Source organism: Ornithorhynchus anatinus, chromosome 8 (assembly GCF_004115215.2).
Source record: "Ornithorhynchus anatinus isolate Pmale09 chromosome 8, mOrnAna1.pri.v4, whole genome shotgun sequence".
In the NCBI taxonomy this organism is placed as follows: domain Eukaryota; kingdom Metazoa; phylum Chordata; class Mammalia; order Monotremata; family Ornithorhynchidae; genus Ornithorhynchus; species Ornithorhynchus anatinus.
Window position 1 is genome coordinate 58,588,400 of NC_041735.1, and position 476,394 is coordinate 59,064,793.

The following is a 476,394-nucleotide window of genomic DNA, read 5'->3' on the forward strand; positions in this document are numbered from 1 at the left end:
ACTACCAGGTAGCTGCTCTGGCAACCACCTGCTGGTCTGTGGTGTTACAACACTGCATCGACCCTAGGTTACGGTCATTTGGGCTATAAATTGTTTTGTGTGTAATGTTTTGGCTCAAACTTAGCAATGCGTCACATCTCTGCTCATATGTTGCACACACTGGAATGTGACTAGTAGGGAAGAGAGAGTGTGAATGGCACTGCACAAGTCATTATAATTCATTCCCGGGTGCAGGATCTTCATCCCTAAGGTTTATCCATGGTTTATAATGAGAGATTTCATCCATCATCAAGTCTGTTGAAGATCCTGTTTTATCACTGGAGTACAGGCCCATGTTTATGGTGGCCCCTTATACTAAAAAAAGAGGCTACCAACAGTGACATTCACCTAAGATTGTGTACGTCTGAAGAGGTCCTTGTGGGACCCACAGGCCCAAACCACACTAAACCCAAACAAAAACTGTTCTTTGTTTTTCCGACATGTTTGTTGTTGGCAGCACCTGACACTATTTTTACTCTCATTCCCTTGTATCGCAAACTTGTTTTCATTTGAAAAAAAGCAGCTTCTTCCCTGATCTCAGTGCATGATGCTGGTCTATTTGGGGCATTTGGCACCAAGCTTTGGAAACTGCTTCTTTAGAATTGGATAAAGAAGTAGCTCCTCCTTTTCCTTCCTGGTTCAGCTTTCTTCACTCCTGCAGGCTAGATTTGGTGGGGGTAGGAAAAGAATCTTGCAAGAGGGAGGGGTTTCCCTAAACTTCCAGGAATTGTTTGGGGGATGGGGGTGGGATTTGGATTTTCAGGGGGAAGAGGTGGATGTAAGAAGGAGAAGTTTTGAGGCTGGTGATGGAGAAGAGGCTTTCATCCATCTCCGTACCCAGTATTCTGCTCCCACTCCCACCCCAATCTTGTTGCTTATTACCAGTCAATCAATTAATGGTATTTATTGAACAGTGCTTGGCACATAGTAAGCGCTTAGCAAATACCAACATCATTATTATTATTGTGGAGCACTTACACCTTACAGAGCATGTACTAAGTGCTTGAGAGCATGCAATACAAATGAGTTGGTAAACGTAATCCCTGACCTAAAGGAGTTTACAATCTAGTGATGGAGACAGACATTAAAATAAACTGTAAGTAGGGGGAAGCAAAAGAGGATCAGGATACGTACATAAATCCTGTAGGGAAGGGGCGGGGTATCAAAGTGCTTAGGGGGTATGGATTTAAGTACATAGGTTCCTCAGAAGGGCAGGAGAATAGGGAGGGAAGATGAGAGAGGTTAGACAGAGAAGGTTTCCTGAAGCAGATGCGATTCTAGAAGGGCTTTGAACTGTAAGCTTCTTGTAGGCAGTGATCGTTTTTACCAACTCTGTTGTATTGTACTTTCCAAAATGCTTAGTATAGTGACCTGCACACAGTAAGAACTCGATACATACCACTGATTGATTGTTTGAAGATGGAAGGAGTAAATCAATTGTATTTATTGAGTGCTTACTGTGGGCAGAGCACTATACTAAATGCTTGGGAGAGTACATTGTAAAGGTATAACATACACTTTCACTGCCCACAGTGAGCTTACAGTCTAGAGGGGGAGACAGACATTCAACTAAGTAATTATATTACAGATATGGAGACAGATGTTAAACTAAATAATTCAATTACAGATATGTATGTAAGTGCCGTGGGGCTGGGAGAGGGGGATGAATAAAGGGGGAAAGTCAGGGCGATGTGGAAGAGAGTGGAAGAAAAGAAAAACATTTTGGTCAGGGAAGGCCTCTCAGAGGAGATGTGCCTTCAATAAGGCTTCGAACAGGGCAGAGAGTAATTGTCTTTCGGATATGAAGAGGGAGGACATTCCAGGCCAGAGGCAGGATGGGGGGGGTGAGAGGTCGGCGGCGAGATAGACGATGGTCTGTCGGATATGAAGGGAAGCTCTTTGTGAACCAGGAATCTGTCTACTAGCTGCAATACTTATTGTATTCTCCCAATTGCTTAGTGCGGTGCTCTGCATGCAGTGAGAACTCAGTAAATTTGATTGATTGATGGAGTGATTGAAAGGAGTTGCAGGTTGACAAGGAAGATGAGATAGAGGCACAGGTAGTAGGTGGTACTAGAGGTGCAAAGTGATATTAGCAGCAAAATGAAATAGTGACTGGAGAGGGGAGTCAGGGAGGTCAGCAAAGTGGCTGATGCAGGAGTCGAGATGGGCGTATTTCTGCATTCCCTGCCAACAGGTGTCTAGCAACTCTGTTGGATTGTACTCTCCCAAGTGCTTAGTACAGTGCCTCACACACAGTAAGTGCTCAGGAGATATCATTGGTTGATTGAATGATTGATTGAGAGGAAGGGGTTGATTCTAGAGAAATTGTGAAGTTCGAACCGACAGGATGTGATGATGCATTGAATGTGCTGGTGGAAGGGGAGAGATGAATCATGGATAATGTGGACTTGTGAGATAGGGAGTATAATGGTGTTGTCTAAAGGGATAGGAAAGTCGTGGGGGGTGGGGGCTAGTGGGTTCGGGTGGAAAGATGAGGAGTTCACTTCTCCAGCACAGGTTCACAGAAGGCTGGGAGGGAGCGAGGCGGGGAAATGGACTTTCCTTTCTTCTCTGGGAGTAGCGGTAGCCAATACGTATGTGCTTAATGAATTTCATTATTATCATTATTGTTTTCATCAATAAGATTGAGGGGGTATATTCACAAGAGAGGAAGGAAAGCTGGACCCTTTTCTAGTCAGCCACCGACTGTTCTCCGGCCGGGGCAGTGGCTGAGACTCTGAGGAAGGCATGACCTTTACTACATAGACGACCTCATCTCCCACAGGCAGACACGAAGAGGGACGACCTTTAAATAGACGACTTCATCTCCTACTCTCTTCTACGTCGTCCTGATGTGCTCCCTATGCTCTCCCCCAGCTGCCCGCCCCCAGCCCCTTAGCACTTATTTACATAGTGGTAATTTTATTTGTTTATATTGATGTCTCTTCCCCCTCTCTAGAGCGTGAGCTCATTGTGGGCAGGAACTGTGTCTGTTTATTGTTGTATCATACCTTCCCAAGCGCTTAGTATAGTGCTCCACTCACAGTAAGGGCTTAATAGATATGACTGACTGACTGACTGACTGAATGAATGAATAGTTTGACAGAAAAGGCGGTGAAAAGCCCAAGTTCGGAGACCCCTAGAGAAGTTAAATTCTATCCCTGAGGGACTCTAGTTTTAGCTGGGATGCAATGTCTCTGTAATAGTGTCTGTCGGTCATGAGTCCCAGTTCTGAGATGATCGGGGTGGAACTAACTGATGTGATGGGGAGTCCAGATGGAGGTTACGTGGAGGAGAGAGTTGTTTTGTTGCCTTTTTTGGAGTGCTGATTTGGCCTGCCAATGGAACTTGGCTAACGTCCTGAATTCTAACACAAAGACGCTGTCTATCTCTACTCTTCCTCTGCTGTCTCATTGCTGGACTCATTCGTCGCTACTTGACTTACATCATTTGCACGGGCCTACCCCCTACCTGTCACTCCTCTTGCATATTTTAATGTAATTGGTTTTCAGGAGAGCCTTTCTACTTAAAAGCCAACAGTGCACTTCTTCATCCTGTTTTTTTAAAGCTGGGTCACTTCTCATGCTGGGAGAAGTGTGCTGATTTTTTCACTCAGTCTGACTCATCCGTCTTTGTTTTTGTAAAAGAAGATGTGACCATAAAAACCATTAAAATACTTTGAAATACTGAAGGATCCTGATGAAGCAAAAACACATTTGGCATGGGAATTAGCAGATTATGAGCAATGACTTTTACTGTCCAGACAACAATGACAAGTGAAAATCACCCCAGATCATGGTTGGGGAAGACCATCAGGCTTTCAAAACTTGTCTTAGTAACAGTTATTATGTCCCACTGTCAACCTGAGGAGTCATATTGAGTGATGTCTCCCAAGGGGCAGTTTTGAAAAAGGGTGGCCAGTGTTTTTCGGAGGTCCAATTGATGGGTTTGACTAAGTTCGAGGATGGCAAACTTCTCCTGGCTGTCATGGTCAAGAGCAGGAATCAATCAATCATATCTATTGAGTGCTTATTGTGTGCCGAGCACTAAGCACTTGGGAGAATATAACAGAGTTAGTAAACATGTTCCCTGCCCACAAGGAGAAACAGTATAGCCTGGTGGATAGACCCCGGGGCATGGGAGTCAGAAGGATCTGGGTTCTAATTCCGGCTCAATCGCTTGTCTCCTGTGTGACCTTAGACAACTCACTTTGCCTCTCTGTTCCTCAATTGCCTCATCTGTAAAATGGGATTGAGACTGTGAGACCCATGAGGGATAGGGGCTGTGTTCAACCTTTTTACTTGTATCTACCCCAGTGCTTAGGACAGTGCTTGGCACGTAATAAGTGCTTAACAAAAACCACAGTTGTTATGATTATAGTTATTATTATTATTACTTCCACGCATGGCGACTGGTAACTGGTTCTGATAGGAGTCAGCAAGCCACACACACTGCAGCCCTAAGAGTAGTTAAACATAATGAGTTCCAAGGTGTTAATAAGCTGGTGGCCCAGAGGTGGCCTGGAATCAATTGGTAGTCCAAAGGGACCCGTGGGCCCGAGTGAATTGCTTCTTGTCTCAGAGGCCCCCGACAGGCCCAAGTGAACCAACTGGTGGCCCAGAGGTGCTCTGCTGGTAAAAGGGATATAATTATATAAAAATATGAAAAAAATCATTTTACAAGATTCATATAATTTAGGGATCTATGGAAAAGAGACACTTGTGGGAGGGTGGGGAAGCTGAAAATCCTGATATAATCCCCAAATGGCTACTGTACATTTGGTAGAGTAAAGGGGGATGGGAATCCCATGCTTACAAAGCAGCTGTTTTGATGAGATCTCTGGTACAGGCAGAATCATGAATGTCTGAAGTGGTGGCCATTTTGGGAAGGTCAAATGGCAATATGCCACCCCTACAGCACATGGCCCTGACACATTGGCTTCTTTTGCTTACCCCACCCCCGAAGCTTGCTTTACATATCCACACACATGCAACTGTTTCTTCTGGTACTGCAATGCAGGGTATCTAAAACAGTATACTAATTCCTTAATGTCCTAGCCAGAATACGTAGTGAATACCCACATTACGGCAAAATTGAATGTATGTGAAATATTACCACATGGAAGAGGCTGGCAACACTTCTCCAAATCCCCTCTTGAATTCGGCATGCTAATTTAAGCCAACAGTGTCCAAATTAGGAACTCCCTGGGTTTACTGAAAAATCTCCGAGGTATTTTGAGGCCCCAAAGGAGAAGTCCTTTGCCAGTTTCATGACAGACGGCTGGACTGATGGTGCTCGTTCCGTCTCCACCAGAGGCCGGGACATCAGGGGATTATTCCCTTCCTCAAATCGTGCAAATGTGGTCGCTGCTGCTGCTGAAAAACATTACTGAAAATGACTTTTTTCATTTATATTATTTCCTTCTTAATTTTGGATTGTTTGCCATTCCTCACATTAAATGAAGGATCCTGGTAATCAGCTTCATCTGCAGGTTTCCTCTTACATTGCTGCTCCAATGGGTAAATCAGTCATATTTATTGCATGCTTGCTGTGTCTAGAGCAGTGTAGTAAGCGCATGGAAGATTACAGTATAATAATAAACAGACATTCTCCACCCACAAGGAGCATGCAATCGAGAGTTCTCTCCTTCTGCTCCTTCCCAGATCATATCTTCACTCCCCTAAGAAAATCTCCTTTGTCCCCATCTCTCACCTCACCCACCCCTACCTCAATATTCTCCTTTATCCTGAAAGACCTCTATACTCCTTCAAATCCCTCCGAAAAGCCACTCCTTCCAGGCGGAATTCTTGGACTTCTTTGTAGGTAGGCCTCTAGCAGGAGAGCAGGGATGTTACTCTTTGTGCAGCTGGGAATGAAATCTGGAGCACCTTTTTCTCCTCCCAAGTTCAAGTCCAAGTCCAGGCCCCAGTTTCTGTGAGAACCCCTCTGTCTCCATTCCCTGGAAATCCATCTATTATTATTATTAGCAATAATATTCATGCATTCATTCAGTAGTATTTATTGAGTGCTTACTATGTACTAAGCGCTTGGAATGTACAATAATAATAATATTTGTAATAATAATAATAATAATAATAGTATTTGTTAAACACTTACTATTTGCCAAGGACTATTCTAAGCACTAGGGTAAATATAAGGTATTTGTTAAACACTTACTATTTGCCAAGGACTATTCTAAGCACTAGGGTAAATATAAGGTAATCAGGTTGGACGCAGTCCCTATAGCTTCATAGTTTAGTCCCCATTTTATAGAAGAGATAACTGTGGCACAGAGAAGTGAAGTGACTTGTCCAAGGTCATACAGCCGACAGACGGAATCTGGATTAGAATGCAGTTCCTTCTGGTTCCCAGGTCCATGCTTTATCCACTACACCACGTTTTTTGAGCAATTGCTGAGTTCAGAGCACTGTACTAAATTCATTCATTCATTCAATCGTATTTCTTGAGCGCTTACTGTGTGCAGAACACTGTACTAAGTGCTTGGGAGAGTACAATGCAACAGAATCAATAGATATAGATATGTTCCCCACCTACAATTAACTTACAGTCTAGAGGGGGAGACAGATAATAATATAAATAAATAACGGGTCTGAACATAAGTGCTGCGGGGCTGAGGGAGGAGTAAATAAAGGGAGCAAATCCAAATGCAGGGGTGATGCAGAAGAGAGTGGGAGAAGAGGAAATGAGGGTTTAGTCTGGGAAGGTCTCTTCGGAAGAGATGTGCTTTAAACATGAAACTGTAAATAGGGGAAGCTACAGAGTATAAATAATATTAATGACAATGAATAATAATTGTGGTATTTGTTAAACACTTACTATATGTCATGCTCTTCACAAGTGCTGGAGTAGATACAAGCTAATCAGGTCCCACATTGGGCTCACAGTTTGAGTAGAGGGAGAGCAGGTGTTAAATCACTATTTTGCAGGTAAGGAAACTGAGGCACAGAGAAGCAAAGTGACCTGCCAAAGGACACACAGCAGACAAGTAGCATAGCTGGGATTAGAACCTTCCGACTCCCAGGCCTGTGCTCGAGCCACAAAACCCCACTGTACCCCCAAGTGTTCCGAAGCACTTGACTCAGTGGAAAGAGCCCAGGCTTGGGAGTCAGAGGTCATGGATTCTAATCCCTGCTCCGCCGCTTGTCAGCTGTGTGCCCTTGGACAAGTCACTTAAATTCTCTGTGTCTCAGTTACCTCATCTGTAAAATGGGGATGAAGACTGTGAGCCCTTTGTGGGACAAACTGATGACCTTGTATCTACCGTGGCGCCTAGAACAGTGCTTGTCACATAGTAAGTGCTTAACAAATATCAACATTATTATTACTAAGCTGCGCCTCAAGAACTTTCCATGACGCCCCAGAGCATTTATGTCCCTATCTGTAATTAATTTATTTATATTAATGTCTGCTCCCCCCTCTAGTCTGTAACCTCACTGTGGGCTGGGAATGTGTCTGTTTATTGTTATATTACACTCTCCCAAGAGCTCAGTACAGTGCTCTGCACACAGTAAGTGCTCAATAAATATGACTGACTGACCGACTGAGGCTCTATGCCTGTGTGAAGCAAACCAGTGCCCTTGGCCTAGGTGTGATTTTAGACTGTTCTGGCTCTGGAAAGGGAATGCATCTGTTAAATTGTTATACTGTACATTCCCAAGTATTCCGAAGAGTGCTCTTGCAACAGTAGGCGCTGAGTACATGTGATTGATTGATTGGAAAGAATGATAACTAGCACATTGCACCTATTCTCCACTTTCTGCCCCCAGTCCCCCCCACCATGGTTATAGCCGTGACAGTTTGGCTGGCGTTGCATAAAATCGTCATCTAGGCGGAGCCTCTCACATTCAGCCCATCTGCCTGGCTGTAGCCCAGACCGTTTCTCGTCCAGACTGGACAGATGGCTGCCTAAGCTATTCTCTGCAAGATCTCCAGGGAAAGAGACTCCACCATCTCTCGGGAACCTGTGGCTTTCAGGGTTGCTCTTTCTCAGCTGTGAGGTACACCCTAGAGCACGATTCGCTGATTACCACCTGCCCAGTTAGGCATTTTGGCTACCCTGCTAGCTTCCGAAAGCGGTTTATCTGTGTCCGTTGGTGCCTGCTTCAGCTGACACGCCACTCACCTTTCTCTCCAATAACAAGTGGCTTAGTTTTCAGGCTGATCATCTTTGTTCACCCAGACAGAAATTCCCCAGTGGGTTTCTCGCCTACCCTGTCTCTGGGAAGCCATGCTGTCCCAGTCCCAAACCGCAGATCCCTCTTTTATCTCATCATGCACACAAATTCCCCTCTTACTCACCCAAATTCAATAAAATCAGGTGGAAAATACTGGGCAGAATAGTGCAAAAGTCCTTCAAAACCAAATTTTTTTTCAATCTGGCATATTTCAGATATTATAGCTAGAAATTTAAATTGATTTTGATTTTTTTATCATGTTTGTTAAGCTCTTACCATGTGCTTGTCACTGTTCTGAGCATTGGGGGAGGTATAAAATAATCAGATTGGACAAAGTCCTTGGCCCCACATGGGGTTTACAGTCTTAATCCCATTTTACATATGAGGTAACTGAGGCACAGAGAAGTTAAGTGGCTTGCCCAAGATCATAGCCGTGGAGTGGTGGAGCTGGGATTGGAACCCAGGTCCTTGGACTCTGGAGGCCCCGCTGCATGTGGGAACATAAATGTTCAATTTCTGACACTGGCCATAGGTTTTCAAAGCAAACTTTAAAGGAGCATAGAAAAACAGTATTTTCCCAAATCACTGATTCCAACAACAACAAAAATAAATAAATGAAAACACCGGTGCCATTTTTATTTTTTGTTTTCTTAGTGATGTGAGTAACTGAGGTTTTTGTGTCTTTATCAAGAGATGCTCAACACCTATCAATCAATCAATCACCCAGTAGTATTGAGCTCTTCCTGTGTGCAGAGCACTGTACCAAGCACTTGGGAGAGTATTCATTCATTCAATAGTATTTATTGAGCGCTTACTATGTGCAGAGCACTGTACTAAGCGCTTGGGATGAACAAGTCGGCAACAGATAGAGACAGTCCCTGCCGTTTGACGGGCTTACAGTCTAATCGGGGGAGACGGACAGACAAGAACAATGGCACTAAACAGCGTCAAGGGGAAGAACATCTCGTAAAAACAATGGCAACTAAATAGAATCAAGGCGATGTACAATTCATTAACAAAATAAATAGGGTAATGAAAATATATACAGTCGAGCGGACAAGTACAGTGCTGTGGGGATGGGAAGGGAGAGGTGGAGGAGCAGAGGGAAAAGGGGAAAATGAGGCTTAAGCTGCGGAGAGGTAAAGGGGGGACGGCAGAGGGAGTAGAGGGGGAAGAGGAGCTCAGTTTGGGAACGCCTCTTGGAGGAGGTGATTTTTAAGTAAGGTTTTGAAGAGGGAAAGAGAATCAGTTTGGCGGAGGTGAGGAGGGAGGGCGTTCCAGGACCGCGGGAGGACGTGACCCAGGGGTCGACGGCGGGATAGGCGAGACCGAGGGACGGCGAGGAGGTGGGCGGCAGAGGAGCGGAGCGTGCGGGGTGGGCGGTAGAAAGAGAGAAGGGAGGAGAGGTAGGAAGGGGCAAGGTGATGGAGAGCCTTGAAGCCTAGAGTGAGGAGTTTTTGTTTGGAGCGGAGGTCGATAGGCAACCACTGGAGTTGTTTAAGAAGGGGAGTGACATGTCCAGATCGTTTCTGCAGGAAGATGAGCCGGGCGGCGGAGTGAAGAATAGACCGGAGCGGGGCGAGAGAGGAGGAAGGGAGGTCAGAGAGAACAGAGTTGGTTGACATGTTCCCCACCCACAACGAGTTTACAGGCTGGAGGGATGAGTTTCCTAAGAGAGTAAATGTTGAACAAGAAGAAAAAGGGAGCCAGAACAGAACCTTGGGGAACATCAATTATTTCTCTTTCAGAGATGGGCCAGTTTGGGAACCAGTGAAGAGAAAAACACTTCTGAGTCTCAACATTCTAAGTGGAAGAAGGCTCTTCTGAATTTTGACACCAAATTTTTAAAAAGTCTCCAGAGATAGGAGGAAAAGTTCAGAGGAGAGGAGCATAGATAGGCTGTGAGCCTCTCAGAAAGGAAGACTGTTACAATGAGCATCGCTTTGGCCCTTTTAGGCCCTGGCAACTATTTTCTGTATACCTGCAGTTTGACGTGGATGTTAGGGGCCCCAGAGAGATGATTGGAAATGTAAAATACTCTGCTGGTATTTGAAAACTGCTGGATTTTATTGATCTCGCACTCATGCAGTCTGTAAAACTGGATACAGTCCAGTAAAAGTGTTAGCAGGGGCTTGGGTGGAGCAGCCTGGCCTAATGGAAAGAGCACAGTGCTAGGGCTCAGGACACTTGAGTTTGAATCCCAACTCTGCCACTTGCCAACTGTGTCACCCTGGGCAAGTCACTTGACTTTTCTAGGCCTCAATTTCCTTATCTGTAAAATGGGGATTAACATCCTGCTCTCCCTCCCTCTTGGATAGTGAGCCCCTGGTGGGACAGCGATCATGTCTGAACTGATTGTAATGACTCTACCCCAGCAATGAGCACAGGGTTTGGCACAAAGCACTGAACAAATGCCACAATTATTATTATTATGAGGATTTCCCCGACCCAGAGCACTTCCTCCATATGCCTCTGTACACCCTTCCCTGCCCAAAGTGTGCCCTTGGGGGCTTTCCTGCCTTCTCCTCCTCCCCACCCTCCTCCTCCTCCTGCCCCGTTTCCACCCCCTAGAGCTCTGACTGGCAGCTATCCTATTCCCTCTGGGAAACCTCAGCCCCCTCTCCCATCCGTTCGGGGGCTTTCCTGGTGCTGTAGTTTTTGGGACCTCTCCTTGGCTGGAGTCTCTGCCCGGGGACTTCCAAGCTGAAATAAGGGCATGGTTGGAGGTAACTCTCAGATCGGGGATTTAAAGGGTTGAATCTGGTTGGGGTGCAGGAGAGAGAGAGAGAGAGAGAGAGAGAGAGAGAGAGAGAGAACAGGAGAACAGGGCTGCAGGGGAAGATAGAGTGCTGTATTTTCATCTGTGTGTGTTTTCATTTGATTTTTTCCAGATTTTTTGGAGGCCAGACCCAAAAAGGAGAAAAAAAAATTGGTGGCAGCCCTGTGATGCAGTGACAGCTCTTTTTCCAAAGTCAGTGGGGGATGAGTCCAACTCTTTTTGTTCATGCCTGGTGTTTACACATCCACTGTGAGATTCTCCCTGCTTGAGATAAATGAATTCTGTCAGGACCTGCACCCTCCCTGCCACCCTCCCCCAGGGCTCAGCAGAATTCATTTCCCTCACACGCTGAGCACTCTCATCCCTCTCTCCAGTCGGGAAATGGAGGCCTGGCTTCCAGATTGGATCAGCTTGTCCTTGGATATAATTCTTAACAGTAATAATAATGGTATCTGTTAAATGCTTACTCTATGCCAAAAACTGTTCTAAGTTCTGGGGTAGATACAGATAGGTTGGACACAGTCCCCCTCCTACTTGGGGCTCACAGTCTTAATCCCCATTTTACAGATGAGGGAACTGAGGCACAGAGAATTTAGGCAACATGCCCAAGATCACCCAGCAGACAAGTGACAGAGCAGGAATTAGAACCCACATCCGCTGACTCCCAAGTCCGTGCTCTCGCCATCAGGCCATGCTGCTTAGAAAGCTGAGTTTGTGAGCCTGCGTGCAACGGCAGAGTTCTGCTCTGTGGGGGAATACTTGTCGGAAGTGGAACTGTTGTGCTGGTTTCCAGGGAATCCACTTCAATAGCAGCGGCGCCGTTTCTCTGAGATTCTTGGGATTCTCTGAAACCCAGCCTAATGTCTGGCAGGCCAAGTGGACGGCCTTCATCGGAAACATCTCCCAACCCCCTCCCTCCTGCCCCAGCCCAGGCTGGCTGGCGGTCAAGTGAAAACCATCAAGCACATGCTGCTGCATAGTACAGGGAAGTGATCTACGAGAGAAGCAGGGTGTTGCCATATGTGGTTGAGGCTGCGTCACCAGATGTGCTGTATGGCCCAGGTAGCTGAAGCATGGGAGAGGTCATTTACAGTTAATGAACTCGTTTCCCCACCTCCTTCCTCTCCCATCCCGCCTCCCAGGCCCCACTCTTCCTGGCTTTGTCCCCTGGTGGGAATGAAGTAATAAGGAAAACGAGGGCAAAAGGAGGAATAACAAAAGAATTGGGAATAATAATAATGTTGGTATTTGTTAAGCACTTACTATGTGCACAGCACTGTTCTAGACGCTGGGGTAGATACAGAGTTATCAGGTTGTCCCACATGAGGCTTACAGTTAATCCCCATTTTACAGATGAGGTAACTGAGGCACCGAGAAGTTAAGCAACTTGCCCACAGTCACATAGCTGTCAAGTGGGGGAAGAATTTCGGGGGGAACTTGATCATGACAACCTCACTGCAAGTTGGTCCCTTTTGGGACTCGTGATTCCTTATTCCGTCGATGAATCTCTCGGATGTTTCCTTTTAAAGTCGAACATCTCATCTAACTTGTGCTAACTTGTGCTATCTTTTATGTATCAGTTTAGCCCCAGAAATTCTAGCTTTTAAAAATTTGGCAAGTTCTGATTTTAAGTGTCAAATTCACAAAAGCACTCAGATGAGCCCGGAGGGTCAGTTCTGGGGAGTTGAGTACCACGAGGCAGAAACTAATCATGTGAGACACTGCTCAGAGGTGTAGAAATAGGCAGTTGGTCAATTGTAGTAGTCATGGTACTTATTGAGAGCCTTCTGAGTGCAGTGCACTGTCCAGGCACTTAGGCTTTCCAGAACCAGAAGACACCTACCCTGCCCACAAAAAGCTTACACTCTAACAAGGGAAACAGACATAAAAATAACACGTAAATAGGAGCAGAAAGAACATAGTTCAAAAAAGGACAAGAACACAGATGTCAAGATGAAAAACCAGAATAAATAATTGAAAGTACAACAGAAAAATGCAGACCTACCCTTAGGAGAGAGTGAAGTGAAAGAAACGAGAACCTGCTGTAATGGGTCATTCATTCAGTCATATTTATTGAGTGCTATTGTGTGCAGAGCACTGTACTAAGAACTTGGGAGAGTAGAATGCAACAATAAGCAGACAACCTTCCCTGAAGAGAGTAGGTGGCGAGGCAGTGAGGGCTGCAGGTGACCCCTTCAAGAAATCTGGCAGGAAAGGGAATAGGGAGAAGGGAAAATAGCTGGAGGGTCCCGTGGAAATCAAAGAAGACTTTTTTTAGTGTAGATGAGCACACAGGCATGGTAATCAGAAGGACCAGGGTCTAATGCTGGCTCTGCCACTTGCCTGCTGTGTGACCTTGGGCAAGTCACTTACCTCCTCTGTACCTCAGCTTCCTCATCTGTCAAATGAAGATTAGAAAGCTGAGTGTGTGCACAACCGAACAGTTCTGTTTCGTGGGGAAGTACTCATCGGAAGTGGAACCGTTGTTCTGGTTTCCAGGGAATCCACTCCAAAAGCAGCCATGCTGTTTCTCTGACATTCTTGGGATTCTCTGAAGCTTGGCCTTATGTTAGCTTAAGCCAGGAAGGTCAAGTGGATGACCTTCATAGGAAATATGAGCCCCATGTGGAACAGGGACTTGTGTGAGATCTGATTATCTTGTATCTACTCCACTGGCACATAGTAAGCCCTCAACAAATATTATTGTTATTATTATTATTAATAAACTTGTTTGAAGGTGGGGGAGAAAGTCATCCCAAAATGGGAAATTGACAATAGCAGTAACAGGGAAGAAGCAGGGGTGGGTGCAAGTGTTTGCAACAATCGGTGATATTTACTGAGTGCTTATTGTGTGTGGAGCACTGTACTGAGCAAGAAGAAGAGAAGCATGGCACAGTGGATAGAGCACAGGCCTGGGAGTCAGAAGATCATGGGTTCTAATCCCAGCTCTGCCACTTGTCAGCTGTGTGACCTTGGGCAAGTCACTTCACTTCTCTGTGCCCCAGTTACCTCATCTGTAAAACGGGGATTGAGACTGTGAGCCGCGTGTGGGGGACAGACTGTGTCCAATCCTATTTGCTTGGAGCCACCCCAGCACTTAGTACAGTGCCTGGAACATAATAAGTGCTCAACAATTATTATTACTGTTACAATACAACAGGGTTGGTAGACATGTTCCTTGCCACAACAAGTTTATAATCTGGAGGAAAGCATGATATTTAGGTGAACATATAATCATGATGGTATTTGTTAAGTCCTTAGTTTGATGATATTGATTTATTTGGGGGAGAGGAGGGGGTGATTGAGCTTGATTCTTCTGGATGCAGCTCCCAAAAACCCAGCACAGCATGGGCCCTTGAGCGGATGATAGGAGTGGGGATGGCTGCTGCCCACTCCATTAGCTTCCATTCGGAACAGGTGAGAGCTGCTGCTTGGGCAACTTCCATGTGTGTGAGATGCTGCTTCTGTTTCTCCACATAAATCCCACCATCAGGACTGTAATCTTTCCACCTTGCCCACAGAGGAAGGCACTGGGGAAGATTAGTGGAAACCAAGAAGTAGCTGCCTGTGGCTCACAAGGAAATGAGGAACCAAGAGACTACCCTAGTGGAGGCTTGAGGGAAGCCCCTGTTTGGTCCCTAAGGATTGGAGTTGAGACACAGGTATTTCCCTTACTTACCCAAAGCCTTGGGGTAAAGGTGAGGGGTCAGGGAGGTGAGGGTTAGGGGCAGAGAAACTAACATATGTGTGAGCAGAAAATGTGTCTACCGATGCTTCTATATTATACTCTCCCAAGCGCTTAATATGGTGCTCTGCATGCAGAAAGCACTCAATAAATACCACTGATTGTGATTTGGGCTTCATTGTCTCAAATGCATATGTTCCGCATTTTGTTTGCTTTTCCAAAACATAGTTTGTGTGGATGCCCATTGGGAAAACTGAGTTCAGGCAGTTAGTTTTGTGGAGACATGTACAGTTATTAGATTCTTTTTGAAAGGTACAGACCCTTCTTTCCTTATTAAAGGAGCAACATGATGTAGTGGATAGAGTATGGGCCTGGGAATCGGAAGTTCATAAATTCTAATCCCGGCTCTCCTATTTGACTGCTGTGTGACCTTGGGCAAATCACTTAACTTCTCTGTGTCTCAGTTATCTCATCTGTAAAAAAAATAAGGATTAAGAGTGTGAGCCCCAGGTGGGACAGGGTTTTGTCTAACCTAATTAACTAGTATCTACCCCAGTACTTAGAATATTGCTTGGCACATAGATGTTTAACAAGTACCATAATTATTATTAGTTATTATTAGCCAATAGCATACTTAGACTCAACTCTCTGGGCTTCCAAAAGGAAATCCTAGACATGAGGTTCTGTGAACTCTTATCCAGCTTCCAGCCTTGAATAATTTTACCAGCATCAGTCTGGCCAAACCCAAAAGAACCATCCATGACAAATTTATAAGCTGATGACGATGTTGGTTACTGTGGTGGTATTTGCAATCTGCTTAAGGCTAGTTATCGAAGAAAGACCGTACCTGGCAGTGCAAGGAAAAGCATCTCAATTTGGCCAGGTCTCTTTATGACTCCCCCAGAGAAGACAGATGCAAGAAAAATGATTCTGTGGAATTGTGTTGCTTCACTTTGGTTTGTAGCCAGCAAACATTGTGTGAGTGTACTCCATTTTTTAATGTTATTTCTTAAGTGTTTATTATGTGCCAGACATTATACTAAGCGCTGATATAGATACAAGATAACCGGGTTGGACCCAATCTCTGTCCCACAGTGAGCTCACAGTCTTGATTCCCATTTTACAGCTGGTGTAACTGAGGCACAGTGAAGTGTCTTGCCCAAGGTCACGCAGTGGACATGTGGCAGAAATGGGATTAGAACCCAGCTCCTCTGACTCCCAGGCCTGTTCTCTTTCCACCAGGCCGTACTGCTTTGCATTTCCCTCTTGCTAAAAATAGAAGCCCTTCCTAGTGGTTAATACCATCTCCAGGCCTGTGGAATAAACATGTGCCAACTCTCTGTGGTTTGTGAGTTTCCTTTTCCACTGTAATTCCCGAAAGTAACTCTCTGCTCATTTAGACCTTGGCTCAGTATCCTCTCATGGTGTTTGGGCATAGAGCAATAATGTTGGAATGTAGGTAGGTACCCAGCTTGCCCAATGGCAAAACAGGCCTAGCTGGTCAGACAGCTGGTGAACATGGATAAAGATTCTGTCAGCGGCTCAGCTGCCGCTCACCTGCTTCCCTCCAACACATTCTCAATGTGACAGACAGCAACACACACACTGTAGCTGCCTGAGTAGCCACTCTCCTGCTCCAAACAGAGAATAACAGAGAGGGCAACAGCTCCCTCTCCCGTCTCCAGCTCACGAGATCGTGCTCCTGGGTGTTAGGGAGCTGCATCCAGGGGAGTCGGGCTCAGTAATTCCCAGGTCAGGTACTGCTGACCCTGTTGGGGCTGGCTTCAGACTGGTAAATGCATCGTGAGGCGGTCATCTCAGGCCACACCATTGGAGTGGTGGTGGATGAAAATATGGTGGGGACCCAGAGCTGGGAAGAGAACCAAATGGTCAGGGGAGGGTCTGGTGTCCCCCTGGAAAAATGTTCTAGGTTTGGGAGGTTGAAATGGAATTTTGAATGTGAACCTGGTGTGATGTTATGAAAGTATACAGGAAGCAGCGGAGCCTGGTGGAAAGAGACCAGGCTTGGGAGTCAGCGGATCTTGGTTCTAATCCTGGCTTCACCGCTTGCCTGCTTTGTGACCTTGGGCAATTCACTTCTCTGTGCTTCGGTCTCCTCAACTGTAAAATTGGGGATTCAATACTTGTTTTCCCTCCTTCTTGGACTTTGAACCCTATCTGGGACAGGGACTCTTTCCAACCTGATTAACTTGTATCTACTCCAGAACTCAGTAGAGTGCTTGACACAGAGTAAGCACTTAATAAATACCAGAATTAATATCATTATTATTAAGAAAAGGAAGGGGATGGTTATTTTTTCCTGCTTCAAGGCAGGAGGTATCTGATGCTGATTCTGTGCCACAGAAAGTCATGCCAAGACAACTTCTACTGTGAGTCCGTTGTTGGGTAGGGATTGTCTCTGTTTCCGAATTATACTTTCCAAGTGCTTATTGCAGTGCTCTGCACAGAGTAAACTCTCAATAAATACGATTGAATGACTGAACTTTGGACAAATAAACAGGAAAGCCAGAGTTTATGTTCTCCAGTTCAGTTATTTTATCTCTAGATGGGAATCTAGGAATTATTCCTGCACCACAGAGCAGATTCTGGACACAGGGAAGTGTGTCTCATAAAATAACTTGAAACAAACAGCTAGAAGATTGGATGAGATATTCACAGTGCTTAGACTAGTCTAGGTAAAATAACCTGCTTCCCTATTGGGCACCTGGGCCAAAACACATTAACCTGATTACTGCAGGTTCTAAAGCTACTAACTGGTAATAAATCAGACATTCTGAGGCCAATGGGGGGGCACGTAGAGAACTGCAGAAGTGTTTGCCCAAGGGGGGCTTCATCATGGCCTTTTGGGGGGAGAGTTATTGCACCTCTCTAAAAAGAGGCAGCAAGAACTTTGCACTCTAAATGGCAGGATTGAACTACATAGTAAAATATGTAATAACGCACTAACAATGTGGAAGCATATTGTTTCCAAAAATCTGTGAATTCTTTTCACATAAAAACATAAATCATTAAGGTTTATTTGGGGCCAAGCAGAGAAAATAAAAATAACTCCCAAGGGCATGTCCAGGCCAATCCCTTAATAATATTTTCTGAATCTGAAGCATTAGTCAAAGTTTGGAACGAAGAGTAGAGTGTTTGTCAAATGGAATTTTTTTTTAAGACAATTATTTCACCTCTGAACTCTCGCTTAAGAAAATTTGGTTGATCTACTTGGGACCACATCAGGATATCCAATTTTTGTTTGCAACAGAAGCCTACGTGGAGCTGTGTGAATCATGGGTGTTGCAAAAGGAAGAGAGGGATTAATATCCTGGTCACCACTATACAGATTAAAGCAATGTGTTTCACTGAGTGCAAAGTTGAATGTGTAAAGTTTCTCAGGAGTCCGAGGGGGAAAGCTGCAGGAGAATGAGTATGCATGGAGTTCACGTTTCTTGTTTGGTTCAAGTGACTCTGTCTCTGTCTGTCTGTCTGTCTGTCTCTCTCTCTTACTGTGTGTCAGACACTGTTCTGAGCAACAGGATAGATATGATATAAGGTCAGACAGGGTCCCTGTCCTAAATTGGCCTCCCAGTCTAAGTAGGAGGGAGAATAGACATTTTGATGGCTTCTGTTAGCTGAATATAGTGGTTCCCAAACTTTTGGGACTGAAAATATTCTGAATTCATTTTTCATGTTTTTCCAGACAGCTTTACTTAGTGAAGTATTTTTAAGGTAGTATTCATATTTTGAACAAATATTACACTTCTAGATTCAAATTTTCAATCTCCGATTTTTTAAATTTTATTTTGGAAAACAAATGAAAGGAATGTTTTTGGTTCAGCCCTAATCACTGTGCACCTGGATGAGTGGAAAAGTCTCTTCACCTGACCCTGTTCCTTCAACCTCTCCTAGCTCCAGCCTATTATGCACCTGACAACAAGAATCATCTACAACTATCAATTTGATCATGTCAGTCTTGTACTTAGAAGCCTAGAGGGACTCCCTAGGCCCCCACCTCTCGACTGTAAGCTCACTGTGGGCAGGGAATGTGACTGTTCACTGTTGTATTTATTGTTGCATTGTACTTTCCCAAGTGCTTAATACAGTGCTCTGCACACAGTGAGCTCTTGATAAATATGATTGAATGAATGAATGATTCCCAGTTATTTAACACAAATCTCTTGCCTTTAGGCTTCAAGACTTCAAATTCCTACCTCTTGCCTTGGCCTAATGGAAAGAGCACAGGCCTAGGAGTCAGAAGACCTGGGTTCTAATCCCTTCTCGGCCACTTGCTTACTCTGTGACCTTGGGTAAGACTCTTAACTGTTCTGTGCCTCTGTTCCTCAACTGTAAATACCTGTTCTCCCTCCTACTTGTTCATATTTACTGAGCACTTACTAAGCTCTTGGGAGAGCACAGTATAACAATAAACACACATTCCCTGCCCACAATGATCTTACAGTCTAGATTATGAGCCCCATGTGGGACAGAGACTGTGTTGACCTGATTTTCTTGAATCTATCCCAGTACTTAGTACAGTGATTAGCACACAGTGAGCACATAAACACAATCTGAGGGCTTCCTTTACTTGCTTCACTACCACTCCCTACTTCTACTGGGTGATTTTTGTCTATTCACATGGTCTAAATTTATATTAATCCATGAGAACATTAATTTCCTGAGGGTGAGGCAGGGATTCCAGCATGTATTTTCCTTACTAATGCCTCACAAAGTCCAATAGCGTGCTGGGCACCCACTGGGTGCTCAGTAAATAACAAGGGAAGTTTCTTCAGAGCCAGAGTCCCGGCCTGGGTGTTCTCTTTGTGTCCCTTATCAGCCCTCTAGGTCATTGCAGCCCAAAATAATGACAAAGCCATCTTCACTCCATCCCCACCTTTCTAGCTGAGCAAGAAAAAGGGCAACAGGAAGGAAAGAGGAGATATAGACTGAGGCACAGGGGAGGGAGGGAGAAAGGGGTTGAGAATCCAGGAGAGGCAGCATGGCATAGTGGATAGAGCACAGGCCTGGGACTCAGAAGGTCATGGGTTTTAATCCTGGCTCTCCCACTTGTCCGTTGTGTGACCTTGGGCAAACCACTTAACTTCTCTGTGCCTCAGTTACCTCATCTGTAAAATAGGGAATAAGACTGTGAACCTCATGTGGGACAACCTGATTACCCGTGTCTTCCCAGTGCTTAGAACAGTGCTTGGCACATAGTAAGTGCTTAACAAATACCATTATTATTATTATTTTCTATACGTAAACTGAGGGGGACACAGATTTCAAACTTCTGCCACTCCCGCTGAATGAAATATGACTGAATAAAATGAAGAATCCAATCACAACTCAACAATTTTCAATAAAAATTCCAAAATCAATGCACTACCCCTCTCTTCTGTAGTGCAAAGGTTACATTTTTGTAAAAACCTCACACTCAAGTACTTGCCTGTTCTGACATTGGTCATCTGTACATGAGCTGTTTTTTCTAATACTTTAGTGTACTGTACCTAAGCATAGTAAGTGCCTAACAAATATGATTATTATGAATTGTGTATATGTCTATGATTCTATTTATTTTGATGGTATTGGAGCCTGACTATTTTCTTTATTTTGCTGTCTCCCTCTTTTAGACTGTGAGCCTGTTGTTAGGCAGAGATTGTCTCTATCTGTTGCCGAATTGCACATTCCAAGCGCTTAGTACAGTGCTCTGCATACAGTGCTCAATAAATACGATTGAATGAATGAACAGGCTTTATTCAATTCATTCATTCAATCATATTTACTGAGGGCTCACTGTATGCAGAGCACTTCATTCATTCATTCATTCATTCATTCATTCATTCATTCATTCATTCATTCATATTTATTGAGCCCTTACTGTGTGCAGAGCACTGTACTCAGTGCTTGGAAAGTACAATTCGGCAACAGATAGAGACAATCCCTACCCAACGACAGGATCACAGTCTAGAAGGGGGGAGACAGACAACAAAACAAAACAAGTAGACAGGCATCAGTATCATCAAAATAGGTAAATAGAATTGTAGATATATGCACATCATTAATAAAAGAGGCTTGTTTTGGGAGCACGTTCCATAATTCCCTAACAGTGTCTCATCAAATTAAGTAGTGAAAACATGCAAACTTGAATGTATATAGAAAGAAATGAAGACTGTTCTGAACATTCATATTTTTATTACAAAATGAAACACCTAAGAAATTTGGAGATATCCTTCAGCTACACAACTTTCATAAATCATCTAAAGTCTTTCAGAGTGGAAATGCCATTTTTCTTGCCCGTTTTAAGCGAATGAAAGTAAAACTCATAACTGCCTGCAACCATGCTTACAGATGGGAATTCTTATGAAGATGCATATACATCTCCCCTCTCTGTAATTTAATGTGTCTCCCTGTCTAAACTGTAAGTTCCTCATGGGCAGGGATGGTGTCTATTAACTGTATTGTATTATACTTTCCAAGCAATGCTCACAAACGCTCAGTGAATACTGTCAATTGAAATACATGCATGCGCACCCATGTAAGCTATGAATATGTGAACATATATGGAGGAAGACTTCAATCATTGGTAATGATTCAGTGTTTACTGTATACAGAGCACTATACTAGCACTGGAGAAAGGAAAAGCAGGCTTTCCCATGGAGTTTGAAGGTGATGTCAGCAGTAGTAATGTTTCATTTATGTGTATGACGAGAAGAGCATATTATAACTGACCATTCTTTCCATACCCCATAAATGAAAAGATTATTCCTTGATATGTTTTTGCATTTGCCACTTGCAGTGCCAGGTATCATTTTCAATTTTTTCACTTGAGGTCATAATTTCCTTGAAGCCTCTGCTTCAGAGTCAGTTTGCTTCCAATCACTCCTTCAACTACTGTGGTCTCCCAGCTGCCAGCTGCTAGATTACATTGTCTGAGATTTTGCTCCAATGTGTTTCTAAAACATTTTTTACCACCCACCCCTCCAGGATTATCAGTCAGTTGTATTTATTGAGCACTTACTGTGTGCAGAGCACTGTACTAAACACTAGGGAGTGTACAATATAACAATCAACCAACACATTCCCTGGCCACAGTGAGCTCCCAGGTCACATCCATCCAACACTTGGCACTTCTGCCTACAATTCGCATTTACCCATATCCTAGATTATATATCTATGTACACTGGTATCAACAACAGTCACGAACCATACCATTTCTTTCTCCCTCTCCAACTATTTGTGAATGGCTTATGCCTGTCAGTTCTCCCATGAGATCGTAAGCCCCTCAAGGATAGGGTCCAATCCTGTTTCCCAACTGAGGTCTCCCAGTGCTTGGCACACAGCAGGCAGTCAGGGAATGTTATTGGTTGGTTGTTCTATCTTCCTTGCTTGTGGCACCCAATCTCAATTTCCCATCCCCAGGAGCATTTTGGGTATCCCTTCTTCTAGTGTCCTATCTCAGCCAGTAGTGATGGGATGTGACGATTACACTTAAATGATGGGGAACTGATTGATTCTTCAGTACTGCAGAGTTCACTGCCCACAATAAGCTCAGAGTTAAGAGGGGGAGACAGACATTATGAATGTGTACATAAGTGCTGTGGGTTTGAGAGAGTCAAAGTTTGAATGATGAAACCCCAGGTGACGGGAGAGGGGCCAACTGGAGCCGGGAAGATCCGCGTCTCCGGACACGCTCCTTCCCAGTGAACCAAAGGCCAAAATCCAAGTGCAAGGGTGATGCAGAAGGGTTTGGGTAAAGAGGAAATGAGGAATTAGTCAGGGAAGGCCCCTTAGAGGAGTGTGCCTTCAGTAAGGCTTTGAAGGTGGGGAGAATCATCATCTGTCGGGTATGAAGAGGGAGGGCGTTCCAGGCCAGAGGTGGGACGTGGGGGAGAGGCCATTGGCGAGATAGACGCGATTGAGGCAGTGAGTAGGTTGGCATTAGAGGAGGAAAGTGTGTAGGCTGGATTGTAGCAGGAAAGCAGTGAGGTGAGGTTGGAGGAGGCAAGGGGATCGGATGCTTTAAAGCTGCTGGTGAGGAGTTTCTGTTCGATGCCAAGGGGGACCCTTTCCAAGTCAGAGTTTTCTCTTTAGCAAATATAGGCTAGGTAAGGCAGACAGTCTTTAAGCTCCTGTCTCCAGTTGCAAGCAGCTGGATTTTTCCTATTTAGGTTCCGACTGTGCTACCGAATGTTGCCATTCCCTCTTCTACGACTGATGCTTTGAATCATTTATTTGCATAAGACTTTGAGGTTTTCAAGCAGCCACTGGGGCATATGTCTGAGGCCTTTTTTCCGGTAATAGCGCTGTTTAGTTTGGGATTCATTCATTCAGTCGTATTTATTGAGTGCTTACTGTGTGCAGAGCACTGTACTAAGTGCTTGGGAAAGTATGATAAAACAGTAAACAGTGACAATCCCTGTCCACAATGAGCTCACAGTCTAGAGGGAGGGAGACAGACATCATTACAAATAAACAGACATCTGAGCCCGCCACACTCTTAAGAATACTGACATTTGTTCTTAAAGGCCACAAAAGGGCTGAAAGTAAATTATCTTGGAAAATCCAACGAACATGAGAGCAAAATCCTATGACCAATGTCAGGGCTATGTGAAAGATGTTTTTCTCTATTTTGGTTGAAAATACCTCATGAGTAAAATAGGGGTTATTATTATTAATAATAAAAATAATGATGGTATTTAAGTGCTTACTGTGTGCTAGGCTTTGTTCTAACCACTGGGATAGATTCAAGATAATTGGGTTGGACACAGTCCCTGTCCCATGTGGGGCTCACAGTCTTAATCCCATTTTACAAATGAGGGAACTGAGGCCCAGAGAAGAGAAGTGATTAAGACTCTGAGCCCCACTTGGGACATTGGCTGTGTCCACTCTGATTAGCTTGTATCTATCCCAGAGCTTAATACGGTGCCTGGCACATAGTAAGTATTAATGAATACCATAAAAAATTGTTTAAGCATCCTAACTGGCTTCATGGTATCCCTACTGACAAGTCTATCTTATCTAATTTGGGAGCTATTGGTCTAATGTCTTCTTAGTGACCCATAGCCAACCAAATCTTCAGATCTAATTTAAGGTGAATTTTTTAAATGGCAATGAAGGTGATGGGCTATCATCATATGATCCATGTGACCTGTTAGAATCCATGAGAGTGGATGATTACTACATAAGACTATAATAATTACTATTATGGTATCTGTTCTTACTATATATCAAATATTGTTGTAAATCCAGAGGTAGATACAAATTAATCAGGAAAGACACAATCCCTGTCCCACGTGGAGTACACCATCTATGTAGGGAGAGAGCAGTTATTTCACCCCTATTTTACAGTTGAGGAAACTGAGGCACATAGAAGTTAATTGACTTGCCCAGTGTCACAGAGCAGGTAAGTGGAAGAGCCAGGATTAGAACCCAGATCCTCTGATTCTCAGGCCTGAGCTCTTTCTACTAGGTCACGCTGCTTCCTTAGTTATAGCTATTCTAAGACAGACCAGTAGATCATCCCTGCCAGGCAACTGGAATCTTGACTGACATCTCTGGCATGTTCTGGGGATGCATTATCTATCATCCCAACCCTTCCCTCTATGTTCCTAACTTCCAGATTATGGAATCCTGTTGAATTTGCCTGTGTCTTCACCTTGCACCCATTCCCAAAGGAATGAATTTGGTTATTTTATTGACTGTTCAATCAGAAGCACCAAAGAGTAGTTGGATTTAGGTTATCTTCTGGGCAACGGTAGCTTGTATTTACCCCAGTGCTTAGTAGAATGCCAGGCACCTAGTAAGGGCTTAACAAACACCATAAAAAAAGGTTGGGGTACAAGGAGGTGTGCCTTAGTGATCCTAATTACATTCAATAAACTATTCTTATCTTCTGCTTGTAAGTGGGTGGGTCCATTGAGGACTTAATAATAATGTTGGTATTTGTTAAGCGCTTACTATGTGCCGAGCACTGTTCTAAGCGCTGGGGTAGACACAGGGGAATCAGGTTGTCCCACGTGGGGCTCACAGTCTTAATCCCCATTTTACAGATGAGGGAACTGAGGCACAGAGAAGTTAAGTGACTTGCCCAAAGTCACACAGCAGACAAGTGGCCGCCATCTCTCACTATTGTCCTAGGATTCTAATCAGATTCATACATTCAATCGTATTAAATGCTTGCTGTGTGCAGACCACTGTATTAAGCACTGGGGAAAGTACACTAAACCAATAAACAGTGACAATCCCTGCCCACAATCGGATCTTGAGCCAACCATAAGATGAACTCTTTCTGGTGGTTGTAACCTAGTCCTTCGGGCTGCAAAGGAAGCAGCATGGTTTAGTGGATAGAGCCTGGGCCTGGGAGTCAGAGAGTATTGGGTTCTAATGCAGGCTCCACCACTTGTCTGTTGTGTGACTTGGGCAAGACACCACTTCTCTGTGCCTCAGTTACCTCATCTGTAAAATGGGGATTGAGCCTGTAAGCCTTATGAGGGATAGGGACTGTGTCCAACTCAATTTGCTTGTAACCACCCCGGTGCTTAGTACCTGGCACATAGTAAGCGCTTAACAAATACCACAGTTATTTTTATGAAAGCACAAAGGTTAGACTGCTGCCTCTTTGGGACAAGGGTTTGCTTTGGAACTAATCCTGTAACAACAAATTGAAATGAACCTCAGCAGACTCTCCCCCATGGCATAGCCATTTGGTACTTGGTGAGTTTTTCTTGTTGGAGCCCAGCTGAGCCTTGAAGCTCCTCTTTGCCCAATGATAGCATTTTACTTTTCTTGCAGGGAATGTATCTTGCTAATTCTGTTGTGTTGTACACTCCCAAGCACTTAGTACAGAGCTTTGCACATAATAAGCACTTAATAAATGCTATTGATTGATACCAGGGGATTCCTGTGGGCAGAGAACATGTCTAACAACTCTGTTATATTGTACTCTCTCAAGTGCTTAGTACAGTGCTCTGCATATGATAAGTATGCAATAAGCAAAATGGATTGATTGGGCACTGTCCCCAAACCATTAATCCTGTATAGAGAAGTTCTATCTCACACTCCATATTTGAAGTTTTATCAATTAAAGACATTGTCGAATAGACTCTGTTCACATATTCCTGAGTCCTCACTTCTAGGTGATATTCCTAAATAAGACAGGAAAGTCCTACTGGCTCACAGGACAGGAGGTGCAATACTAAAATGCCCCATTTTGTTACCCTAAAGTTTCATTTCCTGCCTGCAACAGTGTTGGGGTTAGATGACCTTTTCAAAGAGTTTTAGGAAATTTTCCCTACCAGACCACAAAATCAGATTTAAGAGGGAAATGCCACTGTGATGTTTAAGTGGTGCTTTGCTGCATAAATGGGATCCCCATTCCTGGGCTCCAAGTCCACGGAGAGAATGGTAACCTAGGTGACCAGGGTCACCCCAAAGAGCATCGCCTGTTGGGGAATTGGCTGATTTTGCTACTCTCCTCAGCCCCTCACCAACATGCTCCCCAAATGGATATATTGTAGTCTCCCAAGCATTTAGTACAGTCCTCTGCACACAGTAAGCATTCAATATTCATTCATTCATTCAATAGTATTTATTGAGCACTTACTATGTGCAGAGCACTGTACTAATTGCTTGGAATGTACAAATCGGTAACAGATTCAATAAGTGTGATTGATTGACTGAATAGGACAAGTTTCCAGAGCAGGGCTGCCGGGGGGCTCGATCAGACCAGTACCCCCATTCCCAACCCTCTTCTCTTTGGGGTTCCTTTTTGGCCTGTTCAGTGGGCTGATAGGGGCCGGGTCTGGTCGCTTGAGTGTGTGCTCAGAGGCTCCTCTTTTTCCTAAACATTTTGGTCTATTTCATCAATAGACAAGATAAATCCCTATGAAAGCAATACACACTTTCTTCACCTCATTGGTGCTATATGAACATTTAATGCTGTTTATAAATGTGCCACTGGAAGTTTTTTTTAGCTATGCACCACTGGAAATTTCTTTTAGCTTCTGGGGTCTGAATGGCCCTAGAGGTAATTTTTCATTGTTGTTAGCAGCCTTGCTGGGTATTCTAATGTCGACTGTTCTGATTTTATTCACTGGTCAGTTCTATATTCCTTACCTTTCAAATCATTCATTCATTCAATAGTATTTATTGAGCGCTTACTATGTGTAGAGCACTGTACTAAGCGCTTGGGATGAACAAGTCAGCAACAGATAGAGACAGTCCCTGCCGTTTGACGGGCTTACAGTCTAATCGGGGGAGACGGACAGACGAGAACAATGGCAATAAACAGAGTCAAGGGGAAGAACATCTCGTAAAAACAATGGCAACTAAATAGAATCAAGGCGATGTACAATTCATTAACAAAATAAATAGGGTAACGAAAATATATACAGTTGAGCGGACGAGTACAGTGCTGTGGGGATGGGAAGGGAGAGGTGGAGGAGCAGAGGGAAAAGGGGAAAATGAGGGTTTAGCTGCGGAGACGTAAAGGGGGGATGGCAGAGGGAGTATAACTCTTTACTTTCCAATAAGTATCCAATTAGATCATTGTTATAGTTGATGACTGAAGGAAAGTGGTGACCACAGAAAAAACTTTTCAAGCAGGAAAATGTCTTTCCTGACTTTATGGCAATAATAATAATAACATGGTATTTGTTAGATGCTTATTACGTGCCAAGCATTGTAGTAGATAAAACATAATCAGGTCAGGTACAATCCCTGTCACTCAGAGAGTTTACAGTTTAAGGGAGAGGGAGAGTGAACATTGAATCTCCATTTTACCGATGAGAAAACTGAGGCACAGCAAAGTTAAGTAACTTGCCCAAAGTCACACAACAGGCAAATGACTGAGCTGGGATTAGAACCCAGTCTCTGACTTCCAGGCTGTGCTCTTTCCATTAGGTCACAATTTGGTTCCAGTGGCAAAAAACTTCCTAGAGACCAAATTTCCACTTAAATTTTCCTTGAAGATATAGGGCAGCAGTTTTTGCAGCAGATTCTACTTCTAATTAACTCTGCACTGAAACTCAATTCCACATCTCATGTGGGTGGAACACTACTTTTCTATTGTCCTAAGTTTGGCCATGGGATCCTGGTGTCCCATTATCTGTATGTAAGGGTGAACACCCCTACCAACTACAGGCTTGGTTTACTCCATTAGCCTAACTGGGGATTCTAGGAGAATTTGCTAAATGGAAGCAGATTAATAGCCTTGATCAGTCATTCACATGGAGCAGCCAACAGACTCACTGGGCAACTTCAATTACTTGGTGATTTTGTGCTCTGTTTGTTCCGGAAAAACCAGAAAAGGCTTGGGCCGATCACCTTGACAGCCTTCTACCCATCCTGGGTTAGTGGGAGAAATCTCCTGGGAAGTTATGCAAATGAATCAGAGTACAGAGTGAGGAAAAAAAATCCCCGCAAGCACTCCATTTCCACTGTTGTTTCAAGTCCTACCTCTCTAGAAGGTCCTTCATGTAGAGGAAGCCGATCTGAGGTAAAGTAAGCCACCAAGATCCAGAATGGTTCTCCTCAAGGCCAAGCTTATTTCATGGTGCGCAGTTGGAACCCAGTGCCATGACCAGCCCTGAAGTGAGGCTGAATGAAGCAATCAGTAGTATTTACTGAGCACCTACTGTGTGCAGAGCACTGTACTAGGCACGTGGAAGAACAGAAAAGTGTTAGGCGACAATCCCTGCCCTCAAGGAATTTACAGACTAGGGAAAGATGTGGGAAGACACAGACAAATAAACAACAGATAAGGGGAGGAACTTCTGGCAAAGGAGATTGAAAAAAATCAGGCAGAGAAGTAAGAGGTAGGAAAAAAAGAAGGTGTCAAGGGCAGGAGAGAGGTTTGAGGGGGAGTAAGACAAGAGAATCCTCTAGATTTGACAAGAAGAAGGTCACTGGACACTTGGGTGGAGGCCATTGCTGTGACAAGAAGGAGGATGAAACTAGATTGTAGAGGGTCAAGAAGGGAGTTGGAGGAGAGGAAATGGAGATAGTAGGTACATGCATTCTGTTCAAGGGGTTTGAACAGAGCTGGGAGGAGAGAGATGGGGTTGATAGCTGGATGGTGAAGTGGGGTCAAAGGAAGGTTTTAGGATGGGGGAGTGAGTTTGAAGGAAGAGAAATAGGAACTGTTAAAGAGACAGAGAGACTCGGTGTGTGAGAGAGAGAAAGAGAGATTGAAGATGGCAGCTAGGAAAGAGAAGAACAAATGCAAGGGTTTTTGGTGGTGTAGGTGTAGGTGGAAGAAGTGGATTTTGAAAGCAAGTGAGAGATCGCCTCTTGAGAGATGACCAGGAATGAGGAGAGAGTGGATGTGTGAGAAGCTACATGGTCAAGGGGAAAGAACAAGTGCTTGCTATATGGACGATTTCCAAACCTCCAGCCCTCTCCTCTCTCCTTTCCCACAATCTCCCATCTCCTGTTTTACAGAAATAATCTTCCTGGATGTCTCACTTATACCTCATATTAAACATATCCAAAACAGAACTCCTTTTTTTCCCCACACAAATTCTATCCTCTCCTTGTCTTTCCCATCACTGCTGACAACACCACTATCATCCCTATCTCACAAGCCTGTAACCCTGGCTTCGATCTTGACTCATCTCTCTCTGTCCACCCACATGTTCAATCTGTCACCAAATCCTGTAGGTTCTACCTTCACATGTCTGCTAATTCTGCTGGATTGAACTCTTCCAAGCTTTTATGCTCTGCACTTGGTAAGCACTCACTAAATATCACTGATAGATTGCTCTGCACAGTGTAAGCACTTAATAAATACAATGATTGATAGCATGATCTTGGGAGTCAGAGGACTTGGGTTCTAATCCAGGCTCTGCCAATTACTTGATGTGAGTCCTTAGGTGAGATGCAATTTCTCTGTGCCTCAGATTCCTCAACTGTAAAATAAGGATGAAATACCTGTTCTCCCTCCTACTTAGACTGTGAGTCCCATGGAGGACAGGGAAAGGGGCTGATTTGATTTACTTGTATCTACCCCAGTGCTGAGAGCAGTGCTTCACACATGGAAAAGGCTTAGCGAATATAATAATAATAAATGATGTGTGGGTAGGAGGAAGTTCAAGAGATGAAGATACTGGGGAGCTCTGCGTGAAATAGCTGATTTGTTCTTAAGAAAAACTTAAAATAGATCTGGAGGTTTTGACTTTGGTTTAGAGAAGAATTAATAGTCCTCTTCAGCTGGTTTGTGCAGTTCTAGTTTAGCCCTAGGAAAGTGTAATCAAACTCCAGTCAAGTCACTCTAATGATCTTCAAGAAATGCATGGAATTTCCTTGCAAATTTTTCCATAAAGCGTGATTACTGAAATGGCAATGATTGGAGTCTGGGGATTTCTATGACTCTTAGCTTAAGCTCATTATGGGCAGGGAACATGTCTGCTAATTCTGCTATATTGTACTCTCACAAGCACTTAGTACAGTGTTCTGCACATAGTAAGGGCTCAATAAATATGATCCATTGATTAACATATTGGGGGCTAAATTCTATGACAGAAGTAGTAGGTTCCTGTGTTGTTACATGTGTTCAATCTTTTTCTGCTGTCTTCTTTCCCCAGAAGATTCACATTCTCTAGCATCCCCACCCACCTTTGAAATCAGAGTGGGCATCCATTTGTGGAGTGTAAGATTCTTGCTTTGATCTTCTGGGAGGAAAGTTACTTTGTAACTCTGAGGCTCTTACAACATTTTCCCTCTTGTCAATCTACCTGCCTGCTTCCCTTTTTCCTTTAGCCCAATTTTTTTCCCCTCTTGCCTGAACTGGAAGAACAGTACGCATGGTTCTATGCTTTACTTGCTGTCAGACAGAACACGGCTTAGGTAATAGAGTTTTGACCTATTTCTATTGGGCAGAAATAATGTATATATGTACATACATATATGCATTTGTACATATTATCATAGATTCTTTATTTAAAAATGGCAGTTGAAGTCTTATGCAGCAAAGTGGTAGTTTCTTTCATTTTAATTACTATTCCGTATTTAGAAGCTGGAGCACATTTTGCAATCATATTGTGGGAAAAACTGAATCATATATCTGTTCAATTATTTATTTTGACCACTCTATTTGTATATAGTTTTATGTTTGTCTCTGCTTTTACAGAGTAAGCTCCTTGTGTGCTCTTACTTTCTTTTCTGTTCATCCCAAGCTTGGAGTAATGCAACATGTGGGTGCTCAATAAATAGTACTGAGGGCAGAAACCTATTTTTGTGCAAAAGAGGCAAACAAAATAAAACATTTGAGCAGTTGGTGAACAAAGAGCCCATCATACAAATTATAAACATTAACATATTTAACTCACTGCAGAGGTGTAATTATGAAATAATGTTAAATGAAAGTCTGATGGGGAGAGAGTTGGAGCAGAGGGGAGAGGGAGAATGGATTTTCACAATTTAATTTTTGTTGTTTTTATTTGGGATGCGGAGAGAGTGGAAGCCAGATTATTTTGTATTAACTCCAACATTTAGCACTGTTGTTGTTAATGCTATTTATTAAGTGCTTAGTAATAATAATGATGGTGTTTGTTAAGCACTTACTATGTGCAAAGCACTGTTCTAAGTGCTGGAGAGGATACAAGTGCACCAGGCAGTGTTCTAAGCACTGGGATAGATACAAGTTCATTAGTTTGGACACAGTCCCTGTCCCACATGGGGCTCACAGACTTAATCCCCATTTTACAGATGAGGTAGCTGAAGCACAGAGAAGTAAGTGATTCACCCAAGATCACAGAGCAAATAGGAGAGCTGGGTTTAGAACCCAGGTCCTTTTGATTCCCAGGTTTGTGCTCTATCCACTGGGCCATGCTGCACTGTGCTTAGCCTCTAGGCAGTCCTTAATAAATGCCATCATTAGTATTATTAATAGTTGCAAAGTATCATGTGTGCACGTTAAACAGATTCTTTAGATAAGGGGGTGTTCCTTCTACACTGTGAAGTAAGGTTTTATTGGCACTGAGCTGGGATAGAGAGGGGTGTCATTCATTCAGTCATATTTATTGAGCACTTACTGTGTGCAGAGTACTGTACTAAGCACTTGGGAAAGTACAATACAGCAATAAAAGAAGACAATCCCTGTCCACAACAAGCTCACAGTCTGTGGGGGCTGGGGGAGAGACAGACATCATTATAAGTGAACAGGCATCAATAATAGTAAATAAAACTACAGATATATACATAAGTGCTGTGGGGTGGGGAGATGGGGGAAGAGCAAAGGGAGTGAGGTAGGGTGATGTGGAAGGGAGTGGGAGATGAGGAAAAGTAGTGTTTAGTCTGGGAAGGCCTCTTGGAGGAGATGCACCTTCAGTAAGTCTTTGAAGCTGGGAAGAGTAATTGTGTGGCGGATGCGAGGAGGGAGGGCGTTCCAGGCCCGAGGTAGGACGTGGCCCAGGGGTTGGTGGCAAGACAGGTGTGATTGAGGCACAGTGAGGAGCCAGAGGAACAAAGGGTGAGGTCTGAGTTGAAGGAGAGAAGGGAGGTGAGGTAAGAGTGGGCAAGGTGATGGAGAGCTTTAAAGCCAATGGTAAGGAGCTTTTGTTTGATACGGAGGTGGAAGGCAACCACTGGAGATTTTTGAGGAGGAGGGGTGACATGCACTGAACGTTTCTGTAGAAAGATGATCTGGGCAGAGGAGTGAAGTATGAACTGGAGTGGGGAAAGGCAGGAGGTTGGGAGGTCAGGAAGGAGGAAGATGCAGTAATCTAGGTGGGGTAGGATGAGTAATTGTACTAACGTGGTAGTGGTTTGGATGGAGAGGAAAGGGCAGATTTTAGAGATGTTGTGAAGGTGAGACCGACAGGATTGGTGACAGATGGGTTATGTGTGGGTTGAATGAGAGAGCGGAATCAAGGGTGACACCAAGTTTACGAGCTTGTGAGACAGGAAGGATGGTAGTGCCATTTACAGTGATGGGAAAGTTGGGGAGAGGACTAGATTTGAGAAGGATGATAAGGAGCTCTATTTTTGACATGTTAAGTCTGAGGTGGTGGGAGGGCATCCAAATAGTGATGTCTTGAAGGCAGGAAGAGATGCAAGCCTGGAGAGAGGGAGAAAGATCAGGGAAGTAGATGTAGATCTGGATATCATTTGCATAGAGATGGTAGTTGAGGATGTGGGAGCAAATGAGTTCTCCAAAGGTATGAGTGTAGATGGAGAATAGAAGGGGACCGAGAACTGAGGGACCCCCACAGTTAAGGGATGGAAGGGGGAGGAGAAGCCCGAGGAGGAGACTGAGTATGAATGGCCAAAGAGATAAGAGGAGAGCCGAGAGAGAACAATCAGTCAAGCCAAGATTGGATAACATATCCAGGAGAAGGGAATGGTCTACAGTGTCAAAGGCAGCTAAGAGGTCGAGAAGGATTAGGATGGAGTAGGATCAAGAAGGAGATCATTGGTGACCTCTGGAGAGGGAGGTTTCAGTGGAGTGAAGAGGTTGGAAGCCAAATTGGAGGGTGTCCAGGAGAGAGTTGGAGGAGAGGAATTTGAGACAGCGGGGGTAGATGACTTGCTCAAGGAATTTGAGAGGAAAGGTAAGAGTGAGATGGGGCAATAACTCCAGGGAGCTGTGGGATCCAGGGAGGGTATTTTTAGGATGGGGAAGATGTGGGCATGTTTGACGGCAGTGGGGAAGAAGCCAGTGGAGAGCGAATGGTTGAAGATGAGAGGGAAGGGGCAAGAGGTTTTATAAGGTGTGAAGGAATGGCATCCGCTGTGAATGAAGGGGGTGGCATTTGAGAGGAGGCAAGAGATCCCCTCTGGAGATATTGCTGGGAAGGATGGGAACGTTGAAGAGAGGGCTGGAAGGGGGAGGGACTGAGAAGGGTCAGGCACGATTTTGGGGAGCTCACACCTGATGATGGTAATTTTCTTAATAAAGTGGATGGCCAGATCACTGGGGGCAAGGGATGGGGGAGGCAGGGGAACAGAGGTCCTGAGGAGGCAGTTAAATGTCTGGAACAACTGGAGAGGATGATGGGCATGGGTGTCAATAAGGAAAGAGAAATAGTTTTGCTGGGCAGGGGAGAGGGCAGAGTTTAGGCAAGATAGGATAAACCTGAAGTGGACAAGGTCAGGCACATGGTCTGTAGACTGTATGGGGATGGCAGAAGAGGGAACCACAGAAAGACACAGGACACAAGCTTGGTGAGTATGGGAGGAAAAGAGAACCTGCAGGACTAAAATTAAAAATAAAAGCAGCCATGCTTGCAAAGGGGTCAGGGAGGAGGGAGGTGACTACTATTAATTGAATAACTCCTTCCCCTCATCAGGGAAGATAAACTGCCCACTCCCTACTGAAGAGAGACAGGGGACAGGTTCAGTGAGGCAGGCCTCATGGGAGGAAAAGAGAACCTACAGAACTAAAATTAAAAGAAAAGCAGTCATGCTTGCACAGGGGTCAGGGAAGAGGGAGGCAACTGCTATGAACTGAATGGCTCCTTCTCCTTAATGAGAAAGAAAAACTGGCCAATTTCTCCCCTGCTCGCTCCTATCTTGTCATGCCCAATCTTAGCAGCCTCCAAAGGGACCAGCATTCAAGGAGCCATCCATATAAAGAATGAAGCTGTTCTCATCCTCCTCCTCTTCCTCTCAAGAGGATGAATAGAAGGATTGATTTGATTGGTCTAGATCTGATGAATGTAGAGGGTGAATTCAGAGTGGCTACGTGGCTCAGTGGAAAGAGCACGGGTTTTGGAGCCAGAGGTCATGGGTTCGTATCCCAGCTCTGCCACTTGTCAGCTGTGTGACTGTGGGCAAGTCACTTAACTTCTCTGAGCCTCAGTTACCTCATCTGTAAAATGGGGATTAAGACCATGAGCCCCACGTGGGACAACCTGATTCCCCTGTGTCTACCCCAGCGCTTAGAACAGTGCTCTGCACATAGTAAGCGCTTAACAAATACCAACATTATTAATTTTCCTTTTCTTCAGTACCCGTGGGGACTGTAGATAGAGACTTCTCTTGCTTTCTGCCTTCCCCTTCTCCCCACCCCAGGGAGGTGTGATCCTGCTTGATTTGGCTGATCCACCTTGAAACTGCTGCTATTGTGTGCGATGATGCATTTAGTGCCCTGCTCTGCACACAGTAACCACTGAGTAAAGAGGATCGAATGAATGAATGATGGCAGGAAGGGAATGGAATAGCAATAATGATGGCATTTGTTAAGGGCTTACTATGTACCAGGCACTGTAATAAGTGCTGGGGTAGATACGAGCAAATTGATGGTTGGGCACAGTCCCTGTCCCATGTGGGGCTCACGGTCTCAATCCCCATTTTACAGATGAGGGAACTGAGGCACAGAGAAGTGAAATGACTTGCTCAGGGTCACACAGCAGACAAGAGGCAGATGTGGGATTAGAGCCCATGACCTTCTGACTCCCAGACCTGCGCTCTATCCACTATGCCATGAAGTTTGCCCATGGGGGAAAGGGGTTGGTCATCCCTCTTTGTGTGCCAGGGCCGGGGTGATGCAAGGACAGCTTCAGTTTGCTGTTCCGGTGAGGACAAGGGGAATCCCATCAGCCTCTGGGGCAGAGGGGGCCTGATCCTATTGCCAAAGAGTATTGAGTGGAACCGTCATCTTGGCTGACTCCAGGCCCAAATTCTTTCCACTAGATCATGCTGCTTCTCAGAAGTACACCATCTCACCCAGGCAACTTTTGGGTATACCCAGTTGTGTTGTAAAACTCTATTATGATGATTTTGATGATGATGATTTGGATATATAACTGTTGAAAGAATTAGGAAAGTTCTTCCACACAAGACTACAGTTTGTTTTTTTAAATGGGATTTGTTAAGCAATTATTATATGTCAAACACTGTTATAAGTGCTGGGGTAGATACAAGTCAATCAAGTTGGACACAGTCCCTTTCCCACATGGGGCTCCTAGTTTAAGGGGAAGGGAGTCATTAACATTGTTTCCAATTTGGTGTAAGTAGACTCAGTGTAGGAAGAAGCAGTTGGGCACATACGTTAGGCATCCATCAAGGTGGAATGCCTGTGTACTTTTCAGCTCTGCTTAAGCCTTATTTAACTGTACTTGTCATTTTTGTAACCTTACAGTAACACAACAATAAGTGGAAAGGTTATAAAGTATTCAACCTTCACAACTTTGCTAAAAGCTGTGCTTTCCTCTCCATCCAAACTGCCACTCTGCTGACATAAACACTTGGCTTATCCCATCTTGACAACTGCATCAGCTTCCTTACTGACCTCCCTGCCTCCTGTCTCTCCCCATTCTAGTCCATATTTCACTCTGGTACCCGGGTCATTTTTATAAAAAATGTTCAGTCCATGTTTTCCCACTCATAAACTTCCACTGGTGGCCCATCCACTTCGTCATTAAACAGAAGCTCCTTACCATCAGCTTTACTACAGTCAATCACTGCCTCCTCCTGTCTTACCTCACTGATTTCCTACTACCCAGCAGGCTCACCTCACACCTCTAATGCCAACCTACTCAGGTATCTCGATCTCATTTAACTCTCCACCGATCTCCTGCCCACATCCTGTCTCTGGCTTAGGACTCCCTCCGCCTTCATATCCAAAAGACCACCACTCTCCCTCCCCTGAAAGCATTACCAAAATCACATCTGGTCCAAGAAGTCTTCCTTGACTCAGCCCTCATTTCCTCTACTCTCTCTCCCTTCTGCAAGGCCCTTGCTCTTGGATTTGTACACTTTATTCACCCCAACCTCAGCCCTACAGCACTTATGTACTTAACCCTAATTTATTTTAATGTTTGTCTCCCCATAGAGACAGTAAGCTCCTTGTGGACAGAGAACGTGTCTACCAATTCTGTTACATTGTACTCCCTTAAGTGTGTAGTAAGCACTTAATAAATGCCATTGATTGACTGACTGAGTGAAGTGCCTGGACTTGTTTGTTTAACCCAAGATCAGGCAAAGTTAAGGAAGAGGAGAGAGGAAAGAATGATTTCCAAGATAGAATCCTCTGGATAGAACCTTGTTTCCAGGACATTGGATAGCAGAAGATCCAAGAGAGAGTTCCCATCCATGGAGTATGACCAATGGAAAAAAACTCCCAGCTCCAGAACAGAAACTAGTCAGATGCAAAAGCAGCATGGCCTAGTGGATAGACCATGGGCCCAAGAGTCAGAGGGACTGGGGTTCTAATCCTGGCTCTGCCACTTGGCTGCTGCGTGACCCTGAGTGGGTCACTTCACTGTGCCTCAGTTACCTCATCTGTAAAATGGGGATTAAGTCTATGAGTCCGAAGTAGGACATGGACTGTATCCAACCTGATTATCTTGTATCTACTCTAGTGCTTAGTATAATGCCTAGCACTTAGTAAATGCTTAACAGATACCATTTAAAAAAAATTCAGCTTCCATGGCCTAAGCAAGACACACTCCCTAAACCCACACTCCCGTGACCCACAACACCCCCTCCCCATGCCATGACTGTGACAGAGAGTTAATAGGACTGGTTTCAATTAAACAAAAGTGCTCGACAGCAAATTATCTTGGGTTGAAGAAAAATTTTAACCAGCGTACTGAATGGAGTCAATTTACATGCCAATATTCACTGCTGGGAAATTGAGAGGAATTAATGACATGCAGAAGACTCTGAAGATCAAGTGACTTCTGGATTCTGAGAATTGGGCAGGAGAGGATGCGTGAGTCACAGAGGAGCCCAGCTTTTGCACGAGGGCAGCACTGAAGGGAGCTGTAGCTGGAAAAGCAGAACACTGTTTTCATCCAGGCCTTCATGGCAGAAGCACCAGTGACATTTTTTTCTCTTACAATTCAAAAAGCTTAGCCTTGCATTGAAAAACAAAAAATTACCATTCCACCTGTATTTGTTTTCCACAACCCAACTTGGCCTTTTAAGATCGGAAGATAATTAAAATCGATGTTCTTTATTAATGATCAAATCCTTGGATTTGGGGCCTTGGGGGACCCAACTCTTTGCAAGGCTGCCTTAGCACAATTATCTGAATCTATGTGGAGTGGCCTAGCAGATCTGCATGGAAGTTAAAAGGGAAATTTTGGTGCATACACAGAAAAATTTGCTTTCCCTTGGGGATACAGGGCAGGAGGAACTCTGGGTCAGTCATCAGAGAAATTTGCCTCAGGATCTGGTCAACAAGAGTCAATAATCATATTTATTGACTGTTTACTGTGTGCAGAGAACTGTACTAAATGCTTGGGAGAGTACAATGTAACAGAGTTGGTAGACATGTTCCCTGCCCACAATGAGCTTACATTCTAGAGGGAATCTTTCTTCTAGTTGGGGGAGTTTGGGAAGGCAGCTGCTTACTAGCATCTTCTACATGTTGTCTTGGGGTTTTAGAGCAGGGTCCATGCGGTGGCTGAACCTGGTCCATTGCCTACCTGCCCAGCTTTGGGGATGGGCAACTAGTGCTGCAGGAGCATACATGGAGAAGCAGCATGCCATAGTGGGTAGAATCTGGGCCTGGGAGTCAGAATATCATGAGTTCTAATCCTGGCTCTGCCATTTGTCTATTGTGTGACTTTGGGCAAGTCATTTCACTTCTCTGGGCCTCAGTTCCTTCATCTGTAAAATGGGGATTGAGACTATGAGCCCCACATGAAACAGGGACTGTGTCCAACCCGATCTGCTTGTATCCATCCCACTGCTTAGTATAGTGCCTGGCACATAGCACTTAGCAAATATCATCACCATCATCATTATTATTATTATTGGTAAATGGCATTGAAAGTCAGGGAGTCCTGTCAGCCACACCCACACAACAGTGAGCCCTGAGGAAGTATAAGTGCTGCCTTGTCAGTCAGTCAATTGTATTTATTGAGCACTTACTGTATGCAGAGTATTAAGTGCTTGGGATAATACAATACAAAAGAAAAGACCCACTCCCTGCCCACAGTGAGCTTACAGTCTAGAGGGGGAGACAGACATTAAATATAAATAAATTATATATATGTACCTAAGTGCTGTGGGGCTGGGATGGGGAGTGATAATAATTGTGCTATTTTTGTACCACACTTATTCTGTTCCAGGCACTGTACTAAACATTGGCGGGATTACAATCAAGTAGGGTTGGACACAGTCCCTGTCCCACATCGGGCTTACAGTCTCAATCCCCATTTTACAAATGAGGTGACTGAGGCACAGAGAACAATAATAATAATATTTAAGGGCTTACTATGTGTCAAGCATTATTCTAAGCACTGGGATAGATACAAACTAATCAGGTTGGACAAAGTTATGTCCCACATGGGGCTCAGAAGTCTTAATCCCCATTTTACAGATGAGGTAATTGAGGCCCAGTGACTTGCACTATGTCACACAGCAGACCATGGACGAGCCAGGATTAGAACCCATGACTTTCTGACTCCCAGGCCCATTCTCTATCCATTTGGCTGTGCCTCTGGGAACGAATCCAGGTGACTCAGAAGAGAGTGGGAGAAGAGGAAAGGAGGGTTTATCCAGGGAAGACCTCTTGGAGGAAATGCACCTTCAGTAAGGCTTTGAAAGGGGAGAGAGTAATTGCCTGTTGGATATGAGGGGGTTGGGGGAGGAAGGCATTACTGGCCAGAGGCAGGACAAGGGCGAGAGGTCAGTGGTGAGATAGATGAGGTCTAGGTACAGTGAGAAGATTAGCTGTAGAGGAGCAAAGTGTGCAGGTTGGGTTGTAATAGGAGAAGGTTACCATGGGACCTTCCGGGTACTGTGAACCACTGACTCTGGAGGTAGCACCATGTGAGGCCAAGGTGAGGCTGGTGTCTGAGGCCAATCACTTAGAGAAACTGTTCAGTATTTCTGGTTAGGCCTTCTGTTTTATAGGAAAGGAAAGTGAAGCTTAGATAGCCAAACGTCAAACCAAAACCAAAAGCTCGGCCTGTCTGTGCTCTGGCAGTTGTCTCATGGGGGAACTGAACACCGTTTCATGCTTTCTATGAGGTAAAGCATTTGTCTTGTCTGGCAGACAGGAGAAGAGGAGGAGGAGAGCAGGCCACCAGAGTGGTTTAGGGTGGAGTGATCCGGCAGAGGTCCTTCACAGCTAGCCAGTGCCTCTAACAAAGCAGATGCACCCCTTCATTTGTAGGCCCTTCCCTTAGGAAAAGCTTTAAGGCAGACACTACAGGGAAGGGGGTTCTTTGGATTTCTCTTGGCATTTGACTATCCTCTGGCAACTGGTGGAGGGCACTTTAAAGCAGCCCTATGAGAGTCAAAAGCCAGGGTCCTATCTAATGGTATGTTTTGCCATTGCCCAACTATTAAGGTGAGTTGCTTTTCCAAAGCTCAAAGTGGGGTGGGGATGGTGGTTTGAGAATGGGAAAAGAAAGGCAGAAGGGAGGTGCATACAGAAAACAAAAGTCATATATGGTACTCAATGGGAAAGTCTTCCATTGAGACTTTCTAGCGGAGCATCGGAATGGCAATAGATGCCAGTTACATATAAAGGTGAGGACTGCTATGAGCTGGAGCCCCTGGTTGGGTGAGAGCACCACAGGAGTAGGGCTACTGGACCGGAAGGGAAGCCTTGCAAAGAGGAAGGAAGGCTTCACCCCTTCTTTCCCCATTTATGCTGTCCCATTGGTAATCAGAAGGTCATGGGTTCTAATCCTGGCTCCGCCACTTGTCTGTTGCTTGACCTTAGGCAAGTCACTTAACATCTCTTTGTCTCAGTTATCTCATCTGAAAAATGGGGATTAAAACTGTAAGCCCCACGTGGGACAAGGGACTGTGTGCATTCTGATTTGCTTGTATCCACCCCAGTGTTACAGTACAGTGCCTGACACATAGTAAGTGCTTAACAAATACTATTATTAAGAATAAATTATAGTGGCAGCCGTGTCAGAAGCAGCCAAGAGCCATGGTCACGGAGACCCCAGCCCTGCTGCTTCCCTGCCACCTCCATGCTGGCAACCTTAACTTTGGAGCTCATTTCCCTTGACATCCAATGCTGTTTTTGTCTGTCTGTCTCCCCTGATTAGACTGTAAGCCCGTCAAAGGGCAGGGACTGTCTCTATCTGTTACCAATTTGTACATTCCAAGCACTTAGTACAGTGTTCTGCACATAGTAAGCGCTCAATAAATACTATTGAATGAAGGAATGAATGAATGAGTTAATGCTTTTTCTTCTTTTTAATGGCATTTGTTAAGCTCTACCTATGTGTCAAGCACTATTCTAAGCACTGGGGTAGATACAAGTTAATCACATCTGACACATCCCCTGTCCAACTGGGGCTCACAATCTAAGTAGGAGGGAGAACAAGCATTGAGTTCCCATTTTACTGATGAGACAACTGGGTCACAAAGAAGTTTAGGTGATTCAATCAAGGTCAAACACCAGGCAACTGGCAGAGCTGGTATTAGAACCCAGATCCTCTAGCTCCCAGACCCATGTTTTTCCACTAGATCACACTGCTCTTGGAGAAGGTTACCTGAAATTGCCTGGTAAGTCAGGTCATCCACAAGGACCATGGTGGTGATGGAGGAGAAATACAAGACTGCACCTTGACTGTGGTTTCTCCCACCATTCTGGGCAGTTGGTTTAGTCTGGTTATCAAAGTCTTTGACATTTGGGTTCCTTAGCAGAGTTGCAGCTGCAATCATCACCTGGAGCAGAGCGGGACCTTAATGACCCTCTAGACATAATTTAGGTGGAGAAGCGGAAGTCCAGTGGAAGTGTTGCCTAGTGGGTAGAACATGGGCCTGGGAGTCAGAGAACCTGGATTCTAATCCTGTCTCTGCCAATTGCCTGCTGTATGACCTTAGGCAAATCACTTCACTTAACAGGGTCTCAGTTACCTCATTTGTAAAATGAAGAATAAGACTGTGAGCCCCATGTGGGACATGGATTGATTGTCTTGCATCTACCCCAGTTCTTAGTACAGTGCCTGGCAGATAGTAACAAAAACCATTAAAAAAGGGAAAAAAAAAGTCAGGATTTGGCAATTTCCCTGACAATTGTGGGATGTCTGGTCAATTATACCAATAAAGGCATGACGTAAAATGGTACGTGTGTGATCACCACATCAGACAGCCACTGCCAATCCCCAACTGCACGGCATCCCTGACCCACCGTAGGATCTCCCCTCCACTCCCATTCTCCCCCCCGCCCCCCAGCTATGCATCTATATCCCTTCCTCCTCCCCTCACTTTCCATACTTGCTGGAAGGTTCATGATACACTGGGGCAAGGTAACATTTTCCTGCTTCGGGGAAGTCAAAGCTTAAATTTGCTTCTGACCTGGACCACTGTCAAGCTCCAGGAGTGCAAACCTAAGGGCCAGCACATTTCTAAAGCTCTCAGTCACTCCATCTGTGGTATTTATAGAGGGCTTACTGTGTACAGAGCACTGGACTAAATGCTTGGAAAAGTATGGTAAAATAGTGTTGGTAAGATAGAATCTTTTTTCACAAGGAACTTACATACTACAAGGGGAAACAGACAAAAATAAATTCCAGATTAGGGAAATAGTAGAATATAAGGATATGTACAAAAGAGCTATGGGCTTGGGGTGAGTATCAAATAGCTTAAGGTGTACACAGCCAAGTGACACAGAGAGGAGTGTGGATAAGGGCAATGAGTGTTTAGTCAGGGAAAGCCTCTTGTGGGAAATGTTATTTTAGGAGAGCTTTTAAGGTGGGAACAGTGGTGATCCATTGGATATGACATGTGGGTAGTGTTCCATGACAGGGAGAGAGGACGTGGTCAAGGTGTTGTTCACAAGGTAGATGAGATCAAGATACAGAGAGTAAACTGGCATTAGAGGAATAAAGTGAGTATGCTGGATTGCAGCAGGAAATCAGCGAGGTAAGATAGGAGGGTGCGAGAGGATTGAGTACTTTAAAGCCGATGGTAAGAAGTTTCTGTTGCAGATATGGATAGGCAACAGTTGGAGGTTTGTAAAGAGAGGAGATATGGACTGAATGTTTTTTTCAGAAAAATGTTCTCGGCAGCAGAGTGAAGTATGAACTGGAATGGGCAAAGACAGGAGCCAAGTAGTTTAGTTAGGAGGCTGATGCTGTAATCAAGGTGGGATATAAGTGGTTGGATTAGGTGGTTGCAGTTTGAATGGAAAGGAGAAGACAGATTCTAGAGATGTTGTAAAGGCAGAACCAGTGGGATTTAGTGACAGATAGAATATAGGGGCTGAATGAAAGGGATAAGTCGAGGTTAATGCCAAGGTTAGGGGCTTGTGAAACGGAGGATGAAGGTGTGTCTACAGTGATGAGAAAGTCACTGCGAAGACAGGATTTGGGTGGGAAGATGAATTCTGTTTTGGGCATGTTAAGTTTGAGGTATCAGTATCTGTGGGACATCCAAGTAGAGATGTGCTGAAGGCAGGAGGAAATGCAAGACTGGAGAGGAGGAGAGCGGTCAGGACTGGAGAGGTAGATTTGGGAATCATCCACATAGAGATGGTAGTTGAAACCATGGAACAAATGAGTTCTCCACGAGAATGGGTGGAGATGGAGAACAGAAGGGGACCCAGAGATAGCCCTTGAGGGGCTCCAACAGTTAGAGGGTGGGAGGCAGAGGAGGAGCCTCTGAAAGAGACGGAGAAGGAGTCCTGAATATGGACCGAGAGAATACTGTTTGCCAAATTCCCCAAGACTGATGCTTTCAGAGGCAGCTTTACAAAGCAACGATTCTTTCTCAAGGCAAATGAAGCTCGGTTTTAGCATTACTAGCAAGGAGGGTTTGGGGTAGGAGACAACACCCTCTACTGCAGGGTCCTCTCCTCAGAGATCACCATTTACCCTCCTCACTTCTAATGGGACCGGGGTCCACCCATTTACCCCCAAGTTTCCTGAAGATGGAAGCCTGAGTCACGGCTGTTTGCCTTCCCCAACCTCTCTCAGTCCTATTCCCCATACAGAAAGAAGCTGCAGGTTTTGTATTATTTACTTATTTATTGTATTCGTTAAGTACTTACTATGTGCCAGGTACTCTACTGAGCACTGGGGTAGTTACAAGATAATCAGTTTGGCCACCATCCCTGTCCCACATGGGGCTCACAGTCTTCACCCCCATTTTACAGAAGAGGTAACTGAGACACCAAGAAGGGATTCGAGTGGAAGCAAGAGAAAATATTACTTTCTGCTTTCCCTCCCACTTGTTTGAAGTTTATTACCGTTCTTCAAAAGATGCTGAAACTCTTCTAGGCTTTTAGGAGGAGAAAGACATTTCTCTTTTCTTCCAACCTAAATTCCAGCAATCACATCCTGATTTCTTCCTGGCTTTCCTTCTGTTTTTCCCTCAGTTTTTGATATCCCTTTTCTTAAAGTTTTTACTTTTGTTACTGAAAGAGCACAGACTGGTAGTCAAAAGACCTGAGAAAGAGAGCACCAGCTGCTATGAGAAGCAAGATTCAGTGGGTGGGCTGAGTACTTGTGTTACCCATCCTCCTACATTTGAACTCAGCGGGGGTTGTCAATAAATGATCAATAAATACCAGTGATTGATTGATTTGATCGATTGCATCACTGGCATAAAGGACTCACTGGGCAGATTTTCTACCAGTAAGTTCTGGCTTCGATGGGGGCCAGCCCCTCACTGACTCTCCACAGGCAGATTTAACCACCAAACAGATCAATTAGGGGTGGGGGTGTATGGGTAGATGGTAAAACAATGTTTTAAATGGAAAAATTTGAGCAACAAAAGTTCCCCAGAAGTCTTTCATTCATTATGGAAGTTGTAGATCTGCAAGTCACCAACCTTTTGAACATTTTGCCCTCACTGGCATAGTACTTTCTTCATAAGCATCTGCTTGGTACCAAGTGTTAGATCTGACACTTGGCTGGCAAAGAGTTGTTTCAAGGAACCAAACCCTTTCCAAAAATGCCCTTGGCCCCAGTGAGGTTGGCTAGAGTCTTTTCATCTGGGTGACACTGTACTTGCTGTGAACAAGTTTGGTCTGAGAGACATGACTGCAATAAAGCAGGGGAAGAGTGAATGCATGGAAATGCCTTTGGTAGCTTGACAGGATGAAGTTTGGTTTATTGGGTAAGTACTGTAAGTAAAAGTTTGAGTCCATTGTAGAAGCAAGAGATAGATCAGGTCTTTGTACTTCATCTGATTTCTAAACATGGAAAATTAAGCAGTGGCTATGAAAAAGGAGAACAAGTTAGAAGCAAAGAAAAGGTGGGGCAGAATAACAAAATTGACATTCCATATCTCTAAATATAGATTACTTCAGGACCTCTCTGGTATATCTTTATCTTAGTAATTAAAAACCCTAATTTTTACACTGACTGTTTGAGCCTCACCTACTGTGTGACATCATTACCAAGGAGAAACACAAATGCAAGTCCCTGGGGAAGACCCAAGTATTGGTATGTCTCCCCCATCCTAAAAAACCCCTCTCTTGACCCTACTTGCCCTTCCAGTTATCATCCTAGCTCCTTCGTACCCTTCCTTTCCAAACTCCTAGAATGGGTCATTTACACTCGCTGTCTTGAATTCCTCAACTCCAACTCCCTCCAGGACCCTCTCCAATCTGGCTTCCGTCCCCTCCACTCCACCAAAACTGCCCTCTCAAAGGTCACCAATGACCTCCTTCTTGCCAAATCCAAAGGCTCCTACTCTATCTTCCTCGACCTCTTAGCTGCCTTTGACACTGTCGACCATCCCCTTCTCCTCCACATTATCTCACTTTGCCTTCATGGACTCCATCCTCTCCTGGTTCTCCTCTTATCTCTCTGACCATTCATTCTCGGTCTCCTTCACGGGCTCCTCCTCCCCCTCCCATCCACTAACTATATGGGTTCCTCAAGGGTCAGTTCTTGGCCCTCTTTTGTTCTCCATCTATACTCAATCCCTTGTTGAATTCATTCACTTCCACAGCTTCAATTATTATCTCTATGCAGATGACACCCAAATCTACATCTCCTCCCCTGTTCTTCCCCCTCCCTCCAGGCTAGTATCTCCTCCTACCTTCAGGACGTCTCCACCTGGATGTCTGCCCACCACCTAAAACTCAACATGTCTAAGACTGAGCTTCTTATCTTCCCTCCCAAACCCTGTCCTCTCCCTGACTTCCCTGTCACTGTGGATGGCCCTACTGTCCCTCCCGTTTCACAGGCCCACAACCTTAGTGTCACCCTATTTATTTTGTTAATGAATTGTACATTGCCTTGATTCTATTTAGTTGCCATTGTTTTTACGAGATGTTCTTCCCCTTGACTCTATTTATTGCCATTGTTCTTGTCTGTCCGTCTCCCCCGATTAGACTGTAAGCCCGTCAAACGGCAGGGACTGTCTCTATCTGTTGCCGACTTGTTCATTCCAAGTGCTTAGTACAGTGCTCTGCACATAGTAAGCGCTCAATAAATACTATTGAATGAATGAATGAATCCTTGACTCTGCTCTCTCATTCACCCCACACGTCCAATCTATCACCAATGCCTGCTGGTCTCACCTTTACAATATCGCCAAGAACCGCCCTTTCCTCTCCATCCAAACTCCTACTGTGCTGGTACAAGCTCTCACAATATCCCGGCTGGATTATTGTGTCAGCCTCCTCTCTGATCTCCCTTTCTCCTGTCTCTGCCCACTTCAGTCTATTCTTCATTCTGCTGCCCAGATCATCTTCCTACAAAAACACTCTGAGCATGTCACTCCCCTCCTCAAAAACCTCCAGTGGTTGCCTATCAACTTTCGCACGAAATAAAAACTCCTCACTCTTGGTTCAAAGCTCTCCATCACCTTGCCCCCTCCTACCTCACCTCCCTTCGCTCTTTCTACTGCCCACCCTGCATACTCCACTCCTCTGCTGCTCACCTCCTCACAGTCCCCAGTTCATGCCTGTCCTGCCGTCGACCCCTGGCCCAAGTCCTACCACTGTCCTGGAGTGCCCTCCCTCCTTACATCCACCAAACTAACTCTCTTCCCCTCTTCAAAGTCCTACTGAGAGTTCACCTCCTCCAGGAGGCCTTCCCAGACTGAGCCCCCGCTTTCCCTCTGCTCCTCCTCCTCTCCCCATTCTCCCCTCTCCCACCCTCTGCTCTTCCCCCTTCTTTTCCCTCAGCACTGTGCATATTTGTATATATTATTTATTACTCTATTTTTAAATGATGTGTATATATCTATGATTCTATTTATCTTGATGATGTTGTTTTGTTCTGTTTTGCTTTGCTGTCTGTCTCCCCTTTTTAGACTGTGAGCACGTTATTGGGCAGGAATGGTCTCTATCTGTTGCCAAATTGTACATTCCAAGTGCTTAGTACAGTGCTGTGCACATAGTAAGCGCTCAATAAATACTATCAAATGAATGAATTAATTAAAAAAAGCACATCCAGATGTTGACAGCATCCAGAGCCAACAAGAGCCCACAGATAAAGAGGTTTATATGACCCTGTCCAGTCATGCACTTAACTTCGTAAGCGTGAGGCCCCCAAATTGGACTGTAGATATGCAAGTTTTTAATTAAGCCCTGAATATATGACTCTTACCAGGACTTTATTGCTCCTATCTGGTGCTCAAAACCTCACATGTGGTGTTACTCTGACACTGGTTTAGGGTAAGAATAGGAGAAATTCTGTGGTCAGCTAAGAATATTTGCAGGCTGATTTGCTCTGAACCTGCTGACCATGGAACTAATCACTTACAAGTGTTCTCAGTTCCTGTAGGAGAGTTTCCTCCTTGTCTGGCTTTGTTCCTGCACCATATCCATTCCCATGCAGCCCCAGCCATGGTTATCTACACCACTGTGGCTACTGAAACAAACTATCTTTTGGGCCAAACTAAACTGAATCCATGATGCTGAGGAAAGAACCGCCACAGTACAGAAAAAGAGGAGCAGCTGTGACTTAGTGGAAAGAACACGGACCTGGGAGACTGTAAGCTCGTCTCAAGACTGGAAGCTTGTTGTGGGCAGGGAAAGTGTCTAAAAACTATGTTATACTGTACTCTCCCAAGAGCTAAATACAGTGCTCAGCACACCATAAGAGCCCAGTAAATACAGTGGATTGATTGTCAGAGGACCTCGGTTCTAATTCCAGTTCTGTCACTTGTATGCCCTATGACCTTGGGTAAATCACTTAGCTTCTCTGTGCCTCAGTTTCCTCATATGTAAAATGAGGATTAAGACTTGAACCCCATGTGGATCATGGACTGTGTCCAAACTGATTATTTTGTTCAGTGGTAGTACAGTGCCCGGCACATAATAAGTGCTTAACAAATGCCATTTAAATTTTAAAAAAGTGCTTCCTAACTGCTCTAGATTTTAGACTGTAAACTCACCGTGGGCAGAGAACGTATCTACCAACTCTGTTGTATTGTACTTTCCTAAGCAGTTAGTACTATGCCCTGCACTCTTAGTAAGTGCTCAATAAATACCATTGGTTGATTGCTCATTTACTTTAATATTTGTGATCCCACAGCCCCAGATGGATTTACTGAATTTCTTCTTCCTTTATTTTCTGAGAGGAGGGAACCAGCCCACTCAATAGGTTCTGTGTTGGAGCCCAGAACCTAGGGATCTGTGAGCCCCTCGATCTCTTTCCAGTGGGGAGTCTGCTATTAGTTGACCCTTAGAGAGGTATTGGGACAGTCTTTACTAGGTTTTGAATACTTGCCAGTCTGTAAAGCACATTATGTTGAAATAACTTATTTGTTCTCTGTCTAGTTTTCCATTATCCTGATTTTTCATTCATTTCCTTACTGAGTTTTTGGTGCGGTGTCATAATAGAGCCATATCCTGTATTACAACACCCCAAAATGCAACTTCACCTTACCTCATCCCTAAGCAAGCCAACCAGTGCTGTTTGATGCCTTACCTTTGGTTACAACTGCCTAGGGATTCAATCAGTATTGGTGTGCTATCTGAAGCATAAGCCTGCTCATTAAACACTACAGTTAAATGTCTCACCTACCCTCTCTCTACCTGGCGCTGATAAAATTAAGTCATCAACAATAAATGACATTGGAGGAAGCTCTGACCTTAATTGGGTCAGATTCTAAAGGGCTGAAAAGACCCTTGAATAGGCAGCAAAGGAGGTAACAAAGTTGAACTGAAGAGGAAACTTAATTTAGGAATGGAGAATGTCAACATCAGTGACTTAATTCTACCTCATTCAGAGGAATAAATGTCCAACAAGGACCTCATAAAATTTGGACGATATAATGAATCCAATGGAGAAGGAGTGTGGCTTAATGGAAAGAGCACAGGACTGAGAGTCAGAGGACCTGGATTTGAATTCTGCCTTTGCCACTTGTTTGTTGTGTGATCTTGGGCAAGTCACTTAACTTCTCTGCACCTCAGTTACCTCACTGTAAAATGAAGATTGAGACTGTGAGCCCCATTTGGGACAGGGACTGTGTCCAACCTGACAATCTTGTATCTACCCCAGCACTTAGTACAGTGCCTGGCACGTAGTAAGCACTTAACAAATATCATTTAATAAACACTTAAAAATAGCAAAAACATATGGAGTTAGGGTTTCTTCACCTCCATTTGCAATTTGGGGATCAAAACATTTTTCATTAATTCTGAAGAAAGGAGATGAGCTTTTTTATTTGATTGAAGAACAGATCCCTAATGGAGATTAAAGAGGCTGGGGGTGGGGGTGTTCAGAAGGTGTCTGCCTGCCTTAAGTTCCCTGAAGAAGTAAAAGGAAAAAATTGCTTTTCAAACTGAAGTTTGATGAATTCTTCACCAGAGTTGAAGAAACACTACCATATAGAGCAGAAGATGCTTAATCATAATAATGATAATTGTTATTATTTATGTTGGAGTAGACCCAAGGTTAGGAGATTGTATATGATACCTGTCCCACACAAAACTCACAGTCTCTTTTATCTCCATTTTACAGGTAAGGAAACTGAAGTCCAGAGAGGTAAAGTAACTTGCCCAAGGTCTCTCAGAGGTCAGTGGTGGAGCTGGGTCTCGAACCAAGGTCTCCTGATTTACAGTCAGTCAATTTTATTTATTGAACACTTATGGTTCATTCATTCAATAGTATTTATTGAGTGCTTACTATGTACTAAGCACTGTACTAAGCACTTGGGAGAGTATAATACAACAACAATCAAACACATTCCTTGCCCACAACAAGGTGTAAAGAGAGAACTGTACTAAGCACTTGGGAAAGAACAATATAACAGACATATATCCTTCCCACAACAAGTTTACAATCTAGAAGAGGAGAAAGACATTAAACTAAATAAGTACATCACAGATTTGTAAGTGCTATGGGTCTGGGAGAGGGGATGAATAAAGGGAGAAAGTCAAGATGATGCAAAAGGGAGTGGGAGAGGAGGAAAGGAGGGCTTAGTCAGGAAAGGCCTCTTGGAGGAGATGTGCCTTCAATAAGGCTTTAAAACAGGGGAAAGTGTTGGATATGAAAAGGGAGGGTGTTCTAAGCCAGAGGCAGGATCTGCCTCTTTATTCATCCCTTCATACATCTTCCCTCCCAACCCCACAGCATTTATGTATACCTATAATTTATTTATATTAATGTTTGTCTCCCCCGTAGACTGTAAGTTCACTGTGGGTAAGGAACGTGTTTGCTTGTTGTTGTATTGTACTCTCCCCAGTGCTTAGTACAATGCTCTGCACACAGTAAGTGCTCAGTAAATATGATTGAATGAATAAGCTGTGAGATAGATGAGCTCAAGGTACTGTGAGGAGGTTGGCTTTACAGGAGCGAAGTGTGAGGGCTGGGTTGTAGTAGAAGAGTAGCGAGGTGAAGTAGGAGAGGACAAGGTGATTGGTTTGGTAAGGAGTTTCTGTTTGATGCAGAGGTTTAATGGAGGTTCATGGCCTGAATATTTTTGTAAAAAAATAATCCGGGAACAGAGTGGATTATGGATTGGAGTATGTAGAGACAGGAGGCAGGGAGATCAGCAAGGAGGCTGATACAGTAATCAAGGCAGGATAGGATAAGTGCTTGGGTTAGTGTGGTAGCATTTTGGAAGGAGAGGAAAAGGCAGATTTTAATGATGCTGTGAAGGTTGAACTGACAGGATTATGGGCTTGTGAGAGAAAAGATGGTGTGTCATCAACAGTGATGGGAAAGTCAGGAGAAGGACAGGGTTTGGATGGGAAGACAAGGAGTTCTGTTTTAGACATGTTAAATTTGAGTGATGGGGGACATCCAACTAGGGATATCTTGAAGGCAGGAGGAAATGAGAGACTGCAGAGAGGGAGAGAGATCAGGGCTGGAGATGTAGGTTTGGGAATCATCCCCATAGAGGTGGTAGTTGAAGTCTTGGGAGCAAATGAGTTCTCCAAGAGAGTGGGTGTAGATGGAGAATAGAAGGGGACCCAGAACTGAATCTTGAGAGACAACCACAGTTAGGGGTGGGAGGCAGAGGAAGAGCCTGTGAAAGAGACTGAGAATGAGTGGCCAGAAAGATAGGAGGAGAACTAGGAGAGAACCACGTCTGTGAAGCCATGGTTGAATAATGTTTCCAGGAGAAGGGGATGGTCAACAGTATCAAAAGCAGCTGAGAGATCGAGGAGGATTAGAAGAGAGTAGAGGCCATTGGATTTAGCAAGAAGGAGGTCATTGGTGACCTTTGAGAGGGTGGTTTCTGTGGAGTAGAGGGGACAGAAACGAGATTGGAGGGGGTCAAGGAGAAATTTGGAGGAGAGGACCTTGAGACAGTGGATCTAGACAACTTACTCCAAGAGTTTGGAGAGGAATAGTAGGAGGGAGATGGAATGACTACTGGAGAGAACCTTGGAGTTCCAGGAAGGTTTTTTAGAATGGGGAGACATGGGCATGTTTGGAAGCAGTGGGGAAGAAGCCATTGGGGAGTGACAGTTGAAGATGGCATTTAGGGAGGGAAGAAAGGATGGGGTAAATGTTTTGATAAGGTCTGAAGGATTGGGGTCAGATGCACAGGTGGAGAGGTTGGACTTTGAGAGAAGGTAAGAGATTTCCTCTTGAGATACTGCTGGGAAAGATGGGAGAGTTGAATAATAATAATAATGTTGGTATTTGTTAAGCGCTTACTATGCGGAGCACTGTTCTAAGCACTGGGGTAGACACAGGGGAATCAGGTTGTACCAGGTGGGGCTCAGAGTCTTCATCCTCATTTTACAGATGAGGTAACTGAGGCACAGAGAAGTTAAGTGACTTGCCCACAGTCACACAGCTGACAGGTGGCAGAGATGGGATTCGAACTCATGAGCTCTGATTCCAAAGCCCAGGCTCTTTCCACTGAGCCACGCTGCTTCGAAGAAAAGGCAGGGGAGATTTTAGGGAAATCATACCTAATGGTTTCAATTTTCTCAATGAAGTAGGTGGACAGGTCATTAGGGAGAGAAGATTTGAGGAAGAAGTTAAACATCTGGAACCATTGTTGCTGAATTGTAAATTCCAAGTGCTTAGTACAGTGCTCTGCACACAGTAAGTGCTCAATAAATATGATTGAATGAATGAACCATGGATGAGGGTAGTGGGCACGGGTGTCACTAAGGATGGAGAAATAATTTTACTAGGCAGTGTTAAAGCACACAGGGATAAACTAGAAGTGGGCAAGTCAGCCTGATATCCAGGGATTCAGCCTGATATCTAGATATCCAATCTTGTGCTCTTTCCAATAAGTCACCTGCCTATAATCATAATACAGCTCAATCAGTTATATTTACTGAAGACCTACTGTGTGCAGAGCACTGTACTAAGCGTGCGGGAGAGTACACAAAAGAGGTAGAAGGCATGTTACCTGTCAACAAAGAGCTTACAGTCTAGAGGGGAATACAGACACTAATATAAATAAATTATGGATATGTTCATAATGTCGTGTGGCTGAGGGAGGGGTGAATGAAGGGTCAAAATCCGAGAGCAAGAGTGATGCAGAAGGGAGTGGGAAAAGAGGAAATGAGGGCTTAGTCATCGAAGTCCTCTTAGGGGAGATGTGCTTCTAATAAAACTTTATTAAAAGTTCCTCATAAAATAGTGTGATACTGTGCTTTAACTTCATAGATTAGACAGTAGTCGAGTGATCAGCACTAAAAAACCCATCAAATTACTTTTCCAGAGGTCCTAGAATAGGTGCTAATTTAGCCCCATGTGGGACCTGATTAGCTTCTATCTACCCCAGTGCTTAGAACAGTGCTTGGCCACCTAGGAAGTGCTTAACAAATACCACAGTTATTAGGTTATAGCATGCGAGTGTAGGGGGAACCGCCTCCAAAATAAAACCCCATTCAAGGAAGATGGAATTGAATCTTGGGGAACTTTGGCTACAGGGTTTGTCGGGCTGCCATGAGAAAGAACAGCGTTGGGAGCCCGTTGGAGAAATTGTGAGGATGTGTGCCTGCACTGCCACCTGATGGCGAGCACGGTGTATTACCAACGGTGCGTGCTCGAACTGCCCCCGGGGCGTCCAGCTGGTCTTCATAAAATGCCCCATTCCAAGCCCACTCCTCTTCCGTGGAGTCCCAACGAGCTCCCAGTCCCCTCCTATTCCCTATTTGGAGCCTGACTCTTGCCAATCGGATTACCAAAATTGTGTGCTATCAAGGACCGAGTAATCGTTAACAATTTCTAAACCCAGAAATGTTTGAAAAGAGAGTGAAAAGAACTTGCCAAGAGTTTAGGGGAAAAAATGAGAAAATAATAACATAGAGAATTATAAATCTGGAAGGGAACTAGAGACATCCCTGATCTAGTTCCATGCCCGCAGGCTGGTGAATAAAACACTTAATCTGGGCTGAACACTGTATTTAGCACTGGGGTTGGACAAGATAATCGGGTTGGACACAGTCCTTGTCCCTCATGGGATTCACAGTCTAAGGGGGAGGGAGAAGAGGTATTTAATCCCCATTTTACTACATCCCCATGTTGTCCGGGAAGTGTTCCGTTAGACATACGGTGGTGAGGGGTGGTGTGGTGAACATACACAGCTGGAAAGCAATTAAGGATTGGGGAATATCTATTCCTCCTGCCTCTTCCCCACTCTAGTCCACACTTCACTATGCTGCTTGGATCATTTTTCTACAAAAACAATGAGTCCATGTTTCCTCAACTCCTCTAGACCCTCTAGTGGTTGCCCATCCACCTCTGCATCAAACAGAAACTCCTTACCGGCGGCTTTAAAGCACTCAATCACGTTACCCCTCCTACCTTACCCCTCTGCTTTCCTACTACACCCCAGCCCACACACTTTGTTCCTCTAATGCCAAGCTACTCACTGTACTTCCATCTTGTCTTTCTTGCCGCTGACCTCTTGCCCACATCCTGCCTCTGGCCCAGAATGCCATCCCTCTCCATATCCCACAGAGGATCACTTTTCCTACCTTCAAAATCTTATTGTGGGCATATCTCCTCCTAGAAGTCTTCCACTACCAAGCCCTCATTTCCTCTTCTCCCACTCCCTTCTGCAAACCCTTGCACCATTTATTCACCACTCCCTCGACCACACAGCAGTTATGAACATATCCATAATTGATTTATTTTTATTAATGCCTGTCTCCCTCTCTAGACTGTCAGTTCATCGTGGGCAGGGAAGGTGTCTACCAAATCTATTATAGAGTACTCTTCCAAGTGCTTAGCACACAGTAAATGCTCAATAAATATGAATGATTAATTGAGTGATATCCTCCCTGAGGGCACGGCCAGACGGGGCCTGGAGGTATGTAATCATCTCGGTCAGTCGACGAAAGAGAGCCATGGTCAAGAGTGCTATTGTGTCTCCAGCTCCTGGTCAACTCTGTTTTAGCTGAGAGGAACAGAGTGTGCAGCTAGAAACACTGAGGAGGGGAAGCTAATGACTTCAATCTCACAGTTCCAATCTCAGAAAGGTGATGAGGCCCATTGCTTCTCCAGAGTTGGTGCCGGTCCATGTATGAATCGTCTCATTAATCCTTGGCCCTGAGGAGCATATTCCAGGATCCACCGCTGCAGCCGGTGATTCTGATGGGCTCCTGGGTTTGGAGATTCTCTTGCCTTTATCTCTGCCTCTCGTCCTTAGCTTTACAGTCAGAATTTACCACTATAAGCTTGTTGTGGGCAGTATACGTGTCTGTTTATTGTTGTGCTATACTCTCCCAAGTGCTTAGTACGATAATACGATTACAATACAATAAATAAGATTGAATGAATGAATGAATAACTGATCCACACCCCTCTTCATTCTTCCACTCCTCCTCAAAAGCACATACCAGGACTTCATTCCCAGTCTGCCTTCTATTGTACCCCACACCCAGTGTATGCTGATTCTCCAGCAGCAGGAGGAGTCACACTCACTCAGGACCCAGGCTTCCAGTTCCAGGAAAATGGGGGTTGAAGGAGCTGTACCCTATATCCACCCAGGGGGATCTTCCCATCGGCTCCTCCTACACATTTCCATGAAAATCCCGTGGATTTCTTCCTTGCTGTGGGAGAGACAAACAGTTTTTCCAGGCTTTTTGCTCCAGGAAAATTGGAGGTAAATGGGTGGACTCTAGGGAGGTGAAGTGAAGTGGGCAAGCAGGACACCATCCTTCCTGGACTCCTTCCCCATCTTCTCTATGCTAGAAGTGCTGAAATAGAACCTAAGTAGACATGAGAAAGGGAATAATTGCTCTGTAAAACCACTTCTAAAATAAGCAGTCTTGGAAAATTTGCCAAATGAGACTCTCTGTTCATAAAATTGGATTAGCTTCTTGGTAATAATAATGATGATGATATTTTCTAGGCCCTTACTATGTGTCAAAAGCTGTTCTAAGTGCCAGGGTAGTTACAAGTCAATCAGGTCAGACACAATCCCTCTCCTACATGGGCCTCACAGTCTAAGTTTATGAGAAGCAGCGTGGCGCAGTGGAAAGAGCACGGGCTTTGGAGTCAGGGCTCATGAGTTCGAATCCCAGCTCTGCCACTTGTCAGCTGTGTGACTGTGGGCAGGTCACTTAACTTCTCTGTGCCTCAGTTCCCTCATCTGTAAAATGGGGATTAAAACTGTGAGCCCCACGTGGGACAACCTGATTCCCCTGTGTCTACCCCAGCGCTTAGAACAGTGCTCGGCACATAGTAAGCGCTTAACAAATACCAACAAAAAAAAAAGTAGGAGGCAGACCAAGAATTAAGTCTCCATTTTACAGTTGAAGAAACTAAAGTTCAGGGAAGTTAAGTGACTTGCCCAAAGTCATACAGCAGACAAGTAGCAGAGTCAGAATTAGAACCCAGGTCCTGTGACTCCCAGTCCTGTGCTCTTTCCATTAGGCCACGCTACTTCCCTAAGCAGCATGATATCTGCCGGTCATGCTCAGTGCTCTTAGGGAATGCATTTCAGCATTCATTCATTCAATAGTATTTATTGAGCGCTTACTATGTGCAGAGCACTGTACTAAGCCCTTAGAATGTACAAATCGGTAACAGAGACAGTCCCTTCCTTTTGACGGGCTTGCAGTCTAATCGGGGGAGAAAGACAGACAAAGACAATAGCAATAAATAGAATCAAGGGGATGAACATCTCATTAACAAAATAAATAGGGTAATGAAAATATATACAGCTGAGCGGACAAGTACAGTGCTGAGGGGAGGGGAAAGGAGATGGGGAGGAGCAGAGGGAAAGGGGGGAAAGAGGGCTTAGCTGAGGAGAGGTGAAGGGAGGGGTAGAGGGGCAGCAGAGGGAGCAGAGGGAAAAGGGGAAGCTCAGTCTGGGAAGGCCTCTTGGAGGAGGTGAGCTTTAAGTAGGGTTTTGAAGAGGGGAAGAGAATGAGTTTGGCGGAGGTGAGGAGGGAGGACGTTCCAGGACCGCGGGAGGACGTGGCCCAGGGGTCGACGGCGGGATAGGCGAGAATGGGGGTTGGCTAGGAGGTGGGCGGCAGAGGAGTGGAGCGTGCGGTGGGCAGTAGAAAGAGAGAAGGGAGGAGAGGTAGGAGGGGGTAAGGTGATGGAGAGCCTTGAAGCCTAGAATGAGAAGTTTTTGTTTCGTGCGGAGGTTGATAGGCAACCAACGGAGGTTTTTAAGAAGGGGAGTGACATGCCCAGAGCGTTCCTGCAGCAAGATGAGCCGGGTAGCGGAGTGAAGAATAGACTGGAGCGGGGAGAGAGAGGAGGAAGGGAGATCAGAGAGAAGGCTGACACAATAATCCAGCTGGGATATTATGAGAGCCTGTAACAGTAAGATAGCTGTTCGGGTGGAGAGGAAAGGGCGGATCTTGACTTCAAAAGTATTATTTCTCCAGTCCCTAGTAGGGTTTGTTCCTTGAAGGATTGCTGGGATCAGTAGCAGTCCTAACTCTCTAGTTCGGCATACAGGTGAAACAATTGGGCCACTGATTTCAGGGACCTGTGGGCTTCACTGACCCAACAGTCAAGTGACCCCTGCAAAGGAAGGGGTCCCCAACTCTCTTCCCTCCTGGCCCACAAGCACCTTTTCCCCTACTCATCCCTATGTTAGGGTGAAGACCCCAGATGGGATTCCTTTGTTTCCAGAAAAGTTCTCTGATATCTGGAAATTGCCTAGCACAGAATAAGTGCTTAACAAATACCACAATTATTATCATTATTATGTGTCTTCAACTTTTCTCCTGAGGGAATCCAGTGGAATTAGCAGAGGGAGACCCCCACTGGAGTAAACACCTCTTCCTCTGCTGAGCTTTCAGGCTTTCATTCTAAGGCAAAGTAATAGCTCTCCTGCTGTGTAGTAGCTTCTATAGTAGTTACTGAGCCGCGCCATTAGGTGCAGAGTACTCTACGAAATGCTGGGCTTTTGTTCTGGCCTAGACCCTGATTGGAGGTATTGTTGGTCTTTCCGCAGCTACTTCAGGAGACTGGTTGGCTCTGTATGATGGTGGTTCTCATATCTCCCGACACTCTTCTCCCTTTCCACCTCCACCACCCCCAACTCTGGAGTCTCCTCCTCTCTGAGTTTGGCTATCTCTTCACATGTTAACAGGGCTTGGCTGGTATATCACTGTTTTATGGTATTTGTTTTATGGTATTTTTTAAGTGCTTACTGTGTACCAGGCACTGTTCTAAGTGCTGGGATTAGATACAAGATAATCAGGTTGGGCACGGTCCATGTACCACATAATAATAATGATGGCATTTGTTAAGTGCTTACTATGGGCAAAGCACTGTTCTAAGCGCTGGGGAGGATACAAGGTGATCAGGTTGTCCCATTTGGGGCTCACAATCTTAATCCCCATTTTACAGTTGAGGGAACTGAGGCCCAGAGAAGTGAAGTGATTTGCCCAAAGTCACACAGCTGACAAGCGGTGGGGCGGGAATTTGAACCCATGACCTCTCACTCCCAAGCCCATGCTTTTTCCACTGAGCTATGCTTCTTCTCTATGGGACTCACAGCCTAAATCCCCATTTTACAGATAAAGTTACTGAGGCACAGAGAGGTTAAGGGACTTGCCCAAGGTCACACAACAGACAAGTGGCACAGCTGGAACCCAGATCCTCTGACTTTCATATCTAAATTTCATCATGCTGAATTTCATCAGGATGAATTTCAAGGGTCTTTAGCTGGCAAGGGGGCAAGCCATGGACACCCATTTCTTGACTGTTTCTTTGTCTCAAAGAGCAGGTTGCTTCTTCCACAATGAGGCAAACCCACACCCTCTGTCTGTGCAGCCAAACCACCTCAGACAGTTTTTGCTGGTATAATTCCTGTCATAGATGTGCGGGATCATTGGCCCTTATACCCCCGCTTTGCAGGTCCTTCTGTTATTTCCTCATTAGGGATGAACTAACCTCTTCCGTCCCCCACCTTTCCCATAGACTCCCTAGGAGGTCGAATAAAGGAAATGAAATATTATGCAAATTGAAGATGATTGCAGTCCCCTCTGTTGTTCTCATTATAAATATATCCAAGAATGTCAATGAAATCTCTGGAAAGTTAATGGGTCATAAATAATGTATTATCTGAGAAGAGGCGTTTATTAGACACAGGCACAGGTAAATTAGGTTTTCTATTCTTCTCTAATATTATTGTAAAGAAAAGCCCACCATTAAAACAGACAAATTTAAAATAATATCAACTCTTTGTGCCAGCAGCTATGGCTCAGAAAAGGTAGACAGGTGAAAAGGAATTGGAATATATAAATCCATATATTGTCATTAGCGATGAGCTCGAGCCTGGATTTACATTTGCATTGGGCCCAATACCAGTAGTTATGTTTTATGTCTGAACAAGTTCCTCCCTTTTAAAGCATCCTGAAGTGAATTAAAGATGATAGGCCAAACTCCAAATTTGAATGAGTGAAATTCTAGCTAGCTCCAGCAGGTCCTAGGAGCTTCAGTTAAGGGGTATAATTTGCCATATTCGAGGTCTACAATTTTTTTGCCTCAAGATCGAATGATTGTCCTTGGACTCTGAGGCAGCCACTATTTAACTCAAAGCAAGCTCTAGCCCCAGGGGCAAGGACCCAAGTGGGTCTTTTGTGGACACCCTCATGACTGGATTAACATTGTTCCAATGACCCTGAACCTTCCCCTTTCCCCTCATCATTAATTTTATTTATTAAGCGCTTACTGTGTGCAGAGCACTATATCTTCCCATCCCTCTGGTACTCCCTGGCAGTTCAGAGCCTCCTGTAAGGGTGTGTTCCTTTGTAGCCTAATGAAAAGAACATTGAATTGGGAGCCAGGAGACGCGGATTCTAATTCTGGCTTCGTCACATGCCTGCTGTGTGACCTTGCGCAAGTTTCCTCATCTGTAAAATGGGGGTTGAAAACCTGTTCTCCCTTCCCTTTAGACTGTAAACACTGTATGGGCTAAGGATTGGGTCTGGTCTGATTGAATCTACCCCAGGGCTTAGCGCATAGTGCTTGGTTCAATAAAAACGTAACTAACTAGCACAGTGTTTCCTGATTAGCCATTTCAACAGGGCCTGCCACCAGCTAGTTGCAATGGGGTAGTTTGGCTACTCTATCATGGTGAATAATATTTTATTTGGCTAAATCCATTGACCAGTAGAGGGTGGACAAGAGAGGGCCCTCCACTGCCGCTTATCGGAAAGAAGGCTTGTACTGTAAGCTCGTTGTGGGCTGGGAACGCGTCTAATAACTCTACTGCATTCTAATGTCCCAAGTGCTTAGTACAGTGCTCTGCCCAAGCACTCAGTTCAAAAGATTTGATTGCACTGTCTAGAAGCTCTGAGGATGAGCCAGCCAATGTGATTTGCTGCACTGTCTTGCCCTTTCTTATGCCCCTTCCTGCTCAAATGGCTGTTCAGGAAACAGTGTAATAGGAAATGTGACTATGAGATATAGGTTGTAGGTTCTTCAATGTTTAAAGATGTAAAAATTCAGCTTTATAGAATTTTTATGACTTCTGGGATAGTCCTGTTGGGTCTATTAGCTGGGATGGTAGTACAAAAGGCATTTCTTAAAAGATATATGCAATATTCATTCATTCATTCAATAGTATTTATTGAGCGCTTACTATGTGCAGAGCACTGTACTAAGCACTTGGAATGTACAGATCAGTAACAGATAGAGACAGTCCCTGCCCTTTGATGGGCTTATAGTCTGATCGGGGTAGACAGACAGACAAAAACAGTAGCAATAAATAGAATCAAGGGGATGAACTTCTCATTAAAACAATAGCAAATAGATAGAAACAAGGTGATGTACATCTCATTAACAAAAAAATAGGGTAATGAAAATATATACAGTTGAGCGGACAAGTACAGTACAGTACAGACAAGAGGGAAAGGGGGGAAAAGAGGGCTTAGATGAGGAGAGGTGAAGGGGGCAGTAGAGGGGGAGCAGAGGGAGCAGAGAGAAAAGGGGAACTCAGTCTGGGAAGGCCTCTTGGAGGAGGCGAGCTTTAAGTAGGGTTTTGAAGAGGGGAAGAGAATTAGTTTGGAGGAGGTGAGGAGGAAGGACATTCCAGGACCGCGGGAGGACGTGGCCCAGGGGTCGACGGCGGGATAGGCGAGAATGGGGGACGGTGAGGAGGTGGGCGGCAGAGGACCGGAGTGTGCGGGGTGGGCAGTGGAAAGAGAGTAGGGAGGAGAGGTAGGAGGGGGCAAGGTGATGGAGAGCCTTGAAGCCTAGAGTGAGAAGTTTTTGTTTCGTGCGGAGGTCGATGGGCAACCAATGGAGGTTTTTAAGAAGGGGAGTGACATGCCCAGAGCGTTTCTGCAGGAAGATGAGGTGGGCAGTGGAATGAAGAATAGACTGGAGCGGAGAGAGAGAGGAGGAAGGGAGATCAGGGAGAAGGCTAACACAATAATCCAGCTGGGATATAACAAGAGGCTGTAACAGTAAGATAGCCATTTGGGTGGAGAGGAAAGGGTGGATCTTGGCGATATTATAAAGGTGAGACCGGCAGGTCTTGGTAAAGGATCGGATGTGTGGGGTTAACGAGAGAGGCGAATCAAAGATGACACCGAGGTTGCGGGCCTGAGAGACGGGAAGATGATGATATCATCCCTTTCCCCCACAAAAACAGTATTCCAAATTAAAGAAGCAAACTAACTTAGCACTGGGCTCTGATGTGTCTAATTAATTTTTTTTGTGAACATCAGAATTATTTATCAAAGCCTACATTGTGTTTAATTCTGTACTAGGAATTTGGGAATATTCAAAGAAAAATTGAATTACAGATCGTTTATGCCCACAAGGAGCTCAAAAATTAGGGCGGAGAGAGACAAACATAGAAATAATTAACAATGTAGCATTAAACATTAAACATATGCTGCTCAGAGAGATTGCTTATAGCCCTGTGGAGATTGCCCTTCCCTTTTTTCACTCTTCCCTACCCAATTTATTAAACAGGAAAATCCCCAACATTGCAGTAGAAGTAATAGTATGTACTGAGCCCCACTGAGTGCAATCCACTGTACCAAGTGCCAATATATTACAGTTTGCAAAGGTTACAGTTTAGCGCTTAGTACAATGCTCTGCACATAGTCAGTGCTCAATAAATATCATTATTACAGTTCCTCTTCACCCTCTTCCTCTCCTGTACTTGTTCAGTTTGCAGGGTTACAGTTTAACACTCAATACAATGTTCTGCACACAGTAAGCACTTAATAAATATCACTGACTGCTACAGGTCTTCTCTACCCCTCTTCCTTCTCTGAAAGGATATGTTCCAGACCTCAAAGTCAGGTTGTTCTTCTGGGAGGAAGTCCAAGGACTCAGAATCCCTGGGCAACCTGGCTAGGGCATGAGTCCGAATCCCCTACTAAACACCCACCCTGCAAGTGTGAAGAATTAACTTGAGCAAAATAAGTTCCTTGGTAATGTAGGTGTTACAACCTTACAGAGTCCACATTCAGGAAGACTCGGGTTGCGGTATCTACCTGTATCCGGTGCCACCCACGTGGACACCACCGTTTCTTTCTACACCCTACTGCACTTCTCTCCAGACTCATGGGGTTGGATGAAGGATTCCTATCTAAAATGAGTAGTGAAAACACGTTTTATGACAGAAATGAGTGTGTAGGCATTCCCTTTCATGCAGTCTGCCAGGGTATTGAAAAATGGAGTAGGGTCAACAGTTGTTTTAATAATAACAATAATAATAATAATAATGATGATGGTATTTGTTAAGAGTTTACTATGTGCTAAGAACTGTTAAGGGATTGGAAGAAAGGTGGTTTGAAAATTAAAAACCTTATAAAGCTTGAGGTCAACTATTGTATTTCACTCGATTTTCTGACACCTAAGAGTACATTTGCATTATTTAAAATCAGTTGTTTCCCTTTGCAAACTTAGTGAAAGGCTAATAAAAAGGGTTTCCACCCCATACTGAATCTGCTTGAAGCCAGCAGTCAGTGGCATTTATTGAGCACTCACTCTGTACAGAGCCCTGTGCTAAGTGCTTGGAAAATTACAATACAACAGAGTTGGTAGATGTGATTTCTGCCCATGAGGAGTTTACCATCTATTGTGGGAGACGGGCATTAAAATGGGTTAGGGATAGGGGAATTAGTAGGGAATAAGAATATTTACGTTAGTGCTTTGGGGCTTGTTTCAAACAGTATTCCTGGGAGAGACTCATTACATTTATAGTCAATTCACAAACTGGTTGTGGTGACTATAATCCTCTGTTTTTCTTCTTCTTATTGATAATAATAATGATAATAATGGATTATAGTCACCACAACCAGGATGTGAATAATAGTATTAATAATAATGATGATAACAGCAATAAGAATAAGAATGGCATTTAAGCACTTACTTGTGCCAAGCACTGTACTAAGTGCTGGGATAGACACAAAACAATCAGGTCCCATATGTAGCCCACAGTCTAATTAGAAGGGAGAACAGGTATTGAATCTACATTTTGCAGATAGGGGAACTGAGGCACAGAGAAGTGAAGTGACTTGCCCAAGGTCACTCAGCAGGCAAGTGAGGCAACTAGGATTAGAATCCAGGTTCTCTGACTCCCAGGACCAAACTGTTTCCACTAGGCCACAATGCTTCTTTTCCCTTGTTTTCTAACCAAATAGTATAATGAAAGCACTCAGCAGGCCCAAAATGACTACTTAATAATGATGAGGTTTATTTAGCCCTTGCTATGTGCCCAGCACTGAGCTAACATAATCCACCTCCTCATAAAACAGAAGGTCCTTATCATCAGCTTTAAAACACTCAATCACTTCGCCCCCTCCTACCTTACCTCACTGCTCTCCTACTATAACTCACCGCGCACACTTGGTTATTCTAAGGCCAACCTCGTCTATCTTCTCACCCACCTACTTCTCACCCATGTCCTACCCTGGCCTGGAAAGCCCTCCCTTTAGACAGACAATCACTCTCTCCACCTTCAAAGCCTTACTGAAGGCACAACTTCTCCAAGAGACCTTCCCGGACTAAACCCTCATTTCCTCTTCCCCACTCCCTCCCGCATGGGCCTGATTTGCTCCTGTTATTCACTTCTCCCTCAGCCCACAGCACTTATGTAACATTTATATTATTGCCTGTCTCTCCCTCTGAATACAAATTCACTATTGGCCGGGAATATTTCTACCAACTCTATTATGTTGCTTTTACGACGAGTTTACAGTCTGGATCACCACAGAGCACAACAGGTTGTGGAAGAGTAGATGAGAGCCTAGTACATAGTAAGTGCTCAATAAATATGATTGATTAATAAGCAGATTGAACACAGACCCTGAGCCTTCTGTTTAACAAGCACTAAAAGCCTTGGGGATTTGAAGATGATGCCGACACTGAGATTTTTGTCAGTTTGTGCAAATGTGGCTACAACGTTCTGGGTGAACAGCTCAAATGACTAAGGGCTAAAACCAGAGCAAAAGAACAAAGAAAAGATATAGAAAGGAACAGAAGGAGGGAACAGAAGGACATAAAAGGCAAGGGGCAACAATCTGGTTGAGCGATACTGGTGGATTTATGAGTGCCTTGTGTGGTATTAGAACCCAGATGGGCTCTGCCCTGAAATTTCATTCTCCGCTGACTTTTCAGCGTATCCTGCGTCCTCTTCAGGGAGATGGAAACGAAGAGAGCTTTGTTTATTCTGAACAGCAGGTGTCACTACGTTGCTGGACGATTGTTCCATAACTGAATTATCCCTGGCAGTGGATGCCTCTAAGGGAAGTCTAAGGGACCACACTAAATTAAGGGACTGAACACTGAGCATTTCAAGCGGGACAAGGGGACTGATTGTGATGAGTACCCCACGGAATGGCCAGCAGAGATGGCCACTGCATGCCCTGGGAGTCAGAAGGAACGGGATTTATTCATTCAGTCGTATTTATTGAGTGCTTACTGCATGCAAAGCACTGTTCTAAGTCCTTGGGTGATTACACTACAACAAACAGACACATTCCTTACACACATTCTAATCCCAGCTCTGTCGTTTCTTTGCTCTGTGACCTTGGGCAAATCACTTCTTGGTGCCTCAGTTGCCTGATCTGGAAAAGGGGGATTAAGACCGTGGGCCCCAAGAGGGACAGGATTATGACCAACCTGATTAGCCTGTTTCTCTAGACCATAAGCTTGTCTCTAGACTGCAAGCTCATTATTCTGTTATATTGTATTCTCCCAAGCACTTAGTACAGTGCTCTGCACTTAGTATATGCTCAATAAATACTGTTGATTGATTGATTGATCTATCCCAGCATTTAGTACGGGGCCTGGCACATAGTAAGTGCCCAACAAATACCATTAAAGCAAATTGCAGTGGCAAAAGTGTTAATGGGGGTCCCGTTGTTTCTATTTCTCTTCTCCTACTTGCTTTTGCTGCTGCCTTTAACTCTGTCCTGTTGTTCCCTCCCTGCCGAAGTTACCCAGGTCATCTCTGTGGCTGAAAGCAGGATCTTTGCTGGTTCTGCTGGATGTAGATTTCAACTCTATCCTACCACTGAGGGATGATTCCATTTATTGAATCATATATTGAGTGCTTACTGCGTGCAGAGCACTGTACCAAACATTTGGGAGAGTAAATTACAATATAGAGTCACATTCCCTGCCTACAACGAGCTTACAGTTTGGATCACCACAGAGCACAACAGGTTGTGGAAGACTAGATCTGTCCTCATGAAAGGCTCTGCCATAACTCCTCTCCGGTGTGGTCACTCTTCCTAGTCTGGTTTTCAGCTGGCCTGTCCCCTAGTCCCTGTATTGATGGAGAGTCAGACATTTATGACTTTTTAATTTTCTTTTCTTTGAGCACAGTCTCCCTCGGCTGTGGCTCCTCCTTTCAAATTTTGCAGCTTGAGTGCAGGGCTGGAAAGGGGAATTGTAATGGCTTTGGAGGAAGTAGGGGATCTAGGGGTTCCTCTGGAGAAAACCAAGAGGACTTCATGGGTTTGTGGGTACTTCCATAAAGTGGCGTTTGTGACATCACTGGGCTAGGCCTCAAAGCCTGTGGTAATTCATGAGACAAAACGTGTCTGATATTTGCTAGTGAATAGCGTACTCTTACTGCTCTAGAGAGTCAGTTAGAGACTTCATTCAGTGCCTGAGGCTCTGAATTTTTTTTTCTTCTTTTTCTTCTTCTCTTCATATGCTGCTAGGGACCTGGAGCAACAATTATTTCAGAGTCTTCTAATTATGGGGTTGCTGTAACTTCTAGAGTAAAATGGATTTTAGCTGAATTCCTCTTGCTTTCACCATCCTGCTTATTCACGTCGAAGGTCCAAACAAGAGTGAGAGAATCAGAGAACAGTAGGGGGAGACCTGTTTCCACACAGAGACCTGCGAGTTCTCTACTCTCAAGCCTAGCTTGGTTGAGAGCGACTCTAAGGACGTTACTCTGAGAAGAAATAATACACCCCTCCCTCTTCCCTGCCTATTTCCCTCCCTCCCCCTCACGCCCCTACAGGAAATCTGGGGAAGAATTGCCTAACAGCACAGGAAAAGATGGGTGTGGCTAGGAAGAAGGAGAAGTGGTTTACGTCCTTCCCTTCTGCCCTTATGATTCCTGCCAAGAAAATTGTGTGGATCAGCTAATTGGGTGGTAACGAAGGTCGGGCTGTCCAGGTGCTCCCGTGAGGGAGAAGAGCAGGAGGTTGGGTAGAGGGAAATGGCTGGCTGTCAGTCACCCAGCCTACTTGTGGCAGGCATGGACCAGGGTACAGCATATGCCTGCAGGAAGTAGCTCTGGCTGAGGAGGTCAAAGTCTGGGGGAACAACTATTAGTGAAGGATTTTTATGCTATCTGTTATATGTTTACTATGTGCAAAGCCGGTTCTTGAGCAGTTACAAGCCAATCAGGTTGGACACAGTCCGTGTCCCACATGCAGTTCAGAGTTTTAATCCCCATTTTATCAATGAAGTCAATGAGTCTCAGAGAAGTGAAATCTCTTGCCCAAGTTCACACAGAAGACAAGTGGCAGAGCTGGGATTAGAACATGGGTCCTTCTGATTCCCAAGTATGTGCTCTAGCCATTGGGCCACGCTGTTCTTTCAGCTGAATCTTCTGTTCATTGGTGGTTTAAGGCTCATTTCCATGAACCAGTAACTTTGACACCTGGGGAAGCCCCATATAGGACAGGGACTGTGTTCGACCTGATTATCTTGTATCGATGACCCCAGTGCTTAGTATAGAGCTTGGCACATGGTAAATGGCTTTATTATTATTATTAATAGTAGTAGTACAACACTTAGTACAGTGCCTGGCACACTGTAAGTGCTTAACAAATGCCATTGTTGTTATTGTTAATAATAACAATAAGATAAAATTAGGGGCGGTGTAACACACTTTTTATTCTGTGAATGGCTAAGGTTAAGTGACCCTACTGTTTTAGAAAGTGGTGACTGGGAAAAGAGGGTGAGGGAGCATCTATAGGGGTAGGAACAGGGGCACCGTAATATCCTGTGTCCGTTTAATAATTGATCTGAAAAAGCCGTTTCTGAAAAGAGGCTGTCATGACCTCTCCTGCCTGCTGCTCTAGACTTTCCTCACATCCTCCAATGGGGCTGCCTCCACCCCTTGTGTTCTCCAACGGAAACATCCTCTCCCAGGAGACACTTCCCAAACATCTGTTAATAATAATAATAATAATGTTGGTATTTGTTAAGCGCTTACTATGTGCCGAGAACTGTTCTAAGCGCTGGGGTAGACACAGGGGAATCAGGTTGTCCCACGTGGGGCTCACAGTTTTAATCCCCATTTTACAGATGAGGTAACTGAGGCACCAAGAAGTTAAGTGACTTGCCCAAAGTCACACAGCTGACAAGTGGCCGAGCCGGGATTCGAACCCATGAACTCTGACTCCAAAGCCCGTGCTCTTTCCACTGAGCCACGCTGCTTCTCCAACCAACTCCATTTTATTGCTTAGTACAGTGCTTGGCACACGGTAAGTGCTGAATACATTCCGCAGATTGATTGAATGATTCAACTTTACCTCTTTCCCCTGGTCCAAAAAGCAATGACATTTTTAGGCTCGAATAGGTGGTTTCAAGACAAGGGACAGAGCTGGGGTAGTGTCTCACTGGCAGATTTAAAGTTACTTCTTGAGTTTTAGTTGCCAAGGGACAGGACCTACAAGGTCTTCACTTTCCTGAGAAACTTGGTTGCCATTCCTGTCCATGGCAAACAAAAACTTCTTACTGTGGGCTTTAAAGCACCCAATCATCCCACCCCCTCCTAACCTTACCTAGCTGATTTCCAACTACAATCCAGACTGCACACTTTGCTCTTCTAATGCCAATCTACTTAATGTACCTACTTATTGTACTTACAGTACTTCGATCTTGGGGCAGGGAATGTGTCTACCAACTCTGTTGAATTGTCCTCTCCCAAGCGCTTAGTACAGGGCTCTGCACACAGTAAGTGTTCAATAAATACAATTGAATGAATGAATCTATCTTACCAATGACACCTTGCCCATGTCTTCCCTCTGATCTGGAACTCACTCCCACTTCATATACAACAGACCATCACTCTCACCAGCTACAAAGCATATTAAAATCACTTCTACTCTAAGAGGTCTTCCCTGATTAAGCCCACCTTTCCCCTGCATTTTCTCCCTTCTGAGTCACTTTTGAATGTGGATCTGAACCCTTTAAGCATTTGATAATCACCCCACCCTCAGTCCCACAGCACTTCTGTTCATATCAGTAATTTATTTATAGTTATGTGTATCTTCCCCTCTAGAAGGTAAGCTATGGGAAGGTAAGGTTTCTATCAACTCTGTTGTACTGTACTCTTCCAAGTGCTTAATATAGTGCTCTGCACACAGTAAGCATTCAATCAAAAACATCCATTGATTGATTGGAAAAGTATGGCCAACAAATGGGGCCTAAATATTTACTCTTTATAAACAAAGCATGGAAACAGAGCTGTGTTCACCGAATCAAGTGTTTAAATGTGATTCATCAATGAGGTTCAACCTACTGTGGCTGATGAATACTGCAGCAGACAGGAATGTTGGTGGGGGCCAATCCTCCATTCCCAGATCACCTCCAGGCCGAGGGGGTGGGCTGAGGCTGGGGATTGGAAGAGTCTTTCTGATGAATTTTGGTTTCCAGTGTCACTCCAGCCATCGCTTCCCAGCCCCCTTTGCAGGTCCTGGCTCCTATGCACAGAACTGTTGCAAATGGTACCAGGGAAGGTCAATGCTCTCCCAGGTTCTCATGGGCCTCTGTCACAGTGCCTCAACTCCTATTTTTGTCTTTGCCAGTCTTTCAGCTTCCGCTCTTCTCCCCATATTCCCCAGCCATTCCTCACTAGGCCCAATCCCCTCTCACCCACCTGGTGACCCCCTCTCCCCTCGACCCACTCCCTGTCTTCTGTCTTGGTTCCTCTGCACTGGGGAAGAGTTCCCCTCAGATTTGCATGAGATCAGGCAGCTGGGTCTCCATGGGGCCTGGGGTTTCCACAGGCCTTATCCATCTGGTTACATTTCCATCTGCTTAGAGTCAACTCAGTCTCTTAGTCCAAGACACCCACAAGTGTTTCCAAGCACAGTATCTGAATACTTTTGCAGCCACTGTTTTTTTTTTTTTTCAGGTGACTATTTACAAATGAAGTCCTGGAAATACTTCCCAAAGGCTGGGGTGTTCAGGTGCCTTTTTCTTGGTTTTAAACCACAAAAACTTGACACATACATTCATCAATCAATCAATCATACTTATCCGCACCTACTGTATGCAGAGCACTATACTAAGTGCTTGGGAGAGTAGAACACAATTTAATAGACACATTCGCTGCCCATTATGAGCTCACAGTCTAGAGGGGGCTTGTAGTCATTTTCCCTCAGTCCCCACCACTCCACTGAGACTCTCTCTTCCTCTTAGTCAATGGGTTGTAAATTTTGCACCCCACAAACCACTTGAGAGTTCTCCCTACTGTTTTCACTTTCATTCACTACCATATTACACATATACCCACTTCTTTTTAATTTCTCTACCTCCTCCTTCTTCTGACCCAGTCTCAGTATTTTAAAAAATATGTTTCTCTTATCTGCCTTATCTAAATCTAAGGAGTTTAAGCTTCTCTTGCAAAGGAACCATGTCTTTTTAAAATTTTCTGCACCAAAACACCTGCAGACAAGTTTGCATATCTATACACACAGAGATTCCCCCAGACACAGACACGTCCCCGTTTCCTCTTCTCCTGTTCAAAATCCCATCCTCACAGACTGGGTCATGAGGGTAGGACACACAGTGAAATGTACTGAGACCCTACACAATAATAATTAATAATTATGGTATTTGTTAAGCGCTTACTATGTGCCAAACATTGTCCTAAGCACTGGGGTAGATACAGGGTAATCAGATTGGACACAGTCCCACTCCCACATGGGGCTCATAGTCTTAATCCCCATTTTACAGATGAGGTAACTGAGGCACAGAGAAGATAAGTGATTTGCCCAAGGTCACACAGCAGACATTTGGCGGAACTGGGTGGAATCCATTTATCTCTTGTCAGCTCCTCTCTCCTCTTTAAACATTATGCGCCAGTCAGATCCTGTCTCAAGGACTCTTTAGTTCCTAAAATGGGACAGCTCTGAATAGCCTAGGAAAGGAAGAGAACAGAGTGTCCCTGAATCAAGAATCTTTCCTTTGCCTCAGTCTTGGACCTGGAAAGTGAACTATCATATTCTGGAAACCCTTCCATGGAAAGAAATGTTCCACAAAACTGATGAACATCAAAAATAAAATTAAGCTTACAGGATGTTAACCCTGAAAGAAGGTTGGACCACATAGAATTAAGACAAAGGCATTATTTCCTTTTTGTTTTGGAGCCACCATTACTGAGGTTGTCCCGAAGGAATTGAGATCAGCTGGGAGAGCAGATACCATCCCAGACCCTCTCCCCTTCCCCCAGGGTAGATCCAGTGATAAATTGTTCTTGACAGTTGCATATGAAACTGGAGAGGAGGGGCACCAAGGGGAGAGCCACCATTATCTATTTGGAACATTAGAGAGAATTTGCCTATTCTGTGGTTCTGGGTAGGCAGTTTGCCCTGGAAAGAGGTTTTTTATTTGTGACCTCTGTATTAATGTAGATTTTATGAATAGGTTTTGAGAACTGGACTTTTTTTCTAAACTTGTGGTCTTTCCCAATTTGGACAGCAAACTGGGAAGGGTGGGACTGTGTCAATTAAATCTCACTGAATTTTTCCCCTGGGTTACTGTGGTACTTGACATTTCATAGCATGCTTACTAATAATTGTGATGATAATGTCTCTGGTCTTGTATTGTACTCTCCTAAGTGGTTAATATAGTGCTCTGCACATAGTAAGTGCTCACTAAATACGATTGATTGATAGGGAGGCAATGTGATTTAATCAAAAGAGAGTGAGTCTGGGTGTCAGGGTTTGGGTTCTAGTCCCAGCTCTAACAGTGACCTTAAATGTGGACTTGGGCAAATCATAAAACCTCTCTGTGCCTCAGTTTCCTCTTGTGGAATAGGGATAAGATACCTGCTCCCCCTGCATCTTAATTGTGAGTCCCATGTGGGACAGGAACTACGTCCAATCTGGTTGTCTTGACTCTACCTCAGGGGCTAGCAATCAGTCAGTCATGTTTATTGAGTGCTTACTGTGTGCAGAACACTATACTGAGAGCTTGGGAGAGTACATTATAAACAATAAAACAGAGTTAGTAGACAAATTCCCTATCACAGTGAATTTACAGTCTAGAGGGGGAGATAGACATTAATGTAAATACAAATAAATCATTCATTCAGTCAATCATATTTATTGAGCACTTACTGTGTGCAAAGCACTGTACTTGGAAGAGTATAATATAAGGACCGACACACTCCTGCCCACAATGGACTCACAGGCCAGAGGGGGAGACAGACATTATTATAAATAAAAAATAGATTAAATAAATAACAGTATATATTTATTGGCTGTGGGGATGAGAGGGAGGATGAATGAAAGAACAAGTAAGAGCAGTACAGAAGGGGCTGGGAGAAGAGGAGAGGAGGGCTTAGCCAGGGAAGGCTTCTTGGAGCTATGCCTTCCATAAAGTTTTGAAGTGGGGTAGAACAATTATCTCTCTGATATGAGGAGGGAGGGTAGTCCAGGCCAGAGGTAGGATGAAGGCGAAAGTCAGTGGTGAGATAGATGAGATTGATGTACAGTGAGAACATTAGCATCAGAGGAACGAAGGGTGCGGGCTGCATTGTAATAGGAAAGTAGCAAGTTGAGGTAGGATGGGGAAAGGTGATTGAGTGTTTTAAAGCCAATGGTGAGGAGTTTTTGTCTGATGCAGAGGTGGATGGGCAACGACTGGAGTTTCTTGAGGAGTGGCGAAACATGGTCTGAACATTTTTGAAAGAAAATGATTCGGGAAGCAGAATGGAGTATGGACTGGAGTGGGGAGAGACAGGAGGCAGGGAGTTCAGCAAGGAGCCTGATACAATAATGAAGCAGCATGGCTCGGTGGAAAGAGCACGGACTTTGGAGTCAGGGCTCATGAGTTCGAATCCCAGCTCTGCCACTTGTCGGCTGTGTGACTGTGGACAAGTCACTTAACTTCTCTGTGCCTCAGTTCCCTCATCTGTAAAAGGGGGATTAAGACTGTGAGCCCCACGTGGGACAACCTGATTCCCCTATGTCTACCCCAGTGCTTAGAACAGTGCTCGGCACATAGTAAGTGCTTAACAAATACCAACATTATTAATCAAGGTGGGATAAATTAAGTGCTTGCATTAATGTGGTAGCTGTTTGGAAGGAAAGGAAGGGGAGGATTTTGGCGATGTTGTAAAACTGACAGGATTTACTGATGGCTTGAATATGTGGGTGGAATGAGAGAGTGGAGTCAAGGATAATGCCAAGGTTACAGGCTTGTGAGGCAGGAAGGATGGTGGTGCCATCAACAGTGGTGGAAAAGTGAGCAGGAGGACAAGGTTTGGGTGGGAAGATAAGTAGTTCAGTTTTAGTTATATTTAAGTTTGAGGTGACGGGAGGACATCCAAGTAGAGATGTCTTGAAGGCAGGAGAGAATGTGAGACTGCAAAGAGGGAGAGAGAACAGGAATAAAGATATGTACATAAGTGCTGTGGGGCTGAGAGAGGGGTGAATAAAGGGAGCAAGCCAAGTGCAAGAGTGATGCAGAGGAGTAGGAGAAGAGGGAATGAGGGCTTAGTCAGGGAAGGCCTGTTGGAGGAGAAGTGCTTTAATAAGGCTTTGAAGGTGGCAAGAGTAATTGTCACTTATGTAAGGGGAGAGGACTCTGGCCAGAGACAGGACATGAGCAAGAGGTCACCGGTAAGATAGACAATACTGAGGTACAGTGATTGGTTGGCATTAGAGGAGGGAAGTGTGCGGGCTGTAGTAGGAAAGCAGTGAGGTAATAATAATCTTGGTATTTGTTAAGCGCTTACTATGTGCAGAGCACTGTTCTAAGCGCTGGGGTATATAGGGTAATCAGGTTGTCCCACATGAGGCTCACAGTTAATCCCCATTTTACAGATGAGGCAACTGAGGCACAGAGAAGTCAAGTGACTTTCCCACAGTCACACAGCTGACAAGTGGCAGAGCTGAGATTTGAACCCATGACCTCTGACTCCCAAGCCCGTGCTCTTTCCACTGAGCCACGCTGCTTCTCTAAGGTAGGAGGGGGGAAGGTGATTGAGTGCTTTAAAGCTGATGATAAGGAGTTTCTGATGCGGAGGTGGATGGGCAACCGCTGGAAGTTCTTGAGAATTGGGGAAACATGGACTGAACATTTTTTGCAGAAAAATGATACAGGCAGCAGAGTGAAGTATGGACTGGAGTGGGGAGAGATGAGGGCAGGTAGGTCAGCAAGGAGGCTGCTATAGTAATCAAGGCAGGATAGGATAAGTGCTTGGATTAGTGTGGTTGCAGTTTGTTTAAAGAGGAAAAGGCAGATTTTAGTGATGTTGTGAAGGTTGAACTGACAGGATTTAGTGACAGATTGAATATGTGGGTTGAAAGAGAGAGATGAATTGATGATAATGCCAAGGTTACAGGCTTGTGAGACAGGGAGGAGGGTAGTTCTGTCTACAGCGATGAGAAAGTCAGGGGGAGGACAGGGTTTGGGTGGGAAGATAAGGAGTTCTGTTTTGGACATGCTAAGTTTGAGGTGTTGGCAGGACATCCAAATGGAGATGTCTTGAAGGAAGGAGGAAATGTGAGACTGCAGGCCTGGAGATGCAGATTTAGGAATCATCCGCATAGAGGTGGTAGTTAAAGCCATGGGAGCAAATGAGTTTCCCAAGGGAGTGGAAGATCCAGAATTGAGTCCTGAGGGGCTCCCACAGGTAGAGGGTGGGAGGCAGAGGAGGATCCCGGGAAAGAGACTGAGAATGAACGGCTAAAGAGATAGGAGGAGAATCAGGAGAGGGCAGTGCCAGTGAAGCCAAGTGAGGAAAATGTTTCCAGGAGAAGGGGGTGGAAGAGAGGAAGTTGTTCTGGGCTGCTACTTCATTTATGACCTATCAAGACCATTTTCCTCATAGCTAGGAACAACTTCCCCCTACTTTTCAAATCTTAATCTCTAGGTACCACCATAAAATGCTGAAATCCTTCACCTATGAGACCTGAGATGAACGGATTCAAATGTGAGCTTAATCCTTCTCTGTAGCTGGGAATTTATTGCCACCAGGAACTAAAATTGTCATATTTATCCCATCATCTCTATGAATGACAGGATCCCAAAAGCCCAGTGTGCTAGAGCTGGGAAAGTTTTGCATGATCAGTTTTGGTTTGGACTTTTTTTTAAAAGAAAGGGTATTTAGGGAATGTTGAAAGTTTTAAGCATTTTGGCAAGGATGTGTAGTATTGCATAATAAGAAAGAGTAAAAGAATCACAATTCTGCCTATTAATTCTTTCAATCATATTTATTGAGCACTTACTGTGTATAGAGCACTGTACTAAGTGCTTGGAATGTGCAATTCGGCAACAGAGACAATCTCTGCCCAACAATGGGCTCAACATAGTCCGTTAGGTTTCATAGAAGGTTGCTTTCCTTTCGAATTTAGTGGAATCAGTTTCCCCCTAAAATTATTTAGGATTTAGTTTTCACTGTTTTGCTAAAAGTTGTAGAAATTCTCCAAAGTAGTCTAGGATGCTTTAAGATTGAGAACATATTTAAGGTTGATTCATATCCTTTGTCATGTTATCCATGGCTTTTTCCAGTTCAATCAGTAACAGTATGATCACTTCATTTAAAATCATTTAAGGATGCTACTTTCTGCAGAGAGAATGAAATGAATGAATACGAATGAAACTCAAAGATGATTTCAGTTAAATCCAAAATATTGAGCCAGCCTCAAAATATTTCCTGTATTTCACATCTGTCACTGCTCATGTGGAAAATGAATGAAATCCACTTTTATTTTTCCACATTCCTCTCACTGAAACCATTTCTTGCCCTGGGCAAACAGGGCAGTTTTATGGGGTAGATCATCTCAATAAGGCCAATTTTATAAATGTACAGGATGTTCCTTAGCGCCTTACTGACTGGATGGTACCTGTAGTCTCCAATAATGGAAAGAACTGATTTTCTGTCTGTATTGGTGGTGGCTGGAACTCAGCCTCCAGCCATGTTTTCTCCAATGCCCGATAGCTACGGTTTGAGGAGAATTATCAGGGGCCTGGCAGTCTCCTTGGTTTGCACAACTGAGTTTAAAGCTCAGTTTTACTTCAGGGTGCTTTCATGATTCATCTCTCTTGGGTTTTGTGAAGAGCATAGTTTACCCAGAAGATGGAAATACGGTTGAAACCAGGTTCTCATCTCCCTCTCTCGTGCTGCAACAAGTACAGGTCTGGGCCTGACCTCCTCCCCTCTTTTTCTCTCTCACACTTGCCCTGAGGAAAACGGATTGAAGTGTGGTGCCAGGTGGAAGCTGTAGGGTTGGGGCAGGGTGGTTCAGTGAAGGTAATAAGACTGTGGTATTTGTTAAGGGCTTTCTATGTGGCTAGCACTGCACTAAGCACTAGGGTAGATTCATGATAATCATGTGTGACACTGGTCTCTCAATCTAAGTAGGAGGGAGAACATTTTACAAATAAGGAAACTGAAGCACAGGGAAGTTAAGTGACTTGCCCCAGGTTACACATAGAGACAATTGGCAAAGCCAGGAATAGAACTCAAGTCCTATGGCTCCCGGGCCTGTGCTTTTTCCATCAGGCCAAGCTCCTTCTCTGACATGATTCAGGGACTATGAACACCATGCTATCCTTCTTGGCTTTTCTGGTTGGGAAGTGTCAGAGGGCTTAATGCATCCGAATGGGAGGAGGTATGCTGGAAGTCGTTGTGTTAACCAGCACATGACTGGAAAGCAGACTAATGAAGGTCAGAAGAGATCAGAGAAGTCTGATATTTATTAACTCATTTTAGACTCCAGTGTATTGTTATGTTTTAAACTTGAATTCAATGAATGCTTGAAGGACTTAGGAATTTTTGTCTTCTGGGAGATGTATGGGACATGGGAAGAAGCATGGCATAGTGGATAAAGCAGGGGCCTGGGAGGCAAAAGGTCATGTGTTCTAATCCTGGCTTCGCCACTTGCCTCCTGTGTGGCCTTGGGTAAATCACTTCACTTCTCTGTGCCTCAGTCACTTCATCCGTAAAATGGGGATTGAGACCATGAGCCCCATGTGGGTCAGGGACTGTGTCCAACCCAATTTATTTGTATCCACTCCAGTGCTTACTTCAGTGCCTGGCACATAGTAAGTACTTAACAAAAACCATTATTATTATTATCATTAGTAGTAATAATAAAAGTATTGTTTAGTCAATGGAAGAGCTGGGAGTGGGGAGGAAGTGGGACAAGGAAGGGAACAGAGAGACATCAAAGAGTCTCCATTAGCTGAGATGATCACAACTTGGTGATCACTGTTCCGACACCACAGTGGGTCAGGTGAGGACCTTTCTCCAAGCCCCTGAGTGGTGCTGGCCCTGGCAGGGATGGAGAGCCCTGTGATCCCTGCAATAGCAGCACCTATGGTCCAGTGCGGGGGCGATGACAGTACAGCAATGTGTGAGCAGAAGTCTCGGCTGATGTCACGTGGTCTTTCCCATTGGCACACCTGGCAATCTTGGATACCTGCGATGAGTTCCACTGTGTACTGGGAGCAGCCCAGGGTCTCTGTCTGTCTACTGTAAGGGCAAAAGGAGTGGCAGTGAGCATGGACTTAGGCTAATGCTTTTTATCTTGTGGGAACTTGTTCTACTTCTTAGTAGTAGCTTGACTAAACCTTATGGTTAAGGGGTGTTAAATTCAAATTTGCCCCTGGACCAGTTTATTCTAAGGAAAAATGGTACAACTTGGGAAAACATGAAGAGGTAGTCCCTTTAGGGAATGATCTCATTTCCCCTTTCTTCCTGCATATCTCCCACCATTCCCATTTTCATCTCCTCCAACACTTTGGCCCTCCCTGGCTCTAACCCTCCAGCACTAACTGCCTGGGTGCACACATGCATGTATATATACACACACACACTGTCTGACAAAAACATCCCCAGACTTCATTTTTCTCTCTGCCCTTTCCTCTTCTCTCTCCTTTTTAATTAAAAAAAAAAGATAATAATAAGTACTTACTGTGAGCTTGAACCAGGGTAGATACAAGATCATCAGATCATAAACAGTCCCTGGTCCACACAGGGAAGGAGAACAGGTATTTACCCCATTATACGGATGAGGCAATTGAGGTACAGAAGGTTAAAGGACTTTCCCAAGATCCCTCAGCAAGCAAGCCGGATGGAGCCAGGATTAGAATCTGGTTGTTCTTACTCTCAGACCTGTGATTTTTCCTCTAAACTACACTGCCTCTCAGACTTTTAGGAAACTCAACAGTTTCCTGACCCAGGCCTATCAATTTATTACATCCTAAGAAGTAACATTATGACTGGAGTCTTCGCTTGACCATCACAGGTTCCCATCTCCATTCATTCCTGATTCTAAGCCTCAGATCAGAAAGCACATAACCACTGTAAGGCTTCTAGGGATGTTACCACAGACCTAGAGAAGGGAGGGAGAGATGGTTGTGGAAACCTTTGATGGGTCATATTTGACTTGCTGGTTGCAGGTTGACACCTCTGCCTTGAATAAATTTATAGTTTGCTTTGGTAAGGGAGGATCAGGTGAATTGTTTGCTTGTTTTAGTCAACTGTTGTAACTCTTTGATGCTAAAGACGTTTATTTTCTTAAGTCCTTTTAAATGATAATTCTCAGTTTTGTATCTAGTCAAGTCCCCCCCCTCTCTCAGAGACAGAGAGTAGGAGCCAAGCACCATCCAAAAAAAAAAAAAAGCAGCTGAAAAGACTTAGGTGTTTGATATTCACCCCCCTCAATCCCACAAGACTTACAAACTATCTCAAAATTATATATTATACATTTTTATTTATATTAATGTTTGTCTCCCCTTCTAGACTGTAAGTTTGTTGTGGACAGGGAACATGTCTACCAACACCGTGCTTAGTACAATGCTCTGCAAATAATGTGTTCAATAAATATCAGTGATGATAATGATGCTAATGATATTGATAATGACTGTGATAGTAAGTACTTATTATGTGCCCAATATTGTACTAAGCTTTGGGGAAGATGCATTATATGCAGATAGGACATAGTACCTGTCCCATATAGAGCTCACAGTCTAAGTAGGTTGGAGAACAGGTATTGAATCTCCATTTTACAGATGAGGAAACTGAGAAACAGAGAAGTTGTGACGATTTGGCCTAGGTTACTTAGCAAAAAGAGTAGCTAGCAGAAGAGTTGGTGGCATTTTTTCTTAATGGTATTTTAATGCTCGTATTTGTTAAGAGCTTACTATGTGTTCTAAGCCCTGGGGTAGATACAAGGTAATCAGGATGTCCCATGTGGGACTTTACAATCTTAATCCCCATTTTCCAGATGAGGTCACTGAGGCACAGAGAAGTGAAGTGACTTGCCCAAAGTCACACAAAGTGGCAGAGTTGGATTTGTTAAGCACTTACTACTCGTCAGGCACTGTACCAAGACCTGAGGTAGATATAAACTAATCGGGTTGAATACAGTCTGTGTCCCACATGAGGGTCACAAAAGTTTTCATCCCATTTTACAGATGAACTGAGTCACAGAGAAGTTAAGTGAGTTGCCCATGGTTGCAGGTCAAACAAGTGGCAGAACCAGGATTAGAACTCAGGGCCCCTGACTCCCAGAACCATGCTCTATCCATAAGGCCACGCTGTTTCTCTGTAGTGAGTGCTTGAGAGATGACAACATAAGCAGGACACAAAGTCCTCAAGGATCTTCCAATCTAAGGGAAGAGAGATTCTCCTTCTCAAGAGGACTTTAAAACAGTTGTTGGGCTCTAGGTTTGATTCTGTCCTTAAGGCCAAGGATGGACTTCAAGAATTCTCAAGGTCTTGCCAGTCCTGTGCTCTAGAATCATCTTCTCTTTTTGTAGTAGTAATAGTATTTATTGAGCTCCTACTAGATGAAATGCACTGTATTAAGCAGTTGGCAAGTACCAAACAAAGAGTGACATGGTCCTATTCACAAGGAGCTGACACTCTAACAAGGAAGATCCTGGCTCTGCCACTTGCCTGTTGTGTGACTTTGGGCAAATCACCTAACTTCTCTCTGCCTTAGTTTTCTCATCTGGAAAATGGGAATTCAATACCCGTTCTTCTTCTCACTTAGACTGAGAGTTCTATGTGGGACAGGGACTGTGTCTAACCTCTTTAGTAATGCAGTACTTGGCACCCACTAAGAGATTGATAATAATAATAATAATAATGGTATTTGTTAAGCGCTTACTATGTGCCAAGGACTGTTCTAAGCGCTGGGTTAGATACAAGCTAATTAGATTGTCCCATGTGGGGCTCACAGTCTTAATCCCCATTTTACAGATGAGGTAACTGAGGCACAGAGAAGTCAAATGATTTGCCCAGAGTCACACAGTTGATAAGTGGTGGAGCCTGGATTAGAACCTCTACCTCTGACTCCTAAACCCAGACTCTTTCCACTAAGCAACACTGCTTCTCTATTATTATTATTATGACATGGTAAACCCTGTGTTGTGGATGTATGTCAAAGCCACCTAAAACTAGAAGATTTCTCCAGGAGGTTCCCAGCCCCTTCTACTTGCTTCCCAGCTGTTGCTTCCCTTTCCAGCCCCTCGCAAGTAGGAGTGCCGCTTCTTAACTGCAGGGCCGAATGACAGAAGACGCGGCAGAGGGAAGTTCAATCATTCATTCACTCATTCTTTCATTCAATCATGTTTATTGAGCACTTACTGTGTGCAGAGGACCGTACTAAGCACTTGGGAGAGTACGATACCTCAGTTACCTTATCTGTAAAATGTGGAGTAGGACTTTGAGCCCCATGTGGAACATGGACTGTGTCCAACCTGATTAGCTTGTATCTACCCCAGCTCTTAGTACGTGGGCTGCCACATAGTAAGGGCTTAACAAGAACCATTAAAAGCCTTCCAAAACCAAAACTGTGCTGGTAGACATGATCTCTACCCCAAATGAGTTTACCATCTAGTGGGGGAACAGACATTAATATAAATATAGGGGAATGGGAAAAGATACTTCAGGGCTCAAGGATTAAACTGGAAAGCAGCCTAGCCAACTGGAAAGGGCACAGGAGTAGGAGTCAGGTGTCCTGGGTTCTAATTCCAGCTTCCCCATTTGCCTGCTGTATGACCTTGGGGAAGGTACTTAACTGATCTGTGCCTAAGTTTCCTCATCTGTAAAATGGGAATTAGTTGTTCTCCTCTTAGATTGTGAATCCCAAGTGAGACAGATGGCATCTGATCTAATCATGTTGCATTTTAGCACAGAGCTTGTCACATAGTAAGCACTTAAATATTATTATTATTATTATGGTTTAGATTGTGTGGAGGATATTTACCACGTAGATCCTCTTCTTCTTCCTGCCTATCACATGAGAGTTTCCTGAGAAGTTCCCTCCCAAGTGGCTTCCTCAGGCTTTTTGCTTTAAAGTTGATTTTAATCTTTTTGAAATAAAGTTTGCTAAATGGGAGGTGTCAGGACCAAGTTAGCTGCAAAGTTGACTTGACAGGGATATTATAAATAATGCTGTTCTTTGTCGGTCTTCTGGAATACGGTAAGGAACTTAACTAAGTGGAACTACCTATAATTAGGCTTCCACTTCAGTCATTTAGAGAAATCAGACGTGTCCCAATCTGATGTAAGGCCCTCAGTGGAATTTCCTCCTTTCATTCAGCCCTCTAGGAAATATTGCTCTGGCTCAATTATTTTGCTTTCCCGGACTTATATTTCTGAATTGATTTTTGCAGTTGTTTAGAAGTGTAAGTTCTGCCTTCCTTTGTATACTTTTAATTGGCTCCCAACTTGGCATATGGACTGACAGTATTAAGCTTGCACAGACAGATGCAGTTCTGATGTGAATAGCAAATCAGTGGGGCATGCATTCGCTGCGGCCAATGCAGCATCCAGTCAGCATTCAAGAAAAAAGAATGTTCCTAATGAGCTGAGATTCAGCTTCCCAAATTCACTGCAAAAGAGTTTGTAACTGAAGGAGCACTGATTTTTCTCATTGCAGGTGATAAATCTTTGTAATGACACTTCCAACTCATTGTTTGGAATTTAAAGATTTTAATATTAATTTATTCGAATTCTGTCTCAAGAGGCTAATGATCAACAGCAGCAGTTTGGTTAACAGGAACTAAGAAAAACCAGACTCAAATCAATTTGAATTTTGTCCTCTAGGAGGGAAGCTGGAAGAAGTGCAAAAAATTCCACCAAGGCCCCTTTTTCCTCACACAGAATTAGTCAGAATTATAACAACAAAATGTTATATGTATCTTGGGTCAGCAGTACTGGTGTTTTGTGATTTCCAGGTTTTTTTTTTCATTTTCATTTCAGTGATGTTGGTGCAACTGAATTTTACATTTTCCTTTTAATTTTCATATGAGACAATATTATAGGGTGAGGTGTTTAGTGTTAGATTTCTCAATGTCTAATATGTGAAAAGAGTCTAGACAAGATGAGACACCTAAAGTCAATGTAACCCTCAGAGACTCTTTGAAGGGGAGTCTTACATGGAACCCAGGAGAAGAAAGCGAACCTCTTAGAGCTGACATTTCTCAGGGAGTGGGAAGCAGAGTGGTGTCATGCAGTCCCTGAAGATCCCCATCGTTGGAGGTTCTGGTGCTGGAAGGATGGTGAAGAGTGAGATTCCTCACCATCCCCGCCTCCCACCCTAGGTCCCCAGCACCACTTAGCTAAGGCAGCTGTGTCTGCTGCAGCAAGAGGGATTGTGGCTTCACCCCACTTGGGTGCCAGGGCACCCCACTGCCTGTGGGTCCCACGTTAATTTTAGAAAAATGCCTCATGATTCACTAGTCACAGGTCTGATTCATGATTTATAAATTCATAAAGTCAGGTCTGAATTTCTCTGAGACACTTCACTCTGTGTCACTGATCCATTGAGATTATTTACCCTAGTGTTCCTGTAACACAAAACCTCTGGGGGCAGGAGGGATGAAGAAGGGACAGGTGAGGTTAACTAAATGAGATCTTATATTTTACATCCTCTAAGGGTAAATAGAGCACATAAAATACATTTCATCTGAATGTAAACTTGCTTTGAATTTCTTTTTACATGACACGTGCATTTATAACAGCTAAATTCAGTAAGGATGGTACCATGAAGTTTAGAGAAACAGTGTGGGTTGGTGGAAAGAGCACAGGCCTGGGAATCAGGGAGCCTGGGTTATAATCCCGGCTCTGATTCTGATCTATATGACCTTGGGCAAGTCATTCCTCTGTGACTCAATTTCCTCATCTGTAAAATGGTTTCCTCATCTGTAAAATGGGAATACAATACTTGTTCACACTTCCCCTTAGGGACTGAGAGATACTTAGATACTAAGGCACAGATCAGGTAAGTACCTTGCCCAAGGTCCTACAGCAGGCAAATGGGGAAGCCAGAATTAGAACCCAGTAATAATAATTGGGGGATGCTTCTCTTTTCAATACTATTACCTGTTTGATTTGAAGTCTTGGTAAATAGTCTGATGGGGTCCTCTTGGTAGTTGCTGTACATTTCTCTTCCTCATTTCTCAGTGATGATTGGTGGGTACGTTGTTTCGAGGGTCACATCTAGAATAATAATAATAATGATGGTATTTGTTCAGCACTTACTATTGTCAGACACTGTACTAAGTGGTGGGGTGGATACAAGCAAATTGGATTGGGCACAGTCCCTGTCTCACATAGGACTCACAGTCTCAATCTGCCATTTCCGGATGAGGTTACTGAGCCACATAGAAGTTAAATGATTTGTCCAAGATCACACAGAAGACAAATGACGAATCCGGGATTAGACCGTAGGTCCTTCTAACTCCTAGGCCTGTGCTCTAGCCATTAGGCAACCCTGCTTTTCAGGCTGTCTATGCCAGCAGAAATAATACAGTGAAGGCGGCAACAGTGAGATCACTGCCTCACAAGCCTGGATTGCTATAATCTCGCATTCAGGTCATTCAGCAGCCTCCTAGACTGCTTTCTTGGAGTCATGAGAGCTGAACATTCACCCCTTGTTTTGATAGGAGAACTGTAAAAATGATGGGCAAAAAGGAGTATTTACAAATGAGCTTATATGGGTAGGAAACCTGACTGCTAATTCTGTTGTACTCTCTCAAGTGCTTAGTACAGTGCTCTGCACATAGTAAGAACTCAGTAAATGCCATTATTGATTGATTTTTTCGAGTAACTAATTTTATTTTTCATTTTCCTAGGAGGTGTGCTCTTTTCATTTTAATATAGACTCTGTACACACACTCAGGCCTCTCTTGCCTCCCTGACTGATGGTGGGTGTTATGTACTAATTTATTTCCCTTTGCAATCAATCTAGAAACCTAAGCACTTGAGGAATTTAGTGGGCCAAATCTTTCTTTCTGGAGTCTTTCAGTGTCTGCTCAACATCTGCCGCAAAGTTGGTTGCTGGGAGTTTAGCAAACATTACTTCAGATCTTGCTATACTCAGTGTTGTAGAAAAGAATGACAATATCACTTCATGTGTGAACGGTGGTTTATTTTTTCCCCCTTTCCAGGCCCCTTAGAGTGTAAGCTCATTGTTGGCAGGGAATATGTCTGTCATGTTTCTGTTCTTTGTACTTTTCCAAAAGCTTAGTATAATACATTGTACCCAGTGGGCTCTCACGGCCTAGTGAATAGAGCATTGGCCTGGGAGTTAGAAGGTCATGGGTTCTAATCCCAGCTCTGCCACTTGTTTTCTGTGTGACCTTGGGCAAGTCACTTCACTTCTCTGTGTCTCAGTTCCCTCATCTGTAAAATGGGGAGTAAGAGTGTGAGCCCTATGTGGAACAGGGACTCTGTCCAACCTGATTATCCTGTATCTACTCCAGCTCTTAGAACAGTGCCTGGCACATAGTAAATGCTTAACAAATACCATAATTGTTATTATATTTACTACTACTAATACTGCTATTTCTTAAGTGCTTACTGTGTGCCAGGCACTGTACTATGCGCTGGGTAGATAAAAAGAATCAGGTTGGACATAGTCTCTGTCCCACATAGGGCTCACAGTCTTACAGATGAGGGAACTGAGGCACAGAGAAGTGAAGTGACTTGCTCAAGGCCACACAGTAGACAAGTGGTGGTGCCAGGATTAGAACCCATGACTTTCTGACTCTCAGGCCACTACGCCACTCCCCTCTACTATGACTATCACTATCGCTACTGTGTCACTAATTACAACTAGACATTTATTGTTCATGAGTGACCACATTGTTGACAGTCTTGCTAAAGTCAGATTGCTGTCACACAGGCTTCCTGCCTTCCCACTGGCATAATTAATAATAATAACAATAATAATGGGACTGTTAGGCACTTACTATGTGCCGAACTTTGAACTAAGCACTGGTGTAGATACTAGATCATTAGGCAGGGATTGTCTCTATCTATTGCCGAATTTTACATTCCAAGTGCTTAGTACTGCTCTGCACATAGTAAGCGCTCAATAAATACTATTGAATGAATGAATGAATGACTATCGAATGAATGAATTGAATTAGGCCTGACAAAGTCCTCGTCTCACATGGGGGTCAGAGTTGGTGTCTCATAGCTAAATATACACATACATATTCAATAGTATTTATTGAACACTTTCTATGTGCAGAGCACTGTACTAAGCGCTTGGAGTGTACAATTTGACAACAGAGACAATCCTGCCCAGTGACAGGCTCACAGTCTAACACACACACACACGTTGTATAAAGAAGCATCTCTATCTGGATCACTGCCTCAATCTGTGACTGACTGACTGCTGACACCAAGACAACTTGACTGGCTGGTTGACGAACCTGCACTTGCAGTCACCATGGGAGGTCCTAACAGCTGTTCTGGGGCTCAAGCAGGAACCGAGGCAAAATATCAAGCTCGCATCCCACATGCCCTAGCAGTATTGCATGTATCCATAGCTTTCACTTTCTGCTAGCAGGGGCAGAACAAAGCCTGAGAATCTGCAGACCTATGGGGGAAGCTGGAAGCCTCATAAAACCTTGGGTTTTATGTGAAACCGCAAAGTCAACTCCATGATCTCCACCTCCATGCTATAATGATGTGGTATTAGTGAAAGAAAATGTATCAGGCGGAAGAGGATGATAATTACCATAAAATGAATACAGTTGCAGTTCCACATGGAAATTCTGGGTTCCACATGACTGTAGGCTTTCCCCAGCAGAACCACAAAGTAGCAGGTGGGAAAATCAGCCAACCATTTCCCACCCTGTCCAAATTAGTACCCCGCCAAACCGAAGGAACTGATTCTGTTACACTTTGCTTTTAGTAAAAAAAACCCTGCTTGGCATTGTCCTAGGGCATGGTATTTTAAAAAACCATGCTGTTTGGTCATATAAAAGAAAAAGTAACCTTTTTGGGCGGTGGGGTGGGAGGCGTCTTTCCCCAATAACTCTCATTCCACCCCCTACAGAAATTGTAAATGTCTTGTTTAACCTAAAGGCTTGAGAGACAACTCAACTGCTAAACATTAACGAAATTATTCCCCTACGCCAGGACTTCTTCTTAGGACTCAATAAATACCACTGATTGATTAATAATAGTGGAAATGAATTTACACTCTAATATTTGTTTATTGAGGCTGAATCCTGCTTTATAATTTGGTTAAGATTTGTCCAGAATGAAGATTTAGTCTAAGTAACAAAATTATTAGTAATAATAATGATAGTAGTATTAAGTGCTTTCTATGCGCTAAGTGGGGGGATTAGGTACGAGAAAATCAAGTCGAACAATCTAAGAGGTAGGCAGAACAGGTATCTTTTCCCCATTTTGAAGATGAGGAAACTGAGGAGCAGAGAGGTTAAATGACTTGCCTAAGGTTACACAACAGCCTGGGGTAGAATTTACAGCAACAGAACCCAGGCCTTCATATTCCCAAACATGTAGACTTTCCACTGGGCTATGCTGCCTCCAAATGTGGGGTTTATGATTTCAAATAAATCTTCCTTTCTCTGGGACCAACATTATTAAGAAACTGTCCTCACCACACCTCCTCTGCACCTTCTCCCACCTCACAATCTTACGTCCAGTCTTGGACTGATAAATTTACAGTTCATGACCCTTTTTTTGTAGGAAGAAAGTGCTGGCTAGCGGTGTCCCTAGAGATGTTTGGCAGCAAGGATATAGGTGCATGCTACGTTCAAATGGGATGGGAGCCAATCTGAAATTCTTTGAGGGGGATTCCAGTATTTAATTTTGGCATCAGTTGGGGAAAAGCCCTGGGAAGGAATCCATTTAGCTGTCAGGGCTAAAATGAGAATCTTCATCTCCCTTTTTTTTAAATACCAAAAACATTGCTGCCTTAGTAGTATGAAGTCATATTATAAAAGGAAGGTTTTTGGTGGACTGGAGTATAAAGATCCTTCTGGGCCAATCTAAAGAGAAAAATCCACAGACTGCTGATGACTTTTTTTTTAGAAGGAAACTTCCCTTACCATAAAAGTTAAGGAAGACCATCTGATGCTTTCCTGGAAAACTTTCAGTGACCCATTAAAACCATCAGTATTCCCTGACAGCATTGGCCAGAACAATTGAGCATATACAGAAAAATAAGGAATGGAACTATTTATCTATTTAGGGGGAACACAGCTGGTCTTAAATGATTTTATTTATCCCCCCCAGAAAAGTACACAGGCAATTTCCAAAGATCAGTGGACCTTATTTCAATTATACAGACATGCTCCTCTGACTTTTGTCATTATTATTTATCCTAAGACAAACACAATACAGAAAAGATGGTTTTGTGACTTTCTAATCTGCTGCCCACAGGAGAAGAAAAGAGAATAAAAATAGGGAACAGTGGAAGGGACTGAAAATTTTTTTCATAATTCTGAAAATATGAAAGATAAAAGCCCCCATAGTTTTGCATCATTTCTCTGAGATTGGTGAATGGCATATCGCTATCCTGTTCTCAGATAGGGAAACAGCACTAAGAGATTCCTAAGACCCCAGAGTGACTTAGGGAAAGAGCTGAAAACAACACTGGAGACTCTCACTCCAATCAGAAAATCTACCTCCCCATTCTCCAGCCTTTCAGAACGAATCCCAGTTGAGAGATTTAAGATACATAACAGGCTGTTTTATAGGGAAGGAGCAGGTTTTATAGCAGTAAAGCCAAAGTAAATGATTACAAAACAGAATCTATGACCACACAGGTTGATCCTGTATAGAGTTGAAATAGAGATGCCAATATAATACTCAGGGTATTTATGTGTAAATGCCCAGAACAAAGTCAAGTAACTCACAATTTTTTGTTCCCTGTGGCTCCCTTAGGAACCTTATCTGCTAAGTCAGAGGCATGGAAATTATCTGAAATGAAGTGATAACTTAGCAGGGAGACTATCCACCACAAACACATAGAGTGGAAACACAGTAACTAAAGGTGACAAAATCAATGAATGAACAAGTTCACCCACATAAGAGACCAAATAGAGGCCAATTTCTCAACCTGGGTATCTCCGTTCAGAAGAGTTCTTTAGCCTCTGGTTACTATTCCTTTATTACACTGAGACAAAATTAATTAGCAGAGAAACCAATTAGGTTGGCGCTTGCCTTTACTGATTCAAAGAAAACATAAGGACAAGGAATCACTTCTGTGAAAGGAAAACTGTCTGAACAGAAATACTTGCCCCAGAAGGGTTCTTTTAGAACCTGGCAGAAAACATTCCAACAAAGATTCCCATTTCTCTTAATTTTAATTACCCCAGGGGTAGTAATTCATCTTTTTGTTCATTCACTCATCAGATTCTATTAACTATCTACTATATGTAGAACACGTGAGAAGCAGCATGACCTAGTAGAAAGAGTGGGTCTGGGAATCAGAGGATATGGGGTCTAAATCCAGCTTTGTTCCTTGTCTGGCTAGGTGATCTTGAGAAATTCACTTACCTTCTACATGCCTTAGTTTCCTCATTTGCAAAATGGAGATTAAATATCCGTTCTCCCTCCTACTTAGACAGTGAACCCCATATGGGACAGAGACTGCATCTGACCTGTTTATATCTACCCCAGCACTTAGTATGGTGCATGGCACATAATAAGATCTTGACAAATATCACCATTATTATTACTAGGCTAGGCCTCAGGAACCCTCTCAGGGTTGCACCTGGAGAGACTAGGTTGCACCTATTTAGACTGCGAACCTTATTTGAGACAGAAGGACTGTGTCCCTGGCCTTAGTGAACTGCAGTGTGGCCTAGTGGAAAGAGCATGGGCCTGGGAGTCAGAGGACCTGGATTCTAATCCCACCTCTACCACCTGTCTGCTGTGTAACCTTGGGCAAGTCACAACTTTTCTGGGCCTCAGTTCCCGCATCTGCAAAATGGGGATTCAAAACCTATTTTCCCTCCTACTTAGACTGTAAGCCTTGGATAATCTTGTGTCTTCTCCAGCACTTAGTACAGTTGCTTGACATATAGAAAGTGCTTAAGTGCACTGCACAGTCAGCACTCAAAAAATTGATTGATTGACCTGATAATCTTGTATCTGTCTCAATGCTTAATACAGTGCTTGGCACATAGTAAGCACTTAACAAGTAGCACAATTATTATTGCTATTATTATTAATGTCACTATCATCACTATTATTTAGCCTTCTAATTTCACACTGACCCTGTCTTCAAACTCTACTCAGTGGCCTGATTTCCTGAGTTCATATTTTCCTGGAGAAAAATACATTAGGTGTAGAAACAGCAGTGTAAGGAGAGTCTGAATGACCTTTAAGTCATTTTAAGTTATTTTGAGAAAGGCAGTAGGCAATGCATCTTGGCTGTAAACTTTCAAAGCCTCTCCCATTCCATATTTGCCCCACATTCCCTACCTTAAGGGCTTGTGTAATTGCTTCTTGAGAGCAGGAGCACTAATCGAAATGTTGATTGAAACACTCTGTGCCTTGGTTTAAATTGATACTTCCTGTCTGCTGTTTTTTTGCTCTCCAGAGAGACCTGAGACATTCGAGGGACTTCTTTGATGCTGCTTGAATCGTGTGTTCCTTTAAGCCTCAGTTCTAAAAGAATTGGTTCTTCTTGTGTGAGAAGCCAGTTCCACTACCCTGATAAACTCATGCAGACCTGATGTGTAGAAATTATTGAAAGTATCGTGGCTGCAGAAGGAACTGTGACTCACAAGAGACACCTTGGAAAAAATTGGGCTATAAGAGGATAGCAGTGTACATTTTATAACATTTTTCCATCTGAAGGATATGGAGCATGCTGTCAGGTTTGAAAAATGGCTATGGACCCTCTAAAATATCACCTGGGCTTTTAAGATTTCATCTGAGTGACTCTCACACAGTGGAACTGAGTCTTTAAAGCACAACTGGCTATTGTTCTTAAGTGTTTTTGTTGATATACATTAATTCAATCAATAGTATTTATTGAGCACTTACTGTGCGCAGAGCACTGTATTAAACACTTGGAAAGTACAATTTGGCAATAGAGACAATTCCTACCCAACAATGGGATCACAGTCTAGAAGGGTGGAAACAGACAACAAAACAAATCAAATAGACAGGCATCAATAGCATAGACAGGCATCCATAGCATGTACATTTGTCCAACCATTTCCCACGGACAGATGCAACATTCAGACACATTTTAGTCTTCTGTATTCACCTCACAAAAGTCTCCCTGAGCAGTTGGCCTACCCATGGTTCTCAAGTCAGTAAGTTTTGTTTTGGGAAGCCTAAAGTTTTGAAGAGCTTTCCTTGAAAGGTCTGTGGTCCTCCTTCCCATTTGGAATTTTCTCCCTCAGGATGAGAGCAATGCCGGCCTAGAATTTCAAGCCTGATGCCATTTAAAAACTAAGGCAGGAAAACTGTCTAGGCAACTTTCTCTTTACCATAAAATTAGGAAGTAAAAATGCAGCTTATAGCAAAAAAAGAAAAAAAAGGGGGGAAACAGCCCAAATGCAGATATGCTCCAAAAAAGTGCAGGTGTTTCCCCTGGCTCCATGCCACCTAGCTGGTGATCAAGGCCAAGGCCAGTTGCCAAGAATACTGTTTAATGCGCACATTATATGGTTGTTCCCTTTTAGATCTCCGATGGTTCACCTCTCACATGAGATTGATAATACCCAATCCCCAGAGTGAGAAGGGGAAGAAGAAAAAACTGTGAGGATTCTAGACCGTAAACTCATCATGGGAAGGGAACACGTCCGTTAAATTCCGTTGTATTGTACTCTCCAATGTGTTTAGTATAGTGCTCTGCACATAGTAGGCACCAAATAAATACCATTGATTGATTGATTGAGGTATGCAGTAGGAGAAGGGAAAGAAAGGAAAATGTGTGCTTGGGTTCACCTTAAAGACATGCAGGGGGATTGGTTTCCTGTAGTTAGTCACATGCGATGAGCACAGCTGAATTTCAAATTCAGATATTCCCTTCTAGGGCCCCGGAGGACTGCATTTGCTCAGGTTACCTGAACCCCATAGAGATTTTCAATTGGCAGAGAGAGTTGATAAGAGTTTTCCTTACACTGAATGGAGTCGTTTGGGATATTCCTTGTCCTCCCTCACCCCCACCCCTTTCCCTGGATTCTTGCCAAGGTGCTCTGAAGTTAAAACCAGCTTCACTTTGGAGATTCTTGACACAGAACCCTCAGGAAGAACAATAGCCCTTTTTTCTTCTGGGCCTTCTGTTCAGCTCCATCCTTTTAAAGGACCGATGTTGAAACAGTGCTGCTAACCAATCCACTTTAACTGTCCAACTTGACAACAAAACTGACACATTCATTGAAAACAAACATTGAGAAAAGGTTGAAATATTTCTCCGGGCAGGGACCATTTCAACCTCACAAAGGTTTTAGAACTGTGGGTGAGGAAACGCCAACAAAAGACCTTGTTGGGTTTTTAAATGGAGAGTATTGTACCCAGCTGAGGTTTGTAGGCTAAAGGTTTCTAGGTGAAAACTCATGGTGCTAAAAAAAGCATCAAAGATGTGTTCCAGATAGTGTTTCTCTGAGCCTGTACCTTTGCAACTTCCTAATTGGCATGAGGCCTGCGATCAGTCGTTACTCAGTAACACAGATGGAATTCTTGTAAAGGAACAGTCCGTGGCATTGTTCTGTCTGATTTGCTCTCCCCCGTATCCCCCAAACTGGGATCCAGACAGTGAAAAATGGCAAACGGTGGCAGGATTCAAGGGCTTGCTCTCATTTAGTAATACAATTGATAATAATTATTAGTATTTTTATGGTATTTTTTAAGCACTTACCATGTGCCAAGCACTGTACTAAGCATTGGTTGGATACAAGCAAGCATGTACACACAGCCCCAAGTGGCCGACAAATGGTAATTATGGGAAATGGAAAATATTCAGAAACCTTGTGGACTGGATGTCTTTGCCCTGCTTGACACTGAAGGAGAGGTGGTTTTCCTCAGCTTAAAGGGTAGCAAGCCGAAATAAAGTTCCTCCTTGCCTTCCACAAGCTTCCATTTCCTGGAGAAAAAAAGATTCATCCAGCATTCTTTGTTTTCCACAAAGAATTTCCAGTTCCAGAGTGTAGGTTACAATAGCTTTGAAGACAACCATGGAGAGAAATGGGAAATCTGTTAAGTTATCCCCCACCGCTTCTCATTCTCACTAAATCGATCTATCAATCAATTTATTAAGCACTCACTGTGTGCAGAGCACTGTACTATGCACTTGGGAGAGTACACTATAACAGAGTTGGTAGACACTTTCCTTGCCCACAATGAGCTTACAGTCTAGAGGGGAGAGAGACTTTAATATAAATAAATAAACTTCCAAATATGTACATAAGTGCTATGGGGCTGAGGGAGGGGTGAATAAAATGTACAAATCCTAATAGAAGGGTGACGCAGAAGGAAATGGATGAAGAGGAAATGAAGGCTTTGCCGGGGAAGGCCTCATGGAGATGTGTTTTTAATAAGGCTTTCATGGTGGGAAGGGTGAACATCCGACGAGTATGAAGAGGGAAGGAGTTCCAGGCCAGAGGTAGGACATGGGCGAGGGGTCGGTGGAGAGATAGATGACAGTGAGGTACAGTGAGTAGGTTGGCACTAGAAGAGTGAAGTGTGTAGGTTGGGTTGTAGAAGGAAATCAGGGAGTTAAGGTAGAAGATTCCTCTCAGGGTCACACCTGGAGAGTTTCCAGTACTCTACCAGTCTTGACTATGGGAGGGAGAATGAAACAGGCCTACCCATTCCTGGCTTGGACAGTTGTTAGAGAGTAGCAGGCAACTGTGCTGGGCAGTAGCGGCACGGGAGAGAGTCGAGGGCAGAGACTTAAGTTTACTGCGTGGAAGCAGGCAATGTTAAACCACTTCAGCATTTTTACAAAGCAAACTCTTATGGATCCACTACCAGAACGATTGCATATGGAGGTGGGGCGTTCTGGGAGAGATGTGTCCATGGTGTCTCCGTGGGTCGGCGACGACTCGACGGCATAAGACAAGACAAGGTAGGAGAGGGCAATGTGTTAGAATGTACCTTTCTCTTGTTCTTCCCTCCTCTTGTCCCAGTTGTCGATCATTCAGTTTACTGAGTGACTGCTGCACACAGAACATCTTATAAGTATTTGTGAGGGTACCATAGAAGCAAGATGTATATTCCTTGACCTCAAGGAGTTTATAGTCTAATGTAATTGTATTGTAATGTGGTTTACAGCCAAAAATTATAAAAGATGAGAACAGGAGAACTATTAAGGAAATACTTGAAAGAGCTGAATAGTAAATAACTGAATGTACCACTGAATCTACCCATATTCATAAGGGCTGAGGATGGGAATAGTATGTGTGGCTGATGAGTTGAAATGTGTAGGGTGTTATGATCAGGGAAAGGGGATTGGGAGAATTCATTCATTCATTCAGTCACATTTATTAAACGCTTACTGTATGTGGAGCACTGTACTAGCGTTTGGGAAAGCACAGTACAACAATAAACAGTGACATTCCCTGAGTACAACGAGCCCACAGTCTAGAGGGGGGAGAGACAGATATTTGGGATTGTGATTGGGAGAAATGAGATTTTAGGAGGGCTTTGAGGTGAAGAAAGTTGTAGAGCTGACAGATCTGGGGTGGGAGGGAACTCCAGACTGGAGGTATGGCATAAGCAAGGGGTTAGAGTCTTGATCACATCCTCTCACTCTGTCTGGTGGTTAGCACAGCACTGAGTAGGATCTGCTTTCCTTCCTGACTTGAGAGATGGGTCAGACCAGGATCGTGGGATAGAGAAGAGTAGCATGGGAGGCCTAAGCACTGTAGCTGAGAGGAAAGAGCACGGGACAAGGAGTCAGGAGACTGCTGTGTGACCTTGGGCAGGTCATTTAACTCTTCTCTGCCTCAGTTTCCTTATCTTTAAAATGCAGATGAAATACCTGTTTCCCTCCCTGTGGGCCCTGTGTGGGATGGACTACTTCTATTTTCTCCAGGACATAAAGTTCTTGATACACAGCACTTAATAAATACTACTATTATTATATTATAGATGATGGATGAAACATATAGGATATAAGTCCTGAGGAATGGTTGGCTGAAGTCACCAGCAGAGAAGGCAGGGAGATAGGATTGTAACAAAGGCTATAGAAGACTACTGTGATACTTACCGGCTCATGGTGGAGAAGCAGCATGGCCTAATGGAGTAAGCATGGGCCTGGGAGTCAGAAGGTCATGAGTTCTAATCCTTACTCCACGACTTGTCAGCTGTGAGACCTTGGGAAAGTCACTTCATATCTCTGGGCCTCAGTTACCTTATCTGTAAAATGGGGATTGAGGCCGTGAGCCTCACATGGGACAGGGATTGTGTCCAACCCAATTTGCTTATTTCCATCCCAGGGCTTTGGACAGTGCCTGGCCCATAGTAAGCACTTAACAAATACCACAATTATTATTACTTTGGCTACTACTTCTAACTCTGAATACAGCAGATCCCACAATGGAAAGGATTAGGCTAGGACAGATATCCAGAAGGCCACACCTATGTAGTAGACTAACTATATAGATTATTTTGGACAATTTGCTAGGGGGAGCCGGGCCCTAGTAAAGAATGAACTTGTGGAGGGGGAAGTTTTGTGTAATTAAAATACTTGCTGAATCAGAGAAGTGATTATTCAATATTTATTTTTTTCTCTCTAGCAAACATTCTAATGGACTGGACCTGGCTCTGAGCTTTGCCGGGGCTCGACATCACGGGCACTGGGCTCAGATTTGGTGTGAATAACTTGTGGGTGTGTTGCCCCACAGTGTCCAACCCAAGAAGGAGGTGTGGAGGGGCTGAGGGGTGTGTCTTATAGCAATTGGGAAGTCAAACTCCCTGACCTTGGCCTTTATTCATCTGCCAGCCTGACACTGCCTGCAATGGATGAGGAATTCTCCAGGGGGCCTCTAGACTTTAAGCTGGCTGTGGGCAGGGAATGTGTCTACTTATTGTTCTATTGTACTCTCCCAAATGCTTAGTACAGCGCTCTACCCACGGTAAGACCTCAATAAATACAGGTGAATGATGGAAAAGGGCTACCAGGAGAACCTGGGTGGAAGAGAAGAGGGATTTTCTTCTATGGCCAAGGATGCAGTATGTTCTTTCCTATGCAAGGACTATGGTTCTATGGCTCAGTCAATCAATCAGTGGTATTTATTGAATGCTTATTGTGCACAGAGCACTTTAGTTATCACTTGGGAGATTACAACACAACAGAATTGGTAGACATGTTCCCTTTTAGGCAATGTTTGCTGAGCACTGTATTAAGCATTTGGGAGAGAACGATACAGTAGAGTTGATAGACGAGGTCCCTATTCACAAGGAGCTTGCAGTTTAGAGGGGAAGGTGGGCATTAAAACAAATTATTGATAGGGGAGTTGGGAGAGTTTAAGGATAAGTACTGTGGGACTGGAATAGAGTGAATAGCTAGTGCTTAAGGAGTATGAGTCCAAATGTATAGGCGACCCAGAAGGGAGGTGAATAGGAAAAATGAGGGCCTTTTCAGGGAAGGTCTCCTAGAGGAGGTGATTTTATTAGGGCTTTGAAGGTGGAGAGAGAAGTGGTCTGTCAGATATGAGTGTGGGGGGCTGTTCACAGTAACTGTACCCCATGATGTGCATGGATCATTGATTTGTTTTATTCTTGGTAAGCACAGATGTATTTTTTCGAGGGTCCTCTACTGGAAAAATACAATAAAATAGAAGATCTAGGAGAAGCTTCAACGTCTTTGGGAGTCGAATGAAATGGAGAGCTGCCCGAGGAGTAGGCTGGAAGAGGACTGGTTTCCTGGTGCTCCATTTTGAGAGTGGAGGGTTGCCCAGCCCATACAGTGACCGTCCCTTTATCGGTTCCTTTTGTCCGAATAAGTACCGTCAGGAGTAGAGACAGCAGTATTTCTGGTTATTGCAGGTGCTCCAGGACACAGACCGGGGAAAAGAAATACACATCAGCGGAAAGTCCACTTCCCCTCCCTTTCCTTTCCCTCTGGAGGCTCTCAGCCAAAGCTGGGTGATTCTTATCGGCTCACTGCAGATTTTCTGAATGAGGTCATTCAGGATATTTAATCCATCCGATACCATTGTCACCGCATCCTTGACTATTTGTTGAAGTTGAGCATGACCTGTGACCCCCCACATGTGTCTTACGTGGACAGAACATCTGTAGGGAAGTAAGTTGCCAAACACAAGCCCTTGAGTCTGGATCTGGGTCCCTTTCCCACTGTTGCTTTTAGGCTTTAGCTTTCCCTCTCAGAGCACAGTTAAAAGGGTCAACCTTTTTTTTATGGTATTTGTTAAGCGCTTACTATCTGCCAGGCACTGTACTAAGTGCTGGGGTAGATGCATCCTAATCAGGTTGAAGATAGTTCCTGTCTCATAGTCCTAATCCTCATTTTGCTAATGAGGTAACCGAGGCACAGAGAAGTTAAGTGACTGGCCCAAGTCACACAGCAGACAAGTGACAGATCTGGGATTAGAATCCAGGTCTTTGTGACTCCCAGTCCTGGGCTCTATCCACTAGTCCATGCTGCTTCTCTAGGCCTGCTGGTTCTTCTGCTTTTAAAAAGTAAATCATTTTAACAAACATTAGGTATTTTCTACTTCAGTTTATCTGTCAACTGGTTTGACTAGGTTCCAGAGCTTCCCTGGGGGGCCTGGAAGTGCAGCCAATGGTGATACTGGTTTTTTTTTAAGTGATCCATTGCTCTCTCATCTAAGGGTATTTCTGGGTCCTAGGTCCAGGAAGCCATGTTTTATTTACCCAGTGTAGCGCAAATCAATAGAATCATAGAATAGATCATAACAGACTGGTCCTTTTTGTGGCCTACTGAATAGAGAGAAGTCAGAAGGACTTGGGTTCTAATTCCAGCTCTGCCACTTATCTGCCTGTGAACTTGGGTGAGTCACTTCACTTCTCTGTGCCTCAGTTACCTCATTTGTAAAATGGGGATAAAAACTGTGAGACTCCTGTGGAACAGGGACTGTGTCCAACCTGATGAGCTTGTATCCACCCCAACACTTAGTAGAGTGCCTGGCACATGGTAAGTGCTTAACAAATGCTTAAAAAAGAATATAACTTCTCAGGTCTAATCATTATAAGAGGTAATATAATAGTCTTAGACTCTAGTTGTAGAGAGTGAAATTGGGCATAAAAATGGTTGATAATCAAAGTCCTCCAAACTATGGTGAGTTTGATAAAATAAAATTATGTCAGCCCTTTGTGGAGGCGGGAATACCATCTAGACACTAGAGTAATGAGATTGGGAGAATATAGTGATAAGTACGACAGAGAAAGTTGAAGTGGAAAGGGTCAAATGTTCTGTAATCTAGATTCTGCCCTTGATTCATCATATCATTTTAAGGGAAGTTGCTTAATCACTCTTTGAAGATGTCTACAGTAGGCATAGTAGAGCAAAATAAACAGACTATTAATCATAGAGGAGCCCACCTGCTCCAAGCAAGGTAAATGTTTGTGGCTTCATTTTCCACCCAGTGATCATATGGATTTGTAAACATAAGGCAGCTGGTCTTTGGAACTGCTTGCTGGAATGTTTTTGAATGCTCCAAGAAGATCCACAGGAGATTCTTACATATCTGTAAATAAATGTCTGTCTCCCCCTCTAAAGTGTAAGCTCACTGTAGGCAAGGAATGTGTCTACCTGCTCTGTGGCATTGTACTTTCCCAAGTGGCTTAGTACAGTGCTCTGCACCCAGTAAGGGCTCAATAAGTATTATTGATTGATTGATGGATGATTCTTGGAGTTGCGGTTGACTTTGCTGCTGAATGTGGGAACTGGCTTTGAGCCAAGCTAGGAATAAATTTGGAAGTGAGTACGGGACTTGGGGGTGAGCACCTTGACATCATCATCAACCGATCAATAGTATTAATTGAACAGAGCAATACTTGTGGACTGTACCTCCACTGGTGACTCCTTGAGAGTTTGCTAGACACTTCGCATGGAGCATGCTCTATGTGGAGTGGTGACAGTTATGATTGCTGTTATTGAAAAAAATCACTTAAAAAGAATCAATCAATGGCATGTGAGCTCTTTCTGTGTGGAGGGCACCATAATAAGCACTTGAGAGAATACAACACATTGGGCAGTCACTTCACTTCTCTGGGCCTCAGTTACCTCATCTGTAAAATGGGGATTAAAACTGGGAGTCCTGAGTGGGACAAGGGAGTGTGTCCAACCTGATTATCTTTTATCTAACCCAGCATTTAGAACAGTGGCTGGCACAGAGTAAGCGCTTAACAAATGCCATAATAATAATGACATTATTATTATTAAATTTGGGAGTTTAAAGAACACATGAACCTGGGAAGATATGCTATGAAACTTATTTTCCACATCTTTTAAACTGTTGTGAGAATCAGTGTGTGATCTTTGAAAAATAAGTCTTTAAATTTCCTGAGTAGTCCTTCAAGAATTCCATCTAGAGAATGAAAAACCCATATTTTTTACTGCCTTCTAAATTTTGGGTCCACACCTGAAAATTATCTGCATAATTGAGACTTTTTAATAATCTCTAGAGATAATTTTCTGGGTACTTCAGGTCAAAATGCCCTCTTCCCCTTCAAAACAAATGATCTAAAACAACCAGACACCTGAGGTCAAAGAACATTTAGGGGTCTGAATTATCCAGATAATCTCTGAGAGTAGGTGTGCCCTAAATCAAAAACCAAATTCACTAAGGTCACTACCTCAGGACCTTAAGCTCCCTCTAAACTGTAAGCTCATTGTGGGCAGGTAATGTTTCTGTTATATGGTTGTATTGTACTCTCCTAAGTGCTCTGCATACAGTAAGTGTTCAGTAAACATGATTGACTGACTGTAAGGGACATCTTTTGCAACAAGATTTGTTTCTTGCTGTTGGCTCAAGGAGTTTTTAGGATGCTCTAACATCTGATAGCTTGGAATTTTATCTGCTGGAACCCAGTTCAGCTAATATCTGAAATGTAAAAAGATATTTACAATGTAATGAATATTGATATACAGGGGAAAAGCAGGGAAGCCAGGGAAAAAAAGTGGCTTTTGAAATTCTTGTGGCCATTTGTTAACCACGATTGTCAGTTCCTTTTGCCAAGAGATTAGCTGAAGAATCTGTGCCCAGTTTCAGGAGGATAGCTTTGGTCGAGACAAGCCTCTCTGTCCTTTCTTTGGTGTCAGATTGAAAAGGTTCCCTTTTTCAAGAGCATCTTCTCTGGCTTCCCACTGAAAGCAATGATCCAGACATACCTCAGGCTCTTTTTGGCTTCACAAAGACCCTTCGTTTCCCTGAGTGCCTCCAATGGAAACACTAGCCCCTTGCTAAGTACCGATGTTGGTTCTTCTGAGAAGGAAACAGCTGTCTAACGATGGAAATTCTCTGAAGTATGTGGCAGATAAATGGTGTGGGCAAGGAGCAAGGTTTATTTTCTGATCCAGATTTTTCTACTGGAAAATTTCTTGGTTTGGCATTTCTTTTTTCTCGCAATCTCTTCTGTGTCACCCTGATTTGCTCCATTTATTCACACCTCCCTTAGGCCCACCCTACCTATGTTCATATCTGAAATTTATTTATTTATATTACTCACTGTCTTCCCATCTAGACTGTAAGGTCAAGTGGGCAGGAAATGTGTCTACCACCTCTGTTGTATTGTACTCTCCCAAGCACGTAGTCTCTGCACACAGTAAGTATTCAATAAATATGACTGATTGATTGGTTTGTTTTTTATGGCATTTGTTAAGCACTTACTTTGTGTCAAGCACTGTATTAGTGCTGGGATAAGATCCAAGATAATCAGGTTGGACACAGCCCCTGTCCCACATAGGGCTCACAATCTTAATCCCCATTTTACAGAGAAGAAGCATGGCCTAGTGGATAGAGCATGGGCTTGGGAGACACAAGGTCATGGGTTCTAATCCCAGCTCTGACACTTGTTTGCTGTGTGATCTTAGGCAAGTCACTTCACTTCTCTGGGCCTCAGTGACCTCATCTGTAAAATGGGGATTATGACTGTGAGCCCAGTGTGGGACAGAGACTGTATCCAGCTTGATTATCTTGTATCTACCCCAGAGCTTAGAACAGTGCCTGGCACATAGTAAGTGCTTAACAAATACCATTATCATTATTGTTTTTACAGATGAGGTAACTGAGGCCCAGAGAAGTTAACATAGGAGCAGGTTGTTCACAGAGTAGACAAATGGCAGACCTGGGATTAGAACCCAGGTTCTCCGACTCTCAGGCCTGTGTTCTTTCCACCAGATGACAGTGTTTCTCGTAAACTGAATTGCCCCAGAGCATATCTTACCACCAGCACCACACTAGCCCTGATGAGAAAGGCCTTCCTGTCCTTGTTAAAGGCATAAATACTGCCCTTATACATCTAATTGTCAGATATCAATTTGGGAATAGAAAATCCCCAACCAGCAACCCCATCACTATCCCCTCTTCTCTTCTCCATTTTATACCTGAGAGGCCGCAGGCAGACTGGCAGAGGGTTGTGGTGAGAGGCATGGACTAGAGGAGAATCGGTAGAATCACCTTATAGCAGGGAGAACAGCCACCCTTTGGACCACAGCTGCTAGTGGGGGGAAGGGAGAGGGCGCAGCACTTTCAACCCCACCTCAGGAAGTGGCCGTTCGGGTCCTCAGAGGTAGCTGCAGGAGGCAGCAGTTCTAGAGGCTGAATGAGTAGTGTGGGGAATGAGAGCAACGCCTCTGATTCCTCTCCCCACCAACAATGGCTCTGCAACCCAGAAAGACCCTATTTCTACCACTGTGCAGAGGCACGAATGCAGTTCCTTGTTAGCCTGGTGGAAACCACTTCCTCTAAATAATAATAAGAATTGTGGTATTTGTTTTTGTATTGGTTTTTTATGCAAATTATAAAGCATTTACTATATCACAAGCACTGTAGTAGATTCTGAGGTAGATACAAGTTAATCAGGTCTCATATGGGGCTCATAGTCTAATTAGGAGGGAAAACAGGTAATGAACACTCATTTACCAGTTGAGGAAACTGAGGCACAGAGAAGGTAAATGACTTGCCCAAAGTCATACAGCAGACAAGTGGCAGAGCTGGAATTAGAACCAAGGTCCTCTGATTCCCAAGCCCTTGCTCTATCCACTAAGCTAAACTGCACTCTCTACTTGGATTTCCATGTCACAAATACCATCTCTCACCTTGCTTCCTTTACTTGGCCTGTGAGTCTTCTGCCTACTCCCTGTGTACACCTTCAACCTCCCTTCTCCCTGCTTCTGTATCTTGTGCTCACCTGATCCTTGGTCTCTGCATTGTTTAAGCTCCCCTGTTTTTAAACAACTTGTTCTACTGCTGCTGTCACCACCAGCCCCTTCCATGTTTTTCTGTTCTTCCTATAAGGCTGCAGAGTTGGAAGGCTTGGTTGGGGAGGGAGGTGGGGCCGTAATGGAAGAGGAAGCGTAGACAGGAGGGGAGTCCAAAGTAGTAGTGATGAGAGCGATAGGGTGGCCCGTCCAACTTTCAATTTTTGCCTCTGCCGCAGCTTGGACACCACACCTGTCTTCACATTAATGTGGAAGGGAAATGCAAAGATTCTGGAGCAAATGGGAGATCCAGAGGATCCCCAGGAGAAACCCTCAAGGATTGTGGGAAATGTTTGTTCTGCAAATGGCTTCCATGAATTCTTCTTGGTACACTGTTTGCCCATTTTCAGGTGTGTGACATCATGCTCGCCTCCTCGTCTGACATGTTAGAGGGCTATCAGTAATATGGGGCTGTTTTCAATCAGGAATGGGGGGTAGGAGGTTAGGGAAACAAACTACTGCCCTAGCATGAAATCCTACTCCCTAAATCCCTTCTTCCCTGTCCCATCCCCCCATTCAGGATGGAAAAGCAGCTACATTCCACCGCAGGGGTAGGGTTGTAAGCCAAAGGTCTGGCTAGGGCTGCCACTGATATAACTCCGTTTGCCTAGGAAGGAGGTTTGCACCCTTGCTTTGGGTCCCAGTTGTAGCCAGATCGGATGCACTGAGTACGGCAGGGTCGGCACCTGGGCAGCCTCAGGTTTATAAAGCTTCCATTTCATTGTAGAAACCACCTACAAACAAGGGAGACTGAAACATTCTGCCTGGGAAGTTAAATTGTGTGTCACATCTTGTTTTGTTTTGTTCTGTTTGGCTTTGCTGTCTGTTTCCCCCGTTTAGACTGTGAGCCCGCCATTGGGTGGCAGTGGTCTCTATCTGTTGCCGAATTGTCCATTCCAAGCGCTTAGTACAGTGCTTTGCACCTAGTAAGAGCTCTATAAATATTACTGAATGAATGAATCAGTTTGGCCACTGCTCATTTCGTGGCAGATTTGGGGTTTGTAAATTGGAGTGATATTAGCACTGCGCCTGGCAGGAGAGTCTAATACACACTTGCTCCTTTGATTCTTGTGCTGAAGATGACATTTTCAGTTGTAGTTTAATAGAGGGAAATCACACGTGAATAGTAAAGGGGATTGGAGAGAGAATGCTGCAATTCCCAATTTAACTGCAGTGTTTTTATTTTCTTTCCTCACCCCTAGTCTTTCTCTATTGGGGAAAACCTTGCCAAGAATAATCCCAATTTAGATTGGAGCCAGAAACATGCCAATTGTCCGTCAGGCACCGATAGTCCCTTCTGTGTTTCAGGCAAGTACTTTAAAATAGAGGCATGAAGTTCTGACATCTCTCTGGAGTACCCGAGGGGCCTGAGTAACTGAACTATCTATTCATTAGTCCAGGGAGTTTTCTCCTTTGCATTCCATTTTAAAGCCCAACTCCTTTTGAAGTGCTTGCTATCTCTGGAAAATTTCCAACTGTGGGGTCCCATTTCAAAGCATTTGACCAAAAGAGGAGAGAGCCTATTACACTGGTCCTAAACTCCTGAGAGCAAGCAGGGCTTTTTTTTTTCTGTTTTAACCAGGGTCTAATTCACTGTAGGTACCCTGGGAACAACTGGTGTGTTTTCTTCCTCAAGCCTCCCAGAGTCCTCAGGTTTTGAATTTTTAACCAAAATGTTGCTGAAAACTCAGTTGTTTTCTTAGGTAATGGGGAACCTTGTAATCAAAAAAGGTGCTGAATTAGCAGACTTGAAGCCTGAAATCAGTTGTTTTTGGAGATTCTGGAAGGAGGGTCTGCACCTAGGTGGGGGGGGCTCCTCTTATGCAGGCCATCTAAAAAGCACCAGCTCTTCTCTGGATGTTCTTGGCCTTTCCATCTCTGGTTGTGAGGATGCCGGTAAGAAGAACAATTGATGCCATTTATTATGCTTAAGTTTTGAGAGTCGAGCAGAGATATAGACTTGCAAAAGTTTTCAACCTTCAAGAGATCTTACCTATTCACAAACTCACTTAAATAATTCATAATATTTGAGCCCCTTCTGAATGCAGAGCACATAACTAAGCACTTGGGAGAGTACAGAGCAAAAGCAACAGTGCCAGGTGTCAAGGAACTTATAATTTCATGAGGCAAATCAGACAGTTACACATTATTTCCAACTGTGGGAGACAGGAGGAGGAACAAAGTAACAACTGAGAAGAACAAGAGTGGAAAATGAATAAATGAAGAAACGTGTGAGAAAATAAGTAGTGTACATAAAATAATATGTATGCAAATGCTAAGAAAGGCTGTTGTTGGATTGACAAGACCTGAGATGGTGGAAATTATTTAGGGGAAAACTTCCTGGAGGAGTTGAATTTTGGAGGTGGGGAGACCAGGGATCTATTGGATTTGAAAATGGAGAGGGTTCCAGGTAGGAGGTGAGCAGGTGGTCAGAGGTTGAAGATCTAGGGTGAGATACAAAAGGAAGGGGTAAGGAGTGTCAGCTGGGGAATAGTGAGAAGGAGTACAGATAAGGAAGGCAGAGAGACCTGTTCTGGGTCAGCTTGCTGCAGGGGGGAAAGGGTAGCCACTGAGATTTTTGAGTAATGGAAAGATGTGTGGCAGATGACATTTTAAAATAATGATCCAGGCAGCAGAGTGAGCTGTGGACTAAACTAGGGACAGGGAGAGACTTTTTCTTAAATGGTAGCACTTTATATTTGGGAGAATGTTTGGATGGGGTCTATTCCAGACAATCTTATTTTTCCAGAAGAAAATTCCATTTCAGCCTCAATTCTAAGGGGACCGAACTTGAGGCTCAGTGTGTGATGAAATCTAAGGTGTTGGGGCCTATTGATGCCAGTCTGGATGGACACAAGGTAGTTGAGGGTGATGGGAAGGGTCATTTATGAGCCATGTGCTCTCCTGGGTCAATCAGAAGACTCTCGCAAAGAAGCTTATCCTCAGATCTACTGCCTTTCCTCCCTGAGCCCAAACTCAAGGAGAGGCTATCTGAATTCCAACAGAACACACTGTTCTCAATTTTCTTTCTTTCTTTCTGTTGAGACAGAAATAAGGCCGGCAAACCTCTTTAAGTTAAGCAGCCAGAGACATCTATTTAGAGTTCCCTTTTCCTCCTCACAAATTTCTGCACAGGTCCCTATTGTACAAACATTTTTAAAGGCAGGGTTGGCTCTTACTTGCAATTGGACATAAGCTTGGAATAATAAGAGTAATTGAGCAAGGGCAGAAGATAATTTTACTATTTGACCAGGATCTCGAGCATATTGCCTGCACCATGTTAATGATCTTAATTGCCTTAATTTTACTGTGATTCGCTCACTAGCATTTTTTTCTTTCTGATTTCCTTGAAGGTTCAGAGATGATTGTGCCCTTTCCAATTCGAACTGTAGAGGAACTTGCTGGCATTTTTCCGTATTCTCTGTTCCCACTCTAGGTTAGAGTGCTGGGCACCATAAGCAAGACAAACACCAATTAGTCTGAAATGGTGTACTTAAGATCACTCTGTCCTCTTTCTAATGGAGTGGGGGGGGCGGTGTCAAGCTTTCTAACTGCCCTCTTTAGTTAAGCATCTGTTTTAGTTACATAATTCAGCATTTGCTTAGGTAATTATCCTTTGAGAGTGTTTTGGGAGCAACTTGTGAATGAACAGAATGGCCATTTGTGTGTATGACTCATTCCTTGCCCATGCACCTGACCCATTTAGGGAGTAAATGTGCTTATCCATTTAACAGGGACCAATGAGGCAGTTGTTTTTGAATAGAACATCAAGCCAGAGGCTGGAAAGGTTGCAAGTCAGAAAGTAGCAAAAAAAGGTGAAAAGCAGTGTTTGAATCAATACTAAGAAAAGCATTGCTATGACTAAGAACTGATGTATTAAGGAACATGATCCAGTTCTTCTCTGATCAGGGTTTAACAAGAGACACTGAGATTAGACTGCAGATCAGTCAATCAATAAATCAATACAACCTAGTGTGCATCAGAGTACCGTTCTAAGCACTTGGGAAATTGCAATAGAATTAGAAGACACGAGCTACACAAGAAAATGCATAAATGTCAAAATCTTCTTCTCCCCAAATCCAACGGGCTTTATTTCATCTTAATCTTCCTCAACCTCTCAATCGGTGATATTTATTGAGCACTTACTATATACAGAACAAAACGGTACTAAGAGCTTGGAAGAGTACATTGCAACTTGTAGCTGTCTTGGACACCATGGACCACCCTGTTCTCCTTGAAATGTTATCTAACCTTAGCTGCACTGACACTGTTCTTTCCTGGTTCTCCTCCTGTCCCTCTGGCACTCACTGTCAGTCTCTATCTTGGGCTCCTCCTCTACCTCCCACCCTCTAGACTATAAACTCACTGTGGGTAGGGAATGTGTCTGTTTATTGTAGTTTTGTACTCTACCAAGCACTTAGTAGTGTGCTCTACACACAGTGAGTGCTCAATAAATATGATTGAATGAATGAATGAACTGTGAGAGTCCCTCAGTGCTCAGTTCCGGGACCCCATCTACACCCACTTCCTTGAAGGAACTCATTTGCTCCCACAGCTTCAATTACTTTCTCTACATGGATGATTCCCAAATCTACCGCTCCAACCCTGACCTCTCCTTCTCTACAGTCTCGTATTTCCTCCTGCCTTCAGAAATCTTTACCTGGATGTCTCACCTACACCTCAAACTAAACATGTCCTAAACAGAACTCCTTATCTTCCCACTCAAAACCTGTCCTCCCCCTGACTTTTCCATCACTGTACACCCCACCACCCTGCTCCCTGTCTCTCAAGTCCACAACCTTGGCATTATTCTCGACTCACCTCTCCCATTCAACCTACATATTCAGTGTCACCAAATCCTGTCAGTTTTACCTTCGTAACATTACTAAAATTCGCCCTTTCCTCTCTATCCAAACCATTACCATGTTGATCCAATCACTTATCCTATCTGACCTTGACTACTGTATCAGCCTCTTCAATGACCTCTCTTCCCCCCATCTCTTCCCACTCCCATCCTTATTTCACTCTGCTGTCTGGATCATTTTTCTTAAAACAAACATTCAGTTCACAGCTCTCCACCCTTCAAGAACCTCCACCTTGGCATCAAACAAAAACTCCTTACCATCAGCTTTAAAGGACTCAATCAGCTCTCAATCAGTTCTCCCCCTCCTACCTACTACAACCCAGCCTGCAAACCTCACTCCTCTAATGCCAGCCCACTCAGTGATCTCTGATCTTGTCTATCTCGCTGCTGCCTCCTTTTCCACATCCTCCCTGTGATCTGGAACTCCCTCTCCCTCTATATATTCCAGACTACCACTCTCCCCACATTCAGTGCCTTATTAAAATCACATCTCCTCCAAGTCACCTTCCCTGACCAAGCCCTCATTTTCCCTACATGTTCTCCCTTCTGCATCACTTAAGCACTTGGATTTGTACCCTTCAAACACCTGATATTCACCCCACCCTCAGCCCTACAGAACTTGTGTACATATTTGTAACATATTAATATTGGTCTCCCACTCTAGGCTGTGAGCTCCTTGTGGTCAGAGAATGTGTCTACCAACTCTGTTGTACGGTAGTCTCCCAAGTGGTTACTACAATGCTCTGTGCAAAATAAGTGCTCAGTAAATACCATTGATTAATTAATTGATTAAGGAGAAGAAAAATATGGAACAAAAGATATAAAGATTCAGGTTACCTTCTTGACTCTGAGGGCTTTCAGATCTGGAATGGTTTGCCAAGGGAGGTAGTAGAATCTCTACTCCTGGAGATCTTTTAAAAAAAAATTAGATAGACTTTCACCTATTTGGGGCAGCTTCAGGACGGTCACCTTTGGGGTCCCTGGAAAGAAATGATCTTTGTGAACTCCTGAAGTCCCTTACTGCAGGTTAGTTCCATAAGTTACACTAACTTTTTTTGAGTTCCTAAAACTCTTATGGAGAAAAAAAGTGTAATAACAAAATCCATAACCTAGCAGAAAATAATGTTTAGTTTCCAATAATATTTTCCAGTGACAAGTGTCTAAATCCAATTCAGAAAGTGGTCTCAAGTGGAACTTGCAGCCTGAGCCCAAAAATGTAGGCCAGAGATAAGGGAGTTATTTTTCTTAACAACTGCAGTTTTACTCTGACCTAGAGAAAAAGAAGTGTACCAGCGACTAAACTCTTGAACCTACACCAACAGGCCCAGATGTCTCTCAGGGCCTGAAGAGGCCAAATTAGTGGTCTCCTGGGTGGCTGATCAGCTCCCAGCCTCAAAGGCTGCTTCTTATTCCAAAAGGTCTGAGAAGTAGCATGGCATAAGGGCTAGACCACTGGCCTGGGAGTCAGAAGGTCATAGGTTCTAAACCCGCCTCCTCCACTCTGCTGTGTAACCTTGGTAAAGTCACTTCACTTCTCTGGGCCTCAGTTACCTCATCTGTAAAATGGGGATTGAGGCGGTAAATCCCAAATGGGACAGGGACTGTGTCCAACCCGATTTGTTTATATCCACCCCAGTGCTTAGTACAGTGCATAGCACATAGTAAGTGCTTAACAAATACCACAATTGTTATTATTATTTTGCCAATCTGGTGGCCGTTGAGTGAGAAATTAAGCTTTCTGCCGCTGTCCTGTTCCCAACAGCTGACCCCAGGGATGATAAAGCTCAGGCAGGCCAAGTGTTATCTGCTGTTATTTCTTGAAAAGTTTCACTGTATTCAGTTTTTCCACTAAGTTTAATCAACAAAGCTGTTGCCAGGCTAAGGCTAAGAGGGTGCATTTTTTCTGCTATGTATCTGTCGGTCAGCCTGGAAGAATTTTAAAGGAATCTCCAGACCCCAAATATTCTCCCTGGCTAATGTGTCAGTGAGAGCTTATATGTTATTTCCTTATTCCAGGCTGGTAAGGTAAAAATAAATGAATGAATCAATAAAGGGTGCTGATGAGGAGATGGGAATTATCAGGATCAAAAATTTGCTAGGAATAAAATGCAGCAGAGAACTGATGGTCTGAATATCCATTATCCAGTCTAGTTATTTGAACTAGAGGCTAGGTTTGATAATAAAAATAAAACAGTAGTTTAGTGCCTGTCTGAGATGGCCAGATCCACTTGGTTTGGGAGAGTCAAAGTTTCAATATTCTGAACTGCTGGGAGAGGAAAGGATTAATGTTGGGGTGTTCCAAGATGGAGGGGACTGTTACTAGGGGCACCCATACAATAAGATAATGGTTAGATGGTGTGTTAAAAGATGGAGATACTCTTGAGACAATAGTAAGCAGACTTGCTGGCACCAATGGAAAATGGCCCAGAAGCCCCACTGTGATAAGGGAGCAGTTGTCCACCTCTCATCTGACCTGTGCCCTTGCCATAACAACAAGATATGTGCAGTGGCAAAGATAACTATTTTTACCAGAGAGAAACTGATTTGAAAGGTGATGCCAAGTGTATGTAAAATGCCAGCGCAAGGTAGGCGGAGAAGGAAGTGACCAACATCATCCCATGCAAACTCAAGCGTGCCACTCAGGCCAACTGCCAGAGATGGGTTAATCGATCAACCAAGAGATAAAATGTGAATCCTAATCTGGGACAGATGCTTTTGTCCCCAGGCTTTCATGCTCAGACTGCCTTGCTTTTCAGCGCTGGAGTTCTCATGCTGAGGTCTGGACAAGGAATCCTGGGTCTCTCAGTTTTGGGTCTTTTGTCAGAGAGGGGAGTTCTGTTGGGGAAGAAGGGTCTGTGGAAGATCCAAGCAAATTAACTTATCTCCATCCATCCATCCATCCATCCATCCATCCATCCATCCATCCATCCATCCATCCATCCAATCATCCATTCATTCAATCACATTTATTGAGTGCTTACTGTGTGCAGAGCACTGTACTAAGGGCTTGGAAAGTACAATTTGGCAACAGAGAGAGACAATCCCTACCCAACAACAGACTCACAGTTTAGAAGGGGGAGACAGACAACAAAACAAAACAAATAGGCATCAATAGCATCAAAATATATAAATAGAATTATAGATATATACACATCATTAATAAAATAAATAGAATAGTAAATATGTACAAATATACATAAGGGCTGTGGGGCGGGGAAGGGGGTAGAGCTATTCACAACACAGCTGTGGTTTGCTGTTGGATAACAGCTCAGACTGGGAGCAGAGAAAGGAATTAAGTGGAGTCCTGGATATCTTGAACCAATCTCAGTCCCAGTTACCTTGTACTTTCGTTTGGGGCAGGGGGTGAGGGGGTGATCAGGAGGGCCATGACTTTACTCTCTCTCAAGACAATGAATTTTCCTCTTTGAGAGCAAAACAAATGCATGAGTAATTAAACATTTGCCCTAAAACCAACTTTCCTTTCCTGCCTGCCCAGCTGTGAGGGAAGGTTGACGGAGGCTTTGAGGAATTGTGATGAAAGAGGCTGGGACCCTTTTGCATATGCTCTGTTCTTTCACTAACTTTCATTGGCAGTACTCCACTGAAAATATTCTTATGTCAGTTTCCTTAGAGAATGAGCTCCTTGTGGACAGGGAATGTGTTCCTCCCTTTCCAACCTGTTTTTTTTTTTGTTTTGTTTTCAACTTCTTAGTACAATGCATTGAATGCTACAGGTGTTCTATAAATAACATAACTTTTTATGGTAGGGTACATATTCTTACTATGTGCCAGGCACTGTACTAAACACTGGGGCTCACAGTCTAAGTAACTACTACTATTACAATGTATTTCCTTCTCTCTGGTATAATCCATTCTTTCTTCTGATCAGTTCAGTTTTTCATTAAAGGAAGAGAAAAAATAATTTATAATATGATGTCTGTTTTCATTACACAGTTTGGAAAGAACTCAAAGGAAGACTAGAAGAATAGTCGATGAAGCTGTGAGTTGAATATGATGGGATTCTGCTGGGCATATGGTTTCCAGCATAGTAACAAGACCATATGGAAACCATACTGTCATTTCTCCATTAATACTGCAAAAGGAACCAGTTGTAAGAATGCAAAATTGCTTTGTTTATTAGACACATTATCAGCTGCGCAAGTAATTCTCATGGAATAATAATGACCACTGATGAGTATCAGAGAAATATCAGTTTAACAAGATCGCAATAGAATAGTTCAAAACTGGAAGTGGAAAGAGTCTTGAAAGTACCTTTCATCTTTTTTTAATGGTATTTGTATTGAGAACTGGGGTACAAGCTAATCAGGTTGTACACAGTCCTTGTCCCACGTAGGCCTCACAATCTTAATCCCCATTTTACAGATGAGGTAACTAAAGCACAGAGAAGTGAAGTGACTTGCCCAAGGTCACACAGCGGACATGAAGCGAGCCAGGATTAGAGCCCAGGTCCTTCTGATTCCGAAGTCTGATTTTCACAACATTTTTGAATTTAGTGTGATGGAGGCCATGCACTACTATAGTGGCATTTGATCCATCTTCCTTCCTAATGCCTATTTTCCCAATGAAATCATCAGTGAGACAACCCAATTTTTGGATAACATGGGATTTTGCAGGAAAATGACGACTGTATTGTAGGAGAAATGCCTATACTGTGTTTTGAATTTAGAGGGAGCCCCAAGCTTTGTGGGGGCAGGAGGCATTTTGAAGGAAGAACGTTGAAAAGCTCCTTCTTTGTAATCCAACTTCTTTCCTTAGGGGGCTACTTCCCAAATGGTCCCCCTGAGTCTGTATCTCTCTGGCAGCTGTCTGCAGCAAAGAGGCAGCAAGAACCATATATGCTTCAGTGTCTTTGCAATCATTCCTCCCACGACTCCCCAGAGGGAGAAAGGAGTCGCTGTTTCTCTCCCCATGAATAAGCAGAGTGGTCTAACTAACTTAATAGGCCAAACATTTTGTAAACTGTGCTAGGCTGGGATGATGAGGCTTCTGCTCACTTTATTATCTGAGAGATTCTGGATCTGAACCTGGCTAGCTGTCCAATTAATCAATCATATAAATGTTCTGGGCATGTCACTCCCCTTCTTAAACACCTCCAGTGGCTGCCTATCAACCTCTGCTCCAAACAAAAACTCCTCACTCTAGGCTTCAAGGCTCTCCATCACCTCGCCCCTTCCTACCTCTCCTCCCTTCTCTCTTTCTACCGCCCACCCCGCACGCTCCGCTCCTCCGCCGCCCACCTCCTCACCGTCCCTCGGTCTCGCCTATCCCGCCGTCGACCCCTGGGCCACGTCCTCCCGCGGTCCTGGAATGCCCTCCCTCCTCACCTCCGTCATTCTAATTCTCTTCCCCTCTTCAAATCCCTACTTAAAGCTCACCTCCTCCAAGAGGCCTTCCCAGGCTGAGCTCCCCCCTTTTTCCCTCTGCTCCCTCTACACCCCCTTCACCTCTCTGCAGCTAAACCTTCTTCTCCCCCCTTTCCCTCTCCTCCTCCCCCTCTCCTGTCCCACCCCCTCAGCACTGTACTCGTCCGCTCAACTGTATGTATCTTCATCACCTTATTTATTTTGTTTATTTTTTTAATGAGATGTACATCACCCTGATTCTATTTATTTGTCATTGCTTTTATGAGATGTTCTTCCCCTTGACTCTATTTATTGCCATTATTCTGGTCTGCCTGTCTCCCCCAGTTAGACTGTAAGCACGTCAAAGGGCAGGGACTATCTCTATCTGTTGCCGACTTGTACATTCCAAGCGCTTAGTACAATGCTCTGCACATAGTAAGCGCTCAATAAATACTATTGAATGAATGAATGAATGTGTGCAAAGCACTGTACTAAGCACTTGGAAAGTACAATTCAGCAACAAATTCAGCATTAAAACCACTGATATATTCTGCAAATGTTCATCTCCCAAGGATGTTGGTTGCTGTTAAGCAACTTGAGTGAAAAGTGCAACTTAACTGTAAACTAAACTGTCTGGAAAGTAAGGAATTTACAAATCCCTTGAAAACAAAGAGTTAATAACAGGATTTTAAATTAGTAATATATATTAACTGCTTCCTCTACGCAGAGTCCTATAGTAAGGGCTTGGGAGAATACAGATACGATCCCTGCCTCGAGGAACTTTCCAACTGGTGGGGTAGAAAGATACTAAAATAAGTTAGAGGTAGAGGGAAGAAATAGAGTGTAAAGATAATACACACAATAAGTGCTTAATAAATACTACTGAATACGATTGAATAATAAATACGATCGAATGAATATACATAAATGCAATTGATGGGTGCTTCGGTGGTACTAGTAGGGGAAATAGGTTGGGGAGATGAGACTCCTCAGGAAAGGCTCCCTGGAGGAGCTGTGACTTCTGATGGGCCTCGATGATGGGTATGGCGATAGTCTGAAAGATGTGAATGGAGAGGGAGTTCTAGGTAGAAAAGAGGGGGTAGTGAGAGAGATGAGAACAAGGCATATTGAGCTGTTTGACTTGAGGCAAGCGAAGAATGTGGACTCGGTTGTCGTGAGGGAGGAGCAAGAATAAACTGAAGGGAGGGAGATGATTGAATGCCCTAAAGCCGATGGTCAGCAGTTTCTGCTTGATTAGGAGAGGAATGGGCAACCTGTGGAAATTTTTTGAGGAATGGGATGATATGCACTAAAGGATGTTTTAGAAAAATGATTGGGAAGCTGAATGAAATGTGGACTCGAAAGGGGAGATGCTGGAGGTAAGGAGGCCCCTGATGGGGGCTGATGTAGGAATTGAGTTGGAATAAGACATGCTTGGACCAGTGTGGTAGCAGTTTGGATGGTGAGGAAGGAGGAGATTCTGGAGATATGGTGAAGGAAGAGGATTAGGGGATAATCAGAGGATAGGGGTAATTCTTCTGAGATCTTTTTTCAGGAGATTCATGTTACTTCTATGACCGCAATAATGACTACTATTCTCTAACAGTGGGTGAGGATAAGGGAGTAGGGATATAAATGAATATGGAATGGAAAGGAGGAGATCTAGTATTTCATTTTTTATCGTGAAATCCCTGATATTGGTACTTAATTTTAGCCCCGCTTGCTGGATAAACAATAATTTGTTTCCTTAGATTGTAAACCCTAAAAAGCAAGAACTATGCCCTTTGAAAGTTTCCTGAAGCACCTAGCCCATTAAAGCCCTCCAATAACCGTTAAAAAATTCTTAAACAGGAAATGAGAGGTAATTGTTCTATTTTATGAGCTATGCTAATGAAATCATTAGGTAAAGTGTTTAATGCCATCCTGGAATTGCTTTTAAGGGAGAGGAGATAAACTTGGATGACTGAAAACAGAAAAGGGTGACTTTTTAATATGTGTTACTAATATATGCTACCTTTTTAGACACCTCTTGAGGAAACACAGCTATAATATGGTTAACAGACTGTCAACATTTACACTCTAAAAAGCAATTTTCAGTAGTTTATATAGCTTTGTCATCAGAGATTGTTCCAGGCTGAAACTTGACAAGGTGGTGAAAGACACTTTTCCAGTTTCCTCCCTAAAATCAAGATGGGTTATTTTTCTTTAAAAAGCGAAGCCATTTAACTGAAAGAAGTTGCAATTCAAACATAGAATTTGGAAGTGATAATGATGATCCTTAAGTGTTTGCTATGTGACCAGCACTATGCCAAGCTCTGGGGTAAATACAAGATAATCAGAGCAGAAACAGTCCATGTCCCAAATGGGGTTCACAATCTAAGAGGGAGGGAGAATAGGTACCTTGTCCCCTTATTATAGATGAAGAAACTGAGGCACAGAGAGGCACAAATGGTTTAGAATCAGGGCTTTTGGACTTGCATTTCAGTGCCTTTCTCACTAGACCATGATGGATATAAATAATAATAACCCTTTAATCTAGCTTAACTGTTTTGGGACAATTGTTAGAATTTAGGCATTTTCCAAAGTATCAAATGTGACCTTTTTAGAATAATAAAACTAATAACAACTGTGCTATTTGTTAAGTGTTTAATATGTTGATTGGTTATGAGCTAAAACATTAGAGTGGAGAAGCAGTGTGATCTAGTCGAAAGAGCACTGGCCTGGGAGTCAGAGGACCTGGTTTCTAACCCCAGCTCTGCCGCTTATCTGCTGTGTGACCTTGGGAAAGTCACTAAACTTCTCTGTATCTTAGTTTCCTCATCTATAAAAATGGGGATTAAATGATTAAATCCTCCTCCCTCCTACCTAGACTTGAGCCCCTTATGGGATAGGGATTGTGTCCAAACCAATAACCTTTTCTCTGCCCATGGCTTAGAATAGTGCTTGGCAGATAGTAAGCACTTAAATGTCAGAATTATTAAATATTATATAATACAATCAGATTGGGCACAGTCCCTGTGGCACATGGGGCTCACAATTAAAAGAGAAATAAGAACAGGTATCTAATCCCCATTTTACAGGTAAGAAAACTGAGGCACAGAGAAGTTAAGGGACTTGTCCAAGATCACACTACAGGCAAGTGCTGGAGCCAGAATTAGGTCCCAGGTTTATTGACTCCAGTCCTGTGCTAATTTCACTAGATCATGATGTCCTGTGACTTAAGTAAGCATTTGCCAAATAAAGCCACCAACAATATTTGCCTTCTTAGAGTGCCTCATGGCTATTGCTTTTAGGGGCTCTTCAAAGAAAGGTAAGCATCCTCCAGTAGGCACAGCCTGGGGTGGAAATAAAGCAGAATGGTCAAGAGCAGGTAACTAATAAAAGGTAAGAACTGGACCACCCACTCCAGTTTGAAATCTTTTGAGTGGATGGGGTTTTTTTAAGTTTTCTTTGGAGCCAAGCAATAAAGTATGAAGATGTATAAATAAGTGCTTTGGGAGGGGGTGCTTTTGAGAGAGACTAATTCCAAACTCCCTTGTCCTGTGGAATCACTCCTAATTGCTCAAAAAGAGATCTGGCATACCAGTGTAGGGTAATGGAAAGTCAGAATTTCCAAGATGGAATATATTACTAAAGAAAATCAACATGATCCTTTATAATGTCAGCATTTGCAGTATGCAAAATAAAATCCAAAAACCGAGTGAAAAAAAATCACACCCATTAAGGTTAGTTAATATGTAAACTGTGCAAATTTAACCCCATTACTTCATGGCAGTGAAGAAATGCAACTCTGGAGTTATGAGACGATTAACTGTAGCTGGATTTTAATTTGATTTCAATGTTGTTTGGATTACATTCTTATTATGCTGGCTGTCTGTGCTCCCTGACATTGACTGTGAGCCCCTTTTGGGCCTGAAATCATGTCTTGGATTTTCTTCTAATTAACCCAGTGTTTCAAATAGTATACTTTGCAAATTGGAGCTCTTAGCAGTTATCAGTAACAATAACAAATATGATTATCATCGTATTTGTTAAATACTTACTGTACCAAGGTCTGAGGCAAATAGGAAATAATCAAGTAAGGGAACATGTCTGCTGTTTCTGTTGTACTCTCCCAAGTGCTTAGTAAAGTGCTCTGCACATAGTAAGTGCTCAATAAATACTATTGATTGATTGGCTCACAGTCTAAGGAAGAAACAGAACAGGTACTGAATCCCCATTTTATAGATAAGGAAACTGAGGCACATAGAAATTAAAGTCACACAGGTAAGTGTCAGAGCTGGGATTGGAAGCAAGTTCCTCTGACTCCTAGGCCCATGTTGTTTCTGGTAGGCCACTCTGCCCAGTTGGGGAAGCAAAACAAAACAAGCTCAGGAAGAAGGAAAGATACTGGGCCCGTTAAAATTGTGAGTGTCTTCCTTCTTCCTCAAAACTCTAAATCATTATAGTGTCTGCTTCCAGTCTAGACTGTAATTTTCTTGAGGCCAGGGCTTGTGTCTACTGCTTCTAAAGAAGTGTTTAGAGCAAGGGCCAGGGAGTCAGAGGACATGGGTTCTCAACCCTGCTCTGTCACTTATCTCCTGTGTGACTTTGGGTAAGTCACTTCACTTCTCTGTGCCTCAGTTCCCCTATCTGTAAAATGGGGATTAAGACTGTGAGCCCTATATAGGGCAAGGACTGTATCCAATCCAATTATCTTGCATCTACACCAGTGCTGAGAACACTGCCTGGCCAATAGTAAGCACTTAACAAATTTTAGGGAAGCAGCATGGTCTAGTGGAAATAGCATGGGCCTGGGAGTCAGAAGATGTGGGTTCTAATCCTGGCTCTGTTACGTATCTGCTGTGTGACCTTGGACAAGTTGCTTCACTTCTCTGTGCCTCAGTTTCCTCCCCTGTAAAATGGGGATTAAGACTGTGAGCCTCAAGTGGGACAGGAACTGTGTCCAGCCTGATTAGCTTGTTTCTACCCCAGCACTTAGAACAGTACTTGGCACATAGTGAAAGCTTAATAAATAAATTATTATTATTATTACTGACTCTACCACACTCTCCCAAGTGCTTAGTGAGCCTCTAATCCAGGCTTCACTACTTGTCTGCTGTATGTCCTTGGGCAAGCTACTTTTCACTTCTCTATGGCTCACTTACCTCACCTGTAAAATGGGAATTACATGGGACAGGGACTTCCAACCCTATTTCCTTGTATCCACCCCAGCACCTAGTACAGTGCCTGGCACACAGTAAGCAATTAACAAATACAATTATTATTATTATTATTATTAGTGAGTAGCTGGTACTGCTAGATTTGCTTAGACTACAAGGTAGCAACTCTAGATCCTTGCCCATTGCAATCAACCCAATATTATTTCGTTATTTATACTTGCCTCACTAGTGGCATCTGGGAAGGGTTGTGGGAGGCAAGTTCTGACCTGGTAGGCCTCTTCTGCCCCAGATCCAGCCTGATTTCCATCTGGACCTGTGGTTTGGGAATCCGTTTTTGTCCACATTCCTCAGAATTATAGATTCTTTCTTGGAATTTCCAGCCACTTTCCTGTGGACATTTTCACTCCTGTTCACCCTCTGAATCTCCCTCTCCCAATTCCTGTGTTCTCACATAACTAATTTGGATGGTTCTCAAACACCCAGTATATATATCTACCTCAAAGTCATCGAGGCCCAGTTTCCTGGCAATTTCCTCAAATCTGGGCTTGGGTCTATAATTACCCACCCCACCCCCCGACTGTGAGCTTGCTGTGGACAGGAAACGTGGATATCAACTCTGTTGTGCAGTACTCTCCCAAGTGCTTACCATAGTACACATAATAAGCACTCAGTGAATACCAACGAAGATGATGATGCTGATAATCTCGATTATAACTCTGCACACAATTTTGATGGATATATTTTAGGTGCCAAATTTTCAAAGTGAAGTCTGATTCATTTCAAACTTTGAAGCATATTTGGATGTATATTTAAGTCACAGAAGTTGGCAGTTCAGTGTTCAAAACATGTCCAAAAGAGCTTCTTTTTATCTTGAAAGAGACAAACAAAAAACAAAACAAAACAAGTAACGTCTTAAGAAAATAAAAGCTGTGGTGATTTATCCACAATCCACGATTTTATATATTATCCTATTTCTTACTGTATTGCTCATGGGTTCCTTCAAGACTTGGCAATGAGAAGGTGAAGGATGGAGAACTAACTCTGAGTTATTATTAATAGTATTCATTGAGTGTTTATTGTGTGCAAAGCACTGTATTAAGTGCTTGGGAGAGTACAGTACAATGTCAAACACATTCCCTGCTCACAACAACATGCTTATCCTCATCTGCTCAAGTTTTAAATAATCTTCAAGTCCATTCTCTTTTGAGGGAATGATTACAAACAGTTTTAGAAGAACAAGTGGACCAATTAATTGGACCTTAAATGCAGATATGACAGGATCCTATTTGCCAGATCAATCATATACATAATATGTATTAGTTATCTCTCTACAGCTGTTCATGTTCAATGTTTAATCCTAGGGGAAGCTTTCCAAAACTACCAGTTTCCAATTTTAGCTGAATGCATGCAAAAATGAATATTCTAATATGTGTACTTGGACAAGGACAAAATGGAGCTATTTTGTTCCTGAATATTTGCTTGAAACAGCAAAAGAAATTGGCTATCATCTCTTATGATGTCTATAGGTTTCATAGTCCAATCAGAGTGCTTGGTCTAACGTCACCTACCACGGTTCTCACATGGCTCAGTTCAAAAAACATAAACCCAGTTTGCTGCATGGCAGAGGGAGGACTTTCACTATGAAAGTTACTTCCATTGTTATGAAAAATCTGGAGCCAGTTTTTGCTTGTCAATTTGGTAAGCACTTAGTATGGTGCTCTGCATGCAGGAAGTGCTTAATGGATACCACTGATTGATCGATGGGTTCATACCTTGGATTTTTTTCAGTGAGTGAGGGTTTCCTGGGGGTACAATTTTGGGGGGCAAGGTCACTTGAACAATTTGTGCTTTTATATGGCTTATTTAAATTGTGGAACACCCCCTCACTCCATTTCAAGCTAGAGAGAACAAAAACCTTGCAGGGTTGAACCAGTGCCTGGCTAGGTTAGGCTGCATGAAACCGAAGTAACATATTGAATGAGAAACATCTTGCTTTTGCAGTATTAATATTATAAAGCGCAGTTTCTTCTCTTTTAATAATCCAAGAAATAGTATGGCCTAGTGGCTAGAGTACGGGCTTGAGAGTCAGAAGGACCTGCATTCTAAACCCGGCTACTCCACTTGCCTGCTGTGTGACCTGGGCAAGTTCCTTCTCTTCTCTGTGCCTCAGTTACCTCATCTATAAAATAGGGATTAAGACTGTGAGGCCTAGGTGGGACATGGAATGTGTTCAACCTGATTACTTTATATCTATCCCAGCTCTTAGAACAATGTCTGGCACAAAGCAAGTGCTTAACAACTAACATAAACAGCATTTATCAATATCATGGCATTTCTTAGGCACTTATATGCGAAGTCCTGGTAGAGGCCACAGTAGGGATAATAATAATAATGATGGTATTTGTGAAGCACTTACTATGTGCCTAGAGCTGTACTAGGCACAGGGGCAGACACAAGAGGATCAGGTCCAAGATGGGGTTCATAGTCTAAGTACTGACTCCCCACTTTGTAGTTGAGGGAACTGAGGCACAGAGAAGTTAAGTGACTTGCCCCAGGTCACACAGCAGGCAAGTGGTGGAGCCAGGATTAGAACCCATTTCCTCTGACTCCTGGGCCCATGCTCATGCACTAGGGCACAGTGGATCAGATGCAGTCCCTGGACCACATAAGGGTCTCAGTCTTTCTTATTTCCATTTTTACAGATGAGTTAACTGAAGCTCTGAGAGGTTAAGTGATTTTGCCAAGGTCATCCGGAAGGCCAGTGGCAGAGCTGGTTTGAGATCCTGGATCTTGTGATTTCCAGACATAAGCTGTTCCCACTAAAGCCACACAGCCTCACTCCCCCTTAAGGATCCCATGCCTTCCTGGGGAATCCAGTTAAGTCCATTTCGTATCTCAGACTCTGTCTAGATGGCTTTTTGTTTTTATCTTTATTTTTGCTCTAGCACCTTTTCTTTCAGAAACAATTAAGCCGCCATTAAAGCTGAAAATCCTTTCCAGAACTCACTGCAAAGCACCTCACGGGAGATTGTAAGATATGGCTGAAGGAAAAGGTACCGTGAATTCTTGTGCATTGGTGTGTGTGCTGGAAGGGTCCTCTTGAGTAGCTAAGAAAAGTATTCCTCGAGCACCACATTTCCCTACAGCTACCAGGCTCACATCCTCTCCCAAGCCAAACTGTCCACAATTAGGCATATGAGGTGATGCATATAAAACCGTACTGCAGAAGCCTAAAGAGGTTTCATGCACTAATGATAAATAGTTGTAGCCTTCTTTTCAACTGTTTAGAGACATGCTTATTGTGCACAGTGTGATCCACTGAAGAACACTGGAAGGACCCGTTTCATCAAAATTTTATGAAGACTCACACTACATACATTTTAGATATAGAAATCCAGGAGCCTGCACTTTGAGAAACGCTTAATGGCAAATTTCCTATTCTTTTTGTACTCAAGAGGCTCTCTCCAGGCTTTTCCACGTGACTAGGAAAGTCAGAATCAGCTCAAAAGAAGACAAACAGGTTAGTTCTCTTCACAAGGGAATGCTATTAAAGAGGTATTCCTTCCCTCTAGTTGTGTGGAGATAGCTTTTGATGATTTTAGATCACAAAATTAAGTACCTTTCAGAGTCCAGACCAATAAAAGCCCCTAAGGTATTTTTGCTTTCCACAATTTTAGAATCTGGTGCGAATGAGTTAGCTGGTTCTGAATGACATCTCCAGCAATAGAACAGTCTGGAATTTGGTCTCAGAACCTCAAAATGTATTGTGTCTTTATTAAATTTAAATAAAAAAAATTAATCTAATGCTTGGTCACTCTGTGTGCCAGCCTCCACTGTTTGAGAAGGGAAATAAAGGGCCCACTCAAGCTGATTATTATTTGAAAATATTTGCAGCACTTTTTAAGTGCTTACTATGTGCCAAGCACTGAACTAAGAGCTGGAGTGGAGAAGAGATATGCATATAAGACACAGTCCCTGTCCTGCATAGGGTTCACAGTTTAACAGGGAGGGAGACCATTTATTCATTCATTCAGTAGTACTTATAAGTGCTTACTGTGTGCAAAACACTGTACGAAGCGCTTGGGAGAGTACAGTATAACAATAAATAGACACATTCCATGCCCACATTGAGCTGGCATCTTATTCTCATTTTTACAGATGAGGAAACTGAGTCACTGAAAAGCTAAGTGACTTGCCCAAGATCACAAGTGGCAGATCTAGGAATAGAAGCCAGGTCTCATGGTTCCCAGTCCCATGGTAGTTTCAAGAAGCCATCCTGTTCTCAGTTTTAAGAGTGATTATTCCAGTGAAAGAAATTGTTTCCATTGGCCATTTCACGTTAAGATCTGGGTCTCTTGCCCTTTTATTCTCAGCAAAAGTGTTGAGAGATTGGATGGTGCTATTAGGGTAGAGTTTTCAGCCAACTTTATAGACTGGCAGATAGCCAGGATAGGAGAAATTGGGTTTAATGAACTGGGAGTCCATATCAGTTTGGGCATGGAAACATTGATTTGTTTTGTGGTTTCTCTCTAAAGCCATTTTGAACCAGTGTTTTTTGGTCAAAGCCCCTCATTTCTGGCCAAGTGGTTTATAAGAACATTTCAACAAAATTGAAAGCTCAGCTCCTTTCAGAACTGAAGGTAAAGAATAAATTTGTTCTGAGAAGTTGGATCAGCGAGGAGCCCTATCGCATATCTCTTTGGGGGATAAGCTGAGATCATAATGGAAACAGGCAGGGATTCCAAGAGATCTTGCAACTGAAGAATATGAAGTTCAGACCTGATCTTTTCCATTTAGATAAGGGGGAATCTGGCTGCTGGGCTGTAGCCCTCAGTGGAGTAGGTTGTCCAACTGCCCCTCTAGATTGTAAACTCACTGAGGGCAGAGAAGGTGTCTGTTACATTGTACTCTCTCAAGCGCTTAGAACAGTGCTCTGCACACCCATGAGCACTCAATAAATACGATTGACTGACTGAAGGGGAAATCAAGGGAGTGTATGGCCTCTCCCTTCACACCCAGAGTCCTGCCACTGAGACTCATCCAGCTCTGCCTGTGTGAGTTTGTGACAGGAGATGGGATTGGGTTGGAGGGGGAGGGATTAGTGTATGGGGATTTAGCCTGGTTCAAAGAAGCCTAAAGTAGCTGTGCACCATTCATTCATTCATTTATTCAATCATAGTTATTGATCACTTATGGTGCGCAGAGCACTGTACTAAGCACTTGGGAGAGTGCAATACAGTCTTGTGGGGGAAGCAAACATTAATATAAAAAAATTACAGATATGTACAGAAGGGCAGTGGGGCTGGGAAGGGAAAGAGCAAAGGGAGCAAGTCAGGGTGACACAGAAGGGAGTGGGCGATGAGGAAAAGTGGAGTTTATTCTGGGAAGACCTCTGGGAGGAGATGTGCCTTCAATAAGGCTTTGAAGAGGGGGAGAGTAACTGTTTGTCTGGGTTGAGTCTGGGCTAAGCTTAGGTGGGTATTGGAGTTTTGTTTCAAGGTGGGTCCATGGGTTTGTTTCAGCCCAGTTCTACTAACAGGCATTGTCTAAACCAGAGCACATTCTCTTGTACCTCCCCACCCATCCTCTGAATGCCCCAATCTTGCTGGACTTGAACCAGCCTCCGGGTATGAGAGGGGGAACATGTCTGTTGTGAGAAGCAGCATGGCCTAATGGATAGAGCAAGGGCCTGGAAGTCTGAAGGACCTGGATTCTAATCCCGGCTCTGCCCCTTGTCTGCTGTGTGACCTTGGGTAAATCATTTATCTCCTTTCTACCTCGGTTACCTTATCTGTGCAGTGGGGATTTAGACTTGGGAGTCCCATATGGGACAGGGATTGTGTCCAACCTGATTAGCTTATCTACTCCAGTGCTTAGTACAGTGCTTGACACAGTTAGCACTTAACAAGCACCATGAAAAAACCAGCAACAAAAACCTCCTGATTCCATCTAAAGGTTCCTCTCACCGAAATAAGTGCAGTGTTTGCAATTTTTCAGATCTGGTTCCAGTGGGAGCTTCAACCAAGAAACCTGGTTGTTTTGAACCTTTAATCTATTTTTTTCAGGATACTGTTGAGAAGTTTTCAATATTTGGAAAGCTATTTTTTTTCTGTATGTGTTGCTCTTCACACAGTAATCACTCAATAAATACCATTGATTGATTGATATTTCTCCCCAGCTCCTTGTATACTGCTCTGCACACAAGAGAGCCCACAATAAATGCTGACAATGAATTCTCACTAATAACTTGAAGGAAAAAGGCACTATGCTAAATTTAGAAGGAGGTATGCTTCCCGTGTGTGGACTTAACATTTGATTCATGTTATTCTTCAGTTTTTGATTATAGTTTCCTATTGCTCTGAAATTAAACTTTCTCTTCATTCCACTGCCTAAGCCCTTGAGGATATATGCCTTGGTGCACCAACCTATCTACTCCAAGGCCATTAGCATTTTATCACCACCAGATTTAAGACATTCAGTCTGTCCTTTCCTCCTTACTCATCCTCACTTCTCTCCAGGACAACTCAGACTACACACTTCGCACCTTGAACACCAACCAATCTATTTTCTGTCCCTCAATCTCATCACACCCAACGTGTCTATCCCTTGGTCACACCTTCCTTCCTGACTGGGATTCTGCCCTACTTCCCCTCCCTGCTACCAAGAAGCAGTGAGGCCTAATGGATAGAGCATAGGCCTGGGAGTCAGAAAGTTCTGGGTCTTGGGCTCTGCCACTTGACTGTTGTATGACCTTAGACAAATCACTCAACTTCTCTGTGCCTCAGGTACCTCATCTGTATGGAGACTGTGAGTCCCATGTGGGACAGGGACAGTGTCCAACCTGATTAGCTTGCATCTGCCCAGTGCTTAAAACAGTGCCTGGCACATAATAAGCACTTAATAAATACCACAATTATTATTATTACATAGCCAATAAACTGGTGTTTATGGGTAGAGTATGCATCCCAAAACCCCAATGCTTTCAACCCCTTCCACCTTCTCCCCTCCCCTGTCCTTTCTATTTTAATGTCTGTCTCCCCTTGTAGACCGTAAGCTCCTTGAGGGCAGAGATTGTATCTACCTACTCTGTTGTATTGTACTTGCCTAAGAGCTTAATATAGTGCTGTGCTAGGGGACCCCATATGGCAAAAGCACTATACTCAGTTTGAACACTGGCTAAGCACAATCATTAACTACTCTCAGACCTCTCCAGTCCATATTTCACTCTGCTGCCTAGATCATTTTTATAAAAAAAATTTAGCCCATGCCACCCCCCTCCTCAAGACCCTTCAGTGGTCGCCCTTCCACTTCTGTAACAAAGGGCATCAGCTTTAAAACACTTAATCAACTCACTCCCTCCTACCTCACCTTCCTGATTTTCTACTAACTGCCCAGCCCGCACACTTCGCTCCTCTAGAGCCAGCTTGCTCACTGCCATTATCTCATCTATCTCACTGCCGACCTTTTTCCTCATCCTCCATCTGACCTGGAATGCCCTCTGCCGCCAAATATGCCAGACCACCACTCTTCCCCACTTCAAAGCCTAATTAAAATCACATCTCCTCCAAGAAGCCTTCCCCAAAGTAAACTCTCATTTCCTCTACTCCCTCTTCTCTCTCTGTCACTTATGCACATCTGTACCCTTTAAGCATTTGATATTCATTACACTTTTAGCCCCACAGCACTTATGAAAATAGTTCATCTATTCATATTTATGTCTGTCTCTCCCTCTAGTCTGTAAACTCCTTGAGGGCAGGGAACATGGTTACCAACTTTGGTGTAATATACATTCCCAAGCACTAGTACAGTGCTCTGCACACAAAAAGTGCTCAGTAAATGCCATTGATTGATTGACTGATCACTTAAGCAGAGATCCAGAGGGGAAAATCCTGGGGGAGTGGGTCAGTGCCATAATGGTTTGGGAAATGGATGGGTTGCCAAACTAGCTGCCATCATGGACCCCTCCTCCCCAGTATCCCACTGGGGCAGAGGGGGAGGGATACACTTTTGAAACAGAGGCACACAAGAAGCGTTGGGATATAATTCCCACTATGAATGAATGAATTAATGCTATTTACTCAGCACTTATTGTATTCATGACACTCTAATAAGCTCTTAAGAATACAATACAACAGGGTTAGTAGTCACATTCCCTGCCCACAAGGAGCTTATAGCCTGGAGTGGGAGACAGACGTTAAAACAGATTGTGGATATCTAAGATAACTACTGAGAGGTTGAGGATGGGGTGAATATCAAGTGCTTGAAGGGTATATCTCCAAGTGCAAGGGCAACAAAGAAGAAGGAGTAGCAGGATGTGAGGCCTGTTCTCCCAGAAGGGTATTGGTATAAAAAAAGGTCCAAGCCCATTGGACCAAGGAGCTACAGGTGGGGAAGAGAGGCTGAGAGAGGCAGTTGTCATCAGCACCATTCCTAACCCACCAAGTAATGGGAAGCAGCATGGCCTAGGCCTGGGAGTCAGAAGGACCTGGGTCCTAATCCTAGCTCAGCCACTTGTATGCTGTGTGACGATGGGCCAGTCACTTAACTTCCCAGGGTCTTGATTGCCTCATCTGTAAAATTGGAGATTAAGACTGTGATCATCATGTGAGACAGGGACTGGGTCCAACCTGATTAGTTTTACCTACCCCAGCACTTAGAACAGTGCCTGGCCCATAGTAAACACTAAACAAATATGATTATTGTTAATATTATTATTATTAATAATAAGTAATGAGCACATGGCCACACCACTGGGAACATGGCACTATCAAGGGCTCCAGAGGGGCACATGATTGAGCCTGAGTCACAGTCTCAACCCTGTGATGTCAAATTTCCCCTCTGTGCCCAGCCAATGATCGAGGCTCCCAGATAGCCCTTATCCCCAGAGGAAGTCCTGTGTGAAATGATTTCTGAAGAGAGCAAAAGTTAAAAAAAAAATGGATTTTTTTTTCATTTATGTTTTTTTTCTTGGAATCAGTGCTACAGATGCTTAATCCTTGCTTTCTACAGTGGTTAAATATTGATTGTTTATTTGGCTTTAGTTCATTTAAATTGAAGTTAATCCAAAATTTCATATTTGCGAGCATCGGTAGAGACTTCTACTGATGGCATAACTGTAAATTACAAGCACCTTCTGTGCATGTGAACTCAATGAAAGTAACGTTAGGGAAGATCCTTTAAAAACCTGCTACTTTCATTGTCTAGCAACTCAGCCTGGAACATTCTAACAATGTGTTGCAGTTCATATTACAGGGAACCAGCTGTGGTACAAACAAGTTATTCTCCAGATGCTGCCTTTGAACCGATTCCATTTATTTAATTCTGAGGTTTTCAACTTGAGGTAAAAGTTCCCTCTCAGTACTTAAAATGTTAGTAGGGGAAAAGCTACAAGCTAAGAGGCCTCTACATGGTATCCTGGAAATAGCACAAGTTTGAGAGTCAGAGGACAGGGGTTCTAATTTGACTTTGCCACTTGCCTGCTGGATGACCTTGGGTAAATTACTTACCTTCTCTGCATCTCAATTTCCTCATCTGTAAAATGGGTTTTCAATACCTGTTCTCTCTCCTACTGAGATTGTGAGCCCCTTGTGGGCCAGGGACTGTGTCCAACCTGGTTATCTTGTATCTTTCCCAGTGCTTAGTAGAGTGCTTGGCACATGATAAATGCTTAACAAATACCATTATTATTATGAGCTATTGAGGGTGCAGCAGTTTCGATTTATGGGATTCCCTCAGGTAAGTCACAGAAAATGGGTTTATGGGAGTCCAAATTTCTGGGTGGTGTGTTTTCTTCGAAATTTGGGCATTAGACTAGAGACAGGAACTGATACTGTACTCTGCATCTTTAGACTGTAAGTTGGTTGTGAGGAGGGAATGTGTCTACCAACTCTGCTGCATTGTACTCTCCCAAGTGCTTAGTACAGTGTACTGCATACAATAAGTGCTCAAGAAATACCACTGATAATTTCTGATCTGCACTCACATAATATTCATCTGAAGAGAAGCAGCGAGGCCTAATGGAATGAACATGGGCCTGGGAGTCAGAGGAACTGGATTCTAATTCCGACTCTGCCACTTGTTTCCTATGTGACCTTGGGTGAGTCACTTAACTTCTCTGTGCCTCAGTTTCCTCATCTGTAAAATGAGATTTCAGTACCTGTTCTCCCTCTTTCCTGGACTGTGAGCCGCTTGCTGATTAACTTGTATCTACACCAGCGCTTAGAACAGTGCTTGACTCATAACAAGCACTTAACAAAAATAATTATTACCCAATCCGTAACTGCAAAGAAGGTGAGCTACCTCCCAGACCCAGCCCATTCTGCATCTGTGGAGATTTAGAGTAAATAAGGTGAGGTGTTGGTGCATCCTAAATTGAGCCCATTGTTTGTTTAAAGTTTGGCTCAGAAGATATGACTTGGCACTCCACTTCATTTCTTCTTGTTTTTGTTCAGTGGGAGAGGACAAGTGTTTCATCCTGGCTATGATTTAGTTAGTCCTTACTGCTGACATTTGCCCACACCTGAGCCATGCCCATGGAGAACCTCATAACCTGAGCTGCAGTTTAGTTGGGGGTTCCCAAAGGACAGGTTGGGTAGATTCCAGGGGTGAGAGCCTCTACTTTATACCCTCTCTTTCCAAAGTGTGCAATTACCCCAACCAATCAATCATTTATATTTACTGAGCACCTTCTGTGTCCAGAGCACTGTACAAAGTAGTTGGAAAAGCAACAGTAATAGTATTTTTTTAAATGTGCTTTCTGTATATAGAGCACTGTACTAAGAATTGGGGACAGAGCATACAGAAGACATGGTTCCAGGCCCCACAGATCTACAGTGCAGTTTATGGTCACTGAAAAATAATTATGGTATTTGTTAAGCACTTACTCTGTGCCAAGCACTGTTCTAAACACTGGGGTAGATAAAAGAAAATCAGGACAAACACTGTCCCTGTCTCATGGGGATCACAGTCTAGGTAGGAATAAATAGAAATTAATCTCCATTTAACAGATGAGAAACCCGAAGTGCAGAGAAGTTAAGTACCTTCCCCAAGGTCAAAAAGCAGACAAGTGGCAGAAGTGGAATTAGAACTCAGAACCTTCGACTCCCAAGCCCATGCTTATTCTGCTAGGCCTCACTGCTTCTATAATAAGCAGTTTTCTTATGAGAGCTGTTCTCCATCAAGATAATTTCATGCTTTAGACTAAATGGCTCAAGTTGCCTTTGTTTAGGATCTTTTTCCCCAGTTTATGTATGCCTCCTCTCAACAAAGGAGGCACACAGACCCTTGAGCCTTGGAAATTTCCTTTTTTAAAATGTATTCTAGAAAGGGGTGTTGGTCTTTCTACTGTGTCCTGAGGCGGCCAACCCAGGGGACCCCACATCCAGAGCCCCTGATTTGAGAATCCCAGTCACCAGGGTGGCAGAATAGCCCTGATAAGGGATCATCATTTAGTTTTCAAACTGCAAAGCACCCAAATAATCACCTCAGTTAAAACCTCCTGTATAAGGTGGCAAGGAACAAGCCGCAAATATTACACTTTGACATTGATTTCTAGGCATGGATAAAATTTCCTGTAATTTTATTAATATTTCACCAAAGGAATATATTAATTCATTAAATCATTTTCATTAAAGCATTAGACTCACTTATTTTTGCTTATCATTAGAAATAAATCATTCCATTCCACCCATGATGTTAATTGAAACATTACAGGCACTTGCGAACTTGAATGCTTTAATGCTTCATAGTATTAAATTATTCTGTTTTAGTAAATGATCAAGGGTTTCACTAATCACTGCAATAAAAAAAATCTGAGGTGTCCTGATGTTAGCAGGCAGCACTGATCTCAGTCAATGAGAAGTTTTCTGTGGCAATAGGTCAGAAAAATGCTTAGGTTAGACCAGGCCCAAGGTATTTTATGGTGAACATAATACGTTTGGTCACCTAATAATGATAACGATAATAATAATAGTGGTATTTGTTAAGCATTTACTATATGCAAGTTACTGTACTGAGCACTGGGATGGATACAAGAAAACCCGGTTGGACACAGTCCCTGTTCCATGTGGGGCACACGATCTGAAACTATCCCAGCTCTGCCACTTGGCAGCTGTGTGACTGTGGGCAAGTCACTTAACTTCTCTGTGCCTCAGTTACCTCATCTGCAAAATGGGGATTAAGACTGTGAGTCTCATGTGGAACAACCTGATTATCCTGTATACTCCAGCGCTTAGAACAGTGCTCTGCACATAGTAAGCGCTTAACAAATACCAACATTATTATTATTATTAAACCCCAATTTACCGATGATGTAACTAAGGCACAGAGATGGTCAAAGTCACACAGCAGATGAGTGGCAGAACTGGGATTAGAACCCAGGTCCTTCTGATTCCCAGGCCCATGCTCTTACTAGGTCACATTGCTTCTCAAATGCCTGGCAGTAAGAGTATTTCCAAGTTTTATTCTGCTCAGACATCCCTCAAATTTTAACCAGTATTTTCTCCCACCAAAAATCCGTATCCAAAGTGGTACCAAAGATTGCTTAGAGGAATGGGCTACTCCTCTTACATCCATTGTCACTGCTAGGAATGGTCCATCTCACAATCCTTACATTTTCCATTTTGAATTTATTGCCCATAAATATATCTAAGGCCTTCTTGTGACTAGAGGTATTTGCGACCTCCACAGCTTTCTATATAACCAATTCTATATATTTACTATATGCCTAGTTGTCCTTCATTTTTGAAGATGACCTCACCGACCATGAGATCCCATCCAGTGGACAAATAAGTCCAGAAGGATGTGCACCAACCAACACTCCGTCACTCACTATAGAGCACGGAAAATTGTCCTTTGTTGTGAGGTTGAACTTGCTTGTGCCGCCAATCTTTATTTCAAGAGAGCAACCTCTCTCCTGAGCCAGACTGGTTTGCCTGTTGCAGCTGTATTTCCAACAGTCTGTAACTACAGAATAGTATTTGAAAGTCTTTCCCTTTAAAATGCTTCTTCTGGCCTCCCCATATTTGCAAACCAAGCACTTGGTGCAGTGCTCTGCACACAGTACAGGCTCAGTAAATGTGATTGAATGATTGAATACAGAATTTAGCTCACTACACTGCAGTTCCCCTCTCAGGGTCACACCTGGAGAGTTTCCAGTACTCTACCAGTCTTGACTACAGGAGGGAGAGTCAGGAAGAGGCATATCCATTCCATTCCTAGCTTGGGCAGTGGCTAGCGAGTGGAAGGCAATCTCCTACAAGTTAAAACTCACCTGTGCTGGGCAACAGTGGCATGAGAGAGAATCAAGGATGAAGACTCAAATTTACTGTGCGGAAGGAGGCAGTGCTAAACCACTCCCGTATTTTTACCAAGAAAACTCTATGGATACACTACTAGAATGATTATAGATGGAGGTAGGGCATTCTGGGAGAGCTGTGTCTATGGTGTCTCTATGGATCGAAGACGACTCGACGGCATGACAAGACACCGCAATTGCCAGGGTGTCATGCCATCATTTCTTCTCTTTATACACCCTATCTGTGTAATTATGAGCACTGGCTCAATAATTGTTAATAATAGTAACTGTGGCAGTTGTTCAGTGTTTACTGTATACCAGCCACTCTGCTAAGCTGTGTGGTGGAAATAAATTAATCTAAGTCAGACACAATCCCAGTCCCTCATGGGGCTCACAGGGGGAGAACAGGTTTTAAATCCCCATTTTACAGGAAACTGAGACACAGGGGAGTTAAGTGATTTACCCAAGGTCACACAGCAACCAACAGAGTTGGGATTGGAACACAGGTCCTCTTTCCACTAGGCAACATTGCTTCCCAATGTTAGGCAATGGATTTTTGTTCTATTTTCTCACTGTTAATGCCCTTGACTTTTGATGAATATGAGTATGATTATGGCTCACTATTGATGAAATTACTCAACAAACTGGATAGTCCTTCCATAGCAAGTCTTGGCTTTAGAGCTTTATGGAAGGCTGGATGTCAACCTAAATTAAACGACCTCACATATGGTAGAAAGCTTGCTGATGTATTATCACAAACACCCAGAGGTTGCATTGGTTTTCTTGAGTTGTATTTCCACATCTTTGTTTTTCTCTGTGGGATTGAATAGAAAACTGTCTTTGCAAGATCACTTGACGTATTAAATGCTGTGTTGTTGATGAAAATCTGATTGTATATATGGCTTCCCTCGTGCAGGCTGATTTATAACCTCAATTTTCTTCAGGCTTATTTTCAACCCATAATTTTGCACTGAAGCTGGAAAGCGATCTATAATTATCTTTTTGAGTGTGTGACTCCAGAGAGCAGTCATCAGCATACTGTCAGTCCTCAAAGGTCATCTCAGAGACTTTCGATGTCCTACAAAGCCTCTTGGGTTGGAAGACTTTTCTGATGGATTGAAAGCCCATCTGACCCTGGCTTCCAGGATATTTGTTGCCTCCTCAATCTGGGCAGCATTGAATTTGTTGAACAGGACCAGCCATCCCACAGACCCCCGTTTCATGACACTAGCAATGCAGGATGGTTCAGGAGGCAAAGACGATCCAAAGGGTCAACAGAGTAGGCGTCATCAGCAAGGGTATTAAAACAATACAGAAATGATGCAAAACCACAAGTGATCTGCACAAATGTGATTTGTCTCTCTGCCATCTTTAGGAAGGACATCAAGTTAGAAAAGGTATAGAGGCTGGCAATCAAAATATCAGGGTAATAAAGCCGCTTCCACATTAAGATCAGCTGAAACAAAGTAGGACATGGTTTGGAGAGACAAAGGTAAGGAGAGTATATCAATCAATCAATCAATGGTATTTATCACACTTACTATGTGCAGAACACTGTACTAAGCACCTGGAAGAGCACAGTACAACAGAGTTGATAGGCACATTCCAAGCCCACAATGAGCTTGCAGTCTAGAAGGAGAGTCAGACATTAATATTCATATAGAAGTAAATTATGGTTATGAACAGAAGTGCTGTGGGGCTGAGGGAGGGATGAATAAAGGATGTGGTGGAGCATATTCTCTACTCCAACTTTTGCTACCACCATGTCCTGGTCAGGTCCTGTCCCAACACTAAAGCCAAAAGGGGAATCTTGCTTTCCTCTAGACTGTAAGCTCACTGTGGACAGAGAATGTGTCAATTGTTTTGTTGTTTCATATGCTCCCAAGAGGTTAGTATTGTGTTTTGCACACAGTAAGTACTCAATAAGTACAACTGATTGATTGATTGATGCCACCAGAATCCTTCCAGGGGATGGGCCGAACCCTAAAAATTGTGAAGGGCTCACTTAGAGCAGTGTGCCTGCTGATGATAACTAGTTTGTGTATTGTGGAATTTGCTTATTAACAATTTCATAATGGCGCTGTTCATACTCTTTGGCATTTGGAGACTAATATCATATCCCTCTAAGCTCTCTCATTCACCCCACACATCTAATCCATCACCAACACCTGTCGGTCTCACCTTTACAATATCGCCAAGATCCGCCCTTTCCTCTCCATCCAAATGGCTATCTTACTGGTACAAGCTCTCATAATATCCTGGCTGGATTATTGTGTCAGCCTTCTCTCTGATTCTCTGATCTCCCTTCCCCCTGTTTCTCCCCACTCCAGTCTATTCTTCATTCCGCTGCCCAGATCATCTTCCTGCAGAAAGGCTCTGGGCCTGTCACAACCCTCCTTAAAAACCACAGTGGTTGCCTATCAACCTCCGCACGAAACAAAAACTCCTCACTCTGGGCTTCAAGGCTCTCCATCACCTTTCCCCCTCCTACTTCACCTCCCTTCTCTCTTTCTACTGCCCACCCCGCACTCTCCGCTTCTCTGCGGCTCACCTCCTCACCATCCCCCGTTCACATCTGTCTCGCCATCAACCTCTGGCCCACGTCCTACCGCTGTCCTGGAATGCCCTCCGTCCTCACCTCCACCAAACTAACTCTCTTCCCTTCTTCAAAGCCCTACTGAGAGCTCACCTCCTCCAAGAGGTCTTCCCAGGCTGAGCTTCCCCTTTTCCCTCTGCTCCCTCTCTGCTTCCCCTCCACCCTCTGCTCCCTCCCCTTTCCCCCCACTTCACCTCCCCTCAGCTAAGCCCCCTTTCCCTCTGCTCCTCTTCCTCTCCCTTCCCCTCCCCTCAGCACTGTGTTCATTTGTAAATATTTTTATTACTCTATTCATTTGTTAATGAGGTGTACATCCCTTTGATTCTATTTATCGTGATTATGTTGTCTTGTTTTTGTCCATCAGTCTCCCCCCGATTAGACTGTGAGCCCGTCACTGGGCAGGGATTGTCTCTATCTGTTGCCGAATTGTACATTCCAAGTGCTTAGTACAGTGCTGTGCACATAGTAAGCACTCAATAAATACTATAGAATGAATGAATAAGCTCATTTATGGGCAGGGAAATGTGTCCACCAATTCTGTTGTATTGAACTCTCCCAAGTGCTTAGTAGAGTCTTCTGCACATAGTAAGTGGTCAATAAATATCGCTGATTGATTAATTGATATCCTTTCCTCCATTTTGTCTCTCCAAACCAAGTCCTATTTTGTTTCAGATGATCCTAATATGGAAGTGGCTGTATCTCCCTGATATTTTGATTGCTAGGTTACGTCCTTCTCAAGATGGCCATGAAAGGAAATGCATTTGTGCAAATCACTTGTGGTTTTGTATGATTTCTGCATTGTTTTGATTGTCTTTCCTGATGAACCCAGTCAGTCCTCTGCTGACCCTTCAGGTTGTCTCTGACTATTTGATCACTGATTTTCAGGATTATCAATCAATCAGTTGTAATTTTTGAGAATGTATGGCACACAGAACACTATACTAAGCCCTTGAGAGAGTACAATATTAGAATTGATGAAATGTTCCCTGCCCAAGATCTCTCTTCCAAGTCACTGCTATTCACTCAGTGCTTATCACTCTAGGGGAAACTTGGATTATTCTTTTCTCCAGATGGGATACTTTATCCTTGATCATGTTTAAACTAATTTGACCCTTTCCTGCTCAATCACTCACTCACTCATTGTGTGATTTGTGAAGTCTCCCTGACTCCAACTGACCCTCATAGACTTGAGAGAGTTTTCTAGTGCTCAAACTTCAGAGTCTCCATCTGTAAAATAAGTCCTGCTTCCGAAAGCCTTAGATGAATGGGGCAGTATAAACACTGCTGATACTAGCAATGAACACTCAAATAATGGGGACGTAAGGATGGGAAAAGAGAAAAAACACAATATAAGGACATTCTTGCTCTTTTAACATTTTCTGGAAGAAATAAAGCCCAAAAGATCAGTTTTGTTTTCAATGAGTAGGTCCATTTTGTATCAGTTTGCCTCAATGACAGCTATAAGTATTCCTGTTCAGATTCTGCTCTCAGTTTCTCTAAACAGTTCTTGAAATCCCCCAAATAATTTTGTTTTTTTCTGTATCTCTTGGTATTTCTTTGTCTCTGACTGTCTCTTGCTCTCTAAGCCTTTCTATATCTCCCTGCCTCTCCTATGTGTCTTTAACTGTGTCTTTCTCTTTCTGTCTTGGCCTCTCTGAGTCTGTCCCTCTGTTTCTCTGTGTCTCTGTCTAAGCTTCTCTGAGTCTCTCTCTCTCTCATCAGAGAAACACATCCATTCTCAGCAGCTGCAGCGCTCTGATGGATCAGGAAAGGCCTCATCAACTGATCAGGAAACAAGGCGGAAAGTCAGATCTGGAACAAGATGAAGACGAAAAATAGAAAAGAAAAAAGAAAAACTTGCCTAACTACATTTCACTCTTGACAGAATTTTAAAAGATGGTTTAACATTTAGCTTTCTATTATTATTCTTGGCAATATGTTCTCAGGCTCCCTCTCTTTTCCTTTTTTAGCTACTTTTCCCAGTACAGTACTTTTTGAATCTGAAAAGAAAATGTGTAGCTAAAATCAGTAGTTAGGGGAAGGTTTTTCAGGGCAAGTAAAACCAATATTTAAAGCACTCTAATAATTCTTCCTGGGCATTTCACAACCAATTTGTGTGAGAAAGTTAAAATGTTTTTAGCGTCTTGGGAAGCATTACCCTAAAGATCAGATTTTTCTTTAAGTTTCCATCAACCCAGTTCTATGCATTTGCACATGGTCTAGTGACAAGTATATGGGGCTTGAAGTCAGGACATTTCTAACACCAAGTTAATTACTGTATTTCAGTTTTGTCTTTCTCAGCTTTAACTCCTTGATCACCTCTCTTTCCTGCTTAGAATTTCCTTCCCTTCCCTCTTTCCCCCGGCCACCACCCCACCTCCAACAGAGCATGACTCTCCCCATCTTCAAAGTCCTACTAAAATCCTAAATCCTCCAAGAAACCTTTCAAGGCTAACCTCTCATTTCCCCACCCTATTTGTTCCTCCCTTCTGTGTTGCCTATGAACTTGAATCAGTACCCCTTAAACACTTTGATAACTCACTCCACTCTCAGACCCACAGCATTTACGAATGTATCCTTCATTCTCTGCCGCCTTCCCTATCTGTTGTCTTTTAATCTCCCCTACTAGACTATAAAATCCTTGTGGGCAAGGATTGTTGCTATCAGCTCTATTGTACTGTACTCTCTCTTGAGTGCTTAATGTTGGTATTTGTTAAGCGCTTACTAGGTGCCGAGCACTGTTCTAAGCGCTGGGGGAGATACAGGGTAATCAGATTGTCCCACGTGGGGCTCACACACTTTTAATCCCCATTTTACAGATGAGGGAATTGAGGCACAGAGAAGTTAAGTGACTTGCCCACAGTCACACAGCTGACAAGTGGCAGAGCTGGGAGTCGAACTCATGACCTCTGACTCTGAAGCCCAGGCTCTTTCCACTGAGCCACGCTGCTTCACTGTGCTTAGCACAGTGCTCTCTCTGCACACAGTAAACAAAATAAATAAATAAAAAATAAATGTTGGTATTTGTTAAGCGCTTACTATGTGCAGAGCACTGTTCTAAGCGCTGGGGTAAACAAATACTATTGATTGATTGACCTGGATTTAATTCCTGGCTCTGCTCCTGGCTTGTCGGATGAACTTGGACAAATCACCCAACCTCTGTGGGCCTTAGTTTCCTACTTACTGTGTCTACTTCTCATCTCTCCCACCACCAGCTTCTCACTCCACCCTCCTCCTTGCTCTGAACTCCTCCTCCTCCTATCAAACAGACCTATTCCCCTCTGCCTACCAGGATGCCTTCTTGGATTAATTTCTAATCTCCCATTTTATATTCCCCCCAGTTGCTATTTCAACATTCCACACCATCTAAGCATTTAAGTAGGCTTAACCTCTTGTAGCACACACATCTTACATACCCTATTACATAAGTACTAACTCGTACATATAACCATTTTCACTGTTCCTTCTCTTCTGCAATTCAATTTAGCATCTTTGTAGGCTGTACTCAGTACTGACACACTTAGTCCAACTTGGAGCTAAATGAGGCTGAAGAGCTGTGGGAGAGTGCCACAGACTAGGAATTAATGTATGGGGTACACGCAGAGTCATGAGAACAAGGAGGTAGGGATTACTTGATCAGTGATATATAGAGAAGCAGTGTGGCTCAGTGAAAACAGCCTGGGCTTGGGAGTCAGAGGTCATGAGTTTGAATCCTGGCTCTGCCACTTGTCAGCTGTGTGACTGTGGGCAAGTCACTTAACTTCTCTGTGCCTCAGTTATCTCATCTGTAAAATGGGGATTAACTGTGAGCCTCACGTGGGACAACCTGATTACCCTGTATCTACCCCAGCGCTTAGAACAGTACCCTGCACATAGTAAGTGCTTAACAAATACCAACATTATTATTATTATTGTTATTATTGTTATTATCATTTATTGAGCTGTCAGTGGACTCCTAGACATGTCTTCCCTCTGATCTGGAACTCCATCCCCCCATATATGCAACAGATCACCACTCGACCTACCTTCAGAGCCCTCCTAAAACCAGTCTCCTCCAAGAGGCCTTCCCCAGCTATTCTCTCATCTTCCCTACTTGCTCTCCTTCCTCTGTCACCTATGAACTTGCACAGGGATCTGTACCCCTTCAGCACTTGATATTCACCCCACCCTAAGACTGAGAGCATGTTTGCACGTAACCTTAGACTCTGTCATTTCCACTATCTGTATTTCATTTTAATGTCTGTTTCCTCCTCTGGACTGTAAGCTCCTTGTGGGCAGGGGTCATTTCTACCAACTCTATTGTACTTTCCTAAGCACTTAGTACAGTGCTCTTCTTATAGTAAGTGTTCAATAAACACCACTGATTGATTGCTTTGTGCAGGGCACTGTAATAAGACTACGGAGGGTACAATTGAATAAGGAGACATGACCCCTGTCCTTTTTTTAATGGTATTTGTTAAGTGGTTACTAAATACCACACACTGTACTAAGTGCTGGGGTAGATACAAGATAGGTTGGACACAGTCAGTATCCCACATGGGGCTCACAGTTTTCATCCCCATTTCACAGATGAGGTAACTGAGGCACAGAGAAGTGAAGTGACTTGTCCAACATCACACAGCAGACATGTGACAAAGCCGAGGTTTAGAATCCAGATCCTTCTGACTCCCAGGCCTGTGCTCTATCCATTAGGCCATGCTGCTTCTCAAGGAGCTTACAATCTAGTAGGGGAGACAGGCACTACAATGAATTTACAGGTTGGGGAAGCAACTGAGGTATAAGGATATGTTTGTAAGAGCTGGGGGTGGGGGTGGGGTGAGTAGCTATGTCCTCAGGAGATACAGACTCAAGTGCCTAGGTAATATATAGGGAGGGAAAAAAGGAGGGGAGGTGAGAGGTTAGAGGACTGAGGAAACGGGAGAAGTTTACACTCCAAAAGAGAAAAGATGGACGAATGGAGAATATTATCTTTCTCTTGCATTTGAGGTTTCTTTCTTTGAAAGGACGATATCCTCAGAAATGTAATTTAACCTCAAAACATTCAGTAGATAAATTTCACTCTCAAGGAAATATAGGTTCTGAAAATTCAGGGAGAAAAAGAAGTTGTATGGATTATTACCCATCCAAAAGATGTTAAAATTGATATAAATTTGATGGGTATATTTTAAAATGCAATTAAGAGTGCTGAGCTAGCTAATGTGTTTAGGGTTTTAATTCCATGAAAGGTTTGATTCATCTTTACAAAGGATCTGTATTCTTTAATTGTTTTAAATGTTTCAGATAAACTCTGAGGGGAGTTGTTTTTTTATCTGATTATGCTATTTTGCATTTCTCTCGGGACTGTCATCAAAGAACTAAAATAAATTGTGGTACAGCTGGCCTTTAGTCATAGCTACCGTGGGAATTCATGAATTTCATGTTTTTCTTAAAAAGAACTATGACTTTTGACATTATAGGGCTTTTATGAATGTGAGTGGGAATGATAATAAATGGTTGAACAAACGTCAGAAGCACTGCTGCAGAGTTAAACTGTGGGACAAACCCCAGGGGGAGTTAAATTAGGGAGGAGAACCAAGACTGACTTATTAGTAACAAAACTGCAGCATAAGAGATGATGATGACAGCAAATATTGGGTCAGAAATGTGTATTTTATCACATGAGTTAAGGCATGCTCTCCCAGAATTGTATTTAATGAGGTTGATCTTGAAGCAGTCTCTTATTACCACAGATAGTAGTGCAAGTGGCAGAGATCAGTAGATCCAAGAGGGCTTTGGATAAATTTATGGATGAGCAGGCCATAAAGGCAAAATTAAGGATGGAGAGGGGAAAAATTAGGGACGTTAGACATTATTTCCCTAACCATGATAAGTGTCAAGGTAGGGAAACTTCAGGTATCAGTTTGTCTCTGTTGGAGACCAAATTTTGGGCTGGATGGACTACTGGGTTATTAAGTATAAAAAATTAAAATATGAAAGGATAATTTGGGGCACAGAATAAAAAAGCATGTGGTTTTGTTTTATTTAGTGTTTTAGTCTTTTTCATATTTTGTCCTTGTCTCTCAAGACTTCTAGAACTCTTTCTCTCACTGAAGTTTGGAGTGCAGATTCTTCTCCATTTGCCAGTATGTCTTGGGGAAAAGCTCATTGGATCATGATGTGTGTCCCTTGCAACAGTCTCAAACCATAAAATCTTAAATTTCCAGAGTGTCTTTAACCTCAGCTGTCTCTCAGGAATTCCGCCCCCAATTTGCTCTTTCAAATATTCTGGCTTTCTCCCCAAAACTGGGTACTGTCAGACTTAACAAAATTCCTACTTGTCATTCCAGGCAAGTAGGTATACTTGTACTCTCCAAAACCCTTGAGCGAGTTGTCTACATGGGCTGCCTCCACTTCCTCTCCTCCAGTTCTCTCCTTGACCCCCTTCACTCCACAGAAACTGCCCTCTCAAAGGTCCAATGATCTCCTTCTTGCCAAATCCAATGGCCTCTAGTCCAGCCTAATCCTCCTTAGCAACTCTGATGCCTTTGACACTGTGGACCACCTCCCTTCTCTTGGAATCATTATCTAACCATGGCTTCATTATCTAACACTGTCTTCTGCGGGTTCTCTTCCTCTTTGGCTGCTCCTTCTCAGTCTCTTTTATGAAGTCCTCCTCCTGCCACCCACACTCTACCTGTGGGAGTCCCTCAAGGCTCAGTTTTACCCACTCCCTTGGAGAACTCTTTCACTCCCATAGCTTCAACTACTGCCTCTATGCAGATGATTCCTAAATCTACATCACCAACCCGGATCTTTCTCCTTCTCTGCAGTCTCGCGTTTCCTCTCCCTTTCAGGACATCTCAACTTGAACGTCCCACTGACACTCAAATTTAACATGTCCAAAACAGAACTCCTCATCTTCCCATCCAAACTCTGTCCTCCCCCTGACTTTCTCATTATGGAAAACTGCACCACCATCCTTCCTGGTTCATAAGCCCATAACCAGGGCATTATCTTCAACTCATCTCTCTCATTCAACCCACATGTTCAATCTGTCACCAAATCCTGTCAGTTTAACCTTCACAGCACTGCTAAAATCATCCTTTCCTCTCCATCCAAACTGCTACTTCACTGATCCAAGCACTTAACATATACAGCTTTGACTACTGCATCAGCCTTCTTATTGACCTCCCTATTTCCTTCCTGTCTTTGCCTATTCCAGTTCTTACTTCATTTTTCTCAATATCCATTCAGTCCATGTTTCCAAGATTTCCAGTGGTTGCCCATCCACCTCTGCATCAAGCAGAAACTCCTTACCCCTGGCTTTAAAGCACTCAATCAACCTGATCTCTTCAATCTAACCTCACTGATTTTCTACTACAACCCAACCTGCTCACTTCACTCCGCTAAAAGCAATCTATTCACTGTACCTCTATCTCACCTATTTTGCCACCAACCCCTTGTACCTGTCCTCTCTGTGGCCTGGAATTCCCTCCCACTTCATATACAAAAGACAACAATTCCCCCTTCTTCAAAGCCTTATTAAAATCATATCTCCTCCAAGAGGCCTTCCTTGACTAAGCCCTCATTTTCCCATCTCCCTCTCTCTTCTGCATTTCCCTTGCATTTGATATTCACCCCACTCTCAGTCCCACAATACTTATTGTCTGTCTCCCCATCTAGACTGTCCTTTTGGGTAGGGAATATATCTAATCAACTCAGTTATATTGTACTCTCCCAACCGCTTTGTACAATGATCTGCACAAAGTAAATGCTCAGTAAATACCATTGATTGATTGATTGATTTGGCTTCAAATAGATGTGGGGCAAAAATGGAGCTTCTCAACAAGATAAATGAAGGTGAGAAAAAAATACTTGGTTCTTACTTGTCAGCTGCATGACCTTGAGCAAGTCATTTCACTTCTCTGTGCCTCAGTTACTTCACCTGCAAAATGGGGATTAAGATAGTGAGCCCCATGTGTGACATGGACTGTATCTAACTTGATTAACTTGCATATACTTCAGGGCTTAGTACAGTGCCTGGCACATAGTAAGACCTTGAAACATGCCATAAAAAGTAAAATAAAATGAAGCCACTTTCCCCAAGCAGACTTGGCTATTTAGGATCCATCCACAGGGTACAAAGCTCCATCACTAGGCACTTGTTCATGTACCATCTCTGCCAATGGGCCTAAAGCAGAAAGCCCCAGAGCAGAGATTGAGGAACAGCAGATAGAGTTCATGGTCACTGCTTTGTTGGCTGCTTCCAGGGTTTCAAGCAATTAGAGCTTCATTTTCAATTGCAGCAGCAAGGACTAGTGGATAGAGCTTGGGTCCCGGGAGTAAGAAGAACCTGGGTTCTAATCCCGGCTCTGCTGTGTCACCTTGGACAAGTTACTTCACTTCTCTGCGCTTCAGTTATTTCATCTGTAAAATGGGGATTAAGACTGTGAGCCCCATATGGGACAGAGAGTGTGTTCAATCTGACTGACTTGTATCTACCCCAGCACTTAGTACGGTGCCTGATACATAGTAAGCTCTTAACAAATACCATTTAAAAAAAAATTGGGCTTCCTCCAACCTACCCAGAAAGTGTCCATGCTTCTATTTCTGCTGTTCTATGTCTATTATGCCCAGAAACTAGATTATACCAGTCTCAATATTTTCCTGGGTGTGAATTCTTCATTTTGGTTTCTCTGCTCTGTCCAAGGAAACTGGCCCTGTCCTCTGATTTCTTCACTTCCATCTTTCCATGTGGGTCAGGCATTATGGTCGCACCTGATTATCTTGTGTCTACCTCAGTGGTTAGTACAGAGCCTGGTACATAGTAAGCCCTTAACAAATGCTATTATTATTATTATTCTCTCACATCTTGAAACACCTTTCTCCAAGTCCACCACACTTCTTCCCTTCCCTCTTTCAGATAATTTCAGAGATCCCCATGGAGTCCATTAAATTGCCCTAGAAGGAGTTAAAATTAAGAGTTTGTTTCCCATGTTGATTTCCTACTTGCACTTTGGAGTTAACTTAGGGTAGTTAATGGTATAGAATTTCATCTTCACAGTTAGAGATGCTGCTGATAGCAAAGCTAACTTAACATCCCTTTCTCACCAAGGGTGCATGTACTCTGCATGTACTCTGACCTCTGGTTAGTGATAGTAGCCCCTGTTTGTGGATCCCGTTGCTTCTTTATCTTATGGCCAGTCCAATCCCTTTGCTTAAAATGAGGTACTCGCAGACTCTTTCACAGCACCACACAAAGTGTCCATAATGAAAATACGCACTTTTTATTAGCTTATATTCTTGCTCTAACATCCCTTCTCTGTATGTTGTGTGAGTTCAGGCACAGTTTTGGTAGTGTCATCTGTCTTGGTGTCCATATAACATGCTTTTTATAGTGTCCAACACTGTGCCATTTACCAATGACTATTTAATGTTGATGCAGAGTTTCATTAATACAGAAGGAGTCTGAGCACCAAGAGCACAATGCCCAGACCTCCATTATGGCATAGTGGAAAAAGTGTGTGGATTTAGTCCCAGCTCCTCCATTAGCCTGGTGTGCAACCTTGGACAAGCCACTTGACCTCTGTGGGCCAGTTTCCCCAACTGTAAAATTCTTCAAGGAAAAGATAGATGCTTTTTTTTCCTCTTAGGTTGTGAGCACATTCGATTATCTTGTGTTTAACCCACTGCTTAATACAGTGTTTGGTATATAGTGAGCAATTAAATGTTGCAATCATCTTTTCAGAAGATCATTCTAGGACCTCTATCCATGGCCATATGCTAAGGGAGTTGTGTGGGTGGAGGAGCAGGGGAGCGAACTGTAGCGATATGGGGTGCTGGTGGTATTAAGTCTCGGAGCAGGTTGGGTGGAAAGGTTAAGGTCTACATGAGAGCAGAAGGATATAATCTGAGCATACTTAACCCAGATTTTCGTTATTAATGCATGTTTAATTGCCCAGTAGTCAATCAATCAATGGTATTAGTACATCTAATTACACAGCAGTCAATCAATTGATGGTAATAGTATGTCTAATTCCACAGTACTCAATCAATCAATAGTTTTAAAGGCTTACTGGTATAGAGCACTGTACTAAATGCTTGGGGGAGAGTACAATAGAGTTGAGAAGCAGAGTGATCTGTTGGAAAGAGCCTTGTCCTGGGAGCCAGGGGACCTGGATTCTAATCCTGCCTCCTTCACTTGCCTGCTGTTTGACCTTGGGCCAGTCATCACACTTCTCTGTGCCTCAGTTACCTCGTCTGTAAAAGGGGGATTAATGCTGTGAGCCCCATGTGGGACATGGGCTGTGTCCAAGCTGATTAGTTTGTATTTACCTCAATGCACATAGTATGCGCTTAACGAATACCATTAAAAGCAAGTTGATAGAGGCTATCCCTGTTCTCAAGTTGCTTACAGTCTAATGGAGGAGATAGATATTAAAATGCATCACAGATAGAGGAAACAACAGAAAATAAGGACATGTACATAAGTGTTGTAGAGATAGGGTGTGTAGCAAAGTGTTTAGTGGGTACAGACCCAAGTGCATAGACATCAAAGAAGTGAGAAAGAAGAGGGTGGGGAGATGAGAGGTTCCTCAGAGGAGGCTTCCTGGAGGAGATAGTAGTGTGCAATGAAAGGTGGAAGTTAATCAAGGAAGGTGCCTTTTCTGTTTAATAGTATTAAGCTGTTGTTCGTTAGGTAATATTAGCAAAGGTCGCTCCAGTTGCTTGTTGTCCGTAATTAAGCTGAACAAATTGATGCCCCAAATTTTGTAAACTTCTCAGTTGCTTCCCAGGAACGTGCCACAAAATCCAAATTGTAGACTTGCCATCATTTCTTTTCAGCAGTCTGTTTTACCATCTGCAGTGAAACCATTCACTTCCTACCCATAATTCTGGAATATGTGTATAACCAGGGTGACTGTGGGGGAAATGGATTGAGGGGAAAATGTACAAGCTAAGATTTCATCTCTACAGCTGCAATCAAGTGGACAACTATGCAAATCTATTGGAAAACGTCTTGCCTGCAACCTATTAAATTTACAGGTCTTGTTGTGATGAGTACCAACAAAATAGTAGCATCACACCATGAGAGAAGCTAAAATGAAATGTCGTTAGAGCAGGTAAGAAATGTTTATCCTGTTTATTTTACTAGCTGTTATGTGGTTTGCCTTGTACAGTCACCTCCTCCTCAAGCACACTAAGTTTTAGTATATTTACTACCTGACAACTGAGATCTTGCCATCCTGTCTTCAGGATTAAGATGAGTTTTTTTCTTATACTCCTGGGATGTTGTGGAGTGTTGCGACTGAATATTTGGAAAAGACTTGTGATGGCCAGGGGAATGGTACCTTGCTGCCCTGGTTCAATGCTCACCCTCATAAGTTTTGAACCAAAAGGCAGCCATATAAACTCAGGAATAAGCACAGAGGATTACGCACAGTGAATTAGGTCAAATAGGTTCCGTGTATATCCATGTTGCATTAAAAGGGATCTGTTGCATAATGATGAGGGCCTCCGTTTTGTATCTAACCAAAGCATATCTCGTACGATAATTCTTCCTAGCAACCTGCTGGGGTATCAGTTCAATCATGACGCAGAGGGAGTTATTAACATGAATTAATATTTATTGAGCACCTACAACATGCACTGATGAAATCCCTAGCTTGATTCCCCTCAATTTGGTTTCTCAAAATCTAATATAATTACGTCCAGTGTCTCTGAATAATGAAAAACAATTTTCTAAGACTGAAGGCTAGAATTTGCCTGAGGGTTTCAGACACAGGTCTGGGGAACTGAAAACGGAACTGAAAACGTACTTTGGCAGACAGTTAAGAACTGGGTGACTGTCTGAGTCCATGATTAAACTCTGGAATGATGGTTTTAGGATCCCTTGGCAAAAGAGACTTGCAAATGGCTTGTTACACTGACCCTTCCAGCCTGGTTGGGCGTGAAGGGAAAGGTCACTGGAGCCCAACTTGAATCAGATCCTTTCCTAGATCCAGACCTAATCAGAATTGGATAGGGAGAGGCAAGGATTAACAAAGAACGACCAACTGTAACAAAGAATGTTACAAGCAAGGTAGCTCTAATTGCTACACTCAGAGCCCAGAGTAGCTATCCAGAGATATGAATATGCAATCAAAAAGACACAGAAGTCTGTCAAGCGGTATCTCTTTGCGCTCATCGAGGATTGAAATTTCATCAAAATTGCCTGTTGTTATGGCAAATAATTTTCCCAAGTACATCCCCAACAGTAAGTATATGAAGCAGTAAGTTCTCTAATAAATCCTCTTGCAAATCCTCATGGCTACAACTTTATACAAGCCCATCTGCTTCTCCTGTAAATAGAGATGATGTGGATTCTTCCTGAGGAATGCAATCAAATCAAATAGTTGAAACAGAAAATGTTATCCACAAAATTGCTTGGTTTTTTTTCTACTTTTTAGGGTTTTTTATTTTCTTTCATCTCCTTTCCATGCCCAGTCTGGGGCCTGAATTAGGATAAATGAAGAACCCTTTGTTTTCAGTCTCCCACTTCTCTCCCTCTGCCCCTCTATTCATCCTCCTCCTTTCCCCTCCATTTCCCTTTCTCTTATTCCTTTCATCCTTCTCCCATTTTGCCTTATTATTTCTCTTTTTCTGCTCATCTGTCTTTCCTTCCATCTCTCCAACCTTTCAGTCCTTCTATCCCTCTCCCATCCTCTCTCACCCCTCTTCCTCTCTCATTGTCTCCCTCTTCCCCTTCCTCCCTCCTTTCTTTCTCTCTTGCCCTAGTTTCTTCAGCCTCCTCTTTGCACTTTGTTTCTCCTCTTACTTCATTCCCCTTCTCCTTCCCCTCTCTACGCTTTCCACACAGCTTTCCACATGGGAAGAGGAACCAGACAGTATCAATCCATAAATTAATTATATGTATTGAGCATTTATTTGGTGCAGAGCACTGTACTAAGCAACTGAGGGAGTATGTTTGATTTTCATCCTACCCCCAGCCCCACAAAACTTACATACATAGACTTAAAATATATATTATAAATTATTTATTCATATTAATGTCTGTCTCCCACTCTGGACTGTAAACTTGTTACGGGTAGGGAACGTGTCCGCTAATTCTGTTGTACCCTTCCAAGGGCTTAGTACAGTGCTCTGCACATAGTAAATGCTCAATAAATACTATTGATTGATTGATACAACACAGTGGATCCTTGCCTGTGAGGAATTTACTGTCCAACAGTAATAATGATGATACTTATTAAGCACTTACTCTGTGTCAAGCACAGTTCTAAACACTGGGGTAAATACAAGTCAATCAGGTTGGACACAGTCCCTGTTCTACATGGGGATCACAGGCTTACTCCCCATTTTATAGAAGTGTTAACTGAGGCCCAGAGAAGTTAAGTGACTTGCCCAAGGTCATACAGGTCCTTCTGACTCCCAAAACCATGCTCTATCCACTAAGCCACACTGCTTCTCTGGAAGAGACACACATTAAAATAAATTACAGCTAGGGGAAGAGACAGAGTGTCAGGTTATGATAATAATAATTATTATTATGGAATTTGTTAAGCACTTACTATGTGCCAAACCATGTACTATGCACTAGGGGAGATGCAAGATAATCAGGTCAGAGAGTCCCTGTCTCATATAGTGCTCATAGTCTAGGTAGAAGGAAATGGGATTGAATCCCCAGTTTACAGATCAGGAAACTGAGGCACGGAGAAGTTAAATGACTGGCCCAAGGTCACACAGCAGAGAAGTGGCAAATCTGGCATTAGAACCCAGGTCCTCTGTCTCCCAGAATATGTAAACAGAGTTAAGTGGAGGTGGGGAAAGTACATAAGGAGTACACATTCAAATGTATAGACAGTGCAGAAGGGAGGGCAGATAGGTGGGGAGGTGAGGGGTGAGTAAAGGAAAGCCTCTTGAAAGAAGATACGATTGTAGTAGGGCTATGAAAATGGGGAGAATGGTGGTCTGTCAGATATGAAGGGCAGAGTCCCAGGACAGATGGAGGACATGAGCAAGGGGTCAGCGGCGAGAAAGATGTGACTGAGGTACAGTAAGTAGTTTGGTGTACAGGAGTGAAATCTGTGGTTTCAGTTGTAGTTGGGGATCACTGAGGTAAGGAAGGAAGAGTTAAGTGCCTTAACATTGATGGTAAGGAGTTCCTGTTTGATGTGGGGATGATTGGGCAAGCACTGGAGATTTCTAAGGAGTGGAGAGATAGATGGAGGTTGTTTTTACCCTGTCACTTGTGTTCCTTCTTTTTTTTAAGTTCCACCTTATCCCCTTAAAATGGCTGGAATTTCCCAACAAGCTGCATGAATCTGCTAGGGAATGAACCCTATTTAAAGAGTTTCATTTAAACTGCCGATGAGCTTCATAAGCAACACTCCTTTAACCTCTCCCTAGAGCTTAGTACAGAGCTCTGAACAGAATAAACTTCAGTAAAAGCACTGATGGACTAACTTTAATGGGACATTTAGTAGTTGTGTTGCTGTTGTTTTAGCCTGTCTCCGATCAGCACGAACACATATTTAGAAGGACTCTTCATCTCATCCAGAAAGTGCTGCCTTTTGGCATTATAAGAACGAGAAGCACCGTGGCCTAATGGAAACAGCACGGACCTGGGAGTCAGAGGACCTGGTTCTGATTCTGGCTCTGCCATTTATCTGCTGTGTGACCTTAGGCAAGTTATTTAATTTCTTGGTGCCTCAGTTTCCTCACCTGCGTAATGGGGATTGAATACCTGCCCTGCCTCCTTCTTAGACTGTGAGCCCCATGAGGGACACGGATCGTGTCTGACCTGGTTTAGCTTGTATCTATGCCAGTGTGCAGGACAGTGCTCGGCACATATTAAGTGCTCAACCAGTACCATTCTTTTAAAATGAAAGAAAATACCAAAAGATTGAGTGGATCATTAAGAGATCAGTGGACCAGGAGTCATAAACCCTGGCTTCTTTTCTGGCTTCCAGACTGACTCATCATGACCTTGGGCAAGCCATTTAACAGCTCTGAGTGTTGTTGTCTCCTTCTGTAAAATGGGCATATATTAGCTGCAATCTAACCCACAGGGAAATTGTTAGGATTAATGACATAACCTTTGTAAAACATTCTGAGTTCCATGATGAATTGCTCCTAGTGTTATTATTAGGATAAAAGAATATGTTGCAAGTCTCTGACTCACCGTCATAAAGTCATCAGTCACCTTTTATTTGGAACGTTCAAAATGTAACCCAGAACAGACCTATGGAAACCCACATATGGGGCTCAAAATAAGAGATTTGATTATCAGCCCTCTGAAGGCAGTGATTTGTCTATTAATTCTATTGTACTCTTCCAAACACTGAGTTTCTGCACACCCTAGGTGTTTGATAAATACTACTGATGGACTGCTCAGAAGCATCCTTCTAAAGGCCCTCTTGATAAAAGTCTTACATTTAGGAATCGACTTCAAAGGGTTCAGGAGAGAGATTGTTGGGTTTGAACTGCCTTAGCAGCTGCTGCAGGGATCACTTTGGCTGTAGTGGTCATGGTTGGACTCTGAGCCACGATGAGCCTGGAATTCTGCTCCTCTAGCCACAGTACCAACTTACTTTTTGTTTCTATTCTATGAACCTGTTCTTCTTTTACGTGGTTTTGTGTTGACTGTAAGCTTGTTGGCAGGGGGCACATCTATCAACTCTATAAAATAAAAAAAAATGATGGTATTTGGTAAGCTCTTACTATGAGCCAACCACTGTTATAAGCACTGGGATAGATACAAGGTAATCAGGTTGTCCCACGTGGGGCTCACAGTTTTAATCCCCATTTTACAGATGAGGTAACTGAGGCCCAGAGAAGTGACTTGCCCGAGGTCACACAGCAGACAAGTGGGGGAGCTGGGATTAGAACCCACGACCTTTGACTCTCCGCCCCCTGATCTTTCCACTAAGCCACGCTGCTTTCCCAAGTGCTTAGTACAGTGCTTTGCATAGAGTAAATGCTCAATTAATACCACTGTTTATTTGGTCGATTTACTGTTTCCCCTCTCTTCCTCTATCTGTAACCAGTCATCTCTTTCTCCTCTCCCTCATCGGAGATCTTGAGCCCCTTGGGGGCCAGGGACTGTGTCTAATTCTCACCTGTGTCTTCTCTCCCAGCCTTGGTACAGTGCACTAAACACAACAAATACTATCACGACTAGACTGAAGGTTCGTTGTGGGCAAGAAATTTACCAACTCTTATAGTGTACTCCCCCCAAGAGCTTAGTACAGTGCTCTGCATACAGCAAGAGCTCACTAAAATCAGAAAATGCTTCACTGCATCTTTAAGCTCGGCAGTACTAGGGATGAAGCAGTAGCGGGGCTCAGGGAAGGCTGAGTCCTGAATAAGAAGCAGCAAGGCTTAGTGGAAAGAGACTGGGCTTGGGAGTCAGAGGTTGTGGGTTCCAATTCTGGCTCCACCACTTGTCTGCTGTGTGACCTTGGGCAAGTCACTTAACTTCTCTGTGCCTCAGTTACCTCATCTGTAAAAATGGGGATTCAAAAATGTGAGCCCCACGTGGGACAATCTGATTACCCTGCATCTACCCCAGTGCTTCGAACAGTGCTCGGCACATAGTAATCGCTTAACAATGAGGATGGCTTCCAGGATGCAGGGCTCCTTTGCCCCTCCAAGGTGAAGCCCCTGACCCATGCCTGTCCATCCCCTCCCTGCCAGGGTCCATTTCTATCAAATGAGGCAGCACCAGGACATCTGATGACGGTTATTACCTGCTCGCATCACCCAGAATATAATTTTCAAGCTAAAATGGCAACTTTCCGCCAACCGAACCCCCTTTTCCTTGCCCCCATGGAGGAATTCAGTGTTCAGTGTGAAAGGCAAGCAGCAGGCATCCTACCTCTTGGGTCCTCTACCTCCCCGAGACAAGGTGATTTCAGGCCTGGGACAGGGACAAAGATTGAAGTCGGTGGGGAGCTTGGAGAAGCCGGGCGTTATGAAGGTTTCCCCTGGGCAAAGAATTAGGTCCTGGCCTGATGACGTGACAACCTGATGACCTTATATCTCCCCCAGCGCTTAGAAGAGTGCTTGGTACATAGTAAGCGCTTCACAAATACCGGCATTATTGTTATGATTATCTGTAAAACTGGGGATTAAAAAATGTGGCCACGATGTGGGACAACCTGAAGACCTTGTATCTCCCCCAGCGCTTAGAAGAGTGCTCGGCACATAGTAAGCACTTCACAAATACCAACATTATTATTATGATTACCTGTTGAAATGGGGATTAAGAAATGTAAACCCCACGTGGGACAATGTGAGTATCCTCTATCTCCCCCAGCGCTTAGAAGAGTGCTCGGCACATAGTAAGCGCTTCACAAATATCGACATGATTGTTATGATTATCTGTAAAAATGGGGATAAAAAATGAGAGCCCTACCTGCTTCACAAATACCAACATTATTAGCAGCGTGGCTCAGTGGAAAGAGCACGGGCTTTGGAGTCAGGGCTCATGAGTTCGAATCCCAGCTCTGCCACTTGTCGGCTGTGTGACTGTGGGCAAGTCACTTCACTTCTCCGTGCCTCAGTTCCCTCATCTGTAAAATGGGGATTAAGACTGTGAGCCCCACGTGGGACAACCTGATTCCCCTATGTCTACCCCAGCGCTTAGAACAGTGCTCGGCACATAGTAAGCGCTTAACAAATACCAACATTATTATTATTATTATTATTATGATCATCTGTAAAAATGGGTATTAAAAAAAGTGAGCCCCACGTGGGACAACGTGAGTACCCTCTATCTTCCCCAGCGCTCAGAAGAATGCCTGGTGTATAGTAAGCGCTTCACAGATACCAACCAACATGATTGTTATGATCATCTGTAAAAATGGGGATTAAAAAATGTGAGCCCCACGTGCTTCACAAATACCAACATTATTGCGATTAGACCGTGAGCCCGTCCTTGGGCAGGGATGGTCTCTATCTGTAGCCGAACTGTCCATTCCCAGCGCTTAGTCCAGTGCTCTGCACATAGTAAACGCTCAATAAATCCGACCGAACGAATAAACGAACGGTCCGATCGTCTGTAAAAATGGGGATTTAGAAACGTGAGCCCCTCGTGGGCCAACCCGATGACCTTGCATCTCCCCCAGCGCTTAGAACGGCACTCCCAAATAGCAACGTGATGATGATGGTGATGGTCGGGCCGCAGGGGCTTGGGGGGAGGAGGGGGTGCGGGATTCCCCTCCGGTGGGGGTGAGGTCCCGCACCCCCCTCCCGTTCCCCGGCCGGTCCCTCCGCCCCCTGCCCCGCCCCCGAGGTGTGCGGGGCGGGGCGCACCTGGGGCTCCAGCCCTGGGCGGGCACTGGGCGGCTCGGGGCTCGGCGGACGGGCGGGCAGCAGGGGTCTGGGCGTCTGGGGGTCCGGGGGTGATGAAGATGGCCGTGGGCGCCGTGAAGGGGCAGCCCCCGTGCGAGCCGGCGGAGCTGGGGGCTGCGGGCGGGGCTCGGCGGGAGCAGCCCGCACAGCTGCGACACAAGCTCCGGGACCTGCCGGCCCTGCTGCGCAGCGGGCTGACCCTCAGGAGGAAGAGGAGCGCCGCGGCCGCCGCGGCCGCCGCAGCCGGACGGGTAGGTCCCCCCTCGGGGTCCCCCGCACCCCCAGACCGCCTCCTCACTGACCACTCCCACTCCAGTCTCACCCCCGGACTGCAGCCCCTTCTTCCCCCCCTCCAATCTGCCCCCTCTGCCCCCCGGGCTGCAGCCCCTTCTTCACCCTTTCAGTCTGCCCCCTCTGCCCCCCGGGCTGCAGCCCCTTCTTCACCCTTTCAGTCTGCCCCCTCTGCCCCCCGGGCTGCAGCCCCTTCTTCACCCTTTCAGTCTGCCCCCTCTGCCCCCCGGGCTGCAGCCCCTTCTTCACTCCTCCAGTCTGACCCCTCTGTCCCCCAGGCTGCAGCCCCCTCCTCAACCCTCCGGTCTGCCCCTTCAATCCTCCAGTCTGCCCCCTCCTCAACCCTCCGGTCTGCCCCCTCTGCCCTCCGGACTGCAGCCCCCTTCTCAAACCTCCAGCCTGCCCCCTCTGCCTGCCCGGGCTGAAGCCCCCTTCTCACCCCTCCAAACTGCCCCCTCCATCCCGGGCTGTAGCCCCCTCCTCAACCTCCAGCCTGCTGTCTCTGCTCCCCGGACTGTAGCCCCCTCCTCACCCCCCCCCCCAGCCTGCCCCCTCTGTTCCCCGGGCTGCAGCCCCCTTCTCAACCCTCCAGTTTGACCCCTCTGCCTCCCGGGCTGCAGCCCCCTCCTCATCCCTCCGTCCTGACACCTCTGCCCCCCCAGGCTGCAGCCCTCTCCTCAACCCTCCAGTCTGCCCCTTCCTCAACCCTCCAGTCTGGCCCCTCTGCCCTCCAGGCTGCAGCCCCCTTCCCAAACCTCCAGCCTGCCCCCTCTGCCTCCCCGTGCTGAAGCCCCCTTCTCACCCCTCCAACCTGTCCCTCCATCCCGGGGTGTAGCCCCCTCCTCAACCTCCAGCCTGCTCCCTCTGCTCCCTGGGCTGCAGCCCCTTCCTCAACCCTCCAGCCTGTCCCCTCTGCCCACCGGGCTGCAGCCCTTCCTCAGCCCTCCAGCCTGCCCCCTCTGCCCCCCCAGCTGCAGCCCCCTCCTCAACCCTCCAGCCTGCTCCCTCTGTCCCAGGCTGCAGCCCGCTCTTCATCCTTCCAGTCTGCTCCCTCCTCCCCCAGGCTGTACTCCCTTGGTCCCGTCCTCAACCTTCTAGCCTGTCCCCTCCTCCCTGGGCTGCACTTCTTCCTCTACCCTCCAGCCTGTCCCTCTGCCCCCTGGCCTGCAGCCTTCAACCTTCCAGCCTGCCCCTGCAACCCCAAGTGACACCCTTCTTCAACTCTCCAGTCTGCCCCCTCCACTCTGGGCTGCACCCCCTCCTCAACCAACTAGCCTGCCCTCTTCACCCCAAGCTGCAGCCTGCTCCCTCCGCCCTGTGCTGCAGGAGCGAGGGACCACGGGCAGAAGGAGAGTGACCTTTACACCAGGCATTACACCCCGGGTGACTTCCAACCAATTTCTTGTGGCTTGGGAAGAGCACATCCATGAGGGTGAGTGACAGCAGCCCCCAAACCCCAGACCACCAACTTGGTGGTGGTAACTGAAGCCACTGTGACTCAGAGATGAAGCTGGTTGATGCCTTCCTACGGGCCCTCCTGGTGACTGGCCTCAGAAATCTTCCCAAAAGCCTTGACCCCAGTTGCTGCACCGGTGCCTGACCTTTGAAATACCTCCCTCTTCCCCCCTCACCCACCCCACCGCCCCCCATGAGGAAAATTCATTCAATAGTATTTATTGAGCGCTTACTATGTGCAGAGCACTGTACTAAGCGCTTGGGATGAACAAGTCAGCAACAGATAGAGACAGTCCCTGCCGTTTGAAGGGCTTACAGTCTAATCGGGGGAGACGGACAGACAAGAACAATGGCACTAAACAGCGTCAAGGGGAAGAACATCTCCAGGTGGGGTACTTATGATGGCTTACTCTGTGCTAAGCCCTAATGCAGGCACAGCACTACAGTCCAGTCAAATAATAATGATAATTATGGTATTTGTTAAGCACTATGTGCCACTGACAAGGAAATCAGATTTTCTTACGTGGGGCTCACGGTCTTAATCCCCATTTTACAGATGAGGTAAGTGAAGCACAGAGAAGTGAAGTGATTTGCCCAAGGTCACACAGCAGACAAGTGTGGAGCTGGAATTAGAACGCAGGGGCTCTGACTCCCATGATCTTGCCATGAAGCCATGCTGCTTCTCCTGATACAGTACCTGTCCCACCAGGGGCTCAGTCTAATGGGAAGGGAGAAATTCTGTGATCCCCATTTTACAGATGAAAAGACCAAGGCACAGAGAAGTTGTGACTTTGCCCAAGGTCACCCAGCAGACAAGTGAAGCAGTGTAGGATGCTGCGTGGCATAGTGGAAAGGGCATGGGGCTGGAAGTCAGAAGATCTGGGTTCTAATTCTGGCTCTGTCACTTGTCTGCTGGGTGACCTCGGGCAATTCACTTAACTTCACTGTGCCTCAATTACCTCGTCTGTAAAGTGGGATTAAAACCGAACCCCACGTGGAATATGGATTATGTCCAGCCTGATTAGCTTGTGTCTACCCCAGCTCTTAGAACATTGCCTGGCACATAATAAAGCGTAACAAAAAGGACTCCAAGTTTCCTGATTTCCAGCGTTTTGCTCTTTCTACTAAGCCGTGTCAAAGTTGCCTGCATGGAATTATTTTGGATGTTTGTGACTATATGCATGTATGTGAGTGCGTGTGAGAGAAGGCGTGCTTTGAAGCTCCAGTCATCTCTGCTCAGAGGATTGGTGTGTTCCTCTTCTGGGTGTGCCAATGAAACTCTTCCTGGGTGTGCTTTTTCCTTTTAATCATGCTAGTCAAAATGTTTATGGCCCTTACATCAAAACACCTCCTGAAAGCGGAAGAGTACACAACCCCTGAGAACCATAAAACCAGCGTTTTGATTATAGTTTGCTAAATTTACCTCGGGTAAGGGTGTGTGTGGTTTACCATGGACTTGAAAACGTAATCCAATTAGACGTGCTGAGCGCTTCGCAATGGTTTTGATGGTGCTGGCTCAGAGATGCCCTAGAGCTGACCAAAGGACCTCAGGGCCTATGTTGTGGTCCCAGCACCGCTTCTGTCCAGGAAAACATGTTGGTCCTTCAAAGTATGCAAATACACGGGGCTGGGACCAGGGGAGCTTGTGGAGTGCAAAAACGTGATCTCGATAGTTTAGTTTGTATGGACACCCGAATTGTGCTGATTGGCCCGCAAAAGGTTGGATTCATAGGAATTTTAGAAATGGTCAGAGCTGGAATTCAGAATGAAGTTCAGGTTGCCCTTTCATCTGCGCTTCTCAAATGTGGTTTCGGTGATTTGTTTCAGACTCCCGAAACATGCCAACTATCACTAGGCCACGAAAAGCCACATGGCCTAGTGGAAAGAGCATGGGCTTCAGAGACAGAGGACCTGGTTCTATTCCTGGCTCTGCCATGTGTCAGCTGTGTGGCCTTGGGCAAGCCACCTAACTTCTCTGTGCCTCAGTTTCCTCACCTGTAAAAGTGGAGATTAAGACTGTGAGCCCTATGTGGGACATGGATGGCGTCCAACCTGATTCTCTTATATCTTCCTCAGCTTAGGACAGTGCCTGTCACATAAGTAGGTGTTAACAAATACCAAAAAAAACCCCCAAAACTGCCAAAACTCGAGCCAGAGACTACTTTGGCACCAGGAGGAGCTAGCTGCGAGGTGCCTCGTGGGCAGTAGGGAGGGCAGGAGGGCAAAGTTGGACAGAAGTATGTAGAAGCTGGAGAAAAACATCTGGCAGGGAAAAATGGAAGTAAAACAGGTAATAATAATAATGGCATTTGTTAAGGACTTACTATGTGCAAAGCACTGTTCTAAGCGCTGAAGAGGATACAAGGTGATCAGGTTGTCCCACATGGGGCTCACAGTCTTCATCTCCATTTTACAGATGAGGTAACTCAGGCACAGAGAAGTTAAGTGACTTGCCCAAAGTCACACAGCTGACAAGCGGCTGAGCTGGGATTTGAACCCATGACCTCTGACTCCCAAGCCCTTGCTCTTTCTACTGAGCCATACTGCTTCACAGGTAGAGAAGTCTTGGGTGATGAGAAGAACAGAAAAGAGGGTCAGGGGGCTATAATGGGAAAGTGGGGTTTCAATAAGGTGGGTCTCAGGAAAACTTTACTTTGGGATCACCCTATATGTCGTGGAAGCAGCATGGTCCCGTTGAAAGAGTAGACTGTAAGACTGTAAGAGTAGACTAGACTGTAAGCCTGTCAATGGGCAGGGATTGTCTCTATCTGTTGCCGAATTGTACATTCCAAGTGCTTAGTACAGTGCTCTGCACATAGTAAGCGCTCAATAAATACTATTGGATGAATGAATGAATGAAGAGTACAGGACTGGGAGTCAGGAGGCTTGGGTTCTAATCCAGGCTCTGGCTCTTGCCTGCTGTGTGGCCTTGGACAAGTCATCTGACTTCTCCATGCCTCAGTTTTATCATCTGTGAAGTGAAGATTAAATACCTTTTTCTCTCTACCCCCTAGGTTGTGAGCCTCATAGGAGACAGACTATGTCCAGTTGACGTACATTCTATCTACCCCAGTATACAGTGCCTGGGAACTTAAGTAAGCACTTAAACTGCCACAGTTATTAGTGTGGCTCATAGGTCCTTTGCTTGGCTTCATTCCTGACTGCTGGATGATGTTGGACATAGTTTCACCATCATTCACTCCCCTACACCACCCAGACTGTAAACTCCTTGTTGGCAGGGAACATGTCTCTCAACCCCATTTTACTGTACTCTCCCAAGCGCTTAGAATCAATCGATCAGTGGTGTTTATTAAGCTCTTACTGTGTGCAGACCACTGTAACTGGGGTATTTGTTAAGCATTTACTATGTGCCAAGCACTGTACTAAGTCCTGGTGTGGATACAAGCAAATTGGGTTGGTCTCAGTCCCTATCCCACATTCATTCATTCATTCAATCGTATTTATTAAGTGCTTACTGTGTGCAGACCACTGTACTAAGTGCTTGGGAAAGTACAATACAACAATAACAGTGACAATCCTTGCCCACAGTGAGCTCATAGTCTAGAGGGGAGGACACAAACATCAATACAGATAGACAATAATACAGTAAATAAAATTACAGATCTATACATAAGTGCTGTGGGACTGGGAGGGAGAGGAAGAGCTAAGGGAGGGAGTCAGAAGGGAGTGAGAGAGGTGGAAAAGTGGGGCTAAGTCTGGGAAGGCCTCTTGGAGGAGATGTGCCTTCAGAAAGGCTTTGAACGGAGGGAGAGTAATTGGTGGATTTGAGGAGGGAAAAGAATTCCAGACCAGAGGCAGGACATGGGGCAGGGGTTAGCAGAGAGACAGGCGAGATTGAGGTACAGTGAGAAGGTTAGCACTAGAGGAGCAAAGTATGTGGGCTGGGTTGTAGAAGGAAAGAAGCGAGGAGAGGTAGGAGGGGATGAGGTAATGGAGTGCTTTAAAACCAATGGTGAGGAGTTTTTGTTTGATTCGGAGGTGGATAGACAACCACTGGAGAATTTGAGGAGCAGGTGACGTGTCCTGAACATTTCTGTAGAAAGACGATCCAGGCAGCAGAGCGAAATATGGACTGGAGTGGGGAGAGGCAGGAGATTGGGACGTCAGCAAGGAGGCTGATGCAGTCACCTAAGCGGGATAGGATGAGTGATTCTGGCTTTGGAGTCTGAGGTCATGAATTTGAATCCCAGCTCTGCCACTTGTCAGCTGTGTGACTGTGGGCAAGTCACTTAACTTCTCTTCGCCTCAGTTACCTCATCTGTAAAATGGGGATTAAGACTGTGAGCCCCACGTGGGACATCCTGATTCCCCTGTGTCTACCCCAGCGCTTAGAACAGTGCTCGGCACATAGTAAGCGCTTAACAAATACCAACATTATTATTATTCTATTAATACGATAGCAGTTTGGATGGAGAGGATAGAGCGGATTTTAGTGGTGTTGTGAAGGTGGGACCAACAAGATTTGGTGACAGATTGAATATGTGTGTTGAAAGAGAGAGATAAAGCCAAGGTTCCTGGTTTGTGAGATGAGACGGATGGTGATGCCGTCTACAGTGATGGGAATGTCAGGGAGAAGACAGGTTTTGGGTGGGAAGAGAAGGAACTCTGTTTTGGACATGTTAAGTTTGAAGTGACGAGAGGACATCCAAGTAGAGATGTCTTGAAAGCAGGAGGAGATGCGAGCCTGGAGAGAGGGAGAGAGATCAGGGGAGAAGATGCAGATTTGGATATCATTTGCATAGAGATGGTAGTTGAAGACATGGGAGCAAATGAGTTCTCCAATATGGAGGTCATAGTCTTAATCTGCGTTTTACAGATGAGGTAACCAAAGCACAGAAAAGTTAAATGACTTACCCAAGCTCATACAGCAGATAAGTAGCAGAGCCAGGATTAGACCCCAGGCCCTTTTCTCAGGCCCATGCTCTATCCACTACACCACAATGCTTGGGAGAGTGCAATACAATTGAGTTGGTAGATAGGTTCCATGATCACAACGAATTTACGGTCTAGAGGGGGAGATAGTATTCATATATAAGTAAATATATGTGTGTGTGTATATGTATACATATACACACACATTACATAAGTGCTTTGGGACTAAGGCTTGTGTGAGTACCAAATCCCTAAAGAGTACACAAATCCAAGTGCATAGGCAATGCAGAAGGAAGAGGGAGCCAGGGAAAAGAGGCCTTATTTGGGGACGGTATCTTGGAGTAGACATGACTTTTATAAGGCGTTGAAGGTGGAGAGGGAGTTCCTGAACAGAGGGAGGACAGGGCAAAGGGGTTAGTGACGAGATAAATAAGATTGGGCCAGAGTGAGCAAGCTGGCACTGGAGTAACAAAGTGTGCGGGCTGGGCTGTAGAACAGAGCTCTGCACAGAGAAAGGGCTCAATAAATACCAATGATTGATCTTTCTGGTGCTATGCTTTCCGCAGTTGTTTTCAGAAGGGTGTTTTGAGCCTTAATTACAGTTACCTGCAACCCTTGATCCCCCTTGGCCAGTGGTGCTAAGGACCGTAATTGTACAATAGCATTTAAGCTTTCTGTGTAATCAATGATTGTCCTGAAATGAAGCAGGGGAGAATGGAGGCTCTGGGTGAGGGAAACAAACACCAGGCTCTAGAGAGATTTGTAGACCTCGCAAATGTAGAGGGAGAAATAAGTAGGTCAGATCCTGTTCCTTTTATTCTTGAATGTTACTTTTCTTCTGGATTCTATATGCCTTGAAAAAAATTACTGCAGACAGGCAATCTGTGACAAGAATTGCTAAAAATTGCTGTATAAATAGACACGTAATATTCACTGGCATATCCACTAGTCTGTAGCTTATATATTGCCAGAATGCATCCTTACTGACAGGAGGGCTTTTTACCGAAAGGAAACCGGTTTTGGCCATCGGAATTAACTTGCACCTTGAGACTCACCTCTTTTATTTCTTTTTTCTTTTTATGGTATTTAAGTGCTTGCAATGTGTCAAACACCATTCTAAACACCGTTGGGTAGATTACAAGTTAATTAGATTGGACATAGTTCCTGTCCCGCATGGGGCTCACAGTCTAAATGAGAGAGAGAACAGGAGAACTGAGGGACAGAGAAGTTAAGTGACTTGTCCAAGGTCACACAGCAAGCATTTGGCAGAGCTGGCATTAGAACCAGGTCCTCTGACTCCCAAGCCCTTGCTTCTTCTTTTAGGTCACCCAGCTTTTCAAAATGCCCTGAACTCAAAATGCCATTTCTGCTTTTCTAGGCAAATAGTCAGTGGTATTTATTGAGTGCTTACCGTGTTCTGCACGGTACTAAATGCACTGTACTAACTGTTTGGGCGAGTACAACACAACAACATAAGACACATTCCATGCCCCCAATGAGCTTTCATTCTAGAGTGTGATGGGATTCCCCTGTCATAATTTAAAGGTATGTACACAAATGCTGTGGGGTTGAGGGTTGGGTGAAGATCAGATGTCTAAAGGTTATAGATCCAAGTGCATAGATCCAGAAGGGAGAGTGAGCCAGGGAAAGAAAGCTTAATCGTGGAAGGCCTTGTGGAGGTGGTGGGGTGGGGCTGGCTTTCGGGGAGGGGTCGAGAATAGTTGAGGACTGATTATCCAGGTTCCAATTGAAGTGGGACCATTGCTTCTCCTTTTCCCACCCCTTCAAAACCTTATTAAGATCACATCTCCTCCGGGTCCTTCCCCAACTAGGCCCTTTTTTCTTCTTCTCCCACTCCCTTCTGCTTCACACTTGCACATGGATATATATCCTCTGTTCATACCACCTTCAGCCACACAGCACTTATGTATATATCCGTAATTTATATAATATGTCTCTCTCTAGACTGTTAGTTCCTTGTGGGCCAGGAACATGTCTACCAACTCTGTTGAATTGTACTCTCCCAGGTACTTTGTACAGTGTTCTGCACTCAAATGCAACTGATTACTTGATCTGTACCTGCTTTTGTTCAGCAGCACTTCCACCAGGGAGTGAAAGGGATAAATAAAAAAGTTTTGCTATTTGTTAGCAAATTTGTGGTAGAAATTATGTTGTTGCAATTAGGGACCAATTTTTGGAATATTGTGGATTTTGTCTTTCAGCCTCAGCATTAAGAGAAACCAGAGTTGATAGTTTGTTCTTTATTGGGAGATGCTGTATTCCACTATTGTCCTAGCTGTACAAGGTTGCCATTTATGGATGATCGATATTTGAGAAATATTCCAGGCAGTAGATTCAGTAGTTTCTTTAATCAAGCCCAGTCTTTTTCCTGTCACTGGTTCACCTACCTGCTATTCTTCCCATCTTCCTTGAGGCGCCACTGCTCAAGAGCTTTCAGTTCTCTAGACTGTAAGCTCTTTGTGGGCAGGGAATGGGTCTACCAGCTCTGTAATGCTGTACTCTCCCAAGCGCTTAGTATAGTTCTTTGCATACAGTAAATGCTTAGTAAATAAGATTGATTGCTAGATGAATTCCATCTGCTCCTGATCAGTCCTTTGAGTATTTGAGTGCTTACTGTGTTTAGAGTACTGTATTAAGTGCTCTTCAATTTTGCCCATTATGTGAATGGTTTTGCCCACACCAATGAATTCCTTGTTCTATCGTTCAAGCTTTTGTTCACGCTTATGTCTATCCATTTGTACTTTTGTTCCCATTAGACTCAATTACTAGGGGACTAGGGATAAGTGTCTTCCTCCTGTAGCTCTTGCTACAGTGTGTTGCACCCAGATTATTGTCAATGATGATTAAATTTTAGATAAAGTGATTCTTGGTCTGTGTGTTGCCTGTTCAGAAGTCTCCTAATGGTTGTAATGATATTTTTTGAACGCTTTCAGTGCAGTGCACTGTATTGTGTGCTTGAGAAGGTAGAGCAGACACATGGGACATGTTTCCTGCCCATAGGGAGCTTGCTTTCTAATGGGGGAGATTAGAATAACCAAATCGTTATTTTCTCTATATATACACACACTGTGGATGATCTTCTTTGCTTTTCTTAATTCAACCAGTTCCCTAAGCTTGGAACCTCATCCTCTTGACCGATCTGCCAACCTTCAGTTCCCGTCCTTTTTTTGGAATGGTACTTGTTAATCAATTACAATGTGCTAAACTCTGTATTAAGGACTGGGGTAGAGACAAGATAATTGGTTTGGACATAGTCCATGTCCCACATGGAGCTCATAATCTAAATTGGAGTAGGGAGGATTTAATCCCCATTTTACTGGGGGCTAACTGAGACATAGGGATGTCAAATGACTTGTCCAAGGGCACACAGCAGAGAAGAAGCAGAGCTGGAATTAGGAGCCTCTGACTCCAAGATCATGCTCTTTCTACAAGGCCATGCTGTTTCTCATTTGATTTAAAATCCATCTCTTGATATCTTTTGTTTAACCCTGAGCTCCCACCACTCCCTGCTATTTCTGTCCACTCAACCTACGCTTGCCTAGGGGTTAGTGTTAATGTCACACATTGGCCTTACACTTGTTTGCATATATGTGTGCTTTGTAGCCTTGGGGGTGGGGGGTGTGTGTGTTTTCAGCCACTGTCACATTTTTGTGGCTATTTCTTAAAAAAATAAGGCTAATGAAGATTGATGAGTTTAATTTGGTGGACCATAGGAAAATAGAAATTCAGAATGTGTGAAATGAAATTTTCAATGAACACCTGTATTTCACAACTAATGGTATATTTCACCAACAGTGGCCTATCCCTTCTTATTCTTGAGACCAACTTTTGAATACTAAATATCAGAAGAGTAATGGAGGAAAATTCCCTCAAATTTTTCCTGGGTTATGTCAGCAGCTGTGGTTTCTGAGTTAAACTTCCAAAATGGTCTAGTTTGGGTAAGAGCACTGGCTCTTAAAATCATTTCAACCCATCCAGGTTGAGCATGCCCCAAGAAACTTCTAAAGCTGAGGGGAAAAGCTGTAGGGGGTTAACAGCTGCAGATAATCAAGATGAATTTTGGGGTAGGGAAGTTAATATGTGTTTACTGTCAAGAAAGGTAAAGACCACATTCCATATTTTGTGCATTTCTTTCTTTTTAATGATATTCAGCACTTATTTGTGCCAGGCACTATACTTAGTGCTGGGGTAGATACAAGCTAATCTGGTTGAACACAATCCATGTCCCACATGGGACTCGCAGTTTTAATCCCCATTTTACAGATGAGGTAACTGAGACACAGAGAAGTGAAGTGACTTGCCCAGTGTTACACAGCAGACATGAGGTGGAGCCAGGATTAGAAGCCAGGTCCTCTAAATTCCAGGCCTGTACTCTTCCCAAAAACCATACTGCTTCTCATTTGGAAAAAAATGACAACCTGAGAAGGAGATGACCAAGATGGCCAGGATGACTATAAGTACTTCATTAAGCTAATCCACATTCTAAGGGTTAACATCCAGGAAGACTGAGTGAGGCTCTGCGGAAAGAAAAGGGTCATTTTATCTGCTTCATTTAATTACATTGTATTTAATTCCCAGGGAAGGGAAAGACAGTCCAGTATAATAGCAAACTCATGTTCACTTGCCACACTACAGCTGCCTAATCTGCATTTGTTCCAAGCAGGTACTCTTGCAGGAAAATGGCTATAAAAGTGTATGCATATAATGAAGTTTTTGGACCAGTGTTTGAGTGACACATAGCCCTTCCTTTACCTGCTATACATGTAAGCGGTTTTACAGATATTAGTGGCAAAGTTTTGAAGTTGGGATTCTGTTGCCACAGTAGACAGATTCGTAGAAATGCTAGCACGGGAATTAGAAAATTTGTTCACGTAGTTAGAGGAATATATTTTAGTTATCAATTTATTAAAGGGTAGTACATGCAGTTCCCCTATAATGCAAGATTTGCATTGTTATAAAAGTGCAGGTAAAGAGAAAAATTTTTTTTGGTGGATGTCATGTACATGCACACAAACATTTCTTCTGACTTCACCATGTACAGTATCCAGTGGGTGAGTGAAGTCAGATGCAAGCTCCCCAATTCCCTAATGGTGTTGAAACGAGGGTACGTAAAGAAAACGTTGATTCCTCTAGAGTGTAAACTTATGGGCTGGGAATGTCATTTCTGCTAAGGGAAGCAGCGTGGCTCAGTGGAAAGAGCATGGGCTTTGGAGTCAGAGGTCATGAGTTCGAATCCCAGCTCTGCCACTTGTCAGCTGTGTGACTGTGGGCAAGCCACTTAACTTCTCTGTGCCTCAGTTACCTCATCTGTAAAATGGGGATGAAGACTGTGAGCCCCACGTGGGACAACCTGATTCCCCTGTGTCTACCCCAGCGCTTAGAACAGTGCTCTGCACATAGTAAGCGCTTAACAAATACCAACATTATTTTGTATATTGTACTCTCCCAAGTGCTTAGTACTGTGCATTGCACATAGTCAGCGCTGAATAAATATCACAGATCTTATTATGGCAGACCTGAGTGCAATCACTGTGTCAAGGTTAAAATGTGGAAGAGTGTTTGAAGCAACAGAGCAATATTTATTGGTGATGATACCTTAACCCCTCAGCCTGTGGTAAAAGTACATTTTGGAAAAAGTGATGTAAGGGAATGAGGATGCTGGACTGTCAGAAATTAGATGCACCTCATTTTAAAAGCTGTACAGGATTCTTAAATTGGGAAATGTTCTTAGTACAGTGCTCTGAACATAGTAAACACAATTTCTACTGTTTTATGCTTAAGAATCATGCCTAACTAAGGCTGATAAAGACATGATAGTGATTTAAGAGTCATAAGAGTGATTTAAAAAGAATAGAATATGTTGACTGATTATATTTTGTGATTGTTTCAATATTTGCTGGAAATCCAAACTCATTGGTGTTATAGTACCATTTATGGATATAGTGCTGTGACTTATTTCAAATTTTCAGAGCTGGCATGGGTCTTTACAATAAGGAATTGTTGCTGATGGGAGAACACTTTATTTTTGAAAGTTAGTTATGGCATTAAGCACTTACTACGTACTAAGTTTGGTAACAAAATCAGTCATGATCCCAAGCCCACTAAGGACTAACCCCACTAAGGTGGGGACAGTTGGTAGTACTTAAAGAAATGCACAGATCAGAAATTGGGAGCAGAGCTAGGAAACTGGTCAGAACTTGTTGGGAGTAGTTCTTTCCCTGGCCCAGGCCGCAGTCTTTGGTCCCAGAGGGCCGGGGGCTTCCCATTGCTCCAACTGTCTTGAAAGCAGGCAGTCCCCAGCTTCTGCATTTCCACAGCATCAGACTCTCAGGCCAGGCTGGTCCCTTCCTCACAGGACCCAGTCCTCCCGCGGGATCTGGTCCCGGCTTTTGAAGTCCTCATTCCTGCTGGGTATAGCGAGGTGTGTAATCTTAGGCAACAGAGGAGGTGTCACTATGATCAAACAAATTATTTTATCACAGTGTTAGAATTCATGATGAAAAGTGGTTTTTTTAATCATATAAGGAACTGAAGGCCCTATTCTTGGGAATTTGACATTTTTTATTAATTTTACTGAAATTGAAAGTATGGAAGAAATGCACTTTGATTGCCTTTTTGCTATGCATTTTCTCTCAAGTCTATCTAGGACTTTCCCTTTAAAAAAATCTTTCTTTCTGCTTTGCCCTATGTTTATGTTATCTGACCCAAAGAGACTAAAATCCAGAAGGGGCCCTTTGCCTCAAAGCCCCAAGTGGCTATAAGAAGAGAGCTTTCCTGTTCCAACTGTTTTTCCTCAGGCCTGAGTCTTAACTGGTTTGACAGCTTTGACTTCAACCTCCTTGGATTGATTATTCAGATGAGCTCGACCTTGTCAAATCATTTACCTGATGTTGCAGGGGGTGTATGCAAATTGTTGAGATTGCACAAATGCATATTTCCCCAGTCTAGCTGGAAATTAATTTTATCCTGCCCTGTAGTTATGTTGGAAGTGAACATCTTATTTAGGTTTGAGTCTAGCTCTCACTGAATGTGAATAAGCATATTCTACCCATGTTTCAGCATATGTGGCGTGGTGTAGTGGATAGAGCATGGGCTTGGGAGTCAGAAGGACATGAGTTCTAATCCTGACTCTGCCTCTTGTCTGCTGTGTGACCTTGGGCAAGTCACTTCACTTCTCTGTGCCTCAGTTACCTCATCTGTAAAATGGGGATTGAGACTATGAGCCCCATGTGGAACAGGGACTGTGTCCACCCTGATTTCCTTGTATCCACCCCAGTGCATAGTACAGTACCTGGCACAGAGTAAGTGCTTAACAAATGCCATCATCATCATACAACATATAAGCTTTAAGCCTTGATATTCACCCCATCCTCAGTCCTGCAGCACTTATGTACATACCCGTAATTTATTGATTTAGATTAATGTCTGTCTTCCTCTCTAGACTGTAAGCTCCTTGGGGCGGGGAATATGTCTACCAACTCTATTGAACTGTACTCTCTCAAGCACTGTGTACAGTGCTCTGTACACAGTAAACGCTCAATAAATACAATTGAAGGAATTAATGAATGATTAACAGTTTTGCTGAGTGAGCTTATGCAAGCACCTGTAGCCTGTTCTTTGATAAACTTTGAAACAGATACCTTTTTGGGGGTATGGTGAAAAGAACTCATTGAAGATTGAGTTCCAGCTTTCAAATATTTATGAAAAGTTCAGATTGTAAAAGCTTTCTGTGCAAAGACAGGAGCTCATAGATGAGTGGGTGGTTTCTGTATCCCGGAGCTCTTGCCTTGCCTTGAGTGGCCTGATGATAATTGCAGGGTGCTGCTGTTGGCTTAGGGGGCCCCAGTCGGGGCCTGAGGTAAGGGTGCCAATTTTTCTCCTTCCCCTCACTCCTGCCCACAGACTCCAGGAGGGAGGAGGGAGGCAGGTTCCACCCTCCCACTTACCTTGGCACCACCATAAAGGTTGTAGGGAGCAAGATGGAAGGAGGGAGTTGGCTTCTAGTCTTTGGGTTTATTGCACCTTAGCCCACTGTTCTGGCCTGGACCTGATGTCTTGAACCGTGCTTTTGGCCATTTTAACAGCTGCATGGTAACCTGTCTTGCATGGCAGAGTGGATAGAGCATGGGCCTGGGCGTCAGAAGGTCATGGGCTCTAATTCCAGCTCCACCACTTGTCTGTTGTATGGCCTTGGGCTCAGTTACCTCATCTGTAAAATGGGGCCTAAGACTGTGAGCCCCGTGTGGGACAGGGACTGTGTCCAACCCGATTTGCTTGTATCCCCACCAGTGCTTAGTACGGTGCCTGGCACATAGTAAGCACTTAACAAAACACCAAAATTATTCTTATTAATTATTATTAATGTTTTCTGGAAGTGAAGGCAGGTGAGGGTCCCACAGCACGGTCTAAAGCCTGTCCTGTGCCAGCTGGGTGTTCCCTGACTATGCCATTTAGGGGACTCACTCCCAGCATTCTCTCCCAAGCTCTGCACCCAACTTCCCACTCCACTAGGGGAAGGGCGGGATAGGGAATGAGATCCAGAAGCAGGGCCTGGGTGGAGGAGGAGGGAGGAAGGGGAAGGAGAGCAGCTCCCCATTCCAACTATTCCATCTCCCCCTTCTTCCCCTCACCACCCTGTTAGTACCATCATGCAGCTGATAATTTCGATTTGAGCTATTCCTTCTAGGAGGATTGACATCTAGCATAGTGATGCACTATGTCACTACAGTGTGCTATATAGTGTGCTACTGCATAATAATGCTAATGATCATGATTGGTACTTGTTAAATGCTTACTATGTGCCAAGCAGTGTTCTAAGTGCTGGGTTAGATGCAGGCTAATTAGGTTGGATGCAGTCCCTGTTCCACTTGGGGCTCACAGCCTTAATCTCCATTTTACAGATGGGGTAACTGAGCCCCAGAGAAGTTAAGTGATTTGTCCAGAGTCACACAACAGAAATGTGGCAGACCCAGGATTAGAACCCCGGTCCTCTGACTCCCAGGCCCATGCTCTTTCCACTAGGTCACACTGCTCCCCTGGAGACCCTAAGAGTTCGTATTTGAAAGTAAGTTTGACTGTGCAAAGGGAGAACAGTCTTTAATAGTCAGCGTATCTCCCCTATGCAGATGGGGAGGTTTCAGGTGGTGGACCTCGATGTTATAGAGGGAGATGGAGGACCTTTGGTGAACCAAGTAGGGTGGAAAAACAGATCTGTGGATCCCTGGATTGTAAAGTAGTCTCTATAGTCATAAACACTGCCTGAGAGGGATCTCACATTAGCACATGAGGGCACACAGAAAGAGATTGCTTAAAATTTGGTGATGTAAACATTTTGATGAGGTATATTTGGAACAAGAAGAAAGCTATTAACCAAAGGATTTGCATTTCTTCCTCTTGTAATATTGGGACACAAATTAGTTCATCTTTGTTTCAGCCTTTGGCTCAGACTCTTTGAACATTTAGCAGGCATGAAAGGTATGGTACTTTTATGTGGCGCTTTGATCTGTTTCCATTTTGTCAAATCCTATTGAGTCTGTTCTGAAACGCTTTGTGAAGCTGCATTCACAAAGTTAAACATGTAGTTAAACGGACTAATTATATACTAAATTCCTTTGCCCTCAAGTTTCAGATTTGCTTTTTGGTAACAAGAAAACAATTGTTTGTTGCGAGGCTAAAAAATACTGTTTGTATGCTTTCAATGTTAGTTTCTAATTGCTTCTCTCTATGCAATATTTCTTCAACCTAAAAAAGAAACTATTTAAACTTGAAAAAATTGGGTAGCTAAATTTAATGCATTGACTAATTCTGTTGTTTTCTGACTTAGGGAGTAAATGTAATACCAAGCACTAGTGAATTACGGTGACTTACGATGTGGAACCATTATTTATAACACAAATCAGTCTCTTAGTATCTTCAGGTAATCTAAATTGAATCCTTATTACCAGTGCTTTTGTGGATACATACTAATGTAGGTTTTAGGCCAAAACATTTAGGAATAAATTAAGATGGCAAAAAGTTAATTCTCATTAGTGTTGTGAATTCCATTGTATACATGGTCGATTTTTCTAAACTGTGTAATAAAGGAGTAAATGAAAGTTTTTCTTTTAAAGCAGATGGATCCAAAACAATGTTTGTTCTGAGAAAATGAGTCCCCCCACTGTTTCCAGTATTATTTTGGGAGTAGTCCTTTGCAGTTCTTTGTGGGCAGGGATCTTATTGCTCAGTGGAAAGAGCACGGGCTTTGGAGTCAGAGGTCATGAGTTCGAATCCCAGCTCTGCCACTTGTCAGCTGTGTGACTGTGGGCAAGTCACTTAACTTCTCTGTGCCTCAGTTACCTCATCTGTAAAATGGGGATTAAGACTGTGAGCCCCACATGGGACATCCTGATTCCCCTGTGTCTACCCCAGTGCTTAGAACAGTGCTCGGCACATAGTAAGCGCTTAACAAATACCAACATTATTATTATCATTTACCAACTCTTGTATTGGTCTCTCCTCAACACTCAGTACAGTGCTCTTGCACTCAGTAAGTGCTCAAAAGCAGTAGGGCATGGTGAATAGAGTCAGAGGTCATGGGTTCAAAGCCCCGCTCTGCCCCTTGTCAGCTGTGTGACTGTGGGCAAGTCACTTCACTTCTCTGTGCCTCAGTTACCTCATCTGTAAAATGGGGATTAATACTGTGAGCCCCACGTGGGACAACCTGATTCCCCTGTGTCTACCCCAGCGCTTAGAACAGTGCTCTGCACATAGTAAGCGCTTAACAAATATCAACATTATTAATAGAGCATGGACCTGGTAGGCAGCAGGTCATGGGTTTTAATCCTGGCTCCACCACTTGTCTGCTGTACGGTCTTAGGCAAATCACTTAACTTCTCTGTGCCTCAGTTACCTCATCTGTGAAATGGGGATCGAGACTGTGAGCCCCTCATGGGATAGGGACTAAATCCAACCCGATTAGCTTGTATCCACCCCAGCGCATAGTACAGTGGCTGGCACGTAGCAAGTGCTTAACAAATATCATAATTATTATTGTTATTATTCAATACCATTTATTGAGGATAAGGAATGCAGTGCATTGCAGATTTGGACATGTAATTTCTCAGTGCACTTGTGAAATTGACTCAACATAAACCAGATTTAGTTGCAACATGCTTAACAGCTCCATGCATTGGCAAACTTAAAATGTGTTTGAGGAAAATGTAGGACATTTAACATCTATGTCCCCTTGCCTCCCTAGATGCACAGATCAACACTGCCTCTCTACCACTCTCAACTCCCTTGTCTTCCTAATCCTCATTGCTCTGGCACTGCTAGCCTCCAGTCTGGATCATCCCCTTGGTTGGCTTCCTCGGCTCCTTGGACTCATGCTTTTTTTTTTTAATATTTGTTCAGTGCTTACAATGTGCCAAGCAATGTTTTAGGTTCTGGGGCAGATACAAGATAATCAAGCCAGATACAGTCCCTGTCCCACATGGGTTGCTCAGTCATATAGGAGGGAGAACTGATATTGAATCCCCATTTTGGAGTTGAGGAAACTGGGGCACAGAGAAGTTGTGTGGGTTGCCTAAGGTCACACCCCAGGCAAGTGGTGGAGCCAGGATTTGCACCCAGGCCCTCTAGCTCCCAAGCCTGTGCCTTATCCACTAGGCCATGCTGCTTCTGAGTCACTGGGAGAAAATCCAGACTCCTAGCATTTTCCTTCACTTCCAGTTCACCTTGGCTGGCTACCACCCTCCCTTTTCTTTTGCTCAGCAACACTGCTTTTCACCTTCCTTCTGGGAGGGTGCGGTTCTACTTCCTAGTAGTGCCCATGGGCAGATGGTGGATTTGGATCACCCAATCCCGGAGGCAGCGCCCCTCACTTCTCTCCAGGGCTGAGGGATGTGGCCCACCCGCTACCACCAGGTGAAATCATGGCTCCCTGAAGCTGCAGTCCACCTAGAACCACCGTTAGAGGGCATGGAAGCTTGGGTCCCTTGGATCATGGGGTACCCAGTCCGACTGGTGGGGAGCCAAAGAACCTCCTCCATAGTACTGCAACATGGTTCTTATTATGGTCCAGCATGCACATTTCACTCCTCTAATGCCAACCTTTTCACTGTACCTCGATCTCATCTATCTCACCTCTGACCTCTCTCCCACATCCTGCCTCTGGGCTGGAACACCTTCCTCCTCATATTCGACAGACATTTAGTTTCCTGGACTTCAAACCTTACTGAAGACACATCTCCTAGGCCTTCCCTGACTTAGCCCTCTTTTCCTTTTCCTCAACTCTGTTCTCTGTCACCCTGACTTGCTCCCTTTATTCATCCCCCCGCCAGCCTCACAGCACTTATATACATATCTGTAATTTATTTATATTAACATCTGTCTTTCCCTACAGACCATAAGCTTGTTGTGGGCAGGGAATAAGCCTGTTATATTGTTGTACTCTCCCAAAAGCTTAGTACAGTGCTCTGCACACAGTAAGCACTCACTAAATATGATTAACTGATGGATGGACTAAATTGTCATTGCATGCCATTTTTGCTTTCTATTGTTTCTTGCCTTGTATATATGTCCCCTAACCCTTCCTTTTAGTTTGTGAGTCCGCTGTGAGCCAGGAACTATGTCTGAATTAATGTTCCTATACCTTTCCCAGGAGTTGGCCCAATGCCTTGCTTCAAGTAAGCACTCAAGTGTAGTAAATAATAGTGTTTTTATTTTAAGACAAATTGGTTACCAATCACACTTACAAGAGATGTATTATTCTTGACTTAAGACACATTACCTTTGGTTTAAGTAGGTAACATTAATTCTGGGTCCAGGACTAAGTGTTCTGGGTGACTATTTGTCAGAGCCATCTGTTTAGGGAAAATTGACTTTGAGGGTGAGCAGTGGGATTGCATTTTGGAGGAACGTTAGGGCACAAATGATATTTCTAGGGTATGTGATAGTCTCTTATTAGGAAAAGAAATTGCTGGGTGAGAGAGAGAAAACTACCATTACACTTGCTATCTTGTGCATCTTGCCTCAAGATAAACTCTCGGTCCAAAATCAATGTCCCCAGTGCCATTTCCCTAGCTTAAATTGACTCTCTTTGTTTTTGAATCTTTCCAGTCAGTGCTTCCCCATTGCACTTAAATCAAGTTGTGCCTCTCATCCTCACCTCCAGGACATCCTATCACTTTTCCCCTGCCACTCTCTTCGTCTCAAAGTTTAAATGTATTTCTTCACTTAGAAAGAGAAGACCAGAGAGACTCAATAATAGTGTCCAAGCATCTGAAAGACTATTATATATGTATACAGAGAGAGGAAAAACCAAAAAGAGAAGAAACAGGTGCAAAAAAATGTAAGGAAGAATAACCTGTAAGGAATCCATTATAGTTTTTCTCATGAATCAGATGTTGTGGAATCACCTTCTTTGGGGATCTCTAAAAAAGGATGTTCTAATGGGAGGATATGTGCAGTATCTGAAACCCGTTGGCTCAGTTAGTGGGACCTCTCAGAGTTCTTTCCAACCCCCAATATTTTTATTCTCCAGCTCATGTCTTTGCTCCAGCAGCCAACTTTATTTTACCATTTTGCCGATTAATTTCTTCCATATTCTTCTAACGGCCTTCCACTCAGACAATGCCCTTTCTGCACTCCTTCCAATTTCACTGTAAGCCTGTTCTGAGTTGCCTTGGGACATTTGCAGAGATAATAATAATTAATAATTTTGGTATTTGTTAAGTGCTTACTATGTGCCAAGCACTGTTCTAAGCACTGGGTAGATACAAGGTAATCAGGTTGTCCCACGTGGGGCTCACAGTCTTAATCCCCATTTTCAAGGTGAGGGAACTGAGGCACAGAGAAGTTTAGTGACTTGCCCAAAGTCACACAGCTGATAAGTGGCAGAGTCTGGATTAGAGCCCACAACATCTGACTCCCAAGCCCGTGGTCTTTCCACTGAGCCACGCCCTTCATACTACCCTGGTTCTTTTTCCACCAATTCACACTTGCCCTTTTGTAGGGGAAGCTGATCGAACCCTGTCTTTTCTGCATCTGGATTCAGTCATTTTCTCAGAGGCCATCTTCAATGTAAAGCGGTAGATACTGGTTTATCTGTGGTCCTTAAGCTCAAAAGTGCTTTGGCCACTACTGTCATCACTGCATCTCTGACTGTTCGGTCTCCATTGGCTTTTTCCCCTCACTGTTTTCAAACATGCTCACGTCTCCCGTATCCTAAAAAAATAAAAACCCTTCTTTGACCCCACGGCTTCCTCCAGTTATCATCTGTCTCCCTCCCACCATTCCTCTCCATATCCCTAGAGCAAGTTGTTTATTCCCGCTGTCTCTAGTTCCTCTCCTCCAGTTCTCTCACTGACCTGTGCCAATCTGGCTTCCTTCCCCATCACTCCACAGGAACCACCATCTCAAAAATCAGAAATGATCTCTTTCTTGCCAAATCCAAGAGCCTCTACTTCATCCTAATCCTCCTCAATCCCTCAGATGTGTTGGACACTGTCAACCACTCCCTTCTCCTGCAAAAATTATTCAACTTTAAGCTTCACTGACACTGTCCTCCCTTGGTTGCTCTCCTCTCTTCCTGTCCTCTCATTCTCAGTCTCTTTTGTGGATTTCTCCTCTGCCTCCCATCCTCTAACTGTGGGTGTCCCTCAAGGCTAGGTTCTGGGTCCCCTTCTAATCTCCATCTACACCCACTCTCTTAGAGAACTCATTAGCTCCCATGGCTTCAACTACCGCCTCTATATGGATGATTCCCAAATCTACATTTCCAGCCCTGATCTCTCTCCCACTCCGCAGTCTTTCATTTCCTCCTGCTTACAAGACATCTTTACTTGGATGTCCTGCTGACACTTGAAATTCAACATGTCCAAAACTGAACTATTTATCTTTCCAACCAAATCCTGCACTCCCTGTGTCTTCCCCATCACTGTAGACAATACCACTAGCCTCCCTACCTCTCAAGCCCGTAACCTTGGTGTTGTCCTTGATTCATTGCCTTCATTCCACCTATATATTCAGTCTGTCACCAAATACTGTTGGTTCTACCTTCACAGCATTGCTAAAATCTGCCCTTTCCTCTCCATCCAAACTGCCACCACTCTGATCCAAGCACTTATCGTATCCCGCCTTGACTACTGCATCTGCCTTCTCATTGACCTCCCAGCTGCCTGTCTCTCCCCACTCCAATCCACACTTCACTCTGCTACATGAACCATTTATTGGCAAAAATGTTCAGTCTATGTCTCCCCACTCCTCAAGAACTTCCAGTGATTACCCATCCACATCCATGTCTAACAGAAACTCCTTACCGTCAGCTTTAAAGCCCTCAATCACCTTGCCCCTCCTACCTTACTTTCCTGACTTCCTACTACAACCCAGCTCACACACTGTACCTCAGTCTCATCTATCTCACCAATGACCTCTTGCACATGACCTGCCTCTGACCTGGAATACCCTCCCTCTTCATATTTGACAGACTATCACTCTCCCCACCTTCAAAACCTTTTTGAAGACACATCTCCTCCAAGAGGCCTTCTCTGACTAGGCCCTCATTTCCTCTTCTCCCACTGCCTTCTGCACCACTGCTCAGAGTTGGATTCGCAGCCTTTAGTCACTCTCATGAAGAATGAATGAGGTCTAGGGGCAAGAACACAGGCCCAGGAGTCAGAGGACCTGGGTTCTAAAACCTGCTCCATCATTTGGCTGCTGTGTGACCTTGAGCAAGTCACTTAACTTCTCTGTGCCTCAGTTACAAGTCTAAAATGGGGATTAAGACTGTGAGCCCCATATGGTACATGGAATGTGTCCAATCTGATTAGTTTGTATCTACCCCAGTGCTTACAACAGTGCTTGGCACATAGTAAGCACTTAACAAATACCAAATTTTTTTAAAAAAGACCAAAAAGGTACTTCCAGAGCTGAAGCTCAGGTTTTTTGATCTCTGGGCTTTTACCAGAATGCCTTGCAAACCCTTCAGATATTGCTTTTATTTACAGATAAGTAGCTGACTCAGTCTGGAACCTAACCACCCTTTTATAGGTAAATTGACTTCATTTTACATGGATTTCTTTAGCTAGTTCCTAAAAAATAATAATAATAATTGTGGTATACTGACATTTACTATGTGTCCAAGCACTGGGTGAGATACAAGATAATCAGGTCAGTCACAGTACACAGTTTCCCTCTATCAGTAGTCTCTTTTTGAGATCTCTCTTTCCTTGTAGAATGTAAACTCCTCATGGGCAGGGAGCACATCTACCAACTCTGTAATAGTGTGCTTTCCCAAGTGCTTAAAATAGTGGTCCGCACAATAATAACAATGCCATTGATTGACCTTTACATTTTCTTTCCTCGGATTCAGTCCTGCCATATAGAAAGAAAGATGCTTGCTAGATTTTCCTGACTCCTGGGGCCAATTAAAATGCAACATCCCTCTTTTATGGAGGTTGTACCATCTTGTCTTTTGAATCTAGATTGCCAATTCCTTGGACAAGGTGGGTGTCTGTTTTTTGTGAATAGCAGTAATATTTGATAAAGCTTGAAGGATAAAACTGCCTTTTCTCTTCAAGCCCCACAAGAAAAATGAAAGCAGTGCCTAGCAATCTGCCATCTGTAAAACAGATCAGCTACTTCAAATGAAATGCAGCACAGAAGCATCCTGGTAATAGAGATTTACTAAAAATACATTTACTGAGCTATTACACCCATGACAGTTTTTGATCTCAAAAATTAAACCTGCTATTAAAATGTGACAGGACTGAAGTTAAGTATAAAGCAACATGCTTCACTTCAAGGTTAGCGATTATGCAACAAATGTGGCACATCCAGGACTTTTGATTTACTAGGTGATGCCTGACACTTTTCACATTAGATATGAAGGCAAACATCAATGAAAGCGTTAACAGTGAAGGAGCTGGGCTTCCATTTAGAAAGACATTTTTCTTCCTAGAATTTGTTCTAGCAGATCCATAGCGCTTCCACTGTACCTAAAAGCCATAAGTAGTTACCTACTCCCTTCCTTCTCAGGCAGATGGTCCTTGACTTAAAGGCACTGTCAGCTCTCATTCTTAGTTACCCACTGCATTCTAGCTCACTCTCATACTGGTCATTCTTCTTAAGCTAACCTATTCATTGCTTTTCAGTCTCATCTCCCCTGCCTCTGACCCTTTCCTCATGCTGCCTGGAATCCCTTACTCTGTAGTATCTCCCTCCTACCATTCCCCTCCCAACTCCTTCAGTGACTTGTCTACATTCGCTGTCTCCACTTCCACTTGCCCAACTCACTCGATGACCTTCCCACAGTCTGGCTTCTGCTCCTTCCCTTCATGAAAGCCACCCTTTCTATCGTCACCAAAGATCTCATTCTTGCCAAATCCAATGGTCTCTACTCCGGTCTAATCCTCCTTGACCTTTCTGCTGCCTTTGACACTGTGGACCACCCCATTCTCCTGTAAATATTATCTAACCTTGGATTCACTGATACTGTCCTCTTCTAGTTCTCCAACCTAACCATGCCTTCTAGTCTCTTTCACTGGCTCCTCTCCTGTCTCCCGCCTTCTAACTGGGGGAATCCTTCAATGCTAATAGGTCTGGGTCCCCTCTATTCTCCTGCTACACGCTTCCCTTTGGAGAACTCATTTGTAACTATGCAGTGATTCCCAAATCTACCTCTCTGTCCCAGACCTCTCTCTTTGTCTGCAGTTTCAGTTTTCCTCCTGCCTTCAGGACATCTGGACTTGCATGTCCCACCAGAACCTCAAACTTTACATATCCAAAGCAGAACTCCTCACCTTCCCTCTGAAATCCTGTTTTCCCCGACTTTCCGATTACTGTTGACAGCACTACTATCCTCCTTGTTTTGCAATCTTTAACCATGGCACTATCCTTGATTCCTTTCTCTCATTCAACCCACACATTCGATCTGTCACCAAATCTTTTCAGTTTTAACCTTCCCAACATCTCTAAAATCCATCCTTTCCTCTCCTTTTCTGATGAGAAGGAGTGTGGCCTACTGGAAAGGGCCTGCGAGTCAGAGGCCCTGGGTTCTAATCCCAGATCTGCCATTCATCTGCTGTGTGACTTTGGGCAGGCCCCTTAACTTTTCCATGTCTATTACCTTACCTGTAAAATGGTAATTAAAACTGTGATCCCCACAAGGGACATAGACTATATCCAATCTAATTAGCTTGTATCTACCCCACTGCTTAATACAGTGCCTGGAATGTAGTAAGCACTTACAAGTAACATTAAAAAAATCCAAACTGCTATCATGCTGATTGAAGCACTTATCATATCTTGCCTTGACTACATCAGCCTCCTTGCTGACCTCTCTGCCTCCTGTGTCTCCCCATACCAAGTCTTACTTCACTTTGCTGCCTGGATCACTTTTTTTTTAATTGACTACACTCACCCCTCTCAAGATCCTGCAGTAGTTACTCATAAACCTCCTCTTCAAACAGAACCTCCGTACCATTGACTTTAAAGCACTCAATCACCTTGCCCCCTCCATCCTTATTTCACTGATTTCCTACTACAGCTCAACCCACACATTTTGTTCCTCTAACGCCAGTCAACTCACTGTATCTTGATTTTGTCTTTCTTGCTGTCGACCCCTTCCCTTCCCACCTCTTCCCTCTGGCCTGGAACTTCCTCCCCATTCATATATGAGACCACCACTCCGCCCTCCTTCAAAGCTTTACTAACATCACCCCTCCTCCTAGACACCTTCTTCAATTAAGCCCTCATCTCCATCTCTCTTCTGTGTTGCATATCCAGTTGGATCTCTGTCCTTTAAGAATTTGATAGTCACCTCTCCCTCCGCCCCACAGCACTAATGCACATCTTTGTCTTATGCTGTCAAATCGTCTCTGACCCATAGCTACACCATGGACAGAACACTCCACCTCCATCTGCAGTCATTCTGGTAGTGTAGCCATAGAGTATTCTTGGTAAAAATATGGAAGTGGTTTGCCAGTGTCTCCTTCTGTGTGGCAAACTTGAGTCTCCACCCTCAACTCTCTCCCACACCACTGCTGCCCAGCACAGGTGAGTTTCGACTTGTAGCAGATTGCCTTCTATTCGCTAGCCACTGCCCAAGCTAGGAATGGAATGAATATGTCTCTATTTGACTCTGCCTCCCATAGTCGAGACTGGTAGAGTACTGAAAGCTCTCCAGGTGCAACCCTGAGAGGGGACTAATGCACATATTCACATTTTATTTTAAACTCTGTCTCCTCCTCTAGACTGTAAGCTCCTTGTGGGCCGGGTGCTTGTCTACCACCTGTCTTGCACTGTACTCTCCTAAGTGCTTAGTACAGTGCTCTGTGCACAGGAAGTGCTCAATACATACCAATCAATCAGTGGTATTTTTTTGAGTGCTTTACTATGTGCAGAGCATTATACTAAGCCCTTGAGAGAGTACAGCATAATAGAGTTGGTAGAGACATTCACTGCCCACAACAAGCTTACATCTAGATGGGGAGACAAACAGTAATATAAATTATGGATATGTAGATAAGGGCTGTGATGCTTGATTGATTGACTAAGGAATATTATAGGAAGACTTCAGGCTGAGTTGTAGGAGAAAAGCATAAGAGAGGCGATGGAAGTATGGACGATGCCCGGCTGTCTGCTTGGTTCTAAAAGTGGAAGCCCAAACTGCACAGCTTATGGCATGAGCACACACATAGAAAAATCTAATGTCACCAAATGGGAGTACTGAGTGGTTTTGTAAAGTGTAAGTGAATTCTATACAAAGTTGTAAAGTGAAAGCTGTAGATGCTGGAGCTTAAAGTACTTGAATGATAATTTTTATAGGTCTCTCTGGGAAACCTAATCCCAATTTACTCTATTTTAAAAAAAACTCTTTAAAGTTCTATTTGGAATAACAGCAGGAAGATTTGAAAGTGTGTCTCCAATGGGCCTTTGAGAACCTAGAATATGGCAGTCTATATCAGTTAGTCGGTCTCCCCCTTTAGATTGTAAGTTCACTGTGGGCAGGGAATGTGTCTACCAACTCTATTGAGAAGCAGCGTGGCCTAGTGGATAGAGCATAGGCCTGAGAGTCAGAAGGTTGTGAGTTCTAATGCCAGCTCTGCCACTTGTCTGCTGTGCGACCTTGGGCAAGTGCCTCAATTTTCTCATCTGTAAAATGGGGATTGAGATTGTGAGTTCCATGTGAAACAAGGACTGTGTCCAATCTGATTTGCTTGTATCCACCCCCAGCACTAAGTACAGTGCCTGGCTCCCAGTAAGCGCTTAACGAATACCACAATTATTATTATTCTCAAAAGTGCTTAATACAGTGCTGTGCCCCCAGTAAGTGCTAAATAAGTGCGATTGATCAATTGGTTGATCTGGCCAGCGTTCCCAAGAAGACGGAAGCCTGGAAGAGATTTGGCCTGAGGCTCTGGGGAGCTGGGTAGGTTGGCAGAGCTGGGCCTTTTGCTGCTGGTTCTCTCACTTGCCCTTCTGCCTCTCCTCCCAAGCTCCTCAGTCCAGCACATACTACCACTCACCCTCTTTCCCTCCAGTGCTCCTGTCAATCAACAGAGCTGGCAGACTCATGCCCATTGGGCATCTTGATATTGTTTGACTACCAATTTGGAGTAGGAAATACGAGTTTGGTGTCAAGACACACAGAAAAATCGCTATTGGCCTCCTGCGGTGCTGATATATCCTAGGCTTTAATTGGGCCACTGGGGATTGACTTTTTGCTGTTAGGTGATATGAAGCTTAATCAAGAGGACCTGGTTGGGGAAAGCTTGACGTGGAGAGCTGACTTGATTTTTTGGGCACCCCTGCCCCTGTAGGAAGGAGAAGTTGATGGCATTCTTGCACCGAGTTCAAACTATGAAGCCAAATAGCTTTACTTCAGGCTGTTGTGGGAAAATGTCCTTTTCTCACGACCTGGCAACCCCAATCCTGTGATGTCCTCTCCTCACCCCTAACCCCCACGTCAGCCCAGGAACTAGGGTCATGCTGTTTTAGCAGGCAGCGGCTTTATTGCCGTGGTTCCCCCAGATCAGGTGCATGGCTAGGCGAGCCTCTCAACCTGGATGCAAGTTGAATTATGTCATTATTTATACACTCCTAACCCTCAGTCTGCCCCTTCAGGGACTGTGATGTCATGGATTTTTCTGAAAAGTTTCCTTTTCTTCCCAAAGAAACAAGGTGTGGAGAGACAGGTAGCCTCAACGGCTGTCAGGTGCTTCACCTCCACACATACCCACCTTCCACAATTAATCCATGTTTTCCCCCACAGGACCTCCCCAACCTCACACAAAAACACACATTTCCTTGTCTCAATTGATTTCAAGTAGAAGCTCACTGTACATTTTTAAATCTGTGCCTCCTGACTTGACAACTTCTTTCTTTTGGTGGCCAGGATCTTTCCACAGCAGCTGATCTATTGTCTATTTCTCAAATCTGGCTTTTTATCTCACACCTGGCCTTCTGCCTTGCATCTTGTCTGCAATCTGAGCTTTTCAATTCTGCCTCTGGCCTGCAACGCCCTCCCTTTTCATAGCTGACAGGCCCTTCCCACCTTCAAAGCCTTATTAAAAGCACATCTCTTCCAAGAGGCCTTCCCCGAATAAGCTCTCATTTTTCTCTTCCCCCATTCCTTCCTATGTCGCCCTTGCACTTGGATTTACACCCATATTCACCCTTCCCTCAGCTCCATAGCACTTATGTACATATCTGTAATTTATATTTATGTCTGTATCCCCCTCTAGAGTGTAAGCTTGTTACAGGCAGGAAAGTGTCTACCACCTCTCTTATCCCAAGTGCTTAGTATAGTGCTTTACACATAGTAAGTGCCCAATAAATATGATTAACTGATTTCACCTTTCATTCTTTTCAAACCTGGCCTTCTGCCTTACATCGTTTACATCGGTTAGGGATCTCAGATTGCGAGTCTCATGTTGGACAGGGACTATATCCGACCTGATTAACTTGTATCTACCTCAGTGCTTAGAACAGTGCTCAACAAAATAATAAGCACTTAACAAATAGTAATAATAATGAAACCTGATATTCCAACCTACACCCCATAGCCCATTTCAAGGTCATGCAGGACCCAGCACCTATAATTCCCTGCTTCCTCCCATTCTCTGACACAGGCCTCTCTGTGACCCAAGTGAACAGGATTAATTAGAGGTCTTGAATCAATTTAATTCCTCCCAAAGACAGAAGAGGAAAATAGAAAGATGCCTAAAATGTTTAATAATATTAGTTCTAGGTTTTCCCAGTACAGCAGAATGGAGCATAAGGCACACTTTCACAATGTGATATAGGCAAAAACCCAGTGATATTTGCTCCCTCTCTGCTTTTCAAGGCTTATGGGTGCTCTCTTAAGGCATGGATCCATAGGCCAAAGGTTTGCAAAAGAAGATTCTAAAGGTAGGTTTTGTTAACTAATAGGAAGCCTCTACCTTACACTGCATCATTTTAACAAAAGACAATATGAGTTGGGATCTGTCCTGCTGTGGAGAACTGCAGGGAATGCAGCAGGGAGAGGGGAAATAGCATTTCCTGTTTCCTTGCCTAGATTTAAAGAAAAGACAAATAAACAGACACTGGGAATGAAGGCATGAATAGACCTCTCCTAATTCTTCCCTCTTCCCTTCTGCCTCAGACATGTGCACACACACACACGCAATCAGAGAGAGGAAGGGAGAAAAACACACTAAGCCTCACAAAGACAAAAAAAGGGACACTTACCATCACCAGCAGCTTCTTTGAGTACTTACTGCAACTGCTGATATCCTTGAGATTTATGGTTGGTCCTTTGATACTTATCAAGAAGTATTCTTATGAAAAACCTGAAAGTTTAAGAACCCAATTCCTCTAATTTCCATTGTCTCACATAACACAAATTCTCATAATATGGTGGTTTCCAAGATCACAACTAAAGTGCTGTGTGAGCTTTTACTATATTTTCATCTACAACCTGCCATGTGCAGCCCTGGATGTGTTTTTCTTCACAGATGATATCTCAGAGTTGAGTTCAAGCCTGGAGAGATGAGATGTTTAAGCGCTTACTATATGTCAAGTATTCTTTTAAAGTTCTGGGGCAGATACAAATTCGGAGTTGTTGATCTGAAGCAATAAACCTTCAACACTACTCTCAGGGGTTGGACTGCTGTTCTTGTAGACTGTGAGCTCCTTGTGAGCAGGGATCGTGTCTACCAACTCTGTTGTACTTGCTTAAGCAGTTAATACAGTGCTCTGCACTCAGTAAATAGAATTGGATGATTGAAGAGAGGAAGCCCTGGAAGAATTAGGCTGGAGTGACCCTTCTGGTTGCCCAAGACTCAGGAGAAGTGTGATCTAGTGGAAAGAGCACAGGCCTGGGAGTCAGAGGACCAAGATTCTAATCCCAGCTCTGCCATTTGCATGCTGTATGATCTTGGACAGGTCACTTAACTTCTCTGTGCCTCAGTTTCTTCATCTGTAAAATGCGGATTCAATGTCTGTCCTCCCTCCTACACAGACTGTGAGCCCATGTGGGGTAGGGACTATGTCCGGCCTGATTAATTTTTATCTACCCCAGTGCTTAAAGCAGTGCTCGACACATAGCAAGTGGTTAAATACCATAATAATAATGATGATGATGAAATATTGCATCCTCATTGTACAGCGGGACCACTGGCCAAATGCCTTTGAGTCTAGTTTTGAGCTATTCAACTAATTTCCTTATTCAACTAATTTCCATTGAGATCCTATTAAAAAAGTTTCTGATCTCTTTGTTCTGATAATATAATTTTAAAATAATCGAGGTATTTACTCAGGACTTGCTGTGTACCAAGTACTGTATTAAGTGCTGGGGTAGATACAAGATAATCAGATTCTACATAGGGTTCACAGTCAGAGAAGAAGGGAGAACAGATATTGAATCAAATAAGGAAACTGAGGCCCAAGAATTCAAGGACTTGTTCAAGGTCACAGAGCAATCAAGCAGCAGGACTGGGATTAGGACCCAAACCCAAAGCCATTTGTCTGCTGTGTGACCTTGGGCAAATCACTTAACTTTTCTGTGCCTCAGTTACCTCATCTGTAAAATGGGGATTAAGACTAAACCCCATGTGAGATGGGACTTGGTCCAGTCTGATTAACTTGTACCTTCCCCAGTGCTTAGAACAGTGCCTGGCATGTAGTATGTGCTTAACAGATACCATTAAAAAGATCCCCTGACTCCCAAATCTGTGCTCTTTCTTTCAGCCACTCTTTCTGTTTGAAACCTAAAGATGTATATCCAAGGCCATTTACTTCTTGAACACTATTTAACTTTTCAGTTGGTAAATCTATTTTTTTCCAAGTCTTGGCTAATGTATCATCTTTCTACTATATTTCACAAAGGAGGGTTTTTAATATCAGAAGTTGATTTTGGGGGTAGATGGAAGGGGAGAGTAGAGTTGAAGGTGCCATCTATATCTCACATCCTGCCTGTTGTGGAGTCTGACTTTGGTCCCAGAGGGGAAATGTGGCCCCAACATGTCAAAATCCTGAGAAGCAGAATAGCCTACTGGAAAGAACATGGGCCTGGGAGTCAGAGGACCTGTGTTCTAATCCCAGCTGTGCCACTTGTCTGCTGTGTGACCTTGGGCAAATCACTTAGCTTCTGTATACCTCAGTTACCTCATTGGTAAAATGGAGATTAGGACCTTGAGCCTCATGTGGAATATGGAGTGTCACCAATCTGATTAGCTTGTATCTATCCTAGCGCTTAGTACAGTGCCAGGTACATAGTAAGGGCTTCACAAATGCCACCCCCCTCAACCAACTGTCCAATCAGTCCAGTTAATTTCTACCTCAGTGTTATGGCACATAAGAAACATTTATTTCGGAAAATATGTTTTGCCTCAGTGGGTGTAATACAAAGGAAATGAAAGAAGCTATCAAACTTCTTTGGGCTAACTGATTTACAGCCCTGGTGGCCACTACTTTTCTAGCAACACCTTATCTGACCACCTAGGCCATAATATTATTAGCACTTTCATTTTGTATAAAGGTTCTGCTTAAATTTCAGGGTATGTATCAGAGGAAGGCATTAAGTTACTGGTGTCCTAAGCATGTAAAACCAAATAGCCCTTCCCAAGTTATGTGCTGCAGCACTTGTAGATTCAATGATTTGGGAGCTCATTTGTACATGATCTACCTGACGTTTCTATGTTAATTTAAATATTTAGGCCTCCAGATTAGTGTCAGCATGTTTTATAGATGTGTTATTGAGCTGAAATATTGATTTAGTATGCATAGGAATGTAGACCGACTTCTGGGAGGGATTCAAACACCTTTATACTATTTCATAAACATAGAGATAATATTTAGATCCAGAAAGTGAAACTAGTTCAAAATATAAACTAAGTTTTGGAAGCTTAATTGTGAACAAATTACATTTTAATTACTAAACCTGATGAAGTTATCTACTCCCCTCTTAGCACTTATGAATACATAGCTGTTCAATTGATTAATTTTGATCATTTTAGTTGCAAATATTTTTGTCTCTCGATTATAGTGTAAACTCCTTGTGGGCAAGCCAGGAACATATCATCCACTTTTTATTCTGAACTTTTCAAGCAATTAATACAATGCATTGGATCAAGCAGGCACCCACTTAATTCTGTAGAACTGTGACTCTCCCTAGCTTCAAAACCCTACTGAAGGGACATAATCTCCAAGAAGACTTCCTGACTAAGCCCTCCTTTCTTCTTCTCCCACTCCCTTCTGGGTTGCCTTGACTTGCTCCCTTTATTCATCCTCCCCACCATCCCCACAGCACTTATCTGTAATTGTATTTATTCATATTAATCTCTGTCTTCCACTCTAAATTGTAAGCTTGCTGTGAGCAGGGAATGTCTCTGTTATATTGTACTCTCCCAAATGCTTAGTACAGTGCCCTGCACAAAATAAGTGCTCAATAAGTACGATTGACTGACTCCAAAAAGAGGCTTATGATTTATCTTCTCAAATAGTGCTCCAATAGGTCAAAGTTGACAGAGAGGAAATTGTAAAAACACACACAAACAAACAAAAGCTCCTCCAATTTAGATGTAATCAGCAATTCATTGTGGAGTAATATTAGGCTATTTACTCCTCATCATTTATTGAGCACCTACTGTGCACAGAATCTTGTATTAGACACTTAGGAACCTAAGAACAATCGATCGATCAATGGTATTTATTGAGCACTTACTGTTTGCAGAACACCATACTAAGCACTTGGGATAATTCACTATAGCAGAGTTGATAGACATGTTCTCTGCCCACAGGGAGCTTACAATTTAAAGGGAGAGACAAACACTAATACAAGAAAATTACGGTTATGTACATAAATGCTGAGGGTGAGGTGAATCTCAAATGCATGATATTTGTTTGGGAAGCAGTGTGGTATAGTGGAAATAGCATGGGCCTGGGAGTCAGAGGCCTTAGGTTCTAGTCCCGACTGCACATTTACCTGTTGTGTGATCTTGGGGCAGTCACTTAGCTTCTCTGTGCCTCAGTTCCCTTATCTGTAAAATGGGGATTCAACACCGGTACTCCCTCCTACTTATTCTTTGTGAGCTCCATGTTCTTAAATATCACTATTATTATAATTAGTGCCCTCATTATTGGGAGTTTTAGTCTTACTGAATTATGCTTAATATTATTCTCAGGAATTTTAAACTTACTGAGGAGACAAGATGACACAATGTCAGATATTCAATAGGAAAAACATAAGTGTTTAGGTGGAAAGGTTTTTTTTTTTTAAATAAATCAACCAGATAACCACCACGTGTGTTGAAGGGATGGCTGATGCAGCAGGGTTATGGGAAGGTGAGGAAGAAGTCAGGGAATGCCTCTCAGGAGACGTGATTTTTGAGGAGGGATTTGAAGGTGGGCAGGGCTGTGGTTTGGCAAGTTTGAGCAGGGAAGGAACTTCGTGGAGCAGGAAAAGCATGAGTAATGGGGCCTTATGGTTAGAGGGTAAGTGTGGGAGGAGTAAAGAGTGTAAACTCAAGTTTATATGGAGAAAAGAGTGAAGAGGTGAGGGGAGGATCACTAATGGAGAGCTTTGTAGTTGTTCTATTAAATCAACACTGACAAAATGACACCCCACTACAAAAGAGTAACTTTAGTCCCTCTAGATAACAGAAAAACTACTCTTTCCTTTTAATACCAACTACTGTAAAAGCAGATCCATGTAGACGTTGTTCTTCATATTTATCACCAGTTTAAGACTCTTAATCGAAGGAAGTTTTAATGCATTTTTTTCATCATTAGAATAGAAGTCTTAGGTAAAATTAACTCTTGCATTTGTCTATTATAGCAAATTTGAACAAAGCATCTTCAAAGCCAACACTTCTACTTGTATTTCCTTTAAAGGGACATTCATAGGGAAATTGTTTTCATATAATGAATTAAGGATAGTTGGGGACCAGGCATAGATAATATGGACTTGTGAGGATATGTAACCATCTAATTCTGTTTTTCCCAATAAGCATATATTGGAACATGCACCAACTATTTTGAGAAATCCAAGGAGTCTAGCTTGTGAAGAGCTCATTATGCATAGTTGTCGAATTCTAATTGAAACTTGTAAAGCTACCAAATTAGTATTTTTTCCTCACTGAAGTTCAGCCTATAATTATAATGAACTGAGGCTGTATTCCAGTTAATGGGCTAGTTAGTATTCAGGTAAAATATTTCAGGTCTTGAGTGTGATTTTAAACTTTCAAATTAGATGTCTGATTAATAAATCAGATTGTTTGAGTATCAGGATTGAATTTCAAGCAGCTCCCACAATGATTACTCTGACATGCCAAATAGTGATAATCTAAAAAATGGCCCTTTAAGGGAATCATATTTTGTTCATCATTCATATCCCAAGTGGGAGGAAATTGAGGAACGGCAATATCTATTGAATAGGAAACTTTTGCATCTGCTTTTAGGAATTTTGGAAGTGTGGTCTATGGAGATGGATCTGTAATATAATAATAATAATAATGGTATTTTTAAAATGCTGCTTACTATGTGCCAAGCACTTATCTAAGCAATGGGAGAGATACAAGATAATCAAGTTTTCCGATGTGGGGCTCACAGTCTTAATCCCCATTTTACAGATAAGGTAACCGAGGCACAGAGAAGTTAGAGGTTTGTCAAGGTCACACAGCAGACAAGTGGCAGAGCCGGGATTAAAACCCACGTCCTCTGACTCCCAAGCCCGTGCTCTTTCTATTAAGTCACACTGTTTCTCAGCAGCACACAGACTTTGTGTGAAACCAGGTGTGAAACCCTGCATTTAATATCCAGCTGGAAATTCACAGGCAGGTTTGGAATTATGGAAAGTGCAAAGAATTTACGGCTTCTGTTGTACTTTGATTTTGTTCCAGCAGTTCTTGAGAAATGTTTTGCAATTTTTTTCCAGAACGCACAGGTCCAAACTGAACTTTAAAAACAATTTGGCTGAAAACGATAGTTTTAAGTGTTTAGATAACTGGTGAATAACAACTTAAGATACATGAAAAATAATATTTTAATGGGTTTGTTTATTATATGATTGCCTTGATATCCGCACCAAAATCATCCTGCTGCTGCCCTTGGCAATCATTGTACTTTAGTGATGATGCAAGTAAGGTGGAGAGATGAGCATGAGAGTATAATTTTCAGTTCCAAAGAAGCTTGTCTGAGAAGCAACTGATTGGTCCTGCAAAATAAAGGAAGTTGATGCTTGAAGGTTGTTTGAGTTTTTTGCATGAATAAAACTGTAATAGCTAAATATTTGACTGTTTCTCACAGCACCTAAAGTTACTTCTCAGTTATGTCAGGGACTTAGGAAAGGCTAACTCTCTTGACCCTAATGGACTGTTGAATAGATTGTAGATGCGTATATGAATGAATGCACTTAGGTGCATATCTGTAATTTATTTATTATTAAAGTTTGTCATCGCCTCTAGACTCTAAGCACTTAGTGGGAGTGGAGCATGTCTACCAACTCTGTTATATTTTACTCTCTCAAGCACTTACTACAGTGTTCTCTACACAACAAACTCTCAATAAACAATTGATTGATTTGATGTAGGTTCTAATCCCGGCTCCTCCACTTGCTTGGTGTGGGACGTGGGCAAGTCATTTAACTTCTTTATGCTTGTTTCCACATCTGAAAGATGGAGATTTGATTTCCTGTGGGACAGGGACTGTGTTCAACCCAATAATTCGGATAATTAGTACAGTACTTGTCACATAGGAAGAAGTTAACAAATACCACAATTATTTATGCCTGTGCAGTAAGTGGACCCGTAGTGAACTGAAATTTTAGTGCTCCAACTGAGGAAGTCTAACTTTTAGGGAATAACTTTAGTCATAGCAAGAACTGCACCCAGAAATAGTAGTCACAAGGGATAATACTTTATGTGGTGTGGATATAGAACACACAAAAATGATACTGAAACATTGATTCAAGGATCAAAGCTTGAGCAGTGAGATTCAGGGGTAGGGCTTGGGTCTAGAGGGGTGTCACGAGGAGAGGAAAAGAAAGATTTCTAAATAACATTGGTCCCAAAGACTTTGGAGTTTCAGATCAGCTGTCTGGTGGTGACAGGGACAGAGTGAGTTTTGGAAAATTTCTACTCTCCACTTTTACCTTTTCCTATCCCAAATGTTAATGCTGAGCACCTATTTTGTGTCTCCGTTTCACTTCCACCGTGAGCTGAAATACACCATATTCTCCTATAACGTAGGAGATGTGTTCTAACACAATCCTGCCTTAAGGAATTCCTGCCCTATTCTCTGTGTCTGGCACTGCCCACTGTCTTTTCTTTCAAATTATCCTTGGTCTGTATTTAGGAGAGTGTTCCCTAACCCTTATAATAATGTTGGTATTTATGTTACGTTACATTTTGTTCGAACATATTGTGAAAACACCTGTTCTGGTGGAAATGATTGTTTAGAAATTCCACTCTGCTATGTCCACCCAAAACAGTGGACTGAGGGTGATGAATTCTTGTTCTCTCAGGTTGTCAGTTGTGGCAGGTCATTTAATGAGTGATAATGGCTGACAGAGCCTGTTAACTCCTCCTGTGATGTGACTCTCCCCTGTGCTCGGGCCCTGATTTGCTTTGGTGTGTGGACACTCAGTAAATCCTGTTGACTGAAGAGAATTAACTGACTTGAAGGGTTTGGGGTTAAAAGATAGATTCTATCTCTCCCCTCCACCCACCACTCACACCTCCAATTTAGCTGAAGAAAGTGTTCAGCCTATTAGAAGCCTAAAAATGAACGGATTGGACTGCATTTGGAAGGTCAAATCTCTGGGGGTTGAGAATGTGATTTGGTGAAATCTCTTCTGTTTCTCCATTGGCCATGTAGTGGGCAAAACTGAATGTGAACCCATTTCAGATGGGGACTGCATTTGACATAATTATCTTGTATTTACCCCAGTGCAAAGTGCAGTGCCTGAGACATAATAATAGTATTAAGCACTTACTATGTGTCAAGCTCTGTTCTAAGCAGTGGGGTAGATACAAGCAGATCTGGTTAGACATAGTCCCTGTCCCACATGGGGCTCACAGGTGAGGTACAGCGAGTGTGTAGGTTGACAGAGGGATGAGGTGTGCTGGCTGGGTTGTAGCAGAAGAGTAACAAGGTGAAGTAGGAGGGGGCAAGGTGATTGAGTGCTTTGAAGCTGTTAGTAAGTAGTTTCTGTATGATCTGGGGGTGGATGGGCAACCTTTGGAGATTCTTGAGGAGTGGGGAAACATGAACTAGACATTGTTGTAGAAAAATGATCCGGGCAGCAGAGTGAAGTATGGACTGGAGGCAGGGAGGTCAGCAAGGAAGCTGATACCTTTATCAAGGCAGGATAGGATAAATGCTTGGATTAATGTGGTACCAGTTTGGAGAAGAAATGACAGATTTTAGCGATGTTGTGGACGTTGAACTGACAGGATTTAGTGATTGAATATGTGGGTTGAAGAGGTAGACTGTTGATTGGAATATTTTTATTTTTTTTAATCACGGAAAGCCCAGCTTTCAAGAGATTCCTAAATTTTAAATGCTGTTTTTAAATGCTCTGCACACAGTAAGCACTCAATAAAAAAAGCATTGATTGATATTCTGCAATAGGGTTTTTAAAGCAGCCTAACAAAATACAAGTGCCATCACCAGTTTTAACAAGTTTTTTCTGCTTTTGCTGCTGGCAAGAGGAAAGAGGAATTCATAACTCCTTGCTGCCCCATCACCTACACCCTCAACCCCAACCATTCTATCAATCAGTGGTATTTATCGAGTGCCTATTAATGTGCAGAACACTGCACTAAGCACTTGGGAAAGTACAATACAACAGAATTAGTAGATGGATCCCTTGTGCCTGAAGAGCTTACCATCTAGAGGGAGAGACAGACATTAATATAGAGAAGCAGCGTGGCTTAGTGGAAAGAGCATGGGTTTGAGAGTCGGAAATCATGGGTTCTAATCCTGTCTCCGCCACTTGACAGCTGTGTAACTTTGGGCAAGTCTCTTAACTTCTCTGTGCCTCAGTTATAATAATAATAATAATGTTGGTATTTGTTAAGCGCTTATTATGTGCAGAGCACTGTTCTAACCGCTGGGGTAGACACAGGATCATCAGGTTGTCCCACATGAGGCTCACAGTCTTCATCCCCTTTTTACAGATGAGGTAACTGAGGCACAGAGAAGTGAAGTGACTTGCCCACAGTCACACAGCTGACAGGTGGCAGTGGCGGGATTCGAACCCATGATCTCCGACTCCCAAGCCTGTGCTCTTTCCACTGAGCCACGCTGCTTATCTCATCTGTTAAATGGGGATTAAGACTGTGAGCCCTACGTGGGACAATCTGATTGCCTTGTATCTACCCTGTTGTTTAGAACAGTGCTTGGCACATAGGTACTTAATAAATGCCATTATTATTATTAAACATGTAAGTGGCTTATAGTATATAATTTTAAGATATGTACATAAGTGCTGTGAGTTTGGGGGTGGGGTGAATATAATAATAATAATGATGGTATTTGTTAAGTGCTTACCACGTGCCAAGCACTGTTCTAAACACTGTGGTAGATACAAGGTAATCAGGTTGTCCCATGTGGGGCTCACAGTCTTAATCCCTATTTTACAGATGAGGGAATTGAGGCACAGAGAAGTTAAGTGACTTGCCCAAAGTCATACAGCTGATAAGTGGCGGAGCTGGGATTAGAACCCACAACCTGTGACTCCCAAGCCTGTGCTCTTTCCACTAAGCCACTCCATGGGTCACAGATCCAAATGCATCATCTGAAACAGAAGAAAGGGACCCAACCCAATTCCCTCTACCTATTTTAGCAAAATCCCGTCTCTTTATTCTCGGTCTACTTTCCCAAATGCTCTTTTCCCGAAGTTCATATCCTTATACTAAAATAGAACCGATTTTATGCCTTCTTCTTTATGTCATGTGCAGACTGGATTATGCAATGCTAATGAAAACAGCAAGGTTTTTAATATCAGAGTAGGGATTAATCAGTTGGTTTGGTAAGAATAACACTAAAGCGAAAGACCCGAGTTGGCAGGGAGTTAATTGGAGGCTTGCGTCAAATACATTTCTTATAAAAAGGGTGGGTTGAAAGATATGTCCCCTGCTTGGCATGTTGATACTTGAGTATTGTCTCTGTTTTGCAGTTTTAGTTGAAGAGACTCCTGAGGCAATAAGGGATAATAATGGACAATGTGTGTGGGTGTTGAGGGGGTAGATCAAAGGGTAAATGCTTGTTTCTGGGTATTATCTATAGAGTTCTTTGTTTTTCTTTATAGTTCCTGGGAACTTATCAGAATCTAAAATAAAGACAGGTGAAAAAACATGATTTCTGCTGAAATACCAGAATACTTTTTGTAATTTGTAAATAGAATTATGTTTGCACGTCATAATTAAGCCTGATGCTCTTCCTGAAAGCAGTATATGACCAATTTATAAAATTGCCCAAGCTTGGCTGGGGATGAGAAAAAGGGGTTCTTCAAGGACAGATGACAAGGCAGCAATGGCACAGGGAAGAGAAAAGCAGCAGTGACAGGGACCAGAAAGGATAGAACTTGAGAAGCAGTGTCGCTTAGTGGATAGTGCACAGCCTGAAGTGAGAAGGACCTGGGTTCTAATCCCAGCTTCTCCACTTGTCTGCTGTGTGACCTTGGGCAAGGCACTTAACTTCTCTGTACCTCAGTTACCTCATCTGTAAAATGGAGATTAAGACTGCGAGTCCCTTGTGGTACATGGACTGCGTCTAACCGAGTATTTTGTAAAGTTTCTGGCACATAGTTAGTGATCCTTATCTTCCCACCCAAAGCTTATCCTCCCCCTGACTTTCCCAACACTGTGGATGGCACCACCATCCTTCCTGTCTCACAAGCCCGTAACCTTGGCATTATCCTTGACTCCTCTCCATCATTCAACCCACATATTCAATCCATCACTAAATCCTGTGTCCCACCTTCACAACATATCTAAAAACCTCCCTTTCCTCTCCATCCAAACTGATACCACAGTCACTCATCCTATCCCAACTGGATTACTGCATCAACCTCCTTGATGACCTCCCAACCTGCTATCTCTCCCCACTCCAGTCCATACTTCACACTGCTGCTCGGATCATTTTTCTAAGAAAATATTCAGGACATGTCAACCTGCTCCTCAAAACCCCAGTGGTTGCCCATCCACCTCCATATCAAACAAAAACTCCCTACCATTGGCTTTAAAGCAGTCTATCACCTTACCCCCTCCTGTCGCATCTCACTTCTCTCCTACTACAACAACCCAGCCCACACACTTCACTCTTCTAATGCTAACCTTCTTACTGTACCTCAATCTCGTCTATCTCACTGCCGACCTCTTTTCCACATCCTACCTCTGGCCTAGACCACCCTCCCTCCTCATATGAGACAGATAATTGCTCTCCCCCACTTAAAAGCCTTATTTGAAGGCACATCTCCTCCAAGAAGCCTTCCCTGACTAAGCCCTCCTCTCCTCTTCTCCCACTCACTTCTGCGCTGCTCTTACTTGCTCCTTCATTCATCCTTCCTCCCATCCCCACAACACACACACACACACACACACACACACACACACACACATATATCTGTCTATATCTGTAAGTTATTTATCTTTTTAATTATATTAATGTTTGTCTCCCCCTGTAGACTGTGAGCTCATTGTCAGCAGGAATGTGTCTGTTTGTTCTTATATTGTACTCTCCCAAGCACTTATTACATTGCTTTGCACAAGTAAGCACTCAAAAAATCCAACTGAATGAATGAATGAATTAATTAAAGGTCATATGGCAAACAAATGGCAGAGATGGGATTAGAGCCCAGATCCAATGACCCCCAGGCCCATGCTCTATCATATAGACCACGATGCTTCTCATTTAGAAAATTTTGGACTCATTTAGAAAGCGATGTCATTTAGAAAGGACAGAGTGGTGCCAGAAGTTAAAGATGTCCCAATAGTGAGGTTTTGGACTTCCTTTTCTTGTACCCATTGAGTATATTTTCCATAAGAACAATCTGTGGTGGTTTATCTGACTAGGAGGGCAGATTTTTAAGGAAGGTTTATAACGATTTGTTTGGCTCTCTGTAATTTGGATGTTTAGGGTCAGTCTTCTTGCTGTACTAATTAGATACCAGCATGAAGGAATTCTAAAATCGGGAAGGAAAAAAAAACCTTAATTCACTGGCTACCTGATCTGATAACTGATTCAGTAAATGTCAGCATCTGCTATAGAGGTGTCAAATGTTAGGTCTGGTTCTAGAGTAAAACATATAGAAAAACCCATGCCCTTAGAACAGCTGCAAGCTGGGATTTGCCAAGTCAGTTGTCCTTTGTTCCTGAATGGAAAGGCAGGGTTGCTTTGTAAGCAGAGCTTAATAGCCAAATGCTCAGCCCTAAAGGTCAATGCCTTTGGTCAAGTGGTTTGTGTTTCCTTCCTAACTCACAGGGGGGGTTTCTGAGAAGTAATGTTTAAATTGGACAGAGTGTTTCAGGAGGGCGAGCTGTTCTCAGTAGTAGATTAAATTCTAGTGGGCCTTGTTTCTCATCATTCTCTTTGTTGACCCCTCACCCGGATTCCATTCCTTTAGTGGTTGTGGTCAGTTAGTAAAGGCAACCACTCTAAATTGTCTTGAGTCTGAATTGGACACCGGAAACCAAAGAAGATGGGAAAAAACCATGGGAGATTATCTTTTTCCATTCTTTAAAAAGATTTAAATTGCCTTCAGTTTGGTCACAAAGGTGTGTTTGTGTGCATGGGGGGGTGGGGGGGTGTATACGTGTGCATTTTTGCAGAGCTGAAGTCCCCTTTGTTTTACCAAGAGGGTAAGTTGATTTTATCTGATCTGGTGATGTTTTGGAGGCAGTCTCTCAAAAGGAGTGAAAAGCTACCATTGGTTGTACTAATTTTAACAAGTAGAGCCAGTTATTGGTCAAGAATAGACTTATGATTTCTGACACTTAGTGATCATTTAAGAATTAGAAGATTTAAGGAATTCTAGGGTGGTTAACCAGCCACCTTGTTATGGCATCATTGCTAGATTTTTTTGGTGGGGTCGGGGAGGGGAAGAATGGTTCTCTTCGATAATGAGGGGGAAAACATTTTTTTGAAATTGCATCTAAAAGAAGTGTAAATTTTGAATCCAGGGTTTTCTAAATATTTTATGAGGTTTTGTTTTCTTTTATCATGTTCGATTGTATAACTGTCCAACTAGTTGCATAATTTTGTAACAGAACAGGGTGGGGCTATCATGCAAGTTTGATAAAAATTGAAGCTAGAAATGGGGAAGAAGAAGGAAGCCAAAAATAAAAAAAGTCTTTAAGACAGTGTCTTCTACTATTCTCTCCCCTGTTGCATACAATAGGCACTCAGTGAATTAGCTACTCCCCCACCACCCCATCCTTATTCTCACCTTCTCACCTTTCTGATCCTCCTTCCCTGGCCCAGGGCATTGTTAATGAATGAACTCTCGACCCTGAGATTTGTCACTCCCTGCTATCACTGTTTTCAAAATATAATAATAATATTGTTGGTATTTGTTAAGCGCTTACTATGTGCCGAGCACTGTTCTAAGCGCTGGGGTAGACATAGGGGAATCAGGTTGTCCCACGTGGGGCTCACAGTCTTAATCCCCATTTTACAGATGAGGGAACTGAGGCACACAGAAGTTAAGTGACTTGCCCACAGTCACACAGCCGACAAGTGACAGAGCTGGGATTCGAACTCATGAGCCCTGACTCCAAAGCCCATGCTCTTTCCACTGAGCCACGCTGCTGCTCTCTCTCTATATTATTATTATTATTATTATTATATTATTATTATTATTATATATTACATATATAAAAAATATAATCTTTTATTTCCTCCATGAGAATGGGGTGGAGTATTTATGGTGTAGAGGCAATTATGCGAGTAAATTCAGTATTTTGAATAATATAGAAACAATGGGAAGCAGCATGGTTCAGTGGATAGAGCATGGGCCTGGGAGTCAAAAGGTCATGGGTTCTAATCCTGGCTCCACCACTTGTCTGTTGTGTGACCTTTGGCAAATCAATTTACATTTCTGTGCCTCAGTTACTTTCATCTGCAAAATGGGGATTGAGACTGTGAACCCCAAGTGGGACAGGGAGTGTGTCCATTTCAATTTGTTTGTATCCACCCCAGAACTTAGTACAGTGCCTGGCACAGAGTAAGCGCTTTAACAAATATTATAATTATTATTTGAATTTCCAAATAAATTGAAATAAAAACCAAACAGATTTAACATGGCCTAATTCATTCATTCATTCAGTCGTATTTATTGAGTGTTTACTGTGTGTAGAGCACTGTACTAAGTGCTTGGAAAGTATAATTTGGCTACAGATAGAAACAATCCCTACCCAACAACAGGCTCACAGTCTAGAAGGGGGAGACAGACAACAAAACGAGACAAGTAGACAGGCATCATTAGCAGCAGAATAGATAAATAGAATTATAGATATATATACATCATTAATAAAATAAATAGAATAATAAATATGTACAAATATAAACAAGTGCTGTGGGGCGGGGAAGGGGGTAGAGCAGAGGGAGTGAGTAGGGGCGATGGGGAGGGGAGGAGGAGCAGAGGAAAAGGGGGGTCAGCCTGGGAAGGCCTCCTGGAGGAGGTGGGCTCTCAGTAAGGCTTTGAAGCGGGGAAGAGAGTTAGTTTGGCGGATGTGAGAAGGGAGGGCATTCCAGGCCAGAAGTAGGACCCGGGCCAGGGGATGACGGCGGGACAGACAAGAACAAGGCACAGTGAGGAGGTGAGCGTCAGAGGAGCTGCATGTACGGGCTGGGATGGAGAAGGAGAGAAGGGAGGTGAGGTAGGAGGGGGCCAGGTGATGGAGAGCTTTGGAACCAATAGTGAGAAGTTTTAACTTCATGTGAAGGTTGATAGGCAACCACTGGAGACTTTTGAGGAGGGGAGTGACATGCCCAGAGTGTTTCTATAGAAAGATAATCGGGGCAGCAGAGTGAAGTACAGACAGAAGGATGGGAGATGAGAAAGGCGGCTGATGCAGTAATCCAGTTGGGATATGATGAGATATTGTACCTACTAATACCACTCATCCTTCACTATTGTTATTTAATATTCATCATTTGATACATATCTTATATAGCAGCACTTTGTTCAGAACAAAGCACCTTTTACTCATTTTCATTTTCCAGATAAAATGAGATAAATGTCTATTTCTGGGAGGTTTCAAAGAGGACAGAAATAGTATTACAATGAGGGACATTTCAAAGTGACCACAATGCATCAAATATTCTATCCTGCACTCTCCTCACTCAAAGGTTAAATTGGGGGCAGAGCTGGGAATGGAAGGCAGGAGAAACAGGTTTTAAATTCTTTGTGCCCTCATGCTACAAACCTAAGCTAGAAATAAACTTAGGTAGAGATGGTGGAGGGGTCACTGAGGCCATGAAGGGAGAAAAGAATCAGAGAAGAAAATTGAAGAAAAATGAGATCAGGGATTGTTCCATATTTTGATGTTTGGATAGTGAATACCAAAGAGGAAGACCAGCAGCAGAATGTCATGTTATGTTGTTATCGTGGTGGCTACTGTAAATTCTAACTATGAGATCTCTGGGCACGAGCTGAGAAATTTGGTGTTATGCAGGAGCACTGTGGCCATTGACTGCATCCAGTTTAATCTTATACAAAACAGTGGCATTTTAGCTTCTTTTGGTTCGGAGCAGATGCAGACCTTCTGGCTGTTTTGTAAAGTGTCTCCCTGCCTTATATTTTCAGACATTTGGTCATCGTGAAAACTTTTCCAACAGTTCATCACTCCCTGAACTGTATTAGGCTTGATTGTATGAGCGTAACACTACCGCTGAGTCAGCCTGGATTATTCCGGTTGACAGCAGAAAGGGTGAGGTTTTCACCATTTTGTTTTCTTATATAAAAGACCTATGTTGGTGAACACCTCCGCTTTCCTGGGAGCCTGTCTCACTTGCCGTACTATTTCAAGCATCTTCAGCATTCAGTCCCAAAGTTAACAAGGTTAATAATAAAAGTTTCACCTGGTGATTGTGTGATGAAGTTGATTGCCCCGTCCCCTGATTAAGTACAATTTTTTTTTTTGGCAATTATCATCAAAGTGGTTATCATCTCAGAAACCGTTGTGTAATATGAACAGCCTATCTAATTGTTAAAAAGTTTAATTAAATTGAGAAGTTACCCAATTGAGTTACTTCCTCAAAGCAGGCCTGGCATGATGATAATGATGATATTTGTTAAGTACTTAGTATGTGCCAAGCACTATGTTAAGCCCTGAGGTAGATACAAGCTAGACAGGTTGTACACAGTCCCTGCCCACAGTCTTAATCTCCATTTTACAGATGAGGTAACTGAGACACAGAGAAATTGAGCGAGTTGCCCGAAGTCACTCAGCAGACAAGTGGTGGAGTCAGGATTAGAACCCAGGACTTTCTGATTCCGAGGCCCGTGCTTTATCCATTAGGCCATTCTGCTTCTACATGGAATGAGAACTTCATGGGAGATGACTAATGGGAACAGGGATTAGACTGGCATGTCCATTTTAAAATTGCTTTGGAATTTACCTGGAGCGTTGTCTGAATGTTCATGTTCAAGCACTATCCTATCCCACCTTGATTACCACCTTGATTGCCATTTTGCTGACCTCTCTGCTTTCTCTCTCTCCCCCACTCCAGTCCATACTTCACTCTGCTGCCCAGATCATTTTTCTAAAACATCATTTAGTTCACATTTCCCCACTCTTAAAGAACCTTGAGTGGTTGCCCATCCACCTCCACATCAAACAGAAACTTCATACCATTGGGTTTAAAGCACTCAATCACTTTGCTCCCTCTTATCTTACATATTGCACCCAGCACACTCACTTCATTCCTGGATTGCCAACTGTACCTCAGTCTCATCTATCTCACCACAATCCTCCCTCAGGCCTGGAAATCCCTCCCCAATCATGTCCCACAGGCTACACACTTCCCACCTTTAAAGCCTAATTTTAAATCATATCTCCTTCAAGAGTCCTTCCACGACTAAGCCCTCATTTCTTCTACTCCCTCTTCCTTCGGTGTCACCCTTTCACTTGGACTTGCCTCCTTTATTCACTCCACTTTCAGCCCCACAGCATTTATGTATATATCCATAGTTTATAATAATGTCTTCCTCTCTCTGTAGGCTGTAAGCTCCTTGTGGGCAGGATATGTCTCTACCAACTCTGTTATATTATACTGTGCATAATACAGTGTTCTGCCTACAGTAGCTCTCAGTAAATATGATTCTTTGATTTTATGGTCTCTGCACTCTCCCCTTTGGCACCATTTTTCTTTAATGCTTCTCTTCCTAAATTTGTTCTCTCTGTACATCTCCCTGCTCTTCCCCCATCTTTTCTTCTGCATGAGTCTCCCTTCTCTACCAAGGGAACATGGAGTAATGGAAAGAGCCCTCCCAAGCACTTAGTACAGTGCTCTCCACACAGTAAGCATTCAATAAATACGATTGATGACTGACTGAGAGAGTCTATTTTCTAGAAGGCAAAGGGTCTTGATGTTAGTCTCCATCTGGCACTGGCCTGCTGAAAGATCTCTGTCAAGTGACTTAACCTCGCTGGTGCTCCAGATCTTCACAGGAATGATGTAATAATAATTATGGTACTTGTGGGGACGAAATGGAATGCTATACAAATTCAAGACAATATATTCTACTGAAGGAACACAACAGAATAACTTACTTGTTTACTGATCAATCCATCTTGTGACTTCCCCGGAGAGTAGCAGAGAGCCCAGGAATGAGCCAGCCAGGGGGAAATTGGAGGGACTTGACTGTTGAGGGTTGGGGGGAATGTCAGATTGGGGTCTCCGTGGCCAGGTCCTCCCTGGCCCCTCTGGTCTCTCTCCTCTTCAACTTCAAGGGGCCAGCTCTTTTCTGCTGCCTCCTGCCGCATGACTCCTTTTCCTACCCAGTGTCCCTACCCTACCAGTCATCTGTCCCTAGACCAGCAATTGCCTTTTTCTAAAACTCGAACACATTATTTGGACATGCCAACTTTGCATGCTAGCAGGGATTTGGTCTTTTGTTGACAGGTAGCAGATCCTTGGGCAGGGATTGTATCTATCAACTCTACTGTATTGTAATTAATGTATTTGTATTTGTTGGTATTTGTTAAGTGCTTACTAGGTGCCGAGCACTGTTCTAAGTGCTGGGGGAGATACAGGGTAATCAGGTTGTCCCACGTGGGGCTCACACAGTTTTAATCCCCATTTTACAGATGAGGGAAGTGAGGCCCAGAGAAGTTAAGTGACTTGCCCACAGTCACCCAGCTGACAAGTGGCAGAGCCGGGAGTCGAACTCATGACCTCTGACTCCGAAGCCCAGGCTGTTTCCACTGAGCCACTGCCCCAAGTGCTTAATACAGTGATCTGCACATGGTAAGCACTCAGTAAAAACCATGGATTAAATGGACTTCCTCTGTAGTGTAAGGGGAAGTGGCACATTCAATATGAAATACCTAGTGGGTAGAGTGCTGGGCAGCACTGAATCAGCCAATCAATGGTTTATATTGAGTGCTCACTGTGTGCAGAACCCTGGACTAAACACTTGGGAGAATTCAAGGCAATGGAATCGGTAGACATGCTCCATGCTCACAAAGAGCTTACATACTAGAGGAAGTTTGGGATGGACAGGTAGCTAATAATAATAATGATAATAATAATTGTGGTATTTGTTAACCGCTTACTATGCTCCAAGCACTGCACTAAGCACTGGGATGGTTACAAGCAAATTGGATTGGACACAGCCCCTGTCCCACATGGGGCTCCATCCCCATTTTACAGATGAAGGAACTGAGAAGTGAAATAACTTGCCCAAGGTCACACAGCAGACAAGTGATGGACCCGGAATTAGAACCCATGATATTCTGACTCCCAGGTCCAAGCTCTATCCACTGTGCTATATAGCTGTGTCATCAGCAGTCATTGCTTTTGCCTTTTAACCCACTGGTACATTTTGTAGTCTAGGTGGGCTAATCTAAACCAGATTGAACCTAAGAAATGAAGTTGTGAAATAACTTATATAATGAGCTATATTTTCATCTCCATCCAAAACGTGTATTTGCACTACTCCCTGCAATTGGAAAAGAAATCTCCACCCACAGAACAGGGGTTGACCCTGGGAGTCCAGTAAAACTGACACTGTGATGTCGCTATTATATCTCCAGTTTACCTCAGATCTGACTAGTGTGTTATCTTGTGCTGACTGGTGGGGGAGAGAGGGTTAAGGCCGGTGGGGCTGGTGAGGGGAGGTGGGAGCAATGGCTTCCAAATCTCAGCTGCCCAGCTTGTCCAAATGTGCCTGCTGACTTGTGTGTGTGCCTACTCTTGTGTGGGACAACTAAGTTTTCCCTCAGAAAGAATTAGAGAAAATGAGAATCGTCAATGGGTATGGTGTATATTGCTGGTTCTGCCTGCAGTGATGAACTGATGCCAAATAGATGAATGCTTGTTGTCTGGCTCCTTGTAGCATACCAGAGTTTGAAAACCCGGGTCCCTGCTATGAAAGGCTAGGAAGTCCGATTGTTCCACCAATTTCCAGGACCTTTTCCTTGTGGTTAAAAAACCCGTCTGTTTTAATTGCACTCTTTCTTTTTTTTAATGTACAGAGTCTGTCAAGAAGAATTTCGAATCCCTACATTGAACATACTGCTTCCCAGGTATAAATCCATTATTTTTAAAATTGTATTTTAATGGTATTTGTTAGGCACTTACCATGTACCAGGCATATAATAATAATAATGGTATCTGTTAAGCTCTTACTATGTGCCAGGCACTGTACTAAGTGCTGGTTTGGATATAAACAAATCAGGTTGGACACAGTCCCTGTCTCACTTGGGACTCCCACTGAATCCCCATTTTACTGATGAGGTAACTGAGGCACAGAGAAGTGAAGTGACTTGCCCAAGGCCACATAGCAGACAAGTGGTGAAATCAGGATTAGAACCCATGACCTTCTGACTCCCAGGCCCATGCTCTTCCCACTATACCATGCTGTGCATCTTTGCTCTCCCCCACTTCAAAACCTTATTGAAGGCACTTCTCTTCCAAGAAGCCTTCCCTGACTTAAGCCCGCCTCTCCTCTTCTCCCACTCCCTTCTGTGCTGCTCTGACTTGTTCCTTCATTCATCCTCCCTCCCATACCCACAGCACATATGTATATATCTGTAATTTATTTATTTATATTAAGGTCTATCTTCCCCTCATGACTGTGAGCTTGTTGTGGGCAGGAATATGTCTGTTTGTTGTTATATGTACTCTCCCAAGCACTTAGTAGAGTGCTTTACACACAGTAACTGCTCAATAAATACGATTGAATGAATGAATGAAAGAATTGTACAAATGCTGGGGTAGATATAAATTAATCTGGTAGGACCCAGTACCTTTCCCACATAGAGCTCACAGTCTATGTAGGAGGGAGTATAGGTACTGAATCCCCATTTTCCAGTTGAGGAGTTGGAGGCACAGAGAAGTTAAGTGAATTGCCCAAGGTCACATAGCAAGAAACTGGCAGACTGGAATTAGGACCCAGCTCCTCTGACTCATGGACCTGAGAGACAGAAGCAGTCTTTCCACTAGGCCATGTTGCTTGTCATATTTTCTTGATTTGTCTGTCATAACACTTGTTTTCAAGAATAGTGGTGTTATTGCTAAGTTTAGTGAAGAGTTTACCTCAATTTAGGGTGTATTTTCCCTCCCCTCACCCCTCAGCAACCCTCCACATCCTCTTCCACTGCCCCACCTCCAGAAGTAGTATATGGTATTTTAGGCAATTATTTCCAAACTACACCATGTTGTTTGGTGCCCAGCATCATATTCCATTTCCTTATTACTTGTGGGGGTGGAACTAGAATGGTAGTTAAAAATAAGATGGAATGGGAGATTTCCTGGTTAACAGTCAATGAGGGGATTTTGGTGTATGTACCTGCCCAGGAGTGACTCACTGACAACCAATCAAGAATCTTTTGTCAGGAAAACTCTCCTCAATTTGGTAGAGAAACTTTTGGAATCACATAGTGGAACAAGTTTCCACTTGAAGAAACTGACATATAACAAGGATAGTCATTGGCTTTTTCCCTGCTAAAGCTCTCATATGTTGAAGTGTAAATAACACCATAATTTCCTCCATCCTTTTTCTTTTTCCATCTTCCAGCTCTCCCTTTCTCGTCCTTTTAAATGTAATATTTGTACATTCAATTTTCTCTTGAGAATAAACTTTTAATCTAGCTAACTTTGATGGAATTTTAATGCATTTAAAAATACTACCCAAGGATCACGTTGGAAACACCCCTTGGTTGAGTAATCACTTGAGCCTTGAAGGACTCCCTTGCCCAGCAGTTATCACCAGCATTTGGATTCATTGGGTAGTTATCTCAGGTTGCAGTAAAGTTTATTTCCCCTGGGTTAGGAAAGATGTCTTACCATGTGGACTGTCCTAGGATAGTCTCTGAGCCCCACATTGGCACCCTGCATTCAAAGCCTACTCTCTTCACCCAAGGCAGATATCCTGGATCTTTGTCCTGGGGGCTGGGTCTGAATGGGAGGAGTTCTCCAACCTTCTGGCAGCATCTTCAGGGTATGTCTGGATCATCAGTTCTCCGCACCATTGGATCCTCCTTCTCATGGTCCCAGGCTCTCTTTTCCTCACCCCCTTCCCCCACCCCCCAAATCATGGCCCAGACTCTCTTCTTCCCACCATCATGGCCCCAGGCCCCCTGTAAACTGTAAGTTCATATTCTAGATTGTAAACTCGCTGGGAATGGGATAGTGGATAGAGGATGGGCCTGGGAGTCAGAAGGTCATGGGTTCTAATCCTGGCCTCCACTACTTGTCTGCTGATTTGCTCAAGGTCAAACAGCAAATCACTTCACTTCTCTATGCCTTAGTCACTTTATCTATAAAGTGGGGATTGAGACTGTGAGCCTCACATGGGACAGGTTTTGTGTCCAACCTGATTTGCTTGTATCCATCCCAGCACTTAGCAGAGTGCCTTGCACATAGTATGGGTTTTCTATTATCATAATTATTATTATTATTAATGTGTCTGTTAAATTGTTATACTATATGATCATGTGTTTAATTCAGTGCTCTTCACACAGTAAGCGCTCAATAAATATGATAGACTGATTGACTGGCTGGCTCTTCCTCACCCATCATGGCCCCAGGCCCTCTTTCCTCCATCTTGACCCCAGACACTCTCAATTTCCCAGACCTTGGCAGTAGTTGAGCTGGGCCTTCTGTTGAGGTGAAATCTCTTGACATTCATGGACTTGAACAGAAGGTAGGCTGCTTTCCCAAACTCACTTACACACAGGTGTATGCACAACCTCCTTCCATGGAGACAGTCTGCAAGACTTTTTGTGCCATGAATGTTTCCTGATTGGCTTTTTCGATCCCTGCTTTATGGCTCTGTCCAAGCTATTCCCTTGGTCACTGGTACTTTATAAGAAATTTAAACAGAGTCAGTCTTCTGTGGGTGAGGTTTACAATAGGATTTTAGTAAGGGTTAAATAAGGTTTAAAGTTCCAGGGGATAGGCAGATTAGAATAACAAATTGAACAGTGGTTCTATTCATTAGAATGCTAATGGGCTGCTCACACTTGACTAAGCAGCTTGGAAAAATATATTATTCTTAGAAAACCAATAGAGCTGAGCTTAGAAAATGTATAAATTGAAGGGGAAATTACGATGGCTTGGTAACTGTAAACTTTTTCCTAATCAGGTCAAGTATTTTTTGAAGATTCGTGGCTAAAGGAGAGCTGGTGGTTGGTGATTTAGAATTTGAGGCATCATGGTGGAATGCCAAACCAAGAACTAAAGCTCTGCCTCTTGGAGGCCCGTTGGAATGTTGGGACTTCCAGAACTGCCTCAGCCTCATAGGGGTACCCAAAATGGGGCTCATCCAGCATGCCCCCCCACTTCCTCAACAGATTCTGGCCACTCAAAAAACTCAAAAACATCAAGGTGCTTTCAGGCACAAGAGATTTAAGTCAGTTGATATACTTTTCAGGGCCTTGAGAAAGCCACTCACCAGAAGCCATTTCAGAAAGCAATTTAGTGCTTTCATAAATTAGGAATTTGGAGATCAGTTAAGAATTAGGAATCATGAATTAGGAAATAGTCAAGAAAGGTCAGAAGGGTTTCTTTGGCTAAAATCTGGGAAACCACATGGAATCCATAGGGAAAAGAGAATTGCCTTTGAGTTTTCCAAAGGGAAAGGCACATCCATTAATATGTTTCAATTTGTTTATCAGTGAATGTATTAAAAGGGTGGCACCTAGAAAATGTTAGTGGATTTTATAATTTCTAGAAGTGTAAATGGACAAATGTCTAAAATTCCAAGATGGCAGGTTGATCGGTGTCTTAATTAAAATTTGGTTAGAATTGTAAGCTCCTTGGGAACAATTTATGTATGGATGTTCATCTCATTATAAATGTATGAAAATACTTTATGGATCAATAATCGGGCATGATTGGGCTATTATTTGAGAACATCTAAGTATGTGATTTTGCTTCATTTTCAATTTAGATTTATGGAGAGAGTTCCTCTTGTGCTGGAAGAGCGTTGAGAAATATCTTTATGGTTCAAGCCTCCGACCTGATAAAAGACCATGTGAACCTTAGGGGAATTTGCAGGTAACCCATTTTATTAATATTTGATTGCATTCATGGAATGATGTAAAGTTTTTGGCTTAAAAATATTGGAGTATTTTTTTATCTCATTTAGTGCTGATATGCCTTCCTGATTTTTCAGACCACTAACGTGACCATGATTACTATATCCTGTGTCCTGAAGGGAAAGCCTAATCTGAGTATTCTAAGGGAAAAAGGGAAAAGACACATGCTACATACTGAAACGGCCATGAAACTACAAACAGGGTCTGTCCATAATGTCCCTCCCCTTGTTATAACACCAGGCACAGCTTCAAGACTTGAGTTGGGTCATTGAGTTGGGTCAGAGTAATGATTGCTCTCCCCTACTTCTAAACCTTATTCAAGGCACATCTCTTCCAAGAAGCATTCCCTGTTTAAGCCCTTCTCTACCCGTCTCCCACTCCCTTCTGCATTGCTCTTACTTATTCATTCATCTTCCCCCCATCTCCACAGCACATATGTATATAGTGTAATTTATTTATAAATCTATTTTTTATTTATATTAATGTCTGTCTCCCACTCTAGACTGTGATCTGCTTGTGGGCAGGAATGTGTCTCTTTATTGTCATATTGCACTCTCCCAATCTCTTAGTACAGTGCTTTGCACAGAGTAAGCACTCAATAAATACAATGGAATTATCAGCTCCTTGAGGGCAGGGATTGTGTCTACCAACTGCATTTTACTTTCCCAAGCTTAGTACAATCTACTGCACAAAGTCACCTCTCAGTAAATGCTACTTATTGATTGATTCTTTTAAGTGTCTGGAGATTGATTCTTGTGACAACACCCGGCAGATTGGACCACGAGAACTGGGAGGGATGAGAGAAGTGTGCTTAGGGGTGGGCCAGTACATAAGTAGCCATCAATGTATGCCTGTGTTTGAACACCTCTCATATATAATAATAACTATGGTATTTAATAAGCACTGACTATGTACCAAGCACTGTTCTAAGTGCTGGGGTAGATACAAGATAATTAGGTTGTCCCATGTAGGGCTCACAGTCTTAATCCCCATTTTGCAGATGAGGTAGCTGAGGCCCAGAGAAGTGAAGTGATTTGCCCAAGGTCATACAGAAGACGAGTGGCCAGGATAAGAACCCATGACCTTCTGACTCCCAGGAGCATGCTCTAACCACTGCACCATATATGTGTCAGCAGCCTACCTGGGAGTGAGGCCCTTCCAGTCAACAATGAGACATCATGATGAAATGCCAAACCATGAGCAAAAATTCTGCCTCTTGGAGGCCCATTGGCATGCTGGGAGTTCTAGAACTTCATTAGAGTCATAGGAGTATCCAAAATGGGGATGATCCCGCAGTGGTCCCCCACTTCCAGTCAATAATGTGACCTAATAGAAAATTCATGGGAGTCACAAAAACTGGCATGAATCTCAGCTCTGTTGACTCCTTGGGCAAGTCACTTAATCTCTCTTTGTCTTAGTCGCCTCATCTGAAAATGGGTCAGTGTGAGCCCAGAGTGGGATTGTATCTGATGTAATGATCTTGCATTTACTCCAGCATTTAGCATGTCATGAGCACTGCTTTACGTTACCCAATCCTGACTCTTGGCTTGAGCCAGGGCTAGACTGTGGTTTGGCTGTGCCAAAGATTTTCTATGCTTGAGGCACATTTCCCTGTCCTAAATGGGACCAATATCTGGTAGGAAAATTGCAACAGTAAACAGTTTGATTTGTAATAAAGATCCCCTAAATCAGATTGAATTCCAGTTCACCTTTTGGACTAAATACAGTATTTCTACTTTGATCCTGACAAAAGGAGACCACCATTCCCATTTCTGTACCTAGTTCTATCGCTTCCCCAAGAACTTCCAGGCATACCCTTCACCTTTGAATTTGATCCAACTCCTCTGTTAGCGATTTCTCTATAGGCAAGGTTTTTATTTGTCATGTCTCATAATTCTGCTGTATTCTCCCAAGCACTTAGTACAGTCCTCTGTACATAGTAAATGTTCAATGAATGCCATTGACTGATGTTAACTGAGAGCATTTTTCTGCTCCTCTCCCTTCCTTTACCTATCCTTAGAAAGTAGATACTGCCTCTTGACAACTGCAAGATCTTTTCTTTTGTTCTGGGTTGGAAGGTGAGCAGAAAATGTATAGATAACTTCATGGTGCTGAACAACCCTCAGCAACCCTCAGCAACCCCCTGGGGGCAGGAGATACTAACATCAATCAGTGGAATTTATTGAGCACTGTCATCTTGGCAGTGTTTGATTTGACTCTTCTTCATTTCTCTCCCCCTCTCCCCACCCCATTTCCTGCTGCCCTCTATGTGTGGATCTACAAGTACAGTTTATCCAGGTGATTGAGATGTCACCTTCACTCTGACTTATACACAGTAAATGCTCAATAGATACAATTAATTGATTGACTCAAATTCTATGGAAATTTCATGCCAGAAATTTCCATCTGCCAAAAATGATAAGAAATATTTTGTCAATTTACATGTGTAGAGAGAAATGCAAGCCACTAAGTAGACTTGTTTCACACCTGTTTCAGTTGGTGGTATCTCAGTCAACCGGGCTCTCGGGAGTGAGTGAGAAGAGCGGCTCTTAGGTTTCTGAGGATCCCACTTTTGGAGATTTCAGTAATATAGAAAATACAGTGTCCATGTCTAATTCCCATTTCTATTCTCTTTCCCAGGGCTAAGTAAGGTGGTCTGCACACAGTAAGCAATTAATAAATACCATTCCTACTATTGACCTTCCACAGGGAAAAGATATTCCATAAGTCTTGTATTATACTGTGAGCAATTCTTTCAGAGGTCCTTAGTCCCAAGGACCACATATATATATATGTATTTCAGTTGCAAGCTAAATTGCTTTGGGGAAGCAGCATGACCTAGTGGAAAGAGCAAGGATCTGGGAGTTGGAAGATCTGGGTCCTAATCCAACTTTTGACACTGTCTGCTATGTGACCTTGGCAAGTTACTTAACTTTTCTATGCCTCAGTTCCCTCCTCTGCAAAATGGGAATCCAGTACCTGTTCTCCCTCCTACTTAGACTGTGCACCCCATGTGGGACCTGATTATCTTATATCTACCCCAGAGCTTAGTACAGTGCTTGGCACATAATAAGTGCTTAACAAATACCACAATTATTAATAAGAATTTAAAATACTAATTATTAATAATACTAATTATTGTTAATAATAATAACTACTAGTGAGTTGAGAATTAGTTCATGTTTATAAAATGCTTGAGAGCATCTTTGGAAGGAGCCATTTAGAATGGCTTGTATTCAACAAAACTGGTTCTCTTTCCACTCAAAGCATAAAGTTTTAGCGACATTCGTGAACATCTTATTTTAGACTGTGAGCCCCATGTGAGATAGGGACTATGTCAGACCTGATTAACTTATATCTACCCAGTGCTCAGAACTGTTCTTGATACAGTTCGAGACACAGTTAACAAATACCATTCTTATCTGATCAGGCGCAGTTCTCCCAACTGAAAAGCCTTAGGGTTGCTTCCTTTCCGGTACTTGGTTTTATTCCTTCCTCTTGGCCTCTGGCTACTCGTCTGCAAGTACAGAAATCAGAATACAGGTTGTGTGCATGTACATCAAGCAAACTGGTATTTGAGTCTAGCTGTCAGAGAAAAGAGATTTTGTTTGTTGACTTTGTCTCACCAACTCAATCTTTGCTGGGAAGGTAGCCAATTGGCTCTTAAAACAATATTCTCTGAGACATAGGTTTCTTCGGATTCCCAGTTCCAAAAAGATTCCGGGGATTCTTCCAGTGACAGGCATGTGTGTTTTACCAAATTCAGAGTGAGATGGGCTTTTCTGCCTTCCTGAAAATAGACATGTGTCCAGATCATGCCATGAATCTCAGTGAAATTAGCCAATTCAGAGGAAGAACACCTATTCCTCAAATTAAGACTTTTGATGTAGGTCATGGTAGACTTATGGTGGGGTGACTTGGTGGGGGGGGGTCCAGTCAGGAGGTAATGTGGGCCCCCAGATCCTTTCAACCACCACCAGTGCAACCCCCAACAGAGCAGGTAGTGGTGGTGTTGCTGGGGTGCAGTCTAAATGCTTGCAGTTGTTTAGATTATTGCTATTATGGGAATAAAATCTAAACCATAGACTGTACTCTCCCAAACGCTTAGTACTGTGCTCTGCACACGGTAAGCACCTAATAAATGCAACTGATTGAAGCAGTCTTTCCTAAGGAGATTTCCTTTCAGAAGCTCTGGTCCTCTTTCCATTTTCATTTGAAAAACATGAAGTAATAAATTGGTACATTTACTGAGGACTGACTGTGCTGTAGGGAATTTTACTGAAAAAGCACTTGGGAAATACAGTACCGTGGAGTTGGTAGACATGATGTCTACCCTCAAGGAAGTTACGCTATAGATGGGAAGGCAAATTCAAGCCAAAACATGAATACATGAGCTGTCTTACATAATCAATTGGTAAGTATTCTCTGAACTCATCATAGTGCCTAGTCTTGGATCTTTGTTACATGATGTGTGATCTTACAACTTGGTTCATTCCCAGCAAGAAGGGTAATTTTTTGTGGGGGGATGGGGGAAGAAGCTGTTTGAATCATGTCTGATTTCAACTTATGAAAAACTTTGTTTCTGCAACTGACTTTACCATTAAATGGGTGCATATTTGTGTTCATCTAGGAGAAGCTGCATTGGATCAGAATTAGTGGACTGGCTTTTAGAGCACTGTCCTTTCATTCGATGTAGAGCTTTGGCAGTTGGCGTCTGGCAGCTTCTGCTTGACATGGGAATTTTATTATCAGGTCAGTATTGCGGCTACTAGAATTTTGGTTTTCATTAAAACTTTCTGTCCATTTTGAATCTCGTTCCCTTTATTCGAATGTACCCTTTACTGGGATGTACAGAAATGGGAAAAATTATTCTTGTGGATGCTCTTTTTTGTATTTATTGAACCTTAGGGACATTCCTATTATCTTTTCATTCATAAATAGAACTGGCAGTTTATTTTCTGACCTCGTTATTCCTCTCTCCTACCATTTTTGTCAAGGTAATTATATATTTGCCAGTTCACAGAACTGATACATGCAAGAATGTTCTCGTCCTCATTTCTTCCTCCCTATGCTGTTCCTAGGCATTAGGCTGTCAGTTGCCGCTTAGTCACTGAAAATCGTGGCTGATCCTGTTCTATTTATAGTGATTACCAGAAACAGGGACCAACAGACAGTGGGAATGTTTGCACTATTTCAACTCAAACTTGGAAATCACCATCTATTTTGGCCACCTTCCACAAAAATCACCACTTTCAAGAAAGATCCTCAGGGCAGGGGTAGCAGAAAGCACTTGGTACCTGTTTGTACTCTCCCAAGCACTTAGTACAGTGCTTTGCACACAGTAAGCACTCAATAATTATGATTGAATGAATCTGTTCTCACCGTGGCTGAGCAAAAAGATTAAAGTCAGGAGACCTGGATTTTTTGTCCACTTGTACTATCCACTTACTGGGTAGCCCCAGAAAAGTCATTTATTGTCATCTGGAGAAATTGAGGTAGTGAAGGGTTATCAGGAATGCAGAAGATGGTCAATAAATGCTTCTGATGATATCTACTTTAGAGTGTCACTTAGATGATGATCCAGATCCTTATAAGGAAGTATCCTTCCTGGTGGTAGGAATTTGTGGAGGAAGAAAGGGATAGTAATTCACCCAATTTGAAAGGGTTTTTTAGTGATAGGACTGCAGTGGACTAAATGGTCTTTTTGTGTTTTGAAGGAGTTACATTTCCAGATGAGTCCAATTTACATTTGAGGAATAATGACTCTTCTCCTAGACTTTGATACAGTGTCAGTAACCTGACTTGGGCTAATAACTATTATTTATTTATCTCTGGCCTTTAAATTTCCTCCCTGCCTCCCTTCTCCATTGGCCTGCAAGTTCGCTGTGCTAATATACATTTTATTTAGAATACATTTCCCTTGTGACTCTGAAACTCCACTTATCCCACCTCTTTGTGCTATTAAGTTGGATTTATAAGTGCCTCTTAGCCAGAATATCAAAATAATTGTGTGACTCTCCTGGCCCAAAATAAAACCCAAGTGGAAGAAGGTCCTCTCTTGTCAGCATTTTTTATGGTTTTTGTTAAATGCTTATTGTGTGCTAGACACTGCACTAACTGCTGGTGTAGATACAAGATATAGAGAAGATATAGAGATTTAGACATAGAGAAGCAGTGTGGTTTAGTGGCAAGAGCACGGGCTTGGGAGTCAGAGGTCGTGGGTTCTAATCCCAACTCTACCACTTATCAGTTGTGTGATTTTGGGCAAGTCACTCCACTTCCCTGTGCCTCAGTTACCTCATCTGTAAAATGGGGATTAAGACTGTGAGCCCCACGTGGGACACCTGAATGCCGTGTATCTACCCCAGCACTTAGAACAGTGCTTTGTACATAGTAAGCGCTTAACAAGTACCATTATTATTATTAATAATAAGATAATCAGGTGGACTCAGTCCATGTCCCATTTAGGGCTCTCGACTTTAATCCCCATTTTACAGATGAGGTAACTGAGGCACAGAGAAGTTAAGTGATTTACCCAAGGTCACACAATGGACAAGTGGCAGAGCTGGGATTAGAACCCAGTTCCTCTGACTCCCAGACATTAACGATTAAGATTGAGTCTGTGGAGGTTTTGATTTTGGGTTGGGCCAGCCACTTTTCCGAGAACCAGTGTAGATTGGGTAGAGTTAGAATGCATGACTGAATTTTCTCTCTCCTACTTTTTGGCTATAATACTTGTAAAATAAAATGTATAGGTTTGTGTTCATTACTTTTCATCAACATGCTTGGGAGACTATATGGTTAAGGAAACTGGCATTAATGTGACTATTTTGTGTTTCCCACAGTGGATCAGCAACTCTACTTTCAGGATACCTATGTGTTCTACCAGTTTTCATCAGATGAATGCAGTTACCTGTACTGTGAATATGAAAGAGAAGAGGAATGGCAAAATGGTGTGAAGCTTTTGCTGCAATTTGTGCCTCTCATTCCCTCCAGGGCGAGTAGCTGTGACTTGTAAGTTGCTCTCTATCGTGATATTTTTGCTGCTATTTATCAAGGGTTTGACTAAAAATTAGGATTAGACTCTGACCTTCTTCATAATATTAAACTAGGACTAAATTTTTACAAGTATTAAGCAATCATATTTATTTAGGGCTTTCCATGGGCAGAACACTGTACCAAGTGCTTGGTATGGAGTTGGCAGCTCTGTTTTCTGCTTCCAAGGAGTTTACAAACTAGATTTTAAAATCTAGAGGGAATCCAGAGAAGGTTTGGGATTTAAAGCTCCAGCCAGGACCTGTGAAGGCCCCATAATCATGGCTGAACTCGATTCCTAAAGGATAATGGCCAAAGTTGAGATGTAATCAGTATTTTAAATTGGAAAGACTAGCTGAAGAAGATATAAAACTGTGGATTACAGATTGATGTTTAAAGCCATTGAGGTTTAAATAAGCACATGCAAAGCTTGATTGCTTGATGACCAGAATGTGTTTAGCCACATAGCCATCCTGAAGATCTGCTTGGAGGAAGTGGGTGGAAAAAGCTATAGACCAGAATAGCCCCAATTTGACATCCTAGCTTCCTTTTTACCCCACATATAATTATCATATGGAACGTCTCCTGGAGGGATCCCGAGAGAGCAGCAGTTTAGCACAACACAATAAGTTAAACTAATCTCTCCATTTCTCTTGGAGGAAAATTCTTATCTGTCCACAGGGCTATTGGGGATCTCTCAGTATTGGCAGAGAAACCATGCATCTTCCAGAATACTCCAGTGTCTTCTAGGAAGTGGAGGCAAAGCTAGCCCATCTGTACTAAGTTCTCTTGCCAGGCCTTTGCAAAAGGGTTTGAAAGTGCACCACTCCAGCTGTGGCATAGCTGTCTAACAGTTTAGAATGGAGGAACAAATTTTGGGCCAATTTTGGACCAAATGTGAATTTTTGGGTGTTCAGATTCCTTAGGTCTAGGCTAATTGTGACTTTATTTTTCTGAGAGAAATAATCAACACTTGACAAACTAAAAAGTGACTCATGAATGCCATCCTGTGAGAGTGATTCAGTGAACCTTTCAAATTTCAATTACTACTCATAGGAATGTAAAAAAACAAACAAAAAACAAGAGTTGGCAAGAGGGTTTTGAGTCAAGGTGAACCCAAGCATTATAAAGTCTTGAAATCGCTTTTAAGTGCAACTGGACTTACCCATCCATAAATACCATTGATTGATAGTTAAAATGACATCTTGAATGTACCTTATCAGTTACAGATGCAAAGTGTTTTCTCTCCCACCCCTGTCAGCACCCATGTTCACAATTAGAACAGAAATGGATATTGTATTAAAATGGTTAACTGGTTATTGTAGCAGCTTTTGAAACAGGAAGATTATTAGGGGCAAATAAGTGGGGCTTCGCAAAGTTCAGGTTATTGAAATGACCAGCTTAGTCATTGAGCTGGAAATTCTTTAGCCAAAGAACACATCTTTACAATCTGCCATTTCCCATACCTGTGATTTATTTAAATGTCTACTCCCCTTCTAGACTGTAAACTCCTTGTAGGCTGGGATCTTATCTACCAACTGGATTGAATTGCACTCTTCCAAGTACTTAGTAGAGTGCTCTGCAAATAGTAAGCACTCAATAAATACTACCATTGATTGAAAAGTTTGTAAGGTAGGTAAAAAAAGCCATTAAGTGATGGGGAAGGCATACTCTACTGAATGTTTTCAACTCTGCAGGCAAGAGCAATATTTTCTAGGCATCTCCAGCATATTAACTTTTTTCTTCTAATCTGGGCTGTTAGCTGTTTTATCAGTATGCCATATTTTCATTAATGGTGCATTTTCAAGTTCATTCTGTTCATATTATGCACATTTACATAATGCCAGTGGGGGTAGTGTTTGGAACAAATTGTCATGAGTTTCCTGGTGTTTGCCCCATCTCCCTTGGCAAATCATTAACTATTCAAAACAAGGAATTTGAATGGCTGTTTAAGCCTTATAGAAAGAGCAGGCATCATATGGAAACCTTCCTGAAGAGTTCTGAGTAAAACTTTGGCTAAGGATGGGTAGAATCGTTGGTGCAAGTTTTAATTAGCAGAGTTGGATTATCCAAGATGGGGAAAACTCAGTGCTTTAAGAAAAATGCGATGTGAGAGATATCCTCAACTCATTACTGATCCTTTAGCTCCAACACTATGTGTTTGCTCCAGTTTTGCCACCCAGTGCTGCTTATGTGGTGGGAAAGATAAGCAAGAATTAGGGGGTCAGGCAAGGAATTTGTATGGGCTGCTTTGCTTAGGGAAGTCTAAAGGTGTTTTAGAGACTGTCGTTCTATTAGCACCCCAGTGTCACAATCTGGCTCATTAATTTGAGGAACCTGGCTAGGAGAGCAGCTCTGAGAAATGTAAGCAAGTTGTCACCTGTTTCAGGCCTGCTTTGCTGCGGTAGAAAACAGCCTGGTCTAGTGGAAAGAGCACGCGCCTGGGAGTCAGAGGACCTGGGCTCTAATCCTCTCTCTGCCACTTGTCTGCTGTAAGATCTTGAGCTCATCACATACTTCTCGGTGCCTCAGTTTCTAAAATAGGGATTCAATAGCTGATCTACTTACACTTAGACTCTATCTGACCTGCTGATCTTGTATCTACCTCAGTGCTTAGTACTGTGCTTGGCACATAATAAATGCTTAACAAATATCACAGTTATTATTATCATTAAGAGAACAGAACAGCAAGAGTTGGGAGATGAAAAATCCAGGAGGAAAATAGAGAATGCAAACTGAGGAAGGAAGGAATTACAGCTGCTTGGGTCTGTAATTCTGGTAATGCCAAAATGATTTGAACCACAAGGTAGGATTTGATTTAAAAGAGAAGTCCAGCCTCCAGAATAAAATGAGCCCATCTGATGCCAAACTCTTTGTCAATGCATTTAACCTCTTAGTTTGTTTTCTCTTAAAATCTCTTGTGTAGCTTGCTTTTTCAGAAAGCTGAAGTTTTTGACATTGAAAAGAAAGGGAAAGGCTGGGAATGAGAGTTGCAATTTATAGATTACTTAGATATGATTTTTATTACTTATAAGGCTGAAAGTAAAATCTGTCCACCATGATTATTGTGTATCTAGCCCAGCTCTTAGGACAGTGCTCTATATCAAGTGCTCAATAAATACTATTTGATGATGAGAATAATAGTTAGTGTTATTCTCAGCTTCAGATAAGGCATGAAGTCAGGGCCAGGTTGTTACAGACCCTTCATAATTCAGTTCATTCTGATAGCTACATTACACAAAGGAGGTGGCAGAATAGTGTGTTTTAGTGGTGCAGTAAGTGGGATAACGAAGCACTTATGTGCATATCTTTAAACTGCTCCTTTCCTGAACCTGTAAATGGACTGTGCCCATCCTAATTGATGTGTATTTACCCAAGTGCTTAGAACAGTGTTTGGCACATAGTAAACACTTAAGTACCATTATTATTATTAATAATTTCTTAGCCTGTGTGTGTCTCTCTCTAGATTGTGAGGTCCTTGAGGGTAGCAATCGTGTCCACCTACTCTGTTGTATTCTCCCAAGCATTTATTAAATACTATGCCCAGAGTAAGCATTCAATAAACACTTTTGACTGTGTGCAAGCTGTGTTTCCTTGCCTCCCTCTCTAGGTTGTAATCTTCTGATGACAGGGACAGATTTTTTAACTTTTACTTTATGTTCCTAATCAGCCTTAGAGGGTGTTTTGCACACAGCAAGTGCTCAATTACTATTATCGTGATGGAGAGACGGATCAGAATACATCTCTTGCCCCGTCCTCCTCCTGCGGCACTCTCCCCTTGCACTGAAAAAGTCTTTCGTGAGGTCAGAAAAGTCGTGCCTGCTTTTGCTATACTGTGCATGTTTGCTAACTCTGTCTCCTGTGCTTTTAGCAACGAGCCTTGTGCAGCTGGTTTTCTAGCTCATCCCTGTGTTAGAAGGGGAGGGAAATTGCTTCATGAGTGAACAAGCATTCTTTGGAGAGCTTTACAAATTTTTTATGACAGTAAACTGGCTTTGGGCTCGCCTTAAGATCAGAGGTGAAGAAGACTCCATTAGTCAGTATGAATAAACACTCATTTGATGCCATCAAAAGAATGACCGAATGAGCCTTTAATACTGTCTCAATATTTTGTCAGGAAAATTCATTCCATTGTTTATAGATATGGCTTATTTGAATTGTGCAATGAGGTTTAACATCTCTTGTCAGAAATAACACTCTCCTGATTAAGAAGCTTATCTATTCCTACAGAAATCTGTAAGGTAATCTCACCAAATTTTCAAGCTTAGTGTTATTCAATATTTGAAATGTGCAAGCCTAACTGTAAGCATTTGGATTAGAAATAAAATAATTTAAAAATAATTACAGTGCAATAAATCATAAAATCAAACCTGCTTTAAAGCTTCTGATATGTCTCAGGGATATGGTAGACATATATTAGGTCTGATTGGTGAATTAACTGTTCAGCTTTTGGTGATGAATTAAAGGATTTCAGGTGCTATTTACTGACTTTCCTTCTGAGACCAATTCCCAGATATTTTGAAAAATTAACTAAGCTAAAAGAAAACAATTTTTTGCATTATGAATTACTACTAGGTTTCTCTCTTCCATCTGCTGTGTTTTCCCATTACCTTGTCACTCTTCATTTTCATCCCACAATTTTGACTCTCTTGCCCTTGCTCTCCATACTTTCAGCTATAATAAATCAATCAAAAGTAGTTATTGAGCACTTATTCTGTGCAGAATACCACATGAAACTTTTTGGATAGTACATATTTGTAATTTATGTACATTAATGTCTACCTCCCTGCTGGACTGTAAGCTTGTCGTGGGCAGTGAATGTGTCTGCTTATTGTTATATTGTACTCTCCCAAGTGTTTAGTACAGTGCTATGCATACAGTAAGCGCTCAATAAATATGATTGAATGAATGAACCTGTCTAACTAATAATGGCATTTGTTAAGCACTTACTATGTGCAAAACACTGTTCTATCGCTGAATAATAATGATGGTATTTGTTAAGGGCTTACTATGTGCCAAGTACTGTTCTAAACACTGGGATAGATAAAAGGTTATCAGATTGTCCCACTTGGGGCTCACAAGTCTTGATCCCATTTTACAAATGAGGTAACTGAGGGCCAGAGAAGTTAAGTAACTTGCCCAAAGGCACACAGCTGACAAGTGGTGGAGCCAGGATTAGAACACATGACATCTGCCTCCCAAGCCCGTGCTCTTTCCACTAAGCCACACTGTGTCTCCCAGGGCTGAGGCAGCTTGGGCTCATTCATTCATTCAATAGTATTTATTGAGCGCTTACTATGTGCAGAGCACTGTACTAAGCGCTTGGAATGAACAAGTCGGCCACAGATAGAGACAGTCCCTGCCGTTTGACGGGCTTACAGTCTAATCGGGGAGACGGACAGACGAGAACAGTGGCAATAAATAGAGTCGAGGGGAAGAACATCTCGTAAAAACAATGGCAACTAAATAGAATCAAGGCGATGTACATTTCATTAACAAAATAAATAGGGTAATGAAAATATATACAGTTGAGTGGACGAGTACAGTGCCGAGGGGATGGGAAGGGAGAGGGGGAGGAGCAGAGGGAAATGGGGGTAAAAGAGGGTTAAGCTGCGGAGAGGTGAAGAGGGGGTGGTAGAGGGAGTAGAGGGAGAAGAGGAGCTCAGTCTGGGAAGACCTCTTGGAGGAGGTGAGTTTTAAGTAGGGTTTTGAAGAGGGGAAGAGAATCAGTTTGGCGGAGGTGAGGAGGGAGGACGTTCCAGGACCGCGGGAGGACGTGGCCCGGGGGTCGACGGCGGGATAGGCGAGACCGAGGGACGGTGAGGAGGTGGGTGGCAGAGGAGCGGAGTGTGCGGGGTGGGCGGTAGAAAGAGAGAAGGGAGGAGAGGTAGGAAGGGGCAAGGTGATGTAGAGTCTTGAAGCCTAGAGTGAGGAGTTTTTCTTTGGAGCGGAGGTTGATAGGCAACCACTGGAGTTGTTTAAGAAGGGGAGTGACATGCCCAGATCGTTTCTGCAGGAAGATAAGCCGGGCAGCGGAGTGAAGAATAGAGTGGAGCGGGGCGAGAGAGGAGGAAGGGAGATCAGAGAGAGGCTCCTGCTAAGGTGCCTTTTGGTCCATGTCACTCTCTACTTTTCTCCCTCCTAGCTCTTATTCATGAGGGTGACTTCCTAACCCATACCCCCTTCTGAGACAGATCTTCAAATGCTTTTCATCTTCTCTTCTGACTGCTGTCCTCTTTTGGGCATGGACGTCCTACTTTGATGTAGATCATGAGCTCCTCCTCTAGATTGTAAGCTCATTGTGGGCAGGGAATGTGTCTCTTTATTATTATATTATACTCTCTCAAGTGCTTAGTGCAGTGCTCTGCATTCAGTAAGCGCTCAATGTCTATGACTGACTGATGTGATATACAGGGGTACTGTTTACAGGCTGGGCCAGCAGCATAGAGGAGGGCTGCTTGGGTACAAATTTAACTCTCTATTCAAGAACCCAAAGCCATGCTATTCTATTTCACCAAATCCTCTAGGTTCTATCTTTACATCTCTAGAATCCACCTTTCCTCTCCATCCAAACTTCTATCTTGCTGATCCAAGAACTTACTCATTTCCCACCCTGACTACCACATTTGCTTCTTGGCCGATCTTCCCGCCTCCTGTCATTTTCCCCTCCAGGCCATAACTCACTCTGCTGTCCAGATCATTTTTCTAAAAAATGTTCAGTTCATATCTCCCCACTCCTCTAAAACCTCCAGTGGTTACCCATCCACCTCTGTATCAAACGGAAACTCCCTACCATCGGTTTTAAGGGATCACTAAAGCATTTAAGCATCTTTGATATTCATCCAACAGCACTTTTGTACAAATCTTTGTACTCTGTCACTTCCCTTATCTGAATTAATTTTAATCTTTATCTGCCCAACTAGATTGTAAACTCGAAGGCATCAATTGTGTCTACCAACTCTACTATATTGTAGTCTCCCAAATGCTTACTTCAGGGTTCTGAACACAGTAAGCACTCAATAAATACCATTGATTGGTGGTATAATCTCACTGTTTAAATCAGTTAATTGGTGGTATTATTGACAGCTTTGTGCGGAGACAATAAGATCCAATGTATGAGGCCCCCAAGCATTTTAAATCTCCAGGTGCATTTTACTAAAGGCAAATTGTGACTAAGGAGAGGTGCATAGAATTCTCCCAATTGTTCCTGAGAGGAGGAATCTTATTCTGATGACAGGAAGCGGTGTGATTTGCCCAAACCTCATAGTAAAGGCAGGTGCTGTGTCGACATTAGAATTCATTGTGGCCAGGCCATTTGGCCTTGTCTCTGCTGTGACATCTCTTCTGTGGTCTTGGCTGTTAGAATACTGTTTATGGGATTTGGAGCAAGCATTCTCAGGAATCTAATTGTGATGGTTCATGCACTAAGGCTTAATGGAAGATGATTTGTATATCCAAAGTAATTTACAAAGTGAAAAATGAAAGTAGTTAAATGATCATGATCACCCAAAAATCCATTGCTGAGATCATTACATTGTTAGAAAATCTACAGGACCATCTGCATTATTCACAGAAATATTCTAGTGCTTGGCTCCAGCTGCCTCTGTCAGGTGCTCTTTTACATACTTAAAGGCAGGAGAATAATTAAATCTCTTTATGTTTTGGTTTAGATAAGATCATAATTTTTGAAAAAAATACAGTTTGGAGTTAACTGTTGTTTTTTTTAAAGGCAGAGACAAAAGTGTTGAACCCAGAATTGAACAGACTGGCCTTTTCTTGACACTTTTTGGTGAGGCTCTTAATAATCCGTTTATCAGTCTAGGGAGACAGCCTTCTCACCAAGGATCAATCTTGGTCTGACCCATTGTACCTGCTAATGGAAATCTATCAACAGCATCACCATCCAGTGTTTATTAGCTGCCCGCTTCAGTGATCTGCACAACATGGGCAGGGAGGGAATTACAGAAGAAAATGATCCTTACTTTTGGAGTTGCGGTCAAAATGATGCTTACCATGAATTCTTTTTATGCATGAAGATGTTTTAAAAGATTGAGTAATAGAGTTGCAAGCAATCCAGTATAGCCCTGTCCCACTTAAGTACATATCCATCTGGAATTTATTCTAATTTGTGTCTTCCCTTCTAGTGTGTAAGCTTCTTGTGGACAAGGATCCTCTACATCTACCCTGTATTGTACGCTCCCAAGTGCTTAGTACAGTGCTCTACACACAATAAGCACTCAGTAAATATCATTGATTAATTGAGAGCATCAATAAATTTATTACATGTACTCACCCAGTGGCATTTTAAACAAGCAAATACTGCTGTGCCTAGCATCCCAGCTGTTCTTGTAGCAGCATGTATAGTGTATTGAGCAGGGGCTGGAGACTGAGAAGGTCATGGGTTCTAATCCTAGCTCAAACACTTGTCTGTGTGTCCTTGGGCAAGTCACTTCACTTTTCGGTGCCTCAGTTACCTCACCTGTAAAATGGAGATCGAGAATGTGGGCCCCACATGGGACAGAGACTGTGTCCAGCTCAATATGCCTATATTTATTCATTCAATCATACTTACTTAGCATTTACTCTGTACAGAGCACTGTATTAAGTGCTTGGGAGAGCACAATATAACAATAAACAGTCACACTCCCTCATAACCATTCCATTGCTTAGTTAAGTGCCTGACACATAGTAAGTGCTTAAAAAATGCTATCATTATTAGTATTTACTTCCTGGATTGAAGCTTGGGCTTACGAGCTTGTTACCGAGGACTTCTCAAGGGCGGGAGATGAACCGGACTTGGAAGCCGAGCATGCTGCCTCTCAGCTGGTCCCCGGGGTACTTCAGAGACGTGCCGAGGAATCCGTCAAGCAATATTAATAGTTGTCGTATTTGTGAAACCCTTTCTAGGGTCAAACACTGTGCCCATTGGTGACTTAAATACTATACAATCAGATAAAACAGTCTTTGTCCCACTAGAAGTTCACAGTCTAGAGGAGAGGAAGAACAGGTATCTTATCCCAGTTTTCCAGATAAGGAAGCTGAGACCCAGAAAAATCAAGTGACTGTCCACAGTCACACAACAGGCAAATGGCGGAGCTGGGATTAGAACCAGTTATCCTGACTTTCCATCAGGCTACACTGCTTCCCAAGGCTAAATCAATCATGTTATATTGTACTGTCCCAAGCACTTAGTACACAGCACTCAATAAATACGATTGAATGAATGAATATTTATTAAGGGCCTCCTGTGTGCAGAATGCTCTACCAAAGATGGAGCAAGTTTATTGGCCCTGGCAGATTTCCCAGTAGGCCCTGTAGGCTCTTGGTCTAGCCTGGGAAGGTGGAAGGAAGTGGCAGTATAGAATGGGTCTACCGACTCTGTTATAGTGTATTCTCCCAAGCAGTTTGTACAGTGCTCTGGACACAGGAAGCACTCAATAAATACGATGGATTGATTGTTCAGGAGACAAACAAAACATTTATATCCAGGGTACAAGTATGAATTTTTTTGTTCAATTACATCCGGCACCACAAGGTCTGAGTACACTTTTCTCTTAACCGATGGGCAGCAGGCAATTAGCTTAGCATCTGTAGGCATCAAAATGGCAAACCACTGTGGGTGGAGGTGACAGAAAGAGGAACTGGTGAAAAAGCCCCGTGCGGCTGCGGTGGGGGGGGGGGGGGCGGCAGCCTGCCTCCAGGTGAGGAAAGCCTGACGTCTTTACTGGCTTTGGCTATTCCACTGGATCTTGCTGCAGCTGAACTGGCGGGAGGACCAGCAGTGGGAGGAGCCCTGCACCCTGGAACTGATTAGAGAGCCCAGAATGTGCAGAAGAAAGCAGGGGGATAAAGTAGGGATGCCATAGGCTAGGAAAATGCCTTCAGAGCTCTGCCTGCAAGCTGCAGTGATGGCTTTTTAGTATTTCACCAGGATGCTATTGATGTCTGTCAACTTGTTTTGTTTTGTTTTATTGTCTGTCTCCCCCCGTAAACCCTCTGTTGGGTAGGGATTGTCTCTATTGCCGAATTATACTTCTCAAGTGCTCAGTATAGTGCCCTGTACACAGTAAGCACTCAATAAATACGATTGAATGAATGAATGAAATGAAATACTTCCCGTGAAATACTAAAAGCTGGGTGACTTGGTGGAAAGAGCATGGGTTTGGGGGTCAGAGAATGTGGGTTCTAATCTCAGCTCTGCCCCCGTCTGCTCTGTGACTTAAGGCAAGTCACTTCACTTTTCGGAACCTCAGTGATCTCATCTATAATATGGGTATTAAGAACTGTGAGCCCTGTGTGGGGCAGGGACTGTCTCCAACCTGATTAGCTTATATCTATTCCAGCACTTACTACAAAGCCTGGCATAGAGTAAACACTTAACAAACGCCATTCAAAAAAAAGTGGCAGAGGGGAGATTGTCACACATTTCGATTAGCAAACTAAAGGGCAGAAAGCCCCTTCAAAAATGGCAGCATTTTTAAAGTCACACCAAATTACCAAGAACATGTTCATATTCTACCTAACTGCTCTCCAAATCTCCATTTTCTGGGTGTTCTCAGTCAATAATTTTGTATATTAGTCTCAAATTTAATACAGCCTCTAGGATGTGAGCTTGTTGTGGACAGAGAATGTGTCTACCAACTCTGCTTTATTGTACTCTCCCAAGCGCATAGCACAGTGCTCTGAACCCTGTAAGTACTCAATAAATACTATTAATTCATCAGTCCTACCATGTGATACCACCTGCAGAACAGCCATATAAGCCCAAGTGGATCTAACTTGTGAAAAGCACAGTTCAATAACAAGACGCTATTTAATTTGTATGGTGAACTCTTCTAGAGGATGGAATTCACAGTAAAGGTTGTTTTGCTTTATGTTCTCCTACTTAGCCCCAAAATCTGTAAATGCAGTTACTCCCAAGTATGCTAAAGTCACTCTTTGCTTTTCAGGCCTGATCAGAAAATCGAGGACACGGAAGAAACCAGTGAGGAAATTCTTGTCCGGCTCACCTCTGCGGTAAGCGTGTTCAGCTTTGTACTGATGGTAATAGGTCAGAAATGGTTCCAGGCAGGATAGTGTGGTGAAGTGGCCTTTAGACTCAGCGGCCAAAACCAAACTTCTGCCGAAAAGGAAAAGGAGAGCATTCTAAGCTCCAAGTACTTTCCTAGGGGGAACTGACCTTTCAGGGAAAGGTCTGGCAAATACAGTGGAGGCTCGAGCATCTGTCTGTTAAATACACTACTGACTGTGATTTAAGCACAAAGGAATAAGCAAGGAAGAGAAATTAGCTAGAAGCTTTTTTATAGGAAAGAAAATCTATATCTGTTTTCAGTTTAGTTTTGTGGGGAATAAAAGAGCAGCCTTACCAGTCTGTGCTTTGAAGCAGTGTAACAACTTCAGTGTACCGTTGAAGCTACTTGACTCTGCTGTACTGGGAAATGGTGGTGGTTTAAAAACTGGCAGGGCTAGTTTGTGCAAAATCTGTATCATTTACTTTGAATATGAGCACTGCCAACGTTGCCCCCAAAGTCAGCAAAGGGCTCTGCCCAGGGGATTTTTGCATTCATTTTCAAGCCCTGGATATGTCCCTTCTCCCTTCCATGGAATTATTTAAAGTAAAATCAATTTTGCTTAGGTATCAAGATCCATTAGATTAGAAAAGAAGTGATGAAGGGATGGGGCGAAGTCCTTGCATCTTACACCGAAGGAATGTTCTTCAGCGTGACCCCTCTGTGACTCTATATCTCTGTTAGACTGACTGGCAGGCTATTGATTGATCTGATACTCTCCGAGCTAATCTTATTTTTCTGGATAATCCTCTGGTGAAAAGTCTTGGAGAGTCTGAGTTGACAGGTAAGAACTGTTGAGTGGGGTAGGGGAGCCAGCATGGAAAGATGCTGTGGCTTGGCAAGCCTCTGGTGTTTACATCCCTCCCCAGTGCTACTGACCTCTGAGTAGTGCACCCTACAAAGCATGGAGGGAGTCAGCGTTTTTCAGGTTTTGAAGAAGCAGCACGGTGTAGTGGAAGAGCTCAGGCCTGGGAGTCAGAAGATCACGGCTTCTAATCGAAGCTCTGCCACTTGCCTGCTGTCTGACCTGGGCCAAATCACTTCACTTCTCTGTGCCTCAGCTACCTCATCGGTAAATTGGAGATTGAGAATGTCAGTCCCAAGTGGGACAGGGACTGCGCCCAACTGATTTGCTTGTATGTACCCCAGTGCTTAGTACAGTACCTGGAACATATAAAGTGCTTAACAAGCACCACGGTTATTATTGTTGTTATTTTGAAAAGGACAAATTCCATTTTCTACTCTTCTACTTCTACGGTATAAGTTCAGAGAGGAGTCTGAAGGAGGGAGGCCTGGGGGAGAGGAGGTTCAGAATCGTTAAGGTGCCTGAAAGGTTTAGAGAGCGGAGAGGCCATTTCCTGTAAGGGAGGCAGCCCTGGCAACTTGGTACTTCCCTACAACCCCTTCCTCACTGAGCACTTGTCTCTCTTGTTGCTTACCCCTTGCTCATACCCTCCCGTCTACCTGGAACTCCTTCCTGCTTCATATCTGGCAGACTGGATACCATTGTCTCTTCCCAGGTTCAAGGCCTTTTTGAAATTACATCTCCTCCAGGAAGGCTTCCATGATTAATCTTTCATTTCCCCACCTTCCATGCCCCAACTCCCAAATCATAGCACTTCCTGATCAGTCGGTAATATTTATTCAGACCTTTCTGTGTGCAGAACACTGTACTAAGCATTTGGGAGAGTATGATATAACAATATAAAGGACACATTCCCTGCCCACATCTAGCTCATCACCTAAGCAGTTCATTCAGCAGTATTTATTGAGCACTTACTGTGTGAAGAGGACTGTACTATGTGCTTCGGAGAGTACAGTACAACAGTAAACAGACATACTCCTGTTAGCACTAATGTGTATATTATATGATAAAATAATTGTGGTACTTGTTTGGGCTTACTACATTCCAAGCACTGTACTAAGTGCTGGGGTAGATGCAAGGTAATTTGGTCCCATATGGGGCTCACAATCTTAAGAAAGAGAACAGGTATTGAATCCCCATTTTACAGCTGAGGGAACTGAGGTCCAGAGAAGTTAAGTGAATTGCCCAAGGTCACACAGCAAACAAGTGGCGGAGTCCGGATTAGAACACAGGTCCTCTGACTTCCAGGCCCGTTTTCTTTCCAGTAGACCGCACTGCTTCTTTTTAATAGTCTATTGCTTCTTTCTATGTGTAGCTTATTTTAGTGTCTGTTTCCCTTGCTAGACTCTTTGAAGATGGGGATTTGGGTCAGCTGGCTCTACTGTGCTCTCCCAAGTTTACAGTACTCTATACAGAAAAATGCTCAATAAATAATATTGTTTGCTTAACTGGCTTCAAGAGGGTAAATTTTTGAGGACTCTTTTAAATGGCATTTGTTAAGCGCTTACTGTGTGCCAGGCACTGTACTGAACACTGGGGTAGATATAAGCTTATTAGGCTGGACACAGTCCATGTCCCACATGGGGCTCATAGTCTTAATCCCCCTTTTGCAGATGAGATTAATTGAGGCACAGAGAGGTTAAGTGATTTGCCCAAGATCACAAGACAGACAAGGGGAAGCTCTGGGATTAGAACCCAGATCCTCTGACTCCCAGGCCTGTACTCTTTCCACTAGGTCATGCTTCTTCTAACTACATTTCTCTCTTTCTCATGCTAATCAAAGGCCCATTTCATATTTTTTTTTTACAATAACAGAAGAGGAATTTCACAGCAGTATAAAGTGTATTGGAGATGAGATCCCTTCTCCCTTCTTTCCCTTCACCCCTCTCATTTGGAATCTATAACTCAGCAATATTAAAGAGAAATTTGGGCGTATAATGAAAGAGGTTTGGTATTTGGAATTGGAATTTATAACTTAGAAGGGAAAATTAGTTGGGTAGATGGAAATGCCATGAAAATTAGAAATGGAATCTATAAATAGTCAGAAGGTAAATTTGGGCATGAGGATGGAAGATACTTATTCATTGGAATGTAAGAAGAGGGTGAGGAACAGAGGTTGCAGATGATGGGGAATTACATGTACTAATCAACAATGAGATTCAGCATACAGGTCCAACCAGATAGACTGACAGAACCACAACAGATTCTCAGCACAACCAAAATTTGATTAAATATATCAAGAATAATTGGTCTAATAACTAGGAGTGCCCTCAGGGAAATCTCATTTTTGTTATGAAAGAATTAGGACACCTGAGAGAATCATACCTGCTAAAATGTCATGCCTTTATAACTGTACACTCAGTTCCGCCACGGTACATGTTTTTCTACTATTCTTTTTGGCTAGTGTGCTGGTAGGGAATTGAGGAATGTATGTCAGACAATGCCAGCTTGTCTGGATGCAGCACACTGTGGTTTTGGAAGGAGCAGTTGTGCGTGTGGTTGTGTGCGTGTGCGTGCGTGCGGATATTTGTGTGGCAACAGGGTAGTGTGCCCCATGAATCTTCATGAATGTGAGTTTTGGCTGGGAAGCAACCCCTACAGTATGGGTGGGTATATTTGGGTTCATCTCCTGGTTCTTTGGGAAACTTCTAATTGTTAAATCACCGAGGAAAGCTAAACTATGTGCTTTGTCTCCTTGGAGCAAATGGGGATAGAGAGAGTGAGAGGAATGGGCCGATTCCCTTTTATTATTGGTATTTGTTAAGCCCTTACTATGTGTAGAACATTGTTCTAAGCACTGGGGTAGTTATAAGTTAATCAGGCAGGAAGCAGTCCCTGTCCCACATGGGGTTGACAGTCAAGTTGAAGGAAGAACAAGTATCAAATCTCCATTTTGCAGTTGAGGAAACAGAGGCACAGAGAAGTTGTGACTTGCTAAAGGTCACAGAGCAGGCAAGTTAGGGAACCAGGATTGGAACCAGGTCCTCTAGCTCCCAGACCTGTCCTTTATCCCCAAGGCTGCACTGCTTTCCTCTTCATGTAAAGGAACCTGACTGCCCTGTGCCTTGATTAATTTATCCAGTGTGACTGAGTACTTCTGTGAATTGGAAGCTGGGATTATCTTTTTGTACATTCTGTGTGCTTTATCTTTGGGGTTTCAAGTCCCCCAAAGAGCTGAGGTTTTAAGCCGCTCCCTCTCACCCATCTATTACCCCATTTTAACATCCACCAATTGTTGGTAAATAGCTGCCAGAGTTGCCATTGCAGTGAATCTGCTGCTGTTTTCACATCCCGCCTTTCAGTAACAACCTATCAGAACAGCAACAATCCCAAAATGCCAGTTTCACATTTGGGTGTTCATTCATTCATTCAATAGTATTTATTGAGCGCTTACTATGTGCAGAGCACTGTACTAAGCGCTTGGGATGAACAAGTCAGCAACAGATAGAGACAGTCCCTGCCGTTTGACGGGCTTACAGTCTAATCGGGGGAGACGGACAGACAAGAACAATGGCACTAAACAGCGTCAAGGGGAAGAACATCTCGTAAAAACAATGGCAACTAAATAGAATCAAGGCGATGTACAATTCATTAGCAAAATAAATAGGGTAACGAAAATATATACAGTTGAGTGGACAAGTACAGTGCTGTGGGGATGGGAAGGGAGAGGTGGAGGAGCAGAGGGAAAAGGGGAAAATGAGGCTTTAGCTGTGGAGATGTAAAGGGGGGATGGCAGAGGGAGTAGAGGGGGAAGAGGAGCTCAGTCTGGGAACGCCTCTTGGAGGAGGTGATTTTTAAGTAAGGTTTTGAAGAGGGAAAGAGAATCAGTTTGGTGGAGGTGAGGAGGGAGGGCGTTCCAGGACCGCGGGAGGACGTGACCCAGGGGTCGACGGCGGGATAGGCGAGACCGAGGGACGGTGAGGAGGTGGGCGGCGGAGGAGCGGAGCGTGCGGGGTGGGCGGTAGAAAGAGAGAAGGGAGGAGAGGTAGGAAGGGGCAAGGTGATGGAGAGCCTTGAAGCCTAGAGTGAGGAGTTTTTGTTTGGAGCGGAGGTCGATAGGCAACCACTGGAGTTGTTTAAGAAGGGGAGTGACATGCCCAGATCGTTTCTGCAGGAAGATGAGCCGGGCAGCGGAGTGAAGAATAGACCGGAGCGGGGCGAGAGAGGAGGAAGGGAGGTCAGAGAGAAGGCTGACACAGTAGTCTAGCCAGGATATAACGAGAGCCCGTAACAGTAAGGTAGCCGTTTGGGTGGAGAGGAAAGGGAGAATCTTGGCAATATTGTAGAGGTGAAACCGGCAGGTCTTGGTAACGGATAGGATGTGTGAGGTGAACGAGAGGGACGAGTCAAGGATGACACCGAGATTGCGGGCCTGCGGGACGGGAAGGATGGTCGTGCCATCCACGGTGATAGAGAAGTCTGGGAGCGGACCGGGTTTGGGAGGGAAGATGAGGAGCTCAGTCTTGCTCATGTTGAGTTTTAGGTGGCGGGCCGACATCCAGGTGGAGACGTCCCAGAGGCAGGAGGAGATGCGAGCCTGAAGGGAGGGGGAGAGGACAGGGGCGGAGATGTAGATCTGCGTGCCATCTGCGTAGAGATGGTAGTCAAAGCCGTGAGAGCGGATGAGTTCACCGAGGGAGTGAGTGTAAATGGAGAACAGAAGAGGGCCAAGAACTGACCCTTGAGGAACTCCAACAGTTAAAGGATGGGAGGGGGAGGAGGCTCCAGCGTAGGAGACCGAGAATGATCGGCCAGAGAGGTAAGAGGAGAACCAGGAGAGGACAGAGTCCGTGAAGCCAAGGTGAGATAAGGTATGGAGGAGGAGGGGATGGTCGACAGTGTCAAAGGCAGCAGAGAGGTCAAGGAGGATCAGAATGGAGTAGGAGCCATTGGATTTGGCAAGAAGGAGGTCACGGGTGACCTTAGAGAGAGCAGTCTCGGTAGAGTGGAGGGGACGGAAGCCAGATTGGAGGGGGTCTAGGAGAGAATGGGAGTTAAGGAATTCTAGGCATCGATTGTAGACGACTCGTTCTAGGATTTTGGAAAGGAAGGGTAGTAGGGAGATAGGATGATAACTGGAGGGGGAAGTGGGGTCAAGAGTGGGTTTTTTTAGGATGGGGGAGACGTGGGCATGTTTGAAGGCAGAGGGGAAGGAGCCCTTGGAGATTGAGTGGTTAAAAATAGAAGTTAAGGAAGGGAGGAGGGCAGGGGCGATGGTTTTAAGAAGGTGAGAGGGAATGGGGTCCGAGGCGCAGGTGGAGGGGGTGGCACTTGCGAGGAGGGAGGAGATCTCCTCTGAGGATACTGCAGGGAAGGATGGGAAAGTAGGGGAGGGGGTTGGTGGGGGGAGGGGAGAGGCGGAGGGGTGACTTTGGGGAGCTCAGACCTGATCGTGTTGATTTTCGTGAGGAAATATGTGGCCAGATCATTGGGGGTGAGAGATGGGGAGGGGGAGGAACAGGGGGCCTAAGGAGAGAGTTAAAGGTCCGGAACAATCGGCGGGGGTGACGGGCATGGGTGTCGATGAGGGAGGAGAAGAAGCTTTGCCTGGCGGAGGAGAGGGCAGAGTTAAGGCAGGAAAGGATAAATTTGAAGTGTGTGAGGTCGGCTTGGTGCTTGGACTTTCGCCAGCAGCGCTCAGCAGCTCGAGCAGAGGAGCATAGGAGGCGGACGGAGGAGGTGATCCGGGGCTGTGGGTTAGTGGAGCGAGAGCGGCGGAGGGAAAGGGGGGCGAGAGAGTCGAGATGAGTAGAGAGGGTGGAGTTGAAAGCGGAGACCCGCTCGTCGAGAGTGGGAAGAGAGGACAGGGCAGCAAGGTGAGGAGAGATGCTATTGGAAAGACGGATGGGATCGAGAGAGCGGAGGTCTCTGTGGGGCAGTAGCGAAGATTTGCAGGGGGAGGGAGTGTGAGAGATGAGGCAGGTGAGAAGGTTATGGTCAGAGAGAGGGATTTCAGAGTCGGTGAGGGAGGAGATAGTGCAGCGGTAGGAGATGACGAGATCGAGGGTGTGACCGAGTCGGTGAGTGGGCGCGGTATGGTGGAGGAGGAGGTTGGCAGAGTCGAGGAGGGATAGCAGGCGGGCGGCAGAGGAGTCGTCGGGTACATCCGTATGGATGTTGAAGTCTCCAAGGATCAGAGTGGGCAGAGAGAAGGAGAGAAGGAAGGTGAGAAAGGGGTCAAGGTGATTGAAGAAGTCGGAGGTGGGACCGGGAGGGCGGTAGATGACGGCGACAAGTAACCGGAGTGGGTGGTAGAGGCGAATGATATGGGCTTCGAAGGAGGGGAAGGAGAGGGAGGGGGGAGGAGGGATAGGGCGGAAGCGGCAACGGGGCGAGAGGAGGAAGCCGACGCCTCCTCCCTTACCGGTGAGTCTGGGGGAGTGGGAGAAGGAGAGGCCTCCGCTGGAGAGAGCGGCGGCAGAGACCGTGTCTTCGGGAGACAGCCACGTTTCCGAAAGGGCGAGGAGGAGGAGAGAGCGGGAGAGGAAAAGGTCATGGATGAAAGGTAGCTTGCCTGTAATAGAGCGGGGGTTCCAGAGGCCACACTTGAAAGTAGCTGTGGGTGCAAGGGGAGGAGGGGGGGAAGGGCGGGGGGAGGGGAGGGTTTGGATGGGAAGGAGGTGGCGGGGCCCTGGACGAGGAGAGGGGGATGAGGGGTGGCGGTGGGACAAGAGGACTGGGATGGGGCATGGGTGGGGAAGAGAGAAGGGGGGAAGGGGTGAAGAGGGGGTTTGGTGGGGGGAAGAGTAGGGGGAGGGGGAAGAGGGGTAGCGCTGGTAAAGTGGGGTTCTAGGGCGGGAGAGAGGAGTGGGGGAGGAGACAGAGGAGAGAGCGGGAAAGAGCTGAGCGAGAGAGGGGAAGGGGAAGGGGAGGATAGGAAGGGGCGGGAGTGGGGAGGGGGTGAGGAGGGACATGGCGAGGCCAGAGAGGTGGGTGGCAGCACTGACAACAATAAACAGTAATAAACGAAATCGGTAATATAGCAACATGATGCAATATGATACAATACAGTAGTGCTAATATAGCAACATGATACAGTATGATACAATATAGTCGTGTTAATAAAAGGGGTGATAATCAGGGTCGGGGGTAGACTCGATTAAGGGGCGACCTGATCAAATTCAAAGCTATAGTGTTAGAATTATAATTCTAGTCATGTCCTAGATCGGTTTTAATTAGAGAAAAGGATATTCAAATAGGTTTCCATGACTCGAACAGTTGTAGAACTAATCTTCCGGGAAAAGATAAAATGTTCAAATTTTCTGGAGATTCACTTTTAGGGGCCCAACCTGAATCCCTGCTTGGCATTGAACAATGACTCATATGAAATGCTCTCCTCTATGAATTGTCAGATTAGGGGGGAGAAAAGCAGAGCAGGAGCCCAAGCAGACGTCACTGTTGCACTTGAGATTATGATCAGGAAATGCTGTGAACTCTTCTGTAGAACATAATGTCATTGCTAGTACTGCTTCCCTCCCTCACTTCCTTTGCCCTTTCCCCAGGCTGGTGGGAATTGACCTAATTGTCCTCTTCCTGTCCGCAGTTCCTGTCGAGGGTACTTAAGATAAATTGTAATCAATTCTCAGGACAAGGAGTGGCTTTTGTACTAAACCATTGATTCCTCTGCTTGCAGTTAAGCATACTTTTCTTTTGGTTTTCCTCTACATACCAGCTCTTACTCCTTGTCCTTCCCAAGCTGACCTAATCACTGTCCCGAGCTCTCCAGCCTCCGACCTCGTATTTACACTCACATTAAGTTCTGAGTATCTTTGGTCATTAATAAACGGTAAGATTTTAGCTGCATCCATATTAGTTACAGATGAGAGAGAAGGATTTTAGATCATGCCACAAGGATCAAAGTGTTTGTCAGGGGTTTTCCCCATGTTCAAGTCTAATCCTTTTTCACTGTGCTGCTCTCCCATTAGGGCATGTCTGCCAGTGCTCGCCATAGCGGGGAGTGAAGCTGAGAACTGACCAAGGTGTCAGAGAATGAGGGCACAGATTCTTGTTACTGCTGTGCATCATCTTCCCAGAATCAATATACAATGAGAAGCAGCATGGTGTAGTGGATAGAGGACAGACCTGGGAGTCAGAGGTCATGGGTTTTAATTCCAGTTCCACCACTTGTCTACTGTGTGACCTTGGGCAAGTCATTTAACTTCTCTGTGCCCCAGTTACCTCATCTGTAAAAATGGGGGATTAAAAGTGTGAGCCCAATGTGGGACAGAGACTTAGTCCAACTTGATTAATTTGTGTCTACCCCAGCGGTTAGAATGGTGCTTGGTACATAGCGCTTAACAAGTGCCATTGTTATTATTACTCTTAAGGAGGTCCCATTTTGCCGATTTCAGGACTGCTCCTACCCTTGCCCAAGTGGCTTAGTGATTTAGCTACACATGGAGGGAGGCTGGATTTGATGCAGTGAAACCTCTTGCTGCCCAAGTCTGAGGGCCAGAAGTGGCCTCTCTGGATCCCCACCCCCCCTTTTTTGGTATTGTTTCTTGGGGTATTAATGTGGGCTATATTGGAGCCCTTGGAGCAAAGAATTTAACTAATGGGATGTACCTGGGCCTATCATTTTAGTTCCGATAACCTAGTCACCAGCATCTCAATAACTCTTGAGATGACCAAGAAGATCAAAGTTTGACTGAAAAGAACTTTTGGTAATGAACTTAGTGGGATCCATTGGCAAAACGCTGGCCATTTGGAAAATGTGAAGTTCAATGTTGTTTGACTCATCATTAGTAGATGTAAATTTTTCTCAGTTGATCAATTGAATCGATATCTTGTTCCTAGAAAAGCTGAACTCATCCTTGATATCTTTACACATTGCTCACTTTGTCTGCAGCTTGTACCTCTACTGCTAATTTTTTGTCACCCACTTTTCACTTTAAAGATTCAGTAAATAGGAGATGAATTATTCATGAACACCAAAATGAATGAGTAATGATTGCAACACTCTATAGAGTTGTGCCCACACTAGTCAGATCAAGGAATCGAGGTTTTTGTAAACCATTTTCCCAACCTTAGCTTGCAGCGTTTATTCAGCTTGGTCTGGTCCAGGCTTGATGGGGCATAGTTAAAATGCTAAGTATGAGTGTGGGTGGTGGGTGAAGATTGTACGGAAGTTGCTCATTGAGTCCTGATCGAAAACCCAAGTGATACAACAAGGCACCAGTGGCATTCCTAGAAAGCTGAAAGATAAGTTCTACTAGGCCATAATACATAATCATAGGAGCATAAAGTTGCATTTTTGTGGATGATTGATGTGTGTGCATAGTTAGTGGGAGTGTGAATTTGAGGCGGGGGGCCATTATTCTGTGTGCTGAATCGTGGTTGAACATCTTTTGAGCAATGCTTGATGATTAACTTGAAGAATTTGGCATCTAGTCCATCAGCAAAGGAGAGAGGGTGGGCAAGAGGGTGTGTTCAGTCAATTAGTGAATGGTATTTTCTGAGTGATTACTGTGGTTAAGCGCTTGAGAAGCCACAATACGGTAGAGTTGGTAGACACATTCCATGCTCACAAAGAGTTTATACTCTAGAGGGAGTGGTAAGTGTTGAGAGGTAAGGCAGATATGTGTCCTCTACCACTCTCTCCCATTTCCATTTCCAGGTGCCAGGGATCCCCACCACTGGTCTCAACTCTTGCCAGACCAGAAAAGTGGTGTAAGGGGGAACTGCTTAGTACAGTGCTCTGCACTCAGTAAGTGTTCAATAAAGACCATTGATGGATTGATTGCTACCACCATGAGAATTGACAAGTAGGCGAGGGGCAGAAAGAAGGCCAAGGAAGAAGACTCTAGACTGTAAGCTTGCTGTGGGCAGGGAACATGTCTAGCAACTCGATTCATGATGATGATAATTCTGGTATTTGTTAAGTGCTTATTACGATCCAGGCACTGTACTAAGCGCTGGGGTGGATATAACCAAACAGTCCCTGACCCAGTTGGGATTCACAGTCTCACTCCCCATTTTACAGATGAGGTAACTGAGACACAGGGAAGTAAAGTGACTTCCCCAAGCTGACACAGCAGACAAGTTTCAGAGCCAGGATTAGAACCCCTGACCTTTTGACTCCCAAGCCTGTGCTGTATCCACTGCACCATGCTGCTTCTATTGTATTGTACTCTCCCAAATGCTTAGTAAAGTGCTCTGCACAGCAAGGGCTCAGTAAATACCACTGAATGAAAAAACCAAGAACGGAAAAGAAAGTGATCAGGAAGGTGGGGTGGAGGAAGGCTGTTTTGGGGGCTGTAGCATTGTGGATTAGTTCCCTCTTGACTGTAAGCTAGTTGTGGGCAAGGATTGTATCTGTAATATTTTTGTATTGTACTCTCCTGAGTATTTGGTACAGTGCTCCACCCACAGTAAGCACTCAATCAATATGATTGACTGACTGACTGCATAAATAGAAAGTATACAGAAGGTGGTTATCCAGATCTAACTAAGGAGCATCCTGTAGCAGGACTCTTCTTTGGTGAATCTCTGGCCTGCTCCTGAAATCACCAACGGTAAGGAGATTTTGGAAAGTGAGAGAAGCCGCTCTTTAGGACTACCTTGAGTTGGGGATTGAGAGGAAGAGGCAGGTGGAGGAGGTGAGGGGTGTAGTGGAAAACACAATTTTGGCAGGAACCACTTTAGATACAAAAACTGTCTGCTTAAAGCAGAGAGCTTCATGCTCATACATGGGCTTCTTAAGGTGGAGGGAATGGGGAGAGGCTGAAGTCAGCAGTAGCTCATAATACTGCTTGAGCCCCAGTGAAGCAACAGTAATTACATCTAGATGTATGGTGCCTGAGGGCAGGGAGCATGTCTACTAATTGTATGGTACTTAAAGATCAGGGGCCAGGGAGTCAGAGGATCTGGGTTCGCGTGGCTGGGTGGAAAGAGCATGAGAGTGAGGAGTTTTTGTTTCGTGCGAAGGTTGATAGGCAACCACTGGAGGTTTTTGAGAAGGGGAGTGACATGCCCAGAGCGTTTCTGTAGGAAGATGATCCGGGCTGCGGAATGAATAGACTGAAGGAGGAAGGGAGATCAGAGAGGAGGCTGACATAATAATCCAGTCAGAATATTATGAGATTTCTTATCCCGGCTCCACCACTTTTCAGCTGTGTGACTTCGGGCAAGTGACTTAACTTCTCTATGCCTCAGGTACCTCATCTGTAAAATGGGGATTAACACTGTAAGCCCCATGTGGGACAACCTGATTACCTTGTATCTATCCCAGTGCTTAGAACAGTGCTTGGCACATTGTAAGTGCTTAAACAAATGCCATTATTATGATTATTATTCCCAGACCTGCCCTTCTCTACTGTGTGCCCTTGGGTAAGTCATTTAACTTATCTGAGCCTCAATTTCCTCATCTGTAAAATGGGGATTCAATGTATGTTCTCCCTCCTACTTAGACTGGAATTCCCATGGGGGATAGGAACTGCATCTGACCTGATTCTCTTGTATACATCCCAGTGCTTAGTAAGTGCTTAACAAATACCACAGTTAGTAAATACTTAGTTAAGTGCTCTACAAATAGTATGCCCTCAATAAATACTTTTATATAAATACTTAGAGGAGCAGCATGGCCCAGTGGATAGAACATGGGCTTGAGAGAAAGACCTGTGTTCTAATCCCAGCTCTGCCACATGTTGCTGTGTGACCTTGGGCAAATCACTTAACTTCTCTGCACCTAGGTTACCTAATCTGTAAAATGGGGATTGACAGTGAGCCTCATGTAAGACATGGATTGTGTCCTACCTGATTAGCTTGTATCTACCCTAGCATTTAGTAACTGCCTGGCACATCAAGCGCTTAACAAATGCCATAAAATATAGTCTTGATGGATTCCAGTTCTATATGAAGATGGGAGCAAAGGGTTAAAGATTTACTCTTCCTTGCAAACTAAAATGCTTAGGAATCATTGGAAGCAACAACTTCACTGCCCATGAAAGCAGCAAACTTCAATAAAGTCACGTTAACAGCAATCTACCCAGCTCTAAGCATGTGCCCCTTCTCTAATTTGCTCATATGTGGAACTGCTCAATTTTTCTGAAAGGAAAAATTGGGAGTTTTCTAGACTGTAGTCTCTACACTGAAAGTTCACTGTGTGAAGGGACCGGTCTACCAACTCTGTTACACTGTACTCACCCAAGTGCTTAGTACAGCTCTCTGCTCACAGTAAGCACTCCATATTAATGATTGATTGATTAATTGGAGTTCAGGTGTCATAGTGGTTCTTGATCTTAGATCTCTGCTGCCAAATCTGAAAGAACAAGGCTCTCCCTCTTTGATTCCGCTGGGGTGTAGCGTGCCCCATGAGTCCTGATTCACCCTCAACCTGCACTTGTCTTGGAATGGTTTCCTGATTGGTGTCTGGCTCTAAAAAAACTAGTGCTGGAGACCCAGCGGTGTCTGCTTGGTTCATTCATTCAATCATTTATTGAGTGCTTACTGTGTGCAGAGCACTGTACTCAGTGCTTGGAAGAGTAAAATTCAACTATGGAAACAGACACATTCCCTGCCCACAACGATCTTACAGTCTAGCTGAATAATAATAATAATGATGGTATTTGTTAAGCACTTACTATGTGCCAGGCACTGTACTACGTACTGGGGTGGATCTAAGCAAATCAAGTTGGACACAATCCCTCTCTCATGTGGGGCTCAAAGTCTCAACCCCCATTTTACAGATAAGGTAAATGCGGCACGGAGAAGTGAAATGATTTGCCCAAAGTCACAGTAGAAAGTAGTGGAGCCAGGATTAGAACTCATGACCTTCTGACTCCCAGGCCCATGTTCTATCAACTCCGCCATGCTGCTTGGTGGTGGAGGGAGTCCAGTTCAGCATAGCGCAGACAACCCATTCATTTCATTTCTAGACTGTAAGCTCCTCAATGGCATGGATCAAGTCTCCCAATCATATTACACCATACTCTCCCAAGCACTCAGAACCGTGCCCTGCACTCAGCAAGCATTGAATAAATGCTTTGATCGACCTTTGATGGACTGTCAGGGTGATATTCCTCAGAATGACTCAAGCAGTTCAAGATCACACTGAATTGTGGCCACTTGGGCTAGGTGTGGCTAGTTTGTGGATTGGTGGAGCAAAAGAACTGTTGTGCAGATTGCCTGCTGAGCCGAAAGGCAGTGGCAAAGCAAAGAGGAAGTGGTAGTGTTTCCTACTGTGGAGGGCTAAATGCCTTGTGCCATTTGCTAACAGATGAAGGAAATGTACTGTGATTCTCCTCAAAATACCAGTACTGTCATGCTCCAGATGAAGACTGTCATAAAGAAGATACTATTCTGACATGGGGATACCAGTAAATAAGAAGGAACCTTTTCCAAGTAAAGCACAGCTTTGAATAAAGCAGTGGAGTGGAGAATGCCATTGTAAATAGATCAGCCGTGGATAATGGGGTGGCTTTGTCTGAGCACTGGAAAGATTGTGATAACAATCAGCTTGTGATATGGCCCGGCACCTTAAGTAGCAAATCCCACAGCACAAGAAGATTTTTGTTGTGCACAGTGACTACGGAAAAGAGAATATCGATCCATTCAGCCATGCCAGAACAAGTGGATCAAATGTTACCATTAGTAAGAAGATCTTTGGGATGACCTGCTCTGTATTTCACAGCCTTCTGGATAACTGCCAGATAGGGAAGCAGCGTGGCTCAGTGGAAAGAACCCGGGCTTGGGAGTCAGATGTCATAGGTTCGAATCCCGGCCCTGCCACTTGTCAACTGTGTAACTGTGGACAAGTCACTTAACTTCGCTCTGCCTCAGTTACCTCACCTGTAAAATGAGGATTAACTGTAAGCCTCATGTGGGACAATCTGATTACCCTGTATCTACCCCAGTTCAGTGGTGTTCAGTAAAGACCACTGATGGATTGATTGCTACCACCATGAGGATTGACAAGTAGGAGAGAGGCAGAAAGAAGGCCAAGGAAGAAGTAGCTCATAATACTGCTTGAACCCCAGTGAAGCAACAGTAATTACATCTAGATGTATGGTGCTTAAGGGCAGGGAGCATGTCTACTAATTGTATTGTACATAAAGAGCAGGGGCCTGGGAGTCAGAGGATCTGGGTTCGCGTGGCTTAGTGGAAAGAGCATGGGAGAGTGGAGTTTTTGTTTCGTGCGAAAGTTGATAGGCAACCACTGGAGGTTTTTGAACAGTGGTTAGAACAGTGCGCTGCACATAGCACTTAACAAATACCAACATTATTATTATTATGTACTACCATCTGTTGGAGCTCTGGGTAGCTTGAAGTCTCAGTGGGCAGAAATTTGTGTGTCTTTCAAGTTTTCTCTTTTTCTCCAACATCTGGTGACAGCCTAGAGAAAGAAAGCCTCTAGACTATGAACTTATCCTCAAGATTGTAAGCTGACTGTGGTCAGGGAACATGTCTACTAACTCTTTTACATTGTACTCTCCCAAACACTCAGTACAGTGCCCTGCACACAGTAAGTGGTCAATGAATATGATTGATTAATCGATAGAAAAAAGAAGTCATTTCAATCTTTCCCCATGTAGTTTTTACTTAGTGAAATAGTACAATTTTAAATCTAAAATCTAAAAAAAAATAGGAACTATTTTTCCTCTGTTAATATAAAGGAGAGTGCAAATGGGACAAATTATGAGTTTTCTGTTTTTATAAACATTTAGTTTTGAATTAAATCACTGTCAAAATGAACGGGGGGGGGGGGCGGGGGGGAGTGGCAACATTAGGGAAAGAGGAGAGTGGAGCTGTAGTCTGTGCAGGATAATCAATCAGCATATTCTATGGCTGCTAAGTGCAGGTCAGAGTATTAAAGGTGAAATGGTTCTTGCCACTTAGGAGTTGAAAATTTTAGGCATAAATATTTTTGGGCAGAATATGAATAACCTACAGACAAGTGAACAGATGCTAAACAAATTCGCAAGTGCAATCATTTCTGCTTCTAAGAAATGGTTTTATTACTCAATTTGGGTATCACCCAGTGAAGTATTAGGTAAGGTCCTTCCCACAACGTAGGTTGGTTCTGAGAATAGCAATATCTGAAAGTGGGCACGGGTAGATCCGGTGTAGGTACACACTGTGGTGTGCATGTGTGTGATACCGATCAAGGTGTGATGCTGCTTTGCTTCCCAGCCCTACTGTATCATGCAATACCTAGTCGCTTGTGATTTTCCAACTCACCAGGATTTAGTGTAGTAAAATGCCAATGAGTAGCAATGGTAGAAAGCTTTCTAAAAGTGGTGGACCAAATAATATATGAATTGATATTGGAAAAGTATCAGTCAGAGTGGTGCCAGTGAAACTTGTTCCTCTGAAACTTTGCCCCTGCATTTGAATTTGTACCCTTTACCTCAGCCCCAGCCCCACAGCATGTATGGAACATATCTGACATTTATTTTAATGTCTGCCTCCCCCTTTTGACTGTAAGCTTATTGTGGGCAGGGAGCATATCTATCAAATCTGTTGTATTCTCCCAAGTGCTTTAGTACACTGCTCTGCACACCGCGAGTGCTCAATAAGTACCATTGATTGATTGATTGAACCCACCAATCCATTAATACCCATTAGGTCAGTGATCACTGTAACACTGTTATCCCATCCCAAGATTCTTTTAGAATACAGCTGCTGCGTCATCACAGCAGAGCTGATTGTAAAGCAAAATATTGTAAAGCATGATTGTAAAGCAAAAGCAAAATATTCAGTTCTGTATATTAGCTGAAGGCTAGGTTTGTTTCAATGGTGGATGAAGAGGGACTCGTGGGAACTGCAAGGATGATGAAAAGTGCATGGACATTAATAATTACTGGGGTATTTGTTAAGTGCCTATTATGTGCTAAGCACTGTACTAAGCGCTGGGGTAGATACAAGATACTCAGGTCCCACACAGGACTCAGTCTAAGTAGGAGGGATAACAGATATTTAATTCCCATTTTAAAGATGCAGTAACTGAGGCACAAAGAAGTGAAGTGACTTGCCCCAGGTCACACAGCAGAGATGGTCAGAACCCAGGTCCTCTGACTCCCAGACCTGTACTCTTTCCACTAGTCACACTGGCAAATACCATTACAAACACACAAAACCCCCATTTTTTCCTCTCATCGAACAGGGGCTTTTTAAACCTTCAATGGATCAGATAGATTAATCTATATTTTATCTGTTCAACTTCTAAAATTTTGAACATTTTTTAAAAAAAGGTATTCAAGTGCTTACTCTGTGTCAAGCAGTGTCCTAAGCATTGGGGTAGATACAAGTTAATCAGGTCAGGTACAGTACCTTTCCTAGATGGGGCTCACAGTCTAAGTAGAAGGGGGAACAGTTACTGAATCTCCATTTGAGGAAAGCAAAGCACAGAGAAGCTAAGAGATTTACCCCAAGTCACACAGCAGGCAAATGGTGGAGGCAGGATTAGAACCCCGATCCATTAGAACCCCGATCCTGACTCTCAAGTCTGTGCTTTATCCACCAAGCCATGCTACTTCTCAAATTGTAAAAATTCCATCAGATATTTGAGCTCTCATAATATTAGAGCCAGTTTAAGTCCTGGTGGTCTCTGTGCTGGGGAAATCAATGGGGAGGAGAGTATTGACCAGATGAAAATTTGAACCTTCCCTCTTCCCCAGCACTTCCAACTCCCTTTCCCCAACCTCCTGCATTTTAGACTGAGGTAGGCATTTCTACATTTATTTGTAATGATGTCTGTCTCCTCCTTCCCCCTCTAGACTGTAAGCTCGTTATGGGCAGGGAATGTCTGTTTATTGTTGTATCGTACTTTACCAAGCACTTAGTATAGTGTTCTGCACATAGTAAGCGCACAATAAATATGATCGAATGAATTGAATGAAAAAGAGAGAAGGAGTGACTGCATCTGACAACAGTGAACTCTGGGCAACTGATTGTTTTGCCCAAGGATTGAAACAGGTCTGAAACATGTACATATTTGACCCAGTAAACCACGAGTGGTAATTCTTCAGAATTCTGAAAAGAAACAGACAGCTAACTTGGGTTGAGTCAGAAAAGGTATTTCATTGTGGTTAAAGACCCTTTTAATGTGAATGGATTCATTTCATGATGACTTTTTTTCCATTAATTTCTTTTTTTATTACATTAGGTGCAGAGGGAGCTGGCTGCTGTTATTGCTCTGAAAGCAAAAAAATCAGGTGAGTGGTCTTTTTTTTCTCCCTCATTTTTACATGTTTGAAGGGGAAAGCTACCTGGTGCCTTATTATAAAGTATAAATAAGTGGAGCATAGTGGGAGAGGAGCAAGGTTAAGTAGAATAAGGATGTATAAATAGTGAAAGTTATAAGTAGAATGGGTTTAAAGCAGGAAGCACTACAAATGCATCAGTGGAACAAACTGTCAAATGTACAAATATAGAAGTAACTCTATGGATACATTACCAGAACGATTTCAGATGGGAGAGATGTGTCCACTATGTATCTATGGGTCAGCGATGACTCGGCAGCACAAGACAAAGAATACCTGAATAACTAAAATATAGATAGGCCCACATGTGTTAAGGATAGAATTAAGGTGAACAAGTGTTAGTTCGTGGTGTCTGGCACATGGGAATCGTGGCAGAGTTGGCTCCAGGATTCATTTCTAAGGGGTAAGGTAGGTCATGAAAACATGCCCCTCCCTCCTGCCTCCCGGAGTCCTCTGCTCTACAATCCCACTCCCATTTCTGATGATTTTGGTACTAATCTAGACCAGAAGTCCTTTTCAAAGGTTCTTCTCTGCCAGCTTGTGATCATGCACCATCTTACCCATGAACAAAGCAAATCTAGTATACAGCAACTGTGGTAAAATCTGAAAAAAAATATATATTTCTGGATCTTTGACCTTGCTAGTTTTTAATGCTTCAAAGTATCAACTAAAAACTAAGATAAAAGTGATAATGTTTATTTAAATGTGTTTAATCTTAATGATTCAAAGATAGGTAAATTAAGCTTTGTAAGGAAGTTTTATCTCCAAATGTTTTCATGACTTGAAAAAACCTTTGGGGAATGATCAGAGCCAGATTGAATGGAGTTGCCTAGAAAATCAGAAGGGAAAGTTTTATGAGGCTAAAATGATAACAAGAAGCGGTCAGAGAAAAACAGCAAAGTCCAAGTGTCAGAGAGTTGAGGCTGCAACATCAAATGGCCTTCACCAGCAGAGGCCAGGCAGGGTTCAAGCAGGACAGAGAGCCAGTCCATGCTAGGATTGTAAAGGAAATGAATAAAAAGACCAAGATAATGCCAGGAAGTTTTAAATGAGGAGCTAGGAGGAAAATTTGGAATTGAGTCCTGAGAACCGTTGGGAAGCAAGGAGAAAAGCTGTTAAAAGGATAAGAGAATTGGGAGAAACCTGGCAGTGGTATTCTCTTGCTGATGTGCCCCTACTAATCTTCTCCTGCAGTAACAGACAAGACATATGGTGCCTGGTAGAATAATTAATTCATTCAAACATATTTATTGAGTGTTCACCGTGTGCAGAGCACTTAGGAAAGTACAATTCAACAATAAACAGTGACATTCCCTATGCATACAATGAGCTTACAGTCTAGGACAGGAAGACAGATATCAATACACATTAATAAAATTACAGATATGTATATAAGTGTTATGGGGCTGGAAGTGGGGAAGAACAAAGGGAGCAATTTGGGGTGAAGGGAATGGGAGATGGGGAAAAGTGGGGCTCAGTCTGGAAGGGTTTCTTGGAAAAGAAGTGCCTTCAATAAGGTTTTGAAGGTGGGGAGAATAATTGTCTTTCTGATTTGAGGAGAGGGAGGGTGTTCTAGGACAGAGGCAGGATTCAGGCTTGAGGTTGGCCATGAGACAGAAGAGATCGAGACACAATGAGAAGGTTAGAACTAGAAGAGTAAAGTGTGCAGGCTGGGTTGTAGATGGAGAGAAGCCACTTGAAGTAGGAGGGGGGAAGGTGTGGAGTGCTTTAAAGCCAATGGTGAGGAGTTTTGTTTGATATTGAGGTGGATTAACAACCACTGGAGTTATTGGGGGAGGTGGGGGAGGGGGCGTAACATGTCCTGAATGTTTTTGTAGAAAAATGATCTGGGCAGCAGAATGAAGAATGGACTGGAGTGGGGAGAGACAGGAGGCCGGGAAGTAAACAGGGAGACTGATGCAGTAATCCAGACAAGATAGGATGACTGTATTATTGTGATAGCAGTTTGGATGGAGAAGAAAGGGCAGATTTTAGCGATGTTGTGAAGATGAGACCAACAGGATTTGATGATAGATTGAATATGTGGGTTGAATGACAGAGAGGGGTGAAGGATAATGCCAAGGTTATGGGCTTGTGAGACAGGAAGGATGGTGGTGCCATCCACAGTAATGGGAAAGCCAGGGTGGACAGGATTTGCGTGGGAAGATAAGGAACTCTGTTTTGTACATGTTAAGTTTGACGTGACAGGAAGACATCCAAATAGAGATGTCTTGAAGGGAGAAAGAGATGCAAGACCGGAGAGAGGGAGAGATCAGGGCTAGAGATGTACATTTGGGTATCATTTGCATAGAGGTGGCATTTGAAGTCATGGTAGTGAATGAGTTCTCCAAGGTAGTGAGTGTAGATGGAGAATAGAAGGGGATCCAGAACTGAACCTTGAAGGATTACCACAGTTAGGGGGTGAGAGGCAGAGGGAGAACCCACAAAGGAGACTGAGAATGAACATCCAGGAAGATGAGAGGAGAACCAAGAGAGGACAGAGTCAGTGAAGCCAAAGTTGGATAACGTTTCCATGGCAGTTCATGGCAGTGTTTCTAGGGGCTTGCGAGTGAGTAAAGAGAGTTTATCCAAATAATAGGTAATGACCATGTCTGAATGAGAAATAGTCGAACTGTACAAAAATCTCTCTGAACCAAACACTAACAGAATAAGCCAGAAAAAGATAAAAACCAATGCTTGCCCAGCCATTGGAATGGATGCCAACATTTTAATCCAACTGGGCATTTTCTGAGAAGGATGCAGCTGGGTAAGACTTGGTTTTTTATCTTTTTCCTGCTTATTCTTTTAGCGTTTGGTTCAGTGAGGCTTTCGTACATTAGCCACTAAATATGCATCTCATGGGGCTAGTTTATTGATATGATTGGTAAGAAGGATGCTAGTGTTTGCTTTACTTTCAGTTGCATTAAAGTCATTAAAACGGGAAAAGCAATCACCTTTATGCCCACTCTGTGCAGTAGCTAGTGTCAAGTTATGTGGCAGTAATTAGTGTGACATCTGAATGGTCTATTGTATACCTGTTTCCAGGGTGTTTTGTGACAATGGGAAAGGCAGACCCCTTTACACCTAGCAGGGAAAGAAAGATAAACTAGAATAAGATCAATAGCTTCTGGGTCATCATCATGAATTGGTTGACCCACTTGTCTACACAGTAAAAATTAGATTCTTGAATCAGTGTAAAGGCTGTCTAAATAACAGGAGGCAGTTAAAACATTTAAGGGTTTTAACTTTCTAGAGAGTCATCAACAAAGCTGCAAAGGGTTTAATTGGCCAGTCTGGATGACCACTAATCTTTATTTTAATGGTATTTGTTAAGCCCTTTTCTAGGGGCTTTCTACTGTACTAAACAAGTTAAATACAAGCTAATCTCCAGAGCAATAATTCCCTATGAATGTAACTCATGTATTTTAATCAGGACCTCACACATTTGGGTCCTTGTATAACATTCAACAAGCAACCTCAATAGAAGCCTGCTCAAATTAGAGAGAAATGTCTGGCAGAGTGCTGAATATTTGGTTCCTTCAAGCAGATTTGTGTGGAAAAAAGTAAGCAGTCCCATTAATGGTGTGAAAATAATTATTGGTGCATTTGTGATTTGACAGAGAGAATTTGATTTACATAACACCTTATGAGCTTCACAATAGAACAGTTAATTAGGGCTCAGGTGGTCATTATGTCTAGATTTGTGTAATAGCAAAGGATTATTAAAGTGAGACTAAGGAGCAGTGTGTAGAAGGAAAGATTTGCATTGAGCACACAGCAAATACAATTGAACAGCTAATCAATAACTTACACAAATGTTTCAGTGTTTTAGCTCTGTCACAAAAGTGGTAGAACTTCCCACAAGACCTTCAGGAGATGCACCTGAACAATTTTCTGATCGAGGTGGTGCCAATGTGACTATAAGCTCCATGTGAAACCATATAGGTATTTCATTGAACCAGCCACTGTGAATTTTCCCTTTAATTTTGGTTGTCATTTTTATTAGAAATGTTATCTCCTCAACCTTCTCTAGATTACCCCTGTCCTGAGGAACACCTCCCCTTTCAACCCATGCAGATGGTGAGAGGACAGCTACCCCGTGGTCTTTTTGTTCCCATGAAATCAGCATTTTCCTTTCTCCAGTGCGAACATCTCCCTTGACTGTTTATTCAGGTTGGCTCTGTCTCTCAGTGGTTGCCTCCCAGAGAGAGCAAAATGAAGCCTCTGCCCGACTCTCCAGTCAATTGAGACTTCCCTTTTTATCTCTCAGGAAACTGCACTAGTTGGATTGCAGTAGTTTTCAGGTTCAGTAGTGAGAGCTCAATTTTTTGCTGTTCTGAGAAGTCAGTGGAGAGAGCATGGGCCTGGGAGTCAAAAGATCTGGGACTTAATTCCAGCTCTGCCACTTGCCTGCTGTGTGTCACTTAACCATGTGGCCTAGTGTCTAGAGAACAGTCCTGGGAGTCAGAAGGACCTTGGTTCCAGTCCCAGCTCAGCCATGTGTCTGCTGTGTGACCTTGGGCAAGTCACTTAACTTCTCTGTGATTCACTTACCTCATGTGGAAAATGGGGATTAAGACTTTGAGCCCCACTTGGGACAGGGACTGTGTGCTAACCTGACTACCTTATATCTACCCCAGCGCTTAGAACAGTGCCTGACAATTTCTAAGTGCTTGACAAATACCATTATAAATAAAACTTACCTTTTCCGTGCCTTTTACCTTATCTGTAAAATATGGCTAAAATAGTTGTTGTTCTTCCTCTTAGCGTGTGAGCACCCCACATGGGACAGGGACTCTGCCCAATCTGATGATAATTATGGTATTTATTCAGCTCTTACTGTGTGTCAAGCACTGTTCTAAGCACTGGGGTAGATACAAGCTGATAAGGTCGGATACAGTCCCTCTCCAATCGGGGGCTCACAGTCTTATAGAGCATCAACCCCAGTTCTTAGAATAGTGCTTGGACCAAAGTAAACACTTAACAAATACCACAGTGAAAATCTGTCTTCAATAATCCAAATAATAATAATGGTACAAAGTGCTTACTCTTTGCTAATCTCTATGCTACACTCTGTTGTAGATACATGAGAGTCAGGTTAGACACAGTCCTTGCCTCACACAGGACTCATGGTCTGAGGGAGGGAGGAAAGATAAGTATTTTAACTCGATTTTACAGATGAGGAAACTGAGGCTCAAAGAGCTTAAAGTGACTTCCGCAAGGTCACACAGCAGGCAAGTGGCAGAATCAGGATTAGAACCTCGGTTTCCTGCCTTCCAGCTCTGCGTTCTCTCCACTAGGCTACGCTGCCTCTATCTAGGCAAGTAAAGCAGAAATCTTTGGGTTTTTTTTTTCCTTAATTCCCCAGTTAGGGGAAAGTGTTACCTTGATTAGTAATTCATTTTGTCATCTAGGTATTTTTGCCTTATCCTACTGCAGTAGAGCAGACCAAAGTGCCTTAATGTAGTCCAGGCCCTCTGTGCAAATCCGAGAGGTTTAAACAAAATGCATTACCATAATTTCGCACATGAGGAAAGCCAATTTTGAAAAGCTTCTCACTTGAGGCAGATATACTGAGCAAATATAAAGAATAATGATTTTGTATTTTTTTCCTTGTGCCTCCTTTGGGTAGGTTGAGCTAGAAAAAAAATCCAGGCACTGTTATTTGCAGAGGTGACATGAAAAGTCACGGCAGACTTCTTGTTAAACGTGGGAACAGTTCTAGTACTTTCTTGTTTTAGCAAGAAACTGCTTTATCTCTACTTGCTATGAAATATATGCCTTTTAGGTATTTTTTTCCTCTGTTCAGTACCATTCAGTACCATGATTCCATTTTAAGGAGTGACTTTCTGCAGGAGATTTTGCTTTTAATTCCCAGAAGGAGACAATGAGATGATGGGGTGTGAACACTCCCCAATTGTTACTGCTTCTGTGGAGAAAAATTTATGCATTTGCCTGTGTCTGCACGGATCCACACACACACACACACACACACACACACACACACACACACACGAATAAGAAAAATGCTGCTTGTTGTGGGCAGGGAATGTGTCTATAAACTCTTATATTGTTCTCTCCCAAATGTTTCGTACAGTGTTTTGCACACAGTAAACACTCAGTAAATATGATTGATTGAGCAAATATAGAGCAGAAAGCCCTGCAGAATTTTACTGGGAGTTCATTAATTCAATCGTATTTATAGAGCGCTTACTCTATGCAGAGTACTGTACTAAGCGCTTGGGAAAGTACACTACAGTAATAAAGAGAGACATTCCCTGCCCACAAAGAGCTCAGAGTCTAAAGGGAGTCTTCCCACCTTGAGCTGTGACCAGGAGAGATTGATGAGTAAGGGGTGGTTGTTAGGGGAAACCTAAAACACAGAACCCAAGATGCTAAATCCAGAAACCTGGCTCTCACCTAATCAGTCCCTGACCCAAACCACCCATTAAATCAACACTGTGCTTAGCAGCTTGAGTCTGGGAGTCACAGATGAATTCCTAGAAGCCATTTCAATATTTCTTATTGAAGACACATCCTCCAAGAGTCCTTCCTTGATTAAGCCCTTTTTTCCTTTTCTTCCACTCCCTTTTGCATCGCCCTGGCTTGCTTCCTTTATTCATCCCCCTTCCAGCCCCACAGCACTTATGTACATATCTAATTTATTTATATTAATGTCTGTCTCCTCCTCTAGACCGTAAGCTTGTTGTGGGCGGGGAATGTGTCTATTATATTGTTATACTGTACTCTACCAATATGATTGACTGACTGTTCCCAGTCACCCCTCCCTGAAGGAAAGTCCTTTTTCCAGCAGCACCTCACTCCTCTGCCAAATATGAGTCTGTAACTGACCCCACACCCTCCATTCCACAAACTTTTCCTTTTTTTAGCCTTGTTTTGACCAGCATCAGGTGTAAAAGATTTGGGCAGAAGGGAATAGTGCCTTGAATTGGTATAGAACTTCCATTTTCCAAAGTGCTTTCACATCAGTTACTTCATTTTATTCTTACAATATCCCTGGGAGATAAGGAGAGGCAGGGATTATTATCCCCATTTTACAGATGAGGAACCTGGGGCACAGAGAGGGCAAGTGATTTACCAAAGGTCACCGAGCAGCTGGAACTAGAACCCAGATCTCCTAACTCCCAGGCTACCCTTTTTCCACTGGACTACACTGCTTTAATCCCCATGGCAAGGACCTATAAGGCCACAGCTGAACAAGGTTAAAAACATTAAAAAAAACATGGAGTGAAGTTGTTACAGGTAAGGGGGCAGGCTGTCGTGGGGATGGTGGTTCAAAAGACTTGGGGTCGGGTGGGGAGGGAGTAAAATTTATCAATCATATTTATTGAGCACTTACTGTATGCACAGCTCTGCACTAAATGCTTGGGAGAGTCAGCTCTGTGATGGTGGGCAAGTCACTTAACTTCTCTGTGCCTCAGTTACCTCATCTTTAAAATGGGGATTAACTGTGAGCCTCACATGGGATGACCTGATTACCCTGTATCTTCCCCAGCATTTAGAACAGTGCTCTGCACATAGTAAGCGCTTAACAAATGCCAATATTATTATTACAATATAACAGAGTTAGTAGATACGTTCCCTGCCCACAGAGACTGAACTCACAGTCTAGAGGTTTATCAGGGTGAGCAATGGGATTTTTTCAAAAGATATTCTGTATGTCTTCAAGAATAATTTCTTACTGCTTAATTCCAAAGTTAAGCTATTGCCATGGCATTATCTGTCCTGTTTCTTTTGAAGGCTCTGGCTCTTTGAAGGGGTCAACAGGTAGTCCCCTGAGTTTTAGCAGCTGCTTCTTCCCAGGTCTCTGGGTGGCCTATGGGGCAGAGAGAGAGAGAGAGTAGTGGCAGTGGCAAGAAGGTGGCTGTGACCACCTCTACCTGCTAGCTAAACCAGGTATTTGTCCAGTTGTCCAGTCTGCCAGCAGAAGGCTCCCCTCTAGACTGGCAGCTCGTTGCGGGCAGGGAATGTGTCTGTTTATTTTTGTATTGTAATAAAGTGCTCTGAACACAGTAAACGCTCCATAAATATGATCGACTGAATGAATTCCCCACCTCTCCTTTTTGCCAGGGGTGCCTGTGAGCCTCTGGCTAGCTCTGAAGGTGGTGAAGAGGGATGGAAGCGATCAAGAGATGGCAAAGCACTTTAGAGACAGGGGGCTGGACCCCTGATGCCTCAAGGACCAATTCCAGCTCTCTGATGGGTTGGGGGATTAGTGGGATTAACTAAGGGACTAATTAATAGGACTCCCCCAGTGCTTTTACATTAACAGGTGTGCTGAAATGAGCATATTACCCCTCTTCCATCAAAAATTATTTTCCATTTGGGCAAGAAAAAACAGTGGTTGGGCTGGGTTATAAAGGATCTGACACTCAGATCCATGCCAATCTATTTTATCAATGAAGACGTACTCTATTAAGCAAAGATGTCTGTTTGGCAACACTAGAAGACCAAGTATAGAAAACATCAGTCCATGCTCTTAACCCCATAGCACTGCGAACCCATTTTCATTTTAAGACTCAGTAAACTGCACATGGTCTAGTATCAAGAGCATGGGCTTAGGGGTCAGAGGGTCGAGGTTCTGCCCCTTGTTTTTATTGACCGCTTATTGTGTGCAGAGCACTCTGTGGCCTCCATATTCTCCCGTATAAAATGGGGACTAGATACCTGCTCTCCACCAACACAGACAGTGAACCTCATGTGGATCAGCGACCGTGATATATTATATCAACCACCCGGCTTGGTAAAAAGCTTGGCACATAGTATGTCCTTAATGAATGCTACTATTATTATTATTGTTATTATGGAATCATATCAAGAACCACTAATGAGGGGTTCCATGGTTCATCTTGTTTTCTAATACTTCATTACTTTTCAGTAAGATGATCAAATTTCCCTTAAGGGGGAGAAAAATGACTAATCACAATCTGAATAATGGGGAGAACAATTTTTTTAATGGTATTTGTTAAGCGCTTACTATTTGCCAGGCACTGTAGTAAGTGCTGGGGTAGATACACACTAATCAGGTTGGACATAATCTACTTCCCACATGGGGTTCACAGTTTTAATCTCCATTTTACAGATGATGTAATTGAGTCACAGAAAAGTTAAGTGACTTGCCCAAGACAAATGGAGCCGGGATTAGATCCCAGGTACTTCTGACTCTCAGGTCCATGCTTTATCAACTAGGCTACACTGCTGCTCTAAGACAGTAGAACAGTCGAAACAGTTTTGTAAATGGAGTAAAGACTTTTGTCCATTAGGTGCTAACTTCTGACCTTTAAATTTATAAAATCTGGGTGCTTTTCTGTCTTCCTTTAAGACTTCAGTGTTCATTTTTCAATAGTCGGCCCTTCCTCTTCTCTCTAGGCCTTATTTGACTCCTATTCTTCAAAACTTTTAAGTCCTTAGCCCTTCAAAAGCCAGGGTCATCTTCCCAAGAATGTGTGGGATAAGATAGGATTTCCCTGCAAGTGTTAACAATAACGTAGAGTGCCATTTCTAGAGTAATAGCCTTTCAAAACAATGACAAAGGCATTTAACACACTTTATAAAGTTATTCTTATCTCAAGCTTCCTCCTTCGCAGTGACCTTCCAATCTGATACTTTTGGCTGTAGCTTGATCAAAATAAAAAATGTTCCCAAGCTCAGAGACCTTTATCAAAAGCCCTGAAGAAAGCTAAGTGTTTTCGCAAAAAGACAAGGCTAAAAGTACGGTCTATGATGACTGGAGCACCTCGACATTGTGTTGGTAGGTTTTCACTCATCAGTAAAGATGAAGCAGCTTAGCATAGTGGATAGAGCAGGGGCCTGGGAATCAGAAGGTCATGAGTTCTAATCCCAGCTCCTCCACTTGTCTGCTGCTGTGGAAAATCACTTCACTTCTTTCTGCCTCAGTTACCTCATATGTAAAATGGGGATGGAGACTGTGAGCCTATTGTGGGACAGGGACTGTGTCCAAACCCGTTCAAGGACAGAGGCAGACGTGGACTAAGGGTCGGTGGTGAGACAAGCGAGATCGAGGCACAGTGAGAAGGTTAGCACTAGAGGAGCCAAGTGTGTGGACTGAATTGTAGCTGGAGAGAAGCGAAGTAAGGTAGAAGGGGGCAAGGTGGTGCAGTGCTTTAAGTCAGTGGTGAGAAGTTTTTGTTTGAGGTGGAGGTGAATGGGCAACAACTGGAATTTTTTGAGGAGCAGGATATGTCCTGAAATTTTTTGTAGAGAGTCCTTATTATGTGCAGAGCACTGTACTAAGCACTTGGGAGAGTACAATGTGACAGAATAACATACACATTCCCTGCCCTCAGTGAGCTGACAGTGTAGAGGGAAATTGGAAATTCTCAGGTCTTGTTGTAGGTCTGGAATGAGTAAGTCTTGGAGTTCAACACAGAAAGCCTTAGGGGCTATTACCCCTTTGGAATAGGTATATATGGACTTGCTATTTCTATTAGGTTTCAGAATAAAAAAATGGAGTAACTCATGCAGTAATACATAATGAATGCTCAGTGTGGCGTGTATTTACTACTTATGAAATGGGCAGATGAAATTTGTTTTGGATTTTGTAGTGTTTTCCACTAGAAAGTCTTTTATGCATCCCAAAGAAACATCAGAATTGATCAAAAGCAAGTCTTTTAACTCCCCTGAATATCTTACCGTGTGTTCACAAGCCAGAAGAAAACAAATAGTGAAATTCCTCCAGAATACCCTTGCCGCCTGATTGATTATCCAAGATATGTTCTCTGAAATAAGAAAGATATGCTTCACACTACAGCCGTTGCTGTCGTAGGCGAAATCTCCTTCCTTTCAGGATTGTATAATAACTTCTTGTTCTCATGTTTCCGGGTGCTGTTCTTCTATCCCCACTTGCTGACAGATCTTGTGCATTCATAGTGTAACGATCCCATCACCACCCTTCCACGCTTTTTTTCTGAAATGCAATCAATTCCAGCAGTTGTCAGGTGCCTTGATATTTTCAACAGCATGAGAAACAATATGATTCATTGGGCAATGGCATCAGTGCTATCAGAAATAGCAAAGTCTTTGCTTTTAAGTGGAATGTATAGAAAAATGAGAAATTAATCACAGAGGCTAAAGTCAGGGATAATTGACATTTCATGCAGCTGATGCTTTGTAAGTTTTCCCTGACTTTCCCATTGGGGCCCGGTGAAAATTGCTCTTTTTCCATCTCACAATACTGTTTATTATAATTGAAGCTATTAAATCCAAATTATCAACTGCAGTTCATTGAGATCATTCAAAATGTATGGCCCTTTTGTGACTATACTATATGGATGGTGAAGCTAAGAGTATTTTACAACTCAAGTCTGACTAATTTTACACATCGCAGTTGCTTTGGAACTTAAAGGAAGCAACTCAGAAGGTTAGAATTCTCTACTTGGTGCATTTGAAACCGTAAAACCCAGAGGGCTAGTAAACACAGCTGATTTACATAAGAATGTGTAGTAAACGCATTAGTGTGATACAGCCTGCAGTATTCTATTCCATTTTGAGAGCCCCGTTTTTAATGTCTGATATTAGGATGTGTTTGAAAGGAAGGGTATATAATACTTAGGTGCCACTGTTTGACAAAGGTAATTATCATTCCAATATGAGGCTGATTCCTCCTACAGTCCATCAGATGCAGAAAAGAAGAATTGAACACTAATGAACCCTATCCACCAGTAATGTAATGTCAAGCAGAGCAAATCTTTTCCGATTTGGTGTTCCACTGCAGGGAAGTTTACTCTGTTTAGAATCCTAGGTGCTACCTGTACATTTAGGACACATATGAGCTCCCTATGGGCAGGGACCTTGTCTGATAATTCTGTTGTACTGTGCTCTCCCAAGCACTTAGGACAGTACTCTGCACATAATAAGTGCTCAGTAAATACAGTTGATTGTTCTAAGAGGGGCTAGGGAAAGAGGTGGGTAAAGAGTGTTTTGTGTGTGATATCCGAGACTTGGTTCCTAGTTTGGGGACTCCTGGGAACATATTTTCTGTGTGGAAACTAGATGAGCATAATGAGTACCCTAAGTGCAAATTCAATATTAGTTTTACACCTAAGGTCAAACGAAAGTTAATGACCATTTGCCCACCAGAGATATGAAACCCTCATTGCATTACATACTCATCATGGCAAAAATTAGAGTAATTTGTATTTAAATTGATTTAAATTTCAAAGCACAAACATCAAGGACTCCAGTGACAGGATGTAAGGAATGTCAAGAGAGACTGGACTTTTCTGATGAGTGAACTCTGGCCTCCTCCTCCTCCCCTATTCCCTCTCCAAGGTGGGTGTGCTGAGTAAAGCACTTGTGCTCCTGCTGGGCACTATTAGCCTCCCAATCAGGGAGTTGGGCTTGTCATCCAGATTCCTCCTTCTTTAATGATGTCGATTATTTCCTTAGTTTCTCTAATTAGCTGATTTATCTAGCCAGTGTGCGCCTGGACTACATAGCCTCCCCAACAGCCCCCTCTGAAGGGCTCACTGGCTGCTTCAGATGCAATTTACCCAGAATCCTTTGAATGCATGGTAGATCCAGGGGATGAGCAGACTTGGTGGTGGTCTGGGGCCATGAATCTTGGGGTCCAAACTGGTAAAAGTGACAGTGCTGTTCAACTGTGAAAAAAAGGGGCAGCAGGAATCTCACCTCAGGGGGTTTGATGATGGCCAGTTGGAATCCTTTACAAAGCAGGGCTGGATTTCCCTGTTGCCACTCTGAGCCTTCCTGAAATGTGTTGTCCAGAAACTCAATAATGGTAGTTATTGAATGCTTATTATGGAATGAGCCTTAGAATACGTCGGGGTCAGTACAAAATATTCAAATTTGCATAATGTCTTCATAGAAGCAGTATGGCCTAATGGATAGAGCACTGGCCTGGGAATCATAAGGATCTGGGTTCTAATCTCAGCTCCTCCACTTGTCCTTGTGTGACCTTGAGCAGGTCTATTAACTTTTCCTTGACTCAGTCACCTTATCTGTAAAATGGGAATTAAGACCATGAGCCCCATGTGTAATGTGGACTGTGTCCCCCCCTGATTTGCTTGTATCTACCCTAGCACTTAGTACAGTGCCTGACATACAGTGAGCACTTAACAAATACCATAATTATTATCATTATTCTTATTACAATTCAGACATGGTCCCTCTCACGTGCAGGGCTCTAAATTAAAATGGGGGAGGGCAGGCCTGTGAAAAATAGGAATAAGTTACAAATAATGGAAATATTTAGATTCAACAATAAAAAAACTGAAGAGCTTTAAATTAGGTAGGGAATACTAGGAGGGGACAGTCTTCAGCCACTCCAGGCCATAGTCCTTGGGGATGCGGAAGCCACTCCTTATATTCTGACCTTTCTAAAGGCAGCTTCTGGGGGTGCTCTTCTCTTATTGGCCAGGGGAAGGAGGGAGTGGAGGGGTGGATTTGACCTCCTGTGGTGAGATGTGGGGTAGAGCCCTGGGAGACAGGTAGCCCCCAGCAGAGCCTAGAGCTTCATGATGGTATGGTAACTCCACGCGGATTATATTGTACTGTGTTGTATTGTTGTATTGTACTCTCCCAGGCACTTAGTACAGTGCTCTGCTCAATAAGTACAATTGAGTGCCGATGGATTTCAACCTCTGGGTTCTCTGTCCCAAGCATTGGGAGGCCATTGGTAGATCATGGAACTTGAGGTGATACCTGTATACATGCATCCTAGACTCTGCTCCCGGGGGGGTGAAATTAGTACTGATGGAGAGGGGTCTTAAGCTGAAGCTTTTCCCATACAATTGGATTCCATGGATCCAGTTCTTAGGTGTGGCTTTTATATCATAATGACGGAGAGCAATCTGGTCAGTTAGACATTCAGTATTTTAGTCATTGTTGGGTTTTTCTCAACAGAAAATATATTCTTCCAAAATCTTCGATCTTAATGAATTTCTAAAGAGCTGTAAATTATGGGAAATCAAAGGGTCCGAATATCTTCTCAAAATTGATAGTTCTAAGATATTATTGGGTACTCCCTCGGGCGCCGATTAATAATTCATTGTTAAAATAATTATTTGGTGAATTGATGGGTGGCTTGTTAAAATTATTGGTGTGCATATTATCTCCTTACGTTTGCAGAATTCTGTACCATCTATTCTTTACCACTTTCACTGTGTTTGTTTCCTATATTATCCCTGCTTTTAGGATTGATTAGTCTAGAAAGAAGATATCTCAAATTCTATAAAGCCAACATTGTTCTACCTTTCTCTTTGTCAGCATTCATCTGCTGAGGGCTAAGGTACTAATCGTATTCATAGCATTATTCCACGGCCCAGGGATGCTATCTGTGCCTGGTAAATAGCCAGCAAATTCACACACTTGGAGAAATTTTAGTTGTCTTTACACAGAGGCAGTTAAGTTGCATCCTTATTCCTTGATCATGTCTCTAATTCTATCAGTCAATGTATAGTGTGTGTGCCTAGGTATGATAGCAGTTCCCCTCACCTACTTCGGCTGTTTTCCAGTCACGGGTACTAGTGTCCATGCTGTAAAAGAGAATACTGTTTTAGTAACCACAGTACAGAGGTTTGAGTAACCACAGTTTCCTGTGGCTCTTCATTACACCACTTGTCGTTTCAAGTCATTTGCCCTTACTCTTCCATCACATCATTTTACACTATATTGAATCTGTTGTTTTTCTTCATTGCACAGGGAACTTACGGTTGAAGCAGACTTTAGGCAATGAGCTTGTTGTGAATTGTGGGTTTTTTTCTCCATAATTTGTAGAGCATTGTAACAAAGTGAATGTACTATGGCAGTGCTTTAAAGGGATGTAAAATTGATTTCCTCACACTGCATTTTTTAAATATGTTTGGTGCGGGCTGAGTACACTCATTTTTTACTGATCTAAATCTTTCCAAATTTAACCAAGGTGATTGAAAATATAGAAGTGCTAGCCCATCATCATCAAAATCACTTTGTGATTTCTTAAATGGGGTTGATTTTGCCAACCACAAAGACTTTCAGAAATGTTGGTGAGGGAGATAATGATGGTATTTTTTAAGCGCTTACTATGTGCAGAAGCACTGTTCTAAGTGCTGGGGTAGATACAGGGTAATCAGGTTGTCCAACGTGAGGTTCACAGTCTTCAGCCCCATTTTACAGATGAGGTAACTGAGGCACAGAGAAGTTAAGTGACTTGCCTACAGTCATACAGCTGACAAGTGGCAGAGCCAGGATTCGAACCCATGACCTCTGACTCCCAAGCCTGGACTCTTTCCACTGAGCCACGCTGCTTCTCATGCATATAAATGGATAATATCTATTTAGTTATCAATGATTAATTACCTCAGCATCAATCAATAGTGTTTATTGAGTACTTACTAAGGGCATAACACTTGTACTAAACACTTGGGAAACTACAATAGAATTCATTGATAGGAACCTCCAACTTAAGGAGCTCCCAGTTTAGTGGGGAAACAGACAGCAAATTACATGTAAGAGGAAAGAAGAAAGGGGGATATATGCATGAGTTAGGATTTAGGGTTCATAAAATGTGTACATAAATACAATGAGTCGTTGTAAGTAGTTAAATGCTAAGATATCTAAGAAATGCTGAAGGGTCAGTTAAGTGATATTTGCCGGGAAGATTAGATATTAATGCCTACTGGGTGTGAAGTACTGTGCTAATATTGAAAAATGAGGAGAAGCAGCGTGGTTCAGTGGAAAGAGCCCCGGGCTTGGGAGTTAGAGGTCATGGTTTCGAATTCCAGCTCTGCCACCTGTCAGCTGTGTGCCTGGGGGCAAGTCACTTAACTTCTCTGTGCCTTAGTTACCTCATCTGTAAAATGGGGATTAACTGTGAGCCTCACGTGGGACAACCTGATTACCCTGTATCTTCCCCAGCTTTTAGAATAGTGCTCTGCACATAGTAAGCACTTAACAAATACCAACATTATTATTATTAAAAAATCTAACAGAAGCAAGACATGTTCCCTGCCCTTAAGGATCTCCAGTCCAATGCTGCTAGAGAGGAACAGATAGACCAAAAAACAAATATTTACAAATAGAGGAATCAGGAGGATGAACAAGCAGAACAATATATCAGTATGAAATATTTGAATAAGAAATTGAATATAAAAATAAGTGTTCACTAATATTTTCCTCTACTTTTGGCCTTCCCCCCCAATGAATGGCTGTGTTCAGAGTTCTGTGATTGTCTTTTTTTTTGCTAGAGCCATTTACCTCTGCTTCATTTCATAAGAAATACCCAGAGAGCACTACTTTTTTTTTTTTTTTGCCATGGCAGCTTGTCATCATTCATCCTCCATTACATTAAATTTCTAATTGTGCAAGTGCCATGAAAGCAGCCACTGTAATTTCCACAGCAACGAGTTCAGTGTGAGTACCTATTTTTATGAATAGGAATGAATAATTCTTTCATCTGAGGAGCTCAAAGTACATTATCAACAATAGCAATTTGTCACCCTAATGCCTCTGTATGGTAGTTAAGTGGCAAGTATTTATCATGCCCTTTTTACAAATGGAGGAAGTAGCCGAAGAAGACGTGATTTATCAGCAGCAGGCAATATTTTTCACAGATTATAAGGAAAAAACAAATTTTACTTTCTCATATTGGAGCTGGAGATAAAATTGGACTGATTGGGCTGATTTTAGGAAGTCTGTGTTCAACGTATTGCAGTGTTTTCAGCATAGTATGGACAAATGCAAAAGTTTTATCCATAATATGAGCTCAGGGGAATTCCTTCCCTTGAAGGAAGGGAGTGATGTACAATGGATAAGGGATAACAGAATGATGTATAATATAATGTAACTAATAATTGTGCTCTTTGGCCAGGTGGTGCAGAGGATTGTCTTCCCTAGGGGGTGTGGATGGGTGAATGGTGTGTTGCCACCTAGTTTTGTTATTTACGAATTGTGCTGTGCTGAGGATCATATCACTTGGGCTGCTCTAATTCCCATTTCACAGCCACAGAAATTGGCCACTGAACAGGGATTGAGAAGCTGTGTAGCCTACTAGTCAGAAGACCTGGGTTTTAATCCACTCTGCAGCTGTGACCTTGGGCAAGTCACTTTCTGGCCTCAGTTTTCTCATTAGTAAAATGGTAATTAGTAATTTTACTAATTAGTAAAATTAGTAAAAATTTGATTCCTCTTCTTCTTACTTAGACCGTGAGCTCTGTGTGGGGCTGAGACTATGTTCAATCTGATTAATAATAATTAGGGCACTTGTTAAGCACTTACTATGTGTCAAGCACTGTTCTAAGTGCTGGGGTAGACACAGATTAATCAGGTTGGACAGAGTCCCTGCCCCAACATGGAGCTCACAATCTTAATTCCCATTTTACAGGAGAGGTAACTGAGGCACAGAGAAGTTAAATGACTTGGCCAAGGTCACATAGCAGACAAGTGGCAGAGTCAGAATTAAATTCCAGGTTCTTCTGACTCCCAGGCCTGTGCTCTTTCCACTAAGCCACACTCCTTCCAGTATTTCTACCAACACTTAGTACAATGCTTGGTACATATGAGTACTTAACAAATACCACAATTACTATTATTGAGACTGTAAGCCCATCAAACGGCAGGGACTGTATCTGTTGCCGATTTGTTCATCCCAAGCGCTTAGTACAGTGCTCTGCACATAGTAAGCGCTCAATAAATACTATTGAATGAATGAATGTTATCATCATCATCATCACCATCATCATGAGAAGCAGCATGGCTTAGGGTTCTAATCCCAGCTCCACCACATGTCTGCTGTGTAACCTTGGGCAAGGCACCTAAGTTCTCTGTCCCTCATTTACCTCATCTGTAAAATGGGGATTAGGACTGTGAGCCCCATGTGGGACAGAGGCTTGTGTCCAATCTGGTTAACTTGTATCGACCCCTGTGCTTAGAACAGTGCTTGGCATATAGTAAGTGCTTAACATGTGCAATAATAATAAAGGTTATTATTATTATCATCATCTTCATCATCATTGAGAAGTAGGAAAGTTTAAAGTCATTTTTGTTTCTGTTCTTGAGAAAATAATAATGACCTAAAAATGTCAGAGTGAAGATCGACAGTTCTGATCATAGGGATCGATTACCCCAGATGGTGATATAGATAGAAAGACTCAAAGACAGGAGTCGGGATAGAGCAGGAAAGGAGGAAAGGGGCTACACGTCCATTCATCCCAGTGGGATACATCCCAGTGGAAGTGGCATGCAGCTCCGAACCCCTGAATTGCTGTCTTTTATTGAGCCAGGCCTCCAGGTTACATTCATTAGTTCTCACGGGAAATTTCCATTCTCTTCCTCCCTGTTCTTTGTTCAATTTGAGTGGCCAATTCTGGGTCAGTGTGTCAGGTTTTCCCTTATTTGGTTGTCTTTCTTATCTGGGGGTCGACAGTTTCACAAACTGGAGGGGATCATAAAATGGAGGGAAGTCCTGGAGTCACTAAAATGGAGTCACTCTTGTCCTCTCAATTCAGCTCCATAGGTCTGGCTGCCGGTCAGTTGGTTCTTTTGGACAAATTTCCATGGCAGATATTTTAATATTTTAATGTGATATTTTACTTTCTGGATGCCCAGAAAGATTTCTTGAGTGAAAGATGACATTAGAGTCATTATTTTAGGAGTTGTTCTGAATCATTTTACACAGAAAGCTCAATCCCAGACAGATCAACTGCAGTAAGCCAGAGTTCCTGTGTAGTTTACACAGGTCTCAGTCTTTTTTGCACAGGTCTTTTTTGGGAACAGAAGGTGGATATGGTGTGGGAACAAACAGAAGACAAAGACCCAGAGATATGTGTGAGCCTTCTCCTTCTCTAAGATGTTGTGGAGGTGAAGTTCTCACATAGCACTTTGGTAAAGTATTTTGATCCTGTGTCCATGATATTTTAATTCTCAATAATATTTATTGAATGCCTACTGGGGGCAGAACATAGTATTAGGATTCATTCAGTCGTGTTACTGACTGTTATGTGCACACCTTTGGACTAAGTGCTTGGGAGAGCACACTGTAATAATAAGCAACAATTCCTTAACTCCCATTCTCTCCTAGACCCCCTCCAATCTGGCTTCCGTCCCCTCCACTCTACCGAGACTGCTCTCTCTAAGGTCACCCGTGACCTCCTTCTTGCCAAATCCAATGGCTCCTACTCCATTCTAATCCTCCTTGACCTCTCTGCTGCCTTTGACACTGTCGACCATCCCCTCCTCCTCCATACCTTATCTCACCTTGGCTTCACGGACTCTGTCCTCTCCTGGTTCTCCTCTTACCTCTCTGGCCGGTCATTCTCGGTCTCCTTCGCCGGAGCCTCCTCCCCCTCCCATCCTTTAACTGTTGGAGTTCCTCAAGGGTCAGTTCTTGGCCCTCTTCTGTTCTCCATTTACACTCACTCCCTCGGTGAACTCATTCGCTCTCACGGCTTTGACTACCATCTCTACGCAGATGATACGCAGATCTACATCTCCGCCCCGTCCTCTCCCCCTCCCTTCAGGCTCGCATCTCCTCCCGCCTCCGGGACGTCTCCACCTGGATGTCGGCCCGCCACCTAAAACTCAACATGAGCGAGACTGAGCTCCTCATCTTCCCTCCCAAACCCGGTCCTCTCCCAGACTTCTCTATCACCGTGGATGGCACGACCATCCTTCCCGTCTCTCGGGCCCGCAATCTCGGTGTCATCCTTGACTCGTCTCTCTCGTTCACCCCGCACATCCTATCCGTTACCGAGACCTGCCGGTTTCACCTCTACAATATCGCCAAGATCCGCCCTTTCCTCTCCACCCAAACGGCTACCTTACTGTTACGGGCTCTCGTTATATCCCGGCTAGACTACTGTATCAGCCTTCTCTCTGACCTCCCTTCCTCCTCTCTCGCCCCGCTCCAGTCTATTCTTCACTCCGCTGCCCGGCTCATCTTCCTGCAGAAACCATCTGGGCATGTCACTCCCCTTCTTAAACAACTCCAGTGGTTGCCTATCGACCTCCGCTCCAAACAAAAACTCCTCACTCTAGGCTTCAAGGCTCTCCATCACCTTGCCCCTTCCTACCTCTCCTCCCTTCTCTCTTTCTACCACCCACCCCGCACGCTCCGCTCCTCCGCCGCCCACCTCCTCACCGTCCCTCGGTCTCGCCCATCCCACCGTCGACCCCTGGGCCACATCCTCCCGCGGTCCTGGAACGCCCTCCCTCCTCACCTCCACCAAACTGATTCTCTTTCCCTCTTCAAAACCCTACTTAAAACTCACCTCCTCCAAGAGGCCTTCCCAGACTGAGCTCCTCTTCTCCCTCTACTCCCTCTGCCACCCCCCCTTTTACCTCTCCGCAGCTAAACCCTCTTTTTCCCCTTTTCCCTCTGCTCCTCCACCTCTCCCTTCCCATCCCCACAGCACTGTACTCGTCTGCTCAACTGTATATATTTCCATTACCCTATTTATTTTGTTAATGAATTGTACATCGCCTTGATTCTATTTAGTTGCCATTGTTTTTACGAGATGTTCTTCCCCTCGACTCTATTTATTGCCATTGTTCTTGTCTGTCCATCTCCCCCGATTAGACTGTAAGCCTGTCAAACGGCAGGGACTGTCTCTATCTGTTGCCGACTTGTTCATTCCAAGCGCTTAGTATAGTGCTCTGCACATAGTAAGCGCTCAATAAATACTATTGAATGAATGAATGAATGAATAAGCAGTACAATAGAACAATACACAATAAATAAAAAATTAGGAATTTGGGAGAGTATTATAGAGGAAAGAAGATCCCTACCCACCAGGGGTTTACTGTATTTTGGATACTTCAGCAATGAAGTGGTTAATATCTGGCATGGTAAACTTAAACATTTAATAATAATGGGGCATTCATTTGGAGACCTATTAAGATGAATTGAGGAAGTTCACACCTCTTTGTGTTATTGTTTCAGAGTGACTAAGCTGCAGAATGCTTATGGGAACGGTATGTTCATTTACATAATGAAGGTTATCTTCACAACCAGAAGGGTTGAGCTGTAGGGGTTTAGTAGTGTTGCCTGTTCTCCTTTCCTTCTTTTAAAAGCAAAAGTGCTATAGCCAGAGGGAACTATGCTTGGTAAAGTTGACTTTCCATTTCTAAATCTTAATTCTGTTTGTTTTTCAGACTTCTGATCACCTCTTCTGGATAAAGAGGTGACTCAGTAAAAAATGATACAGCTTGATCACATTTCTGTGAAAATGTGCATATTTTAATTGTGTGGTTAAATGTTATGAAGCAGTCTGGAAAGTTAAGAAGCCCGAAATGATCATTTGGCACCTGCAGTGCTATTCATGTCAGGCATTTTCATTAGAAAAAATCAAAACCACTTCTTATCCCCTTCTGTTTTCACACTCTCTTAAGGCTAAAGCCCTCTTTTGCCTACTTCGGTCTGAGCTGTGTGAAGCAGATGCCCAGAGATAATAAAGTGGCCCTGCTCTAGGCTTGAAAGACCCCAGCATTGGTAATTGGCTACCACTAACTGTGCTGCCAGATGAAAGATTTAGCATCTCAAATCCATTGGAAACAGAAAGGGGTGGACAGGACAGGACAGTCAAGCCAAGTTCTAACCTTCCTTGGAATTTTCCTTTCCATTCCCAAGACAAACCTTAGCCTTTTCCAGGGGAAACATTGCTGTCTTTTTGCCCAGAGCATTTACACTGACAACAGGAGCTTCATTCTGGAAATGTTGTGCCAATCTTAACTCCAGCCATATGCATGATGTGTGATTATTATGTACCTAATGTTCCATTAATATTGTGTCATATTTCTCTCCAAAATGGTGTGGAAGGAATTAAATGAGCCTTATTTTGAAGTAGCATTAGTGCTTTTCATGTATAAATAACACAGCATCTCTCCTAGAAAGGTTTTCTCTGCATCCATTTGAGTTTCTTTAGAAAAGCCTACAGGAACAAAAAAATCTCTGCTGGAACCCATATAGGATCAAGAAATCAAATCAGAGCAGTGCCCTGTGATCCTTAAGTGACTATTTAAAGGATAACATCTTGAACCCCTCTAGCTAATGTGCAAATGGACCCATCTGAATTATGCTTAAGCAAATGTGTGCTCATTTAACATCCTTAGCGGTTTTCTGCTGACCTTTTCTGCAGTTAAGAAAAATGCGGGACTTTGGCTCTAGTTTCTGTGCTGACTCACTTGAAAGGGAAAGTACTCAGGCAGCTGCTTAACAGGTCCTAGTCCACCTTTGGAATTTGGTTTGGGATTTATCCTGCCTCAGGATCCCAATGCTGTAGACTTTCCCCAAAAAGTTCCCCAGTCCCACAGATCTAAGAACAACCACCATGAGATTCTCAAGTTGCAAATTTGAAGTCCAACATCTCCCTCATTCATACGCACAATTGTGCATGCAAGAACACACATGAACACACACACACTTGTACGTCTGCATCCTGACTTTTGGCTGCCCAGGGGAGGCCCCTTGGGCCATGGCCCTTGTAGAATGCTCAGGCTCAGGCCTGGTGTCTGCCTTAGTGACCTACCTCTTCCAGCCCCAAATGCAGCTCTTCCCTCCTCTATGACTCCCAAACCCAGGCTGGAAGTGTCTCCGTGGGTGGTGTGGAATGCGGAAGGATGTTCAGACTCACTATGCTCCAGAGCCGTCTTGGCTGGACCCCTGGAACTGCTACTGATAAACAATGATCCCACAGTGGAACCTAAGGCTGGGAGAGAATTGGCATTTTTGTGAGGACAGCAGACCGCCCACCGCAGTGGAAGTTTCGACTTGCTGCTGTCCGCTCCCTGTGCCAGATCCTCATTCCTCTACAGCCCAGAGGGCCAATTTGAAGCCTAAGTTCTTCATTGTAGCAGTGCGTTTATCACCTGCACCGAATGACCAGAGTCGCAGCTGCCTGTTTTGATTTTGAAGGGGAGAAATGTCAGTAATCTTCTATATTGCAATTCTTGGCTTCTTTTGCTCGAGCGTGAACCCAGTATTGGAGGGTTTGGGTTGTTCGGAGATTCCTTGGGAAAGGGTGGATGGTTAGTAGTACTGTCTTGCACGTGATTCTTTTGTCATGGAGGGTTATTTTTGATGGAGAATGTGGCTCTCAACTCTGTTATAATGTATACACCCAAGTGCTTAGTTCAGTGCTCTGCATATAGAAAGCACTCAAATACGATTGATTTCATTCTTGTCAAAGCCCCAAGTTAAGGAAAACCCAAACTGTAACATGCTCACCATAGACTAATGGCAAAGCCATACTCTTGTGCATAATCATTTCATCTTCCCCTCTTCAAAGCCCTTCTGAGAGCTCACCTCCTCCAGGAGGCCTTCCCAGACGGAGCACTCCCTTTCCTTCTGCCCCTCCTCCCCTCCCCATCCCCCCTACTCCCTCCCACTGCTCTGCCCCCTTCCCCTCCCCACAGCACTTGTGTATATTTGTATATATTATTTATTACTCTACTTTATTAATGATGTGTACATATCTATGATTCTATTTATCTACTTTGATGGTATTGATGCCTGACTACTTGTTTTGCTGTCAGTCTCCCCCTTTTAGACTGTGAGCCTGTGGTTGGGCAGGGATTGTCTCTATCTGTTGCCGAATTGTACATTCCAAGCGCTTAGTACAGTGCTCTGCATACAGTAAATGCTCAATAAATAGGATTGAGTGAATGAATGAATCTGACTTCATCTCAAATTCTGTCCCAAAGAATGTTCCTGATTTCCTCACAGCATTGTAGCCAAAGCGTGTTGTGAAAACACATGTTATGGATGGCTCTTTTGTCCACTGATTTCATTAATAATAATAATAATGATGATAGTATTTGTTAAGGACTTACTAGGTGCCAGGCACTGTACTAAGCGCTGGGGTGGATACAAGGAAACCTGGTAGGACACAACCCCTGTCCTGCATAAGACTTACAACCTTATTCCCCATTTTACAGATGAGGTAATTGAGGCACAGAGAAGTGAAGTGACTTGCCCAAGGTCACACAGCAGACAAATGGCAGAGCCGGGATTAGGACCCATGAACTTCTGACTTTCAGGCCTGTGCTGTATCCACTATGCCACTACCTCTTTAAGCTCTTAAAGGAGGGCAGTTATGATAGCCTAGAGTGGAAAATGATTCAATCCACCACTCCTTAATTGTATTGTCAGGTCCCATATTAAACAGCTAAGGACCCAACCATTCTAACTGGTATTTGTGTGTTTGACTTCCTTTTTCCTCACTTCTCGATTGGGGGTATTGTGTAAGGGAGAAAACATGGTTTATATTGGCCTAGGGTGAAGTGCCAACTTTTGGCACAGAGGAATAGTTTTAGTACATGCCATATTTAAGTGAACTGTCCCAAAACCAATATTTGCACAAGATATTTTCCCCTGCTGACCTTACTGCCTGTTTCTTTTTTGAATAAACAAGAAGCTAAACAAATTCCCACACACTCCTCCTAGAAGACCTAACATAAATTGCCAGTTGTTGGAAAGCTGCCTAGTGCTTCCATTCTATGATTGGATTTTAGCATATTTAAAAAGTTATTGGTGGGTGCACCCTCCACCATAACCAAGTCCATATATTTTTTTTAAGGCGGGTGAGTTGATGGGGCTGTTTCTGATTGTTGGCAATCCAGGCAATCTACTTTCTTTACCCAAGAGGGATATTTGTGCCAGTTGCTGAGCTGTTATGAGCAATACTGCTGTATTTCCAAGGAAAAAAACTTCTATAAAAGGCCCCAAGAGTTAATTTCAGTTTTTGTGTTGACAAGTTGCTGAAATCAGGGTCTCCCCAACACTTTCAAAGACAACAGTCAGTCAGTCAGTCAGTCAGTCAATCATATTTATTTAGCACTTACTGTGTGCAGAGCACTGTATTAAAGCACTTAAGAGAGTACAGTACAACAATCTAGAGTTGTCTTGTACAACTACAGTCTAGAGGGGAGCTGGAATCTAAAAAGGTAGGGTTATGGATGCTAATCTAGAAATGATTTTGGTAAAGAATCCATTTTTAACAACATCTGTAACACTCCTTTGAAACAGGAGAGTGGAACTTGAGGTCCAAAGTAGCATCTATTATACATCTGGGTACTGGTCTTTTTTTGAAGTCCAGTGGGGTAATAATAATAATAATAATATGTTGAATTTGAGGAGTACTCATATTTTTCCAAAGTACTTTGCCATGCTATCTCATTTTATTCTCACCCCAACCCTGGATGCTTTAGAGGAAAGTGTTGTCCCATTTTACAGATGAGGAAGCCAAGGTACGGAAAGGTGAAATGACCAAAATCAGATTCAACCAAATCTATTGGTTCTACCTTCACAACATTGCTAAAATCTGCTCTTTCCTCTCCATCCAAACTGCTCCCTTGCTAATCCAAGCACTTATCCTATCCCGCCTCCTGTATCAGCCTCCTTGCTCAACTCTTTACCTCCTGTCTCTCCCCACTCCAGTCCATACTTTACTCTGCTGCTCAGATCATTTTTCTACAGAAATGTTGAGTCCACATTTCTTCACTCCTCAAGAACCTTCATTGGTTGCCCAGTCACTTCTGCATCAAGCAGAAACTCTTTACCATTGGCTTTAAACACTCGATCACCTTGCCCCCTCCTACTTTACCTCGCTGCTCTCTTGCTACAATTCAGCCTATACACTTCGCTCCTCTAATGCCAACCTACACTCTGTAGCTCAGTCTCATATATCTCACTGCCCACACCCATATCCAGTCCCTGGCCTGGGATGCCCTCCCTCTTCATATCCGACAGTTAATTACTCTCCCCGAGTTGAAAAGCTTATTGAAGGCATATCTCTTCCATCAAGCCTTCCCTAAGCCCTCACTTCCTCTTCTCCCACTCCCTTCTGTGTCACCTTTGCACTTGGATTTGCTCCCTTTATTCACTCCTCCCTCAGTCCAACAGCATTTATATACATATCTGTATTTTACTTATATAAATGTATGCCTCCCCCTTTAGACTGAAAGCTTGTTGTGGGCAGGGAGCATCTACCAAAGTTGTTATATTGTACTCTCCCAAATGCTTAGGACAGTGCTCTGCTCACAGTAAGCATTCAATATATATGATTGATTGACACCCACCTATTCATTTGGTTAATTTACTCATTTTGTCTTTCAGTACCTTGCACTATCCTTTCTCCTGCTGCCACTGTTTCTGAATCATTTATACCTGCCTGTCTACCCCATTAAATTGTAAACACAGTGAGAGCAGAGATAATATACTCTCCCAAGTGCTTCAAGCAATGCTGTACACACCATATGTGCTCAATAAATACCATTAAATGATTATTATATGAGAGTATCTTTGAGTTTTAACAATCTTAAAATTATATGAATTTGGTAATGAAATTACATCTAAGCAATGAAATATAGTTTGGTTTGAAATTGCTACATTGCAAAAATCCACAGTCTTCCCTATCCAAACTGTTACTTCATTGATCCAAGCACTTATCTATCCCATCTTGACTACTGCATATGCCTCCTCCCTGACTTTCCTTCCTCCTGTCTCTTCCCACTCCAATCCATACTTCACTCTGTTGCCCAGACCATTTTCCTAAAAAACCCTTTGTCTAAATCTCCTCACTCCTTGCCAAATAATGCCAAAATACCTTGGCGAGGAAGTGAGAAGCATGGAGATTTTATTGGAAATCAATCACTGGTGATTCACCATAAGCAAAATGCTTTGCTTTGCTTATTGCTTTGGTTTAATATGCCATCAGCCATTAGTTGAGTAAATATAGTAGTTTTTCCCAAACTTCCCATCTGAAGAGCAAAAATGAATGAAAAATTTGTTGTTTTTCTTATTCCTCCTGTTTCTTGATTTAGCAGTTGATCAAGATGAAGAAAGCAGAAGCCAAGGAGTGAGAGTGGCAGAAGTTGAAGGCATCTCAGATTCAAAGGTAAAGTAAACTCAGAAATACAACTCAAAGGTGGTTTGTAATCCTGAACTTCTGCCTTTCTCCTACCAACTGGGGAGGTGGTTTGCATGATATGGATCTTTAGATCTTGTCTGCTGTAATTATACACCTTTAGAGACAGGTGAGATTTCTGGGAATAAAAACCTATGTCCTTGAGGTTAGGATACTAAAGGAGTATGAATGATATTGGCCTGGCACTGATGTAAGACATATTTTTAATTTAGTTCTCTCTCAGTTTTGCATGCATGACATTTCCCTATTATATTAGACACAGAGAGAGTAAATAAGAGTCTGGTCTGTTCTGCTATTCAACCAAGTTCTCCTGATATTTAAGAGTACTTGATTACTTAAAAATTTGACTGCCTGCTTGAGGAAAAAAATACAGTGCTTACAAGTTGGTTCTTTGGTTGTGGGTTTTAACTTTAGGTTCTACTTTGAGAAAATGATAGTAAGCAGAGAACTCATAATCTTTCTGTTAAGGTTGCCTACATTTGTGATATAGTTTGTGATATACAATTGCTTTCAGAATTGGTATTTCTTACCCTGACGGTTTTCAAGATATTTTCCCCATGGAACTGTGGAAATTAAATCTCACACCTGTAGGGGAATCTCGATTCAAACCTTGCCATCTCAACATTCACTCCTCCTCCCCCCGCATCCCCCCAGCCTAGCTTTTTCGAGATGAATCATTCATTAATGGATAGGATTTAACATGGTGGTGAATTGCTAACAAGGCAGATATTTTCAAAGTTAAACAACATCTTATTCCAGCAATTTAGAAGAAACTCTCCTTGTAGAGAAAATGTCATGTTAAAACTAGCCCACTTCCATAAGAACCCTACTGTTCAGAGTCTTGAGATCCTGGTCAAACCTGCTATCATTAACAGTGTACATGCAGTGTGCATACACTGAATGGTACAGTTAAAAGGCACATAAAAGACAATGTTAAGGCAGAAAAATTGTGGAACTTTAAAGAAAGTATACCGTTTAGCACTTGCTACTTCTCTATTTATATTTACTGCATTCTTATTTCCACCATATAGACTTCTGAAATCGCACTCGGCCCTTGATCTAATCTATAAAATGATATTTTTCACTGACTATAATTCATGCTGTCATCTATTGTCATTGCTTTCCCATTCTATTACTTTTCTTATTAAAAAATCCAAGATAAAAGAAACCTTTGCCATCTTCAAAATATTGATTAAATATCACACTCCCATATTTTTCCTTGAAAACTCTGAATATTTAGCTAATTCTAGAAATAAATTTCTCAATTTGAGAATTTCCTATATTGTTCTTAATTGATTCCTGATTTGATAGTGTTCTTTTGGATTTTTCATTTTGTCATGCTTAACCTTTGCAGCTCCTGGCACTCTTTTCTCTTTTACCTCCTCATCTCTTGTTCCTTATGAGGCTTTTGTTCAAAGAGAGCTGCTTTTTTTTTGATAGCAGTGTGTCATGCTGGTTTATGCCTGTCTCTTGACTGCCCATTTTCAGCAGACATGTAACATCATCTGGGGCCTTTGTAATACTTCGTTGACTACTCATGTCATTTCTGTGCTGACTTAGCTGGACTTCTAGAAGAGGTTGTTTTGAAAGCTAGCCACTAACTGCCATTCACCATTTGTCACATGAAGCCTTAGAGAAGCAGTGGAAAGAGCCCAGATCTGGAAAGGCAGAGGATCTGTTTTCTAATCCTTGCTCTGCCACTGGTCTGCTGTATGATTTTGGGCAAGTCATTTAACTTCTTTGTGCCTCAGTTGCATCATCTGTAAAATGGGGATTAAATCTTCCTCCCTTTGACATAGACTGTGAGCCCTAGTGGGTACAGCCTGATTGTCCTGTTTCTATTCCAGCACTTAGGGCAGTACTTGACATAATAAGGGCTTAACAAATGCAATTTTTTTTAAAAATAAGCTTTTTCATTTATCATTGTTCTCAACTGTTCCTTAAGCATCCATTCCAACATAGTTTGGAAAAAATCATGTCCCTGCACCCTTACTCTTTTAGCTGTCAGAAAAAGTTAGATTTTCGATTGCACATTACTCTTATGCCGAACTGAAAATGGTATGAATAACCATAATTATTCATTGTAATGATTTTTTTTCTCAAGAAAACACTGAGGCCCTAAAATAAGCCTCTTCTGGTCTTTTGACATTAACATTGTTTTTCCGGCTTAGCAGCTCTAGGCACATTGCTTATAATTAATTTTATGTAGATAAATTAAATTGGCCAGGAATAAAAATCAAGATCGAAGCCTCCTACTGTTACCCTTGCAGGATCAAGGCTGCCAAAATAATTTAATGAATCCATGGCTTCCTTGCACTGAATCACTGATTCATAGAGCTGAAGGGGCCTCGAGGGATCCTCTGTTTCAGACCCAGCCTCCTTAAAGCATTGCATTTTAAACCAGCATAGTCCCACCAAAACCCACACATTAGGGCTGCTGAATGTCTTGTGGCTATAACAATACTAATAATAACAGTAATTGTACTATCCAAATACTTCCTATGTGCCAAGCACTCTGCTTAAAGCTGAGATAGGTACCACATAATCAGATCTGACTCAATCTTTGTCCCACAGGGAGAAGGGAGAGCAGGTAATTAGTCCCCATTTTACAAATAAGGAAACTGAGGCATAGAGAAGTTGTAACTTGCCTAAGGCCACACAGCAGACAAGTTGGAAGCCAAGACTAGAACCCAGACCTCCTGACTCCCTCTCTTGTGGTGTTCCCACCAGGCCATGATGCTCAGGAATGGTCTACAATGCCCTTGATTTGCCTCTTTTCCCTAGTAAGGTAGTCCTGATGCCTTCTCCTGTGACTGTTTAGGTCTGTACAGGAAAGGGAGAGGGTAGACACACTGTCCAGCATGTTCCTGGCACCATTCTAAGCATTAATCATTGAGCAGACATGAGAGCCGATTCGGGAACACATGCCAAAGGCTGAGTTGGAAGCAAGGGCTACTGGGAGCAGTGGAGAACTACGCCTGGGTCAAGCCTAGAGAATTGATTGCTACCTCTACTCCCAGAGCCTTTCTCTGTCACCCTTCCCCCCGACCCGTGCCAGGAGAAGATGGCTGAGAGCCCAAGGCAGCACACATTTCTGCCCCTGGCCATGAGGCAACCTCCACCTTAAACCAGAAGGACCACCCTGCTTTATACCATGTCCAGCAGCTGGCTATTTACATATTTCTCCCTTGTATCCACTATTATTTATTTCTTTATGTATTATGACATTTGTTAAGCACTTACTATGTGCCTGGCACTATACTGTACTAAGCCCTGGAGTTAGGTACAAGTTAATCAGGTTGGACACAGTCCCTGTCCCAAATGGGGCTCAGTCTTAATCCCCATTTTAAAGATGAGGAAGCTGAGGCACAGAGAAGTTAAGTGACTTGCCCAAGGTCAAATAGCAGACAAGTGCTGGAGCTGGGATAAGAAACAAGATTCTTCTGACTCCCAGGACTGTGCTCTCTCCATTAGACCACGCTGCTTCTTGCTCTTCAGGATAGTCTATGAAACATGGATGGCAGTTAGCTAATGGATGCCAAACTGTTTAAGTGATTAGGTGAAAATTCTCTTGTATTCTCAAAAGTAAATTTTAGTGCTGAGATCAGAAACTCAAGAGAGTCATTTTTCTCTCTCTTAATTATGAAAATATCAAGCTCTCAGAGAAGCAGCTGACATTTACTTTAAGTACCCTGAAACTCATTTAGCTTTTATCATCAAGTGCATTCAAGTTTCTTGATGCATATAAAAACATAGACCTGTTCAGAAGGAAAAAAGTAAACTAGGAGGTAGAGGTATTTTAATGTTCCCTTGGAAATCACAAGATTCAAGCTTGACAAAGGTACATAAGGGGAAAGATATCCCAAAGGGAAAGCACTTCTTTTGAACTGCTTCCAGTTGCCATAAATTTGAGTCAGGGATCTTGAGCAGAAGGACCATAGCAATTCCAAATTTCTGGGATGATATATAGGGAGAGAAGATATCTTGGTTCTAAACCTTCTAGGATATAAATTTGCCCTTGTCAGTGACCGGGTGGCCAGTGAAGATCGAAAGGGCAATCCATCAATCAATAGTATTTTTTAAAAGCTTACTGTGTGGTTGGGGCAGTATAATTCAACGGAGTTAGTAGATACGTTCCCTGCCCACTAAGAAGTGAACAATCTAGAGGGGGAGACGGACGTTAAAATAAATTAAAGATATGTACATAAATGCGGTGGGGCTGAAGGTAGGATGAATAATGTGCTTAAAGGATACAGATTCAAATGCATAGATGATGCAGGAGGGAGAGAGAGTAGAAAACAGGACTTAATCAGGGAAACCTTCTTGGAGATGCAATTTTAATAAAGCTGTGAAAGTGGGGAGAGTGAAGGTCTGTCATATATGAAAGGGGAGAGAGTTCTAGGCCAGAAGGACCATCTGGGCAAGGGTTCATTTGTGATATAGACAAGATTGTAGTACAGTAAATAATTTGATGTTAGAAGAGTGAAGCATAAAGTCTGGATTCTAGTAGGAAATCAGCGGGGTAAAATAGGAGGGGTCGAGAAAACTGAGAGCTTTAAAACTAGTGGTAAGGAATTTGATGCAGAGATGGATGGGCAACCACTGGAGTTTCTGATTGGGGAGATATAGATATAGACTGAATGGTTTTGTAGAAAAAGTGATCTAGGGAGAAGAGCAAAGTATGGGTTCGAGTGGAGAGAGACATGAGGCAGGGAGATCAGTGAGAAAGCTGATGCAGTAGACAAGGCAGGATATGATAAGGGCTTGGATCAGCAGTGTAGCAGTTTGGATGGAGAGGAAAGAGTAGATTTCAGTGATGTTGTGAAGGTAGAACTGACTGGGTGTGGTGACAGACTGAACATGTGGGTTAAATGAGGGAGATGAATTAAGGATAATGCCAAGGTTATGGGCTTGTGAGATAGTGAGGATAGCGATGTAATCTCCAGAAATGGGAAAGACAGGGAAGGTAGGGCTCGCATGGAAAGATGAGTTTTGTTTTGAAAATGTTAAGTTTGAGGTTTGGAGAGACATTCAAGTAGAGATGTTCTGATGGCAGGAGGAAATGTGAAGCTGCAAAGGAGTAGATTTGGTAATCATCTACATAGAGGTGGTAATTAGAGCTGGGGGAGCGAATGAGTTCTCCAAAGGAGTGGGTGTAGATGGAGAATAGAAGGGGATCCAGAACTGAGCCTTGAGGGATTCCCACAGTTGGATGGGAGGAGGTAGAGGAGGAGACTGCCAAAGGTATTGAGAATAAGTGGACAGAAAGATGAGGAGTCCAGAAGAGGACAGTGTCTGTGAAGTCAAGGTTGGATAATGTTTCCAGGGAAAGGGGATGGGCTACAGTGTTGAAGACAGTTGAGTGGTCAAAGAGGATTAGGATTAGGGTGGAGTAGAGGCCATTGGCTTTGGAAAAAGATTGTTGGTGACTTTAGGGCAATTTCTACGGAGTGAAAGAGGTGGAAGCCGGATGGAAGGAGGTCAAGGAGAGATTTGGAGAAGAGGAAGAGAAGCAGTCTGTCCTAGTGGAAAGATCATGGGCCAGACCTGCCACTTACCTGCTGTGTGACCTTCGGTTAGCTAACTTCTGTGCCTCAGTTCCCTCATTTGCAGAATGGGAATTTAGTATTCATTCATTCAATCAATTGTATTTATTGAGCGCTTACTATGTGCAGAGCACTGTACTAAGCGCTTGGAATGGACAATTGGCCAACAGATAGAGACAATCCCTACCCATCAATGGGCTCACATTCATCTCTTAGGCTGTGAGCCCTGTGTGAGATCCTAATATCTGTACTAAGCCCCAGCACTTAGTACAGTGTTGATACCTAGTAAGACTTGACAAATTCCATTATTAATGCTATTATTAAGTGGAGGAAGCAGGTTAGAAAATTCAGTAAAATGAGAGAGAAGGGAGATGAGGCAATAACTGGATGGAGCAGTGGGGTCAAGGATGTTGTTTTGAGGTTAAAACTTTGTTTTAGGTTGTTTAGGGATGTCTGAAAGCATTGGGAAAGAAATCTGCAAAGAAGAGGGTTGAAGATGATGGTCAGGGAATGGGCAAGTGTTTGATAAGGTGCAAAGGGATATGAGGTTGGGTAGAGTAATATACTCCTTTTTCATTTAAGCCATTCAAGCTATTGCTCTTGTGTGTTTGGCTTTTGTTGCTTCCACTTTATAGACCTAGCAACTTGGACTTCTGGCTCTGGACAGGGTTTAGGAAGTTAGCTGCTACTCTAGTATCTTTTTTAAAAATTGCTGAATGCTTACTCCAAATCCTGCTCTGAGATTGGAGGTTCCCCTTCCCTGAAACTGGTTTCAGGTTTGTGTTGGCAATAGAGATGCACCTTTAGTCCTGAAGAAGTTTCTATCCATAGATAAAAAAGTGTAATCATTTCAGTGCTCTTCTAGTGGATGGCACATTTCCATGTATTTAGAATTAATAGCAAAAATCAGATTTGGGGAAATGGAGAAAATGGTTTGATTAATTCCCTCAAAGATAAGATTGTTTAGGAGCATTTTACTGTCTAAATTGCTGAGGCTTTATAAATACCCTTTTCTTTTCCACAAAGCAATAATAGTTTTTTACCATACATCACTCAATCAATGATATTTGTTAAGCACTTACTCTGTGCAGAGCACTGTATTAAGTGAGGGTAATCAGTTGTATGACATGGGATAGATTGGTGAAGAAACCATGTCAAAGAAAGTTCACATTTTAGTGAAAACACCATGTCTCACACCACAAACGTATGCACACAAGATTCTTCCAACATCACGTCCAAATTAAACAGATGTCTCTTTCCAGAAGGACTTTAAAAAAAAAAGATATATAAGTGCTTACTATGTGCTACACACTGCACTAAGGTAGATATAAGATAATTAGGTTGTACACAATCCCTTTCTGACATGGGACTCACGGTATTAATCCCCATTTTACGGATAGATAACTGAGGCATAGAGAAGTTAAGTACTTGCCCAGGGTCCCACAATAAGCAAGTGGCAGAGCTGTGATTAGAACCCAGACCCATTTCTTTTTTCACTACACTACACTGCTTCCCTAGTTCCTTAGCTCACTACACATCCAAAATGTATATGAAGGAGAGCTGAGAATACTGTTCTTAACAAATATTTAAAGAAAAAGAGCTGCATTTGAAATCTCATGTTGCTAAGATGTCATTACACTCATCATTAGAACAGATAGGCCATGACACAAATCTTTAAACAGAGTACTGATGTCAAATGAAGGAACTTTTTAGAGTTTTTGTTTTATTAGTTTACTAATACTTTTAATTTCATAAAGACCAGCAGGTCTGTAAACAGTGATTTGCAAACTCTTTAACTTATTGTTTTGGATCAAATAGTGCTAATGCTGCCAAATCCAGCTTCAGATTCTGCTATTAGATAGATGTGTAACCATGTGTAACTGGGAACTTTGTGCAAGTATCTAAGGCTGAATCTGATCCTGGGGTTGTCCTTGATACAAGAGATACAAGAGAAGCAGCGTGGCTTAGTGGAAAGTGCACGGGCTTGGGAGTCAGAGGACATGGGTTCTAATCCCAGCTCTGCCATTTGTCTGTTGTGTGACCTTGGGCAAGCCACTTAACTTCTCTGTGCCTCAGTGACTTCATCTGTAAAATGGGGATTAAGACTTTGAGCCCATGTGGAACAACCTTATTACCTTGTATCTACCCCAGTGCTTAGAACAGTGCTTAGCACAGAGTAAGCGCTTAACAAATATTATTATTATTTATTTTATTTTACCCATATCCAGGTTTAATTTTCAAATGTTAGCAAGATGATGCATCGTTCCACAGTTTTAGGTTTTCAATTAAATTGATCCCAGCTTTTAAACAAGCTTTTTTTTAATTAGGTAAATCTTTAAAGATAATCTTACTGTCATGTGTCTACATGAAACAGTAGAGGAATTTCAGTAATTCCCAATAGTAATTTTGGTTACGAAAGGGAGTAAATTCCTTGTGATTTTTTTATAATATATGCAAATAATCCTGTGGTGGAGTTAAAGAAACAGGAGGTTCCTTGTGTTATTTTTAGAACTCTGTATCACTTCATCCTTTTTTGCCAGAGTTGTTCCTGACTAACTTTCCCATGAGCCTTTAACCTCTTGCTATGCTTTGTTGATGTAACAGGAAGCAGGCTGACAGGAACAAACAAATACTAGCATATCAGGCACACACATAGTGCCCGTTGACTTAGTTAGCCCTGCCCTTCACTCTGTTAACATAGATATATAAATCATCTGTTTCACGTTATCTAGTGGTGCTTTCTCAAGAAGCAGTGATATAATTTCAAATAGGCAAAGAGCTGTAGTGAAATTAGAGCAGCAGAAAAGATGAGCTTATTGTAAGGTTCATTTTGTGACACTGTCATGTCCTGGGACTGTGGATTTAAGTATATATTTGCGCTCTCTCCAACCCTCAAGGCAGGGGTGATGTGCAAGCTGCAGGAAAGAGATGACATTGGACGGATCGAACTGGTCCAGAAGCTGGCGAGAGAAAACTGCCACTTTTTGCAGGCGGACAAAAAAGAGCCCGAGAAACCCGAACAAGTAAGACATTTTTCTCTGGTGGGTAGCTGTTGGAAGGGAAGGGGAATTTTTATGTCTTGTTGTCTGTCTTGAGAGAAGAGATGGGTCTTGAGTTGGCCCTAAAGAATGGAAGAGGAATCATCATTATGCCGTAGCTCTCCACTAATGGGCTTCAACAGGGATTTTGAGTGAAATTTGCTGTTGTCCAAAATAACTCTCAGTCGCCATCAAGAAAGGTCAAATTTCAGTAGGTCTGAATAATTTCTGGATCTGGTTTGCTTTTCGAGGCTCTTTCGCCCATACCAGCCAGGGAATCTTCCAGTGAGGTAGGCTAGTTGGCTAATGCATGAATTCCTAAAGAAAGAAAATTTAGATTTTATAATTTAATAATGAGAAGAAGAATGGTAATTAAGTGTTTACTCTGTGCCAAGCACTGTGCCAAGCATTGCAGTACATACAAGAGAATCTGATCAAACACAGCCCCTGACCCACATGGGACTCTCAGTCAAAGAGATAGGGAGCATGTATGCATTCTTAAGCAATTTGGATTTCATCCGTAAATCAGTACCACATTTTGGACATGTTTATACCACTTATTCATTCCCCTAATTGTTTTTGAGAAGCACCCAGAGAGGATAATAGCTGGAAATTGATTCAAGGAGGAGTGGAGATTGCCGAGCCCCTATTTGCACAGAAAATGTTAAAAAGCTTTTCCACAAGGCTCACCAAGAAGGGAACCGAAAGGGCGTTTTTCAACAGTTTATGATACTGTGCATTTAACAAGAGTGTTATTGTCTCACTTTACTGAAAATTGGAGGCAAGGAGCATTCTGCTCATTGCTCCTGAAAGCAGTTATTCAAATGGTGACTCTGGCCTGAATATGATTTAAAATGCCAGTTGTCACACTGGTAGTACAATGTAGCCACTTTCTTCGGCCCCAACTGTTGTTTGTTTACTTTTCTGTTTGTTTGGAATAAGCTCTTGTTAGGGGGCCGAATCAAAGATTTTTTTGGGGAAAGAGCCTCTGGAAAGAGTCTCTACCAGGATTTTAACCGTCTAAAGCCTGCTATTTTGTTTTGGATATAAAGGGGATTCCCCCTGCCTCAAATCCATCCATCCTAATGGGAGAGCTTGACAAACAAGAGGGAGAAAGAAGAAGTTGAGAGGATAGCGTATGCTGCTCTGTTTAATAGCACAGAAGCTCCCATTTCTTTGGGGGAGGTAAAAGTTGTAACCTCAGGTATTGTAAGTCAGGAGGATAATTAAGAAGCTTCAAATTCTGGTGATTTAACTCCCTGCATGCATGATTGGCGCACAGAGGGCAGTTGAAAGAATCTGCAGGTACTTTTAGCTTTGGGGATAATGTAGGAGAGTTTAAGTACAGCTTAAATCACCTGAAACACCCTTTGTTTTTGAACTTATTTAGTGTTTAAAAATAGAATTAGAGAGTTATGGGCCACTAAAAGGAATAACTTTACTATGACTGCAGTTGTACTGTTGTTGAAACTATATAAATGGAGACTAGAACTGTGTGTGGCTATTCCTGTGTGAATTTGTGTTTATTGGGTATGTGTTTGCACGATAAGAAAGTCATTGGGGAAATTATTTGGTGTAGTGGATGAAACAAATGGCTAGGAATCTGGACACCTGGATTCTAATCATATTCTCTAATTTGCTGCCACTTCACGATTAAAGCTCTCTGTGCCTTGCTTTGCACAAAATGGGGGTGCTAAATTTGTTGCCACCTTCAGGAATTTCCCGAGGATTCATGACATGATGTTAAAAACACTTGGGTTCCTCAGAGGAGGAGTAATATATCAAAATAAAAGGTGGTATTATGAGTTTTTTCCCCTCCTTTTATAAACCTTGCTGTAATGCTGGAAGCAAGGAAATATATGAACCACAGGGATTTTTCTTCTTGTGTGGCATTTTCTCAGTAAACTGGATTTTTAGTAGGTTGCCAACCGGCAGGATGACACTCATTGAATTATGGGACTTTTACTGGCTCTTTCAAGGATAATGAATCTTGCTTGTATGTGAAAGGGACATGGAAACATATACTGGTGCTGATTAAAATCTACTTATAAAGACCAAAAATCATGGTGGTTTGCACATTTTAGTCTGCTGTTAGGGGCTTCTTCCCTATATCAAGCATCTGTGGGTGGTATATCAAATTTCCCTTTGCTCATGGAAGTTCATGCCATGTTTCCATTTTCCCCATCTTGCCGGTGGCGTTCAGATTCAGTGGCATGCAGCCATATTTTTTCTAAACTGACTTTCACCCTCACCCGCTGAAATATTCCTTCCTCCCTTTGTACAAAGTGTTTTAAAAGTCACTATTGTATAGATGAATCAAGTTGGCTCCATCAAAATGTATCCTTTCAGCTTCCTCTGCCTTGAATTTTATTCCTTTTCCAGTCACATTACCTCACTCGTTCTCATATTGCACTTGTGTAATTGGAAAGAACTCCAAGGTCACACTCCAGCTAGAGGTAACAGTAAAGCAATGGCTGGACACAGGCTTCCTGAGTCCTGTCCATTGTTCTTTCATGAAATTAGCCTGTCTCCCCAATTCTAGGAAATTATATTCAACTGGCTAACTTTGCCCCCAAATTGAAGCAGGAATGGTTTGGTTTGATAAGCATTCTTGTGATTGAACACACTCAGCTCTGCTGTAATGTGTGATTTTTACTATGTGTTTTACATAAATTGTTGCTAATTTTATTTATTTGTATTGATGCCTGTCTCCCCCGCTCTAGACTGTAAGCTCATTGTAGGCAGGGAATGTCACCATTTATTGTTGTACAGTACTTTCCCAAGCACTTAGTACAGTACTCTGCACACATTAAGCACTCAATAAATACAACTGAATGAATGAATGAAAGGTATTAAGAAAAAAAAGGTTTGTGTTCATGAACTTGGCATCACACTCTGAATTCTATGAAATTCAGGCTCCTGCACAAAGGCGACTTCCATGGCATTGCTATGAAACCTAGATTTAAGATTCCTCCCCCACCTGTCTACTTTAAATAGGGCATTTTTCCATAGTAAATCACACATAGTTCTGCACTTTTGCTCACTCTCACAGAACTTTGGTCTGTCACTCCTCTTCTTTTCAAAGCTGGAAGCAGCTCAGTCAGCAAAGGCTCCAGCTTGGGCTTTGAACTCTGCAATGGTAGGTCTGGAACTGCATGCACAAAAAGCCACAGAGATTGATTCATAGGGGAGTCTTTGGAAGGGTTACTGCCATAGAAAGCCATGTTGCAATGAGGGATTTGGGGAGGGAGATAGCAAGGAGGAAACGGTGATGGGTGGGTTGTGGCCCAGATCATTTCCTTAAATTCAGTTTGACCTTAGTTCTCCAGATAGCTCAGAGTGGAACCCATTGTTGAGCCATCAGGATTGTTGTATTCTTTTGGATTTTCCCAGGTGCTTAGCACTTTTTTTTACTTAGTGCTGCCTAGAGGAAAGAGCATGGGTCTAGGAGCCAGAGGACCTCGTGCCAATCACTTGACTTCTCTGTGCCTCAGGTCCCTCATCTGTAAAATGGGGATTAAGAAAGTGAGCACCATGTGGGACAGAAACTGGGTCCAACACATCTTGTATGTACCGCAGTGCTTCGTACAATGCCTGGCATATAGTAAGTGTTGTTTTGAGCCATACGATAAAGAAAATTGCTGGCAGGTGCCCACTGAATGCGATTAATAATGATGATAAGCTTCTCAGGCACCTTCTCAGTAGTTGCATTTATTGACTGCCCATTTGTTGCAGTATACTGTACTGAGCTGCTTGGGAAGTATCGAATAATGAAGTGCCACATTCCCTGATCACAAAGACCTTACATTCCAATGGGTGTAATCCATCCCAGCCTCTACCCGTGTCATCTCTCTGGGTCTCAGGGCCCTTGGCTTATTCACTGGTTTCATGCAGTATCCCTGTCTCCTGCAGAGGTGACCCATACTGAGGAGAATGCTAGGCAGGGGAAAGGAAAACCAAGGTTCCTGGCTTGCTTTTCTCTAGTATGTAAACTCATCCTCTAGACTGTAAGCTTGTTGTGGGCAGGAACTGTGTCCAAAAACTCGGTGGTATTGTACTCTCCTAAGTACTTAGTACTGTGCTCTGCACATAGTAAGCACTCAATAAATACCACTGATTGATTCCTTGGTGACTTTGGTGTCCCAGGTGGCCTTTTTTTCTACTTTTGGGTCATGACAGGAGCTTCAGGTTCCCAGAATGACCCTAGGCTTTTCCTGCCCATGCCACATGCATAATTAATCAGTTGTATTGAGCACTTACTCTGTCCAGAACACTATACTAAGCACTTGGAGAGTACAGTATGACAGAATTGGTAGCCATGTTCCCTTTCCACAGTGAGCTTACTGTTTAGAGGGCAGCAGGACCACCAGGAGAAAGGAGCAGCTTTCTGAGCTCCCATATTTTTGTACTGTCAGATTCAGGCCAAAGTAGTTTAGAGTATCCAGAGAGGCTGTTGTAGCCTGATGGTTGAGATCTAACTGTGTCACTTTTTTTTTTTTTTTACTTTGGGGGCTGAAAGTCAGTGGATCTTATTTATTGAGCACATAGTCTGTGCGGATCACTGTACTAAGCACTTGGGAGAGTATAATAAAACAACAGACAACTTTCCCTGCCCACAATGAGCTTAAAAGTAGGACTAGAATTTTCCCTTGATTTTTGTCTCTGTTCTGAAGAAAAACATTCCTCTGCAAAAAAGATTTGCACTTCTTTCTTAGCACATTTACTACCTTAGCTTTGTAGTTGACTTGCTTATTTTCTTAAATTGGTGAATACCATGATTATTAACATGTACCATTAGCATAACAGCCCATTCTCTGCTTTCCCCAGGGTATTTTTGAAATACATAAATGGAATGCATAATTGCGGTGTCATAAACTACCCTAAAATGGAAACCTAGAGATTGACTTTTTATTTTCTGAAATTCCAGCTACATAGTCACTCATGCATAAGCATTCTGTTCTTGTTGTAATGCTTAATATTCAGAATAATGGAACATTTGTAAATTCATATTGTCCAGCCCTTATATATTGAGAAAAGATTAAGTATTCTTGCACTCTAAGAAAATTGTTGGATCAAGTGATGCGAGATATTACATGGAAATTTTGCTTCCCAGTGAATTTCTCTTGAATTCATATTTTTTTCCTTGGGTCACTCAATTGTGAGCTATTTTATGCTTGAGAGTAATGAGGTCTGAGTAAGTGGATGGAGCTTTAAAGCTACACTTCTCACTTGATGTTAGTATTTTGTACACTAATATAGCAATAGGATGATGTAGTATGGTTGATAAAAATCAAAATCTTTAATGAAATGGTCAGCTTTTATCGGCTAGTGATTTACTAACTATAAGAATCAATTATAGGTCTGATTGCATAATCTTCCCTTCTAAAAGGAATTAATTTCTTTCATGCTTTGACTATTAAACATCTTAAAGAACAATGTTTTCTTCCAGACTCCATAGACTGACTGTCATAAGAAAGATAATTATTCGAAAACTGTTTGAACATTATTAATACATGGAATTGTTTTAGGTAAAGGCTATTTTATCTATGCATAATTATAGTTAAATGTTGTCCATTGTCAGTATGGAAATTCAAATGTTCTCCCCCCTTAGTTCTAAATTAATTGATCCTATTAATAATGGTTTGATAACTAACATCCCTGAAGAAATTGTCGAACCTCATGAAATTCATGGACACCAGGGGCTACTGTGCTGACCAGTGAGATTGGTCTGGGATATCTCATTAAAGAGTGGCAAGGGAAGCAGTGTGGCCTAGTAGAAATAGCTCAGGGTTGAGAGTCAGAGATTCTGGGTTCTAATCCTGGCTCTGCCACTTGTCTCCTTTGTGACCTTAGGTAAGTCACTTAACTTCTGTCTCTCTCTCTCTCTTTTTAAATGGTATTTGTTAAGCACTTACTATGTACCAGGCACTGTATCAAATGCTGGCATAGATATAAGATAATCAAGTTGGACACAGTCCCTGTCCCACATAGGGCTCACAGTCTTAATCCCCATTTCACAAGTGAGGTAAATGAAGCACACAGAGGTTAAGTCATTTGCCCAAGGTCATGCAGCAGACAAGTGGCAGAGCTGGGATTGGTTACTTTAACAGTACCTTCATCTGTAAAATGGGGATGAAATACCTGTTCTCCCCAAGTCTTAGACTTATGGGCCCCACATGGGACAAGGACTGTCTTATCCAATTATTCTGTATCTACCCCTGTGCTTAGCTTAGTGTGTGACACATGGTAAGTGCTTAACAGATGGTACAAGTATTATTATTAATACTGAGTCTGTGTCTCCTCTTAGCTTAGTGTGTGGCACATGGTAAGTGCTTAACAAAATGGTGCAAGTATTATTATTACTATTCAGTCTGTGTCTTCTCTTGGCCTCATGGGGGCCCCCTGTAATTTTGAGAAGGTAGGGTCTGAACTGGAACGGCTCACCAAAATCCATTTCCTGCTCTAGGACAATCTAGAGACTGCCGACAAGCTAAATGCTACTTGCCTAGGACTATCTGAGCCTTCTCTGCAAAAGTCGAGGAGTTTTCATGTCTAAGGGACTTAAATTTCAGAAGGCCCTCTATTTCATGTCTTAGAAAATAGAAGGAAAATAAATTAGAAGTTCTGTGCAGGCTAGCATGATAAATCTGTATTTTAAAGAGATTGGAGTTGTGACCTAACCTTCTGAAATTTGCCACTTATTGGGTTCTTTCCATTAAAGTGTTTACTGAATGAAATTGAGTGCAGAACCCTGAGTAATAGTAAGGAGTTGAACTTCATATTGTGTCTGAAGTTCCTGACGGGCCAGAAATCTGAAGCTGATCCACGGCTAGGTGTGGAATGCCATTTGTAGTATTAATGGAAGATTGACTCTGGACTGATGAACTACTGCAATGACCTTTGGTATTAGACTGAAAAATACTTCAAATACTGCTCATTTGGGGTTTGGAATGACATCAGTGGAATCAGCTCACATATTGTGCATTTTTATGAGTTGGCACCAACATCAGGAAAGCAAAAAACAGAAAGTCCAAAGCTCATCGTGCCTACGATGTGGGTGTGTTGGTTTAGCTTCTGTTTCGAGACTTTTGGCTCCCATCGTCGTAAGTGGCACTGACTGAATGCCCAGTTGATGATCTTGGCAGACACAAAGTGTTTTGTGGCAGTGAAAGCTGACTGACTCTTTTACACGCTGAAACCTTTCTCTGCTGGGCAGGGTTCACAGATAGCAACATTTGCACCGTTGCTTGGCGTAGTGGATAGATTGCAGGCCTGGAAGTCAAAAGGTCATGGGTTCTAATCCTGGCTCTGACACTTGTCTGCTGTGTGACTGTGGGCAAGTCACTTAACTTCTCTGTGCCTCAGTTACCTCATCTGTAAAATGGGAATTAAGACTGTGAGCCCCACGTGGGACATTCTGATTCCCCTGTGTCTACCCCAGCGCTTAGAACAGTGCTCGGCACATAGTAAGCGCTTAACAAATACCAACATTATTATTATTACGTCACTTCTCTGGGCCTCAGTTACCTCATCTGTAAAATGGGAATTGAGACTGTGAGCCCCACATGGGACAGGGACTGTGTCCAACCCAATTTGCTTGTATCACCCCAGTGCTTACTACAGTGCCTGGCACATAGTAAGTGCTTAACAAACACCTCAGTTACTATTATTATTCTGGACTCAGAGTGTCCATGATCGAGGAGAGGATAGCTTTGTGATGCCAACCCTCCTTTTCCCTTCTTTCTCGTTCTTTTTCCAACCCATGCCAATTTCTTGGAGTTAGGTGATTGAAATCACCATGTCAAGTGTTCCTTGTGGCTGCTTTCTCTTTTTAGTCCTTCATTCTTTTCCATTTTGAGCAAGCACTTTCCTAAACTCTTCCCGTTATTGTAAGCTCCTTGAGAGCAGGGAATGGGTCTACCAACTCTACTGTATTGTACTCTCCCAAGTGTTTAGTACAGTGCTCTTCACACAGTAAGTGCTCAACAAATACCTTTGATTAATGGCTGGTATTTTTCCCTGAGCCTTCTGGTTGGCATTTTGGGTTTACTTTTGTTGCCCAGTACTATCGTACTCCTATACTCTTGCTGTATTTCCAGGTGGATTCATAATGTTATCTATTTGGTTGTTATCTAGGTAGAATTTTCTTTAAAGCTTTCTGAGGGGATTCCTCTTTTATCTCCCTGAACTCTGTGTTGATCCTCCAGGACATTTTAGTTTGCCAATTTTGAAATGAATATCTGAGTGCAATGTCTTGGAGAATTCGATGACTATATGTTGGATAAAGGTGCTCTTACAAACAGGCTTTGCCCATGTTATGACATTCTTTGACACTGAAGTTCAGAATTTAACTTCAATCATTTACTTTATAGAGAATTTAGCTTTAGAAATTCATTGCTAACATGAGTTTTGCTTAAAAAAAAGACAGACAAAACCCCAGAGTGGTTCTAAGGAACTTGCACTGCACAGCACTTTGCTTTTCCTAATTAAAATAAATAAATGCATATTTTCCTTAAAAGCAGCAAAATGATAGTTTAGTAAACTAGTAGAGATTTAGCCTTGATTTGATTCATATATGGGATTGAAATGCCTTATGAATGGCATTCACAACAGGCTTTGGAAAGGGCGAAGAGGACTTTTTTTCTAAAGCAAGGGGATGTGGGTGGAAAGAAAAATTTTCCATCTGGTATCCAGCTGCCCTAAATGTTTTTCAAGATAGCAAAAATAGCACGTTTTGGAAAAATGATAACAAGAACATAACAGGCTTGGACAAATATATGGTTCAGTACATACTTTGCTATTAAGTAATCAGTTGTCATTTTTTTATTTAAAGCAATATGACCTGCTCAGATGGGGACTATACATAGGTCATTTTCTTTCAAGAAGCTAAGATTGCCCTGTCCATACTTGGAGTAAAGCATATCAGATACTGATATGCATAAAATTAATTAATTAAATCCCTGGGGCTGTGGTTTTCTTTAGCCGTGAGTGAGTGCCTGAGGATGTCAGATAGGAAGAATGAGTTGTGATATGTTAAGGAGAGAAGTAGATTGGAGCAGGAGGACAGAAATCTGGGGCTGTACTGAACAGAAGAGGGAGAGAAGAAAGGGAGCTCACAGCCTGAGGTAATGGAGGCAGAGAAGTCACTTAACTTTTCTGTGCCTTGGTTATCTCGTCTATAAAATGGGGATTAAGACTGTGAGCCCCATTTGGGACATGGACTGTGTCTAACCTGATAAGCTTGTATCCACCCAGCGCTTAGCATAGTGCCTGGCACATAGTAAGGGCTTAACAAATATCATAAAACAAGTCAGTCCAGGTTGGGAGTATTTAGAAGACTCACCCAAGAGCTGGAATCTGCTTGAAAAAGTGATTTGGGAGGCTGGCACCGAGATGGTAGTGGGGCAACGGGAGATGTGCTAGAGCTGGGTTGTCTGAAGGGCAGCTATTGCCTGTAGTGTTTTAGCCCACATTGCAGAGTGGATCCTGAGACCCAGTTTCCTAATTTTCCAACCCCTTGCCTCCGGATGACTTTTACCAGAGCTTATTTCATTTATGTTTAAGCCCTTTGTGAATCCTAGCCTGGAGAATGCCAGTGGGCAGGGTCCTGGCCATCCAGAATAGAATTAGAAAACTGAATTTGCTATTGACTAGATCACTGAAGGATCCGGAGGTAAATTGCTACCCAGAGTGGCAGGTTCTCAATAAATATAAATAGAAAATGTCTGATTTGGGGGGCTTAAAATGGTGATTTTGTGTTTGCCTTTCCTCAGCATTGTCGCAGACCGACTCATCATGGAAAGCCCAGTTTCTCCTCCCCAACTAGGCTCTTTCTCTGCCTCTACCTTGAATGCACACAAAAAGAGAATAATTCTTTTTCTCCTACATAAAACACCATAGTTTAAACATGTCTATAAATATACAAAGGGGGTAAACCCTTGGGAGACTGATGTTATCATGCCAATGTCAGTCCAGTCAATCGTATTTATTGAGCACTTACTGTGTGGAGGGCACTCTACCAAGTGCTCGGGAGAGTACAATATAACAGACCCATTCCCTGCCCACAACAAGCTTACAGTCTAGAAGGAGACACAGAACATTAATATAAATAAATAAAATTACAGATATGTACATAGGTGTTGTGGGGCTGGGAGAGGGGAATGAATAAAGTGAGCAACTTGGGACAACACGGAAGGGAGTAGAATTAAAGGAAAAGAGGTCTTAGTGAAAGCCAAATTGAAGGATCAGACTTTCTTTCTGGCTATGACACTTGGACCTTCACCTGTTATCACATTCCAATGATGCCACATTGTAAAATACCATATGCATATTTAACGTCAGGCGACAGGATGGGGATCAAAACAAACAAGGTCTTGGGGCATTTTCTCCCCACCAGCTTTTTAACCTATGCCGAGCAGGGCATGTGAAGGGATGAATACAGTTCTCCAACCTCAGTCATAAGAAGAGGGCCTGGTTGGTTTGGGGCAGAACTGACAAGGAACTCTTGGTCAGGAGCTGAACAGGAAGAGTTTGTGGGCTCTTCTAGCCCATTGGGTGGAGCAGGAAGTGAAAGGATTTTTTGTTAAATGTATAATAATAATGGTGGTATTTGTTAAGCGCTTACTATGTGCAAAGCACTGTTCTAAGCGCTGGGGGGATACAAGGTGATCAGGTTGTCCTATGTGGGGCTCACAGTTTTCATCCCCATTTTACAGATGAGGTAACTGGGGCACAGAGAAGTGAAGTGACTTGCCCAAAGTCACCCAACTGACAAGCGGCGGAGCCGGGATTAGAACCCATGACCTCTGACTCCCAAGCCCAAGCTTTTTCCACTGAGCCACAGATGTTTGTTAAATGTATCTAAGTAGATGTCACCGGGTATATAAAGTGAGACAACAAGAAGCAGAGAGTAGGGGGACTGTAGGGATACCATTTTACCTCCTTTTTGCACCACTTTGCATCCTGCAGGGTCCTAAGCAGACCGTCAGGCTCCCAGTGACTGAAATTGCTCTTATTATAAGCCCCAAATAAATTTCAGATGCTGTCATGAATAAATATGAATGCATGTACTTGTGCTTCAATCAACCAATCAATAACCCTCAATTATTGAGGGCCTGCTGTGTGCAGAGCACTGTGTTAGGATAAAGAATGCATCTTCCCTTTCTTAGTCCCTTTTCCTTTATTGTATTCCTGTAATTATCTCGGTCACCCTTATTACTGAACGGTTGCCCTTAGTTCACCCTAGAGCCCTCAGTCCTTGGGCCCCTGCTCTATCGTTTTTATGGTATTTATTAAGTGCTTAATATGTTTCAAACACTGTTCTAAGCAGTGGGGTAGATATAAATTAATCAGGATGGGCGGAGGCCTTTCTCTTATCTTTCTCTTGCTTTTTTACCTGCCTCTACCTAGTTATCCCTCCCCTTCTTAACTTCTGGTTCCCTATTACACAATGGCCTCTCCTTCTCCTCATGGTACCTTTCCCACCCTGCTTGGTTTTCTATTGCTCTGTGTGTTTTCCTCTCTTGGTCCCTCTCTTCTAATCACGTAATTGCCTTGCAGCCCCTTCCTACTTTTTGTGTCCTTCATTGTCACTATCCTTCTGCAGGCATGCTCTCTCCCTCTCTCTTCCTCTCTCTTTCTCCCTCTTTCTCACCATCTCCCCACCCTGTCTCTCTAACCATCAGCCCATTTGAGCTCTTTGTCTTTGTCCTCTTTCCAACTCTGTCCCTCTTTCTAATTCTTATGTACCCTTTTTGCCTTCTGCCTTCTCTCTGAATTCTCGGCTGCTCCTGGCCCTTCCTCACTCCGAAAATGAGACACTCACCAGGGACTTAGAGAGCAGAGCTCTTTGCTATAAAAGCTCTAGGTTGTAAGCTCCTTCAGAACAGGAATTGTATCTGCCAACTCATATCATAATAATAATGTTGGTATTTGTTAAGCGCTTACTATGTGCCGAGCACTGTTCTAGGCGCTGGGGTAGACACAGGGGAATCAGGATGTCCCACGTGGGGCTCACATTCTTAATCCCCATTTTACAGATGAGGTAACTGAGGCACAGAGAAGTTAAGTGACTTGCCCACAGTCACACAGCTGACAAGTGGCAGAGCAGAGATTCGAACTCATGACCTCTGACTCCAAAGCCCGTGCTCTTTCCACTGAGCCACACTCTCCCAAGTGCTTGGTGTAGTGCTCCATACACAGTGAGCACTCCAAAAAATGCCATGAATTGATTGTTTGCAGTAGGGAAAGATTGTGGTGTTGATGGGGGATATGGTAAGCTTGGCCTCCCTATGTACCTGTTTCCTCATGTGTGCAAACATTATTGACCATGGGAGTTGTAACCCCATTCTGGTTTTCCTCATGTGGCTGGCAACTATGACCTTCTTCTGGAATGCCATGTTTTCATAATTCAGCATACAGACTTTGGCTTTTTAGATTGCCATAGCACCTTTCTTCCAAACATTTCAAGGCACTAGACATACAACTCTATGCAATTTACTTTCAGATTATATGTATTTCAGAGCATAGAAACAGTGGGTCAGAAAAGAGCAAGGAATGAGGAACAGCATTTCAAAGAAGAAGTAAACATAATGGGAAAAAAAAAATCTCTGCTTCCTAAAGTCTTTGAGGCACCTGACTGTGCTGCAGGAAGTGAAGAGTGTGAGACTCATTACCTTTTAGTAACTAGGAACCCTTCTGACTGTCAGTTTCTTCACTGATTTCCATAACGTGTTCCAAAAAGCTATAGCATTCCATTTTAGAAATGGCAATCGGCTCTTTTGAAATGGAAAAAAGGAGAAAATAAACCCAGTGACCAGTTGTATTTTGATAAATTAATGTCTGCTATAGAGTCATTTAAAAATTGTATTTCTACAGGAACATCAGCACTTAGAAATTTTGGCTTGCTAGAGGCCACTTGCATTCAACTTGGAACTCAAATGTAATCTCTCATCTCCTTTGAAATAGATGTGATTTTCAGCACCATTCAATAAGCCTTAGTTTTCTGTCCTCCCTTATTACTCAGTGCCCTGGCATGGAGTAGGGAACTGTATAGGCTTAATATCATTTGCCACACCTTGGGAAAGTCTTTGTTAATCAAGATCAAAAGTGACTTTAGGTTCATGCAGCATTTGCAGCTTCCTTCTGCCTTCTGCTTATGAGCCCCAATTCCATTTGAGCCACTGGTTTGGAGTCTTTTTGTTTTTTATGGTATTTGTTAAGCACTTACTGTGTGCCAGACACTGTTCTAAGTGCTGGGATAGATATGAGGTAATCAGGTTGGACACAGCCCCACCTGGGGCTCGTAGTCATAAATCTGCATTTTATAGATGAGTCCCAGAGAAGTGAAGTGACTGCCCACAGTCACCCAGCAGACAAGTGGAGGAGTTGGAAACAGAACCAAGGTCCTTCTGACTCCCAGGCATATATATGCTCTGTCCACTAGGCTACGTTGCTTCTCTTACTCTTGGAAGTTTGGAATGCCTCTTAATTTCTCTGTGCCTCAGTTCTTCTGCTCTCTGGCCTACTTAGACTGTGAGCCCCATGCAGGTCAGGGACTGTGTCCAACATATTTAATGTGTATCTACCCCAGCTTTTAGAACAGTGCTTGACACATAGTAAGCACCGAAAAAAAAACATAAAAAAGGAGATGCCTGCAGAGAGTCCCCAAGCACCTGCCAACTTGGAGAAAAAGGACAATAATAATGATAATTATAGTATTTGTTAAGTGCTCACTATGTACCAGGTAATGGACTAAGCACGCTGGGGTGGATACAATCAAATAGCACTGGACATTGCACAGGCTCATATTCTTAATCCCTATTTTACAGATGAGGTAACTGAGGCACAGAAAAGTGAAGTGACTTGCTCAAGGCCACACAGCAGACAAGTGCAGAGCTGGGATTAAAACTCATGACCTTCTGACTCTCAGGCCCCTATTCTATCCACTATACCATGATGCTTCCCATAAAGTCTTCTATGTGACCCTTGTATCCCAACCTGCTCAAAATATCCCTCCTCCATCCCCTCACCCTTCCTTGCCCCATCTGTCTCCCCTTCCCCTTTCACTCCCTGCTCTTTTGTCTTCATTGTGTCCCCCTACCAATAAGAGTGACTTTACTCATGATAGAAATTAATGCCAGAGCAATGTGGAAGTGTCATCAGTTCAAAATTCTTTTTTCCTATCAAACACTGAAGAAAAAGCTGAAAGAGAGATTTCCTCAAGATCAATTCCTGTATTATGTCTTTGCTTCAAGTCATTTGCCCTGGATTTGGAAAATGCTTCTGTTTTCAGATTACTTGATGCCGTGTGTTATGGAGTAACACAGAAAACTCCTGCCTTCTTTAGCAAGCTTATCTGTGGTGGGTTCCCCAGGCCAAGGAACAAATGATAAAGTAAATCATTCTTCCAATGCCTAAATACATTCCCTGCTATTAAATGGAGGGCTTTGGGAAAGGTTGACTTCTTAAAGACCACTAGGGGACACTTTTACTCATTGCCATATTGTGCATTCACTGATGGCTCTGGGACTTTATCACAAATAATTGTTTTCTGACCTATGGAAAGATGGTTAAGTTAGTTATTTCCTTCTTGGTTGCTATATTTAGCCCTTCACCTGCTTTATTGTTTTTTTGAGCCCAAGCCTTTGAGGGTAGGAGGCATCTGGAAAATTGTTACCACCTCTGAGAGGTTCTGTTAAAGCAAGACTTCTTATTTAGCTACCATCAGGTAAATTGTTTTTTCTCAGTTGATTAGATTTTGGGTGCACTTATGCACATTTGACATCCTGGAGGAAGCAGGGGAGAGTTTAAATGGAGGGCAAATGGTGCAGAAATAAATGGGTTTCTGGGCAGGGTGACAAGTCATTCCATTGCCCTTTTTGACCTCCCGACCTTGGAAATCCAGACTGATTAATTTTTTCATTCAATTGTTTTTATTGAGCACTTACTGTGCGCAGAGCACTGTACTAAGCACTTAGCACTGTACTAAACACAGACTCCTCCATTGTTCTCAACAGCTGGGTGTCACCTGGGGCCTTAACTGGGTGTTTTTTGACCCCCCCCCCCACCATCCCTTATGGAAAACACCTATCTTCAGCAGCTTTTGTGGTCTGTTCTCCAATATTCTAAAAATGAGCCTATCATAGAGACTCCTGAACATTCAGTCTTCACTGAATTGTGTTCATCCAGTGCAGATGGCAGAGCTGGCGTATCCCCCCAGACGTTTTCCAGACAGTCTTCTAATTGATGTGTTAAAACCGTGTTTCATTTGCAGTCTTTAAATATCTGGTACAGCCGGTTCCCCAATAACGCGGGAGTTGCGTTTGTGGAGGACTCTGTACTAAAGAAAGCTCACATGGTATTGCCATGTGTACCTGGACAACTATTCTTTGGCTGCCACATTGTGCTGTATCCAGAGAGACATGGGTTGTCAGAAGAACAAGTCCTAATTATTTCATGACATTCTAATCAGTCACTCGTATATATTGAGCCCTTACTGTGTGTAGCGCTTGGGAGAGTACAGTATAACAAGATAACAGAGACATTCCCCACCCATGGTGAGTTTACAGTCTAGTTTACAGTCTAATGTCGGTGTGTAGTGGAACTGGGGATTTTAGCAGAAATGAGTCTATTGTTCTTCTGTAGTAACTTTGCCATGCAAAGGCTGGGAGCTAGGAATTGCCAAGTGACAGACCACTCAGAAGTGAAATGTCGAAGGTGAAAAGCCATAGTAGAAGATGACTCTGAAGATCAATTTGAGGAAATTGCCAAAAATGGGTTATTCCAGTTACTTTGGGACTTCCATTACACCTAAACACTTGGTTACTCTACAGCATGGTGTAGTAGATAGAGCACGGAGCTGGGAATCAGAAGGTCATGGGTTCTAATCCCAGCGCTGCCACTTGTCTGCTTGTGACCTTGGACAAGTAACTTAATTTCTCTGTGCCTCAGTTACCTCATCTGTAAAATGGGGATTGAGACTGTGAGCCCTACAAGGGACAAGGGACTAGGTCCAACCCGATTTGATTGTATCCATCCTAGTGCTTAGTACAGTACCTGGCACCTAGTAAGTGCTTAATAAATACCGTAATTAATATTATTATTACTCACCCCTTTGCTCTGCCTTGGAACTTATGTACATATCATCAAACTCTTTTGTTTCCTCCTGTCTGTAAATTATTTCAGAGCTTGTCTTCCGAGGTAGATTGTAAGCCCCTTGAGGGCAGGATCATATCTATCATTTGTTTCCTACTTTTGCAAGCCCTTAGTACAATACTCCTACCAACTCAAGCACTAAATCAAGTGATTGATTAAAACAAGATGGGGGGGGGGGGGGCTCCTCTTCAAGCAATCCTGCTGCAGTAGGCAAAGCTGTAACAGAATTAAAATGCTCAGTGACACTAAGTGAACCTTGCAGCTCTCCAGCTCTCATCTGATAAAGGTGATAAAACACCGGCAAGTAATGATCTAGTGTAGTAAAATGCCGTAAAAGAGACATTAGTGATAGTGATGGTGGTGAAATTTCATGTTCTATTTGTCATGCTCTATGGTCTGGTCCAAGAGATCCTGAGACCCAAAAATCTGCAAGAAAAAATTTATAATAGAGCTCGAAGTTGACACAACATGACTCACTCTTTCCTGCTGCCAGTCTTCCTTACCTCTGAGACTCAGAAGGATGTAAAGACAGAAGACCTAACCGTTTTCTTTTCAGCAAAATAGTTGGGAAAATTCAGCAGTGAATTTTGGCTGAAAATGTATTTTCTGGATGTCTGTACATGTGCTAAATGAAATATATTTATTAATTTGGATTTGCATCGAAACACCATTGCCAATGGGCTTAAGTGATGGCTTTGGATTCTGGTGTTTGAGTGAAAATGTGTAAACGTAATATTAGCACAAATGAGAGATTGTTGTAATTTTAATGTCAATTCAAGCATTTTTTACACAGAAATAATTCCCTCATTTTAGCACAGAATTCAGGTAAGCTTAGAATTTTAGCACCACGTTAAAGTGGAAAACTAGGACAGAATTTGTCAAGTCCATTTTTGGTGGTCTCTGAATACCAGTTCTAAATTTTCTGCATTGTTCCCCTTCCCTCTTCTTTTCTTTTCCATCTTCTACTTTCCTCTCCAGTTCCTTACTTTCAATCTCACTCTGCCTTTCCCTTTCTTCCACTTTTGTACACGTGTAAATAAGCATCGGGTCTTTAAATGAACAGCTGTATCAATATTTTCCTTGTTTCTCAAGCATTTTCTGTGCTTTAATTCCTAACCATACCTTTTCACCAAACTTGTTTTCAAAATGCTCAAAATGATTATTGTTAATCTTGCACTCATGCCTCATAACAGACTTTAAAGAATGCACAAAACATGAAAAAGCAAGAGAGTGTTTACTTAAGATGCTCTGCATCTCATTGCCTACATACCATGTGATTTAGTTGCCATAGTAACTAGACATTTCTCATTCCATAACTTGCATAAATACTAAGGCTGCCCTCATTATGACTAACTCCTCCTCCTCTTGAAGTTAGATAAAAACAAATTATTTGGAAATAGTTTTAAAAAAAAATTTGCTTCGAGCCTCTTATTTTTTTTTCTGGACTAGATATTTTTTTCAGCCCTTTCTGCTCAAGGGATAAGGCTTCTAAATTGTTTGAGATTTAGGGAGTATTTGTATGAGAATGATTTCCATCTTTAAATTAAAAAGAGAGCCATTGGGAGGCATTACTAAATTGGCTATTTCAGGTCCTAGAGGAGAAATTACAGAAGACCAATCAAGGCCAGTGACCAATATTCAAGATTAGTTATACTGCTTCTAAAAAATCCCAACCTCAGACTTCTCTCCTCCATAATGTCATCTGGTTGTTCAAATTTAAAAAGGACATATAAAACTGTCATGTTGAATTATTTAAACTCAGATGATCGCTGCACATGCAAGTGAGTGTTGGAACTTTATTTTAAACCCCAGTTTTGTTCGGTGTTCAACCTTGTGGAGGATCTTTGATTATCTAGGGACAGGACTTGGAAATGGCTTCCCATCTCCTTCAGGATTGCCAGTTCATTGGAAATTATTTGCTATTGAAATTCTTGGTGGTTAGATGAGTGCCATATGAAGTAATTTCATTTTCAGAATTTCTATTAAGTCTCCTGTGGGGCTAGATTTCTGATATTGATTTGGTCCAGCTTGTGTTATAAAAGGATATCCTACACCTTTGGAAATCCGCTTGAGGTGCCCTCCGGGCTGATCATTTTTCAAGATACCATATGGAAATGTAAGTGCTGTGCTCAGAAGTGGAGAATAGAATTTGTCCATTAGCCTCAATTTGGGGAGTTTGAATTTGCCAGAATACATTATGAAAATTACATAAAGCCTAAGACGTTCATAGCATCAAAAACTAAGTTATTTTCAAATTGTCCTGGTAGTTGAAAGGTTTTTTTTTTAACGTCTCCCATCTTCTGAACTGTTAGTTATTATGCACATGGGTCTAATTAAGATTTTTCTAAAGAATCCCTTGTTTGGGGAAGATCTTCATAAGCCTCTCAATCATATAAACCTCAAATAACAACTTGGGCCCCCCAATTGTACCAGTAGTATCAAATCGCTGGTTCCTGAGGCAAACACTCTTTCCTTTCCTTTGATGTTTGTGCAATTTCATATGTAGATATAGGTCTACACTCAGTGCTGTGTATCCTAAATTGTGAACTCCTGCCATGCAGAGGTTGTATCAGCATGAGGCTTTCACAGAGCATCAAACATGCATTGGCCCTAAATTGATATTTTCTCGTAATGATGAAGACTTCCTGAATAGGATTAATTCAAGTTTGCATTCTCCAGAAGGTTCCAGAATTCCCAATTAATGAAAACAGGAGACAGAGAAGTTTCTCTGCCTATCCTGCACTCCCAACTCCCCCCACCTTGGCTTTGTCCCATTCTCTAGTTTCCCTAGTCTGACTTACAAAGTGCCCAATATGGAAATAGATTCTTGATCTAACCAACCAGGATTCAGGCCTCTCATAAACCCCTCAACTTACAAGGAGTGTTTGCTTTTCTTCTTTATGTTTGTTACGTTTCTCTCAAACATTTACCCAAAGAGCTTTCCATGACTCATAGTGGCACTTCCTGCCTATAACCAGTGCTGTTGAAACCCCAGCAAGACTGGTGAGAGCCATAAGTGCGTCCTTATCATCTCTGCATGCCTAACTGGGATGCAGCCAAAAGATAAACTCTCAGTGTGCAGGATAAAAGCCTCTTTGGGGAATAGGTTCTAGAGCTGAAGACCTGCCCTATGTGAGAGTGATTCTTTCCCCAAGAGTTCAAGGGCACAGGCTATTGTCATTGGGAACCTGAAGCATTTGTGAATGATAATAATGTTGGTATTTGTTAAGCGCTTACTATGTGCTGAGCACTGTTCTAAGCACTGGGGTAGACACAGGGGAATCAGGTTGTCCCACGTGGGGCTCACAGTCTTAATCCCCATTTTACAGATGAGGTCACTGAGGCACAGAGAAGTTAAGTGACTTGCCCACAGTCACACAGCTGACAAGTGGCAGAGCTGGGATTCGAACTCATGACCTCTGACTCCAAAGCTCGTGCTCTTTCCACTGAGCCATGCTGCTTCTCAATAATGTTGGTATTTGTTAAGCACTTACTATGTGCAGAGCACTGTTCTAAGTGCTGGGGTAGACACAGGGGAATCAGGTTGTCCCACGTGGGGCTCACAGTCTTAATCCGCATTTTACAGATGAAGTAACTGAGGCACAGAGAAGTGAAGTGACTTGCCCACAGTCACACAGCTGACAAGTGTCAGAGGCGAGATTTGAACCCATAGACCTCTGACTCCAAAGCCCGGGCTCTTTCCACTGAGCCGCAGCTGCTTCTGCATGCTGCACAGAATGATGCCATAATCAACCAAGCCCATCCTTCATTGAGAAGTTTCTCAGCTCTATAACATAGTCATTCTTTCAGTCGTATTTTTGAGTCCTTATTGGGTGCAAAGCACTGTACTAAGTGTTTGGGAGAGTACAATATAACAATGATAATAATGATATTTGTAAAGTGCTTATTATGTGCCAGGCATCGTTCTAATCACTGGGGTGAATACAAGCAAATTGGGTTGGACACAGTCCCTGTTCCATGTGGGGCTCACTGTCTCAATCCTCATTTTACAGATGAGGTGACTGAGGCACAGTGAAGTGACTTGCCCCAGGTCTCAGAGCAGACAAATGGCAGAGCCAGGATTAGAGCCCATCACCTTCTGACTCCCAGGCCCATGCTCTATCCACTTCATCATGCTCACAATCCCTGCCTCAGCTTCCGGAACTCCTCTATGAAATTTTAAAATAATATCACAACATAGGGTGTGAAGGGAATGGGCTAAAAATAGTTATTTCTTCCAAATTTTTCCTGTGTATTTTGGATAGAATGCTGTTTAGGGAATTGGGGAACATCTTTCTGAAAAACACATGTCTGTCTGGAGGGAATGTGATGTGATGTGGGAAGAAACCACTGCAAGCGTGCACTTGGCATTCACTCATGGCAGGTTTAGTATAAAGGGTTTCCCCTAACATATGATCCAGCGAGGTGGTAACTTCCCATTCCCTTCAACTTTTGAAGAATTAAATATATAAGAACTGAAATTATACAGACTACTAGTCCATTCATCCCAGGATTCCATCTCTGATACTACCTGAATGGTGGGAGGAACAGTATGATGATTGCTCTTCTTGATGATCTGTCCTGATGGCTGTGGATTTGCTTTCTAAAATTCCAAACTTTTTCCAAAATTTCTCACTTTAAATTTATCCAAATTGTTCTTCGACCTATTGCCATTTTTTTTTTTGTCCTGCCCAGATTGCTATAATAACTACTCCCATAAGCTTGTCATCAGCTGCCTAAGAAAGCATTGCCTTTGTTTGAACCTAGTACTTTTAGAATCAATGGGTGCCTCCCTTTTCCCTGGGATTTTATGGACAGCAATTCCATTCACCCCGACCAAACCTTCAAAGTTTTATCAGCTTGCAAGCTTCTCCCCTCTCAGCTTTTGTCTTTCCATACTAAATGGGTCCTGCTCTCTTCAGTTTCTCTTTGTCACAATTGTCCTTCTTTTTTCCTTTTCAGTTCTATTCTGTCCTTCCTGGTTTACAGTATTCCAAGGTATGGTTGTACCATCGTTTTAAATAGCAGCATAATTATATTTGGTTTATCGTCTATGTCCTTTCTAACTTTGCCCAGTATTTTGCCAGCTTTTTTTGGCTGCCAGTAGGCATTGGACTGATAATTCTAGGGAACAGTTGGCATTTCCTGAGATTTTTTTTATGAGTGATGACTAAGAGTCTAGGGCACATTATTGTGTAATTATAATTTGGATGATTTTTCTGGAAGGTAGTTTACCTGGCACCTGCTCACACTGCAGTTCACATTTCTGCCCACTCAGCTTTATTTGGTCATTCTTACAGTGTTATATTCAGCTGCTTGGCTGTCTAATTTTAACCTAGATCTGTTGGTGTATTTATGCAATGAATTGCCTCTCTCTACGGCCCTTAGAAAACTTGATTTGTATTTTGAAATATCACTTATAAGTGTAGTTTTAATATGCATATACATAGATAATTTTTCCTCTGAGCAACTTCCATTCTCCTCACTCCCTTGGACATTTATAACTATGTTTTGTTTTTTTCTCTCTTTTTTGGGTATCATTCTTGCTCCAATATGCAACTCTCACCACATAACCAAGATTTGCCCATTTTTAATTTTGAATTAATGCAGGAATTCAATTCCCTATATTAAGCAAGGTTTCCTTAACATTGCAGTGCAAACCAAGAAGTAACTACAATATCAGACATTTCTTCAGTCACTTGCAAGTTCCAGAAAGGAGTAACATTATTGAAGAAATGCTTGCAATTGAGCAGCTGTATGTGAATCCTAAAAATAACATAAACCTGAAATAAAACCCATCGTTTTTTAAGTTTAAAGCAGATTTTTACTACAATTAAATCTATGTATTTTATATATATATATATATATTATAGAAATTTATTTGAAAAGTAATCATTGGGCTTTACAATGGAAATGACATTGGTGATCCTTCAGGCCACTGGCCTTTTATAACAATAGGTTACACTCCATAACCAGCAGTTCCACAGTTCATTCATTCAATAGTATTTATTGAGTACTTACTATGTGCAGAGTATTGTACTAAGTGCTTGGAATGGACCAATCGGTAACGGAGACAGTCCCTGCCCTTTGACGGGCTTAAAGTCTAATCAGGGGAGATGGACAGACAAAAACAATAGCAATAAATAGAGTCAAGGGGATGAACATCTCATTAAAACAATAGCAAATAAATAGAATCAAGGTGATGTACATCTCATTAACAAAATAAATAGGGTAATGAAAATATATACAGTTGAGCGGACGAATACAGTTCTGAGGGAAGGGGAAAGGTGTGGGGAGGAGCAGAGGGAAAGGGGGGAAAAGAGGGCTTAGCTGAGGAGAGGTGAAGGGGGATAAAGGTGGAACAGAGCAGAGGGAGCAGAGGGAAAAGGGGAGCTCAGTCTGGGAAGGCCTCTTGGAGGAGGTGAGCTTTAAGTAGGGTTTTGAAGAGGGGAAAAAAATTAGTTTGGCGGAGGTGAGGAGGGAGGGCGTTCCAGGACCGCGGGAGGACGTGGCCCAGGGGTCGACGGCGGGATAGGCGAGAACGGGGGACGGTGAGGAGGTGGGCGTCAGAGGAGCGGAGCATGTGAGGTGGGCAGTAGAAAGAGATAAGGGAGGAGAGGTAGGAGGGGGCAAGGTGATGGAGAGCCTTGGTTCTTCAGACCTCTTTGGGAGCTGCTCTCTCCTTTTATGATATTTTTACATTCATTCAATCATATTTATGGAGTGTTTACTGTGTGCACAGCACTGTACTAAGTGCTTGGAAAGTACAATTAGGCAATAGAGACAATGCCTGCCCACAATAGGCTTACAGTCGATAAATAAATATGGCCTAAGAATCCAAAATTGGATCCAGTTACTTTGACATTTCTGCTGGAAAAAAAAAAAATAGAGGAAATTAGTGAGGAAAATTCACTAATACCTTTCTTGGGACAGTTGAGCTAATGAACCTTTTGTCATTCTCATTTTGAATCCTGAAGGCATCATTTATACCACAATCATCAAGGGATTTGCTAGCCAAGTTCCCACTTGTAGCATATTTGAAGAATCTTTTATTCTCTGTAGCATCCCCTATAATGTGCTCTTCAAACTCATTTTGACCATCTCATTTTTTATTTGCACTTTGGGCTTTCCTGTTCTCCCTCAGCAGATTTTTTCCTTTTTTTTCAAGGTTTCTCAGAATATTAAAATTTGTGGGTAATTTTGAAATGAGAAAAACCAATATTTTATAACATTTATAACAATTATTTTTATTTCATATTTATACATGCAACCTCTCCACTTTTCACACTATTTTGGTACCTTTAAATATGGGTGTGACTGGCAATTATTATTAGAATTTAATCTAGCAATAAGGAGAGCAGAAGAAGAACAGATAGGGAGAAGAAAAGAAGATAGGAGATGACTGGAAACTGCATCTCTTCCTTTGATTGAACTTCTCAGGTGCAGGATAATAATTAATGATTATGGTGCTTATTAAGCACTTACTATGTCCCAAGCACTCTTCTAAACACTGAGGTAGATGCAAGGTTATCGATTTGGACACAGTGCCTGTCCCACATGGGGCTCACAGGTTGGAGGGAGGAGGATTTAATCCCCCTTTTTACAGATGAGGAAACTAAGGCACAGTGAAGTTGAGTGACTTGCCCAAGATCACACAGCAGACACGTGGCAAAGCTGAAATTAGTACCCAGGTCACCTGACTCCCAGGCCCGTGCTCTTTCCCTAGGCCACACTGCATACAAAAGGCATTCATATTACCTGTCCCTTCCTTTGCCTCTTCCTCCCTCAACCTGAACGTTTCTGTTTTATCCTCTTCCTCCTCCTCCACCTCCTCTCTGGGTTGTGCCACTATCATTGTGGTACAAGTGTAGTATAAAAAATAATCTTTTATTTCCTTCTGGAAAATCAGCCTAGGGAAATTCTGAGGAAATATGGCATTCCTATCACTCACCTATGAAGGCACTTTCTTGAATAGAGGATTGTAAGACCAATGCCATTTTTCAGTGAGTCTCTGTTTTGTTTGCCTAAAGGAATGAGCCCAATATCATGTAATCCAGTAAATTTGAATTTGTTGTTCATCTTGACCCACATCCACTTATTTGCTTAACCATACCATATACCCACTCACAGTGGAATTCTGTTCTGCCCTACCAGCTGTTTTTTGTTTTTTTTTCTCTGTTCTAAAGATCTGTTTACTGTTTACTACCAAAGAACTACTGCTTACAACCAAATAACTACCAAATGTGCTGTCAGGAACTTTCATGAATATAAATATGGTACAAATGTTTTTATGGTTAGAGAACATCTTTTTTACATTAATTTTTGATTTACTCATATTTATGGTATATACTAACTGCTGTTTGTGGTGGTTAGTTTTGCTAAGAGTACAAAAGAAAGGTGACTATCCAAATACTCGTGATCAGAACAATCAAGGATATGACATCAGTGGGTTTTTTAAGTAATCCACAAACAGATTTCAATAACTGAATAAAAGTGGGCCCTAGTCTGCATGAGAATCCAAATCCAATTATATTTAGTTATCTGAACCATTGATCACATAATTGGCCTTGCTCCCAATTGGGATTATTGAATTTTCATAGTAGACCTATTTCTTCACATGCCACTCCTAGATAGCTGTGATAGCTTTTTATTGGAGTTGGGGTACCTTCTAAAAATAAATCAGTGCCTTAGAACCCAAATGTGAATTAACAGATATATCCCCACCCTTTTCTTTGAGGATCATTAATCATTAATTGAATTAGGAAACTAGACTGACTATAAATATAGATATGAATATATTTTGGTGTTTGTTAAGCACTTCCTATTTGCCAGGCACTGAACTAAGCACGGGGGTAGAAAGAAAATAGTTTGGACACAGTCCATGTGCAGTCTTAATCCCCATTTTACTGATGATGTAACTGAGGTTCAGAGACTTGCCTAAAGTTAAATATCAAACAAGTGGTGGAGGTGGGATTAGAATCCAGGTCCTCTAACTCCCAGGCCCATGCTCTTTCCACTAGGCCACGCTGTTTCTCATGGAGACCTGCAATGGTTTATTGATGGTCTTAGAACTGTGTCTCCAATATATTCTGTAATTGCCTTGTTCAGGGTCAACTATTAATTGATGATGAGAATAGTGGCAGTGCGGCAAAAAAGGCTGATAATTTATAGAGAGGGTGGGGACCAGAAAAATGAAACGGTGGTGGGAAGCAGGCAGATGGAATTTGAAGCACAAGTAAAAAGTGGAAAGGAATTTTGAAGCTTCCTTGTATATATTCTGAGTACTACCAAATCTTTACAGGTTGTAAAGAAATTATATCAATTATATTTGCTATCTGAATTCTTGGATGATACAGTCCATATTATATGCTTTTTTCTAACTTCATCTGTTTTTTTTTTCCCTATTTTCAGTATTTGGTTGGTGTCAAACATTTTTCTAATCGCAGCCTTTACTTCTGTGACTGTATTTTTCTGATCTTATGTCCTAGCCAATTTGTAATTGTCAGGTTGAATATGAGCTCTTTAAGGAAAGAAGAAGATACTCTGATTCTTTAGTGATGCTTTTCTTTTTGGAGTCAGTTTCTTGCCTCCACCGGGTGTGAGAGGGCCTTGGGTTTTGAGACATTTCCATGGAGAATTTTAATTTTCAAAGCTCAGATCACTTTGCTAAAAGGGGAGAAGTGGAGTGGGAAACCTGTAGGCTTGCATCACAGAAATACCCCAACTTGAGTGTCTTCCAAGCTGGTCCAAACATTTACTGCACCCAAGGATTCTGCCGACCTCTTGCCCAGGTCGGCCTGTGGCCTGGAGCACCTTCCCTCTTCATATCCAATGGACAATTACTCTCCTCACATTCAAAGCCTTATTAAAGACACACCTCCTCCAAGAGGCTTTCCCTGACTAAGCCCTGTTTTCCTCTTCTCCCACTTTCTTCTGTGTCACCCTGACTTGCTCGCTTTATTCATCCCCTCTCCCAGCCCTACAGCACTTATGTGCATATCTGGGCCCCTGCTTCAAAGTCTTATTGAAGGAACATCTCCTCCCATAGGCATTCCCAGAATAAGACCCACCTTTCCTCATCTCCCATTCCCTTCTGCATCACCTGACTTGTTCCCGTTGTTCTTCCCCGCCCCCCTCAGCCCCACAGCACTTATGTTCATATCTGTAATTTTATTTATTTTTATTCCTGTCTGTCTCCCCTTCTCTAGACTCTAAGCTCATTGTGGGCAGGAAATGTCACTGTTTATTATTGTATTGTACTCTCCCAAGCATTTAGTACAGTGCTGTGCACACCATAAGCACTCAATAAATGCAATTGAATGATTGAATGAATGAATGATTTTAATTATTTATATTAATGTCTGTCTCACCCTCTAGACTGTCAGCTTGTTGAGGGTGGGGAATGTTTCTGTTTGTTGTTATATTGTACTCCCCCAAGTGCTTAGTGCAGTGCTTTATACACAATAAGCACTCAATAAATATGAATCAATGAATGAAAGAATGACTGTAGTTGCTCCCAAACCCGAAGTTTGGTACAACAGTCAACATGTCTTCCTTTCTGTTAGGATCTTGAAGAATTCCCGAGGAGTCATCTCTGGGTGTCTGGAAAACTCACTATTTTTCTATGAACTCAGTTTAGCTTTTCTGATCCTTGGAGAAGAACTTTTTAGAGGTTTCCTTTTCCATTCCCACAGGAAGGCAAACAGTGCATCCTAGTCTGTGGAGATCTTTGCTTTCCTGACTTGCAGGCACTCAGTCCAAGCTCCACTGACCTGAAAGATGATCTCTTTCCATACGTCTTCCTAGGAGGCCAACAGGTTCTTCCCTGAACCACTTGCCTTCCCCATCCCTTTAGCAAGACAGCATAAAAATCAATTTTGTATATGTTCATTATCTTGTTTCTAGGCTGATGTGGAAATGGAAAGGGCCAGAGCCAGGTTACGGTTGAGTGGACCTGAAATTGGGGGGGGGGCAAAGGGAGCAGAAGGCTCCCCATCCCTACTTTGGTCCTCAGGGTGGATGATCTGGGTTTGATAATATAGTGTGGCATAGGGGAAAGAACATGGACCTGGGAGTCAGAAGACCTGGGTTCTAATCCCAGCTCTGCCACTTGCCTACTGTGTGTCCTTGGACAAATCACTTGACTTCCTTGTGCCTCCATTTCCTCATCTGAAAAATGGAGATGCAATACCCATTCTCCCTCCTAGTTAGAGTGTGAGCCCCATGTGGGACAAAGATTGTGTCTGACCTGATTATCTTGTATCTACCTTAATGTTCAGTACAGCCCTTAGCACATAATAAGCACTTAACAAATACCGTAATAATAACAGTATACATATGTGTGTAATGTAGTTGTTTTTCACGCTCAAAAAGATGTCACTGACAGTGAAAATTCACCTATGGGTGCCTGTATCACCAATAAGGCCAATATGGCACCCACAGATCCAACCACAGTATATACACACAAATATGGCCCCTTGCCGGGCTGTCAAATTTGCCATTTGCCAAAGCTGGGGCTGTTTTTGCTTTCTGTCTCCTTGTTTCAACAATCCTTAAAAGGCTTCTGTTCAGAAGATCTACATTTTTCTTGATTGCAGTGCTCCAGCCTGGTCTGTCTCCAGCAAATGACTCCCCTTTTCAGATGGACTGCAACATTGTCTGAGGCTTGGTTTATGTTATCCTTAAAATATTTCCTCTGTCCTTCTTGCTTTCAGTTTCCCAGTTTCAGCTTGCCATATGGCAGCTGTCTGGGTTTCCATCCTGCTGACATCCATTCACCTCATTATCATAATTATTATTATGGTATGGTATAATGTGTAAGCACTGTATTAAGCGCTGGGGCAGATACAAGCAAATTGGGTTGGACACAGTCCCTTGTCCCATGTGAGGCTCACAGTCTCAACCCCATTTCACAGATGAGGTAACTGAAGCACAGAGAAGTGAAGTGACTTGCACAAGGTCCCATGGCAGAGTAGTGGAGGAGCTGGGATTAGAAGTCATGACCTTCTGACTCCCAGGACCAGGCTCTATCCACTAGGGGGATTAACTGTGAGCCTCATGTGGGACAACCTGATGACCCTGTATCTATCCCAGCGCTTAGAACAGTGCTCTGCACATAGTAAGCACTTAACAAATACCAACACTAGGCCATGGCTGCTTCTCTATGTCTACCTTCTACGTCTCAGCCAGGGTAACTGTGCTACATGAGCTTAACTTCAGAGCTGGCATTGATTGTTGCTTCTTAGAACTGTGCCACCAATCAAAAAAGAATAAATCTAAAATTTCCTCCTAAATGTTCCTCTCCAATTTAACGAAACTTAAGCAAGGTCAATATTCCCAAATAGTTTCTACTTGCCAAGAAGCTGGACTAAGGCGCTGCCCTGTGGGGCAGACTCTATGGTAAACCACCACATGCTGTGACTAAGCATAAGCCATCCCTTCTGTATGGGCAGGCACTGGCACTGGTTAATTGCATTTGATTACATTCCCAGTTTTGGCAATTGATTACCGCATTATGCTTTCTCTGCCATTCTGTCACAGAGAGTGCCCAGAAGGTTCTGTTTCCTCAGTTTCTTAAATTCCATTTTCGTTATTTCTAACTTTTTTGGTGTTTCATTTTCTACATTAACAAGCTTTTGGATCAGCCTCTGGTGAGATTGCCTTTCCCTCTGCTTCCTGCACCCCTGACTTTGGGGCACAGTATCTGCCTCCAGCACACTCACACTCCCTCTCTGACACTTCCAGAGCTAATTTTATCTTAAGAAATGACTGAAATGGAGTCATGAATTGGGGTGTGTAATAGGATGCCAGTTGTAGATCTCTCAAATCAATGTAAGTCATATTTATTGAGCACTCACTGTGTGCAAAGTGCTGTATTAAGTACTAGGGAGACTAATGGGGAAACAGCGTGGCTCAGTGGAAAGAGCCTGGGCTTCGGAGTCAGAGGTCATGGGTTCGACTCCCGGCTCTGCCACTTATCAGCTGTGTGACGATGGGCAAGTCACTTAACTTCTCTGTGCCTCAGTTACCTCATCTGTAAAATGGGGATTAACTGTGAGCCTGACGTGGGACAACCTGATTACCCTGTATCTACCCCAGTGCTTAGAACAGTGCCCTGCACATAGTAAGCACTTAACAAATACCAACATTATTATTACAATATAACACAGTTTGTAAACACATTTCCTGCCCACAAAGACCTTGCAGTCTAGAGGGGGATACAGACATTAATAGAAATGCATATGTACATAAGTGCTGTGGGGCTGAGGGTGGGGTGAATAAAGGGTACAAATCCACAGAAGGGAGTGGGAGAAGAGGAAATAAGGACTGAGTCAGGGAAGACCTCTTGTGGGAGGTGTGATTTTATTAAGACTTTGAAGGTGGGAAGAATAATTGTCAGCTTTGAAGAGAGAAGGCATTGCAGGCCAGAGGCAGGGTTTGGGCAAGAGGTCAGTGGCGAGATAGATGAGATCAGGGTACACTGAGTAGGTTAGCATTAGAGGAGCGAAGTGTGAGGGCTGCATTATAGTAGGAATTCAGAGAGGTAAAGTAAGAGGGGGTGAGCTGACTGAGTGCTTTAAAGCCAATGGTGAGCAGTTTTTGTTTGATGCAGAGGTGGATGGGCAACCACTGGAGGATCTTGAGGAGTGGGGAAACATGGACTGAGCGGTTTAGTAGAAAAATGAATTGGGACTCCAGATTGGACCACCTCCCCTCCCACGCTCCATCTCCTTCTCAAGAATCTCTCACTGCCCCCTATCCTCTCCAGAGAAGCAGCATGGCTCAGTGGAAAGAGCATGGGCCTGGGAGACAGAGGTCATGGGTTCGAATCCCGGCTCTGCCACTTCTCTGTGCCTCAGTTACCTCACCTGTAAAATAGGGATTAAGACTGTGAGCCCCATGTGGGACAACCTGATTGCCCTGTATCTACCCCAGCACTTAGAACAGTGCTCCGCAAGTAGTAAGCACTTAACAAATACCAACATTATTATTATTATCCTCACCAAGTAGGCAGGAAACCAGGACATTTGTCTCCTTTGGACAGAGGTAAAAGTGGTAGACATCCCAGAGAGGTGCATATAATGTAGTGGTGGGAGGAGCAGGGCAGGGAGAATAATAATTTTGGGATTTGTTAAGCAGTTACTATCTGCCAAGTACTATAATAAGGTTGAGGTGGTTATAATCAGATCGGACACAGTCCCTATCCCATGTGGGATTTACTGTCTCAAGAGGGAGAAACAGGTATTAAATCCCTAATTTACAGAAGAGGAAACTGGAGCCCAGAGAAGTTAAGTGACTTGCCCATGTTTTCACAGCACATAAATGGAGGAGTTGGTATTACAACCCAGGTCCTCTGACTCCCGGGTCAGCACTGTTTCTGCTAGACCTCGCTGCTTCTTGGGTTCAATGTGATCAAATCCTTCTGCTCAAAACCCCTAAATCCTATTGTGACCCCAGGACCATCAGGAGGTTTACTGAGTCTATTCAAAAACCTGTACTGGGCAGCAGCAGCATGGGAGAAAGTCAAGGGCAGAGACTTAAGTTTACTTCTCGGAAGGCGGCAATAGTAAACCACTTCCGTATTTTTACCAAGAAAACTCTATGGATTCACTACCGGAATGATTGCAGATGGAGGTGGGACATTCTGGAAGAGATGTGTCCAAGGCATCACTATGGGTCAGAGACGACTTGATAGCATAAGACAAGACAAGACAGTCTTCTTAGCTTGTTCCAAATGCCATTCTTGCTGTTTCTTTTCTCCTCACCACCCCCTCTTTCTTTCTTTTTGCCAATTTTGTACCTTTTCCTCATTTCATTTTCTTGCATTTTACAGCAAAACAGTAAAGTTTTTTTCTCACTTCTTCCCCACTTGTTCTCCAGATCCCTGCAGGATTTTACCCTATCCCACCCTCTGTCATTCTCCACTGAAAAGGAAAGAAAAAGTAAATCTAGAGAACAATGTTGTTATTTGTTAAGCGCTTACTATGTGCAGAACACTGTTCTAAGTGCTGGGGTAGCTACAGGGTCATCAGGTTGTCCCATGTGAGGCTCACATTCTAAATGCCCATTTTACAGGTGGGGTAACTGAGGCACAGAGAAGTTAAGTGACTTGCCCACAGTCACACGGCTGACAAGTGGCAGAGGTGGGATTAAAGCACCTTTGATACATCAGGGAACCTGATCACTGACAACGGTGTTTGAGAAATTCAGTAGTGCCATGGCAAAATGGTACTATGGAATCTTTTATTGCACCAAACAAAAATAATTTCCATCCAATCTGAGCTCATTAGAATGTGAAAAGTGCTCACAATTTTTGAATTATTCGTCTATTCCCTACTGAGCCCTTCTTTGAGAGCACTGGTTTCAAGTTGTCTGTTTTTTATATCTGCTCTTTCCTACACTCAGGGGAGAGGGAAATATGTAGCAGGACTCAATTAGGTAGTGCTGATGCTTAAAAAGTGAAACAAAAACCTACTAGGTCAGGACTGGGATGATGTTCAGGTAGAGAATGGGACTCTGAGGTGAATTAACAGGACGGGAAGAAGGATTGGAATGGGACGCTCGCTGATGAAATGGACAGGATCTGGTTGGCCCCGGAGTGAAGGAGGCTGGGGGCGTAGCAGTGTCTAATCATCATCATACTAATAATAATAACTATGGTATTTGTTAAGTGTTATGTGCCAGGCACTGTACTAAGCACTGGGGTAGATACAAGGTAATTGGGTCGGACACAGACCCTGTCTCACACTGGGCTGAAAATCTTAATCCCCATATTACAGATGAGGTGACTGAGGCACAGAGAAGTGAAGTGACTTGCCCACAGTCACACAGCAGACAAGTGGCAGAGTCGGGATTAGAACCCTGGTCCTTCTGACTCCTGGGCCTGTGCTCTATCCAGTAGGTCATGCTGCTTGGTAATGGTATTTATTCAGTTAATTGTTTTTATTGAGTGCTTACTGTATCACTCTTATTGGGTGCAGAGCACCATTCTAAGCACTTGGGAGAGTACAGAATAACAGACTTGGCTCAAGTCTCATAGCCCCTGGCTGCAGGCTGGGGCACATTCATTCATTCAATAGTATTTATTGAGCACTTACTATGTGCAGAGCACTGTACTAAAAGCTTGGAATGGACAAATCGGCAACAGATAGAGACAGTCCCTGCCCTTTGACGGGCTTATAGCCTAATCGGGGGAGACAAGCAGACAAGAACAATGGCAATAAATACAGTCAAGGGGAAGAACATCTCATTAAAACAATAGCAAATAAATAGAATCAGGGTGACGTACATCTCATTAAACAAAATGAATAAGGTGATGAAGATATATACAGTTGAGCGGACGAGTACAGTGCTGAGGGGATGGGACGGGAGAGGGGGAAGAGCAGAGGGAAAGGGGGAGAAGAGGGCTTAGCTGCGGAGAGGTGAAGGGGGCAGTAGAGGGACCAGAAGGAAAAGGGGGGAGCTCAGTCTGGGAAGGCCTCTTGGAGGAGGTGAGCTTCAAGTAGGGATTTGAAGAGGGGAAGAGAATTAGATTGTCGGAGGTGAGGAGGGAGGGCGTTCCAGGACTGCGGGAGGACGTGGCCTAGGGGTCGACGGCGGGATAGGCGAGACCGAGGGACGGTGAGGAGGTGGGCAGCAGAGGAGCGGAGCGTGCGGGGTGGGCGGTAGAAAGAGAGAAGGGAGGAGAGGTAGGAAGGGGCAAGGTGATGGAGAGCACACACACTGATAACTCCAGGGAGGGTCTACATGAGGGGGTGGTTCCAAAAGTTCAGGTTGATGACAGAGAAATCATCCCTGGGAGCATGGCAAGGTGGTGTTACCCAAGCGCAGTTCCATGAAGCATTCAGCAGCACCTTCCTCAGTCATTTCTCCCAAGTGTATGTTTTGAAGAAGTTGTCACAAGGAGGGACAGAAGTGAGATTGAGTTGCAGTGCCCTGGTAGCTCTCCCCATTGATTGTTTTAGCTAGCTGGTTAGCTAGTTAGCTGGAAGACTGTTTTCCGATGCAGTATTAATTGTCGATCTTGGAAATCAATGAGTAAGTAGCTGTGACGTTTGTAGCATCAAGCCCTGCGTGAGCTGAAATTCTGGGACTAGATCTGGCCTGGCCCAGACCCCGGAGTGAGAGTCTTTTCCTGGTTCAAAGCCTTGATGAGCCTCGTGTGACCTGGTTTCACTTCAAAATGGAGGAGTGGGGAGGAACCCAAGGTGCATCCATCCCAGGAAGTTATTGGGGCTTGTAGTCAGTGTGTGCACAAAGACTTTTGCACTTGGGAGATTTTTTGCCACTTGCATCCATGGCCTACAGAGACCTGGATAGGGGTCCTTCCCTTCTGAGGCCTAATTCCATACAGTGTTCTTCTCCAGTGGCTCTAACTTTGAATTGGAACTTCAAAGCTAAAGATGCAGGGGAGTCGTGAGATATAAACCAGCTAAACTGGGGCTTCTTCTGGTGGTTTGTGTTGTATTTGTGCATGAAACGGTATACTTGAAGATCAGAAAAAAAAGACTAAAAAACCCTGAAATGGATAGCTATAATGATAACAACTCTGGTATTTGTTAAGCGTTAATTATCTGCCAGGCAATTCAAAATTAATCAAGGTTGATATTTAATCAAGCGCAGGGGTAGAAACAAGCCCATCAGGTTGGGCACAGTTCCTGCCCCACATGGGGCTCACAGTCTTCATCCCCATTTTACAGACAAGGAAACTGAGGCACCGAGAAGTTGTGACTTGCCTCAGGTCACACAGCAGACAAGTGGCAGAGGCGGAATTAGAACACAGGGCTTCTGACCCCCAAGGTCCATACTCTTTCCACTCGGCCCTGCTGCTTCTCAAAGAGTCATGGAGTCTCCATTAGTCACGGAGATCTGAATTCAAAATTAATCAAGGATGATATTTAATCAATTCAATCCCAAAACATAATGGAAACTCAGCTGCCTCATGATACCTAGTATTTGAACTGAGAGCTAAATAATGAGAAAGTGCAACAGCTGAATCAGTGACAATAATAAAAAATATCCAACAGTAATCTTTAGTGGTCTGGTCCCATTCTCCTTCTCTGTCCAGAAGGAGATGAGGGAGCTGGCTGGTTCAAATAAGAGGTTTTTACAAAATAAAGGTTTAAGAAATCAGCCTCCCTCAAAATGGACTACTTAAAAAATGCAGATTGTCTTATCTGTGCCCCCTTTTACCAATTACAGATGTGGTATGACCTAGTGGAAAGAGTATGTCCAAGCTAATTAACTACGTGCCTCTTAGAAAAGTGTTTGACACATAGTATATGCTTAACAATACCACAAAAAAGCAATGTAAATGGGGCATAGCTAATAAGAGTTTTGCCCAAAATTTAAATTGAAGGATTCTGAACTGCATGCTTCTAAGCTTGGTTATAAGTGGATTGAAGGAACCGAACAGAGCCTTTCGCCTTGATGTATACCGGTACTCTTCGGACACCATGTAGAATTGAAGAAGGCTGGTGTGTTTTCATGGTAAATTTTCACGGCAAAAATCTCTTTCCTTACAATTTTCCAATCCTTTTTCTGCTTCTTTCTTGTTAACAAGGTTTCAAGATGAGAGGTACAGCTAATGTTGCCTCAATTCAGTGATTCTGCCCCCTGCCCACCAAAGTGTAACAACAATGCGCACATCCGTATGATACGTATTATTTACGCTCACATTAAGAAACACTCTGCATACATATGTATGTGAATGGTTCATAGAAGTTAATAATGCTATATATCAAGTGCAAGCAGAATATAGGGCCTGCTTCAAAATGCCAGGAGATTGAGAACAAATGAGTATTGGCCTACTTATAGGGGAATTCAGAGAAGGATTTTGTCCTTATAAATCAGGTATTTATTCAGTTGTTTGCCTTTCCACATCTCCAGGAGTGTGTGTGAGAGAGAGAGAGAGAGTGTGTGTGTATAAACGTAAACGCATATGATATCAGTTCCCTATGAAGGCAACAAAGGAATGTATTTGGAGAAATGAAAGAACAGCAATTACACATCAGTATTCGTGTAACGTGGTTTCACACTGATATCCCTCGGGAGTTTGACAATGAATATCCAGCATTAATTGCCACAGTAACTGTATGTCTGACCTTGCAGAAATTGAATAGATCAGAGCTGGATGGTAAACATATATACCAATAAGGAATAAAAACTAATGAATCATAAAATTACATTGCTTCTCGGTATCCCTAATATTTCTTTACTTTAAAGAAAAGCCTGGCAAAATAGAGGGCCCAGGTCTGGGGCTATTGTGAGGATGGGGAAGTTTGACTTGGGTTTTCAGTTTCACCACTGAACTAATTTGGATTTGTGGTGTTAGACTGTGAGCTCCAGATGGGACAGGGACAGGGACTGTGTCTGATCTAATTATCATATATGGTCTAGTGGAAAGAGCATGGGCCTGGGAGTCAGAAGGACCTGGGTTCTAATACAGATTTTGCCACTTGCCTGGTGTCTGACCTTGGGCAAGTCACTTAACTTCTCTGGGCCTCAATTATTTTATCTGTAAAATGGAGATAAAGACTAAGAGTCTCATGTGAGATATGGACAATATCCAACCTGATTTACTTTTATCTATCCTAGTGCTTAGTACAGTGCCTGGAACATAGTAAGCCCTAACAAGTACTATTAAAAAAAGGATTGGCTCATATTTTTTAATGACAGTTGTTAAGCATTTACTTTGTGTCAAGCACTGTTCTGAGCCTGGGGTAGGTACAAGCTAAGCAGGTTGGATATAATCCTTGTCCCACGTGGGGCTCACAGTCTAAATAGGAGGGAGAACAGATGCTGAATTCTCATTTTTTGCAGTTGAGGAAACTGAGGCACAGAGAAGTTAAGTGACTTGCCCAATATTACACAGCAGAGAAGTAGCAGAGCTGGGGTTAGAACCCAGGTCTTTTGAATACTAGGCTGGTGCTTTTTCCACTAGGCTGCATTGCTTCCCTACTAAGCATGTTACAAGCATATAAGGATGTAACAAATACCACGATTATTATTTTTTTCTGTCTCAGTTTCCATCTGTTAAATGGGGATTCAGTCCGTGTTCTTCATTCCCCTTAGACTGAATACCCTATGTAGAACAGAGGTTGTGTCTGATCTGATTGTATTTTCCCCAGCACATACCACAATGCTTGACACATAGCAAGTACTTAACAAATACCACAATTGTTATAGTTGTTATTATTATCATTAGTATAAGCAACCATAATTATATTATGCTTGAAATTCTGATGCATTCTACCACATGCTAAAAGTCATAAAAGAAAGCCTGGATAAAATCTGCTTCCATATGAATCTTGATTTTCATTCATTCAATCATGCTTATTGAGCGCTTACTCTGTGCAGAGCACTGTACTAAACGCTTGGAAAGTACAATTTAGCAACAGATAGAGACAATCCCTTTCAACTTGCAGAAAAGTCAGAAATGTAGCAGTTCTCAGTCTTTGATTAGGTTTGGGTATCTTTCCTCTCATGCAACCCTGGACTTTCACATCCACACCCACTAGGAGGATTGTACAGTAGGCTATTTAGGAAGTGTTAATCAGTTAATATATTTCAGCACAGGCTGCTCAGTCAGCAGCAAGCCCTCATCTACTGCCGTGCCTAATCAGCTGACTCTATTTGCACCCTACTTGTGTAGAGAGGCTGTGTGGGCAGAAATGGATGATTGTTCAGGTTTCTGTCCTCTCTAAAAGAACAGAGATTCATTCATTAAATAGTATTTATTGAGCGCTTACTATGTGCAGAACACTGTACTAAGCGCTTGGAATATACAGTTCGGCAACAGATAGAGACAATCCCTGCCCATCGACGGGCTTACAGTCTAATTGGGGGAGACAGATGGAGAAAAACAAAAACACTTGTATGCTGTGTGACCTTTTGCAAGTTACTTCACTTTTCTCTGCCTCAGTTTCCTCCCCTGTAAAATGGGGATCAAGTACCCAGTCTCTTCCCCTCAAACTGTGAGCCCATTTGGGGAAGGGCTGTGCCCGACTGGATCATGGAATCCTGACCCCGGTGCTCATTACAGCATTGGGTACATAGTAAGTGCTTAAAAAAATCCCAATTATTAAGAAGGAACTTGCTAATGGACTATGCTTTTTTAACTTAATGGAAGAAAGTCAGTGCCTTGACCCATAACATCCAGATCTCAGCCAAGCAGGAACCTATCCACTACTCTTGTTTAAAGGGAAAAAAAAATGTTGTTTTGAGGGTAACCTATAAAGTCTGAGACATAGTACTGAATTACTGAAAGTTCCTTGTAGGCAGAGTTCCTATCTACTCCATTGTATTGTACTCTCCCAAGTGCTTAGTACAGTGCTCTGCGCATAGTAAGAGCTCAATAATTGCTACTGATTGATTAATTGAGTCCAGCTGACTTCTACTTTTGCTTAAAAAAGCATGCAGTTGAGTAGTTTTGATACTGTCGTTCTGAGAGGCTTTATTGCATGCATGCATTTTCCCAGTCTGAAGTAAACTACTAATTTTTAAGTTCCATAATTTACCTGCCATTTTATGATTGAGCAAACGGATGCTATGAGTTAAATATTAACTAGTTTAAGAAGCCTAGTAGTATACATTCAAATAAATTCATTCGTTCAATTGTATATATTGAGTACTTACTTTGTGCAGAGCAGTATACTAAGCGCTTGGGAGAGTACAACAATGAACAGACACATTCCCTCTCCTTAACGAGCTTACAGTCTAGAGTGGGGGAGACAGACATCAATATAAATAAATTACAGATATGTACATCAGTGTTGAGCTGGTGGGGGGCGGGGGGAGATGAATCTTTTTTTGTTATTGTGATACTTTTGAATTCTCCAGTTCAAGATATCCATATTGGTCTTTGTGAAGTTTCCTTTCCAAATTTGTCAGTGTGTTTCCAATTCTTTGACTACCCCCAAAATTAAACAGTACTTTGTTTATAAGACAGAAGAGTTGCCTAACCCCAACCCCATTGCATGCTGACTCTTTGCAATATAAATCCAGAGCACAGCAGTTTCAGTAAGGAAAATGAGTAGCTTTGAATAGTCTTTTTTTTTTATCCTTCAGCCCCTTGAGATTTTATCATTTCTCCCCCTCCCCAACCCCCCTCCTTTCCCCTTTTCCCCCCTCCTCCTCCTATCCATCTCTGCTCTGAATTAAAGCAGGAAGATGAAGTGACAACCATTCAAGTGAAGGAACAAGACCGAGATGTTCTGGTGCTTAAGAAAGTGTCGTCATGTAGCCCGGCCCCCACATCAGGGAGTGCCGAGAATGATTGGAGGTGAGTTTTTTTTTCCTCCCCCTTTAAGCATACAGGCACACGCTCTCTTCCCTATTTTGTCTTCCCTCTTTTCTCCCTTTCTCTCTTTCTGCTCCTTTACTCCTCCCTCTCTTGTCCTCCCACCCCATGCACACACACACACACACGCTGACTGCAGAGCTCTGAGCTGGCTGATCAACTCCCTTACCAGAGAGAGAATTGGAATGGAAAGCAATTTTAGTGTGTAGGGGATGTCTTTGTTAGTTATTGCCTATAATGGGGAGCTCCAGGCTGAGGGTCTTTGACCCTCATTTAGAGAGCAAGGATTCCACGGCTCTCTCAGGCAGAGCGCTCCCCTTGCCTACATTTGACGTGCCTTATTTTAAATACATTGATGAAGAGGACGAGGAGGATGAGTGGAGCAGTCGCTCGCAGTCCTCGACGGAAGATGACTCTGTGGACTCTCTGCTCTCTGACAGATACGTCGTGGTGTCCGGAACGCCCGAGAAGATTTTGGAGCATCTTCTCAATGATTTGCACCTGGAAGAAGTCCAGGACAAAGAGACAGGTAAGGTAGCAAATCCCAGCTGCTTCTGCCCCTCTTTCTGCTGCCCTATATGACAACGTTTCTGCCATCTGCCGAAAAAACGGCTCGGAACATTAGATGCTTTGCACATTCTCTGGGTGGCTTTTGTTTTAAAGCAGTGAATTGTCACACGCAGATCAGACCGGTGCCTGGGAAGTGGGAGTGAAAGGGAAACCCAACCCCAGACAGATGTTTCTGTTCTTTCTTAAATTTTCACCCGACTCTCTGTGGAATACAGCTGGCCACACGCCAGCGCTTGCTGCCCAATGTCAAATGCGAAGAAGCATCCAGGAAACCGTTCACCTGGCATGCAGGAGGTGCTGAGCAGGGGCTAATAGCCTCCAGGCAGAAATGTCAACAATTAATGAAACTACTCAACAGCTACATGCTCAGCAGTAACTTCTGCTTTTTCTAAATGGCTTACAGATGATTTGCATCAAGCCAGCTCCAGTGTGTAAACTAGACAGGACTCGGGACTTTTAAACTAGAAATTGCCATTCACTGAAGCCTAGAGCAATTACTGTTTTGAATGGGTAGGTTAATCTTTATAGCAAAATACACATCTCTGCATTTGGGGACATAACTACTGTGTCAGAGGAATGGTTTATGCATGCTTCCTTTTATAGCACAGGGAGTTTTGTCCCACAGTTTGCCCATTAAACCAGAGATTGTCATTTATTTCGGCTTTGGAGCAATAATTACCTTGATCACGCCAATCAATCTATTGAGCGCTTACTATGTGCAGAGCACTTACTAAGCACTAGGGAGAGTGCATTATATCAGAGTTGATAAACACGTTCTGTGCCTACAAGGAACTTACAGTCTAGAGAAAGACCCAGTTCGATGCCTTATTTTGTAGGTTGATCTCCTGGCTAATTGTGTGTTTTACTGTCACCAGAGCAACTTTATTTCCTTTATCAGGGGACATGCTTTTTTTATGACCACTTTAATAAAAGTAGTTGTACTGGTTGTACTAGTGGACCAACCCATTAAAGTTCAAAATGCAGCAGGGATTGTAAAATTATACAGCTAGTTGAAAACAGAGGTACTTTTGCTTCCTGGTGCTTTATGCACATATTTTCATGTCTCTACCCCTGTGCTCTATAACAAATAATGGTGGTAGAAAGAAGCATTAGCGAAGAAATAAAATGTGATTTTAAAATGTGAATAACCAAATCATTGCTGCTTGCTAACATTACTGTTGAGTTCTCAGACAAGCAAATAGTGTATTATGGTACCTAAACCTTTTTTTCCCCTCCCCCTCCATCCATGATACGTCACCCAAAGAAGGAGCCAAAAGAAATACAAAGTGCCTTTTTATCGTGGCACTGCTGACTTTTGCTGCTGCCTATAGACCAATGTTTTCTGCACTGTATGCTTCTTTTGCTTCATCAGATTTAATATTGTGTGTTATTTCACTTGTGCTGATTTCCAGTCTTCGCTACACAAATCAGGCTACTGGCAGAGTAGCTAAAAGTGTTGGGAAAGACACCTGTAAATATGCATATATACTGATTTGAGGAGATGAGCTGAAATCTACATGGGCAGCATGTTAGCCTTCCTATTTTGCAGTTCTACTGAGCAGAGAATTCTTCCCCAGATGTTCTGGGTGTATGTGTGTGTGTTTTCATAGTTCCTGTGTTTAGAAAGTACTTTTAAAACAATTCCAGTAAACATAGATAGGAATTATTGCATTCTCCAGGACAAAGGTTGACTTTTTAAAAAAAGAATCCCTATTTTATTTCACTTTCTATTTTCCTCCAAGTCATATTGTATTCTCCAGGACAAAGGTTGACTTTTTGAAAAAAGAATCCCTATTTTATTTCACTTTCTATTTTCCTCCGTGTCACAGTCCAGATGCTCATTAACCTATCTGTTCTCCATTAGACTGTGTGACAAATCACCTTTAAGCTTGGTACTACGGCCACTCTCCGGTTCCCTGGAGACTCTGCTGTGTTTGGCGGCTGGTCACTTCTGCCCCCTTTTCCTTCCCTTAGTACACCTCCTCTGGGATTGAAGCTACCCCCTACCCATATGCTCAGGGTAAATGAGTAGAAGAACCAACATTCAGGATTCTAATCCTAAAATTCGGAAAATGAAGGTAGCAAAGTCACTCATTCTTATTCTGGTAGTGTAATAACATAGGGCCTTGTGTTAAAAAAATCTCATTGAAGCTTTACGAGTCATTCATTATTTCACTAATAATTGCTTTCAGGAGATGCAGAAGGAAGGACAGACACCTTTCTTTTTCTCAGAAGACAATTTCGTCAAATGAAAGACAATCAATACTTTTTATTACTAACTCTGTTGTATGGTACTCTCCCAAGCACTCAGTACAGTGGAAATAGTTTCAGAGCCTAGTTATATGTGGAGCCGGTCAAATAGTCCCCACCCTGGGGATCCCCTGCAGAGGTGGTTTCCGGGGAAAGGGAGATGTTAATAAAGGTCTATTCAGATTCTTTGGGTTCTTACATACCTTCCCTTTGTGAAGATTGATCTTCCCTTCAACAGAATTATCTGGCCATCCCCCAAAAGAGGGTGTAGCCTGAAGTCAAGGTGGCTGAGTCCCAAAGATAATGACCAGGAAAAATCTTTACCCTGCCACAGAAAGCAGGGGAAAGTGAAGAAATTAAAGGGGCTGAGATCTGTTAAGCACTAGTAAGTGTGTCAACCATTGATCAAAGCGCTAGGGTAGATAAAAGTTAATCAGGCTGGATACAGCCCCTCTCCCACATGGGGCTCACAATCAAATAGGAGGATGGATGGGCATTGAATCTCCATTTTGCAGTTGAGGAAACTAAAGCACAGGGATGCTAAGTATCTTGCCCAAAGTCTCACAGCAGGCAAGTGTCAGATCTGAGATTAGAACACAGATCTTCTGGCTCCCTGGCCCGTGCTTTATCCACGAGGCCACACTGCTTCCCCAGTATGTGCTATTATTTACTTTTATCACTCAGAGTTGCTGCAAATGAATATGTGGTGATTTGTTATAAGTAAACATTAATTTGCATTACTACTTTAGTGTTTACAGTCTAGTACATTGAATGTGTTGAACTCCTAGTAAATTAAATGGTATAACCTGCCTCTTGATAGTTCAAGTACTTGTGTAAGCACCTGGTTGCTAAATAGGCATATTTTAATTCCCTTGAGGAAAAATGTGCTATAAAATAACAAGGGAAAGTACACATTCTCATAGCATCATAATAAAAGCCAGTCACCAAGTTTTATTGCAATGACATAAGTAGTGTGTTAGAAATTCCAGAACACAGAAGAAAAGACCCAGATTTTGTTAGCTCTCATTTTTTTTCTGGTAATTTGCTTGCTTTTGCTCATTTCCTCATTTGGGTTGTTTCCTAACATGAGAGAATGAGAGAACTTTTAGAGAGAACCACGACCCTTCAACTGGGCTTCATTTTGGACTCCACTTCCTCAGCAATTCGGGAACATTAAGCAATACAATGGCAAGCTCAATGATTCGACATTATTGTGTCTAGAGAAAAGAAAGGCAAATTGTGATTTCCCTATGATTACCCTTCAACTATTCAAAGCTAATTAGCAGCTGGTCAAATGTTCTTTGTTTAGGCAGAGGAAATGCAGAAAGATAAGAGGTTAAGGTGTAAAGGGGAACTACTTGTTGGAAAGGGCAATTGAGTTCACACTTCTCTTCAGGAGAGATTTTCCTGAAGGTCTTCATAGGAAAGGGTCGGTTAGGAGAACATTCATTCATTCAGTCATATTTATTGAGCACTTATTGGATACACAGCACTTAGCGCTTGGAATGTACAATTCGGCAACAGAGAGAGACAATCCCTGCCCAACAACAGGCTCACAGTCTAAAAGGGGGAGACAGCAAAACAAAACAAGTACTCAGGCATCAATATAATCAAAATAGATAAATATACACATAATCAAATATAGTAATAAATAGTATATAGAAATATACGCAAGTGCTGTGGGGAGGGGAAGGGGGTAGAGCAGAGGGAGGAAGTAGGGGGATGCGGAGGGGAGGAGAGGCAGAGGGAAAGGGAGGGCTTAGTCTGATAAGGCCTCCAGGAAGAGGTGAGCTCTCAGTAAGGCATATAAATCTAGTCCAGCCTTCAGTCAAGGAACTAGACTAGTTCATCTTTCTGGATCCTCCCAAATTAAAAAAAGGTTTGAATTTAGAGTAGAATGCCCCTTTTGTTACATACAAGCCCATAATTCCTCTGTAACTGCACTTTATGGACCCCAATGACCTCCTTATAGCCAAATCCAAAAGGCTCTGTTCTGTCCTTGATTTCTGATCTCTGACACTGTGGACGACTCTGGTCCTGGTTTTCCTCCCACCTCTCTCGACTACTCACTCTCCTTCGCTGGCTGTTCTTCCATCTCATAGCTCCAAACTATAGGTATCCCGTAAGGCTCTTTCTGGGTCCCCTACTCTTCTCCGTCTCCACTCTCTTAGGAAGCTAATCTGCTTACATAACTTCAGCTACCATCTCTGTGGATGACTCCCAAATCTACATCTCCAGTCCCAGTCTCTCATCTAACCTACAATCCCACTTTCCTCTTGCCTCCATGATGTTTCTACTTGAATGTTCCACCATCATCTCCATCTTAACTTGTCCAAAACTGAATTACTCATCTTCCCTCATCATCACTCTCTTCCTCCCAATCTTCTCCTCTCTGTCAATAACATCACTATCCTCCCTGTTCCAGTAGCCAACTGTCTTAATGTCATCCTTGACTTCTTTCTGTCTTTCTTTTGGAAACTACTGCTAAATCCTGCTGGTTCTTACTACACAACTTTTCCCTCATTCTCCCATTCCTCACCAACCAGGTTGTTACCATTTTGATCCAAGCCCTTGTGGTCGCACTGTTGTTTTCAATCTCTTCCCACTTCAGTCTAAACTATATATTGCCACATGGATCCTTGTCTTGAAGTGTTGCTCAATCTCACATCTCCTCTCTTCTTAAATCCACCCAATTGCAGCCATTTCTCTCCGCGTCAAGCAGAAATTCCTCATGATCAACTTCAAATCTCTTCACCATCTCTCCTCGTATCGTATATCAGACTTCTATACCTGCTGCTCTCTTTGCTCCTTCCAAGCCAACTTTGTATCTGTACCTCATTCTAGGTACAGACACAGGTTCAGGTACACTGATGCTCATGCTCTTTTATCTCCATTCCAGTACTCCAAAACCAACAGACATGAACTTTCCCCACAAACTCTCAAAGTCCCATCTCCAACAAACCTTTCCCAATTAATTTCCCAGCTCCTGAAGCTGTATAAAAACCCATCAGTTACCCTTGGCACTTACATATTTTCCTTCCCTCACTTGGCACTCACGTTTATAGTTATGATTGATTGTGAATTCAGTTTGTGTATTTAAGTTGCCTCATTTGTAACTATCTTTGCCTTTCTCCCCCATTAGCGGGTAAACTTCTTATGAGTAGGGAATGTGCTTCATGCTTTTTTTGTACTTTCCCAAGGGCTTAGTACAGGGCAACAAACTGTATCAGGGTGGCCTACTGGAAAGAGCACGGGCCTGGGAGTCTGGATCTAGGTTTTAATCCCAGCTCTGCCACTTGCCTGCTATTCATTCATCCAATCATATTTATTGAGCACTTACTGTGTGCAGAGCACTGTACTAAGTGCTTGGAAAGTACAATTCAGCAACAGATAAAGACAATCCCTATCCAACAACGGGCTCACAATCTAGAAATCTGCTATGTGGTCTTGGGCGAGTCACTTAACTTCATTGAGCCTCGTATGTAAAATAGGGATTAAGACTGTGAGCTCTGTGTGGGACAGGCACTGTGCCCAACCTGATTATCTTGTATCTAACCCAGTGCTGAGTACCATGCCCAGGCACATAGTAAATGCTTAACAAACACCATTAAAAAAACACAGTGAGTACTCAGTAAATATATCTTTATTGCCACTAATCTACATCTTAATGGTGAGGTTAAATTCCATGTAGAAAAACCTAAATTCTCCCTATTCAGTTGTAGCAAATCTTTCAAGTCCTTTAGAAAAATTTCAGTTTCATATAAGAACTAGTGTGCTTCCAGTTAACTTGGAGACTTACCATGGCTTAGCAAGCAGCAGATGCACTATGTAGGCTTTTTAGGCTACTGTCCTTGACAATAGCCTTGTGCTTTGAGAAGAAATCTGGTAGTTCAGAACTCCCCAAAGTTTGGACTATGCTTAGCGATTACTGTGTGAGTGGAGGCAGAGAGTAGTGTTGTCTCAAGATCCTAATCAGTAATTCAGAGATGGTCCATTTTGCCTACATCTACTGAGGCATTGTGAGACGTAACCTCGACAGAGGGCAGCTAATTTGAATTCAGCAGAAACTTCTTCCTCCGTCTTGCATTCTAGCACCAATGCACCACTCTTCACATCATTTCTTTGCTAGCCTCATGTTCCATTTGACAGATACAGGTGAAAACATTGGTGGTGCACCTATACTACAAATGATGAAGCCATCTCATTCCCTTGTACACTTAGCCCTCCTGTAACATGGGATTTATGATTGAAAAATCCTGTGTTAGGATTGTTAGTCGTGTGTTAGTCACGTTTCAACACCAGGCACATAATCACTGGCACAATTCATTTCTTCTGACGCCAAGATGCACCGCATTTCTACTGGCTCATAATGGTGTTAGTATTTGTTAAGCATCTGCTGGCTGGAATGCGCTGTACTAAGTGATTGGGAACTACAGAACAAGCAGGAGACTTGTTCTTTGCCCATGAGGAGTAAGCACTTTAATGGAGGAGTCACAGTTGTAGAATATTCCTATATTCCCTAACAAAGTTCTAGGCTAAATGTGTCATGGAAACACATATATGGCAGAACTGAGTGTATCAACATTCCCAACATATATTGAAAGTGAAATCTATGAAATTTGACCCTGGGTGGCTTTAGCAATCTTAAATTATAAGCTTGGTTGAGGCGCATTAAGTAGATAAGCAACGATTCTCCAAATAAAACCGAGTGTCTTCAGTAGCTGTCCGTGAACTTTGGCTCAGCCCATAGAACAGGTTTAATTAATTGCCCTAGGTTAAGCATTAAGTAGGTGAAGGAACTGGAAATAGAACACAGGCTTCCCTATTTTTATCCTGGAGATGATTCTACTTAGTGTAGTGTAAGTGAAAAGTCGAATTGAATTAAAATGTACAGCTCTGCCTATACTGCAAACACTAATTCAGGCTCTCAGGTAACCACATTAAGTGCATAATTGTGTCTAATTCCAGTGGCATCAAAATATGCATCTTCGGTTCCCAACTGGGAGAAGAACCTCCCTAAGGCAAGTTACCACTTTAAGAGGGAAAACAAAGCAACTACCTTTTCTTTTGTTCATCATGTTTATCTTCTGGGCTAATCTGTTCACACCACCTTTGAACATGCAGCATTATGTACAGTAACAGGGGAATTGATGATTTTACAGCACCAGTAGATTGTGGGTTAATTAATACCATTGTTCCTAATGAAGCAGGGTGAAATGAAGTGAGACTGAGCTGAAGCATAAGGTCATTAACATATACTGATTAATATTGGAAATTCGGAAGCTTCATTAAGGCAACGCCACTGGGCTGGAGAAGATGCCTAATGGGGAGGTATTTAATAAAATGAATCTAGATCCCTTCCTAAGTGTATATATATAATTGACCTTCATATTTGAAGGATTCACCACAGATGGTGGTCACCTGTGAGTGGATGTATGACTGAAAAGGTCATTGTGAGATCTAAAGTCCCAGGCCTCACTGGGCATCAAAAAAAGTATGTTGTGGTACTTAAAGTTTGTAGTGCTTGGCGCTGTTTGTTTTTCTTTTGCCTCCTTCTCTGTCTCTCCATGCAACCAAGTCTGTAAAATATGTAGATAAAGGTCAGTTAGAATGCTAGCTATTAGCTGAGAAAGAATCGAATAGGCCTCAGCTACTACTCTATTGGTGTTCCATAATCCACTGCTTCTGCATGGAGAAAGAATTCATGCCACCACTCACTTTTTCCACTCTTGGGTGTCCAACCCTTGATGTCTCTCTCTGCCACTCTCCATGAGCACTTGCGTGTCTGTCTTTCCCTTTTTTCTTAAACTGCTGTCTGGAAGGATTTCATCTTACTACCTTTCCATGAGTCTTAGGTACTTAATGCAGGCTCAGCACAGGTGCTCAGTAATTGCAGCTGATGTTGAACTGTCTGCACTGATGAACACTTGGTCCAATCAAGCCTTGTTTAACCTTGGTTCTCAAAAAGAAAAGAGATCTGACTGGTTCTTAGTATCCTTTGAAGACCTTTAGAACTTTCTGGCTTTCAGAAGATGGGGAAGGCTTTGACTGCCACTGTGATTGTGACCATTGTTGTTACTGTTGGTCTCTGAGCCACAAGGAGCCCAGAACTTGGCTCTTTTAGCCACAAAGCCCAATGTCATTTGTGGCATATATCCTTGTCTCTTCTATTGATTTATTCACTCCAACCTTCTTAAGTGTCTATCACCTGGCCCTCTCCCCTTCCTAAGTCTTAGAACGTGAACTCTGATGGGATCAGAGATGTGTCTAATTTTCATCTGTGAGTTTTTTCCCAACACTTAACTCAGTGCTCTGCACTAAGTGTTTAATAAATACCATTTTGTTACTACAGTTACTACTTCTCCACCCTGTGTGACCTAATTTAAGGCAATTCAGTCTGGCAGGAACACTACAGCACTGGTGAAGTAAGTTAATGCATAGGCTTTTGGGACTACAAAGGACTCACCTTTCATTCATTCATTTAACAGTATTTATTGAGCGCTTACTGTGTGCTTGGGAAAGTATTCATTCGATCATTCAATAGTATTTATTGAGCGCTTACTATGTGCAGAGCACTGTACTAAGCGCTTGGGATGAACAAGTCGGCAACAGATAGAGACAGTCCCTGCCGTTTGACGGGCTTACAGTCTAATCGGGGGAGATGGACAGACAAGAACAATGGCAATAAATAGAGTCGAGGGGAAGAACATCTCGTAAAAACAATGGCAACTAAATAGAATCAAGGCGATGAAAGTACAGTATAACAATAAACAGACATATTCCCTGACCACAATGAGCTTACAGTCTAGAGGTGTACACTCACGTGAGCACTTTGAGAGTGTGCCATTAACCCCCTCTGCCCCCAACTCCTTACTCTCTCTCCTGACCCATTTTAGGCTGTGCGTAGTCACTGGGATCTGACTTTGTGATTTCCCAAATAAATTCCCAAATAATTTTCTGGCATGGGAAGAGAAGGGAGTGTAGGGAGAGTGACATGCCTTCACTCTCACCTTTTAGATTCCCAGAAGAAATTTATGTGCAATTATCTACATCAAGTGTTGGAGATAAAACTTTGTTTTTAAAAGCTGAAAACAGTCCCTTTGGTTTCATTTTTACCATATCCCCCTCAAAAATTCCCCATTTTGATTTTGGAGATATATGGTCCCCGGCTACTCTGATCATCTTCCTGAAACATCACTTGGCACCCATCTCCCCACTGTTCAAAAAACTTTCAATGACTGCTCATCTCCCTCTGCATCAAGCTTAAACTCATAACCATTGGCTTCAAGGGTCTCCCCCAGCTTTCTGCATTATATATATTGAGCCTTCATCAATTACTCCCTAGCCTGCAGTCTTCACTCCTCCCCAACTCATATTCTAGTGGTCAGCCATTCTCAACTCACCCACCTGTGACTCTTTCTCAGGCTGTTTTCCCAGCCAGCAAATCGCCTCCTGATCACAAATCTGCCCCTCTGCCCTCCTCTTCTTCAAAAGCCCTCCTAAAGTTTTATGTCCTCCAGCAAGGCTTCCCTGATTAATTCCCAACACCCCAAGTTGTATCAGCCTAACAGCCACCACTTGCATTTATGTATTTGTAAATCATTGTCAGCATTTATGTATAGCTGTTATTTTTTATGATTTTTTAAGCTATTATGCGCCAAGCACTGTACCAAGTGCTGGGGTAGATACAAGCTAATCAGGTTGTACGGACTCCCTGTCCCACATGGGTTTCACAGTTACAGAGCAGCATTACTCAGTGAAAACAGCACGGGCTGGGGAGTCAGAAGTCATGGGTTCAAATCCTAGCTCCGTCGCTTGTCAGCTGTGTGACTGTGGGCAAGTCACTTAACTTCTCTTGGCCTCGGTTACCTCAACTGTAAAATGGGCATTAAGACTGTGAGACCACATGGGACAACCTGATAACCTTGTATCCTCCCAGTGCTTAGAACAGTGCTTCGCACATAGTAAGCACTTAACAAATGTCATTATTATTATTTTACGGATGAGGGTACTGAGGCCTAGAGAAGTGAAGTGACTCACCCAAAGTCACACAGCCGACAAGTGCGGAACTGGGATTAGAACCAGGTCTTTCTGACTCCCAGGCCCGTGCTCTATCCATTAGGCCATGCTGCTTCTATTCAGTTGTGTGAGCAATTATTTATTTGGATATTTCACTCTGGCTTATTCAGGATTCTACTCCCTATCTGATCGTCATTCCTAAGCTCCCCATTATTGTTGCTAAGGCAGTTTCTCATTTCTTCTCCCAACAAAACAAGAGCAACTGGTCTTAAATTGCAGCATGAGGGATTTAGGTTACGTACCAAAGAGAACTGACCAATTGTGAAGGTTGTAGCACACTGAAGAGAATTATCTAAGGAGGTTGTGGATTTTTGTCCAATTTAAGAGTTTAAGAAAAGAGGAGACCACTCTACTTCTGAATGGATTCAAAATCCCTTGAGGGTCTTTCCAGCACTACGATTATATGAAGTCCAAAATTACATTTAAAAAGTGTTGCAGTGCTAATGAGTGGAATTGGTTTGCCAACTCCCCTGTCTCAGAAAGTTTAGTTTTCCCCCGGTGTGCTGAAGAAAATTGAAAAATGTAATAAAGGTGTTTTGATTGCATTTATCTGGGCCTCATTGTTAGGATGTGCTGTTGTGAAATTTTAAGAATTGTATTCTTGAAGGGCATTCAGTGCTCTTTCCTGGACTTGGGCAGAAAATTGAAAGCCCATGTGTTTTCCGGAGACTTGGGAATATTTCCTGAGAAATGTAAATATTAAGCCAGACAGCAGCAGCAGTGGTTTTCAATTTTCTTCTGAAAGACAAGAAAATGGCCCATCCTTAATGTCAGTAATGCATCTGGCATTCTCATAACCCAAGCCAAAGAAGAGTTTCCCCATAACCCCAGCTCCTGAAATTGTGAAACTACCTCTGAGAGTGTGAACGGTCAAAACATAGCTTCCTCAGTGGTAGCTGTGTCACCATCTCAGGCAGCTGATGGGTTTATACCAACCTCATAAGATGTCCCTGTCTGAATATTTAAATGTGGGTGACATCTTTCTCAAACTTCGTATTCTGTGTCGCAAATACAAACAGGATCTTTATTTGCTTTTTGAAAGTGATTTTCTCAGCCAGAGCATGGGTGCCATGGAAAGGCTTATCAAGATGGAGAGAGGCAGTGTTGGTTGATGGCAATTTGCTGATTAATAATCCTTGAATTTGTTCATCTTTCACAGCATGTTTCAATCAAATTATTGCTTCACCGCAATTTGAACTTCTACACTATTTAATGTCATAAAATTGGCTTAATTGACAGGGCAGGCCTGTTGGAAGTCATTTCCTTTGGAGGTGAGAGTGTTGTATGCCTTTAAAATGTAAGCAATCTGGTTTCTCATTGCCCTTTGCAATTCCTTAGTCTTTTTTTCATTACAACCCTCCTCCTCCCCTTTCCATTATCCCTGCTTTCTGCCCTAGGGGGCTTTTCTTGCTGCTCCAATTGAAATCATTCTTTTAGTATACTTGCTGCATTTTGTCCTGTATTTAAGGATAGTATGTGCTTCTCTGCTTCCAGAAATCCTGAGGGTGTCTACACTATTATTATTTGGATATTTAATAATAATAATAGGTAAACATGGGTGGGTGAAAAATTGTTTGATCAGTCTTGGCACCTACACTGTTTTTTCTCCCTCGAATGCTGACTTTCAAGTGATTTTCAAAATATTATAACCTCTTTGCTGGAAAACTAATTAGCATAATGTGTGATCTCTGAATCCCTTCTCTGAGAGTCTGTCTAAACATAAAGATTAACATAAATTAATATAACAATTATATACCTGAGTGCATTTTTTCACTTACATTTTCAAAGCAAAAGTAGATTATGTTAAGATGCCTGGAAGTATTGCCAAGAGGAAATGCTGGCATTTCTAGTTTTAAAGCCTCCACTCCTTTAATTCATCTTTCTCACCATGTCCCTGTCCCCAAATAAAAAGAACAAGATTTATGATGTGACATCCTCATAGGGGTCCATCATTTTTAGATTTGATATTTCTCTTGTGGTCCTAAGAGGTATCAGGCATGTAGCTGGTTGTAGAAATATCTTAAAATTAAAGATGAATTATTGCTTGGGCCCACCAATCTGCCAGTCACTCATTCAGTCAGTCCTGTTTACTGAGTGCTTGCTGTGTTTACTGAGTGCTTGCTGTGTGCAGAGCACTATAATAGGTCCGTGGGAGAGTATGTTATAATAGAGTTGGTAGTATTGATAAAACTGTGGTAGAGAAGCAGTGTGGCTCAGTGGAAAGAGCACGGGCTTTGGAGTCGGGTCATGAGTTCGAATCCCAGCTCTGCCACTTGTCAGCTGTGTGACTGTGGGCAAGTCACTTAACTTCTCTGTGCCTCAGTTCCCTCATCTGTAAAATGGGGATGAAGACTGTGAGCCCTACGTGGAACAACCTGATTCCCCTGTGTCTACCCCAGCGCTTAGAACAGTGCTCTGCACATAGTAAGTGCTTAAGAAATACCAACATTAGTATTATTTGTTAAGGGCTATGTGCCAGGCACTGTGCTAAATGCTGGGGGTGGGGGATATAAGCAAATCACGTTGTATGCAATCTCTGTCCCACCTTGGGCTCATGCTCTTAATCCCCATTTTACAGATGAGGTAACTGAAGCCCAGAGAAGTGAAGTGATTTGCCTAAAGTCATACGGCTGACAAGTGGTGGACCCAGGATCAGAATCCATGACCTTTTGAATCCTAGGCCAGCTCTCTCTTCACTAGGCCATGCTGCTTCACAATGATTTACAAGTGTAGGATTTTTCATGGCAGGGGCTCAGCTTTCCAAGGTTCATGCAGGCTAAGAGCAAAGGGGAATGGTAGGACTCCTAAGCAGCTGGTTTGCAGGAGAGGATGATGGTGTTTATTAAAGTGACAGACACTGTACTAAGCACTGGGTTTGATACTAGATCATTAGACCTGACACGGTCCCTGCCCCACATGGGGTTCGCAGTCTGACAGGGAGGGAGGTAGAGTATTTTAAACTCCATTTGACACATGAGAAAACTAGGTTACCAAGTAAAGTGACTTGTCCAAGGTCACACTGCAGGCAAGGAGCTGGGATTAGGCCCCAGGGTCTGCTCTTCCCTACTGTGCCATGCTGTGAAAAGCCACTGCCCCCTGAGGGACAAGGGCCATGTCTAATTCACACCTGTGTATCCTCTCCCAGTGCTTAGTACAGTGCTTTGCACACAGTTGACACTTAAATACTATTACTACTACTACTCAAAAAGTCATGAATCTTGTTTTAATTTTGCCCATCATTCAGAGCCAGGCCTGCCTGGCATCGATTAGTCAGCCCAATTTTCTGGTTCACTGAGTATGGACAAAGCAGACTTTCTCATTCTGAGAAGAGGCATGGCCTACTGGAAAGAACACGGGCCTGGGAGTCCGAGGTCCTGGGTTTTAATCTTAGCTCTGGCACCTGCCTGCTTTATGATGTTGGGCAAATCCCTTTACTTCTATGTGCCTCAGTTTCCTCACCTGTACCGTGGGGGTTCAATACCTGCTCTCCTTACTACTTAGACTGTGAGCCCTGAGAGAGACAGGGACTGGCTGACCCAATTATCTTGTATCTTCCCCAGGGCTTAGTACAGTGCTTGGCACAGAGTAAGTGTTTAACAAAGACCACAAATTTTTAAAAAATGATATAATGGGTTCAAGTTGTTATCACTTGATGGCTTAATTGGTCTTTTAGAGAGCGAACCTGAACTATGATCCTTCAGTCAATCAATTGTATTTATTGAGTGCTTACTGTGTGCAGAGCACTGTCTTAAGCACCTGGGAGAGTACACTGTAACAGAGTTGGTAGGTATGACTTTTGCTCACAACAAGGTTACAGTGGAAAAGTGTGGGCAACAACAAGGTATTGACATATTTGGTCCTCATTGGTTTCTCTTGAATGTTTCTAAACAAAAACTGATTAACTGCAGGAAAAGATTTAGACCTTCACCGAAGAGTTGTGCCACGTAAGCTATAGCCCTATGTAAGAAATAGAGATAGAGAAAGCTAGCAATACCTATCAACTCTTCCATTTCTAAATTACCTAAATTTAATCATCTTCTGTTGTTCATAGTAGGAGTGTTGTAGAATGAAAACCTCTCAGCTGGCTACCTCCACTTGTGTCTTGGCTAAATTTTTCTTTAGCCACTCGGTGTACCCTGCTAAGGGGATGAGATTCCATTAGCAGTAATGGGATTTATTGTATATGGAGGGAGTCTGTGAAACCTCTCTTCCCTGGAGATCTTTTATAAGTACTGTAGATGCCCATCTGTTCTGAATGCTTGATGTGCAGTCCTTCCTAGAGCAAGAAGCTGGACTAGATGACAGAGAGACCCTGTCAGCCCTCTGTTGCTTTGGCTTTCTGAAGTAGGTGGAAAAAGAGGCCTACTTTGCGCTACAGTCTCCACACTTTTATGCAATAAAAATGCAGTTCTAAGCCATGGATGGGGATGTCCCATTGAAAGACTGTGTCTTAATAATAATTGTGGCACATGTTAGGTGCTTAATATGTGTCAAGCACCGTACTAAGTGCTGGGGTAGTCAGGTAAGACACAGTTCTGTGTCCTCTGGGGCTCACAGTCTAAAGGGGAGAGAGAACAGGTTTTGAATCCCCATTTTAATAAATTAATAATGGTATTTGTTAAGCACTTACTTTTTACCAAGCACTCTTCTACGAACACTGTTCTAAACACTGGGTTAGATAAAAGATTATCAAGTTGGATGCAGTCCCTGTCCCACATGGGGCTTACAGTCTTAATCTCCATTTTACAGATGAGGAAACGGAGGCCCAGAAAAGTTGTAACAAGGTAATCAGAACTGACACCATCCTTCCCCCACGAAGGACCCATAGTCTAAAAGGGAGGGATATTGGATATTTTAACTCCATAAGGAAACCAAGGCACAAAGTAGTTAAGTGACCCTCCCAGCAGCAGGCAAGTGACAGAGTCAGGTTTAGAACCCAGGTTCTCCAACTCCCAGACCCGTACTCTTGCCACTAGGCCACACTACTTTCCTTATTCTCTCTTGAAATACATACAGTATTAGAAGGTTGGTTTCAAAATTCTCTTAGTTAATAAACTACAGTCAATAAATTGACTGCAGAGAAATACAAATTTTTTAAAAAAACAAAACACATAAACCTTATTTTAGGGTTTTTCTCCCCTGACTAACTATGTATATGCACCTATCTTTATGGTGGATGAATGATATGATTCGTATTTTACATTTGAATTCATACATTTATTATGTATTTTAGTGGACGTCTAAATTGATAGATATTTGAAGAGAGGTTTTTATGTTAGTTAAGCCCTCAGTGAGATGAAGCTTTCTTATTCTCATCCTTTTGGTTCTTGTTTACCTTCTTAAAAGAGGATTTGGCTTGTCAGTGAAGGTGTTGTGTAGATGACATGCTTACAGTGTGACATAATACACACCTGGGTTTGCAGTAAATTGCTATGGCAATGAAAATGATTGAAAATTACTGGAAGCTCCCTCACAAAGGAGTCACCCTGAAATAGGTTTTCTGTTTAACTAAGATCTAGCTCCAGCTTGCTGAGCATGCCTTTACTCTTCCAAAAAGTTTGAGTGCCTGGCATAGAATGTAACAAACTAAGAAAAAAATGTACGGGAGTTTTGGCCTAAAGGCAGATAATGGCATATAATTACTTTACACATTTTATGGAATATTCAAAAATCTATCATGCTAAAAGCTCTGAGACAAAAGGAATTTTGAGATGACTTCTTGTAACCCTATTCTGTATTTTTTCTGGGGTTTTTTTAGATCAAAAAGTGAACACTTTGAAATCTGCTGAAGTGATTATTTGCTGTAGTCATCATTTTTTCAAAGCATACACATATTGTCTTGATGTTGCCTTATGTGGAAGCAGCTCTTCTGTGCTTGAAGGACAAATAAAAATAATCATGAACTTTATCACTTTTAAAGTCTTCCCTGTAACTAAATCCATATGAAACCTTAATTTAATGATTATGAATGGTAATAATAATAATAATTGTGGTATTCGTTAAGCACTTACTATGTGCCAGGCACTGTAATAATGATGGTATTTTGTTAAGCACTTACTATGTGCGAAACACTCTTCTAAGCGCAAGGTGATCAGGTTGCCCTACTTGGGGCTCACAGTTTAATCCCCATTTTCCAGATGAGGTAACTGAGACATAGAGAAGTTAAATGACTTGCCCAAAGTCAGCCTGACAAGTGGCAAAGCCGGTATTAGAACCCATGACCTCTGACTCCCAAGCCCGTGCTCTTTCCACTGAGCCATGACTGTACTCAGTACTGGGGTGGATACAAGCAATTCAGATTGGACACAGACCCTATCCCATCTGGGGCTCACAGTGTCAATCCCCATTATACAGATGAGGTAACTCAGGCACATAAAAGTGAAGTGACTTGTCCAAGGCCACATAGCAGATAAGTGGCAGAGCCTGAATTGGAACTAGGCAGCGTGGAATCAGAGGTCATGGGTTTGAATCCCGGCTCTGCCACTTGTCAGCTGTGTGACTGGGGGCAAGTCACTTAACTTCTCTGGGCCTCAGTTACCTCATCTGTAAAATGGGGATTAACTGTGAGCCTCACGTGGGACAACCTGATTACCCTGTGTCTACCCCAGTGGTTAGAACAGTGCTCTGCATATAGTAATCGCTTAACAAATACCAACATTATTATTACTATTATGCCATGCTGCTTTTCATAATGAATGAAACCCTGGTTATAGGAGAAGAAGCAAAGACTTTGTATGTGGCCATATGATAATCACAGGATATGTAACCTCTTGTCATATCATGTATTCTTGGAATTTTATGAATTTACTATTTGTATATAATTACCCCCCCCAAACACCGTCACGTACTAGCAAAAAATAATGAGGCCTGGCCCGATAGACATTAGACATCTTCATGCCTCTCCCTACAAGCCCTCCCATCTATTCTTTTCTCCCCAACCTCCATTGTTTTCTCCCCCACATCCCTTTACCCCTTAATCAGTCTTTCCATTGTCTCTGACACTCTCCGTTTGCCTGTCTCTACTTGTTTGGGCTTCCCCCTCCCCACACCTGTATTCCCACTGTTTTTGCCCCTCTTGATCTCTCTTGGCTCCTTCAGTTTCCTTTCTCATTCATCTTTTCCTTTGTTAGTCAATATTCCTCTCTGTTCCTGCCATCATTTGACCCTCTGTTCTTTTCATTACCTTAAGACACATCCCCACACCCTTAAAAGGCCTTGCCCTTTCCTGCAAGTAACAACTCTCCCTTGGGCCTTTTCTGTTCTTCTTATTCTTTCCCTCGATTCATTCCTTTTTCAGCTTCTCTTAAGCATGCACTCTCTGTTTCCATCTGTCTTCCTTCCCCCTCTTTTTCCTCTCCTTCTCTCCCTTTCTCTCTCTTTCCTTTTCCCTTGATCCTGTAGCCCCTCATGGTTGGAGCATTGTCTACATTTCCTGCCTTTTGGAGGAAGAACCGTTTACAGCAGCTGAAGTGATCAGGAGGATCCAGGTGCTGGCAGGCCCCGGGGCCACTTTCTCAGCAGCTAAAATGGGCTCCAAGCCAGCCAATCATCAGCTTGAGTAATGACTTTGTGACAGCAACCTGTATATCATTATATACGTCCAGGCATGTGAAATAGTGGCTTAGCTATTATTTGGGCAATTTTTGAAGGTGGAAAAAAGGCGGGGAAAATAATCAAACATCTTGTAATGCAAGAGTAAATCCATTTTTCCAGAGGCAGTTTGGAATTTGGGACTACTGCAATTCTGTATTCACTGGGTATGTGTAATTTTCATATATAATTTTCACACCTTGTTAAATCAAAAGGAAAGGGAGGTCCCTGCAAAGTTATTGGGTGCTTATACAATTCAGAAATCCTAATTTATGGCCAGAAGTTAAGAGCAATTTGAGAAAAAGAGGGTGTGTGTGAGTTCCTACCGCCCAAAGGCAGCAATAACTTGTGCAGTGGCATTTACACTTGTTCAGTATCCTTATTTATGGAGGTGTTTGCTAGACTAACTCAAGGGATAAGTACGGAGCAATATGTTCAAGGAATTCATGCAATGGTTCTTTCCTTGCGCTATGACAAGGTATATAAAAGTTATACACTTGATGGCCATTTCTGAAGCTTCCAGATGTAGTGTTCTATTCAGAAGTACAGGGCAAGTTCTTCTATTTTTTATTCCCATTAGCTAGATATCTGGGCAATTCCGGCCATTGTATTTTTACATGGGAAGCAGTGTGACCTAGTGGAAAGAACAAAAGAGTACGGGCTAAGAATCAGATGACCTGGGTTCTAATTCTGGCTCCACCACATGTCTCTTGCATGACCTTGGGCACGTCACTAAGTCACTTAACTTCTCTGGGCCTCAGCTACCTCATCTGTAAAATGGGGATTAAGACTGTGAGCTCTGTGTGGGACACGGGCTGTGTCCAACCTGATTATCTTGTATCTACCCCAGTGCTTAGTACAGTGCCTGGCCCATGGTAAGAGCTTAACAAATGCCAAAAAAACCCTCTAAAATATTCTATGCCCATCTTTTACCACCAAATATAAACTATCCAGGGAAGGATATGATTCTCTTGCTCTGTTCAAATAATCTTTACGCTTCACTGGTGTGTCATTTTGTTTATTGGAAAAGGCTGAAATCCCAGATTTTCCTGAATGTCCAACAGAAATTAACAAAATATGGACGAGCATATAGAGATTGTTCTGTTGCATACAGAACAACAGAAATCTCACTGGGCAATTCCTTTTGAATTGTGCAAGGAATACAAGCCTTAACATGGATTTAGAAAGGAACTTAAAAACAAACATGCTTAAGTCTCAGAACCCAATAGGTTTTACATTACAAAAGTTGGCAAGAAAATATGCCTTTACTTTGGATTGCTAGCAAATAGCTTTTCCTTATTGTTAAACTATACGTTATGCTTCTGCCTTTCTATGATCACAATTTTGGATGTGTACACCCACCAAAAAAGCCAGGAAATCAGTTCTACTCACATAACGTGGTTACATTTCTCTTAGATGTCCTAACATCAAAGACTGCTTTTCTCTTCAATGAGAAATCATCATCCAGCAGTCCTGGTAAGCATCTCTTGTGTCAACATCAATACCTAGTACGGAAACAATTGTCAGGCATAAATGAGGACAAAAAAGACTAAAGGTTTATTTGGTCACAAAGTACTGTGGGTCGGCAATATAGCACTATTATTATAAAGCCCACGTGTGTGCAGTGAATGTGTCAGCCAACTCTGTTGTATTATAGAAGCACCGTGGCTTAGTGGAAAGAGCACGGGCTTGGAAGTCAGAGGTCATGGGTTCTAATCCCACCTCCATGACTTGTCAGCTGTGTGCCTTTGGGCAAGTCGCTTAACTTCTCTGTGCCTCAGTTACCGCATCTGTAAAATGGAGATTAAGACTGTGACCCCCTCATGAGACAACCTGATAGCCTTGTATCTATCCCAGCACCTAAACAGTGTTTGGCACATATTAAGCGCTTAACAAATACCATCATTTTTATTATTATTGTTATTACTCTCCCAAGTGCTTATACAGTGCTCTGCACACAACATTCAATAAATGCCATTTATTTGATGGTTAATAGAAATAAGATTTAAGTACTGAGTCCAGTTTTGAGAAGCAGCATAGCCTAGTGGAAAGAGCACAGGCTTGGGAGTCAGAGGCTCTGGGTTCTAATTCTAGTTCCATCATTTGCCTGCTGTGTGACCCTTGGCAAGTCATTGAACTTCTCTGTGCCTAATTTCCTCATTTGTAAAATGGGGATTACATACCTGTTCTCCCTTCCTCTTAGACTGTGAGCACCATAGGGTACAGAAATTGTGTCTGATCTGATTATCTTGTGTTTACCTCAGCGCTTAGTGCAGTGTTTGGCATATAGTAAGTGCTTAATACATATTATTAGTGGTAATAATAATAGTTACTGCTTTTTAAAATGGATGTGGAGTAACCAAAGTTGATCCAGGTAATTCAAAAAAGTTCTGAGAAAAGGTGAAGTAATTTGGGAGGTTTATTCATTCATTTATTCATTCAATAGTATTTATTGAGCACTTACTATATGTAGAGCACTGTATTAAGCACTTGGAATGTACAAATCGGTAACAGATAGAGACAGTCTCTGCCCTTTGACGGGCTTACAGAGGGGAAGACAAATACAGGGAATGACTTAATATCTGCCTTGAAGTGTACAAAGGATTTTTGTGTGGAGGCTGTCCACCAATTGTTCTGTACATACTCAAAGGATATAGATTTCAGTGGAGAAAATTTGACTGGGTATGAGGAAGGGCTTGATGTTCAGGGTGAATGAACATAGAGCAGTAGGATGATGTGGAGATACTGTTCCTGAAGATATCTTTTAAAAAAAAAAATCAACAAATTCTGTAACTTAGGCCAATTGGCTTCTCAAGATGTTTTCTAGTTTTAGAGTTCTGCAATTCCATGATTTTGTGAATGCAACATCTTGTCTCTCCAAATCATTTGGGTAATCATTCACAATAAGAAACACTGAAAGAAGGCACTAATAGTCAATTCAATAAAACTGATAATGCCAACTGGTTTTGGTGATTTTGCTGAGTGAACATTTCATTTTGCCCTTTGAATTTATTCAAGTTCTAATTAATGCAAATAACTATTGACCTAATGCTACTCTAAGGATTTAATGGTCCAAGCATTTTTGCTTTTGTTTTTCATGTAAGCATGGAATTGTCATGTTTATGTGGATTTAAGATTTTTATCTTAAATGCACAGTTATGTAATGCCAGTCAATATAGCTTCCTGGCATTCTGCTTTTATATAGGGAATGAGTAAATCTTTAGTCACGCATTAAGCCTTATAATGTTGGTAGTCATGACCAAATTTGACCCTTCAAAGTAATTTTTAGAGGTTTCTTAATACATTTGTCACAATAAAACTATCTAAACAAAATGTTTCTCCAGCAGTGAACCCGGCTGGTCTGTGCAATGATAATTGAGCTGCTTTCCACTGCCCACTATCAATTAATCAGTAATATTTATTAATCACCATTGTTTGGAGTATTCCTGTGCTCAAAGAGTGTACAATCTGTCAGGGAGACAGAAACCAAAATTCATTACAGTTAGGGTGAAATAATAGAGCATTTAAGATATGTATGTAAGTGTTACAGGTTTTGAGTACTTAGGAGCCTATCAATTAATCATATTTAGTGCCTACTGTTTGCAGAGCACTGTACTAAGCGCTTGGGTGAGTACAATATAACAGTTGGTAGACATATTCCCTGCCCACAACGAGCTTGCAGTCTAGAAGGTGTGAGTTAAGGTGGTATTCATTCAGTAGTATTTATTGAGATATGAAAGTGCTGGAATGTTTTTGCCATTACTGTAGACAATATCACTCTTCCCCATCTCACAAACCCTTAACCTTGGCATTACCCTTGTTTCTCATTCAACCTACATATTCAATCTGTCCCCAAATTCTGTCCGTTCACAACATTGCTAAAATCCGCATATCCCTCTTCATCCAAACTGCTTATGATGCTGCCCCAAGCACTTAACATTTCCCCCCAGACTACTGCATCACCCTCCTCATTGACCTCCCAACCTCCTGTCTCTCCCCACTCCAGTCCATACTTCACTCTGCTGCCAGATCATTTTTCTAAAAAAAAGAAATCAGTCCTTATCTCCCCACTCCTCAAGAACCTCCAGTGGTTGCCCGTCCACCTCCTCATTGAATAGATTCTCCTATTCAGTCTCTTGAGCTTTAAAGAACTCAGTCCTCCAGGCTTACCTTGCTGATTTCCTCCAACAACTCAGTCCACATACTTCGCTCCTCTTACACCAATTTACTCACTGTACCTAAATCTTGTTTCACTGCCAACATACTGTCCATGTCCTCCCTCTGGCCTGGAACTCCCTCCCATTCATATACAACAGCGCTTATGTACATATCTCTAATTCATTTATTTATATTAATGTCTGCCTCCCACTCTAGACTGTAAGCTCTTTGTGGTCAGGGAATGTGTCTGTTATATTGTTATATTATACTCTCCCAAGCACTTAGTTCAGTGCTCTGCACACAGTAAGCACTCAGTATATACAATTGACTGACAGATCACCACTCTTCCCACCTTCAAAGCCTTATTAAAACCCCATCTCCTCCAGGAGGACTTCCCCAATTTAACCCTCTTTTCTCCTACTCCCTCTCTCTTCTGAATCATCTATGCACTTGAATCTGTACTCTTTAAAGCCCTGATATTTCTCCTGCCCTCAATCCCAAAGCACGGTGTGTACCTACCCATAATTTATTTATTTATGTTGATGTCTGTCTCCCTCTCTAGACTCTAAGGTGGTTTGGTCAGGGAATGTATCCACTAGCACTTTGGTGCTGCACTCTCCCAAGAGCACACTGCAAGTACTCAATAAATACTTTGATTTGATAATATTCAAACCACTCCAAATTAAAATGTGAGATTAGGGTAGAGATGTGGGAAACAGCAAATAGAACTAATTAATGAATACACCATTCATAAGAAAAGGAATTTTGCCTCACATATTGGGGAACTGCTTTTAAAGTGAGAATTATTGAAAGTCATCTAAATCTGAACATTTAGAACACATCTCAAACTAAGGATCGAACAAAGAAAGTATTGGCTAAATTGCAAAGCTACAAAGAGATTTGGACCCAGAAAAGGGAAAGTGAAAATTGTGGTTTGTATTAGGATGCAAGATAATTAGTCATTTAAAATAAAAATGAGTACTCTGCTCTGAAAGATTAACATAGATTCTAATGGAGTTATATTTGTATTGATGTCATTTAAATAACTACATTGTATGAAAAGGTTCATTCATGCTTAAATTAATTTGCACATTTATTCATTTCCAAATCTAATGCAAAGTTGTTACATTTCAGTGCATCAGAAGTCTGCAATTAGACACTGAAGCATCTTTTTTCATCTTCTTGTTCTAAAGATTATATTAAACTTTCAGAACTGTTTTAACTTTCTGTGCATCTGTAGGTGAAATTTAACTAGAAGAGTTCTTCGGGGAATTTAGTATAGAGTAGAGATTTTAAACTCTACATTACTCTCCTTAGATGAAATGACTGTTCTAAGAAGTGATTTTGTCCTGCTCTTTTCATTTGCTTTCTTGGTAATGCAGTTTAACAGATGAGTAGCTTCATTATTGTAGCACATGTAGCCTGTAGACCTTTGAGGTTTGGAAAATAACAGATTCCTCCCGGGCCTGTCCTTCAATAACTTCCCATTTATCAAATTTTCTTGTCCTCATTTTATCCTACCAGAGGATAATACAAATGGAATTTCTTAGGGTTTTTAGTCATATTTTGGCAGGTCTCTTAGTGTGTGACCTTCACATTTGACTGAAACACTTCTGTGCTCCTGACTTCAATTTTCGGGGAGATTTTACAACTATCTCTGATGTAAAAGTCATCGTTCTTATCTTCACTTAAATTGCAAAGCTGCATTTTAACAAAATCATCCAATTAAAATCATGAATTATAATACCAACTTGGACAGTTAACAATTCTCCAGTGCTTTAAAAAATAAAATATGGAAGTTTTAGACCTAATTCTAGATGATGATGAAGATGTTTTCAGATCACTGAGATAATTCTTAACCTTTTTTTGGGGGCATCCAGTTTTATCCCAAGGTGCACAATATTTAATTACCTTATCAACTCTAGATTCCAAGCTGATCTTTATGTTTTTTATAAATTGCAAGAAGTGCTTTGTTCCTGGTGGCTGTAATTATTTAGCCCCCGTGGAAACAATTTTCTATATATGCTTAACAGTGGGATTATGGGGTTTTTATGGGGAATGTTTTATTAAGGGTCATAATTGGGGTATTTAATGAGTAACAAGCAAGTGTGATTGGTAATTTGGTATTGGATTTGAATTAATTCCAAAAATACAATTTCCAAAGTAGTGTTCACCAAGATGACCATTCAAATTAATAATTGTATTTTGTAAAAGACAAAAGACTAAATCTCCAATTTAGTCTGGTGAATATCTGTGAATTTATTTAGATGAAAGATGTTTTTCAAGAACAAAGGTTCTGTTTCCCCAGAAATTTTTAAAAGCCATAATTAAACACACTAAATAATGGAGAATTATAGTATATAATTGAGGAGAAATTGAGCTTTCTAGTCTTTTATACTCATTGTTGCTTACAAATGGCCTTTAGGGACTCACTCTTAAGGCCATTGTGCCTTAAATATATCCCTAGTTGCCAACTGGGTATAAATAACTGTTTTATTCACATTTCAAGCATTTGCAAAAATGTATGCCTTATGAAAAATAGAAATGCTTACATGCAACAGATTGTTTCCCATTTAGGACTACAGCAAATTAGTAATAAACTACTTATTCATATTCTAAAATATTTTCAATATTATTCCTATACTTAGAAAAATGCCCATATTTTCAATTTATTATTTTCATCTGGTTAGGTGAAGCTGCTTGGAGAGCACCAACATTTTTGGTCGAATATAATGAAATTTTACATGTCATGTACAGGTTGCTTCATTAACATCATCTTCATATCAATACCACTTTATCAACTACATTCGTTAGCCCTACAAAGCATGTGACCTCAGTGAATCTGGTCTCCTCCTAGAGAGTGAAAGTAAAGCTCTTTTGTGGTGGTTTGGCTAATTGTTGGCTAATGATGTCCCACCCAATTGAACACCTACTATTTTATCCTCAAAATATCCCTAGTAGTTGAGAGACAAGTATTACTTTCCCCATCAAACAGTTAATCATTGGTAACCTCACTATGGGCAGGGTACTTGTCTACCAACTCTGTTCCATTATACTCTCCCAAGCACTTAATACAGTAAGCGCTCAGTAAATACAATTAATTTATTGGTATTTGAGTGCTCACAGTATGCCGAGAACTGTACTAAGCACTTGGGAGAGAACAATGGAATTAGTAGGCAGGACTTTTCCCCTCAAGGAGTTTACAGTTTAGCAGGAGAGGCAGACACTAAAATAAATTACAGAAAGGAAGAAATACTAGACTATAAAGATATGCACGCTCATTTTTCTAGTCCATACTTCACTTTGCTGCCCAGATCATTTTTCTGAAATTAACAAAGTAAAGAAAGTTCATGTCACAGTTTCTGTTGCATTCATTATATTCTATGCAGATTTGGGTAAAGATAGTTAAGGAACCTGAGAGTGTTTCATTTGTTTTCTTAACCATGTATCCAATTTCCAGAAAAGTTTTCCAGATATAAACATTATTAAATGTCCTTGAGACCAGGATTGAGGACAATAATAATAATTGTGGCATTTAAGTGCCAAGGAAGTAATCAGGTCAGACACAGTTTCAATCCCACAAGGAGCTCACAGCATAAGGAACATCTAGGTACTCATATCTATGCTCTGGAAATATACCCATAAGAAGACTGGCATAATATTATGCATTCATTCGTTCATCCAGTCATATTTTTGAGCACTTACTGTGTGGAAAGCACTTGGGAGGGTACCGTATAAAGATAAACAGACGTAATCCCTGTGCACAGTGATGTGGAGCCAGAACAGAGCTATGAACTGAGACCCACCTGATCAAGGTTACCTATAGGTTAATCTGAACCAGGGATCCAAAGAGCTAGATGCCTGGGCAGTACACTATTTTAGTGATGTAAATTCCTTCAATCATATTTACTGAGCACTTACTGTGTGCCGAGCATTGTACTAAGTATTTGGGAAAGTACGACACAACAAGTGTATTGTATAATATTATTATAATTATAAAGTACATTATAAAAATATAAAATATTATAAAAAGACAGACTAGGAAAGACTTCTTGTCCTTCAGGATGCTCACAACAGATCATGACATAAAGGATGTATCAGAGTCCAGTTGAAGCTAAAATGTTCAGAGCCAAGGTGGCCAATTATTTGGCAAAATAACTTTTTGATGGCCATATATAAACTTGTCCTGGTTGTTACACTGTAGATTGGGGTTCAGGGAAAGGGATAGTTTGAGGTGGAATTGACATTACTTCTCCCCTGATCCCCAGGTCTTATTAAAATTTCCCTCAGCACTATGGCAGCTATTGGGCACTATTATGTGTGTGTGTTTGTGTGTAGAACGCCCAATTAACAAATTAATGATAGGATTACAGATCCTTTGATATAGGAGACTGGGTTATTCCTTCTCAAATAGCAGTTGGACTCTGCCACCATTAGCAGTAAAATTTAGGAAAATGAAAGGGAAGTCCCTCATGCTTGAAAATTGCTTTGTCTTTTACCAAATGGACTTCCTCTGCTAATGACTTCAACTTTCCACATTCCCTAGGTGCAGTCTTTGATACCCCAACCCTACCCCCCCAACACTCATGCACGTATCTTTTTTATTCTGTTGCTACCCCCATTCCTGTCACTTATTTCGGTGTTTGTCACCTGCTAGATTGTAAGCTTCTTAAGGGCAGGAATTGCACATTCTCACTCTTATAATCCCCAAGGACTTAATACAGTGCTCTGCACCCCATTAGTGCTCAATAAATACTAATCAATTTGCTCAAATTTAGTATCACGATGGAGCATTTCGAATTATCATAATTTTCTCTAGGACTCAAGATCATATTTCAAGCTGCATTTTGAAATGATATATATGCTTTTTTATGATGCCTTTTCTCCCACATTTTTGATTATTTAGGGTATCTTTATTACAAAAACACTTTATTGTTTGAGGGTTAGGATAAGAGCAAGGGTGATTCTAAGCTTGTTTTCTTTATAAATAGCAGTGTTCTTTGACTTAAAATCTTTTTTTAGCCTATCATGTTATTGACAAGAGCAATTGGGACTGCAGCGTAAGTATACATCTTTCTGTTTCAACTCATGTTTTTTTTTTCTCTACAGAAACCCTCCTCGATGACTTCCTTCTCACATACACCGTCTTCATGACTACGGATGACTTGTGCCAGGCGCTTTTGAGACAATATCCTTCATTAAATGCAGACAGCAGTGTCATCTTTTCAAATAGATGACTTATATTAGGAACCAATTGCATTTCTTAATTTTCTCCAGTACATTGCAGTGCAAGGGCATGTTAAATATTAATGCAGTCATAACAGAGGTAAAATGAGATAGGCTGAAATAGGTATGGGAAGTATTAATGGCTTTCTCCATATTACCCAGGGAAGGTAAGTTATAAAATTTATGGTGTATATCTTTACAACTAGGACCCATTCATGTTTTGAAAAGTGGTAGCTAAATAGTTCTTAAAGAAACTGAAACTCAAATGGTTAAGTGTACTTCCCAGGGTGGAAGAGTTTTCACTTGGAAAAAGAGAATCTGTTCATTCTTTCAGCTCACAATCATTGTCTTGGTGTTAGAATGATGAATGTGATTGCAAAGTTAATGGCCAGTTAAGGAAGCATTATCATGATGTCTGTTAAGCAAAGCAGATGCAGCATAGAAATATTGTTGCCAAGAATTAATGCCAAAGAAACTTAATTAAAATCCCTAAATGGGTTGTTGTCCAACTTTATTCCTATTAAATGTTACTGTACAAAAGATGATTCCTTTCTATCCAGTCACAAAATAGATAGGTTTGCAGGTTTTATGCAAAAACTTGGATAAAATGGACACCGCTTATAAAGGTCTCATTATGTCTATCTTTTATTCTCCCTGGCTAAAGGCACCCATGTTCTGTTAACTTGCAATCTTTTCTGAAGCCCAAGTGCTTAGTAAGTTACTTTGCATACAGTAAGTGTTTAATAAATATGATTGAATGAATTGAATGAATGAATTGAAATGCTGCAGTTGGGGGAGCATTATGCAGACTTATGAAAACATAAATCAGAACTTAGACTTTTACATTTTAAAAAATCTTGTGATCCAGATGAGGCTACAGTTTTGTAAGGCCTTTTAATCTGGCCTAAAAACAATTTTGAACCAAGGTAAACTACCTATTGTCACTTACTACTAAATTTTTGCTTCTCGTCTAACAAATCTTGTCAGCCCCAAATACAAATTCCTACAACTTCATTATTACAAGTTTCATTTGTTTCTCAATATATGTAAAGATTGAGAAGTAGTGTGGCCTAGTGGCAAGAGCCCGGACTTGGGAGTCAGAGGTCATAGTTTCTAATCCCAGCTCCACTGCTTGTCAGCTGTGTGACTTTGGGCAAGGCACTTAACTTCTCTGGGCCTCAGTTACCTCATCTGTAAAATGGGGACTAAGACTGTGAGCCCCACGTGGGAAACCTGATGACCTTGTATCTACCCCAGTGCTTAGAATAGTGCTCGGCACATAGTAAGTGCTTAACAAATACCAATGTTATTATTATCCCTCGATTAGACTGTAAGCCCATCATTGGGCGGGGATTGTCTCTATCTGTTGCCGAATTGTATATTCCAAGCGCTTAGTACAGTGCTCTGCACATAGTAAGTGCTCAATAAATACTATTGAATGAATGAATGATCTAATTTTCTCTTGCATGAAGATGCTAAGGATGCCAAACACTGAACAAAAGAACATTGGGAGATTGCATAAACTTTGTTCTATACCTTAGTGATACAAGGTTTCCCATAGTTCCAGTGAGAGGGATATTTTACATAGGTGATAGGAATTAAAACATAAATCTGGGAATTACTGTTTCTGGTTTTCAGTGATTCCCGTTGGGTTCATGATCAATAAATAAATCTCTTAGTCTTATATTCTCTCTGAAAACTTTATAATATTCAAAGAGTTTTGATTGTCATCATTACCATCAAAAATATATACCTATCTGAATATTTGGCTATGCTAGTCACTGTTATAGTAATGAAATACATCGCTCTTGCTCTTTAGGAGCTTACAATCTTAGTGCATTTAAGGCCTCTGAAAGGCAATTTCAGTGTAAATTTGGCTGTGTAGAAGTTATGTGGTCTATAATATTATTTTCAAAAACCATCAAACTGTATTTACAAACCCAGCCTTCAACACGTCTATCCATTAGAGCTAATGCAATTTCTCTAATTTATCTGATGCTCTTTGTGTGTGTGTGTGTGTGTGTGTGTGTGTGTGTGTGTGTGTATCTGTAATAAAATCTGACCTTCAGTTTCAAACATGACACTATCAATGGAAATCTTATCCAGGAGTCCAAGTGAGGACAGAAAACGGGTGTTCCCGACACTTTCTTCCACACTGTATGCACATAAAGATAATTCCTTGCTACACTGATGTATTTTTGAGATTCCTTTTGGTTTTTAAATATTTAAGAAGTCTTTGCTGGAAGAGAGCAAGCCGTTCCCCAAGAGCAAGCCGTTCCCCAATTGCTGCCCATCAGGCCGGGGGGGCCCTACTGCAGTGCTTTCCCAGCAGCCCAGTATTTTGTCATACAGGGAACATGTCTACCAATTCTGTTTTATTGGACTCTCCCAAGCTCTTAGTACAGTGTTCTGCACACAGTAAGCACTTAATAAATGCCATTATTGATTGTTTCATAATGTGCTTTACTGTATTTGTCATTTATTCTACCCTCTCGACTTGCATATTCCCCTTTTCTGATCACCCAAGTGGTTCCTTGAATATCCTGCTGTTATCTCTAGTCTTCACATGACCTACTCAGCAAAACTGTGTTGTTGGGAGTATTGCCTCAGTGCTGGTGAGCCACCTGCATCCCAGGAAATGTGTCTGCTAACTCTGTTGAATTGTACTCTCCCAAGCACCTGGTAAAGTGCTCTGCACACAGTAAGTGCTCAGTCAATATGATTGACTGACAGTACATTATCGTTGGTCATCTTGTCCAGCCATTTGATTCTGAGTATGGTTCATAGGTTCTGCTGAGCAGTTGATTAAAACTATCCTCCGAGATAATAATAGTGGTATTTGTTGAGCACTTACTACATGCCAGGGACTGTACTAAAACAGTGGAGAAGATACGAGGTAATCGGATTGGACACAGTCCCTGTCCCACATAGGGCTCACGGTCTCAATTTTCATTTTACAGAAGAGGGAACTGAGACCCAGAGAAGTGAAGTGATTTGCCCAGTTCTTGAACACCCTTGTTTGCCCTGAAATGTACTTGAAAATACTCTACTTGGTGCCGGTGTTTCAGTATGTCATACCGTGATCATCACCTTAGCGTGTTAAATGACATATTCTACTTTTGCTTCTAGATGGTATGTTCACTAGAAGATTCACTCAAGTAATTTTTTTTTTTCTTGTAGGAAAATGTGGTACTTCTGTGCCCACAAACTTCCGGATTTTTCCTCCTTAAATTACATTTTTGAGGTCATTTGGGGCAAAAAAAAAAGGTGTAAAAGGAAGTTCGTAAATGTGCCATATTTTTAGTACACTATAGGGATACCAAAAAATAGATATTGATGACTTTACCAGAATATTCAAAAAAACTTTATGTGGATATTCCTTGTTCAGTGTAGGCAGTGAACTTGCAATTGAAAGTAAGCAGTACTCTAAAAATAGTTTTGATGGTCTCTTCGTGGCAGACTCATTATCGACTTCTAAAACATTTGACAATCAAAACAGGCAGTAACGTGAATTCTAGACATCTCAAGAACTCCTTTTGAGCAGTGAACGTTTTTACCAACTTTGTTATACTCACCCAAGTGCTTAGTACGGTGTTCTGCACTCAGTAAGTACTCAATATCATTGACTGATTGAAACCATAAAGAAACTTTCTCCTCTTTCAGTTTAAAAAGTCATAACTCCTGGTTTCATTCTTTAACCATTTGCACCTATTGTGCGAAGAAGTACCAAGGGAAGGAAGAAAATGTCGATGTTCCCTGTAGAAAACGTAAAGTCTTGCATCTTGTGTCTCAGTGGACTGCTCTGTACAAAGACTGGTTACATGAAGATGAACACTCAAAGCTGTTTTTAAAGGTACTGCAATAATGATGCTCTTTGAAGCTGAAAATGCATTTTAAAGTGGGCTTATAAGTTTTAATATCATCATTTCAATGGAAATGTCATTCAAAATTCAGTGTAATGATTTGAAACATCAAAAATCTTCATTATAATTTTTAGGATGAGTTGTTCTTATATAAGTAGAAAGCCACTGAACAATAAAAAGCAAGCAATCTACTCACTAAATTATGCATAATGGTATTTTGATATTTTCTTGTAGTCCATAAGAATTTGATAGTATCAGTGGAGCAAATGAAGTAAAGCAATTTCCAGTAATCATTTTTATAATTAGAATTGGGGTATAGTATACTGACATGCGATGAGCTTATAGTAATAATCAAAATGTCCAAAGATAAATTATCATTAGGATCTGGTTCTTTGTGAGACACGGAGTGGTCAGGCCTGATTGGGTAAGTCTTGACACCCTTATTTATCATGCCATAGATTACATGGGGAATACCTTTGTAATCTTTAGCCTGACACGTGATTTTGAGAACTTTTTAGCGAGAATGCTTGTTTAAAAAGAAGTTTTACTATTTCAGCAGTCAGTTCTGTAGAATGATCCTTGGTTAAGAAAAGCGACTAACTTTCTTGAAGGTTTGTCTTTTTTGTGTGCTGGGAGGGATTCAAAAGGATATGGGGTCCATACATCACTGTCAACTGGCAAGCCCTTTTGCAGATGGAGCAGGGAAAGACTCTTCTGTGAGCCAATAGGGATAGGTGAGTTCATAGGAAACCTAAGAGTGTGGGACCTGTCTGATCTAATTCCCCTGTATTTACCCCCAGCATGATGATAAGAGAAGCAGCATGGCTCAGTGGAAAGAGCCTGGGCTTGGGAGTCAGAGGTCATGGGTTCATATCCCGACTCTGCCCCTTGTCAGCTGTGTGACTGTGGGCAAGTCACTTCACTTCTCTGTGCCTCAGTTCCCTCATCTGTAAAATGGGGATGAAGACTGTGAGCCTCACGTGGGACAACCTCGTTCCCCTGTATCTACCCCAGCGCTTAGAACAGTGCTCTGCACGTAGTAAGTGCTTAACAAATACCAACATTATTATTATGATTAGCATGTAGTAAATGCATAATAAATAATAACCATTTACCATCTAACTGCTGAACAACAAAACTGGTATCCCTCCTGACTGCCATAGACTCCCTGGGATTCAAAGATTGTGCCCCAAGATTAAATTGTGCCCAACAATGACACATAGGGTTTGGAACTGAGCAATAGTAGTGGCTCTGAAGCCCAGACAATCCTTTTGAGAGGGTTGGGATTTTATGGATTCCAAATGAAGACCTCCCGGCCCAGAATCCTTTTTGTGGGAATTCCAATAGTATATGTATATTTTACTCCCCATTCTGGACCTGAGGGATCTTTCCCCAGTAATAATAATAATAATAATTGTGGTGTTTGTTAAGCGCTTACTATATTACAAGCACTGTTCTAAGCGCAGGGGTAGGTACAAGGTAATCAGGTTGGACAAAGACCCTGTTCCACATGAGGCTCACAGTCTTTATCTCCATTTTACAGATGAGATAACTGAGGTACAGAGAAGTTAAGTAACTTGCCCAGGGTGACACAGCAGACAAGTAGGAGAGCCAGGATTAGAACCCACGTCCTCTGACTCCCAAGCCCGTTCTCTTTCCAGTAGGCCACACTGCTTCCCAGTAGGATCTTTAGATTTTCATTCTTGTGCCCTTGCTTCACCCTCGGCTCCTCTAGCCTCTAGGCAGCTTCCCCAAGTATTAGTACTTCTGTGTGTGATCTTGGGCAAGTCATTTAACTTCTCTGTGTCTCAGTTACCTCAACTGCAAAACTGAAATCCTCCTTCCATCAATTTAGACAGTGAGCCCCATTTGGGATGGGGACTGTGTCCAACTTGATTATCTTGCATCTACCCCAGTGCTTAGCACATAGTGCTTTACAAGCATCATTTTTTAAAAATCTCAATGATCTACTTCCTTATTACAATTACCTAAATTTTAGGAATACCTTTTGTGTTTTCAGACCATTTACAGGAATGTGCTGGATGACATCTATGAATATCCTATCCTCGAGAAGGAATTGAAAGAATTTCAAAAGATTCTCGGAATGCATCGTCGACAGTAAGCACCAGTTTGTTTTGGCTTTTGCTGTATTTGTTGTCAGTTTTATGCCATGTTCAAAATATACCCATTAAAAGTACAATGATGCAGCACTTTATATTACTGATTGAAGAAAAGGGGAAAAGTATTCAACTGCAATCCTTAATTTTCTTTAGTACTTTGTCAGAACAAACTCTTCACATCATGATATGAATGAAAATTGAGCCAGTCAAGCTGCCATTTCCTTTCGTCTTTTCTGTAACAGTACCTGTGAGGCAGAAAACTATGTGGCCAGGAAAATTATTATAGTCAAGCCAAAGATCCATTGTGTTACCTTTTCAAGAGCTTTCCCACATTTTGTAATTTTTAGTGTAAGGTAGAAATTATGCTACATTCTGGGAAATTTGCCCAGTACAACTTCATTTACTGGACCTATTGGGACCGGGCAGGATCTGGAAAAATGAAAGGCAGGTAATCTGGCAAGAGAAGTCTAAATGGGTTTGAATATAGGGAAATATTTAATGGTCAATGAGGTTCCGGAGAGCAGCTTGTTGTGGACCAAAGGTTATGTCCCGGAGCCTTTGGAACACATCCCAGCCCGAATTCTCATGAAACGCCCCATAATGGTACTGAGCCAACTACAGTCCATTTACTGTAACGTGAATGAAAAATGATCAGGGTGAACCAGAGACCCAGCTAACTGGGGCCTCGATCCACTAGGCTGAACTCCATTTGGCTTTGGACCACTTGATTTGTATTTGACTAAGGGTTACTTTTAAGGGGAAAACTGGAAAATACAAGAATGATACAGAACATCATATAAGACTCGGTCCTTGAGTATCTCAACTGCCTTGGAATTTACCAATCAATTTTAAGAGAAGCAGTGTGGTCTAACAGAGAAAGCCTGGGCCTAGGAGTAAGGAGGACTTGGATTCTAATCCCGAGGTCTGCCACTTGTCTGCTATGTGACCTAGGGCAAGTCACTTACTTCTTGGTGCCTCAGTTCCCTCATCTGTAAAATGGAGATTAATACTGTGACCCCCACTTGGGACATGGACTGTGTCCTACCTAATTAGCTGGTATCTTCCCTAGTGCTCAGTATTACAGTTCTTGGCACGGAGTAAGCACATCGAAAATATCATTTAAAAAATGGGGAAAATTTAGTTTCTCTGAGGACAGCAGTGGAAATCAGATACTTTTCTTTTCACTTTTCATGATAAGGGTGTACCCCACACAGTTGAGCTTATAAAGTCATCAGTCTGCACATGCAGAGTAGCAGCTAATATGAGACAGTCCATGATGAAAAGTCTGGGGTTGGGATTCCAGTCAGATTCCAGATGGCCATATCAAGGCAGCAGACAACTCAGATAAGTGCCTTGTCAGGTGAACACCTGGTCATTCCTGACTGTCTCCCACCGAGAAGCGGGTGATTTTCTTGAGTTTGGAGATCAGTGTGGTGCCTCTTGGCTGGGGGAGGTGAAGGGGGAAAGGACAATTGGGAAACACCCAAGCCTTTGATCACTGTGTGTCCTCTAACGTTGTTCTGGTTATGTAATTTTTTTGATGAAAGACTGACTCTTTGTATATTTTATTTCAGCACTGTAGATGAATATTCACCACATAGAAAGGTAAAGTAGAGTTTTCTACTACTGGTTCATACAGTGGTAACGGGTTAGCAACCTTACCTCTCCTGTGGGTGGCATTTCTTTTGAGGTAAAGCGACAATCATTCTGAGCCTTATAGAGCTCTTTAAAGAGGCAATAGCATTTTTCCTTCCTTTTCTTCTCCCTTGACCATGCAGTTCTGATTTCAGCAAATGGTCTGACCTAAGGTGACTCAGACCTTTGTGTTTTAGAAAAACGTTCTACAAATGTTTCTAGAAGCCCTGCGGACTTTCCTGGGCTCTACAGATTTGAACCTGAGTTAATATGAGCAAACAAATCCAGGCAGGCGTTTCAATTCCGAGATTAAGAAATGCATTTAGTTTTATTGGGGGAGGAATTTTAATGCCCGTCTGAGAGACACCTAAGCAGGATGTGTACCTGTTTAAGCTAGGCCAATAACACCTAAGTTCTATGGAAGTGGACTGCTCTCTTTAAAAATCCAGTGGACTAGAAATGAAGTGTAAAACAAGCTTCAAGTTGTAACTGTGGTAGTGCAGACAGCAGAAGATCAGATTGAAGGAAATTGCCAAGCAGCTTGATAGCTTGAGTCTTGGTAGAAAATAGAGTCCAGTTCCCCTAACCTCCACCCCACGGTGTACTTCTGGGGTGTCACTTTAGAACAGTTAAGGGGACCACAATTTGGGAGTGTCCTATAACAGGCTTCATGGATGGGATTGACAGGAAGCTCTTGACCACTCCCAGAGTTCGGCCTAGGCACGCTCTGTGGCTCTGAGTCTCCACCTCCGCTTGTGTTAATTGAGGCAACACCCAATTCATTTCTCTGAGATTGGATGGGTGGATTTCCTATTAAAAAAAAAAAAGTTGGCCAGCTCTTCTTGGAACATGTTGCAAATTGCTATTGCCTTCCAAAGGGCAGGAACACATTCATTCATTGTTCTGGTCTTTCCCTGCTTCTTGCAGAATAAAGCCCTTTTCCACCAATTCAGTCTCAAGGAGAATTGGCTCCAGCATAGAGGAACTGTGAATGAGACAGAGGAAAGTAAGTATGATTTCAAGGGAGTGGCCACATATAGGTGGGATGCAAGATAACCAGGACAGAGCTTAAATTTTTATAGAAGAATACTTCCACTGAAATGCTCTGTTCAGTAATACTTCCTGGGATGAATTTTACCACTTTCCTTAAATGGAGGAAATGACTTTGGAAAGTAATTTTCCCAATAACTTATTGGAGTACAGAGTCGCTTTATCTGAGGTCCTGGGTCCCCAGCCTGGTTGCCCTCCCTGCCATTTAAACCACTGAGACTTAAATCATTTTTGGCACATGTCTTTGCCCAATTCTAGAAAGGCTGCCAACCTATTTTGTGGTAAACTCCAGTTCTGACATCGTGGAGACTCGACAGGGGTTGGAGAATTTGGAAATATAAGCATGAGCAAATGAACGTGTACGCACACGCACACACACACACACCCCAATAAATGTGCAAATAAAAGTAACACCTCCATGTCTTGAAAATGAAGAACTTTGATTTCATAGCAATTGATTTTCTGTGTGAAAACTGGAAATGTAAGCAATTGCAGCCTTACCCTTGGAATAAAATTTGGAGGAACCTTACCCTTGTAATAAAATTTGGAGGAAGTGAGGTGGAGGTAATGGGAGTGTATAATATTCAGTATACTTGCTCTCATCGTTCTTCCCCCTGTCCAGAATTCCCTATCTCCTCAAACCCATCAGGTCACATCCTTTCCCACCTCCGAAGTCCCTATAAAAAACTGCTTCCTCCAGAAGCCATTCTCTGATTAATCTCACTCCCCTTCCTAACCCCTCATCATATCATCACTCAGCACCCTCCTCATTCAGGCTATGTTTATTTGTTCCAATTATTAATTCATTTAATCATTTCTTGTTTGGTTTTTTTTCCAACTCTCTGTTTTTGCTTTTGTTCCTATTGTATGCATACAAGCTGGATAGAATTGTCTTCCATTTTATTGTGAGTTCCTTCATGGTAGAAAGGAATGCTTCCAAGCTCCTAGTAGAGTGCTCTGGGCACTGGTGATCAGTAAATACCGACGATGATGATTTTGACAGGGATGGCACCAATTACTGTAATTCAGGGACTCTGATATGTGAGATTCGGTTATGAGGTCACATTTCTCCCTCTACTCAGTGCTAGTTAAATTGCATTTCAGTTCCTTGAAGTTTTAAAAATGATATTTTTAAAGTACATTTTTATTGATTGGGCCCTGGAATTAATATTGGTGAAAAACTAATAACATTTTCTTGCCGCTATATTTTCTGGTGACTGGAACATACAGTCATACTCCATGGTTCACACAATAGCATGTTCCATCCTGTTGTTGTTTAATCTAATTATACAGTTGTCTCCATTGTATGTTGTAGTGCTTCATGGACCTGAAGCTCTTTTTGCTCTCTAATCTATTAAATTAGGTATAAATTGATTAACTTTCCTTATAAGCCTCGGTGTATAGACTATAACTTTAGCTTACTATAAAACTCCACTTGCAAGGTCATTTTTAAGAAGAGGATGTCAGGGTAAAATCAAACTATGGGCAGTTAATTTTAATCTGTGAAATATTCATGATATTTTGTTCTCAATCAGATCTCCTCCTCCTACCTGATCTTGCTAATCTCCCACTATATCACAGCCTGCACCCTTCATTAATTAATTAATTAATTCATTCATTCAATTGCATTTATTGAGCACTTCACTCCTCTAAGGCCAGCCTATTCACTGCATCTTGCTGAGGACCCTTTGTTCATATCCCTACCCTGCCCTCCAGCCTGGAACCCCTTCCCCCTTCATATTCCACAAACGACATTCATCTTTAAAGCCTCTCTAAAATCATATCTCCTTTAAGATACTTTCCCTGACTAACCTCTCCTTTGCCTTCTTGATTCTCCCTCCCTTCTGCATATCCTATATCGGGCCTATATTCTGTAAGCACTCTGATACACACCCAGCTCCACAGTGTTCATGTGCCTGGTGTTATACTCTGCCACCTCTCTATCTGCAATTTAACATCTGTCTCCCTGACTAGACTGTAGCTCCTTGAGGGCAGGGATGGTATATATTAACTTGTATTGTACACTCCAACCACTTAGTACAGTGCTGTGCACATAGTAAGTACTAGGTTAATACCATCTATTGGTTCTCTTTATCTCTTTCTCTTTGGCATTTCCCTGTGTCTCTCCCCAACTTTTACTTTCTTGTTTCCCTAGTTGTCTCTCTCACTATCACTCATACTCCTTCCTCCGTTCCCATCCCAATCCTCACCCTGTCTCTTTGGTTCCTCTCCAATTCCAACTCTTCCTATACTCACCTCTCTATAAATTCCTCACCTCCTGCCCTTCATCTTGTCATTCCCTTCCCCTTGTTCCCTCTTCTTGCTACCCCTGATCTCTTTCTCCTTTCTGGCTGTCTTAGAATCGCGGTGGCAGAAACTCTGCTGTGTCTGTCTGCAGCAAGTTGTGCCAACTTCCCACTTCCAGATCAGATGGCAGAGATGCTACTTCAGCTATTAATGTGTCGATGATAGCACTTTGGCTGTTTATCGTTCATGCTTACAATTTTGCTTTCTCCTACATTCCATTTCTGTCACTGCTCCTTGTTTTTCTGAGGATTAGTATTTCTTCAATCCGTAGTATTTATTGAGTACCTGGGTTGTACAGAGTTCTGTACCGAGTGCTGCGGAAAGGTGCAAGGATGATATTCAGGCTCGTTCCCTGGCTCATAGATAGAGGAGACATGACCACAGGCACACAAGAAAATATCAAAGGAGTTAAAGGAGCAAAACATAAAGCAAACACAACAGTAAAAGTCATAAAGAGGATTGGTACATTAGAGCAAAAAGAGCAGATATTCGTTATGATCATATTTGTTAGGCCCTTATTCAGGGTCTTCACTGTTCTGGCAGGCCACTCAGTCCGATAGCTACCACTTCCAGACTATATAAATGAGTGACAGCAAGAGGACCTCTCCGTCTCTTGGCAGGACTCAGTGCTCTGACGGAGTGGAAGCAGCCAAAGATGCCAAGGAAACTCAGGGGCTCCAGCTTTAAAGGACCCAGGGCAGCTATTGCCCTCATAGGGTTGGCACCATTGAAGTGATATGATTAATTTCACCTCTGTAGCTTTTGGACAGGGTGGGCAGTTGGACTCTGCCTCCCACACACTTGGGGACTGGACGATGACCGGAAGATGGCAGAGGTTTGGTGACAGCATCATTAGGGTCTTTGAGGAATGTTAGATTTAAAAAATTGAGACTGCTATGCCAGATGGATATCATGATGGGCTGCAGTTTTATAGAATCACTAGTCTGCAAAACAGAACTAAGAATTGTGCTCATAGAAAGGTGGGGCATCTGTTGTCGCAACTGCACAAAATAGACAAAATATTTGAGTTTGCAGAGTGGACATTGACATCTTGTCAATTCTAAGAGGTTGTGGGGGGGTTGGGAGCTTCACTGGTCTTGAGCACAAAGTAGATGATCCAGGGAAAATGAGGGGATTGGTTTAGAGAAGCTCACATTGCTCAGACCTGGAAGGAAGAATTTTTCTCTTCCACGGGGAGCCAAGAACCAAGATGCTTCAGTGATAGTTATCAAGGGAGAAAATTTAAAGGAATATGGCTAGAATTATTTATCTTCTTTCTGAACTGAGAATGTTATTTCCTTATCCAAATAGTCCTTGACTGATGGAGTGCACTCACAATGATTTCCCCTCTCTCTCCTGGGTGAAATGCTAGCAGAATCTATGAAAGATTAACAGCACAGTTCTCCCCCTCACATCCAGCTAAGCATTATCATCATCATCTTCAACAGAATTTATTGAACGCTATTCAGACCACTTAACTCGTCCCTTGTGTAGGCTCATAGGAGAAGTATAAAATGTTATCCATGTCCTTGGAGCTTACAAACTGAGGAAGACAAGCTGACATAATTTGATGAATGATTTGGAGTCTCCCATTGTTAAACGGCAGACAAACAGCGAGAAGCAGCGTGGCCGAGTGGATAGAGCATGGGCCTGGGAGTCAGAAGGGCCTGAGTTCTAATCCCAGCTCTGCCATTTGTCTACTGCGTGACCTTGGGCAAATCACTTCACTTCTTCTGGGCTTCTGTTCTCTCATCTGTAAAATGGAGATTAAGGCTGTGAGCCCCATGTGGGACAGGGTCTGTGTCCTACCTGATTTGCTTGTATCCACCTCAGAGCTTGCTACGGTGCCTGATACATAATAAGGGCTTAGCAAATTCTATAATTATTATTATTTTGTTTTAATCCAGTCACGTAAACCTTGGGACCAAAGTACCAAGTGAAGGAACTGAATATCGCACTCGTGGCTTTTGCCATGTCATTCTCACTCCCTAGTCCTTGACATTCACATTACTGCTGGGACACTGGGTGCAACAAGCGATAAAGCGGGGAGGGAGTGACACAGCGCACTGTGAAATACATGTAATGATTTTGTGTATGAAACCCATCTGTGGCCAAAGGGACTGCAGCTGGCTGCCAGAGCTCTCCTGAAGCACCTGGGGCAGCAGGCACTTGCCAGGGGAACTGCCTGGGACCAGGCAGCCTGATTCCCCCTCTTCCACCCAGAACCTCGCTGGTTGCTCGGACCACGATTACAAAGAACCTTTCCCAACTCTGACAAGGTGGAGGAGGATGTCAGAACTAAGCCTCCCAGTGCTGCCTTTGACCCTATAATAATAATAGTTATGGCACTTGTTTAGCACTTACTATGTGCCAAGCACTGTTCGAAGCACTGGGATAGGTACAAGTTTATCAGGTTGGACACAGTCCCTGTCCTACAAGGGACTCACCCTCTTAATCCCCATTTTACAGATGAAATAACCGAGGCACAGAGAATAGAAATGAGTTGCCTGAGGTCACACAGCAGATGTGCCAGAGCAAGATTAGAACCCAGATCCTTCTGATGCCCAGACTCGTGCTCTATCCACTAAGCCAAGCTGCTTCTCAATGTGGCTTTTCAAGGAATGAGGAAGCTGTGATGGGGCTGGGGGGAATGTGAATTTTACCTTTCATTTAAGAGCAATTCTACCTCCAAAAATAAACTTGTACACACACACACACAAACATTCCTATATACACATGTGTGCTGCAGGGCTATGTTTGTGCACATATATAGTTGTGTGATTTGGGAAATTTTTCCTAAGAAGACCATGATGTTCTGTTTACTAACAACTTTTTTTCATACAGTTTTTTGTCGAGTGTATATCACTGAACATTCCTATGTCAGTGTGAAGGCTAAAATCTCCACTTCAGCTCAGGAAATACTGAAAATTGTAGCAGAAAAGATCCAGCATGCAGAGGACGATCTGGCACTGGTGACTGTCTCGTTCACTGGGGGTAAATTATCTTCTGCCTTTGAATACCAATCTTTTCCTGTATCTGCTCTCTAAGAAGAACGTTGACATTTTGTAGAGCAAGTGTATAGCTGTACCCCTCTGGGTCCCCAGCTGGATGACCACAGTAACAATAAGAAGCTGCTTACCCGAATTGTTTCCATGACGACAACTAATTCTTGGGTACCATTGGATACTGAATTTCCTCTCCAGGAATCCAGCATGCAGGAGTTCCAGGGTTTTGGAATATATTACAAAGCTTTTCATATTTTCTACTCTAGATGAGCTTCCTATTTTCATATTTAAATTCATCTAAAGATTGCTGAAGAAAGAAAGAGACTCAAAGGCATGAACTGTATGCCTGGTTGGTGTTAAATGGCTGTGGACTTCATATGGAAAAGAGAGGGGTAAAGAAACAGAGTAAAAAGGCAGCCAAAAGCAATGTTTCCTCAATTAGAACCTTCGGTCTCTAGGCCTGTTTACAGTGCTTTTTTTTTTCTGGTAGTCTTTATTTAAGCACAAAGAATAGTTGATGGCCTCTTTTGGAATAAAATTCCACCAATTAACAAACTGACACTATTGATCTCTTTGACCTGCACAGCCGCATCATTTTCACTGGTGCCTGTGAGAACTCAGGGTCTCCAGTAAACCAGGTTGCTTGTCATCTTTTTTAATGTCTCCTTACTCTTAGAGAAGACAAAGGAGATGATTTAATTATTTGTATAACAATAGTGGTGCAAGGCTTAGGAAACAACAAAATAAATGACAAGGCTATTTTCTATTTAACATTGTTCCAAAGGTCACAACATATAACCAAAAACAAGATGTGGCAACCCCAACCAATGAAATGATAAGCATAAATGGCTACAAATGATTCATCTGCAATGGAGTTTATGTGGGGGAAAAGATCAGCTGTTAAATCATTCATTCATTTAATCACATTTATTGAGTGTTTATTGTGTGCAAAGCACTGTACCAAGTGCTTGGTATAACAACAATATAACAACAAATGGGCACATTCCTGCCCACAATGAGCTCACAGTCTACAGGGAAAAACAGACATTAATATATAAATGAATAGATAAATTACAGATATAATAATAATAATGTTGGTATTTGTTAAGTGCTTACTATGTGCCGAGCACTGTTCTAAGCACTGGGTAGATACAGGTTAATCAGGTCCCATACAGGGCTCACAGTCATAATCCCCATTTTCCAGATGAGGTAACTGAGGCACAGAGAAGTTAAGTGACTTGCCAAAGTCATACAATTGACAAGCGGCGGAGCCGGGATTAAAACCCATGACCTCTGACTCCTAAGCCTTCCACTGAGCCATGCTGCTTCTCTATATGCATAATATATATCGTGAGAAAACCTCTGCTAAATGGAACATAGCTATTAGAGGTGAGGTTTACTTCTGCATTTCTCAGTTGCTTTTAATTACAGATTGAGAAATGTTTATTTTTTCAGAATTCTTGATAAAGAATTTCATATATTTGACATACAACTGTAACTGTAACAAGACCTAATTCCTTGCTTAATGTGTAAGGATGAACTGACTTCTGAAATCATACTTGAAAGAAGGCAATATTAACTCTACCTTTCAAGTAAATCAATCATTGTGTTCACTGCCTAGAAATGAATAATTACAGTCCAGTTCATTACACGTCGCACCTCCTAGAAATCACTCCATCACCGAGAATGAGACTCTCCATAACAAAAACAGGCACTTGCCATACCAGTTAGTTCTGAATCAGCAGAGAGCCAGACATGAATTTGATGACAGATAACTCTTTTAATTACCTAATATCTCTATGGTGCCTGTGAAATGCTATTTTTCCCTCTAATGTGTACGTTCATTTGTAATTGGGAGAATTTTAATGGACAGCATTTCTTAAGAATTGCAATGTATACCCTTAGTCATGCACCTATATTTGCTGAAATTTAAAAATCCTATGTGGCCATAACTTATTCTCTTCCTCCAGTGTGCTGCTATAGTTGAATATCATATTAATTTGATACATTTTTTATGTACAAGCAAATTTAGTCTTTTAATCCTTTGGAGGGCGGGTGGCATGAAATTGCGTTTAGAGCCAATATCTGATTTCAGCACTAGTCATAACTGCCTCAGTTTTTTAAGCATTTCCAATTAAACTTTCTGACCACTAGTTAGGTTAACAGAAAATTGTCTGGGTTACCTGCAGGTAGTTTTCAGCCACTTCTGTGGTCTTTATTTTACCAGCTTTTAGTGATTTATTTATTTTTTTTTAGTGACAATTGCATGAGTGTGTTCGTTCTTTAAATTGGGAAATGAATTGTCCTCAAAGTAGAAGGAAAACTTTGTATGCCTCTGCCATATTTCAATATGTACTTTTGCAATTTTGGCCAAAATAAAATAGTTCTATTAGAAAATGATGGCCATTTAGTGCTCTTAATATGATGTGTGGTTGCTAAGCAAATAATGGTTGTATCAACTTGAGCACCAGAATCAAGAGTTGTCTTTAAGGACTGTGTACCTATACCACTTAAAGATTGATTTGCTTGTAAGTTTATTTCTCTTCAAAATTTTTTCTCCCACTTATATTTTCATTTTTATTGTTTTGCTTTTAAAGAAAAACAAGAACTTCAGCCAAACGACTTGGCCATCTCAAAATCAATGGAGGTCTCTAGTCGGCTATTTGTTTACCGAAGAGACCTGACTGACACTTTGGTAAGAATTTCTAATTCTTAGCAGAACATCACTTTGTGGTGTAATTTCAATGGAAAGGGGGTGGGGAGTGCCTGGTTTCCTACGTGTTTAAATAAGACACCGATGCTAAAGTAAAGGTGCAGACAAGCATTGTTGCCCTCAAGCCACCACAAGTGCATTTCTGGTCAGGACTGAGGAAAGAAAAAGGACATCACTTGGCTCAATTCAATTCAATCATTTATTGAGCGCTTACCGTGTGCAAAGCACTGTACTAAGCACTTGAGAGAGTACAACATAACACTAAACAGACACATTCTGAGTAATCTCCCTCCTTTCAAACTCCATGACCGTGGCACTTGGGAAAGTAGCTTCTGTCAGCTAGGATTTCATGAGCCATCAGATCGGGTCAGAGGTGAAAGTAAGTCAGAGCCATTCAGAATGCCACTTAGGGGGAAACCTGAAGGGCACGTATGGCCATTCCTGTAGGAGACAGAAGGGGCTTTTTTCTTTTTTTTTCTTTCTCCACAACTTGAGACCCAGGCTGTAGTATGTCAGTGCTTAGTATGGTACCAGCACTTACTACAGTGCTTGGCACATAGTAAGTGCTTAACAAATACCATAATTTTTATTATTATTATTATGTTGGACTACGAGTTGGCCACCAGTAGCGCTGGCCGCTCTCATGTGGGATTTGGCGAAGCTCTGGGAAGGTCATGGGGAGCAAGGACCACCCAAGCAAAGATGGGGACCACGTCAGCCCCGCTGCCTGTGCTCCTGCCCCTTTGGCCAGCAGGATGTGTCCCGTGCCTGGGTAGTAACCTATCATGTTCTCATTGACCTAACCAGGCTGCATTTAGGAAGCAGCATGGCCTAGTGGATAGAACCTGGGAGTCAGAAGGACTTGGGTTCTAATCCCGGCTCTACCACTTGTCTGCTGTGTGACCTTGAGCAACTCATTTCACTTCTCTGGGCCTCAGTTGCCTCATTTAAAATGGAGATTAAGACTAGGAGCCCCATGTGGGACACAAACTGCATCCAATCTTATTAACTTGTATCTACCCCTGTGCTTAGAACAGTGCTTGGTACACAGTAAGAGCATGACAAATACCAGTTTAAAAAATAATATATTTTCACCCTCCTCACATGTATACACATATGGTCATGTATTTTGACCACTCTGGTAGTAAATATTTTTATTTTGTTCTGCCATTATAGTATAGGTTTGTTGTGGGCAGGGAGCGTATCCCTTCTTTATTCTGTATTCCCCCTGCATCTAGTAGAGTGCACTGTACAGTGGGCATCCAGTAAATACTACTGCTATGACTACTGACTGGGCTGCAGAGCAAGTCAGTGCAACTCTTCCCACCCATGCCACTCCCAGTCCACAACAAATGCTTGGCTGTTTGGCTGAGAAAATATTTATACTATCACCTCTGGATCCAGTATCTCTCTCAGATGAGCACAAAAAATACCTGGGAAATGTATCCTTAGCCCCCAGATCAATCAGTGGTATTTACTGAGCACTTACTGTTTGCAGAGCACTGTACTAAGTGCTTTGGAGAGTACAGTACAACTGAGTTGTTAGACATAATTTCTACCCCCAGGGAGCTTATAGTCTAGAGCCAGAGATTTGATGCCTGTAGACACTTTTTTTTTCTAGTTTTTATTGATACTTTGCAGGAAAAGTATCCCAAATTACTTGAAGTAATTAACGGAATGGCTGAAAAAAACCCCACTGATTATTAGCCCTTCCCATGCTTAATGCCTTAGTAAAGGTGTATTTGATGCTTGTGGCATTTATTAGCTCAAAGAAGTAGTTATTAATGTTTTACTCATCATTAAGGGGAGACCCTTTTTTATGGTATTTTTTAAGGGCTTTCTACATGCTAAGGCCCGGTACTAAGGAGCTGGGGTAGATACAAGATAATCAGGTTGGACAGGACATAGTACCTGTCCCACGTGGGGCTCAATCCCCATTTTACAGGTTTTACATTTTACAAATGAGGTAACTGAGGCACAGAGAAGTGAAGTGATTTGCCCAAGGTCACATAGCAGACAAGTGGCAGAGCTGGGATTTAGAATCCAGGTCCTCTGACTCCCAGGCCCTGGGCTCTTTCCACAATTTCTTTATGCTCTGGGCCAGTGAGCTAAAACTAATTTGCATGGCAGACTTTAATACTAAGTCTTTTAAGTTGAATATCCTTTGAAATGAGCCTCTTCTAAAAATAATGACTCTGAACACTATTGTTAAGATATACTATTGATCACTGCAGTGAAAATTCATTTAAAAACAAAGGTCATCAATCAATTAATGGTATTGAGTACTTCCTGTGTGCAGAGCACTGTAATAAGCATTAGGGAGAATACAATACAACCGAGTTGGTAGACATGTTCACTGCCCACCACTATGACTGTTAAAGCACTGAGTTCCTGTCAGAGGGAAATAGTGCATTCAAATTTGTCCTGTTTTGAAAGACGTGAAGATGGAATGTAGATTTGTGTGGGGCCACAGTGCTCTAAATTAAAACTGGCATTTCTTGGGCTCTAGCAATCCTTCTCAGTTGAACAGAATTCAGCCTTCAAAGGAGGCTAGCAAACCAGTTCAATACTATTGGTTTCAAATAAAAAATGACTATAGAAGGGACAAAGCATATGATTGTCACAACACTGATAATCAAATTGGTCATGATTATAGTTTTCATTTAAGTAATCATTCATGCCAAATTTTAATGATGAAAAATGCAGTTGTACTTGGTATATAGAAAGTCATCCGCATATGAAAGCAGTGTTGTAGAAAAGCCTTATGTAATATGCTAAAAAAATCCCTTCGCTTCTTATTTTGTCTTTTTTATTTATCCAGCAAATAACATTTTGGTGGTTCTTCAGATAACTGGCATTTGGATGAAATTTGTAAATGTGGATTCTGTTATGAGACACATTACATGATTTCTTGTAAAATCCATGTCTGTCTTTATTGAAGTGCACCATGACATTTCTTTTGTTTGTTTTTACACTAACCCTGCTGGCACATTAATGCAGATCAGAAGCCAAAGTGATTTCAGGGATTTTGTTTTCATTATGCTGGCCTCGGCAGAGTTTCATATTTGGATTTTGGTGCATCTGAAAAGAGAGGTGCTAATTCAATGCTTTAAAAAATCATTGATCCCATTTTCCTGAATCCAAGCTGTTTCCTAAATATGCTGCAACTCAATGAAGGTGAAGAGCCCGGGGAAATGATTAAGGGCACTCAGAGGACGATGATTTTTTCTAATAAGAATTTCTAATGCCTCAGAATTCTAACTAATTCAATGTGAAACATTTGGGAATTATTCAGGATATTTTTGCTCCTGTCCATTGATTTAGAACCCGTTCACTGAAAATGAAGAATCACAGCAGAGGTCGATGCGGATTTTAGGAATGAACACTTGGGATCTTGCCTTGGAATTAATGAACTTTGATTGGAGTCTGTTCAATTCAATTCATGAGGTAAGAATCAAAGCATATAAATATTGCTATTAATGCTTTGCGCCTCTCTTGGAAAGTCAGTTTTATGTAGTTATATAGGAATATATCAAAAGCTCTTGGTTTTTTGCTTCCATATTAGGCAGGCAGAATTCTAATCTTTTCTTTCTCTATGCTTAGATGCTGCCTTTTAAAGGGATGAAATTTCATCGAATGGATCATTCAGTGTAGTTAGAATTAGGCCTGGGATTGAATGCACAATTCATCATCTTGTGATATAATGGTGTATTGTCATGTCAGGGAGCCTCAAAGGATAATTTGGGTTTTCTTAATGTGCTGGGGGGAAAAAGGCATGACAATATTCCTAGAAACACTGGGACCTACAGAAATTCTGTCATTTTAGTAAAATTAAATGCATGCATGTAGACTTCTTAAAATGAACATTAAGAAATCAAAAATATATACTGAAAAGATACAAAAATGGTTTATCTACTGTTTAACTTTGGAAACAATTTGTCATTAGATTTTCACTTGTTCCAAAAAGGAATGTTTTTCAAAAACTGTGCAGGAGTTTAGTTCAATATGTGATGAAGAATATGGCGTAAAGTTAGGTCAGGCAAACGAGACATCCAGGAGCTGGTTTAAGAAGTCGAGGTTCCAATGAGCTCCTTATTTTCCCATAGTAGTTTCTCCTATAATTGCAGATCACTGACATTTTTGATTAGTGGAAAAGTAAAGAAGGGTTGATTACAGTTAAAGGTGATCTTGAACAGTAAGCTTTTTTAGGAATTAAGACATGGTAAAATTCCTGCATATGTAGAAATTTGGAGTTAGACTGTAAACTCCTTGTGGGCTGGGAGTATTTCTACCAATTCTATTGTATTGAACTCTCCAAAGGGCCTAGTACTGTGCTCTGCACTTGATTGATTGGAGTATGCTAACAATAATTTTCCTATCTGGCTAAGAGAAGGAACTCCTATGCCTAATTTAGAGAATATAAAATTTTTTTTTAAATTATGGAATGTTACCACAATGCCTTTTTCTTGCTTGTTAGCACCCTGGGAAAACTTCCAGCATTAAGGCACCCAAGTAAACCTGGAGGTGAAATTTAAGAATTGATTTTTTTCTGTGACACTCCATTGTCATTTTTTACAACAAAATTGTTCTTCTGATTTGAATTTGTTTTTCTATGCACCTTCTTAGTTCTGAAGTAGCCACTTAGGAGAGTGGAAACTACCTTGGGGTTGAGTCTGATATTAGTAATAACAGGTCACAACTCTTGAAGATAAATGGGAAACCTGGGATCAAGCCCTCTCACTGCTTTCTCATTTTCACTCTCTGTATATTTTATCTTTGTTCATTTTTTGCCTGCTTTGATAATGAATAATTATATGAATTTAGGAATTATAGGAATTTTATGGCCTGCTGCAGGCCAAGCATTGAACCATGTGCTGGTGTAACAATATTTATAAGCAGATCTCATAAAATTCCTGACCCTCATGAGTCTCTCAGTTTAAGGCAGGGGAAAACAGGTAGTCAATTCCTATTATCCTAATGAGGAAACTGAGGCACTGAGAAGTAAGTGACTTGCCCAACACCCTACAGCAGGCAAATAGTGGAGCCGTGTTTAGAACTCACACCTCCTGTCCCTGAATCCTGTGGTCTTTTTACTAAGCTACATTTCACCCTAGTACTTACTGTACTTGCTCTTTTGTTCATCCCCCCTCCATTCTAAGCCCCATCTTGATTTTTCTCAGCTTCTCAGATTAGTTTCTCTGCCCAGAAATCTCTTCCTTTGTTTTGAGCTCTAGTTTTATAGTACATATGCACAGTGAGTTTTCTTGACCCCTTATTCCTTCCCCTATTACTCACACATGCTCAGTAACAGTATGGGATCTAGTACTTGAGGATTCTCAATCTTATTTGTTTTTTCTCTTGCCTAAAGACCGGATGGTGGGAATTTGACACTTTATACAATTAATTGACTGATTAAAAACCTCAGGGGAATATATAAAGGTAAGCCTTGTTGAATATTGGGACCACACTAAAACACTAATTTTGAAATGCATTGTCTTCCAGCAAGAACTTATTTACTTCACCTTCAGCAGACAAGGAAGTAGTGAAAATACTGTGAATCTCAGCCTTCTGCTTCAGAGGTGCAATGAAGTTCAGCTCTGGGTTTCCACAGAGATCCTGCTCTGCAGCCAGCTTTGCAAGCGTGTGCAGCTAGTGAAAAAATTCATCAAAATTGCTGCTCAGTAAGTGGTCCACAGCATAAAATGAGCCCTAGGACTCATGCTTTCTCGAGATGATTGACGAAAAGGATCGGGTTGTGATTTGGTTGGTGGCGAACTTGTATTCTGAACATACAATGAAGGTTCTGGTAAAAAAATAAAATAAAGAAAGCTTGGTGTTGTGTGGGTTAAGGGAAATAATTTAAAATAAAAATAGATAATTTGCATTTGCAGTAAATGCTTCATTGTAGGGTTCGAAATCGTTCAATAGCTTGAAGGTTTGGAATTGAGCAGGAATCAGTTCAGCACTGTACAAAAGTAACTGGAATTTTTTGAATTCAAAGTTGGGGATTTATCTCTCTCCCACCCCACATACTCCCCTCTGTTTTACAAAGATACAGGTATATCATGGGAATAATGAATGACTGTAAAATTTTGAAAGCTAAATGATGATGAATAAATGATAGATAAACAGGACTTTCAGATCCTCATTTTATGGATTATCCAAAACTCATAAACTAAAGCTGGACAAGGTGCCAGTGGAGTTTAGACCTCTGCCCAAATAACTGAATTTCAATGCAATGTAGAAATTAACTCTCAACTTCCCCTATTCACCCTCTAATCTGGGAGCCAGAAGGCCATGGGTTCTAATCCCAGGTCGGCCACTTGTCTGCTGTGTTACCTTGGGCAAGTTACTTGATTTCTCTATGCCTCAGTTATCTCATCGGTAAAATGGAGATTAAGACTTTGAGCCTTCTGTGCGACAGGGACTATGTCCAACCCGATTTGCTTGTGTCTACCACAATGCTTACTACAGTGCCTGGCACATAGTAAGTTCTTAACGAATACCAGAATAATAATTATCATTATTAAATTACCTCACCTGCCTAGCCACCATTCCTGCTGCCTCTCTCATCCTTTCTCCAACTATTTTTGTCCACACATCCACATTATTATTACTACTATTAATAATAATATTTGTTCAGTGTTTCCTATGTGCCAAGAACTATAATAATAATAATTAATAGATTATTATGGTACTTGTTAAGTGCTTACTATGTGCCCAGCACTGTTCTAAGTGTTGGGGTAGATACAAGTTAATCAGGTTGGACACAGTGGTAAGCACTGGGGTAGAAATTCACACTTGCTGCCCTGAATCTTTCTGTTCCTTCAGTTTCTTCTCCTCTTCTTCCTCTCCCCATCCTTCCATTTTTCCTTGTTTCCTATTTTACCTTTTATTGGGTTTTGTTTTGTTACTTTCTCTGTTTGAGTTCTTTCTACCTATCCTCTTTTTTTCTGCCCATATCTAACTTGGGTCATTTTCCTTTTCTTTTCTGAACTCCTGTTTCACCCTGTTGCCTCATTCACCCTGTTGTCTTCATTTCAGCTTTCTTTTTTTTTCCTGATTTATTCATTCACTATTAGAACATGCGCTTTCCTCCTCTGCCCTATCACCCTCTCCTTCTACGCTCCTAAAGAAATGTCTCTCTTGGATGCCCATTCTTCCAGAGTAAATGCTCAATCAGTCAATCAATGAATGGTATTAATTGGGCACTTACTGTGTGCAGAGCACTGGACTATGCCCTGGGAAGAGTACAACACAGTAGAGTTGGTAGACATGATCCCTGCCCTCAGCGACACTAAAATTTACTGGAGCAAGGCCAGTTGTCTAGATGCAGAGAGATCCTTTGAGGTCCCATCTGTCCACCAATGTAGCCCACTCTCAGGAGGGAGCCCTCACCCATTCCTCACTCCTCTCCTTGCTGGCCAACCAACACGAACTGCTCCCCACATAAGTGAAACAATGATATTTATTGAGTTCCTACTGTGGGTAGAGCACTGTACTAAGGCTTGGGAGAGTACAGTACAACAGAGTTGGTGGACACATTCCCTGCTGCCCGCAGGGAGTTTAAAGTCTAGAGGAGGAGACAGAGATTAAATCTCATGACAGATATTTACATGAGTGCTGTGGGGCGGAGGATGGGGTGGCTATCGAGTGCTCAAAGAGTACAGATCCGTACCCTGAATTCATGATCAAAATAGCACTGATTTCCATGGGCGGGGCTGGCAGCTGCTGTTGCTGTTGTTGCCAAGAAAACCCCAAATGGGACATAAAAGTGGACCCTCAGACATAATAATTGTGGTATTTGTTAAGTGCTTACTTTGTGCCACGCACCATACTAAGTGCTGAGGTGGATTCAAGCATATCAGGTTGGACACACGGTCTCAGTCCCCATTGTACAGATGAGGTAGCTGAGGCATAGAGAAGTGAAGTGATTTGCCCAAAGTCACCCAGCAAACAAATGGCAGAGGCGGGATTAGAGCCCATGACCTTCTGACTCCCAGTCCCATGCTCTGTCCACTAGGCCATTGCCCCCAAAGTGGGATTCCTGGTCACCATAGCTCTGAAGGTTCCAACTGCATGCCCTTGGGCTTCAGGGGCAGAAGACTGATGTGAGGAAGTAAGAGTGAAAGTTACAGATCTTGGAAAAGCCTCCAGATTTCTCTCCTCCTGCAGTTGTAGCTCCAAATCACCACGCTTGTGGCAGTGGGATCTCAGAGCCAGCTGATCAGCAGAAAGAGAGGTTGGCTGCATTGCTTCAGGAAACAAGAGGCATACACTTTGCTCCCTGAGTCCACTCTCTGCTTTCTGCATCTTTCCTGTATTCCCTTTGACCCGATCAGGCAAGCATATTTTTATCCTCCCCTGAAAACTGGGAGAGCTGAACCATATAGTCTCTGGAAGCTTCCTCCATCTGAGTAGATGCTATGAGTTATCTTTGAACATTTACATATTTATCCATCATATAGGCAATCTTTGTCCTAGAAGTGTGCACACATCTTTGCAAATGAGTATGCCGGAGGGAAGTGACACTGTGGAGTGGGGATATATTTGCCCTGGTTCAAGAGGACCTGGGATATGGGAAGCTAGCTGGAGAGAAACTGTGTAGGGCAAGCAGGGATAAGAGAAGCCAGAACAGGAGCGGCACTGCAAGCTCCTTGTGGACAGGGAATGTGTCTAATTGTTATACTGTACTCTCCTAAGCACTTAGTACAGTGCTCTTCACACACTAAGCATTCAATAAATGTGATTAACTTACTGAATGAATGACTGGGAAATCTGGTGTCCAGCTTTCCCGCTCCTAAAGGACTCTGTTTTCCTGAGCATTTGTGCTCAAGCACTTGCTCTCTCTCTCTCTCACACACATACTCACTCTGTCACTCTACCTCTTTCTGTCTCATATTTGTTAAGTGCTTACTATGTGCCAGGCCTTGAACCAAGCATTGGGATAGATACAATCTAATCAGATTGGTCACAGTCTGTGTCCCCACTTGGATTCACCGACTTTATCTCTATTTTATAGACGAGGGAACTGAGGCACAGAGAAGTGAAATGACTGGCCCAAGGTCACACAGCAGACAAGTGACAGAGCTGGGATTAGTACCCACGATCTTCTGACTCCCATATCCACGGTCTATCCTCTAGTCCATGCTGCTTCTCTTCCCGTCCCACAGATCTTTTACCATGTGCCTTTCCATCCTCTCAGCAAGCATTGTGCTGTTTGCCCTGGCTTAGGTTTGCTTCAGCAAATCTGGCCTGTGAAATCCCTGGAGGAGTTGGTCCTGTCAGTGGAGAGGCCTTTCTAACTTGCCTGGTGATAAAGTTATTGAGGAAAGAGCCAGATAGCCTTCGAGGACTAGGATGACACCAGCCAGCTGTTTCTGTGAAAAGTTATATCCATGTCTTAAGGATGGTGATAAGGAGCCCCACCATTTCCATATGTTCCCTTCCTCTTGCATTATTTATGTCTGTATCCCTTGTCTACGTACAGACTACAAATAGAAATGCACAGTTAATTTCCTTATAACAATTCCAGTTAAAATAACCAGGGGAAATAAGTTATTTCCACCAGTGAAATGCTTTCCTTTGCTTGTTGGCTTGCTATTTGCATATTCATATTTTCAGGGAATGTCTGGCTGGTCCAGTATCCCTCTCCTTCCTCTGTGGATTATACTGATGTAATTTCTTTGAGCAGAAGCCATCCTATAGGGGAACTAGAATTACCTCAGTGAGGGCCAGTCTGTCAGTACATCCTGGAATCCTTCAGAGTGAATCCTGGTTTTGGTCCCGTCCAGACTTGAATTAGCGCTGGCATTATACGAAGCACTGGGCACATGTTAAATGGACAATAAAGGCATGGTGGTTTCTAGGTCGGAAGCACTCCAGTCTATAAGAAAAATTGTGTCCTAAATGATGCTAGAAAATAGAGAGATTGGCCCTTTCCCAAAAGTCTCTAAAGACTAAAGATTGACAGCGCAAGAGGTATCACTAGATAGTGATACTTGATACATAGTCCTACTTGATTTTATAATAGATTTTCCATTTTTTCTAGACTGTGAGCTCGTTCTAGGTAGGGAATGTGTCTTGTAGGCAGGGAGTGTGTCTATGTTGTTGTATTCATTCATTCATTCAATAGTATTTATTGAGCGCTTACTATGTGCAGAGCACTGTACTAAGCGCTTGGGATGAACAAGTCGGCACACAGATAGAGACAGTCCCTGCCGTTTGACGGGCTTACGGTCTAATCGGGGGAGACGGACAGACGAGAACAATGGCAATAAATAGAGTCAAGGGGAAGAACATCTCGTAAAAACAATGGCAACTAAATAGAATCAAGGCGATGTACAATTCATTAACAAAATAAATAGGGTAAAGAAAATATATACAGTTGAGCAGACGAGTACAGTGCTGTGGGGATGGGAAGGGAGAGGCGGAGGAGCAGAGGGAAAAGGGGAAAATGAGGCTTTAGCTGCGGAGAGGTAAAGGGGGGATGGCAGAGGGAGTAGAGGGGGAAGAGGAGCTCAGTCTGGGAACGCCTCTTGGAGGAGGTGAATTTTTAGTAGGGTTTTGAAGAGGGAAAGAGAATCAGTTTGGCGGAGGTGAGGAGGGAGGGCGTTCCAGGACCGCGGGAGGACGTGAACCCGGGGGTCGACGGCGGTATGGCGAGACCGAGGGACGGCGAGGAGGTGGGCGGCAGAGGAGCGGAGCGTGCGGGGTGGGCGGTAGAAAGAGAGAAGGGAGGAGAGGTAGGAAAGGGGCAAGGTGATGGAGAGCCTTGAAGCCTAGAGTGAGGAGTTTTTGTTTTGGAGCGGAGGTCGATAGGCAGCCACTGGAGTTGTTTAAGAAGGGGAGTGACATGCCCAGATCGTTTCTGCGGGAGATGAGCCGGGCAGCGGAGTGAAGAATAGACCGGAGCGGGGCGAGAGAGGAGGAAGGGAGGTCAGAGAGAAGGCTGACACAGTAGTCTAGCCGGGATATAACAAGAGCCCGTAACAGTAAGGTAGCCGTTTGGGTGGAGAGGAAAGGGCGGATCTTGGCGATATTGTAGAGGTGAAACCGGCAGGTCTTGGTAACGGATAGGATGTGTGGGGTGAACGAGAGGGACGAGTCAAGGATGACACCGAGATTGTGGGCCTGAGAGACGGGAAGGATGGTCGTGCCTCTCCCAAGCTCTTAGTACAGTGCTTGGCACACAGTAAATGCTCAATAAATACGATTGAATGAATAAAAATGATAAAGGTAGATTCTGAAACATTATTTTATTTATTATTTCTAATACAAATTATTATTTATTTTATTTACATATTTATCCATTATATTTTTATTACTTGAAATCTTTTTTTAACCTGCTGGAGAACATTAGTATACATAGGGCATTAGATATGAGGTCAGGGTAGTGTGCTGAGATGGTATGGAAATTACACGGTGATGACTATCAAGCAATCAATCAGTGGTATTTATTGCTTGCTTACTATGTGTAGAGCACTGTACTAAGCACTTGGGGGAATACAATGCAGCAGAATTAGCAGACATGTTCCCTGCTCACAATGAGCTTACAGTCTAGAGGGGGAGACAGACATACAAAAAAGTAATCTGTAATATATAATTTAAAGATACATACATAAGTGCTGTGGGGTTGAGGTGGAATGAATAGCAAAAGCCCACAGGTATTTTGATATGACTAATGAGAGATTTATAAGCCAGTTATCATAAATACGAATGAATGAATGAATGAATGAATGAATGAATGAATGAATGAATGAATGAGACTAACTTGCCAAGAGAGAAGCCATTAACTTTATATACAGGCCTCTAGCACTGCTGCCAGAAGCATAGAAAATAAACTGGTGTTCCATTTTGAAAAGGAGATGATAATTCATCAGTATTTACTGAGCACCTACTGTTTCAGAGCTCTGTATTGGCACTCTGGAGGGAGCACACAATAAATGTAGATGAGATGGTCTACAATTTAATAAGAATTATTATTATTTTGGTATTCGTTAAATTCTTATTATGCGTCAAGCCCTGTTCTAAGCACTGGGAAAGATACAAGTTAATCAGGTCAGACACGGACCTTGTCCCATAAGGGGCTCACAGAATAAGTAGGAGAAAGTTTCCTTTAAGTTGTTAAAAAAAAAAAAACTACCATAATCAGAAATGTGAGCTCTAAAAGATAATCAGAAATGTGAGCTTCCTAAAAGAGAGGTAAAGCTGAGACATTTGGAATTTTCATTTCTAAGTTGTGGAGTCAACAGCTTTAGAACTGGTGGAAGTGGCAGTTGAGTGGATATGCTGGGGTTTAGTATTGACAGGGACACCAACCCTCGCATGCTGATGAAATTCAATGAAACATGAGGCACTTCTCACCTTTCATATTGATATAATTATCTAGAAAATAAGGGATCTACTGTCTTTTGTTCCACAGCTGCAAAGCCCAAAAGAAATTTGAACTCCTTCTTTGCCATCGTCATGGGTCTTAACACTGCCTCTATCAAGCCGATTTGTCACAGACCCTGGGAGGTAAGTCGTGATATTCTGTAGAAATCAGTTTTGGTAGGCTATTTAGTGAAATTTTTAAAATCTGTGGTCTCACCTACAAGAGAGAAATGGGAAACACTTCATTAGAAGAATTTGATTGAAATGTTTAAGAATACCTTAGTTCTCCTTTTGAGAAATTCAATCAGTGTTAAATTTTGAGGATAAGGATCCAGTAATGAAATAAAATGTTAACTATTTGCTGAAAGGAAGAAAGCAGCAATTTGGAGTTCTCCTAATTGCCAACTTCCTATGGAGAGTGGGAAATATTATGGGAAAGGAAAATACCCAAGGATTGGTGTTTTAGCTACAATTGTGTCTGTCCTAATTAGTTTTCAGGTAGCTCACCTTTTTCTGTAACTAATCCCATTTACGAATTACTCTCAAATCAGGAAGGCTGACCAAAGAGAGCAAAGCCAAAAAAAGTAATCCAAGAGGCCCTGAATCTAAAGGGAAGATTGGAACAGGATTTCTTTGGAAGGCTTTAGATCTCCAAAATGATTCAAATTGGTAAATTCAGGGAATCCTACACTCAGATGAATTAATGAAAATTATGGAAATTAGTGTGAGTTTAAGAGACTCATTCGTTTATGCCTGGATCTACAATAACAAATTGTCCTAGCATACTCTTTGGCCTTGATTGTCCGCTGCTTCAGGCAAGATCTTCTCTAGTCAAAATTATCCAGAGAGTATCCTAATGTCTTAGAAAAGCTTTTCAATACATTCACTCTCAGTAATCATGTGAGGAATGTATTTATTTAACAAAGGGTGAAACAGAGGCACATACTTGAATGTTTTTATTATCAGGAAGATAGCCTGGCCAGTGGACTTAAAAGTTTGTGAATGAGATTCAAAAGTTATGGATATTAACGAGAAGAGATTTGAAAGGGACCCCGGGTAGTATGATTTCCAATTCCTTGCAGTGACTACTAGGATTGATGATATTCCCTCTTTAAGGAAGACCTTGAGGCCAATATTTTGAAAGTCTATTGAGGGAGGGAAACATTGCAAAACAACTGAAGTTCCTAACACTCTAAAGTGAAGCATTTGAGTGCCCAGATAGGAAAGTAACCACCGGGAGCAAATAAAAACAAAAGATGTGCATGCCTAGTTAAATAACTAATTTGGAATTTGGGTTCCTCAAATGTGCACTCAATGCTTATTTTGCATAAAATTTTTTCAAAATATTTGCTTTGCTAGTTGTTGATTGATGACCTTGCATCATAAACCCATCAGTGGTATTTATTGAGAGCTTATTTTGTGGAGAGCACTGTACTAAGTGCTTGGGAGAGTACAATAGAGTTGGTAGTTACAATTCCTGCCTTCAAGGAGTTTTCAGTCTTTTACTATGCTTTTCCCTCTGTGCTCAGTCTTTTCACTGTGAAATGAGTGTGAGAAGCAGGCCCATATCTGAGAAACAAATTGCAACCCTCTACAAGCCCCTAATCCACTTCAGTCTTGGGCAGTGACTTCTGTTACCAAAATGAAAATGAGCAGGGCATTCCTTCTGCTAAAATGGGAGGCAAAATATATTTATTATGATACTCTTTGCCTTTAATGTTTCCTTTCTCTGTAATCACAATTTCATTTCTTACACATATTAATTTGAACAGCAGAAATTCTTTATCTGCTGCAAATACAGTGTGTTGGATTGTATACCAGACATGCATTTTATTTACTTGCAAGAATGATTCTTGCTAGGCCAGGATCCTGTAATTTCTCCAGAATCTCCATTTTGAAATTTGATTTATTTTCTGTTAAATTTATTTTTTTAATAGATTTCTTTTTTTCTCCTTGTGGTTTTCCAGAAGTACTTTGTTAGATTCTAATCAAATTAAGTCAGTTTCAATGCATTTGCAAAATGATATTCATACTACTCTGAAACTTTACAAAGAAGAAAGCATTTTAAAAATATTAGTGTTGACGGGTGAAAATGAAAGTGTTGCACTAACATAAGCAGCACACCTATTCACCTCATTGTATTTATTCTTAGGTGTTTAATATCATATCTTCTATTGTCATCCGGCTGCTATTTCAATGACTGCAGAGTTTCAGGACTCCGTCACCTTAGATGACACCTGTGGAAATCTCCTGTGCATTTGAGACTTTGACCTGCTCAGTGCCATCCCTCTTTCATTATTTAAAGAGGGAGAAGTGTTTATGACATTCTGAATATTTGGCACACTGCTGAGAAATGTAATTATGCCTTTTATATAGTCATTGTGAGCCTACATTATTATTCTCAGTTTCACATGGCTATTAATAATCACAAAGCATGCATCAAAGTTGTGTCAAAGAACTCAAATCCAACCCCTGCAGAACAATTTTTGTAAAAGAATAAACAGTGTATGGAATTTCTAGAGTGGCTGGATTCTCGAAGTACATGGGCATTTCCATAAATAGTATGTACTCTACTCCTTGGGGAAAGCCAAGAATAAAAGGATAATGAGGATCGATTAAGCAGCAGTTCATTGATGTGTTTGTACAGAAAATTCAGATGAAAAAATGCAATCAAAAACATATACTTCTTTCCTATTTTAAATTTCTTTTTTTTTTTGTTTATGTACTTAGAAAATTCCTGGGAAGTTTAAGAAACTCTTCTCTGAGCTTGAAAGTTTGACTGTAAGTAGCAGGAAGAAGCTGTAATTGCTTGCTGTGGTTTCTATCTGTCTTTGTCTTAAGTCAGTGTTTGCTCTTCTCAGATCAGTGATCTGACACGGACCTGACATAACATCAGATATTCCAAAGTCATTTTCTTGTCTACAAGACTACACTTTGCCTAGTCTGTGGCATGATGGTAGTTTATAACAACACTTCCCTTGGCAAAGTAGGGTCGAGAATCTGTCGTTTTGGGAAAGGATATCAGAAATAGAAAATTCAGAGTATAATTTCAACATGGCTTTCAGCCAGATCTTCGACAAAGATCACCTGTTTTCAGAATTGAAACAATCTATATTTGGGGTACAAAAAAATTCTTACATGTAATGTGTTCTCTTTGGTGCAGTGCTAGAGTTTTTGCAGGATTTCAGGATTCACTTATTTCTCTGAAAGGTCAGAAAATACTGTATGGAATATGGGGGTAGTTTTTCTTTGAAATGTGGGTAACAAAAGCACTTTTCAGATGCCATCTGACAGAAATTATGCTGAAACTCCTGTTCTTAAGCTACTGGGAGAAAATTATAGAGTGATTGAAAGGCGGCTCTCTGGCAAGCAATAACTAAAAAGCAATAACTTGTATTTCATCTATTGTTTACATTTCTGATCAATTCAGTAAGTCACTTCTCCAAGGAAACCTTTATCTACTTCATTTTGAGGGAAAGCCTCTTTATAGCTAAATCATGTTCACATCATGAGGTTTAAAATGGATTTTAAATTGTTCTTTTTATAGCATATTGATTTTTTTCTTTGTACCCAAAATGGTTTTGCAGGATCCTTCTCTGAATCACAAAGCCTATAGAGATGCATTCAAAAAGATGAAGCCTCCAAAAATTCCTTTCATGCCTCTATTGCTTAAAGGTAAAGGTTTTCTATTTTTTCCCCGTGTAATTCCATTTTTCAGACATCTGTAACAGTCCCCGAAGGCATAAAATGACTTTTGGCTATATTGGTGAGTGTTGTAGGTGATGTTACAGTGATGTGGAGGAGATCTAATTGTGCTTGTAGTAACACACAGTTGCCAAGTGGTTTTTGAGATGCCAAAGTATAAACACAACACTGCAGATATGAATGAAGTTCTATAACATGGGACTGGTAGCTTTTTAAAATGTTGTTCTTGTTTTTATGGAGCTATAGTTAGAATCTGTGGAATGGTATGAGCTCACATTTGGGGAATAATAATAATGTTGGTATTGTTAAGTGCTTACTACGTGCCAAGCACTGTTCTAAGCGCTGGGATAGATGCAAGGTAATCAGGTTGTCCCACATAGGGCTCACAGTCTTCATCCCCATTTTACAGATGAGGTAATTGAGGCACAGAGAAGTTGAGTAACTTGCCCAAGGTCACAGCAGTCATGTGACGGAGCCAGGAATAGAACCCATGACCTTCTGACTCCCAGGCCCATGCTCTATCCACTAAGCCACGTTGCAAGGAATGGTGTCTTTTATATTGTTATGTTCAAGCACTTAGTACAGTGTCAAGTGCTTAGTACAGTGCAACACTTAGTACAGTGTCAAGTGCTTAGTACAGTGCTTTGCACACAGTAAGTGCTCAATAAATACGATTGATTGATTGATAATAAGGCTTTGAAAGTGGGGAGAGTATTAGTCTGTCAAATATATTGTGCTATCCCAAGTGCTTAGTACGGTGCTCTGCACCCAGTGCTCAATAAATATGATTGATTGATTTATTTGAGAGTGGGGAGAGTTCCAGGCCAGAGGGAAGACTTGGGCAAGGGGTCAATGACAAGAAAGATGACATCAAAGTACAGTGAGTAGGTTATGTTAGAGGAGTGAAGTCTGCAGGGAGGTTGAAATAGGAGATTGGGAGGTAAAGTAGGAGGGGGATTGAGTGCTTTAAAAGCCAATGTTAAGAAGTTTCTAATTTGTTGTGGAGATGTTTTGAGGAGGGAGATGTTTTGAGGAGTGGGAAGATACAGACTGAATTAAAAAAAAAATCCAGGTGGAGTAAAAATATAAACTAGGGTGGAAAGAGATAGGAAACTGATGCAGTAGTCAAGGTATGACTGAGTAACTTACTGTATGCAGAGCACTGTACTCAGCTAAAGTAGTTGAATGAATAATTAAATATACAAATAAATAAAAATATATATGCACAAAAGGACTTAAGGAAGTGATGAATTGCAAGTGATAAACAGAAAATTCCTTAACTTTTTTTAAAAATTTCTCTCTAAGTCTACTGTATTTGCACAGACATGCATCGCTTTTGGATAAGCCATTCTGATTTAATAAAATACACTGAGGCACCATACAACTTAGGTTGGATGCAATTTTCTGCTCCACTGAATTTTTCTAGACTTAGTTGTTGGAAGGAAAGAATTTTTTTCTACAAATATCTGCTGCAGCAATTTAAAAGAACAAATAAAGATTTAAGTAAATTCTGCATTTAATTGGAAGCGTTTTCTACTTTAAATTAGGAATTCAACCTTATTTTTCTTTTAACCTGATTTCATTTTTGCCACTAAAAAAGACATTATTAGAGCTCATAGTTTGCACCCAGCATTTTAATGTTTAACATAAATCATTTAAGAAAAGATGGGTTTAAAGAAATGCAACATAGAATCTAGACCAGAACCAAAATCAGTTAAATCAATTTGGATCATACCAACATCACGAGATAAAATCTTTGATGTCTCAGCTCCCTTTCCTTTGATTTGGTCCATTAGATGTATGATTTTATTTTTTAAATGAACCCCATACTCTCAACATGGTCTTTTGATTACTTTTACCCTGATCAAGATTATTTATTTAGTAGTTTAACCTGATGGAACCATTTGGGTTCCTAGGAGCCAGCAGGACAACTGAGCCCACCTGAAAATGTCTAAAAAGACAAACTGAGACCCTCACTATTTGAATGTGATGACCCTCTGCTTGAATCTTTAAGAAAATATAACTGTTAACAATGTTGCTTAGAGGAATTGAGGAAATGGGCGTATTTCAGTCATGGGAGGAAATGTTCTATTCTGCAAATCCGTTCATTCATCCCTAGAGCAGGCATATCACACACTTCACTGCATAAAGTTTGAGGTGCTTTGGAATCTTAGGATAAAAGAGAGTTATCCATAATCCCCAACAGCTCCGGAGATGACTTCCCCCACATGGCAAGTGAAGCTGGACCACTTCTGGCTTCACCAGGCCCAGGGTCGACTCAAGACCTCAGGGTCAACAGGTAGCTTGCTCAGGTGTTCCAGGGTTGGAGCCTTGGTCGGACAAGTGGATCAGGTCAGCAACAATGGATCAGACAAGTTCAGATAAGCTTAGCAAGCTGCAGGCTAGGTTACTCTTCTCCAGTCACCAAGCAGAGTAACTTGTCAGAAATCGGAAAAACTGTTAGTTTTAAGTCCTACTGATGATGACAGTGATGTCAATATGCCACTCTTTTTCTCCTGTGGAAATTCCCTACTGTAAGTATACTTTCACTGCATGATGTATTGAATTTAAGGACTAAGGAGGTGGATAGCCTAATAATAATAATAATGTTGGTATTTGTTAAGCGCTTACTATGTGCAGAGCACTGTTCTAAGCACTGGGGTAGATACAGGGTTATGCACACATACAAGTTACTGGATCTGAAACACTATATACCTAAATTTATATATCGGTTTGAACTTTTCAATGGCAAATTTCTTAGAATAATTATTAGGACATTTTATTCTGTTGAGAGGTAAAAGAAGGAACGTGTATTTACTCTGTGCTTGTTCTGTGTTTACCTAAGCAACAGTGCTCATGCAGATATAGAGTCCTTTCTGCCTGCAGTACTTACAATTTGTAGCAGAAAGCATTACCAGCTTGGTTACCCAAGAAGAAGAGTACAGAGCCTCTGGAAATGAATTTCTAATATAGGTGCCTACAGAAAGAGACTGAGTAGACTAAACTCAAATAAGAATGCTTAAGCTTCTTAAAGTCGAAATTACATACTCTATTCAAGAAGAAGAAAGAAAAATCCCCTAAGAAAGGTTTGAGCAATCAAATCTGCCTATCCTCTACGCTGATTGTTTCAGGCATTTTGGTTGCTTTCAAGAGTCAGGAAGGCATATTGTTTTCTTAGAAATTTTACTGAAAGTTAATTTTGCTCCTTTCAGATGATACCTGAAAAAAATACACTGAAAAATAACTATGAACAATTATAAGTACAAAACCTGAGAAAAAGGGCTTATGTTAATGTTCATGCATATATATTTCTATATCACAAGAATATTATATTGTACAATGAGGCATCCACAGACGTTGCTGTTTTAAATTGTGTATAATTTTTAAGAAAATAATGACTTCTGTCTCTTATCTCTCGGTAACAGTTTTCAGCATACCAAATGCAGCTCTCTCAATTATTATTGTTTCCTAATATTATATGGTGTTTTTTTTTTATTTTTAGATGTCACCTTCATCCATGAGGGAAATAAAACATTTTTGGATAACCTTGTCAATTTTGAAAAGCTGGTATGTACATCACTTTGTTTCCTCATTGTGTGTAAAATGTCTGCTTGCCTTCTCAGTCTCCAGACAATCAATCACGTTATCTTCTTCTCAGAAAATATAGCCATTCCCAGACACTCTGTCCTCATGCTTTTGCAGTGCCCATGAACTATATTCCACTTACTGATCAGTTCTCTAGCAAAGTTTGAAGCCCCACTAAAATATCAAAATAAAACCTTCAGTTTCTCAACTAGATAGTGGGCAGGAACATGTCTACCAACTCTGTAATATTGTTCACTCCCAAGCAGTTAGTACAGCGCTCTGCACACAGTAAGCGTTCAATAAATGTGATTGATTGATTGGTCCAGATGAACTGTAAGGTGGAGTACTCATTACTGAGCCATAAAGGAATAGCAAAGGGAGCAGAAATTCACGTAGTTGTGGTATTCGTTAAGTGCTTACTATGTGCCAGGCACTGTTCTAATTGCTTGGATTGATTGCTAATCAGGTTGGAAATAGTCCCTGTTCCACATAGAGCTCACAGTCTTAATCCACATTTTACAGATGAGGGACCTGAGGCACAGAGAAGTGAAGTGATTTACCCAAGGTCACACAGCAGACAAGTGGTGGAGCTGGGATTAGACCCCAGCTCATTCTGACTCTCAGACCTGTGATCTATCCACTGCTGCCATGAGTATCTCCCATTCTTGAATTGGAAACCTCTCCAGGCTCACAAGTGGGGAACCTGACCGCCCCAGAGGTTGATTTCTCCCTCCTGGCCAGCTTCTCTGGGCCATGGAGCAAGAGAGGGAGTGGCCCCCTTTTGTACATATCCAGGAGTGAGGTCACTTCCCTGACTATGCTGGGTCACTATGCTGGTGAGGAGCTGGTAGTATCTTTTTTCTTCTGCTGAGTGGGATGCAAGTGTTCCAGGTGTTGGGAGATAGGGAAGTGCCCAGGCCTGAATTAGCTGCTTATGGCAGTGTTACAATAGAGTTGTTCACGCCATAGAGCTGCCTGAGCTTTCTCATGGGATTCTCTTGGCTCTGTGCTTGGGAGGTAGGTTTGCTGAGTGTGCCCATTGTTGACAGGCACAATAGGCTAAAGAATTTAAGGGCTGGAAATGTTCTTGGGCAAAGGTATTTTACTTGTAAGAACTGTGACTAGCCTCTGCAGCTGCAGTACCAGGGAAGGGCATGAGTTCCCTAGCAAAGTTTGAGGGCCCACTGTGATATCAAAGTAAAACCTTCAGTTTCCCAAGTAAGATAGGTTGTGGTACTCAGCTGCGGTACTCAGGGAAGGGCATGAACCTACCACCCAAATAACTCCAGTAGGGAAGGTAAGGAACCCTCCGGAAGAGGGAGATCAAAGTTGAGAACAGGAAACCCTGGGTCACCCCTAACTCAGTACTTCCCAGAACTTCGCAGGATCACGGTGCCATCCACTGGCATCTCGTCAACATCCTTCCCGAATGAGTTGCGAACCCTCCTTCCCTTTCCCCCTCCCCCTTTTTGGGCTTGCTTTGGAAAGTATAATTTTTGAATTACACCACTTTCAAAGACCCTTCTGGTTTAGCAAAGTCCAAGCTAACACAGTCTAATGCAGCAGCACAGCCAAGCCTAAAAATTGAACTATGGACAAAATTCTGGTTGGGGACACATAGACAATTCCTAGCGGATAGCACGTGATAGTCAACAATCAGATTGGGAGATTGCAAACATCTCGTTATAATGCCGTTGTAATCAGCCCTGAAGAGTTTACCTTGAGAGAAGGTGGGGTTTTCATGGTTGTCATGACATGGTTGATAGCTGTAACCAGGTTGTGGGAATCTGACGGTTTTACTCTTCATTCTGTGGCAAACACTACAATGGTAACCCACACAAGGGGTTTGCAGGGAGGTGAGCTGTGGTTTGTCATGCCAAGTGAAATATCCTGTAGGCAGCTAATAACTTTTCACCTCTGATTAGTTGGGGAGGGAATTAGGCGGGCGGCCTGATGTGTTTATGTAAGCTGCCATGTCAGTATTGTTAGCTGCAGACTAGGTCTGACACAAGTCAGTAGAGTCAGCCGAGGGCTTGGCTCAGTTCATTGTGTCACTTCTTGGATTGCAAACAATCCAGTCAATTTATAATGCCTATAAGTTAGATATTTTAATACCTAGAAGTTTTGACCATGTGGTACTTAGCACCCCATGCTTTTATATGCCTTTGGCATCTGTTAGGAAAAAGAATAATACAAATAAGGATCTTTAAATAATAAGTGATTTCCATTGCCTGTATTATTTTTCTCCTTTTTCTCCTTGCCTTTTTTTTTCTCTCTCCTCAGCCTCTATTATGCACCCCACCTTTCCCTTTTCTCTCTTTTTTTTATGGCATTTGTTAAGTGCTTACTATGTGCCAGACACTGTACTAAGCACTGGAGTAGACACAAGCAAATCAATTTGACACAGTCCATGCCCCACATAGGACTTACAGTCTAAATCCCCACTACAGATGAGGTAACTGAGGTACAGAAAAGTGAAGTGTCTTCCCCAAAGTCACACAGCAGCCAAGTGCCAAAACTGGGTTTAGAATCCAGGTTCTTCTGCCTCCCAGGTCCATCTACCAGGCCACACACCTTTCCCCTCTTTTTTTCCCTTCAATTCCTTTATTCATTTTCTCCCCCCCATTTCTTTCCTCTGTTCTTTTCTTCTTCACTCCCATCCTCTTACCAAGAGTATCATCTGCTATAATTCCTTCCCTCTCACTAACAATGCAGATCAGAATTCCCATTTCCATTCTTCCATAGTGTCATCTCTTACATTAGCACTAGCTTGCCCGTAAGCCTGATACCTGTCATTGGATGTCTTGGCTTTAAACAACTAGAAAGCTCTCCTTGAAAATGGTAGTAAAATCAAGAAAGGAAATACAACAATATGTTCACTGATATGAGTCAGATCTGGGTTCCTTTAGATATGCAACATGAACTGGTGCTGTAATCTCCTTCCATTTAATTTTCCAATGTTTAGAAGGAGTGCACTGGGTTGTGAGAAACATGCTAGTAATTGGGAGGGAGAGCATAATGCTTCTGCCATCTGCAGAATTCTAAAGGAATTGTGGTTGACTCTTGGATTGTGGATGGATGTGAGAGAAGTTTTTCCCATTTCAGTCTCCTAGATTTATAGAAATCCATTTGTTCATGTGCCTTTTTTAATCTATTCTCCTGTGTATTATGATAATTTACTGACTGGTAGTGCTTGCAGAAACAGTGGGGAGTCAATTATTTCCCACTGCTAAAGAGTGAATCAAATGACCATTTTTCCTCCCTGACTTTTAAACAGGTTTCTTCACCCTACCCCAAATTTAGGCACCTTTGTTAAACCTAGGAGAAATGAACTGGTTTTTCTGGGAAGTGAACCTGATACTGTATACTAAACCTGCTTGTTCTAAACATTATTACAGCCAGTTCTCCTGTAATGTGAGGATTGCATTCTAATGAATCCTCATGTTAAAGAAAACTCACACTATAGGAACGTGTCCAGGCCGGATGCTGTGTGCATGTGCATAAGTAGGTTCTTTGAATAATCAATCAGTATCATTGAGGTACTTGTTCTGGCAGAAGCAGCGTTGTATTAGATCCTGAGAAGCAGTGTGGCCTAGTTGGAAAGAGCATAAGCCTGGAAGTCAATTTCTAATCCCAGCTATGCTTGCTGTGTGACCTTGGGCAAAATCACTTAACTCTTCTGCACCTGTTTTCCTCACCTTGGGGATTCAAAATGGGTTCTTCCTTCCTTTAGATTGTGAGCCCTGGTGGGGATAGGAACTTAGTTCAACCTGCTTATCTTGTTTCTACCACAGCACTTGGGAGAGTGCTTACCACATAGTAAGCACTAAACTAATATTAGTATTAGAAGTACTAGTAACGGTGGTGGTAATATTCACCAGGAAAAGCACACTAGAAAAAGTAGACAAAATCTCTGCCCTCGAGAATCTTACGAGGTAGTGGGGAAGACTGACACTAAATAAATTAAAGGTAAAGGGAAGCAACAGAGTTTAAAGTTATATGTACATAGGTGCTGCCAAGACTGGGAGTTGGAAAGTGCTGAAGTGACAGTAGTGGGGAAAATTGCATCGAGTGATAAGAGATTAATCAATAGTCCGGTGTGCAGAACTCAAATAGGCTCATGATGTTGGAAATATAATAATAATATTAATAATAATAATAATAATTGTAGGTTTTTTAAGCACTTACTATGAGCCAAGCACTGTACTAAGCACTGGGTTGAGTACAGGCAGTTTGGGTTGATCACAGTCCCTTGTTCCACATGGGGCTCAGTCTTAATGCCCATTTTACAGATGAGGTAACTGAGACACAGAGAAGTAAAGTGACTTGCCCAAGGGCTCTCAGCAGACAAGTGATGTTCTGTAATTCTCTCACCACGTTCAAACGTGCGCTGTGGCAGAACTGTATGTCTTTCCTTTCTAAGGTAGAGATTCATACTTCTCGTGCGTGCCACATAGTAAGTGCTTAACAAATACCATCATTATTACATCCTTACTCTTTAGTACAATGTTCTGCTCACAGTAAGCACCCAGGAAATATCATTGATTGATTCATCCTAGCCACCGTTGCTACAGAGGGTTGTGGCTAAGACCCTGTCTCAACAATCATTATTTATTTATTTCATGTTTTACTTTCCGCAGCACATGATTGCAATGATACAGTCCGGTCGCTAAGACACTGCAGGAATAACCAGTTTGGTGAGTAATCATACCTAAGGAGTCAAGTCTTCTCTGTACTATATAAAATCCCCAAGGCTCCGTGCTCTTGGGCAGTTCATCACAGTGGGCTGGCCGCATTATTTGTTGTTGCTGAAATATCTCTCCAGACTCAAAAATAAAGTGGCTATACATTTCTCAGTCTTTCCTGGCTGCCCTTGCTGATGAGAAAAATCATAGTGGCTCGCTCCATCCTCCCAATCTGCAAATGCAACATGTAAGAGTTTTCTGGCTTTTCTTTAACTAAATGTCTGTAGCAACATTGAATTTTGCCAAAATGCTGACTTCTCTCACAGCAGCAAAATAACTGTGGATGGCCGTTAAAGGAATTAAGAAAACCAATACAAATACATCTCTGTTTCTAAAGATTCAGCATCCCTTTTGGGTGAAGTACTTCCATGCTAGCCCTAATAGCCAAGGATTTTTAATGCAACCCACACCCTGTTCTAGAACTTTTGTTTCACTGACAACCGCCAATTTGTAATTGCCCTTTGATTTTTAAAATTGTAACTTATCTGTGAAATGGCCAGATGGCCTGGATTTGTGAGGACAGCTTTGGGTTAATTGTCCTACTGCTCAAGATCCTTTATTTGGACAATGTTTCCAAAAGTGGTCAAAGCACAGGATTGTGGGATTGTTTGGGGAAACTGGTTAGTGTGACCTACTGGTCTGATAATTTATGCCAAAGCAAATCCAATCTGGGGCCAGAATTAGCCAGAGCTGTTAGCTATGGTTTTTATGTACCTTACCAGAGAAAACACAAAACCAAAATACTTTTCTATGGAATTGTTCGGGGTTTTTTTTTTCCTTACTATTGTGGATGAGTGCTTGCTAAATGATAAATTCCTCCTCAGTGAGTATGACTAGTGGGTGTGACACAAGTATTTGTTGTTGAAGATGACAGTGTTGGAAGATTTTCAAGCCACAAGATAAAAACGGAAGGTGTTTTGGGTTCCCCATTTAAATTGTGGTCCTCTATTTCTTGCTATTACAAATTCATGTTTAAACCAGGATTTTATCATCCTATCATACAGTCTGAAGTGTCTGGTAGTACAAATCCCTATCATAGTATTCAGTCTTACCACAGAGTTGACATTTGAAAACCAGTTTATGCAGATAACCCCTGGGCATTTTTTTTAAGTCACTTGGGCATGAAATGAATTCACCGACTATTTATTGGGACTTTATGGACAGCTTCCTTTTCCACTGGATTTGTTTAGCCTTCAATAATGCAAAGCCTTTTTCGAGTTGCATCCGGGATCTGACCAATAACAGCCATCCTGCTGGGATACGAAAATCCACTAGAACTACGAATGAAAGATTGTCGACTGCTGGAAACAAGGCATACAGAGACGAAAGCCTTTGAGGACTAGAAAAGCCACTGAAACACTCTTTGTAGCCAAACACACTTTCCCCCAATAAATTCTCGAAAGGCAATCAATCCTTTCATAAGTCTCCCAGAGACATTATTCTGGTTCTGTCATTCTCTGGAACAAGAAGGTCCTTGAATGGTTTTCAGACCCGGCGCTTGGCACTGGCTAGGCGTGGATGCATGAAATCTAGCTTTTGGAACACTAGAGTCCAAATTGTCCAAGAAATCTGAGCCTTAGATCATTTCCTCTCAGCTTGGATTCATAATGGTTCCTACCTAGAGTGTTTAAAGCCAAGGAAACAGCACAAGCACAAAAACCTTCAGTCTTCCACTTAGAACAATAAGTGTTCAGACACCTTGCCTAACTGCCCTCTTCCCATACCTTTTCCTCAGACCTAAACCTCTCTTCCCTCTCATTTCCTGGGTCTCAGATCCTTCCGGAGCTTAGGTGGATATCAAACTAGCATCCCTTATGAGCAGTGCTGCCTGTTCCATTTTAATGCATCACTGCATCACAGAAATGAGGTGTCAGCGTATTGGGAGAGCTTTGGGCAAAATGGGGGAGGGGAGAAGAGAGGAAGAGCTGCCTCTCAGGCAGCTTTATTCACAGTCTGCCCTGGAATTGTCACCAGTGACGCTCAATTGTCAGTCCTTCTGCAATTTGGGGCTCCTGATTCAGATTAACCTCATAATACAGAAAACCTATGCCAAACCTAATGCCATAACTGACCTCATGCACAAAATCGTGTCTTCCAACATAGGCATGTGTTGTGGGAATCTTTTTCTCTAATTCCCAAATAGAGCTCTAGCAAAAACACAAAGTGATAAAGGCTGTTCTATTGAAAGTACTTATTGAGTGCTTACTGTGTGCAGTTCAGTGTACTAAGAGCTTGGGAGAGTACAATGCATCAATAAACAGACATGTTCCCATTCCACAATGAACTTACCATCGAGAAGGTTCTAGAAGCACTGATTATTTCTGCAGGGCCTGTTAAGGGGAGATGTTGGGAATGGACTTGTGAGAGCTGAAGTCTCTTGAGACCTGGTGAATCATCAAATCTTATGCCTCAGAATCAGCATGGCCCAGCAGGAAGAGCATGGGTCTGGGAGTCAGAGAACCTGGGTTCGAATCCCATGTCTGCCACTTGCCTGCTGTGTGACCTTGGGCAAGTCAATCAACTTCTCTGGGCCTCAGTTTCCTCATCTCTAAGATGGGGGTTCAGTACTTCTCCCATCCACTGAGCCCCATGTAAGACAGGGACTATATCCAACCTGATTGTCTTTAGTGCTTAGAACACTGCTCGGCACATAGTAAGCGCCTAACAAGTACTATCCTTATTACTCAGATTCCTAGAGGAAGACTCATATGTTAGTTCTACCATTTCCCCCCCCTCTTTCTGGGCTAAAACCTGGTAGGGCTGTGGTAAAATATCAAAAACACCGTCTTCCTGAATCTCTCGACATTGCCTAAAATAATCCCCTGCAGAATCAAGCTGGTCCTTGGTCACAGTGCCTAAAATTGTTCTCTGCATAATCAGGCTGGTCCTTGGGTCTTCCTTTTGAAACCAGCTAGGAAATAATGGGATTGGAAAAGATTAAAGGAAATAAGAGCTACTCAACTCCAGGTTCACTAGCTAAAAACAACCCTCAATCTTTGAGCACCATACAATGGTTTTCCTCTCACTGGATCTGATTTTTTAAAATGGTATTTGTTAAGCATTTACTATGTACCAGGCACTGTAATAATAATAATAATAATGGTATTTCTTAAGTGCTTACTATGTGCCAGGCATTGTACTAAGCGCTGGGGTGGGTACAAGCAAATCAGGTTGGACACAATCCCTGTCCCACATGGGGCTCACAGTCTCAATCCCCATTTTACAGATGAGGTAACTGAGGCCCAGTGAAGTGACTTGCTCAGGGGTCACATAGCAGACCAAGTGGCTAAGTGCTAGAATAGATACAAGTTAATCAGGTTGGACTCAGTCCCATGTCCCACATGGGGTTTACAATCTTAATCCCCCATTGTAAAGTGCAGTAACTGAGGCACAGAGAAGTTAAGCAGCTTGTCCAAGGTGATATAGACAGCTGGAGAAGCCTGGATTAGAACCCATGTCCTCTGACTCTCAGGCCCCTACTCTTTCCACTAGGCTATGCTGCTTTCCTGGGGTTGCTGAATGTTGAGTATGCAGCTATTTCAGACAGTTGTAGCTTCGGTTTCCATTGACTTTCAGAGAAATCCCTCGAGTGACCCGTATTTGCTGATCTTTGTTTCTCTTTCCCATTTTAGGAGGTGAAGTTTCTTCAAAGGACCATCAAGAGTTGAAATCCTATGTCCACCACCTGCATATCATTGACAACCAGCAAGCGCTGTTTGAGCTTTCCCACAGGATAGAGCCACGAGCCTAAGCCCATCCTGCCTGAACGTCCACCCGACACGCTACAGCACTTTGAACTCAGTAAATGCCTTGCCAAGCAGGTGGCTTTCCTTTAGAAGGACGATTTACTGAGTTTTATCAGTAGCTCACAAAACCCTCCGAACAGTCGGGCAAACCCCGAAGAGCAGCAGGACCAGCCTTCCGAGCTGAAGATCGAGGCATTCCCTTTGCCATGGGGAAAAAAAGAGAGATGAGGAAGGAGCGGTGTTCTTTAATCTGAGGAGGGTGGTTTGGGGGTATGAGAGCATGGGTCAGATTGAGTTTTCAGATTTCCTTAAGCCAGGATGAGATTAAAAGCCACACAGGAGCCAGATTTCCTCCGCAGGAGTCTGGGGCCAAATTCGGCCCACTGCTGTTGCTCCGGATTTGGAGGCTGCCCAAGTGTCTCCGGGTTCCATGGCCAAATGGAAATGGTGCCACCTTACCCAACTCTCCCAGCTCCCTGCAGTCAAGAGTGGAAACCACAAAAAGTCAACCAGGGTCCAGAAATGCTTGTGAAGAACACCATATGATATTTGGGTTCAAATTCTGAGGTGCCAAACGCCAGAGGGACAAGAATCCCCCAGTACCCTAGGTGGATCAAGAGACCCAATTCGCCTCCAGTTTTTGTGACTTCCTCAATCTCTCGGAGTCAGCCTCACCAGTGAAGTTATTTCCTGCTCAGCTGGCTGGCGCTTTGTGATGGTAATTCCCTGCCAGGTGAATGATGTCAAATGGCTTTTCCCAACAGGGTTGCTTGGATCATGCCCTTTCCTCCCTCTTCCCCGGCTCCTTCATAGACTGGTGCGCAGCGTCATGGAGCGTTGGGAGGCACCTCGTCTTGTGAGATGGGTTCATCCCCTGCAAACCCAGAAGGCCGGCATGCTGTCGCCCAGCTCCACATTTGGCTTACTGGCTGGGCCTGTCTGATTGGTTAAACTAAATTACTAATTTCCCATTCATTTCATTCCCTGTTGCTTTTAGATGCTGAGCTGTAGTTAGTTCAGGGATAGGTTGGTGGCAAAACTAGTTGAACTACTACAGGACCAGGTGTTATATAGGAAGACTAGTTGCTCTAATAAAGACTAGGTAGGAGATCTCTGAGCACCACACTCCCTGAAATCTAGAGCTGGCCTAATTGGTGAAGTTAACCATTTCTATGTAGGTGCTTGTAGTCGTGTTTGGACCCCAAACACCCTAACTTTCACCCCTATTCCCCAGGTCTGAATCCAAATTAAACTTCCAACATTGGTTCCCTCTCATAGCTCGTCCTGGAGCCAGCAGACCCAGGATTTGGGGCCCAGTGGTTCTGGCTGGCACAAAAACTGAACCCAGTTCAGACTAGGGGAGCCACCGCGGAGCAGGTTGGAGGGGTGTCAGGGCTGACAGCCCATGTTGTCATCTTCCATCAAGCAGGATCCGGTCATCTGGAGGAAACTTCATACCATACGAACATCAAAGCCAGGCATTTTGTAAACTACTCTCCCTGGTATCGACAAACCCAAGCCATTCAAACCTGAACTCTTTGCTTCATGAGTTTGTTTTTCACTTTGAAAGATAAATGTATTCCTGGCCACTTCTCTATTTTCAAGGCATCTGTTTGTTCATATTTATCAATTGGCCAGGAATTAGCCTGAAATCTCGCCACCGGATCACCGCTCCATGGGCGTTCCTTCGTGGCACTTCCCAGTCATGGCCCAGGTTTCACGAAGTTTGTTCTTCTTCTGAATGGATTCTTGGGGACTCTTACTTCCCATCCCAGCCTGGTAGTGGGTTGTCCCCCGCTACGGGCTGGGTCCCAGGCTCTGCCTCTGCCCAGCAACAAAATCCACCAGCCATCAGCAGTGGCGGGGAAGGGAACCAATCAGTCCATCGGAAGTATCGATCATTTGTCCATTATCTGCAGGACTCTGTGCTGAGAGCTCTCTCCTTGGAGCACTCTGGGTCATGAGATTAAAAAGTTTGGGAAACACTTCCTAAACCAGCCTTAAGCCAGAAATCGGCATAGCGCAAATCCCTGCTGGCCAAGAAGCAGATGTTTCAGGATGTCCTAGACTCTTAACTTGCAGGTGTACTGGCGAGCACAGTATTTGGAATTTGATCATTGGTATTCTGATCTAGGATATGATCTGGACAGTTGATTTTATAATTTGAACTTGCTTAGCTTTGGGGGAAACATCTTGCTCCTATTTGGAATTGCACAGAGCTGTGAACCTTCCTGACAAAGTGCCCTAAATGCTCTAATCCAATACTTCCATGAGAGGACCAACGATCAGGAGCAGAAGAGACACCGCCACGTAGATGAAGCTTTGTCCCAGATGAGGCAAGCAGGATCGATTCAGTTGCCAATGTTACCAGCGTCAGATGGGAAAGGACCCTCGAGTGGCAAACAGGAAAGTGGGCTCGGTGATGCTCACACCCAGCTGGAGCCCTACTCGGCTATGATACTGTAAATCTCAAACCTCGGTCCGCTTCGGCGGTCCAGCACAAATATATGTGTGTGTATGTGTGTTTCTCAAACTCAATGAAAATACCAAACAAAATGAGGAAAAGCAGGGTGCCTCTGCAATTGTTTGACATGAGGTTGCTGTACACGTTTTAGATGCTTCTATTATATGTCCTTAGAATTTCAGCTCAGTTTTAGAAAATGGGCAGATTGTGCTTTTTAACTTGTGGCAAAAAAAAAATGTAAAAAGCCCAAGATGAAAATGGACTGCTGTATAAAACAAAGCTGTATATACTAAACATTTTTTAGCAGAGTAATAATATTTATTTGCATAGCCTATTTATTGCATTTGTATTACACTGTTAAGAAATACTGGTAAGGAGTGAGGTAAAGAAACTTGCCTCTTACATTACTGCTAATTGGCAATTCTGTAATCTTGTCAACTTGCATTAACAATAAAATAGTAAGCCCCAAATCAAGATATCTACCTAACTTCTCAGGGACTACATTGAGTAGTTGTCCACCATCATAACAACTGGTATGCATGAAACAGCCTGTTGATATACCAGAAACACAGTTAACAGTGTTTTCTTTTTAAGACTTCTTGCTTATCTGCCTCTGTATATATGATTGTGTTGTGTATTTATGAGCGCTAGCAAGCAATAATTTATATGTAAAAATGGCCAAGCAATATATGGTTAAAACTTGTACAAGTAACTGTTACTCTTAACCTGTATTTTCGATTGTTTTTTTTTAACTGCTTTCAGAATAAGACTATGTTAAAGACACCCAGGCTCTGTACTTTTTGTCCCCCTAGCCACTTTGTGGGCTGAAAACCACTGAGTTGAATTATTTCATGATGGCACTTCTGTACTCTCAACCTCCGTGCTGTTTTGTTTGATAAGGTAGACTGCACTCAAGCAAGCATTCACCTTCTGATCAGTGTCTGCCTTCTGACTGGGGAAGCAGCATGGCCTAGTGGAAGTAGCCGGGACCTGAGAGTCAGACGACCTGGTTTCTAATTCCGGCTCTGTCGCTTGCCTGCTGTGGGACCTTGGGCAAGTTACTTAACTTTCTCTATGCCTCAGTCTCCTCACCTGTAAAGTGGGGATTCGATACCAGTTCTTCCTCCTATCTAGACCATGAGCCCCTTGAAGGACAGGGATTGTATCTGATCTGATTATGTTGTATCTACCGCAACACTTAGTACAGAGCTTGGCACATGGTGAACACTTAACAAATACCCTCATCATCATCATCGGAAACCTCATCTCTTTCAAATTAACTTGCTCTCTCACTGATCTGGAGGCCATCCAAAAATCTTCCATTTTTCAAGGGACAGAGGTGAATCTCAGAAAGGGCAGGAACAGAAATACTTCTGGAATTTCTCTGGGGGACTCCACTGATTCTTGGTAAATTTTTATTTTATCATTCATTCACTATATCTAGGAATTATGACTGTTCAGAATTTGAAATCCTTGGTATCCTGAGGGAAGTGTATGAAGGGTGCTTGTAAAGAGTATTTTATTCTGAAGCAGAAGAAAGATGCAGAAAATTGATTTCTGGCCTATATTTCTAGAAAACTATCCCCAGGGCATCAGTTAGAGGAGTTCTGAGAATGAATGTGGATCAGTTCCCAGGATTCACTCTGCTTCTGCAGAACAAACTGAAAAACTTCTCTTGTTCAAGATGAATTCCTCTTCTCATTCTGTCACACGCAAATTTGATGAAATCCAGTCTTTCCACAGAGGCGTACTTATATCGTGTCCTCCTATTCAAAGAAGACACCACACACGGTGAAGTTCACTTGTAAGTGTGGGTGTGGCTGAAAAGACCAATATAGGACCCACAGTCCCAGCCATATTATTCCTACAAAAAATTGTCCCTTTTTGTGGCATTTTGTTTAATGTTTGCAGCACTTGGTGCTATTTCCTCTTTCGCCTTGTGTCTTCTTCCATAGGGAGCTTCTGCTTGAGGAGAGCCACTCCTTTCTTGATAGCAGCGCTCCATACCACTCCTGGGGAAGCAGCATAGTGCAGTGGATAGAGCAGGACCCTGGGATCTGCAGGTCATGGGTTCTTATTCCGGCTCCACCACTGGTCTGCTGTGTGGCCTTGGGCAAGTTACTTCACTTCTCTGAGCCTCAGTTACCTCATCTGTAAAATGGGGATTGAGATTGTGAGCCCCAAGTGAGACAGGGACTGTGTCCAACCCGATTTGCTTGTATCTACCCTAACGCTTAGTACAGAACCTGGCACACAGTATTTAATAAGTACCACAGTTATTACTATAATCAGAAAATGCACATACTTCAGTGAACAAGCTCTATGCACTAAATCAGTCTACATTAGCAATCATCTTTGCCACTTCCTTTAATGGCCTTGGTTTTTATTTTTTTCTTGCAGTGAGCCTCATGGAGCAGACTGGTAGGATTAGCTGAGGAAATGCCATTTCTGGGATCTCTCAGTCCAAAACCATCAATAAGAGCTTGCAACCAGAATGATTACTGTGAGGGCTGAGGGTTAGACCTCAACTCCACTGCTCTTCTCCCTCTTCTGGGCAAAGTGAGGAGCTGAAAGACAGTCGGGAGATTCAGCCAATCATCAGTCGTTTATTGAGTGCTGATTGTGTGCAGGGCACTGTACTAGCATTTGGAAAAGTATAATATGACAGAGTTGATAGATGTGTTCCCTGCCCGCAATGAACTTACAGACTACAGAAGCAGCATGACATAGTGGAAAGAGCAGGGGCTTGAAAGTTCAGAGAACATGGGTTCTAATCCCAGCTCTGCCACTTGTCTGCTGTGTGATCTTGGGCAAGGCACTTAACTTCTCTGTGGCTCAATTACCTCATCTGTAAAATGGGGATTAAGACTGTGAGCCTCATGTGGGACTACCTGATTACCTTGTATTTACCGCAGCACTTAGAACAGTGCTCGGCACATAGTAAGCACTTAACAAATACCATTATTATTATCACTAGAGGAGAATGTGAAAATGAGGGGAAGGAAGGGCCAACCAGCAAGATAGTACTAATGGAAGGAAGGTAGTGAGGGAGAAGAAGGATGGGAATGATATTGAAGAATGGGATGGGGAACATTGGGAGGAGTGGGGAACTGCAAGAGATACAGTTCTAAGAAACCCAGGCTCCCAGGATGCAGATTTCTTAATGAAAAAGACCTCCCCAGCAAGTGTTCCCAGAGTAAATGGTTTTCATTTCCTCTACTGAGGAGAGAGGATTATCAACATGGAGCCCATACTGCTATGAGATGGCTATGTGAATCAACAGAAATAAAAACACTGCTACATTAGAATATCCAATCATTTAGAATGCCTGAGAAAATAAATGTTAAATGTGTTAAATAAGATTTCTGCCATGTCTTCTGTGACTTTTCAACAATGGGTGAGGCAGCGTGGCTTAGTGGAAAGAGCGTAGGAGTGGGAGTCAGGAGACCTGGGTTCTTGTTCTGGCTCTACCAACTTTCCTGCTCTGGCAAGTTGCCTCCTCTGTTCTGTCTCAGTTTCTTCTGAAGTGTCAGGATGAAATACCTGTTGTCTCTCCTCCTTGAGCCCCAGGTGCAACGGGGACTGCGTTGGATTGGCATATATTGTGTCTACCCTAGGGCTCAGTGTAGTGCTTTCCATGATTTAAACAAATATCACAGTTGTCATCACGACACTGGCTTCAAAGTGTCACTGACTTTGATTTCTGAGGTCTTTGAGTTTTTTGTTTTTTAGACAAATCAATTTTAGTTTTGACTTATATGCTGGTCATTGGCCCCCATGGATATACTGGCCCCCGTAAGCAGAAGCCTCATCAGGATCGATTTATTTTGTTCCCCCAGTCAATCAATCAATGGAATTTCTTGAGCACTTACTCTGTGCAGAGCACTGACCTAAGCGCTTGGGAGAGCGTGATACAACAGTTGGTAGAAACGTTCCCTGTCCATAATGAGCTTATAATCTAGAGGACAAACTTGGGCAGTTGTTTATGTTGTCGGTCTGTAAACTCAGCACAGCAGGCCTGGGCACTGCAGCCACTATGATTTCTAGTGAGAGCTTGGTAGAGAACAACTGCCCTGGGATCTATCCCAGAGCTTAGCACAGTGCTTGATACATAAGTGCTTAACAAATACCATAAAAAACCTCAAAAAACTCTGGAGTGATTCTTGGTCTCACAGTTAGCCATCTTAGGAAAATCCTGACTGGAATTCCTTTTAAAACACACACTGCATGTAGACACAGGAGCACAGGAGCAGGGGCGAAAGTGAGATGGGATAGTCCCCAAACCAGCATGGGGAACAGCATAGCCTACTGGATAGAGCCCAGGCCTGGGAATCAAAAGGACCTAGGTTCTAATCCCAGCTCTGCCACTCGTCTGCTGGGTGACCTTGGGCAAGTCACTTCACTTTTCTGTGCCTCAGTTCCCTTTTCTATAAAATGGGGATTAAGACTGTGAACCTCCTGTGGGACAGGGACTGTATCCAACCTGATTAACTTCTATCTACCTCCGTGCTTAGAATGGTGCTTGGCACATAGTAAGTGCTTAACAAATTCCACTATCGTCACCATCAGACATGATGGTAAAAGAATACGTACCAGATAACCGTTTTGATGGGAATTGTTTCACAGTGGATATTTTGGGGGTGTTCTGTTTTCGACACTGCACTGAGCCACCCGGACTGGGGACGCCATGGCAGTATGGGAGCCGGGCTGCCCCCCACCGGCGTGTGTGCCAAGGAGCGGACTTTCATCCCTGTACAGGACCCAGGGAGAACGTTACCGAAATGTTGACTGGACTTTGATATTTATGTTCGGGAGTTGTATTTTCCATTTAATTAAGGCCTTCAAAGTATTCAGTGGCTCTAAACCCTACTCCCAAGTTCCTTCATACTTATAAGTAAAGCTTTTCAACAGTTCTTGCTTCAGCTCTGGGCAGGGAAGATGATTTCATGCTCATGACCGTTCACTTCTGCCAGTGATTGCAGTGCTCTGCACAGAGTAAGTGCTTAATAAATGCGATTGAATGAATTGCTATATGATGTTTAGGGATCACTTTCCCACAGAAAGTGAGATTGGAGGTCAGTCAGTCGGTCGGTCGTATTTATTGAGTGCTTACTGTGTGCAGAGCAATGTACTAAGCGTAAACGAGTGGGCAGGGAATATATCTGTTTATTGTTATATTGTACTCTCCCAAGCACTTAGTACAGTGCTCTGCACACAATAAGTGCTCAATAAATATGACTAAATGAATGAATGGAGAGTACAATGTAACAGACACATTCCCTGCCCCCAACAAGCTTACAGAGGGGATTTGAAGAAAGAGAAGCTGGGAAATTGGCAGAGGAGGAGGAGAAGAGGAGCAGAAAAGGGCAAGAGCTGGTTCAAGAATGTTAGCTAGGCCTAGAGACCCAAGTGCAGAAAGGGAGAAGCAGCAGAAAAGCAGAAGGAGAGAAGCAGCATGGCTTAGTGGAAAGAACATGGGCTTGGGAGTCAGAGGTCGTGGGCTCAAATCCTCGCTCCGCCCCTTGATGGCTGTATGACTTCGGGCAAGTCACTTAACTTCTTGGTGTCTCAGTTACCTCATCTGTAAAATGGGGATTAAGACTGTGAGCCCCACATGGGACAACCTGATTACCTTGTATCAACCCCAGCGCTTAGAACAGTGCTTGTCACAGAGTAAGTGCTTAACAAATACCATCAATATTATCATTATTATTATTAAAGGGATCCCTCAGCAAGGAGAGATGGTTGGTCTGACTGAAGAGGGTCAGGGAGAGGGAAAGAATGCACTAAAGGAGGACCTTGAAACTGATTATTAAAGTTGAAATAGGAAAAGAGAAGAGAGGTTTATTCTGAGTCTGTGGAAGTAGAAATGCTACTGTTTATCTTTTTTGTGAAATTTTCTTTTGTCAGGTCAGTAACCCCTTGGAGGCTGGGGCCCTGAGCTGAAGGAGGAAACAGTGAAAATGAGGCGTCAAGCAGAGCCCACTGCAGTCCATGCTAAAGGCCACAGGTGCAGAGAGGTCAAGTGGGAGGCTGCAGGAAGCCTCTGATGGCAATTCTGGACTCTCCCCTCTGCTGAAACTGATTAGATTTTGGACTGTGTCCACGGAAGCAGTATTGCCTGATGGGTCGAGCACCGACCCGGGAGTCAGATGGATCTAATACTGCCTTCATCACTGAGCTGCTTTGTGACTTTGAGCAAGTCTTTTAACTTCTCTGTGCCTCAGTTATTTGCAAAATGGGGATTAAGACGGTGAGACTCATGTGGGTCATGGACTGTAACCGATCCCATCAGCTTGAATCTACCCCAGCTCTTAATATAGTACCTGGCATATAACAGCATAGCTTAGTGGAAAGAGCACGGACTTGGGAGTCGGAGGTCATGGGTTCTAATCTTGACTCCGCCACTTGCCAGCTGCGTGACTCTGGGCAAATCGTGTAACTTCTCTGTGCCTCAGTTACCTCATCTGTAAAATGGGGATTGAGACTGGGAGTCCCAAATGGGACAACCTGATTACTTTGCATCTCCCCCAGCGCTTAGAACAGTGCTTGGCAAATAGTACGCTCTTAACAAATACCATCGTAATTATAGCCATAGCACCTGAAAAAGAACAAAAACGAAAAACACTCCCTTGGATGGTTTTTGGGCAACGATTTATTGTGATGGTGGCAAATTATTGAGGAAACAGAGGGTGGGCCTCAAGATCTTATCGTTTGGAGAAAAATAGGCCTGTTTCTGGAAGCTATCGTGAACCAGCCCGACCCCTCTCCCGAGCAAACCCTCCCAGAGCGAATGGCTTTCCTGGAAGGGAAAAGCTGATGCCAAGCAGCTACCCCGGACTGGGGAGAGGGCAGGACGGGGGAGAGGAGGAGGTGAGGAAGGAAGGGAGGAGCTGAGGGTCCCTGCCATGGGATGTCATTTACCACTCTGAACGGGAAGCAGCCCGGCCTGGGGTCAGGGTTTGACCCCGACCGTTAGCGGAGGAAAGGAAACCGGGGGGTTCCGGTCCTGCCCCGGTTTCTGCCCCCCCCCCGGGGGGTCGGGGGGCAGATTGAAAATTGGGCAGGAAAAGCGCGGGACCTTCCCGGGCCCCCGGAGTCCCGGCCCACCGAACAAGTGGCGACCAGCCTGGGGTCGCACTCCCATCTAGTGGCCCCCGCCGCCGTTGCATACAAGATGAAATTAATTAATTAATAAATAATAATAACGTTGGTATTTGTTAAGCGCCTACTATGTGTCAAGTGCTGTTCTAAGCGCTGGGGGAGATACAAGGTCATTCGGTTGTCCCACATAATAATAATAATGTTGGTATTTGTTAAGCGCTGGGGTAGACATAGGGGAATCAGGTTGTCCCACGTGGGGCTCACAGTCTTAATCCCCATTTTACAGATGAGGAAACTGAGGCACAGAGAAGTTAAGTGACTTGCCCACAGTCACACAGCCGACAAGTGGCAGAGCTGGGATTCGAACTCATGACCCCTGACTCCAAAGCCCGTGCTCTTTCCACTGAGCCATGCTGCTTCTTGTTAAGGGCTTACTATATGTCAAGTGCTGTTCTAAGCGCTGGGGGAATAATAATAATAATAATGTTGGTATTTGTTAAGCACTTACTATGTGCAGAGCACTGTTCTAAGCGCTGGGGTAGATACAGGGTAATCGGGTTGACCCACGTGAGGCTCACAGTTAATCCCCATTTTACAGATGAGGTAACTGAGGCACAGAGAAGTGAAGTGACTTGCCCACAGTCACACAGCTGACAAGTGGCAGAGCCGGGAGTCGAGCCCATGACCTCTGACTCCGAAGCCCAGGCTCTTTTCTACTGAGCCACGCTGCTTCCAATGCAAAGTCATCAGGCTGTCCCACATGGGGCTCGCAGTCTTAATCTCCATTTTAATAATAATAATAATAATAATGATGGTATTTGTTAAGCACTTACTATGTGCCAGGCACTGTTCTAAGCGCTGGGGTAGATACAAGGTCATCAGATTGTCCCACATGGAGCTCGCAGTCTTAATTCCCATTTTAAGAATATTAATAATGATGGAATTTGCTTACTCTGTGCCACGCATTCATTCAATCATATTTACTGAGCATTTACTGTGTGCAGAACACTGTACTAAGCGTGTTCTAAGCGCTGGGGTAGATACAAGGTAATCAGGTTGTCCCACGTGGGGCTCACAGTCTCAATCCCCATTTTACAGATGAGGTGACTGAGGCCTAGAGAAATGAAGTGCCTTGCCCAAAGTCATACAGCTGACAAGTGATGGAACTGGGATTTTAACCCACGACCTCCGACTCTCAAGTCCGTGCTTTTTCCACTAAGCCACTGCTGAAGAGCTTACTGATAATAATATTATTACTGATAATAATAATAATGGTATTTGTTAAGCACTTACTATATGCCAAACACTGTAATAATAATGGTGGTATTTGTTAAGAGCTTACTATGTGCAAAGCACTGTTCTAAGCGCTGGGGGGATACAAGGTGATCAGGTTGTCCCATGTGGGGCTCACAGTTTTTAATCGCCATTTGACAGATGAGGTAACTGAGGTACAGAGAAGTTAAGTGACTTGCCCAAAGTTACACAGCTGGCAAGCGGCGGGGTCGGGATTTGAACCCATGACCTTTGACTCCCAAGCCCGGGCTCTTTCCATTCAGCCACGCTATTAAATGCTCGGGTGGATACAAGCAAATTAGGCTGGACACAGTCCCTGTCCACGTGGGTCTAACAGTCTCAACCCATTTTACACATGAGGTAACTGGGGCACAGAGAAGTGAAGTGACTGCCCAAGGTCCCACAGCAGACAAGTAGTAGAGCTAGCAATAGAACCCATGACCTCCTGACTCCCAGGCCCATGCTCTATCCAACTCACCATGCTGCTTCTCAGTAAGTTAAGCGCTTACTCTTCATTCCATCATTCCATTTATTGAGCACTTACTGGGTACAGACCACTGTACTAAGTGCTTGGGAGAGTAGAGTAAAACAATAGACACATTCCCTGCCCACAATGAGTTTACAGTCTAGAGTGTCAAGCATTGTTCTAAGCTATGGAGTAGATAAAAGTTCATCAGGTTGAACACAGTCCCTGTTCCACATGCGGCTCACAGTCTTAATCCCCATTTTACAGGTGAGAAAGTTGCGGCCCAGAGAAGTGAAGTGACTTGCCTAAGAAAACACAGCAGACAAGTGACGGAGCGGGATTAGGAGTCGGGTCCTTCTGACTCTCAGGCGCATGCTCTAGCCACTAGGCAATGCTGTCAAGCACTGGGGTAAGTACAGGATAATCAGGCCAGACACTGTACCTGTCTCACATGGGACTCACAGTCCAATCGGTGAGGGGAACAAGTCCAGACCCAGTCCCCGCCCCGGCGGGCACCCCCAGGCACGGAGGCCTCCGGGCCCGTGCCTCGGTCACCCCCACCGTACGAGGGGGACCCGACCGTCTGGCCCCCCTCTGGCCCGGCCCTCGGGACGGGGCTCGTCAGAGAGGAGGCGTCCAATGGATGGGCCGTGCTCATCTGTCTTCTCGGCTCCGGGCAGGCGACCTTTCTCTTCTCAACGGCTCCCCGAGGAACCATTCTATTATCGTTATTATTATCATTATTATTATCATCATTAGCTGCTAACACTATTATCATCATTAGCTCCACACGTGTTAATACTATTAGTATTGTTTTTGTCCATCTGTCTCCCCCGATTAGACAGTAAGCCCGTCAATGGGCAGGGACTGTCTCTGTTGCCGATTTGTACATTCCAAGCACTTAGTACAGTGCTCTGCACATAGTAAGCGCTCAATAAATACTATTGAATGAATGAATTTATTAATTCCCATTTTATACGTGAAGCAGGCAAGTGGCAGAGCCGGGATTAGAACCCAGGTCTTCTGACTCCCAGACCCGTGCTCTGTCAGCCAGAACACGCTGCTTCTGGGTATATGGGTTTGACCTCAGGAAGCTTGCTGGGCTGAAAAATTGTTGTGGTGGCATTTGTTAAGTGCCAAGCACTGCTAAGAGCTAGAGTAAATGCAAGATAATCATATCAGTAGCAGTCCCTGCCCCGGATGGGGCTCACTGGCTAAGAGGGAGGGAGAACAAGTATTAACTCTCCATTTAAAGATGAGAAAACTGAGGCCCAGAGAAGTTAAACAACTTGCCCAAGGCCACAGAGCAGGCCAGTGTCAGACTTGGTTTGGTCTTCTGACTTTCAGTTCTGTAGTTGTTCCACTAGTAATTTCAGGTGTTGTCAGTGTTTCTGGTGCTCTGTAATGTAACACCCTGGGACCAATCAGATTAGTTCAGAGACACTCATGTACATGGGTGAGAAGCAATATTGACTAGTGATTAGAGCATGGGCCTAGGTTCTAACCCAGCTCTGCCACCTGTCTGCTGTGTGACCTTGAGGAAGTCACTTAACTTCTCTGGGCCTCAGTTACCACAACTGTGAAATGGGGATTACAATTGTGAGCCCGATGTGGGTCATGGACTATGTCCAATCTAATAAGCTTTTATCTACCCCAGCGCTTAATACAGTGCCTGACATGTAGTAAACACTTAGCAAATACCATAAAAATTAAAAAAGCAATGGTTTCTCTGGTCCCCATTTCTCTAACCATGCATCCTATATTTCATCGGCACATTTACAAAGAGGAACAGAGTTTGTTTTTGATGGAAGAGGGTGGTGAAAACAATGGTTCAGCTGGATATGACACATTCTCATCTGTATCAGCTCCCAGAGGGGCCTGAAACAGCGAGAGTCTGTTCCAGAACAATTACGATTTGGCCACATAAAAGACAGTTCAGTTAAATCGCCAGAGATACAACCTCTTCCTGCTCATCAAACACAGCACCAGACTAGAGCTGCCTGGCCCAAATGAAAGACAGTGGGTCTTGAGGAGTCCCAACAAAATGTCCACAGGGCTTCCATTATTTTATTTTCCTCCAGCTTTTGGAGGGGCCAGTTTTGCCCCTGTTGGGGAGATTCTAAACCAGCTAAATGCCTGATTATCACAGCAGAGCTCACCCCTAGCCGCTTCACAGCAATGTAGAAAGAGCAGAGTGTTGGACAGTTTAGGGAGGACTAGCTCAACTAGAGACTTTATAGCCAAACAACCTTCAGTTGCCACTGCCCAGCATTAAAAGGCCAGAAATTCTTTATGAGCATTTAGTTCTAATCCTGCCTTGACCTCTACATTGCTATTCAAACCCAGATGAGTGGCTGCCCCTCTCAGACCTCATCCTTCCCTTGAGGCAGGTGCCCCAACCTGTTTGTCCAAGGGCCAGGGTCTGCGATGAGAGCAGTGTAAACAGAAGACTGGACTATAATAATAATAATTGTGATTTTGTTAAGCGCTTACTATGTGCCAGACACTACACTGCGCCTGGAGGCAACTGTCTCACCTTCTAGACTGTGAGCCCATTGTAGGGTAGGGATTGTCTCTGCCAAATTGTACTTTCCAAGCTGTACTGTACTGTACTAAGTGCTCTGCGCATAGTAAGCCCTCAATAAATATGACTGAATGAATGAACGGATGAATGAACGAACCTGTTTTATGTAGTGAAGAGTGTGACCTAGTGGAGAGAGCATGGGGCTGGGAGCCAGGAAACCCATATTCTAGTCTTATTCTATCATGGCCTGCTGTGTGACTTGGGGGAAGTCACTTAACCTCTTTGGGCCTCAGTTTCCTCATCTGTAAAGTGGGGTGAAGATACCTGCTCCCTCCCTACCTCTTGGACTGTAAACTCCAAGTAGGATGAGGATGGATTATCTTGTATCTACCCTAGTGCTTAGCATAGTATTCTGGCACATTTAAAAGCTCTCAATAAATGCAATTATTATCATTACTATTTTAACTTGAAATCCAGAAAGTGAGGAGAGAAAGAAAATAATGTAAAGGAACATATGCATGCCTGAGGCTGCTAGGGTGCAGGAGGAAGAAGCTTCCTTCATCTTGATCCTTCAGCCAACAACTCCTGTGAATCCACAGGACCATAATCAGTATGGTTTTTAAGCACTTACTGCATGCCAAGCACTGATCTAGGCACTGGGGTAGAATGCAAAATAGTTGGATAGGGGACAGTCCTTATCCTCCAAAGGGGTCACAGCCTAAATAGGAAGGAGGACAAGTGCTGAGTCCCCATTTTACAGGTGAGGAAATCAAAAATAGTAATAATTATATTTCTTAAGTGCTTACTATGTCCCAATCACTATACTAACCCCGGGGGTAGGTAAAAGATCATCAGATCTGGCAGAGTCCTTGGCCCACATGGGCCTCTCAGTCTATAGAGAGGAAGAACAGGTATTGAATCCCCATTTTATAGATGAGGAAACTAAGGCCCAGAGAAATTAAGTGACTTGCTCCAGGTCACATGGCAGTTAAGTGGCATAGCAGTCTACTGAATGCAATGTATTTTATTAAGTGCATGGGAAGTGAAACAGAAGCACAGGTGTCATTCCTTGCCCACACTGTGCTTACGATCCACTGAGGCAGTGATGTATAGTAGGGGATGATCTTCACAAGGAACCTCAGCTCCAAATCCAGTCCTGAGCACCTCTGTGGTCAAAAGGACTCGCAGTGGGGTTTGTGACAGACATCAGCTGATGGGTCACTTGGCATTTCCCCATGAGAAGAAAAGCAGCAGGATGTTTTTGTAGAAATCAGGGCCTGTTTCGGTGAGGCGCAAACCCCTCCCACCTCATCCGGCCTCTCCAGCTCAGAACCCTGCCAGGTGCAGAGGCTGAGGCAAACATCACAGACAGGTGGGCCAGGAGACCATGAGACCTTAACCAAACCCTGCGCGGAGCCAGGCTGCAATCTTAAAATAGCTCAACCACAGTGGGGCTGCAGACAGTCTTCAGTGACGTCCACTGGGGCAAATAGGAGGGAAGTTATCTATTGTCACATGACTCATTCCACCTTCCCCCTGCCACCTCTGGGAGGGGCCAAGTTGGGTGTTGGGGGGTCCAAGATGGAGTTTCGGATTGGCTCGTGATAATTAGCTATGAAACTACCATAGGGTTGTATCGGATTCTTAGTGGTGAGGCACCTAGGCAATATTTAGCAATCACTGTGGGTTTTAATAGTTATGGATTAACTGTGAGCCTCATGTGGGACAACCTGATTACCCTGTATCTCCCCCAGCGCTTAGAACAGTGCTCTGCACATAGTAAGCGCTTAACAAATGCCAACATTATTATTATTAAGAGCTTTCTATGTGCCAAGCACTGGGATAGACACAGGGTAATCAGGTTGTCCCACATGGGGCTGACAGTCTTAATCTCCATTTTACAGATGGAGTAACTGAGGCACAGAGAAGTTAAGTGACTTGCCCAAGGTCACACGGCATACAAGTGTCAGAGCTGGGTGTCCCATGTCCTCTGACTCCCAAGCCCACGTTCTTGCCACTAGGCACTTACCACGTGCCAAGACTGGGGTAGATTCAAAGTAATTAGGCCAAAGTCCCTGGCTTATACAGGGTTCACAGCCTAGATAGGGAGAGCAGGTATTGTATCCCTGCTTTGTGGAGGAGGAAACTGAAATACAGAGAAGTTGAGTGCCTTGTCCATAGTCACACAGCAGGCAAGTGATGGAGGCAGGATTAGAATCCCGGTCCTCTGACTACCAGGCCAATGCTCTTTCCACTAGGCCACACTAAGACTAGGGCTGGTGAGATAGCTTGTGTCATTGGCATATTCAGATTCTTCATTATTTCCAGAGTTTGGTCCCCACAATTGCTGCCCAAGCTAGTCAATCATATTTATTGAGTGCTTATTGTGTGCAAAGCACTGTAATGCTTTGGATATTACAATACAATAATAAATGGACACATTTTCTGCCCACACCAACAGTTTGGAGGGGAATACAGACATTAAGATAAATAGTTTAGAGTTCTAAATGGAAGGTCCATGTGAATTATGTCTTGCTGGACAGACTCACCGGCACCTGCCTGGCTTCCTTTTCTGAAACTCAAGAGAAGTCCCATGTGGCTTTAAAAGCAGAAGCAGCATGACCTAGTGGGAAAAGCCCCAGCCTGGGAATCAGAGGATCTGAATGCTAATCTCTACTCAGCCACTTATCTGTTGTGTGACCCTAGGTAAGTCACTTAACTTCTCTTTGCCTCAGGTCCCTCATGGTAAAATGGGGATTAAATTCTCATCCCTCCCATTTAGACTGTGAGCTCCATGTGGGACAGGGACTGTGTCCAACCTGATTATCTTGTATAGTGCTTAGTACGGTGCTCGGCACACAGTAAATGCCTTAACAAGTGTCATAATTTTAAACACTCCCTTCTTCCTATACCCTCAATCCAAGCCCTTCACTGGTTCTCCATCCTTGCCTCTGAGAACACATGGGAAACGGGCTGAAAATGCAGTGACGTGATCGGTTGGAACAAAGGGAGGAGGTAGAGCCCTGTCTTTCAAAACTGGTGACAGTTTAATCCCTCTCTGAGGTGGGGAGGCAGACTCAAGAACACTTGGAAGAGGTTAGCAGTCTGAAGAGTCCACGGTTCTATGAAAAACTTGTCCAACTCTAAACAGATGGAACACACTTCCTTTTCACACTGTTTTCCACCAAGTCATTTAACTGGGCTTTGTGATGAGTAATAACGATTGTTTAAGTACTTACTACAGGCCAAACCCTGTACTAAATTCAGAGATTAATAACCAGGTCCGGCACAGTCCCTGTCCCACATAAGGCTCATAGGAAGTAGGAACAGAGGGAGCAGCCTGCCCAGAGCACTGAAGTTCTTGGAACAGGTTCCTCAGTGGAGAGGACAAGAAAAGGAAAGATAATAATAATGTTCATTCAATTATATTTATTAAATGGTTACTGTGTGCAGAACACTGTACTAAGTGCTTGGGAAAACAACAATAAAGAGTGATGATCCCTGCCCACATCGAACCCACAGTCTAGAGAGGGGGGAACAGACATCAGTACAAATGAAATGACATCAATACAAATAAATGAAATTAGAGATATATACATAAGTAGGTCTGGGAGAGGGAGGAAGAGTAAAAGGAGCAAGTCAGGGTGATGCAGAAGGGGGTGAAAAGTGAAAAGATGAGGAAAAGTGGGGCTTAGTTGATGCTTAACAAATAGTGTGCTTAAAATAGTAGTGGTGCTGGTTTAGATGCAAAATAATTAGATCAGAAACAGTTCCTGTCCTGCTTGGAGCTTGTAGCCCAGGAGGGAGGGGAGAAGAAGAACAGGTATTTAATCCCCATTTTATAACTGAGGAAACTGAGGTCTAAAAGTTGGTGACTTGCTTAAGGTCTCACAGCAGACAAATGGCCATACTGGGATTAGAACCCACATCCTCTGACTTCCAGGCCTGCTCTCTTTCCATGAGGCTGTGCTGCTTCTCTAGTATACTGAGAAACCCTTTCCCTGGTTTGCCTCTCCTCTCCCTCTCCCCAGAATTGCTCTCTTCCTCCCCAGTTTTCTCCTATTTCGCCCAACTCCCTCTCCCCACTTTTCCTCCCTAGTCCTTCCCTATTCGCTCGCCTTCTCCTCTCCCTTCCCTGGGCAGTCCCCAGGCTTGAGCTGATTAATTATTTGTCCAGTCTCCCCCACCCCATTGAGCATTTCAGAACTCACTGACCATGCCAAGCTTGAGGCTAATCATCTTTCCCACTGATGTGAGCTTTGATTTCTTCCTGGCAATTCCCCACCCTCCTGGCCCTCTTGCCAAGATTAATGGACTGTGCCCTAACCGAGGCTGTTGTAGTGGAGATAGTCTCTTGCCGAGATGCTGGCAGCGCAGCTGAGCCACTCCGCTTCATTAGCCATTTATAAGCAGCTGGAACCGGCCTGTGTCTCGCCTGGAGCCCGGCTGCCATCTACCTGACAACTAAAGGGTTTCGAACCTCAAACGGATAAGGCAGTATTTCTTGCTGGTTCCCTTGACTCTGTTACCCCCAAAAGAGAATCTGATCTTGGAACCAGAATGAGGAGAACAATTATTGTTATATTGCACTTTCCCAAGTACTCAGTACAGTGCTCTGCACACTGTAAATGAATGAATGAAAGTCCATTTTGGGGGGGTCTTCCCGTCACTGCAGGGAGGCCCGGCCTCAGTGACCTCAGTTTGTAGTTCTGATCACTGAGTTCTGTGCAATTTCTGTACCCCCTAAACAATAATAATAATAATTGTGGTATTTGTTAAGCATTTACTGTTGGCTTAGTGGAAAGACCACGGGTTTGGAAGTAAGAGGTCATGGGTTCTAATCCCAGCTCTGCCCCATCATCTGTGTGACTTTGGGCAAGTAACTAAACTTCTCTGTGCCTCAGTTACCTCATATGTAAAATGGGGATTAAGACTGTGAGCCCCACGTGGGACAACCTCATTACCTTGTATCAACCCCAGCGCTTAGAACAGTGATTTGCACATAGTAAGCGCTTAACAAATACCACAGTTATTATATGCCAGACACGGTACTAAGTCTGGAGTGGATGCCAGGTTGGACACAGTCCCAGTCTCACTTGGGGCTTGCAGTCTTAATCCCCATTTTACAGATGAGGTAACTGAGGCACAGGGGAGTTAAATGACTTGCCCAAGGTCACACAGCAGACAAGTGCTAAAGCCGGGATTAGAACCCTGGTCCTCTGACTTTCAGGCATGTGTTCTTGCCACTAGGTCACACTTCTCTGCATTTTCCAGTCTGGCCCAGGATAGGTGACTGTTCCGGGTGGGAGTCTTGAGGTCTGAGCTCCTCTGGTGCCCTGGTTGAGCCCACATGGTTTCAAGGCTGGAATTGATTCAGTCCCATCCATACTCCTCCTCTGGCTGAGAAGCACTGTTGGCATGAGCCCCACAGTCACAGTAGGGCAAAAAATCCCCTTTGAAAGTGACAGGAAGTTCCCTCTCAGGAAAGCTGTAGCATTTACTGAGGGTCAATTGGTGCAGTGTATGGGACTAGGTGCTTGGGGAGTACAGCATGAAAGAGTGTCACAACTCTTTCATTCATTCATTCAATCAATCATATTTATTGAGTGCTTACTATGTCCACAGAACTGTACAATACTGTATAACAATAAGCAGACACATTTCCTTCCCACAACAAGTTTACAGCCTGGGGTGGGGGTGGGGGGAGATGGGATGTGGGGAGACAGACATTACTATAAATAAATAAATTACAGATGTATACTTAAGTGTCGTGGGGCTGGGAGTGGGGAAGAACAAAGGGAGCAAGTCAGGACAATGCAGAAGGGAGTGGGAGAAGAGGAAAGGGGAGCTTAGTCAGGGAAAGCCTCTTGGAAGAGATGCGTCTTCAACAGGGCTTTGAACAGTGGGAGGATAATTGTCAGATTTGGGGTGGGTGCGGTGTTCCACGCCAGAGGCAGGACATACCCTGCCCACCAGGGGTTTATACTCTAGAAGCAGTATGAGCTAGTGGAAAGAGCACAGGACTGATAGTCTGAGGATCTTCAAAAACATTCAGGCCATGTTTCCTCACTCTTCAAGAAACTCCCGAGGTTGTCCATCCACCTCTGCATCAAACAAAAACTCTTCACCACTGGCTTTAAAGCACTCCACCACCTTGCCCCCTCCTACCTCACCTCGCTATTCTCCTACTCCAACCCAGCCCATACTCTTCTTTCCTCTAATACTAACCTGCTAACTGTACCTCCATCTCATCCATCTCACCGCTGAGCTCTCGTTCACATCCTACCTCTGGCCTGGAAAGCCTTCCCTCTTCATATAAGACACTTCAAAGTCTTATTGAAGGTACGTCTCCTCCAAGAAGCTTTCCCTGACCAAGCCCTTGTCTCCTCTTCTCCCACTCCCTTCTGCCTCTCCCTGACTTGCTCCTTTCATTCCTCTTCCCTCCCATCCCCACAGCACATTTGTATATATCTGAATATATCTGTAATTAATTAATTCATTTATGTATATTAATGTCTGTCTCCCTCTCTAGTCTGTGAGCTTGTGTGGGCAGGGAATGTGTCTGTTGTTATATAGTACTCTCCCAAGCACTTAAGACTGTGCTTTGAACATAGTAAGTGCCCAATAAATAAGACTGATTGATTGAATGAATGATCTGGGTCCTAATCTCATTGCCTCCATCTTATTATTATTATTGTTATCTTTATTATTATTGTTGCTATTATCATATTCATTAAGCACTTATTATGTGTCAGGCACTGTGGTAAATATAAATTAATCAGGTTACACACAGTCCCTGTCCAAAATGGGGCTCACAGTCTAAGTATCAAATAATCATTTGTATTTATTGAATCCAAATAAATCATGCAGAGCACTAGAGTAAGTGCTTGGGAGAATACAATATGACAGAGTGGGTAGACACATTCCTGCCTACAGTGAGCTTACAGTTTAGAGGAGGAGGAGGGAAAATGGGTATTTAATCCCCATTTAACAGTTGAGGAAACAGCAAAGCAATTGGAAGACTCAGGATTAGAATTCAGGTCCTCTGACGCTCAGGCCCATGTTCTTTTCAGTAGACCATGCAAATGTTCTGTTTATTTTGAACCTACCATCTACAAACTTCAATGGGTGTCCCTTTCTCCCACTAAAGGATTTGGGGAACAATTCCATATTCACCCTGACAGCACCCTTCCTGATTTTGTAAACTGCACTCGCATCCTCTTTCATCTTCATTTTTCCAAACCAAAGAATCCTTAATTTTTTCAGCCTGTCCTCATACAGGAAAGCTTTCTGGATCATTGTCCTCTGTATATTTTCCAAAATCTATTAAGTTGTCTCTTGAAATAGGAAAGAGCTAGAGGAATGCTCTGAGGCTATACCTTGCACTCTAATAATTTATTCCCGACTGCCCCCTGCCCCTCACCCTGGCTTTAGTACCAAATAACTAGTCACTGACATTTGAAGTGCTTGCCAAAATAATCATGCAAGAATTGGGGGCCTGTCAAAATGTCCTATAAGAATGATTTCTACCTGAGATTAGAAGAATCTAAACCCTAGATGCTTTCTGTGAGATCCTACAATTGCCTTTGTGGAGGTCTTCTGGAGATGTTCTACTTGGGCTTGTTAGGTTGGAGATTAAGACTATTTCCTCAAAGCAAATCTCCTTTCCTTCCCTGCTCCGTCTTTCTTCCCTTCCTCTGTCCCCATGCCTCTGCCCGGCTTGCAAATCAATGCCATTAGTATAGAAGGCAGACAGGTGGGTAAGTGATGTGAATTTTCCATTGTCAGATGGGTCTTCTTCAATTATGAAGGACAACCCATATACACATAAGGCCCCCTTTCCCCCTGTTTCCCTCTGCTCCTCCCCCCTCCCTTCCCCTCCCCTCAGCACCGTGCTCATTTGTATATATTTCTATTACCCTATTTATTTTGTTGTACATCCCCTTGATTCTATTTATTGTGATTAAGTTGTCTTGTTTTTTGTCCATCTGTCTCCCCCGATTAGACTGTAAGCCCGTCAATGGGCAGGGATTGTCTCTATCTGTTGTCGAATTGTACATTCCAAGCGCTTAGTACAGTGCTCTGCACATAGTAAGCACTCAATAAATTCTATTGCAATGAATGAATAAGGCACCCATGACATCCGCAGATATCTGTTGGGGGATATGGTGAACAATTCCTTGATCACCCTGTCCACCTCTGCCACAGTATGTGCCAAATAGACTTAGTTTCTAGCAACTAAATAAACGGTCATTTCAACCTAAACCTACTCTTGGGACTTAATTTGATTCCTCTCGTGTGACTTGGGGCAACTCATTTAACTTCTCTGGGTCTCAATTTCCTCATCCACAAAATGAGGAATCAATACCTGTTCTTCCTCCTACTTAGACTGAGCCCCATGTGAGACAGGGACACTTTCTGATCTGTCTGTCCGTCAATCAGTCAGTCGCATTTAATGAGCACTTACTGTTTGCAGGGCACTGTATTAAGCGCTTGAGAGAGTACTGATTATCTGATTGTAAATTTATTATAGGCAGGAAATGTGTCTGCTAATTCTCTTGTGTTGTAGTCTCCCCAAGCGCTTCGAGCAATGGTTGGCACACAGAAAGGGCTTAACAAATACCATCAACAGACAAATTCTAGGCGGGGTGGGAGCAGGGATTCCAGCTGGGGTGACAGATCAGCCTTTGATCTGGAGACGTTCTATTAAGGGGACAAAGTGACCTGCGATTTTCATGGATAGGCGGTTTTCCAATGAATTTTGGACCAAAGATGCGGGCGAGAATTTAAGTTGTGGTCGATCAATCGGAATCTGACAGCACCACCTAGTGGCTGTTCGGCTCATTGCCTAGCGGAGAAATTTTGTTCTTCCACGTGGCTCCGAAAAGCAGAAAGGAAAAACTGGTTTCAAATCCTCCCCGCCCCGCCCCGGGCCAGGTTGCCCGCCCAGAACCTCAGGCGGGTCTGAAGGATCCTAGGTTTAGTGTATCGAGGGCAGCTTGCCATGGAAAGAGAACTAGGCCTGGAAATTAGAGGCCACAACAAATACTCTAGATGCCGCTCGGGGAGCAGGATGTGCTCTGCTCTTGGTGTTATGGTTTGTTGTAATACTTTTATTTTAAAATAATAATGTTGGTATTTGTTAAGCGCTTACTATGTGCAGAGCACTGTTCTAAGCGCTGGGGTAGATACAGGGTAATCAGGTTGTCCCACATGAGGCTCACCGTTAATCCTCATTTTACAGATGAGGGAACTGAGGCACAGAGAAGTGAAGTAACTTGCCCACAGTCACACAGCTGACAAGTGGCAGAGTCGGGATTCGATCCCATGAACTCTGACTCCCAAGCCCGGGCTCTTTCCACTGAGCCACGCTGCTTCTCTGAAATGAAAGCGATTGATGCTTCCCATTCTGCTTTTCTTGCTCGCTGAATATTGGTGTCCCCCAAACAATGGCTCACTGAGGCAACGTGGCCTAGTGGAAAGAGCTCAGACTTGGGAGTCAGAGAACCTGGATTCCACCACTCCTTTCTGCATCGCCCTAACTTGCTCCCTTTGTTCCCCCCACCCCACCCACAGCCCCACAGCACCTATGTACACCTATGTTTGACCCTGGGCAAGTCGCTTCACTTGTCTGTTCCTCAGTTTCTTCATTTGCAAAATGGGGATTCAATACCTGGTCTCCTCGCTATTTAGGCCGTGAGCCCCATGTAGAACAGGGGCTGGGTCCAACCTGGCTATCTCGTATCTACCCCAGGGTTTAGTACAGTGTTTGGCACATAGTAAGTGCTGTAACAGATATTATTCTTAGCCTCTTGCACATAGGGAACCAGGCTAATTAATTCATTCTGGTACCAGTGTCACTATTTTTTTTTTACTTTAAGAAATGTATCCAGCCGAATCAAACAATAGTGGTTGCCTATCCACCTCCATATCAAACAAAAACTCCTCTCCATTGACTTTAAAGCAATCCAACACCTTACCCACTCCTACCTCACCTCACTTCTCTTTCTACCATCCAGCAGGCATACTTAGCTCCTCTAGTGCTAACCTTCTCACTGTGCCCCAATCTCACCTGTCTCTCCCTTGACCCCTGGCTCACGTGCTGCCTCTGTCCTGGAATGCCCTCTCTCCTCAAATCCGACAATGACTCTTCTCCCGTCCCCTTACTCCCTTACTGAAGGCATATCTCCTCCAAGAGGTCTTCCCTGATTAAGCCCCGCTTTCCTCTTCTCTCACTCCTTTCTGCATCACCCTGACTTGCTCCCTTTGTTTCCCCCCCCCCCCTCCCAGCCCCACAGCACCTATGTACATATCTGTAATTTATTTATATTAATGTCTGTCTCCCCCTTTGGACTTTAAGCTCATTGTGAGCAGAGAATGTGTCTGTTTACTGTTATATTGTACTCTCCCAAGTGCTTAGTACAGTGCTCTGCACACAGTAAGTACTCAATAAATATGATCGAATGAATGAGTGAATGAATGTACAGCACATAGGGTAGTACTTAATAAATACCTCTAATAATGAGAAAGGAGAGACAGGAGGCAGGAAGGTCAGTGAGAAGGCTGTTGCGGTAGTCAAGTTGGCATATGGTAAGTGTGGTATATGAGAAGCAGCATGAGCTGGTGGAAAGAGCACAGGCCTGGGAGTCAGAGGACCTGGATTCTAATCCAAGCTTGGCCATGTGTCTGTTGTGTGACCGTGGGCAAGTCACTTAACTTCTCTATGACTGTTACCTCATCTGTAAAATGAGGTTTAAATCTTACTACCTTCTACTTAGACTGTGAGCCCACTGTAGGATGAGGACTGTGTCCAACCTGATTAGCTTGTATCTACCACAGTGCTTAGAATAGTGCTTGGCCCACAGTAAGCACTTAAGTATTATTATTTAATCAGCATGGCAGTATGGATAGAGGGGAAGGGTTGGATTTTAGGGGTGCTGTGAAGGTAGCACTAACAGGATTTAATGACAGATTGAATATGCAGATTGAAGGGGAGAAATCAGTTAAGGATAATGCCAAGGTTACGGGCTTGTGAGACGGAGGATGATGGCATTGTCTACTGTGATGGGAAGATTAGGGAGAGGACAGGGTTTGGGTGAGAAGATTAGGGGTTCTGATTTAGACATGTTTAGTTTAAGGTGCCCTGAAGGCAGGAGGAAGTGTGATACTGCAGAGAAGGAAAGAGGTCAGGGCTGAAGATGTAGATTTGGGAATCCTGGGAGTAGAAATTGTGGTTAAAGCCATGAAAGCGAGTGAGTTCACCAAGGGAATGGGTGTAGATGGAGAATAGAAGGCAACCCAGAACTGACCCTTGAGGGGCCCCCACATATAGACAGTCGGTGGTACAGTTCCCTTCTGTGAAGATGAGTACCGTATTAAGCCAGGTAATTGATTCCACTGCAGTATTTACCCATCTTTATTTTTGAGGTGCAAATAAAGGATAATTTTGGGTACCACATAATTATAAACAGTGATAGTATGTGCCAGATAGGAAAAAAGGTGCCAGACATACTAACACCATGAATATAGGCTCCATTTGGGATGGAAAGTTTCTTTTTTTAAATAGGCTTGCTTGGGGAGGAAGAAGAGAAGGAAGCCAGGGTTGGGGGTGGGGCCGGGGGGACTTCATTGAGGGTTTACTATATGCATTACTTAGGAGAGTGCAATAGAAGTGAGATATACCTACCGATTGTCCCAAATACCCTCTTACCTTCCTCTTCTATCTTCCTTCCTTTCCTCTTCCCTTGTTTTTTTCCTTGTTTTCCTGCTCCCCCATGCTAGTCTGTGTTTTTATATGACCCATGTAATAGCTCCACCCCATTGTAATGATTCCAAAATTATTTTTTAAAGTGGAGCAATTATACAAGTAAATACAGTATTTTACACCCTTCTGCTCTCCTGCATTTTGAGGGCCATGGTGTCAGCAAGGTCCAATTAACTTTCTCTGGATTTCAAACAAAAGGCTCATGCCCACCTAGCCCCACCAGCCCAAATTCTGTAAGTCGCTCAACAGTTCTAAAACAGTTTGATCCTGGTTCAGAAAAATTGTTTTCTCCTGGAGAATTGTCCCTGGAAGATGGATCAATTCCTAAAAGATGTGGTCAAGCAGCTATATTTTAAATGTCGAGAATACTTGGAACACATTATTTGTCCCTATATTTTGACAATAGAACACTCCCACTAACTATAAATCTTCGTAAAAATGGGAATTTAAAAAATCCCCTCTAAAATCTGGCTTCCCACAGCCCTGTTTAAAATTTTGTACCATGGAACAAACACTTAGACATCTTAAGAAACAATGCCTCCATCATTTTGAAAACTCAAGTTTTCCTGCTGCTGCTCCCACACCAAGACCTAATGGAAAGAAAATGGCTCTGGGAATCAGGATTCAGTCAGTCAGTGGTGTTTATTGAGTGCTTATTGTCTGCACTCAACTGTACTACGTGCTTGGGAGAATGCAGTTGAGTTGGTAGGCACTTTTCCTACCCTCAGAGTGTTTACAGTGTAGTGGAGGTTTCAGTCATTAAAATGCATTAAAGACAGGGGAAGCATGGAGTATAAGGATATGTATAAATCCCAACTCTGTAACTGGGCCATTGTGTGATCCTAAGTTAGTCAATAAATCTCTGTGCTGTCTTGTCTGACCCATAGCGACTCAATGAACACTAAGCACTTAGTACAGTGTTCTGCACATAGTAGGCGCTCAATAAATGTGATTAAATGAATGAATCTCTCCCAGAACACATCATCTCCACCTGTCATTGTTCTGGTAGTGTATCCATTGAGTTTTCTCAGAAAAAATATGGAAGTGGTTTACCACTGCCTGCTTCCACACAGTAAACTTGACCCTCCTTCCTTGACTCTCTCCCATGCTGCTGCTGCCCAGCACAGGTGAGTTTTGACTTGTAGCAGATTTCCTGCCACTAGCTAGTCACTGCCCAAGCTAAGAATGGAATGGCTTTGCCTTTGCTTGACACTCCTTCCCCTAGCCGAGACTGATAGAGGACTGGAAGCTCTCCAGGTGCGATCCTGAGAGGGCTTTCTGTGCTGTACATTAGGGATAATAACATTTTCTTCTCCCTGCATCATTGGGGTGCTTTACAGATAAAATAGGATCATCAATAGGAAAGTGCTTTGGTAAAGTAAAGGCTCTGGTACAAGTTCCAGGAACAGCATTTCTGTTATCCTTCAGCATTCCTTTCCCAGCATCTTTCACTCCTCCACTTCCACGACAGCTCCTGCCAGTGTTCCACCCCCAGCCCCTCTGGATAATCTGCTTTTTCATCCAGATACTCTCTCAAACCCACCTGCCCCAGCTGCATCTTTGAAAATCAGTCTCCAGCTGGTGAGCCAGCTTTTTAACTTTGGATTTTTATTAAGAGCTAAATTAGGATTTGAGAATGATCCTGACTTAACTTTCCTAATACTGTCATTAAGTGCTCGTGGGTAATTGCCTTGGAAAGCTTTTCCTGCCTGCTGATGGGTACAGAGTAGAACTAGTGATCGGCAAACCTCCAACGCTTCTGGGATTTGAGATCATTTGGACATTTGGCAAAATCTTGATTGAAAAACCAATCTCTTGGTGGAGAGCGGCAGAAATTAGATTAGGACTACAGGGCAGCTTCTCAATTGCTCTATCTACATCGACAGACTGAGATGTGCAAGTCTTAAGAAATTAATGAGTGAAAGATAAAAGGAAACGATGCATCTCTCCTTGCTGATGAGGACCATGATGATGATGGTATTTTGTTAAGTTCTTACTATGTGTCAAGCACTGTTCTAAACGCTGGGGTAGATACAAGCTAAGCAGGTTGAACACAGTCTCTGTCCCTCATGGGGTTCACAGTCTTAATCTCTATTTTACAGATGAGGCAACTGAGGCATAGAGAAGGTAAGTGACTTGCCCAAGGTCACACAGAAGACAAATGGTGTAACCAGGATTAGAACCCAGGTCCTCCTGACTCCCAGGCCTGTGCTCTATCCACCAGGCCATGCTGTGTATCATAGGAGCAGTTAAGAACATAAGAAAAGTCACTTCTGGGTCAGACCAATGGTTCATCCAGTCCAGTGTTCTGTCTCTGACACTGAAGGATGGAGAACCAGAGAGTGTGGGTCCATCTTGGATTCTAAATTTCCTTCAGGGGAACCTCAATATTTTGCAGAGCTGAAGGGCAGGATCTTTTTCAAGGGCCTTCACCATGGAACCCCATTTATAGAATGGTCCAACTGAGGTATGTTATCAAATAGCAAATTATTCATTGTCAGTCATTTTTTGAGCACTTACTATGTGCAGAGCACTGTACTAAGCGCTTGGAAAGTACAATTCAGGCAACAGATAGAGATGATCCCTACCCAACAATGGACTCACAGTCTAGAAGGGGGAGACAGACAACAAAACAAAACAAGTAGACAGGCAACAATAGCATCAAAAATAAACAGAATTATAGATGTATACACATCATTAATAAAATAAATAGAATATTAAATAAGTACAAATATACACAAATGCTGTGGGGCAAGGAAGCGGATAGAGCAGAGGGAGGGAGTATGGGCGATGGGAAGGGGAGGAGCAGAGGAAAAGGGGGGCTCGGTCTGCGAAGGCCTCTGGAAGGAGGTGAGCTCTCAATAAGGCTTTGAAGCGGGGAAGAGAGCTGGTTTGGCGGATGTGAGGAGAGGGAGAGCATTCCAGGCCAGAGGTAGGACGTGGCCCAGGGTCGATGGCAAGACAGGTGAGAACGAGGCCCAGTGAGGAGGTTAGTGGAAGAGGAGTGGAGTTTGCGGGCTGTGCTGTAGAAGGAGAGAAGGGAGGTGAGGTAGGAGGGGGAACGATGATGGAGAGTTTTGAAGCCTATAGTGAGGAGTTTTTGCTTCATACGAAGGTTGATAGCCAACCACTGGAGATTTTTGAATAGGGGGGGTGACATGCCCAGAGCATTTCTATAGAAAGATAATCTGGGAAGCAGAGTGAAGTATAGACTGAAGCAAGGAGAGACAGGAGATTGGGAGATGAGAAAGGATTAGAAATTAGTAAAGGAATGATTTACAAAGTAAAAGAGAGTTGGTCTGCCCACCATGAACTTACAGTCTAGAAGGAAGCAGCAATTAGAAAATGACATCAGGACCAGATAGAACACACTTCAGTGCACTTACAGAACTGGCATTCATTCATTCATTCATTCATTCATTCAATTGTATTTATTGAGATCTTACTGTGTGCAGAGTACTGTACTAAGCATTGGGAGAGTACAATAAAACAGTAAACAGACACAATCCATGCCCACGATGAGTTTAAGTCTAGAGCGAGGTTCACTGCAGGGCCCCAGGTTACTATTTCTAGTATACTCAGTTCTGTCATGCTGCACTTTATAGTGAGGAAATAGGGAAAGTTCTCTAATGGTAGTCATGATCTCTCTAGACTGGAAACTTTTGGATCAATCAATAATGGTATTTATTGAGTGCTCACTAGGTGCAGAGCACTGTACTAAGTCCTTGGGAGAATTCAATACAACAGAGTCAGCAGACACGTTTCCTGCCCACAATGAGCTTACAGTCTAGAGGGAGAGGCAGACATTTATATAAGTAAAAATAATAATAATAATTATGGTATTTGTTAAGTGGCTACTATGTGCCAAGCACTGTTCTAAGCGCTGGGGTAGATACAGGTAATCAGGTTGTCCCACAGGGGGCTCACAGTTTTAATCTCCATTTTACAGATGAGGTAACTGAGACACAGAGAAGTTAAGCGGGTTGCCCAAGGTCACACAGCAGACAAGTGATCTATAACATATAATTTAAAGATATGTACAAAAGTGCTGTGGAGTTGAGGGTGGGGCAAATATCAAATGCCCAAAGGTCACAGATCCAGGGGTTTGGGCAAAGCAGAAGGAAGAGAGAGTCAGGGAAAAGAGGGCTTAATCAGGGAAGACCACTTAGAAGAGATGTGACCTTAATAATGCTTCGAAGGTAGGGAGAGTGGTGGCATGCTTATGGAGAAGATCAGTGTTGTAGCTGTGGCTGCTGGTTCTCAGTTGACTCAACGTCAGTGGCTGGTATCAGGTCGGCGAGTTGGGGACAGGGTTGTAACAGATGGTTCTCTGAAAGATCAGTCCTGGCACCAGCTCTACAGAATCTCCTTTTACTGTTGCTGAAGGTGAAGGAATTGGGATCATGTTCACCAAATGGACATCAAATGGGAAGTAGGAAGGCCCAGTGGAAAGAGCAGGGGCCTGGGATTCAAGGGACCTGGGCAGAATGGCTTTGTGGAAAGAGCACAGGCTTGGGAGTCAGAGGACATGGGTTCTAATCCTGGCTCTGCCACTTGTCTACTGTGTGACCTTGGGCAAGCCACTTAACTTCTCAGTGCCTCATTACCTCATCTGTAAAATGGGGACTAAGACTGAGCCCACGTGGGGCAACCTGAATACCGTGTATCTACCCCAGTATGTAGAACAGTGCTTGGCATATAGAAAGCACTCATCAAATACCATAATTATTACTATTAATTTAGGCCAGGTTCTGTCATTTGCCTGCTGTGTGACCTTGGCCGAGTCACTTCACTTCTCTGTGCCTCAGTTACTTCTGATTTAAACTGTGAGCCCCATGTGAAGCGGGACCGTGTCCAACCTGATTATTTCGTATCAACTCCCAGAACGTAGGTCAATGCCAGGCCCACACTAAGAGCTTAGCATTACCATTAAAATAAAAATGACGCTAGTCAAAACTGGTAGCACTTTCAAAGACAGGAACCTATTCAAAGTCACTAGAACAAATTAGAAAAGTGATCTTTCAGAAGCAGGTGGAAATTCAATAAAGTTAAACATAAGGTGATGCAATTAGGAATTTTTTAAAAAGCCAAAATACAGGGGATAGATGGCTAGATATTAAGTTCTGCAAGGGCTTTGATCATGTCTAACACCATATTACTCTGCCAGGTACTTAGTACATTGCTTTGATGACAGTAAGGGCACAAGAAATGGTATTGATTAATTGGCTAGTCCAGGGAGAGGAGAAAAATTCATAGGAGCCATCAGCAAAAGTTGAATATGAATCTGCAAAGTTGTGCCATTACTGAAACAGTTTTAGAGTGTCTTCACGGGCATGCAATGTGGAGGACTGAGGTTATTACCGTTCCAGTACATTCAGCATTACTCAGAACCTTATAAGGGTATTGGGTCCAGCTTTGGCAAGCACATTTTAAAGGACATAGGGAAATGGGAGAGGGTCCAGAGAAGGCAGAAAATTGATTTTTTGAGGGAGGGCTTAAAGAATTGGAGTTGTTTATTCAGCATATGAGAAGATTGAGAGGTGAGTCCATAAGCTTCTTCAAGTACATGGAGTGGTTTGTGGTGGAAGATTCTGATCGGCTGTTCTACATGTGTAAAGTAACAGCATGGAAACAACTGGAAGCTGCATGACATAGTGGCTACAACACGGGCCTGGGAGTCAAAACATCGTGGGTTCTAATCCCAGCTCTTCCACGTGTCTGTTGTGTGAGCTTAAACAAGTCATTTCAGTTCCCTGGGCTTCAGTTACCTCATCTGTAAAATAGGGATTGAGACTGTGAGTCCCATGTGGGACAGAGAATGGGTCCAGTTGGATTTGCTCACATATATCCAGCACTTAGTACAGCATCTGGCATTTAGTAAGTGCTTAACAAATATCATAATTATTAAAGACAAAACAAGAGCAAGCAGACTTAAAAACAGGGGAAATGTCCTTTGGAAATAACAAAGAATTGATTTGACTCAGGTTGAGCCAAATACTCTACTAGCTACCCAAGGAGTTGTTCAAGTTTCCACATGGCAGGGCCTCAAAGAAAGACTAAGCCACCAAAGTCCTGGAGGTTTACTAATTCATTAGGCTGAATGCCAGGGATTTTACCAGGTACCTTCTCAAGATCCTGGTTCTGTTACTGAAAGACTCTTTCTCTGCCCTTTTCTCTCCTGAATCCTTCCCTCCCCCCGCCTTCCAGGCCTCCCATCTCTTGGGTTGGTCAGAGCCACTGCTGCAATCCCTAAACCTGAACAAATCAGAGTGAGACAACCCTGAGCAGCTCCAGGTGTTGCTATAGGAGGGTTGAGGGTGGCCTGCAGTCTCCTACTACTTACTACTTGATGGGCAATCTGCTCTGCTGGTAGGCAACAGGTGGCTACAATTTGCCAAAAAGCTACTCTCCTGCACACCTGAAGCAATCACACAGGAGCCCCAGGCACCTTCTTTACCTGATGGGTGTGTGGCCTGAGGAAATGGAGCCCTGAGTTTCTTCTTCTTTTTTAAAAAAATGGTATTTGTTGTTTTTTTGGTTTTTTAAAAATGGCATTTGTTAAGCGCTTACTATGTTCCAGACACTGTACTAAGTACTGGGGTAGTATAAGCTAATTAGGTTGGACACAGTCCATGTCCCCCATGGAACTCACAGTCTTAATGCCCATTTTACACATGAGGTAACAGATCACACAAAGATATGAAGTGAGTTGCCCAAGGTCACATGTCAGACAAGTAGCAGAGCTGGGATTAGCACCCAGGTCCTCCGACTCCCAGGCCCATGCTCTTTCCGCTGGGCTACGCTGGGTTTTTTTTAGGGTAGTGGAAAGGAAGTAGAGAAGGTGAGGACCTCAGGGCTTTTGTCCTGCTCCCTCTACTGCCTGCTGCCTTGTGACTTGCCCAATATGGGATTTTCATTATTGTTATTACTATTGTATTTGTTAAGTGCTGGAGAGAATCACTTGCCCCTTGGCTGACTTGCCCTTGGGCTTCAAGGAAACTAGCCACTGCTGCCTTCACTGCTGAAATAGGATGAAGTGGGACGAAGGTCAGAAGCAGGCCACAGCAGGGTAAGGAAAGGCTTTCATTTTGTTTTTTGATTTTTAATGGTATTTGTTAAGAACATACTGTGTGCCAGTCACTGTACTAAGACCTGAGGTAGAGAGAAGCCACTCAAGTTAGACACAGTCCATGTCTCACTCGGGGCTCCCCTTCTCAATTCCCATTTTGCAGATGAGGGAGCTGAGGCACAAAGAAGTTAAGTGACTTGACCAAGGTCACACAACATGCAAGTGAAAGAGCTAAGATTAGAACCTACATCTTTCTGACTACTAAACCTGTGCTCTATCCGTTAGGACATGCTGCTTCTGTTGGTTTAAGGTTAAGCCAAAGCTGTCCCGGGACTGTTTGTGTATGTGCTACTTGTTGTGTGTTTTAATGAGTTTGCATTTTACTATAAAGATTGTCTACTATTGTGAATTACCCAATCATCGCATGTCTCCATTGGTCTGTTTCAGCAGGAATTTACTGAATGTTCCCAATTAGGCTTTCCCAGGGAAAAACAGCTCAGTTTAGAGCAGGGAGTGGAAATTGAGTGATTTTCATTATAATGCCTATGTTGGCAGAGGTCTGCGCAAACTCCCCTTCTTCAAAAAGAATTTTCCATTCTTTGGTTCAGTTTATAACTGAGTTTTGAAGAATGGTCTCCAAAGCTAAACCTCATCTGCTGTTTTTCACTTACATATGGTGGAGAAATGCATACATGTTGACACAATCTGTTTCTCCAGTTAACACTTTTCAAACTGCTTTATTACTTTAAGGAATTGTTAAGGTTACCTCAGTGGTCAGAAAGAGTAGGCCAGCTTCTCAAATACCTCACTTCCTACTAAGGGGATCACTTAAAAACTGAGGCTTTATCACGTTGGTTTTTTTTTTTTGAACAAAATCTTTTACTCTATCAATTTCAAATTGTCACAGAAAATCCCCTTGAAAACAGAATTTTTAAAACCTGGAAAGACTATTGTGCTAACAAATGGAGTCTGAAAAACATCCCTCAACTTCAGGGTCTTAAAAATCTGTGGTTTTTCATCTCTCTCACAAGTGTATTTCTCATTTCTGTAGCACTGTCTGCATTTGATGTAAACATGAGGATCAGGAAAATTACATCAATATGTAACTTTATAAAGTTGTAACTTATTTTGCTTCTGTTTCCCTCACCATGTGGCTTTGGATGAGCTGATGTTGGGTACCTTTATTTGGACTATGCTTTGTAGAGGAGTACAGTTAGTATTTGCTGCAAAAATACTTGTGTTCATTTCAATAATAATGTTTTGCAAATAAGCCTTATGACTCATCACTATTCAGGTTTTAGTAGCATTTTAATGCCTCAGAAAGAAGGTAGCACTGAAGTGTTTTCTCCACCTTTTTTGAAACAATTCATTCATTCAGTCAGTCCTATTTATTGACGTCAGTCGTATTTATTGAGTGCTTACTGTGTGCAGAGCACTGTGCTAAGCACTTGGAAAGTACATTACAGCAATAAATAGGAAGAATCCTTGCCCTTGAACAATGGGCTCACAGTTTGGAAGGAGGGAGACAGACTTCAAAACAAGTAAACAGGCATCAGTAGCATCAATATAAAGAAATGCAATTATAGATTTATACACCTCATTAATAAAGAAAATAGAATAATAAATATGTACATATATACACAAGTGCTGGGCGGGGGCAGGGTTTAGAGCAGTGGGTGTGAGTCGGGGCGATGGGGAGGGGAGGAGGAACAGAGGAGAAGGGGGGCTTAGTCTGAGAAGGCCTTCTGGTGGAGGAGGTGAGCTTTCAGTAGGGCTTTGAAGAGAGGAAGAGAGCTAGTTTGGCAGATGTGAGGAGGGAAGGCATTCCAGGCCAGAGGTAGGGTGTGGACCAGGAGTCGACAGCGGGACAGGTGAGAATAAGACACAGTGAGAAGGTTAGTGGCACCAGAGGAGCAGAGTGTGTGGCCTGGGCTGTAGAAGGAGAGAAGGGAGATGAAGTAGGAGGGGGAAAGGTGATGGAGAGCTTTGAAGCCAATAGTGAAGTGTTTTTGCTTGATTTGGAGGTTGATAGGCAACCACTGGAGATTTTTGAGAATGGGGTTTGAGCTGACCTGACTGGTCATGAATTGGGGAAGATTTCTTGGAGGAAGTTTAGGTATTCATTCAATCGTATTTTTGGAGTGTTTACCGTGTGCAGAACTCCACTGCTTAGCTCTTTAATTCATATTCTCAGACAAGAGCTGTAGAGATTTCAGTTTGCTAGCCTTTGTTTTGGGCAATGCTGTTTTGTGATTTTGGTAAAGCGGCACTTCTTAGGGATGGAACAGAATTGTGGGGGCTGGGGGGCTCCTGACCACAGTAGGAAGGAAGGGCTCAGGTGGTAACAAGATGTCTGTAAAGGGGGGCATCTCAGAGTGTTAGGGAACCTCATGAAGTCTTGTTTATGTAAGGGTCCTTAACCCAAGGAAGTCAATCAGTCGGTCGTATTTACTGAGTGCTTACTATATGCGGCACCCTGTACTAAACTGCTTGGGAGAATACAGTACAGCAATATAAGAGACACATTCTCTGCCCACAACGAGCTTACAATATAGAGGGGAAGACAGACATTAATATAAATAAATTTACAGATATGTACATAAGTGCTGTGGGACTTGGGGGGAGGTGGATAAAGGGAGCAAGTCAGGTAGACACAGAGGGACATAGAAGAGAAAAAGGAAGGCTTTGGCAGGAAGGCCTCTTAGAGGAGTTATGCCTTCAATATGGCCCTGAAGGTGAGAGAGTAATTGTCTGTCAGATATGAGGAGGGAGGGTGTTCCGGGCCAAGGGCAGGTTGTGGGCGACGGGTCGGCGGCGAGATAGTCGAGATCGAAGTACAGTGAGAAAGCTCTTCTAAACTCTGGCTTCTGAGTTTCTCCAGGAAAAGTTTGACTCCTCTACTTCTTCAATCGGTCATTCAACCAGTTGTGCTTACTGAGTACCTACTGTGTGCAGAGCACTGTACTAATTGCTTGGGAGGGTCCAATATAACAGAGTTGGTAGACACGTTCCCTCCCACAACAAACTTTCAGTCTTCTGCTGAGACAGCTGGAGGATGAAAATTTAAACAATCGGTGAGAAAGCCAAATAGCATCAAGGGCACAAGAGAAATATTTCTGATCCTGAACTCTCTTAAATAGTGCAGGAAACAACACATGCTCCCCCCTACCCACCACCCCTATATTTCTGCCTATCCCTGTTTCTTCTCTCCTTACAAATAGACACCCTCACACCTTTTTATCTCGATAAAGAAAGCCTGTTCTATTCATAGGAAAATGGTTGGGTCAGGCTTTCTGGGGGTTTTGTTTGTGCTCCACAGGGTGCCTGATAGCACTGCAGGGGCAGAAACCCATGTCATGCCAGCCACCTACAGCACACACTGTGCCAGCCCCACTTAATTAAAGGGTGTCAGCGAGCGAGGAGAGATTGTAGGGGGCAAAAAAAAAATAACACCAAACTTTCCACAAAGACAAAAAGTATAGGGTGAGGAGGGGGAGATCTTATTTTTATTTTAGTAAAGACTACATGGGGCTAGGACTGGACTCGTAGCAATATGGTTCTTTCTCCTCTGCTTTCTATTTAGAATGGAGAGTCTGATTGATTGATATGCCCACATTCTCACCTTTTGTTACATAGGTGACTATCACTCTCAACTGATGTTAGAAAACTGGCTTTAGTAAAAAGGCACTTAGGACTCCCCATACTATAGGGAAGCTGGGTGGCCTACTGAAAACACCTTGGGCCTGGGAATTAAAGGACCTGGGTTCTAATCTCTGCTCTGCTGCATGCCTGCTGTGTGACCTCGGGCAAGTTACTTAACTTCTCTGTGCTTCAGCTTGCCATTTGTAAAATGGGGATTTCTCAGACCTTGGGGCAGAGACTATGTCTGATATGCATAGTGTGTATCTACCCCATTGTTCAATACAGGGACTGGCACATAGTAAGTGCTTCGCTATAATTATTAATAACAACAACCGTGATTATAATCATTATAACAGGCCAAGCTGTGCCTTGTTCATCTTTGGTCATTCCAAACTCTATCTTCAGTCAATGCATGACTTTTTTTTAAAAGGGTGTCAGATTTGGGGGAGAAGTATTTTAAATAGCCTGGTTCTCACTACTGAAGTGGAATGAGAGATGGAGACATGTTTGCTGGAAAGGACTGCGGTGATATTGCTGGAGTTATTTCTTTTAGTAACAGGATAATTGGTTATCATAGAGCTTCATTTGGTTCAACAACATCTTTGGCACATTGCTGGGCCTTGCCCTCACTGGACCGTAATCAATTTATTGAGGGCTTTCGGTATGTGGTGTACTATACTAAGCACTTGGGAGAGTACAATATAGTGGAGTTGATAAATATGTTCCTTGCCCCCAAATAGCTTATAGTCTTGATGGGGAGATAAACATTTATATATATATATATATATATATTTATTTATATATACATATATATAATGGGTATGAACAGAGGTATGAACAGAAGTGTTGTAGGGCTGAGGTGGGTTGAATATCAAGGGTTTAGAGGGTACAAATCCAATTGCAAAGGCAACATAGAACAGAAAGGGAGTAGCAGAAATGAGGGTTTAGTCAGGGAAGACCTCTTGGAGATTAATAATAAGAATAATAATGCCATTTGTTTAGCACTTACAATTTCCCAGGCACTGTGTGAAGTGCTGATGTGGATACAAGCAAATTGAGTTGGATACCCTCCCTATCCCACATGGAGCTCACACTCTCAATCCCCATTTTACAGATGAGGTAACTGAGGAACAGAGAAGTGAAGTGATTTGCCCAAGGTTGCATAGCCGACAAGTGATGGAACCGGGATTAGAACCCATGACTTTCTGACTCCCAGGCTTATACTCCATCCACTATGCCATGCTGCTTCTCATGTGACTTAAATAAGATTTTGAAGGTGAGGAGAGGGGGTGGTCTGTTGTATATGAAAAGGGAGGGAATTCCAGTAAGAGTCAGGATGTGGGCAACAGGTGGGTGGTGAGACTGAGTAGGTTGGCATTAGAGAAGTGAAGTACACAGGCTGGGTTGTAGTAGGAAATCAGTAAGGTAAGGTAGGAGGGGGCAAGCTTACGGACTGCATTACAGCCTAGGAGTTTCTCTTTGATGCAAAAGTGGATGGAGGTTCTTGAGAAGTGGGGTGACATGGATTGCACTTTTTTTTAGAAAAATGATCCGGGCAGTAGAGTGAAGTAAGGACTAAAGTGGGGAGAGGCAGGGAGGTCAGCAAGGAGGCAGGTAAAACTCTGGTGACTTGTACTCTCCCAAATGCTTAGTATAGTACTCTGCACACAGTAAGCACTCAATAAATACCTCTGACTGATATAGTAGTTAAGATGGGACTTATAAGATCAGTATAGTAGCATTTTGGATGGAGGTGAAATTATTGTTTTTAGCACTGTGGTGAAGAAGGCAGTGTTGTCTAGTGGATAGAGCACAGGCCTAGGAGTCAGAAAGACCTGGGTTCTAATGCCAGCTCCACCACTTGTCTGCTCTGTGACCTTAGGAAAGTCACTGCATTTCTCTGTGCCTCAGTTACCTCATCTGTAAAATGGGGATTAAGACTGTGAGCCCCACGTGGGACAACCTGAGAACCTTGTGTCTACCCTAGCGCTTAGAACAGTGCTCTGCACATAGTAAGTACTTAACAAATACCGACATTATTATTGTTATTATTACAGTGTTGATGAGGTGAGGTTAGGGTTTGGACAAAAAGATGAGGAGTTCTGTTTTAGACAAATTAAGTGTGAGGGATTGACAGGACATCCAGGTAGAGATGTCCTGAAGGCAGGAGGAAGTATGAGGAGGGCACTTTGCTTTAGATTGTAAGATCTTCCAGGTCAATCACCTTGTCTTTGATTTCTACTGCCCCCTCCCAAGAGCCTCCTATATGGCTCTGATAACAGAAGATGCTCAAATACACTTGATTGATTTATGTCAGGTTATTCCTGCTGCCCAATAATAATAACAATAATAGTATTTATTAAGTGCTTACTATGTGTCAAGCACTGTATCAAGTTCTGGGGGAGATGCAAGTTAATCAGGCCCCACATGGGGTTCACAGTCTAAGTAGGAGAGAGAACAGGTCTTGAATCCCCATTTTGCCCAAGGTCACATAGCAGACAAATGACGTCCTGGGATTAGGACCCAGTCCTCCGACTCCCAGGCACAGACTCTTGCCACTAGGCCACGCTGCAACAAACCGGGGACAATGAAGAAGCAAAGCAGCATAAGGGAGCTCAGACTAGGAAAATCGGTGAGGCATGCCAAAAATTCTAGTTGGAAAGAAGAGATTATCAAGTTTCTAAAGCTTCAGTTGAAGACTTTGCCAAAGTGGTCATTGAGGGTGACCAATAAGAGGAGTAAAATTTTCATTTCTTCCCAGTGTCCCACCTTAGGCATGATGCCAAGGGAACCAAGCCGTTGCCACACAAACAAAAAAAAAATTTTTAATGGAGAGACTTTCTCTGTTCAAACCTGTGTTTATGTGACTTTCTGCCTATTGATTGCAGCAAGTTGGGAACCAAAAATTTTTAACTATAAACTCAGGAAGCTGCCATGTATGATTAGAAAATGTAAAATGCCTTTTTTTAAAATTGGAAGAGATGGACAGAGAATGGAAGATTTCATTCTGCCCTTAATTATGCGGCTGCATCCTCAAGGATTCCCAGGCTAATCTGCATAGATACAAAAATTACACAGCAATCTGGAAGCTTCTTTAAAAAGAAGAAAAATGGCAGTAATTAAACCACAAAAAAACTATATTCAAATAAAATTAAGGGTTTGACTTAAAGCCATGGGGGACTTTCCCTTTGTTTTTTTTTTTTATTCCCAACGATAGCATTTAAAGGAAAGCGAAACAAAAAGAGTGTTCAGTAAGTGTTCGGGCATCGACTTTTAGAGAAGCAGCCAGTGATCTGTTGGAGGGTTATGACTAGCCCAAGGGGCTTGATTGTCCCAAGAAACCATTAGATCCCTTTTGTACCATCTCTGAACTTCTTGGAAAAGCATGAGAAAAGGTGATTGGGAGTGTAATTTGTTTGCCATTGGCTGTGTATCCCTTTATCAGTCAATCAATGGTATTTTATGAGCACTTATGGTGTGCAGAGCACTCAACTAAGCACTTGGGAGAGTACAAGCACTTGGAAGCAGTGTGGCCTAACAAACAGAGCACGGGCCTGGGAGTCAGAAGGACCTGGGTTCTTATCCTGGCTCTGCCACTTGCCTGCTGTGTGACCTTGGGCAAGTCACTTAACTTCTCTGTGCCTCAATTCCCGTATCTGTAAAGTGGGGATTAAGACTGTGAGCCCTATGTTGTTTAGGGACTGTGTCCAACCTGATTATCTTATATCTACTCCAGTGTTTAGTACAGAACTTAGCACATTAGCATTTAACAAATAGCATAATAATCATTAGAATACAATAGAATTGTTAGACCTGATCCCTTCCACTAGGAGTGTGCCGTCTAGAAGGAAAAATAGACATTAAATTAAATTATAGATAAAGGAAATTACCAGTATTATTATTGTACTAAGTGTTTACTATGTGTCAACCACTGTGCTAAATGCTGGGGTAGATATGAGCTAATCAGGTTAGATGCAGTCCATGCCCCATAAGGGGCTCACAGTCTTAATCCCCATTTTACAGATGTGGCAACTGTGGCACAGAGAAGTTCATTCAGTCATTCAATCGATCATATTTGTTGAGTGCTTACTGTGTGCAGAGGAGTGTACTAAATGCTTGGGAATGTACAATATACCAATAAACAGTGACATTCCCTGCCCACTATGATCTTGCAGTCTAAATGATGGGGGGGAGGCAGACATCAATACAAGTTCAGTGATTTGCCCAGGGTCACAGAGCAGGCAAATGGCAGAGTTGGGTTTAGAACTCTGACATCCAGGACCGTGTTGTTTCCATTGAGCCACAGTACCTCTGGAAATGGCAGGGTATAATTATATGTACGTAAGTGCTAGTTAGGAAGTACTTAAAGGGTACAGATCCAAGCACTAAAGCAACACCTTAAACACTTGGATACTCACCTCAGCCCCACAGCACTAATATACATAAATCTTAAATTCTGCATTTTCCCCATCTAATTTAATAATAATAATAATAATTTTGGTATTTGTTAAGCGCTTACTATGTGCAGAGCACCGTTCTAAGCGCTGGGGTAGATACAGGGTAATCAGGTTGTCCCACGTGAGGCTCACAGTTAATCCCCATTTTCCAGTTGAGGAGGTCACTGAGGCACAGAGAAGTGAAGTGACTTGCCCACAGTCACACAGCTGACAAGTGGCAGAGCTGGGATTCGAACTCATGACCTCTGACTCCCAAGCCCGTGCTCTTTCCACTGAGCCACGCTGCTATTTTAACGTCTTTCTCCCCTGCTAGACTGTAAACTTTTTATGGACAGGGATCATGTCTACCAACTCTAATATCTAGTGTTCTGCACATAGTAAGCACTAAATGCATCAATTAGTGGTATTTCCTGAGCACTTACTGTGTGCTGAGCACCGCATCTGTTTATTGTTGTGTTGCACTCTACTCACTGCTTAGTGCAATGCTCTGCACACAATAAAAGCTCAACAAATACAACTGACTGACTACTAGGAACTCGGGAGAGAACAATACTGTAAAGTTGGTGGACACATTCTCTGGCCACAAGGAACTCAAAGACTAGAGGGCGAAACAGAGTTTAAAATAAATTATAGATAGGGGAATTGGAGAGTTTAAGTACATAAGGGCTATGGGAGTGGGGTGAATTAAAGTGCTTAAGGGATACACTGCCAAATCCTTAGGCAATTTAGAAAGGGGGTTGAATAAGAGAAAAGAAGGACTTAGTTGAGGAAGGCCTCTTGGACAATGTGTGATTTTAGTAGGGCTTTGAAGGTGGGGAGAGTTGATCTTTTGGATATTGAGAAAGAAGGGAGCTCCAAGCCAGAGTGAGGACATGGGCAAAGCATTGGGGGCGAGACAGATGAGGCTGTGATAGATGAGTTGGTTGGCATTAGAGGAGTGAGGTTTGTGGGCTGGGTTGTAGTAGGATATCAGAGAGGTAAGATGGGGGAGGAGAGTGATCGAGTGCCATTGCTAAAGCCATTACTAAGAAGGTTTTGTTTGATGCAGGGGTGGATAGGCAACCACTGTCTAGCAACTCTATTATAGTGTAATAATAATAATAATGTTGGTATTTGTTAAGCGCTTACTATGTGCCAAGAACTGTTTTAAGCGCTGGGGTAGACACAGGGGAATCAGGTTGTCCCACGTGGGGCTCACAGTCTTAATCCCCATTTTACAGATGAGGTAACTGAGGCACAGAGAAGTGAAGTGACTTGCCCAGAGTCACACAGCTGACAAGTGGCAGAGCCGGGATTCGAACCCATGACCTCTGACTCCAAAGCCCGTGCTCTTTCCCAAGTGCTTAGTACAATGTTTGGCACACAGTAAGTGCTCAATAAATGATTGATTGGGTTGTGTTAGGCGATCAGTGAGGTAAGGAAGGAGGGGGAGAGTTGATGAAGTGTCTTAAGGCTGATGATGAGAAGTTTCTGTTTGACGTGAAAGGGGATAGGCAAACCCTGGAGGTTTTTGAGGAATAGGTAGATGTGGACTGACCTTTGTTTTTTCAGGAAAATGAGGCAGGCAACAGAGTGAAGCATGAACTGGAGAACAGCAAGTCAGGAGGCAGAGGGATCAGGGAGGAGATTGATACAGTAGTTAAGCAGGCAAATTGCAGAGCCAGGTTTAGAACCCAAGTCCTCTGACTCCCAGGCTCCTGCTCTTTCCACTGCTTCTCTAATAACATCGTTATGTTTTACTGTATGCCATCTACTGTCACTGTAGCCAATCTGGAGTACAGTATCTTTATCAAGTCAGCTCCATGGTGGTGATGACTACCAATGCTCTTGCCCTCTCTCCTCCCTGGTAGCCACTGTTGTCTTTAGGGTTAGTTCCAGGGATCGCAGGGGCTAGTAGAGGGGCATTAGAGGTTGGGGGGAGGCAGAGAACAAACATGAAACAAAACTGTTGCCTTCGTGGAAAAAACCCAAGCATAGGAGTCAGAAGATCTGAGTTCTACTCCTGGTTCCACCACATGCCAGCTGTCTGACCTTGGGTAAGACACTTAACCTTCGTATGCCTTTATTTCCTCATCTATAAAAAGGGGAGACGATCCCCGTTCACCCTTCTTCTTAGACTCTGCGTCCCAAAGTGGAGTAGGATCTAATAATTATAATTGGGTTACTTGTTAAATTCTTACCTTGTGCCAGGCACTGTACTAAGTACTTGAGTAGATACAAGATAATGAGGTTAGTCACAGTCCCTGTCATACAAAGGGTTCACATCTAAATATCTCCTCATCTTCCCTCCCAAACCCGGTCCTCTCCCAGACTTCTCTATCACCGTGGATGGCACGACCATCCTTCCCGTCTCTCAGGCCCGCAATCTCGGTGTCATCCTTGACTCGTCCCTCTCGTTCACCCCACACATCCTATCCGTTACCAAGACCTGCCGGTTTCACCTCTACAATATCGCCAAGATCCGCCCTTTCCTCTCCACCCAAACGGCTACCTTACTATTACGGGCTCTCGTTATATCCCGGCTAGACTACTGTGTCAGCCTTCTCTCTGACCTCCCTTCCTCCTCTCTCACCCCGCTCCGGTCTATTCTTCACTCCGCTGCCCGGCTCATCTTCCTGCAGAAACGATCTGGGTATGTCACTCCCCTTCTTAAACATCTCCAGTGGTTGCCTATCAACCTCAGCTCAAAACAAAAACTCCTCACCCTAGGCTTCGAGGCTCTCCATCACCTTGCCCCTTCCTACCTCTCCTCCCTTCTCTCTTTCTACCGCCCACCCCGCACGCTCCGCTCCTCTGCCGCCCACCTCCTCACCGTCCCTCGGTCTCGCCCATCCCGCCGTCGACCCCTGGGTCACGTCCTCCCGCGGTCCTGGAACACCCTCCCTCCACACCTCCGCCAAACCGATTCTCTTTCCCTCTTCAAAACCCTACTTAAAAATCACCTCCTCCAAGAGGCGTTCCCAGACTGGGCTCCTCTTCCCCCTCTACTCCCTCTGCCATCCCCCCTTTACCTCTCCGCAGCTAAAGCCTCATTTTCCCCTTTTCCCTCTGCTCCTCCACCTCTCCCTTCCCATCCCCACGGCACTGTACTCGTCCGCTCAACTGTATATATTTTCGTTACCCTATTTATTTTGTTAATGAATTGTACATCGCCTTGATTCTATTTAGTCGCCATTGTTTTTACGAGATGTTCTTCCCCTTGACGCTGTTTATTGCCATTGTTCTTGTCTGTCCGTCTCCCCCGATTAGACTGTAAGCCCGTCAAATGGCAGGGACTGTCTCTATCTGTTGCCGACTTGTTCATCCCAAGCGCTTAGTACAGTGCTCTGCACATAGTAAGTGCTCAATAAATACTATTGAATGAATGAATGAATGAATGAAATATCTGTATCCGACATCTTGTATCTGCCCCAGAATTTAACGCACAGTTAGGTGCCTCTTAAGCATTTAGTAAATACCATAAATTCTAGACTGTAAGCTTGTAAGGTTGTTATGGGCAGGGAATTTGTCTACGAACTCTGTTATATTATTTTCTTCCAGGAGCATAATACAGCGCTCTGCATACTGTAAGTGTTCATAAATATCATTGATTGATTGATTGTACTTATGGGTCCCAAAGTAGAAATCTTTAGAGGTCAAAGAATGAAAAGCTAACTCAGTAAGTCAGTCAATCATATTTATTGGGGGCTTACTGTGTGCGCAGCACTATACCCAATACTTGAAAGAGTGCAATATAACAATGCACAGACAGGCATTAATATAATTGAGAAGCAGTGTGGCTCAGTGGAAGGAGCACAGGCTTGGGAGTCAGAGGTCGTGGGTTCTAATCCTGGCTCTGCTGTTTGTCTGCTGTGTGACCTTGGGCAAGTCACTTAACTTGCCTCAATTACCTCATCTGTAAAATGGGGATTAAGACTGTGAGCTCCATGTGGGACAACCTGATTACCTTGTATCTCTCCCAGTGCTTAGAACAGTGCTTGGTGCATAGTAAGCACTTAAAAATACATTATTATTATTATTATAAATAAGGTATGGATATGATGACTACAGCATCTGTCTTAAAATTTATCATGCTAGTCACTTATGAGATCCATACAGTGGAGAAACAGATGGATAAAAACACAAAGCCCTTAATTACGCCAATGTATGTCCCTTTCCCCCACCAACCCTCTTTCATTCAATCGTACTTATTGAGTACTGACTGTGTGCAAAGCATTGTATTAAGCGCTTGAGAGAGTACAACAGTAGACAGAAACATTCCCTACCCACAACGAGTTTGCAGTCTAGAGGGGAGGAATCATGTCTACCAACAATGTTGTCTTGTACTTAGTCCATTGCTCTGCACACAGTGAGCCCATTATAAATAGCCGATTGACCCGAGAGGTGAAGGGGACGGTTATCAGAGCCCTTCAAAACCACCTGGGTCCCATCGAGGTTTTCGGGGCCGGTCACGAGTCTGAGGTTTCCGGTGGCACATGGCCCACTAGCTTTGGACCAGGTGCAGGTTCCAGTTTATGGTTCCAGAGGATCCTGGAGAGCGGAAGACCCCGGCCTACATTTGGCCCCTTTTGAAAACCCTCCCCGCTTCCCAAGACCAGTCCCTCTGCAGGTTTCTCAGAGCCATTCTTAGCGGGGAGAACTACACGGCATTAATAAAGAGAGGGAAAGAGGGAGAGAGGCACCATGGGTCTCAAGGTGATGGCTGCTGCCAAGGGCATATGGGCAAGGGGTGGGAGCGAGAAAGATCCCAAGCAAGTGCCCAGTTTGTCCAGGGGTGAAAAAAGCCCAGCCAGGCAGCCGGGACTTCCAAAAGCAGCCAACCAAACCCAAAGCATGCACAGACTGGCTAAAAAGACCAACCACACCCACGTCTCTCTTCTCAGTGACTCACAGCAGTTAGGTTTCCTACCATCCATATGACGACTACAGCATCTTTCTGTCTTCAAAGTTGGTGTTCATATTTGGAGCTTCAAAGCCTCAACCACTCCTTCTTTATCATGAGCATAGTAGATGTGTGTTTTGGGTTTGCTAATATGCTAGTCACTTACAAAATCCATACAGTGGAGAAACAGATAAAGACACAAAGCCCTAATTACACCAAAATATGTCCCTTTCCCCCCCACACCCTCTCCCTCCTCTCCCTTTTTCCCTTGTCCAAAGCATCTTTAATTCCTCTGGGCCCAATCTCCTAGCTGGAGCATCAAATCCATCACGGTACGCTTAAAGCGGCTGCAGGAAATTTGTTTTACAAGGCTGGTTTTAACCGAACTACCTGCTGTGCATCACATTGCTACTGTTTGTGAAATGAATGATGGGAAAGGCAAGTCTGTGATTTCATTTGTTCAGACCGATTAGTCACACGTTGCATACGGTATCATTTGCTTGTCACTTAATGAGTGACCAGCCTGCCTGAATCATTAGTGCTGCAGCGCAATGAAAAGAAGACATAAGCATAATGATGAGCTGAAGGAAGTGGAGTGCTGTTTTACCTCAAAGAAATGGTGCGCAGAAATCCAGCACAGCTGCAGGTGTTCCGATGACAATGTGGGAAGCAGTTAGCTTCCAATTTAGCAGAAAATTAAGAGGGAAAAAACTGTTATTTGTGAGAGAAGATACTCATGGCAAGCAATCATCCATGCTCTACATCCCCAAGATGAGCATTCAGCTGTCTTTGTCGTGACTTAAAACAATTGGTATCTTGGGCTGCATTCAACACCAGATTGGTGCTTATTATCTGCAGTTTATTCTTTCTTGGGATATTTTGTTTTTTTCCCCCCTATTTTATGGTTAATTTGCTTGCTTGAATGTAAAGCCGTTTAAGCTGAAAAATCTGGATCGTGGCTTATCATTGTGCCAGTGCTCTGAGCTGTGTGATACAAAGTAATTGGCAATTTTCAAATTCATAATCCATTTTGTTTCACCCCACCTTCCCCAAACCCCAACTAACTTCCCTCCTTAACCCTCGAAAACCAGTTAGAGAGGGAGCGAAAAATAGGCAGATTCCTTGAGTCACTCAGTGAAAGTTGGGGAAGAGAGATTTGAGGCTCCTCAGAATGACCATGCTTCCTCCTCAGGAAGAAAGTAGATTTCTGGTCAAGGATCCACAAAGACAATACTGTATCAAAGTCACTTGGGGTGGGGATGGGACAACAAAAGGAATTCTAGCTTTCTCCTGAGGACTCACGGGATCAATGTTCAACCCGCTAGGAGAATCATTTGAAACGCATGAAGTGTCCATTGACAACTTACGATTAGGTCTGATAGGGTAGAGTGTAACAGATATTAGTATTTTCCTGTTTTCTGACCCTCCACTGGACTTTGGCAGGATTAGCTCTTTGACAGAAAATGGAGTCTGCCCCATGTCCATCTAGATCCTTTTGTATCCTAAAGTAATCCTGCCCAAATCAATTCCTAGGCACTGGAATTGTCGTTGTGGTGAACACCATTAGGCGGTTGTGATGGACAGGCCGTGGTATGGAACCCAAAGATATTGACTCAGACCGGAGGCAGCTGTGTGACTGTGGGCAAGTCACTTCACTTCTCTGTGCCTCAGTTCCCTCATCTGTAAAATGGGGATTAACTTTGAGCCTCATATGGCACAACCTGATTATCCTGCATCTCCCCCAGCACTTAGAACAGTGCTCTGCACATAGTAAGTACTTAACAAATACCAACATTATTATTATTATTATTATCCCTGACCCGCAAGTGGCTGTCACTCTAAAGGGTATGGAGAGGTGGCAGCCACCCAGGATAAGAACAGAGATAATACAGCAAAAAGAACAACTGAGCATCTCTAAGAAAAGCAGTAGATTAGTGCCAGGAGGGAATACTCCACAGGCTTGGTCCACATTGCCGTGGCCTTCCTGAGAGTCTAAGCTTCCACCCACACTCTAATAAATATAATTACGGTATTTGTTAAGCCCTTACTATATGCCAGACACTGTACTAAGTGCTGGGGTGGGTACAAACAAATTAGACAAGGTCACACAGCAGACAAATGACTGAGAGGGGCAGGACACTCTCCAGTGAAGGGGAGTGAGGAAGAAAAGAACCACCCTATTCGGGTCCCCACTCCCTCACCGTAGTCCCAGGACTGGGGAGTTTTGGTGAAGGTGGGGTTTGTTTGTTTTTTGTGGTATTTGTTAAGTGCTTAGTATATGCCTGGCACTGTTCTTTGTACCTGGGATAGAGGCAAAGTAATCAGGTTGGACACAGTCCATGTCCCACATGGGGCCTCACAATCTTATGTCCATTTAACAGATGGAGTAACTGAGGCACAGAGAAGTGGAGTGACTTGCCCATGGTCACACAGCAGATAAAGTGGCTGAACCAGGATTAGAATCTTCTAACTCCTAGGCCCATGCTCTAGCCACTAGGCCACATTGCTTCAAGGATGTATGTTCTGCTTCTCTCCACTCCCTATAAGCAGCCTCTGTTTTTCGTCCGTGTTTACCTGCTAAGATCCTGTTACCCGAACCATCCAAAGTATGTAAATTCCTTGTGGATAGGGAATATGTCACTTTTTTTTCCTTGTACTTCCCAAGTACTTGGAATATGCTGTACCCTGTAAGTACCCAATAAAGGCTGTTATACTATTGTATGGGGTGGGGCTTTTTTAGTTTACCCCCCAATTTTTTTTTATCATTTTTAAATTCAACTTTAAGCTTAAAAATTTTATTTTTTACTTTAGCTCTTATTTTTAAGATTTGCACTACAACCTCACCAGGGTAATGTTTCTTTGACAATATTGCTTTTCTGGAGTTTGCAAATGATGTTTAACTTAGCCAACTTCGAGATTCAGAGCAATATTAAGGCTACTTTGCTTAATTTAGGGAATCAACCTCTGATAAACTTGGTTTTGAAGCTCTTTCCCATCACTAAAGACAATACCGCTATCCTCCCTACCTCACAAGCTTGTAACCTTGTTGTTGTCCTTTACTCATCTCTCTCATTCAACCCACATATTCAATGTTTCACCAAATCCTGTCTATTTTGCCTTCACAACATTGCTGGAATCTGCCTTTTCCTCTCCATCCAAACTGCTACTGTGCTATACTTATCTTGCCTTGACTACTGCATTAATCTCCTCGCTGACCTCCCTGCCTCCTGTCTCTCCCACTCCAGTCCATACTTCACTCTGCAGTATGGATCATTTTTCTAAAAAAAAGTTCAATCAATGTCTCCCCACTTTTCAAGAACCTCCAATTATTGCCCATCCATATCTGCATCAAACATCAACTCTTTACCATTGTCTTTAAAAGCACTCAATCAGCTCACCCCCTTCTACCTTACCTCACTGATTTCCTATGACTACTACTACTAACTGTGGTACTATGTGCCACTGTACTAAGTGCTGGGGTGGATACAGGCAAATAGGGTTGGACACAGTCCAGGTCCCACATGGGGCTCATAGTCTTAATCCCCATTTTACAGTTGAGGTAACTGAGGTTCAAAGAATTGATGTTACTTGCCCAAGGTCACACAGCAGACAAGTGGCAGAACTGGAATTAGAACTCCGTCCTTCTGACTCCCAGTCCCTTACTGGATCCACTAGGCCACTCTGCTTCAAGCGCCAATTTACTCACCGTTTCCCCATCTCATCTGTCTCACTGCTGATCCCTTTCTCACATTCTACCTCTACCCTGGACCACCTCCTCCCTCCATTTACACCAGCCCACCTCGCTCCCCACCTTCAAAGCCTTATTAAGGTCACATCCCCTCCAGAAGGCCTTCCCGATTAAGCTGTTATTCTCCCTCTCCTTTCTGCATAGTATATGATCTTGGATCTGTGACCTGTGGACATTTGATATTTGCTCCACCCTCAACCCCACAACACTCATGTAATAGCTATAAATTATATATTATAAAGTATTTATATTAATGTCTGTCTCCCTCTCTAGACTGTAAGCTCATTGTGGGTGGGGAAAGTGTTTACTAACTGTTACATTGTACTCTCCCAAGTGCTTAGTACAGTGCTCTGCATACAGTGAGCACTCAATAAATACCATGACAGGGAAGCATAAATTGGAGTGAGAATGATGACATCTAAGCAATAGACAGAGAGAGACTACTGGTGCCAGTTTCCCAATCAAAAACACTTTTTTGTAATATGGGAAGTAGAGGAATTCCCTAGAAAGATAGTATTAGTGATTCTTCTTAAAATGACCAAACCTTCCAGATATCACATTCTGAATTACTCATCAATTCTATAGACGGCAGAGGAGATTAACCATTTATTATTTATTATTATGCTATTTGTTAAGCACTTACTATATGTCAAGCACAGTTCGAAGCACCAGGTACATACAAGTTAATCAAGTCAGACACAGTTCCTATCCGACACAGGGCTCACAAGTTCATCCTTCAAATTCTCAAAATCAGTCCAAGTGTGGCAGCATACATCTGTTGACATAAATTTGTGTTAGCACTGACAATACTAAGAAAATTTATTTTAAAAGTTTTTGTGTTCCACCCTAATTTGGTAAAATCCACCTGGTCTATTCACAGCGTTTTGTTGCTTGCTCAGTTCAGCGAGTGAATCAAGACGGTTAGAGAATTTCTTCCTTTTGGGGTTTCCCAGAGGTTTTCTATTGTTTGCTGTCAGACCAGGCACAATTCCCTAATGTCCCAATGGAACATGCATCTAAAATACCAAAGTTATTGGAGAGAGGGCTGGCTAGAGAAACAATCATATTTAGAGACTGAGGGCTTTGGAAATTAAAACAGAAGGAAAATACGTCATGATCAGTGTTATTTATTGAGCACTTCCCATGTGCAGAGCACTGTACTGAGGGCTTGAGAGAGTGCAATACAATGAAATTGGCGGACAAGTTCCCTGCCCGCGGTGACTCTGAAGATTGTAAACTCCTTATGGGCCGGGAATGTGTCTACTAATTCTGTTGTGTTGTACTCTCCCAAGCACTTGTAGAATGTTCTGCACATAGTAAGTGCTCAATAAATACCATTCATTAACTGATTGATTAAATGAACTTACAGTGTAGAGGACTGTACATACATATTCCCTGCTCTCAGGGAATTTAGAATCTAGTGCGAGACATCTATGCAAAATTACAAATAGTGGAAGCAGGAAAAAGAACAAAGATCAATAGGTAATAGAGGGAAAATGACATTTTTCCTTTCAGAAAATTAGGGGGCAGGGAGCAGGGTAGAGGGAGAAGAGGAAGCAAAATAACCAAGTATTCCCTTAATTATTCCCTTAATTATATTTTTAATCATTCAAGCAGGTGTCATTGATTTCTTATATTACTATCTTGAAAGCAGGATAATAAGAGGATTTTCTTTTTTTTTTCCTTCATTTCCAACCTTTGTTTATTCCCTGCACTATTCTACATGTTTCAGCTATGAATCCCAGCTTGCTGATTTTAGGTTCTATTGGCAGTGCTTTGTACACAGTAAGCACTCAATAATTATGAAAATTAATTGCTGCCCAGAGTATAAATGCTTAATTTAGAGAACATAGTTTTTCCTCATTTGGGGAAATGGACTTCTTAATGGTATTACACTGCTGTGTTTCTGGCCCAAAACAAGGAAAAAGATAGAGAAAAAGGAACAGACTGTAAATAGTGGGCTAAGGCAGAACTTGAGAAAAAAAGATAGTTAAAGAGCAAATAATAAGGAAGGCAGATGGGGCCATAACAGGTGATTAGCAAGAAAAGAGACTCTCCTTAATTCATCTCCCATCCACCTGTTCTTTTCTCCAAACTTTCAGACCAAGGCTGGGGGGTGGGAAGGAGGGTGGGAGTGGGAGAATTGATTAATTCCATCATATTATTGAGTACTTACTGTGTGCAAAGCACTGTACTAAGCACTTAGGAGAGGACAAATTTCAATAAACATGCCCATTGTTGGGTAGGGATTGTCTCTATGTGTTGCTGAATTGTACTTTCAAAGTGCTTAGTACAGTGCTCTGCACACAGAAAACACTCAATAAATACAATCGAATGAATAGACACATTCTTTGCTCACAACGAGCTTACAGTGTAGAGGGGCCGACGGGCATTAATATAAATAAATAAATTACAGAGAAGAACTCTAGTCTTTGAGGCTTCCTCCCCTCTCCCCACCCTCCCCCACATCTGCTATGTTTAATTTCCCCTCTCAACTGCTGCTTTCAGCAGTCTCCCTTGTATGCAGATCCTATATTTTCAAACCACCCCAACCTGTGGGTGGGTTTTCATTATACTATTTCCTGTGCTGATCAACTCGATTGTCACCAGTTGGCCCAAGTAAGCACACTTCTCCACTCTTGGTGTTTTTTTTCCCTTCCACTAGTAATCACTCAATTTTCAACTCTGCCAATTTGGTGCATTTTTTTCATTTTTCTCTAGATTAATTTCTAATACTCTTGCCAGATTTCTGTCTCTGCTGCATTAAGCATCTCCTCTGGCTTCACAGCAGTTGGCCATAAGGGATCCTTTTCGGGGCTGGGGTAAGATTGATTTTACTCTCCCAGAGCCTTGCGGATCTGCCAAATCTTCAGGATTTATGGCATGTTGCCCAGATGGCACAAAATGGAGAATGGGCTTTCCAGCCCACATTTGCCATGGACTTCCACTGCCTGCCGGGCACCCAGGCATGTGCACTTCTGGAAATGTGATCGGATTATCCTTGCCCAAAGAATGCAAAAACAGGTTAACTGCTCAGATCAGATCAGATCTACCAACTCTAATGTGCAGTGCTCTGTACACAGTAAATGCTCAGTAAATACCATGAATTCTTTTTTGTTTCTTCCAAAAAGTCTATCTGAATTTCAAACTAGGAAGACTGTGAGAGAGGGCAGACATTTTGCTCCTTGGGGACAGCCAGCAGATGAAGGAAAACAACACGTTGCGGAGCCTGGGATCATTCATTCACTCATTGTCATATTTATTGAGCACTTATTGTGTGCAGAGCACTGTACTGAGCACTTGGGAGAGTACAATATGACAATAACAGACACATTCCCCAATGAGCTTACAGTCTAGAGTCCATTTACAGTCCCCTTCCTCAAGTGGTGAAACAGAACCAGGTTTAAACTCATCTGTTCCTTTTCATTTGAAGATTCTTGATTCAGTCTGCTCAGTTTCCCCAAAGGACAATTGGGGCAAATCAAATTCCAGTCGCTATTTACCTTTTGTTAAACATAGACTGCGAGCCCGTTGTTGGGCAGGGATTGTCTCTATCTGTTGCCGAATTATACGTTCCAAACGCTTGGTACAGTGCTCTGCATACAGTAAGTGCTCAATAAATATGATTGAATGAATGAATCTCAGCATCTTTCTAGAGACAAAAAAGACCCAATCCGTGGTTCATCTGTTTTTGATAAATCCTCTAAGAACCTCTTAAAGATGAGCTTGGATGGATTACTCTTCTTTTATGACTTCCTGAATAGCCACAGGGCACTCATATCTGTACTGGAGGAAGCAGCATTCGTGGGCAAAATGCCTGACTCAAATTAAGCGGGTCACACAGATGAAACCACAACTCGATCATGTTTTATCCATCTGGAGCTTGTTGGAGGCTGTTTCTTAATCCAGTTTCTTCAGAGGCAAGGTTTTAGGTATTTCCCTTAAGGGAGAGATCCTAAGAGGGTTGAGTGATTTTTGTGGGGGAGAGAAGAAGGGAACCATGTTATTTAAAGAATTCCTGAACCCTCTGGACTTATAGCACTTAGGAGGTGATGGGGCAAAGTCACAGGAAATAGTTTTAGGTATTGAGTGAAAGGAGGGTAAAAGAGAAGCAGTGTGGCTTAGTGGAAAGACCTCCGGACTGAGAATCAGGAGACCTGAGTTTTAATTCTAGCTCCACCACTTGTCGCTGTGTGACCTCGGGCAGATCGCTGAACTGCTCTGTGCCTCAGTTTCCTTAATAAAATGGAGATTGAACACCTGCTGTCCCTCCCCTATGGACTGTGAGCCAGAACAGGATCGGGTCTGACCTAATTATCTTCTATCTACACCACTTCTTAGTACAGTGCTTCTGACAGATGATTACTTTCTTCCCATTCAAAGCCTTATTGAAAGCACATCTCCTCCAAGAGGCCTTCCCTGATTAAGCCCTCATTTCCTCTTCTCCCTCCGTCTTCTCCATTGCCTTGACTTGCTCCCATTCATCCCCCCTCCCAGCCCCACAGCACTTATGTACATACTGTAATTTACTTATTTATACTAATGTCTGTCTCCCCCTCTAGACTGTAAGCTCGTGGGCAGGGAAAGTGTCTGCTTATTGCTGTATTGTACTCTTCCAAGCACTTAGCACAGTGCTCCTCACACAGTAAGCCCTCAATATGATTGAATTCATGAATGCTTGGTACAGAGTAAATCCTTAACAAATACCACAATTATTAGTAGTAGTATTATAGTCAAAGCTTTGCAGTAGACTGAGGCACAACTAAAATTTAACTAGGTTAACAGCAAAGAGTTTGGCTCTATTTCCTGGTAACTAAGAAGCTGATTCTTTAGATCCCTTGATGGTTGATCAATTAGTAGTATTTATTGAGCATTTAATCTGCGCAGATCACCCTACTAAGTGCTTAGAGTGTAACAGAGCTTTTAGATATGATACCTGCCCTCAAGAAGCTTCCAGTCTTACCCCACCCCCAGCAGGACTGTCCCAGGTAAGGTACAGAGTCTGGGATTAACCCTTGGGGGACGACATGTCATTCCACTAGATTGTAATGATAATTGTGGTTTCTGTTAAACTCCTACTGGGTGCTAAAGACTGTACTTCGTGCTGGGGTAGATACAACATTATCAGGTCAGACATAGTTCCTGCCCCTCATGGGACACAATCTAACTATAAGCATCTTGAAGGCAGGGTTCACCTCTAACTCTATTGAATGCACCCAGGCGCTTAGTGCAGTACTCTGAACTTAATAAGTGCTTAGTAAATACCACTGATTGAGTGGGGGAAGGGAGTTTAGAAGGGCAGAAGTTCTGGCTCCAAACTGCTCTCCAAAATCTCCCTCTTCCAAATGAATTTTCGCCCTCCCTCCCACTATCTGCACAGCCTGTCTTTGTGCCTTAGAAGACTCTTCATAAATGCATGTTGGTTGCCTTTAAGCACCTTCCACTCTTCCAGGTTACTCATTGCAATGCTTAATTGTGAAGCAGTATGGTCTAGGGGAAAGAAGACGGGCCTGGTTCAAAGAACAAATGCCTGCTATGTGACCTTGGACAAGTCGGTTAATTTCTCCTTGCCTCAGTTTCCTCATCTGTAAAATGGGTGTTTAGTGTCTGTTCTCACTTCTTCTTTGACTTTGCACCCTATGAGGGATAGGGACTGTATCTGATTTGATTATCTGATATTGAGCCTAGTACTTAGTACAGTCCTCAACCTATAAGAAGTGATTTAAAATACTAATTTTACTATAATTATTAATAATAATTATATGTTGAGTGTCTTCAAATTTTTTTAATGACATTTAAGTAAGTGTTTACTATATGTCAAACACCATTCTAAATAGTTTGCAAGGTTCTTCTCCCTCAGAGGGCTCACAGTCTAAGTAGGACTGTAAAAGAGACCACTCTATAATTATCAGGCACAAATTCATTGTTTTCCAATCTTCTGAGATTTTTCTAGACTTCCCAAAGTAAGAGCTAGTAAATAAATAAATAGCAATAAATAGCCACCAATTCCTGAAGTTCCCTAGTTGTGCTCTTTGACACAGGTTAAAATAAATTATCCTGCAGGGTACCATATCAGTATAAAGAAGAGACTTTTAGTAGATGGCATTATGTTTAGCCAAAATGTTGCAACAAGAGAAGACTTTCACAAATGTAACAGGAACCACAGTGAATTAATTTAATTACTATTAGCGTGGCTCAGTGGAAAGAGCACGGGCTTTGGAGTCAGAGGTATGGGTTCGAATCCCAGCTCTGCCACTTCTCAGCTGTGTGACTGTGGGCAAGTCACTTAACTTCTCTGCGCCTCAGTTACCTCATCTGTAAAATGAGGATGAAGACTGTGAGCCCCACGTGGGACAACCTGATTCCCCTGTGTTCACCCCAGCGCTTAGAACAGTGCTCTGCACATAGTAAGCGCTTAACAAATACCAACATTATTATTATTATTATTAATTACTATTTTAAATTAATTCTGCAGAACTATCTAATTATGGTTATTCAACTTCAAACACCCACAGAGTGTGAGGCCTTTCCATTAGACAACTACAAACCAAATAAAATAAAAACAATTCCTCTGAAAAATCTCTGACATCATTGAAAACCCCAACTTAGTCATCCTTCCAAAAAGTAGAGAAAGCTTAAGCTGTAGTGGGTGCATGTATCCAACAAAGTTCAGATTCTTTGCTACCTGAAGTGGCTATGAGAAAAGTCTAAATTTTGCCAGACCACTAAATAGCCCCCTGAAAATTGGAGGTAGGTTGTAGACATGTCCTGTAGAAGCAGCATGGTTTAGTGGAAAGAGGATGGGCCTGGGGATCAGAGAACCTGGGCTCTAATCCCCATCTCTTTGATTTGCCTGCTGTGTGACCTTGGGCAAGTCACTTATCTGAGCCTCAGTTTCCTCATCTATAAAATGGGGATTCAATACCTATTCTCTCTCCAACTTAGACTGTGAGCCCCATGTGGGATAGGGACTATGTCCTACCCGATTTACTTGTATCTACCCCAGCACTTAGTAAAATCCTTGACAAAGAGTAAGCGCTTAACAAATAACAGAATTATTAGGTAAAGCCAACGACAGATCTAAACAATCCTATTGGTGGGGGATTTTGCAAATAGTGGGGTTTAATCAAAATGCTACCAGGATTTAGCTGTGGTGTCTTCAGAAGTGACACATGGAATCAGTTGAGTCCAATAATCAGTTGATGGGGATGGGACTGTAGGAAAATGAAAGGATTAAAATAATCCTTCCTCCCAGAGTTTCACTTCATACACCACAAGAGGCAAGGACTCCACACAGTATGTTGAATTGGGAATTTGCACTTATGAAAATCCACCTGCAGCTTTCAATATTCTGTAGTACTTGATATATTGTATCCATCATACTCACCTCCAGAAACAGCAGAGTGGGGAAGATTATGCTATAATTCTGTCTTGGATATAGCCACTTGCCTTTACCCCAGCCAATTCACTGGCTGAGTAGAATAATAATTATGGTACTTGTTAAGCACTTACTATGTGCCTAGCACTGTTCTAAGCACTGAGATAGATACAAGTTAATCAGATTGGACACAGTCCCTACCTGACATGGGGCTCACCATCTTAATCTCCATTTTATGGATGAAGTAACTAAGGCCCAGGGAAGTTAAGTTACTTGACCAAGGTCACACCGCAGACATGTGGCAGAGTTGGATTAGAATGCAGGTCCTTCTGACTCTCACCCATGCTCTATCCACTACTTCTCTAAAATAATTTTACTTCCTCTTAACCCTTTGCTTCTGATGGTGGGAACTTTGCCTGCTTGGCAAATGTGAGAGTGAGTTTCCTCCACCCCCTCTTCCCATCCTTCCTTTGAAATAGGCTCCTGTCCCTTCCAGATGGACAGTATTTTGTAGTCATTCATTCTAATGATGATCCATTCTCCCCACATGTCCTACCCAGCACAGTTGTACTGAGGTGAGTACAGCTTCAGTACTATTGATGACTTTGTCCTAAGATTTTGTTCTTTGAGCAAGGAACATTGACAAATACTCTTTTAAAGAAATCCTAAAAAATAGAGGAAAGTGTTCAGGGTGAGGGGGAAGAAAGGAGGAACAAAACAAACCCCCAACTCAGCCATGTAATGCGATCACTTGTGTTCATGATTATTATTTTTTTTATGGAATTTTTTTAGTGTTTACTATGTGCCAGACACCTTTCTAAGTGCCGGGGTAGATACAAACTAATCAATTAGGACACAATCCATGTCCCACATGGGGCTCACAGTTTAATCCCCATTTTACAAATGCGGTAGCTCAAGCACAAAGTAGTCAAGTGACTTGCCAAGGTCACACAGCAGACAACTGACAGAACGGGATTAGGGCCCAGGGCCTTCTGACACCAAGGCCCAAGCGCTATCCACAAGGCCATGCTGAGAAATCCCATTGACCTACTATACTGTTTGATCACTTTGGTCATCATTTTTGTTATTTAAGAGATTAAAAAAAAGACTTTTGAACACAAAGATACAGGAAATTCACAACTCTAAAGCTTCTACCTCTCTCCAAACTTTACTACTTCAAAGTTTAGATAGCCTATGCTTCCTCAGACTGTGTGGTAATTTGTAATTTTGTTTTTATTTCTAGGGAGTTTGGAGGAGGCCACTAGAATTTGTCCATTGCATAATCATTGAGTCTGTAGCTGGATCAAAATAGGTGCTGTACTGATTCAGTTGCCCTAAAAAAAACCCAAAAAAACCACCAGCCTCTCAGCAGAACACTCCTCTGCTTACAAAGTATGAAACTATGATGCAGTTTTCCAAAGAAATAAACATTCAGGATTCTAACACTGCTTCACCTGGTCTCTTTAGAGAAACACTCATAGTAAAATGAAAGAAAGCAGTATTTTTGGCTCCAAACTTAATCTAAGCCATTAATTACCTTCAGTAAGAGAGGAGGAGTTCTTTTTAAGCCACCAGTCAATTACTCAAGAGTATTTGAGTATGTGTTATACACTGAACTAGGTACTGTGGGAGTTGGGTAAGGTCCCTCTGCTTTTAAAAACTTTTTAAATCTAATGGGGATGCAAATCAGATACCTCATTTATATGTTTGTGCATTTGTAACAGAAACAAGAAGTTAAGAAACACCCAATGGAAAAAATGGATAAGTTCCTCAGAAGTGCTAAGAATTTCCCCGGTGTTTGGAGAAACCAAAGCCAGGAAGACTTCCTGGAAGCATTCATATGCTCAGAAGCTCCTAAATTTATTTTGGATCATTGATTCTTCAGTGTTTAAACCGTCAGGCTTATATTTTGGAAACTGGTTAAAAAAGGGGGCTAAAAAAACCCCTCAGAAACTAGTAGCCAAGGTGCTTCCAGGGTATGAGAAATCAGAGGTAGTAGACCTGATCCCTACAATTAAATAAATTACAGATCTGTAAATTACAGATCTGTAAATAAGTGCCGGCAGGGAAAGGGTGAGGTGAATATCAAGTACAACAGGGTTACAAATACAAGTGCATAAGTGAAGTACAAAGCAAGAAAAATAGGGGAGGAGATGTGATTTAATTCTTGTCTTATGCTGTTGAGTGGTCTCCTACCCATAGGAATTCCATGGACACATCTTTCCTAGAATGCCCCACCTCCATCTGCAATTGTTCTGGTAATGTATCCATAGAGTTTTCTTGGTAAAAATACAGGAGTGGTCAACCACTGCCTTCTTCGTGCAGTGAACTTGAGTCTTCACCCTCAACTATCTCCCATGCTGCTGTTGCCCAGCACTGGGCAAGTTTTGCCTTGTAGCAGGTTGCCTTCCACTAGGTAGCCACTGCCTGAGCTAGGAATGGAATGGATATGCCTCTGTACATATGCCTCTGTGTGAGACTCGTAGACTACTGGAAACTCTCCAGTTGCAATCTTGAGAGGAGGTGATTTTAGTAAGGCTTTAATAATGAGAAGATTAGGTCTTTCAAATATGAAGAATGAAGGAGTTCCAGGCCAGAGGTAGGATGTGGGCAAAAGATCGACAGCGAGGTAGATGAGATAGAGGTAGATCGTGGGCCTGGGAGTCAGAAGGACTCAGGTTCTAATGCAGCTCTGACATTTGCTGTGTGACCTTGGGCAAGTCACTTAATTTCTCTGTGCCTCAGTTACCTCATCTGTAAAGCAGGGATTCAGATTGTGAGCCCCATATGAGACATGGATTGTGTCCCAACTGATTATCTTGTATTTACCCCACTGCTTAGTACAGAGCTTGGCAAATAGTAAGCGCTCAACAAATATTAAAAAAAGAGGTGCAGTGGGTAGGTGGGTGTAAGAGGAACCAAGTGTGTAGGCTGGTTTGTAATAGGAGACTAGTGAGGTAACGTAGGAGGGGGAGAGCTATACAGAAACCTATGCTGTATCTCCATCCGTGGATGTGTTGACACTCTCTACCTAGCTGTGAATGTAAACATAGGTTGACAACGTTTTCTCAAGCAAAGTTAACAGGTATTACATTTACCATTTGCAGATATTTAGTCTTGACGTGAATGGTAATTAAATAGAACCACAGTAACTGCCTCCCGGGAAGCCAATTAATAATTTGGTTTGGAAAACGTTGTATGCAAATTTCCACTACAAACTGTTATGGAGTGACACTCCCATTCTCCATCCAGTGGTCTAAATCAGGGATTAATTTGCAACAAAGCCCTGCAGTGAGGGTGTGAAGCAATTGTAATTAGGCAAATTAAATGAGTTCTGTATATACACCAAGATAATTTCCGGTCATAATGTATATGCAGAGAAGGACCAACTTAAACAATTCATTTTGACAGCTAAATGCACCACCCCTCTTTCCCCTCCCCTTCCCCTAACTCCCCTTGTTTGAGCAGGAGCCTACTGTGATCAGTGAATAAAGACAGTTGGCTCAGTTGAGCTACTTAATTCCTTCTGAGTTAATTCAACTGAGTTATTTACTTTTCATACCTATGTAACAACACATGCACTCCATGCCGTCGGCTATTAAACTCTTCCTCTTGGTCTCCGCACCCCTCCCAACCATACCTGTCCCTCTCCCCCATATCCCCCCAAATAGAGCACACCTTGTGTTTCAAAAATGCTGTTTAAAATGTATTTATGAAGTAACATGTATAAGCTTTTCTGGGCTCAACAGTGATAACATCCATTTCCTCTCCTACTGTGGCAAAGAAAATAAAATGAGGCTCAATGAAAGAATGATAGTCACAAGTTAGGGATTTTCCCACAGAGTAAATTGTTTGGGCAAGGTACATGATTCAGTGTAATTGTCCCTAAGTTAGCTCCCGCTACTGTGGATTTATGCTGCATTGAGTCATCCTAGCAGGAAAAAAAAAACCTTACGGGAAATTTAGTTAAATAATCATTCTGCTTCTCAGTTGCTGTTCCTTTGCCAGGATTGTGAAGTTAACCCTATTCAAAGCCTTCATTGTACAGCTGTTTCTATTTTCCCTCTAAACATTTTTAGGGAGAATGATAAACATCTCCTATCTTAGATGGGAGATATCTTAACTCCTACCCCCAGCCCCAACTCCAAAGACAATTAATTCAAAATAAAACTTCCGCTGCTTCGTTCACTGTCCCTTCTGGACAAATGCTATATGAGAGGCCACAGATCATATCACTGACCTATTGCCTATGTTGAGTTCACCTCACCTCCATAAACCTCCATCTCACCTCCATGTTTTAATTTACCACTAGGAGTAGTGGTAATGGTATTTATTAAGTACTTTGTGCAGTATCCTATGGTAAACAGTGGGAAATAAGACTTGGTCCTTGTCACTCCAGCGGTTCACAATATAAGAGGGAAGGGGTGATAGATGAATAAAGAAATATGAAACAATAGAAAAGACAAGGATAACAATATATATATTATGAGGGAAATAAGGCATCGTGGCTCATAAATATGATTGAAGAAGACCTAATGGAGAGAGGAGTTCAAATGTGGGGCAGGTGGTCAGAAGAAGTTATCCAGCTAAAAGCTGCTTTAAGAGGAAAGACACCTTCTTATTCAATCTAAGTTGTACAAATTCCTCACTAATTTTGAAAAGTCACAACCATAGTCAGAACATATTTCTACTTCTGCCGCTTCCTACAAAGATGCAGAATCCTATTATAACTCCTAGCATGGTGTAGTGAGAAGTAATAATAATAAGGATGACATTTGTTTAGCGTTACGTGCCGAGGACTGTTCTAAATGCTGGAACACTGTTCTAAGCGCTGAGCACTGACCTAGAAGTCAGTAGGGCATGGGTTCTAATCCTGGCTCCAGCATTTGTCTGCTGTATGACCTTGGGTAAGTCACTTCACTTCCTCTGTGCTTCATTTCCCTCATCTGTAAACTGAGGATTGAGACTGTGAGCCCCATGTGGGACAAGGGACTATGTCCAGCCCGATTTGCTTGTATCTCACCTAGCAGTTAGAACAGTGCCTGACCACAGTAAGTGCTTAAATACCATATTAATTATTGTTAATGATAATATTGTGGTGATATGCTTTGAATTACTAAACAGTTGTTTATTGATTAAAATGGTGGGTATTAAAATCAAATCCTCTGCAAAAGGCCTTCCTGATAACAGCACATAGCAGACAAGTGGCAGAGGAGGGATTAGAATACAGGTCCTTCAGACTCCAAGGCCCTTGTTCTATCCATTAGGCCATGCTGCTTCTTATTTTATTTTAATATCTGTCTCCCCCTCTAGTCTCTAAGCTCACTATGGGCAGGGAATGCTTCTACCAACTCTCTTGTGTTGTACTCTCCCAAGTGCTTAGTACAGTGCTCTACATGCAGTAAGCCCTTAGTAAATACCATCGATTGAATGATTGATATCAATATGGAATGTAGTGCATCATAGTACTTTCCTAGAGGTTTTGGAACATTTTAGTCTGCAACATGTAATTTTATGGGAAAATGAACCCCACACTACAACTATTCACAACCTGCTTGATGATGATAACCTTTTTGATCGGTGATGTAAACTTATGCTAGTTATCAAAATTAGAGGCAGTCATTTTCACTTCAGGAAAATAAATATATGAGGGTGACTAAAGGCTTTCCAAAGAAATTGAATTAGGTGGTATCCCCACGGAAGAATGAGTGGGATTTGGGGGTAAGTCATGGAGAAGGAAAAGACAGAGTGAAGGAGCTGAGGACAGTTCTGTGATTGCCATGACTGTGGTGCCTATGCACGGAGAGGGAGCAGAATAGTGAATGAACTGTTGATCGGAAAAGCACCAGTCCCTAGCCCTCTCCAGCCCTTGAGTAATCCTGACTTTGAAGAGTTTTCCCTTGTTTCCAAAAAAGTATTACAAAACAGACTAAAGCCAAGGCTGAGAGCAATTGATAAATTATCTTAAATGATAAATCCTTAATTTCTTCTAGAAATAGACAAATATAAAATAAGCTTATTTTTCATTATTAACGAAAGGCATCATATCAAGCAAAATACACAGTTTCTGCCATCTCGAAGTTTACAATCTAAGACATTATTAAAACCAATGTACAAAGATCACAAGGACAACTGAGCATAATTTCCAAAAGTTAAGCTTTCTGTAACATAAGAAGTAGGGCTTGAGTGGAAAATCCTTTTTTCCCCCCAGGTGCTCCAGAAAGCATAAGAAACATTTGTAAAACTACAGCAATAACCTTTTGCCCCCTGCCATCTCTGAGAACAACTACCAAAAAATCCCCTTTGAAAAATAAGAGCTACTCAGACTGCATTAGTCTGTAGAAAGAGCAGCAAAATTTCCAATAAAAATATCAAGCAATTTTACTTGATTTGGTAAAATGAATGGTTTGAAACCAACTCAAACCTTAAAAGAAATGGCTTATAGAAAAGAAAGGACGACCTTTTCCTTACCTCCTTACATTTCTCTCCAACTTGGTTAGAAAATTTCCAGTGTCCAAAGTCACAATGCGTTCTCCCTCCCACACACCCTTCCCTGTGCCCTGGCGCAATTTCCTCACAGTGTGTCCTTAGAAGAGAAAGTTGTTCAGACTTCTAACCTGGCAGGGGGGCAGGGCTGTTCAGAGAAGAATCCCCCAAGAGCCTCCAGTTCTGTAGTCCATCATGTCGGTCCTGCCGGGCAAAGCTCTCCTCTTGCTCCACCCAAATTGCAGCTCTCAACCCCACATATCACACTAGGTCTGTCCCCACGTACATGACCAGAGAAGAGTTTGACCAGCTCTCCGAACTCTGGCGGTGGGGTGGGTTGAGTGAATTCAAGTAAATTAAGAATCTTGATTGTACTGTGCTGTTGAGCCCTGTGGGGCAGGGGAAGTGGGTGTGGGCCAGGTGGGAGACTTCACCCTGGGCCGATGATGTGGAATGTGAAGCATCAGGATTGTCTGGGCTCATGAAGGCTGGTGGAGCGCACTACTAGATGGGGTAAGCTTGTTTGTGATGGTCTGAAGTAACCAGGTCCAGCCATTGCTCAGGAGAGAGGCAGAGTGAACGGTACCAGGAGAAGGAAGGATGAAGGAGTGTGGCCAAGGGGAAAAAGTATGGACCTGGGAGTCAGAGCAGTTGGGTTCTAATCCTCGCTACACCATTTGTCTGCTGTGTGACCTGGGGCAAGTCACTAAACTTCGCTGTGCCTCAGTAACCTCAACTATAAAATTGGGATTAGGACTGTGAACCCCATGTAGGACAGGGACTGTGTCCAACCTGATTAGCTTTATCTACCCCAGCACTTAGAACAGTACCTGGGACATAATAAGCACTTAATAAATACCATTTAAAAAAAAGGAACCAGAGACAGTGGAAAGGAACAGAGCAGAGATAAAAAGGGAGAATAAGGATTAGATTGTAAAATCCTTTAAAGCAGGAAACGTGTCTTGCTTCTGTTGTTCTCTCCCAGATGCTTACTTTAGTGCTCAGAGTTCCATAAATGTCACTGGTTAGTTGAAGAAGAAAGAAGGGGGCCCCAGAGAGAGGGAGAAGGGGGATGTGAAAGGAGAAAGAAATGGTTAAAGAGGGAGAAAAACTTAGGATCGGGGGATATAAAGAAAGCAGATCCAGAGATGTGCAAGAGAAACAAAAAGCTTTGGATCAGACACAGAGAAGATACAAAAAGGCAGAAGGTAGGAATAGATTAAAAATGCTAAAATAGGGAAAATGTTTCATATATCTCTACCACTATGACTAATTTGTTTAATGAATTCAAATCACTTTATGAATGAGATTTTTAAAAACCACACATTGTAGGAAATCATGTACTCTAAAAGCTGTATTACAGAAAATTGCAGAATGTTTCCCCTCAACTCTCAAATCCAAATTAGACCTTGTTTTTCCTGTAAGGGGACATGGCTGACCTGGCACTGAGGACAGCTTGGTTGTCTTGGGGCTCACCAGTGATAGATTGATTCCTTGTCGGACACTGCCAGTGAGTCTCACACACCCAGGAAGTCGATCCTGGCCCAGTAGGACTGAGTTATTAGGGAGAAGCTGATATAGGGCACGTGTAGTTTTGTCTTTGGAATGTTTTGGCCTCCTGCAGTGTCAGCGAGCCACCAGGGGACTCTGGAGAGGGAGAGAAAAGAAATCTTGGAAAATGCCCAGAATGTTGCTTCAACACGAATCTGACATTCTCTCTTCCTTTTCCCCTGACAACTTGGCACTTCCAGCTCCTGGAAGGAGGCAAAAAGAGACAGAGGAGGGGAGAGGGGAAGTAGGAGAGGAAGGTGGTAGATGGGGCATGAGAGGAACTGTAAGTCCTGAACAGTTGAAATTTTCTTAATTCCCCCTCCTTCCCTCCCCTACCCCCTTACCCCAATGCTGGAAGGGAACGAGGAGAGGTGGGAAGAGCAGAGGAATGGAAGTGGAAGGTGGAGCAGATACAACCAGGAGGGCTAATCTTTCACCTGAGAGTCTTTCCCTTCACCCCAGAAAGCCTCTTTGTTGCTCCAGCCCTACTTAAGTCTGCCAGAGCCAGCCCCGTCTGGGAGTCAGCGCAGCCCAAAGGATCCGATAGGGGTGTCTTAGCTCTCCGATCATGATGAGGGTGGATTGACTGAAGAACTTGGAGGGAATCCTGGGAGTGAGTCATGTTTGAAATTCCATAGAGCACTGTACTAAGTGCTTGGGAGAGTACAATATAACAGAGTTGGTAGACACATTCCCTGCCCAGAATGAGCATTCAGTCTAGAGGACCACCTTCAGAGGGCTTGTCCATATTTCAGAAAAGCATATTCATCAGAAGAGTTCCCTGGTCCACTGACTTCTTGTCCTTTGGCTCATCTGATCCCAGTCAGCACATCTACACCCAGTTGGTCATCCCAAAGGCTTGATTGGCTGGGAAATATTCCATACTCTGACCCATGAGTTCTCATCCAGTCCTGTTATCTATCCCGGTGGATAGAAGCCTAGCTAGGAGGTGGTGAATCACTGTATCCCTCTATGTCTGAGCTAAACGCTATCACCAAGTCTTTCGATCAATTGTATTTATTGACCGTTTACTGTTTGCAGAACACTGTACTAAGCGTTTGGGAGAGTACATTGCAACAATTAACAGATACGTTCCCTGCCCACAACAAGCTTACCGTCTAGAGTCTTTCTACATAATAATAATAGTAGTGGTATTTGTTAAGCACTTACTGTGTGCCAGGCATTGTACTAAGCACTGGGGTAGATGCAAGCCAATCGGGTTAGACACAGTCCCTGTCCCACACGGGGCTCATAGTTTCAATTGCCATTTTACAGATGAGGTAGCTGGGGCCTAAAAAAGCTAAGTGACTTGTCCCTGGTCACACAGCCAGCAAGTGGAGAGGGAGGATTAGAACCCAGGTCCTCTGAGTCCCAAGCCTGTGCTCTATCCACTAGGCCGTACTGCTTCTCTCCATCAGCAGAAGGTCAAGGAATGCTCAGGTAAACAAGACTTCTGAAAAAGCCACCAGGTTTGGGGAATGTTCACTGGCATGTTTGGCATCAGTCTGGCATCAGGCAGCAGACAAAGCTAGGGCAGTTCCATCCGTGTAGTGGGTGTGCTTTGCTGTACTCAAGTGGAAATCCCAGATCACTGAAAATAAGGATCTAGAGAAGTCGGCTCTCCAACGTTAGTCATGCTTCATGCGAAACAGCTTATTTGGGAGGGGACAGGATGGGTGTTAGGAGAGAAGCAGCTTGGCCTAGTGGATAGAGCATGGGCCTGGGAGTGAGACAGACCTGAGTTTGATCCTGGCTCCGTCACTTTCACTCAATTGTATTTATTGAGTGCTTACTGTGTGTAGGGCACTGTATTAAGCACTTTTGTCTGCTGTGTGACCTTGGGCAAGTGACTTCACTTCTCTGTGCCTCAGTTATATCATCTGTAAAACGGGGATTAAGACTGTGAACCTCATGTGGGACAGGGACTGTGTCCAACCTGATTAGATTATATGTAACTCAGCGCTTAGTACTGTGCCTGGCACCCATGACCTTCTGACTCCCAGGCCCATGCTCCATCCTCTACACCATGCTGCTTTTCCATCGACACCTGGCAATGAGCCCAAGTCACCCACTTGGTGACGTGTCTCAGCACCACGAGGTTTCAGTTCATCTGTACGGACTCCAAATTTCCTGCCAAGCCGAACAGTAATAGTCAAGCATTTGTAGAAAATGAGAGAGGCAAATATGTTTTTCTGGGGTTACCATCAAGGTGGGAATTTTTTAACCTTCAAGGTGGAAAGACAAACAACCACAAGCTGTAAATGACCTCCTCTATTCATTCATTGATTCATTTGTATTTACTGAGCACTCCTCCAGCCCCACTCCTAGGACAAACTTCTAGTGGAAAGAGCACAGACTTGGGTAATAGGGTTCATGGGTTCAAATCCCGGCTCTGCCACTCTTCAGCTGAGTGTCTGTGGGAAAGTCACTTAACTTCTCTATACCTCAGTTACCTCATCTGTAAAATAGGGATTAAGACTGTATCTCCCCAGCGCTTAGAACAGTGCTCTGCACATAGTAAGCGCTTAACAAATATGAACATTATTAATGGGGGACAGAGATTTTAATCCCAGCTCTGCCACTTGTCTGCTGTGTGACCTTGGGCCAAATCACTTAGATTTGTGGTGTCTTAGTTTCCTCATCTGTAAAATGGAGATTCGATGCCTGTTCTCCTTCATTCTTGAGCTTTAAGTCCCATTTCGGACAAAGACTGTGTCTGGCCTGATTGTCTCATATCTAACGCAGCACTCAGTACAGAGCTTGGCACATTGGCACATAGCAAGCGCTAAACAAATGCCAGTGTCATTGTTATTAAAGTTCCTAGTGAGCCGGGGATAGCACGTGAATTGGGCATTTACCATTTACTAGTCCTCAGGCCTAGAAGCAACAGCGGCACCTTTATATGTGGAAGATAGAGGTAGAGATGGGACATGAGATGTGTATACGAGGTAATTAAGTGTGCACTAGGCAAGTTTCAGGGAAACTGTAGCAAGTTCAGCTGTCACAACCAAAGCAGACCAGACTTGTGAGGATGTTTAAATGACTTTAAAGAGACATTTTCTGTTAGTGGTGATCAACAAACCGTATCTTTTCCCCTTACTGTTTCCCAGACTTCCCTTGCAAATGGTCACAATTTTCAAGGTCACGGTGAGAATCTCAGATTGCGCATTTGCTTTGGAAAACATTCTAACAGGGTTGGCGTAAGCAAATTAAGAACAGTGAATTTACCATGAAAATGGCCTCTAAGAAAACCTCTTTTACTCCCCCCCCGCCCCCTCTCTCCTCCCAGAGACATCGTTTACCAATCTTACCCAAATTTTCTCTTTAATTCCCACTTTAAAAACGAGGTTATTCTGAATGGAAGCTTCTCAAATGTGGAAGGAATTGATTTGTTTTGGTTTTTTTTGGATGGAAGAGACAAATAAAATTATTCCCCTGCCTGAGGCCTTTGTTCCTTTTGGGACCTCAGCCATGTTTGCCAGGCACAAGAGTATTTTTTGAGAGGAAAAGTCTATAGAGGGGCCAAACCTACCATTTAGTAGGGATCTTTTCATTTAGATTAAGTAGAACTGCCCTGTGCCCCTAGACCTGCTTTGCAACTCATTTGTCCACTGATGAAAGCCACTTCAGCCTTTGCCAGTGTCCAGCCCCGCCCCACACCAAGTTGACTCCCCTGAGAAAGGTTAGAGCAGCCCCCGGTGCCCAGGCAAGTGTGCAGCTGCAGTTGGGCAGAGTCTCCAGCCAACTAGGATGTAGATACAGAGACACAATTTCACTCTGTCTGAGGAGGTTCCATCTAACACCTTTGTGCCTTAGCAGGCTATTTCTGGGAGAAAAAAGGGCCTTTTGGAGCATCTAATTTTATGGAATGTTAATCAACCAACCTGTATCTTAACTTTGTGAGATTCAGGTTATTGAACAGGCCCAGCTTGTGGGTGATTTTGTGTTTGGTTGGAAAATGCAATGGCACGATCCAGGCTCAAGATGGACAGAGATGGAGAAAATGGGGGAATGGAAGAGAACTGAGGCAGAAAGAGGAAGAAGAGGGCACAGTTCATGTTCCCTCTTTGGCTGTACTCTGGCAGAAGAAGTTAGCTTCCTAACAGTTCTCCTAATCTGGCCCTGTTGGGCAGGGACCTTGTTTCAGACAGCCAAGAGTGGGACGTTATCTCCAGAGCAGAGGTTTCTGGTCGGGCCCTTTCTACTTGCTCTGTCTCCTCGTGATAGCCACACGAGAGCAGAAAAGAATGGAGGGAGGATTTGGGAATGAGCCAGAGATCCAGAGAGGGAACGGGATTCGCCGTGGGAGAGGCAGTGATTTGGAAGAATGCACGCTGCATCCAGTCACCTTTAAGGGTGGCTTGTGTTTGAAACAGCAGCCACATTGTGGGGTGTTCATTCATTCATTCAATCGTGTTTACTGAGCACTTACTCTGTGCAGAGCACTGCACTAAGTGCTTGGGAGAGTTCAAGAATAAATGGACACATTCCCTGCCCACAATGAGCTTATAGTCCAGAGGGGGAGGAGACAGGCATTAATATAAATAAATAAATTACAGATAGGTACATAAAGGCTGTGGGGCTGGCAGTGGAGAAGAAAAAAGGGACCAAGTCAGGGTGATGCAGAAGGGAGTGGGAGAAAAGGAAAGGGGGCGTTTAGGGAAAGCCTCTGGAAGAGATGTGCCTTCAATAAGGCTTTGAAATGGGGCAGAGTATTGTCTGCCAGATTTTCTAAGGGGGGCCTTTTTTATGATATCTGTAAATGCTTACTATGTGCCAAGCCCTGTACTAAGCGCTGGGATAGACTGTAAGCTTGTTCTCTAGCCTGGAAGCTTGTCGTATGCAGGGAAAGTTTCTGTTTGTTATACTGTACTCTCCCAAGTACTTAGTACGGTGCTCTGTAAACAGTAAGTGCTCAGTAAATTTGACTGAATGAATAGAAGCAAATCAGGTTGGACACAGCCCATAGGCCTCTGAGCTTGAGCCTCATGAGCCCCTGTATTCATTCAGCCTGTCCATCGCTTGCCTGCATGCAACTGTTTCTTTCAATACCACATCATGTTTTATAGAGAAGCAGCATGGTGCAGTGGATAGAGCACGGGCCTGGGAATCAGCAGGTCATGGGTTATAATCCCGGCTCCACCACCTGTCTGCTATGTGACCTGGGGCAAGTCACTTCACTTTTCTGTGCCTCAGTTACCTCAGCTGTAAAATGGGGATCGAGACTGTGAGCCCCACGTGGGACAGGGACAGGATCCAACCTTATTTGCTTGTTTCCACCCCAGTGCTTAGAACAGTGCCTGTCACGTAGTAAGCGCTTAACAAATACCAGTTATTATTGTCGGGAGAATGTTCCCGAATTTCCCAACACCAGTTCTGTCTAAAGTATATGGTGAAAACACACCTTTTGGGAGAAGAGATTGTATTTCTTTGATGTAATTTTCCCATTTTCACTCAATTCCTTTGTTATATGAAGCTGTCAGTGACCATGCTATCTCATGTCCAGCATATATCAGTATTTGTCCTGTCAGATGTTTGTCTCCTCATCTAGTTCATTCAATCGTATTTATTCAGCACTTACTGTGTGCAGAGCACTATACCAAGCACTTGGAAAGTACAATTCAGCAACAGAGAGAGACAATCCCTGCTCACAGCAGACTTAGTCAATAAGAACAGAGGTCCTGGACTTCTTATTTTCTCCACTGATTTTCTTTCAAATTCACCCTAAAGTGCACAGCCTTTTTAAAGCCCAATCTTAAGAAAATTTTAATGTTAGAATTAAAATGTAGAGCTGAAATCATGAAGAGTGCAAAATGTCTTTCCCTAGAGAACTTTAAAGAATAACATAGATAAAAGCACAGTTGAGACAAACTTATTTGCAGGAAGAAAACAAAATAATCTCCCCACTGCTCAGAAGTCTTCAGTATTTTCCCATTCCTCTCCGCATCAAGCAGAAACTCCTGACCTTTTTTTTTTTTTTCTGCTTTTATGGTATTTGTTAAGCACATACTATGTGCCAGGCACTGTACTAAACACTGGGGTAAATACAAACTAATCAGGTTGGCCTCCATCCATGTTCACTGTCAATCCTCATTTTGCAGATGAGGTAACTGAGGCCCAGAGAAGTTGTGATTTGCCCAAGGTCACACAGCAGACAAAAGGTAGAGCTGGAATTAGATCCCAGGTCCTTGACTTTGAGGTCTTCAATCAGCTCTTTCCTTCCTACTTGTCCACCCTCTTCTCCCACTATACCTCAGCTCACACTTCATTCCTCAATGGTCCTAGTTCTCATCTTTTTCACTATCAACTACTTTGCTCATGCCTTTTCTCCTGCTTGAAACTCCCTCCCTTGTCACATCTAGCTGACCACTGCTCTCCTGATCTTCAAGTCCTTTGGAAACCCCAAATCCTCCAATAAGCCTTCCCCAATTAATTTTTCGTCTCTCCACTCTCTCCCACTGCCACTTCAGCATTTTTGTGCCATTTAAGCATAATAATAACAATTGTGGTATATATATTAAGCACTCACTATGTGCCTAGCACTCTACAAATGCTAGGATAGGTACAAGATAACTAGCATTCAGCTACCCACACCCACCCAACTCTCTGCCCCTTGTAGCACTTATGTAAAATCAATCATTGGTATTTATTGAGCATTTATGTGCAGAGCACTGTGCTAAGCCCTTGGGAAAGTACAATATAACATAGTTGGCAGACATGTTTCCTGCCCACAATAAGGAGACGTTAATATAATTTGTTTTTATACTCTATTACTTCCTGCTATCTGCAGTTTATTTTAAAGTCTGTCTTGCCTCCTGAATTGTAAGCCCCTTGAGAGCAAGAATTATGTCTCCCTGCTCTATTGTTCTCTCCCAAATGCTTAATACAGTACTCTGCACACAGCAGATACTCAAGAAATACTATTGATGGGTTAATCTATAGAGGTTTCTTCAAACCTTATGATTCCTATTAAACATTTTTAAAAAAAGGAAGATGTGTTCTGTTCCTAAGTGGATTTGGTTTACCACTAGGAATCAAAAAGCCCTCTCAAAAATCAGTCAATGGCAAAACACTGTACTTACACTTAAGAAAGTATAGCAAAGGCAACACACACAGTCTCTGCAATCAAATTACGATTTAATGGAAAGAATTCCTAGTCACTTCAGTGACAAATTTGTTAGATTAGGATCCAAAATGACCCCCTCAAGAAGAGCAGTTGGGGAACAAGATATTAATAATGTTAGACCTCTTAAATGTTAATAGTCTAGGGTTAGGACTAGGGTTTTGCTCTTCTAGACCGAAACTAGCAGTATCTAGCCATTTCTGGTAAACTGAACATACTAGAAGAAGAATTGGATTGTGATTATGAGATCATTTGGAAGCAATTCAAATTCTTTGTCATTTCTCATTCAATACAAAATTTAACAGGGCATGGAGGTGGATTGGTTTCAAGTCCTTGAGTAGTGAGATTAGGAAATAAGAAGTCATCTCAACTCTAACTTTCCTGACTTGAATCGACCATGGCAAAGTTCTGGATGTTAGCTAAGTAGCAGGTATTTTAAGGGTGTAGCTCTAGGACGTGTAAACCAAATTAAAACTCTTGATGTTCTTCTAACACATTTTAAATATGTAATTCTATAATGTGTAGGACTACTTAATTTAGCATAATTAAGATGCACTACACCTAACATTACAAGAAAATTGTAACTTGTCATAAAATAAGAGGGCCATAGTATAACGGTGCTATTACCACACTGAGATGCCCTGTTAGGAAAGCTAAATAATGCAAATAAATCATCACTCCCCAACGTGAAACTGCTTTGGTGATCTGATTAATTATTGTGAAATGAAACAGCTAACAAAGACCGATAAATAAAAATATCTTCTTGCATCCAAAAAAGGGTGTAAATTTTAACTCCATCGCATGACAGCAAATGTAAGCAAGAATTACAGACAATGGAGCCGGCTGAATGAATTAATATGCGCGGGTCTTTGTTGCTCGAAATAGTCTTCTGTATTGTACTGATACATTGTGGCTCCACTCAACTGCAAATTTGGCTTCTCTTTTTCATTTTCCTTGTGAATTTAGAAGCTGTTTTCCTGCTAAGAAAATGTGGGAGCTTTCCCCGCCAAGAGGAGCCTGGGAAAGAGCATAGACTGTTCAGTTTGGCTTGAGAGCACACTTCAGATATCCGACTCCTTGATTCCTCCCCAACCATGTTGACCAGAAATCCCTTCTTGTTGGCCACCTAGACTCCCCTGCTCCTACCGCTTAGCCACCGGTGTTTACTTTGTAATGGGAAAGATGCCAGAGCCCTGAAATCTGGCAAATTGGCACTTCTGCTGATGGACCAATGGCCTCCTGGCATATTTGGGATTGGGGAGTGGAGGAAGGGTTGGGGGACAGGTCACAGATCCGTGCACGGTGCCCTCTCCTCCCCCCATTCCCACCACTCCCCTTTCTGACTCTGGGGGATAACATGCAGAACTGGACATCAGTAAGTCAATCAATGGTATTTTTTTTAAACTTAAGTGCTTACTATGTGCCAAGCACTGTTCTAAGCACTGGAGTAGATACAAGGATACGAGCAGGGGAGATTATACATTAATCAAGAAAGGCTTCCTGGAGATATGATTTCTAAAAAGTTTTGAAAATGGGGAGAGTTGTAATCAATTGAATTTAAAGAGGGAGGGATTGCCAGGCAGGAAGAAGGGTGTGAGCAAGGGTAGATGTCAGTCAATCTTATTTACTGACCCCTTACTGTTTGCAGAGCATTGTATTAAGTGGTTGGGAGAGTACAATAATGGTACTCAGTGCCATTAGTTATCAGCAGCAGTATCATGGAGTACTTCCTGTGGGCACACTGTAAGCCCATCAATGGGCAGGGATTGTCTCTATCTGTTTTCTAATTGTACATTCCAAGCGCTTAGTACAGTGCTCTGCATATAGTAAGCACTCAATAAATACTATTGAATGAATGAAAGAGCACTGTACTAAGTGCTTGGAAAGTACAATATGGCAATAAAGAGAGACAATCCCTGTCCACAAGGGGCTCACAGTTGGAGGGGGGAGGGAGGAGGGTCAGACATCAATACAAGTAAAGAGGCAATATAAATAGAATTATAAATATATATTCCTGAGTCTTGTGGGGCCAGCAGAGTGGGGAAGAAGAAGGGGAGCAAGTCATGGTGCTGCAGAGGGGAGGGGGAACTGAGGAAAAGTGGGGCTTGGTCTGGGAAGGCCTCTTGGAGGAGGTGTGCCTCAGTAGGGCTTTGAAGGGGGGAAATGGAACAGCTCTGGGCTCTGCCAACTAATTAAGCCCTGTTCAGCACCACTTCCCCTGCCTGTAATTTATTTTAATATCTGTCTCTCCACTACACCTGTAAGCTCCCTGAAGGCAGGGATCATGTCTACCAACTCTCTTGTACTCTCCCCAGCTCTTAGTACACTGCTCTGCACACAGTAAGTGCTCAATAAATACCATTAATGGATTGAATGAGCCTAACCAACCTCCATCATCTTTTGCCTCATAGAGCTTTATCCTTACATTCATTCAGTCATATTTATTGAGCGCTTACTGTGTGCAGAGCACTGTACTAGGCACTTGGAGTAGCTAGAGACAATCCCTGCCCAGCAATGGGCTCACTTACATTTTTAATGGTCTTTAATTTGAAGAATGTTTTATCAATATTTTGAAAATGAATGATGAGGTCTTCCATGCTGGGGAGGGGTGAATAAAGGGATCAAATCCAAGTGCAAGGGTGATGCAGAAGAGAGAGAGGAAGAAGAAGAAATGAGAGATTGGTCTGGGAAAACATCTTGGAGGAGGTATGCCTTCAGTGAGGCTTTGAAGGTGGGGAGAGTGATCTTTGGTCAGATATGAAGAGGGAGAGAGTTCCAGACCAGAGGCAGGGTGTGGACGAGAGGTCCGTGGTGAGATGGGTAAGACTGAGGTACCCTGAGTATGTTGGTGTTAGAGAAGTGAAGTGTATGAGCTGGGTTGTGGAGGGAGAGCAGTGAGGTAAGGTGGGAGGGGGAAAAGGTGACTGAGTGCTTTAAAGCCGATGGTAAGGAGCTTCTGTTTGAAGCAGAGGTGGATGGGCAACCACTGGAGTCTGGTGAGGAGTGGGGAAACATGGACTGAATGTAGGACTGAGCCTCCTGATTCCCATAGCAATGCTTTTTCTACTGGACCAACTGGAGGGCTATATGTTCCTATACATGGCACTCAGATACAATAGAGATTTGAGTGAGCTTTTCAATAAGTCCTTTCCCTTTACAAATGCCAAATATAATGCCTAGGGAAATTAGCCGAAACACCAAAATATCAAGTTCATTTTAAAGTTCAAACCTCTGATAAGGTTCCCAAACTTAGCATATTTGAGCTATGTTTTCAACAGTTAAATCCAAGTAGAAGATTGCAAGCAAGTTAATCTCTAAAATCAAATGAAAACACATTTGCCTGATTTGGGGGCATTACTACCATAATTATCTATGTAAAGTGACCTGCATGATTCATTCATTCAATCGTATTTGAGCGCTTACTGTGTGCAGAGAACTGTACTATGCGTTTGGAAAGTACAATACAGCAATAAAGAGAGACAATCCCTGCCCACAGTGAGCTTACAGTCTAGAATGGGGGGAGACAGACATCAAAACAAGCAGGCATCAATATAAATAAATAGAATTATAGATATATACATATATACATAAGTGCTGTGGGGTGGGAATGGAGGAGAAGAGCAAAGGGAGTGAGTTGAGGTGACAAGGAAGGAAGGGAGAGCTGAAGAAAAGGGAGTTTATTGCTTCAATCCTCTGCCTTATTTGGACTGCGGGTGTCAATCGCTCATATTTGAGCACTAAGTGTGTGCCGAGCACTGTGCTAGCCACATAGGAAAAGACAATATAATAGATTTGGTAGACATGTTCCCTTCACATGAGGAGTAACATTTAGAGGGAATCATCCTGGTCTTCCCTTCCCAGTTTCCCATGGGCAGTTTGACCATTTCTGATGGGGTATCTGAGTTTTGTTTTCTGCTCTCTCTCTTTCTTTCCAAAATGCCAACTAAATCATTTAAGCCTGGGTATCTCAGTTTGCCCATCTGTTCAAATGGATGTAAAATTCAATGGCTACTCATTTCCCATTTCATCAAGCAAAACTTTGAACCACAGTCTTCAAGGCTTTCCACCAGCTCTCTCACCTCACGGGAAGCTGCTTGGCATAGCGGGAAGAACAAAGAACAAAGGCCCGTGAATCAGGGGACGTAGGTTTTAATCCCAGCTCTACCACTTACCTGCTCTGTACACAGTAAGTGCTCAATAAAGATGATTGATTGACGCTAAGTGCTCCATAAATATAACTGACTGATTGAGAAGCCCAGTGATAGAGAGCCATGAAACTCCAAAGGAGTTTCAAGGAGTTATCAAGTCATTAAGGGTAAAAGCAGGCCACCGTAGCTCAGTGGCAGGGACTTGATCCCCCAGGGTCGCTGAAGCCAATGGATAAAGCACCGGTCAGGGAGTCGAAAGGACTGAGGTTCTAATTCCAACTCTGCTGTTTGTCTGCTGTATGACCTTGGGCAAATCACTTGACTTCTTTGTGCCTCAGTTACCTCAACTGCAAAATGAGGATTAAGACCATGAGCCCTACCTGGGACAGGGAATGTGTCCAACCTGATTAGCTTGTATCTACTCCAGCACTTAGAACAGTGCTTGGTACATAGTAAGCGCTTAACAAATACCATTATTATTATTATTATTATTATTACTTGTATTGCTTCTCCTCATTCAGACACTTCTCTCTGGTCATAAGCAGACCCCTGTCTGCTTTGTCCTGATTCATGGCATGAAGTTCTGAAAGACACCAGATAGGGTGGGGCAAGGTGGTGACTGGGTGGCAGGATCTCGGTCCAGTGATTCTAAACCAGAGTAAAATGACTTTTGTAACTTGTCATTCCAGTTGGCAGGGAGGTAGATGGGGAGTGTCTTTTTACTGTTACCTTGTATTCTCCCAAGAGCTTAGTTCAGTGGTTTGCACACGATAAGTGCTCAATAAATATGACTGAATGAAAGAGGGCGATCCTCAGGTAGTTTTGGGGAGCAGCCATCTTAGATTTCACCAGGCAAGCATGATGAAATTAAAAGATTGGTTTTCAACTTTGCATGAGCAATCAGTGTCACCCCGCTCTTATCCTCTAGTCTCTAAGTTCGTTTTGGGCAGAGGACGTATCTGTTATTTCTGTTGGACTGTACTCTCCCAAGTGCTTAGTGGAGTGCTCTGTGCATAGTAAGTGCTCAATAAATACCACTGTTTGAGAGAAGAGGGGTCGGACAGACTCTCAAACCAAAATGTTGGGTAGCTCCGCTCATTCTGTCAATGTACAAGAAAAGAAACAACTCAAAACCCCACAAATCCATGTTTGGAGAAGTGGCGTTGCCTAGTGGAAAGAGCTGGGGCCTGGGAGTCAGAGGACCAGCATTCTAATCCAGGCTCTGTTACTAGCCTGCAGTGTGAATTTGAGTAGCTCATTTAATGTGCCTGCCTCAGTTCCCTCATCTGCAAAATGGGGATTCAGTACTTGTTCTCCTTCCTACTTAGATCATGAGCCCCATATGGGATCAAATGATCTTGCATCTACCCCAGGACTTAGTAAGCACTTAACAAAAACTATTATTATCCTCATTATCAAGAATGACTCACACATCAGGTTATTTCTTCTCCATTCTCAAAAAGAACAATTCCCTACTCCGTGATTCCTGCCCACAAGGAGTTTACCATCTTCAGGGGAAGAAGGACTTTAAACTAAATTCCAGATATGGGAAGTGGGAGAGACTAAGGATGTATCCGTGCTGTGCGTTGAAGATAGGGTGAATAGCAGGTGCTTAAGGGGAACAGACTCAAGTGGATAGGTGATGCAGAAGGGAGAGGAAGTAAGAGAAATAAGGGCCTAGTCAGGGAAGTCCTCTTGGAGTAGACGTGAGTTTGGAAAGCTTGCCCAAAAAGCGCTGTAGATTTTGCCAAGATTTTTTTTTTACAAGATGGGGGGTGGGGAGGAAGGGGGAACAACCAGTAAATCAGAGGGTATCAGACCTTTAATATCTAGGGCAAACGAGTTTTCTAATGTTATTTCTGCCACATTTCTGCTGAGCGTCCTTGGGCAAGTCATTTAACTTCTCTAGACCTCAGTTACCTCATCTGTAAAATGGAGATTAAGAGTGTGAGCCCCATGTGGGACAGGGACAGTGTCCAACCTGAATGACTTGTATCTACCCCAGTGCTTACAATGCTTGGCACATAGTAAGCACCTAATAAGTACCATAATAATTATGTGTGGTGCCTAGTCCTCCTGTTGCCAGTCTAGCTACTTGGAGCTTCTCTTCACAGACTGCACCAATTTTCTCCCCATTTCTCTCCCCCGTTCTCCCTTCCCACCTCTTCCTACCAAATCACTCCCTCTGAGAGATTCTGGAGTGCTAGTGAGGACCTGCTTCTTGCCCTAAGCCGAGGGAGGGAATGAACCATGTGGCTGCACTCACATACTGGCCTGGCGCCACCAGGCATAGGCATGGGTAGCATTTAAGCGTGGCGCCCCGCAGGCCTGGCACCAGCTGCTGGAAAAAGCAACAAAGAGGAGACATTGATATTTTTCATCTGGGGAAGGGTCGGTTTGATGGAATAATAGCCTGACCCTCATCAGCCAGCTCTTTATGAAGTCTGGGGCCAACAGCAGATTCTGCCATCTCACACAAGGCTCAGATTCTACAGATTGGAATGATGCCGGTGAGGGAAAGAGAGTCAAATTATTATATGGCACCATGCATCAAGAGCAGCTGAATACACGATAGCCTACTACCTCCGTACAAGAATGGCTGGAACTCCCTTCCACTTTAAATCCACAAGACCACAACTCTCCCCATCTTGGGGAATCAGCAAGGTGTAGCAGATAGAACACGGGCCTGGAGTCAGAAGGTCGTGGGTTCTAATCCCAGCTCCACCTCTTGTTTGCAGTGTGACCTTGGGCAAGTCACCTCACTTCTCTGTGCCTCAGTTACTTCAGCTTTAAAATGGGGATTGAGACTGTGAGCTCTATGTGGGACAGGGACTGTGTCCAACCTGATTTGCTTGTATCCACCCCAATGCTTAGTACACTCCCTCGCTTTAGCATGAGAGCACTGATGAATCACAAGATATTAGTTTCCCAAGCAAGATATAGTTTGCCATCATATAGTGAAATGGCATGAACAATAGTCAATATTGTTAAATAACTTCCCCAAAGAAGGACAAAGAGCATTAAATAATTACTTGAAAGCCAGCACAGTGTCCGAAACCATCATGCTAATGGAAACATGTACAGGTCCAAATTCAGCGGGGGCTGGCTCTATTTGTGTGGTTCAGCTGAGGAGAATCCCTCCTGGTTTATCCTGTGGTTGCCCTCTGCTCCCTTCCACCATTTTCTGAGCTGTTTGGGGGATAGTATGTAGTAAGGATTGAATAGAATGTCAGCTGGAGTCAATGAAGTGATGCAGGCACCAGTTTTTCATTTTTTTCTTAATGGTATTTGTAAAGCACTTTCTATGTGCCAGGCACTGTAATAAGCATTGAGGTAGATATATGCTAATCAGGTTGGACACAGTCCTCATTCCCATTTTACAGATAAGGTAGCTGAGGCACAGAGAAGCTGTGACAATAATAATAATGGTATTGAAGTGCTTCCTATGTGCCAAACACTGTTCTAAGCACTGGGGTAGATGCAAATCATTCAGGATGGACACAGTCCTTGTGCCACATGGGACTCACCGTCCTAAGCCCCATTTTACAGATGCAGGAACTGAGGCATAGAGAAGTCAAATGACATGCCCGAGGTCACATAGCAAACAAGGGGCAAATCCAGGAGTAGAGCCCAGGTCCATGCTCTATGCACTAGGCCACACCGCTCTCCTGTCCCCTGCCTGGATAGGGGCAGCCTCGAAGAATGGTGTCAGGAAGAATATCTCTTTATTTTTTTACATTTTTCTGACCTCCCATCTTGAACTGGTGCAGTGAGGTAGCTAAATTCACCCAGCTTCTCATTCCCTATGATCTCTGCCCTCATCAGGTCCAAAGGCCTAAGATATTTTTAGGTAAGCTTAAATAAACTTGGAGGGCTTCTAAATACTAATGGCAGAAAAAAATCCACCTTCTATTGAGCCCTCCTGCAAAGCATTTTCATGTGTGTGCAGGAGACTTCTTTCAAATAAAAGTGGAATTGTAGCCCTGAAAAATATCAAGAAAGATAAGAGTCAGGAGATTGTAATAGAAGAATGAAAATCTCATGAATATAATTTTGACCCTAGCTGACTCAAATAAGGTGTTCATTACCAAACGATTAGCGCTACCTACATAGGACAAAGTGAATTTTAAATCAACAGGTAGTAATAGCCAAAGCCCCTCAACAGCCAAGAAGCATTAGGGTGGATTATCCATGAAGAGAGGATTAGAAAAGGAGAAACCTGGATTCAGCCAAGGAAACCTCAGCAGGCCAGCTGTCTAATGTTTGGGATAATAATTCCCAATGTATTAAAATAAATCATAAGAAAGAAAAAGGCTGAAGGCAATAAAAGAAATCTTCCCACGATACTGTACATTGTGGATAAAATCATGCCCATTTGCAATAATCACTTCCCCAGGAGCAAACAATACAGACACCGCCAGCAGAGATGTGTGGTATTTAAAGAGACACAACACACTGTATGCCAACTAGTTACTAAATTCTGTAGGTTTGCACAGATGCCCTACTTTAGCAGGTGTGATGGCTATTACCTAATGGTCTTCTCTATCCACACTTCCTGTGATCCTCTGGGTGGTAATATTTTTGTTTCCGTGATTACAGGTTCACTTTCTTCATTGGGTATTTGTTGTTCCTCTTTGCTTTGTTCAAATACGAGCCGCAATGTGTTGACCTTTGTGGGGAAAATATCATTTTCTTCCTCTTATGAATATAGTTATGCACCCCGCTAACCACAGGCTTCCTAAGGTGCAATTTCTGGGAGAGGCAAAGACAAATATCCTTTTTTCTCTTTCCTGACTAGTGATCGGAGAAGCAGCGTGACGTAGTGGGATAGAGCTCAGGCCTGGGATTCGGAAGGTCATAGGTTCTAATGATGGCTCTGACACCTGTCTGCTGTGAGACCTTGGACAGGTCATTTAACTACTCTTTGTTTCAGTTACCTCATCTGTAAAATGGGGACTAAGACTGTGAGCCCCATATGGGACAGGGTCTGTGTCCAACCTGATTTGTTTGTATCCACTCCAGCGTTGGTAGAGTGCCTGGAACATAGTAAGTGCTTAATATATACCACAAATATTATTATATCTTATGAGTTCCCCAGCACCCGTATCATATCTGAGCCGGATTCTTTCCCATTGCAATTAAGCTATCGGGATCCTCTAATTGAATAGACTGTGAATGCCATATGGGACAGGGACTGTGACCATCTTGTATCTACCCTGGTGCTTAGTACAATGCTTGACATACAGTAAGCGCTTAACAAATACCATAATTATTATTACGATGATGATGCTAACGATTCCTCATCGGGCATTGCTACCAATACCAAAACTGCTTGCATTTATTCATTCATTCCACAATATTTTTTCAGTATCTACTGTGTGCAGAGCTCTGTACTGAGTGTTGGAGAAGGGTCTGAGGATAGTAATTGAAACTGGCTCTCAGGGGACTCTCAATCTAAGGATAAAAGGGAGAGGAGAGAGGAAATAGTGACTTTTTTTGAAAAAACAAACCATCATGCATAAACAAGGACAAGCCCTGCACACAATTAGTGCTCAGAAAACACCATTTTGTACTCTCCCAAGAGCTTAGTACAGTGCTCTGTACTTAGTAGCCTTTAATAAATACCATTGATGATAATGATTGATAGATTCAATCCATTGTATTTGTTGAGTGTCTCCTGTGTTCCGAGCATTCATTCATAGAGAGGCAGCGTGGCTCAGTGGAAAGAGCACGGGCTTGGGAGTCAGAGGTCATGGGTTCAAATCACAGTTCAGCCGCTTGTCTGCTGTGTGACTTCGGGCAAGTCACTTAACTTCTCTGTGCCTCAGTTACCTCATCTGTAAAATGGGGATGAAGTCTGTGAGCCCCACGTGGGACAACCTGATCACTTTGTATCTTCCCCAGTGCTTAGAACAGTCCTTTGCACATAGTAAGTGCTTAACAAATGCCGTAATTACTATTCAATCATGTTTATTGAGTGCTTACTGTGTGCAGAGCACTGTACCAAGTACAGTGCAACAATAAATACACACATTCCCTGCCCGCAATGAGCTTACAGTCAAGCGCATTGTACTAAGCGCTAGGGTGAATACAGTACAACAGAATTGGTAGACACATTCCCTGCCCAAACACGCTGACAGTCTCCCCGGGGGAAAGGGACATTAATATTAATGTTGATTGACGACACTTAGAGCAGGCTGGCCCCTTTCCAGTAAGCTGCTGCTGGGTCTTCTGCCTTTTCTGCTCCAGTAGGAAAGGGCAAGGACTGTAAGCTCATTGTGGGCAGGGAATGTGTCTGTTCTATTGTTATACTCTACTCTGCCAAGCACTTAGCTCAGTGCTCTGTACTCAGTAAGTGCTGAATAAATACAAATGACTGACTGACAGGGCAGGCCCTCCAGACAGCGTTGGAGTGATGGGGTGGACGTGTCTTCCACAAGGCTCAAGGCTCACTTGGAGAAGGAAAAATCGATGCTTCTTGATGATGATGGCATTTGTTAAGCGCTTACTATGTGCAAAACACTATTCCAAGTGCTGGGGAGGATACAGGGTGATCAGGTTGTCCCACGTGGGGCTCACAGTCTTAATCCCCATTTTACAGATGAGGGAACTGAGGCACAGAGAAGTGAAGTGACTTACCCAAAGTCACACAGCTGACAAACGGCGGAGCCAGGATTAGAACCCGGGATCTCTGACTCCCAAGCCTGGGCTTTTTCCACTGAGCCACGCTGCTTCTCTAATGGCATTGGGCGCCCCTGTAAATAATACCATTAGTAAGGTCGAGAAGCAGCGGGGCTTAGTGGCAAGAACATGGGCTTGGGAGTCAGAGGAGGTGAGTTCTAATGCCGCCTCCACCACTTGTCTGTTGTGTGACCTTGGGCAAGTCATTTAACTTCTCCATGCCTCAGTTATTGTTATTTTTAAGTGCCGTCGAGTCGTTTCCGATTCATAGCGCCTCCGTGCAAATATTTTCTCCAGAACCTCCTGCCCTTTGCCATAATCTGCAACCTTTCTAACGGTTCTTCCGTTATCGGTGTTATGGTCTCTATCCATCTAGGTCCTGGTCCACGTTTTCTCTGGACTCTTCCTAGTGTTAGTGTCTTCTCCAGAGAATTAGTCCTCCTGATTATGTGTCCAAAATATGCTAATCTAAGTTGAGTCATTTGGCCTTCCAAAGACCACTTTGGTTTCATTTGCCCTAAAATCCATTTGTTTGTCTTTCGGGCAGTCCATGGAATTCACAGAAGCCTTCTCCAACACCACATTTCAAAGAAATCGATGTTCTCGCTATCCTGATTTTTCACTGTTCAGGTTTCCTGCCTCAGTTACCTCATCTGTAAAATGGGAATTAAAAGTGTGAGCCCCACGTGGGACAGCCTGATTAGCCTTTATCTGTGCCAGCGCTTAGAACAGTGCTTAGCACATAGTAAATGCTTAGCAAATAGCATAATCATTACGCTCAGCAGAAAGAACACGGGCTTGGGAGTCAGAGGTCATGGGTTCGAATCCCAGCTCTGCCACTTGTCAGCTGTGTGACTGTGGGCGAGTCACTTAACTTCTCTGTGCCTCAGTTACCTCATCTGTAAAATGGCGATTAAGACTGTGAGACTCACGTGGGATAACCTGATAATAATAATAATAATAATGTGGGTATCTGTTAAGCGCTTACTATGTGCAGAGCACTGTTCTAAGCGCTGGGGTAGATACAGGGTAATCAGGTTGTCCCACATGAGGCTCACAGTTAATCCCCATTTTACAGATGAGGTAACTGAGGCACAGAGAAGTTAAGTGACTTGACCACAGTCACAAAGACCCTGTAATAATAATAATGTTGGTATCTGTTAAGCGCTTACTATGTGCACAGCACCGTTCTAAGCGCTGGGGTAGATACAGGGTAATCAGGTTGTCCCACGTGAGGCTCACAGTTAATCCCCATTTTCCAGATGAGGAGGTCACTGAGGCCCAGAGAAGTAAAGTGACTTGCCCACAGTCACACAGCTGACAAGTGGCAGAGCCGGGAGTCGAACCCATGACCTCTGACTCCGAAGCCCAGACTCTTTCCACTGAGCCACGCTGCTTCCCAGCGCTTAGAACAGTGCTCTGCACATAGTAAGCGCTTCCCAGATGCCAACATGTTTATTATTATCCCCTCTCAGGGTCACACCTGAGAGGCAAAAACGCAAAAACTTCAGTTCTATAGTTCCAGCTGAATCCAGCAGATGGTAGTGTTGCTGTAAAAAAGCCTCGAATTCACCTGTAAACCAGCCATGTGGCTTACACTCTTCGCATAGCTGCTCCCCCCCCCTTCCAAAGAATGCAACTCTGGCAGAAGGGATTTAGTTCTTCATTCACTCAATAGTATTTATTGAGCGCTTACTATGTGCAGAGCACTGTACTGAGCGCTTGGAATGGACAATTGGGCAACAGATAGAGACCATCCCTGCCCAATGACGGGCTCACAGTCTAAACAGACAGCAAAGCGAAACAGAACAAAACAAAAACAAGACAGCATCATCCAGATAAATAGAATCATTCATTCATTCAATAGTATTTATTGAGCGCTTACTATGTGCAGAGCCCTGTACTAAGCGCTTGGAATGGACAATTCGGCAACAGAGACCATCCCTGCCCAATGACGGGCTCACAGTCTAAACGGGGCAGGCAGACTGCAAAGTAAAACAGAACAAAACAAAAACAAGACAGCATCATCAAGATAAATAGAATCATTCATTCAATAGTATTTATTGAGCGCTTACTATGTGCAGAGCACTGTACTAAGCGCTTGGAATGTACAATTCGGCAACAGAGACCATCCCTGCCCAGTGACGGGCTCGCAGTCTAAACGGGGCAGACAGACAGCAAAGCAAAACAGAACAAAACAAAAACAAGACAGCGTCATCAAGATAAATAGAATCAAACACCAGTCCCTGTTTTATTATTCTATTGTTATCGTTATCAACCAGGTTGCTTGACATTTATTAAATTTCAGTGTTTGTTAGAATGTAAGTTTCTTTAAGATGCGGACTCATTCCTTCAACATACATTTACCTTAACAAGAGAAACAAGGTCCTAAAGTCATGACTATGTCAGTCCCATTATCTGAACAGAACTGCTGCTCCTGGCCAATAAGGTCAGACGTAAGGAAAGGCGATGCACGTGTTTATTGCCATTATCTTGAGTCAATTGAAGGATCTTGGTTAGGATCTGCTTTCGGTTGGGGCCGTGGGCAATGAGGCAGTGTAAGCTAGTTCTAAACTATCTGCTGTGTGACCAAGTCACTTAACTTCTCTGTACCTCAGTTACCTCATCTGTAAAATGGAGATTATAACTGTGAGCCCCAGGCGGGACAGGGACTGTGTCCAACCTGATTAGCCTGTATCAACCCAGTGCTTAGTGCAGTGCCTGGCACCAAGTTAGCACTTAATAAATGCCATTTAAAAATAAAAATAAAAATGAACATGGGTCCGAGAGGACCTGGGTTCTACTGATTGATTGGCTGCGGTGTGCCCTTGGGCACACTGAACTTCTCATTGCTTCAGTTTTCTCAGTGGAAAGATGGGGATTAATTACCTTTTTTCCATCCTACATGGACAGTGAGCCCCGTGTGGAACAGAGATTGTGTCTGTCCTGATTGTAGGGTATCTAACCAGTCAAAAGGTCAGTACCGAAAATGGCAGAGGGCCTTGGCAAATGACCCAGGCTGGCCACCGATAAACAAAATATTCTCTTCTAACATGCCAGAGGTTGACAAAGAAGTGTCCTACAGCAACCCAATGTTTGAGAGCAATGAAGAAACATCATGAGGAAACTGGTCATATCAGAGATTCAACGCAAAGACAATAAAGAGAAGAATTCAGTAATTTGCAAATTATTGGAATCATATTTTAGCCAGGATTTTCAAGTGTATATAGCAAACTGGAGTTATAAATTAATGTCTATTTACCAGGAAAGTTATTTTCAGTAAACAGTTTGTCTAAATAATGTTTTGTCTTTTAGCCAAATGGCATTTTGGGAGCATATATTCAAATTGGAAAATTTAATTCTAGACCTTGTCTGATTTTAAATCTATTTGCTGGCATTTAGAATAGAGTAGCCTCCTGAGTTACCTCCCGCTTCACTGCACTCTGTTCTCAGTAAGAAAAAAGGTCTCTTTGAACTAGTGCCATATTAGTAATGTGCTATATTTCTTAACCCTACCTTTTCCTTTCTTCTTTTCTTCATCTGGTCATGTGGAGATACCTGAGGCCTCCTGGCATTTAACCGTGTCTAATAAATATGACAATGAAGAGAGACTGAAAACTCAGGAACCTGGAGCCTCAGGAGTCTGGAACCTCAGGAGTCTGGAACTTATGGAGTCCAGAACCTCAGGAGCCTGGAAAATCAGGAAGCTGGAAACTTGTGAGTCCAGGCCTCAGTTACAACGAACCTTAGGAACCTAGAAACTCAGAAGCCTGGAACCTCAGGAGTCCAGAACATCAGACACCAGGAACCCCAGGAGGCCAGAATCTCATGAGCCAGGGGGCTTCAGGAACCTAGGATCTCAGGAGCCCAAGACCTCAGGAGTAGAGAACCTCTGGAGTCCAGAACCTCAGGAGTCAGAACATCAGGAACCAGGAAAGCCAGGAGAATCAAGGTTCCTGACACTCTAGATTCCCAAGGCTCTATCACCAAGGCTCAAGATTCCCAAGATTCTAGACTACTGAGGTTCTAGGTTCCTGAGGTTCTAGACTGCCGAGGCTCAAGTTCTCTGGGGCTCTAGGTTTCCAAGGCTCCATCACCAAGGCTCAAGGTACCAAGGAACCTGGCTTCTAGACTACCGAGGTTCTAGGTTCCTGGGGTTCCAGATGATCGAGGTTCTAGACTACTGAGGTTCTAGGTTGCTGAAGCTCTGGATTGCCAAGGCTCAAGTTCTCCGAGGCTTTAGGCAAGGCTCTACCACCAAGGCTCAAGGTTCTCATGAATCAAGGTTCCTGAGGCTCTATCACCAAGGCTCAAGGAGACTACTGAGGTTCTAGGTTCCTGAGGTTCTAGACTACTGAGGTTCTAGATCACTGAGGTTCTATGTTCCCGAGGTTCTAGACTGTCAAGGCTCAAGCTTCCCAAGGCTCTCGTTTTCCAACGCTCAAGGTCCCCGAGGCTCAAGGTCCTTGAGGCTCTAGGCTTCCGAGGCTATATCACCAAGATTCAAGGTTCCCAAGGCTCAAGGTCCCTGAGGTTCTAGGTTCCTGAGGCTCTATCACCAAGGCTCTAGGTTCCCAAGGTTCTAGGTATCTGAGTTATAGACTACGGAGGTTCTAGACTACTGAGGTTCTAGGTTCCTGAGGTTCTAGACAGCCAAGGCTCAAGGAGACTACTGAGGTTCTAGGTTCCTGAGGTTCTAGACTACTGAGGTTCTAGATCACTGAGGTTCTATGTTCCCGAGGTTCTAGACTGTCAAGGCTCAAGCTTCCCAAGGCTCTCGTTTTCCAACGCTCAAGGTCCCCGAGGCTCAAGGTCCTTGAGGCTCTAGCCTTCCGAGGCTATATCACCAAGATTCAAGGTTCCCAAGGCTCAAGGTCCCTGAGGTTCTAGGTTCCTGAGGCTCTATCACCAAGGCTCTAGGTTCCCAAGGTTCTAGGTATCTGAGTTATAGACTACGGAGGTTCTAGACTACTGAGGTTCTAGGTTCCTGAGGTTCTAGACAGCCAAGGCTCAAGGTCCCTGAGACTCCCAACATTCTGGACTCCTGAGGTTCCAGGTTCCTGAGATTGTAAGCTCCTGAGTTTCCAGACTCCTGAAGCTTCAGGTTCCTGAAGTTCTGAGCTCCTGAGGTCCCCAACTCCTGAGGTCCTGGGTTGCTGATGTTCCAGCCGCTTAGGGTACTAACCTCCTGAGGTTCCAGGTTCCTGATGTTCCAGGTTCCTGAGTTTCTGGATTCCTAAGGTTCCACTCTCCTGGGGTACTAGCCTCTTGAGGTTCCAGATTTCTGAGGTTCTGATTCAGGGTGAGCTCAGCTACTGCATTTACAGAGGTGGGAACTGTGTCCCCCCCATGCCTCTCCCCTCCCCCTCCTCCCTCCCCCCAAAAAAGGAATAAGGAGAGGAAGGAGGAGGAGTGGAGGGAAGAAGAGGAGGTTGTTAACATGACTTCCAGGGCTCTTCTCCCTGCTTCTGTGTGGCCACTCTGGTTACTGGGTCCCCAAGTGCTAACACCATAATAGACATCAGAGAAAAATTGTATAGCAAGAAAGAGGCTCCCAAGGCATATTATAAAGCTGTTTAGAAGGAGAAACTGTGACGAGGGCAACAGTACACTACATTTCACCCACTTAGCCCTATACTTGCTACTGATATCTGCCCCAGGATAAAATTGTATATTTGCCTTTGAAATGCAGCAGTAGCAATAGAATGTCTCCATTAATCTGTCTGGTAATACTTGCTCTATGAAAGAGAAGCAGTGGTGCCTGGGGGAGATAGCAAGGGCCTTGGAGGCAGGGGACCTGAGTTCTAACCCTGGCTCCGCCCCCCACACTGTGTGACCTTGGGCAAGAGATTCTCTGAGCTTCATTCCCCTTATCTGTAAAATGGATATTTTACAACTCTCTCCCTCCTATTTAGATTGAAAGCTGTATGTGAGACAGGGATTGCCTCCCATTCAATTATCTCGTATCTACCCCAGTGCTTAATACTGTATTCAGCACATAGTAAGCATTTAACAAATATCACAACAACTATTAGGTATTCTTAATTAGATGCTAATGCCAAGAAAAATGGTCTTTTTGAACTGTTAAGGTCCATGACAAATCTTCTAGGCAATCTCCACCCGCTCTTTATCTTTCTTTTCTCCCTACCTTTGGCCACTTTCTCTCTACTTAGTTACCCTTAGCTAGGGGTCCTTATCCATCCCAGACAGAATATTTGCTCATTTAAAAGATCTTTTTGGAAGGAGATTCTTCTACAAGCAGAGATAAGTTTAATTTCCTTCTCAAAAAAACAGAAACAGATTTATCTCCAGGAGCAGGCTGCTCCCTCAGTTTGTCTGTTACAACACTTACATCTAGGATTTAGATCAGGTGCAGGCAGGATTCTGGCAGGAGTCCAGATGTCACCCCACTGTGCAGGGGTTAAAAAACAGTGCGGAGGACCTGAGTACATTAGGTTCCATTCCCAGCTTCACAAATAATAATAATAACGATCATTATAATAATACTAATGGTATTTGTTAAGCGCTTACTGTGTGCCAGGCACTGTACTAAGCATTGGGGTGGACACGAGCAAATCGGGTTGGATGTAGTATCTGTCCCATGTGAGGCTCACAATCTCAATCCCCATTTTACAGATGAGGTAGCTGATGCACAGAGAAGTGAAGTGACTTGCCCAAGGTCACACAGCAGACTAGTGGCAGAGCCAGAACTAGAACCCACAACATTCTGACATCAGGCCTTTGTTATAGCCACTACACCATATTGTTTCTTGTGAATGTGATGTCACATGTGTCCTTGTGTCCAAGATGTGTGAGGAAAGTTAAGAGTCATGCTTGGAGTGACACAAATGGAAGACATGGGGCTGATGGTGATGAGACGTCAGCCTCTCTTTCCTGCTTTTTTCTCCATCAACTCAATTCTGTGAAAATCCTTCCTCCTCTCCCTCTTAAAGGTCTTGGAGGTAGGTTTGCTTTACCTTTAATGGGATTTCTATAGAACTGAACACTTTCTTAATGTCACCCAAATAATCATGCAACCATCATTACCTGCAACAAATAGTCTTCCTGAATAGTTTACTGCTGTATTACCGCTTCTTCTCCTGGTGATTAATTCTCAAAGACAAATAAGACAGTGACTGGAGCTTAAAAATGCAAAGCAACTGCATAACTCCATTCAATCATTCAATCATAATTATTGAGCACATACTGTGGACAGAGCACTGTATTCAGTGCTTGGGAGAGTACAGTACAACAGTAAACATACACATTCCCTGCCTACATCAAGCTTACAGTTTGGGGAGGGAGAGACAGACATCCATACAAATAAAGAAATTACATATATATATATAAACACACACACACACACACATAAGTGCTTTAGGGCTGGAAGAGGAGAAGAACAAAGGGAGGAGGTCAAGGCGATGCAGAAGGTTTTGAAGTGGGGGAAAGTAATTGTCGGTAGGATTTGAGGAGAGAGGGCATTCTAGATCAGAGGCAGGATGTGGGCTAA

The 476,394-nt window shown here is 42.9% G+C and overlaps 1 protein-coding gene and 1 non-coding gene across 2 annotated transcripts; both read left to right on the top strand.

The window, feature by feature from the left end:
- Window positions 1-129,271: 129,271 nt before the first annotated feature.
- LOC114814112 lies at window positions 129,272-129,409 on the top strand. The gene has a single exon (XR_003761850.1). It is a non-coding gene; the product is annotated as a small nucleolar RNA SNORA7 (small nucleolar RNA).
- Window positions 129,410-150,402: 20,993 nt separating this feature from the next.
- Window positions 150,403-389,351, top strand: RAPGEF5 (Rap guanine nucleotide exchange factor 5). The gene is given in 28 exon segments (XM_039912832.1): window positions 150,403-150,608; window positions 199,206-199,256; window positions 203,126-203,232; window positions 207,904-208,025; window positions 210,119-210,287; window positions 221,258-221,324; window positions 239,347-239,395; window positions 266,240-266,313; window positions 274,787-274,912; window positions 313,246-313,364; window positions 313,823-313,911; window positions 341,139-341,217; window positions 344,964-345,108; window positions 347,139-347,236; window positions 348,813-348,843; window positions 349,801-349,879; window positions 355,075-355,224; window positions 357,833-357,930; window positions 361,273-361,395; window positions 363,451-363,629; window positions 370,373-370,385; window positions 370,387-370,467; window positions 373,054-373,104; window positions 373,911-373,998; window positions 377,531-377,595; window positions 382,254-382,265; window positions 382,268-382,310; window positions 385,991-389,351. Coding segments are annotated over 28 exon segments (2,607 nt in total). The 5' UTR covers window positions 150,403-150,428; the 3' UTR covers window positions 386,110-389,351.
- Window positions 389,352-476,394: the final 87,043 nt, after the last annotated feature.